The sequence below is a fragment of the Carcharhinus amblyrhynchos genome, chromosome 19, assembly GCF_965287045.1.
Source record: "Carcharhinus amblyrhynchos chromosome 19, sCarAmb.v2.hapA, whole genome shotgun sequence".
Taxonomy (NCBI): Eukaryota; Metazoa; Chordata; class Chondrichthyes; order Carcharhiniformes; family Carcharhinidae; genus Carcharhinus; species Carcharhinus amblyrhynchos.
Window position 1 is genome coordinate 20,461,022 of NC_137342.1, and position 576,716 is coordinate 21,037,737.

General features: G+C 41.1%; 1 protein-coding gene across 4 annotated transcripts; it reads left to right on the forward strand.

Annotated features, from left to right (window-relative positions):
* The first annotated feature begins 24,121 nt into the window (after positions 1 to 24,121).
* On the forward strand, positions 24,122 to 397,524 carry tbc1d22a (TBC1 domain family, member 22a). 4 transcript variants are annotated; one of them, XM_080207367.1, is made up of 14 exons: positions 24,122 to 24,331; positions 39,580 to 39,636; positions 49,429 to 49,754; positions 58,846 to 59,028; positions 97,231 to 97,301; positions 108,806 to 108,934; positions 110,235 to 110,297; positions 112,508 to 112,573; positions 129,929 to 130,043; positions 181,600 to 181,706; positions 207,095 to 207,170; positions 263,954 to 264,081; positions 314,952 to 315,047; positions 396,189 to 397,524. In XM_080207367.1, the coding sequence occupies exons 1-14, from the start codon at positions 24,270 to 24,272 to the stop codon at positions 396,315 to 396,317; spliced, it is 1,608 nt and encodes a 535-aa protein (XP_080063493.1). In that variant the 5' UTR covers positions 24,122 to 24,269; the 3' UTR covers positions 396,318 to 397,524. The 4 variants fall into 4 exon arrangements, with proteins under 4 accessions (XP_080063493.1, XP_080063494.1, XP_080063495.1 ...); XM_080207368.1 differs by lacking the exon at positions 112,508 to 112,573; XM_080207369.1 differs by lacking the exons at positions 110,235 to 110,297; positions 112,508 to 112,573.
* The last annotated feature ends 179,192 nt before the right edge of the window (positions 397,525 to 576,716 follow it).

Genomic DNA, 576,716 nt, shown 5'->3' on the forward strand with positions numbered 1-576,716 from the left:
CTCCATCTTCTAAAAGTGAAAAGAAGTTTTTGGACAGACAAACCTCCTGCTCCTCCAGCAAGGATATGGACTCCCTACTTTTCAAATTGGCTGGCTGGGTCATAGAGTCATAGAGGTTTACAGCATGCAAACAGGCCCTTTGCCCAACTTGTCCATATCGCCCCTTTTTTTAATGGCTAAGCCAGTCCCAATTACTCGCATTTGGCCCATATCCCTCCATACTCATCTTACCTACGTAAGTGTCTAAATGCTTTTTAAAAGACAACATTGTACCCACCTCTACTGCTAACTCCAGACACTCACCAATCTCTCTGTGAAAAATTGCCCCTCTGAACCCTTTTGTATCTCTCCCCTCTCACCTTAAACCTATGCCCTCTAGTTTTAGACACCCTAGCTTTGGGAAATGATATTGACTATCTAACTGATCTATGCTGCTCATTATCTTATCGACTTCTATAAGATCACCCCTCAGCCTCCTATGCTCCAAAGAAAAAAGTCCCGGTCTATCCAGCTTCTTCTTATAACTCAAATCATCAAGTCCAGGTAGCATCCAAGTAAATCTTTTCTGCACTCTTTCGAGTTTAATAATATCCTTCCTATAATAGGGTATCCAGAACTGTACACAGTAATCCAACTGTGGCCTTACCAATGTCTTGCACAAGTTCAACAAGACATCCCAACTCCTGTATTCAGTGTTCTGACTAATGAAACCAAGTGTGCCAAATGCCTTTTTCATCACTCTGTCCACCTGTGACTCCACTTTCAAGGAGTTACAAACCTATACCCCTCCTCTTTGTTCTATAACTCTTCCTAACGCCCTACCATTAACTGAGTAAGTCCTTTCTGGGTTTCTGGGCATCTCTCTTCTAAAAGTGAAAAGAAGACTTCAGACAGGCAGAAACCCTCACCTCGTGAGAAAGGTGTCTGGATATGTACCTCAAGTGCTGTAACCTCCAGGGCTCTGGGCCAAATCCTGGAAAGTGCAAGGAGACTGCATAGCTCTTTTTCAGCTGATGCACACGCAATAGGTAAGTGGTCACTTTCTGTGCGACAAACTTTCTATGATTCACTTATGAAAAAACTCTGCCAATTTGCTCTGAAATTCACTCAAAATTTCCTGCAACTTTGATTTTTCGACTATCACACGATAAGCAAGGTAACCTGTTTAACTGTCTTTTAGTGCCAACTTACCAGCAGATTTCCCATTTGATAGGGATGCTCAAGTATATGTTTAGATGTTTGGAATGCTCAACTGGATTTCTTTATGGTATGTCCCAGATAGTGTCGTAAGAAAGATTTCCTATTGCAGATAGAGCTGCAGTAGCAGATGTCGTCAAACAAGAAAAACATGTTGGAAGGATGAAGCACCAGAGGAATAAGGGCCACATTTGCAGTCAATTATTCTTCATAGGCAATCTCTTAGAGTTGAGGAAAACATGCTTCCACACTAAAAATGGGTTCTCAGGTGACTGAGAAGTCCAGTGTACGAATAGTCTATGTCACAGGTGGGAGAGACACTGGTTGGATGAACGGGTGTATTGGATGTCCGGCTGTCCTTTTGCTGTCAACACTTGGCTTCAGTTTGCTTTCAGCGATTAAACTCAAGGTGTTCATTTCCTTACTGTCTTGCTTTTTCTCCACTTTGAATGATTTTGGATTAGGGATTATCAGGTGTTTGTGAGGAAGTTGCATTTTTTTAAGACGGCGTTGAGGGTCTCCTTGAAGCGTTTCTTCTGCACTTCTGGGATTTGCTTGCCAAGTTAAGGCTCCAAATGGAGTGCTATTTTCGGGAGTCTTGTGCCTGGCATGTGGACAGTGTACCTCTCCCAGCAGAACTGATTGAGCATGGTCAATAACTTGATGCTTGGGTTGTAGACCGGAATGAGAACACTGATGTTAGTCCGCCTATCCTGTCAATGGATTTGCAGGATCTTGCGAAGGCAGCATTGGTGGTATTTCTCCAGGGTTTTGAGGTACCTATTATACATGCTGCATGTATCGGAGCCATATAGGAGATTGAGTATCACTACTGCTCTGTGGACCATGAGTTTGGTATCGGGTCAGAGATTCCGGGCTTCAAGCACTCCTTCCCTCAGGCAACTGAAGGCTGTGCTGGCACATTGAGATGGTTATTAACCCTAGTCATTGATGTCTGCCCTTGTTAATAGTAGGGTCCCAAAGTTTGGCAAGTGGTCCACATTGTCCAAAGACTCATTGTGTAATTGGGGGGACAGTGCTGTGTGGTGGGGGCGGTTTGTAGAGGATCTTTGTCTTATGGACATTTATTATAAAGCCCATGCTCTTATACGCCATAGTGAAGTTGGTGACGATCGTTTAGAGCTCAGTCTCCAAGTGTGTGCAGATGCAAGCATCATCTACATACTGTAGTTCAATGATGGAGATGGGGTGACCTTGGATCTGGCCTGCAAGTGGTGGAAGTTGTTCTGTAGTTTAGCTCCATCCAGTGGGAATCTGCTAAGGGCGGGATGGAACACTGCAGCAAGGAAAGTCAAGGAGAGTGTCAGTGTGATGCTACAGCCTTGCTTGACATCAATCCAAACGTGAATTGAGCCTATGGTGGATCCGTTTGTCAGGATCTCAGTTTGCATGTGATCATGGAGCAGGTGGAGGATGGTGATAAACTTTTGGGAGCAGTTGAAACACAGGAGGTGCTCCATAATCCCTCACGGTGGACAGTGTCAAAAGTCTTTGTGAGGTCAAAGAAGGCCATACACAACAGTTGGTACTTTTCCTTCCATTTCTGCAATAAAGTAACCTCACGTCTTGGTTTTCGGCTAACTGCTGGATCTCCTGTGCTTTCTCCACCCACCATCTGTTTTCTTGCTCTCGAGTTAGATTACTGTTTCAGTTCCTGGATCTCCTGGTTATTCTCATTGAACTAATCTATCTTGGTGTTTCGTGGTCGAGTAGCCAAGCGTTTCTTTATAGGTGCTGATTATGGAAGCCTTGACAGCATACCAGACACTCTAGAATTATGCGTCTTTCGGTCGCCGGGAATATCAGGTTGTCATGAGACCCCTAATTGGGGTCTCTTATTAGGGCCTTTGAGTGCTTCAGTGTTGATTTTCCTGTGACATTGTTTCTCTTGCTGTCACTACTTTGGGGCTATATTCATTTTGACCCTGGAGCATTCCCAACTGGTATGCCACAAAATAAGATTCAGAATGATTAAAAATGAATGGAACTGAATGAAATCTACTCTTCATTTTCAGCTCCATGGTTGGCATTACCAGTCCCAACAAACCTTGGCTTTTTCAGGCCTGTGCTGGCCAGGGAAGGGTTGCACAAGAGTGGTTTAGATATTTTACATTGGTCATGCCACTGGCCGGCATGTGCGCAGTTCAGATCACCAACATATAACAATCTAGATGGCGCACGTGCAGTCCTTTGCTGGCTGTGGACATGCAGGAGACTGCAGGTTCCTTGGCAATGGAGATGCCAACCGTGATGACAAAGACCGTATACAGAATGAAAAGCAAAAACACAAAAAGGGCATAAAAACCTTTTAGAGGAGACAGGAAGGGATTAAAAACAAAGATAGAAAAGAGGGAGAAGTAAAAATACAAAGTTTCCAGTAAGTGAAGAAGACTGAGGTAAGAACGAGGAACCAGTAAAATTAAAAGGCAAAACAAGCTTTAATTGAAGAAAGGAGCAGCCCTTAAGTGAGGTGGGCTTGAGAGAAGTCCTAATCGTCAAAGAAACTCCAAAAGAAACCCTGAAGATCCAGAAGGCAACAAAAGTTTCGTAACTCCTGGCATTGGGCCTATGGTTTGGCATAGCTGAAGAGCTGAAATTGTGCTGTAATTTAAACTTGAGAACAGTTATTTTGTGCTGTAGTGCTTTTGACCACAATTTGCCATGGATAAGCTTTTGAAGAGAAGTGAAGAATCCCGCTCTGATTCCGATGTGGCTGAAAGAGCAGAACCTCAGGAGAATAAAGTGAGGTTCGTACACAGACAGCACGGAGGCAGCTACTTGTCCTTCGGATTTTTATGGACTGATGTCAGTGCAGACTCGATGGGCCAAAGGGCCTTTTCTGCATTGTATGACTCGACAACTCTGCTTCTTGCCCTGTCTCAGAATGCCTAATTTGCAGGCTGAAGTTCTCAAACACTGCAATGGTACCAAGTGTGTTGAAGCGCCATTTCAGTACAAAACACCATTCACTCTCCAACAAGAATATACAATACTTCAAGTAGATGCTGCTTTTGGGTAAAAAGAGAGCCATGGCTCTCTTTTGCACTCCTTGAAGTTAGAGTTAGAATCTGCCACGGGATAAGTTTCTTTCCTGGAGATTCTGCTTTATGAAAGTGGATCTTTCGCTGAGAGTTGCTGTTTTGGAAGCTGCAGCAAGAGGGATATCCCTTTTTCTCTCTGAAGTTTGGAAAGTGGGAGCTGCCAGTGATTAAGTTTACTTCTCTAAAGTTTTGCTGTTTTGAAGATATATTCCTTTCTGGAAATTGATATCTGGATCTCTGTCTGGAAGTGTTAAAAGGCTGAAAATCTAGCAACACATGAGCAGACTTGTTTTTGTGCTAACTAATTCTGACTTGTGCTAACTAATTCTGTATGTCTATGGGGTATTGCTTTAAATTGGAATTGAACATTTGCCATGTCTAAGTATTTGATCGGTAAAAGTTATGCTAATTGTTTTTGTTATATTCTAACTGCATTCTTAAATAAAGTTTGCTTTGATAAAAGCTTCCTCGTAAGTCACTTGAACCATACTTGGAGTGAAACACCTTATGGTTACCCTTGTGTCAAAATCTAATGTAAAAGTTAGGGTCTGTGCTAACTTCATAAACACCTTGGAGTTTCTGGTCTGGGCCTTGACACTGTGTCTGTGTGGATTTCCTCCAGGTGCTTTGGTTTCCTCCCACACTCCAAAGGCTAGGTTGATTGGCCATGCTAAATTGCTCCTTGGTATCAGGGGAACTAGCAGGGTAAATGCGTGGGATTATGGGAACCGGGCCTGGGTGGGGCTGTTGTCGGTACAAGCTTGATGGGTTGAATGGCCTCCTGCGCTGCAGAGATGCAACTGCTCTAAGTGCCTCAGAGATAAAACATGAAGCAGAATTAACATATAAGGGAGTGTGTGCAGGTTTCAGATAATGCACAGGAGATGAGTTACCTGGTGACTGAGCTAATAGCAAAACTGAAGAAACTGCATAACATTGTTGAAGCCCTCACTCTGACAGCAGGCAAAAGTATTGTGAAAGTAATGTTGGAAGCTGATGAAAATTTTCCCTGCAGGTTGATGACTCATGAAAGATATTAGTGGACGCTGCCAGCTCATAGCCAATGTCATATGTGCTGGTGGGGAGTCTAGCAAAGAGAATTTCATCTTTTGCAAAGAATTGCCTGGTCATGTGACTAGAAAGGAAATCTTTTGTGTTAAAACTGCTTATCTGGCGGGAAACAATCTTAACTGGACCAAGCGCAAGAGCATCTGCGCTAGTGGAGCAGCTTTCATGATAGAGAAAGTCAAAGGATTCGTGAGTAAGGTGAAAGAACAAAATTCTGACATCCAGGCCAACAACTGTATCCAGCACTGTGAAGCCCTTGTTGATAAAACAATGCCATCTGAGTTAATTGCAATATGAGACCAAACAGTGAAAATAGTGAATCATATGAAGTCATGTCTTTTGAAATTACACTTGTTTACTATTTTGTGTGAAAAGATGGGAACTGAATACCAGGATTTCCTCATGCACACAGAAGTGTGTTGGCTCAAGGAAAGGTCCTCTCCATGTTTATGAGCTTCATAATACGCTGAGTTTTCGGCTCTGCATGAATTGCCGTACAAAGATTTAATGTGTGATGATTCTTGGTGTGCAAAGCATACGTATCTGAATAAGCTGAATGTTAAAATGCAGGGAAAAATGAGAACCTTCTTACTGCCACAGATAAACTCCAAGGCTTCAGATCAAAACTGGCCCTTTGATCAATTGAGACATTCAAGCTGGTACCAGCAAATCCTGCTGGCAAAACCAAACTCAATCTCATCTCCACACATCTTAAAACACTGCAAGCGAAGTTTGAATGTTACTTCCCCTCTCTGAGTATGGAAGACTATGACTGGGTGGATGATTCACTGAGTTCAATTTTCTCTTGAATCATTAAAGAAATTGTCATTAAAATAACAAGGGGAATTCACAGAGCTCAGGATGGATCATATACTGAGACTGAAGTTTTCAGAGATGTCTCTGGACATGTTTTGGTTGCTTGCAGAACAAGAATATCCATCTATTTTGGGTTGCATTATAGCAGTACTCTTACCATTCCCCACAACCTACCTGTACAAGTTGATGTTTTCAACACTGGCTTATATAAAATTGAAAAGGAGGGAGTGCCAGTCAGTGGAGCAAGATATGAGTTGCCTGTCATCAGTTCCTCCCCAGATCAAATGACTCCTTCCTTTATGAGCTTTCACATTGAGAAATGCAGACTTAAACTGAAAACAATTGAAATCTTTAATGGGAAATGCTTTTAAATTGTGAACATTCTCATTGAAAAAATTTTTATTTGACGTGCAAATGGTGATCAGGCTTCCAGTGTAAATGTTTTAAACTAAAGAACATTGTTTTGTATGGTGGCTTGATGTGTTTTTACGCAGTTTTAGATATAAAAGCCTTTTTGAGGACAAGTCCATTTGAGAAAATAGGTGTGACTTCACATTTTTTAAAGGATAAAAGTGTACCGTGACAGATAAAGGTTTGGGAACCACTGATCGACATCACACCATAGCGTATCCCATCTTTTAACACTTTATACCAGAAGTTCCCAAACTGGGGTCCATGGAACCCTGGTGTTCCATGAGAGGCCTTCAAGAGGTTGGTGGAGATTCTAGCAGCCATGTAACAAAGCAGTTTTTTTGAAAAAAAACTGAAGAAAAGTGCCAAAATGCACGTATAAGTGAACTGAAGAAGCAAAGATTTGAGAAAGAGCAATGGCTACAAATTAAAGAAGAACAAAAATCAAATTGACCAATCAGAGCATTGGTTTCTGATAGGCTGACCGGTGAGCCTATTGACAGTCAATGCTTGGAGAGGCAGGGCCCAGATTGGCAAATTAGATTTCATTTCTGTTGCTGGGCAGAAAAGCAGAACAGTGGCCTGTGGCGAAGGTGTGGTGACTGGCGGAGATAGTTACTCTTACTCAGTAAGAAAAATTGTTACCTTGGTGGTGTCAACAGCATGGTACGAAAATACATTTTTAAAAGATCTAAATCCAGGCAGATAAACTCAATGCTATAAAAGGGTCTTCGGGAAGTTATTTATGGGAGGCTTTGACAGGGGATTCATGGGGTGGCTTTGGCAGGACAATTCATCATGGGGCTTTGAGCAGGAATTCCTGAAGGGGGAGGGACCTTGGAAAGGGAATTAATGCAAAGGGGGCTAAAACACGTCATCAGAATTATAAATGATTTGGGGTTCCCCAATACTCTTGGGAAGTTACGAGTTCCGTGGCTGGAAAAGTTTGCGAAACCCTGCTTTATACTATTTTATAGGGAATATGGCGCAGAAGGAGGCCATACAGATGGTTACATCTGTACAAGATCAACTCAATTAGTATTATGTGTAAAGAGAGCAGGAAGTGGTATGTGCTTGGAATGAAAATTAAAAAGGTGTTTTAGTATGTGTAAGGATGTGATGGAGCCAAGGGAATAATTGACAGTGGTAAGCAAGTGATGAGAGGGGTGGTATATGAGGTACTGGTAAAGGAGGTAGAAAGATGACTCAACCATGCTGCTGCTGATAAGCCATTGAATTTCATTTTACAGTGAACCCAAGTCCTAATTTGCTGCCTGCCCCATCTGCCAGATCACACTAGCTTTTTGAGGGCTAGTGGCTTGAATGATGAAGACAATTGGGAAACTTATCGAAGTGCACTTGGAGGAAGGGGTGAAAGCAGAAACACAGGAAGTGGGATGGATCCAGTTGGGGACCCTGCGTATTAAGTTGGAGTGATTATAGAAGTTCTGGTGTAAAAGATTGCAATATCAGAGCAGTTGCAATTGAGATAGTAAAATAGGGAGAAATGAATGGAGTCCTTGTTGAATGGAGTTGTCACAAGGAATTATTAATGGAATTGTGGAAGCCACTGGGTTTGGAATGAATCTCATTCCCAGTGATAGCAACAAGTCTGGCAGGGAAGAATGAGAGATGAATATCATATGCAGTTAAGGGATAGGTAGACAAGTTACTAAAAGATATCAGGTCAGGTTGAAGGTAGGAAGCAGCTGTCACACAGTTATTAATGTAAAGAAAGGCAGTAGCATTGGAAAAAAAGATTGTATCCTTATTCATGGGACATTTTTCTTTAACATTAGAATTCTAAAATTCGAAAGCAGATCATTGCAAAAGCAATTATAATTCCAATTATGCAGTGACTATAGATTTCAATGGAACCAATGCTAATGCAGTATGATAGCTCAGAAATTGGTGGAGTCATACATCTTGTGACAAGCATGGTAATGTTTTTAATATATTTGTGTCACAAACTATTAAAAGTGTGAATTGGTAATGACACATTGGTGTCAGTGGGCCATTTGGCACCTGACGAATTCAATCAATCAGTTAACTGTTAACATAGAGACAGAAACAGCACGAAGGACAAAAAAAGAAATAGGATGAATCAGAATTAAATTAGATACAAAAAGAAAAGTAGAGGAAGAGAACAGGGAGTATGTTGAAAGAAAGAAAGTAATGTAAAGGAGAAATAAGCAAAAAATAAAATTGAAAAACCTTCTAGGAAATATTTATTATCTGACCAAGTGTGACTCCACAATTTAATTGTTCCCTGTCTGAGCATCCAAGGTTAAGTGGCCTGGACCATACATCACATAAGTAACAAGGTACTTATGACATGACAGCCTTGGACTAAGTATGGATAATAAAGTTGCATTTCAGAGATGAGATGAGAGTGATTACCCTTAACATCAAGGTAACATTTAACCAAGTGTGACGTAGAGTCCCAACAGTGCAGAAGACATCAGCCCATCAAGCCTGCACCAACAATAGTCCCACCCAGGTCCTATCCCTGTAATTCCATGTATTTACCCCGTTAATACCGCTGACGCTAAGGGATGATTTCGCATGGCTAATCTATCTAACTTGCACATCTTTGGACATCAAGGAATCCAAGTAAAATTGAAGTCAATGGGAACCAGGATAAACTCACCAGTAGTTGGAGTCATGCCAAGCACAAAGAGAGGTGGTTGTGGTTATTAGAAACCAGTCATCTCAGCCTCAAGACATCAATGCAGGAAATCTTCAGGGTAATGCCCTACACCCAACGAACTTTGCTCCTTTATCAATGATCATTATTCCAACAAAGAGCTGGAGTTAGAATGTTCACAAGTTCACTTTAGCAATCTGTACTTGCACACAGCAAGGCCTGGACAACTTTCAGGCTTGCTCTGATAAGGGGCAAGTAACATTCTTGCTACACAAATGCTAGGCAGTGACTATTGCCCCTTGACATTCAATGATGTTACCATCATTGGATTCCCCCACTGTCAACATCCTGGGGATTTGTTACTGATCTGAAACTGAACTGGACCAGCCATTTAAATATTGTGGCCACAAAAGCAAGTCAGGAGCTGGAAACTCTGTAGTGATTAACTCACCTCCTGACTCCCCAAAGGTTGTGGATAACGAAGGAGGTGAAGGAAAGTATTAAATTAAAAACGGATGCTTTGAGAGTAGCTATGAGCAGTGGGCGAGAAGAGGATTGGGAGAGGTTTAAATATCAACAAAGAATGACGAAGAAGTTGATAAAGAAGGGTAGGATAAACTATGAAGCTGGGCTAGCGCTTAATATAAAAAAGGATAGTAAGAGTTTTTATAAATATATAAAAAGGAAGAGGCTGACTAGGGTGAACGTTGGATCCTTAGAGGATGAGAGGGGGGACTTAGTGGTAGGGGATGGGGAAATGGCTGAGGCCTTGAATAACTTTTTTGTTTCGGTCTTCACGGAGGAGGACGTGAATAATTTGCCGGGTGTTAGCAATGGAAAGATGGTAGGAGTGGAGGGCCTGAATGACATTTTTGTTACGAGAGAGGCAGTGCTTGACAGACTGGAGGGACTGATTGTGGACAAGTCCCCAGGACCGGATGGAATGCATCCAAGGGTTCTGAAAGAAATGGCGGAGGTGATAGTGGATGCCTTGATGATTATTTTCCAAACATCGCTGGATTCCGGGGAAGTGCTGGAAGATTGGAAAACGGCTAATGTTACGCCGTTGTTTAAGAAGGGTGGCAGGCAAAAGGCAGGGAATTATAGGCCGGTTAGTTTAACGTCTGTTGTAGGTAAAATGTTAGAATCTGTGATCAAGGAGAAAATAGCGAGGCATCTTGAGGAGAATTGTTTGATAGAGCAGACGCAGCACGGTTTCATTAAGGGGAAGTTGTGTCTGACGAATTTATTGGAGTTCTGTGAGGATGTGTCTAGGGCAGTAGATAGAGGAGAGCCGGTGGATGTGGTGTTTCTTGATTTTCAGAAGGCGTTTGATAAGGTGCTACACAAGAGGTTATTACAGAAGGTTAGGGGGCATGGAGTTGGGGGTGGGGTGTTAGCGTGGATGGGGAATTGGCTGTCAAATAGGAGGCAGAGAGTGGGGGTCAATGGGTGCTATTCGGATTGGCGGTTGGTGACTAGTGAAGTGCCCCAGGGGTCGGTGCTGGGGCCTCAACTATTTACCATTTATATAGATGGTCTGGAGGAGGGAACTGAGAGTCTGGTGTCAAAATTTGCTGATGACACCAAGATTGGTGGAATGGCAAATTGTGCGGAGGGTGTGGAAAGTCTGCAGAAGGATCTAGATAGGCTGGGCGAATGGGCCAGGAACGGGCAAATGGAATTTAATGTTGGCAAGTGTGAAGTTGTCCACTTTGGTAGGAATAATGGTAGGAAGGACTATTACTTACATGGCGAAAAACTGCAGCATGCAACGGTGCAGAGGGACCTCAGGGTCATTGTGCATGAGTCACAAAAACCCAGCCTGCAGGTGCAGCAGGTGGTCAGGAAGGCAAATGGGATGCTGGCCTTCATAGCGAGGGGGATTGAATATAAGAACATAAGAACATAAGAAATAGGAGCAGGAGTAGGCCATCTGGCCCTTCGAGCCTGCCCCGCCATTCAATAAGATCATGGCTGATCTGTCGTGGCTCAGTTCCACTTTCCCGCCCTCTCCCCATAACCCTTAATCCCCTCTCTTATCAAAAACCCATCAACCCGCTTCTTAAAAATATTTAGCGAGGCAGCCTCCACCACTTCAACGGGCAGAGAATTCCAGAGATTCACCACCCTTTGAGTGAAGAAGTTCCTCCTCAACTCCGTTCTGAACTGCCCCCCCTTTATCTTGAGGCTGTGCCCCCTAGTCCTACTGTCTTTTTTGAGCGGGAAGAGTCTTTCCACCTCTATCCTATCCATCCCATTCATCATCTTATACGTCTCAATGAGATCTCCCCTCATTCTTCTAAACTCTAACGAGTACAAGCCTAGTTTATTCAGCCTCTCCTCATAGCTCAACCCCCTCAACTCCGGTATCAGCCTAGTAAACCTCCTCTGCACTCCCTCCAAGGCCAAAATATCCTTGCGCAGGTGCGGCGCCCAAAACTGCACACAGTACTCCAGCTGCGGCCTCACCAATGCCCTATACAGCTGCAGCAAGACCTCCCTACTTTTATATTCAATCCCCCTCGCTATGAAGGCCAGCATCCCATTCGCCTTCCTGACCACCTGCTGCACCTGCAGGCTGGGTTTTTGCGACTCATGCACAAGGACCCCGAGGTCCCTCTGCACCGTTGCCTGCTGCAGTTTTTCGCCACGTAAGTAATAGTCCTTCCTACCATTCTTCCTACCAAAGTGGACCACCTCACACTTGCCAACATTAAATTCCATTTGCCATTTCCTGGCCCATTCGCCCAGCCTATCTAGATCCTTCTGCAGACTCTCCACACCCTCCGCACAATTTGCCTTTCCCCCAATCTTGGTGTCATCAGCAAATTTCGACACCCTACACTCGGTTCCCTCCTCCAGATCATCTATATAAATGGTAAATAGCTGAGGCCCCAGCACCGACCCCTGGGGCACTCCACTAGTCACCAACCGCCAATCCGAATAGCACCCATTGACCCCCACTCTCTGCCTCCTATTTGACAACCAATCCTCTATCCACGCTAACACCCTACCCCCAACTCCATGTCCTCTGACCTTCTGCAGTAACCTCTTGTGAGGTACCTTATCAAACGCCTTCTGAAAATCCAGAAAGACCACATCCACCGGCTCTCCTCTATCCACCGCCCTAGACACATCCTCATAGAACTCCAGTAAATTTGTCAGACACGACTTCCCTTTAATGAAACCGTGTTGCGTCTGCCCTATCAAGCAATTGCCTTCAAGATGCCTCGCAATATAAAAGTAGGGAGGTCTTGCTGCAACTGTACAGGGCGCTGGCGAGGCCGCAGCTGGAGTACTGTGTGCAGTTTTGGTCGCCGCACTTTTGGCGGATATTATTGTCTATCCCTAATCGCTAATGAGCAACGAGTGGTGAGCCATCTTCTTGAACCACTGCAGTCCAAAATAGTGGATATTTTGGCCTTGGAAGGAGTGCAGCGGAGGTTTACTAGGCTGACACCGGAGTTGAGGGGGTTGAACTATGAGGAGAGGCTGAATAAACTAGGCTTGTACTCGTTAGAGTTTAGAAGAATGAGGGGAGATCTCATTGAGACATATAAGCTGATGAATGGGATGGATAGGATAGAGGTGGAGAGGCTCTTCCTGCTCAGAAAGGACAGTAGGACTAGAAGGCACAGCCTCAAGATAAAGGGGGGGGGGGGGGCGCGGTTTAGAACTGAGTTGAGGAGGAACTTCTTCACTCAAAGGGTGGTGAATCTCTGGAATTCTCTGCCCGTTGAAGTGGTGGAGGCTGCCTCGCTAAATATATTTAAGACGCGGGTTGATAGGTTTTTGATAGGCAAGGGGATTAAGGGTTATGGGGAGAGGGCGGGAAAGTGGAACTGAGCCACGACAGATCAGCCATGATCTTATTGAATGGCGGGGCAGGCTCGAAGGGCTAGATGGCCTACTCCTGCTCCTATTTCTTATGTTCTTATGTCTATCCACTATCTACAAGGCACAAGTCAGGAGAGGATGAACTACTTCCCACTAGTCTGAATGAGTGCAGTTGCAACAACAACAAAAGAAAATTGTCAACAAAGGTGGAGCAATCTGCTTGATAGTGGATAGACCTTTGGGAGTCAGGAAGTGAGTGTGGATGGGGTGCTTGATTGGCACCCCATTCACCACTTTAAGCATTCACTCGCTCCAGCACTGGTGTACAGAGGTAGCAGGATGTTCCATCTGCAAGTTGCACTGCAGCAACTCACCTAGACTCCTTCAGCAGCAACTTCCAAACCCATGATCTCTATACATAGAGGAACAAGGGCAGCACACACAGAAACACCACATCCTGTAAGTATCCTTCCATCCTACACACCATCCTGACTGGGAACTATACCACTGTTCCTTCATTGTCATTGGGTTGAAATCCACAATTCTCTCTCTAACATCGCTGTGATGTACTGTATGGACTGCAGTGGTTCAAGAAGATGCTCACCACTCGTTGCTCAATAGCGATTAGGGATAGACAATAAATGCTGATCTTACCATTGATGCCCACATCCCAAGAACAATTTTTTAAAAAATTGTCATGCTGAAACCACTGTAGTGAAGTATGACATATTAATGGTGCAAATCCAATAACTTTGTGACCAATAATGGATAGATTCATGGAGAGATGGTAATTTATTTGGTTTCAACTCGACTGATGGGGGAAATTGTCCAACAATGTGTGGTGAATTGGAATTAATGGCATGGCTTCTTCTTTGTCACAAATTGTTACACACTAATAATTTCAGGCCTGGTCAACTTGCTAGTATTATTCTGGCAATTTCTGAGCTGCTTCATTAAAATGTATATAATTTGAAATAAAATTTTGCTGCCATTGTTTTTAATCTAATAAATGTAATATAAGATATGCCATGCATTGTGCTAATTTTGTTTTCAAATTTCTGAGTTAATTAAATCAGGCTACTTTAGAAATCAATGTTCTTCTCTTTGCTTACAATATGTTGTGAAAGCTTCTCCATAATTAGAGCAAGTGATTTCTCACTACAATATTTTGTGATAAGTTCTCCAAGTTCCTACACATAATATATGTAGTGTGAATGAGAATTCCCAAAGGCAGTGAAACTTTTAAAAGTAAAAGTAAAGTTTATTTATTAGTCACAGTTAGGCTTACAAGTCACACTGCAATGAAGTTACTTGTGTGCTGAGCTTTGACATTATCCCTTGAATAGTAGTTTCCAAATTTGCAGTGGCAAACTTTGTCATGGTGAATAAATAAAGATTTGAAGAATAAATAAACATTTGTTTTACATACTATACAACAGTTTGATCTGTCATGTAAGGATGTTGTAATTTTTGACAATATGATTCAAATTTCTGCAACTTTCTTTGGAATTTGGCTTTCTAATTTCCACACTTCTTACTCTTGATCCTTTGTTTCTATAATCCATGTTCAACAAATCACCTTTTCCTTTACTGTCTTGTGAAATGATCTGCTTTGCAAATTTCCAAGGAAGGAGGAGTGTAAAGAAAGGGACAGAGCAAGAACTTGGGAACAGATCATAATCTATTTTCCATTCTCAGTAAGATGGGGGGGGAGGGGATATTCCCATTGGGGGTTGGGTGCAGTTATGATTTTTCAGTCCAGTGGAATGGGAAAAGATTGCTTGGCATTTCCAAAATTTTTGATCAATGAGGAAGGTTAACAGTGGACCCAGGTTTTCGATACCTTGCCAAAATTTCTACTTAGATGAAGGTGGGTTGAGTATGATTTAGGTCTGTGAATAAAGCACTGCCTGGTATTTCCAAGATTAGTTTTGTCTTTGTCAACTTGATTTGCATTACTCTTACCTTTTGCAGACCAACACTTTTTCACTTTCTGGTTTGAGATTCAGTTGTTCACCTCCAATTTAACACTTCAGAGATTGACTGTTTAATTTTAGGATGTGGGCTTTCTTGCTGTTGAATATTAGTTTTGATACATCACCTTTGATGAAACTTTAACAGTCATACCATGGGCATGGACGTTTGTTTTTGTTCAGGCAACATGGTTTTACTTGTGGGACAGAAGAGATTTTTTAAAGTTCTGTCTACTTAGTTGCTGTCTGTGGGAGCTGTCCATTGTATTTTTTCAAAGAAGCGCTAGTTGATCATTAGGGTTTGGTGGCAGGCTGTCCTGCAATGATTTTACAGTGTTTTTTTTATCTGTGTAGTACTTTCGGAATCTTGAGAACACTCAATAGTTTTAATACATAATAATATATTTCTCTATCAACTTAGTGGTTTTGTTTAAACAGTTTACCAACTGTTCTTCTGAGATTCCCAAGATTTCCTTTCTTATGACACTCCAATTTCTAGCTCAAATAATAATTTTCTTTGATAATTTCATGAACTTTAAAGAGTGGTAAAAGAAGCAAAAATAAGAATATTCATTTCTTTATGCCAAACAGATGGATGATATATGAACACCGTGTTTCCTCCTATTCAAGCCACCTTACAGTCTCTTAAATGCTTGTCATGTGTGTCCATTTTGTGTAAGAAAGCGTATTGAAACTTACATTTGAAAAACATTACACTGAAATTGGACTTAATTCCTCCGACAATATAGCTTCCTGATTCAGCTGCTCACCGCCATATTAGGCTGCTAATTCACTCGGTATCTTGTTTCATGTGCTTTGACATTTTCACTCTCTCAACCTTCCTCTTGGCAAGATAAAAGAAGAGTAGTTACACAAAAGGAGGGGTCCATTACATTGAAAGCATGAATGCATTTGAAAAGACCACATTGGGAGTAACTGGCATAAAGAAGGAAGTGAGGAGAGAGGCCGGTCAATAGACTGAACTGATGGAAGAACTCCACGGTCGGGGCTGTACCGTCTTTCTCACGACATCCTTTGTCAAGTTACACTCAGTAATCACCATGCAGCTTTAGGGTCAAATAAAGCAAAACATTACAGTATTTTTCTTTGTAAGCAACGCAAGAGTTAATTTATATAATCTAGCCAGAACTTTAACATGTTTAAACATCTCTTTGCTTAATGTCCTGCAAGAAGGAGCTACAGCTGTGAGGGCTCACAGCTAGCTAGCCACTCTAATGATGGCTGTTAAATATCCTTCAGTATTTTCATGCTAATACACTGTGTATTGTGCTGATGTGGTGTGGACTATAAGGGTGAAAGTGAGGAATTTGAAACAATAATGAGAAAAGGAAGGTTATAACCCTGTGTTTGAAGTGCCTTTTTACTTCCCTCACTTCCTCCAGCTTCAGTTTATTATCTCAGCAAAAAGGAGAATGCATTCTACTGCACTGCACTCTCTCACTACTGCAATGAAGTTTCAGATGGGATTAGGTGCTCAAAATTCTGCAGTGTGAAATTCAGTGACCCAGTCTTAGATTCGCTGTATTTTTAAAGAAGAAACAAAACTCCCCAGTGAGTTATTTCTACTTTATTTATAGTCTTTGGTTAAGCAAGAAATGGAAAATAATACATTTTAATGAGGAAAGAAACCTTGGCCAAGCATTGTTATATAGGCTGTCAAATAAGTTGGGATATATTTCCCCAAATCCATAGGGGAAATATTAACGTTCACATCAAGGCCTGATAATGACCCTGTGTTTTTCAAGCCAGGTAAAATCTTAAGTTTTGTGGCATCTTATATCCTGTTTGCAATTTTTAGAGGCTTTATTATTGTAGTGCTACAATTCTCATTAGATTATTGTGCGTTCTTGTATCTTTTGGGTTCGAACTCTTACTGTTATTGAAACAGGTGTATGGAATATGGAGGTTGGATTTAAATAGCTCTGGCAATGGGATTAATTTATATGCAACTGTTAATTGTGAATTTTTCCTTTAACAATAATATCTTCATCTAGTTTTGAACTTCCTTTTGGTGCTGTTTATTTTTACTTTGATCAATAGTTTTTATATTTTTAATGACAACACTCAAAGTTGGAAAGTGTAGGCAGTAAAAATATGTCTTGGGCAATGGCACAAAACCAATGGCTGATCCAACACTACCCATTTTAAGTGACCACCCAAAATTAATTCCTATCTCTAGGAATAGTGTATTGAGTACTTTTGGCATTTAAAACAGTTCTGTGTAAAAGTATTGAGTTACATTACTCATGATACTATTGTTGGTCCTGATAAAATCTGATTTTAATTCTTTCATGGTCTGTGGGTGCCACTGGCATTTGTTGCCCATGCCTAACTGTCCATGAACCGAGTGGTTAGCTAGGTCATTTCTGACAGCAATTAAGAGTATGTGGATCTGAAATCATGCGTAGGCCAGACCAGATGCATACTTCCTTCCCTAAAGATTAATGAACCAACTGGCTTTCAAGGACAATCGATAATAGTTTCATAGTCAGCATTACAGAAATTAGCTTTCAATTCCATTTTTAATTCAATTTAGATTCCACCAGCTGCTACGGTGGGATTTAAGCCCGTGTCTTTCTGGCATTAACCTGAGTCTCTGGATTATTAGTCGAGTAACATTATCATGACACCACCATCTTTCCCTTGCACTTAAAGAAGACAGCAGCTGGATCCAGAAGCTAAGAATGGGTAAATACACAATTTCTGCAGCTATTTCTGTTATTTGAAGATAACATTATTGGATCTTTAAGGTCATAAGCAGAGTTTATGAGGTTCATGATGTGGAGATGCCAAAGTTGGACTGGGGTGGGCACTGTAAGAAGTCTCACAACACCAGGTTAAAGGCCAACAGGTTTATGTGAAATCATAAGCTTTCAGATCACTGCTCCTTCATCAGGACAGGTTTATGAGGTTCAACGGATGTGCTATTTTGGTGAAGACTGTGGCATGTGAAACTTAGGTTTGTTTTGTGTGTTTCTATTAGCTGGGTTTTGTCTGTTGCTATTAGCTGGGAATCAAACTAAATCCTGGAAGAAGAGCTGGAATTCTTTGTCAGAAAGAGAATGTTTTAAAGAATTTTGGGGCTAAGATTGAATGAAATATATGCTGAGTAGACTGTGGAGTAAATTTGTGAGAGCTATCTTAATTTATGATGTATAATTGACGACAATTTGCCTGTTAATTGTGTCTAATTTATGCTGACCTTGGGTTTGATTGTTATCATAAAAATTTTAAACAGTGAAATCTTGTCCATTACTTTTCTTGCTGGGGTTGTTTTGGTAAATTCAGTTCTGGTTTGTTGGTATGTTAGGGATCATGATAGTAAGTTGGAAATGTGAAATAAAAGCAGAAAATGCTGGAACCTCTCAGCAGATTAGGCAATATCTGTGGAGAAATAAACAGAGTTAACATCCTAGGTTGATGACCATGCTTCAGAACTGGAAGATGTTAGACATGAACCATTTTTCAGCAAGGGCAAAGCAAGGGAAATAGAGTAAGATGGGGACAGGTGCAAGAGAAAAAACAAAAAAAATAGCTGAGGACAAGAGTTATTAAAATAACAAAAATTATGATGGTGAACTGCAAAAGGAAATGATGATCCAAAGAAAGTGTAAATGGTTACAGAGTAGCAAAACAGAAAGAAGCATGGAAAATCCGGCAAAGAGGAGGAGTCTCCTATTGGATATTAAACTGCTGGAATTGGTGAAGATTGCAGAGGATGAGCTCTTGAAATTGGAGGCTGGTGGTATGGAAGGTGGAGGAAGGGGAATGCCATCCTTGTTCGACGAATAGGGAAAAATGGATGACAGCAGAATTTTGATAATTGGGAAGGGTATGATGGTGGGTCTGTCAAATATTTGGAAAGGAACCCTTGTCTCAAGAAAAAGGGAAACATTTTGGAAGTTTTGTGTGTCTGAATACATGTGACTAAGATGGAGAACTGGGGGAATGGAATAGAACTCTTACGGAAAGCAGAGGAATAAGTATAACCAAGTTATTTATGTGGGCTTGGAGTGAAAATTGGTAGGCTGTCGAACCACAGCAATGAAAATAGAGAAGCCAAAGAGGGGAAAGAATGAGAAGTGGATGATGCAAAGTTGTGAGGGCAAGAGCAGGAAATGGTGACTCAGTCATCAGTGTACCAAAAAAGGAGTAATGCTGGAACAAAGAATGTTCCATGTATCTCATGAAAAGGCTGGTACCACCAGCATGCACAGGGGTTTCCATAGGGACACTTTGGGACACCTTGGACGAAGTAAGATTGAGTAAGAGTGGAACTAATAAACTGACAAAAATTCTAAACATTCTGGGAAGTTGCTTCTAACACACTAAGTTCTAGGTTTTACTGAAGTGGAAAGGTGGGTGGTTGGGGGGAGGTGCTCGTTTAACTGCAACTGGCTGGGTTCTCTGGGCCCAAGGAAACCTGTCAACTGCAGAAATGTGAGGATCGTCCTGAGGAGAAAGCAAGTGCCTTCATAGCACTGTTTCTGAACAAGGGGGAGTGGTGGTGCTCCCCCTCTTCCCAGCCAGAAGCTCTCTCGCATCAGATCTCCCCACATAAAGTCCACTCTTCACATTGTGGATTAACCTCAACTCATCCTTGTGGTTAGGCCCCCACAGTGATTCCACAGCATGCAGGGAAGCCCAGACTTATTGGGTGTCCAGTACACAACTAAACCATCCAGTACACAACTAGAAATTCATCGACCGACTTTGTGATTCAGTTCAATAGCCACTCTCCATGTTTCTAAACAAAAAAAAAATAAGGTGTAGGATCTATCAGACCTGAATCCAGCCAAGGATCTGACTTGTTTATCAGTAACAATAGCTGGGATCGTAACAATTGGTAGATTTTAGTCTTAACCACTGTGGTGAAATCAATAGAATCAAATAAAAGTCAAGTGGATTCTATAAAAGGTAGAGGGAACATCTCCACCAGATCACTACAGTGATGACAGAAATGTACACCCCAAATGCATCAGTGACATTCCATGCTTGTCAGGTAGTTGGACCACATCCATCAGCCTATACCAGTCTCAGCGTGCGAACCACTCTGATAGTCTACATAGTCCACAACATGCAGCATTTGGAACCTAATATGGAGAGTGGAGGAATTGTGGCACACTCTGTCATAAGTTCATAAGATATTCGAGCAGAATTATGCCATTCGGCCCATCAAGTCTGCTCTGCCATTCAATCGTGTCTGATATGCTCCTTGTCCCCATTTTCCTGCCTGCTTCCCATAACCCTTCAACCCATTACCAATTTAAAATCTGTTTAACTCCTCCTCACATTTACTCACCGTCCCAGCATCCACCGCACTTTGGGGTAGTAAATTCCACAGATTCACAACCTTTTGTGAGAAGTAGTTTCTCCTCAATTCTGTTTTAAATTTGCTACCCCTTATCTTAAGACTATGACCTTTTGTCCTAGAATGCCCCACAAGAGACATCAGGATGGTCACAGACTTTTGATTGGAAGTCAGAACCAGGTAGCAACAAAAAAAAATCTCAGTTGCTATGACACCATGTGCAGCCCTGAAACTATTAAACAGGAATTATCTAGTTTTAACTTTGAAATGATGTGCTTTGCTCATGCTTCAGTGCTCAGGTCCTCTGGCATTCTCTGTTCCAAACTCCCTCCTGTTAGGACCCCAAGTTATTCCACTCTACAACTGACTACCCAAAAGCGATGCCACTGTAGTTCAATTAATTAGTCTGTTGTAAAATTCATACTGGTACTGTACTCAGTCAAAATCTAAAACAAATTATACATCTATTTATGACAATAAAATTATACAATTCATTAATTCCAAATATCATAAAATTTAACAGCAATTTACTGTGCACAATACATATCATGCACTTAACTGTCATCTTTTTAAGTTATTCTGTTTTTAGATTACTTTTGATATCAAACACATTGCAAATCTACTCATGTTAGTTTGGCTCAGCTGATTGCTTTTATATCAAAGTTATGGGCTTTAGGATAAAACTCAAATAAATGCCAGTACCTGAGCGTATAATCTAGGTTAGCAAATACAGAAAGATTTTTTTGTTCTTGGAGAAGCATTTTTAAACTGACTCCCAATCTGCTTATTGAATTCAAAGATCACACGGCATTGTTTGAAGAGGAGCAGGAAGTTTTCTCAATACTCTGGACCATTCTCACCTTGTCACAGATAGATCAATTTATCATCATTTATCTCATTCGTTGTTTGTAGAATTTTGCTGTGCACAAATGGTTGCCATCTTTGCTGACATAGTGACCAATATTATCTCTTTTTCAAGTAATTCAGTGGATCTAAAGCACTCTGGGACCTATTAAGGCAGAGATAAAAATAAGTTTTGTTTTATTCCTTTGTTATTTAGCATTCAAAGCTTACTTGTGTATTTCCCTTGATGATGGTCACAAGTTACATTGTGATGTGAAGCTCCATTCTTCCATCTCATTCTGCTGACATTTCACCTGAGCCCTATACATCATTTGTTTTGAAATTGGAAGTTGCATTTTGCATTCTTGTGGCAGTAGTTTGGGATTTTTTAATAACATCAGAATCATCTCCTATTCCTGTACATTTTGGTTTAAAAGGTGTATGAGTACCCAAAACAAGCAACCAACAAATTTGGTGACAGTGTCCACCTTTAGCTCTTGGTTGGATTTTTCATCTCCATTAATTATAATGAGATCTGGTCTGTAAAGGGTTAATGTGGGACTAAGTACACTACCAACAACACAGTGATATAAGAAGGCATATGACCAAGTGCCATGGTCAATCTCAAAGACCAAGGCTGGACTCAGCTCTGTACCTGTACCCTAATACTGTAAATATGTACGTAGTTATGAGTTGTTAATGAAGGCATTGGTGTTAAGATATACGAGACTGTGAAACCTACTTCATGGTGTCTGAAGCAGGATTCTGCATGATGGCAGCATTGAGATCAAAACCTTCATCCTCGCCAGAATGCTGAGAAATTGAGCAAAAGAACACATTTGATGGATTCTACATTGAATTTAGCTCCCAACTGAAGTTAGAGATGCTGAGAAAACTTATCAGAAAAAAGAAAAATAAAGGAAAAAAAGAGATGAAAGCACCTGGAAGCAAACAAGAACAGGCGGAAGTTTTATTTGAGCAGAAGACTCCACTGAACCCTTCTTTGCAGTACAGCTTCAGCAGGCAGAGCTTGCAGCCTACAAGGGTGAGACAGTTTTTTAAAATTCCAGGCCAGCTTGTCTTGAGACACCCCTTTAAAGTCATTGAGTCAGAAGCATCATTTGTAAACAATTCACACAAACTACCAATATCACATTGTCAACAATCTTTCTTCCCAAACATAATCCCACAATGAAACAGAATGCTGAAGGAGAAGCTCACAGCCTCGTCACTTGCAATCTACTAGATCCGTCTTTAGCTTATTTTCAATTAAAAGTCTTCATTATCAGAGTTATAATTTCAGCAAATTTAGCTGGTACTACCCACATAAATGTTGGCAGAACAGGATGTTTGTTGATCTGTGATGCAGGTACAATTAAAGCAGAAGCAGGTTGAAACTTTGAAATGGGCTGTAATTATCTGATTATTCCTTATCTGACAAAGGATGTTCTTGCTATAGAGGGAGTAGAGTGAAGTTTTACTTGGCTGATTCCTGGGATGGCAGGTCCATCATTTGAGGAGAGACTAAATCGGTTAGAATTATATTCACTGGAGTTTAGAAGAGTGAGAGGAGATCTGATAGGAACTTACAAAATTCTAACAGTGTTAGACAGGGTAGATTAAGAAAGAATGTTTCTGATGGTGAGGGAGTCCAGAACTCGGCGTCATAGTTTGAGGATAAGGGGAAATCTTTTCGAACTGAGGTGAGGAGAAATTTCTTCACTTAGAGGGTGGTGAATGTGTGGAATTCACTATTAGAAAGTAGATGAGTTAAAATGTTGTGTGATTTCAAGCAGAAATTAGCTAATGTTCTTGGAGCTAAAGGGATCAAGGGATATGGGAGGGAGGTGGGTGTCAGGATATTTAATTTGATGATCAGCTATGATCAAAATGACTGCTTTAAAGACTCATTTTAACTGAAATGTTGTGCAACATGGTGGCTGAAAATCAGATGTGCGATTTTTCAGTTGCCAAGTTGATTGCTATAAATTGGAAAAAACTTCTTTAATATGGTTAATATTTGATAACATGTGTATATATATATGTAGCAGAGCAGGCCCTTCAAGCCTGCTCTATGTTTCTAATGGCCTACTCCTGCTTCTAGTTTCTAATTGTATGTGGTTTCCTAATATTGATGAACTATGTGGTAAACTGAATCAAATCAAATCCAAACTTTAGTTGAGAAGGGATATGACAGAAAGGCACCAACTTTGTATGAGAAAAGCCGTGACTTTGGGTGAGAAGAGCTATGACAGACAGATACCAACTTTAGGTCTGAAGGGCTGTCTATGTCAGACAGGTATCAACTTTGGGTGAGAAGGGCTATCACAGTTAGAAGTGTCACAACACCAGGTTAAAGTCCAACAGGTTTATTTGTAGCAAACACCACTAGCTTTCAGAACTGGCTGTTCCTTTGTCAGGTGGGTGGGTGTTCTGATCACAAACAGGGTATACAAACACACAAACTCAATTTATATGAATAATGATTGGAATGTGAGTCTTTACAGCTAATCAAGTCTTAAAGGTACAGACAATATGAGTGGAGAGAGCATTAAGCACAGGTTAAAAAGATTGTGTATTGTTTCCACATAGGAAAGTTAGTGAGATTTTGCAAGTCCAGGCAAGTTGTGGGGGTTACAGATAGTGTGACATGAACCCAAGATCCCAGTGAAGGGCTGTCTATGAACACAGGTACCAACTTTGGATGTGAAGAGCTGTCTATGACAGTCAGGTACCAATGTCTCACTGGCACCTGGAGAATCTGCATCTTCTTCCCAGTCAGAGCAATCCCGTGATGTCACAGAGCAGCTGAGTCCGCATTGTGACGTCAGCGGTCGCCGCTGGGACCTCGAGGGAACGCGGCCTCTGATTGGCCGTGCCGTTACCTCGGAGATTCAAGCCAATCGAAAGGATGTTTGTTGGAAGGCAACATGGCGTCGATGTGCAATTGACAAGGGGGGTGGGAGGGGGACTGGCGCTGCCGTACAGGGAAGTGAAGCCGACAGCCTTGGTGGCGTGTGGGTCCCGCCTGTGATTAGCACCCGGCGCTCGGTGTGAGCGGAGCCGCGTTCGGGTGGAATATGTCCACTGAAGGGGGGAAGAAGCAGTTTTGGAAGCGGAATGTTTCCAAGGTTCCAGGCAGGTTCGTGATGTGTTTTGCTCGGTGCCCCTTCTTGTTGATGTTGCCCCGGGTCAGACGAGAGTGACCCCCCCCCCCCCCCCCCCCCAGGCTCAGCTTCTCTCTCTCTCTGTGTGGCTGTAACCGAAACCGAATGACATCTGAGAACTTGTCAGCAAAGTGACCCAAGTTTTAATATGACCAACTCGTAATCTTTGCTAAACTTTTAAATTATTTTCCTTAACGCTAAACTAACATTAAATCATCTGGCAGTAACATGTTTCCTGTGTTTTGTTTTCAATTACTCTTCAAAACCGAAAGGCAGCATTACAGCTGAAGGCTGCATTTCAAGGAAGTATTTCGATAGTGAAAGTTAGAAAACAGGAGTTATGTAAAGGGGGGAAACAAGTTACTTGGATGTGTAACTGGTATGGAGATTGCAGGGCCATATAGACTTACCCAGTTTCAATCACTGCTGTCATGATACTTTGTGCATAGTCTTCCGTTTATAGAGCAACACGGTGCAATTGTGGTGACTTATTACAGAGGTGATCTGCCCAATCCTTTTCTTTTTGTAAGTTGTATCGGTGCACTCATGGAACTTGAGAAGCCACGTTTGAAATCCCAGTTAATTTGCTAATGTCAAGTTGCTGATTAACAACCGATTTGTAACAGCAACTTGAATTCATACAGTTTCTTTAAAGTAGTTAAACATTACAGGGTACCTTACAGGAACATAACGATTTCACTCAAACTGAGACATTCGGACTGATGTTCAAAATCTTGATCAGGCGTTTTTAAGCAGTGTCTTAAAAGAGAAATGAAAGGTGGGGATGTTTAGAGAGGGAGCCTCAGCTTGGGACCTTGGCAGCTGAATATATGACCACCAGTGGTGGAATGATTTAAAATTGGGATGTGCAAGTCCAGGATTGGAGAAGCAAAAGTATCTTGAGAGGGTTAAAGTGTTGCAGGAGGTTGTAGGTTAGGGAGGAATGATGCCATACAGGGATTTGAAAGCAATGTAAATTTTCAAGTAGAAGTAAGTGTTACTTGACTGGGAGTCATTGTAGGTCATTGAGACAGACAGGGTTGATGGCTAACAGGGACATTGTGTGACCAAGAACATGGACAGCAGGAGCTTGGATGGCCAAATTTGCGGAATATGGCTAGCGTTGAATTGGACTAGTCAAGAAAGTCAACTGTTTCAGTAACAGTTGAACTGAGGCAGAGAAGTTGAGTCGGGTGATGTGCAGAGTTTCAAGTAGCCAGTCTTAGTGCGGGTATGTCAGAACCTTATCCTGGCCGAATATGTCACTAAGTTTGCAAACAATCTGGTTCAGCTCCAGTTGCCAAGGAGAGGGTTAGAGTCAATGGCCAGGTATGAAAGTTCTAATGGAGATGAAAGACATTGCCTTCAAATATTTAGTTCTCAGAAGTTACTGCTCATCCAATATCAGACAGTTGGTAACTTAGAGATATTGGTTGTAATGAAAATTTATCTAACAAAGCTCCTATGACAAGTTGGCCTGTGAAATTCAGTCAGGGCAAGGACAAAGCAGCAAATAAATCCATGCGTAAACTATGCAGATGGATTTAACTTATTTGAAGGGGCCAGAGAAGCTGGGATGGCTTTTGTGAGAAGAGACCTGGTTAAAGGGAGATGTAGTAGATATATGACAGAAGGTTTCAATGCAGCAAATAAGGAGAAACAATTTACAATGGCATTTGGTAAGCTAAGTAGAGGCACAGATTTAAAATAATTGACAAATGAATCAGAGGGAAGATGAGAGTTTTCTTTAATTCACAAACATGATATGAATGCATTGCCAGAAAGACTGTTGGAACAGCTTCGATCATTATATTTCAAAAGGTTATTAGATTTTCCTTTGAAAGGAAAATTTGCCAGGCTTATTTACTGTCTTTTTAAAAAGAAGTCATTTCTCTCTTCTTTGCCTCCTTCCTGACATATGTGTTTCTTGGCTTCATGCATCTGACATACATAACATAAGCCAATTGCTTTGCTATGTCATAAAATCATGACTGAGCTGATTGCGGCTACAACTAGACTTTAATGCTTGCACTTCATAACCCTTGACAGGATAGATGGAGTATAATGTGGGAAAATGTGAAGTTATTGGCAGGAAGAAGGAAAAACCAAGATATTTTAATGTAGAGAGACTGCAGAATGTTGCAGGACAGAGGATCCCTGTGTCCTTGTACACGAAGCTCAATGTTAGCATGCGTGGTCGTTCAAAAATCTGTCCAACTCCACGTTGAACGTATTCAAAGACCCAGTGCTTTCTATGAAAGAGAATCATAAGCACTAGCTGCCTTCTGAGAGAAAAAAAATTCTCCTCATCTGTCTTAATTGAGAGACTTTTTATTTTTAAATTGAGCCACCTCGTTCCAGATCTCCCTCATTCTAGATCCCCTCATGAAAATCCTCTCAGCATCTATCCTGTCAAGCCCTCTCAGGATCTTAAATGTTTCAGTAAGATCACTTCTTATTCTTAATGTTGGGCAAGCCTACCCAATCTTTGCTCAAAGAACAACCTCTTCATCCTGAATCAACCTAGTGACCTTTCTCTGAACAACATCCAATGCAATATATCCTTCCTTCAGTCAGGTTACTAAAACTGCACACAGGTGTTGTCTTTACGCACTGTACAGTTTTAGCAAGACTTCTCTATTTTCATATTCCACCCTCCCTACAATGAAGGCTAACATTGTTCCTAGTTAGTTGCTGTACCTGCACGCTAACGTTTTGAGCTTTGGGTACGAGGACATCCAGATCCCTCGTTCCTGCAGCATTCTGCATTCTCTTTCCATTTAAATATTTTGTTTCTTTTTTCTTCTTGCCAATAACGTCACATTTTCCCACATTGTATTCCATCTGCTAGGATTTTTCCCTTTTAATCTGTATCTCTGTGGACTCTTTGTACTCTCTTCACAACTTGCTTTCCTAACCATCTTTTAAATGCATCAACACATTTAGCTACAAGGCAGCCAGTCTCTTCATTCAAATAATTAATACAGGTATGTAAAAGCTGGAGCCCAGCATTGATCCCTTTGGCACTTTAGTTGGTTTTCTAAGTTGAAAATGACTGATTTACCTTAACTCTGGTTTCTATCAGTCAGCAAATTTTCTATCCATGCTAATATTTTATCCCAAATCATCATATAATGCTCATTATATAATCATCATATAATGAGCTTTTATCTTGCACAGTCACCTTTTGTGTGGCAACTTCATCAAATGGCTTTTTGAAATCCAAATACGCTACCTGCACTGGTTTCCCTTTATACATCCTGATACTTCTTCAAAGGTCTCTTAATATATTTAAATCACTGTTTCCCTTTAACAAAATCACTTTGTATGATTGTGTTACGATTTTCTAAATATTTGCTACTCCTTCCTTAATGATGCATTTGAGTCTTTCCTTGATGACAGGAATTCAGTTAAGTGACCTATAGTTTCCTGACATTTGTGGTTTTCCAATCTGTAAGAATCTTTGTGGAATCTGGGGAATGTTGGAAGATTGCTGTCACTTCATTTAAGACTCTGGGATGCAGGCCATTAGGTCCAGGGGACTTGTTAACCTTAAGTCGCATTAGTTTTTCCAGTACTTTTTCTCTCATGATTGTTCTCGTTTTAAGTTCCTCCCTTCCTTTTGCCTCTTGATTTTTCATTATTCTTGGGATACTTTTTGTGCCTTCTGCTTTGTTCAAAATTTCTGCCATTTCCTTATTTTCCATTATTAATTTCCCAGTTTTATCCTGTCCAGGATCAACACTTAATTTAACAACTGTTTTCCTTCTCATATACACATAAAGGCTTTTGCTGTCTGTTTCTCTAGCTAATTTTTCACTCGCACTCATTTTCCTCTCAATTTTTATGTCTAAAATATCAGTTTTAGATCTACATTTCTCACACTCTATCCAAATGTGAAATTCAGTAATATGGTTGCCTTTGCCTGGAAGGTTGTTTATGATGGGGCCATTGATTAATCCTGGTCATGACACATTGCCAAGTCCAAAGTAGCCCATTTCCTGGTTGCTTTGAGATCAAATTCTAAGAAACTGTTGAAAATATGCTCTGGCAAATGGAGCCTGGAGGATGAGGATACAATTTGATTTGTCCAATCAAAACAAAGATTAAAATTTACCATAATTATTGCAATACCTTGCTTACAAGACCACATAATTTATTGATTTATACTCAGTCCTAGTGTAGCTCCTGTTGGGGAGTTGGTTGGTGGTGGTGATGGTGGTTGCTATAAACTGCTCCCACCAGTGACTTCATTCATTTGCTATTTGTTAAGCCAAGATGATTCTACATCTTGATCCTCTGAACCAAGATCATTTCTTACCGACGTTCTGATCTCATCCTTTATTAAAGGAGCTACTTCACCTCCTTTACCTTCTTTTCTGCCCTTGCAAAATGTCAGATCCTCTTGAAGATTAATATCCCAGCCTTGATCACCTCATGACGACATATCTGTTAAATCTATCATAGACCGATTTACTTCTGTTTGTGGTATCATTGTGTTATGAATGCTGCGAACATTCAAATAAAGAGCTTTTAGTTTTTTTTATCACTTTCCTTCACTGACATTTATTTGTGCACTCTTTTGTTTGTGCGCTTTGTGACTTGGGCACACAATGGCACAGTGGTTAGCACTGCTGCCTAATAGCCCCAGGGACCTAGGTTCGATTCCTGGCTTGGGTCACTGTCTGTGTGGAGTTTGCACATTGTCCCCATGTCTGCCTGGGTTTCCTCAAGGTGCTCCAGTTTCCTCCCACAGTCTGAAAGATGTGTTGGTTCGGTGCATTAGCCATGCTAAATTCTCCTTCAGTGTACAGGCCTTGGAATGTGACGACCAGGGGATTTTCACAGTAACTTCATTGCAGTGCTAATGTAAGCCTGTTTGTGACAATAATAAAAAGCTTAACTTAAAACTTAAACTTCCTTTCGCACTTTGGTTATCTTCATCCTTACCTGAATGGTTTACACCCTTGCACTAAATGATTGCCTTGTCTTTTGTCTTTAACTTTCCAAATCTGCCTTCATGTGAACCCTTCACCTCTGCTATTGAGTTTAAAGCCCTCTGTATAGCCAGAGTTAAACAATTTGCCAAGACAGAGGTCCTAGTCCGCTTCAGGTGAAGACCTCATGGCACAGCTCTTTTTTTCTTCAGTACTGGTGCCAATGTCTCATGAATCAAAACTTTTCTAACATCAATCTGTGAACCAGGCTTTCCATTCTGCGTTTTTAATGGCCTTATGCCAATTTGCTTAAGATTCAGGTTGTGATCTGGACATTATCGTTAAGGTTTAATCTCTGTTTGCTTCTTTGTATCACCTTTTTGTTCAAGAGAGTCTTCTTGTTTCTGTTTTCCTATGCTCATGTCACATCTATCTTGCTCTTCATTTCTGTTTCTGTACCGTTTTAGCTATAGCTGGTACTCTTCCTTTCACGCTATTCTTGTTTCTCACCCATATTTGTGCCTGTCAATCAGTATGCTTCATAATTTATCTCTCTTCCTTCACTTACTACAGACTGATGGCTAAATGCTGCCATAATCCAATGTTCAGGGATTGCAGGACTAGGGTGTGTTGGCATATCTGTTCAGGAAATGAAGGCCTCAATTAGAAGATAGGAGGGAGCATGTGGTTGCATTCTAGGGCAGGGTTTGAAAGACTCAGAGCTTTGGGATGCAACTCTGGCTGCTTTTTATTTACTAGTAATGCTATTGGTATCAAGTAGCAGTTTGAGTTGTGTTATTCTTGTGGATTTGTTGCTTTCTTCTGTTTTAGAATATTGCTGCAATACAGTTTTACTTATGTTTATTCTGATGGGCTGTCTGCATTTCATAAGGCACTAATTATTAGTCTTAGAGAAGGGCCAAGTCCATGGTTTGAAGCAGATCTGTGTAGTTCTGAGGCTATTTAAGGTGTATTTAACTACTTGGGTTGAAATTATTATCTTGTGATTGAAAGAGACTGGATTGCCTTTATATTTAATGCTTTCCATTAAGACCAACAGTGACTTGAATTTACATTGCACCTTCACTGTAGTGAAACATCTGAAAGCACTTCACGGGTAGATTACAAAGCAGAATTTGACAGACTTAAAAAAGCTTGGTCAAAGAACTATGTTTTAAAGGAGAGATGGAAGCAAGGTATTTTGGAGCTTTGGAGCTGAGGATCTTAGCAGCCGAAGGCACGATTACCAAATGTTGTTACGAAAATCAGGAATGCTTAAGAGGCCAGAATTAGAGATAACTTAGGCTTCTAGGGCCGGAAGAGATGAGAGATGGGGAAGGGCAAAACCCTGGAGGAATTTGTAAACAAGAGTTTTAAAATCGACATATTCCTTAACTGGGAGCTAATAGAAGCCAGTGAGCACACGGGTGATTTGGATAACCAGAAGCTTGAGAAAGGTAGAATATTGAAGGCTGGTCAAGAGTGTGTTGGGATAGCTCATTCACAGGTAACCATCTATAATCCAGTAGTCCAGCATATCCCTCACTTGACCACTAACATAATCCAGGCGACCTGGCTCAATGAGTTATGTATGAGTATTCCAGGGGCAGCACCAGGCACACCTAAATGTGGTGAAGTGATAACACAACACTGTACATGAAGGACAGCGGAAGCAACATGCTATAGATAAAGCTAAGTGATCCCAGCACTGACAGGTCAGATCAAGGCTCTGCAGTCATGCTACACCCAGTTGTGAATGGTGGTGGTTGTCAGTTAAACAACTAACCAGAGAAGAAGGCTCCACATCCTCAATGATGGTGGAACCCAATAAATCAGAGCAAAAGATGAAACTGATACACTTGGCATATCTGGCTGAAGATGGCTCCAAGTAGATGATCCACCTCAGATGTCTCCTGAGATCCGACCTTCACAAATCCCAGTCTTCAACCAATTTGATTCACTGTACGGGATATCAAGATATGGCTGAAGAGACTGGATGTGTCAAAGATGATAGGCCCCGATAACATCCTGGATGGAGTCCTGAAGACTTGCTCCATAACTAACTGCAACACTGGCATCCACCTGGCGTTGGAAAATTGCGGAGTTATGTCCTAGTTAGAAAAAGCAGGACAAATCCAATCCAGCCAATTACAGTTCCATCAATCTACTCACAATGATCAGTGAAGAGGGTTGTAAAGCAGTGTGATAAAGTGGCATTTATTCCAGAATAACTGCACTGTTTCAGTGCTGCTAAAGCCACAAACCTCCAGACAGTAACTGCATTGGTCTAAACATGGCCAAAAAGCTGAATTCCAGAGATGAGGTGAGAGTGATTCCTGTTGTCATCAAGGCAACGTTTAACTGTGTTGCAACTAGGAGCCCTAAAATTGAAGTGAGTAGGGATTGGGCAAAACTCTCCCAACACCGGTTGGAATCATTCCGAGCACCGGTTTAAAAATAACTTCACGTTACTGCCACATGTTGGTGTGAACACACATACATACAAATATTTCGAATGTCGAAGCAAGGGAACCATGAACAAAGGAATTTGATTGTGGTGTTGGTGGCCAATTATCTCAGCCCAGGATATTGCTGCAGTTTGTCAGGTTAGTGCTTTTTTGGCCCCATCTCTTTCAACTGCTTCATCCATGACCATCTTGCCAACATGTCAGGAGTGGCGATGTTTGCTGATGGAGGCCTTCAAACATTAATTTCCAAGAAAAATGTGGAAATGAATTTGGGAGGAGACAAAACATTGAAGGACTTTTAAGAATAAGCGGAGGGTGGGGAGGGCAGGTGGTGTGGTGGATCATTCCAAATATTGAGATATTGAAGGTTGTTTTATTTTTGCTCTGAGATATGTGATGATGACAGATTTGAAAGATAGGTGCACAGTTCCAGACGAGGGGAAAATGGTTAACGATATCAGCTAAAGTGGAAACTGGGAAGGGCAGTTGTCGGGTCAGTAGTTTTGTGGAAATTGGTTGAGAATTAGTTGAGTTTGATGGATAAGATAAGCTTGAGAGTGTATGAGTGAAGATTGGCGACGAGCCAGAGAATTCTGCAAGTTGAGAGGAAAGGCAAGAGAAGGGGTGGAAGTGGCAGAGGCAGCTGATTGGGCGCTCTCACTCTTAATGTTAAAGAAGTCAGTGCCTGATGAGGTGAGGGTTTATAAAGATGGGTTTTGGTAGAGGAAAAAGCTGGGGGTTTGCTTTGATTTGGCAGAAGAAGGTCGGGCTTGAGGGTACTTTGTGGTCAGCCAGATTTGCCGGTGAAGGCTACATCCCTTGAGTGGAGATCAAGTCTGGACCAGAGGCAATGCCAGGTTGTGAGCAAATGGCAGTAATAAAAATTAAAAGTAATACCTATTAATTCTGTTGATGCACATATAGCTACTGATGTGTATGGAAAACAGCTATAAATGTTATGTAACTGAATTCATGACAAGTAACCCTAGTTCCTAATAGCATCTTTTAGGGAAGTACTTGACACCAAATGCAATCATAATGACCCAGAAAGTTAGTTGTATAAACCAGAGAATAGCCACCTCATTTTTCCCGATCAGTAATTTCTACAGCTCATCCATTTTTTTTGAGAGGAAAGATGAAGACTCTGCTGTTGTGCCTTTCTTTTCTCACATTTTTATGATTCAGTCATAATTAATTGCCACTGCTTGTTCTTTTTGCACCCTGTGGAGAAATGAAGTCTGAAATGAGCCATGCTTTCATTGATTTTTTGAGTAGGCTCGTGGGATTGCATGGTCTACTTATTTTCCTATATGTAAAATAAATGGTTCCTTTGATAGATCCAACAAAACGGGTTGTTTTCTTTTTAAGTATAAGCAACAAATGTATAGTTTGGAAGAATGTTCTGGGTTTGGGGTAGTTTTTGAGTCAATTTTGTTGTTGGAATGTTTGTCAAACACCATCAAAGAGTAGATTTGCAATCTGGAAAAAGGACAGTAGCAGATACTGTCTCTGTTCTCATGCATACCATTGCAATACATATTTTTTTAACAAACTGTATTTTAACTCAATCATCTCATTGGATTTTCTCCAATTTACAAGTTGGTATGCTTTGGAGCAGGATAGCCTATTTCATAACTGAAAGAATTCTTTTCTTTGCATAGCTTCCACTGCCTTTCAATATTCCAAGACTAAAAAGTTGCATTAACTTGTTTCCAATGTTAGGGTCCTGGACCAGAACCCCAGTTTGAATTAGAAAGTCAGAGTAGACCCCTGCAATTTTTCTAATTTTGCATAAATGTGAGGGAAGGACATTTCCTTCCGGGGATGATTCCACTGACAAATTAGGGATCTTTTACGGTAAAACAAAGTTTATTTAATACAGTTTAAATAAACTTTAAAAAATGATGCAGTTTAATTATTAACAGTTGAGCAACATATAAAGTAGAAAGGAAGCAACTTTACTTTTTAGCTTATCACCGTTTCAGCAACCTTCCTCTTACAGATGTAAAGGCCACTTTTAGTACAGTTAGCAACCTTAAATATATTTGTTTTAAGATGTGTTGAGTCCTGAAGCTTTCAGAGAGAGAGAGAATTCTCAGGAACCCTCTGCACCTGCCTGCGAATTCTGTAGAGCTGCAGTCCCAACTATATATCTAGTTAAATAGAAGAGCTTCTTTAACCTAAAATGCTCTCCCTCTTCCTTGGTTTCTTCTGGAGCATACCTTATTCTCAAGTCATTTAGCTTTAGTATTCTGAAGTCTATCTTGTATCACTGTTCTCTCTGGTTCTGTTTAGCTGACTTACGTTTACTCCCATGTTGCAGCCTTGAGCAAAACTGAGAGCGAGACCTCTCCCCCAGCTCCCTCAAAAGAGACACCAGGCACACTTAGACTCCATCTTAATCCCTTCTGTCTGACTTCTAAACTTGTTGCTGAGGCAGGTCACTTTGAATTTCAAGAGAAACTGGTTAACTCCTCCAGGCACAGAAATGTTTAATTAAACCAACGTAAAATTCTATCTTCTGAAACTTTACCCATTCAAATACAAATCCCTTAAATCTATCTTTTGGTTTCTTTACATCAGTGCTAAAGTAATCCTGCCAGATAGCTAAGAAGTCTAGCTAGAAGTGTGAATATGTTTAATTTCTTCCCTGTAATTAGATGTTGACTAGCAAATATTCAGAAATTAATTTATGTGCTGCTACCTTCTGCTGTGGTTTATTGGAAGAGCTGGTTGCTGCCCACGGCTGGTTTAAGATACAGTTCAGGAATGGAACTAAAAATCCAAATAAGTTGTGAACTGTTCTGTTTTATTGCACATGAATCTCCAGTTTTCTGCACTGGAAGAAAAGATTTTAATATAATTGACTTGAAATTATTGTCCTGTTATCCTGAGAAGAAATATGACCAAACCTTGCCGTTTTCCTTGCATTTTCCTTTAATATTCCCTTTTCTAATGTGGTACAGTTCTAGGTACATCTTACTGGAGTGTCTGTGGTCTCTCATGCTTCACTGATAGTACCATTCTTTGTACATTAATGGTTGATTCTGAAGCAGTGATGAATCTGATTTTATTTGCTTACATGTGCACTGAGGAAGGGAGTCAATGAATAATAATTTCTGAGTTTGACTCTGGGCAGTGAGACGAAGTGTTGTGCTTTCACTGCTGTTCAGTCATGTCAACTGACTCAATGCAGTTGGATATGGGCCCACCCTGGGCTCTGTAGCGCAGCAACATAATACACAATGCACCTTCGCACAAACCTTTTAGCGCGTCCATATTTGAGTCGACAATTTGAGCTCTTGTTCTTCCCATTGCTGAAATGTATATCTATTTTTGAGTGTAAAATTTAGTTATTAGAGCAGCTGAACATTTGATCCTAAGAAAATAGTTACATCCAAATTTTTTTAGATCATTACATGCTGCTCACCAATGTTCATGTTGAAATTTGGTATGTAATGTTGCACTTTACAGTAACAGGTTTGAAAATCTTTGAGACACTTGGTTTCTGTTGCCTCAGAGCACATTGTAGGCTGTCATGCACATCATAGAGTCATAGAGATTTACAGCATGGAAACAGGCCCTTCGGCCCAATTTGTCCATGCCGCCCTTTTTTTGAAACCCCTAAGCTAATCCCAATTGCCAGCGTTTGGCCAATATTCCTCGAGACCCATCTTACCCAGGTAACTGTCTAAATGCTTTTAAAAAGATAAAATTGTACCTGCCTCTACTACTACCTCTGGCAGCTTGTCCCAGACACTCACCACCCTCTGTGGAAAAAAATTGCACCTCTTGACTCTTTGGTGTCTCTTCCGTCTCACCTTAAACCTATGCCCTCTAGTTTTAGACTCCCCTACCTTTGGGAAATGATATTGACTATCTAGCTGATCTTTGTTCCTCATTATTTTATAGACCGCTACAAGATCACTCCTCAGCCTTTTATGCTCCAGAGGAACAAGTCCCAGTAAATCCAGCCTCTCCTTATAACTCAAACCATCAAGTCCCAGTAGCATCTTAGTAAATCTTTTCTGCACTCTTTCTAGTTTAATAATATCTTTTTTATTATAGGGCGACCAGAACCATATGCAGTATTCCAAGTGTGGCCTTACTAATGTCTTGTACAACTTAAACAAGACATTCCAACTCCTGTATTCAATGTCATTTTGACTAGTGTGGTAGATTTATAAACTTCAGTTGGGGCATCAAAGTCTGCATACTGATTTCTCAAAAATTTCACACTGAAAATTATGATGGTTTGATTTTTAATTGAAAACTTTTTCAATTTCTTGGGAATGCTACTTATGAAATGTTTTGGAAAGGAGATAGTGCTACTGATATCAAAAGGGTATTGTGGCAAATTGGTGAAAGTAGCAAATTTCAATGTTGGGGAAGCTGCGGAAAAAAATGTTCATCAGAGCTAAACCAATTTCTTTGTTAGATTAAAATTGTCTAACTTCCTCCTAAAAAATATTAACTTTTATTTGGAGGCACTCCGTTAGGGCAGCATGGTAGCACAGTGATTAGCACAACTGCCTTACAGTGCCAGGGACCTAAGTTCGATTCCCAGTTAGGGTCACTGTCTGTGTGGAGTTTGTACGTTTCCCCATGGCTGCATAGGTTTCATCCAGGTAGTCTGGTTTTCTTCCACGGTCCAAAGATGTGCAGGTGAGGTGCATTGGCCATATTAAATTCTTCCTCTGTATATTAGAACAGGTGCCGGAGCATGGCGACGAGGGGATTTTGACAATAACTTCATTACACTGTGAACGTAAGCCTACTTGTGACTAATAAATAAACGTTACTTTTGTATGAAGGCACTCCTTCAAAGTTCCTTGTTGATGCTTCTGCTTATGTCTCTAGGCCACCTTGTTACCACTCGTGCGTGATTTCCCATTGATAATTAATTTTCTAGTTTTTTATTACTTAAAGGTTTTCTATTTATTCACATGATCCTTTTTCGCTCCAATGAGTATATCCCTTTTAAAATCTTTTGTCAGAAGTAGATTTCAAATTTACTTATCTCTGGTATCATAACGAGTACGTGTAATGATTTCCCTTCCTGTCTGATTAGTATGTTGAGAATATAAGTTAACCTTTTGGTTCTCAGCTTTGAATAAAAAGTCACTTTTGGGTCATTTGGAAGCTGTCTGCAGTTGTCCTATGGCTGCCTTTAGTATTTGGGGTTTAAGAAAATATATAATCAGTTTAGAAGTAAATAATGGGAGGAAGTGTTTTAATTCCTTCACAAAATGAGTAAAAGAAGTCAGTTCCTAGTAGGCCGGTTGCACATACCTTGCATTATTTCATCTATTGATTGTCAACACCATACTACTGCAGCTTTGCCATTAGCTCAAACTGTTATCTTGTTTTAGTTTATTTATTTTTGAGAAACTGGAATATGAATCTTGCAGCTGGTTCAAAAAGCACTGTATCTTTATCAGTGTAATTCATTTTGTAAGCAGAGACGTATATTAGCAACGCTAGGAAGTTTAATATTAACCAATAACCTACAAACTTCAGTTTCATTTTATACTTGTGAAAAGCTTTAAATTTTCCAAGTGCAACATCTTTCCACACAGGAAATCTCGGCATCTTGACTGAAAAGTGTGCAGGTTAGAAGGCAAGTGTTTTGAATATTATGTCGCTGGGACACAGTTCTGTTTGTCTTTTGTTAGTTATTCAGTCATTCTTTAATTAAACAAAATCTTCATTTTTGTCCATTTGCCAATACTGTTGCGTTTTAAAATCATGAATTTTCTTCGCGTTGCTTTAGCGTTTTGTTATTCATCCCTACACACCTTGATCTATGCTGCTGGTTTGGCAATGCCTCAACTTTAAAATTGTCAACTCTTCAAATTTTTCACCATAATCTTGCCTCCTTATCTGTGTAATTGCCTCAAGCCCCACAACGTTCTGACATCTCTGCGCCCCTGCAATTCTCACCTGCTGTTCGTCCTTGATTTTATGTCTCTTCTAATGCATGTTTCAACTTTAGTGATGTCCTGTCTCATTCTTGATAATATAACATTATGGACTTTGTAATAATTTGCAGGCTACAAGATATTTTCCATTTTCTCTTTGCTTCTGGGGAACTGTAGCGTCTTTACATGAAAGAGGCGTAGATCTGTGTTCCATTACTTGAGTGGAGAACAAATCAAAGAAACTGGGATAAAGGAAATACAACTTATTAAAAATAAATAGAGTAAAAATATGTCCTGGTTCAGTCATGTAAATTAATCTGGAGGAACTGACAGTAAGCCTATTGTGTGTGTGATACTGTACCAGGCACTGCCTGGAAAGTGGGTTGAAGCAGAAGTTGGGTACAAATGAACAATTAGAATTCACTCAGCCTGTCCATATTGACTGTTACTACCCTGCTGCAGTTCACTCATTTAGCGCTTTGAGAACTGTTAACATTTTTTTGGACCAAAATATGAAGGCAGTAATTCTGATATTAGGGGTATAACTTTTGGGGTTGTTATCATGAGATCAACCTTAAATAATTGTTGAATAGTAATAGTGTTTTCTCTGAAAAGGACAGTCAAGGCTCTTTGAATATTATCAGTCAAGTTGGAATCAGAATACCAGTACTGTCCTTGTTTGAGACCAGGGTGAGCAGTGTTAGAAATAACCTTGATGGTTATCGAGTGACACATGCTTGAAATTGTACAGGCGTGCACATCACATGAGGGCAGGGCTTGCTGACCTAGGTCAAAGAACCTTCTTACGTAATGTATTTTGTTCATACAATAATAATGGTACTTAACAACAGGAGCATCTTGGGTTTTATGGTGCCTTTGTTAGACTTTGTAGAATCACATCTGATCTGATTGTGCCTTCAGAAGGGAGGAGGGGGTACACCAAAGAAGGAATATTAAAAGTTATTTTTCTCAATATTTCATTCTATTGACGTGCTGGTTCGGTGCATTAGCCTTGCTAAATTTGCCCTCAGCGTACCTGAACAGGTGCCAGAGTGTGGTGACTTGGGGAATTTCACAGTAACTTTATGTAAGCCTTACTTGTGACTAGTAAATAAAGTTTATTTACTTTATTGGTTTAGCTGCATCTTGTCTTTTAAAATTCAACTTTGGGTTATAGCAGAAATAAAACCGTATGTCCTATAAATTGTTTTATAATTTCTACTCATTTTAAGAAGATTGCTGTCTGCTGTGTGTACAAGGACCAGATTGCAAGTGTAACATTGGATGGGAATGAGGGAAAAAAACCTATGTGAAATTGAAGGAAAGATGAGAAAGAGAGCATACGTTTGGTGGAGGGAAGAATTCCCTCAAATTTATTTGTTATGTGTAACTTAGTCATTGAAATGTTTAAGAATTTTTTGCACTGCTGTAAGTTATAGGGGCAAACTTCGATTTGTCCTGCACCAAACATCTGGGTTGCTGTGCAGCTTAGAGCGAATATTGATGTCAGTATGTAATCCATGGGGATCCAGAATACATCCTCAAACTGGGTGGGAGGAAAAAAGAAAAAGGAGTGCGAACTGGGGCAGGGGATCGGTGTGGGAGGGAAAAGAGGAAAAGGAAGGGTCCAAGAATCAAAAGGATGTGGAAAAGCTAATAAATCCTAGGCTATCCTGAACTGGTAATGATGTTATAGCTTTTTATTAGTGGCTCAAGAGCTTTATGAGCATGTAAATAGTCAATAAAAATAAATATTAATGTTCCAGTTCTCTAGTGTCTTGTTTTAATGTCAGTTAACACATTGCACTGTCAGGTGTATACTTGAGTAGTGTAGTATTGCTGATAGCTTTTATGTGACATATTGTGTGCTGATACTGATTTGTACTTTTCTTTGCAGTATACAACATGTATATGGAGCTCAGCATCCTCCATTTGATCCTCTGTTACATGCAAAGTAGGTGTGAAGATTCTTATTCCATTTATATAAATGAAGATATTTCAAAGTACTGTTGAACACTGCATTTTATAGTTCACCCTGCATGAATTGTGCTGCTGCATAATTAGTTTATAGTGGACTGTTTATCATTGTTAGTGTACCTTATTTTACTCTTTGAATTGAACAGGCCCTTCGGCCCACGATGTTGCGCCGACCAGTTAAAAAAACAATGACCCACTAACCTAAACCAATCCCTTTTCGTCCATAAACCTATCCACGGATCTCTTAAACGCCCCCAAACTAGGCGCATTTACAACTGCAGCAGGCAGGGCATTCCAATCCCTCACCACCCTCTGGGTAAAGAACCTACCCCTGACATCCGTCCTATAACTACCCCCCCTTAATTTAAAGCCATGCCCCCTCGTGCTAGATTTCTCCATCAGAGGAAAAAGGCTATCACTATCCACCCTATCTAAACCTCTGATCATCTTATATGTTTCAATAAGATCCCCTCTTAGCCGCCTTCTTTCTAGCGAAAACAACCCCAAATCCCTCAGTCTCTCCTCATAGGACCTCCCCTGCATACCAGGCAACATCCTGGTAAACCTCCTCTGCACCCTCTCCAAAGCCTCCACATCCTTCCTGTAATGTGGGGACCAGAACTGCACACAGTACTCCAAGTGCGGCCGCACCAGAGTAGTGTACAGTTGTAACATGACGCTACGACTCCTAAATTCAATCCCCCTACCAATAAACGCCAAGACACCGTATGTCGTCTTAACAACCTTATCTACTTGATTCCCAACTTTCAGGGATCTATGTACACATACACCTAGATCCCTCTGTTCATCCACACTATTCAAAGTCCTCCCATTAGCCCTGTACTCGACACATCTGTTATTCCTACCAAAGTGACTTCTCCGCATTAAACTCCATCCGTCACCTCTCGGCCCAGCTCTGCAACCTGTCTAAGTCTCCCTGCAAACTATGACACCCTTCCTCACAATCTACCACACCTCCGACTTTGGTGTCATCAGCAAATTTACTAATCCACCCAACTATACCCTCATCCAGATCATTAATAAAAATTACAAACAGCAGTGGCCCCAAAACAGATCCCTGAGGCACACCACTCGTAACCGAACTCCATGACGAATATTTACCAGCAACCACCACCCTCTGTCTCCTATCTGCTAGCCAATTCCTGATCCAATTTCCTAGACTACCCTCAATCCCATACATCTGCATTTTCTGCAGAAGCCTACCATGGTGAACCTTATCAAACGCCTGACTAAAATCCATATATACCACGTCAACTGCCTTACCCCTATCCACCTCTTTGGTCACTTTCTCAAAAAACTCAATAAGGTTAGTAAGGCACGACCTACCCGCTACAAAACCATGCTGGCTATCTCCAATCAATTCATTACTCTCCAAATAACTATAAATCCTATCCCTACTAATTTTTTCTAAAACCTTGCCCACAACAGAAGTAAGACTCACCGGTCTAGAATTCCCGGGGAAGTCTCTGTTCCCCTTCTTAAACAATGGGACAACATTCTCTATCCTCCAATCTTCCGGTACTATACCAGAGACCAACGACGACCTGAAGATCAGAGCCAGAGGCTCTGCAATCACCTTTCTTGCCTCCCAGAGAATCCTAGGGTAAATCCCATCCGGACCAGGGGACTTATCTATTTTCAAACCCTCAAGAATATCCAGCACATCCCCCTTATCAAGTGCAATACTGTCTATTTTACACCCCTGCAACCCAGTGTCCTCCTCAGCTATATTCATGTCCCCCTGCGTGAACACCGAAGAGAAATATTGGTTCAATGCCTCTCCAATCTCTTCCGGTTCCATGCACAACTTCCCTCTGCTGTCTGTAACTGGCCCTAAGCTTGCCCTAACCAACCTTCTGTTCTTGACATACCTATAGTACGCCTTAGGATTCTCCTTAATCCTATCAGCCAAAGTCTTCTCATGTCCTCTTTTAGCCCTTCTTAACTCACTCTTCAACTCCCTCTTAGCCAATCTAAAGCTTTCTAGTGCGCTACCTGAGCCCTCAAGTCTCATCCGAACATAAGCCTCCTTTTTCTTTTTAACCAACGAATCAACTTTCTTAGTGCACCACGGTTCCCTAGCCTTACCAATTCCTCCTTGCCTGACAGGGACATACCTATCACGGACTCGCAGTAGCTGCTCCTTGAAAAAACTCCACATTTCGGACGTTCCCAGTCCCTGTATTCTCCTAGTCCAACCTATGCTTCCTAATTCTCTCCTAATAGCCTCATAATTACCCTTCCCCCAGCTAAAACTACTGACTCGAGGTTCATGCCTATCCCTTTCCATCACTAAGGTGAACGTAACCGAATTGTGGTCACTATCACCAAAATGCACACCAACTTCCAAGTCTAGCACCTGGTCTGGCTCATTTCCCAGCACCAAATCCAATATAGCCTCACCTCTAGTTGGCCTATCCACATACTGAGTCAAAAAACCTTCCTGCACGCTTTGTACAAAAACTGACCCCTCTACCGAGCTAGAGCTATAGCAATTCCAATCAATATTAGTAAAGTTAAAGTCCCCCATAACAATTACCCTATTACTTTCACTCCTAACCAGGATCGTCTCCGCAATCCTTTCCTCAACCTCTCTAGATCTTTTAGGAGGTCTGTAAAAGACTCCCAACAGGGTGACCTCTCCTCTCCTATTTCTAATCTCCGCCCATACTACCTCAACAGACAAGTCCTCATCAAACTTCCTCTCTGACACTGTGATACAGTCCTTGACTAATAATGCCAACCCCCCCCCCCCCCCCCCCCACTTCTCTACTCCGACTAAAGCATTTGAACCCCGGGACCTGCAACAACCATTCCTGACCCTGCTCTATCCATGTCTCTGAAATGGCCACAACATCAAAGTCCCAGGTACTGATCCATGCTGCAAGTTCATCCACTTTATTGCGAATACTCCTCGCATTAAAGTATACGCATTTCAAACACTGCTCCGCCCCCACCCCCACGATGCCATGCATTGCAGTCCCCATCTATGCCCCCCTCACTTTCACCCCCTCTACTCAGGATCCCACACCCCCCCCCCCCCCCCCGAATCAGTTTAAACCTCCCTGCATAGCCTTTGCAAATTTACCCCCCCAGGATATTGGTTCCCCTCTGATTCAGGTGTAGACCATCCCTCTTATAGAGGTCCCACCTTCCCCAGAATGAGCCCCAATTGCTCAAGTACCTGAACCCCTCCCTCCTGCACCATCCCCTTAGCCACAAGTTCAAACTTTCCCTCTCTCTATTCCTCTCTAAACTATCCCGTGGCACAGGCAAGAGTCCAGAGATAACCACTCTTTCTGACTTGGCCTTTAGTTTCCACCCCAACTCCATAAATCTCTGCTTAATATCCCCTTCCCTTAACCTCCCTATGTCATGCGTCCCCACATGAACTATAACTTGGGGTTGATCTCCCACTCCCCTAAGAGTCCTGAATACCCTTTCCGATACATCCCGGACCCCAGCCCCTGGTAGGCAACACACCAGCCCTGAGTCCCTACCATTACTTCCGACTCTCCTATCTGTCCCCTTAACTGTGGAGTCCCCAATCACGAGGCCTAATCTTTTACAATAGGCTCACCCCCAGAGACCTGCTCCCTTTGGCTATCCCCAGTTGATTCCTCCTCAACTGTAGCCTCCAGGACCGAAAACCTATTTTGGAGGGGAACAGCCCCAGGGGATTGTCCCCCCACTTGCTTCTTTCCCCTCTTCCTGGCAGTGACCCAAGACTCATTTCTAGGAGTGACTATCTCCTTATAACTCCTATCGATGTCCGCCTCCGCCTCCCGAATTATGTGGAGTTCCTCTAATTCCACCTCCAGCTCCTTTACACGCTCCTCCAGAAGCTGCAATCGAACACACTTCCTACAAGTAAAATCACCTGCACTACTGGAGTCCCTCACCACATAGATCCCACAGGAGATGCAGCTTACTGCCTGAACTGCCATCCCTGAAACAATATCCCTGCTGGAAGACTTCAGCGCATTAAACTGAGAATATCATTGGGGATTGGAATATATCCATGAGTTTAGTGTTACTCTTAAGGTGCTGTCAGTTACAAAAGTGTTTGAAAAAGAGTGAATTTTAACTGCATGTTTTTCTTTGAACTTGGAAAGGGGTGGGGGGCACAATTATTGCATGGACATATTGTTTAGAGCTGTGGAATTGGATGGTGAGTGAATGCATGAGCTGCTGAAGGGAGGTATGAGTGTCTCTGGATGAGATATTTTTGTGAACAATGGGATAAGTTTAACGTCTGTGGTAGGTAAAATGTTAGAATCCGTCATTAAGGAGGAAATTGCGAGGCATCTTGAAGGGAATTGCTTGATAGGGCAGACGCAACACGGTTTCATTAAAGGGAAGTCGTGTCTGACAAATTTACTGGAGTTCTATGAGGATGTGTCTAGGGCGGTGGATAGAGGAGAGCCGGTGGATGTGGTCTTTCTGGATTTTCAGAAGGCGTTTGATAAGGTACCTCACAAGAGGTTACTGCAGAAGGTCAGAGGACATGGAGTTGGGGGTAGGGTGTTAGCGTGGATAGAGGATTGGTTGTCAAATAGGAGGCAGAGAGTGGGGGTCAATGGGTGCTATTCGGATTGGCGGTTGGTGACTAGTGGGGTGCCCCAGGGGTCGGTGCTGGGGCCTCAGCTATTTACCATTTATATAGATGATCTGGAGGAGGGAACCGAGTGTAGGGTGTCGAAATTTGCTGATGACACCAAGATTGGGGGAAAGGCAAATTGTGCGGAGGGTGTGGAGAGTCTGCAGAAGGATCTAGATAGGCTGGGCGAATGGGCCAGGAAATGGCAAATGGAATTTAATGTTGGCAAGTGTGAGGTGGTCCACTTTGGTAGGAAGAATGGTAGGAAGGACTATTACTTACGTGGCGAAAAACTGCAGCAGGCGACGGTGCAGAGGGACCTCGGGGTCCTTGTGCATGAGTCGCAAAAACCCAGCCTGCAGGTGCAGCAGGTGGTCAGGAAGGCGAATGGGATGCTGGCCTTCATAGCGAAGGGGATTGAATATAAAAGTAGGGAGGTCTTGCTGCAGCTGTATAGGGCATTGGTGAGGCCGCAGCTGGAGTACTGTGTGCAGTTTTGGGCGCCGCACCTGCGCAAGGATATTTTGGCCTTGGAGGGAGTGCAGAGGAGGTTTACTAGGCTGATACCGGAGTTGAGGGGGTTGAGCTATGAGGAGAGGCTGAATAAACTAGGCTTGTACTCGTTAGAGTTTAGAAGAATGAGGGGAGATCTCATTGAGACGTATAAGATGATGAATGGGATGGATAGGATAGAGGTGGAAAGACTCTTCCCGCTCAAAAAAGACAGTAGGACTAGGGGGCACAGCCTCAAGATAAAGGGGGGGCGGTTCAGAACGGAGTTGAGGAGGAACTTCTTCACTCAAAGGGTGGTGAATCTCTGGAATTCTCTGCCCGTTGAAGTGGTGGAGGCTGCCTCGCTAAATATTTTTAAGAAGCGGGTTGATGGGTTTTTGATAAGAGAAGGGATTAAGGGTTATGGGGAGAGGGCGGGAAAGTGGAACTGAGCCACGACAGATCAGCCATGATCTTATTGAATGGCGGGGCAGGCTCGAAGGGCCAGATGGCCTACTTCTGCTCCTATTTCTTATGTTCTTATGTTCTTATGTTCTTATAAGGGAAGAATGGACTGAACTTGGGAGAAACTTGAGTTTCTCCATACTGAATAGACCAAATGTCACTTAAAATTTTATTTTTTAAAAGAATATTAAATTTAAAAATTATTTTTAATTTAGTTAAAATAATTGCTGATGGATAATTCTATTTTTTTTTCCTCTACTCACCTTTAAAATTGGGGTTACATACACTACCCTGCAATGTGTAGGGATTGTTCCAGAGTTGATAGAATCTGAGAAGGTGACCATTATTTAATTATCTAAAAACAAAAATTAAGAATTGAAGCCATTTGTTAAATTAAGCAGATGGCTGTCAGAAAGAAAAATCAGTTTTTAGGTGGGAATTGTTAAGATTAGACCATTTGGAAGGACTGGATGTATTCTAATTTTGTTGTTCATGATGATGAATTTGAAGTGAATATTGCTATCCAACCACAGCATCCAATCTTAGTCGGCCACACTGTGCTATAATGTGGCTTACCCGTTTTCCAAACCATCCATAGTTCCAGAACAATTAATTATGGAATCAAAAAAAATTCCAGATTAAGATAAATTATGGAACAAGAAAATCTAATTTGGCCAAGGATTCTTGGTTCTTTTCACTTCATCACTTCCTCTTCTGAGAGAGTTCTGCTGAATTTTTTCCCAGTGCGTGAAAGCAATTGAAAAATAACTTTGTAATGTCTGTTTTCTTGCAATCAAAACTACAGTCCTTCCAAACTGTTCCTATTTCTCTGGTCCACTCCCAGCACATTTTGATTTTTCAATCTTGACTTGTTGACTTGCAGAAAAATATCTCCATAATGATCACAGCACAAAAGTCATGAAGTTTAAGAGTACCTTTGCTGAATTTATTTTCTTAGACTTATGACCTGCACGTCTATAACAAAACAATCCAGCATTCATTGTTCTTTGAGGGTCTGTTCTATTTGTATGCTGCCCTGAAGCAGTGATTGGGATAAAATAAATTCAGCTTTTTTTTATCCTTGGAGCCTTGCTCAGTGCATTGAACCCTCTGAAGGCTGGGTGCCCAGAACTTAGGTCATTGGTAATGGCATCACTGGTGACCTATACAAAGTTAATAAAACTCGTTTGTACTTGGAACAAATGGCTTTGAAATTCATTCAATATTTAACCCATTTTGTTGAGATCTGCTTCAAATATCGATTAGTACAAAATACGATTTTTTTTCACCCATTGCAAATGGACACTCTGTTTGCATGTTTTGGGTTTCATTTCAATGTGCAAACCTCCAGTTTTATAATGTGAAAATCAAGCTGGGTGAACAAAATGTTTAGAACGAGCAGAGATCTTGATTTAGTTTTTAGATAGATCCTAATGTATTTGAAGTTTTAGGAAATTGAGTTCATGTGTACATTTGATTTTTGATTCTTGACTTTGAATTATAGAACAGAATCATAGAATCCCTACAGTATAGAAAGAGACCATTCGGCCCATCGAATCTGCATCGACCACAATCCCACCCAGGCCTTACCCCTATATCCCTACATATTGACCCACTAATCCCTCTAACCTACACATCTCAGGGCACTAAGGGTAATTTTTGGCATGGCCAATCAACCTAACCTGCACATCTTTGGACTGTGGGAGGAAACCGGAGTACCTGGAGGAAACCCATGCAGATACAAGGAGAATGTGCAAACTCCTCACAGACAGTAACCCAAGCTGGAATCAAACCCAGGTCCTTGGAGCTGTGAAGCAGCAGTGCTAACCACTATGCTATCGTGCTGCCCTAGTGTACTGCTGGAAGTTCACTCGCTCACTACAGGTGAGTCACATCCCAGAATACATAAGGAAGTGACCCAAGAAATCGTGCATGTATTGGTGGTCACCGTCTGAGATTCTGTAGACTCTGGAACAGTCCCTCCAGATTGGAGGGTGGCTAATGTAGCCCTACTATTTAAAAATTGAAGTAGGGAAAAACGCAATTATAGATTAGCAAGCCTGATGTTGGTAGTGGGGAAAATCTAGAATCCATAATCAGAGATTTTATTGCAAAATACTTGGAAAACTGTGGTAGGATTGGACAGAGTCAGCATGGATTTATGAAAGGAAAATCATGCTTGGAATTCTTCAAGGATGTAACTTGTAAAGTTGGTAAGGATGAATCAGTGGTTGTGACTTATTTGGACTTGTAGAAGGCTTTCGACATTGTCCCACATAAGAGATTAGTGTGTAAACTTAAAGCACATGGGATTGGGGGTAGTGTATTTGCATGGATAGAAAACTGGTTGTCAAACAGGAAACAGAGTAGGAATAAACAGTCTTTTGCAACGGCATTAATATATATACAATATTATATATACATATGTAATGAGGGAGCTAAATGTAATATCTCCAAATTTGCAGATGACACAAAGCAAGGTGGGAGGTTGATCTGAGGAAGATGCAGAAATCCTTCAGTGTCATTTGACGAGTGAGTGGGCAAATGAATCACAGATGCAGTATAATTTGAATAAATGTGAGGCTATTCACTTTGGTAGCAAAAACGGGAAGGCAGATTATGATCTGACCATAAATTACACATCCCCCTCTCCTAATGAGACCTGGGTGTCCTCATACACTAGTCACTGAAAGTAAGCACGCAGGTGCAGCAGGCAGTGAAAAGGCACATGGTATGCTGGCCTTCATTGCGAGAGGTTTCAAGTACAGGAGCAGGGATGTCTTGAAGCAATGATGCAGGGCCTTGGTGAGGCCACACCTGCAATATTGTGCAGTTTTGGTCTCTATCTGAACAAGGATGTTCTTGCTATAGACGGACTACAGAGAAGTTTTACCAGACTGATTCCTGGGATGGCAGGACTGATGTATGAGGAGAGATTTAGTCGATTAAGATTGTATTTGCTGGAGCTTGGAAGAATGAGGGGGGTATTTCAAAGAAACCTGTACAATTGTAACATGATTAGACAGGGTAGATGCAGGAAGAATGTTCCTGATGGTGAGGGTGTCCAGAACCAGAGGTCACAATCTGCAGATGCAGGGTTGACCATTTGGGAACAGATGAGGAAAAGTTTCTTCACCCAGAGAGTGGTCAACCTGTGGAATTAGCTACCACAGAAAGTAGTTGAGTCCAAAACATTGTTTTCAAGAAACAGTTGGATATAATAACTGGGGTGAAGGAGATGAAAGGATATGGGGGCGGGATGGGGCAGCACAGTGGTTAACACTGCTGCTTCACCACCAGGGACCCAGGCTCGATTCCCAGCTTGGGTCACTGTCTGCGTGGAGTCTGCACATTTTTCCTCTGGGTGCTCTGGTTTCCTCCCACAATCGAAAGATGTGCGGGTTAGGTGCATTGGCCATGCTAAATTCTCCTTCGGTGTATTCGAACTAGGACATTTTCACAGTAGTTTTATTGCAGTGTTAATGTAAGCCTCCTTGTGACAATAAATAATGAATGGTGGGATAGGGTTGAAGGGGAATGGCTTCCTCCTGCTCCTATTTTCTATGCTTCAATATGGTAGAGGAGATTTTAATGGTAAATTATATCCTGACAATGACTTTTGATCAAAATTAAACAGTTCACATAATATCCAAAAGCTCGCCAAATAATTTTCCAGGAAAAGCAAAATACTGCAGATGGTGGAAATCTGAAATAAAAACAGAAAATGCTGGATAAACTGAGCAGGTCTGGCGGTATCTGTGGAGAGGAAGTGTTATTGTTGAGTCAAGATGACCCTTTCACAGAAGGGAAGACAACTTCACCAATCTGTTTTACCTGGACCTATCCTTGTTCTTCTATTCTGCTGTACCTTTTCCGTCACCCACCCCTCCCACTATATAATTACTTAGATTTCTACAGGACTGAAGAAAAGGAGAAGGGTTATTTAGACTCAATGCATTAACTCTGTTTCTCTCCACAGATGCCGCCAGACCTGCTGAGTTTATCCAGCATTTTCTACTTTTTTTTAACTCCATATTCCAAATTTCAAAATATGAGTCAGAGAAAGAAAATAGAAATCCATATCACCACACTGAGTATTATGATGCCATTCATCCAGTTGTGAAAATTGTGTACCTGAAACCGTATTTAATGAGGAACATTGATACAGTATCATTTTGTTTTGACCAACAGTTTACTCAAAGCAAGTGTGAAGCCACAATCTGTATCAGTGAGAACAAAGAAGGTTACGACTTTTCAGGAGTTTGAGAGTATTACAAGTGACGCTTGGGATGTTGGTGATGATGATGATGAACTGTTGGCTATGGCTGCTCAAAACCTGAATACAGATGTTGTTATGGAAACAGCGAATAAAGTACTTCAGATTCATAGCAAATTACAAGAACAGAAACAGCAGGACAAACAAACAGAGACATCACCAGAACAACTGGACCGTTTGGAACAAGTGAACAATAAAACTGACATAAAGTCTATGAGTGCCGTTGAACTTAACAGATCAGGTAATTTGTACTATTCAGCATCATTTGATCTAACTATGTTGACACTTACCTGCTGGTTTTGCATTCAAATTGAAACTTTCCGAGCTTAGGGCAGGGGAGGTGTTCTTTGTCTTGAAGCTGTTCTTCCTCTTGACCTTTGGAGAAATGCAGAATTGAAGACATTGAAATGCAAGGATGTCTTCATTAAAAATATAGGTTGAAAGGGCAGCAAGGTGACATGGTGGTTGGCATTGCTGTTTCACAGCGCCAGGAATCTGGGTTCGATTCCCAGCTTGGGTCACTGTCTATGTGGAGTTTGCACATTCTCCCTTTGTCTGCATGGGTTTCTTCTGGGTGCTTCTGTTTCTTCCTACAGTTCAAAGTTGTGTGCGTTAGGTGAATTGGCCATGCTAAATTCCCCCTTAGTGGCAGTGAGGGGGACCAGTGGGATAAATGCATGAGGTTATGGGGATGAGGCCTAGGTGGGATTGTGGTCGGTACAGACACATTGAGCCAAATGGCCTCCTTCTGCAATGTAGGGATTCTATGACTCTACCTTCAGAGTAGAGAACGACCAGCAAAAATGTGGTAAAGCACAAAATACTTGCTATTCAGCCAATTGCTAGCCTGGTGAAATCTGCTTGATTTGCACCATTTCATAGAACATTGAGCAACTGATAATGCACCATATGGTTCATTTTGCTGACTGTGTAACTCTTATTCCCATGATCCTGGATTCTGTTCCGTTTGATTTGATTTTACTTGGATCTAAAGAATTTTGTGGGACATTGTTTAAAAAAAATGGATTCACTGTAGATTTTCTAAACCTTTGTAGCAAAAGTCATCACTTTCTGAATCAAGCTTTCGGTCCTGTAGTAATATATGCTCATGTGGTTGACCTATTGTCATCCACAGATATTTACAATAATTGCTGTTATCTTAATTCCCTTTAACTTTTTGAAGTCTATTTAAGATTTGTACAGGTGGATCTACTGTTGGAACAGATTTTTGAAAGTACTTTCAACTTTTAAATGCTTTTTACATCCATTTTTGTTTCTTGTTTATTCACTATATAGCTTGGCTTTATTTCTCTTTAAGTGCAGCTTTATTTCTCTTTGCTAGTACAGCTAAATATTTCAGAAAACCTAACTGGAAGATGCCGTGTAATGCCATCGGTGAGCACACAGCCCTTTCTCTTGAGGTGCTCAAGTTAAAATTTTCCCCTCCGATGACTGCAAGAATTGTTACATGAAATATGGTTGGGGATACATCCCTGTGTGTGCATGGATCTTTGTAACAAAAATTCACTTGCATCCATGTTGCCTGGCTTGATTTAATTTTGAGTCTTAAATTGAACATTTATTTTGTTCATCTGTTTATCAGAATGATTGGAGTATTATAAAAGTAGTCTCATGATTTATGATCTGAAACATTTCATGCTAGTTGAGAACATGCTCATGACACTTGCAAGTCTTGGAATTGCTGCGTTCTGTTAACGTAGACTTGTGCAAAGAAAGATGTTCAGCAGGATACTTCATTGAAGATTGGGCATTCTGTGCAGCTTGTAATTTTGATTGCTTGATGGCCTGTGTGCTGCATTCCTTTGCCTCTCTTGGCAACAGTGTGCATGCGATGTGCACTATCTGCACCACTTGCACCCCAAAAATCATCCTTCTGTGCACACCCATTTCCTCTACCCCCAATCTCACTCTCAGAACCTTAAGATCTCCTCATCTCTTCGACTTGTGGGATAAGTGGGGCCTCAGGAGAAGTCAACAAAGTTTTTGATCCCTTGGTCCATTAGGCAGAAGATGTGAGGCATTAATAAATTAAATCATTTCCTTTGCTGAAATGTAAGAAATTTGATTATTGTTACTGTTGAAAAGGCATTCTGTCTACAAGCTACTTTATGCAGCTCATACAGGTTGATGGTTCGTTTTGTACCTCTTCTTGAGGGTGCTTTTCTGTTCTTCTTTAAGAAAGAGGGACTGCTATACAGATGGAGGCCTCTGCATTATTTCAGTCTGCAGGAGTGTTCTGTAAAGATCTTTTGCTGCCGTTGAAAAGGAAATTGGATAAACTCTCAGAATGCTAAAATGCCACCCCTACTACCTTTTGTGGGAGTTCACCTTTGTTTCCTGAGAGCAGTTTACATCCCACCCCATGTGAACGTGCAGATCGTACTGGATGAAATATATACCACTGAGTAGCCTTGAGACGAAACTTCCCGAGGCCTTGTTCATTGTGGGATGAACCAGGTTATACCACCTGTATACTAGCAGGTTATCATCAACACGTGTCCTGTTCCACCTAAGGCCCAAACATCCTAACCAATGCAATACAGATATCAAAAATGCCTACCACTCTATCACCCCACCCCCAACAATTTGGAAAATCAGACCACAAGGCTGTGCTCCTGCTCTCGGTTTAGAAGCAAAAACTGAAGTGGGAGAATCCATCAAAGCAAGTCTTGCAATGTTGGTTTGAGGAATTGGGTGATCTCCTACAAGACAGCTTTGAGTCAGTGGATTGGTCAGTATTTAAAAACTCTGCAATCAGCCTGAACGAGTACGCCACTACAGTAACGGACTTCATGAGTAACTGTGTGTCAAAGAAGCAAATCTGTGTGTTCCCCAACCAGAAACCATGGATGAACAGGGATACCCACTGCTTACTGAAGTCCGGGTCTGAGGCTCTGAAGTCAGGCGACCCTGACCTGTACAAGAGAGCCAAATTAGATCTAAGGAGACCCATCAAAGATGCCAAAAGGCAATATCAGACCAAGCTACAGTCCCAGGCTAGCCACAGTGATCTCTGTCAACTGTGGCAAGGCCTGCAAGGCATAACAGGCTGAGGTGAAGGCATGTAAATTCAAGTTTGCTGACGACACCATCATAGTGGGTCAGATCTCAAACAATGATGAGACAGAGTACAGGAATGAGATAGAGAATCTGGTGAACTGGTGCGGCAACAATAATCTCTCCCTCAATATCCACAGAACAAAGGAGATTGTCATGGACTTGAGGAAGCATAAAGGAGAACATGCCCTTGTCTACATCAATGGGGACAAAATAGAAAGGGTCGAGAGCTTCAAGTTTTTAGGTGTCCAGATCACCAACAACCTGTCCTGGTCCCCCTCCATGCCGAAACTATAGTTAAGAAATCCCACCAATGCCTCTACTTTCTCAGAAGACTAAGGAAATTTAGCATGTCAGCTACGACTCTCTCCAACTTTTACAGATGCACCATGGAAAGCATTCTTTCGGGTTGTATCACAGCTTGGTACGGCTTCTGCTGTGCCCAAGGCCGCAAGGAATGACAAAAGATCGTGAATGTAGCCCAATCCATCACACAAACTAGCCTCCCATCTATTGACTCTGTCTAGTCTTGCTGCTGCCTTAGCAAAGCAGCCGCATAATTAAGGGCCCCACGCACCCAGGAAATTCTCTCTGACTTCTTCCATTGGGAAAAAGATACAGAAATCTGAGGTTACCTACCAACCGACTCGAGAACAGCTTCTTTCCTGCTGCTGTCAGCCTTTGAATGGACATATCTCACGTTAAGGTGATTTTTCTCTATACCCCAGCTATGACTGTAACACTACATTCTGCACTGTCTCATTTCCTTTTCTATTAATGGTATACTTTGTATAGCATGCAAGAAACAATATTTTTCACTGTTAATACATGTGACAAATCAACTCAAATCAAAGAGTAAAACATTGCAAGGATGTAGACAAAAAGCATAGAGCTTGCGATAATGTGATTAACTGGGTGTTCTTTGGAGCCAGCACAAACTTGAACCAAATAGCCCCCTCTGTGCTATGCTGTTCTACGATTTATAGTGCAGACCATTCAGCCCATTGAACCTCTTAGCCTATTCAATAAAATGATGGCTTATTTGTATCCTAAGGTTAGCCACATGCTTTGGTTCTATATATCTTCAGACCATTTATTTGCAAAAACCTGCTGATGCCAGATTAAAATTAATTGATTTAGTCTCAATTGCTTTTTGTAAGTGACAGTTCCATGAATCATCCTTTGTGGTGTTCCTAAGATGTTACCTGAATGGCATGGCTGTGATTTTAAGATTATGCCCATGTGCCATCAGCTCCTCGACCAACAACGGATGTTTCTATCTGCCGTATCGATTCCGGTCAGTCAAATCGCCCATTAACTTTGTGTTCCACAGAACTTTGGCCTAGTTTATGTCAAATTTCCTTATCTAGCTGTTGGAGCCCTGGTAACATTCCAGTGAATATGTGCTTACGGTGCAGTAACAGTTATGTAATCTAATCAGGATGTGGTAGAGTTGGAACAAAAGCTCCTTCTCTCATTATATTCTAGCCGTCTCATTAGCCCACTTCATTTTTGTATTTACTGACTGCATTTTAGTGATTTGTGTACAGGAACTGTGGAATCTCTTTCAGTCTCCACTGTTCCTAGCTTTTCAGTATTTTGGATGTTATCCAAATTATCTGCATTGAAACGCTCTTGCTAGTTTTCCCATTTGCTTAATCTATCAATCTCCTAATTTTATGCACCTGTGTACGCTGCATACAATTCCACCAATCTGCGTTGTCTGCAAAACTGGATAGGTGGCTCTCTATTGTGCAAGCTAAGTTATTAATAAATAGAGTGAATAGTCCAGCACAAATCCTTGTGGACCATCAGGAGTCACTTCCTTCCAATTTGATTACATACCCATTATAACTCTACCACCTCAGCAATCTCCTAACCAGGTCAATAATTAGCTGTCAATCCCAGGAGCTTTAATTCTAGCAAACCGTATCTTATGTGGAGCTTTATCAAATCCCTCCTAGAAGCCCGTAGACGTTCCCCTATCTATTACTTTTGTAACTTCCTCAAATATCATTATCCTGAGATAATGAAGCATGCCATGACCGAATGCAGCAATTACCTGGACTACGTTCGGGCTGAGACTGATAGGCACAAATGCTACTTGCCATTTAAGCATCAGCTAATGATGATTTCCAACAATAGAGATTCTTAATTACACCCCCCCTCCAAACCACAGATCGCCCTGCCATCAAAATCTTGCGGGTTATCATTGAGTAGAAACTTAACTTGATCAGTAACGTAAAATACTGTGGCTCGAAGAATAGTTTGGAGGCTGGATATTCCAGGGTCAGTAACTCATCTCTTGATTTCCCCAAAGCTTATCCACCATCTATAAGGCACAAATTGTGATGGAATATTCTTCACGTCCGGTTGAGTACAAATTCTACAGCACACAAGCTTACCATCCAGGGCAAGCTCACTTGATTGACACCCCAGCTGCCACCTTAAACATTAATTCTCCCAATCACTGGCAAATTGTAGCTGTGGTGTGTACCATCTACAAGATGCGCTGCAACAACTCACTCAGATTTCTTTGATTGCACCTTTCAAGCCTGCGACCTGTATCACCTAGAAAAACAAGAGCTGAAGATGTAAGGGGGTGTTATACCGACACGTTTCTCTCCAAGTCATACAACTTCCTGACTTGGAAATAAATCTCTGCCACAAAAGGAAATATCCTCTCTACATCCATACTGTCAAGTCGCTCAGGATCTTGCATGTGATCACCTCGAAAGGGTGTAGGCCTTACCTGGTCAATCTTTCCTCATAAGCTAGCCTCTTCTCCCCAGAAATCAGTCGAATGAACCTTCTGTTAACTGCCTCTAATGCAGTTGTATCCTTTCTCAAGTAAGCAGACCAAAACTGTATGCAGTACTCCAGGTGTGGTCTCAATAAGGCCTTATACCACAGTAGCAACACTCAGCTACTTTTGTATATAATCTTCCTTGCAATAAATGTCAACATTCCATTTATCTTTTAACCGCTTGCTGTCCCACCATATGAATTCTTTGTGATACAAGGACATGCAGATCTCTCTGGACTGTAGAGTCCCAGTAGTTGCTCCATTTAAATCATGTACTGCTTTTCTCCTCTCCCTGTCAAAACAGACATGTTCACATTTCCCCATGTTGTCCGCCATCTGTAAAGTTTTTGCCCACCTACTGAACCTATCTATATCCCTTTGGCTCTTTATGTTCTCTCGATGATCTAGTTCCCTTTTATCTTTGCTTGTTATTTCCTCAAAGAACTCAGATAAATTAGTCAAACATGATTTCCCTTTCACAAAGCAATGTTAACTTTGCCTGATTGTATTATTATTTCTTCAAGGGTTTCTGTTATCTTCTTAATAATGGATTCTGGCATTTTCCCTGTCACAGATGGTAGTCTCACTGCCTATTGTTTCCTATAGCTCACTGCTACCTTTCTGAAGACAGAGAAGGGCAATAAGAGCTGGCCCTGCCCAGTGATGTCCATGGACGAGTCAAGGGGAAAAATTCAGTGAAGTTCATTAGATGTGACCTTCCAATTATAAATCTAATTTGGCTTTCTCCCTGATCAGTTCAAATTTCTTAATGTGCTCAGTCACTCAAGAAATTAGGGGGTGACACAATGGTTAGCACTGCTGCCTCTCAGTGCCAGAGATCAGGTTCGATTCCTGGCTTAGGTCAGTGTGCGGAGCCTCCAGATTCTCCCCATGTTTGCCTGGGTTTCTTCCGGGTGCTCCGGTTTCCTTCCACAGTCTGAAAGATGTGCTGGTTGGGCGCATTGGCCATGCTAAATTCTCCCTCCGTGTACCCGAAAAGGCAGCGGAATGTGGCAACAAGGGGGTTTTCACAGTAACTTCATTGCAATGTTAATGTAAGCCTACTTGTGACATGAATAAATTAAATTTAAACATATAAATTAGTTGTAAAATCCCATGATTTCCCAAGTGCTGAATTAGTCTAACAGGTCTTGCATTCCTTAGTTTCTTTTTCCACCTTTCTTAAATGATGGAGCTATATTTGCAATTTTTGAATCTCAAGGCAATGCTCTGAAGTATGAGTGAACGATCCTCATTGACTTGCTTGAGAAAACCTTGGGTGAAAATCATTATGGCCTATGCATTTGTTGGTCTTTGTTGTACTGTAGGAGAAATGGAGCACCCAGAGGAATTCCACACAGACAGTAACCCAAGGCTGGATTTGAACATGGGTCCCTGGTGCCGTGAGGCAGCAGTGCTTGCTACTGTGCCGCCCATAGTTTTATTTCATTTTGCCTCTTATGCCTACCGTGGCTGTAAATAATGTTCCACACTGGGATATTTGTTGGTCTTGTATTAAGCTGAGTTTTTGTTTGAAAAGCTCTCACCCAGCTGCATTTTGAACAATGTACTGTCATCAGTCTTTATCGTCGTCTGTTGAAGATAGCCCTATCAAAATTTAGAGTCCTAATTACTATTAGGTTTGAAAAGGAGGAACTTAACACTGAGATCAGTCAAAATATTATTACTGATGGATAAATGCTCTTCTGTTTGCAGATTATTAACAGATTTTGTACGTTACTCATTAAATCTAGTATGGCTTGTCCTCTACAAGCCTGCAATGGTCTCAAATGCACTCATGAAATATCTTATCATTTTGACTTGAGCTACCTCTGCTTTTAATCTACGTATATAAAATATTTTCCCCATTAGAACAATTCTGCTTTTGCTACATGCCTCCCTGAATTAATACATTTTGCCACATGAATGCTGTCAGAAGGCCTGCAGAAATTCATATTATTGAATCAAGACCTCTGTTCCTCAGTTTTATCCATAGGGTTTCCACTTAATGCTTTCTTTTACTTTATCTTTTAATTTAACTGTCTTGCTGCACTTGTGCTTAATGTGCCTGATGAAGAATGCCACTGTAGGGAGCGAGGGAATTGTGGTGCAAAGAGATTGGTTGAGCATCAATCTCCTGTATTGGGTTCTGCAATGTCAAGTACTGAAGAAATCTTGTATAGCCAGCAGTATGCATGGATGAAAGCAGAAATTAGATGGATATGTCCTTAATCGTTCGCTGAAAAAACTGTGGCAGCACAGTGGCAGAATCGTTAGCACTGCTGCTGCACAGTGTCAGGACCTGGGTTTGATTCAGGCCTCGGGTGACTGCCTGTGTAGAGTTTGCACATTCTCCCTGTGTCTGTGTGGGTTTCTTCCAGATGCATTGGTTTCGTCCCACAGTCCAAAGATGTGTTGGTTAGTTGGATTTCCCATGCTAAATTGCCCTTTAGTGTCCAAAGATGTGTAGGTTATGTAGATTGGCCATGCTGAATTGCAGGAAGACTAGCAGGATGCGTACATAAGAGAGATAGGGCCTGGGTGGGATTGTTGTCGGTGTAGGCTCAATGGGCCAAATGGCCTTTTCTAGCACTGTAGAGATTCTATGATTCTAATTTTTTTTTGTTGGAGTGTTGGACTTCATTGAGCTGCAAAATAATAAATACTTTAAATGAGAACTTGCAACCTGGAATTGTTCTTTATCAACTTGTCAAATATTTATTTCTGATTGCAATTCTAAGTTATCCATTGCTCTTGAATCAACCACACAAGAAAAACAAAGGTAAATTCTTACGGCCTTGGAATTTCCCGTTATTATACCTACTCCAATTTAAACTATGATGAAAACAAAAAAGTACACTTGGGCAAGTATTTAGGATGTGCAGAATACATATTGCCTGTGGACTTGCACAGAATTGTGGTACTCATACAGTGGTATTTGTGGTATTTGTCCTGATAGATTTAGTTGTGCTATATTATTTGCCCAGTTACGTGTCATTGTGACACCGATATACTTAAAATTCTGGGAAGTCATACCAGAATGAAGTATAATGCTGCCAAGTTGGATAGGAAGTGAAATGTGCACCATGCAAATATCTCACGTTATACAGTACTGGTACAAACCTCTTGCGCTCGCTCTTGAATAACAGTGTCATTACATGATTAGATATTGAACTCAAATTCATAGAAGCATCTCCTTGGGTTGAGCTGGGCACTCACATGTGTGTGGTCTCAATATCCAATTGGATAAAGCATGGTCTGCAATGCAAGAGCATTTTTGATATTGGACTGTGAGAGAGAGTCAATGTTTGCATTTTGATTTCTATACAGAGTGCAACAAAGCTTAGGAATTTTCTTCAAGTCAATTTTGTGGCGTGAATTTATCTGGGAGATTACATTTCAAATCTAATAATTTTGTTTGGAATAACATATTTTGTGTAATTTGCAGGTATAGATGATTTTGAGAAGACTCCTCTTTCGAGGCAGCAGTCTGCTCCTCCTCGATCAACAATTCCATTGGTTGCAAGAATTGCAGACCAAAATACCTCAGATGCGCCTCTGATGACTGAAAGAGAAATGTTTCGTCTAGAAAAATTCAAACAGCTGCTGGCAGGTCCGAACACTGATTTAGGTAAGTCCCAACTATGGTGAGGTATCAAGGTGCTCTGAAGATAGGTAATGTGCAAGAATTCTGTTGTGTGATTAGTCAGTTTGCATTGGCCTTATTCTCTGGTGCCTCTTGTTAGAGAGGAGGCATTGGTTAAAATGCAATCTTTATCCATTCAGCCATCATTACCACGGCAAGGACAAGTAACTAGAATTATATCAAAATGGATAAGGTGCTGATTGGTCCAGTAGTCATCAGTAACTGTCATAGCATGGGTGATATCCCTTGCTTGAAAAATGACATAGTCGAGCAAGTGCAAATGTTCAGACCATAGATAGGTGTTACCATGAAGGCTTGTCCTTGATATGCTGGCAGAACCGTGTTGGTTATGACAATGTCACATTCTAGACATTATGTCAGGAGAAGTTCATGTTTGGAGTTTGTGTTGCTACTTCTTCCTTGCTTAATGCATCCTTCGAGATATTTGTCTGCTTCCTAATTCTGGCATTGAAATATCTGTGGAGGAAAGGTTTGTCACCTGCTGGGACTTGGGATAAAGTTTGTGCAAGGTTGCTATAGAATCCCTCCTTGATCTTGTCTGTTAGCTCAAATGTAGGAGCGTATGCATTATTGACAGTGGCATGCTGATTCCTCGTTGGGGTGAGCCAGGCAATTATGAGGCACTTGCCATAGGGGAGTCACTGAAGCACTAGGCAAGCCGATTTTGATGGGTAAGGCCACCTTGTGGAGAGAAAATAAGCACATCTTCGAGGAAATTAGAAATCATTGTGGGCATGCGATAGTCTTTTTTTGTAACATTGCACTTTTTATACTCTGACTCGTGTTATGAGACCCTGAATAGAGACCAGTATTTTTCCTTTGGAATCGGAAAACTCAGGTAGTTACTCAGAGAATGAAGCTGCACAGTTCACAGTTTAGATAAAAAATTTTGCGATACAAAAATCAAAGGAAATGAATACTAATAAAAGTACTCAGTTACTGAAAATCTAAATTGAATTCTTTAAATCACGTTGCTTTTTACACCCATGAAGCAGACACCCTTAATAAACTGAAATGACTTATCAAAAATTGGAAAATTAACTCCTTGGCTTGAGTACTGCTTCAGAGATTGGTGTAATGGTTGAGGTTCTTGGGCATTTGGCTTAATTCTGGTAGGTTTTTCCCTTCAATCTGTGGTTGCAAACTTCCTGTTTCGTTGAAGTCTTGGGTGTAGCTACTTCAGGTCAGAACTCTCTTGGAGTTAACATTTTTTCTGGAGGTTTGCGTTTCTACCTGTCACAGTCACCTTGTTTTGTTTTGGGGTCACTCAGGTAACAATTTTTAACTCTGAACTGACACAAAATTTCACTTGAACTTGGAGATATTTTCCGTTCAGTAGTTGGCTTATTCTCAAGTCTACAACCTCAACTGTTTGAATATGAAGCTGCCCTGCTATAATTAGATTATGTTGACCATTTTGCCTTTATTGCTTAACTCCTCGGCAACTTCATTATAAGATCATTTACTCGAAGCGTTTGTAATGGATCATCACCCAGCACTATAAAGGCTCCCTCCAGCCCCCAAAAGCGCATTGGCATTCACCCTAGATTGGTGAGAACAGTGTATCTTACATTATCACAAAATCACAGAATTGGACAAAATTTTTCAGAATTAAATAACTCATTCTAAGACTTCTAAGTTTTTACAGTTTAAAGTTTATTCATTAGTATCACTATTAGGCTTACATCTACACTACAATGAAGTTATTGTGAAAATCTCTAGTCGCCACACTCCGGCGCCTGTCTGGGTACACTGAGGGAGAATTTAGTATGGCCAATGAACCTAACCAGCGCACCTTTTTGGACTGTGGTGGAAACTGACCATCCATAGGAAACCCATGCGGACATGGGGAGAACGTGCAGACTGCACAGACAGTGACCCAAACTGGGAATCGAACCTGTGTCTTTTGCGCAGTGAGGCAGCAGTGCTGACCACTATCCTACCGTGCTGCCCACTTTATTAAGACGATACCAATCTGCTTTGTGTATTTGACTCTTCTTATGAAGCTGTTGTCTAATTGCTGCTGTTTGAGGAACCTGTGTGCCTGTTTGGTTTCTGAGAGCTTGAGTTGCTATCCTGAATTCTGGGCATGGCCTGCTTTTAGATGGACATGCAGATGAGCTGTTCCCAGTCTGTCAAAGGAATATGTTAGATTGGAGGCTAGCAGAAGTGTTTCACCATACTAAATTGAAATAGGCTGCCCTGTCATTCCAATTTGAGTTCCAGTAAAAGTTGTGGTGGCATTTCTGTATTTTTAGTCACTTGAATATTTGTTTGCTGCTTAATGAAACACAATAAAATCTAGGCTGATACTTCAGTACTGTGGGAGTGCTTTATTGTTGAGAATACTGTCTTGCTCCAAAATGTTGACAAAGATGTGTTGGAAAATTTGAAAATCACTGTGCCAATAAGTTGGAGTGCTGGAACTTCAGTTGATTGCAGCATTCTTTAATGGGAGTTCGCAGCATTGAGTTGCAGTGATGTCATTGAGCTGTTGAATCATTTGAAGAATTCTCGAAGACACCAAATCAGGAAGTGAAAAACACTCAGTATCAAATCACATTTTTGATTTCAGAGAGATTTTTTAGAGAGAGCAAAATAAAGGTAGGAATGGTAGAAGCTGATCAACCTTCAGTTTTTTTAAAAAAATGCTTTCTGGAAATAATTAGAAAATATGATTATTGTAATGGGGACATGCTACATAATTCAAATTATCATTCTAGCGTCAGATTAGTTGATCATAAGATTGCAATTAAGAACCAGGTTATGCTTTATTGAAAAAGACAACTTTTTAGAATGTTTGTAACTGATACGAGAGCAGAAAAGTGGAAGTGCTCACCAGATAAGTGAATTTCTCTGTTAAGCAGTTTTGGGGATCCATAGCACAGCCTGAGGTGGAGCAGTGAATGACAGACTTCAATATGAGGATTTTGTCATTATTCTGAAAGAAGAAAGAACAACATTTATATTGTGTTTTCCATGACCACTGGACATCTCAAAGTGCTCTGCAGTGGGTGGAGTACTTTTTCAAGTGTGGTCACTGTTGTAGTGTAGGAAATGCAACAGCTAATTTTCATTCAGCAAACTCCCAGAATCAGCAATGTGATGATGAGCAGATAATCTGTTTTTGTGATGTTGTTTGAGGGATGTATATTGGCTTGGATATTGGGGATAATTTCCTGCCCTTCAGAGCAATGCCTTGAGTTTTTTTTTGCATCCATCTGAGTAGTCAGATGGGTTTAATGTTTCATCCCAAATGCAATGTCCTAACAATGTTACGGTTTGTGGGTTTTTACAGAAAAGAACGAGGTTTGCACACACAGATCCAAACTAACACAACTGGTTTTATTGAAGAGCTGCTCCCTCTGCACTGCAGAATACAAAACTGAAAGTAAAATAAATCACACACTTAATGATGTCATCAAATCATATGATCAACTCTTAAAGCATCCTTGTAAATATTTAACACCAAAGATAGCACCTCCCATTATGCAGAATTAGAAACAATTTAAGTAAATTGTACGTATTTGTGTGTGTGTTATGAATATGCTTGAAAATTAAGTTATAGTTCTGTATTTGTGTGTTGAGGTAGGGGGAACCCGAGTTTGATTTCACTTTGAAGACTTGCCTGTAAATCTGAAGGTTATTTTCTATACCTGCATTTTAGTTCAGTTTTACGATCCTTGAAGTGGGAAGCTGTATGTCGAAGGAGGTTAATGGCTTAGCAAATTAAAACAAATGGAAAAAGCTGGGCTGTTAGCGAGCAACAAGAGACTAACACAGACATGGAGAAGGAAAAAGCCTCATTAGTTCAGTTGGTGCAAGTGCCAGGAAGAACTGAACAAGGTGGGGGTCAGCAGGAAGCAGGTTTTGAAGAATAAAAAAAGAAAACTACCCAATCGATGGAGTAGAACAGGAGCCAAGTCCAAAGAAGATCACCTCCTCATTGGAAACGAACGGGAATCTGGAAAATGCCAAGTGATGTGAAGTGAAGAGTGAGGAGCAGGGGAAATGGCTTCAAGTTAAAAGACGCAGCTGCAGAGAACAGACTTGGAACCAAGTGGATTTGCGAGGAGGTAGAAGATCTGAGGAGCTGGCGGAAGGTAGATGACTTTACTAAAGGTCTTTTGGAGCTCTGGTATTGTGCTTGGCGTAGTTGAATTACCTGAGAGGATGTATGAGATGTGAAACCTGAATGCATGTAGAGATCTAGGAAGATGGGACATCAGGAGGAGAGGTCAAAATCCTGGAGGTGGATCCATTGTGAAGAGATCCAAGTGAAAGGATCATTTAGGAGAAGATTCCAAGGTGAGTACTGAGTGTGGAGATTGCAAACCCTCGTGAAAGATGAATTCCAGGGAGGTCAATTAACTCATGGTGTGACAAGCATCTGGGGGAAGTCACGAGAAATACATCGCATCATGTTTGGAGTGGCACCTGTCTGTTTCAGAGTGTGGTGTGTCAGACCACAAGTTGATTTCTATGGACTGTGCTCTTAATGTGAACAACAGAGATTATAAGATACACTTTATAAGTCATGTTATCCTTGCAAATTTGTATATCTGTAAAGATATATTTGAGGTGTTTATTATCTTAACTATGTTAGGCATTGTGGGTTTCAACAGAAAATAATGTGGCTTGCACATGTGGATTCAAAGAAACACACAGCAGGTTTTATGGAAGAACTGCCCCCTGAAGTGCATCAAGTACAAAACTGAACGTAAAACCGAAGACTCTGAAACCCAAATTACATCACCATCAAACCATGTGATCAGCCCTTAAAGCAACTTGCACTCTTTTAAAAATATGTAAGTGTGAAGGAATTGTCATATAGTTAACCTTTTCCTGTTTAATAAATGTCACTTGTTTTGTTGGAAGTTCATCAGCAGACTCCTTTGACTCTTGTTCAGTCGCTATCCTCCACGTTTCTAAACCAAAACTAAATGTTTTAAGATCTATCAGATCAGATTCCACCCTGGGATCCGACTTCTCCAATAGCAACACCAGCTGCAAGTATAACGCCATGTGCTAAATCCTCAAGTTTTGATCAGATTCACAGACTGTCATCAAAATACCCACAAATTCCAGGCCAATCATAATTTGTTGGATTGTATGAAGGGCGAGATGCTCACATTTCAAAAGTAATTGATTTCCAATGATGTACAGGGCACGTTATAAATATAAATTTATAAATTCTCTTTGTTTCTCACTCATCCTCAGAAACCATGAGCTGAAGAAGTATAAATTTTGATGTGTGTAAAGTTTGCATTCTGGTTACTGACTCTACGACATCTTCATGATTTATCTCTGCAGTGTATTCTAGTTCCATGACCTGTTCCAGCAGCTTATCAGGTAGTTTCTCTGGACTCTGTTTTTAATTTCTTCTTCTTCATCTCTCTATTCTGTTTATGGGTAAGTTTACATGTGTACATTGGCAGGCTCCACCTGTGTTGCTGCTGTCACTGATTCCAGATGAGTTACTTTGTCTTTTTGCTAGAATTGCATCTCGGGAGCAGTCAGATTTTCCTTTTGTTCTGAAGCTAACAAAAAGCAATTCAGTGCAAGACAAAGCCTCAGCAGTTCATGAAAACATTCAATCAAAATGAACATGATGTGGAGATGTCGGCATTGGAGTTGGGTGGGCACAGTAAGAAGCCTCACAACACAAGGTTAAAGTCCAACAGATTTATTTGGAATCATGAGCTTTGAGTGTGCTCCCTCATCAGGTGAGACTCACCTGATGAAGGAGCAGCGCTCTGAAAGTTCGTGATTAGAAATAAACCTGTCAAAATGAAAATGGTTGATAGATTCCTACAGGCCACCAAGCATTTGTGTTTTCCTTTGCACAGAGCTTTGCTATCTACGTGTTGAGATTTATAAAGTGTGGGACGATCTGTTGGCGATGTTCTCATATATCTTACATTTGCCTAAATGACTTCATATCTGGGATCTGGCCATATACCCAGATCACAGCTCCTTCTTTAAATTAAGATATCAGTTGTGGTCATGTCATGAACTGAAATGAATAACCTTTCCAGGATGCTGAGGTAGTGAAGGAAGTTCAACTTGAAGGTGCTGTATTTTGTGATGCCCATAAAGTAGTCTGGGCAAATGTAAACACAGTTTCAGCTTTACATCAAGGCAGATTGTGCTGTATATTTCTGGAGTATACCTTTATGCTGTGACTGTAAACATGGTGATGGCAGGCAAATTGATTTTGCATTGTTATTTTTTAGAAGTGTACTTGACAACAGTGAGTAATATTTGCTCCTCCTCCCAAGTCATACACTTAAAAGTCACTAGTCAGCACCACTTTTTCTGGTCACAAAAGTGACTGTCAATCTATATTCCAACAAGAAAAATACTCTTTGCTTTGTCAGTCAATAGTCTACACTTGGTGCTTTGGAAGTATTTGACTTTCCAGGAGCTTTACCAGTGCTTCCAAGGTGCAGTTGGATTAGGCTATTGTCTAAGCATGTACAAATATGACGTAGAGATGCTGGTGTTGGACTGGGGTAAGCACAGTAATAAGTCGTATAACACCAAGTTAAAGTCCAACAGGTTTATTTGGTAGCATGAGCTTTCGGAACGCTGCCCCTTCATCACTCACCTGATGAAGTGGCAGCACTCCGAAAGCTCATACTACCAAATAAACCTGTTGGAATTTACCTGGTATTGTGAAACTTCTTATTGCATATACAAATAGTTTTAAAAGGATTCTGAGCACTCACGATCTTCAAATATTCCAGGATGATTCTTCATTTTTTTTCTCAACCTAATGCAGCTAAATTATTTTGACTGCTTCAGCCCATTTCCTTTTTAATATTGTTTTTACCTTATTTAGTTTTCTTTGCATCCAAATTCTAGGAGCCAACATGGGTATGCTTAGCTGGTGTCATTTGTTGTATTATGTGGGAGCAACTGATTGGCTTGAAAATGTAGTATAAATAATGTATAAATGTAGTATAGATAATTGGTTTATTGAAAAATCATAATGGAGATATGTGCTGAATTGTGAAATACAAATAAAACAATCATAATTTATAACGTTGTTTCAGGCAATGATTGAAATAAAAATGGACTATAAAATACTGAATGGATTGCCCACTTAGGAACATGCAAATAATAAAGCATGTTGTAAATGCAGGTCTCAACTGATGCAATAAAAATTATTCTGCTCCACTCTGTATTTAGTATTAAAGTCCATCGATCTTACATTTATCAGGTGGATTCCACAATTTCTCATCATTTGAATATTATTTATGGATTTTATAAAGTAAGGATTGGGTTCTCTCATATCATGGTCCTGGAAATTGGAAAGTACTCGTGTTCCTTTTTTGCATATTAGAAAAGCTGAACAGATGGGGGAGCTGCAGGTTCATAGTTTAAAGTAATTCTGATCTCTTTCTCCAATATAATATTATGCTTCAAAAATAATAAGATCAGTTCATGTAACGTCATTACAAGTTTTGTAATTGCAATGCATATTGTCAGTTAAAGGAAGACATGTTATGAGTGCAGTTGCAAAATCCTGTTCCAGAATAAATTTCTGGTGTTCAGAACATAATGTAAGTAATTTATTTCTTTTCCTTTTTGTAGGTTGTGGCGAGAGTTTGGTATTTATCTAATTGCAAATCTTATTTTGAGGAACTAGGTTGAAGATTTTTATTTCTTGTGACAAAGGCTTCATGAGGAAGGAATGCAACAGACTTTTTGGTTAGATTGGGCAAGAGCTGGAAGTGTTCTTTAAATGCTATGTGGGGAGAAAATATCTAACTGTATCAACAGTGAGCTAAATTCACCAAGACATGCTATTTTGATAGGAAAAGTAACATATGGAGTATTTGAGAGAAAGAAGTACATTTTAAAAGCTTGCATGGGAAAATGTTGGAGTACAAAACCAATCAATCAGCATCCAAAAATAACTCTTGGGTCGAGATCATTTCAGAACTGACTGGAAAATGAGCAAGCCCCTGACTGACTTGAGGGCTGGGAAATGGTGAAAGGGAAAGATCTGAAGTGGGGCAGGAGGGCTGCAACAGGGTAAGAAACAAAAAAATGCAAAAGCTGGGTGCGATGTTACTGTGCGATCGAGGTCATTGGTAAGCTTGATGATATATTTGGTGTATGCCATCACAAAAAGTGGCCAAATCTGAATTTAACTGATGCCTCAGATGATTGCAAATGGGATTGTTGTCTTCTTATTCATTTATAGGGATGTGGGTGTTGCTGGCTAGGCCAACATTTGTTCCACATCCCGAGTTGCCCTATAGAAGATGGTGGTGAGCTGCCTTGTTAAACCGCTGCAGTACCTGAGGTGTAGGTATATCCATAGCGTTGTTAGGGAGGGAGGACCAGGATTTTGACCCAATGATAGTGAAGGAACGGGATATACTTCCCAGTCAGAATGGTGAGTGAGTTGGAGGGGAACTTCTCAGTGATGGTGTTCCCAGGTATCTGTTGCTTTTGTCCTGCTAGATGGTGTTGGAGGTGGGGTTCAGAATGTGCAGCCAAAAGAACCTCGCTGAGTTTTTGCAGTACATTTGGCTACCACTGTTCATCTGTGGTGGAGGGATTGAATGTTTGTAGAAGGGATAGCTTTTGATGGTGTATGCCTGGGTTTAGCAGATGCTGCAGATAATTGCAAGTGTTATCTTTTTATTCGTTTATGGGATGTAGGTGTCACTGGCTGCTTTGACCTGGATGGTGTCAAGCTTCTTGTGTTGTTGGAGCTGCACTTAGCCAGACAAATGGGGAGTATTCCATTACACACCCGACTTGTGCCTTGTCGATGGTGGATAGAAATTAGGCAGTCAGGAAATGAGTTACTCGCTGCAGGAATCCTGGCCTTTGACCTGCTCTGGTAACCAAGGTATTTATATGGCCAGTCCAGTTCAGGTTCTGGTGGGAACCCTCAGCGTGTACAATTGGCTGTACTATCTGAAGATGATGGAGCCCATTGTACTGCACCCATTGCTGAAATTGGTTGAGTACCTGTCCAGCATTTAACCTGGGACCTTCCCAGTCTACATGACCCTCCTGCACATCCATTGTACAGTCAACATACAGCCATGTAGCAGGATTTACAAGTTAAGGAAACTGAAAAAAACATTCATTATCTTCTGAATATTGCCATAATGTAGCACAGTATCTGATGGCTAAATTTCCCTGGACTGATCGCTGCATACTGAAATGAGCTTCTGAATGAAATGCGAAGTTTAAGCTATTTGCGACAATGTTTCTATCCAGTATGCAGTTATGAATAATAGATTCGTCAATGGAGCCTTGTGATTTTTGAAGTTTATAAACAATGTTCAGACCAGTGGGCTTGAGTTATGACTTGATGAATGATTAAAAAGAAATAATGTTTAAATAATTGCACAATAACTTGCTATGTGCTTCATTCTTGCAAATGGATGAGCAAATTCTGTGCTTGTTGTGTGGCTTCACGTTTTTGATTTGTTTAAACGTAAAACAAATATGGAATAATTACAAATTGGTAGGATTTGCTTGTAATAAACGTTATTGGATTTTGGTGCAATCCAAATGAAAGGCTGAAGGCAGCAATGAAGAAGGAAGCAACAACAAATATTTACAAAACAGTTCAGATGGAGGTTTGCTTCACTGGTACATGTGGATAACGTGCAAGAAGAGTGAAGCAGAGAGGGAACCGAAGTTGGTGGGTCAGGAGGTGAAAACGATTCAAGTTGAGGATTTTGCAAAGGATCTTCAGAGCTCAGGTAATTTTGGTAGGAATGGTATCTTATTGACCTGTTGGATGTAGGAGCTTGGCAAGAGTGTAGGATACTTTTTGTTTGAAAAATAATGTGCATTCAGCAATCTGGAAAGCTGCAGATTAAGATTGTCACCTGTGTTAGCGTGGGCAATGTTTCCTTACTTTCTGTGTCTGGTGTGTGCGTTTTCTTACCTGAACAATGATTGTCTGAATGTGAATCATTCTAGTAGCAAGCTTTTTATGAATTTTAAAATAAATTGGGTTATTTATTACCCCACAATTCCCCTGGAGGTTTTAAAACGTGATGTTTCACTCACTTGACTCAAGCACACCATCACAAACTGAGCATTTACAGATGAACAAAGTGTAATTGATTCAGTCTCTGTATTGTGGCAGGCCTGTAATTTCTTAGATGAGTTGGCATTTTTAGTTGAAGAGAAGGACTTATAAGCAGACAATTATCAGTAAGCTGCAAGACTTCATGTATTTCAATTTCCAGATGATTTTGATATTTAAATAGATTGCGGAGACCCCTTTTTCCATTTCCAAGATATTTTTCTTTATTACTGTGGCTGTCTTGTTAACTTGCGGCTGTTTCGATGGCTTTTCTGAAGCACTTGGATGGAATGCCAGTCTTTGCAAGCAGCTTTTGCTGTTTTAAAAGCTGACAGAAAACATAGTTGTGCCCATCTTGTGACTTATGGAGATTCAAGGTCCTTTGTCCAAAGAAAAGTGATGTGTTGATTACACATACTGTTGTTGTTTGACACTGCCAAATTCGTCCCGAGTAGTTTGGAGGGTTGAAAGATTGATGGGATTCATTTCACAATCATCTAACACACAGTGAGTTTCAATATTTCATGACGGACAAATGAAACAAAGACAAGCTGGCTGGAAATTATAGTCCTTTTTATTGATGGTCCACCCTTAAAGATACACCCTTAAAGATACACGAAAATCTTGGATGGTTGTGAATGTTCAGGTTTAATTGTGTATTTGCATGAGACATTGGAGAGGGGAGATGTGGTTGGTTATGGCATCTTCCTCCTTCACCATTTTGTTTCCTCTTCCTCCACAGGTCTTTGTCTTAGTCCTTTTTTTGCTTTTAGATAGCAGCTGTTCACCCTTTTGCTATTCATAGCTTTTCTTGACACAACCTTTATTTTCTTGTGCCATTTGCACTCCCTTTGGTCTTGTACCATCAACCTTGTCTCTTCTCCTCTCTCTCTGAGCTTCCCTCTTGTTTTTCCCACCTTCACTTTAAACCTATTACATTTCTAACTTTTCCGAGATGGAAGATCATTATGCTGCCAAAGTATTACCACTATTTTCTGTTATGTTTTGGAAGTAGACTTGGGAGGACATTGTGTCTGAGGTAGCTGCGAGGTTGAGAGTCGATGGCTGTTGTTTGCAATGTTCAACAAATGATTGTGCATGAGGAGTAAGCCTGACTGGAGGATTCCCCCATGTGTTTCGTGTAGTGTAGGAATATAGTTTTGAGGGAATGATGTGTGCCAGGACTTGGGAGAAAAAAGAAGTTGGAAGCAGGTTGATAGTTAAAGAGAACTCCAGTCTAAAGTTCTCAAAGTGGTAAGGACAGTGCTGAACAGGAAGTTGATGTTGGCTGTAATAGGAGTTTGATGGGCAGGAGGGGTTTGAAGTGGGTGGTGGATTTCACAGCTGTCATGTGTTTCCTGAGGGTGAGATGGGAGGAGAATGCAGTATGGGACGTTTGGATGTAATTGGGAGGAAAGCATGTCATGTGGCTGAGGGTCACCTGGGTTGTGGGAGAACATCAAGGTTGAAACCAGGAAAAAGCGCTAAGTTACCTAGTTATTTCAAGCTTGCATTTGTGAAAACCGATTTCTTGGGGGTTGTGTTCAAGATGAAGGCTGGAATTCCAGTTCGAATTTTGGAAGAAGTTTGTGGGTCTTGATTTCAACACGAGAGATAAAGAAATAAACAGTTAAAAAGATCAAATTTAAGAGAGGAAACAAGAGTTTACATTTTTGTTGCATCTTCCACATCCTCCAGTTCCAAAGTGCTTCATACAATTATGCAATTTGTTTTGTTATCAAGCTTGTGTTGAAGCTGAAAGACGATGCAAGATGTTATGTGCCAATATAATTTATAATTTTTCCAGTAAAAATATTTACCATTAAAATTATAATTCCCAAGAATAGCTAATTATGAAGAAAGATGACTCTCAGTCAACATGTAAGGAAAAGGGGCGATGCCAATTAACTTTCCATACGATCACAGTGGGAGCAAAACTATAATGTGGCTACAGAATGAGACATTGCTGAAACAATGACATTTTGAGTAAGAGGAAAAAACATAATTTCTGGTATTGTGATGAACCAGACTAAGTTCTTGAGGTGGGATCTGCCTGATAATTTCAATTGGTGTAATCGACAAGCTGTCCTGGAAAACTAGCAGCAGATTGAGTGAAAGTTAATCTTATGATTGGTTGTGCGATGCAGTTCATGTTCTCATTTTGCTTCAAACACTCCTGTCAAGTCCCTTACATGTAGTGTTTCATTAAAGGCGCAAGACAGTTGCAAGTTATCTGAAAAGGACACAGGCTAAACCTATTATTTCTGCATTTTGATCTTGGAAGTGTACTTCGAACTTAGATCATGTTGCTTGTATATTTCTTAAACTCACTTTTGTCTCGAACTCAGAGCTACTCATTAATGAAATTGTTGCTGCAGGGATTGTCTGCCGCAAGCCTTGTCCAAGTATTGTCATTAGTGTTATTGATTTTAGCATTGTTATGAGTTTGAAGAAAAGTCATATTGAACTCAAGAAGTTAATTCTGTTTCAGCTCTGATGAAGGGTCATCCAAACTCGAAATGTTGGGTCTGTTCTCTCTCCGCAGATGCTGTCAGACCTGCTGAGATTTTCCAGCATTTTCTGTTTTTGTTGCATATGCAGCTCGCCTGTTCAAATCAAGTAATTTCAGCGCACGCAAAAAACCATGGGTTTTCAGCTACTGTTTTAGTAAAGGAATCATTTACTACAATTAATTCAGAAATACATTAGCATTTACAGCAGGTTTTGCTACATGGAATACACAAGAAATAGGAACAGAAGTATACCATATGGCCTGTTGAGCCAGCCCTACCGATTCCATTCCATTTTCACACCTGCTCCCCATATCCCTTAATCCCCTCACAAACCAAAAATCTGTGTATCCCAGCCCAAAGTGTTTGATATGTGGAAGTACCTAAGCAACATAGTATTGTCTTTGTCTTTTAACATTGCCTTGCTTAATTGCGTACAAAGCCACCATCTACATGGTTTATCAGTAAATCTAATTTGAGTTCAGATGAATATAATCCAGTTTTGTTGTTGTGGAGTTTTTAAAAATAGGCTTTATAACATTTTAAGCTGAATTTTTAAAGGAATGCCAGATGTGCTATTTGTCTCTCCTTCTGTGCTTTGCTCCTTGTTGTCGATGATCCTGATTTGGTGTCTAACACGTCTTAAAATGTTAATTCAAGAAGTCATAATTTACAGCACTACTTCTGTGGAAGGCATAGCACTTGTATAACTATTTTCATGCATCAGCCTCACTTCAAAAAATACGTATAGATTTGTAAGAATTAAAACCTGCATTTTAAAGATGTACAGGTTAGGTGGTTGATACCCTACAACTGAGGTGGAGAGAAATTTCATGACCGAGTGTGGTGAATGTATGGCATTCACTATAACGGAAAGTAGTTGAGGCCAAAACATTGTCTGATTTCAAGAAGCTAGATATAATTATTGGGGCTAAAGGGATATGGGGGTTGGGGGGGTGTGGGGAAAGGAGGGATCAGGATATTGAATTTGATGATCAGCCGTGATCAAAATGAAAGGCGGAGCAAGTTCAAAGGGCCGAATGGCCTGCTCCTGCTTCTAGTTTCTATGTTTTTATGCCTATGTTTCTATACTAAGTGATCTTTCTTGACACCAGCTATGACTGTAAAAGTAGACCTTCTCCCCAATTAGACTTCAGAATTACAGGAAGGGGATAGCTTGATCTTGGGATTGGGCATAGCTCGACACAACATTGAAGGCCGAAGGGCCTGTACTGTGCTGTAATGTTCTATGTTGATTGACCATGCTAAATTGATCCGAATGTTGGGGGATTAGCAGGGTAAATGAGGCTTACGGGAATAGGGCCTGGATGGGATTGTGGTCAGTACAGGCTCAGTGTGCCTAAGGGGCCTCCTTTTGTACTGATGTGATCCTAGGATTTTCCCACTGCCTGACCTTAGCCTGATTCTTCTGTATATTTTTTCCCCTTTTTTGATGATAACCATTTATCTTTTCAATTATAATGTCCCTGCGTGTAGCAGAGAAAAAAAAATCTCCAGCAAAACACTTGGAAAACAGTGGCAGAATCGGACAGAATCAGCATGGATTACCATGCTTGACAAATCTACTGGAATTCTTCAAGGATGTAATGAGCAGAGTTGATGAAGGGGTGCTAGTGGATGTGGTTTCTTTGGGCTTTCAGAAGGTTTTCAACAAAGTCCCATTTAAGAGATTAGCGTGGAAAATTAGAATGCGTGGGATTGGGGTTAGTGTATTGAGATGGAGAGAAAACTGGCAGACAAGAAATGAAGAATAGGAATAAACGGGCCTTTTTCCAAATGGTAGGCAGTGACTCATCGTAGAGTTAGAGGTTTATAGTTGTAGAAGAAAACGGTTGCTTCGGCCCAATTTGTCTATGCTGCCCAGTTTTTATCACTAAGCTAATCCCAATTGCCCACATTGGGCCCATATCTCTTTCTATACGCATCTTACATGTAATTGTCTAAATGCTTTTTAAAATAGAAAATTGTACCCACCCCTACTACTACCTCTGGCGGCTGGTTCCAGACACTCACCACCATCTGAGAAAATTGCCTCCTGGATCTTTTGCATATCTCTCCTCTCACCTTAAACCTATGCCCTCAAGTTTTGGACTTCCTTACATTAGGGAAAAAATGTTGACTGTCTACCTTATCTACGGCCCTTCGTTATTTCAGAGACCTTTTATAAGATCATCCCTGCGCTCCGGAGGAAAAAGGCCCCGGTCTCTCCAGCGTCCCATCAAGTTCCAGTGGCATCCTAGTAAATCTTTTCTGCACTCTTCCTCATTTAATAATATCCTTTCTATAATAGGGTGACCAGAACTCAACACAGTATTCCAGGTGTGGCCTTACCAATGCCTTGTGCAACTTCAAGTCATCCTAACTTCTGTATTCAATGTTCTGACCAATGAAAAACATGCTGAATACCCTTTTCACCACTTGGTCCGTGTGTGACTCCATTTACAAGGAGCTATGAACCTGTACTCTTAAATCTCTTTGCTGTATAACTCTCCCCAACACCCTATCATTTAACTAAGTAGGTCCTGCCCTGATTCGATGTTCCAAAATGTGAGGTGACTCACTTATCTAAATTAAACCCCATCTTCCATTCATTGACCCACTGGCCCAATCGATTAAGGTCCAGTCTATATGACTGTCCACAATGCCACGAATCTTGGTGTCATCTGCAAACTTACGAACCACGTCTCCCAAATTCTCACCCAAATCGTTAATACAAATAATAAACAGCAGTGGACCCAGCACCGATCCCTGAGGCGAACCGTTGGTTACAGGCCTCCAGTTTGAAAAACAACCCTCTACAACGACCCTTTGTCTTCTGTCGTCAAGACAATTTTGTTTCCAATTGGCGACCTCACCATGAATCGCATGAGATTTAACCTTGTGCAGCAATCTACCAAGCGTTACCTTGTGAAAGGCCTTGCTAAAGTTCATGTAGACAACATCAACTGCACTGGCCTCATCTACCTTCTTGGTTACCCCTTCAAAAAACTCAATCAAATTTATGAGACATGATTTTCCACTCACAAAGCCGTGCTGACTGTCCCTAATCAGTTCTTGTATCTCTAAATACCTGTAGATCCTGTCTCTCAAAATACCTTCTAGCAACTTACCCACTAAAGAAGTTCGACTCACTGGTCTGTAGTTCCCAAAGCCCTCCTTAAACAAAGGCGCAACATTTGCCATCTTCCAATTTTCAGGCACCTGACCTGAAGCGGTAGATTCAAATATTACTGCTAGGGGACCTGCAATTTCCTCCCTAGACTCCCGCCAACTCTGAGGATACATTTCGTCAGGCCCTGGGAATTTATCGACCTTGATGTGCTTTAAGATTTCCAGCACCACCACCTCTGTAATATGTCTACTCCTCAAGACATCACTATTTATTTCCCCAATTTTCCTAACATCCATGCCTTTCTCAACAGAAAATACCAACTAGTGGGGTACAGCAGGGATCAGTGCTGGGACCTGAGTTATTTACTATCGATATTCATGATTTCATGAGGAAACAAAAGGTAATATCTCCAAATTTGCAGATGATACAAAACTGAGAGGGTGAGCTGTGAAAAGGCTGTAGAGATCCTAGAGTGTGATTTGGACAAGTTGAGTGAGTGGGAAAATGAATGGCAGATGCAGTATAATTTGGATAACGTAAGGTTATTCACTTTGGTAGCAAAAACGAGAAGGCAGATTACTTATCAAAAAGGCCGTAAATTAGGAGAGGGGAAGTGTGTAACAAAACTGGGTATCCTCATCCACCAGTTGCTGAACACAAGGATACAAGCGCAGCAGGCAGTAAAAAAGGCAAATAGCATGCCTCTTCATAGCAAGAGGATTTGAGTACAGCAACAGGGACGTCTTGTTGCAATTATACTGAGCCTTGGTGTGACCACATCTGGAATATTGTGTGCAGTTTTGGTCATCTTAGCTGAGGAAGGATGTTCTTGCTCTAGAGGGAGGGCATGCAAGGTCGACCAGACTGATTCCTGGGATGGTAGGATTGGCGTATGAGGATTGATTGAGTCAGTATTATATTTGCTGGAGGTCAAAAGAATGAGGGGGCATCTCAGAAACTGCTGAAATTCTAAGAGGATTACACAGGGTCGATGCAAGAAAGATATTCCCATTGGTGGGAGTGTCTAGAACTCTGGGTTAGAGTCTGAAGATAGAAAGTAGACTATTTAGGACAGAGATTGGGAGAAATTTCTTCACTCAGCATAATCAGCCTGTGGAATTCGCTACAATAAAGGTAGTTGAGGCCAAAACATTGTATGTTTTCAAGGAGCAGCTAGATTTAGCACTTGGGCAAAGGGGATCAAAGAATATTGGGGGTAGGCAGGATCAGGTTATTGAGTTGGATGATCAGCTGTGATCTTAATGAATGGTGGAGCAGGCTCCAGGGCTGAATATCCTCCCCCTGCTCCAGTTTTCGATGTTTCTATCTAATGCTTTAAAAAAAGGCCTTGTGCAAAATTCAACATGCCTGCTTTGCATTCAGTTCCCCCAAATCTGAAACAAGAATCTCATTTGTTGAATACATGTTGCTGTCTGCACTCCAACCTCTGTAACTTTGCAGCCTGAAATCTCAAAAGAAATGTTAACATTGATAAACTGTTTACTTTTGCCTTTATTCTCTCCAAATTATTTGACCTTGTTTTTATTTTTGTGTTTCCCTGAGCTATTGGCAACTTTTAATATGGTTGACCCATGTCCTACCTCTTTTGATCACTGTCCTCACTTGCATCCATTCTTTGTGGAACCAGAGTTTGTCTATAAATAACTCATCTTCCTCTCATGTTATGAAAATGAAGAAAAATATAACATTGCTATGAGCCAGTAAAGATTGTAGCCCAATCCATGCTAAATGCATTTCAACGTTATTGGCTAAAGTGGTTATCTTAAAAATTGCCCTGAATGGGCTTCTCTGATATTGTTCCAATAGAGAATACAATGTGCACTTGATTTTGTGCAGTGAAATATTGATTGGAAAAAATCTAGACTGCCTAGTCTAGGAATTAGTGCATTTTAAGTTCAAAGATTGGGTGAAATATGAATTGAGTGTACATTTAGGCAGCGTGGTGAAACTTTGCACAGTTTAGCATCACTGAATAGTGCAGCATTTCAAAATCTGATCACTGTTTATGTTGTGCAGTTGCTTATCTTTAGGTGTCAGAGTTATAATGGTTGAGTCATTGATTATTGTGTGTGTGTGTGTGTGTGTGGTAGTCAGAGGAAAGAGTCCAGTGTGGGGCTGAGACAGTAGGTGGAGGAGGGGGTGCATTGTGGGGTTGGGAGGGTAGTTGAGGGTGGCGGGAATTGGGAGGACAGTTGGGAGAGAGGATCTAACAGGGAATTGGGAGTATGGTGGTCGGGGTAGGGTGGGGGAGATGATCAGAGGAGGGTGGCCTGGAAAGAGTAATTGGATGGTTGGTGGATGCCCAGTGCATGAGATCAGTAGTTATCCAGGAGTTAGAACTGTTTTTAATCCTTCTAATATTTCCCAGGTCATTATTCTGCCAAGTAAGTCAGAACGATCTGAAGTCTTTGATTTTAAATTGATATTTTCGATGATTCCAAAGGCAGAATAATTGCCTAACAGATGTTGAAACTTCCAGGTCAATTTCCATGCATGGGAGATGTTTGAGGGATTCACTAGCACATCATTTGAGATATTTCCTGAGTGTGACCATTTGGAGAACAGAAACTCTGGGCCAATTAATCAGTTCAGACTGCCATCTTGAAAAGCACTCAAATTTTTTGTCTTCGTTCACCTAATTCAGATTAGGAGTGTAAATTTATATGTTTGAATTATTTGGAAGAAAGGTGTAACCATTTACTTTACTACACTTAGTTTCAAGATTGTTCCATTTAATTATAACTGCGCTTAAAAAGTAATTGATATGTATCTTGCTGGAGTGAGGTCTCTCTTGGCACATTGGCCAGTTGGATTATATTCTTCAGCACAATTTTATTTGTGCCATAATATTTATTTGGAGTGCAAGTTTCCAATCTTGGCTTGGTGAATATGACATGTATCAATCATATATCTGGAAGCTTGGGTGCAGGGTGAGACCAACTGTGCACACTCTTAATCAATAAGATTTAAGGATTGAAAAATAAATTGGAATGGTTAAGGAACAGAATGAATTAAAACCAAATTAGGTAGGAAGAGAAATGAAGGTTGGGCGGGGGGGGTGATGGAATTAGAGTAAGAGCGGGGAAGAGAAGCAAGAAGAAGAAGATCTTTTAAAAAGTTACATTTACAAGACTCTTTAAAATGTTGAGCCATTTCACAGTTGAAGGATGTGACTCCACAGTTTAATGTGTTCTTCAGCTAGTTCTCAAATCTAACTGGGAGGACATAGGTGAGATTTAATTTATGTAAAGTGGGCTCTGGGTATTCGCATCTAATGGCTTGCTTTTTGAACCTTGAACTTTTCAAATAATGTCTTTAATTGTGAACTGCCTTAATATGTCATCAGGATGTGATAAAGTGTTGCAAAAATGGAAGCATTTGCTTTGTTACGGCATTGTGTATTTACATAATGCCTTTAACATTAATGTTCGCAGGCATGCAGCCAGATAAAAGTTGGCATTGTTCCAAAGCAGGTGATATTGATGTGGGTGACTAAAAGCGAGCTTAAAGTTTCGTTATAAGTAGGCTCTTAAAAGTGGAGAGAGATATGAAGAGGTTTAGGCAGGAAATTTTGTAGCTTAGGAATTAAATGTACACTGATTAATTGTGAGACAAAAGAGGTAGGGGATTCAAAAGAAGCACAAGCAACAGTTTATGATATCTCCTCTTTTATTTTCACAAATGCCCCACTGACATATCATCGGACGTCAACAAGCATCAAAGTCCTGGCATCACACTATAGTGCTTCTGAAAAAAGTGGAAGTTTTATTTATAATGAATATTTTCAGTATGCCTAGCAAGTTAGCAAGATGAAATTTCTTCAAATCTGGAGATTCAGTTTTGGGCTCTGAGGTTTAAAATTGAGTATTGAGTCAGTGAATCAATAAGGTGGGTGTTGCAACTGCCACACACCCAGCGCTGAAGTTTCGTATCTGTGCACTTGATTGATAATTGCGAATGACATAATTAAATTTGATCATTAATACTCAATTTTTAAAAGAACTAGTACAAATAATGATTAGCATAGGTGTTTCCAGCTCTCCATTTCCATTTAATTATTTTGAAGAATTTTCTTCAGTAAGTGATATGGCATCCATTGACAGAAGTAGCTGGGAAGAGCTAATGAGCTTATAGTGTAAGGGATTTCAACGCACCACAATTGAGATGGCCTTTAAATTACTTTTGTGATTTCTCAGCTGTATTTGCATTTACTTAATTTTTGATGTCATTATTGTTTTTTTAAATAAAGAATATAATAAAACCTAAATTAGAGAAAATTATAACACATTTTGAACATTTAATTTTGAACATTAATTTGCCTTTTTGTACTGTCAAGTAGATGTGAACTTTACATGGCATCCTTTTAGCAAAATACGCTGAAGATATTGTCAAGATGCCCATTATATTGGAGTGGATTATGATCAGTCACTTTATACTTCATATACAAAAATTAAGTTAAAAATTGGCTTCTGTTGATGGCCCAGGTCCCACCACTTAGCTTGGATTCATCTGTAAATTTAATTTGGCTGCTAAGTGCAATAGGTACATTGGACAGTGGATCGAGAGAAAATGTTCCTGCTCATTAAAGGATCACGAACAAAAAGGCACAGATTTAAGGTGATTTGCAAAAGAAGCAAATGAGAAGAATCATTTTCAAACAGCCAATAATTAGGGTCAGGAATGCACTGCTTGGAAAGAGAATGGCACTGAGTCATAATGCTGGTGCAGTCATGATGGGCTGAATGGCCTCTTGTGCTGGAACATACCTGTGATTCTGAAATTCTATTGTATCTCTGCAGTGAGTAACTGGCAGCTCTCCATTTCCAATCTCTATAAAGGACATGAAAAACGTTGCTGAAGTTCTTCTGTGCGTGCTTGGGTGACTGGATATATATGGATAATGAATGTTGCCAGGTCCAGTAAAGGCAGGTCATATTGAGAACTTAAAGCTGCCATTCATGAAATGTGTTAGTATAGAATTTTCTGGATCTGGCTATACTTTTTAAAAAGAAGATAAAAAGGAGAATATGGTGACAGCAATGGTCAGGAAACCTTTGCATTTTCTGCATAGACTCTGACGTATCTGGCAAGACCTAATTGAATGACCATAGGTGAAGTGCCTCCCTTGAATGGACATGCTAAGACATTTCCATACATTTTCACCCTGTGTAACCAGTCAAAAATGGCATTCAGCAAGAAAGCTGGTCTTGTTAATGCTGTGTTTGGTTGTTTGCTGATGTCTTTTCCACTTCCACCCAAGAGGTTGGGGAGCAGCAGGAATCTCATTACCGGGAAAAATAAAATAAATTAATTTTGGGCAGTGTACCAGCCATTATATTACATTCGGGGTCTATGTACATCACAAATCTTTCTGCATCGCTGTAAGGCTAATGAATGCTGGCATGTGAAATATTAGATTAAATTAACTTTCTGAGAGAGGCAGTATAATGGGCTTTAACATCTTTGAATGTGAATAAATCCCTGGTCTCAGATCAAATGTATCCTCGTCTGTTAAGAGAAGTAAAAGAAGAAAAATAAGAGGTTCTAACCATCATTTTTCACTCTACTGGCTGCAGGCATTGAGCCAGAAACGGAGGACAGCTAAGGTTGTACCATTGTTTAAAACAGGATAATGAGATACACCTCGTAATTACAGGCCAGTCAGCCAAACTTTGATGGTGGGAAAATTTTGAGGGACAGAACAAATCTTTATTTAGAAAGACAGAATAATGAAAGACGACATGGATATAAGAAAAGGCTGTCTCAGATTAAGATGTTGATGCATTTAATGGAGTGTTAGGAAATAGAGCTGGTTCAAACAATTTGATTTGTATTGAGGCTGTTAGAAATAAGGTTTAAGCTTAACTTTTGTTTTTTCTTTTTTGTGTGCTAAAAAAGGGTTAAATGAAAAGGTGTGAACCTTTATGGATTTTCGTTTCACTTTAAGCTTGCCTGCATTGTAATTAAAGATTTACAATGTAAACACAATTATCGAAGTTAAGAAAAATACTATGCTGTTGCAGCCAGAGTGAGTAAAAGCAGTTGTTTTTAGTTGGAACAGGTAAACCAAAAAATAAGACGCTGCTCAGAGCTTATCAGTACAAGCAGGACAAAAAAATAAATGTCAGACAAAAACAAGGGAATGAGGGGACCAGTCCCAGAAAGACTGAAAGCAAGAGTTGTGGTCAGACCAGTTGGCTCACAGTGTAGCAAGCATTTCATGATGAGAAATCCACAGTTGTTGAGCTGCAACTGTCATTTTGTTTCAGCGGGTGATATGTCCAACTACGTTTCATCTGTTGGTTCACGTGGACGTGTGCATCCTGAGAACATTAAGACAGAACATATATTTTGCAACTTGTGCTATATATTAAATGTGTAAATCTTTGAAGGGATTCAAGAAGGCAGATGGGACATTTCCCTTCATTAGCCAAGGCACAGAATATATGAGCAGGGACATTGTGCTGGAACTGTATGGCTCATTAGGTCAAAGCTGGGTTGCGATGCATTTCTGGTCACTAATCACTGTTCCATAGAATTGATGTAATTGCAATAGGAAAGATAGAGGTATTGGGGTTCTTGAGAAAAATTAAGGTAGACAAGTCCCCAGAGCCTGATGGGATATACCCCAGAATACTGAGAGAGGCAAGGGAAGAAATTGCTGGGGACTTGAGAAATCTTTGTATCCTCACTGGCTACAGGGGAGATCCCAGAGAATTGGACAATAGCCAATGTTGTTCCTTTGTTTAAGAAGGGTAGCAAGAATAATCCAGGTAATTACAGGCCAGTGAGCCTACATCAGTGGTAGGGAAATTACTGGAGAGGATTCTTCGAGTCAGGATTTATTCCCACTTGGAAATAAGTGGACATATTAATCAGAGGCCACATGGTTTTGTGAAGGGGAGGTCGTATCTCACGAATTTGATTGAATTTTTCGAGGAAGTGACAATGATTGATGAGGGTAGGGCAGTGGATGTTGTCTTCATGGACTTCAGTAAGTCCTTTGACAAGATCCTTCATGGCAGATTGGTACAGAAGGGGAAGTCGCATGGGATCAGAGGTGGGCTGGCAAAGTGGATACAAAACTGGCTTGGTCAAAGAAGACGGAGGGTAGCAATGGAAGGGTGTGTTTCTGAATGGAGGGTGATGACAAGTGGTGTTCCTTAGGGATCAGTGATAGGACTTTAGCTGTTAGTAATATATCTATTGGAGGAAAACGTATCTGGATTGATTACTAAATTTGCAGACGACACAAAGGTTGGTGGATTTGCGCGTAGCGACGAGGACTATCAGAGGATACAGCAGGATATCGATCAGTTGGAGACTTGGACGGATAGGTGGCAGATGGAGTTTAATCCAGACAAATGTGAGGTAATGCATTTTGGAAGGTCTAATACAGATGGGAAATGTACAGTAAATGGCAGAACCCTTAACAGTATTGATAGGCAAAGGGATCTGGGTGTACGGGTACACAAGTCGCTGAAAGTGGCAATGCAGTTGAAGGTAGTCAAGAAGGCATGTGGCATGCTCGGCTTCATTGGCCAGGGTATTGAGTTGAAAAATTGGCAGGCCATGTCGCAGCTTTAGAACCTTAGGTCGCAGTTGGAATATAGTGTTCAATTCTGGTTGCCCCACTACCAGAAGGATGTGGAGTCTTTAGAGAGGGTACGGAAAAGATTTACCAGGATGTTGCCTGGTATGAAGGGCATTAGCTATGAGAAAAGATTGGAGAAACTTGCTTTGTTCTCACTGGAGCGATGGAGGTTGAGGGGAGACCTGAAGGAAGTCTACAAGGTTGAGAGGCATGGATAAAGTGGATCGTCAGAAGCTTTTTCCCCACAGTTGAAGAGTCAGTTAATAGGGGGGAAATGTTTAAGGTACAAGGCGCAAGGTTTAAAGGAGATATACGAGGCAGATTTTTTTAGAGGGTGGTGGGTGCCTGGAACTCGTTGCCGGGGGGAGACAGTGGAAGCGGATACCGTAGTGACTTTTAAGGGGCGTCTTGACAAGTACACGAATAGGATGGGAGTTGAGGGATATGTTGCCCGGAAGGGTAGGGGTTTTTGTTAGTCAGGCAGCATGGTTGGTGCAGGCTTGGAGGGCTGAAGGACCTGTTCTTGTACTGTAATTTTTTTTTTGTTCTTTTGTTCTTTGAAGTTGCCTGGATTGCAAGTGCTTACTAATGAGGGAAGACTGAAGAGGCTAGGCTTGTTTTCTTAGGAACAAAAGAGGCTGAGGGGAGACCAAACTGAAGTGCATCAAATTCTGAGGGGTTTTGATTGAAGTGCCCACTCCTTTAGCTTGAAGGATGCACAGATTTAAAGCAAGAAATAGGAGACTTAGAAGAGATTTGAGGGTTTTCTTTCATCCAAACCATGACAAAGATCTGGACCTCGCTGCGTGAAAGGGGGCAGTTGAAGCAAAAACCCTCAAGTACAAGGCTACAGCACAAGACTAGAAAGTGGGATGAGGCTGGATTGCACCTTGTCGATCACCATGGACATGATGGGCTGAACAGCCTCTTTCCAGCCTGTATATTTGTATGATTCTCTGCAGGAACAGAAATTGGAAAAGCTCTTGCTGGAAAAAATATGTGACGTTTTTGGTGCCAATAATTCTCTATGTAAAATCTGAGAGGTGAATTTGGTTTGTAACATGTATAACACTCCAATCTATGCCTCACTTAAAGAGGGCTCTTGATATGGAAGTAGAATTAATGAAAGAAATTTAATGAGATACAACTCATGAGTAAGCACAGCTGTTCCTACCTGAAATAAGTGGCATACAACCAGTAACTTTGAACTTGATTTCAGTGCAAATTGTAATCACTTGTTGACTGACGTAGTTGACTGCTTGCAACTGGATATTGGATTTTTTTTAGTGGTAGCAAATGTGCTGATTTTGCAGTGGAATTAGACTTGATGTGTATGTGGGCATTTTTTAAGTGTTAGCATATATGTACAAATGATGTGCGTCGTTTTTGACATGTGCTGATGAGCTAAACAAGCGCTTTGACATGCATGTTCTTTTGCTGGTAGGGAGGTTGAATTGATAAGGAATGTTTAATCAATATGATTTATTAATTTTTCACTCTTGGTGAAAAACGGTTTAAAATCTTCTGGCATTTAATTGAGTAAGATTCATATTTAGAACCATGATAACTGCAAGAAGAACAAATGGTGTGAAAATGGCCAATGCATATTTTTCTTTTGGGGTTGAGAATGGATCAATGATCCGACTCTCAAGGTTGGATTTCGTAGTATAATTAAATGGAGCCAGTGCATGGGTCCTTGCCTTCTACTGTCTGAACTAAACAACTATCAGTGTGCAAGTACCATAAAGAAACTAATGCAGGGATTCCCAAACTGGGCGTCACAATCCCTAATGGGGTGATGAGGTGAAATTTTGAGGTCATGAACTATGAGGCAGCAATTACGACTCCGAAGTTCAGATTAATTTCTAGCAGTTACGAAGTTCCTTAACGTTCTTGCATTTTGTTTTTTTGGTGGGCATGGACTACCCTGGTCCAGTTGTAGCTGCAAAAAAAACCGGAAAATAGATACTTTTTGTAGAAACCCTGTCTTTTATTCAACTCTCCCACTCAACTCGGTTTGCCAACCAAACCCACCTTCCATCACCACCCCGTCACGTAATCAAGAAATAAAGTCCCCTTTTGCCCAGCAACTATAACTCTCTCTCACTGCTGAACAACTGAAACCTTTTCTCCTTCCCCAGCCCAATACCGTCTAAAATTCCAATCCAAGCATGACATCAAGTCTGAGCCTTTAAAATGGGGCATATTGAAAAAAGTTTGGAAAGAACTAAACTGAAGCTTCAAGGACAGTTCTTTGATTAATGTTGCATTGATTCGAATGAAAGTTAGAGGACCTTTGTGTGTATCGGTTCCATTTTGATTCTGACGGTAGCGATTCAAATGTGCAAGCTCTGGATTTACATGTTACGTCATTTCATGTAAAACGTTTCATCTGAACAACTTGTTTCATTAGCTCCCCAAGAGCAATTGTATGTAAGATGTCGGTATTGTAAATTGTTACTTGTGTTGTACAGTGTTTGTTACTTTTGCTGCTATCTTTGTCAATAGTCAAATTTTTTCTCGTTATGAACTTAAAATGTGATGTTTTGTCATCTTAAATTATTGAATGTGTGGTGAAAATTTCAGGAGGGCAAACTGCTGAAACTGAGCTGAACTATTGCTGCCAGGCTTTTAGCGCTCACTACTTATTGTGCCGAATTGGAAACCACTCCCATAAATAAGTTCTTGCTTTCCAAGAAATCAGTGCGACTTTAAATGCACAACATCTTATAATGTATTGGCTAGAGGTTGAATCCAAGTCTTTGTTCTTGTAATTAGTTGACTGACTTGACATGACTCCTCTGTATTTATTTTTGGTCTTTTGGACAGTGAAAAAATAAACACTTCATCACATTATTCATTTGAGCATGATTTTAATTTATCAGATCTAACGATGCTTTGTTGAACACCAGTCGGATCCGAGGTGCAAATCTTTTCACAGTGATTTGCAAGCAAACACCTTTACTTTAATTACCTAATGTCAGAACAAGACAAGTGACCTGTCTCTCGAGAAATTATACGGGGCCTCATTTACCAGGAGTGAGCCTGTTCCCTTCAGGCTGCCAACAGTGCTACTTTGCAGACAGGAATTCACTTGCAGTAAACACACAAAATTGCCAAAACCCACTTTGATTTCTTCATATCCATTGGGAGTAATAAAAACATATCCACGCTTAGTGGCCGCAGGATTTTTAAAAAAGTCTCTTATTTCAATCCACCTGTTCCTGTGAAGACAATTTTCATATCACAACTGTGGTTCTAAAAGCTTGTTTTTCCTCACCAATTCGATGCTGATTTTGCTAGTTTCAAGATTTCTCAATGTTTACAAAGTTGCTGCTACTGGTTTTTTGTGGGAGCTGCGTCTATGGCTCCCAAATTTAAATCATCTTTGTCATGGCTGCAAACCATAGCCTTGTCCAGATGAACAGCCAATAGTATTGTGATTCCAAAATGTGAGTTTTCCGATCAACTGAGAAGCTTTGGCTGAGTCCTGGATATGTCTTGATGACCTTGGACGCAACTGCATGAAGCAGAAAGGAAGGTCACCTGGCTGTTTTATTGATTCACTGTATTCATCTCTCCTGCAGTAAGGGTCTGGCATTATGGAGGCATGGATACAAGGTGACTAAGGATGGGAAATAAAAAGTCCATCATACTCAACATTTCGAAGAGACCTGCAGAATGTAATAGGAAGAGGGGTGGCCCTGATACTGAGGAAAATTTGCAAGGGCATGGAGTCATGTATGGCATTAAAGGAGACCACTTGGTCCACCCAAGTCCATGCTGCTTCTTCTGTGGCTCTGCAAGTTTGCTTTTCAAGTGTCCATGTTATTTCTTTCTGAAATCATTGACGACAAAATATTTCTTCCCCGTATTGCCCCTCCATCTCCATTCAAAATCTAAAATGTGTGTCCCCTATTTGTATAATGAGCAAACGACATTTGTGGGAAAGGATCTTGGCTCAAAAAATTGTGAAGTAGAATGGAGATTAGGAATAGCAAGAGTCAAAACACTGGTGGGGGTGGTAGTAGTTTATAAGCCACCCAGCAACGCTGACGGACAGAGCATTAAGCAAATTATTGGCGCATGGAACAAAGACATTGGAAATGATGTGGGTACTTTAATATTAATTTCGCTGGACCAATCAAATTGGTAAAGGTTGTCTGTGATGGGAGTTTGTAGAATGCCTTTCTCAGAATTTCCTGGAGCAACATATTATGCAATGAATGAGGGATGAAACTATTTTACATTGACTATTGCACAACGAGGAAGTGTTCATTCGTACTGTCATAAAAGATTTAATGGTGAATAGTCATCAGAACACAACTGAATTCTACGTTTTAAGTTTGAAAATGACATGCTGCAATCACAAACCAGAATTTTAAACTTAAAGCCAATTGCGTAAGTGTGAGGGGTTGGGGGGTAATGGCTCAGGTTTGATTGGGTAAATAGACTAAAGGTTATATCAGTAAATAAAAAGAGGGAAACATGTAAAGAAACAGTTTAAAATGTTTGAGACAAATACATTATATTGATAAAGAAACTCAATGAGAAAGATAATGGCTTAGTAAGGAGAATAAGGACAGTATTAGGTTTTAAAAGATTAGGATTATATCTGTAATATTGACAAGAATAATGTTAAATCTGAGGATTGGGAGTGTTTTAGAAATGAGTAAAAGGCCACCCAAAGGTTAGTGAAAAAGGGAAAATGGAATAAAAGTCAAGTAACCAGGAATATGAAGACTATTTATCGGAGCTTTTACAAGTACATAAAAAGAGTTGCTGAAGCCAATACTGGCCCCTTAGAAACAGGGTTGGGAGAAATTGTCATGTGGCATGAGGAAATAGTGGAGATGTTAAACAGAAATTTTGTGTGTATCTCGTGGAAGACACAAGTTGCAAATCAGAAAGTGAAGCTAATTAAAGCATTTGGGGGGGTATAAGAATGAGGAAAGTAAAGTTACCAATAAGAGCAAAGAAAAAGTACATGAGGAACTCTAGGGACCAGAATTTGACAAATCCCCAGAACCCAATGGCCTACATGCCAGTTTTCTAAAATGGATCACTGCACTGATAGTGGATTTGCTGGCTATGATTTTCCAAAATTCCCTATTTCTGGAATGGTCCCAGCAGATAGGAAGTCAGCATGTGTAATTCTGCTATTCAAGAGAGAAAACTGGGAACTGCATACCAGTTTGCCTCACATCAGTAATTGTGAAAGTCCTGGAATGTATTATTAAGGAACTCTGAACAATGAATTTGGAAAAACATAGTATGGTCAGAAAAAGTTCATATGGCTTTACAGAAGGGGAATCCTGTTTGATCGAATTGTTGGAGCTTTTTGAGGATGTAATGAGTTGTGCAGAAAGGAGAACCAATGAATTGTTGCATGTTTGCGTTTCCAAAAGATAATTGATAACGTGCAGAACATAATGTTAATACGTAAGTATTCATGGAGTGGGGGTGATGCACTAGCATTGACAGAGGAATGGTTAATGGAAAGCAAGCAGAGGGGAGGGATAATTTGGGCAGTTTCGAGTTGGCAGGTGTGCCACAAGGATCAGTATGAAGACTGCAGCTATTTACAGTCTGTATCGCTAACTTAGCCGAAGAGATAGCGAGAATAATGCGTCTAAAGTTTGTTGACGATGTAAAGCTAAGTGGGAATGCAAGCTGTGAGGGGAATCCTAAAAGACTAGAAAGAGTTATGGATCAGTGAGTGGGCAACAAGGTAGCAGAGGTCTATAAGTAAATATAAGATCATCCACTTGGGTTATCCACTTGAGTCACAAGACTAGAAAAAGGAAATTTTTTTCAAAGGCATGCAACTTGGAAATATTGATGTTCTGAGAAACTTGGGTGCACAAGGAACACTAAGCATTCAGGTACTGTAAGCAGTTAGGAAAGCTAATAGCATGTTGACCAATGTTGCCAGGGAATTGCAGTACTAGAATAAAGAACTGTTGCAACAATTGTACAGGGCTTTAAGACTACACTTGAACACAATGTACAATTTTGGTCTCTATTTAAGTAAGGGTACACCTGCATTAGAGGCTTTACAGCAAATGTTCATGAGAAAGGTCCCTGAGGTGAAAGGTTGCTCTGAAATGAGTGGCTGAATAAATTGTCTGGAGCGTCGAAGAAGAAGTGATTGAAGTTTATGAAAGGCCTTGACAGGTAGACACTAAAAGGTTGTTTCCCTTAGGAGGAGAATCTAGAACAAGGGTGGGGGGCCTGTTTCAGGATAAGGAGCCAATCATTTAGGACTGAGATGAGGAGAAATTCCTTCACTTAAAGGGTTGTGAACCTTTGGAATTCTCTGCACCAGAACATTGTGGCTGCTCGATTGAGTTGTTTAAGGCTGAGATGGAGGTCTTTTGGCCTTGAGAATCAAGGGGTACAGGGAGTGGGTGGGAAAGTGGAACCAGCCTCGATCATGTCAAATGGTGGAGTAGGCTAATAGGCCAACCAGTCTTCTCCTGCCACTTGTTTTTACGTTCTTCTGTTGAAAAATTACTTGTGGGTACAGAGCATCAATTTTGTGGGCTATTGATGAGAATGAACAGTCAGTTTGGGTTATTGGGTTCTCATGCATTCCAAGGTCACGCTTCACCTGAGGCCTCTGAGCATCTTCCCCTCAGATGATTCGTAGCAGCCTAACAGACCCATTTGCTCAGTAAAGTGAGCACGAAGCGTAGTGATTAAAGAATTGTCAACATGAGCTGTTTAAAGTTACAGGCAGCCAAGTTGTTGTTTTGTTGTGTTAAATTACAAGCTACAGACAGAGTAGTTTGTGCTATTTGTGATGTAGTCATCTATTGTGCTCTCATGATGCACTTGGCACTTTGATTGTAACTGGAATGGACAAGGTATCTCCAAGGTCTTCAGGCTGTCCATACACATGGAATCCAGTGGTTCTCCCCATGTATGGCTTGTGTTGGAATTGGATTTGCTAACATCTACAATAGTAGATCTGATTCTGGATACTGACTTCATATATTTGGATGGCCAGAACAGAGTTTTTGTAGCTATTCATGTGTTTTCTTGAATCCAAGAATGTTAAGGAAAACTAACTTGGTGTGAACATACTCTAGCTGTGTCAAACCTTTTTGAAATCTTCAGGTTGTGATCAAACCTGAAAACCTGTTTGTGTTTGACTTGATTCAGCTGTTTAGGCTGCTATATTTTGATGCAGTTTTGATGTCTAATATTTGTTAGGTGAAGCTTCAAATCCACCCAACATCTTGTCATATCTAGAGATTTTAGATGATACTCGAATGTTTTGTTGGTGTTTATTTAAGATTGTGAACCTTGAACTTTTACTATCCTTTGCGTGCACTCCAATGCAGACATCAGCAGAGGTTAATCCTTTTTTCCCAATTGTTTTGCACATGACGCAGCTCATATGAAGGACTCTTTGAAGTATGGTGCTGAAACCCTTTCTCCAAATATGTAGTGAAGACTGTTCTTCTGAAGTGAGTTATAATGCACTGGAGATTTACTTGACTACCTTCGATCAGTTACTAGAAACTCTGAATTATCCTGTCAAGAGCTGCCCATAAGCTTACAACTATCGCATGCGGATTCATGCTGCCTTCTAGACAGGAACTTGGCACTAGAGTTGAATTAAATAATTTCTTGCCATTATCTCCAGTATATTAGCCTTGCATTATGGGTAGATTGATTGATTGTCTAACATTTGAAAAATAGGTATTTGATCAGATGTTTTTTCAACATTCGTAAGTTTGAAAGATATGGCTCACTTCACGCTTGCCATTTTGTTTTGCGTCAAATTTAGCATATTTGCTTTGAGTTGTTCTGTGGGTTTGTTTTTCCTTTTTGAGAGGATCAATGTATCTTTTTGCCCTCTTTTCCCAATATCATTTTTGAGCAAGAAATAAAAGATAACCTGCATAACTGCCATCAATGATACTTTGAAGTCTGCAAAAGCAAGCTGGAGATGATCGTATTTCCTCCTGCATTCCCAATGGAAAATGCCTGTCCAGCATGGTGGAAACTTCAACATTTGTTCCATTTGTCTACAACATCTCGGGTTTTTTTGAAGTTCACTTCTCGTTGTAATGGCAGTAATTGGTTTCAATTGTCATCTTGTTCTTTGCTTCCCTTGATTTGAAATCTCATTTCCAATTAAGACAAAATTACACTTGGGGTCTGCAGTAGATTTTGAAGACAAATGACTGTGCTATAATTATTAACCCAGTGAGGGGGTAGGTCTTCTGTGGCTTAATTTCCAAAGAATGTTTCAGAAATTGGTCCTATCAGGAAATTATATTTTTGGATTGATTCTTCATGCAATGGAGAAGCATATAACATTAATTGTAAAGATTTTGCACATGTAGCAATTTGTTGGTATCTACTTGGCACGTTTACTTTTTGGCAGTGTGCAAGAACAAACTTTGTTTTTGAGAAGGGAAATGTTTTGCAAATGATTGCACTTAGCACTGTTCCTACACTCATAAATATGCTTTTCGATGCAGGCAAAGTTACAGATTTTCCTACCGAGGTGTTGAAATTGAAGCTGAAAGATCTAGGTGTGTTAATTCAATAAGCACAGCATGTCTCATAATGTTGGAGCAGTAATCAGTCTAATAAAAGGAAGGCTACATAATATTGCTAAGGCAGAGGTGTTAGGATCCCCGTGAAGATGGAGAACAATAACTTAAATGAATCAAACAGCTCATCTGGAAAAAAACATGATGAATATGATTTCACCTTGAAAACCTTTACTGTACCAATCAAACCAAAGTGAACATAAACATGAAGTAACAGGCAAATGGTGTATAAATTATGCTTGAAATAGTTGATACAACTTAGATGGAGCTCTCAGATTTCTTGAGTAATCCCTTTGGCGTAAATGGCATTAATTTTAGCTTCATGTAAAACTTGGTCTTTCCCAGGTAGAGATTCAGTTCTTTAATTCATGCAAAAGTTAAGCACCAAGTCTCATCCAATAGTAGCTTTCTTAGACCTGAGTTATATGGGTACAACGTCCAGCAAAAAGCGCACACCTTTCCCAATCCCCCTCATGTTGCTCACGGAATCAGTCTTTCTTGTCATCTTTTCCAGTTGCACCAAGACTCCCCTTCCTTGGCTGTCTCTCGCACATTCTTCCTCTGACATGTTCTGACCACTGCTGGAAGTGAGTTCCCAAGCCCTGCGTTATTCTGACCACTGTTCAGCTGGGTGCTTTTTACCCCCAGCCAACTTCCATTTCCCGAGCAACTGAAGGCCAGATGCTGATTTCTCAGAAGTCAGATGTCACAGTCAGAAATTCAGAGCTACACCATTCTCCATACCCCCACCCCTACGCTTTTTTTTCCAGGAACTTGGAGTTTTTATTTCTTTTTCTGTTAGGGACTGTCTCAAAAAGTACAAACTTTGAACCACAGTCATTGCAGACAACTCTTGCAAACTAGATTTTATCATGGAGGGTGTTGGTGAAATGTCAGACTACATCTTGTATCTTTGATGTCCCAGATATCAGCCATTATGGTGGTACAGAGAATGGTGCGAATAGCCCTTAGTCTGACCTTTATTTGTGAGGTATGAAAATTGCTGGCTCGATAAGCAGTTACTGCTTATCCTAATAAGCCCTTGAGAAGATGATGGTGAGCCCCTTCTTGAACAGTCCATGTTGTGTCGGTATAGTCACAATGTTTTTGGAGAGAGAGTTCCAGAGTTTTGCTCCAGCCACAGTGAAGGAACAGTTTATAGTTCCAAGTCAGAATGCTGTCTGCTTTGGAGGGAACTTTCTGATGGTAGTGTATCATCGTGTATCTATGCCTTTGTTTTTCTCGTGGTGTTTGCAGTATGTTCCAACTACAAGATGCACTGAGGCAACACAAACCAAGGCTTCTCCAAACCCACTCCACATACTACTAGAAAAACCAAGACATAGATCCATGGGGACTCTCCCACCAGAAAACTCCCCCCCAAAGCAATTTTTGCTTATTCAATTGAGCACTGACTTGAGGGAAGAAAACTTCCCTTTCCCTTTCAAAAAGAACAGTTTTTTAAAGTAATAAATTACTGGAAATAAATACCACAAAAGGCCATTGAAGTTAGTGTGAGGTGATAAGTGAATGCCGGGGCAGCATTGCCATTAACTTTAAGGCTGATAATGATGAGCATTAATTTAGTTGATTCAAAAAGCACTTGGGGCATTTTCACAAAGCTGCTCCAGTTAATTGTGCTGCTGCCGGAAAACTCAATTTTTTATTGCAATTTGAAATTATTTCCTCTCTTATCCTCTGTGGGTTATTGCAAATAAAAAAAACTCTAACAAATGGAATTTGGATAAATGAGCACATCAAGGCAGTGAATTCACAGAAATGTAAATATTTTCTGTCTTGCATGGCCTACTCTTTAGAAATGAGAATGCTGGGCTCAGAGAATATGACTTTAGTTTGAATGAGATTCAGGTTTAGTCCAACGCACTGTGAAAGCCATAAACAGTGTCATTTCAAAAAAATGGTTATTTGTCGGGTGCTCATTCCCAGAAATCAAGGGACTGTCTCTTAGGTTTGGAGCTCTCAATTGTGGTGGATCCAGCATCCCTTCCCATGATAGAAAAAATTTGCACACAGGCACTTGTGCACAATTAAGGTCTCTTGTCCTGCCACGTTCGGCTGTCAGTGGTGGACAATAAAATAATTAACAGCAGGAGTCCACAAATGTTCTTAAAAAATTGTAGAGCTCAGCACATCAGTGCAAAAGTCAAGGCTGAAGCATTTGCAGTCATCTTCAACCAGACGTGCTGGGCAGGTGATCTATCTTGACCTCTTACGGTGCCCAGCATCATAGATGCCAATTTGATTCACTCTACATGAAAATAAGAAGGCACTGGATGCTACGAAGGCTTGAGGCCAAGGCAACAGTACTGAAGACTTGTGCACCAAATTTAGCTGTCCAAGCTGTTCTAGTGCATCTACAATATTGGCATCTATCTGGCAGTGTGAAAATTGCCCAAATATATTGTCCACAAAAAAGGACAAATCCAATTAGGCTAATTACTGCCCCATGAATCTATACTCAATCACCAGCAATGGTGGAAAGGGTTGTTGAATTCTATTTCATTCATGACTTTAGAGTACTGTCTGACCATTACACAGCCCTGTCAATGCAGACCTAAATGCAATTAGTTGAGTTGATTTCTGCTGCAGTCATGAAATCATCAAATATTGCCTTTTCTATTGCTTTTGAACCCTTAGTAAAGTCTTTTATTTTCAGATTCCAAGTTCCAACATGGATGTGAATCTCATGAACAATGAATGTTTTAGATTCTTTGAGTGTGACCTAATCTAAAAGATTCAACAATAAATGGGACATTCCAGAAATGTTTGTAGATTGCTGACATTGTGCAACAGCCATTGCCACATAGTTGATAAATGCACTAGAAAACTGCCTTCTGATAAATCAATCCAGTGTCTTGACATTGGCATTTTCTCCGATTCCTTGGTTATAACAGTCTTTTGTTGAGCAAGGTGCAACAAGTGCACAGCTCACGAGGCTCCTTTTGTGTGCAGTCAGTTGCATTGTTATAAAATTTCTGTCCACACCTTCCATTTCAGAAATCAAAGTTCCCTCTTACTCTGATACCAAACCCCAACCATTTGGTGAAAGCCAACGGTTTAAATTAACCACAACAGTAACAGTGGATGGAACATGAAAGACATGGAGAACTAAACAGTGACTTTATCCACTTGACCTCATTGCCGTGAATTCATTAATGTTGAAGACAGCCTCACTCTTCTCCTGAACCACTCACCAATGCCTCCCACTCCGCTGACACTGATTTATCAAGAAGATCTTGCACCTGCGCAAGGATATTTTGGCCCTGGAGGGAGTGCAGAGGAGGTTTACTAGGCTGATACCGGAGTTGAGGGGATTGAGCTATGAGGAGAGGCTGAATAAACTAGGCTTGTACTCGTTAGAGTTTAGAAGAATGAGGGGAGATCTCATTGAGACGTATAAGATGATGAATGGGATGGATAGGATAGAGGTGGAGAGACTCTTCCCACTCAAAAAAGACAGTAGGACTAGGGGGCACAGCCTCAAGATAAAGGGGAGGCGGTTTAGAACGGAGTTGAGGAGGAACTTCTTCGCTCAAAGGGTGGTGAATCTCTGGAATTCTCTGCCCGTTGAAGTGGTGGAGGCTGCCTCGCTAAATATTTTTAAGAAGCGGGTTGATGGGTTCTTGATAAGAGAGGGGATTAAGGGTTATGGGGAGAGGGCGGGAAAGTGGAACTGATCCACTTCAGATCAGCCATGATCTTATTGAATGGCGGGGCAGGCTCGAAGGGCTAGATGGCCTACTCCTGCTCCTATTTCTTATGTTCTTATGTTCTTATCTTTCCAGTCCACATCTTAGTTTAATTTGATCTTTTCCCTTTGAGTGGCAAGTGGTTAGTACTGCTGCCTCACAGTGCCAGGGACCTGGGTTTAATTTCCTCCTTGGGTCACTGCCTGTGCAGAATCTGCACATTCTCCCCGTGCCTGCGTTGGTTTCCTCAGGGTATTCCAGTTTCCTCCCACAGCCTGAAAGACGTGTTGGTTATGTGCATTGGCCAAAGTAAATTTTCTCTGTGTACCTGAATAAGCACCAGAGTGTGGCGACTAACCTTATAATAACTTGATTGCAATGTTAATGTCAGCCTACTTGTGAATTAATAAATAAACTTAAGCTTGAGGACTTTAACTCCTGATTTACGTTTGTCCTGCTAAATCTCACTGTATTATGACCACACAAGACTCTCTCACTGACAACCCCATCCACATGCCCAGCTTTAGTCTTTAAAGCAATTCGGAACTTGCCTATCACATGTTGGGTTTGCTACATTCTTGCTAAACATTTTCTCCTAAATACAAAGAGTCCTGTGGTCTTGTACCTTTTTAGACTGATTCTTTCCCAGTTGATTGAAATTCCTTGCTATTACTACTCCATTGATTTTGTACTTATCAGAAATTTGCCTGAGCATTTGCCCTTCTATTTCCATTTGTCTGTTTGGGTGCCCCTTATATTTCCCCAGCAGTGTGATTGCCTATATTTTTGCTATTCATTTCAACTCTCATTTGATCCCTGCTCACAGCTGCAAGTGTTTCTTTAACAATATTATATCCCTACTCTTTTTTATCCCAATCTCGATCTCATCTGAAAGCCTAGTTACCCAATGGGCTTCCTTTTCTGCTCTTAAAGCCATGTTTCAGTAATATGTATAATATTATTCTTCTAAACATCCATCTGTGACCTCAGCAAACCTACCTTCTTCACTAGGCTCATTGCATTGAAATATGTAGCATATTGCAGCTGCCTAATTTCTTTGTCTATTTCCTAACCTTTGCTTCCGCTATTTTTTACACTCGCTTGTTAATTTTCTGCTTTCCGTGTTCAACTTCGCTTCTTTCCCTTCTGAACCTGCATCCCATGTTTGCGTCTTCAGCTAGTTCAAACCTTTCCCAACAGTACGAGCAAACCTCATGTGCCAAGTGCATATTACATTTGCAAAAGCATTGTTGATATCAAATGTCTGTCAAGCATATCTAATCTGTTCAATTAATAACACTCTACACTTAATTGCTTATTACTTCAAATGATCTAATTTAAAATTTGTTAAACCAAATTTCCATCTCCTTGTGTTGGTTTAATTCATTTTTGTTTGAAAATTTTAGGAATTACGTAAAATTGCCTGTAGACTGCTTATATTTAGCAGATCATAGATTTGCTAAAATACATATGAATAGTACATTCTGAGAGTCGTGAAGAAACAAATTAAGAAAATGAAGCAACACGTGAGTGTTGAAATTTGAATAATTTCTTGAAGACTTGATTTTTCTGAGACCTTCAACCAGATATAAATCTAAAAATGCAATTTGTAACTTGAAAGTTAATCATATGCCTCTGGCTTGGATGGCTTGAGAAACTTATAATTCCAATCTCATTTTGCTGGGGTTGGTAAACTCTGCCCTGATTGTGTGACCAACAGTTGCTTGGTCTATTACAGGATGAGACGAAAACTTAACATCTTATCAATCTGTGGTGTTGCAAAGGATGCAGCCACTCGCTTATTTGGGATATTTGTGTTTGTTTCTTTCTGGCTCTCCTCTCCTTTTCTGGTTTTGCTCCATATGACTTCAGAGTCAGAAGAATGGAGAGTTTGAATAGGAGTGGTGAGTGAGCTGTTGATTGATGCACTGCAGAAGGATTGAGATGGATTATACTGAGTGCCCAGGTCGCTGTATGTCAGCACGGAAAGTAGAATTCTGAGTGAACAATGGTGGATGAGGGCTACCAGGAATGTTAGATGAAGAGGTGGCAAGAGCATATTTGAGGATTTCAATAATGAATGGGTGAGATAGGAATGGCAGCTGATGTTGTGATGGAAGTGCAAGTTGGCCTTTATGATGGAAAGAAAATGGAAATGCAAACTTAGATCAGGATTAAAAAAGATGTGAAGGGTGGGAGAAGTCTTGTTCAGCCTAGGACAACCCAGAAAAGAGGCTGAATTTCTCCACATCCCTTCCCTTTTTTCCCTCCTCTCAAGTTGTTTTTGATATTGATTAACTTAGAATCAAAATGTGGGAGGAAACCCATGCAGACATGGGGAGGACCTGCAAACTCCACACAGTCAGTCACCTAAGGGTGGAATCGACCCTGGGTCCTTGGCGCTGAGAGGCAACAGTGCTAACCACTGTGCCACCAGATTTGCATAGAATCAGGAACTTTTCAACCAGCGATATATATCATGTTTTGGACTGTTACTTAATTCATTGCACTCTTGATTATGTTTTTAAGACAATGATCTTTGTTTTAATGCAGAAGAGTTGAGGAAGTTCAGCTGGTCTGGAATCCCAAGACAGGTTCGACCAATTACGTGGAAACTTCTTTCAGTAAGTGTATTTTCTTAATATCTAAGAGGTTGATCTAAAAGTAAGCACATTCAAGGAAAATGAATTGTCTATGATTTTTGATTCTGAATCAAATTCTTTCTGCACACCATCCTTATAGTTTGTTTAAGATTCAAAGCTAATTTTTTTTGTGCAATACTGGCGATGCCTGTTAATGTCAGCTTGTGTTTAATTTCAGCTCAAAACTGGTGAGTTGAAATTCTCTTTTTGTTTTAAGTTAAATATAGGACAGTTGAAATTATCCAGACTGGCCACACTCATTATCAAACATAGCGATCCGGGGCGGGGGGGAGGGAGGGAGCAGAAAGAGGAGTTGGGGAGGGGATGCATTAATATTGGACTTTCAAACTAAGCCGACCTTCTGTGGAAAGTGTTCTGTTTGAGCCAGACTTGACTCCAGAATATTTATATTGCCCAGACACAGTGCTAACAGGACTTGGGGACCAGTTTTTCTGAACCTTGCAAACCAACCTTGATTAAGGTAAATGAGCAATATGAAGTTAATCAGTGTACACTGTTAGGCTCTGTGGTTTTAGATGATTCAGCTCCGGCAGCACCTTTGTACGTGCGAGAGGATTTGCATTTGGCATGTTGTAGCCTCACTTCACGCTCTATATATGAAACAAAAATACTGAGCAGAATCCTCTGGTCCCATCTGTGGCAGAAAATTTTGGCCACAATTTTTGATGTTTTTTTTCGGCGGCTTGGTATCAAGTCTATTAAAAATGTTTTTTTTTACCTTAGCCAGGTAACAAACATGCGAATCAGATATGACACTATGGCACACAAATGCCCTCAGCTTGTCACTTAATTGGCAGCTTTGTCCTGTGAGTGCAACAGGGATCGTTAAGGAATTAAAAAATGTCATACGAGGAGATATTTTTAAGGTTAACGTGTTATTCCTTCCTGCAAGAGCTTAATTGGGTGCCTGAAATGCAACATACTCCATTTCTCAACAGTGACAGTCCAGAGTGATTATATTCTAGATTTCTTAGGACTGATTTGATTTATTATTGTCATATGTATTGAGATGAAGTGAACAGTATTGTTTCTTCCACGCTATACAGATAAAACATACAGATAGGGTGAAGAAAAAGATCAATTTACTATATGGTAGGTCCATTCAAAAGTCTGATGGCAGCAGGGAAGAAGTTGTTCTTGAGTTGGCTGGTATTTGTTCTGTCTTTTGTATCTTTTTGCTGATGGAAGAAGGTAGAAGGGTGTGTGGGGTCCTTGCTTATGTTGGTTGATTTTCTGGGGTGGTGTGAATTGTAGATGGAGCCATTGGATGTGAGGTTGGTTTGTGTGATGGACTGGGCTATGTTCACAACCCTTTGTAATTTCTTGCGATCTTGGGCAGAGCAGGAGCCACACCAAGCTGTGATAGATCCAGAAAGGATGCTTTCTGTGGTGTATCTGTAAAAATATGTAAATAGGTCAGGAAGAGAATTATCCATTTAAAATCAAAGTTGATCTACACTTCACCCAGGTTTTAAACTTTACAGTGCAGGTGCCATTATTTTGTTGTTGGATTATTGATGAAGAACAAAGTTTTGAAATTTGGCTTTTAGAAAACTCAACATTGGGTAACTGCTTTCTTTTAAGATCTTAAACTTTTTGCATTGATTCTATCAGGTTTTTGACATTTGGACACCTGCAATTTTTGTGGAATTTGCCACATATGTTGAACAATCTTAATTTGATTTATTCAAGGTACTATCTGCATTTCCTTAAACAGCTGTCATATCCCTTTTCCATTGCAAACTGCTTTCCTGTTTCCAACCTCCTTTACTCACCAAACTTTATGAATATGCTATCACCACCAAAATCTATGCCCATCGTCCCTGAACTTCATCTTTGAATGCCTCTAATCTGGTTTCCATCTTGCTGACAAAGGTAGACTATTCTCCTTTGTTCTTATCAACCTGTGATGAGATTGGGAACAGTATGCTCCTTAATTATAGCACCATGGTTGAGGCTGCTGATTCCATTGTATCCAATCATGTTTAATCTGCAATGGCTTCTCTTTCCACTCGCACAACATTGCCTCTGACATGTCTCAAGAATTTATCCTTGATCCTTTCTTATCTCTCATCGATATGTTGCTCCACAATGGCAACATCAGAAAACACAACATTAGGTTTCACATGTACACTCATGATGCCCAGCTCTACCTCAGTCTCCTCTCCTCAAGTGCTCCATTTGTGCTTGTCTGACATTCAGTATTGAATGAACAGAAATTTCTTCTCATGAAATGTAATTGTCTTCTATATTCTGTATCTGAGGACTTCATCTCCCTTCCTTGCAACTATACAAGGCTGAGTCAGACTGTTTGCCACCTTACTTTTATGTTTGACCATGATGTGAGCTTCTTGACAAAATATCCATGCCATCAACAAGACCATTCACCTCCACCTCCATGACCATATCCAACTTGTCCACTACCTAACCGCATTTACTTCCATGCCTTTGTTGCCCCTCAACTTGACTACTTGGAGGCACACTCAGCTGGCTTTTCATGTTCTATCTGCCCTAAGGTTGAGGTCATCAAAATCACTCCTTGCACTGAGTCTTGTTTGCCAATGAAACCTGTACTTGCTGACCTACATTGGTATCTGTTTAAACAAAACTCTCACCCTTGCTTTCAAATTCCTCAATGACTTAAACCTCCCAGTCTCTAATTTCCTCCTTCCTCACAATCTCAGTGATATCTGTATTCCTCTAATTCTGGCCACTTGGACATTCCCAGTTCTAATTTGCTCCACCATTGATGGTTGTGCCTTCAGCTTTCATGGTCCTAAGGTCTGGAACTGCCTCCTTAAACCTCTGCAACGCTATACACCACTTGCTTTGAGATGCTCCTTGATACCTATCTCTTTGACCAAAGATTTGGTATCCTGCCTTAATATTGCTCTAGTTGGCTCTGTTTCAAATATTGTGTTCTAATTTCCCTGTGAAGTACCTGGGAACATTTTATTACTTTGAAGGTTCTGTCTAATTATAAGTAGTTTCAGCATCACTGCTGTAACACAGTGACACTTGCTGCTGCACATTTCTGCCAGTATAGCTTTCATAAATTCAAGTTGCACATCTTTATAGCCATCTCTACAACAGTGCGATTCAGATGGTCTCAGACTCAGGTCACAGATAACACTGTTAAATAAAAGCAAAATACTGTGGATGCTGGAGATCATAGAATCCTACAGTGCAGAAGGAGGCCATTCAGCCCATCAGGTCTGCACCAACCACAATCGCCCTATTCCCATAATGCCATGCATTTACCCCTGACACTAAGAGGCAGTTTAGCATAACCAATCCACACATCTCTGGACTATGGGAGGAACACAGTAAAAAGTCTGACAACACCAGGTTTTAGTCCAACCTATTTATTTGATAATATTCTCACAAGCTTTCGAGGGGACAGCCTCACCTGACGAAGAGGCTGTCCCCTCGAAAGCTTGTGAGAATATTATCAAATAAATAGGTTGGACTAAAACCTGGTGTTGTCAGACTTTTTACTGTGTTTACGCCAGTCCAACGCCGGCATACCCACATCTATGGGAGGAAACCAGAGCACCCAGAGAAAACCCATGCAGACACGGGGAGAATGTGCAAACTCCACACAGACCATGACCCAAGCCAGGAATTGAACCTGGGTCCCTGGTCCTGTGAGGCAGCAGTGCCACCATGCTGCCTGCAAGACCTAAAATTAAAACCAAGTGCTGGAAAACTCCACAGGCCTGGCAGCATTTGTGGAGAGAGAAACGGAGTTAACATTTTGATACGCCTCTTCTTTGAAGTGCAATGTAGTGGTAATATTCTTAACTTCCTTTATCATTAACAACAAATTAGGATCACTTATTCACCATTTTGTTAAATTTTTAATATTAAAAATTGCTGTAACTCTGTTGGGTAATATTAAGGGAAATCACTTTGAACCATCAGGTAAGCCTAATCAATGTAAATTGGCGTGAATTTTCAGCCAATTAGCAAGCCATGGATTGTGTAGAATAATGCAAGCTTTCTCATTTGATCAGGTAGCAATTCTTTCCAATCCCATGGCAGAAGTAAGTTTCATGTCTCGGCAATCCTTTCCTTTTTCCCATTTGATTTATTCTGCTTTTTATCCCCTGGACATTTTAGCCATCTGGTATCTAGTTGTGTCTTAATAAAACAGGCAAGATAAAGAATATATGAATATGCATATTTGTTTTGCCTCACCATTTTTATGATCGCAAGTCCCACTACCCAACAGGTAGGTTTTTATTTAATTTGTGTGAAATTGTAAAACCTGAAATTAAATGTTATTTGGTGACCTGGGAGGTTGGGTGGGAGTTGAGGTCTGCTGGGATTCTGTTTTAGAGAGTCCTTGAAGTTTGTTTAGACGTTTACAAGTTAGGTTTTTAAGCTTCATTATTTGAAACAGATTATGTTGCTGAATCCAGAAACATAATGTTGAATGGAGTAATGAGAACCAAATTAAAAAGCCCTCCAAGTATCCGAATGGAAAATCTGTATGTTGTTTGAAGTAGCTGATAGTATTGATGTAACACAAGGATTTCAGAGGTTCTCCAACATTTCTTGTGATGTGCAATGTTGTTTTCCATGTGATACTTTTGCCAGTCACCTTAAATATATATTCTATGGTTCTTAACTCCCCTGTCCATGGTCACGGTTCTTCGCTGTCTACTATGTTTAGACTCCTCATAATTTTGAACACCTCTGTCAAATCTGCTTTCAATCTTTTCTAAGGAGAACAAGCCTAGCTTCTTCAGTCAATTCAAAGAAATGAGCCCTTCATCTCTGGAATCAGTCTCGCCATTCCTTTCTGGATCTTTTCCGAACCTTTCTCATTCTTCCTGAAGTGCGGTGGCTGTAATTGGTCAGAACACTCAAGTGGAAGCTGCACCAGTGTTTCATTCAGGCCAATCAACTAACTTTGCTGCTTTGGCACTCTGTACATCTGCCGATTAAAACCCTGGATCCCCATATGCCTTTTGACCACTTTCTCATCTTGCCCTGCTATTTCTAATTATTTATGCACGTGTACCTCCCAGATCTTTCTGCTCCAGCACTCACTGTAGAATTTTAGACTTTATTGTCTCTCCTCATTCTTCTTGCCAAAAATCTTCACTTTTCTCTGCATTAGCTTCGTTTGCCATGGTCACCCAATTGTTCTGCAATTTTAACACCTACGTTTTTTGGTTCTGATGAAAGCTTATGCCTGAAGTACTATTCTCTACAGACATTCTTTTGTGTGCAGTCCAGCATTTTGTTTTCATTTCAGATTTCCATTACTTTGAATTTGTTTTTTTCCATAAATGTTGGATAGCTTTCTCTGGTGCTTTTGTCCTCGTACTTTGTCCATTCCCAGTAACCTACTAGTCTTTCTCATTGCCACAATGACTGAGGAAGGTTTGGAGGCATGGGTATGCAGGAGTGCATGTACTCAGCTTTTCTATTTGGATTCAGTTGTAAAGTCTAGAGTTAAACCAACTTCTAATTAAATTGCATTTGAGTGAAAGTATTTTTGTAAACAGAACTTCATCAGGGGCTAATTTTGAAATCATATTTGAACTAATGAGGTAAACATTATTGAGCTTTCCTGTAACAGTACATATAATTGTGCAATATATATTTTATATCTATTATATATATCCTGATGAATGAGCAAGTTTTTCTAAGCTTTGCACACTTTTTGCTGTCGTTCAATCACTGAATGGGTTGCAAAGCTGTTTAGGACATGGTATTTGATTTTTAAAATATATGGGGAGCAAATGCAGATACAAAAGCTTACCTAGATGCCATTGAAAGGCACCTTCAAGATGTGGATGTGAAAACATCTTACATTTGAAGAGCATACTAGATGAATGCTCCATGTGCAGTGCCTTTCAAAGTTTCCTGCCTGCTTCATTTGAATGATGAATTCCACTAATATATCATGATGTATTGCAGTTTATGTAGGTGCAGCTGTGAATTTCGATGCAGTAATTAAGAAGCACCTTATAACTTTGGTGTTTGAGAGCTGTGATAAAGGAAGACAGGTGGGTCTCGGGTGTCATCTGTCAAAGTTGGAATCTGCCTTATCAAAGGAAGCGACAGTGTGCTGATAAATAATCATGTCAGATCCTAATTGGTAAAAGGACTAGGGGAGTTTTTAATTTTTTCCAAACTCTCAATTGAACGAGGCAATTCAGAAGCCACATTAAAAGTTTGATAGGGCACTTTCACCTTCATTCATTATCTCATATGTAGTTGTCAGCTGTACTTTAAAATTTTGAACTTGATTCTCATTGATGGAAATTGGAACATTTATTCAAAAATTTCAGAATTGGATTACTTAATCACAAATAATTACTTCAGGGTAACTGGTAAGCCTGTTAACTCTACACTTAATATAACTGATGATATTTCTTCTGAAATGCACATACTTTCTTTGCTGCAATTTGGATAATTGGATGCCATATCATTTTTGCCTCGCATTTTGAAAACAAAAAGGATCCTGATAAATCTGCCCCATACTGATGTTTACTATTGAGTACCTGAATGAGCATTTGAACAATTTTGTGTTAATGGACAAATTGAACCCCTCTTATCGTTAAATGTACAACATTTTGTGGTATTTAGTCATTCAGTTCAATTGGTGTTTCAGTTTCAATCCTTGATTTGTGCCATGTTGATAAACTGCTGGGAAAGTTAACCTGACTGTAGCTGGAAGGGGAAAATGAAGCGGTCATCTTCGGTGGATACTTATCTGGCCATCTGACGAACTCTGCTAGAAATTGTAATTGTAGCTGATATCGTATATGGACAGAATTTCACTTGTATGTGTGCATGCATGAAGCTGAGAAACGCAAGTGCCTGCCAACAGGATAGAAGCCAGCTAAGAATTTAAGGACACTTGAAGTAGATTACAAAAATCATGTTTATTGGATCTTTCTTTGTGCACATTTGACTGAATCTGTTGGCTGCTGATGCTAATAATTACCTGCTGCAGAAAGTTTTGGTGTCTGATGGAATGCTTGTTTTTTTCTGGAATTCTATCTCAGCGGAGAAGGAAGTTATCTACGGCTCTTCAAAATTCATAGGTGGTAAAATGCAAATGGCTATTTAAATTGGCCTGTGGGTGTGTCAGCAATATATGAATATGCAATTACTGTGCTTCAGACAAGACTTCAGATTAAAATGATTTAAAAAAAATCCAGAACTAGATGTGCTCGGAAGACTGATGTGAAGTTAATTATTTCATTTTAAATTGAGAAGCTAAGATGAATGCCCAAGATGTGCAGGTTAGGTTGATTGGCCATGCTAAATTGCCCCTTAGTGTCAGAGATATTAGCCGGGTAAATATGTGGGGTTACGGGGATACAGCCTGGTTGGGATTGTTGTCAGCACGGGCTTGATGGGCCAAATGGCCTCCTGCATTATAGGGATTCTATGAATCACCAAGGAACATATTACAAGGCACCACCAAAAGAAACAAATCACAAAAGAGAATAAGGTAAGTCAGAAGTGTTGCTTAATTAAGATCAGGGTTGGACTTTAAATGCCTCAAAATTTTAGGAGAAGCCAAAGATTGAGAGTGATAAGAAATTCCACAAATTTAAGTTCTTGGAGAAGTATCTTGAGGATAGTTATTGAAAATTAATTCCAAATAGTGGAATTCTGAAGAAGTGAGTTATGTCAGATAATGAGTTTAAATGGAGCAAAAGGACAGTTCAGAGAAATATTGATCATAGTATTGATGGAGTAGTAAAAAAAACACAAATTGTGCCAGAGTGAAAAAATTGAAAATTTGAGTAAGAGAGAGATCTGCTGAGATAACAGGTTTTTTCTTGTGTCCTCCCAAGAAATGCAAGAGGGTCATTATGACCTTGATATATGGCAGCAAAATTCAAACCTGAGTTAGGTAAAGGTATTATAGAGATGTAACAATTTTGCAGAGGCAAATATGCTTGTACAGAGCAGCAAAAATAGCTTGAATGCAGGGGAACAAAGTCTAAAAGGCAATTTTGGTAATGGAAAAAATGAGCTTCGGTGCCATCTTCCTTTTTGTCGTGGGCCTGGAGGCCAGACAGGATAAGGATGACAGGTTTCCTTCCCAAGTGAAGCAGATTGTTTTATAATGACAATCCTGTAATTTCATGATCACATGGTGCTGCAACACAAAGGCTATTTGTCAAAGGGCTTCACTTCAGTAAGGTTTCTTTATTTTCATGGTTGGCATCATGTTTGAATCTAAGACACCAGATTGAAAAAAATCAACATGCATATTGCTATTCATTTTTAAATTAATGTTACCTGTGATATATAAAAGCTAGAACTTGATAAAGGTGGCAAAAGCGGATTTAACATTCCGAATTGGTTAATCATCTCTAGAAGCAATAATATGTTAAGTGACTGGGAGTGGAAACTAATCACACAACCCGAGTGCTTAAGACACTGGGGGGAAAAAACTTTGCATTTCTGCAGAAAGGTTTTGCAAGATCTTGAACCAAATTTTGTGCAGAAGATATTCTACCTCATCAACAAGAAGAGTTTGCGTTTGTATATTGGTCTGAATTTTACGTTTAGCAGTAATTGAATGGCTAATTCTATTCATTATGCTTACGATGGCTCTCAGAATTTTGAGCGACAACTGAAAGCCATTTGGTGTCTGCAGCTGCACACCACCCACGCCTGACTATTTGGGATTTACGAGAACAGGGCAAGCAACAGTGTGTCACCTCAACCAACTCAACTGAAGAATCTCCATGCAGACATGCAGTGCGTGTTGTATATACGCTAGAACATTTAATTCCATGTGAAATTCACATACAGAAAATGAAATGGAGGGAAAGAAATAACAGATTGAGCGGTGAGACAAAAGAGTGGAAAGTTTAATTTTGGGAACCTCCAACAATAAGTAGAATCTGAGAGAATGAGACTCTACCTTTGTGTAAAAAAAGATATAATTTCAGTACCAATGAGGTTGCTTGGAAGAAATTAAGTCTTAATACACCATTAAAAAAATCACTTTGAACTGAATGGACAAGCTCTTTTATTTCCTGGTAAGTTTAGTGAATAACCAATGGGAAAGTACAGTAACTTTACATCCTTAAATTGATTTCAGTGCTTGCTCCAGGGCATAGTACCAGTAAAGCATGACTTGTGCAGGAACACACAAATTGGACAGCAACATTTGGTTTCTATGTTTTAGAATAACTTATTTTTATATAGTGCCTTTTAACATCATGAAATCCAAGGGGTTTCACATAGGATTATTAAACAAAGCATAACACTGGGCTACATGAGGAGATGTTCAATCAGATAACCAAGAGCTTGCATATATTTTCCTGGATATGATTTGATAGCTAAGAGTGGAACCCGGTGAGAGTTCTCCCAAAAGTTAGATGGTGATGGAGAGGTGTTTGAGGAGAGATGGTGAGGTCAAACATGTTTTAAAGTTATGGACAGGTCAAGAAGGATGAGGAGGGAAAATTTACTGATCGCATGCAATTTGTGACTTGGATAAGAAGAGTTTCTATATTGTGGCAAGGTCCGAATCCTCATTGGAGGGATTCAAACATGAAATTCTGGGTAATGTGGGAGCAAATTTGGGAAGTGACAACATGTATAAGGACTTTGAGAGGAAAGGGAGATGGAGATGTGATATTAGTTTGCCAGGAGGATGCATTTTTCTCTGAGGATTGTGGTGATGATGGCAGTTTTGAAGAAATGAGGGAAACAGCTGAAGCGAGAGAATCATTTACAGTGTTGAGCCAGGAAGGGAAGTTAGGGGGTCAGCAGTTTAGTGGGAATAGAATTGAGCAAACATGAGGGGTCTAATTTACAAGATGAGCTCAGAGTACTTGATGGGAGGTAGGACAGAAATTAGAAGATTGTGATTTCAGGACAGTGGCAGAAGAGAGTATAATGGAGATTTGGTTTGGTGGACTCCGAGAAAGGAGGGATGTGGCACAGGCAGCTGCTCAAACTGTTTTGATTTTTGGACAAAGAAGTCCTTGAGTTCTTTAATGGTAGCGATGGAGGAGACAGAGAAAGGAGTTGAATAAGATGGTTTGCAATGGAGGAAAGAAGATGGAGGTTATCTTTGCATTCCAAGATGATTCTGGAATAGTGAAGCATTTTAGCAGGGAAGACCAGGACCCTGATACTGTTTTGAGGAAGCTTGATGAATTGCTGCAGTGCATCTCACACTGCTGCCACCATGTGTCAGTGGTTGAGAATGAAAACTATGGTTGATGGATGGGATGCCAATCAGATGAGCTGTTTTGGCTTGGATGGTGTTGAGTTTGAGTGATGTTGGAACTACAATGTAAAGTTGCTTTACGTTGTAATAACTTCTATGGCCTGACCAAGGCTGGTCGCCTCAACATTATTCTTAACATAATACCTTGGCTGTTGTCTTTCATATAAAGAAACATCCCAAGATGTAATGAAATGTCGCAAAGAGAGCGATTCGGAATCTCTGAACTGTGGTTGATAATCTGGCCATTAAGTAAGCCTTGGAAGATGGGGTGACAAATGGTGTAGCAGAAAGTTTCAGTGGAAAATTTGAATGAGGCAACTCCTAGTTTACAAGAATCAGTGAAGGCAAGGTATGTGTGGAATATTGGATTTGGAGGAACCAAGTTTTTGAGGGGAAGGTTCGGCTGGAGAAGGTGACATTAATTAGTTAGACCTTCCATTAGGAGAACAAGGGACGTTTGTTGACGATTGTTTTTACCTCTCTGCCTATGGGCGCTGATTGCTTCAATACTTGAGAAGTTGTGAAAGACCTTTATGTTGCTTGGGCTGATGAGTGACTTTTGTGTCACATCAGTTCTAGACAATGACCACCACCAACAAAATGACTATCTCCCTTTGGTAGTCAGTGGTATAATCAACACTGAATCTACTCTCTCTCCCTCTCTCTCTCTCCCTCTCTCTCCCTCTCTCTCTCTCTCTCTCCTTCCCCCCCCCACCCCTTGCCAGTGATGCCCTCGCCCCTTGAAAGAATTAAAACAAAACACAGGGCAAGGATTTGGAGGGACTTAGAGATAAATTTGATGTTTTGAAGGAAGGGAGCTCATGTTGATCAACGATGGGTGGGTGGCGATAGGGCTTTGATGGGGGAGCTAACTTGTCTGCAAGCAGAAAGATAGTAATGGAACTCAACAAAGACAGTTACCTGCAGCAATGTCACAGAATGGAGAAATATTTTGAATCCACCACGGTTAATGTGCAAGCTACCATTCTCCCTGTTTTGGGCAGGAGGCTGGAGAATACAAAGGACTGTTGTTTTGAAACTGAGCCAGTCTGTTTTATTTAAGGGGATCTTGTGAACTTTTAAGGTTAAAATGTCTTGATCTGTTGGTTCTCCTTTCATGCTTTCCAAATGTTCATATATTTGGAGCAAATTAATTTCTTGAACCTCAAAACAGTTAGATTGTGCAACCTGAAGTTCAGTTGATGTAAATGCACTTGTTCTGTTTTATTTCCAGGGTTACTTACCTGCCAATGCTGAAAGAAGAGAAAGCACACTACAGCGGAAACGAGCAGAGTACTTTGCTTTTATTGAACAATACTATGACTCTAGAAATGATGAACATCATCAAGACACATACAGACAGGTATTTGGACTGAAATCTTTCCTGTACTGGCTTTGTTGCATCCCTTCCTATTGAAATATGCACCTTGTGTGTGAAGTTGAAGTCTCCACTTTTTTCATCATAAGGCCTCTGGAGTTAAAAGTTCTTGCTGTGGCAGATGAATGTGCTAACTCATCAACAGCTTGCAATTATGCAATGCCTTCAACATAGGTAACACTGGTAAATTGGGAGCCAGTACTTGTCAGTGAGCCCAGTGATGATGGGGGAACGAGACTTGGTACAAGTTTGGATATAAGCAGCTGTGTTTCGGATGAGCTCAGGATGATGAATTGGGAGGCCAGCTACGATGGTATAAATAGACAGCCTTTGTGATTTAAGGGTATGGATTTGAAAGCTCAAGGCTAAGATTGTGAACAGTCTGCAGCAACCTGAGCTCTATTTTCATCCCTTCTGAGGCCCCAATCCCAACTTGGTAAAGTTGCCATTGTGTTTCCACTTGGTACTGATTTAAGATGTTTCGGGTGTACATTGATTGAAAAAACAACCACATAACTCTATGGCTATGGCACAGTCTGACTTTGGAATGAATTAAACCGAACATGGGAGGGATGCCTTCCAACTCTTCCTGTACCACTTGAGTTTTAGATCGTGCAGAATGTGGCTCAAGTTTCTGATGCAAACTAATGCTTGGTATAGTATCAATATGCCAGGCAAACACTTAGTAAGATACACACAACAGGCATGACAATGGGGTACGTTATATGATTGCAAAAATGGTATTAAAATGAACATTTAAATTGTTTTGGACTATCAAATCACTGGCAATTCAATAGGCCCATCATTAAATTCAGAATGTTATCATCTCTCAATCAGAATGTACTTACTCAGAATTTTAAATTTAAAATGGAGCTCCATTATTAGGACAAAGATGATGCATTTCTTGGTACTGGGCTTAACACTTCATTTTAACTGAAGGCAAACTGTAATCCATTTTCTTTATCTTGTGAAATATTATGAAGAGGAAAAGTAACTGCATTATTTTAAAAGGCTGCATTAAATTGAGAAAAACAATTTGCCCAGAATGCCCTGCAGGGCACAATTTGAAAGACGATGCCGTTTCTCTCTCTCAGTCTTGGTGGCAAACTTCAGCCAAAAAAAAAATTACAGAAATTTAAATATTTGCCTCATTTAATAGAGGAAGGACTTAGACTGTAAACTGGTGTTTAAAAGCATTGGTTTGTTATGGTTTTTGGGGTCAGAAAATGGAAAAATGTTTTAGACAACTTTTTCCTGAAACTTCATTGTTTTTCTAAACCATCAGATTGCCATAGATATACCTCGTATGACTCCTGAGAGTTTAATACTGCAACCAAAAGTAAAAGAGGTAAGAGCTTTGGGAATGAAGTAAAATACTATCTTTGCCCTGCCTCATCCACCAGTACCATAACTAAAGCTCCTGTGATTGGCTATATGGTTTGATTTTTGCAGAGCTGGGTTTCTCATTTGATCAGTTCCAATTGCTTAAAATCCTTCCTGTGTATTTTCTTGAAATTGTTTCAATCAGTATTATTTGTGATGCCTTGTGATTGTCATATCAACACCAATTACTTCTGTATTAATGATGAAACATGGTTTGAGAGTCATCCACAGAATTAGTACATGACTGAGTATTGGGGCTTGATTTTTTTTTTATACAGGGCTTTTTTACTCTCCGACAGCCATATGTGCCTGTAGAGGCTAAGCTATAGGTGAAAGGACAAGCACAAGAATCTATGCTTCTGCCAACACCAACTTATTTGTCAGTTAGGAAAATTGCCATTTATATTTGAATTTGCAACAGCCCCTTCCACTTTGTCAAAGTTGCAACATCTTGTGCCACCTCATGAGTCATTGATAATTTTGGATTGCTATAAATGTCTACAACTTGACAATTTCAATTAATGATGGACATTCCCATTGAACCAAGGGCAGAATCACAGTGCACTGGTGTGGTGTGAAGCTCAGACAAACCTTGCTGATGTTTTAGTTGTTTTCAGTGTTTTACATACATTCCTGTTCATAATCTCAGTTTGATGCTAATGGTTAGAATGCTATTTGGGGCCATGTTTGCTGACTAAACTTTTGTTGTATTGACTCTTAAATAAAAGTAGGAAGTGAGATAAAGATTGTGACTAGCTCCCTGTTATGAATTGTGAAGGAAAAGAGAGAATTTGGGAGCTGTTTTGAGAGGTAAATCTTATCTAGTGGAGATTATCTAGGTTTTGATTTTGTTGTATTGGCACTGCAGCCACTGAAAATGTAATGATGACCCTCAGCTGTAAAGCAGTAGGAAGCTGTAGTTAAGTTGTGTCCTAGTTGCCAAGGAATGGAGAAAGCAGTTCTGGGTTTCTGCAGCATTCCAGCTATCTGTTTTCTGCAGGTGGTTGGGTCTACACAATGTGTAGAAATTGGGAGATGATCTCTTGTGCTATCAGAGGACCCTTTAAGGGGAAGAGACAGCTCATGTCAAAGGTTGGTTGATTGATGATGCAAGAGTAGTTATCTTCAAGCTGATCTTGTCCTTTTGTCACTGGTGAGCAAAGATACCACTCCTGCAGCAGAACTCTCCTTTTTAATGCAGTTGACTCGTGACAAATGAATGGGTGGTAGCAAGTGAAAATTTAATGGTGTTTAATTAGGAAGTCAGTTTGCAAGCATAGCTTCTCAACTTGACTATTGCCCTCAATTCCAATAATTGATTTCAAGTGCTTCCTCCTATAGACATTTATCACTTAACTTCCCGTGCCGATACATGCACTCAGCACTTTTGTCTAAACTGACTCATCTTGGCAGTTGAATAATACTCGATGCTGAAGTTCAGTATTAGTGTCAATGTGAAGTTAGAGATTCCAGTCTTCAGAATGCAGCTATCGATCTGAGTTAGGCTAAACAAGGAAACGCTGAAAAAAGATTGCAAGTAAAACTGCCCAAAAACAGCTATTTTGCACTAAGACAGTCACATGCAAACATATGTTCTTAGGTTCTTATGTACATACATTGCTGTTATCCATTGATCTGGTGAAGTAACTTATCCTTAGAATTTTTTGAATTGCATAACAATCACCATGATTTTTGCTGATTAAGCTATAAACTTTTGAGACAAGATTAGAGGTCAGTTTGCAAACAAGAAGCTTATATAGGATCAAAGATTGCTTAAAAATTTGTGCAGTAAATAAACTGAAAATGTGGATGGTTCTTAAGAATGTTTCATCTCTTCTAGATTTCTGTAAAACTGGAATATGGAAATGATAGTAAAACTGAATTATCTTTGAAGTATTGATATTATTGATTCACCCAGCTCTGCAAATACAGCAGGCATGGACAAAGCTAGGATTCAGAGTTGCAAAGTTGGTTCTGTTGCTAAATGTATTCAAGGAGCACTTAACCTTGAATTGTGACTCTTCAATACATTGGGTATTCCTAAACAAATGGCACCGCACTCTGCAGCTGAGAAACTTGGCTTTGAGTCCCAGCTAAATGCTAGCAATCGCCTTGACTGGCTGCACCACCAGGAATAATTTCGCCTCTGCTACTGTTTTCTTTCTTTATTTACAGATTCATATTGATATTCCAAGAACTAATCCTCTTATTCCTCTCTTTCAACAAGCTTCTGTGCAAAAGGTGAGAGAACTAATAAATGATGGGCCAGCACTGCTTGAATGGTGTAACTAAAAACAAAACAGAAACGCTGATTTCAATGTATAATTCACTCAGTTTTAGCTGGATTATAAGAAGTTGATGCCTGCATGATAATTTGGCAATTATTGTTTACATGGAGTTCCATGGGGAAAGCTGAATCATGTTAACCTGCCATGTGCAGTTTCACCTTTGTTAGAGAATCAAGCAGATTTTCATGCACTTGTTCATGCGCTGCTGGTCTATCAAGCTGCCTGATGCACAATGTCAACTTAAATGAGCATTCTGTAATAAAGTTGCAAGAATCTTAATGCATCATTGTTTCTAACTACCACTTGACCTCGTTGAACGAAATGACCGAGTTTAAGCTAATGTTTTTGGCTTGCATCACACGACTAATTTGATACTGACATTCAGTAGTTTTGCAGTTGAAAGTAAATCAGTATCTGTTTTTACGCTTACTCTCTCACTTGTTTTTCTTTGAGTTTTCTTTCTATTGGCGGCTAATGATCATGTGAAGAAAATGTGCAGTGAGACGGTGGCGAAGCTGTTCTGTTGAAAATTTTCTTTTTTGTGGTGCTGCATCTGAAAGTTCTTTCAATCTGCGTTTTTACTGCAGCAGTAGGCTAATTAGAATGATTTCACTTGGAAATAAATCTGTATTCCAGTAACATTTCAGAGTTAACCTGAGCAGTGGTTCTAATTAATTGTCTTTCTGCACCGAACAAAGCTGAGGATTGAGGGAACTTGTCTCCCGATACTTTAATGAGACCAAGGAAAGATCCAAGTTGAAGTAATTGTGCATCTTTGTGTGAAGTTCATTTGGTATACTTGAAAATTTTTGGCTTGTTTTTGTACCACTTAAAAGTGCTATATTTGAAAAGGGATAACTTTTAACTGTTGTAATTTGCAACTGCTGAATGCTTGACCCTTTGTCATGATACTTGTATAATTGTTAATTTTTATCCACCACTTCCTTTGATGCCCTTGTCTGTCGGAAAACATGTATTCTCATCATCTGGATTAGTCCCATTACTGTAGATCCCATGTTTTTCTCACACCCAAAGGACACAGACTTAACAAAATCTGGCACATTTTAGCCATTTGTCAGATCTGACTGAAATGCTAGAAGTGCTTATTTTGTACTCATGCATGGAAGGAGAATGTTGCTGGTGAAGCCATTATTTATTGCCCATTCCTTAATTGCCATTAAGAAGGTGACGGTGAACTGCCACCTTGAACTGCTGCAGTTAACTTGGTGTTACACACCCACAGTTGGGTAGGATTTTGATCCAGTGACAATGAAGGAATGATAAAGGTTTCCAAATCAAGATGGTGTGTGACTTGGTGGTGGGCCACTATTGGGCTGCCTCCTTTTCTGCTAAGGCCGCCCACAGCTGTAGGATTGCCCCAGATAGGAAAGGTAATCCAGGGCATCATCTTTCATGAAATTCCTGACACTGGTCCTGGAAAACATTTCCTCCCAGATTTGTGTCCACTCTTTCTATAGCATTATCTGAGTCTTCCCAATTTCTGCCATGTTGAAATGTCCTTAAGCTAAATCACATCTGCCATCTCCTGTGATCTTTTCAAGATCTGCAAACTTATCTGATGCTTCTACAGTGCTTGTGCAAGAGAAGCCATAGATCAATTTGGCTAATATCTATCTGTTGTTGGGAAGTTGCTAGAGTCTGTAACAACTTCTCTGAATAACTAACTTGACCATTTTTGGCCAACCAAAGAAAGCCAGTATGGATTGTGATACGGTTCGTTATGTTTGATGAGTCTGATTGGTTTTTTATTTCAATAGGTGAATGAGATAGTGGACAGGGGAATGTCTATGCATTGTTATTTGTATGGACTTCCAGAAGAAGTGTTAGCTAAAACAGAATTGAATGTAAATTATTGACATAGTTATTTATTAACAACATAGAAGATGGAATAGAAAGCCCAAATGCAAATTTGTCAATGATACAAATACCTTAAGCAGTGTAGGTTGGAACATAAAGTTAGAAAGAGATATTAATACGTTAAGCAAATGGATTAGAGTGTATTTCAATGTGAGGTCATCCACTTCAGATGGGATAGATCAGAAAATTTTCTAAATGATAAGCTGGAAACACTGGTGATCCAAAGAGATGAGAGGTCTGTATGCATATACCATTAAAACACCATGAACTGGTATGGGAATTAACCAAAAATATGATTGGGATACTGATGTTTACGTAAAAGGTGAGAATACAGGGGGATAGAAACCATTCAGCCTTAGGTGGAACATACTTGGAGCACTGCATTCCATTCTGGCCAGCAGACTGTAAGAAGATTCATTTGGAAAGAAATAGATTTGAGTTTCTCAAAATGAGACACGGCTTTCTAGGGTTAAAGTACAAGAAAAGGTTCCTGAGAATTTAAAGCTTAAGGGATGATTTTGATCAATGGTTTCAAGCTTTAAGGGGAACAGATAGGGTAGATAGAAGCTGTTTCAGCTGGCTGGGTATCGAGGACTACGGAACAAAACTTTTGTGTCTTTAAAAAAAAACTCTTTTCTGAGGTCACTGATAGATAACTCCACACATTCTACTTCCATTTGTTGCTTCAGTGGCGCAGTGTTTGTTAAGCTCCAGGTGGCTAAAATTCACTGCTAGATCCTGCCTGAGATACTCCACAACATCGTTTTTGGGTAGTTGTTTTTCAAGTTGCTGAGCTTGAAGCCTTGATCCACTGTTGCACCAAGATTTTAGAAAGGGTGACTGAAAACATCCCATCACCTGGTGGTTGTGGATCAGAAATGGATATTACACTGCACCTTACCTGGATTGGGAGATGGGGGCAGTCAAGGGGAAGAGGAGGTTGATGAACGTTTGCAATAATAGGATGATTGTGGAGCGAGATTCCACTGTGGACAGCTAGGGGTGGAGCAGAAGCAACTTTTGAATCCACTTGAAAAGTCAGATCAAATAATTGAATAAACTAATATAATCACAACAATTCATTAAATTGACCATAAAATCAGGCCATTTAGCCCATATCTTTGGTGCAAGATACGTGATCTGGATTTTCTACAATAACCCCATTGCACTTTTTCTAAATTTCTATCATTCCACGTAACATCATTCTTTTAAATGATAGCATTGTATAAACAGAACATGAATTACAATTTCTTTCAGCCCCTACATCAGAAATCCCTCGTCAATGTTTATTCCTCTTGGCAATGATTTGATGTCTCTAAATTTATTGTGTATTGACGTATTGAGAGATTGTCTTCACTTCACACTTAACCTGTGCAGTTTATTTTTCTTATTACAATGCACAGACTGGCATTCTAATTACACAAAACGACTTTCAGGAAGATCAAGAGCTGTAATGAATAACAAATCACTGCTGACCACTAACTTGTTTTCTGGCTTCCCTCGTAACTGGTAACAGTTGTTAGCTTGGCTTGGGTACTACCCCTTTGCTTTTCAAAACTCACCCCACCCCTATAAAAATATCCCCCTCAACCCCACAGTTGTTGCAAATCAGCATCTCATCTCATCTCATCTCCCACCTCCCTTTTCTCCTTCAAATTCTTAAAACTATTGACTGTCGAATCCATGCCCAACTTTGTCAGAACTCTTGATTGGATAGATTCAAACAAATGAAAAACCCTAATCTAATCTTAAATGCCAAGCTTTGTGATTTGGAATAATATCCTATCTGTAAAGGTGACCATCGAGCTATTTGCTTACATTAAAAATCCAACAAGTTTACCAATGTCTTGGGAAGGAAAACTGATGCCCTCACCTGATCTGGTCTATTTGTTAAAATCATTTTTTTTGTCAGTGTGTTATGTAAGCAAGCAGTGATGGAGAGTGACAATTTTTGAATTGGAGATTCCAATATTTAAAACATTGTTTTGGCTGGTGCATTTCACTCTGCTAAGACACACTGGTGGGACTCAGTTGAAGGTTTTTCATAGGTCATTTAGTAATTCAAGGGTCAGTAGACATCAGTTAGACAGAGACTTAGTCAGGAGCAAGTGAAGCAGAAGGTGGCTGGTTCCGTTCATGTTAGCTTGAGAAGTTTGAAGCCCAGAGAAGCCCCAGTAGCTGTCACATTGCCCTGTATATTTGGGGCAGGGAAAACTCCACTGGGGGCTAAGACGATGGTTCAAGGCTACTGGCTCCATGTTGCTGGGCAGTTGGAGCAAAGGAACATCCTTGAGTACTGGTGTTCTCAATGGTTATAAAGCTGGAACTGTGTTGAATGTAACCTTGTGAATTGTGTGGGATGCAATCTCAGAAGAAGAGATTGAACAACTGGGAGGCAAACAGTCATTGAAGCAATCTGAATTGGAGAGCCTTTTAAGGGAAGTAGAGGCCAGATCTTAGAAAGAGAGAAGCTGAAATCCCTCATGAGGGAAAAACAGAGTTTGAAATTCTTTTTTGTCATGCTGTGGGGTGGGGAGGGGTCACAAAAAATTGTGGGCTCTATTTTAATTGTCTGCCATCTGATATGCAATTTTGTGCTGTACTCAACTGGAGTTTACCTATTAATTCATGTTTACCTCATGTTAATTCTGGATTAAAAAAAAAAATTATTGAGAGCTGTGCATTGCTGGCGAGGCCAGCATTTATGATCAGAGACAGGATTGCCTTAGGAATAAACAATCCCACTGAGAACATGTCTGCTTTCAGGAAAGCTATTGACACATACAGTAGTTCTGAGATGGTTAATCATCAGCTGCAGAGTATGGATGTGGTAACTGATGAGGCTTTGCACTCTGCTGAGGCCTTCCAAGTGGAGAAAAGGAAGAAATATTTACAGGAGGGCAAACAGAATGACCAAGCCCAGGGTACATCGTCATTGCTGTATCCAGTGCATTTTGCCATTGTAATGCTTCAGCTCAAATATGCCAACACTGGCGTCTCTGTCCTTGAGATCTACTATCCCATCTGCAACCTCCCTTTCTTCTCAAGTCCAAGACCATGTGTTGCCTCACAAATCCACACTCATTTTTTCACACTTTTATTTCAATCTCATCAAATATTCTATCCCATCATAATACTGAAATGGCTTTGGTGTGTGTTACACATGAGATCTGACATAATGGCAATGCAGTCAGCTATACCTAAATCCTTCTCAATCTGTCGTGAGCCTTAGACACAGCTGACCATATCTACATCTTCCAACACCTCTCCATCCATCATCACCCTGACAATGTCCTGACTGAATACTAGTACTCGAGAACTAACCACTGCAAATCAAGTTGTTCAAGATCTGCCACATCTTTGGCAGCTGCCCGACAAAGAAGGAAGTTGCCCAGGTGTTTAGTCTGCAAAAGAGCAGAACAAACACAGTCTGGCCATTATTGCACCATTATCCTCCTCCCAATCATCAGCAAAGTGATGGAGGGTGTCATTGAAAGTTCTGTCAAGCAACATTTACTCACCAGTAACCTACTCATTGCTCAGTTGGAATTCCACAATTTCAACTTTGCATTGCCTCAAACATGGATGGAAGGGCTCAATTCTAGAGGTGAAGTGAGGGGTAATACTATTGAGCATCAGAGGAGGTGATTCTGTCTTGCTGGAGCCATCCATTACCTGGTACTTGATGAGCATGATGTTATTAGCACTTAACACCCAAGTTTTGATGTTGTTCAGGTCTTGCTGCATGGAGGCAAAGATTTCTTCATTATAAGAAATTGCAGTGGAACTGAACACTTCGCACTCACATCCCTACTTGTGACCAAATGACGGAGGAAAGATCGTCTGAAAATCGTGAGCCTGAAAGTGTTGCTGTGAGGAACTCCTGTAATGATGCTGTGATGTGAGATGATGGACCATAGCTGCAAGAACCACAGCTGTTTTCCTTGGTGATGTGGTATAATTGCAGCCAATGGGGCTTTATCCTGATCAGTTTGACTTGTGCTCCTTGGTGCCACACTCAGTCGAATATGACCTTTGTGCGAAGGGCAATCACACTTCCCTCACCTCTGGACATAAGATTTTGTGCAATATTATGGCTTCATTTATTTATTAGTCACAAGTAAGGCTTATGTTAACACTGCAACAAAGTTACTGTGAAATTCCCCTAGTCGCCACAGTCCAGTACCTGTTCAGGTCAATGCACCTAATGGGCATGTCTTTGAGAATATGGGGGGAAACCAGAACACCTCGAGGAAACCTGGGGTCAACGTGCAGACTTCGCACAGACAGTGACCCAAGCTGGGAATCAAACCCGGGTCCCTGGCACTTTGAAGCACCAGTGCTAACCACTATGCTACCATATGAAGGCTATATTGAGGTTTGGGGTCTAGTAATCCTTGGGGAGTGCAAATTGAGCACTAGGGAGCAGGCTGTTGGTAAGTGCTGCATCAGGTGTTGGTGGGAACATAGGAGGAGGCAGAGATGGATCATTCAGTACTTTTGGCTAGAAACGATTGTAAACACTGAAATGTCCTCTCTTTTTGCACTCGCGTTCTGGCCTCTTGCCTTCCAGCACTCAGAATGGAAATATTTATGGAGTCTCCTCTTTGTTAATTTGCTTAATTGTCCATCATTATTCACAATTGGAATAGGCAGTATTGTGGAACATGGTCATGGAATCACTTGGCTCTGTTTGTAGAATGCCACATTCATTATTTAACATTGACATAATCTGTGTTTATAGCTTCACAAAGTTGACATCTCATTTTCAGGTATGCCTGGCACTGCTCTCTGCATACTCTTAGATTTATTATTCCACCAGGCGTGGTCATTGAGGTTGATGGTTTCGAGTTGTTCTCCTTTGTAGCCTTGACACCTCAGTACATCTGTAATGTCGCCGAGTTCAACAAATCCCCACTCTGCCATCAGAATTCTCTTTCCATGATCTTTGCTTCCCCATCGTTTGGCTCTGAACTCTGCAATTCCCTACTTCACATTTAAAATCTAACCGAGGAATTGTGTTTTTGATGACCCCCAGAATACCTTACTTGATTTGACAAAAATTTTACCCAGACATGACCTCCATGAAGTAAATTAGGATGTTTTTTGACAGGAGAGATACATTATAAATACAACAAGTTGCAAGTGCTGGAGGTAGATAGGCATTGCTATGCTCTTGTAGGTGCTTCCCTTTACTCATCTGATTCATGGACATGGAATCAGCTTGCACATGTATTCTAATGACACCCAGCCCTCTCCTGCCCTACCACCTGTCTTTCTCCTGTAACTGTATTGTCAGACTGATTGTCTGACATTCAGTCTTGGCTGAGGCACAATTCCCTCCAGCTAAATATTATTTCTCTGAAACTATTAATTATTTTAGACAAAGATGAACAGGGTAACATTTATTATTATTTCAGTTTCTATAATTATATTCACAGCGATATAATTCTGGAACACAGGAAACAATACAACACAATCCCTGGACTAAATATTTTCTTCTGTCTCAAACTAGTTGGCACAGACTTAAATGATTGTTCAGGTGTAAGAAGAAATGCTCTGGTCTTGCTTTGAGGAAGAGCAAAGGGGCCCTTCCAGCTTGAGCCAATTTGTGTTTTTCAATCAAATACACCAGAACTGATGATTCGTCTCACTGCTGTTTTCTCAAACTTGTTTAAAAATTGCTTTCCATGTTTGCCAACGTAACAAAACTTCTAAAATGAATTCATTTGCTGTGAGGCACTTTGGGACCTCCTTAAAAAGTGCCCTTGTTAAAGCAAGTGTTTTGATGGGAACTGCCATATCAGCCTCCCAGACTTGGTTCCTTTATTTTTTTATTTGCGAGGCAAGATGCCAAAATTCGATTTCTGACTCTATCTTAGCTCTCTTTGCTCACTGATTGACCAGTAGGGTTATTGATTAAGCTGACTACTGCCTCACCCCTCATTACAATCCAGTAGTTCTATCTCATGCGAACGTGCCAATGTTGCAGAGGAAACTTGTAAACATGACAAATTTTACTTTTTTCTTTCTTTTTTAAACCATTTCCTTGGTAAATTTATCTTAGAAATTTATTTGAAATAGTTTTTATTGCTTTGGATCCATTTTACATGTAAAATTCTCGGCCAGCTGGAACTTACCTGATTGACTCCCATTGTAAAGTATGTTTATTGTTTGTGGTTTTACTGTTCATGAGCTTTCATGGGAATGTAACCCCTGTGAATGACAGGACTTTATGGTTTAACTAATGTATTATATAGCACCTTAAATGCTGATTAAACACAAGGTACCCACCATGTAGGTTGGATCAATCTTGACTGATTGAAGTGACAACTTTGGCTATCTTTGTGAAGATTAATATTCTAACAAATTGGTGAGCCAAAATAATTAAAATTTGCAAAATGTGACACATTATTATGCAGCAATGACATGACCTGTTCAAGGTTTGGGGTAGGGGGAGAGCTTGAAATTTTCCACCATGTATTTCTTGATGAGTTTGTCGAGTGAAATTTGGACATAAAATTTCCTTAAAGTGTCTTTGAAATTGGTTACCGACTTTTTTGGTCCAACTAATTAACCTCAATTAATATTTTATGGATATAATATTCAAAACTTAATTTGTTTTATGTTCTTCCTCAATAAAGCCTGCGCCGATCATGCTTACCTCTCGAGACCAATCACTTATATCCCTGTATTCCCTGTCTGCTTATGTGTCTATCCAGATAGTCTTAAATGGCGCTAATGTGTCTGCCTGAATCACCTCACTTGGCAGTGCATTCCAGGCCCCCACCACCCTCTGTGTGGAAAAAAAAAACTTCACCCACACATCTCTACTGAACCTTTTCCTCTCTTATCTTGTACTTGAGCCCCCTTGTAACTGTTATTTCTGCCCTGGAAGCTTTCAACTGTCCACCCTATCCATACCCTTCATAACTTTATAGATGTCTATCAGGTCACCCCTCAGTCTCCGTCTTTCCAGGGGGAACAATCCCAGTTTATTCAATCTCTCCTCTGTTCTATATTTGGGACAAAAAGGTGTTCCTCATCTCCCAACCCTTGTCACTGTGAATGCAGCACTGAAGATTATCATTTTACCCATCGTACTTGTGCCAGCTCTTCAAAAGTGCTCTTTGTTAGTTCCACTCCTTTGCTCTTTCTCCATTGCACTACAAAGTTATTATTTCTGCTTCTATTACCCTTTCTGGTAGTGCCATGTGCCCTCTTGAAGGAAAAGGCCATTATGCTGACCCGTGTTACTATATTTTCCTTGCTTACAAATTAAGGATCTGCGTGCCTTTTCAACATCCTCATCAATGTCCTGTGCTATCTCAAGGTCTGCACATTCTGCACCAGGCTCTCTTCTTGCACCTCCTTTAAAATGTACCATTTTGTTCATATTGCCTTTCATAATTTTTCTTATCAAAATGGATTGCTGCGCATTCTTTGGATTTCAACAGTTGATGTGGCTTCCTGAAGTCTGTTATTATCCTCTTCACTGTTGGCAGCTTTGTCTTTTACTATTTCGTGCAAGCTCCCCCCATCTTTGAGGATAGGGATGTTCATGGAACTGCCTCTGTGTGTTAGTTTTTTTGTCCATAAATTGCAAAGAAATGTTAATGGACTGATGAACTTTGATCTGATCTGTTGGCTGTGGGATCACTTAGCTGGTCCTATGATTTAGCTGCGTTGGCTTGACACCTCATTTATAGATGCACATGCTGCTGATCCTGGCATGTGTTTCTACATGAATTCAGCCTGGGTTTGTTCCCTGGCTTGATGCAAATGATGAAGGATACAATGGCTATGAGATTGTTGGAATGCAATTCTACTGCTGTTTGGCCACAGTACCTCGTGGGTGCTAAGTTTTGAGCTGCTAGATCTGCTATGAATCTGTCCATTTAGCTGGGAGTCGGGCAATTCCAGCACTATAAATGTTGTCCTCAGCATACGCATCTGCACAAGAATTTTATAGTTGTCACTCCTAATGTTGTCATGGACAGATGCTCTTCAGCAGGTGAATTGGTGAGGATAAGATCATGCAGATTTTTTTCCTTGTCAGTGATCTCACCACCTGCTGCAGGCCCAGTCTGGCTGATTTGGTCAGTTCAGTCAGAGTGTTGCTGACGAGCCAATCTTGGCAATGGACATTAACAGCATATTCTGTGCCCTTGCTACCCTCAGTATTTGTTCTAGGTCTTGTTCAGCATAGCGGAGCAATGATTCATTCGTTGAAGGTTGGTTGGCAGAGAAAATCAGCAGGATCTTTCTTCTCCCACGTTTGAATTGATACCTTGACTCGGTATGGGGTATGGAGTCAATGTTGTGCACGCCCAGAGCCAGTCTCTCCTGCCTGTATGCCACTATACAGCCACATCTAGTTGGTCTATCCTGCTGGTTGGACAGGACATCCGTAGTGATAGTGACGGAATAATGTGAGACATTGCCTATCGGTATGATTCTGAATCTGATCAAGCATTTCCTTGACCAGTCTGTGGACAAAGCTCCCAATTTTTGTGCAAGTTCCCACATGTTTGTTTGGAAGATTGTGCAAAGTTATTAGAAGAGCCGAGATCACTGGTGATTGATCCATCCATTTCATTTTTTTCAGTGGTAATTGAATCAGAAGTCGTCAAATCTTGTACCCACCAAGAGAAGCAGTTCAAGTCACACTTGAACTACACTCTGGAAGGTGAAATGCCAAATTCAAATGCACACCATGAATTCCAATGATTAATTTTAACTCTGCAATGTGTAAATGCTGTTCTTGGCTTATCATTGTGGGGCCAGGGTAACACTGCCATTTTTTTAATACTGTCAAAATTCCAAATCCTTGGTATGGAAAGAGTTAAGTGGTTTGTAAATTTTCCGATTGAACCTTAAACATCTGCGTTCTGAGTTTCCCAGGTGGCGCAAGATAAATAACTAATGTTTGAAACAATAAATCTGTGTGAGTGAAATAATGAGATTAATACGAAACGTTTCTGGTTGGACCATAATTTATCTTCTTAATTTATTCATGAGAATATAAATCTGCAGTAGCAATTTGTTCACTGTGTGAGCTCTGCGTTTGTTTAAGAATGACAGGAACCCAACTAAAATCTTAAATTAAAACAGCAAATGCTAGAAATACACAACAGCTCCATCAGAACGTGAAAAGTCGGGAGGTCAGCACTATTAACCACCTGGAAGGATAAGGCAGCAATTGCAGGGGAATGCCGCCTCCTGCAAGTTTCTCTCAAACTCGCACACCATCCTGACTTGGAAATATATTGTCATTCTCTCATTGTCACTGGGTCAGAATCCTGGAGCTCCCTTGTGAGCAATACTGTGGATGGATCTGTACGCCACACTGCAGTCCAAGAAGGTGCTTCATGGCTTGGGATGGGAATAAGTGCTGCACTTGGTGGTGATGCCCACGTTCTATGAACAAATAAAATATTTCCACTGCTTAAACAGGTCGTGTTTCAATTGGGCAATCATTTAAATTAAGCAAAGAGCACAAATAATTTTCTGCTGCCAAGATTGCCAATTACAAAGTTGCCGTTCATGTGTTTTTGAGCGTTAGCACTTTTTTTGGCAAATAAGGTTTCTTGTTAAGATGCGATTATCTTATCTACCTTAATTACCTAGAACTGGTGGTGGGTTACAGCCGCATGACTCAGCACTGAGTAATAAAGTTGTTCAGGGAATGGTTTGCATCTTCATGTTGTAATGAATTTGCCCACAATCCCCTCCAAGTGAAAAGTGATTTATTGATGATCCAAGCTCGCCTTGAGCAATTTGCATTTTCAGATATAGTGGAATCTTGTAAAGCTTAATGGTTTGTACAGACAAAAATTTTGAATGTGACTAGAGCTGACCAGTCTGACTAAAATCATCCAGTACATATAGCAGGAAAGCCACAGATCACAATCAGTAAGGTTAGGCAACAGCTCCTCCATGATCATTCTCAACATTGGTGCACCACATGGCTGTGTGGCCAAATTCCCCTCCGACTCTTTGAAGTTTGCTGATAACACCATCGTAGTGCACCGGATTTCAAAAAATGACAAGACGGAGTACAGGAATGACATTGAGAATTTGGTGAACACGTGCAATGACAATCTCTCCCTCCAAAACGGAGAAGATAATCGACTTCAGGAAGTGTAGTAGAGGATATGCTCCTATCTACATCAATGGGGACAACGTAGAAATGCTCGAGACCCTCGTGTTTTTAGGTGTCCATATCACCAACAACCTGTCCTGGTGCCCCCCCCCCCCCAAACCCCATGCCAACACAATATAATTAAGAAAGTCCACCCATGTCTCTACTTTCTCAGAAGGCTAAGGAAATTTGGCATGTCAGCTACAACTTTCTCCAACTTTGACTGATGTACCATAGAAAGCATTCTTTCTGGCTGTATCACAGCTTGGTATGGCTCCTGCTCTGTCCAAGTCCACAAGGAACTACAAAAGGTCTTGAATGTAGCCCAATCCATCACACAAACCAGCTTCCCATCCACTGACTCTGTCTGCACTTCCCGCTGCCTCAGCAAAGCAGCCAACATAATTAAGGACCCCATGCACCCTGGACATTCACTCTTCCACTTTCTTCCTTTGGGACAAAGATACAAAAGTCTGAAGTCACATACCAACGGACTCAAGAACAGCTTCTTTCCTGCTGCTGTCAGACTTTTGGATGGACTTACCTTGTGTTAAGTTGATCTTTCTCTACACTCTCTAGCTATGACAAACGCTACATTCTGCACTCCCTTGTTTCCTTCTCTAAGAATGGTATGATTTGTCTATATAGCATGCAAGAAACAATAGTTTCCATTGTATCCTAATTCATGTGGCAGTAATAAATCAAATCAAAATCAAATTGGTATGAACATACCTGCTATGAGTGGATGTTGTACTTGTGTGCACATATATCTGTATAAATCAATGCATCTGTCTGCCTATATGTACATTGTTTGTTAGCATCTTTTCCACCAACATGTCTCCTTTCATTCCTCCACACAATCCTTTGTCAAACTCCCTTTACCATCCAGCACCCTGCTTTAGTTTAAGATGCTTAACTGAATGAATCTTCCAATTGAAAGAAAAAGTGATAGCCACCACAGAATTTTGCTGGAGAGGAGGATCTAATGTAACAAAAAAACCTGTTAAATTAGTCTCAATCAGTCAAAGTTGCTGTTGTGGCTACAGGGTATGTTTGGGAAATGGGGACCTGTGAATTACGTCATGTAGCAGACAATTACCGGTTTAAAAAATATGCAATTGGGAGCAGAGTTAGAGTTGGATAACAGGAGAAGAAAAAAAACCTAGGCCCTGAATTTGTGGGAGTTTGCAATCTAATAGTGGACCCCATTAGACCTTTTGTTTCACCCTTGAGCACAAAAGTGATGCTTTTGCCGACCTATCGGGGCAGCGTAAATTGGCCGGCAAATTGTGATGATGTGCTATTTGTGAGATAACTCTTATCTCTTATCGTAGGTTGCTGGCCTGTTTGCATTCCATCATTTTTTTCAAATTCTGGGCCATATTTGTGGGCAAATTGTGCACATTTTTAAAAACATACTGTTCAGCAGTGAGGGAACAGCACTTGTTTCTCATCACTGAGAGCTACCCACAGACGTTTTGTAGGACTTTGAGCAGCAACATGGAACTGTCAGGCATCTGGATCAGCCTGTGCCTTAAAGCCTGGTGTGCTTGTGAACAGGGTAGGCATTCTCACAAAGAGAACCAGATTCTAAACCAGGATATATAAACCAGATTTAATTCATCGTAAAACAGAAAACAAAATACAGAGGGAAAGGAAGATGATAATGCGAGAGAAATGAAAATCCAAGAATAAATAAAAGCAATTTTTTTGTACATATCCAACATTTCCAATTCTGAAGACATGTTCCTTTGAACTGAAAAAAAGATGTCCAGTGTGAGAAGTATTTGTTTGTCAGTAATATGACTTACAAATTGCAAATTTACTTGTGCGTGAATGTGTCAGTCCTTACTGTTCTGCCTTGTTTTGTGTGTTGGTGATGGGTAAGTGCAACAATTTCATCCCCTTACATTGATTTCAATGCTGAATCCATCAAACAGTATTAAAGCAAAGACTTTGGGGGTGCAGGGTCATGAGGACAGCAATTTCCTGATCTTGGTCAGTTGTAGACTCCAAAGGTTCATGTCCAATTTAGTCCGTAATAACGGTGAGCATGGGCGATCTCACCAATATTGCCAGTGCAAATGCAGGCCCAAAGATTGAGGATAAAATAAATATACAATACTAAATGTAACAGGTTAAATCAAATTAATTTGTCCACATAACTATATTCATAAGAATTGGATGTAAAGTGCTTTGGAATATCCAGGGATCATGAAATGAGGCATGTAAATGCAAATTCTTTCAATTGCACCAGAACCCCACCTAGTGGTCAGAGAATTGCAAATACAGGCAGTCCTCAACTTTATGCCATTTGAGTTGTGACGGGCTTGCACTGAATGACATTTATAAACTGGCATCTTGTTTAGCTTTATAATGCTGGTTTTGACTTTACGACGTCATGCCAGCAAACACGTTCAAACGTTCATACGTGCACTTCAGTGTTCTGTGCTGCCCATCTTTTTTAAAATATATAACAGGTTGGACTAAAACCTGGTGTTGTCAGACTTTTTACTGTGTTTACGCCAGTCCAACGCCGGCATACCCACATCATGGATACTGGATGAGCCCAGGGAAGTGGAGAGACCTTCCCCTCAATATCTGGCCCCCAAACTCCTTCAGCCCAACAGAACTGGAGGCCAAAAACCATTTTCTGAAAAATGATTTTGGCGTATCATACCTGAACGGTTCACTGCGTGGAGCCAGGCTCTGCCAATGATGAACAGCCCCAAAAGCAAATCGCCTTTTAGCAGAGGTCTGAGTGCATTGGGAGGAATGTCTCAAACCTGCAGGATATGAGATCACCTTTTGCCAATGAAAAAGTGGTCTCGTTCCGCTGACAGTTTTTGCAATGATTACAATCCTGCCTGTGTTCTGACACCTTTTGCCTGAGAACCACATTTTCTGATTCATGTTGTGCTCATCACATGGCCCCTGACACCCTTCATTGGAGAATAAGATAAACAAGACCCTTATTATCTGATTAATAATCTCCAAAACAGACTAAAACATTAACCAAAATCTCAAATGTAAATTCGTGAAATCAAGTCAGAAAGGGGAAATCGTTAACAAGCAAATTGGGTGTGGGCCTTGGTTCATGAACCAATTCCCCAATTATAACATTGTTCCTTTGGAAAATTGATTCTGACCTGAGACATATCGACTTGAGACACGGTTTCCAGAAACCAATTGCATCTTAGGTCCAAGAACTGCCTGCATGAAACTGGCTGGATTTTGCTGCACAAATAATGCTGTGGCTAACAATACTCATTATGAATTCTGTGGAATCAAACAGCAACTTCTGTCCATTTGCAATTGAAACACATTGAATGCAGAAAGTTCCTCCATTAACTTCCCATAAAGCACATCTCACTGTCTGATGCACCATTCAAATACACTGAATGAGGTGAGATTGCTGCATTTAATCCATAACTACCAATTAAACTTGTCAGAAAATGTTAGAACTTGTCCATTATAGTGTAAGTATTGTTTTAATGGCAAATTCAGATTAATTACTGCTAAGTAACACTGACACTGAACATTTGCAAGTGTGAAGTCACATTTCTTTCCATTTTGATTCTTGTTAATTTTAAAAATGCATTTTTTCTACTTCTCTGATCTCTCTTTCAACCCCATGTTTCTTTCTTTCATTTTCACTGTCTGATTTCACAGAATCACAGATTTGTTACAGTTCAGAAAGATTTGCACTGGCTCTCCTAATGACTAATTTACCTCGAGATTTCCTCTCTCAGCCTCTTTCGCGTTATCCTGCAAATTCTTCCTTTTCAAATAACAACCTAACTCCCTTTCGAAAATCTCAATTTAATCTGCCTCCACCATACTCTCCAACAGTGCATTCTAGGTGCCAATCAACTGTTAGAATGATGGAATTCAGAACTTCTCCAGTGCAGAAGGAAGCCATTTGGCTCATCAAACCTGCACGGCAACAATCCCACCCTATCCTGCAGCCTGATGTTTACCCTGTTAATCTCACTGACACTAAGGGGCAATTTAGCATAGCCAATCCACCTAATCCACACACCTTTGGAGTGTGGAGGAAGCTGGGGGACTCAGAGAAAACACATGCAACATGGGGAGAACATGCAAACTCCATGCAGTCACCTAACGCTAGAAAAGAACCTGGATCCCTGATGCTGAGAGGCAGCAGTGCTAACCACTGTGCCACCGTGTCAGCCCTCTTCTTGGGTGAAAAAAGTTTTTCCCTCCTATCAATTTAGCTTATTTTGCCATTACTTTAAATCTGTGCCCTCTTGTGTTTGTGGGAACAGTTTTTCCATACTTGCTCTGTCCTGACACTCGTGAATTTGAAGACCTGTTTCAAATCTCCCCTCATTTTTTTTCTTCAAGCAAAACAGTCCTAACTTCTCTATTCTGTTTTCCTAATCTGAAATTCCTAACCCCTGGAGCCATTCTCATGATTCTTTTCTGCACTGTGTCCAATGCCTTCATTTCGTTCCAAAGCACTGTGCCCACAATTAGACACACTACTGCTGCTGAGGCCAAGCTTATACAGGCCTTAGACAAGTTTAACATAACCTCCTTGCTCTTGTACTCTATGCCCCTATTAATTTAGTTTCTGTAGAAGATGCTGCACTTTCTGGATGTCTGTCTGCCTGGCAGGAGTTTGCATTTTAAAGCCCCTAGAGTGCTGTGGATAAGAGCAAGAGTAATGAATAGCTGGCATCATTGATTCAGTGCTCAGCGCAGCGTTCTTTGTTAGCCAACTTTTTAATTTTGGAACAGTGATTATAAATGCATATGTTTCCATGTTGTGTTTGCAAAGATCATGATAACAGGAACTAAGTTTTGGCAGTGGGAAATGTGTGCCATTTGCATGATTTTTAGTATTTAGATATTTTACTTTGTTCTGTATCAGCAGTGTTGCTTTTACAGTATTGGACAGGCAAGTTAAATCATAAGACATCTGATAGTTTTGATCACAAAAATGAAAATATATCTCTTTAAAAGGCTAGTTGTAATGTATCCTTGAAGTAGCAAGCATCTCGAAGCACAGAATCAAATCCAACACTGATTTAGTTTTGCCCTGATTTATTAATGCAAGCTGATGAACTTCCCCATAGGCCAGTGCTTTTGAGGTGACAAAGAAATGGGATTGGCTTTGAAATTGTTATTGTTCAGGTACAGTGATATGTGCACATTGCCCTTGAGACACAATTTGTGTTGCCATTCATTTTCAAAAATTGAATATATCTGCTACTCCTGAACGAATTTCCTTCATTGTAGTTTCTTAAAATTATTTTCCAGATCTTTGAACGCATTCTTTTCATTTGGGCGATAAGGCACCCAGCCAGTGGATATGTTCAAGGGATAAATGACCTTGTTACGCCTTTCTTTGTAGTCTTCGTTTTTGAATACATTGGTAAGTCACAAGAACAGATTATGCCATCTTACTTCTATTTTTAAAGGTCTTCAGTTGTTGTAGTCATGCAGCAGGCAATGAGTGTATTATGTCTGATCTTTTGAGTTTGTTAGGCAAAAAATCCTTTGTCCCTAATGTCATAAGCTCATCATTATGTACTTAAATAAAGTAGCCTTATTTATTTGCATACTGTGAAAGCATCTTTTCAAGTATTTTGAAGCGTAGATTAAAATTGGGGTGTTGTGTATAAGCCCAATTTCTTTTAAAGCTCCCTCTGCCGCTGCCGCCTTCATCATTTTGCGTTATTAGAATTAACAGAAAAGGACGAGGTGCCCTTGGGTACCTGGAAAGAGGATTTCTCATTTACTGATTTACAGGATGATGCTTCTTCTCCCTTGTTTCCTTTCATTTCTGACATCGTGGGAGACCTTAAATTGCTTTGCAACTAATGATAGCTTCTGGCTAATCATCTATTCAGTGGGGAAGGGCCTGACTCTGGAGGACCTCTACATTTCTCACTCCAACTTTCATTTATGTGTGAAAATGTTCCTAATGAGTCTGCATTAATTGATTCTATCAAATTGTATTGTACTTGTTGAAATGTAATTAAAAATGTCAGACCACTTAAATTTCATGTAAAATAGGTTTTTAAAATGGGAATGTAAAGGGTGTTTCTATCTAAAGTTGAAGAAAGTGATACTTACCAGTTCTTAGTATTAAGTCATGCCTGTATTATTTTGAGATTTCCCTTAGTAAAACTGATTTTAACTTAAATGGTTCAGTACTTTCCATGGTACATCAGGCAGTTCCTCAGCCCTTGCACATTCTAGTCCGTTCAGCTTAAAGCCTAAAGTACAAACGGTTTACAGCACAGAACAAGACTAAAGTGATTTTTTTAATCTATGGAAGGGCTTCAAACTAATTTTTAATTGGGTTGCTGAAGTTGCATTGATAAATTCTTGCACATGCCGTTGAATACAATAATACGTAAAAGTGGAGTTTGTTGAACTTGTGTTGGTTTACTGTTGAGAATAAAGTGAACTTAAAAATGAAGTGTAGTATTTAGCCAAGTAATTAAGTGACAGACTATTTGAGTGTAAATTCCACATTGGCTGGGCTGCACCAACCTTGCATTGAATAACCCCTTTCTGTCACTAGTTTGAAAGATGTATTCATTGCCATTCTCAGTTTACATGCGATTATAGCTATTTTAAACTGAAAGCACAGTATTTCTGCATGGAATAGAAATATATAGGATCAGCAGGAACTGTTATCTCCTTTTTTTTAAAGTTTTTAAGATTTCAAGTTCAAAGAAAATGTATTGGTGGCACTCAGTTATTCAGTACAATGCCTCCCATTAGCAGAGGTGTGCTTACACTGTTATCCTACCAGTTTGCAGCTTTGGTGAGCAGGCAAACGATAAATATGCGCATAATCATCCAACACACAAAAAAGCATGGCGTTTTCACAAGGATTTCCATTAGCTATTCAAGTTTTTGATGATGGAAATGAACTGGGCGGTTCCTCCTTTGATCTTCCGAAATGGGAATGAAATAATAGTGAGGAAGATGAAGCAGAAATGTCAAAATCTGATTTTTAAAATATCTGGACACCTCTGCAGGCCACATTTAAGTTCAGTGGAATCAGGATATTTTTATCCCTCAAGAGGTTTTTGATTTAATTTGATTATTATTGTCATATGTATTAACATAGACTGAAAAGTATTGTTTCTTGCGCGCTATGCAGACAAGACATACTGTTCATTGAGAAGGAAACGCAAGAGTGCAGAATGTAGTCTTAGAGTCATAGCTAGGGTGTAGAGAAAGATCAACTTAATGCAAGGTAGGTCCAATCAAAAGTCTGACAGCAGCAGGAAAGAAGTTGTTCTTGAGAGGGTTGGTATGTAACCTCAGACTTTTGTATCTTTTTCCTGATGGATATTGAGGGTGCGTGGGGTCCTTAATTATGCTGGATGCTTTGCTGAGGCAGTGGTAAGTGTAGACAGAGTCAATGGATGGGAGACTGGTTTGCGTGATGGATTTGGTTACAAAGAACAAAATCAGCCTGGGAAACAGGCCCTTCGGCCCAACGAGCCCACGCTGCCATCCCAACACCACCTCTCCACCCATGACCCCTATCTAATGTTTTATGGCCATCCAGATTGAGGGAAAACTGATTTAGGGACAGTTTATTCCTGCCAATCAGCCTAACAGCACATCTTTGGGGCGTGGGAGGAAACCGGAGCACCCGGAGAAAACCCACGCAAGCACGGGGAGAATGCGCAAACTCCCACAGACACCGGCCCAAATCCATGTGTCTGCACAGCAATCAGCGATAGTCACTGAGCTGTCATCTTGCCCAGTATCTTGTCCAGTTTAGGCACACACTAACGACATGAAGCACGAGGCCAATCTTGAACAACCAAGAGCAGCCCCAGTACGACCCATCGCATGTATGCCCCTCGGACACGAGGTGGACCGACTTAAAACCTGTGAATGAAAAGAGAAAAACATTATTATCATACGATACCCATTTACATTTCTAGGGCCACCCCAATGCTAATGACCCTTAATTAAAGGTTCTACTATATCCACCCATCTCCAACTCAGTCATGTGCCTGTCTAAGTCACTGTTAAAGGACTCTAGCGTGTTTGCTTCCACCACCTTACTTGGCAGAGCATTCCATACCCCCACTACCCTCTGTGTGAAAAACCTCCCTCTAATATCTGTGTTGTACCTCTCCCCCCTCATCTTAAGTCCATGGCCCCTTGTCCTACGTGACTCTATTATAGGAAATAGCTTACCTCTGTTTACTCTATCTATACCCCTCTTCATGAGAAAAATATTTAAATCTATCTCTGCAACCATGTTTTTCACTCCAGTTCATGTTCTTTTCCTGACTGTGTTAATACACTGGTGCTATTTGTGAAGGAGCTTCGTATGTTTACTGTATTAAAGAAGTTAACTAAAGTTTGTTGAGTGGCAGAGAAAGAGCCAGTTTGGGACCTACCCAAAATTGAAGTCATATTTTTGAGTAATGTTCTTTTGTGAATCACATGGCTGAACTCTAAGTATCTGACTTGCTCCCCTGAGTGATTAAAATATTTCCCCAACTCCTCCTCCCATGGATTGATTGCACAGTTGCTCATGTTTCTAATTTGCCTGAATTTCTGAGATTGCAGCCAATAGATTGCTTCATTTTTACTCCTCCCATGTTCCTTCTCCAGTGGTGCCCGGAAGTTTCTGCTTTTCTTTTATCTTTGGATGGGCAACATGTTTTATCCTTCAAACACAATCACTCACCTGGATGTTGTTCATGCTAATAATCAGCAAATTATATAGAAATTACACACATTTGCATTTTCAGTTTTCACTGTCCTTCAGGAGATGCAGCTGATCCATTGCATCCTGTCATATTGCAGTTCTTGGGGAAACTGAGCTGTTATTCAGTGCTTTTCCTGTTACCTTAGATCTCGATGTGTATGTAAACACAGCAGATAAGATGACGCCATTTGTTTGGCACCAAAATCTCTTTCATGATGTCTAAGTTTAACTCCGCCTGTTCTGCTAAGAAATACTTTACTCATATTTGAAGTTGGCCTCAATTTTTCACCTCAAACACATGTTTTTCTCAACTTATAAACTGGTGGATGGGATCAAACAGGCGATATGGGCCATGTTGCCAAGATGATGCTTGGGAGTAAATGATGCACCCACACAGAGCAGGTCACAGATGGCATCTAACAAATGGAAATCAGTTCTCTGCCAAAAATAGAAGGAGGAATCCACCCTGAAGAAGATGCTTGAGAAAAGGGATCTGCCACTGGCCTGATCTTGAAGATGTCTTGGAACGGGTCCTCAGAAATGATCAAAATGGTTACATTGTCACCAGAAATGCAAACCATGTCTATGCATTTAAGTGTGCCAGATCAAACTGTATGGCCAGCAAAGATTTTGGAGCAACAGCTACTTGGTGTATCGAATTCTGGAACAGCAATGTCTCATGTTGTGGCAGAAGACAAATATCACTCAGATCAAAATTGATGCTAAAATTGCCAGTTTCCAGAATTCCTTAATCAGACTGAAGCAAAAACAGTGTACCATTAAATCACACCGGCAACATGGATGAACTGCCTAGGCATTTTGCTATTCCCAGCAACTGAATTCTGGAGTGGGAAGGTTTGAAAACAGTGCTAGTGAAAATGATGGGATGTGAGAAGGTTAAATTCTCTCTGGTACTTGCCTGTGTGGCCGACAGAATAAAATTAAAGCACGTGGTAATGGTCAAATGCCAAATCAGATGAAAAATCCGTGTGGCTGTTGGAGTTATGTACAAGTCCATGACAACGATTGGATAGATGAGAATGGAATGAATTTTCTATTAATGATGTGTGGAAATGGCTGATGCAAAGAGTTTAACTTATTTGTGTAGGACATGTTCAGCTGCTGTATAATCAGTGAGATCAAGATATGCCTGCGAAGGAATAATGCCCACATTACAGTTATACCAGAGGGTCAAGTGTCCAGAGTTGAACCTTGTGCTGTGTGCCTGAACACACTATTCAAGCATAATGTTTGAGCCAAATGGAATCGGTGTTTGGTTGATGGAGAAAAAAACTTCCATAAAGAGTAGAATGCGTGCTGAGTATTTGATGTTTTGTCATCAAATCATGGGATGCTAATTATGCACAAACTGTCAAACCGTTCAAAAATTGGATGGAAAGGAATATTTGTTGTGGAGGAGATGTTTCTGAAACAAAAAGTGCCAAATTTGATCCAAAGCAGACCCTTACCATGATGCCGAAGCAAAAGTGGCTCAATGAATTTGATGAATTCTGCCTCGAATGCTAAAGGCAATGAACTTATTCATTTAAAACTTTGTGGTTGGAGGTATCCTTGTAAAACTAATTCAAACAAGTGTGTCGTATTGCTTTTATTTCAAAATGACAACCACCTGGACCAACACTGCTGGTTCACGTATCATACTCTGCATACAAGTTGATTTTCATTTTTGGAAGGGTTTTTTGAGGCTTCAGAGGTTGACTTGTGTGCTGTGAACTGCAGTAAATTCAAGTCTGCCTTTGGTCCTGAATTTGGATTTATTAAACAAGTTCAGTTTATCTTCCATTTTGATTTTCATCTTCATAAGAATGCAATAGTTAACAGAATTCCAAATGTTAATTTATTTTTGAAATTCATGAATTAATTTTGCATTGTGGTATTATAATAAATTTCCCTTACATTTTTTCAGGTGATCAGACTCTCCACCTCACTGCAGCATGCCATTCTTGGTAATTAACATGGGGACCATAGAGATGCATAAATTTCGCACCTGGCTGCAAAAACACTGGCTAGATTTATAATTGACTACAGTAAAACCAATTCCATCTCAACAGACATCTCTCCGAATAAATATTTCTTCCAGTCTGAGTATGTTTTATTCGTTTGCTTGTTCAAAGAAGTTGTCATTTTTTTTGCTGCAAGCAGAAATCTTGAGTGAGGCGGATTGACTTGTAGATGAAAGTTTCATGGGAGAATAGATACTGGCATGAAATGTGCGAAGGCTCCTGTTGGCTAACAGTGTGCAAAGATTGCCACACAGCTGAATATTATGCAAGTAGCAGTGGCTATATATGTGATGGCAAACAAAGTTTGATAATAAAGGCAGAGCAATTAGCCCAGATTACTTGTCACTTTTGAGTTGTGAAGGAAATGGGAGATGACGTAAATGAAACTTGAGCTGTAGAATTGGGAATCCACATTGTTAAAAGAGCTTTGGAAAGATTGCAAAATGTTTACCTTAATGAAATATTTAAAAACTATTGAAAAGGAACAGCTGGAAACTGAAGACCAGCCGGTTTGACATCCATTGTTTGGATCCTTGAAAAGTTAATAACAGATCTGAGTAAACATTTCAAGCAAGAAAACATTTAAGTGGAACCTGGATGGGTTCAGGAAGAAAATGCTACGCTGAATCAATCTGCTAGATTTTCATCTAGCAAAGTTTTAAATGCGGCATAATAACGTCACCTCAAAGCCAGATGCTTAATTTCTCTACATTGCCTGTGACCACATCTCAAAATGTTTGAATTGAAACATATTGTATTTAATGTTTGATACAATATCTCTTTGCTTTGGTACTTGTGAAACAGGCTGAATACATTTTGACTTTTCTCTGTTGATACAAGTGTGTTTCAGCATGCCTTCAGGTTTGATTCCATTCCTACTGTAAAAAGGGTGGCAGGGAGAGAGCTTCCTTTGTGAAAAGTACTTGGGCACTGAAATGCCCCAACTTCAAGACTGGATTCAACAGCAATAAAAAACTTTCTGTGCATCGTTTTAAAGATTTGGGAACGAACGCAAGAATTGTGAGCAGACTTAGTAATTTTCTTTCTTTTATATTTCTGTCTTATCAAATACATACGTGTGCTGCATATTAAATCCACGTTGGAAATTAATTACCAAAGCTTGTTTAAAAGCCAAGACTGCTATTGTTATGGCAACTAAAAAGACATTACTGCCGCATTCTGTACTGAGTAGAATGTAGTTGCACCAAGGCTCAATAAGGGTTTGGTTGCTGTTTCAGAGCTGCATTATCACAAAAGCAAACAATCATTTACCTGTTATTGCAGCAGTAATGAGATGATGCTGTTAATACTTAGTTTGCTTAATTTTTCTTTGCGAAAAAATAGAAATTAATCATGACATTGGAAGTTGAAATTCATCAGCCACATCTGATGATCAGAAACTTTTGGGGTTAGTTGTATCAGTTCTTGTTTTACGGAGTGTTAGGATGGAGACATTGTTGGAAATTCTTCTCCTGGTCTGTCTTATTTTTGTCACCACCTGGGATGATGCACAGGAACAGGTGAAAACCATTCTGGTTAGGCACCTCTTATCTCCCTATCTCCTGAGACAATTTATGATGGTTAATAAATAAAGTTAATTTTGTTGGCTGATCCTTTCAAAAAAAAACTAGCAGTCTGAACTGTGCAAAATAGATCCCCTTTTGCCTTCATTAAGGGGAAGGTGAAGGCCAGGTTCTTAATAATTATATATATATATTCACTTGTAGCTTGGAGCATGTTTTTGTACTTAATGCACAGAGATTCAATTTCTGCAAGGATAGTGAGTAATTAGTGGGGCAGTTGGAATAAAGTTACACAAGCTTTACAGAGCAGCAGAATTATTAATGCATGGAGTATATTATTGTTTATTGCAAATATGTCGCACTTGACCTTCCACTTAAGTGTTGGCGAAGAAACAAAATATTTAGTTGATAAAACCATGTTTGAAATGACTCCTTCACACCAGTCTTAGATTTGAAATGTAAATTTTTTATCAGTCTCTTGTTAGTTATTCGTGCTCGTTTCAAGGCAAGGGATATGTTCTGCTCTGGCAGGCTTTTCTGCTTCCCTGGATGTGAGCTTTTTAAGTGTTGCAACCAAAATGTTTAAATTTAAAATGATTAGGCGTGTATCAACACATGGCTGGAATTTTCTGACCGTTTCTGCTGATGGGATTTTCCCATCCTGTTGCAGTGAACAGAGATTTGGCTTGTCACCAAATTCTCTGCCTTCGCTGCAGCAGGAGAGTGGTGTGGCTTAGTGGTAAGATTGCACCCAAAAAACTTTGGAACTGTTTTTGAGTTTATTTGTGATGAGTTGAAGAAGCTTCAAGTTGTGAATTTGATGTGTTGTTTGGCACTAGATCTGAACTGGAATGGAGCTACAAAATGAATGTTCAGCTTCCTACTAAAGGGGCACATGAGCAGAAGGAAATATATCTCATCAAGAATCCGATAAAAAATGTGTAATATTCTGCACAAAACACTAGTTGGAATTTTACCCACCGTGGGAATTGGAGCAGGCGAGGGATGGACCTTGGGTGGGATTTTATGGTTTTGGGACGAGCGAGGCTATAAAATCACACCCATTATCCTCCCATTCCCAGGTAGATTTGTCTGCTTCAGGTTACCTGAGAAAATCAGTCAAAAAGATGTATTAATATGGGTGGACTTGAATGAAATACGTGTTTGGAGAGAATTACTCTAACTTGAGGTTTAGAGTTACAGAACAAACGTGACAATCTTAGCTTAAAACTCACCGTCCTTCAGCTAGAATAAAGGAGGCAGTGGCGCAGTGGTATTGTCACAGGACTAGTAATCCAGAGACACAGGCAAGATCTGGAGTTCAAATCCCACCATGGCAGATGGTGAAATTTGAATTCAATAAAAATATAGAATTAAAAGAAAGTCTAATGATGACCATGAAACCATTGTCAATTGTTGTTTTTTTTAAAAAAATCAATCTGGTTCACTAATGTCCTTTAGGGAGGGAAATCTGCCATTCATACTTGATGATGGCCTACGTGTGACTCCAGACCCACAGCAATGTGGTTGACTTTTAAATGCCCTGTGAAATGGAGGGCAGTTAGGGATGGGCAATAAATGCTGGCCCAGCCACCAGCACCCAAATCCTGTGAAAGAATTAGAAAAAAAAGAATTGAATTGGGTGCATTAATTTGAAATTATTCTTTTCAGTTAGATTGCAGTGGCATAAAAAGTTTCTGAAAATAGTTCATTTGTTTGACATGACAGGAAAGGTTCACTATGCTCATCAGTCACTGATGGTTAGCATAAACAGAGGGCACTTCGGCTTATATATAATCATTAAGTGAAATGACACACTCAGTGAGCAAGTATAACTACAGGTTTTTTTTTAAACAACAAAAATACTTTGTCTAATTTTCAGGATATAGAATAGAGCAAACTAAGGAAACCAGGCCATTAGTGATGTTCCCTGTGGTCAGTTCTCTCATTAAAAGTAACACCCCATATTATCATTTCCTCTCGTTTGGATTGTCTGCAGGGTGTGCCAGTTGGAAGGCTCATCAATTGTGGTTGGCCTCCCTGGTCTGTTCATGATGCAAAGAATTGCAAGACTTTTTAAAAACTTGGCAAAATGGGGGAAAGAATCTGACTTCAACTTCATGCTATTCAGAGATTAGTATCCACACTGGTCCCAAATTCCTCCCATCTTCACCACCATCCCCTTGCTGAGTATTTATATCTGTTCCAATGTTGCAGAAAATTGAATCATACAATCTCTGCAGTGCAGGAGGAGACCATTTGGCCCACCGAGCCTGCACTGACGATAATCCCACCCAGTCCCTATCTATGTAATCTCATTTATCCTCCTAATCCCCCGACACTAAGCGGCAATTTAGCAAAGACAATCAACCTAACCTGCACATCTTTGGACTGTGGGAGGAAACCATGCATCGGGAGGAAACCCATGCAGACACAAGAAGAAGATGCAAACTCCACATAGACAGTGACCCGGGGCTGGAATTGAACCCAGGTCCCTGGCATTGAGAAGCAGCAGTGCTAACCACTGTGCTGCCCTTGTTCAGTTTATGTTTGGACGTTTCAATCTGGTCTGCAACATCTGCATCGGGATAGCACGGGTTTGTAAAAGAGGAGGTTTTATTTATGAAGATTGGCATGCTGACTGTTTTCGAGTACTTCACAAAATGGGAAAAATAAAGTGGGACAGTCACTAAGCCATGGAAAGAGACATTGGAATGAAAGACCAAAAGCTTGACAGTAAATGTGTTTTGTGCTTTTTTTTTCAAAGTTAGCAAGAAAGGTTGAAAACTTCAACAGGTTCATGAGGCAAGGATAATCCAAAGTTTTACCTCCGATGAAATGTTCAAAAGAAATGCACAAAAGTCTGAATCATAAAATTCAGAGGTGGGGAGGAAAAAGAAAGCCGGAGGTTGGAGAAGAGGGATAATACTCTGTTTAATGCAGACAGTGATTTTCGATGGAATACTTCAGATCAGTAATGAGCATAGGTTAGTAAAGGCAAAGTGGTGAGTGAATGAGACTGGTTTTTTTTTCTCCTTTCATGAGATTATGGGCATTGCTGGCAAGGCCAGCATTTACTCATCCCTAATTAGTCTTTGAATTTAGTGGCTTGCTAAGCCACTTCAGAGGGCAGTTAAAATTCAACTACATTGCTCTGGAGTTGCATGTCAGCCAGACCAGGTAAGGATGGGAGATTTCTTTCCCTAAGGGACATTTAGTGAACCAGATGGATTTTTTTTACAGCATGTGATGTTTCTAAGATTAACTTTATGTTCCTATTTTATTAATTAAAATTGATTTTAGCTGCCATTGTGGGATTTGCACCCATATACATGAAAAAAACCTTCCTCTCACTTGCCACTTTAACACACCATCCTACTGTCATGCCCGCATGTTTCAATGTTCTAGTGAAGTCCAATGCAAACTGGAGAAACAGCACCTTATTTTCCAATTAGGCACTTTATAGCCTCCTGGATTTAATGTTGAGTTCGACAACTTCAGATCATGAACTCCCTCCTCCACTGTCACCCCATTTTCACCAATTTATTATTTATTTTCATTTCTTCCACTATTTTAATTTCCTAGTGACTCATCTTAAACTAATTGGTCTATAGTTTGCTACATTTCCTCGCTCCCTTTTTCAATAAGGGTGTTAGATTAGCATTTTTCCAGTTCATTGGAACCTTTTCTGCATCCAGGGAATTTTGGTATATTGTAACCAATGGATCCACTATCTCTAATGCCACCCCGTTTCTAAGACCCTAGGATGTAGGCTGCCAAGCCCTGTGGATTTGCCTTGCTTTAATTCCAATAGTTAGCTCAGTACTTTTTCCCTGATGACGATGGTCATTCTAAGTTTCTTCCTTTCTATAATCTCTGCATTTTATGTTATTGAAAATTGAGGCAAAATGTTAATTTAGCCTTTGGGTTGTTTTACTATATTTAAGGTGTTTTATTACTATAGGTTGTCACTGAATCTGAACAGTGGTCTTTGAAAGAGAGGGATATGAATCTGGAAGGTGCCAACGTGTCAGCTTCTTCCTTGAAGTTCTCTGAGTTAACTAGTGTGTTGAGTTTTAAATGTGATCACTGTGCTCTTGGGAGGGAATGCATGCATTTGCAAGTGGAAGAAGAAAACCAGCAAGAAGGAGGTATAGAAGGTATGAAGTTGTAAGCAAAGATTTGAGAAACACAAACTTTATCATTTCATCGGAGGAATATTTGGGAGGTTTGAGATGGTGGAGGACACAGGAAGCTTCTAGAAGCTTTTAATTGTTAGATAGTATTGACAGGAGCCAAGAGTATTTAACAAAATCAGCCCAGTTAGAGTAGAAGACAGAAATTTAAATTAATGAGAAGTAAATTTAAAATCTGTGTTACAAAGCATTTGTTGAATCATAATCTTTGGAACAATTTCCAAGTAAGGTGGTCGAGGAAGATAAGTAATTCAGTGTCTATCTGAGAATTTGAAACAGACTACTGGCGAGGTCCAGACTGTTATTGCACTCCATCTCAATTCCCAGTGTGCAATTAGTTGTAATTATTCAGTTCCTTTAGTTCCCTTCTGCCTTCAGCACAGAGTATAAAATGCAAAGCTCAGCTTAGCAGCAGATATATAGGGAACTTATTTTTATAATGTAAGGTAAGGTTGGAGAGGAGAGAGGTCCAGGTTTCTAAATGCTTTGAATTGATGATGAAGATATCAGAATGTCATTTTTGTTTGAGTTCAGCGCAGTATTGAAGGGCATATGAGTACAAAATGTACAGGTCTGGTGGATGACCTATGCAATATAATAGGTCCTCCCTTGGGAATGAGGCTACCATTTTCTTTGTTAAATTTAGTCTATTAAGACACAAACTTGTAATAATGTTATAATGTGCCATGTCACATCCTCAGGACAAACTCTCACATTTCATGACTATTCAAATCTTTTTGAAGTGCAGTTTTATTGACTCTGCTGAGGAAGTCTGGAATAATAGTTCTGTCAACTGTACTGGAGAGGGGGTGTGGCCCTTAGCACAAAGTTGTCTTTGATTTGACAGAAATTGGAAATCTCACTCATGCAGGTCACATGCTGGCTGCTGTGAAGTTTCTTTGGGAGCAGCGTAAGTATTTGGTATCCATTGTTTGAAAATTAAATCTCTCCTGCATGATGTTGACAGGTGTTTATGCCAAACAGCTACGCTTTGGTTTGCTTGTATGGTGAATAATTTGTAAACGTATGATACAGGCACTTGGAGCGGTGTAAGACATTGGCTGACTAACACTGCGCTGCAGAAAAGCTTTAGAAAGTGGCAAATAAAATGGGAAGTGGGTGTGGAGTTAGTAAGAAAGTTCTCCAGGGTTCAGAAGCAACGGACACGTTCCAAAATAGCAGTTGTTATAGCATTCACTCCAGTTTTGATGGTACATGTTCTCGTCTGCGGGGAGTGATATTGGCTTTGTTTTTAAACCCGCATTCTGCTTTGCACCAATGAAAAAGCGTCTTGTGTAAAGCTTGAAAACCAATCCATCTCTGATTTTCTTTCTTTACAGAAGATTGTGATCTGTCTGATTATCTTCCTTGATGCTCTTGTGCCATTAGATTTGCCGGACTGTCAGCAGCTAATAGAGAATGTCTTCTGCTGCGTTGTTTGCTGTCATTTGCGAGGTAGCTGATTACTTACTTACAAAAAAGACAGGTTTTGCTAACATAGAATGGAAGCTCAGGACAGGAAGGCACAGAGAGCACTTGGGGCTTTGTGAGCAACCTGGAGTCTGTTGTCTGAGTTGATGATTATGGAGGACAAGGATTCAGAAAAGTGGGTGGTGATGTGTTATTCTCAAGTATGTCTCCCTCTCAGAACTCAGTATATTTCTTTTCTATTGATCACTTCTTTCCGTGGCATTGTGCATCTATTTGCAATTTACGGTGTTAACCTGCATTGATGAAATTATTGAACATGTTTTCTTCTCGTCTCTTGTGGGGTGGTTGGAGAATTGCTGTGTTTTTCATAAGTTGCAGGTGATTCAAAGAATGAAGTTAGGTTTTAACTAGGGTGATATGTAACTTTTTTCTTGCATCTGAAGCCTTGAATTGTATTGCTCAGCACTATACCTTCTCAAGGAAAGGAACTGCAGCAGGCGACGGTGCAGAGGGACCTCGGGGTCCTTGTGCATGAGTCGCAAAAACCCAGCTTGCAGGTGCAGCAGGTGGTCAGGAAGGCAAATGGGATGCTGACCTTCATAGCGAGGGGGATTGAATATAAAAGTGGGGAGGTCTTGCTGCAGCTGTATAGGGCATTGGTGAGGCCGCAGCTGGAGTACTGTGTGCAGTTTTGGGCGCCGCACCTGCGCAAGGATATTTTGGCCCTGGAGGGAGTGCAGAGGAGGTTTACTAGGCTGATACCGGAGTTGAGGGGATTGAGCTATGAGGAGAGGCTGAATAAACTAGGCTTGTACTCGTTAGAGTTTAGAAGAATGAGGGGAGATCTCATTGAGACGTATAAGATGATGAATGGGATGGATAGGATAGAGGTGGAGAGACTCTTCCCGCTCAAAAAAGACAGTAGGACTAGGGGGCACAGCCTCAAGATAAAGGGGAGGCGGTTTAGAACGGAGTTGAGGAGGAACTTCTTCACTCAAAGGGTGGTGAATCTCTGGAATTCTCTGTCCGTTGAAGTGGTGGAGGCTGCCTCGCTAAATATTTTTAAGAAGCGGGTTGATGGGTTCTTGATAAGAGAGGGGATTAAGGGTTATGGGGAGAGGGCGGGAAAGTGGAACTGAGCCACAACAGATCAGCCATGATCTTATTGAATGGCGGGGCAGGCTCGAAGGGCTAGATGGCCTACTCCTGCTCCTATTTCTTATGTTCTTATGTTCTTATATACTTGGGAGGGTCGTTGAGAGTCCTAGATCTGTACACAACTGTAGGTGTGGTTTAAAAAAAAAAGCTGCTTGTACTTGCATTTACAAAACACTTTCACGTAAAACATGTCTCATAGTGCTTCACAGTGGGGAAGTAGAAGATGAGCAACAGATGACCGAAAGAATATTGGAAACATTATGATGAGGCTTTTTAAGGCCAAGGGCCCAAGCGCTTCTCTTCAGAACTTAGGCAGATGCTTAAGAATAAAAGTGAAAATTTATTCTTGTACAGCTGCAGTTAGAACATAAAGTTGCAAATAAGTTTATAAAAAAAAATGCCAGAATAGACACTCGGTTTCTTGCAAACCTATCGCCCAAAAAAATAAGTAAGATGAATTAGGCATTGCAGATCTCAAAGCCAGCCTTGGATGATATCCCAAGTTTATGAAAATAAACAAATTTTAACTGTGACAGAAGACCAAAATTTGACAGCAGAACGTGATAATGGACACATTTGCATTTTAATAGTTTTTAATTAAATATAGACAACATAATAGTTTATAATGAGATATACACAAAAGAATAGATACTGATTAGCTTGCATTGGAAACATGGATGTGATGCCCATGAACGTTGACGTGCCAGCAAGTCAAATGATGATTAAAGTCAAAGAGAAAACCATGTTAGTGAAGACAATTGGCCATGAAAGAAACTATTATATGTATTTGCATTTATGGCCTTTTTTGATGAATTTGAGAAATCTTATGAATTTAGTGCATAAAAATTAATGTTTCTATCTCTGGATCTATTCATAAATGGAAATTCAATAACAAGAACATAAGAACATAAGAAATAGGAGCAGGAGTAGGCCATCTAGCCCCTTGAGCCTGCCCCACTATTCAATAAGATCATGGCTGATCTGTCGTGGCTCAGTTCCACATTCCCGCCCTCTCCCCATAACCTGTAATCCCCTTGCCTATCAAAAACCTATCAACCCGCGTCTTAAAAATATTTAGCGAGGCAGCCTCCACCACTTCAACGGGCAGAGAATTCCAGAGATTCACCACCCTTTGAGTGAAGAAGTTCCTCCTCAACTCCGTTCTAAACCGCTCCCCCTTTATCTTGAGGCTGGGCCTCTAGTCCTACTGACCTTTCTGAGCGGGAAGAGTCTCTCCACCTCTATCCTATCCATCCCATTCATCATCTTACATGTCTCAATGAGATCTCCCCTCATTCTTCTAAACTCTAACGAGTACAAGCCTAGTTTGTTCAGCCTCTCCTCGTAGTTCAACCCCCTCAACTCCGGCATCAGCCTAGTGAACCTCCTCTGCACTCCCTCCAAGGCCAAAGTATCCTTGCGTAAGTGTGGCGACCAAAACTGCACACAGTACTCCAGCTGCGGCCTCACCAGTGCCCTACACAGCTGCAGCAAGACCTCCCTATTTTTATATTCAATCCCCCTCGCTAAAAGTAATAAAATTACTTTTTGGCTCCTTCTGTGCTACTTTTGGTGTGGTGTTGGTAGGAACAGTCTGTAAACTGGTAACTCTGATAAAGTGAGACAACGGCACGGGGGAATTTTAACACCTCAAATATTACTTGTGTAAAAGTCAATCCTCTACTTTTTGACTAAAGATTTAGTCTGAGAAACTGTACTTTTACATGAGTATACATGGTATGCAGGTAATTTTATGAAAAGGGTCTCAGAGACCAGTGAACTGAAGTGATTGGGATTCACCGAAGGCTAGAGATTGGAAGACTGAGACCGAAGGCTGGGCAAGGAAAAGCAAATTTTGTGTTAAGTATGTGATGAGACACAAGGAACGGTGGAAACCAAGCATAATGGGTGGGAGGGATTTCATGCAAGACAGTACTTTGGCCTTTTGAATTTTGGAAAAGATGGCATTTAAGCAAGTTCAATCTCAAGGCCAGAAGGGCATTGGAAGATTTGAGTTCAAATGTATTGAAATTAGAGCTAAGACTTTGACTGGAAAGACCAGCTGGAGTTGAGCTGTATTGTCATGGTTAAATGTATTATTCACAGAAGCTGTTCAGCTATAAAGCTCAACTCCAATTCAAGCTGGGCATTGAGCTTTTATACCATCTAGTTGCATCTGAATGAGCAGCTTGGAAGGGAGATACAATGTGGACTTGTAAATGGAGCTTTGAGATGGTTTTGCCTACCATGTTTCTGGGACTGTTTGCTGTGATAACTGAGGGAAATTTTTACTTTATGTTGAAGCCATGTTGTCTGGTCTCAGATTATTTGAAACAAAACACTGACCCACTCCATATCTTTAATCAGCATCTGTGGGAAGAATGAGACAAGTTAATGTAATTAATGTTTGCTGCCTCCACCTTTGTTCTGCTTTATTCTAAATGTAGGTGCTTTCAGATTTATATAATTAGAATTTTAACTTTGAAGACGATATGGTCTGTGGCTTTGATCACATTTCTTGTTCTTCACAGTAAAGCTTTTCTTCGAAAGGTTTGCAAGAAAATTGTCTAACCTTCCTCATCACTTGCTTGTTGAAATTCAGGGTACAGAGTGAGTTAGCTCTTTGCCCCCTTTTCCCAACCTCTAAATGATTCAAAGTGATCATCCTTTATGGTGACATTTGCTCCACTGTATTTGGTAAAAGTGAGACTTTATACAGACTAAATGTTTGAACAGCAATATTGAAGAGCAGCAGTATTTTTGTGTTCTGGGCTGAGACCAAGTCTCCATGCAGTCATTCGCTGGTTGCGCGACCAATGCAATATCTACATGTGTGGCCACTCTGTCAGCCCTGTCCTCCTGTAAAGCATGATGTGGGTATGCCGGCGTTGGACTGGCGTAAACACAGTAAAAAGTCTGACAACACCAGGTTTTAGTCCAACCTATTTATTTGATAATATACTCGCAAGCTTTCGGGTTAGCCCCTTCGTCAGGTGAATGGTCTGTGCTTTATATGCTCTGTCTGAGGCCAGAACTCCATTCACCTGACGAAGGGGCTAACCCGAAAGCTTGCGAGTATATTATCAAATAAATAGGTTGGACTAAAACCTGGTGTTGTCAGACTTTTTACTCCTGTAAAGCAGCCATATCTATGGAATTGTCCCAAACCACCTCTGGTTGGATACCTCAATGCAATGCCTCAACAAATCTCAGTGCTTAAAGATTTATTTTTGTTTTGCACAAATATGGCGAATAATCTAAGCCAATCATTTCTCCACTTAACTGATAGATAATTACAAAAGATGTTACTGAATTATCTATGCTTGCTCAAGACATGTCAAACTTTCAAATGATGGCTTCCTGTCACCAGTCCAGGGAATCAATGTTTCCACGTCAAGAGTTAAAACATGGCGACCCAGGAACCCAGTTGGCTTGTCTCAGATTCAAGGCACTAGTCTTTTTGTTGTCCTTTCGGAGCTGTCCATCTCCCTGTTTACACAGAAAGTTGTATGTTCTCTCTTTTTTGGTCTCTTTCTGAAAATTGTTTTTTGACAGTTTGGCTCCTTTTACACCCCTCCGCCTGATAAAACATTTGGCATCAAAGTCAAAGCCACAGTTTCCTGTATTGACATCTATCAACCATCCTTACCGTGTCTGTTATCGCAACTGGAAAAAATCTGGATAAGTGCAACAAGGAAATTAACAATAAACACACAGACAGTCATAGCATTTAATCTAGTATTGGTTAATGAGCAACAAACCTCTATGTAGGCATGCTCAAATTCTTATGAAATTCACTTATTACCAGCGCAAAATAATCTCATTGTTTTTCCTTGTAATCTATTCAAAAGTAATAGCATTCATGTTAAAATTTCTTTCCCCTTTTTACTCCAATGAATACAATCCTTGTTTGCAAGTTTTCATCTTTATAAATAAATTAGGAGTTGCCATGTAAGGATTACAATTGATATGTTCTGCGTGGTTTTCCAGCAGTTGAAAATTACTTTGTTTTATATTGTAAAGATTTACAAGAGTCTTATGATGCTAACAATAATCCAGGTTTTTTGGAGAGTGTTTTAGGATTCCTAAGAAGGTTGACATGGTAAATGTTAAGAGGATGCTCCCCTCATGGGAGAGTTTTGGACCAGAGGGTATAGTCTCAGAATAAAGGGATGCCAATTTAAGTCTGAGATGAGGAGGAACTTCTTGAGGGTTGAGAGTCTTTGGAACTCCCCACCGCAGAGAGCTGTGGTGTCAGAGTCCTTGTGTATAATTAGGGCTGAGATAGATTTTTGATTAGCAAGTGGATCAAGGGTTATGGAGAATGGGCAGGAAAGTGGACATGGGGAATGTTGGATCAGCCATGATTCTATTGAATTACAGAGCAGGCTTGAGGGGCCTACACTTCGTATATCTTAGCGTCTTCTGGTTTTTTTTCATCGTTCCATCAGATTTCCACTTGTTGAACTGAAATAAAAATGGCTGGTGTAAGTCAAAGCCGCATCATAGTTGACAACAGAACTTGCAGTAAAATAGTATGACATACACTTGTTAAGATTTCATTTACCTTTTGAAGTTAGCATGATGGTTTCCATGAAACTTGGCGTAATGTGCTTCAGGCTTTAAGTACACCTCTGATATCTGCACAACAAGGTGAGCTTGAACATGATTGTTGCCATTGCAATTTCTTGCAGGTCTTTGATCTTGCAGCTCTTGTTTGCCATTTACTTATCTGTATACAAGTCTAAGATGCCATTTCTGTTTTGTTTCAACCTCTAGCTGTAGCTGCATCGTGACTAGGTAAACCCATCAAAGTAATGAAGGGTGTGAAAGTCCATTCTTCATAGAAAAATGCAAGTGGAAATTAAACATTTCTCCCAGTTTTTAATTGAGTTAATTCTTTAATTAAATGAAATATTTGTCTAACCTGATGGTTCATTTTGCTGCTTTCATTTTCTCTATCCAAATGGAGAAAACATGCACTCCATTGTAGTGAATGGTAATTTGGTAGCTGCTATGTTTACTGGATCTCAGATGTCGGTAATAATTGCACTTTCAGCTTTGAAAAATGAGAGCTCTTTACGTTTAATATTCACCATCCTGCCTTCAAGAGAAGGACCCGGTGTGAACTAGTTTTAGTTCACCGCTCATGATTCTCCAGTGCAGCTGTGAAATGTGGCACCCTGGGACCCTTCCGCATAACAATTAATTCCCAGTTAATCAGTTCCTACTACTTCGTAGGTAATAATACAACAATATATAACAGTGGCACGAGTGATTCCAAAAAGTGAACATGGAGGCTCATCTGATTGAGGTTGACAGTGTCGGGTAGACCAAGTGGCTGCAGGTCACTTTATTTTTATGGAATGATGCACTGAAATTTTCATTAGTTGTCAAAGCTGCTGGTGTTCAGAGAATAAAACCAAGATGGAGTCTTCAGCTTGTGACTTTTTTGTGACCTTTACATAGGAATGCTTAATGAAGTTTTAGTGTTGGATTTGTTCTATGGTTTATCTCCCGAGTAATTGGGTTGTGCTAAATCATTGCTGTTCTTCAATCAAGAAACTTTTTCTGAGCAAGTTAGCATCTGCGGGGAAGGAAACAGGAATGCCATTGACCTAAAATGTTAACTTTGTTTCTCTCTCCAAAAGTGCTGTTAGACCAGCTGAGTGTTTCCAGTATCTTTTGTTTGGTTTAATTTGGAACTCCACCAATATTTTTTGGTTGTAAACATGCTCCTTGGCCTTTTGGCTAAGATCAAACATCAGATCAAGTCCAAGGTAGGGTGCCATGCCTTAGCTTGTCAGCTTCGATTTTGTTTGTTTCTCTGGTGGGGACCATACATTGGGTTCAATTGGATTTAGAATTTGGCAGATAAGGAATGGATTTGGGTTTGCCCGGTCCATTGTGAGCATTATCTTTCTAACTTCAAGGATGGAATTAAAAAAACTTAATACTGATTTGGACAAACTTGCGTAGAAAATTTTGTACAAGTAATTTTTAATGTTCCTTCATAAAATATACTTGTTCAAGTATGTTCAATTGAAGTGTGGACATAAAACAAAATTTTCAGCTGTGGATCGGTAGTTTGCAACTTTATCCCTCCCCATTAAACTAATAACAGGTGTAAAATGACACTAATTACACACACATCTTGAAGAAAATGACCAACTAGAAGAAAAAATTGGTCCCAAGTGTGCAATAACAGCAGAGGAATATCATACATTTGAATTTCTAATTGGACTATGCATACTAATTATGAAGTACTTTAGCTCAAAAAAGTCATAACAAAAATAGCATATGTTGCCAACAACGAAGATTTTAATAGTTGTGGCATTAAACATGGTGCATTTGTATCTTGATGCATTCATTTGCTTCTCTTAGTTGCACACATCTGAATTGAAGCTTCACAAAGCTGCAAAGCTATTTGAACAAATATTTTATTAAACTACATAAACATTTTTTGTGGGTAAAGCATGACAACAGTGGGGTTATTAAATATATCATCGGAATTTCAGTAATTTATTCTAATGTTGGAGATTTATAAATTAGATGCCAAGTGACAACTCTTAGACTAATTGTTTCCGAGTCAATGAGCACGCCTTCAATACAGGCTGCTAAAGATACAAAAAGATGAAGAAAGGCAGTGTTTTTTTTAAGTCAAATTGAACATTTTAAGTCACTTTCAGAATATAAACTTCTCTTAGCAGTAATTACTCGGTTGTAATTTTGGGCTGTATTTGTCTGCCGGCATATTCTGACTTTGGCCAAAAAGGGACCAGTCCAGCTAAGCTAATTTCCATTCGAGCAGCAGAATAACCCATGGGGGATAGTAATAAAACGTTCCCTTATCATTATGAAGCAGATTGTTACCTTTTGAGACTCACTAGTCAATCTTTTGGGATTTACTCTTAATTGTTAATCAAGGGAAGGGTGGGGTCAGGAAACAGTTTGTGTTTTTAAAAAAAATGTGAAAACCGAATATTCTGCTTAGTTGAGCAGAATACTTGGAATCACGAAGCAAGATTTTCCTTCAAATGTGGCTGCAAATCATGTGCGTCAAAGATATATCCAATCATTTTGCATCCTCGAGCCTCAGTAGTTGGTAGATCATAACATTCATGGTTGTGGGCCAAGTGCTGGCAGATGGGATTAGGTGGGAATTTAGGTGTTTCTAATGTGTTGGTGTGGATTCGATGGGCCGAAGGACCTCTTCTGTGCAATATAATTCAATGATTCAAAAGGTGTTGAGAGATATGCTGTTTACTGCCTCAATTTTGTCAGACTGCTTGTCTGACATTGACTTATATGAGCTGCAACTTCCTTCAGCCAAACATTGCATCCCTGATCACTGTCTCACACAGAACCATCCCTCCGGGATGAATTACTGGTCAGTTATTTGCTGTAAAAAGTCTGACAACACCAGGTTTAAGTCCAACCGATTTATTTGATAGTGCACTCACTGAGTATACTATCAAATAAATCGGTTGGACTTAAACCTGATGTTGTCAAACTTTTTACTGTGTTTACCCCAGTCCAGCGACGGCATATCCACATCATGACAGTTATTTGCTGGCCAGTGACCACAATGACCTGTCACTGGTGACCCTGTGGTGGCCCTCTCATCTCTCCATCAGAAGTTTGTGGGTTCAAATTCCAATTCAGTGATTTAAGCACAAAGGTTAATGTTTCAGGAGGTACTTTATGTTTTCTGGGTGAGATGTAAAATCAAGGTGCACCTGCCCCCTCAGGTGAGTGTGAAATGTTCCTTTGTACAATTCGAAGAAAGGGAAGCAGGTTTCCTTATGGGTGTCTGGCGAATGATTATCCTTCAACTAATTCACTAAAACAGGTCATTAGGTCATTACCACCTCGTTGGAACCTTGCTATGTATAAATTGGCTACTAGTTTGCCTATTTTAAAACAACACAAGTATTTAACTGGCTGTGTGGACTATAGGATATCTTGAAATTATGAAATATTTAATGGCAAGTTTGTTCCTGCATTTGAAACAAAGCATTTGCACCTAATGATCTGAGCTACACTTTATTTTTCAAAGTATTATGAAGTAGTGTTTTGAAAGCTATCATGATGGAATATTCCTCGATGAAATGAGCCTGCTTGAAAGTGTTTAATTATTACATTTGTGTCAGTTGAATCAGTTAGACACCAGTTGGAATGATTATAGCTGATACCTGCTGTTGCCGACTGCTGGTCGATCTCAGTTGAAAATTTTGTTCCAAGTCCACTGGCTGGTGGTAGTGATTTAAATGGATTGTTTTAGATAGGCTGAATAAATTTACATGGAGTGGCATGCAGAATATTCAGCTTGCAGTGTGTTAGTATAGGGTTGGATAGTTTTTTGGCAGCACCTGTGAGGGGAGAAACAGAATTTGTTTGCAATCCAATATGACATTTCTTTGGAACAGTTTTGAAGAACAGTCATATTGGACTCAGAGTGTTAACTGTTTGCTTCTCTCACCACAGAAGCTGCCAGAACTGCTGAGTGTTTCCAGCCTCTATTTTTATTTCAGATCTCCAACACCTGTATAATTTTGCTTCTATGTGGACAATTTTCTATTAACTTGTAGGCAGACTCTGAATTAAGAGTATTACTCAGTCAATGGAACCTCTCTCGGTACTGTACTGGAGTGACTGTAGAAATGACATTGCTCAGGCTTTCAATGTTTGTATTTCAGCTTAAAACAAAAACTTCTGTGCCTTTTCTGAAACTGTGATGTATTTCAGACAGAAATTTGCTAAACTTTTCTTCCCCTTTATCTGACCCTTTGAGTGTTTGATTTCTAACACATCCCCAAGACCCTGCTTTTGTGGACAAAATGTACAAAACATTAGTGCCAGTAAAGAGAAATGAAAAGCATTTGGATGACTGAAATGTACTTGGTAACATTTTTTTTGAGTTTGGCAACAGTGCAGAGGTTGAAAAGAATAGAATTCAAACTAAATGTTACCAAATTAATTTAGAATTTCTTGGCATAGTGTTCATTGGACAGAATATAAATTCTTAATTCAGGCTGACTTAATTCAATTCAAATTTGATTGAACTTAAAACTTCTGTCATATGGAGGGATATTGTATACTGCGATGGTCAGTGTTCTGATTGAAAATCAGTTGGGAGCAGAATAACTATTCACTTGTGAGAAATAATGTTTTGCAAGGTCAGTTACAAAGAAAAATTTCTTTTCATTTCATATGTAGTGAACTCCATTGTAAGATTTTTTGATGGACCTTAGAAAATTAAGTCTTCTGTAGTGTGCTCTGACTGCATTTGTGCACCCATTCCGTGGATGAACAATTTCTGCATAGACGTTTTTCCAATATTGCAAAGTTGCTGCAGATGCATTCTTAGATTGTACGTAGGACAAGTGCACAAAATTGTGACACACAGATTGCGAGATCAATCCATCACAAGTTTTGGGGACTTTGAGGTATAAAATATTTTTACTTAAAATGATCTAAGTTCCAAATTCTTAATTTCTAACACTGGAGCCATCAGCTGTGCCTGACCAAACACAATACAAATAACTATTGTTTATTAATCAAGTAGAATTAAAAGTTTAAAGTTTATTATTAATGTCACAAGTAGGCTTACAATAGCACTGCAATGAAGTTACTGTTAAATCACCCTAGTCGCCACACTCCAGTGCTTGTTCAGGTAACTAAGATGTGACATGTACTGAACAAAAAAGCAATCAAGATAACATAGAAGCTTCTTATCCCTCAAGGCTCGAGGATTTTTCAAGTACTGCCAGCATGGATGATATCTCTCTTCTGTCTCTGAAGTGATGATACGTTGAACTGTATCTCAAGAAGAATCATACCATAGAAGCCATGATAGCTCTATGCCAATAAAGACTTTGAATTCTCAACTTTGATCTCTACTTCTCAGTGCTCCTTTTTCCTAACTTGGAAATAGTCCAAAGTAATGTCTGCTTTTTGTTTAGGGTGAGGGTCATCTGGTTTCACCCCATCTCCATAACCAGAGTGTTGTGGAATTAAGGATTATGTCTATCTCTTAACTCCCTGGGTCCCTGGAGGTACATAGCTTTGTGAACAAATGATACATCCTTGTAGATATAGATCAGTTGTACAACGTTACATCCTCTAATCAATAACACAACTTATTGTAAACATTCACATTAATATATTTTAACTCATTCTCATAGATACTAAAACCATGAAGAACAATGGTAAGCATGCTTGCTACCATAATGTCAGGAAAGGAGGGTTTTCCTCCAATGCATACACTTTGCCCTTTAGATATGGTTGATCAATTAAACCAAATAATACTTGGTTTTATTTAAAGATGAGGCATCACGCTAAATTCAAGCTGTTGACCCCAAACTTCTTGGTTATTTCTTCAAACCTGACAATTGCACAGTACAATTGAAACAAGATGTAATCCCGTGAATCCAGACTTTTCAGTAAAGTAATTAAATCATCAACACCAATTCCTCACAAATAGCTGCCTTAACTATAAATTGTCCCAATAACAGAAACTCAAACTGAACTGTTTCAGAAGGTGGTTAAGATAAAATTCATAAATGTTACTTCAAATTGACTCAACCCCCTCCCCCGCAAAATAGTGGTATTATTACAATCTTAGACCACCCTTCTCTGCTAAACCAATCAAAAAGGACTTCAGCCTGGAGACATGACAAATGACTTCTGGAATTGTAAGGCACAGAAGGCTATATCTAAGATTAACATGATGTCCAACAGCTGGAGTGGAATGGGATGGAAAGGAAATGTTGAGGCTGGGGTAATGTTACTAAAAAATAAACAAATTAACTGGGGAAAATAAGTGTGAGATTGAACTGTGTCAGCCTCCAGTAAGTTGGAAAATTGTGAAATGTCAAATTGTCATTTATGTGAAGCCACCACATTTGAAATGAATTATTTCTAGAATGTCCCAGTAAAGTCAACCCATGGATAACAATTTTAAAATGTGAAAATTGCAACACGGATCTCCATCAAAGGCAACATAACCTTTAATCACATTGAGGGCAAATGAGCCTTTGTAACAGGGCAAAAGTGAACTCTTAGATCAAAAATGAAAAGGTATGGATGAAATGGATGTACCATATGCACACAGGTGTATGTTTCCATGGTAAAAGCAAAAAAGGCTAGCCATGGCATGAATCAATTCTAGCCTCTTGGATTAACTGAATCCACTACAGTTTGCTTATTGCTGCAACAGGTCCACAGCGGATGCCATTTCCCTGGCCCTGCACTCAACCCTGGAACAGCAAGATAACAAGGACATTTATGTCAGGCCCCTAGTTATTCACAATAGCTCAGCCTTCAATAATATTCCCACAAAACTCATCTCCAAACTGTGCGGCCTGGGCTTTGGCACCTCCGTCTGCGACTGGGTCCTGAATTTCCTAACTCTCAGACCACAATCAGTCAGGATAGGCAACAATGACACCTCCGCAATCATCCTCATCACCGGTGCCCACAAAGCTGGGTTCTCAGCCCCTTAGTATGCTCCTGATATACTTAAGACTGTGTGGCCAAATTCCCCTCCAATTCAATTTTCAAGTTTGCTGATGACACCACCATTGTGGGTCACATCTCAAACAATGATGAGACAGAGTACACAAATGAGATAGAGAATCTAGTGAACTGGTGCAGCGACAGTAATCTCTCCCTCAATGTCAACAAAATTAAGGAGATTGTCAAAAAACTTCAGGAAGTGTAAAGGAGAATATGCACCTGTCTATATCAACGGGGACGAAGTGGAAATGGTTGACAGCTTCATGTTTTTAGGCGTCCAAATCACCAACAATCTGTCCTAGTCCATCATGCCGACACTATAGTTAAGAAAGCGCACCAATGCCTCTACTTTTTCAGAAGATTAAGGAAATTTGGCATGTCAGCTATGACTCTCTCCAACCTTTACAGATGCACCATAGAAAGCATTCTTTCTGGTTGTATCAGAGCTTGGTATGGCTCCTGCTCTGCCCAAGACTGTAAGAAACTTCAAAAAGTTGTGAATGTAGCCCAATCCATCATGCAAACTAGCCTCCCATCCATTGACTTTGTCTACGTTTCCCACTGCCTCAGCAAAGCAGCCAGCATAATTAAGGACTCCATGCACCCCGGACATTCTCTCTTCCACCTTCTTCCGTTGGGAAAAAGAGACAGAAGTCTGAGGTCACATACCAACTAACTCAAGAACAGTTTCTTCCCTGCTGCCATTAGACTTGTGAATGGACCTACCTTGCATTAAGTTGATCCTTCTCTACACCCTAGCTATGACCGTAACACTACATTCTGCACTCTCTTGTTTCCTTCCCTATGAATGCTATGTTTTGTCTGCATAGCGCGCAAGAAGCAATACTTTTCACTGTATGCTAATACATGTGACAATAATAAATCAAATCAAAAAACTAGAATCGAATTTGGCTACGCAGCTCAAAAAAAATACAGCTGTTGCGATCATTTGTTTTATCTTGAAGTGACCATTGAAACAGTTTAAGTGATCGGTGACTTTGCAAAGGCACAGGAAAATACAATGTGGTCCTTTGAGTCTGTTCGACCATTCTGAGCTCATGGCTATCTGTGGCCTAACTGCATTTGCCCCCTTTTGTCACATATTCTTTAAAACCTTTGGTTTTAAAGATCAACAATCTTACATTTTAAATTAACGACTGATGTCACGTCAATGGCTATTTGTGGAAGAGTTCCAATTTTTCTATGCTTTGCGTATCAAAATGTTTCCTAATTTCACATATGAAAAGTTTTGGCTTTCATTTTTAGGTTATGTCTCCTCGTTCTAAGCTCCTAACCAGGAGAAATAGTTCTTCCCGATCAAATCACCCCTTTACTTGATTTCAGGGACTAAAATAGTTTTTGTAATCTCTCCTCAGGCTAATGTATTCGCCCTAAGGTATGAAGTCCAGAACTGTTTCAGATGTGGCTCAATGAACATTTTGTGTAGTGCAGCATAACATCTACTGCTTTGCATTCTATTCATTTAGAGATAATGGTCACCATTCCTTAGACTTTTTAGTTATTCTCTGTATACAATCAATATGTACCTTGTCCCTCTAACTCTGCTCACATTTTTACGGTTTCTGGCCATTCACCATTTCAAAGGTACTCTGTTTTATTCTCTTGGGTCCAAAGTGGATGAAGTCATATTTGCTTACCTTGAAATTAATTTTTACGAAATGGTTGCAAATAAATTGAATGTATCAAGATCTTTTTATATGGGTATGATGCTGCAGCATCACCAGAGTTATATTACCAGGCCATTTATCTGATTGCAGTTTGCGGAACCCTGCTTTGTGTAAATTGACTGCTGCCTTTCCCAATGTTACAACAGTCACTATACCTCATATTATTTAATTGCTGTTAGGGGGCTTTGAGACGTCCTGAATCATTTCAGATCCTCTTCAGATGCAGGTTTTTTTCCTTTATTTCGTATGAACTGTGCAGTCTTTCAAACCACTGCTCAAAAAGATTGGTGTGGACTAACTGAAGTAAGCATGACAATTGGAAAAATATTCATTTTCAAAACATTGACTTTGCTTGGGAAGGGAAGATGATGAAGTTTATAATAATGGCCCAGTTGTTTTGAATATGCCCACACAGTTTTTGAAAGCTTTTAAGTGGAGATTTAAAGCCAACAGGTGTCTGATTCACTATAACACCACCTATAGAGAATCTATGGTGTCTGTGACTGGCAGCAACATGGATCTTCAAGCAAGTAGATTGACAAACCCTCTTTGACATACATAGACACTCCCCTGGGAAGTATAAACCAGGGCCTATAACTTCGATTTAAATCATGTAGATAAAGTGAAATAAAAGGGGAAGATCCTGGGAATTTCCAGAAGTAATGAGTATTGAAACAAAAGTTTACATACTCCTTTGAAGGATCATCTGCTTGATCTGATTACTGCTGGAGCTGTGTTCAGAGTACTGGAGTGTGATCTGTAGGACCAGGTGGAATTGAAGCTGCCTTGTTTGTACCTTATATTACATCTTCACCAACGATTTGAAATGCGACGCGTTGGTTAGCACTGCTGCCTCACCGTGGCAGAGACCCACATTCAATTCCTGTGTGAGTTTGCATATTCTCCCGGTGTCTGTGTGGTTTTTTTTCTGGGTACTCCAGTTTCCTCCCACAATCCAAAGATGTGCTGGTTAGGTGCATTGACCACGCTAAATTTTTTCTCAGTGTATCCAAACAGGCATTGGAGTGTGGCGACTAGGGGATTTTCACAGTAACTTCATTGCGGTGTAAACGTAACCTGACTTTTGACAAATAAATAAATAAACTTAATGTGCTTTTAATATTCTATTTTATTCTGTGGACTTAATTTCATATGTTGTTTCAACTTTGAATGCTGATGATGTGAAGGAATTGGCTTGGAGGAATCAGTAATCTTGATAGTGAGACCTGAATTAACATCAGTTAGATGTTCATTAACCTCGGCTGTTTTTGTGATTTTTGTCATTTAAATTGTACATTAATTAACACTAATGGATTCCCTGCTGCAAATAAGATTTCCTGATTATCAGGAATCAATTTCTTTTGAAGAATATCTCAAATTCTTGTCGCTCTCAATTCGTGGTTCTGTATCTTAAAAGGGCAAAACTTCGACTTCAATTAATCTTGTGTGCATTATCATATTAATTGTGCCAGACTTTAGTGCATGAAACTAATAGTTTTCAATCCCAAAAGAATCTCAGACCTGAAAGCTGCATGCAGTATTGCTGACAGACACTTTAAGTTGCGCACCCTTTATGCAAGCCTCATCTGTATGCCAACTGTAATTAGGTGCAGTGGCTATGCCAAAGCAGAAGTTCCAGAAAATTCCTACATTTTTAAACGCTACCACCTCTGTGTTACTGACATAGTGAGATGAGGATCATTAATTATAACTATACGAGGACTACAGGGATATGACGGAGAAAGAACACATGCCAGATCTGAAATATGCAGCTCCCTTTAGAGTACATTTTTCTCCGATAATTACATTAATTGCAATTAGCTTTCAACTTCTTCATAATTCTTCTGGTTTGACACCGAAGGAAGCTTTTGGCTGATGTTCAACTATTTTCTGCTCCCATCCAATGTCACTCTTGAGCACAACTTCCTTCTCCTTGTGCGCTTCTTTGGCACTGAATCCACCGGAGTAGTTAATCACAAACTTTTAACAATTCCATTGGAGTGTCCTGTAACTTCAGGAAGCTCACCAAACCAGTGCATTTTCAAGATGGTCAGAATTTTTCATTCAAGCACACACACATTAAAATGTGGCTAAGCTTGATTTATTTGAAGAATTTTGATGCTATCAAGGCAATGCATATGATTTTTCAACTCGCAAATATGTTGCATCAAGACTCAGGATTTGTTTAATAGGATGAGATTTGTGTATCTCCAACTTGCGAAGAAATTAATTGCTTCTAAGAATATATTTGATAACTTCTGGACTGAATCCCTGAAGCATCCACGTGGCTAAACAGTACAAACCGGAGACCTGAGAAACTAAAAACAATAAAATGTTGCCCATCTAAAGCCTTCTGAAATTTCTTTATACTATGGAAGTGATTCTGCTCTTGCCCGGTGGGTCCAGTATGTTCCACTTGTCTAAGCAATACCAATTTGAATTCTGGAAAGCTCTGAACAAAATTGTTCCTCACCCTAAACCCTTTTGAAGTTGTTCTAAATAATGGAAATGAGATTCTACACATGTTCAGTGAGGCCAGCGCATGGGTATGTTCCACCTGTGTAAGCAGTACAAGCTAGAGACCTGAGCAAACAAAATACAACATTTCCCATCCTAAACCTTGTTGAAATGATGGAATTTAACACTGGGGTGTATTGGTATATTCTCTTTGTCTAAGCAGCACCGACTTGAATCTTGAAAAACCAAATGGAATAATATTGCCCACCCTTAAAATGGTTGAGAATGAGACTCAGCACTTCTGCAAGGCTGTCCAACATAGTACAGTGTTGAAGATACCTGAAAAACTAAGAGACTGCTTCCCATCCTAAACCTGATGGCGATGATTCTAGAATGTATTTCTGTACATATCTCAAGTGCAGATTTCACAGTTGTCTCCTGATTAAGTGACTCCAGAATGGTAAAGTCATGCCTTTTGTTATCTATCTGACTGGAAATCCAAATCATTTATGTTTAATCAGTAATATTTGATTTTTTGTCATGAGTCTGTGTGTGTATAGTGAAAAGTATTGTTACTTGCGCGGTATAGACAAAGTGTACCATGCATAGAGAAGGGAAGGAAAGGGGGCAGAATGTAGTGTTACAGTAATAGCTAGGGTGCAGAAAAAGAACAACTTAATGCAAGGTAGGTCCATTCAAAAGTCTGATGGCAGCGGGGAATGAGCTGTTCTTGAGTTGGTTGCTTTGTGACCTCAGACTTTTATATCTTATTTCCAACGGATGAAGATGGAAGAGAGAATGTCAGGGGTGCGCGTGGTCCTTAATTTGCTGGTTGCTTTGCAGAGGCAGCAGGAAATGTAGACAGTCTCGATGGATGGGGGACTGGTTTGTGTGATGGATTGAGTTAAATTCACAACCTTTTGTAGTTTCTTGCCGTCTTGGTTGGAGCAGGACCCATACCAGGCTGTGATACACGCAGAAAGGATGCTTTCTGTGTTGCATCTGTAAAAATTGCTGAGAGTTGTAGCGGACAACAGAGGACTCTGTTCAAGTTCTCATCATTTGTCCCAAGCACAATGGTCAGCTAATCTCAGAGCTACACAATTGCCCCATGTTACATCAAGCCAGAACTTTATTTTGTGAGCCAATTTAGCACCAATTTGAGGGTAAGTTACATATGATGGTACTTCAAGATTTGACAGCATTACAAACTCAACAGCTATAACCATGTTGAATGGATTTCTGAGGAACCACAAATTGTCTTTGGACAAAAGTAAATAAATATATGGTCAGACTTGGTTAGAAATTTCCAACATGATAGCTAGTTAGGAATGTTCCAGGCATGAACCACAAGAATTGGACATCTTTTCAATTCTATACCCAAAACAAATGAGAAAGAAGACTGGATAGTCCACTAAGCGTGCCCCATTTTGATGTGCAAGACAGATGCACCACATGCGCACCATACACACCCCTCAGTTCAACAGTCTCTTCAGAAAGTTATGAAAAATCTGAAAATACTGTAAGCAAATGGTAATAGGAATAAACCAACTTCAGGAAATTTCTCTCCACTTTGCCTGCATGGGACCATGGTGACTCTCATTTTCCCTTTATCTTACCAACCTTATGCAGCTCAAGGTACCTTCCTTTTCAGGAACTTAGCCATCTGGCTTCTGAACATATGCAACAAATCTACATTTAATAACTCTCCCATGTTAAACTCCTCATGATCTAAAACTAGGCTGATTGACCCTGCCAAAGCAGCCTCCAATCAGAGATATTCTCTGATGGATCTTTTGAACCACTTGCATATCTATATGACAGCCTTGCCATTACTTTTTGAGAGCCCCCCTCCCCCCCAACCCATTGTTGGAGTCATTGGATGCTTTGGAGATAGAGACACCATTGGGCCCATCGTGTCCATGATCACACTCTGAAGGAGCAACTCAGCTAGTCCACTCCCCGATCTTTCTCAGTAGTCCAGCAATTTTTTTCTCATCAAGTATTTATCCAGTTCCCTTTTGAAAACCGTAATTGAACCTGCTTTCACCATGCTCTCAGACATACTTAGTGAATTCAGAAAATGAATTGCCCCCAAATTCTCAGCTTCTGATCTGCTCCAGTCGCCATAGCTGAGGTCCTGGTTAATGGTAAACCAGAGGATTCTGATAATGGGGAATTCAGAATGGTGATGTTGGTGAATGCCAGGGGAAGGTAGTAAATTCTCTCTTGTTGGAAATGACTGCAACTGACTCAGACTCTCAGACTTTTGCCCAAACTTGGGGAATTTCTCTGATGTAGGAACTGGAGAGTTGCTGGTGTTTTATTAGGCAAGAGGTCAGTGCAAAATCTGTCCTGCAATAACATTTTGTGGGGGTTTTGTTGCACTTTTAAATTGTCTGTTCCTTCCCAGTCATACTGTACAAACTTTCTGCCATAATTTAAATTTTTTCTCCAATCACATTCAGCTTTGATATTTCTGTACAGTCAGAATCTAACAAAAGCTACCCATTACATTCTGACCAAAAAATTTTGAATGCATTTTCTCCAAACAGTACAAAGATCTCTCAAATTTGTGAAGGACTTTGCCTTCACTGGGTCCCTATTTTTTTCCATAGCACATCTATTTTGGCCTTAAAAGCCCAATTGATCCCCTGGTTGTGGGAACCACATGATCAATAAACATGTGTTCACTTTATCTATATTGTTTATCCTGTGGATAATTGCGGTTCCCACTGCCTTTTTGTCACTTGTTGCTCTCCTTTGAACTATAGAATCGTGAAGTTTAGGCAGAAGCTATTTGGCCCATTGAGTCTGCACTCAACTTTCTGAAAGAGCATCTTACCCAGGCCCGTTCCCCCACCCGATCCCCATGACCCAGTGCATTTACCATGGTTAATTCATCGAACCTACTAATATTTGGACACTGAGGTAATTTAGCATGGGCAGTCCACCTAACCCGCACACCTTTGAACATTGAGAAGAAATTAAAGCACCTCGAGACACGGAGAATGAACAAACTCTACGCAGTCACCCAAGGTTGGAATTGAACCCAGGTCCCTGGCGCTTTAAGGCACCTATGCTAACGACTGTGCCACCTCCCTTTTGATCACATAATTTGTACCCATAATGTTACACTTAATATACAGTTCTCGTTCACCAGATGATTCCCTTGCTGCCCTTTTTCCTCTGTGCTGCCTGGTTTGATAATGGTCACCCGGTCTATTCTAACAGCCTACCTGCATCTAGCAACCTGTAGGATTAGCAGCTTCTGGTATGTATACTTGAGAAACTCCTCCATGTATACAGCACAGTTATGTCATGTTTAGTTACAACTTGTGCAACTTTCTCCCTGAGGAGTGCAATTTGTTTTTTTGCATACCCTGTATGCATATGAATCTTACATCTTATGAGTCCAGGCAGGCTCACATCTTGCATGCTGCATGTGAGAGAGTACAATTTGCAGGCGATTCATAGAAATCTGAAGGCCTGAGAGGAGGAAGTTTTAAACAAAATAGCAACAATTAAATTTGACTGGCACTGAATGGTTGAGGATATACAAGTTTCCAATCTGAAAGCACAAGAAAAAGAAATCAGTCATCCAGAATCTTTCAGCCTTATCCACAGCCTTCTATGTGTTTAGACTTTCAATCTTTCTGATATATGCTACATGAGTGTGGCGGACCAAGTGTTAGAGCATGCGTGGCAGAGATTTGAGCCTATTTGCATAACACTGGAATATCATTTGATGGCATTAATTGGTAATAAACACAGTCGACTGTTAAATGTCAATTGAAAAATGTTATTGAAGCTCTGGAATGAGGTGGATGCTGTGGGCAATTTTGTCATTGCAGTAAAAGAAAGTTGGTACTAATAATTGAAATAGGAAGAACAGTGTGAGTAACTCATTCTTCAAACTAAAAACCCATTCCCAGCTTTGGAAAATTGTAGCAAAACCTCCCTACCCCTATACTCAAATCCTCTCGCTGTGAAGGCCAACATACCATTTGCCTTCTTTGCTGCTGACTGTACCTGTGTGCTTTCTTTTAGTGACTGATGTATGAGGATACCGAGGTTTCACTGAGTGTCCAAGTCTCTCAATTTACACCCATTCAAGTAATCTGTCTTCCTATTGTTGCTACCAAAATGGATAACCTGACATTTTATCAACATAATACTGCATCTGACATGCATATACTCACACACTCAGCCTGTCAAAATGACATAAACATCTCTGTATCCTCCTCACAGCTCTCCCACCCAACTTTGTATTATCCACAAATTTGGAGATAATACATTCAGTTCCCTTTTCAAAATCTTTAATAAATAATGTGAACATTTGGGTTCTAGCAGAGATCTCTGAGGAACCCCACTGGTCACTGACTGCCAATCAGGAAAAGATCCATTCATGCCAACACTTTGCTTCCTATCTGCTAACTGACTTTCTATCCATCTCAAGGCACTACCTGCAACCCCATGTGCTTTAACTTTACATGATAGTCTGCTATGTGAGACTTTGTCGATAGCCTTCTGAAAGTCTATTAAATTGACAGGAGTACAAGTAAATTGATGAACTGGATACGTTTGAGACCCTGGATGGGGAAAGGGAGAAGATTAAAGGCATTTCGTCATTGTTACTTCTGTTAACCCTTGTGAGTTATTGTGCTTATTCATGAAATACACTTGAATTACATTTTAGTTCTGCTGTAATAATTACTTCAAATTAGTTGGACCTCTAATTTGCTTCTGACCTTTAAGGACACTTGCTGCCGGCAAGTTGCAAAACCTCTCTGCTTCACTGCTCCTGTGTTGTCAAGAATGAATCTTGTGATTGCACTCGATCTGGCTTTGGTGCCTTGGGAATATCAATATTTTAATTGAATAGCTTTTTCATAAATAACCCTATTTGCTGCATGAACTTTGATAAAGCTTTTTCCCTTCCAATTTCAGGAAATGAAAAATGGGAGTGCCTGCTATGAAATATGGTGTAGAAAATTTTCTGATGCTTTTGTTTTCTTTTGCTACTTCTGTCCTTTTTTTATGACTTTTTGTTTTCCCCTCTCTGTTTTATATTCCAAATTGATTATCCTGAATTTAACCCTTAAAGCCACAGCACAAGCTTTTCTGTGTCATTTGACTGAGGTGCTCCTAACTGTTCTTGATATTTTTATTACAACTGTGGGTGCTGTACAATTCGCCCTTGATCTACTGTTCTTTGCTGAACAGTAGGTCAAGGGTGCGATCTCAACTCATTCTTGCATTCTGTTGCAAACGTACATGAATTCATTTTGAAAAATTGACATCCGACCAGTTGCGGACAATTAAAATGCTTTTTAAAATTGATATTGTTTCCTTTTTGTGCAGTGGTTTAATATTGTTCTTCATCAGTAATTGCCTGACTGATATGAACGATATCTTTAGGTTTGGGACTGGTGGGATGGAGATGGGAAGTGCACTGTGGGGCAGGGTTTGAGAAAAGTAGCGGTGCTGTTTTTTGTGTGATGGTTGCTGGTTGGTCAAAAGTACAAAGAACAAAGAAGAGTACTGCACAGGAACGACCCTCCAAGCTATCATTTGTATCCTGCCAATATTTATTCCTCAATCAATATCACAAAAAAGGTTATTATCACATTGCTGTGTGTGGGGGCTTGCTATGCATGAATTGACTGCTACATTTCATGCATTACACTCGTGACTACTCTTCAAAAGTAGTCTGGCAGTAAAGTGCTCTGGGATGCCTGTGTGGTTGTGAAAGGTGCAATGTAAAAAAGGCAATTTGTGTTAGCATACTTAACATGGGGCATGAAAATTACTCAGCAAGTTTAAGTTCGCTCCGCATGCAATGGAGTATAAGAGCCATAAGAATTACACATGTTGAATGATAAGAGTGTTGGACTCCTGATATTCCCTGTTTATCTTTTAAATAAAACACTGCCACCAGGAAGTGTTATGGTATTATATTTATGCTTACTTGCTGAGCTTAATAATGCCGTCTCCTGAAGAAGTCATATTTAACGCAAAACATTTACTGTGCCTCTCTCCACAGATGCTGTCAGATCTATTTCTAGCACTTCCTGCTCTGCTCTGTTTTAGGTTTCCAGCATCCACAGTATTTTGCCTTTGTTTTAAAGTTTATGTCACTGTCACTTTCTCTTCCCGGAATGCCGATCTTGAAGACATTCTGCTTCTCTTGCCAGGATTTCCATTTGTCTCTCTGTATCTTGATTGTTGTTCCCCTATTTGATAAGGTGTCTCCCAAAGCTAATTTTCACAACCACCTGTCCCTGAGGGACTGTCTCTGACTCTGACTTAGTCCACATGGATTCCACTGAAACCCGTCCTCCTTATTTCAAGTTCACACAGGTTATAAGTATCTCCGAGACTGACCACATTGCCCGGACTGCTGTTCCAGCCACTTGGAGATTCACAGTTGGTGCCATGTCCTGCCACATCTCGGCACATCTTGACCCCTTTCTCCAGCAGCACTGACTGATACACCCCGTCACAAAGTTGTCTTGGCCCACAGTTTAAATTCATCCTTTATCTCGTCCAACTTTTGAACATAAGTTTTTAAAATTTCTTTTCAGACATTAAGTATGCAAACTACAGCAGTTCATGGGTACCAATGCCCCTGCAGATCTTTATTCCCCTTTGCTTCCTTCTGACCCCACCCCTTTTAATCCCATCAGTTTTGAGGAAGAATTGTGTCCGACTAGCAGTGTTACCTCTGTTTATCTCTACAGATGTTGTCAGACTTTGCAGCATTTTATGTTTTCAGTTCAATAAATTGTCCCTGTGAGCTCAACGATGTGTAGATTAGGGAGATTAATGGGGTAAATATTTGCAATTGCACAGATAGGGCCTGGATGGGATGATCTGTTGGATAGTCAGCGCTGACTCTATGGGCTGAATGGCCGCCTTCTGCACAATAGCGATTCTATGAATCCTGTACAAGTACAGGCGACTGATAAGAGCACCCTCATGTGGGCATATATATTAGTGCAGCACCAAAATTGTAATGCCACTAGATAAGTGGATAAGTAGTTTGATTTTGATTCCAATATTTGTTTCCCTTTGCTTGCTGCAAATATATTTTGAAATAACCTTCTAAGAGTGAGTAATCATTCATTGAAGTTGACTGGGCAACATTTTCAGGTGATGGATTCTTTCAGTTGAAATGTCCAGTTCCTCTAAAGAAATGAAGCAAATGTACAGTAGTGAAATAGAATGGGTAATAAAGGATCACTAATGTATGAATAGGTTGTGCAATTGTGTATTTTCTGTAATTGGGGATTTGAAGACGAATGCTTGTGAAAGCTGATAAGTTGCAGATGATGGTGTTGCATTAATAATATGGGGTGATAGGATATTGTTATTTGAAGCAATTGCCAAGCAAAGATGGCATGTAATTCGATGATGGGAGAATAAAAATAAAGCTGTCTATCTTTGGCATTACTGTATATCTTCAATATTATTTTCCCACGATGGCACATGTAGCAATCATGCATGTCTTTAAATGGCTTTGGATTGGTTCATAAAGAATAAAGTGTTCACTTGAGGGACAGAGTGGAGTACAACGGTGGAGGTGGAGTTTGGAGTTGCCAACTGAAATGGTGTTTTTCCTTTTTTTGTTACAGTAACAGCTTTGAAACTTGGCATCTTGTTGTGATCCTTCCAGTCACAGGAAATTCAAATATCTTAATATTATTGATATCTATGGGGTTCATAAATCCGAAAGCACGCTGGTTTGAATATCACTGATGTGAACAAATGATATTTTCCCATCTTGCTGAGTGGATTTAAATGTAAATGCTAACAGCACATTCTTGTGCGGATTAGGGATTGAGTGATTGGATTACAGCTCATTATCAGCTCAGGGAGGCATTTAAAGCTTATTTCTTTCATAGTCACTACATGATCCACAAGTGCAAGTACCTTTTCTTTAAGTATCTACATGGTATGGAGTGATGGGTTATGTCAAGTGGCCTTAATGCTTTCATATCTGATAGTTCAATGAATGAAGATCCTCGACTTGCACCTTGGGATACAAGTATGTGAAAACATACTCATCTGGAATTTCTTCTTGTGTGAAGATACCAACAAAAACCTGTCCAAAGTTCATACACTGGTATTCCAAAATATTACAGCAAAAGTCAAGTAATTGTTTTGCTGTTTGCATATGACTTCAAAAGAACCAGCAAGTTCCCACTCCTATTTTCTTACATGGCATAATTCAGTGGTTCCAAATTTATATGCCTGTGCCCTTATTCAGATATAGCACCTTTTTGCATATTCCTTTAGGCAGTTGAAGTTTTTTTTGTTGGCTCTCCCTCAATTCAAGGATGACAACTACTCAGGGTGACAAGTTTCTGCCGTGGATCTTTATTTGATTGAACAGGCTGATTCTCACTCCGTGGATCTTTGGGCACGGGACAGAATATCCCATGATGCACTCAGATCCAGACTAAAGGGTGGGCTTCGTTCCTTTCTCTGCTGCCTCTTTGTTTCACCTTGAAGGCATTTGGACTTGAAGCAAGGTGCAATTTGATTGACGTTTCTGCTGTTTTGAATGATTGTTAGCAAATTCCTTCCATGTCAATGTTGCTGTGCTTCATAGGAAGTGTCAGAGTTTTTGAATCATTTTCCTAGTCCTCCACTGGAACACTGACCTAGTAGTATTGTCACTGGATTCCTAATCCAGTGACCCAGACATTTGTTCTGGGGACCCAGCTTTGGATGGTGAAATTTAAACTGAATAAAAGTCTGTGAAATTCAAAATCTAATGACGAAGCAATTGTCCATTGTTGTAAAAGCCTATCTGGTTCACGAATGTCCTTTAGGGAAGGCAATCTGTTATTCTTAGATGATCTCACCACATACGACTCCAGATCTCACAATGTGGTTGTCTCTTAACTGCCCCCTAAAGGGCAATCAGGGATGGGAAATACATGCTGACCCAGCTGGTGTCATCCATGTCCCATAAAAGAATAAAAAAGGTTCCCTCTCTCCCATGCTTGCTGTTACTGTTAAATTGAATCTTACATGGAGAAAATAATGAGTCTGAAAAAAAACAGGTTTGTTTCCAAGCCTGCCAAGTAAAGACATGGATTCTTCCAATTCCCCCAGCACCTTGTGCAGACACCTTTTTATTTTGTTACAAAGCCCCAAGTAGGGACAACTGTTCTTGATTGCCAACTTAAAACATGTGCTATATTGCAGCACAATTCCAGCATTAGCTAGCTAAACTCAAATTCCACTCTCACTGAAGACAATTGTGCTTCTGTGGGATTATATGTTCAGCTTTGCGCTCTGCTGGAGCGCCCCACAGTTTGGACCCCAGGCCTGCAGAGTCGGGGAGGAGGAAATTGGAAAAATGTTTCTCGCACCGAAACTATTCAAACAAAATCTGCCATGAAACAATTTCTGCTCCATATCCCCTTGGGGTATCTGCTGTACCCCCAGGGATGCATGTAACCCGCTTTGGGAACCACAAGAGTAATTAATATATTTGTGCAGGTTGAGTAAATAAAAAATGTTTGTTCAATTAACGTTCTGCGTTCCCATTATTTCCTGGAGATAATCTAAAAATAGAAAGTAAAATGAAATGAGGTCCAGTTCCAGAGTACAAGCATCGACTTAGGCTAAGAGGTTTTTGTTGCACCGTTTTACATCCAATGCCAAAGGCATTAGACAGTATTACAGTTTTAGGTAATTGTAATGCTGTTCAGCAGTTGCATATGAGGTCAGCATGATAATTTTTGTAATTATATAGGCTTTACTGATGAGATATGATGGGTAATTAGTGGCAGCACTTGTCATTATATAGCGAGCACCCCAGGGAGATAATTTCTTCCAAGTACAGAGAGGCAACATAGAAACTAATCTAACAGTCAGACTTTATAACTAAGTAAATAAATCACAACATGGATCACATTGTATCACTTTGCATTTGAATACTTTAGTATTTTGAAGCCCAAAGTGAAAAGCATTCTGAGGGGAAAATATTTTGAAAATCCTTGATGTGAGAATTGGACGTTTAATTGATGGATACAATTGAGGCAATAGTATGCCTTTTTTGTCAAGCAAATGGACTGTTTAAGAAGCATTTATTATCAAGCACTGCAAAATATTGTATAATAGTTGCTGTGTTTCCAGGGTTTTATATTAGTATCAGATACTTTTGATTCAGTAAGTTGTTGCCAGCGTGGAAATATTGAATTGTCATCCTTTTCATGTTGTATGCCAAGAAGAATGAAGTTTAAGGTTACTGTTGTTGAAAAGTGTCAAGACTGTAGGCAATTTGATGTGCATGTTCAGAAGCTATTCGAACAGAGGATAAGAATTTCACCAAGCTGTACTGACTAAAAAGAAAATTAAGTGTTGAGAGATTTTTAATCATAAGGCATTCTACCAATTCAATATTTGTGCCATGATTCAGCCAAATTAAATCTCAGACTAAAAACTACATTACTGTAGTTTCTTCAGGGGAAAAAGGAATTGAAATTGAAGCAGTAAGCTTTTATAATTGTATTCATTCGTAATTATTATGGATATTGGCAGCATGGTGACAAGTAGTTAGGACTGCTGTCTCACAGCGCCAGTGATCGGGGTTAAATTCCCAGCTTGGGTCACTGTCTGTGTGAAGTTTGCATGTTCTCCCTGTGTCTGTGTAGGTTTCCTCTGGGTGCTCCGGTTTCCTCCCACATTCTGAAAGATGTACTGGTTAGTTATATTGACCCGAGCAGGCACCGGACTGTGGCGACTAGGGGAATTTCACAGTAACTTCATTGCGATATTAATGTCAGCCTTACTTCTGATTAATAAATTAATGATAGTGATAAATGATAAGATTAATTGGTTTTCCGTTTTTTTTTCATCTGTAGTTGGATATATTGCTGTTCTTCCTGTTTTAGTTTTTGCATGGAGAGGTGAGTCTTATTAAATATGTCTGAAGTAGTATTCCTTCTGTGGCTTTTTTCATACATGCTTGTGAAGGGGAAAAAGAAGAGATTGATCTACAGTTTTGCGGAAAAGCCAACTGTGTGGCGTAAGATCTGGTGAAAAAATGAAAATTAAGTTTTATGAGAAATAATCCAACTTGTAAGTTTTGAGTTTATTTATTAGTGTCACAAGCTGGCTTAGATTAACACAGTAACACTGCACTGATGTTACTGTGAAAATCCTCTAGTCACCACACTCTGGCGCCTGTTCGGGTAGACTGAACGAGAATTTAGAACATAGAAAAAACTACAGCAGAAACAGGCCGTTTGGCTCAAGTTGTGCCGAATTTAGCGTGGCTAATGCACCTAATCAGCACGTCTTTCGGACTATAGAATAAAATTATAGAATATTCTTACATGCATGTTATGCAAATACGCAAGCTACAAACACGAAGACCGAATTTGATTTATGCGTACTTCAATTTCTGCTGTTAGATATTTTTACAATTCCTGCTATGTTGTTGGATGAATCAGTGTTTGTTTATGATACAACTTTTGCCAAATAACTAGTATAACAACCTTCCCTGATGTGAAGCAGGGTGGTATGGAATATCTTCCTTTACACTTTGACCATCTTGGGATGAGCTAAATTTATGCTATAATATCTCCACAAGCTATTAGTAACGAGCACCTGCAAGGCTGTAGGAACAAGGGGAAGAGTGGACAGACTGGATTTGTTTGGAACAGGGCACAAAGATAACTGGGCACTGGAAGACTCGGATTCTAGGCAGGAGAAAAGAGGGAGGGGTGACAGACTGGAACTTGGGTAACTGGGGCTTGGGCAGGAGAGAAAGAGAGGACTTGGGACTGGATAAAGTTTTGTGCACCTGGGCAGAACAGCCTTTCTTTGAGCTGGGAGCAACAACAGCAGGAGGTGAGTGGGAGCAGTGCCAAAGAGAATTCGCCGATGAAAGTGATCAAAAGGTGGATTACCATGGTTAGAATGGATTTTATGCAGCTTAATTTTTTATAACCGGATCTAACTTTATCTTGCCTGTACTTTGCAATATTGAATGCAATCATTGCAAGAACTGGAAGCAATTCTCATTTAAAATGCTATGCAACATCAGATATGCAGCTCAGTCTTGTGCAGAATGCTTTGCAGTTGATAGAACTGTGATCATTAAGCAATTACCGGTATGTTGTTCAATGCCATGGTTAGAAGCAGTGCGTCCACTTGGAGAATTTTATTCAGTGAGAATGTTGCCAGTGACACTGTGACCTTTCCACAGACCCATTAGGCACACAGTACAAATCAAGGCAGGGAACAACAGTCTTTAACAGCAGTTGCCTAACAGTTAAATGGAGTGGAGAAAGTAAAATCAACATTTCAGAAAGATCATTCGGACTGGTGTTGGATCACGTAGTGAAACCTTTCTGCCGCAGCTGTGATTCTTCCTGATGTGAGAGACCCTTAATCACTCAGATTGTGCTTGCACTGCAGGCGTTCCTGTGCTCAGGAGTTAGGTCCATTTACTTAATATTTAATGTTTTCTGATGATGCATGGTCCACATAGGATGTGAGTTTGTTTTTAATCATCATCTAAAATCTTAAATTGAGAAGTTATTTTGAGATGAAAAGAAAATTCTGTGGATGCTGGAACCTGAAACAAACGGAATACTGGAAAATTTCAGTAGGTAGGGCAGGAAAGCAGTGAATGTTTTGAGCCCAGGCCACTTTCCTTCAGACCTAAAGCAAGAGAAAAATGTTGCATTATGTGCTGTATTAGAGGGAATGGAACATTGATTAGTGGGAGCTGGAAGGGATTGCAATAAAGTTGTAGCAAAACCTAAGAACAAGTGACCGATGGCCCTGTGGGCAAGGGAGGGTTTTGGAACAGACAATGTTTGGGATATTAAAAATAGTTAAGGTAGAAGAGACAGGTCACAGTCTAAAGTTGCTGAACTCCATGTTGAGTCCTGAGGGCAATAACGTGCATAATCGGAAGATGAGGTGCTTCTCCTTCAGTGTGTGTTGTGTTTCACTGAAGCTTTGTGGTATATCAGATGTACATGTAGGAATGAGAGCAAGGTGTTGAATTAAAATGGCAAGCAACAGGCAAGTTGGAGTCATGCTTGTGGACTGAGCGAAGATGTTCCAAAAAGGGGTCTCCTGGTCTGCGTTTAATCTCCCCATTGTAGAGGGAGACTGCATTGGGAGCAGTGAATGTAGGAGGAGGTGTTGCACCTTCTGCAATTGCAAGGGAAGGTGCTGTGGGAATAGAATGATGAGTTTTGGCGTGATGGAGCAATGGACCGGAGTGTCACGGAGGGAGTGGTCCCTGTGGAATGTTGATGGGAGTCTGACAGGAAGATGTGTTTCGTGGTGACATCGTGCTGGAGTTAATGGGAATGGTGGAGAATGATCTTTTGAATGCAGAGGATGGTGGGGTGGAACATGAGAACAAAGAGGGACCATGTCATGCTTCTTGGAGGGAGAGGAAAGGGTAAGGGCAGAGGGGGCAGAAAATGTGTCAAACCCTGTTGAAGGGTGGGAGGAGCCTCCATTAAGGAAAAAGGCAGAAATGCTGGCACAGTGGTTAGCACTGCTGCCTCACAGTGTTAGGGACACAGGTCCAATTCCAGCCTCTGCTGACTCTGCAAACTTGACACAGACATTCTCTCCATGTCAGTGGAGGTTTCCTCCCATAGTCCAGAGATGTGCAGGTTAGGTTGATTGGGTCTGTTTAAATTGCCCATTCATGTCAGGGGGATTTGCAGGGTAAATACATGTGTTATGGAGATAGGGCCTGGGTGGGATTGCCAGTGCAGGCTCGAATGGCCGCCTTCTGCAGTGTCGGGATGTCAGAATAACCATTTTCAAAGATGGCATCATCATACCAGATGTGACCAAGGCAGGGAATCTGGGACAATGGGATGGAATTCTTACAGGAGGCAGAGCTTAAGATGAGGTAGCTGTGGGATTCAGAAGGCTTGTAATGAATATTGATGGTCAGTCCATCACTGGAAATGGAGACAGAGAAATGAAGAAAAGGAAAGGAAGTGTTGGAGATGGACATATGAAGATGAAAGAGGGGTGAAATTTGGAAGTAAAATCGATAAATTTTTTCAGGTCCGGATGATGCAGCACCAAGACAGTCATGGAAGCAATGGAAAAAGACAGGAAAAAGACTAGAACAGAAAAATGGAGTGTTCCACAGATGCTACAAAAAGACGGGCATGACTGGTGCCCACATGCAGGTACCCATGGCCACACCTTTATGTGCAGGAAGTGAGACAAGTAAAGGAGAAAATGTTGAGTGACGGAACAAGTTCAGTCAGGTGGAGGAGAGTGGTGGTGTGGATAGAGTTTGTTTGGGCTTCTGCTCAAGGAAGAAGCGGGGAGCTCTCAGAACCTTATGATAGTGAATTTGGCGCATTGGTTCAAATTACTTAGTTTTAAGATTCCCCCTTATCTTGAAGGAAAATGCACAAGAATTCATTCTGCATGAATTAAGCACCTGAAATATTAAGTAACGTTCTTAAAGCCAGTCATTTTTTTTTTCACTGTCTGAATATTTTGTTGTTCATCACTGTTTGCTTTGTAGGTGCAGAGTAGAAAACCAATTAGCAACCCATTAGGAGAGTTAATGTCAGCTTTGATTTATAAAAAATTACCTTTAGGACAGGAAACATCAATATTGTGGTATTTGTTTTCAGACTGGAAAGTGGTGGGCAATGTTATCCAAGGTTCAGTGCTTGAGAGGTGGAAATAGGCAGTCTCTGTGATGACAGGAATATGAGGCAGCTGGGAGTCGATGGATTGGTAATGAATACTGATGGAAGTTCATCACTGAAAATGGAGACAGAGATGAAGAAAAGGAAAGGAAGTGTCGGAGATGGACTCTGAAGGTGAAAGAGGGGTAAAACTTAGAAGTAAAATCGGGTCACCTACGGGTCAAACATGACATTAAAGCCGTGAACAAACTAGCTCAAAGTTAAACTTTTGTTGGGAGAGGGGTGGAGTCAGTAGTTACAGAACAGAGTTTGGAGGGGAATCGAAAATTGAGGCTCGAGCCTTCCCAATGCTTAAGTTTCTGATCATCCCGTATAGAATGTTGGATGAGCAGCCTAATAATATAGTAACAGTGAAGGCATTGAGGAAGGTGATGGTGAGGCATAGCTGCTGTATGCCATCAGCGTGCATGTGGAAACTAATGCACTGCTTTCATTCGATGTTGCCAAGGGGCAGCATATAGATGAGAAATAGGAGGGAGCCAAGGATCAGTCCGTAGTGGACACCAAAGGTAATGGTGTGGAAACAGAAAGAGAAGCCATTGCATCGGACAGACATACATGAGAAGGCAAGCGGCAGGTGGAATTGAACGCAGTGAAGCATGAAGTATATGTTTTGACAGTAAAGTCAAGTGGAGGAAATATAGACTTATTGGTACAGAATTAGAGTATGCAGGACAGCGGGACCTGAGCATTCATGTGCCAAACCTAATTAGAAAAGCATATGGGGGACCTGGGGCTTCAGAAGTCGAGGGATTGAGCACAAATGCAGGTAGTTATGAAGCTCTGGTTCGGCCACAAGGAGATTATGTCCTGTTCTTTAGAAGGTGAAGGCCTTTGAGAGGGTGCAGAAGCCAATCACTAGAATGGTTTCCGGGATGAGGATTATTTGAAATATATCATTGTTCTTTAAGTATCTCTGGACCAAACTCCCAGACCACATGGTCTGCACCAATTCAAGAAGGCAGCTCACCACCAGCTTCTCAAAGGCAGTTAGTATGTGCGTTGCCCACGTACCATCAATTAATAGAAAATAAATCGGTATGTTAAGTGGGCAAAAGGTAGCAGATTGGGTACAATGCAAGGAAATTTGAAGTTCTTTGCTTTGGTTGGAAGAATAAGCAAACAGTTTCTCACCACCTTAAAAAAAAATCACGTTTTGGTACTCAGAGATTTGAATGAAATAAAGTTAATGTGGTTCCAGCAAGCAATTATCGCTAACAGGAAGGAACTCCTGATGCAATTACACAGGACTTTAAGACTGTATCTGAAGTACCATGTAGAGTTTTGGTCCCCACATCTATGGAAGGATATACTTGCTGTCAAGTGAGTGCGACAGAGGTTCATGAGATTGATTTCTCAGATGAGAAATTGAGTAGAATGTACCTAAAACACGCTGTACTTTAGAATCATGAGACGTGACCTCATTGAAACAATTACAATTCTGAGAGGGCTTAACAGGGTAGATGTTTCCCTGGGTGGAGAGCCTCGAGCTAAAGCATTGCAATCTCAGAATAAGGGGTCAGCCAATTAAACAGATTTTTGATTGAAAAGGGATTCCAAGGTTATAGAGGGCAGGCAGGAAAGTGGATTTAAGGCTACAATCAGATCAGCCATGACCTTATTAAGGACAGAGCAGGCTGAAGAGCTCGAATGGCTAACTCCTGCTCCTATTTCATATGCTAACGTATTTAGACTAAGATTAGACTAAATTTATTCACTGAGGATTCACTATGGGTCACTTACGGACCCTTGAGGGGATGCAGAGGAAATTCACGGGAATGGTTTCCGGGATGGGGGATCTTGGAACTGTATCATTGTTTCTTAAGAATCTCTGGATCAAAATTCCTAGACCACGTGGTCTGCACCAATTCAAGAAGGCAGCTCACCACCAGCTTCTCAAAGGCAATTAGGGATTCACTGTGAATCGCTGGCATTCTTTACCGAAGAGGACAGTGGATTCTCAAGCACTTAATATATTTAAAGCTGAGATTGATAGATTTTTGGACCCCAGTAGAATCAAAGGATCAGGCATGATCAGACACGATCAGATTGAATGGTGACGCATACGAACATGCCTGAGGGGTAGAGGTGGCAAAAGTGGTGGCAAGAGAAGATTTAACCTTGCGTTATCTCTGCTTTTGAAAATCCCTTTTCTATAGAGGGGAAAAAGCTCAAGTAATCCAACAATCTATAAAACTGAGAAGCACCTCACAAAAAATTGAAGGTGAAGCAGTGAATTCCAAATCCCAACCACTTGTTGCATTAGTAAGATTTTCTTCATGCCATCTTTTTCTTTTGCCAATCGTCTTTAATCTGTGCCCTCTGGTTATCAACCCTTCTACCATTAGAAACAGTTACTATGTGTTTACCATGTCTAAATCCTTCAGACTTTAAAAGTCTTGATTAAATCTCTTCATCTTTCCCTGTTTCAGGGAGAACAATCCAATGGTGTTTTTGTTTTGTATTCTTTGCCTCTATTGGTAAAACCCAAGTTTTCATGCATATTTTCTTGGCTGTTTTGTGTTAACCTATTTACCACTTTCAAAGATTTGTGGAAGCCTTGGTCTACTCATTTCTGCACCCCGTCCAAAAAATCTTATCGTTTGGTTAATATTGTCATTTCTCATTCTTGCTACAAAAATGTATCACCTCATTCTTTTTTGTATTTAACTTTATTTGCTGTGTATTCACTTACACCATCAGCAAGGCTATGGTCTCCTGAAATCCATTACCATCTCCTTCACTGCTACTGCACTTAAAAACTCTATGCCATCTGCAAAGTTTGGCCAAAGTCTAATATATGTTAAATACAGCAATGGTCTTTGTACCAAACCCCATGGATCCCCACTGTACACCTCTCTCCAGTCTGAAAAATAACCAATCATAACACTTTCATGTATCCTGTCATCAGTTTCCATGCTGCTACTGCTCATTCCAAAGGGTTCAATTTTGCTATATAGTCTAATATGTCGTACCTTATCAAATGTTTTTGGAAATCTGTGCGCCTTTGCCCACATGAAAAAAGTCAACCAAGGTGATTTGTCTTTAACAAATCCATTCTGACTCTTCTGTACTAATCTCTGTTTATCTAAGTAATTATAATGTTCTCTCATTATATTTACCATTGACATTAATCTGACCAGCCTTTAATTGATAGATTTATTCACCCATTTTTTAAAACATTGGTATAATATTTGTGAAGATTATGTAATATTTACAATTATTCAGTTCTTTGGTTCCACATCATTATCTAGGAGGCTTGGAAAATTGTGGCCAACACCTCCTCGCTTTCTACTCTTGCGTCCCCAAACAACCTAGGATGCACTCCATCCAGATAAACTTGCCTTTTCTCTGAGCTGCTTGTCTAACTTCCAGTACTGGATGAGCAAACATTTTCCCCAGCTAAATATTGGGAAGGCAGAAGCAAACGCTGTCTCTAACTGCTGACTCTATCTGTCACTCTAGTAATGTCTGAGGTAAATGAGACTGCTTTCATCAGTCCTGTTTGACTCTAATATTTTTGCAATTGCTAACAGGTCCAAAATTGAATGCTGTAACCTCACCTGACATTGCTCATTTGCTGCTGAAGCCCACAAGCTTCCCTTTATTAACTCCAGATTTATCTGCTCTAGCCTCCTCTCCTCCGCTTTAGCTGAATTTAGCTTCAAAGGACTTGTCTGCCTGAATCTTAATTCTCACCAAGTCTCGTACATCCATCATCCCTGCACTTGTTGACCTATATTGACTCCAGGTTGAGGGAAGCCTTGATTTTAAAAAAAAATCCTCCATGTTTTCAAGTCTCTTAATAGTTTTATTCCTCCAATTGATGGTTGTGCCTTCAGCTGCTGAAGTCCTGAGCTCTAGAATACTCTCTGTCTCCCTTGCTATCTCTCTAAATTCCCCTGTAAGATAGTCCTTGAATATCTATCTCTTTGTCAAAGCCCTGATGCTTCCGGTCTCAAATTTTGTTTCTGCTCCTTTGGAGTAGCTTGGGATGTTGTACTTGCAAAATATGTAGGCTGATAAATTGAAGAAACCTACTGTATATTATCAGTATAAATGCTGTCACAAGATTGATAGTAGACCTAAAATAGTGTGATCCAGATGGTAAGTGCTTCAGTAAGTTTAAAAATACATCACTTTTGCACGTTAATATATTGTTCAATTTACAGTGCTGTTTATATATTTGCATATGTTTAGGAAGTGCCTGTTGGTGATGAGGTTTTGAGTGTCCTTGATCTCTTGCTCTCTTCTGAAAGATATGGTGCAAAATTGTTTTGGGTGTAGGTGATTGCTCCAGCAGGTCAGGAATTACCAGGTTCCAATTTGATTTGTCTTCTACCAAATTTAAATTATAGATCTTAATTTAGTTTCTAATAAGATGTTCACCCATATCTTTTAGGCTGTTTAGATGGAAGCTTCGCTGCAGATTCTTGCAATAAAAAAGTGGTAATGTAATTGATTTACATCAGACGAGAGGAGAAACAAGTGACCACAAACCTATCAGTTTAAGATGAGTTGTAGGGAAGTTATTGGGATTTTATCAGAGACAGACTAATTGAGCACTTGGACAAAGATGAGCTCATCAAAGAGAATCAGTGTGATTTGTCAAGGTTAGGTCATATCTGGGAAGTTTTTTGAGGAGGTCAGTTGGCTGGTGGCCAAGGCAGTGCACACTTATTCGTTAGGACTTCATAAGGTGTTGGAGACGAGCAACAGTGAAAAAGCATTTAATCAGGGATGACTTTGTGAAATGGATTGCAAGTGGTGGAGAAATGTAGGAGACAGTAAAGATAGAAAATATTGGTGTGATGTGTTCTCCAAAATTGTACAAGCGCACAAACTTATTTTAAGTATTTACATGGGGAATGGAGTAAATTGGTAAACAAGGAGACATTGTATCTTGTATAGGTGAAAGTGGAGTGTTTAAAAACGGTATAGATAGACTGAGTGTACAAGACCCAGAAAGATGGTGTTAAGTATGGGGATGTGAATTCATCAATATTGGATCTGAGGCAAATCCAATCTTTTTTTTAAATAGAGTGTGACTAGGAACTTTGGTGGAGCCAAGTTACAGGGTGTAATCACTCACTCAAAAACTAATATTCAGCTACAAAAAGTAATCACAAAGGTTAATGGAATATTGGCCTTCATCTCAAGAAGGTTTGAATACAAAGGGAAGGAAGTGATGCTGCTCTTGTTCAATAGAGACTTGCTGAGATTCCACCGAAAATACTGGGTTCAATTTTGGGTATCGTTCCTCAGGAAAGATATATAGGCCTGAATTCTCTGGCTGTTTATGCCCTGCTGCTCCCAGTGAAGACGGAGAATTTGGCACTCAGCCACATCTGTTATGAATGGCCAAAGTAAGCATCCCACCCACTGTGACCTTGTAGGGCTGATACAAAGGCTTAGAGAGATAAATTATGATGGCAGATGATGAAAAAAAGACTCTTGCACTTATATTGTGTCTTTAACAATCTTGGGGTATCATGCAGGCAATGAAGTGCTTTGCAGTCGGTATCAGTAAACTTAATTGATTGAATCCTGTAAATGATAATATTTTGATCTTTAGCCTAGTCCATGTGAATTTATACTTTAAGTTCAAATTAATCTTTATTAAGTTCAAATTGAAAGTAGCTATTGAAGATGTGAAGAGAATAACTCCTGAAGTAGTTGCTTTAATGGAAAATATCCATGTGTATTTAAATTCTTTACTCCATCCTTAAAGTTCTAAAGCCAATGCTCAGAGTGGACCGTGCAAACTCAAATCCATTCCTTGCTTGCTCCAAAAATCAAATTGAAAATCCAGTCGAATCCAATTCATGGTCCCTACAAGAGGGACAAACGAACGAAACTGACAAGAAAAGACACTGCACCCCATCCTGGGCTTGATCTGACGTTTGATCTTAGCCAAAAGGTCGATTTTAATGGAAAATATATTTGTTTTTGAGAACTCTGGTGCTCTAGATGATTTATAGGAACATAGAACAGAGGAGATACACGACTTGTCGCTGTGTTTTGCCCGTGTTCCAGGTTCCTATGTCGACAATAATAGCTTTATTTCTTTTAAGTTAATGAATGTTCCCCTTATGAGGATGCTGACTTTTGTCACTGTTTAGGAAACAGGGCTTATATTTCTTATATTCTCTTGAGGTTTAGACAGTTGAGGGGTGATTTTATTAAGGTGTAGAAAATTATGAAAAAAATTTGAGGACAGCTCCAGTTTCTCTGGGGAGTCAGTGCACGGGGACACACATAATCCTGAAGTGAATGTAGATGTAATGTAGATTTGAAGTTACGTTAAATAAAATACATATCTGAATAGCCAATTAGTAAAAGGAAAGTAGAAATTCTGCAGCAGGCTAAGTTGTATTTTACATGCTGGCCTTATTCAGCTTGTCTTTGATTAATCAGAGTTAGCACAGATGCAAACACACTGGTCAGCAATGTGTTTGGGGCAGATTCAGGAGATGTATCAAAGTGATATTTTGAACACATGTTCAACTATTTCTGTGTGCAGGTCAGGACTTGATTTTTACAATTGTTCTTGTGGATGGGGGCAGTTACTCCAAAGACTTTGTTTCTTTCTGTTGATTAAGCAGCCATTAGATTCTTGAAGCCATCTTCTTAGAATCGAATCCATACAGCACAGAAAGAGACCATTCAACCCATTGAGCTGTACTGACAACAATCCCACCCAGTCCCGAGCCCCATAACCTCATGTGTTTACCTTGCTAATCCTCCTAATTCTAAGGGATAGCACAGTGATTAGCACTACTGCCTCACAGTATCAGGGACCTAGATTCGATTCCTGGCTTGGATCACTGTTTGAGTGGAGTTTGCACATTCTCCCCGTGTCTGCGTGGGTTTCTTCTGGGTGCTCTGGTTTCCTCCCATAGTCCAAATGTTAGGTGGATTGGCCATGCTAAACTGCCCCTTATTGTGAAGGCAACAAGCTAGGGTAAATGCATAGGGTTATGGGGATAGGGCCTGAGTGGAATTGTGATCAGGGCCAAATGTCTCCTGGATTGGAGGAGTCTATGAATTTAACATAGCCAATCAGCCTGCACATCTTTGGAGTGTGGGAAGAAACTGGAGCACCTGGAGGAAGCCCATGGCGACACAGAGAACGTGCACACTCCACACAGACAGTCATTCGAGTCAGGAATTGAACTTGGGTCTCTGGCACTGTGAAGCAGCAGTGCTAACCACTATGCCGCCGTGTCATCCTTGACATCTAAGCTACAAATGTGGTATTTTGCCACAGGTGGCACTTTGCACAGATTTTCTGCATTCTCACCACTTGAACTGTATCACTTGAATTCAGTAATTTTGATCAACTGCATGTGACTGTTGAATAATTTTTGAAGGACTCTATCTTGAAGTGAGTGCTTTAATTTTCAAGTGCATTGTTAAAGGTTCAGCTGCACTGTTCGCAGTACCATCCATAATCTGGGCTATGTTCTGATTTACCTTTTTTTAACCAATTTGCAGAAGGAGAGGTGGAAAATTTTGACGTTTCCAGCTTGCCCGATGAAGTGCTGCAAAACATTGAAGCTGATAGTTTTTGGTGCATGAGCAAATTACTTGATGGCATTCAGGTAAATTGATTTCTCCTTTCTGTACTGCTGAAAAATAGTTAATAAATTTAATTGTTGAACAAGTCTTGGGGATGACAGGAAATTAATCTATGTGCAGAAATTGGGAGTTCCCAGCTCCTTGCCTTCATTTGACACATGCCAACAAGCAGCATGACCAATATATTTGGTTTTCTGGATGAAAATTCACATTGTCGCTTTGAAATCACTGCAATTTCAGTAGTTAAACAGTCTGCTCCCTTGCGATTGTTCGAGACATACACTTTATTTTCTAGAAGAGCCATGCAGTGGGCATGGGTGAACTTAATTGATTGAGTCCTGTGAGCGTGGCAATATTTTAATCTTTGGCCGAGTCTACATTAGTTTATGCTTTGAATTCAAGTTTAATTTTCAATCAGTGGAACTGAAAGCAGCTATTCAGGGTGCCAAGAGAATCATTTTGGAGGCAGCTGTTTGAATGGAAAATATATTTTTTTGAGAACTTTGCTACAGAAATTCAGTCCTGCATACAGATGATTTTTAGGAAGAAAAATGAGAGCAAAAATGGACCATTTATCCCATGTGTTTGTGGTTTTTCCAGGTTTCTGTGCCTAAAGAGAAAGTTCAGTTAGTTTCTTATAGTGCTCTCATTATGAATGGAGAAGTTTACTTTGAGTAATACATTGCAAATTCCTTTGTGTTCCATAATCTGCAAATGTGGGAAATCATTCATAAATCTGGACCAGGAGGAAGAGCCTAAAGAGACCAACCACAGGATACAGCAAATTGGCTAGGCCTAATTTTGGGCATGCTGTAATGTGCATAATATTATTTTAGCTAAAACTTGTGTAACAGCTTACTATTAATATTCTGTTCAGAGGGCACTGCCTTGTTGTTGCATGTGTCTGCTGTTACATCATCATCCTCCATGCAGCGCATAAGGTTACTACCTAATAGGGAGCTGACCATCTGGGAAATAATGTTCAAGGTTTTGAATTTTTGACAGGCCAAAATCCAGTCTTTGGACCAGATTTTAAGCAGAAATTCCACCCTATTTTCCCATGGTTTATTGAGGGGTGTTACAATCCTCGATGATGCTACAGGACGGAAGGTCCTAAATGAAACCCCTGCTCAAAAGGCCATAACTTTTATACACGGATAAACAGAGCCATTGGATTACCAATTAGCATCTAAAGACGAAACAAATTATTAAACATGAAAATCTTGACTATAATACAATACTTCTTCAGTAGCTTCACAAATGTATCCAAATTTAAAGGATAATACAGGTTACAAAATATATCTTATGCTATAATGTCCTCAGTAAGCGCACATTATTGTAACCCAACAGACTAACTGTGGTTAGATACACCCGACTCTGGACCTAGTTGATATTCTCTGGATTTCTCCTAAAATCCCACCAGATGCTTTGACTGGAGCTATCATCTCACTGGACTCCACCTTCCACATGAGTGTTCCAAACTCCCCTCCCTAAAAAAGACGTGCTTTAGAAACTGACAAGCAGTGCTTTCCTTCGGCTGTTTTCAGCAAACAACCACCTCCAGGATTTCCAACTCCCCTTTCAATATTCCTTTGTCTTGACGAGCCAAGTGTCTTCAGGTTTTTCACACAATCCCTCAGATACTTAGTCTGCAACTGAATAACATTGATCCAAAGACTGGAATAAGGGCACCAACTTTACGATTGCTTCAAATATGCTTTTTTTCCTTTCGGCCAACTTCGCCCGGCCTGTCTTTCGTAAATAGTGTCATGCTCACGTTCTGGTTAGTTTTCCTTTTGAGTTCAATCTTCATGGAAGCCTCCTTTTTCATTATCTAGTTTCTGGAATTAACGGTGCTTTCGTTTCTGGAACTTGCTCTCTTGCCCATTACTCCACTTTATAGCTTTACTGCTTCTATTGGGACAATGAGAGTTACCTCTCTCTGAACGCCAAGCTCAAACTCCTTTGAATTCAATTAAATGTAATCAAAAGGCCTGTTTTTCCAGAAGTGGCCCCTGGTTGCTAAGCAACATGGTATTCTTTCTCCATGCTTATGTTTATTTTTCACATCATAAACTCTCTCTGCACAATGAAGACATGCAGACAGTTTGAACTGTAACCAACACCACCCCCCCCCCCTCCTCCAATACATCATACATGCAAACACCGTCGGTTAACATGTATTGAACTAGAGTTTTACCTGTTTTTATACAAACACTAAATTAACAAGATTTAATGTGTTATATCACACAATGTAATGTAACAAGAAGCAGGAGTAGGCCATTTGGCCCTTCCAGCCTGCTCCGCTGCTGTTCATTATGATCATGGCTGATCATGGAATTCAGTATCCTGATTTCCCACCCCTGCCCCTTATAATCCCTTGACCCCTTTAGCCCCAAGAGCTAGATCTAATTTCTTCTTGAAATCAGACAACATTTTGGCCTCAACTACTTTGTGGTAGTGAATGCCACACGTTTGGCACCTTCTGAGTGACTCACCTGAGGAAGGAGCTGCACTCCGAAAGCTTGTGATTCCAAAAAACCTGTTGAACTTTAACCTGATGTTGTAAGACGTCTTACTGTGCCCACCTCAGTCCAACGCCAGCATCTCCACCTCATCAGTATTTTGCACAGTTTTTATTTCTATACAGCGTGATAGATATCAATAGTTACTTGGAATGAGAAGGTGTTCTTGTTAGACTCATGAATGTTTTTCCTCAGTAGTAAAATGATAAATAATTTGCAGTCTAATGACTTGTCATGCTGGCTCTCTGAAATGAACCAATGGGATTAATTTATGCAAATTTTCACCCTTCATTCAATGAATTAAGTGTACAAATCCAAAACTAAGTAGGAAACGTGGCAGTGCACAAAGACAGATGCTTCATTTTATTTTAATGCCGAGCTTCACTGGCACTAGCTTCAGAACTAAGACTTATTTAAAGTACGTTTGCTGTGTAAATGACCTAGTGAATGAAGAGTAGTCAAGTCATCCAGGAAAATGTCTGTGATAAGAGAAATGAATACATGGTTTGTGAACTCTAATAAAAATGTTTCATAGCTCATGGTTGTGGAGAGCTTAAGAGCAAGACCTTTTCAGTTACTAACTGGTTCATTATTAGGTATTGCACATTTCTCAACGTTTTGCAGTTGGAAACATCAGAATAAATGTTCTTTTATTGTCGTCAAACACAATCTCAATGAAGTCTAAATGAAAAAGACTTGTGTGAGAGGGAGCAAGATACTGGAGCAGAGAAGGGGAGATTGAATAAGAAGTTTTGATATTCTGAAAGCTTTTCCCGACTTCACTGTATGAAAACCAATCTCCTCAAATTGGAGAGTTGCCAATGTGGATTATCAATTGGAAATTGTGCAACAGATTGGATTATGGAAGCTCATTTAAGACAACAGAGACAACTGCATCTTCAAAGACAAAGAAAGGATCAGTATTTGCAACTTAGAAAGGAATCAAAGGGTTGGACAGTGAGGTTGCCCTGGACGTTTTTGAGCTGTAACAGGCACAATATGTCTTATGTGTTGTAGACTTGATTAAAATTATGTTCAGATCTTCAGAGTATATCAGAATGTTTGCAAACTGTATACAGAATGATTTGTTTCATCATTGTAAACTGATCACCATATGTCAGGCAGTATTTTAAAACTTAGAATTGGAAGCATTTTGTGTTCTGTTTGTGGCAGATACAAACTCTTGAATTGTGCTTGAAAGTTAAGTTGCCTCATATTTTGGACAGGTAATTACATAAAGTAACTACTTTAATCAATTTAATTTCATGACCATAATTTTATATCTGTTATTAATCATGTTAGTTGTATTTTAGGAAGGACCATAAAACAAAGGAATGTCAGTACGCTTGTTATGATTGGTCTATTCTGTTCAATTTGCCTTTTTAAAAAATAATTCTTCATGGGGTTTTATGGCTTGTTAGCATGGAAAGCACTTTAAACTTGTTGCAGTGTGGCTGATAGCAACCAGTGTAGGCAGAATGCAAAACTGGGACCCAGATCCTCCACCTGTGTGATTGGAGTCATTTTTCTTTGCATGTATGATATGCATCACAATCGTTAAGCGGTTCTCTTGCCCTATTGTCCCCAAATTATGGGAAGACTTGAAGGTCACGTAAGCAATAGAGTCTGTTAGCATTTGATTTGTTTTATTATTGTCGCATGTATTGGGATGCAGTGAATAGTATTGTTTCTTGCACGCTATACAGACAAAGTATGGAGATGCTGGTGTTGGGCAGTGGTGGGCACAGTTAAAAGTCTCACAACACCAGGTTGAAGTCCAACAGGTTTATTTGGTATCATGAGCATTCGGAATGTTGCTCCAAACAACGCCCAAAAGCTTGTGCTGCCAAATAAACCTGTTGGACTTTAAGCTAGTTTTGTGAGACTTCTTACTGTATACAGACAAAACATAGTGTTCAGAGAATACATAGGGGAAAAGGAAATGAGATGGTGCCGAATATAGTGTTGCAGTAACAGATGTGGCGAAGAGAAAGATCAGCTTTAATATAAGATAGGCCCGTTCAAAAGTATGATGGCAGCGGGAAAGAAGCAGTTCTTGTGTTTGTTGGTATATGTTCTCATTGTTTTGTTTTCCTGACGGAAGAAAGTGTAAGAGAGTATGTCCTGGGTGCATGGGATCCTTGATTATGTTGGCTGCTTTTCTGAAGTGTGGATGCAGTGGATGGATTTGGAGGCTGGTTTGTGTGATCAACTGATCACTGAGCCATCAGTCATAAATACACATAGGTATCAGTTGTGGCTCAGTTAGCAGCACAGTTGCTTGGCTTCAAGTCCCACTCCAGTGCTTGGGCACAGAAAATAAGTAGTGAGGGAACAGTGCACTATTTTCTGAGTGACGTGTTAAACCAAGACCAGTCTGTCTGTATGGGGTGGGTGTAAAAGATTAATGTTTGAAGAAGAGCAGGGAGGTTATTACAGATGTAATGGCCAATATTTGGCTCAGCATCACCGAGAAACAGATTATTTAGCCGTTATCACATGGCTAGTCGTGAGCGTTGTTGAGTGAAGTTTTGCTACTTTGTTTCCCACTCAACAACAATGACAACAATTCAAAAAAAAAGTGCAAAAACAGAAAATGCATCTGTGGAGAGAGAATAGAGCTGACGTTTTGAGTCTGGATGAATCTTTGTCAGAGCTGGCTATGAAGTGAGCGATTGTGAAAAGTTTTATATAAATTTGCCCATGGACTTGACGGTTGTCTTACTGACAGGTCACGCATTCACAATTTGGCTGTATCTTGAAAGGTTGTACATTCCTTGCCTTGCAGGAATGTTGACTGCTTGTCTATGATCAATCAGGCAGTCTGTGCCTTGGATGAAATATTGAAACAAAAACAGAAAATGTTGGAAAATCTCAGCAAATCTGACAGCATCTGTAGGGAGAGAGAATAGAGCCTTCATTTCAGGTCTGGATGGGAACAAAATATTGTATAAAAGTCAGACATTGCAGGAGGGGGAGCTAAAAAACAAAGAACAACCCAGCACGGGAAACAGGCCTTTCGGCCCAACGAGCCCGCGCCGCCGCATCACCCTACACCTATTCTACCCTGCATGTCTACGAATGGGACCCTACTCAGTCAGATTCGGGGAAGAAATAGTGTCAATTTGGTAAAAACCGATTAGCCTAAGATCACATCTTTGGGGTGTGGGAGGAAACCGGAGCGCCCGGAGGAAACCCACGCAACCACAGGGAGAATGCGCAAACTCCCACAGACACAGGCCCAAATCCATGTGTCTGCACAGCCAGCAGTGCTAGTCACTGAGCTGTTGCGGCGCCCGTCTGCCGGTCCAGGATCAAGCACACACACTGACATGAAGTACTAGGCCACTCCTGGACTTCCAAGAGCAGCCCACGCACGACCCGCCGTGTGCATGCCCCTCGCTTGACACGAGGTGGACCTCCACCTGTGGAATAAAGACAAAAAATATTAGTCATACAGCCTGCCCTTCCGGTGTCTCCCGAGGTTTAACCCTATTTAATAGCCCCTTCCATATCCCTCCATTCTCGTTTCACTCATGTGCCTATCTAACTGCATCTTAAACGAGTCCAACGTTCCTGCCTCCACCACCCTACTCGGTAGCGCATTCCAGACCCCCACAACTCTCTGCGTAAAGAACCTTCTTCTCACCTCCAAATTATACCTCCCCCCCCCTCACCCTTAAATGATGACCTCTTGTGTTCGTACCCAGTCTAGGGAGCAGTCTCTCACTATTAACTCTATCTATTCCCTTCAGTATCTTATATACTTCTATCATGTCCCCTCTCAATCTCCGTCTTTCCAAGGAGAATAGCCCCAATTTCTTCAATCTCTCCTTGTAACCCAGTCCCCCCATGCCAGGCAACATCCTGGTAAACCTCCTCTGCACCCTTTCCAGAGACTCCACGTCCTTCCGGTAGTAAGGTGACCAGAACTGGACGCAGTATAAAGTTGATATTCAACTCAATTTTGGTGCCCTCTTCATTGTGAGATTAATATCCATTTTTAAAATTAAAACCCTCATTAGAGGAAAAAATGCATCTTGAGTAAATCACATATAAATTTAGCAAATTATGCTGATTCTGATTTGAAGATAAATTGAACCTGCCTTTGACTTAGCTGTGTCAGTGGCTGTATTCTTGTCTAAGTTCAAGCCCCACTCCAGAGACTACACCATAGAATATTTATTTAAATAATAAAAATAATATCAAGAGACATGGGTGCATTGGCAAGATGTTTGATTATTATTTGTTCATTGAATTCAAGTGATGTTTGTGAGACCCTTGGGTGCTGAAGTAGGCTGTGATGTTTCATGCGTTACGATGGTAACTCGAATTCAGAACCACTTTATCGACTGTGAAATGTTTAGGAATATCTGAAGACCATGAAAGGCATGATATAAATGCAAGTTCTTTCTTGATTTCACTTAGTTATTCTCTGACCTATCTATCCTTATAACACTCAACTTCCACTTTTTCCAAAGGTTTTAAATGAGGCAACATGAATTACTTTTGCAATTTTCCTGAACACCATAAACCTGTGGGCTTGGGAGGGAGATGTAATCTCAATTCCTGCTTCAGGCTCATTAATTTTGTACATACGTCTCCTAATACTGTGCTCACAGACCAAATTAAACAAGTTTCTGGAATCTATATTATCTGCTTCTTTCAGCATGTTAATTCTGCATCACGACTTATCTGATTTTTCTCCAGTAAAAATAAGTTTAGTGTTATGAGACTTGCTTGGAAATCCAAACGGTAACTGACATGTCAACTGAACCTCATCTGGGTCCACTTGAACAACAGGTTGAAGGTTTAAAAAAACTCCTGCCTTAGTATTGGGAAAACTAGATTCTATATATCACAAAACAAACAGAATTTGTTCTTTTTTTTCATCCCCAAAGCTCTGAGTTCCTTGCAATGCATCTTTTAAAGACCTGTTGTACAAAATGAAGCAGTACCAACATGGTTCGAATAGTGTGCTTTTACTGTTAGGTGAATACCTCAAAACACTATCCAGTATAAAATCAGTTTTCTTCATAGCTTTCCTATTTTGGTGTACTAAATGGACAACCCTTTATTGTTACAGTTGTGTGATTGAATACACTTGTGATTTAAGTCTGAGAGGCCCTGATCAATAGCAAGCCCAATTATAAAGATTTGACTGGGCAGGCATGAGTTGATAGGAGTTTTGTTTTCATAGCCATCAAAGACAGGCCTAGTTTCTAGTATATAGAATTGCAGAGATTGGAAGTGGCTTGTAAATCTGGCGCAGAGTGGGAAATGGCATGCAGTTATTGACAAACTGTAAGTCATGTATATTTATGATGTGGAGATGCTGGTGTTGGACTGGGGTGGGCATTTTAAAAAGTCTCACAACACTGCTCCTTCATCAGTGATTAAGACTCACCTGATGACAGAGCAGTGCTCCGAAAGCTCGTGATTCCAAATAAACCTGTTGAACTTTAACCTGGTGTTGTAAGATTTTTTAATGTATACTTAATGGTGGTCAGCTTCGTTTTGGCCCAGAGGCCAGACTATTCCATTAATATACAAATATTTTCTGCCTGAATACCCTAAGTTGTATGATGTCATGCTCACCTGTCATCCCTGTGCTTCGTGCATTATATTAGTTCTGAATCCAGCAGTACTGCATTTTAATAATGGCCTATCCTTGTGTTCAAAACTTTCCATGGTCATGGCCCTGCAAAATGCTATGAACCAAATGTACTTGAATGTACAGTATAAAGGCAAACAATTGTTGAACATGTCATGAATTTTCAAAACGTTTTGTTTTCCTTAAAAGCATTTGAAATGGAGTGCACAGCAATGTTGTACAGTTAGGATAAAACAAGTTGTGCTGACAGTGTTTTGGTAGGTGGCAAATAGGGATATTGTGGTTGAGGCAGGGTGGAGGAGAGAATGGCAGTGGTAACAACACCAGTATTCTTTGAATTCAAGAATGCACCTTCTACTATGTCATATTTTCTCATGCATGGAGTAAACAGACATTTGTGTGCCAAATGGCTAGATCTTTGGAAGGTATTGATAGTGCACTTGTCAATCCTTATCGTAACTTCTTAAATATCGCCTTGAACAGTCCAAATTGATAGGCTGTTTGGTTAAAAATGTCACTTTTATGGATAGGACATGATTTTAAAGACATGTATATACATATGAGATATCAGCATTTGCCTATTGCTGAAACGTCTGATACCTGCAGCATGTAAGCAGTTCTTCCCAAAGTGTGTGGCCCTTTGGCACAAAGCTTCTTTTGCTTTTACCTTTGGTTTTGATATTGGTCAGTTTGTGTGGATTTTTTAAAAGCAAGTTTTGAGTTGTCTTTATTCTTTGAATTCACGTGTGGGATGTGAATGGCACTGGCATGTATTGCCCCTTGGTAGTCTTCATAGAAGATGGATAGAAAATAATTATTTCTGGTAACACATGCCAGCACACAGTGCTTTACTGTTAATGAAGTACCTCTTGAAATAGAGTTGGAGTAATACAGTACAGGAACAACCCTTTGGCCTGATGAGTCTGCACGAACAAAACTGCACGAAATCTACACAAATCCCATTCTCTAGCAGTTGGCCTATACCCTTGAATGCTATGATATTTCAAGTGTTCTTCCACACACTTATTAAAAGTTGTGAGGTAATGTGGTGAAATGCAAAAGCCAATGCCCAGTTCCCACAAGCTGTAGTCAAGTCATCCATTTGAGTAAAATTGAATGTATGATAAATATTGGTGAAGACATGGGGGGAATTCACCTGCACTTAAAGCAGCATCATATGTGATGATACTGTGTCTTTAAGAAATGTATTTGAGTCATGTGTCTTGTGCAGGATTTTGTTTTAAACAGTCTGTTCTAACCAGTGCTGCTAGGTCTGTGACCTACAGCACTGTTATTACAGCAATATAACTGTTTCTAATTGCTGGAATGTTTGTTTTAATCTAAAGTAATGTTCTGTTATTTTAATGTTTCCTTGAGATTTTGCAAGATAGGCCTTGATTGGGCTGATAGAAAAAAATCAGGTTACTGGTTGGAGATATTCTTACGTAGGACTCAAATTCAGTTTGCTGTTTGGGACCTTTAGAGAGAGTTCGCTTTCTCTGTGTCTCTTTCTCTCTCTGGGTTTAGAGACTGGAATCTGCCAGGAAATAAGTGTTTTTCTGAGATTTTGCTGTTCGGGGACAGTTTTTTTTCTCTGGAGATTGCTGTATGAAAATTTGAAGGCAGGTGTCTGTCTGGACCTCTGTCCAGAGGCATTAAAAGGCTGGAAATGTAGCATCCACATCAATATATTGGTTTTTGGTGCTAACTGGTTCTGAAAAAGTGACATCTGTCAATGCAGCATGTTACTTACATCAGAACTATCGAGATTGCTAGTTGTTAAGAATTCTACTTTGTCATGTTTAAGTATTTTAATTGGTAAAGATTATGCTAATTCCTTTTGTTATGTTCTAACTTTGTTGTTAAAAATAAAGTTTACTTTAATAAAAGCTTCCCAGTCCGTTGAATCAGACCTGAAGCATAATACCTTATGCTCACCAGAATGTCAAAATCAAAAGGAATACATCAGAAAGCACCTTATGTGTACATATCCATCTGTGTGTTAAGGCCATCTGTCCCCTGCTTAGTATTTTAGGAGATAGCCCAAGTTATTTCCAACTCTTTTTGTTTGGGTTCCTTTATCAGCTTTTCTTCCAATCCATTCACAGTTACTAAAACTTCTTGATTAAGAGGGTCTCTGTTTCTGTCGTTGCATTCCTAGCTTGTTCCACAGTCCTCTTCCCTGTCAAGTCTACTTGACTCTTGCTCTTTCTGGACCATAGCTATATGATCTTTTTCACAAGTGATCAGACTCCTGTTTGCAAGTCTGTGATCTTTTCATGGGGCTATGATCTCTTTCCCATCCACAATAAGAACTTACCCTGTGATTTTTGGCTGTCTACAGCTTTAACTCATTTTGCTGATCTATGGGCCCTATTTCCTATCCTTCATTCTGCATATTTAACTACGGTTTGTATTTACTGGTGGTCTTTCTTACTGTTCCTATAATGGTGACATCCCTCCGCTTGCTGGCCCTGAAAGCATTTATGTTACATGCCTATTTTGGATCGTTGCCCTTCTGGATGAATAGCCTTGTCCTGCGCCTCAGTGTTATTTTGCTCTTAGTCAGCTAATCACATGTATGCTGCAGTTTGCTCCTAACTCCTTCCCAATGTGTGTGAATGTGAAGTGCATGGTGCCTCCTCACTTTCCATGTCTTAATCAGAATCTTTAAAGATGCAGTTAGTGCTTAATTAACTTTGAAGAATTTACCTTGACGGTTTGATTCCAATGCTGTGCAATCATTACATTTCCATTACTGCCTATCATTTAGCCAGGGTCTTTTCGCTCTTTCTGCCCTTCTTGTAATACACAGTTTCTCCTTGTCTGAACTGTTGTACTTGATGGTGTTATCTGTTGCCATAAGGCTTACTGAATATTTCCAAAACCTCAACTTTAATGAAAGCTTCTCTGTCTGCATGCAAAACATTCAAATAAGTACAAAAAGTTGAGCTAATGTGAGTCCCTTCTCGAGCAGGGGAAGCATCTGATGGTGCTGAAAGCAACTTTGGATTGTTTTCATATGCCAACTGGTATGGACTGTATTCCCCAAACATTTGCAATGACTTCTTTGCATCAACTGCCCCTGCCAGGGGCATTTGCATTTTGTGACCTGCTTCATTGGCCAGTGTTTTCTGTAATGTGTTGTCTATCACTGCCTGGTTTGCCTTGCACAGACCATTACTGAATGGACTCTGATCATAGTCATGTACACTGCAGCTATTCAAATGTTCACGTATCTTAACATTCCTTGTATGCAAATTCTCCGCCATTATCTATTAGCAACTTTGTTTTTATTAATGGCTGGTGTGTCACTGGCTAGGCCAGCATTTATTACCCATCCCAAATTGCCCTTAAGTAGGTGGTGATGTGCTACCACTTTGAACTGCTGCAGTTCATGTGGTGTAGGTACACTCACTGCGGTGTTTAAGAGGGTGTTCCAGAATTTGGACCCAGAATAAGTGAAGGAACAGTGACATATTTCCAATTCATGATAGTGAGTGACTTGGAAGGGAACTTCAGTTGGTGGTGGTCTTCCCATGTCGCTGATCCCCTATTCCTTATCGATAATGGTGATGGTTTTGGAAGGTGTTGTCTCAGGAGCCTTGGTGAGTTCCTGTGGTACATGCTGCTGCCACTGTTCATCATTGATGAAGGGCGTGAATGTTGTGGAAGGGATGCAGTCAAGTGGCCCTTTTGTGCTGGATGGCCTCGAGCGTTATTGGAGCTGCACTCATCCAGGAGAATATTCCATCACGCTAGTGATGGTGTACAGGCTTTAGAAAGTCAGAAGGTGAGTTACTGGCTAAAGGATTCCTAGCCTCTGAACTGCTCTTGTAGTCACAGTATTTCTATGGCTAGTTTAGTTCCTAATTCCGTTCCTACACATTTCTCCCGAACATTATTGACAATGGTCCATTTGTCCTTGCTGTGTATGGCCATGGATAGGCTAAATCTTGTTGCCATGTCTACAAAGTGTAGCAAAAGAAACCCTATCCTTTTAGGTCCATTGCCAATGTGTCAGTAAATTCCCTGGCTAGTGGCAAGTTCATAACATGGTGTCTTTCAATACTGAACACAAACTTCACACTGAGCCATGACTTGCTCAGTAAGATCATTGTATTCTTTATCAACCACTCCTGCATAGCGTTCTCAATTTTTATGGTGCCTGATGCGCCAACTGTCTGTGCAATCTCCAAATAATCATCTTTTTGTCCACCAAATTCTTATTCCCAGATGTTAACAAGACGACTTGAACTCTTTGATGAGAAATTTCTGTCTCCCTTAATAGCAGGCAGTAATGGCCAGACCTCGTAAATTACACTGCTCAGGCTCTGCAGGTATTGGATTGTTGGCTTAGATGCTGTAACATAAGTTATGAAATAACTAAATCATCAGCAAAGCAAAATGATGCTTTCAGTTGAAGCTGATAACAGCAAGATCTCTCAAATTATTTCTATCCATGAAATACTCTCCCAAAGATTGCTTTTAATTCTGTTTCAAAAATTCACTTTGCTGAGTCAGTTTCACGAGACTTCCAACCTATTTATTATTGCACCAAGTTGTATTTTGCTGTCTGCATGCCAAAAAATTAAGCTTGCATCTGATGGATCAACAATAACTGGGAAAATTGGAGATTAAAGTGAATCATGTTGCATTTGTTGTATATTGCTTTAACTTTCATTAGCTGTCATGCATTAGAAATTGATTCAAGTGGTGTGGAATAAATCATATAATCGATAGTCAACTGCATTGTATTTTTAAATGTATTTTTCTGTTATGCAACTCGGGTCAAGTGAGGAAACCGCCCCTGCCCCTCACTTTGAAGATGGCTTTTGCTTTCGGAGTTAGTTTCAAACGGATAATCAAGATACAAGTGAATGAAATAAAGCCTTCATAGAATATGGTTGAGTGCCCATTGCTTTCTCCCATTCACTCATTCGAGATATGAAGCAAAGACAAGGACAAGGATGGAGGAAACTACTTAAGCAATAAGATGGAATGGGGTACACCAGATGCTGAGAATAAGGGGGAAGGAAAAGGGGCTTAATGGGGAACTGAAGGCATGAATGCTGAAGAGGATTTTGAGGTTTTTGAAATCAATTCGATAAAAAATTGTCAGAGACAATGTGCAGTTAATCAAATGGCGGCAAATGTTATTTGACAACAGGACAATTAGAATTCTAGTGTTTGATGAGCAGATCTGCAAGTACACAATAAAGTGAAAGGCGATGCAGTTTGAGCTGTGGGATTCTGTTTAAGTCAGAACTGGTAGAGGTTTGATGAGAGTAAAGTGGGCACGTAAAACATTGGAGAAGTCGAACCTTTAAATGATGTAAGCATGAAGAGTTCCAGTGGTAGAAGGGAGAGACATAAGTGGAAATATGTAACGTGAAGGTAGAAGAAAGCAGTCTTGGTTAAGGACTGGATGTGGAGGAGGAATATACTGAAAACAGTCAAGTGGATCAGATGGTGTCTGAAGAGAGAAATAGAATTATTGTTTCGGGTTGGTGACCTTTCATTCGTTCTTAAATGTTAATTCTCTCTCTTTCTCACTCCCTCATACTCGTTCATTCCACAGTCGGACTCTACACTTGGTTTGAACTGATAGATCAGTAAATTCAAGGCCAGTGATTGAAGGGATTTATTCCTTACTCTTGCAGTTCTTCTCTCAGATATTAATAAATGTTTTTAGTTCTAAATTGAGAGTATAATCAGTGCACAGGTCATGTTTCTGGTTTGCAGGTTGTTAAACATTTATGAATCGTAACTTTTGTACCAAATTTTACAGATGTCTCAGACAATGCACAATTTGTAGGAAAAATTTATCTGGAAAATCAAAATTATCCTGTCATTCATTCTGGCAAGTGTGAACTTGAGAAAGTAGGATCTTGCCCCAAGTTGGGTGATTGTCACATTTTGTCTTGCTGTTTGAAATGATAAAACAAATCACTCTGTCAAGAATTATTTCGCATTCAAATAGAACACGCAAATATCTTAAAAACTCACAGCAATATTGTAGAAGCACGTTACTATCACCATGACATTTAGTATGAGCAACATAATTTGTGTTTGTAGGAATAAAATCTAGTCTCATTTATATTGCGGTCCTTGTGCTTTAGGATGGTTTCATTTAGGCACTGATCTCTTAGTGATTGGAGATTGGAAGCTCATTTCCGGTTAGAGTGTGATACCAATGTGTCTGGTTTATTTGTATACTGTTTCAGGGGAGTGGGAGAGAGTTGATCAGTAGGGAATGGAGTTTGCAGCATATAAGAGAACACAAGTGGAGAAAGGAGTAAGAGTGTTTTTGCACTTCACCCCAGAGATGTCTCGTAATACAGTTTGGGAAGCCATTATGTTGGGTACTGATGGGTTTGCAATGTTCATCCTGCATTCAATTCATGTAAAAGAAGAACAATATGGTGGGAAAAAAGTCCAAATACTTCTCCAAAAATCTGGAACTGTGGTACAATCTAGATTTCTCTTGGTGAGATTTGAATTTGTTTCAAAGCTTTGCCATTCCGGATCTGTATAAAATCCCTAGAGTGCAGAAGGAGGCCATTTGGCCTGCACCTGCACCAATCACACCCAGGCCCTATCCCTGTAACCCCACGCATTTACCCTACTAATTCCTATCCAATAATATCCAATTGACGTAAGGTTTTTACTTGCGTCAATTGAGCATTGTTTTCCCTTAACTTTTAGGCATTCCGTCCTTGTCAGGACATTAGAACATGGATCACTCCCTTGCCCAGTGCATGATTCAAAGGCCTACTCCCAGAGTAGTATCTTTCTCTCCTCTTTATCTGAAGGTCTGGTACTAGCTACTTAGTATCCTGCAGTTAAACGTTCTGTCGGCTTTTATAATTCCTCTCTGTTAACCCTTTGCTGGGCACATTTAATATGAATCGTTTTCCTCCATCATTATTAGTATGAGTATTGATCATTACTTGATTTGATTAGTGTGCATTTTGTAGACAGCAGAGTTCTGAATCAGTAGATCATTGTTGCAGTGAAAATTCCATGACAGATTATGGCCATGTTGCTGATATGCATTTGAAGCGTCTTTGCCAGCAAGACAACAAAACGCCTAATTCTATTTCTGCGGAATCCAATTACCACCATTTATTACAAATGCATTGGCCTTCTTGCATTGTGTATCCTGACATGTTCAATATTTCCAATTGAAGCATTATACATGTTTTCACAAACACAACTATTTATAATGGAACTTTCCACTTTAGCTTGAAGTTTCAATTCAGACAGTGTTTTCCTTTCATACAATGTTTTCCTTTCAATCAATATTTAAATTATTTTATCAGAATTTTATTTTATGTATCTCACTGTGGAATATTGATCCTGTATGGTCTGTGTCATGATCCTGCATAATCTGGCTTTTTCCCGGGGCTGAAATGGTTGCCACAAGAGGACACAGGTTTAAGGTGCTGGGGAGTTGGTACAGAGGAGATGTCAGGGGTAAGTTTTTCACTCAAAGTGGTGAGTGCGTGGAATGGGCTGCCAGCAACAGTGGTGGAGGCAGATTCGATAGGGTCTTTTAAGAGACTTTTAGATGATAGAGGGTTATAGGTAAGCCTAGTAATCTCTAAGTTAGGGACATGTTCAGCACAACTTTGTGAGCTGAAGGGCCTGTACTGAGCTGTACTTTTTCTGTGTTTGTGTTTCTATGTTTCTGTAATATGGCACATTTGTGTGCACAAGTTTCCAATTCCCGTGTCGTGAAATGCTGATTTTACCCAACAAAATTAATTACCAAAGAGGAATGAGGTGTTGTCTTGGAGATTTTTAAAAATGCTTTCTTGTGCTATCATTATTACTACCAAGACCAGTGTTTACTGCCCATCTCATGTTATGTGACATAAGAACATAAGAAATAGGAGTAGGAGTAGGCCATCTAGCCTTTCAAGCCAGCCCTGCCATTCAATAAGATCATGGCTGATCTGAAGTGGATCAGTTCCACTTTCCCACCTGCTCCCCATAACACTTAATTCCCTTATTTATCAGAAATCTACCTACCCGTGACACAGTGTTGTCTTTGAGCTGGTGGAGACGATAACCCCCTTACTATAGATTCCCTTATCCTGTCAGGTGCTGACTACTTATTAATTGAGTCAAGTGAAGGAATAATTGCTAATGTTCAAGTTGCTTTGTAATTGTACCTGCCAATGTCTACAACTTAAAATTATCTTTCTACCATACCAATTAACAATAAACATCCCTCAGACACTTCATTTTGTGTCACAGAAAGAATGAGATATTGAACAAGAGCAAGAAGGTACCCAGATAGAAAAGGTATTGTCAAATACCTTATAATTTTTTCCTGTATAGAGCTTCTATCTCCTGATTCTATCTATCTTCTGATCTCCTGATTTTACTGACTGCAGTCAGTACAGATAGGCAACAGCGCTGCCTCCATGATCATCCTCAACATCGGTGCTCCACAAGGCTGAGTCGTCAGCCCCTTAATATACTCCTCAAACACCTATGGCTGTGTGGCCAAATTCCCCTCCAATCTAATTTTCAAGTTTGCTGCTGACACCTCTGTAGTGGGTCAGATCTCAAACAATGACGAGACAGAGTACAGGAATGAGCTAAAGAATCCGGTGAACTGGTGCGATAATAATCTCTCCGTCAATGTCAACAAAACGAAGGAGCTAGTCATCAACTTCAGGAAGCCTAGTAGAGGACATGCCCCCTGTCGAAATCAATAGGGATGAAATGGAAATGGTCAAGAGCTTCAGGTTTCTCAGTGTCCAGATCACCAACAACCTGTCCTGGTTGCCCCCCACAAGCCAACACCTATGCTTTCCGAGGAAGCTATGCATATCCATTATGACTTTCACCAACTTTTACAGGTGCACCATAGAAGGCATCTTTTCTGGTTGTATCACAGCTTTGGTATGGTTCCTGCTCTGTCCAAGACTGCAAGAAACAACAAAGGGTCAAGAGCAAAGCCCAATCCATTACACAAACCAGCTTTCCATTCATTGACCATATACACTTCCCACTGCCACGGAAAAGCAGCCAGAATAATCAAGGACGCTACGCATCCTAGACGTACTCTCTTTCATCATCTTCTGTCAGGAAAAGATGAGCTCACATACCAACCGACTCAATAATAGCTTCTTCTCTGCTGCCATCAGACTTTTGAATGGATTTACTTATTAAGTTGATCTTTCTCTACACCCACCTTTGACTGCTTGGTGATGGTCCTGACCTTAAGCTTTATTTTCCATTAATCTGTGATTTGGTATTAAAGAATAGATCTCCAGTTGTTGTTTCTTTGAATGGTGACACATTTCCCTCTGCAAAAATTGCAACTAACCATAGTCTTTATTGTGTATGGATCATTTATCATCTTGGTTAGATTTACTCTTTGATGGTACCTTTCCATGTCCATATATAGGTGAGGCAAATTTAAGCACCAAATTTCAGCTTTGAGGGATTACTTTCTTTCATTGTAAGGAGAACTCTGCTTTTATTTCACTTATCAATTTGCTACTTCATTATATCTGCAGTAACCACATGAATACCTATTGAGCAGCTCTGCTTGGGGTTGCCTGCTTTTTGTTGGGGCGCTGTGGTAAACGAAGATGCTCCAAAAGCATTGGTCCAGAATATCTAGCTGAATTTCATCCATATCTTAGTGTAATTACTGTATGTTAGGTATCCATGATCTTTAGAGTGCACCAGTAGAAGCTGCATCAAAAGTGTCCCCACCTACCTGACCGGCTGAACATTCAGCTCTAAAACATGGGTTTCCTCCAAATGTGTCTATTGCAAAGTTTCATTACGTTTCACCCAGGTGTTTAGGTACATAGGACTTAGTCAGGTCATCATTGTCTAGCAAAAGTAGTTTATGCCTTTTATTATCATTTTGCTTGCGATGCACATTTGCCCCTCTGGGAGAATGAATGATGGTCAATTGGGTATTCCTTTGCTGTATGTATGAATCATGTGGCACAGAAGGACACCATTTGGGACACCATGCCTGTGCTGGCTCCTTGAAAGAGCTACATAATTAGTTCCAAACCTCTGCTCTTTCTGCATATTCCTGCAAATTCTTTCTTCTCAAGTGTCTATCTAATTTTTTTGTGAAATTTACTATTGAATCTGCTTCCCCTTATCCCTCAGTTAATGCATTCCTGATCATTGTAACTTGCTGCTTACAATAAATTCTCACTTCTGCTCTGGTTTGTTACCATTTGTATTAATTGTGTCCTTTGATTATCAACACCTTGACAGTATAAACAATTTCTCCTGAGTTCCTGAGTGAAAACTCCTCTTTCTGAAGACCTTTTATGAAATCTCCTGTTAACCATCTGTGCTTTTAAGAACAGGTCCTGCATCTCTCGTATCTTTACATTACTGAACACCCTCATCCTTTGTTTAATACTGGTAAATTACCTTTGCATTCCTTCCGAGGCTTTGAAATTCTTCCCGTAGTGTGACGCTAGGAGGCTATGTGGAAATGGCACAGAAAAGGAGTTGAGGTCAGCATAGATCAGCTATGATCATACCGAATGGCGGAGCAGGCTTGAAAGACCTGGTGGCCTAATGGTACTTCTACTTCCTGTGTTCTTACGCCCAGAAATGAGTGCACGATTTCAGCTGAGGTCCAACCATTTTTTTTTGAAAAGAGTTTGGCTTTACTTCCTCATACCTTTCAAGTGTAGTTGTTGAAGTGTTTGTGATTGTGTCTGCATTTTGGTGATAATATTTTCAGAAGGACTTTGCATGATTAATGCATTGATTTATTCTGAGCACTCTTATTTTCATGTGCACCTTCCCTTCTTTAACTTTCTTTTAACCTTATTTTACAGCATTACTTTACCAAATCTTTTTGACATTGCAATGTTTTTATGTGACTGCATCTGATACTTCCCGCTATAGTTCCAGTACTGTTGGGAGAGAAATTGTGTTTTCCTTGTAGCGACTCTTTTGATGTTCTTTATAGATCTTAAAGGTTGCATCCTCTTCCACATGAATGTTCATTAACTTTGCTTTTACCTGACCAACAGCTAATGTCTGAGCTGAAATATTATTTCCTTTAGAATTGCCTTTTGTAGTCTGGCCCAGTGGTCTCGTTTTGCATTATTGTTGTACAGATATTTTTGCAGATATATTTAACACCTTTAATTATTTTTCATTCCTGCAAAGAACAAACATTTCGGATATTACAAAATACAAGGCTATTAGGAACTTGTGATCCATTTTAGCATTAATAGTACAGCCACACATTGTTAATTGAACCTTTTACAAGCAAGTTGATGCTTAGTAACTTTTCTACATCTTCGCAATAGTCAAGGAATGTGATACCTAAGCAGGAAGTTGCTGCTGATCTTTAAAGCTTTGTGTTAGAATGTTATTCAGTGATTCCTCAGTTTACATTTTTATTGGCTTTCAGGATAATAGATTTTCACTATCAACGCTTGCAGGAAGGAGCCTTCACTTTGTCTCCCATGTTTCCGCTTCTGATTACAGATCTGTTAAATTTGTTTTTAATTTTAGTGATTGTACCAAAGAATCCCTGCATGACTTCCTTGTGCTATTGTCTTTGACTCATTAGTTGCTGAGATTTTTACATCTATGGGTCTAATGGCATTGCCATTGATTCCAAGTACTCAATGGTCTTAAGTTGCAAGTTTAATCTTTGAACAACTTAAGTATTTTCCGGAAAACTAACATTCTGTTTCCATTTAAGCCAACCATTATGCCAGCCATTAATGCATTAACATGGTGCAGAAATTTGCACATAATGAATAAATAACCAAGCTGCAGGAAGCAATGAGCTTGCATAACTCACAACTATTTTATGTTTCAATTTCATGCAACTTTCGTTGCCAGAAAGTTGAGGGGTGTAATTTGATAGAATTTACGAATACAAGATGATGTACTTTATTTTGAAACAGAAAGCTTGAAATGCTTGATTTTTAATAACTGCATTTAAGTCCCTGAGCTGAAAGCATATATTATGTATGAGAATTTTTCAGCATTCCATCAGTATTTTAATAACTGGTGAGAAGTAGACTGTGCTGTGAAGTAATTCAGTGAGTCGGTAGTTTGAAGCAGAGTTTGTGCTGTTGAATTTTGTCTTTTGTGCATTGAGTTAAACCTTGTGCCAAGGCACTGTGTGAAATTTGGGCATTGACACATTGAGTGGCAGTTTGTTTTTGTAGTGTTGGAATCATCTGTAGGGTCGGCCAAATGGATTAATCCAATGGATGTTTGGTAAATGAACTTGTTAATATTGATAAGTACAAATTATATTTCTGTACACTTAGAATAGGATATTCATCAGGGTTTTCATTTTTCTAATTATAATCCTGGTTAGTTCTTGGCATGGAGTGGCTGTCTACATAAAATGGGTATTATGGATGAACGATATCAGATGATTTCCTCTAAATCTGTCATTCTTAAGATTTCTGTCATGTATTTTTTGTCATATGCCATAATGACTGTATATGATGTCGAACCACAAGTGCTCTATTCACACTAGAATGTAAGCATTTATTATGCTGATGTGACATTGCAATTTTGCATGCTAATTAATATCGCACCCTAACACTGTTAACACAGTGGACATACTATCTCAAAATTAGCTGTGGTTCTTGCACAAACCCTTTGCTCTACAAACAGGAGAGAGGCGAATTAATCTTCTTTCTCCTCTCGCCATCTGTCCATAAGTAGAGTGCTTTTTCTTGCATTATAATTAAACTGTAACAAGTTTTCCAAACCCTTAGTCTGTGTGGTCCAATATTATAAGTAACTCACAGCAAACACTCTCTTCATGATTAATTCAGAAGGTAAGTTTATTCCTATTCAAACCTGGGTCATGGTCAGATGGGGGTGGGAGGGGTGTGGATGGATGGGAATGTGTGCAACTTCATGCACACACATATACATCTGCAACAGAGGGATAGTAAAAGGAGGGAGTTTTACAACCGTGGATAACCGGTACGAAGGAATCAAGGGTCTGGTGAGGAGGAGTAATTGAAAGAAATCGGTGTCATCAGAAAAGTAGTATTGGAGAAATTACTGGGACCGAAAGCTGATAAATTCCAGGATAGTAAAGGAGGTGGCAATGGAAATAGTGGATTGTCATCTTCCAAAATTCTGTAGCTTCTGGAACAGTCCTGGCAGATTAGAGGGTGGTAAATGTTGCCCCACTATTTAAAAAAAAAGAGGGAGGGAGAGAAGGAGTTCCAGACTGGTTAACCAAACATCAGTAGTAGGGATAGTGGTAGAATCTATTGTATAGGATATGATAATAGGGCACTTAAAAAATATCAATGGGATTAGACAAAGTCAGCATGTATTTAAGAAAGGGAAATCATGTTTGACAAATCAATTGGAGTTTTTTTTTTGAGACATAAGTAGCAGAGTAGATAAAGACAAACTAGTGGATGTGGCGTATTTAGATTTTCTGAAAGCTTTTGATAAAGTGAGAGGTTAGTATGCAAAATTGTAGCACCTTGGACTGGGGGTAACAAATTGGCATGGGTTGAGAATTGGTTAGCAGACAGGAAACAGAGTGGGAATAAATTGGGTCTTTTTTCTGAAGTGACAGGTAGTGGGGTCCTGAGGGATCAGTGCTCGGACCCAGCTATTCACAAAATAAATCAATGACTTGAATGAAAGAGCTAAAAGTAATATATTCAAGCTTGCTGATTTTGGTGGAAAATGTGAATGGTGAGGAGGATGTTAAGAGGCTTCAAAATGATTTAGACAGGTTGAGTGAGTGAGCTAATAACATGGCAGGTGTGGTATGACATGGATAAATGTGAAATTATCCACTTTGGATGGAGAAAATGAATGGCCAAGTGTTACTGAAATTGTGATAGATTTGGAAATATTGACTTGCAAGGGAACCTGGGTGCCCAAGTGCAATCACTGAAAGTAAGCATGTGGTACAGCAAGCAGTTTGGAAAGCAAATGATATGTTGGCCTTCATTGCAAAAGGACTTGAGTACAAGAGCAAGAATGTCTTAGCGCAGCTAACACAGGGCCTTGGTGAGACCACATGTGAAGTATTGTATGCAGTTTTAATAACCATCTAAGAATGGTTATACTTGTCAGGGACAGAGTGAGTGCATCGAATGTTCACCAGACTGTTTTCCTGGGAAGACAGGATAGTGATGGGAGAGATTGTGTTGATTGAGCCTGTATTCACTGGAATTTAGAAGAAGGAGAGGGGATCTTACTGAAATGTAAAAAAAGTCTGAAAGAGCTGGACAGGTTGGATGCACAGCTGTTGTTTCCTCTGACCCAGTGAAGGAGAGGCGTCTCGAATAAATGGTCACAGTCGCAGAATAAGGGGCAGGCCATTTTGGAGTGAGATGAAGAGAAATCTCTCCACTTAGGGTGGTGAACCCGTGGAATTCTCTACCAAAGGTGGCTGTGGAGGCCACTGGATACATTAAAGAAGGAAATAGATAGATTTCTAGATTTGAAAGGAATTAAAGGTTATAGGGAGAGCGTTGGAATATAGTGTTGAGATAGAGAATCAGCCATGATCATGTTGAATGATGGAGCAGGCTCGAAGTCCTGACTTACCGACTCCTATTTTCTATATTTCTATGTAACGGAAATGGATATTAGTTGATGTGATTTCCAGAGTTCGGAAAGTCTCAGTACTCCTTTGGAATGGAGCTCGGTTCAGATGTGTCAATGGTCGGAGGCTGCTGCACAAAAGTCCTTTAAAGTGATTGAGGAGACAGCACAAAGAGGACTCTGTATTTAGAATTCTTAGCAGTGGACGGTCAGATGCTTTTAAAATAAAACAGGCTTCAAGAGGTTGAAAGGTTGTGGCCAATGCGGAGTCCTGCCATTATTCTTTGCAGTTTGGAGTAATCAGTTGACTAGTCTGGGAGGCTGGAAAGGTATTAAAACTGTCCAAGAGGTTAGAAACATGGGGTCGTGTGATACGGGCTATTATGAGTTAAGTCCAGCTTCACACACAGTTCCTGTGCCTCTATTCAAAATACAATGCTTCGCTTAGGAGTGAAATGATGGCTGTTAACACCTCTTCAGGTGCAACAGGTTACAATATCACTCTCTTGGTTATTGCTCCTGCCCAACACTCAGTTTGTCTGTTAGTGTTATGGTTTTGTGATTATTAAGGTGGCCTTACAACGGAGTGTGAGATTCCACAAGGATCAGAGTGGATCTTTTAAAAATTGGAAGCTACCAGGACAGATGGCCAATCCTGAGAGTCATATGACCTGTCGCAGCCATCATTTAGTTCAGCACAAGTCCATTTTAACGTAGCAAAGGAACAATATTGTTTGACGTGCACAGTTTTCAGTTCTTTCATGTCTTATTCGCATGTCATTCATAAATTGCATTAACCTGGCTTTCCCCAGTAACTTGGCATTCCTCTGTGGAATCCTAATGGATAATCCTAATCGAAACCACGTGGTCATCTCAGTGGCAGAATGCATTCTCATTATGCAAGGAATTATCCTGGATTTTTCTAATCTTGCTTGATGCTTTCTTCAGGGTAGCAATGAGCATTCCTTCTGACTGCAAAATCTGAGCTATTGATCTCAACTTGTGAATTGTCATGGGGCTTTTCCTGTTAGGTTGACAGTATGAAATGGCATACAGCCTAAAGGAATGCATTTTGCATAATTCACACAGATAAATGAAAGCCACTAATAATCAGTTAGCATCACTGCTTCGCAACACCAGGGACCTAAGTTGAATTACGACCTTGGGTGACTGCGTGGAGTTAGCGCATCCTCCCCGTGTCTGTGTGAGTTTCCCCTGGGTACTCTGATTTTCTCCCATACTCCAAAGATGTGCAGGTTAGACGGATTGGCTATGCTAAATTGTCCCGTTGTTTCCCCATATGTGTAAGTTAAGGGGGGGGGGGTGGTGGTGGTATTACATGGAACTATTGGGATTGGGCCTGGGTGGAATGCTTCGTTGTAGAGTAGATGCAGACTTGATGGGCCGAATGGTCTCTTTCTATGGGATTATATGTCAATCAAACAGTACACAATTGCATAAGCATTTCTCTTGAGTGATATGGTATGTAAATATTCCAGTTTTAATGCGGGTATAATAAGTGCTTTACAATTCCTAAAGAAGATATGTTTCCTTAAATTAGCTATACAGAGTGTTTTAAATTATTTTCACCTTCTGTGTTACATTTGCTCAACAGATTGAGACCTTATTCCACCCATTCTGTAAACTTTCAGCTGACTGTTAAATCTGTACAATAAACGGAGAAATGAACATTCCAGTATGTGATTGTGACCAACCCATTGTCTGATTTAAGGAAGCCCTGTTGCACAGTGCTAATGTCCCAACTCTGGACCAGAAACTTCAGGTTCAAGTCCAATGCCAGGACTTGCTGGTCACTGAAGGAGTATCCATAATGCTGTTCAAGGGGCTGATAATCAGCTTGGGGGTCCTTCTGCCACTTGCCCTACTATTCCCCAAAGGGAAGAAGATTTGTGCCAGAAGATGTACTGCAAAAATGTCTGTCTTGATGGGTCAGGCTGTAAGTCATTATCATGAATCGTAATATCTTTTGGTCAGTTTTTTTAAAACATGTATCAAAGGTGCCAGCAAAGAATGGATTAAGTTGTCTCGTTCTTTATCCCCATTTGCTGAATGCTTTGTCATATGATTTTTCGGAAGCAGTATTTACACAAACGTTTTTACTCATTTTTTTGCTAGGGTTAAGAAAATCTTTCACAAATAAAGTCTTTGCTCTTTGGAATGGTTGAAAGCTATACTTCCTTTAAAATCACTTCAAATTGTGATCATGTTTTAGATTTTGTTTACATTTCTTGATCAGTGCCTTTTTTTCCCCTCTAATCAAGGCAAAGTTAAAAATTAGTTATTAGCCACAAGTAAGCTTAAGTTAGTACTGTGGAAATCCAACACTCCCGTACCTGTTTGGATACATTGAGGGAGAATTTACCATGGCCAGTGCACCAAACCAGCACGTCTTTCAGACTGTGGGAGGGAACCGGAGCACCTGGGGGAAACCCACCCAGTTACGAGGAGAACACGCAGACTCCACACAGTGATCCAAGCCGGGAATCAAACTCGCCCCTGGTGCTGTGAGGCAGCAGTGCTAACTACTCTGCCTGCATGCCACCCCCAATTAAGTGCTTTGAATTGCTCTTCCAAGTGCTGGAAGCTATAGAAATGCACGTTTTTGTTGTTGCATGGAAAGCTTTGCCTCTGTGTGGGCTTCTAGTCCAAGCAAATCATGTATCTCTTTCTTTTCAAGGACAACTATACTTTCGCACAACCTGGAATTCAGAGGAAAGTAAAAGCATTGCAAGAGCTTGTTAGCCGGATTGATGGTAAGTCTGATCCATTCTCGGGCACATGTTAAGCAGAACAACAATGTGTTAAGACTGTCTGCTTTAAGAGGAACTGTACAAATGTAATGGCCAGTATCAAGTTGACTACTCACCATGATAGCTTGGTGGCCTTTTGGAGATGAGGTGTCATCCTCAATCAACTTAGAACATTGTGCCCTTTGCGAGATCAGTGTTGTGTGTCGTTTAAGGGGAGCTGCCAGAGCATGAGCAAGTTTCATTACTTTTATTAAAGCAGCATAATCAAACTTCAATGGCAATTTTTTGTTGGAAGAGTAATGGCTGCACAAGGAAACCAGTCAGCATTCAGTTTGCATTAAAGTCAATGATTGTTTTAATTCTGCAGGCAGCCACACTGATTGTTTATGGATGCCCTTCGGCATTTAGCCCTGTGCCACTATGCATCCCAGTCCTACCGAGAATGCTGAAATCACTTGTGCGATGAATCTGAGTAATTATCGACCCTGGAATATACTATGCCATCTTTACAAATTCGGGTAAATGATAATTTTTGCAGGGCAATTTCAGATTGCCATTTTAGACACTGACAGGGAGATGTGCGGCTGCTTTTCTTGTCCGGAAAATAACATCATCTGTAAAATTCTGGTTTCCATGGTTCTGTGACGAGCTTTAATTAATTGCTTTACTTCGGATAATACAAGCCATTCTGATATATTCTCCAGATATTTATTGCAATAAATGAACGGAACTGTTCATTGGTTGAATTGCCTGATACAATAACTGAGCATATGTCAGTGGTGTTAAAAGCTTTGCAAACTGAAATAAATAAGTTCATTAATGAAACTGATTTGCCTTTTGATAGGTATCTAGTTTGAAACAAGCTTCCCAAATAGACTCAAACAGTTGTAATCAAAGCACTATTGCTCATTTGGCACTAAATTGCCTTTGATTGTGAAGCTGATAGAAAACTCAAAGGTCTCAAATTTCAAATCAACTTCTCACGAACACTTGGCATAAACTAGTTTGTCTTTAGCTATAACATTAAAAGAATAAATGTTGCAAAAACTTGAAAAAAAAGGGCACATTAAATGACCATTAGCTTTTTCTAGAAGTACATTGTTTTAGGTGAGAATTTTTCAATCTAAACCTGTATCAGTTGGATCATTTCAGTTCAGCTGTAACATGAAAGCAATTGGAAATAAAGTATATGTTCAGTTTGATAGCATTGCCTGCAATGTGCCTTCCTGCTGACCCAAATCGAGGTTGGTAAATCCCCTCGTCGTTTTATTTTCCAACTGGGTGAAAGTCTCTTTTCTCCCCAAGTATATGATTCACTGCTCCCATCAGAAAATACCCCAACAAGATCCTGGATCAAGTTAAACTTGCACCTCTTAGCTCTGAAGAAACACAAAACACTGCACGATATTGCCCCAAATTCAAAAGGAAAGGTGGAAAGTCCTGAATGAAAATTCACCCCGGATTTTTTAAGCAAATACACTGACAATTTATGAATCGTTGATATTTCTATCCAAGAAACATTTGGTATCTTTGGACAAATTGCCTGTTTATATTTCACCATTTCCTGCAGTCAGTGGTTGTGTTTCACATAAGGCATTCTGGGAGAAATTGAAGGCAGCCTGAAGCCATGTTGTAGATCTGAATGAAATCATAACTATCATATATCATAACTACAATCTTTTTCATTACATTGGCAAGAAAAAATAATTGTGATAGCTGTTATAAAGGGGAAACTGGCCATAATCATGTCATACTTAATAGTCATGTCATTTTGTTTGAAGGAGAAGCTTTAACTATCCCAGATGGTACAAACTGGAGTTCCTTCGAATCCCTGCCAATTTCTTTGAGCCAAATAAATCACTGTTAGTTTAATTTATCCAGAACTTGGAATAATCAGTCACAATTGATTGTTTGGACAGCCACAAAGGACATCCAGGGGTAAAGGAACTTGCGAAGTTGTTGGTTTCACATTTAGTTGCCAAGATTTTTTATAAAGAAATAAAAAAGAAAACAGTTCATTATTGGCCTGTAACTTCCTGGGTCCCCAGTGTCACACGTGGGGAAGTACCGCAAAAATGGACCGGAGAATCCCTCTCATACGCTCCTAGCTAAGGGTCTACCCGCCAATTGTACAGAAGGGCTATCTTTCCCTAGATAATTGCGGTGTGTTGGGGACTGTCTGACAAAGTGATTTACAAAGAACATAGAAAATTACAGCACAGGAACAGAGCCTTCAGCCCTCCAAGCTTGCACCAACCATGCTGCCCTATTTAAATGAAACCTCCTACCCTTCTGGGGACCATATCCCTCTGTTCCCATCCTATTCATGTGTTTGTCAAGATGCCCCTTAAAAGTCACTACGTATCCGCTTCCACTACTTCTCCCGGCTACAAGTTCCAGGCACCCACTACTCTCTGTGTGAAAAATCTGTCTCGTATATCTCCTTTAAACCTTGCCCCTTGCACCTTAAACTTGTGCTGCCTAGTAATTGACTCTTCCACTCTGGAGAAAAGCTTCTGACTATTCACTCTGTCCATGCCTCTCATAATCTTGTCGACTTCTATCAGATCTCTGCTCAACCTCCATCATTCCACTGAGAACAAAACAAGTTTCTCCAATCTCTCCTCATAGCTAATGCACTCCGTACTGGTAAATCTTTTCTGTACCCTCTCCAAAGCCTCTACATCCTTCTGGTAGTGTGGCAACTAGAATTGAGCAGTATATTCCAAGTGTGGCCAAACTAAAGCTCCTCAAAGCTGCAACATGACTTGCCAATTTTTAAACTCAATGCCCCAGCCAATGAAGGCAAGCATGCCATATACTTTCTTGACAACCTTCTCCACCTGCATTGCCACTTTCAGTGACCTGTGTACCTATACATGCAGATCCCTTTGCCTATTAATACTCTTAAGGGTTCTGCCATTTACTATATATTTCCTATCTGTATTAGATCTTCCAAAATGCATTACCTCACATATGGCTGGATTAAAGTCCATAAGCCATCTCTCCTCCCAATTCTCCAGCCGATCTATATCCTGTTGTATCCTCTGCTGGTCTTCGTTGCTATCCACAATCCACCAACCTTTGTCGTCCGCAAACTAATCAAACCAGTTAGATTTTCCTCCTAATCATTTATATATATTACAAATAGCAAAGGTCCCACTACTGATCCCTGAGGGATCCACTTGTCATAGCCCTCCACTCAGAAACACACCCTTCCACTGCTACCCTCTGTCTTTGACTGAGCTAGTTTTGTATCCACCTTTGCTAGCTCACCTCTGATCCCATGTGACTTCACCTTCTGCACCAGGCTGCCATGAGGGACCTTGTCAAAGGCCTTCCTGAAGGCCTTAAATTGCTAACTTCAGATGGTTCTGCCAGTTTTATATTCATAGTTAGTCTCAGAGTTAGAAGGGGAAAAAAGCACTTCTAACTTCATAACTACTCTGAAGACCTAGATTGACTGAGACCCACAAGGAACACCCCGCATGTCCGACTCCTCAGCTGCCATCCCCACCCCCACCCAAAGTCTACATCAGCCCACTGTGCCGTCCAAACTCCCATATCCACTATATCCACTTACTTCAGAAGCTTACCTCCTCCCTGACCTGTTTGAGGCTGGGATCTTATCACCGTTCACACAGGTCAGATTTTCCAAACCCACTTCATAAGAACATAAGAAAATAAGAAATAGGAGCAGGAGTAGGCCATCTAGCCCCTGGAGCCTGACCCGCCATTCAATAAGATCATGGCTGATCTGTCGTGGCTCAGTTCCACATTCCCGCCCTCTCCCCATAACCCTTAATCCCCTTGCCTATCAAAAACCTATCAACCCGCGTCTTAAAAATATCAAGCGAGGCAGCCTCCACCACTTCAACGGGCAGAGAATTCCAGAGGTTCACCACCCTTTGAGTGAAGAAGTTCCTCCTCAACTCCGTTCTAAACCGCCCCCCCCCCCCCCCACCTTATCTTGAGGCTGTGCCCTCTAGTCCTACTGTCCTTTCTGAGCAGGAAGAGCCTCTCCACTTCTATCCTATCCATCCCATTCAACATCTTATACGTCTCAATGAGATCTCCCCTCGTTCTTCTAAACTCTAACAAGTACAAGCCTAGTTTATTCAGCCTCTCCTCATAGTTCAACCCCCTCAACTCCAGAATCAGCCTAGTAAACCTCCTCTGCACTCCCTCCAAGGCCAAAATATCCTTGCGTAAGTGCGGCGACCAAAACTGCACACAGTACTCCAGCTGCGGCCTCACCAGTGCCCTATACAGCTGCAGCAAGACCTCCCTACTTTTATATTCAATTCCCCTCGCTATGAAGGCCAGCATCCCATTAGCCTTCCTGACCACCTGCTGCACCTGCAGGCTGGGTTTTTGCGACTCATGCACAAGGACCCCGAGGTCCCTCTGCACCGTCGCATGCTGTAGTTTTTCGCCACGTAAGTAATAGTCCTTCCTACCATTATTCCTACCAAAGTGGACCACCTCACATTTGCCAACATTAAATTCCATTTGCCAGTTCCTGGCCCATTCGCCCAGCCTATCTAGATCCTTCTGCAGACTCTCCACACCCTCCGCACAATTTGCCGTTCCACCAATCTTGGTGTCATCAGCAAATTTCGACACCATACACTCAGCTCCCTCCTCCAGATCATCTATATAAATGGTAAATAGCTGAGGCCCCAACACTGACCCCTGGGGCACTCCACTAGTCACCGACCGCCAATCCGAACAGCACCCATTGACCCCCACTCTCTGCCTCCTATTTGACAGCCAATCCTCTATCCACGCTAACACCCTACCCCCAACTCCATGCCCCCGACCTTCTGTAATAATCTCTTATGAGGCACCTTGTCAAACGCCTTCTGAAAATCTAGAAACACCACATCCACCGGCTCTCCTCTATCCACTGCCCTAGACACATTCTCATAGAACTCCAATAAATTTGTCAGACACGACTTCCCCTGAACGAAACCGTGCTGCGTCTGCTCTACCAAACAATTCTCCTCAAGATGCCTCACTATTTTCTCCTTGATCACGGATTCTAACATTTTTCCTACAACAGACGTTAAACTAACCGGCCTATAATTCCCTGCCTTTTGCCTGCCACCCTTCTTAAACAACGGCGTAACATTAGCCGTTTTCCAATCATCCGGCACTTCCCCGGAATCCAGCGATGCTTGGAAAATAATCACCACTTCAGTGAATGGAGATTTGGCTGGCTGTCAATTTCTCCAACCTTGCTGCAGCAAGAACGTGGCACGAATGGCAGGTAAAATCACACCCTTAAGAAGGTGCGTCATCCTTCACTCTGTTTCTTTTACACTTGGCTGCTGGAGTCAGGGATGCGCTTTACTGCTTCAATCTCACCTGGCTGAGTCAGGAATGTTGGGTGAGATAAGAGCTTTAGAATTTAAGCGCAGGTAAAGCAAGGGTGTGAGCATTTCACGGACTGTGTTCCTGTGTTCGTTGGTCACAGGTATAGTGCCGGCAGATTGGAGGATAGCGAATGTTGTCCCATTGTTTAAGAAGGGGAACAGAGACTTCCCCGGGAATTATAGACCGGTGAGTCTCACTTCTGTTGTGGGCAAGGTTTTAGAAAAAATTATTAGGGATAGGATTTATAGTTATTTGGAGAGTAATGAATTGATTGGAGATAGTCAGCATGGTTTTGTAGTGGGTAGGTCGCGCCTTACTAACCTTATTGAGTTTTTTGAGAAAGTGGCCAAAGAAGTGGATGGGGGTAAGGCAGTTGACGTGGTATATATGGATTTTAGTAAGGCGTTTGATAAGGTTCACCATGGAAGGCTTCTGCAGAAAATGCAGATGTATGGGATTGGGGGTAATCTAGGTAATTGGATCAGGAATTGGCTATCAGATAGGAGACAGAGGGTGGTGGTTGATGGTAAGTATTCGTCGTGGAGTTCAGTTACGAGTGGTGTGCCTCAGGGATCTGTTTTGGGGCCACTGCTGTTTGTAATTTTTATTAATGATCTGGATGAGGGTATCGTTGGGTGGATTAGTAAATTTTCTGATGACACCAAAGTCGGAGGTGTGGTAGATAGTGAGGAAGGGTGTCATAGTTTGCAGGGAGACTTGGACAGGTTGCAGAGCTGGGCCGAGAGGTGGCGGATGGAGTTTACTACGGAGAACTGTGAGGTAATTCACTTTGGCAGGAATAACAGATGTCGAGTATAGGGCTAATGGGAGGACTCTGAATAGTGTGGATGAACAGAGGGATCTTGGTGTATGTGTACATAGATCCCTGAAAGTTGGGAATCAAGTAGATAAGGTTGTTGAGAAGGCATACGGTGTCTTGGCGTTTATTGGTAGGGGGATTGAATTTAGGAGTCGCAGCGTCATGTTGCAACTGTACACAACTCTGGTGCGGCTGCACTTGGAGTATTGTGTGCAGTTCTGGTCCCCACATTATAGGAAGGATGTGGAGGCTTTGGAGAGGGTGCAGAGGAGGTTTACCAGGATGTTGCCTGGTATGGAGGGGAGGTCCTATGAGGAGAGACTGAGGGATTTGGGGTTGTTTTCGTTAGAAAGAAGGCGGCTAAGAGGGGATCTTATTGAAACATATAAGATGATTAGAGGTTTAGATAGGGTGGACAGTGATAGCCTTTTTCCTCGGATGGAGAAATCTAGCACGAGGGGGCATGGCTTTAAATTAAGGGGGGGGGTAGTTATAGGACGGATGTCAGGGGTAGGTTCTTTACCCAGAGGGTGGTGAGGGATTGGAATGTCCTGCCTGCTGCAGTTGTAAATGCGCCTAGTTTGGGGGCGTTTAAGAGATCCGTGGATAGGTTTATGGACGGAAAGGGATTGGTTTAGGTTAGAGGGTCATTGTTTTTTAACTGGTCGGCGCAACATCGTGGGCCGAAGGGCCTGTTCTGCGCTGTAATGTTCTATGTTCTATGTTACCAAAGGGCAGGTTTCTGTTTTTAATAGTGTTACTCCAGTCTTATCTTTGCATTAAATTCAGGTGACTGGTCAGGTCGATAAACATTTGTGTTGCCGTTTGACATTAGCATTTGCCCAGTCTAGGTTTGGATGAGGAACATTGGACATACAGTAGGAGATTGAAGGAGAGCTCCTTCATTTTCACATAAGACACATTGAGTTTTGATGTATCTTTTGTCCATGATGAACCAGATAGATGAGTCAGCAGGGATGCCTTCCATCCTTAAAGGGATGCATGAATTTTTCAGATTCTGTAAATGTCCATATGGGCTGAGATATTTGCTTGAGTTTCTGTGCTGTGTCAAGCTGAGTGTGCCCAAGGTCATGTGATCGGCCATTTTTATACTAGTTTTATTCAAAATTTAAAAGTGTTGTCCAAAGATTCACAATGTACTGAAGCAAACTACTGCAGAAATAAAACTCAATGCTGTGGATGCACTGCAGATCAGGCAGCATCTGCAGAGAGAAAAACAGAGGTCAGCAACCTGAAATGTTAACTATCATCAGAATCTGAATTTTCTCTTCTCTGGGGTCCCTGTTGGTTCTACCTTTAGTATTGATTTATAAAATTGATGCATCTTCGACATAGAGGCTAACCTTGTATTTGGAGGACATTGTGTGGCTTCAGGCAGATATGACCAACACGTGACACATTCAGTTGCCAGTGAATACCTGTGAGGTGGTTGCTTAATGAAAAACAAGGAATAGCAGTGCATGTATGCACAATGTGAATGCTCTGAAAAATGAAAATAAAAACAGCAGTCACAAGGTTCGACCACCTCTTTCCTTAAACGCGGGAGTGCACATGAGTAAAGTCATAGTGAAGGCCAAATTACATTTTGGATTTTATATTTAGAGCAGCAGAGTAGAAGAGTTAAGTTGGAATAATAAGTTTGCAGAAAATATTGGTTAGCCCACAGTTTATTTGAAGTTCATGGCATCCCAAAATAGGATATTAAAGCGGCAGAATGCATTGAATCGCCAAGATGATCTCGGGGATCAGAAACTGGAGTTAAGAGAAGAGACTTGAGATACTGGTATAACTTTAATTGGAACAGAGAAGAAGAGGAGCTATCACGTTTCTTGAAGTTATGAAGGATTTTAGTTGTTTGAATCAGCGAAAACTATTTGCTCTGGTTTGAGAGTCAATCTTGAGGGATGATCAATTAGAAATAGTGAAGGAAGAGGTTTGGAGAAAAGTATTTGCACAGATGATTGCAGGAGCCTGGAACGCTTTGTTGCAGTGTTTGAGGCAGAGATTGTATGTATTTTGAACAAAGAGTTGAACAAACACTTGCAGCAGGGGAACATACTGGGCTGGAGAAAGATTGTTACATTTGTTTTGAATTGCTCACAAGTAGAACTAGCACAAACATGAGATCAAATGGCCTCCTCAGTTCCAGAATGTTATGATTGACTGAGGGAATCAGATTTCCTTGCGAGTTCAATGATTGTTCTTTGCAGAGTAACCAATTATTGTCATGTTTTGTAACAAATATTCCTGTAGCTGTAGGTTTCTTTATTTGTGGTTTAATGGATTTATGTCTGCCACGTATGTATTTTTATCGTTATGTGTCATTCATGTTTGTGCGTAGGAATTACTGTACGATGAATTCCAAGCCATGTGCATTGACTTTCTCATCAGCATTACAGGGTATTTTGTTTGTGACGTATGATTTAATACCACTCTGATCACAGTTGATTAACACCACTCTTAGTGGAATTAAAGACATATAAAAGGCAGAATATTTGTGCTTAGTTTACACAGTTCCATATTCCAAGATGACTGTTAAAATAATTTGCTGTACGAAACTGGGAGAGTATTGGACAAACTATTCAAGTTATTTTCTGAATGTGTTGAGTGGTGCTGCTTGTGCTATACTACCCTTGCTTCTGTAAATTACTTGGATTTGTTTAAATCTGCACAAAGCTCATTTTGAGTCTGATACTTGAATTTTTGAACTGTTATGGAAAATCTGTTTAAATGCTTAAATTTAAAATTGCTATATTTGTTGTTTGTTTGTCCTTAGTACAGCAGCCTAAGATATGAATAATGAGGTGAGAAAGAGTACCACTCACTTGCTCAGGAGATTGAAACAATGTCACAATAGTTTCCCATTATTAATTGGGAAATTTGCGAGGAGGCTTGGAAGGTCTGATATTGCATCAAGAACCTGGAAATATGTGCATAGTTTGTCAGAGGCTTGCTAACTTAAGTATTGTTGTCTGACAAATTGCCCACAGCGGGCATGATGAGGACTTGCCACAATGACGTTATCTCCAGTATTTATGGAGCTGGAAAAAAGAGAAGAGAAAATTCCTGAGACCTTCAAAGGTTGTGCCCTTGATTCACTGCTGAGGGCTGTGAAAAGCTGGTGAAACATGCAATGTTCTAGCAAAAGGAGGAAGACTACCTGCAGGAAAAGCAAAGGTACTGTTTGGATGTTGCCCTTGAGGCAGCGTGGAAGGCTGTTTAATGATTTAACCAGGGCAGAAAGTGTGGATGTAGTTGCACATTTACCAATATTCAGCTGTGTGCATCACCCCAAGAACCTCAAAGCCTTTTCAAGCATGCTCCCTGACATTAGTCCACATAAGTGCTTAACTTGGAGGTACAGCCATTCTTTCTTAACTGAACACTTTGTCACATACCTATCTACCCACGTACTGCCAACTGCATTCACCTCCATCCTTACGCATTTTATGCCTTATCCAATTACTCATCCTCATCAAATGAAAGCTGTTCACACGATGTTCTCCTCACTCATCGTCCTGCTCCTTCTCTCACTGGAGAAGAGAATGCACAACATCCAGGAAAGGGAGAGAAGTGTAACTGACTCTCCAGCCATCTGTAGGAGAAGAGGTGAAGTTTCAGTTTCCCTTGCTGACAGCAATGAGAAGGGGACCTCCCACTACCTTGTGATCCAATTCAACACCAGCAACCCACATGTCATACAGCACTCAGTCATGTTGACTTGATTTCAGCAGCAAATGAAATCTGACCATCTTTGTAAAGATAACTTGTGACTTTATTCACTTGCCAGCACTCATTCATGTCTTTTGTTTCAAACAGGGCCTTCAAGCATGGAGCAAAAGTTACTGGAGGCCATAAACAATTCCTCAAAGAACCAAATCCTTCTGAGGGTTCCCAGCACAGAACTCATGCACCAACTCAGATATTTGCACTTTGGACCAAGTAAACAATTGTCTTTTTCACTGGTGACTTGCACATTTCAAGTAAGCAAGAAAAGATGATGGTGTGGTGGTAGGGACAGAGAGTTTTCACATTGGAGGGCACTGCACTCCCCAAGTTCTGCTCAGCTGGAAAGAGAAACTGTACCCGCAAGGTCGTCGAAAAACAGAATCATTGAGCAGCAGCATGTATGATGCACTGATGGCCTTCCAATCACACTGATGATGATTTCACAGAGAATGGAGGAAGCCACTTGAAGAGGATTGATGTGACAGGCTTCTTGCATGAATACAACAGCCAGAACCATGAAAGAAATGCTCCAATCCCAAGGGTTTGTGCAAATTTTGCTCACAGCCATGCTGAGTGTGTGTCCCAACAGACTTCACTTTAAATAGGATGAATAAAACAGCACACACTGTCCTGATCCAGTCTGCTTTGCTGTGCATTGATAACAGTGAAATGGCCTGAAACACGAGAAGGATGACAATGAAAGGAAGACTCCACATTCAGTGCCCCAACCGTGCATGCTTTCCGGCAATTAGGCAGTAGTTCATGTGCTAACTTGTGTCCCAACACAAGTGAGGTAGAACACTCTTTGCCAACTCCCTCACCTCAACAGAATGTGTCAGGAAATGAGCAACCTGTCTCAATTACTATTCAAGTTTCAGAGATTGCACCTTGCAGGGTTGTAGGAAAAAGAAGAGTAAAGGTTTGTAGTTGTACATTAGTGCATGAGAAAATGTTGCGTCGAGTGTCTGTTCTTCAGCAAAGTGACACAATTATTCTTTTGTATTATCTTGCTGGTCTTGTTCGTTTTTGGATGCTTGGTGCAAGTTGTTTGATAACTTGTTTGATGATGAATGAAAAGACTTAAGTTGGCAAAAACATCACTGGGATTCCAGGGAAAGCTATATGAAAAGTATATGTTGCCATCATCATCATCATCATCATCCTTGTCTTAGCACTCCTTTTGGGAGACTGCAGATATTTGCACCACCTGACATGACAGCCTGAGCCTCCTGTAATTCTGCTGCTCAGATATGTTAAGGAAACTGATGGGCAGGCCTTATTTTGCTCTTTGCAAACTGCAGTTCTGTGCTGTGCTCATGTCTGCTGTGCTGCTCCAGGCCAGTTGCCACTAAGTTGCTGGTCATATTGTTCTTTGTCCAAAGTCCAATCTCAGAGCACTTGTCCTGATATGATAGAGCAAACTTCTGGAGCATGGAAGATAATGTAATGGGAAAAGTGCTATGAATCAGTTTTCAGCCAAGTATGAGTGAGCATGAGGTTTTTAATGACCGGATTTCCATGATCTACATTGACATTCTTAATTACTACTCTGTTCTAGCCTTACTTTCACTGGGAAACCTGTGGACTTAACATTGGAGTCTAAACTCTTGTATAAATATCAGTCTCATTGAGCAATTGACGTCTTAATTTCCAACCCTCCCTTTCCTGGGCAACTGAAGACACTGGGGTGAAATTCTCAAGTCAGTGAGTTGGAGTCAGTTTAATGACCTGTTCATTTCCTGATTTTAAACTCTTCTCCCAACACCCATTTCCAAACTCTCTCACTTTTCCAATTTAAAATTCCCATCCCAAATGCCCTCCCTTTGCTACGATCTTTTAATCACTGGTTTTTATTACAGCCACTGGTTTTGACATCAAACCATACTATTGACCTAGAACATACAAAGCTTGGCATTTAGCACTCTTCTGAAGTAATTAAAGAAATTTGAGTCGTCAATTTATGTAACTGATTCAATCAGGAAGCAATTATTGTCGAAAAATGCAGGTGGTGAGAACAAATGATGTAAAAGCTGTTGACCAGGTAAACTCAGGGTATAGTAGTTCTTTGACTTTTTTTGTGTAGTTTTAAACCTTTGTTACTAAGATTTAATAGTTAGATAGTTTGAATGACTATAGCAATATCATCTACCTGTAATGTTTATTAGGAATAAATTGCACGTTCATTTTTCACCTAGTGGTTCTTGGCTGCAGAATAATTATGGTGGAGATAGCTATTCAGCCAATTTTAATCCATCTATTCAAAAAAATGCCACCGTTTCCTCTGTTAGAATACCTAATCAATCCTTGAATAATGTGAGGGCATGAACCTACACTATGTTACCTGAACTCTGGGATTGTTTTCCTTAGAGCAGAGGTGATGAATTGGAGATCTAACAGAACTGTTCTAAATCATGTGGGAACTTGATCAGAATAAATCGGGAGAAACTGGCAGGAATTAGCTAAAGAAGCAGCTCAGAAATTAGCATTTTTTTAGCCAGTAAATTATGATGCCTTTGAATGCACTGCCTGAATGGATAGCTGAAACAGATTGTGTGAAAAAGTTTGTCTTCTGGTCAATGTTAAGGTTGGCTGCCTGAATGCGGCTGAGGCAGGTACAAGCGAAGCATTCAAGAGGGATTTGGATTATTACCTGAAAAGGAAGAATGTGCAGCGTTACAGGGAGTAGGCAAAGGAATGGCATCAGGTGAGGCAGATATGATGGCCAGGTGGCCTCTTGTAAAATAACAAGTTTATGATTCTATGAAAAGACAGTGAGGTATATACTTGAAGAAACGTTGGCAAAATTGAAGGGAAAAAATAGGGTTGTTGGACTAATTAGATATTTCTCACAATGAGCCGTTGCAGGCACAATGAATCAAATGGCTTCCTTTGGTGATGTACAATTCTAAGTCTAATTGAAGTGTTGATTGCTCTTTGTGTGAAGAAGAATTTTAATAGTTGCAGATTTTCACAGTAGCTCTGTTCTGCCTATTTAGAGATTTGTTAAATGCATTTCATGCTCCAAAATGGTGTTTTAAATTAGATTTCTTCCACACTGATTCCCGCATCCCAGTTCACATGCTCTCTTACCAAGTCCTTGGCGGTTACTTTGTTCGATCAAAGTATTCTCCAATTTTTTTCAAGATGCATTGCAATACAATCATTGAAAATTCCTTTTTTGAATTTGACTGTGGTCCATTGTTAAGATGTTTCATGCATTTCACAGCTGGCTGAACAAAATGTTCATGAGTTGTAGTGATGAAGTGCCCTGTTTGAGAAGTGTACAAGAAGCATTATTACAGAGTGTTTCTGTTAACAAATTTGTGTTGTCTGTGATCATCTACAGTGAACCTTCAGCATTCATTAAGGTCTATGAAAGAGTGCAACAGGGCAAAAGAATAACATGGCCCTAGTAATGCGAAGTCGTTTCACAAACGGAGAAGAATATCCCTTCTGAAAAATGTCAGTAAACTAGCACGTGAAAACAAAGAAGCTATTTGTAGAAACCTTCCTCATCCGTAGATTCCGCACACACTGTTTGAGGATTTATTTTTGTCTACATTATTTCCTCTGGTCACACTCTTGAAATGTTAAACATCATGGTAATAGAAAGCAATTCTGTCTTCAGATGAGAAATTCTGTGCTCGATGCCTTGATTGTCTCAGTAAAGGAACATTTAAAACTTAGCAACCCAATCTGAGCTAGTGCCGAGTAAACAAAGAAGTTTACTTTATATTTTGCCTTTGACTCGATCTATTTGAAATACATCATACTCAGCCGATGTATAAAAAAAGTACAGCATGACCAGGCTGTTACATGTACGCAATTGCTAAATGTACTAAAGTATATTATACACTATAGCAACGCTTGTAAAAGATAACGTGATTTTCCTGTGGCCTTACTCATGGTTAATGAGAGAATTTAATTTTAGAATATCTGCATGATGCGTATATCTGAGTATCTAAAAGACTGCATTGTGGGAAGGTGGCAGATGGATTGGAGCAACTAAACATGAGGCAAAATTCAGCAAAAGGCATAACTCATTGACTTTTAAATACTGAGGTGTCAATTCAAGAAATTTAGCAGTTTATAGATGCAAAATATTTGTTTATTTTTATTAGGAAATTTAATTGTCATGTTGGTGAGGTCACGATGTATTAAAAGATTTGTGCTGGTTTGGTTCTTATGACGCTAATGCACATTTGAAATCACAATATGCTTCAGGAAATTTACAGCCAGCAAGATCCCGTGGCAAGGTTCATGTTAGTTTCTAGGACGAGTTGTGCAGATTTGTCTTGAGTTGGAGTGCTTTTTGGGATTCAAATTCTGTTGTTTCTGGGCCTGAGACAGAGGCTTGGCAGGCTAGGTAGTGTCCTTGGGCTGAATAGAGGGACTTGGTGGTCTGGGTAGTGGCCCGTCAGCCTAGTAGGTTAGGTAGTGGCCTGTGGCCTGGGTAGAGAGGCTTGGTGCACTGAGTAGTACCTTTTGGGCCTGATAGAGAGGCCTGGTTGGCTGGGTAATGGCCTGTGGGCTGTGTATTGGACAAGTCTGCTTTAGATATACTATGAGGTATACTGATGTTAATCACTTATGCAAGTGAGTAAAAAAAAATGTTAAAATGTGATAACACACATTTAAAATGTTGCAGTAGACTGTCACATTTAGTAGTGTGCCAATGCTGTTTTACTGATAGCCCAGCATAACACAAAGCTGGATAGCCTCAAACTTAAGATGGTGAGCGAAGGTGTGGGGGAGGAATTACTAAAAGTAGGCAGCAAAATAAATCAAGCTTGCAGTTTTACACAAAGCCCCAATTATTACATTTAGTTTTGAAAGTACTTGAAAGTAGAAATGTTAAAAATGAAATGTTAAAACAAGTTAAAAATGAAAAATGTCATGTTTTCTCCTGCCATTTGTGGCTGAACTAGTGCAGTATCCTACGGTGTTCATGCATTGGCCACTACACGTAAGTGAAACCAGCTTTTTCACAACCTCATTGTGGTTCTAAAATTGCACTTTTAAGTGAAGTAATTGTTTGAAAATACATTCTGTGAATACCCAGGAAAGAAAAAACTACTCCATCTACTGTGCTTATAAAGGTTGTAACAATGCAGAATGCATTTAAAAAATAAATTTAAAATGTGCTTGGGAAGAAATAAGCAGCGAAATTAGAAACTTTAAATCGCTTTTCATGCTATAAAAATCAAGCTTAGAGACCAATTAAAACAGTTACTACAAGGTGGTTCAGCAATTATCATGAGGGATTTTAATCGACATGTTGATTGGTCAAACCAGCCAGTCAAGGTAGCCTTGAGGAAGAGTTCATAGAATGTATCGCAATAGTTTCCTTGAAGAGTATGTAATGAAACCTACGAGGGAGCAAGATGTCCTAGATCTGGTCCTGTGCAATGAGACAAGAATAATTCATGATCTCATAGTTAGGGATCCTCCGGAAAGAGCAATCATTTAAAATGCAGATGGAGGATGTGAAGGTAAAATCAAAAACCAATACCTTGCGCTTAAACAAAGGAAGCTACAATAGGATGAGGGAGGAGTTGGCTAAAGTCGACTGGGAGCAAATACTTTATGGTGGGACAGTTGAGGAATAGTGGAGGACTTTCAGCTATTTTTCAGAGTGCTCGGTAAAAGTATATAGCAGTGAAAAGGAAGGACTCTGGGAAAAGGGATAATTGGGAAATCTTTAAAGGTCAACAGAAAGCCACGAAAAAAGCTATAAAGAAAAGTAAGATTATGAGAGTAGGCTAGCTCAGAATACAAAAACAGTCCGCAAAATTTCTACAAATATATAAAGTGAATATAAAGTGTATATTTCCCACATGATTTCAATATCTTGCAAAAATTCAGAGCTGTTTAAGTTGTTGACTTGGAATGCAGGAGCCTGAGAAGACCAGAAGTTAATCACCCTAAAAGGAAAAACGCTGTTACCTGACAGAATAAAACCCATCCAATTTTGAAGGAGAAATGAGCGTATGTTTTGATAAATGAAAGGTGAAATATTTGGATTATTTTCTGGTAGAAAATGAATTTAATGATCTTAGTTTCACGTTTATAAAAATGAATTGAACACAACTAAACTTGTGCAAATATTATGCAGTTGTTGAATGTCATGGCATTGGTGGGCTTTCTTAACTATAGTGTCGGCATGTGGGGGACCAGGACAGGTTGTTGATGATCTGGACACCTAAAAATTTGAAGCTCTTGACCCTTTCTACTTTGGCCGCGTTGATGTAGACAGCAGCATGTTCTCCACTGTGCTTCCTAAAGTCAATGACAATCTCCTTCATTTGATGATATTGAGTTCACCAGATTCTCTATCTCGTTCCTGTACACTGTCCTGTCACTGTTTGAGATCCGACCCACTACGGTAGTGTCAACAGCAAACTTGAAAATCCAGTTGGAGGGGTATTTGGCCACAATCATAGATGTATTAGGGAAGTTTAGTTTCTCAGGTAAAGGCGAATCTAATTATATTGCTCGTGCTAAATTAATGGGAAAAGACTTTGACACTGATGGCAACAGAACTATTTTAAGTTCCAGTGAAAAGAGTTCTTTCACAGTGAATTACCTGTATCATTTTTTCAGTGTTTAATAAAAATGACAATTCCATTGGAATTAGAAATGATTGTACTACCTTCATTAGATTTTGCAGCAATCTCTTATGAGACATCTAAAATTATAAATTAAGAGGTGACTTAAAAAGAGTGTATTCTGATTGGTTTAGGCATAGGCATGAATTCCTAATAGTTGTACACTCTAATAAGTTAATTTAAATTTGAAAGTGTATTGAACGATCTGCTAATGTTCAAGTTAATTAAAACCTAGATTAATAGTTGACTACTTTTAACGTACAGTACAACGCCCAGTCTACCATAGAATTGTTAAATGCATTTTTATCGTAATTGTTGCAGAAATCCTTGCAGGTTAGTTGACAGGCAAATCTACTCAAGTTTTAAGACAAAGTAATTATTGAACCATTTTCTATTTGCCAACTTGTGTACAACAAGCTGTCTGAACTGCTAAACTAGCCCTTTCGCCATCATGGAGAGCATTCTGAATAGTGTGCTGAAGGCTTTGCTCGTGATCCGGGGATTGTGGGAGACGGCAGTGGTGGGATGCACAACAGACAGATGATCAGAATGTTAATGCTGGGATGTATGTGTTATAATAGGAGTTACAGATTTTGGAGGTAGAGTAGGCTGTGTATGAGGAATAATTAATTATAATCCAGTGCAAACATTCTGAATGCATTGCATTTGGGAATGGAAAAGTAATGGCTATTGGAGAACAAAGATTTGAGAAGTGAGCGGGGCAAAATGTTGGTGCCTGGTTAAGTTGCATTTCATGTAGAATGTGGAGAAGTTGAACCTTGAGGCACAGAAATGTTGATATGATTTACATAGGCATTGGGAACAGTGAATATTGACAGCTAAACTTTCTGTTGTCCTGGGAACCTGACCTGATAGACTCTCACTCTTCAATTGCCACATTAGAAAAAGCAACTTTAACTCATCTGACTGAGGAATTGGTGTTGTTTCTGGTTTGTTTGACTCCGTTTTCACATGATAATCTGAGTTATTATGATATGGCAGGAAATAATTGCCTAACTACCCAAATCCCCACAGGAAACTCGAGCAAGCTATCTCAATGATTTGCGATTTATTTTATTAGGAGGTATTAACCCTGAAGTCAGGAATAAGAATCCCAATACCATTCTTGGAGATTTTAAATTAAAACATTTAATAACACAAGGAAGTAAAACTTAAACACAAGATTACATTTATACAGTTAAAACTAGTTCTGAAAACGTTTCCTGAAAGATTTTGGCAACATTAAACTCATACTTGAACAGCTGTTTTACGCAATGCTTGATATAGATTCTTAATCTGTAAAATTCCAATAATATTACCACAAGAAGTTCACTGTTGCTACCGGGTAACTATTTCACAAGGATTCACCCCCTCTCTGTTGATCAAGGGAATCCAAGGTTTGCAACAACATTTGCTTCCTGGAACAGACAAACAGTTTTCTGAGGCTGGCTAGAGCTCACTTTGCTTATTTCACAGCTTCCTGTGAACACAGCACATCCTTCAAGCCATCACATGGTCAATGTCCCTAATATAATTTTCAGTCTTGAATATGTTTTTTCTCTTTCTTCTTCAAATGTGTTGTTCTCAACTTTCTTTGGAAGTAACCTTTGCCTGGATATAAAAATATTTCAAGTTGTCATTATGGCCGCGACTTTCAGGAAAGCATAAACGTAATACTTTTCTTCTTTCATTTGATCTTTGCCAGTTTTAAACTTTTGAAGCACAAGAACTAAATGTCAGCTCACCCCCTTATCTCCTAATGCAATTTCTATTTGTGTTGTTCCCTGGTACTCCCTTTTTGCTTTGCTCATCTCCACTTCAAATGCTTACTCTTGGACTGAAGGACTTTTGATGACTTAAGCTTCATAGTGTAACTGTCTTCAACTAAATTAAATGTGTCTCTCTCTCTCTCTCTCACACTCACTCATGCACACATGCGTGCATGCACATGCCTTTTTCACAGCAGTGAAAAGTTTATTACTTCATTTCATGAATTATGTTCTTGGGTCTTTGTTTATACAATAAATAGAATATTCTTTTAATCTTCATTGCATAGCTTTGTGTGCTTCCCTTATATGTTTTTAAATTTTGTCTTCACTTTTCATCCCTAAAAATGGTTTCAATTTTTTCCATAGTTGCTTTTTGAATTACGGAGTAGGGTAGTCAGGGTTGTGGATTTCCTTTTCATCTCTATCTATGCAGTTGGCTGTCAGAAATTAACAGCAGAACATGATGTTCTCTTCCTTTAGAAGGGACTTCCTGCTGTTTGGTATCTGGCGATTGTGGGATCAATATTGACAAATGTAAATATTCTTTAACTAAATCAAAGTTGTCTTTTCATGACATTGTTCAGTCAGTGGATTAGGACTTGAGAGTCAGAACCTACGTATGCAGCAGAAAGAAACTAAAAAGAGAGAAATGCAATTGTTTTTGAAGACAAAAGCAAAATTAGCAAGCAAAGTTGCTTTTTTTTTAAACCATTTTGTGGGCTTTATTGATTCATGCTATCACAGTACAATGTCCATCCACACACACACTCATTCATTAGGGATATTGCGTTTTATTCTATGAGTTGTGCTGATATAGAATACAGATACACATTTTTGATCGTATAAATGAAAATGGCTGTTTGATGGAATTGAATATTTCAAGCTTAGTAAAATAAAGCATCTTACTTGATTTAGAGTTGGACCTTTTAGATAATTTAAATACTGCATCTGATTAATTGATGCATTGTGTTCTCTGATTTTCAAAGCGCTTACCAATACACACAACTAATTAGTTTTCAGTTATGTTAAATGGCTCTGTATTCATATGTAATCATAAAGTCATTTATGGTCATTTATTGGCACTGAAATGTGCCCAATTAATCACGGTTTGTATTTATTCAAACCTGAAAGGTCAGTTCATACAAAGATGCAAATCTAATTAAATTCACCTGGGAAACACAATTAAATGAAGAGGATGTTGCAGCTGAAATTGTTTGCTCATAGATTAAATTTGAAGTAAGATTGATTTGTTTAGACAAGAACGTGGTGGTGAAATAATTTTCCTGTTCAAGGTATGCAAGATAATGTGTGTGGGTGACACAATCTGTCGAGTTCATTTATGGATTACATTACAACAGGAACGGAATGCTTCAGGACTCTGGTATATGTGGCAGTGGTTAGATGAGCATGAACATGTTCAAAGCATCGTTTATTTTCTTGAATAATTCATGCTTGGGGAGCCATTGACTGAGAGTTGTTCAAAGTCTCTACCATTTCTTTGTCGCCTGTCATTAATTCCCATGTCTCATCCTCTGAGAGTAAAGTTTGCTTGATCTACTCTCTTCCTTTTTATATAAAAATAAAAGCTCTGGTTATATGTTTTTATCTTTCTTGTTACTTTAATTTCATGGGCGCATGAATAGGAGGGAATAAAGGAATCCGGTCCAAGTAAGGGCAAAACGTTCTTTTAGTTCAGTTAGGACATCATCGAATCATAGAATCCCTACAGTGCAGAAGGAGGCCATTTGGCCATCGAATCTGCATTGACCATAATCTCACCCACACCCTATTCCCATATCCCTATCTATTTATCCTACCTAGTCCCCCTAACACTAAGGGATAATTTAGCATGGTCAATCCACCTAACCTGCATATCTTTAGACTGTGGGAGGAAACCAGAGCACTTGGAGGAAACCCACGTAGACATGGGGAAAACATACAGACCCTGCACAGACAGTGGCTGAAGCCGATAATTGAACCCGGGTCTCTGGCACAGTGAGGCAGCAGTGCTAGCCACCGTGCTGCTCCCTCATGATCAACATGGACTTGGAAGGCCGAAGATTCTGATCCTGTGCTGTACTTTTCTTTGTTGTTCATTTTCTATTGATGGTTTTCTCTTATTTTCTAATATTTCCCAATCTTCTTGCCTACCACTAATCCTGTCGGCATTGTAAGCCCTTCCTTTCAATTTGCTACCATCTTTCACTTCCTTCATTAGCCACAGATGGTTGATCATTCCCATTGAGTCTGTCTTCCTCAATGGGCTACGGGATACGAACATGAGAATTATGCAAATTTTGAGTTTAGCATTGAATGAGACTTGGACTCTCTTACTGAGAAATGAAGAGACATGGCAAAGCTTTTTGTCTTGCACTCAAGACACTTGACAAGAATACCAATGTCAGGGAAAAAGAATTTTTACTGCATCAGAAGGAAGTGCTGATTGCTTGGCAAGTAAGTTGATTGGTTGAGGTATTGCTATGGTGAATGCACTGAGTGACTCTCAGCTATCTGCCAAGCATTGTTTAAAATTTAAACTAAGCACTTCGATTCTGGTCAAGGCATTGCCTTAAGGAATGACTCAGCGGATGGCTGTCACTCATTTTGTTTAGCTGATATGTGCCATATTGTGACACATTTGCATGTACTGGAAGCTACATCTATTAATTCACAGGGCCCCTGTTCTTCACGGACAGAATACATACACATTGTAGAGTCAAATTGCCTGGTTTAAATTTCAAACAGTGCTTAGCAATCACTTGGTGCATTTTCGATAGCACGCCTCTATCAGTCTTTGTCTCCTTATCAATCAATCAGCATTTTCTTCTCTTACTGCATCAGTAATTGTGTTCCTCTTGTATTGGTGGTTTTGATTTGATTAATTGCTGTCACATGTATTAACATACAGTGAAAAGTATTGTTTCTTGTGTGCTATATAGAAAGAACACCGTTTATAGAGAAGGAAACAAGAGAGTGCAGAATGTATTGTTAAAGTCATAGCTAGGGTGTAGAGAAAGATCAATTTAACATGAGGCAAGTCCATTCAAAAGTCTGACAGCAGCAGGGAAGAAGCTGTTCTTGAGTCGGTTGGTACGTGACCTCAGACTTTTGTATCTTTTTCCCGATGAAAGAAGGTGGGGTGTGTGAGGTCCTTGATTATGCTGTTGACCTGATGAGTGCAAGATGAAAAGCTTCGATGTGTCGCTTATTTTTTTCAGCAATACTGAAGCTCTGTACTACCAAATAGCTTGGCCGGCATTTATTGCCCGTTCCTTGATGAGAGTCAACCACATTGTTGTGGCTTTAGAGTCGCATGTAGGCCAGACTGGATAAAGACAGCAGATTTTCTTCCCTATAAAGGACATTAATGAAACAGATGGGTTTTTTTGACAATCTGCAATGGTTTCATGATCATCAGTCTACTCTTATTCCAATTTTTTTTTTATTGAATTCAAATTCCACCATCTGTCATGGCCGGATTCAAACCTGAGTTCCTGGATTAATAGTCCAGCGATAATACCACGAAGCCATCACTTTCCTATTGTATTTAACATGGAGGCAGCTTCTGCAGAACTTAGCAATGCGATAATGGGTAATAAGAAAAGTCCACCATAATCCCAGATGATTATAGGCAGCTCTCCTCAAAGTTGTGATGTAACCACACCTCAGGGGCAGGGAAAGGTTGAGAAGTTGGGCCTTTATGGACAACCTCAGCCAGTATGGAAATTGAACCAATTTGGCATTGTCCCACATCCCAAACTAGCCGTCCAATCAACTGAGCTGACTGACTGCCTCAAAATGGCTACTGCAGTGGCACATTTGCAAAGATAATTTTTCAAACCTACCAATTGTCAAGCTAGCAGAGACCAGGCCACACAAGAACAAGAGTTTGTGAACTCTCCACTAACCTTCTAAATAGAACTGAGCATCTTATTAATTGGGGAACAATCTGCCCCAATTCTACTGCTCTTTCAGCCTGCAACCAAAAATCAACAGCATCCATCGATCCATTAAAGGCATCTCCCAGATGAAGTGCTTAATCTTAATACCAAAACAGCAATTGCTTTTCTGGCTATGTTGGACTAACTTCTAGGTACCAAGTGCTATAGCTGTAATTTTATGAATTAGACATGTAATTGAATCACATTATATGGGCACAATCATTGGGTTTGGCCTAAACAGGAATCAGATTTCCAAGGAAAATAGAGAAAAGTGTAATTGCATTAAAATGTCATTTGGGAGATGAATTAGTTTGATCTCCGATCTTATTGATCTGCAGCGTATAGGACATGATTGCATTTACTTGTTGTGATATTGAATTAGGAAAAGAAATTGAAGCTGTGAAAGGCATACTCAAGTGTGAGCAAGGTGATGGTTTGATGAATTAATGGGTAGCTTTTATTATCACTTAATTTGTGGCTGCAGGTTGCTTTGATGTTTGAGTTTCTGCAGATTTTGGTATCACATGCTCAGCAATGCTGCCCTCCCCCTCGAAGATGGTTATTTAACCTGAGGATCACCATGCCTCTGGCAAGGGTTAAGGTTGAGAAGGCAGGGCCTTCATGAATAACCGATAGCCGGTATGGGAATTGAACCTGAGCTGTTGGTGTCACCCCACGTTACAAACCAACTGAGTTGCCCGAGAAAAATGGCAACATCAGTGGTATATTTACAGAGATGATTTTTCAATGCTATAAATTGACAATCAAGCAGAGATCAGGCCACGCAGGGAACAAGGAATTGTGAATTCTCTGTTAGTACAAAAATAGCTAGTGTGAAAAACAGGGCATTAATTTTGTCCCTTAATCCACAGTATTTTGAATCCCAGTGTTTACGTCTTTGAATAGAGTAAATGTTTCTGTTCATCTTGACCATTATTGGCAGAGTCCTTTGCAGCGGCAGCAGTGTGCCATGTTATGAGTATTCCATTAAATTGTGCCACTAATGCTCAGGTTTTTTGTATCCTGCAAATGAGAAGATAATTTGTTGATTTTTGCAGCTGTTATTTCTATGCACCTGGAAGATTGAAGGAAATTATGGAAAGTGAGAGGGGGAAAACAAAGGGGCAGCAGATTTATGAAATCAGGTAGACTTTTACTGAGGCTTACTTGCAACTCCAATATTACATGTTCTTCTCCATTTCTAAACATGTGGCTTAGGGCAGTTGGGGAGTCATGATGCCAGCATTGGACTGGGGTAAACACAGCAAGAGGTCTCACGACAACAGGTTAAAGTCCAACAGGTTTATTTGGTAGCAAAAGCCACTGGCTTGCAGAGTGCTGCTCCTTTGTCAGGTAAGTGGGACTTCAGTTCACAAACAGGGCATATAAAAACACAAACTCAATTTACAAAATAATGGTTGGAATGCGAGTCTTTACAGGTAATCAAGTTTTAAAGGTACGGACAATGTGAGTGGAGACAGCATTAAGCACAGGTTAAAGAGATGTGTATTGTCTCCAGCCAGGACAGTTAGTGAGATTTTGCAAGCCCAGGCAAGTCGTGGGGATTACACATAGTGAGACATGAACCAAGATCCTGGTTGAGGCTGTCCTCGTGTGTGGAACTTAGCTATCAGTCTCTCAAAATCTCACTAACTGTCCTGGCTGGAGACAATACACGTCTCTTTAACCTGTGCTTAACGCTGTCTCCACTCATATTGTCTGTACCTTTAAGACTTGATTACCTGTAAAGACTCGCATTCCAACCATTACTTTGTAAATTGAGTTTGTGTCCTTATATGTCCTGTTGGTGAACAGAACTCCCACTTACCTGATGAAGGAGCAGCACTCTGAAAGTTAGTGGCTTGTGCTATCTGGTGTTGTGAGACTTCTTAAGTCAGGGAAGGGAGCAGAAAAGCTGAAATCAGACTCAGTATCATCACAGGTATGTGCAAAATGCCACCCCACAGCAGCTTCTAAATCCAGCTTGTCCAACCATTTCCCAAGAGGTATTGCATCTTAATTCTTCCTTCACTCAAGGGGCTGAGCAAAAAATTGCAGAAAGATGTGGCGTGGTACAACTTGAAACATGAATTTAATAAATCCATGTCGAGCAATAAATTGATCATTTTAGAAAAGAGTAATCCATAATAATGGCCGTTAAAAAGTGTCCAATAGCATAGCTAACTGCTAAAACATTGTCTTTTTGCTTGAGAAGTAAGAGCGAGAAAGGCAAACAAGGCACTAGGCCCTGGTGACCAGGGAACTGGAGGGAACCAGGGTCATGCTCAGGTGTAGGGTTTAACTGGCACTGACCTAGTGTTCACCCCTTGAGGCACACACTCCAAAGTGGCCTCAGCTCAGTTCATACCAGGGTGGGTTGCATTTTGGCCTGGGCTTTCCTTCTCTCCCAATCTGATTTGTGGATGGATTTTTTGGAGTGGGAGAGGGCGCGTGTGTGTGTGTCTGGCTCAGTCCCAGTCTCCAGTTCTTGCCCTTGCCCACTCACCTGCTCACTCTCATTCTCACTCACTCATTCTCACACAAACTTACCAGCCCTTTCACCTGGGCCCGCCCAGGCCCATCGCCCGCCTGTCCACCCCTCTCGCCTACGCCCAATGTATATAAACGAAGAAAAGGGGATACAAAAAGGAATATAAGTTTAGGGAAGTGGTAAAAGTTGTAGTTTGTCAGTTGAAAAGTCTGTAAGGAACCAGTGTTCAAGAATGATTTCCTGGGTTCTGTCCTCGCTGGATAATCGTGTTTTATCTAAATGAGGTTTCAATAACATATCTACTGATTGGGCGCTCTGTTAATTGGTCATCTCCTGGAAATGATGATAATATAGGATATTAGGATAATATAAGCTCGGATAATATGAAAAAAACCTGCCTTTCTCCTCACATTGCCTGCCCTCCAAACTCCAGCACAAATGAAGGGTCAAACCCAAACGATCAGCTTTACCTGCAATATAAAGGATAGGTGGTGTCAGCTGTGGCTCAGTGATTAGCACTTTCACCTCTTAACCAAAATGTTGTGGGTTCCAATCCCACTCCTTATATTTGAGCATGTAGTCTACACTGACAGTCCAATACAGTATGGCTTGAATACTGCACCATCAGAGGTACCACTTTCAAACGAGAGGTAAAACCAGAACTCTGCTCGCCCTTACAGGAGGATGTAAGGGATTCTGTGATACTACTTCATAGAAAAGCAGGGACGCCTTGAACCTAGCACCTAAAAACAGAATATCTGGTCATTATCCTTTTAGTGATACCTTACTGTATAACATTTCTTGCATTGCAGTTTAATGGTTGTAAAATCCTTTGTATGTTCTGAGTTTGTGAAAGGACTGCTTAGCCTTGTGGCTTTTATCCTCTTAGTAAGTATCTGGGATTTCAAACTTTGTCTGCTTTCAACACAAAGTTACTGGTCCTTAACCAGATCATAACAATAGAAAGACATAGAAATTGCAAAGTCAGCCCAACTTGTTCTTGCTAGATTTTATGCTTCAGGTGATACTCTGTCCTCTTTACTTCATCAACCTCTATCTCTATTTATTTATTAGTCACAAGTAAGGCTTGCATTAACATTGCAGTGAAGTTACTGTGAAATTTCATATCCTTCTGTTCCTTTCTCCCTCCTTTAGCTTTTAAATATTTTTCTGTTATTATCCTCAACTACTCCCTCCAGTAGCAAGTTCCACATTGAAACCAGTCTGGATAAAGAAGTTTCTTTTAAATTCATTATTGAATTTAGTAGTTATCAAACTTGCACACATTAGCATTCCATGAGCAGCTGTGTACTATTTCAATCTCTTATTCATCCTGCTCGAATATTTCAGAGGAATTGAATAGAATGCAGAAGCAGGGAGCCAATGTTAAATTTATGCAGACACTTTGATCATATTTTGGCACAGTTGTTAGCACTGCTCCCTCGCAGCACCAGGGACCTGGGTTCGATTCTGGCTTGGGTCACCGTCTGTGCAGAGATTGCACATATTTCCCTGTCGGCGTGAGTTTCCTATGGGTGCTCCAATTTCCTCCCACAGTCCGAAAGACACGCTGTTTCGGTGCATTGGCCATGCTAAATTCTCCCAGTGTACCGAACAGGTGCTGGAATGGAGCAACTAGGGGATTTTCATAGTCACTTCATTGGATGTTAGTGTAAGCCTACTTGTGACCAATAAATAAATTTTTAAACATATTTAAAAGTATTATATGCAGTTCTAGTCTCTCTTTTTGTAAAAATGATATCTGAGCAGTACATTGACATGAGTGATTAGGCTGTGGCTCTATCCTTTTGGAAAAGATAACATGGAAGAGGGCCATGGAGAAAGTGTTTTCACCTGTCCACTAGTTCAGAACACGGAGGCAAGAAATCTATTCACATGTCAAAAGCAATTTACAGAGGTGTGATGGAAAGGTAAAACTTACAGTGGAAAAATGGTAATGGCCGAGAGCTTCAAATAGGTGTTCAGATGATCAACAACCTGCCTCCACGCTGACGCTATCATGAAGAAAGCCCACTAATGCCTCTACTTTCTCAAGAGACTAAGGAAATTTGGCATGCCAGCTATGACTCCCTCCAACTTGTACAGATGCACCATAGAAAGCATTCTTTTCGGTTGAATCAGAGCTTGGTATGGCTCCTGCTCTGACCAAGACTGCAAGAAACTACAAGGAGCTGTGAGCATAGCCCAGTCCATCACACAAACCAGCCTTCCATCCATTGGCTCATCTACATTTCCCGCTGCCTTGGAAAAGCAGCCACCGTAATCAAGGATACTGTATGTCCGAACATGCTCTATTCCACCATCTTTCATCAGGAAAAAGATACAAAGATCTGCAATCACGTATCAACTGACTTAGGAACAGCTTCTTCCCTGCTGCCATCAGATTTTTGAATGGGCCTATCATATTATTAAGTTGATCTTACTGTGAATGGTATGTTTTGTCTATATAGCACACAAGAAACAATACTTTTCACTGTCTCCTAATACATTTGTTAATAAATTAAATCCAAAGAAGATAGTGGTTGAAGCAAATTCCATTGATGCATTTAAGGAAATGTTGATGCATGCATGAGAGAGAAGGCAATGGAAGCAACATGGGGCAGAGTGGTTGGAGGCTGGTGAAGTATAAATCTCAGCATAGACCTTGGGCCAAACGACCCATTTCTCTGCAGGGGAGTCTTTTGTCATGAGTCCTTTGAAGGAGACTCTCGTTTGATAAAGTCATCCTGGCAGTATGCATATAGCAACTGCATGTGGATAATGAAGAATGGGAAGTAAAAACATGACCCCATTGACAGAATTGCTTCACCCTTTTACATGAATTTGCTGGTGCCATAATTCCAGTTGTACACTCTTGCAATCACTGTTCACTCCAAGCTGCATGGTAACCCAGGAAAAAACGATGCAAGTCAAGCACTAGTTACCTCCTTTATGTTACTGCACATATGCAACTGAAAAACACTGGAGGGAATGTTGCCTGCAATCCCAGAGGGTATACAGGTTTAGTTTAAATGTTAAATCATTAATTTCTTGTCTACTTTCTTGTTGAAATAATTGTGTGCAGTACCGTCGGTTAAAACAGCGAAGGCTGGAAGTACTCGGGTCACGCAGAGAGAGAAAAACAAAGTTAACATTTCAGGTTGGTGACAGTTCTTGCTGTGAGGTCTTTGTGATTGATCATTTCTGATGGTTGAGGAGTTAGAATTGTTTTGCCTGTCTGTCAGCAGTGCAGATGGGCTTCACCATTATTCATTCATGTGATCTGGGCATTACCGGCATTTATTGCCTAAATTGACCCAACTCTTCACTCACCTGAAGAAGAAGCAATGCTCTGAAAGCTTGTGCTACCAAATAAACCTGTTGGACTTTAACCTGGTGTTGAGACTTCTTATTGCCTACCCTCAAGATGGTGGTAATGAGCTGCTTTCTTGAATTTTGGCAGTCTGTGTAGTATAGGTACATCCACAGCACTGTTAGGGAGAGAGTTCCTGGATTTTGAACCAACAGCAGTGAAAAATGAAAAGATAATTCCATGTTAGGGTGGAATGTTGTGGGACTTGGAGAGGAACCTGCAAATGGTGGGGTTTTCTTGCATTGGCTGCTCTTTACCTTGTGGATCGGGGTGCCCAGACTTCAGTGACTTGAGATATTTTTTAACAGTCATCTGAAAATGCTCTAACTGCAGGGTTTTGCCTCCCCTATGAGAACGTTCAACCTATATGCCTTATGCAGCCTGCCAATGGATTAAAAAGGAAAATGTACCAAGAACACTCTTGCACACTGTTATGCTAAGATTTTCTCCTTGAAAGGACATGAGTAATAGAGATTTTTTTTATTCAATTATCTGGTACAGTGGCCAATAGTTCCTGAATTTTAACCTGGTTTAATTCATTGAACTTAAATTCTCAAACTGCTTGAGTTTAACTCTTCACCTCCAGATCATTCATTAATCCAAGTGTCTGAATTACAAATCCTGTGACATTGCATATGCTTCCATATCCTAAGTATCACATGTTTGATGTTGTATAATTTTCAGTTGGCATTTATTCTCTGGGTCCAGGATGTCTTTTATTTTTAACATGCATGATAAGTGAGGTCAGCTTTGTGAAGTAGTCCCTTACCCACTCGGAATTGGGTTGAGACCTGAGGATAATAATAAAGTGGTAAGGGCTGCTCGTGTTACACCAGGATTTTGCAATTAACAGAGGTAATGAGAGTTACCTTTCCTCAGCCTGGGAATAAACAGAGTTTGAGGCTGTAATGTTTAACCCACTGCCAACCCATTTATCAGGCTAAAGTATTCTAAATATGTGCTAACTGCGTTCTGCTTTCAACACATGGGGGGGCGTCTGATGTAGAATTTTTGCAGCTGCCATCATCAAAAATACACAACAGTCAGTAAGTAATTTAGTTTCTATTGTGGTACCAGATAAAGTTTACCCTTGCCTTTTTGGCAGTGAAAGCGCATACCACTTGTGCTAGTTCTACGTTTGTGCAGTGTGCAGAAAAGGTGCATTGTGCACCAACTCCACCTGCGTAGTTTACAGAAAGCAGCATATTGTGCATGCGCCGAGTGCATGGTGCACCGAAAGTGGGCATTTGATTGACTGTGATCAATGTTTTTGGGCATCTCTGTTTTGATGAAAGAGATCAGGGGTCTGAAAGGTGCTCTTGCAGGAACCTTGGCAAGTTACTGCAGTGATTTAGCTGGTACACAATACCACAGAGCACTAGGGGGAGTGAATGTTTCAAGTGCTTACCATTTGGGCTGCTTTGCAATGGACAGTGGCAAGAGCTTTGAGTATTGTCAAAGATGCAGTCATCCAGACAAGTAGAGAATATTCTATCACACACCTAACTTGTGTTGACAAAAGTGAACAGGCTTTTGAGGGCCAGGAAAGGTTACTCACCACAGAATTCTGAGTTTCTGACCTGTCGGTACAATCACGATGTTTATCCTCATTAGTATAGTGGTTAGTATCCCCGCCTGTTACGTGGGAGACTGGTGTCCAATCCCCTGACAGAACTGAGAAATTATTCAGTTGTGCTGGCAAGCAAGGCTTGCTGTTTAGCTATTGGCAAGTTAGCTCAATTGATTAGAGCATGGTGCTAATAATGCTATGGTCATGGGTTTAATCCCTGTGCTGGCAAGTTGCAATTGCCTATGCTTCTCCAGGGATGTTTCTGGCTAATTGTAACCCACGGGATATCAATGTGAGGTATTCGTCTCTGATTATCAAGTGGGGGATGGTTAGATTCTCTGTTGAAGATAGTCATTGCCTGGCACTTCTTACTTCTTAGCTTACAACAGTGTTTGGCCTGCTCCCTGGACTGATTACCTTCATTGAAACCTTGAGCAAAGTAGCACTGAGTTAAACAATTCAATGAGCAGAGCTGAATCAGAAATTCTGAGGTATTGAGCTTAATGCGAAGAGGGAAGAGTATTGTCAAAATACTGAGCAGGTAACTTGTATGAAACTTGATGCCTGTATATTTTACAACCTTTATACAGCCTTGAACTGACTGACTTCTAACTAAACACAACTTTCTGCCCTGTACTTAGTGTAATCCTGTCATCCAGAACTGAAAGTCAATGACTGAGATTTGTGCCTCTCAGCCTTATTCATATCAAACATAAATTTTGTCAGGATATGTTTCATTTATCTGAAATATGATCATCTGAATATAAAATATTCAAATTAAAGGTGAGAAAAGATTTTTTAATGCAGAAAATGACCTTTCATTGCCTTCATTTGTTGAAGGATCGGTTTTGAATATTGCTTTAGACGTGTTTATGTTGTATATATCTATTTCTCCATGAACAGCAAGATTAAATACAAAGTTCATTTTGTTTTCAGCAATTCAGGATCTTTGGTGAATCTAAATCCACCCAAGCCTATAAATAGCACAGTGCAATTGGTGATCTATTTAAACACAGTGGCACAGTGGTTAGCACTGCTGCCTTACAATGCCAGGGACCGAGGTTCAATTTCAGCCTTGAGTCATTGTCTGTGTGGAGTTTGCATGATCTCCCTGTGTCGGCCGGGTTTCCTCCCACAGTCCAAAGATGTGCAGGTTTGGTGGATTGGCCATGCTGAATTGACTCTTGTGTCGGGGGATTAGCAGGGTAAATGTGGGTTACGCGAATAGAGCCTGGATGGGATTGTGTTAAGTGCAGACTCGGTGGGTCAAATATCCTCTTTCTGTATTGTGGGATTCTATGATCTTGCCTTTCAATCCAAATTATTATGTTTTTTGTCTTGTCGTCTGTTCAACCTGTTGTTAATTAGGCAAGCTCCTCTAGCCAGATTGCCAAGCACCTTTGTGAGATGATTTAAAGAATCTCTAAATAGCAAATTTCAGCAATAGTTAGAATGAGTTAAATCAATTTGGGAGACTAGTTGGGCGCAGCTCAGTTCTTGGGCTTAGTGTCTTAATCTTCAAAGAAAACTTAACACTTCTCAGCTTCACCTAAGATTTAGGAGTTTCAGGCATCTTGTTCAGTTTGCCTTTGTCTGAATTTAAACCAATTTCTGCTTCTGTGTCATCAGACTGACTAACTGTCCTTGCACCCAATTTCAAATACTGTTCATAAATTGTATCTTTGAAGAACAGTTTCCAAACAGTAGCCATGAGCAAAATCTCAATGGGAAGGCTTGACAGGAACTTGATGGCAATTGCTCCTTCCAGAGTGTGCAGACACACAAGTGCATATTTGAATCCTAGTATATGCAATCCATTCTTTTAAATTTTCCCCTGTCCAATTTTTTTGGACTATTACGTTCCACTTTGTACGCCATGTCTAATTCATTTCTTCTATGTTACTTGCATGAGTACAGAGGTTCCCCAGCTGGAATCAATGAAGTAATGCCACTGTTGCCACCCCGCATTGCCAGAGGGGGTGCATCAACACCCTGAAATTGTTAAATTTGCTCAGTTTGAACTTTAATTTTCAAGAAAAAGAAGACAACAGTGTAGCCTTACATAGCACAACCAGACTTTCACTTGAAATCAGCAAGAATTCAGAAGTTAGACCAATCAGGATCATTTCTGGTACACAACATCATTTGTAGAAATCAGCAAGTATTCAAACTTCGGTGATTGCACTGTGAGGCTGTATTGATGTGCAGTTTTTTTTGACGTTTAAACATAATTTTGCTCAGTTTCTTCAAAATTTTCAGAGGTTGAGATGTTCAATTGCAATTCTATAATAGAGGAGGAAAGATCAAGTGAGGCTGCATCTGTGGACACCCATCAGTAAACAGTGTCTTTTAACAATGTTGTACTTTGCCCAAGTCCAAATAATCTTTATCTGAACAGGTTTCTGCAGGAGCTACCATTTCAAGTTTGTTTTCTGAATGTCCCTTGTCGACCTGCTCCCCTGTGCGAGTAACTGACGTGACTGAGATGCTCGTTGCTGAAGAATCGTGAAGGAATTCAGCTTTTTAGTTGAAGTGCAATGTTGAGGTTGTTGCTCCCTGGGAAAGAACAAAGAGCCAGATGCAAGACGAATTGAAAAGGCGGTTCTTCTCATAAAGATTTGAAATTCGCATTTATTGGTTGAGATCGAAATTCTTTGTGTTGAAGTTTGTTGTATAGATATATTGAAGTACAGATGAAAGTAATAGAGTGCTGCACTGGCCTTAGGCTGAAGTATATGGTATATAAGGACGACCAAACACGATGACCTGGACTGTTCAAAACCGTTGGTTACATTTTTGAAGGGATCAGTGCAGAGATTTGGTCCTGAGGAAAATTCAAATGATTTGAAGAACAGTATTGAAAGTGAGCAGGATTTGTCACCTTTTTTACTTCTGATGTTCTGTTGTGTCTATGTTTAATTCTGTCCAATGTCAGTATTTTTGTAATAGCATGTTAAGATAGATTTTTTTTTCTATTTACTTTCTACTTTGCGATTCATTCTGGTTAGCTTGTCTGGGGAGAGCTTTAGAACTTAGTTTTGATATATCTTGTTAAAATATTTGATGTTTACTTGGTTGGAAACATGTGGCACAAAGAAAGCTGGTTGTGGTTTTGGAGGCGTATCATCTCAGTCCCAGGACATTGGTGCAGGAGTTCCTAGTGTCCTCAGCCAAACCATTTTCAACTGCTTCATCAGTGACTTTCCCTCTCATCATAAGGTCAGAAGTGGAGATGTTCAATGATGATTGTACAATGTTCAGTACTATTTGGAGCTCCTCAAATACTGAAGCAGTCTGTATCCATGTGTAGTAAGACCTGGACAACATTCAAGCCTGGGCTGAAAAGTGGAAATTACTTTGATGCCACACACGAACCAGGCAATGATGATCTCCAACAAGAAAGAATCTAACCATCTCCTCTTGATAGTCGATTGGATTGCCATTGCTAAATCCACCTTACCAACATCCTTGGGGCTACAGTTGATCAGAAATTGAACTGGACCAGTCATATAAATACTGTGGCTCCAGTCGCAGGTCAGAGGCTTGGAAGTCTGAAGTGGATAACGTGCATCTTGACTCCCAAAGCCTGTCCACCATCTGCAAGGCACAAGTCATGGGGGTGATGGAATACTCATCATTTGTCTGGATGAGTGCAGTTCCAACAACAATTCAAGCTTGATACCATCTAGGACAGAGAGGTCCATTTGTTGGTACCTTATCCACCACCTTAAATCTTCACTCACTCCACCACTGATGCACAGTGACGACAATGTGTACTGCATAAAGATACACTGCAGCAACTCAACAAGTTTCCTTTCACAGCTCCTTCCAAACGAGCAACTCTACCACCTGGAAGGACCAGGCACAGAAGATGAATGGGAACACCACCACCCGCAAATTTCCTTCCAAAGCATGCAGCATCCTGAATTGGAATTATATTACCGTTCCTCCTTTGTTGCTGGGTCAAAATCTTGGAATTTGCTTTCTAACAGCACTCTGGGTGTATCTACATCAGATAGACTGCAAAAGTTCAAGATGGCAGATCTCCATCACTTTTTCAAGGGCAGTTAGTGAGGGGGAACAAATGTTGGCCTCGTCAGTGACACCCAAATCCCACAAAAGAATAAAAAAACTTGAAAGAAAAAAGCAAATAAAAATACCTATAAGTTGGTTTTCATACAGTGGGCACGATAGGTGATGATATGGTATATTTCCCATTGCTTTCCTTTTATGTCATGTCAGAAGCAACACTGCTAAAAACATAGTTATCCTTCCATTAACCTGTGAAAGAAAAAATAAAGCTTTGTGTAGCAAATGTCCATGATGGGTGTTTAACATGCTAAATGGCTATCAAAGATTTAGCAGTTATATTTTCCACACGAAGTATGTAATCTTTCTGTCAATTCATACATGCTGCATCTAAAATTTCTCAAATACCCAGCTCTTTAGTAATGTTTTACACCACTGAAGCATTTATTTCACATATCATGAAGTTTAAGCTAGTGCAGCTATATTTTTGCCTCCAGAGTTAAGTACCCAAGTTGAATTTGTGTGTCATTTCACCTTGATTGCCTGCTTGAAGCAAATCTGCCCCAATATCCCATTTATCACTGATTCAGTTCGTAAATTGGGTTCATTTGTTGATTGAAACACAGAATAGATTGGGAAGCAATTATATTACATTGATTTGGATCTGGAAATAAAAGCATTGTTTATATAATTAGATAATCTGAACTCGAGCATATAAAATGGATTGATTAAAAGTGGGATGCATTTTTCAGAGAACAATTTTGAAAGCAAATTTTTGTTTCAAACTTGCATTCATATGGTTTTCGGATAGCTGTGGAGAATGATAGGTCTGACCCAAAAGTTAAAATTCTAAATTCATATCGGACAGAGACTTTCAAAAGTTAGTTGGGGGAGTCTGTGAGAAGGCAAATGAACACCTGGTAAGGGGCTCACTTTCAAAAGTGTGTTAATCAGGGTTGAGGGTAAACACGTTCCTCTTACAGTCAAAGGCAAGGCTGGCAGAAGTAAGGAATCCTGGATGACTCAGGATATTGAGGCCGTGGTCAAGAAGAAGAAAGAGGCACATGACGTGCATAGGCAGCTGTGATCAAGTGAATCCGTTGAAGATATAGGGGGTGTAGGAGTAGAGTTGAGAGAGAAATCAGAAGGGCAAAAAGGGGACACGAGATTGTTTTGGTGGATAAGGCAAATGAGAATCCAAAGAGCTTCCACAAATAGATAAAGGTAAAAACAAAGGAGAGAGTAGTGTCTCTTCAAGGTCAACAAGGTCATCTATGTGTGGATCCAGAAGAGAAGGGCGAGATCCTAAATGAATATTTCTCATCAATATTTACTGTTGAGAAAAGCATGGATGTTCGGAAACTTGGGGAAATAAATAATGATGTCTTGAGGAATATACATTATTACAGAGAAGGAGGTGCTGGAAGACTTAAAGCACATCGAGGTAGATAAATCCCGGGACCTGATGAAGTGTATACACCAGGACGTTGTGGGAGGCTAGGGAGGAAATAGCGGGTCCCCTAGCCAAGATGTTTGAATTATCAATAGTCACAGGTAAGGTGCCTGAACATTGGAGAGTGGCAAATGTACCTTTGTTTGAAAAGGGCTGCAGAGAAAAGCCTGCAGACTACAGACCAGTGAGCCTCACATCTGCAATGGGTAAATTGTTGGAAGGTATTTTGAGAGACAGGATCTACAGGCATTTCGAGACACAAGGGCTGATTAGGGGCAGTCAGCCTGGCTTTGTGAATGGAAAATCATGTCTCACAAATTTAATTGAGTTTTTTGAAGGGATAACCAAGAAGGTAGATGAGGGCAAGCAGTTGATGATGTCTACATGGACTTTAGCAAGGCCTTTGACAAGGTACTGCGTGGTAGGTTGTTGCATAACGTTAAATTCCACGGGACCCAGGATAAGGCATCTCAGTGGATACAAAATTGCCTTCTTCACAGAAGCCAGAGGGTGGTTATAGAGAGTTGTTTTTCAAATTGGAGGCGTGTGACCAGCGGTGTGCTGCAGGGATCAGTGCTGGGTCCCCTGTTATTTGTTATTTATATTAATGATTTAGATGAGAATATAGGAGGCCTGGTTAGTAAGTTTGCAGATTGGTGGCATAGTGGACAGTGAAGAAAGTTATCTCTATTTGCAATGGGATGTTGATGAATTGGGCCAGTGGACTGACGAATGGCTGATGGAGTTTAATTTAGATAAATGCGAGGTGATGCATTTTAGTAGATTTAACCAGAGCAGGATTTACTCAGTCAATGGTTGGGCACTGGGGAGAGTTACAGAACAAAGAGATCTAGGGGTACATGTTCATAAGGTAAGGTCACATTTGGAATGCTGTGTGCAATTCTGGTCACCCTATTATAGAAAGGATATGATTAAACTAGAAAGAGTGCAGAAAAGATTTACTAGGATGCTGCCAGGACTTGATGGATTGAGTTATAACAAGAGGCTGAGTAGACTGGGATTTTTCTCTTTGGAGTGGAGGAGGCTGAGGGGTGATCTTATAGAGATGTATAAAATAATGAGGGATGTAGACAAGGTTGATAGTCAATATCTTTTCCTAAAGATAGGAGGGTTCAAAACTAGAGGGCATAGTTTTAGAGATACAAAAGTGTTCAGAGGGGCAATTTTTTCACACACAGGGTGGTGAGTGTCTGGAACAAGCTGCCAAAGATAGTAGTAGAGATAGGTACAATTTTGTTTTTTAAAAAGCATTTAGGCAGTTACATGGGTACGATGGGAGAGGGGTATGGGCCAAATGCGGGCAATTGGGATTAGCTTAGGGGTTTTAAAAAAAAAAGGGCGGCATAGACAAGTTGGGCGGCATAGACAAGTTGGGCTGATGGGCCTGTTTCAATGCTGTAAACCTCTAAGTGGCTTTTGCTCATGTTTTGCAGCATTTAGACATTTCTGATATGAGATATTTTTTGAAGTCAGAATAGAAAATGTGTGGTATCTAACAGTGTGGATGATTCCTGCTGTTGCCTGGAGTTTGTAGTGGATACTTCATGAAACTCCCATGAGTAGACTGACCTGAAAACGACGGTTACAACTTGCTCTCACCGTAATGAGTTGGATAAAAATTACGTCCCACCGCTTTTCATAATGCTATTCTCTTAATGCTATAAGCATTAAAAATTAATCTGATCTGGAATTGTGGCAGACAAAAGAAGATGGGTTTAATGTTACACACCAATCCTTTGTGATCTGTTTCAAGCTCAAGTGTAGCCGCAGGCAGTGTAAGTACTCTGGCCTCGATTGTAGGTTTAAGACAGCTTTACTTCAAACTTTTATAACACTTTGAAGGGAAAAATGGAATGTCATGCAATGCACCCACAAAATTGGGATGGGCATTTATACCACCAAAATTAACAAGGTTGTGGGCTAGTTACTATTTTTCACAGCAAAACCACAAGTCCCATGTTAGTATAAGAAAATAAGAATAAATATTGTTCGTCACCTATTTGCCAATACAAGTACAAAACGTATTGTGCGACAGTTTGGTCTGACCAGTTTTTCTTTCCCCCAGAGATATTAAAAGGAAAATGGAAAATGTTATAAAGCTTAAATATAAACAGAAAACGCTTGACCCTGAGAACCTGGGAAGATAGATTAACTGGTTCAGCTTTTTTTCAGATGCTGTGAATTGGCAATACTTTCTTTTTGCCATTTCTGCATTGCATTTTTTGATAATGCAGTGGTTAATTTTCCAGTGAATGGCACAGCCCACTTGAATTGATAGTGAGAGTGCTACTTTTGAGGAGTACTGTGGAAAATAGGAGCATGAGTAGCCCATTTGGCCTCTCGAACCTGCCCCATTATTCAATATGATCATGGCTGACCTATTTCAATACCGTACTCCTGCGCCCCATTACCCTTTAACGCCTTTAGTGTCTACAAATCTATTTCCTCCCTTTGGATATATTCAGTGACTTGACCTCTGCAGTCTTCTGTGATAGAGAATTCACCATGCTGTGAGTGAAGAAATCCCTCTTTGTCTCAGTCCTTAATGACTGAGCCCGTATCTGTTGATTGTAACCCTTTTGATTTAGATTCCCCAACTAGGGGGAATGTTATCCCTGCATCCAGTCTGTCCGGCCCTGTCAGTATTTTGTATGTTTCAATGCAATGCCCTCCCATTCTTCTAAACTCAAGTAAATACAGGCCTAGTCAACCCCATCTTTCATACGACAATCCTGCTCATCCCAGGAATTTGTCTAGTGAACCTTCACTACCCTCCATAACAGAAATGTCCTGCCTTAGGTAAGGAGACGAAAAGTGCACACACGACTCCAGATGTGGTCTCAGCAAAACCCTGGACAGCTGCAATAAGAGCCCTCTAATTTCAATCACCAAAAAAGAAGCGCTATACTTGAATTTGTATAATTAATTTGGAGTGTTTGTCAAAAGCACAGAACTTGAATTCCTATTGAAGTAGACAAAGCCTATTTCTATCAAGACAATGTTGATTAAAATACAAAACGTATTTGTGATGCAGTTTAATCCAAGGTAGATGAGATGCATCATGAACTTAAATTCTTTGCATAATGTCATGCGTTTGTGAGATGTATGTCGAAAAATGTGCTGTGAAAGTACTGTACCTTAACAACCTGATAAATTTGTTCAATTGCTCATGTTCTCAGCATTGGATCTACTTCAGGTCTTAACTGTCTTCTCTCCAAAGTCCTTAATTATAGTATAATTTTCCCTTTACTATAATTAACCTTTGGAATACACTGCTGAGTATTATTATACAAATTTCATTGATACTGGAGGAAAAGTTTTGATTTGAAAGATGTATTTTGAATAGACACAGCATAGCATGTCACATTCCAACACCATCCTTGCCATGTTTAATCTTTATCAATGCAGAAATATGAAGCTAAGAAGTCTTGGTAGTTTTACATTTAATTTTTCTTTCTTTCATAAAATGTTGATAAACTTTTATACCCTTCAATAAGTTTTACCATGGAGTTTTACCAAATCTTGTCCAAACAGATCTTCTAGATTTGTCTGCAGTACAGAAACACCAAAGTTGTAGGGGGGGAGGGGGGAAAACAGGGTGTTGTCCCAGAAATGAATAACTGGAACCTGCTTGGATATTAAGGGATATTTGAACAAGGAAATTGTTTCATAAGATTCATTTTCACAATGAAGTAGCGATGATGCAAAACTCAAACCGGGAGCCTTGCTACCCTTTTAAGGTCTGGGTCCCACACTGAGTATCAGTGACACAAAACAACTTTGGATATAATTTCCACTCTAGTCAAAAATCTTGACAAACTCTCAAACCAATAGTATTAAACTTACACTGGTCGCTTACTAAGACCCACGAGCAAAAGCTTGTTCCCAGGTAGTCATCCACAGAACGAGTTCTCTCACGTGATTTCCTGTAACTGCCCAAGTCACACTTGTTCGCTGCAGCAACAATGTCCTTGAGAGGTGTGGCTTTCTGACCCTGGTTCTTCGGTACAGAAAGTGATGTCTTGAATCGCGTCATCCAATTGGATTTTCAATCCCATCCTGGCCATGCAAAGACCACATGGTAATTTCTGCTCTCTCCGGGAGCTGTGTCCAGGTATCTGGCAGCAATGGATGTGAGTCATTGCTTTTTGCACCATTTCCCTTTCTGCGCAGGTGCGCTGGGTCTGTCCTTGACTCAACGAACTTCAGTTATTGAGTTGTGTCTCGGCAGACTGTTTCTAATCTGCGCATACAGGGAAATTTCAAGGCCTGCCAGAAATTCCCGACCCCGTCCTCGTCGTTTAAAGGTAAGTCTTTCACAAGTCAAAGGTATGGTTGCATTTTAAGTGAAGTATGGGACAAACATTCACTTGTGTTTTCAGCTGAAAAGACTCCAGCAATTCTGGGTTGCTAAACGTTCATGCAAGTTGAGCAAAATTATTTTTGTCTTTAATAGTGGACAATATTGTATCACAAATTCTATAACTGTTTTCCATGCTCAATTAAAGCAGTCTGAAGAGTATACTTTATTACTTCTGTACATGTCTCCCAATCATTTGTGATCAAAGAAAGTATTCCTGATTGAGCTGGCAAGTCTGTTTTGACACAGTAGGCTAATGTATGCACTGTGTCTTGCAAACTGTGCAAGTCACACTGATCGTTCAGGTTAGATCCATTGCTTTCTAACCAAAAAAATCCACATCATTTAACAGCAGGGCTCAGAAGTTAAAATTCAAATATATTGACTGTTAAAATGAACATGAAGTGTAAAAAGGTAAATGTGGCTCTTGCAGCAATCAACCCATGCATGAAAACTACTACTTTACACATTGTAGAGCAAAGGGTTAACAGAAACACAAGCTGTTGGTGCAACCTCACTTGATAGCATAAAAGAGAGTTGGAAGGAGCAGATTTCAATCTTGTGCAGAGGTTTTAACCTGTATACAACAGCTGTAAATAAAGAGTTATGGTTTTTAACAAACCATGGTTTCTAGCTTGCTTTGGGAGAATAGACAAACCTCTTCTAAACCCTGAACACAACACAGGTAATCTATGCTTCATGCTGCAATCTGATTGCCATATTGTATCTTAACTGTAGAGTAGAAACACAGCAACAATACTAGCCTGTTATCAATAAACCACTTGTCATCTTGTACTTAAGTTTGAACTGTTTTCTGACAGAAGCATATTTTACGACAGTGGTTTTATCAATGCAAGTTGACTAGATGGTTAAATTGATTGTAATGCTGATGTATCTGAAGGGTCTGTCTCCCTTGAGAGTTGCAGTTTGCCAAATCTCTCCTCTTAGGACAGCCCTGCCATCCACAGAACAAGTCTGGTGAACCATCATTGCTTTCCCTCATTGACAACAATAACCTTTATGAGATAAGAGGACCAAAACTGGACACAATACTCCAGGTACAGTCTAACCAAACTTCTATATAACTTGACTACTCCTGTACTCACATTCTTTTAAATACAGCCTGATAGAGGCTGTATTTGAAAAAATCTCCGAATTCTTAGGTTCACTCCTCCTGGCATTTTCAGAAGCCTTTTTTAATCTTATGCAATCTCTAACTTCCTTTTTCAGCAGATGGCAGAAAGGTCATTTGCATCTCATGAATGCTCATTAAAACAGCTGCCCACTGGCATCCCGTCAGGCCTTTAAGTCTTGCGTCATGCCAGTGGAAATTTACATTGGCTTCAAATCCAATTGCTAATGAGTGGCATGCACATTGGATCTTAGTTCACCAGAGACTTGAGGTGAGTACAGCAACTTTCTGCCATAGTGCTGCACTGCTCCTGATGCGCTGTTCAGCATTCTGACGGGCAGATTAGTACTTGCCCTCCATCTCCATGCTGAGCTGATTTTCACGGACAGCACCGAGCTGCTGGATCCAGGGACCCTCCTGTGTCACTGCGCTGGATCAGTACTGTGTCCTGGGGTTGGGGAGTACAGGGGTGCCCTTGCCTCTGGCGCCACATAGCAGTGTCTATCTGGACCACACGATGTTGTGGGGCTCGTACACCAATGCAAAAAAGGTTCAAAATGCGACTGGGGTATAGTTAGGTGAGGGGGGTGTGGCCTAGTGAAGTTAAGGGAGGCAGTGTGGAAGGAGGACTGTTCAAGGAGCTGGGAAAGGGTGAAGGCTCACAATGACAGGCAGAGCAGTAAGGAGGTGGATGAAGAAGGTGAACAATGGAAGGTGGGGAGAAGATTGAGGGGAGGGAACCTTGATCCCAACAAGGCTGCAAGAAAAGCTCACAAAAAAGTCAAAGGGACACCACATTGTTTACTGGAAGGGGATGAATGAAGTCTCTAGATGCAGTGGGTAGAGGTCCAAGTGGGGCATGGGTACAGATGGTGAGCTCATGGGGAGGGTCGTTGAATCAAGGAACAGCCTTTTCCCACCAAAAGAAAAAATGCTGGAAAATCTCAGCAGGTCAAGGCTTTGACGAAGAGTCATCTGGACGCGAACCATCAGCTCTTTTCTTTCCTTACAGATGCTGCCAGACTTGCTGACATTTTCCAGCATTTTCTCTTTCCATAGGAATTTGCTTTTAAACAGCCTTCTCTCTGTGGATTGCTGACATCTTGCAGGGTCTGCTGAAGACAGGTGGGCTGGAGAGTTGTGCTGGGCTGATATTTATACATAGCATTGGGACCTTTGGCAAATCAGCTGCTGACCTGCCAGGAGAGTCGGAGGGGAAGTCGCTGGTGTGTAACTGATGAATCTGGCATGTGTTCCATTAATCTGGTCAATGGAACAGGTGCCACTAGAACCATCTATCACCACACTTGGTCTTAAAATGGGAGAATTCTGTCCCAAGACTTGGTATGAGAAATCTTTTGCAAAGCAATTAACCACTATGCAGCTCCTATGATGTTAGTCATCATATTTTGTGATCAAAACAATGACAGCTTAGTTTCAAGCTAACAATTACCCTGAAAGCGTACAGTAGAACAGTTCAAGGCACCAAATCCAGTTGTCCTATTACTTTCTGTGAAGTGGTAAACCTAAACTAAAAATCAGAGGTCGAAGTGTGGTAAAGGAGGAAGAAGCAAAGCTTTGAATTCCATTTTGTCTTGTGTTTTGTTAATTTTCGGAAGTGAAGTTCTCCTGTACTTCAGTTTTGATTACGGTCAGCATTTTTCAAACAAATCTGAGGAAAATCTTTGTTTTGAAGTTCACTTTTTTCTCTGTTTGATATTCTGATTTATTATAAAAGCTGCATGAAGAAATAGAATAAAATACTTGCGTAGGTGAATGCAGATGAAGTAGTAATCCCCCATTTTGGTCCTTCACAAATCTTTCGGAATGACACATGAATGTAGATGGGATGTCACATGTACATGATGTATTCACACTCATACTTGACAAAGCTGAGCTTGGTAATTTTAACCCCCCACCAGGTGTGGAACATACAATTCTAATTTTAAGTTGCGTGGTTTGATTAAGGTTTCAGAATGCAGCAAATAATGTGCTGGGACCAGCTGTAAAAATACTTAATCTTTTTTCAAAAAAAAAAACGGTATAATGAAGAACCATAAAATTTTGACTCGCATATATATAAAATCACCAATAAATGTCATGGTTATCATCATTTTGGTGTATTTTGTTGCAATTAAAAATCATCATATAACTTATGAAATATTGTTTTCTGTCAGTTATCCAAACAACAGTGCTCTGGAGTTTCAGAATAATCATGCTGAGTAGCAGTGCATTGCCAATGTTCTTTTGTTGATGAGGTGCACTTAGGTGTCAACCCGTGCTGTGGTTTTCAGAAATTCATTCATCTTTCTGGAACGATAACGCATTGTCACCAGTGGAATGTTCTAAACTCCATATTGCTGCATGTTGTACTCCATTTTAAGAACTATAATTTTCTACTCTCAATGCTATTTATAAATGCTGATTACCCCAATAGTGCTTAATTTGCATAGTTCACTGATTTGCACTCGTCTCTTTAATTCCAAGACTCCTGTAAATCTGTGCATCTTTTGTTACAAGATTGTTCAGGTTTTGAGACTGTTGCAATTTACTTTTCTCGAGAAAGTAGATGTTTTCTTTTGCCAGATAGTTTCTTTCTGAGTGAATTATTATAATTATGATGGATAATTGTGTAAGTTGAGTTTTGGGAGATCATAATTTACAGCAGCACATTTAAAACGCTTTATATGGCTGAAGATTTTGCGAATAGAAATCCTCTGAAGTAAAATAAAATATTTTCATTCACCTTGAGATTTGTAATACTCTTATTAAATCGATTATAAAGCTTGTTATTAGGCTTATTCTGACATTATTCCGAACATTAAAACACTGTCACATTCTAACTGGATTTGACAAGAATTCAATATAGTTTTCTGTTCATTCATACTATTTTTGTGTTATCTCATCAAGCTACATAATCAAGAATCAAATACACATCAGGTAAGTCACCTGATGAAAGGGCAGCGCTCCAAAAGTTCATGATTCCACATAAACCTGTTGGACTTTAACCTGGTGTTGTGAGACTACTTAACATTGTTACACGTCTTAACTTGGTGAATATTTTGCTGTTAGACATTGCTGACCTCTCAGATGGAGTGTCTTTTGCAGAATTATCACTGGCCATAACTTGTTAGCAACATCCAATCTGCTAATTACAAAGAAAGACAATTGAATCTGTACTTACATTCCCATTTTGACTCGGTAAGTTATCAGAATGCACTCAGAACAGAAAACAGTTTTGGCATTTTATTGTGCATTCTAGTGCAAACATCTGTCAAGTGTGAATAGTTTAATGCATGATTCGTAAATTATGTTTGTGGCAGAAATCAGATGTGATTTTCAGGAAACCCACATGACTGGAAATATAATGCAGAAACTATTTTTATGTTTTTAATAACATTTTAAGTTGGCGCATTTTAATCCAGACTTGCAAAGTGCCAGAAGCTCATTAACAGTAAGTTTTTAGCAATGTTTTGTTTAGAGTAAATGTTACAATTTGACAGTTTAACAGCCTTCCATGATTCAATCTATACGTTTACAACAATGTTCAGTAATTTGGTGTTTGCAAACTGCTGCTGTGACATTTTGGTGCAAGCATTTTAAGGCTTAAAATGACAATTGCAGCAACTTACTTCTGAATCATTATGCACGTACCCATCTTTGTTGAGATGGAAAATTCAGATTATAGTCAGCCAGAAATATTGCGAGCCAAATCACTTTTAACAGAGCAGGAGCATCTGTTTGTAATTTTGTCTGTCGAAGGTAATTCATCTTGTCAGCATTTTTCTTCACTGGAAATGGAATTGTGAGGTTCATTCCCCATATCAGAGAATTTATTATCATGTTGTTATCCCTTTGAAGAAGGGATAAATCAGCTCACTGAATAGAGGAACAGTAAATAATTCTCAACCAAAACCTGAAAAGCACCCCCAATGGATATTTTGTTTTTTTTTCAATGAGAATTTGAAAAAGTAATACAACCTTCTCAAACAACAAAGCTTTATCAGATGTGCAAGTCATGTTTTATGCTGAAGAATAGACAATGAAACTGAAACTGGAACACACGATGCTTACCACGTTTAACAGAATGTTTTAAAAAATTGGATAGTAAATAGAAAATCCACGCCAACATCTCCCAAATTCCGGTAATTTTACATAATCGACAGGATATTTAATTCGATGATCAGCCATGATCAAAACGAGTGGTGGAGCAAGCACGAAGGGCCAAATGGCTTACCCCTGCTTCTTGTTTCAATGTTTCTGTTACGGATTGCTTTCTTTTGATTGCAAGTTTGTTTACAAAATTTTTAGTTTCATCCAGGGAGAAGTTCCATTCGTTCAGATCATGGTAACATAGTGATTAGCACTGCTGCCTCACAGCACCAGGGACCCGGGTTGAATTCTGGACTTGGGTGATTGTGTGGAGTTTGCACATTCTCCCCGTGCCTGTGTGGGTTTCCTCCGGGTACTCCGCTTTCTTCCCACAGTCCAAAGATGTGCCAGTTAGATGGATTGGCCATGCTAAATTGTCGCTTGGGGGAAATTAGATGGAATTAAGGGGAAAGGGCCTGGGTGGGATTGTTGATGCAGGCGCAATGGGCTGAATAGCCTCCTCCTGCATGTAGTGATTCTATGATTAGCCATGGTTAATGCGCAGGAATAGGGCGAGCGAGAGGGCCTGGGTAACATGCTCTATCAGAGAATTGGTGCAGACCTGATGGGCTGAATGACCTCTTCTGCACTGTGGAGATTCTGTGATTGTATGATTTGCTTTGTGTCCTTGTGGGATCTGGTTCTACTTGCCAACTGGATCTGACTGGTTTTTCTCCCACTCCTATTCTTTCTTCCAGCACCAGGAACAACAATTGCAACAACTGTTGCACAAGCAGTGACAATTGTGCCAAGATTTTCGTAATAACAGTAACAGCAGAGGCAATAAGATTCATGTTTACAGTGAGTTGCAATGCAGTGCATTCCGCATCAGTTGTCAGTGCAAGTGGCAGTTACCAATGTATCAGATGTAGTTGCTGACAAGCTGGTTGGACACATTTATATTGCTGCAAGCAATTGGCTTTGGATGATCCTTTGAACATTGCAGCAGGAGCGCAATGTGACTTTCTTGCCTTCTGAAGCAATGATTTGGTCTAAGCGTTAGACTCTATGGAATGCAGTCACATTCCAAAAATAGTACCAGTCATCCATGCCTTTTTGCTAGCCCTATTGGTTATAAGCGGAGTAACAATATCTCAGAAAATTGAGGAGGTGGCACCCCAATTACCAGAAGCATGCTTTTTTTTTCCTTCCCAGTCAAGGCAGTGCATACTGAAAGAAGTTTATTCTTTTCTTTGCAATACCTGTTAACCCTTCAGGTAATGCAGGGACCACAATTGTAAATATTTATTGGGATTTGGAAATCAGAGTAGAATTACAAAATTTGCAGATTGCTAGAATAGTGAATGTGTAGTTCATGCAGTCTGTGACAAGGTACAATGACTATTAGTAATCACAGTGAAAAGTCTGACAACACCAGGTTTTAGTCCAACCTATTTATTTGATAATATACTCACAAGCTTTCGGGGTTAGCCCCTTCGTCAGGTGAATGGAGAGTCCATTCACCTGACAAAGGGGCTAACCCCGAAAGCTTGTGAGTATATTATCAAATAAATAGGTTGGACTAAAACCTGGTGTTGTCAGACTTTTCACTGTGTTTAAGCCAGTCCAACGCCGGCATACCCACATCATTATTAGTAATCAAGCAGAATGGGTGTGTGTAGGGGTTAAAATCATGGCACGCAGTTGCGTTCTCCTGCGAATTCAGTACAGCAGCGTTTCCCTGGGAAGCTGCTATAAGTTGTTTCTGTGAAGTTCCCACAGGCTGCATAAACAAGGTGAACAAGGGACAAAAGGATAGGAACTTTGATACACCACAAGGAGGGTAGCCATAACAGCATGTTCTGCAGGTGTCAATGTTTGGATGGTGTAGCCATGCAGGCGTGCTTCATTAGTAATTGAATATTATAATTAGGCAAGCGTTTAGAGGCTGTAACTGGTTCACTGTATGCACTGGATGCGAGTTAATTAGAACTAGTAGCGGTATTTGGATATCAGTGACTTCAGAACAGATGTATACTTGTGATTGGTATGTGCAAGTTACTTTTGCAATGTATTGTTCAGGAAGCCTGAATGCCTTGTGAAGGTGGGCTTTCCTGCTATAGCTTAAATAAAGGCCTATTTAAAACTGAAAGTTTTGTCTGGTCTTCCCACAGTGACGTACGTGGTAGCTGAATGGCAGTTTAGTTCCCTAACAGCATGTGTAAAAGCAAAATACGGTGTATACTGGAGATGTGTCTCTCTCCATAGATGCTACTAGACCTGCTGAGTTTTTTCCAGCACTTTGCCTGCGACAAATCCATTCTGAAATAAAAACAATGAATGCCACCATCGTTAAATTGAGGTGGTATATTTTGGTAGGGAGAATAAGGAGATGATACACCACTTGAAAATTGTGTCAAAATAGAGTAGGGGAATAGAGGGATTGGGCATACAGACACATAAATCACAGGAAGCAGCAAGGTAGGAGAATAGGGCTATTTAAAAAAAGACAAATAGAGCACTGAGGTTAATTTCTGAAGGGATAACATTGAAAAACAGAAGCTATAGAGATGCAGAAGTTGTACAGAACCTTGGTTATAGCGTACCTTGTCATATTGTAAGCTGAACATTGAGACAGTGGAGAAGATATATACAATGATCAAGTGGAATGATATGGGACCTGAGAGGTTGTACCCATCAGGAAAGATTGGATGGACTGTGGGGCTTATTTTCTTAAAGACAAGATGACTGAGGGTGACCTGATGAAAGTTTTCAAGATTATAAAAGGGTTTGGTAGGGTGGATATACAGAAGATATTTCCACTTGGGGCTGAACTGGGGGCTATAAGGATGACAGTAGTTGATAGCGTAGATAATTTAAAGGGAAGCCAGTGAAGCAAATATGGGAGAAAGAGGAAGATGATGTGTTCATGGGATTAGATGAAGAAGAATGGGAGCAGGCTTAAGGTTTTATTGGGCTGAATGGCCTGTTTCTGCTTTGGAAACCTAATTTTACTTTTTCAGCCCTTAGTGTCCTCAAATATAATTCTCTTACATCAAAACCTGATACCCCTCCCCAGATGTTCATTGGTTCAGTGAAAGTCTAATGTTCCCTTGGCAAAGCTGACCTGTTTCTCTGTCTCTTGCCTGACTCATCCCCCAAATTTGCATCTTGGCTGGCTTGCTGGACTACTTTTATGCCAACCCAGTGTATGTTCTTAGGAACCCCTACCCCCAAAACAAAGCTGCTTTAATAATAGCCTGTCATTGTTCATTTGGCTCTTATCTAATGTTTGCCCTTTTGCAGTCTGTGCTACTTAACTTCTGCTCTTGATGCTGTCCTTCATTCTGCCCTTTCTGGAGTTGGTCACAAGACGACTTTTGGTAAACTCCCTCACCATTCCAATTTTTGCTTTGCTTTTTGACGCTGTTGTGGAGTATCTAAAGGCACTGGATAGAGTCAGCTGTAGGTGAGTCAAGCAGTAGTTTATTCAATATAAGTCTGCATGCAGTGGCTCATGCCCTCAGATTGCTCTTAGAGGCTACTCAAAGTTGTACAGTTTCTTCCATATGTTTGTACACTTTGCAATACTTCATCGCTGACTCGCATTGTTCTGATCCCACACATCTGGTTTTGTGCATCCGCAGTTGCAGATTAAGACACAAAATGTTGCAGAATGATCTGACCTTGAACACAAATAATGGCAGTAGTTTATTCAAAAACATGAACTCGCCTTATCCAACCTGACAATTTACTACATTGTCCAGTCATCTGCTTATTTCAGCCTGATCCGGAAGTCACTTTCTTTCCTACTCCTAGTCTAGTATTCTTTTTCAGCAATCACTTTTAAATCGTGTACCAGCAATTTGGTCAAGCCTGAGCATCCCAGGGTACATCACTTCAGGCTTGCGGGCAGACAATATTATTTTCTTTCTCCAAGATCCAGCTTGTGAGAATGCTGTTTATAAAAAAAGGATCCCCTTTGTATTGCATATCTGGGTACAGAGTAGTACGAAAGAACAGCTTCTTCCCTGCTGCCATCAGACTTTTGAATAGACCTTCCTTGGATTAAGCTGATCTTTCTCTACACCTCAGCTATGACTGTAACACTACATTCTGCACCCTTTCCTTTCCTTTCCTCTATGAATGATATGCTTTGTCTGCATACCACACAAGAAACAATACTTTTCACTATATACTAATACATGCAACAGTAATAAATCAAATCCAATACTTGAGTCAATTGTCACCCCTCATGATTCTGATATTCCTAACTCGTAGGATTTTTAGATTCTTCTTCCTGCGAGTGGTTGATAAATGTTTGGCTGCTGGGTATGCTTGTGTTAGTCCTCTCGGTACACAAAGAGCAGATTCCACTTTTGGGCACCTGGGTCTGCAATGTGTTACCTGTGATCCAGATGGCATGTCTCTGTTGTGGAACGGCGCAATGTTGTGCTGGACATTTCCCACTAACCACGTGTCATAGGTCCTGCATACCCAGTCCCTGTTTGCGCTTGTGGAGCACTGATGGATGGGTGCTGAGATCTGATTTGTAGTGTGGGCATGGTTTTCTAGAATCTGCAAGGATCCGAATAAGGTTGCAGTAGGTCCTCATTTGTCTCTTGGCCAAGGTAAAAGAGACATACTTTATGCTTGTTTGGCTTCCGCCCCCGAGGCTTTTGATTGTGTGCAGTGGGGATCATGGTCACTTTCCATTTGTTTCTGTCTCAGGTGGAGCTGAGGGAGCCACAGCATCATGTTCTGGTGATGAGTCCCAGTCATTATCTGCCATATTTGGCAGCTTCTTTCTCCAGTCAGTGTTTGGGGATATGCCTCTGTCCTGATGCCTGCATCACATCTGTTTTGTCTCTTTTGTAGTTTTATATGTTAACGTATTGTCTTTTTATTCCACAGGGTTGGTCCACCTTGTTGTCAATCGAGGGGCATGCACATGGTGGGTCGTGCGTGGGCTGCTCTTGGAGGTTCCGGGAGTGGCCTAGTACTTCGTGTCGTTGTGCGTGCTTAATGCTGGACCAGCAGATGGGCGCCGCAACAGCTCAGTGACTATCACTGCTAGCTGTGCAGATACATGGATTTGGGCCTGTGTCTGTGGGAGTTTGCGCATTCTCCCTGTGGTTGCGTGGGTTTCCTCCCACACCCCCAAGATGTGCTCTTAGGCTGATTGGTGTACCAAATTGACACTATTCTCCCCTGAATCTGGCTACATTAGGGGTTCCACTCACATACACACATAGTGGGGTAGGTGTGGGAAGGTGCAGCGGCGCGGGCTTGTTGGGCCGAAGGGCCTGTTTCCTGTGCTGGGATGTTCTTTGTTCTTTTTCAAGCTGATTTTTTTTTTAAAAAGCGTTTATAACTACGATTATGCCTTTTTCTTCTTTGTCCTCAATCTGAGCATCCCACCAGCCTTTCTGTTTAACCGGAGGGTCTTCTGGATCCATCCCTTCTTTCTTGTTTTCTTGACGAGTTTCTGATTTTTATCTGTTACACATTGGATATTGACCATTCTGGTCTGCACTCATTCTCACCTAGTCCAGACATGGTTACACAGTACCTTGATATGGCCTGCACGCCAGTGGTTCTAACCTGCTTGTTTCTTGCCATTACCAAGGGATGGTTCTGAGTTTTTTTACTGGTTGCTCGTGGCTATCTGCGCAGCTCCTGCTTCTTCATCTTCAGCCAACACCAAGGTTTTGATGTTTGCACACTGTATCACACAATCACCGGATTTACACTCTAACTGACGCTCTAAGATAAAGGTATTTACCTGCCTGGTGTGTTCAACCAACCGGTTTCTCAGTTGTTGGTGGAGACCCTGCTCGAGGCACCAATTGTTGTGGAGCATTTGAGAATCAGCTGTAGATGAATCAAGCAGGAATTTATTCAATACAAGTATGTGTGCAGGAGATAGAGCCCTCAATTGCCCTCAGAGGCCACTCAAAGTTACACAGCCCCTTCCATATATTTATAATGTCTGCGAGACTTCATCACAGACTCACATTGTTTGTACACATTACCGATGAAGTCATAGAAAAACACAGAATGACTTGACCCTGAACACAAATGATATAGCAGTTTATTCAAAAATGCAAACTTCATCTAGCCTGACAATTTGCTACGTTGTCCAGATTTCTGCTTATTTTTGCCTGACCTTGATGTAACATCCCTTACTATATCCACTCCAATGATTCCTTTTACAGTAAACACTTGTAAATCTGATACCAAAATTTGGTCAAGACTGAATTTCCCAGGATACACCACTTCACAATACTGACTATCTTCCATCCACCATTTGTCACCAGATATTGATTTTTCTTTTTATAATTGTCTCCTCTCCTCTCCTGTAATCAAACTCTACCTTCACTCTGGTCCCATTGGACCCCACCTGCCAACCAACATTTCTTCAGCACTCTACAGAAGCCAAGTTGCAGAAGATCAGATAGCGTGAAGGCAAGTATTTGAAGTATCTTAAGTTTGTGCGATTGTAACAAGCATGACACAGTTAATAAACAAAACAGAGAACAACCCAGCATGGGAAACAGGCCCTTCGGCCCAACGAGCCCGCGCCGCCGCATCGCCCTACACCTATTCTACCCTGCATGTCTACGAATGGGACCCTACTCAGTCAGATTCAGGGAAGAAATAGTGTCAATTTGGTGGAAACCAATTAGCCTAAGAGCACATCTTTGGGGTGTGGGAGGAAACCGGAGCGCCCGGAGGAAACCCATGCAACCACAGGGAGAATGCGCAAACTCCCACAGACACAGGCCCAAATCCATGTATCTGCACAGCTAGCAGTGCTAGTCACTGAGCTGTTGTGGAGCCCGTCTATCGGTCCAGGATCAAGCACACACACCGACATGAAGTACTAGGCCACTCCTGGACTTCCAAGAGCAGCCCACGCACAACCCGCCGTGTGCATGCCCCTCGCTTGACACGAGGTGGACCTCCACCTGTGGAATAAAGACAAAACATATTAGTTATACAGCCTGCCCTTCCGGTGTCTCCCGAGGTTTACCCTATTTAATAGCCCCTACCATATCCCTCCATTCCCGTTTCACTCATATGCCTATCTAACTGCATCTTAAACGAGTCCAACGTGCCTGCCTCCACCACCCTACTCGGTAGCGCATTCCAGACCCCCACAACTCTCTGTGTAAAGAACCTTCCTCTTACCTCCAAATTATACCTCCCCCCCCTCACCCTTAATTGATGACCTCTTGTGTTCGTACCCAGTCTAGGGAGCAGTCTCTCACTATTAACTCTATCTATTCCCTTCAGTATCTTATATACCTCTATCATGTCCCCTCTCAATCTCCTTCTCTCCAAGGAGAATAGCCCCAGTCTCTTCAGTCTCTCCTCGTAACCCAGTCCCCCCATGCCAGGCAACATCCTGGTAAACCTCCTCTGCACCCTTTCCAGAGACTCCACGTCCTTCCGGTAATAAGGTGACCAGAACTGGACGCAGTACTCCAAATGCGGTCTAACCAACGTTCTGTATAACTGAAGCATTAGACGGCAGCTTTTATACTCTAAGCCCCTTCCTATAAAGGCTAACATCCCATAAGCCTTCCTAACAACGTTCTCCACTTGTGACACAACCTTCATGGATTTGTGGACCTGCACTCCCAGGTCTCTCTGTACATCTATACTCCTAATCGGCCTACCTTTTATCACATAACTCCTCTCTGCATTATTCCTTCCTCGCATTTGTCAGGATTAAATGCCATCTGCCACCTATCTGCCCACTGCACCAACCTATCTATATCCTGTTGTATCACCTGACAATCCAGTTCTGTACCCGCCAACCCTGCCATCTTGGTGTCATCAGCAAACTTGCTGATCACACCACCTACTCCCTCTTCTAAGTCATTTATGTAGACTACAAAGAGGAGAGGTCCCAGTACCGAGCCCTGCGGCACACCACTGGTCACTGGCCTCCAGCCCGACAAGGTACCCTCCACAACTACCCTCTGTCTCCTATTTCCCAACCAGTTCTCAATCCACCTAACTGCCTGGCCTCGTATCCCATGCGCCTTAACCTTTTCTACCAGCCTACCGTGAGGGACTTTGTCAAACGCCTTACTGAAATCCATGTAGATGACATCAACAGCTCTCCCATCGTCAACCGTTCTTGTCACCTCCTCAAAAAATTCCACCAGATTCGTAAGGCAAGACCTCCCTCTAACAAAGCCATGTTGCGTATCCCTAATCAGATCGCAACGCTCCAAATGCTCATACATCCTACCCCTAAGTATTTTTTCCATTAACTTCCCTACCACCGACGTCAAACTCACTGGCCTATAATTCCCAGGGTTATCCCTACTACCTTTTTTGAACAACGGGACCACATTTGCTACCCTCCAGTCTTCTGGGACCTCACCTGTGTCCAAAGAAGAGACAAAGATGTGCGCCAGAGGCCCAGCAATTTCATCTTTCGCCTCCCTAAGCAGCCTGGGATAAATACCATCAGGCCCCGGAGCTTTATCCGTCCTTACGCTACCTAAAAGCCCTAGCACTTCCTCTCTCGTAATAACTATATCCTGCAACTGAACCTCCGCTCCCTCCAAGAGACCGCACGATTCCGAACCCCTCTCCTTCGTGAATACCGACGCAAAGTATTCATTCAGGAGCTCCCCCATTCCCTCCGACTCAATACACAACTCTCCACTCTTGTCCCTAAGAGGACCAATTTTCCCTCTAACTACTCTCTTGCCTCTAATATAGGAATAAAATGCCTTAGGATTATCCTTAATCCTACCGGCCAAAGCCATCTCATGCCCTCTCTTCGCCCTTCTAATTCCCCTTTTTAGCTCCCTCCTACTCTCTCTATATTCCTATATAATGGAGTATCTTGCTCTCTTACTCAAGACATCACCTTGAACAGTGATAATTGCAGGGATATATTTCAAGCATGACAGTTTCAGTTCTATTCCCAAAATGACATTATGCCTACATAGTTAAAGCATCTTTTTACCTGTGTGAGTACCACTGAAGCAGTAGTTAAAGCACTAGACCAAACAGCCAAGTCTGATGGTGAAACCATCACCTGTAAAAACACATTTTTAGCTGAGTTATGAATGATTGCTCCAAGGTTTCTGTGGGAAATACATTGTGGCAAATTCTCCCATTACCATAAACATTTTAATTTGTTCTTTTAGCCTTTGTTAGTCATATAAGATGTCATGATGGGTTTAGACCAGAGTTTTACTGCCTTTCCAGCTGGTGGGATATTGCAGTGCGGAGGAGGTAATCCCCTGCTGCAGGTCCCACAGCTGGCGAGCAATGCAAATGGCCATTAATTTTGGTAGGACTGGAAGATCCTGCCAGTGGCCAATGATAAGCCACGTCTGCTGCTGGAAAACCCACTACAGGGGGCTGGAATATTCTGGCCACTGTGAATTAATTTTCTTCTGAATGGAAAGCAAAGTGGTATTCATTCATATCGTTCAATTAAGAAACACTTGAGTTGGAAGAAGTGATCTATCGAACAATATGCAAAGTCTTTTCCAAGTTTGGGTAGGTGGAAGCTGACTTTGTACATTTTATTTATTTGTGACCCAAGTAGGCTTATATTAAACTGCAACAAAGTACCTGTGAAAATCCACTGGTCGCCACACTCCAGCGCTTCTTCAGGTACACTTTAGCTCTTTAGGTAAAGCATAGTGCTGAACAAAATAGAATATTCTTCGGTTGAACTGATAGAGAAATGCTCCATGGCTGCAGAATCTCTATCTGATGTCATACAGTCATAAAGTTTTACAGCATGGATGTATTTCCTATTTATCTACAGCTTTGACTTGCATAACATTGGTTGCATTTGCACAAGAAAAGTCTTTTTTTTCGTATGGCTCAGATAATTGAAGTTGTCCATTGAAGTGGATTTTGTGTGGCCTCAATTGCTTTGTACTTCACTGCAACTCTACATCAGCTAGTGGGAGATATTGTGACAGAAAACCAAGATTCTGCATTTCCCGTTGTATTTGGAAGCAACTGTTGACCAATGGGGGACAAAATGCTACAAAATAAACCGTGTAGCATTCCGAAACCTGCTTCACCAGTGTATGAATTTGATATATAAGCACAGCTACAAACAGAATCATAGAAATGGTATAGTACAGAAGGTAGTCATATGACCCATTGTGCCTGTGCTGACACTGTAAAGGAGCAATTGATCCAAAGCGAATTCTCAGCTTTCCCCATTAGCCCAGCAAAATTTTCTTTTTCAAGTTATGATCCAGTTGCCACTTGAAAGCTTCAATTGACTTCACCAGTGTCATGCTCTCAAGCAGTGCATTCCAGATTCTAACCACTGACAAGGTGATAATTTTTTTTCCTCATGTTTCCATTGCTTCTTTTGCCAAGTACCTTAAATCTATCCTCAGGTTCTCAATCCAGAGGGAACAGTTTTCCTCCAGCTTACTCTGTCCAGGCCCCTCATGATTTTGAATATCTCTATTAAATCTCTCAGCTGTCTCTTCTGCAAAGAAAGAGCCCCAAATTCTCTAGTCTTCTGAGGTAACTGAAGTTAGTTGCCTGTGCTTTTGTAAGTTCATCATGTCATCCTGCAGTAAGTAATTTTTAAGTTTTATAACCAAAATAAGTCGATGAGTAATTAGTTTCCCCCATGGTTTCTAGTGTAATGACAACAGTCAATGCATTTGAGCCATATAGTCTAAAAAATCCTTTGTTTGGTCCTCATTCTGTGTTGAATGACCTCTTTGTAGTATCTGACTAACTGCCGCAAGTTGGGGAGGGAAAAAGTCATTATTAAATGCTGATTGACCAGATGTCATTGCCTTGGTACACTCACCTTGCACTGTGTCTGTCAGTGCACGTGTGCTTTCTCCCAATAAAGAAGTCCTTGGTGTGTACCTGTCACCATGTGCCAGTACTGGTTAGTGCTTGCCTGTTGTGACAGCATTACATACCTGCAGTTGCCAGCTGCTTTCTGGTAGCCCTGCACTGGTCACTCTGCCTCTCACTGCCTGAATTTCAGGAATAAGCAACACAATATAAAGATCACATTGACATCAGGGAAAACATGCCAAGGAAGATTTTCATGTTTGACGTATGTGGGGATATTATTGTGGAACTGCGCTACTTGATTTGGTGGAGTTTCATTTCCCCTCACTAAAAGCTAATGCAGAATTGTATCCTGGTTTTACCACAAGGTTTAATTTGAGGGTTCTCAAACTGTGGGTCATGAATCTTCAGTGGGGTTGTGGGACCAGCATTTGAGGCGTTGAGCTCTGAGGCAGCAAAGACAGCCTCACTTGGAGACTGAGATTTGTCAGCCCTGGGATTGGATGGCCACTTTTAATTGATCAAATATGTTTGGCTGTAGGCTTGGCGTAATCCAGTGATCATTGAGGCCCGGCCACTGATACCAACAGAACCTGCATTCCATCTCCTTATTTTTGTTCAATCTGTGCCATCGTTGATACAGGCAGTTGCCGAGAACAACCTTGGCTTTGGTGCCACAGGCAATATACCTAACATGTGCAGAAGGTCTTGATCACTACCCAGGGACTCTTGGTGGAAGCTCAGCGTAATATATGTTGCATAAAAAGAAGAAAACAAAAAGCAAGACTTGTACTTAAAGTGCTTTTCTCAATCACCAAACATCTCAAAAGGCTTTATAGCCAAGAAACATTTTTGAAGTGCAATCACTGTTACAATGTAGGTGAATTTCTTGGAGAAAACCTGCTGGGAATCAGCCTCACGTCTTAAATTGTTGGTCATTTGGATGTGTTACCCAGTGGGTTATTGCAAACCATTAAATACGACAGTAAGGGTGAGGAAAGGATGAAAATTGAAGGCACAAAAAAACTAATAAAGAAAACAAGGTATATCATTCTTCTTTATAACACAGATCTGAAGAAATAATTGTGTTTAAAATGTGTTTCAGCGTATTATTTAGTAGTTATTTTCAGAAAAGTCTGGTGTGGAGCATAAAGTTAACTTTTCTCTCTTGCAGAACAAGTACATAAACACTTACAACAGTCAGAAGTCGAGTACCTTCAGTTTGCGTTTCGATGGATGAATAACCTGCTGATGAGGGAACTTCCCCTGCGGTGTACCATCAGGTTATGGGATACATATCAGGTGAGTTCATATTGTCCTTCTCACAGCATGAATTACGCACTTTTAGGAAAGCTTGCTGACGCAGGTGCAAGTCCTTGAAATACATGCACTCCACTAAGTATGACACTTCAGAATACTTGTCTGTGATTGACTGTATCGAATTTCTCTTTCCTTTGATACTGATGAAAAGACTGATGTGGAATTCAGAAGAACATTTTATTGCCATTCACCATGAGCGACATGATGAGAGTGTTAGTAATCCTTTTAAGGCTGCTCGAACTAATTTTGCGTCACTACAAAACATTTTAATTTGACATCATCAGTTCAATGGTTATATTTGCTCTGGTGTAAAATTGGACAGACTGAGCAATATCACCTTGAGCTAGTTGCTTTCAGCTTTGTGCTATCTGTTTTCTGAGACCAACCAGTGCAAGTGGAACTTCAAGAAGCCTCCAATGGGATTGGTTTCATATTCAAACTTTAGACTGGCATCAGAGAATTAACTGCCTTGTGAGCTATTTGCTGTCAATAAAATGTAACCAATATTTGAATGCTGATGAGCAGCACTTCAATTTTTCTGGGCAGAGAGCGATGTTAAGCTGGCAGTATCATTTGTAGCAGCAGCTCATGTCATCCTCCGTGCCTCTGCCAAATCTGTACAGGTTGGAATACTTTATTGTTGGCGACCAGTCTTGATGGAAAATGTATGATAAATGAGCAGGTAGCATTCTATATTGTCATTTTTCTACACTTCCAGTAAACAGGATTGAAGTTTTGCATGCAAGGTGAATGTGTAAGTGTGTGAGGAACGGCCAAATGAAATTGCACGCTGGGTACTGGTCAAGGGAGGCTGTGTCATGCTTTGAGTATTATTCCAAAGGCTTAATTGAGGAGTGCAATGCAGTTTGATTGAATTGGTCAATTTTTGACAGATTGAAGACGAAGGGACAGGCAAGTTTCTTTGGGATAGCCAAGGAATTATTGAAGACAAATTTGCACAAAGGTAGCATTATGGCAAAGTCAAATACATAGATGCAAATCTAAGTAAAAAATTAGAAAGAAGAATGGGAGACATAATTAACGCTGTTGACTTGCTGGAGAGAAGCTGAAAAGGATTTGACAGTTAGAAGCAATGACATAAGCAAGTGGAATATTTAGCTAAACAGCAGAAAATTGGGAGTATCAAAATTCCCCAATAAAATGAATGAAACAGATCTGTTGGTCAGTTTGCATTTTTGGCTAAATATCTTTGTTGGACCTTTTTAAAAAAAATACTTCAATTTATTCATGAAACATGAGCATGGCTGGCAATTATTGCCCACACCTAATTGCCTCTCAGACCGTGATGGTGAGTTGCCTTTCTAAACCACAACAGTCCACGTAGTGTAGATGCACCAATAATGCAGTCAGTTTGAGCATTCCAGAGTTTTGTCCCAGCGCTCATGAAAGAATGATAAATTTCCAAGTCAGGGTGATTTGTGACTTGCAGAGGAACTTGCAATCCTGCTGCCTTTGTCATAGGCAATGGAAGTCATGAGTTTGGAAGGTGCAGTTGAAGAAACCTTTGCTACTTGTGCATCTTGCAGACGTTTTAAATTACACCCATATTGTGCCAGTGGTGGAGAGTGTAAATGTTGAAGGTCATGGATAAAGTACTAATCAAGTGGGCTGGATATTGTTGGAGCCACACACGTTCATTCAAGACAAAAGCCTGAGAACACACACACCAACTGACCGAAGATCAGCTTCTTCCCTGCTGCCATCAGACTTTTGAATGGACTTATATTAAGTTGATCTTTCTCTACACCGTAGCTGTCACTGTAGCACTACATTCTACACCCCCTCCTTTCCTTTATGTAGGGTATTGCACGCAAGAAGCAATACTTTTCACTATATACTAATACATGCGACAATAAATCAGATTAAATCAAGTGGGCAGTTAATGATAATTTGTTGACATACTTTGTAGATGGTGGAAAAAGTTGAGGGAAACAGGAAGCAAGTTATTTTTCAGAATTCCCATCCTCTGCTAGCTATTGTTAGTCTGTGTGATAAACATTATAATAGGCACTTGTTTGTGTGTGTTCCGTTCACTAATCAAAGGATATTACTAAATATTGACGAACTCTAAAGCAGTGAAAGGGGAAGAATATGAGAGAAATTGCAGTTGAGAAAGATGTAATAAGTTCTGCACATGTTAAAAACTTGAGTGCAGACTATTCTTGTGCTTTTCAACCTTGATTCTATTTACTCTTGTGTTAAAACCAGTGAACAGGCATAAGTAGAACCTTAAATGCATTAATAGGAACTTTGATGAATTGTGTTAGTTTTGTAGCAACCAATCTATCACCATTTAGATGTTAATGTACCCTGTGTTGTACTTGAGCAAATTTTATTTAGCAGTAAGTAATCTTAATATTTCCCAGCTGTGATCCGAGTATGTGTGTATCTAAGTTTCTAGATTTCATATATCGATAAGAGCACATTTGGAATACGGTGTGCTGTCCTTGTGTGCTGTGAAAAGGAATTGAAAGGAAGCACCTATTCAGAAAGATTGAACAAGCCAGGGCTCTTTGTCTATGAAGAGAAGAGCAAAAGATTTTTCAAATTTATAAAGGAATAGGATAAGTGTGGAGATACTGTATCCATCTGGATAAATGGAGCATAAATAGAAACCATTAAGAGACCAAATAAAGAATGTCAGAACAATTTCTTCTCAGTGAAAATAGTGAATGTGCGGAACTAGTTGCCATGTTGTGTGGTTGAAGCATACAAAATTGATGCTTCTAAATGAAGACATGATGCATATGCGAGATGGAAGGTGATTGTGGATATGGGAGTGGGGTAGGAAGACGCACTTACGAATACAAACAGTGGCATAGATCAACACATTGAGTAAAAGTTTCACTACACACCGTCATGATAGCAAAGGACACATAAAATATTTTTAAAACTGTAGAATGAGCAGAAGATACCACAGAAATTATGTACATCAATGAAATTGCTCCAAGTATTTGTTTAATATCTTATCGCCAAAATGAGAACTATAAATTGTGTACAAGGCTTGTAATATAATCTACAGCCTGACAAAAAATGCTAAGGGCAGGATTTTACAGCCTTGCTCATTGCAAAACCGTTAAATCCCACCTGGGGTCAACAGACCTTTCCATGGAGCGCCCCTTGCCTGCTTAGATTTCTATGGTGGGCGGGTCGGTAAATTTGCAGCCTAAATGTAAAAGCACTGATTGTCAAGTCACTTGTGGATGAGTGAAAATTTCTGAGCTTGCTAAGTTCCAGGGACAAAAAGCACAGTAGAGCAAAACAAGATCAAGTGCAACCTTAACTTTTTCTTAGGCTATTTCACAAATATCCTAATTTATTTCATTGAAAGGATTATTTATTTGCTATAGCACTGCCCATCAGGAGTGCAAGGTCAAACAATTTTCCCCTTTTCTTAAACATAACGTTCAATTTCCTCAAGCTTTTGAGCATCAGGTTGTTCTTTTGATCTTGATTGCAATCATACTTGTGTTCGACAAACATGTTATAAACTGAAAAAAGAGAATTTTTACAGGTCGTGCTTTTTTTTCAAGAAATTAATTTATGCAAAGTTTGACCTGCTGTTCTGTAGATACTTTTGAGAACTCTTTTTAAAATAATATGATTTATATAAAGGCTCCAACTGATTCATTCATTGTTGCCTTTTGGAGAAATAAGAGATGTGTGCATCAATTGACGATCATTCTAAGGTATATTGAAACTTCAATATCTTCTGTATCTTGAAATTAAATGTATTTTATTTCCCTCAAGATTCTGTTCAGTTTAAAAAGATTCCATGCCATCAAATGCATTTAGCTCCTCTTTTAGATAATTTCTGTCATTAACCAGTAGAAAAGCACTCTGCTTTGAACTTAACCCGGCGTGGAGCCACCTTGGTTAAGTGTTCTTCCTGTCCTAATTGCACATAGATCGCCCTCACTATGCTGAAGTTCTTTTCCTCCCCCTCATTCCAGAGGTGCAGAGCAATTTCACTGATTTGTGAAAAAGCTTTTCTTTCTGTAGTGTTGGAAGGATCCTGAAAATAACAGCAAGTATCAAATATCTATTTTTGCACTGTGTGTCTTGCTAAAATATGTTTACTACATTTTCAGTTTGCGTGGATAGTGAGGAACCTTGCACAGACCCTTGGTCTTGTTGGCACCTGAACTTAAGATCAGAGATGACTATAGTAGATAACTTCCAGGAGCCAACAGCTTCCACAAATGCTTTGTTTATATTGCTAACCTTGCAGGATTGGTAGAACAGCACAATCTGCTTCAAGGTACCATTTTCCACACTCAAGTGACATTTTTCAACTACCAACCAAAGGAGACGAACTGTATTCTACCAGAAAAACAAATCTCCGAGCCTAAAAGAAATGGTCAATTCAAAAGGTTGCTGTGGTTTGTCCACATTCCACATCAGTTTAAAAAGTTGGAGAGGTAGTTCAAGCACAGCATTAACTCAGGAATTGACTCCAGAGCATAAAAATTGTGGTGATTGAAAAACAGTGAAATCAAAATCTACAGAGTTAAAAATATCTTAGTTAAGTAATGTTAATATGTAGTTTACCCTTTGAACGAAAATTTTACTAGTTATAGTTAAATTTGTCTAAAATGGAAATTGGTTGCTTCATTTACAGTAATAATACTGTAGAGAGGTGAGATATGGTTAAAAGGCATGCTATCCAAGGGGTTTTGGCCTTGTGGATCCAGAACTGCCTTGCCTGCAGAAGGCAGTGTGTGGTTCTGGATGGGTTTTTTTCTGCATGGAGGTCAGACACCAGTGGAGTGCCCCAGGGATCTGTTCTAGGACCCTTGCTGTTTGTCATTTTCATAAATGGCCTGGATGAGGAAGTGGAGGGATGGGTTAGTAAGTTGGCCGACGATACGAAGGTTGGTGGTGTTCTGGATAGTCTGGAGGGATGTCAGAAGTTGCAACTTGACATAGATAGCATGCAAGACTGGGCGGAGAAGTGGCAGATAGACTTCAACGCGGATAAATGTGTCGTGGTCCATTTTGGCAGGACCAGTGGGATGCAGGAGTACACTATCAAGGGTAGGAGTCTTAACAGTGTAGAGGAGAAGGAGGATCTTGGGATCCGGGTCCATAGGACTCTTGAATCAGCCTCGCAGGTGGAGGATGTGATCAAGAAGGCGTATGGTGTGCTATCCTTCATTAATCGAGGAATTGAGTTTAGGAGTCAGGAGGTAATGCTGCAACTTTATAAGACCCTTGTCAGACCCCACTTGGAGTACTGTGTGCAGTTCTGGTCGCCTCACTACAGGAAGGATGTGGAAGCTATTGAGAGGGTGCAGAGGAGATTTACAAGGATGTTGCCTGGATTGGGAGGCATGCCTTAGGTTGAGGGAGCTAGGTCTCTTCTCCTTGGAGAGATGAAGGTTGAGAGGTGACCTGATAGAGGTTTATAAAATGTTGAGAGGAGTAGATAGGGTGGATTCTCGGAAGCTATTTCCCAGTGCTGAAGTGGTCGCTACGAGAGGACACAGGTTTAAAGTGCTGGGGAGCAAGTACAGAGGAGATGTTAGGGGTAAGTTTTTCACTCAGAGGGTGGTGAGTGAGTGGAATCGGATACTGTCGGTGGTGGTAGAGGGGAACTCGCTGGGGTCTTTTAAAAGACTTCTGGATGAGTATATGGGATCTAATGGTATTGGGAGTTACAGATAATTCTATGGCTTGGTAGGTATAGCTGTGATCAGCGCAACTTGTGGGCCGAAGGGCCTATTTGTGCTGTAGTGTTCTATGTTCTAACCTTGCATTGGTTACCAAACCATAGCTACAGTCAAGAGAATACCTCAATGGAGGGAACAATGTTGCAAATCCATCTCGGTTCAGGAAAAGCTTAAAGTGTAGGCATGAGCATGGTGCACTTCTAGGCACACTGACTTTGAATTATCCCGTGATCCTTGCAAATGGGTTTCTTTTTAGGGTTCCTTTGTCTTGTGTGTTTTGTGCCATCAGATCGGAGATTTATTTTTGCAAATATCAAGGCACTTCTGTAGCTTCTCACAGTGACATTGTAGTTTGGGCTCTGCTCTGCGCTTTGACCTCTCAGAAGGTGCAGAGAACAGATTTCTACATCGTACCCCGTAGTAAGCTATCCAGGACATTACACAACTTTGTCATCTGGGGATTTGAGTACCACAGAATGGGCAATTAAACATTGTTTCTTTCCCCCTACTTTACGCCCCTTCCCTTATCTTTTCTCCCCCCTTTGCTTCTCCTTTTATGAATCTTACATCTGTCCCATCCGTTTTCCTCCCCCCACCTCCTCCAACATCTTCACTTTAGCTTCTCTGCCATTTGGCCATTCACACCCTTTATTCTCTCTGTGGACAGCTGGTTTCCTTGGTTTCTGTGCCTATGACACATCTTTCATTGCCTCAACCTGCAGTATAAATATCTTCCACTTTCTATGCCTTTTAGCTTTGACAAAAGGTCGTCTGGACTCCACGTTATCTCTTTTCTCTCCTTACAGATGCTGCCAGACCTGCTAAGAAACAGCAATACCTCCCTCTCCTACTTCTCTAAACACATTCACTTACCTTGACTTCAGATATCCACTCTCTACAACTAGCACTCATGACCTTGAATGGTCTTTGTTGAAGATGTCCCCTATTTTTAAAATGATCAGTCCAAGAAGTAGCTATTTAGCATGTTTATTGTCTCACGCATTACTCCATATGCTTTCCCTGATAGTGTAACTTCCTCCCTGTCTAACTTTTTTGTTTCTCTGTTTTTGGTGTCTGGACCATTTGATGCTTGGTGTATTTTGGCCCTGTGCTGTTTGCATCAACCTATTTGTGCCTGACCTTGTGTATTGGCCCAACTTCCACAATCTCTCCCCTCTCCCTACTTAAAATATTTTAAGTCATAACACGATTGCTTGAAAACTTTCTGAAAGCTATTCTATATTGGGATGTGGTGCCATTATTTTCCAGCTCTCCATCAGCAATAATTCTTTTTGACTTAGCTTTCTTTGTTCCATTTGTACAATTCTGTTGGCCAATTATTAACTTGACTGTCTTGCCTACATTGGATATACATGTGTTAACTTATTTTATATCACCTCTCTTGAAACTTATTCACCCGATACACCTGTCTTTAAGGGTTTCTACCACCTTGGGCAGCACGGTGGCACAGCGGTTAGCACTGCTGCCTCACAGCGCCAGGGACCCAAGTTTGATTCCCGGCTTGCCTGTGAGGAGTCTGTATCTTCTCCCCGTGTCTGTGTGGGTTTCCTTTGGGTGCTCCGGTTTCCCCCCATAGTCCAAAGATGTACAGGCTAGGTGAATCAGCCATGCTCAGTGCCAGTGGGATTAGCAGGGTAAATACGTGGGGTTATGGGGATAAGGCCTGGGTGGGATTTGTGGTTGGTGCAGACACAATGAGCCAAATGGCCGCCTCCTGCATTGTACGGATTCTATGAAAATGATTTACTCCTTCTTCCCAACCTGATGTGGCTTTTTCTTCAATGCATTTTGCTTCCAATTATTCAGCATCACTTTATCAGTTACATAGCTGAATCTAATTAGAATTTGCTTAATGTCAATTATTTTAAAAATCCAACCAACCCAAGCAGAATGCGCATGGCCTTTGGCAACACTGACAGTCTAGTTCAAACCCATTAAATGAAATGCAAAGAAGAAGCTGTCACAGTGTGTTCATGCTGGCAGGGATGCTACAGCTTGTTTGCTTTTCTTGATGAGCATATTTTGAGGTCATGAAGCCTCATGTTCTTTTTAGTGTGTCTATTTACTAAGTCGCTGGCTGTTGGAGTTTTGCAAATTTGGAACCAATATTTGCCATTTTCAATGGATTTCAGCTGAGATGTGTTATTAATTTCATTGAGTAAATGCTATGATATTTGGGTTGGTGATGTGACTCTTCTCTGCACTCATTTAAGTGCATTTTACAAGTGGACTTCACTTTCGGATACATGTGATTTCAGCCAACATCATCCATAATATTATGAATCCAAATTTTTATATATATGGGAATAGGCTTTCATTGCAGTGTTGTGTATTTAAGTCAAAGGGCCTGGCCTGACAATCTCACACACATTCAAAACCAAGCTCTTTGTCTTTTTTATAAATGGAATGTGCTCTGTCCGTCAATCATAACCCAGTTTCTGTTTCATAAAGCTAATTGTTAAATACAGAGGCTGTGCCTATAGTTACAACCGTACAGAGAGACAAAAGCAAAACGGATGCTGGAAATTTGAAACAAAAAGACAAAATGCTGAAATGGCAGCATCTGTGGAAAGAGCAGTTGGGTTAATATTTCAGCTTCTTAGTTATTAAGTTTTGTTTGCTTTATTTACAATCTATCTTGAAAACAAATATTGTCAATCTAGCATTCAATGGCCATGTCAGGTCTAATGTCACTCATAACAATAAGGGTAGCACTCATTAATGAGCTTCTGTGTGAGATAACCAGGGCCACCAATTCTCTTAAAAAAAAATGTATAAAAGCAAACTAATCTGGATGCTGGAAATCTAAAATAAAAACAGAAAATTCTGAAAAAACTCAGCAGGTCGAGCAGCATCTGTGGGGGGAGAAAGAGCGTTAATGTTTTATGTCCGTGTGACTTCTACTCAGAGCTCATTTCTTTCATTTTCATCATTGAAGACCGAAGGTCACTGAGGTTCGTCTACTGCTTTTTCATCTCTGAGATTTGAGTCTGATCAGATGATGCAAAGCATATATATTTTTAAAGACTGACAATTTTTTTTTATGAAATGCATTGGGTCATCCCTGTACCTGTTGGGTACAAATCCAAAACAACTGTCTCAAATTCAGCAGCAAGTCCAAAATGTGACAAGTATGGAAATGAAACTATCAAAATGATAGAGTTGAGTGCAGTCTTGTTCGGATGAGGACAATGCAGAACGGAGAAGATGCATTGTTCGGCATAACATAGGGTGGGGTACAGCAATGATGGATGTAAAATCTTGTTAAGTGTTTGTTCCCAGCACTAACATCTCTCCTCTGAGCACCAAAATAGAGGAGTAATAGGCATCGCGTCATGCGCTTGATATTGTGAAACGTTTAGCTCCATTATTACTTTAGCGAAAAATAATTGAGTTATAGCGTTGTTTAAACTGGGTCATTTTAATGATGGAAAATGTAAAGCAATCATTCTGATGATAATTTGAACTTGAAAAATGTTAATTAAACTAAAACTGAAGTAGATTTTTCTGTTAAAATATTCAAGATTTTCACTGATAAACTTGAGCTTTCTTTGCTTAACAATCAAATGATCATAATTAATCACTGAATCTTTGTAGGAAATTCTTGATTTGTCAAAGTGCTGTAATTGGCTTGCTAGTAGGAGGCAGAGGATTGTTTTTCAGACTGGAAGCCTGTGACCAACCGTGTGCCACAGGGATCGGTGCTGGGTCCATTGTTGTTTGTCATTTACATGAACCATTTGGATGAGAATATAGGAGGCCTGCTTAGTAAGATTGCAGATGACACCAGAATTAGTGGTGTAGTGGACAGTGAAGAAGGTTATCTACGAATACAGCGAGATCTTGATCAACTGGGCTAGTGGGCCGAGGAATGGCAGGTGAAGTTTATTTCAGATAAATGCGATGTGTTGCATTTTGGTCAGACAAACCAGAGCAAGACTAAAACAGTTAATGGTAGGGTCCTGGGTATATTGTTGAACAGGGAGACCTAGGAGTGCATGTACAAAGTTTCTTTAAAGTGGTGTCACAGGTAGACAGGATGGTGAACAAGGTGTGTGGCACACTTAATTTGTTTGGTCTGTGCATTGAATACAGGAGTTGGGAAGTTATGTTACAACTGTACAAGACATTGGTAAGGATCACATTTGGAATACTGCGTGCAATTCTGGTCATCCTATTAAAGGAAGGATGCTATTAAACTGGAGCGGGTGCAAAAAAGATTTACAAGAATGTTATTGGGACTGGCAAGTTTGAATTATATGGAGAGGCTGGATAGGCTGGCACTTCTTTCTCTGGAGCGTAGGGGGATGAGGGGTTACCCTATAGAGGTATATGAAATCATGAGGGACGTAGCTAAGATGAATAGCCAAGGTTGTTTCCCCAGCATAGGAGAGTCCAAAACTGGAGGGCATAGGTTTAACGTGAGAGGGAAAAGATTTCAATGGGACCTGAGGGGAAATTTTTTCACACAGAGGGTGGCATATATTTGGAATGAGCTTCCCAAGAAGGTGGTAGAGGCGAGTACAATTACAACATTTAAAAGACATTTGGATAGGTACGTGGATATGCATGGTTTGGGGGAAATGGGCCAAACGCATGCAAATTGGACTAGTTCAGTTTAGGAAACCTGGTTGACATGGGCAAGTCGAAGGGCCTGTTTGTGTGCTGTATATCTCTATGCCTCTATGTATGACAAAGTAGAGCTAGTGTAAAATCGGTATGTATAGGCAGCATAAATTCAACATTATTGTTAAGCTATTGGGAAGCTTGAGATAACAGTAATAAATGTGAATTTGTTTTTGAAGTTCATCTGAGGTTGGTTATATGTTTTATTCAAAGATCTGAAAAGTTCTTATCACCCATCAAATAAGGGTTTATTTGAGGTGATTGATTTTTGTGAAATGAGTGAAAGGAACTGCAACAAATCACTATTTGGTGACCTCCCACTATTTTATTTTATACTTAACGAATGGTGGTAAACAATTTTTTAAATGACGTTTGGTGAATTTCTAATGAAGTGCTTGAATTGGAGATATGTATGCTTTATCCGCTTACTAAATTGTACATTAAAAGGATAATGTAAGCTATCTAGCAACCTGGATACCCTAACAATATGTAATTTTGTAAGCCAAATACATTGTTTACACTCAGACTGTGTCCCATAATGGCACATGAGATAAAAGCATTGCATGGAACTAGTAATCTAAAAACCAGGTAGCTATTAAGTGACAGCATATTCTATGAAATTGATCTGATCGATATATTAGTATCTTGTTAGAAGTTTTGGTGAAGTTTGACAACCCACTGCTGCTGCTGCTACCTGCTGCTGTGGGCAAATGTATTCTAATTAGAGGTCAGAAATGATTGGTGAATCTGAACTCCTATTGTGGGATTGCAGTTGTAACTGATGTTCAAAATTGTTCTTTCCAAATGGGGAACAGACTCAAAGGTGAGTGCTGTCAAAAGCATTCATGAAAAGATGAAAGCTTTATTCCATTTCCTGACAGGAACAGTAATCTCTCACCACTCTGAGTGAAATGTAGCAGAAGCTGTAACGTATTTCAAAATGTTAAAATGTCAGTCACAAAAAGAGACCTCTAATGTTTCCCAGTGGGTGAAGTGCATCAAAAGGTGATGGGCATCAATTCTATAGAATTCCGAATCCTGGTTTCATTCTGGTACTGGTTTCTTGCACCTCACAGGTTAGGTCATTTTCTGAAGGGTTCCCAAACTGGGGTCCATGGCCCCCAGGGGTCAGTGAAGCCGGGGGGCCATCACATGACGGGCAAATGCTGGTTTGAATGTGCAAGGTGTAAAAATAATTGGACAAATCAGATAGGCTGACTGAGGCCTTGCTCTAATTAGCCAATCCGCAGCCAGTGTTCTGAGAGTGTCCTTGCTCTAATTGGCCTATTTGATTTATTTTGCTGGGCAGAAAAGCCCATGGCCAACATCAAAGATTGAAGGTGAGGTGGGGGTTCGCAAGTGACGAGAAGGCCAGAAGTGGAGAAGAGGCGGCCAAAAGTGGAAGAGAGGTGGCAATGGTGAGAAGATGCTATGGCGTGGCCTGGAGGCAGTGGACCGTCAGGAAAAGAGTGGGAAGGATTTGGGTCTTAGCGGTGTGGGTTGTGTGGGGGCAGGGGCAAGGGTTAATGTAAGGAGATCATGTAGTTGGTGAATGTATTTGTGTCCCTGCACCTCTTCCTACTTCCCAATACATGCTTAGATATATCTATAAAAGATTTGTTTACATTTGATTTCTGTCTTCATCCGTTTCACGGCAACAAAGGGGTGTTGACAGTGAGAACGCTTGAGGTTCTCCAAAGTTTTTGGGAGGTCAAGAGAGGTTCTGTGGATCAATAAGTTTGGGAAACACTGACATAGAATATACAACACAGAAACAGGCTATTCCACCCAACCAGTGTGTGCTGAGGTTTCTGCTCCACTTAAGCCTTCACCTATCTTTACTCATCTCAATCTACCATCGTAACCACCTATTCCATTCTCACTAAAATATTTGTCAAGCTTCCTCTTAAATACAATAAAAACAGAAAAGGCTGGAAAAATGCAGCATGCCTGGCAACATCTCTGGAGAGTGAAGCAGAGTTAATGTTTCAACCTGCATGATTCTTCAGGGCTGAAGAGAGGTAGAAAGCTGATGGATTTCATACTGTGGAAAAGATGGAGCAATGAAAGTCAGGGATAGATGGAAGTTCAGAAAAGATTACACAAATGTAATGGACACAAGACAAAGGGAGTATGTTTAGGTCTAAGGAAGGTGCTAATTCTGGCCTAAATATCCAATGGCAGAATGTGTTAATATCAGAACAAGGTTCAATCTCTCTGAAAGCAAAACATAATAACAGACATAATGCAGATTGGCCTTGTTGGGGAGGGAGGAGTTGGAGAAAAAAGAAACAAAGTTTAAAGTTTTAAAGTTTATTCATTAGGGTCACAAGTAGGCTTACACTGCTATGAAGTGACTGTAAAAATCCCCCCCGTTGCCACGTTCGGGTACACTGAGGGAGAATCTAGCATGGCCAGTGTACCTAACCAGCACGTCCAGGGACTGCGGGAGGAAACTGGAGTACCTGGAGGAAATCAATGCAGTCTCGGGGAGAATGGGAGCATGGGAATACAAGATCAAAATGGAGGACAGAGTGCATGGTCTGAAATTGTTGAACTCAGTGTTTGGTCCAGATGTCTGTTAAGTGCCTAATGGGAAGTTGAGGTGCTGTTCCTTCAGTTTCCTTTGGGGTTTACTGGAATATCGCAGCAAGCCAAGGACAGAAGTATGAGCGTGAGAGCAAGATAGTGAATTGAAATGGCAAGTGACAGGAAGATCAGAGTCATGTTGCCTATTTTATACTGATGGCCTATAGTTATGCTCTTCCCGAGGAGAGGAAATGCTCTCTCTATCAAAAACATTCATAATTTTAACCATTTCCAGTTCACCCTTCAGCTATTTTTTGGAGAGAATAGAGCCCCAGCCTGTCAGCCCTTTCCTGAAAGGTTTACCTACCCACCACTTTGATATTATCCTTGTAAACCTTCTTTGAATCCTTAAATGAAAGGCAGCCTAGGCTAGTGAGTGAGCTCTGAGTGGCTTCATTCTCAGTGGGTCACAAGATTGAAATTGAGCTTGTTGATGAACCATGATCCCATGAATAATATGGAATGCATTTAATACACACAATGTTTCATGATGAGTTATCAAAAATGCTTAATCATTTATATATTTATACAGCTATCAGTTTCAAATGGTAAAAACAGAGGAAATATTTACACTTCGGAAGCAGAGGGAATGCACGGCTCTAACAGTCAAGGTTGAATGTAATTTGCATGCACCTCATTTGTCTTTGCTTTACACGCATAACGCTTCAGTTGTGCTGAAAGTAAAAGCAATGATGTGGATAAGAATCAGCAGAACGTGGCAGCACTGCACGCGAGCAACGAACAACAAAATGTGGCTCCTGGGCTGCAGGCTGCCCGACACTGCTCAACATCATTTTTATAAAATGCAGTTTGCGCACCATACTCAAAAGTATGGTTCAATCAAGCTTCACTCCTGTTTTATCACAACTATTTTACTTTTCAATTCTTCCTCCGTCATTCATATGTGCTGTGCCTTGATTCTTGGCTGTTATCTGCTGAGATGTTTCTGTTTGTAGTTTTTTTGTTGGTGGCTGTTTGCAGTTGTCTTCCTTTGGGTCGGTAGTAGGCCCCAAGTCGGCCTCATCTGGAAGAGGAAACAAACCTATACTGTTGGTGCATATGTTCGCCAACTGAGCTAACCAGCACCCTCAATTCTATCTCTCTAAAAATATACACCTCGTGTATAATTTGCTTTTTTGATGACCTTGCTAATCCATGGTGCAACTTTGAGTGATTGTTGCATTTGTACGCTGGTATCCCTTTGTTGCTCTATTCTTGGACTTAAATCTTCCAAATAAGTGACTTCTCTAGTCTTCCTAATAAAATATATGACTTCACATTTAACTGTTGAACTTCATTTGCCAATTTTCCCATTCTGCAAACTGTTTAATGGCCTTGCCTCTCAAATATTTATTTATCTCAGTTTTGAAAGTTTCAGTTGATTCTGTTGACATTTGGGGATAAAGTTCAAGATGTTCGCAACTCTTCGTGTGAAAATGTACTTTTTAATTTCACTCCTACGTCTGATTTTAGGATTATATCCCCTTGTTTTAGGTTTTTTCCTCTAAAGGAAATGATCTTCATCCTTCCAAACTAAAGAAATGCAAATCAAGACCATACATCCAATTGCATTATCGCGTGGTTAGCAAAGCAGCATTTTAAACAGGTTTTGAGCAAGAATCTTTGATATTGAAGCAATCCCGATGACAAAAAAGCCTAATTTCTACTAGCCGCCTTTGTATCTTCGCCTTATCTGTTAGCCATTTTTGTGCAGGGCACACATGTCCCTGTGTTTCTCCACAGCTCTTAGCCTGTCAGCATTGAAAAAATATTTTGATTTGTCTTTGCTGGACTGAAAACAGTTGATTGCAAAATTTCCCTACGTTGAATTCCTTCTGCTGTAGTATTTCTCTAATCAAGCAGTTTGCCTGTGTCTCGATCCAGACAACTTACTTTGCCACCTAACTTATTGCAAACATGGATATACAACTCTGTTCCATCATGGTGAAAAGTTCTGGGCATCTGTCAGTTAGAACTTGCCCTTGATTCTGACTCTGTTTCCTACTTCGCTGAGTGAATGGCCAGCTTATGTCTCAATGTTTCTTCCGATCATACCATTAGAATCCCTGTAGTTCAAAAGGAGGCCATATGGCCCTTCTTGTCTGCATCGACCACAGTCCCACCTAGGCCCTATTCCTGTAACCCTTCATATTTGTCCTGCTAATCTCCCTGACACTAAGGAGTAATTTAGCACAGCCAATCATCCTAACATGCATGTTTTTGGACTGCAGGATGAAACCGAGCACCAGGAGGGAACCCAAGCAGACACAGGGAGAATATGCAAACCCCACACAGACAGTGACCCAAGGCCGTAATTGGACCTGGATCCCTGGCGCTGTGAGGCAGCTGTTATAACCATGATGCCACTGTCCTGCCCAAAGAAGGAATACAAATATGTGCTTGTATTTTGTGAATAATCTCTTGTGTAGAACCTTATCGAGTGCCTTCTGGAAGCCTAAGCAGTCTTCATACATAGATACTTCCCAGTCCACTTTGCTAGTTACCTAGGCACAAAATTCAATTAAATTAGTCAGACCTGACCTACCCATCCCAAATCCTCACTCTATTTAATTGGCTTGTGCTTATCCAAGTGCTCAATCACTCTGTCTCTGATAGATTTAAATAATATCCCCACAGCTTATGTTAAACTAACAGGTCTGTAGATACTTCATCTCTCTCTTTCATTCCTCTCTCCTCAAATAATGGAGTCTATATTTGCAATTTTGTAATCCAAAAGCGCAATTCCTGATTGCGATCAGCCTTGAAGAAATATGACAAACGTACCTGTGGACGTTTTGTGAGTTCTAGCTATCAGGTTTTGGAAGTTTGTATTTTGTGTCATAACAAAAAGCAGCTCACACTTCTGCACTGAGAAATGGCAAATGTTATTCTGTAAAGTAAGAAGCTTAGCAGCATTTTGCCACAAGTGTAGAAGCTGTTAGCATAATCATGACATTGTTGAAATATGGGTCATGTTTGCAGCTCAGTACAACAGCAATTTGAATGTGCGAGAAACCATTTTCAAATGAATGCTATTATTGACATGTTGCAGCAATCTACTACTGGTGGCAGCTACTTGACTATTGCTTCATGATGGTTGATTTGAGAAGATAGTTTCACTAAGTGAGCAGTACCTCATAGGTGGAATCCATCACTTATTTTAAGTGATGTGTTATCTTCTCTGATTAATTTAGCTGACATAGAACCAATGACTTAAATTTCCAAACCACGTATGCATCCAGGCTCGTACACCTTTGTATAATTATGGCTGTGGAAATTACAACACTTTTTTTCTTATTTCTTGAGATTTTAGCATTGCTGCTGAGGCTAGCATTGCCCAAACCATTTGCCCTTGAACTTGATGATGAGCTGCCTTCTTGAATCTTTGCATTCCATTTGGGATAGAAAGAGCCGGACTGATGTTCAGAGAGGAGTTTCAAGTGACAGCAAAAGAATGGCGATCAAGTTCCAAGTGAAGATGGTGCATTGCCATATGCCAGCTGCCTTGTTCTTCTAGGTAGTGGAGGAGTTTGGAAGGCATACGTACACTTGGTGCTTTTTTATGTTGTTTGATATAACTGAATGGTTTGCTACACCATTTCAGAGTGCAGCCAGAAGTCAACCATATTGCTGTAGGTCTTGATTTACAAAAGAAAGACTTGTTGCTACCAATGTTATCCAAAGTGGCCTTTCCAACAAACAGTTTCGTTATTTTAAAAACAGTTATTGTAGCCTCTTGCCGATTCGTGTACATTGCCCTGTTCTCGTGGGAGTTATTTCCTTATAATTTGCAAAAGTATTTGCATTTCAGTCTGATTTATCTTTGCAATTTAGTCACACACACATTCATTCACCATTCTATAGCCATACCTGCTTGCCCAAATTTCTATGAATGCTTTCAATCTCTATTATGCTGGTCATTTGACCACATCACGGCACCATCAGCAACTTTCCCATTGAGAAATGTGCCTGCTTCTATATGTATTATTAATAGTGTACAGAGTAGGGCACCAAAAACATTACCCTGCAAAATTTGGGTCATTTTGGACAGAAGTTTGTCCCGATCTCCTCAACCTTATTTTCTATTCACAAGCCAATTTTCAATCCTGTCAGGTCATTTCCACTATCTTTGGTCATTTTTTGAATATCCAAATGAATTGTATTTGCTGGATTACCGTAGTCTACTAAATAAAGCTTGCTCTTCATAAAATTCCAAAGGACTTGAGAAATGATCTATTGCTTCTAAATCTCTGCTGACGAGATTCCTTTTGACTTCTTCTGTCTTGACATGAGTACTGATGGTCTCCAGTAAAATGCTACCAAGCATTTACCTCAAGATTGATGACAGACAAACTGGTCTATCACTCCTTGGTCGTACATTTTTAAAAAAAATGCAGAAAACATTGACTTCCTTCAATCCTTAGATGCACGTAATCCTAAGAATGAGGGGAGATCTCATTGAGACATATAAGATGATGAATGGGATGGATAGGATAGAGGTGGAGAGACTCTTCCCGCTCAGAAAGGACAGTAGGACTAGGGGGCACAGCCTCAAGATAAAGGGGGGGGGGGGGGGGGCGGTTTAGAACGGAGTTGAGGAGGAACTACTTCTCTCAAAGGGTGGTGAATCTCTGGAATTCTCTGCCCGTTGAAGTGGTGGAGGCTGCCTCGCTAAATATTTTTAAGACGCGGGTTGATGGGTTTTTGATAAGCGAGGGGATTAAGGGTTATGGGGAGAGGGCGGGAAAGTGGAACTGAGCCACGACAGATCAGCCATGATCTTATTGAATGGCGGGGCAGGCTCGAAGGGCTAGATGGCCTACTCCTGCTCCAATTTCTTATGTTCTTATGTTCTTATGTTCTATATTTATGGAGTTCCAAAAAAAAATGCAGACACTTAGCCTCTTGCTCACTCCTTATTTTGAGAATTCCAGCATAAAACTGGCTTGGTTCAGGTGACCATAAGGCATTTGACTCCTTGAGTTTTGTTTCATTTTTTTTTGATCATCTCTTTATCATATCAATTCCAAAGCTACTTTGACTGAACCTAGAACTGGTTCATAGCCTTTGTCAAGTTTTTGGGAAGCATCAGTGTAAGTGTATCCCTATTTGCCTGATGCTCATAACATGTCTGTCCAAATCATTTTTTAACAAGTCATTCAGGTCTACATTTACATTTTAAAAAGTGTTTTAATTCCTTGCAGTTGCTAGCTGGAGTTTGCTTCAACGTTCAGCCTGTCTGTTCAAATGTCAAAATCAAGGATAAATTATGGATATAATTTTGTCTTGGTATTTGTATCTTGTATCATAATTTTTATCAAACTTTGGGTTATTTTAGACATCTCATTCAACTACCAATTAGTCTTGCTGGTTTTCTAAGGCATATACTTAAAATAATTTGCTCTTTTTTCTTTTCAGTTTGGATACCTGTGTTCATCTTCCCCAAAGCCTTTCTCACTGCTCCAGAATAGAGCTTTGCATTATTCCTGGCATATTTTTGTTTAGTTAGATTTAAGGGATATACTACAATCTAAATACCTATCCACTTTTTGGACTGTTCTATTTATGATTTCTCAATGATCACAATATCCTGGTTTAGATGTTATAAACTTCTTTACAACCCTTTCTTTCTGTTCATCTTACCATTTTTATCCCTGGGATAAGGGGAGGCACAGTGATTAGCACTATGCCTCACAGTCCCAGGGACCTTGGTTCAATTTTGGCCTGGGATGACAGTTTGTGTGGAGTTTGCACATACTTCCCATGCCTGCGTGGGTTCCCTCTCACACTCCAAAGATGTGCAGGTTAGGTTGATTGGCCATGCTCAATACCCTTTAGTGTTAGGGAGATTAGCAGTGTAAATGTATGGTGTTACGGGAATAGGGCCTGGATAGGATTGTTGTTGGTGCAGGCTCAATGGGCCGAATGGCTGCTTCTGCACTGTAGGGATTCTATAATGGACAGCAGAGCTAAGTCTTTTGTCTCCCTTGATCTTTTCACAGCATTCAGTACAGTCCACCACTTGACTCTGCTCCATTCCTTTTCCTCTGTGGTGCACCTGTTGCCAAACCTCCTCCGCCTCATTTTGCTACCTCACCCAGTGGACTCTGCGTTTCTCCAACAGTTGATTTTCTTGGGTGACCATCTTTGGAGTAACACGGGACTTTACCATCCTGGTTAGCTTATTCACCTGATCAACTTGCTGCTCTTCGAAACAGGCACGGGTCCAGTTTTGTTTGTAAAATGCTGGGATGTCTCGACTGACGTGAATCATGATCACCAGCCTCCTCTTTCAAAGTAGTATCTGGGGTTTAACACCCAGTCTAAAAGGAGTTATATCCTGCCTTTTATAACCTCAGGAAGTCTCAAAGTGTTTTATTACTGACAAAGTGCTTTAAGTATAGATACTTTTGAGTGTGGGAAACACTGCAGCTGTTTTGCATGTACCAAGCTTCTCTCAACAATCATGCGATCGTGATCAGATAATTTGTTTTCACCATATTGATTAAAGGATAAAAATTGGTTAGGGCACCGGGGAAAATTCCACAGCTCTTGTTTAAAATGAGTATCGTGTAATCCTTGCGTCCACTTGAGCGAGTTTAATGTCTTGACCAAAAGACAGCACCTTTGTGTTACATTCACACACTAGAAGGTCAGCCCAGATTTTTTGCTCTGGAGTGGGACTTGTACCAATAAGTTGGAGCCACCTGAGTTCATGATGCCTCAGCTTGGCTCATCAAACTATCCAACAATTTATTTTTTATTAACATTTACGGACTCGCTACATATCAAGAGCCACAAAAGCTGCTGGCTCTTCAAAACCACTCACAAATCTTGATTAACCTTAAGTACAGGAAATATTGTTTAAATACCAGCATTGAGTTGCAAATAATTAACAGACTGAGTTAGTCGACAAAATACCTACGTTCAGTTATATTACTGTAATTCAGTATTTGATACTTGCTAATTGTGCATTTACAGTTGAGATCGGGATTTGAAATTGATGGAAATTAGTGATAGTTACTGTAAGATTGCAATCCTTAGATGTTTTGTAAGTTAGCAGTATTAGTCTGCTGAATAAATTATAGACATGTAGTTGTTTTCAGGGCTTCTTTGACTTGATTGTTCTGAACTGACATAGTTGCACTAATTGTCTCATCTTTATTAAATAAAAATGTCAGCCTTCTGAGATGTCAGAAGTTATGATTCCCTGGCAGTAACTGTGCAATCCATTCCTCTTGAATTCTTTATTTCTGCACAAATGCATCCTCCATGCAAGATTAATGTATCTGGACTGACTGAGTTAAATCTTATCTACCTTAATCTGTGGGAAATTTGATCACCATTAACCATGAAATATTAACTCCGTTACTCTCTACAGACACTGCCTGATTTGCTGAGTATTTCCAGCATTTTCTGTTTTCATTTCAGGGAAACATGTATGTCTAATGATGTTGCTACATCTGCTGATAAGTGGTTGGTATATCCAGGTGTACCATCCTAGCTTCTGTAAACTTTTCTTCTCTAGGGCAGTACTGAATTTTCCAATTTACTATCTTCACTTGTTTTTTTTTTAAGATTATCAGTTAAGCCAGCAATGTGGTTCACTTATACATGCTGAAAGCTACACATGTTCACACATGGATGACATGGTGGCACATTGATTAGCACTGCTGTCTCACAATGCTAGACACCCAGGTTTGATTCCTGGCTTGGGTCAGTTTGCAGAGTCTACACATTCTCCCTGTGTCTGCGTGGGTTTCCCCCAGGTGCTCCGGTTTCTTTCCACAGTCTGAAAGATGTGCTGGTTAGGTGCTATAGCCATCCTAAATTCTCTGTGTGCCCAAACAGGGGCCAGAATGTGGTGACTAGGGGATTTTCATAAAGCTTTATTGCAATATAAATGTAAGCCCACTTGCAACACTTTAAAATAAGCTTTAAAAACGTGCGACCCTTTGCTGACAGAAGGAGCATATCCATGCATTGTGTCTTTTTCAACCAAAAAAAAGTTTGGATTGCCATTACCATGGCAACGCCTTGGCAAGTCTGAGTTGATCTGCCTGGTTACACTTTGAACTTGGTAGTTAACTGTTCCCAGGTGCATTATCTGTGGCAATGCCTCCACCAATCAGAGTCTATTTGCAACTGAGCAGCACTGTCTTCTCCTGCCATATAAATTGTTGTTCTCTTCACTATTGGTATTCTTGCAAACTGTCCTGATGAGTGCAAAATGAAAAACTTCAACAGCATATTCTTCTTTTCAGTAGTATAAGCTGGGATGTTATGGCTCCATCCTCGCCTCTGCTGCGGGTTTTCCCACGTTGAATGTGGTGAGTCATTGGCCACAGGCAGGATCTTCTGGTCCCATCACTGTCCACAGGCTTTTGCATGCTGGCCTGCCTTGCTGCCAGGGAACCTGCTGCAGGGGCTAAATTTGGAGGTCCAGAGGATGGGAAGGGCCAGAAAATCCTATCCGTCATCTTCGTGAGATTGCATATGCCTCCGAACTTGCAGCTTCCTCACTCAGAGCCACAGGCAATGTGATTTGAATTTATCAGCGGCCAAGTAAATGAAATTTGACAGCTGTTGACTGCTGTCCATAACTTAACTCACAAAGCCTATTCACCTTTGTGCTCATTGACCTAAATTGCCTCTTAATCTGGCAAAGCCTCAGTTTTAAAATCCTTATGCTCTTTATTCACATTCCTCTGTGGCATAGCCCCTCCCTATCTCTGTAATCTTACAAGGTCTCTGCAGTCCTCCAATTCAGTCCTCGTGTACATTCCTGATTTAATTGCTGCATGGAATCACAGAATCCTTACAGTGCAAAAGAATGCCGTTCAGCCCATTGAGTCTGCACTGACTCTCTGACAGAGCATTTTACTCTGGCCCACCCCCTGCCCTGGTCCCATAACTTTACACATTTATCTCACTAATCCACCTAACCTATATATCTTTGGAGTGTGGGAGGAAATTGGAGCACCTGAATGAAACCCATGCAGACACTGGGCAAACGTGCAAACTTCTCACACTTCACCAGTGGCAGCCACACTTTCTGTCCTGGCCCAAAGCTTTTCAGTGTTTATTAACCTGTAAACATGGTGCATATTCAACCATTCATTTTTTTAAAAAGTCCCTTAACTGTTTATTGGGTACACTAGATCTGAGTTCTCATTACCTTTTACCAGAGCAGCTATTATTATTCCTCTAGATACCTCATAGCTCACAGCTCATTACAGTATATTCTTAGTTTGCCTCATTGCACACGATGAGGGAAGAGATAATAAAAATTGGAAGATTGCACCTCTGAATTTCCTGCCAAGGATGTTTGCTCTTGTGCAATGGCATCCATTCATTCAGGACAATGATATCACTGTTTTCAGTGAATGAACTGATGCAGAGATGATTGGGGGCTCAAAAGGGAGACATGATACTGCATACAGGGCATTATTTGAAAATAATGAAACTTAGATGTAATCTTGCAATGTTTTTGGATGATGTGCTTAACTGTGATTTATCTTTCCTTTGTTTGTTTTTAACAGTAAATAAAATGACCACTTTAATGAGGGAAATGGATCCAAAGTCTTGTTCAATTGTGTGAAACTGCAGATAATTACTGCTTTTAAAATTATATCATTCTCTTATTCACCTACTGGGTAACTAGGAGCATCTGTAATTTATTGTCATTTAATCCAATAATTATGGACTCATCAAATATCTTTTAAATTAGTCAAAATATTTGGGCAACGGTTTTTTATTTTATTTTGCACTGTGTAAAATACATTATAAAGCAGATGAGTTTTAGAAACTGTGACCCCAAGATCTGAGGTAAAGAAAAGTTTATATATTAGTCACAAATAAGGCTTACATTAACACTGCCATGAAGTTACTGTGAAATTCCTCTGGTTGCCACATTCTGCCACCTGTTTGGGTCAATGCATCCAGTCAGCAGGTCTTTCAGACTGCGGGAGGAAACTGGAGGACTTAGAGGAAACCCACGCAGATATGGGAAGAAAGTGCAGACTCCACAGACAGTGACCCAAGCTGGGAATCGAACCCGGGTCCTTGACGCTGTGAGGCTAACCATTGTACCACTCTGTAAATGCCTGTGTTGGCTGTTAGTTTGCTGAATCAGAACCAAATCCATTTCAGCTTCAAAATAATTTGAATAATTCATGCAGCACATTCGATAAGACGTAACCTTGTGCATCATTAATCAGATCAGTACTGTACTAAATAAGGCAAAGTTTCATGATTTCAGAATTATTTTCATTCAGACAGAGTATTCTGTCAATTTAAGGTGTTAGATTTGTGCCTCAATCACCAGACTTATTCCTAATATTGGAGTGCCTTTCCACTGAGTTTTATTTTAGCCACATTAACACCACCTCCCAGTTTAAATTTTTCTTGGTTTTCATCTTGTGTTTCCTGGTCACATTCCTATCCCAGTTCTGCAGGAATGAGTCTCAGAGCTACCACACATCAAATCAGCAGATTTTCTTCAAGCTTTCCTTTGCGTAGCCAGTGTTGATTACCCAACAAGTTAGGAGGTAAAACTCGTTGCTCTTTCACGAGTGTGACTCCATATCTTAACAAGACTATTAAATCCATGCTGTCCAAATGCAGACTGATGTAATAAGTCATAAAATGACTACAGATTGAAATCAATCAGGGCGAAGGCAAGCAAGAAGATCACTGAATGCTTGGAGCTTAATAGTGAGATTGGATATTGTTCTTCCTTGAGGGAGAAAACAAGCCAAAGCCTGGCTTGTTTTGCCAGTCACCAATTAGTGTAAAATGCTTGGATCGTATGCCTCAGAATTGTGTTAGCTGGAGCATAAAATAATCAATCGATCTAATTTTGTGGAATTTGTTGCTTTATTGTTAAATGATTCATATCTCTTCAATTGTTGACTAAGATGTTTAGCAATCTTCCTTGCTGTGTATTGGTGTATTTGCTTTATTATTAATGATCAAGTTTGCTATACAACAGGCTGGGAGTTAACATGCACTTCATTCTGACAGACAAGTGCTAAATAGCCTCTAAAGATAAATCCTGAGACTTGTTTTATCAGTGCTGAAAGATCCAACCTCATCTCTGCAGCCAGTAAAGCAAATAGATGCTATTGAACAGAAAGAAGTGGATTGGACACTGATTCCTGCATTGTGTTCCAAGTATTGTCAGGAAATGAACAGCTCACTGAATGGATTAATGCTCTGATGACCTAATAAGGTTCAATAACAACTTACAGAGCAAAACTAAAGGGTGGAATTCTCCCAACCTGCCGTAGCAGCTTTGGGGCTGAGCGGGCATGGTGACTCTGGTGAGAGTTAAAAATTCAGAAACCCAACATTGTAAGATCCCAGTGCAACCCTCCCAGTAGGTTACTGGTGGGTTGCTCTTCCTGCTGGTATGTGATGCAAATCCATTTGCATTTCATGAAAATGCATTACAACAGCTTCCAGTCCACCATCCCATCAGACCTTCCAATCTTGATACACACTGGCGGGAACTTAGGTTGGCATTGAACCCGTGATGTGTAAAAGGCGATGCTTAATTCAACTGAGACTTCGGAGGGGGGAGTGCAACAACTTTTTGCCATAGCGCTGTGCTGCTCCTGATGCGCTCACTGTTCACCACGCTGCCAGGCAGACCGGTTGCTGCTTCCATCTCCGTGCTGAGTTGAGCTTGAATCAAGGAACAGACTTTTACTTGAGACCGGTAGACTTCTTTTCTCCGGATTGCTGACATTTTGCACAGCCTGGCCAAGACATTTGGGCTGGAGAGCATGTTAAAGGTATGCTGGACTGCTGTTCAGATATGGCATCGGGACTTTTGAACCCATCAGCTGAGGGAGGTGGAAGAATAAGCTACCAGCCTGCTGGCAGAGTTGGAGGGGAACTCGTTTGTGTATAATAAATGAGATTCAAACTGCAGTATCTGGCGTGGGTTCCTACTATTCTGATCAGTGGGACAGGTGCCACCAGAACTATCCGCCACTTAACCTCAAAATGGGAGAACCCTGCCCAAAGCTTTCCCACCCTCAGTGACGATTCTGTATCTTTTCACAAGGTTTCTGATAAAAATTATTCAATTTCAATGGAGAGAAACTCTGTTCAGTTAGACAGACAAAGCTCTTGGATCTAATGCTCAGTCCGTATACTGATCCCCAAGACACTTCACAGGACATCTTTTTTTTTTGAAATTGCTCATAGTTTTCTGGGAGAGTTGATCATTTTTCCTGTAATGTCTTGCTGGCCAAATTTTAAAAAGTGAAATGAAAGACGTGGAAATTGCCTTTTTTTTTAAAGATAAAATTACTATATATTGTGGTGAACTTTACTTCAGGGATCCTCAATTCAGATTGCTTTGATTCAATCCAACGATTCCATGAAGTGGAACGATCCCTTGACAATAGAACTAATTCCCTGGCAATCAGATGACTGCCCAGTGGTTAGCAATCTGCTGAGATGGTGCACATTATGGGAAAGCCTAAACAGCTTAGAGTCAGTGAATTTCAGAAAAGCAATGTCACTTCTTAAGCAATTGCTTCATTGACTCCCCGTTGCAGAGCAGAAAGGGAGATATTTGTGCACGGTGCCGTAGATGGAAGCAATTGCCATAAGGCGATTAGACATCCTGGACCATTGTTGGGGTGAAAACAGGACATTTTTAAAGAGCAAGCTGTGGTGTGACCCATAAAATCCAGTCCCCTGTCTAATAATTCACTGCAGATTATAAAGTGGCACAACTATAATTGATCAGGAAGAAGCACATGCAAAAGTAATCAGTTGCTACAAAAGAAAGCAAAGAGACTTGGAAATTATTGTAAATTAACTTCTGTTTATAGCCTCTAGATCATGTAGTGTAGCATTACCGCCTGTTATCAAGGATAGAGGTTAGTCATTGGTAAAGAAATGGAATTCCATGGTTGTTATAAGGGGAATCAAGTTTCAATAGAATATATATTGAGTGAAGTACCCAATGAGCTCATCCCCTTCCTGTTACAGATCTGGAATTGTACTCTCAGTGCAAGGTAAGTTTAGTGTTGACATTTCTCAGGACTAATAGGAGAGCTGGCCATCCATTTGGGCATGACCTAGCAACAATATTGTCACTTAGGTTGGCCAGTGGACCAATGGTTTGCAATTGTAATTGGAGACTGAGGAATGTGCAACAACATAGGAATTGGGAGAAGTTGTAGTCCATTTGACCCCTGGAGCCTGCTCCTCCATACGATAGGATCATGGCTGATGATTTTGGTCTTGGGTCCAATTTCTCAAATACCCCAAATAAGCTTTGACTCCCTTGTTAATCAAAAATCTACCCAACTTGGTTTCAAATACATCCAGTCCCCACTGCGCCCTGGGGAGAATTCCACTGACTAATGACCCACTGAGAGATAGAAATTCTTCTCATTTGTCTTAAATGAGAGACCCCTAATTTTTAAACAGTGACCCTTAGTCCTAGATACCCCCATTAGGGGAAACATCCGCTCAGCATTCAAAACTGATGAAATTGCCGGATGAACATAGAACATAGAGCAGTACAGCACAGTACAGGCCCTTCGGCCCTCAATGTTGTGCCGAGCTATGTCCGAACCCAAGATCAAGCTATCCCACTCCCTATCATTCTGGTGTGTTCCATGTGTCTATCCAATAGCTGCTTGAAAGTTCCTGAAGTGTCCGACTCCACTATCGCAGCAGGTAGTGCATTCCACACCCCAACCACTCTCTGAGTAAAGAACCTACCTCGGACATCCCTCCAATATCTCCCACCATGAACCTTATACTTATGCCCCGCTAGTAACAGCTACATTCACCCGAGGAAATAGTCTCTGAACGTCCACTCTATCTACCCCCCTCATCATCTTATAAACTTCGATTAAATTGCCTCTCATCCTCCTTCCCTCTAAAGAGAAAAGCCCCAGCTCCCTCAACCTTTCCCCATAAGACCTACCCTCCAAACCAGGCAGCATCCTGGTAAATCTCCTCTGCACTCCTTCCAACGCTTCCCCATCCTTCTTATAGTGAGGTGACCAGAACTGCATACAATATTCCAAATGTGGTCTCACCAAGGTCCTATATAGTCACAGCATAATCCCACGACTCTTAAACTCAAACCCCCTGTTAATAAATGCTAACACACTATAAGCCTTCTTCACAGCTCTATCCACTTGAGTGGCAACCTTCAGAGATCTGTGGTATGAACGCCAAGATCTTTCTGTTCCTCCACGTTCCTTAGAACCCTGCCATTGACCCTGTAATCCACATTTAAGTTTGTCCTACCAAAATGAATCACCTCGCACTTATCAGGGTTAAACTCCATCAGCCACCTTTTGGCCCAGCTCTGCAACTTATCAATATTGAACCTGGGACCTGCATATTGACATGATTGAAGCAACTGAGATTTTAGGGTTGAACTCATTCTGCTTCAAAAAATGCTGAATTAATATCATTTCACTTGGAAAATGTGATGTGGTTGGAAAAAACGTTTAAAACAGAATGAACTTAAAATTCATAGTGTGAACTGAAATTAAAGATTGAAATTAAAAACTATTACATGTATTAATGAAAACATTGACCCGCCACATAACAATAGGGCTTTATGCTTTTTGAAATATTGGCATGGCTCATTTAACAACATAAGAACATAAGAAATAGGACCAGGAGTAGGCCATCTAGCCCTTCGAGCCTGCCCCGCCATTCAATAAGATCATGGCTGATCTGAAGTGGCTCAGTTTCACTTTCCCGCCTTCTCCCCATAACCCTTAATCCCCTTGCCTATCAAAAACCTAAAATATATTTAAATATATTAAATATATTTAGCGAGGCAGCCTCCACCACTTCAACGGGCAGAGAATTCCAGAGATTCACCACCCTTTGAGTGAAGAAGTTCCCCCTCAACTCCGTTCTAAACTGCACCCCCTCCACTTATCCTGAGGCTGTGCCCTCTAGTCCTACTGTCCTTTCTGAGCGGGAAGAGTCTCTCCACCTCTGTCCTATCCATCCCATTCATCATCTTGTACGTCTCAATGAGATCTCCCCTCATCCTTCTAAACTCTAACGAGTACAAGCCTAGTTTATTCAGCATCTCCTCATAGCTCAATCCCCTCAACTCCGGTATCAGCCTAGTGAACCTCCTCTGCACTCCCTCCAAGGCCAAAATATCCTTGCGCAAGTGCGGATGATGTGGTTATAATTTCTAGCGGAATGTAATTCTGCTGATGCTCAGTTTTAACGTGCAAAATCTCTGCGAAAGAGCAATTTGGCATAGCAGTCATGCCACATAACATGAGAGAGAGTATCCCTCTCATTTTGTCTCCACAAGGGCCTTGTGACATCTCCTACATATACTGTCGTAGTTAGTTGCATCTGTGCCAAGTGAATGCAACCCTATTCATTTGCTTGCTAGGGGGAGATGGTGGCATTGTGACGTTGTCACTGGACTAGTAATCTGGTCACCTGGCCCGAGAATCTGGGTTTGGATCTCTCCAGAGCAGATGGACAATGTTGAATTGAATTTTAAAAAAATATACGTAGCATAGATTTAAGTTAACAAGCCAGGGATTTAGAGGGGATTGGAGGAAAAACTTTTTCACCCAGAATATAATGGGAATTTGGAGCTCTCTGTCTGAAAGGGTGGTAGAGGCGTCAACTCTCTCAACATTTAAGAAGCATTTAGATAAGCACTTGAAATGCCATAGCAGACAAGGCTATGGAGCATTCTGGAAAATGGGATTGGAATAGATAGCTACTCAATGGCGTTTCGAAGGATGAGGGGGAATCTCTTTGAAACTTCTAGATTACTGAAAGGCCTAGATAGAGTGGACGTTGAGAAGATGTTTCCATTAGTTGGAGAGACGAGAATCCGAGGGTGCAGCCTCAGAGGAAAGCACTCTTTTAGAAACGAGAAGAGGAGGATTTTCTTCAGCTTGCAAATAGTGAATCTCTGTAATTCATAGCCACAGAAGGCTTTGGAGGCCAAGTCATTGAGTGTATTTAAGACAGAATTAGGTTCTTGATAAGGGGATCAAAGGTTGTGGGGAAAAGATGAGAGAATGAGGTTGAGAAACATGTCAGTCATGATTGAATGGCAGAGCAGACTTGATGGGCCTAATGACCTAATTCTGCTCTATATCTTATTGTCTTACTTCAAATGATGGCTGTCACAGACTTGATGGGCCAGAGGGCTTCTTTCTGAGCTGTGAAAACTCTATGACTGGATTAACAATGTGGTCATGGAGGTTTTGTCGTCTTGGTCCTGTTCCTGCCTGCTGCTGGCCCAGTGTGGCAGCTATGTCCTTTGGGATTCTGCCATCTCACTTGAGTGCTGTTGCAGTACAGTTCAAAGTCCCCCATCTAAAGTACATTCGGGGCCCTTGCTATCCTTGGTGCCTCTCCATCGAGGCGTACTGATTAATCAGTTGAGGGAGGGCGTGAGATGGTAATCAGCAGGGCTATTGATTATGGATTCTGGAATCAATGGTAGGAATCCTGGATACCACTATTTAATGCTGTGCTTCTATCTCTGGTGTGTCTGCTCTCACAGTGAGCACATCAGAAACGAGAGTTCGAGTCCTTGGGTCTGAAGTATGATTTTGATCATGGTTGGGCTGGATTTTATGGGGTACAGTGCCACCCCCTGCCAAGCTGAAGAATGGCTTGCTGCTGCTTTTTAACACCCTATTGCTATTAATAGTTTGGAGGTGGGATTTTTGACAGGAAGTCTGCCTCAGAGAACTACTGGCCAATCAGATGTTGACAACTCTCCAACTTCAACAGCACCACCAGGAGTGGTGGTCACTACTTGTACTACCATCCAGCATTAAGAAAGCATCTGGGAAGTGCTGGGAGTCTAGGTGGTAAGCCCAGCAAGGGTTGTAGAGGGCAAGTGGTGTCATCCTGGACATTTGTGCTCAAGTCTTAATGTGGTACTTAGATCTTCCAATTCAACGTACATGTGCTATCAACTAAACCATGGCTGATGCCTCTCATATCTACCACAGTCCCCAACATGTACAAATGTTTCACGTGTGGCTGAAAACTGTAGCTTTGGTCATCTTAATGTTGACTTAGAGAGAATTCCATCTCAGCTACAACATAATATTAACAAGAAAAGTGACAGCGCAGAGGTAACCATATGGTTAGAGATGAGGCTGAATGCCGTTAATGCGTCAACATCTCCTGAAAGTTTTATTAATTAGTTAAAATAACAGACATGAGCTACAGGATCACCGAGTCTGCTGCTTCGCTGGAATACAAAGGAATCATTTGTTGACTCAGATGGGATGCACGTAAAACCAATGTGCAACCCTGTCACATCTTCCTTTCAAAAATTGAAAAACATGCAGTTTAACTAGTTGAATAAAACAAACACACACAGGAAATCTGAAATTGAACCAAAACCAAACAGAGAAACACAGATGGGCCTTGTGAAAACAAATCGTCCTTTAATTGAGATGGGGGTTGGCAGTATCATCCTGAACTGTAATAGGCAATTTCTGTCTGACTGTTGTAGCAATTCCTACTTGCTTTGAAGAGGAGAGTGTGGACTGTGTACAGGACCTCTGAGAGAAGTGTTTCTGAAAAATCCTCAATCTTAAGCCTTGCTTACAGATGTAATCAGTTTAAATCAACTGATGGCAATTCCGACAACCTTTGAGTTGCATGGAATAACTTCATGTGGAGGAGGTAATGGGCGAGTGGTTTAATCACTAGATTATTAATCCAGAAACTCAGCTAATGTTCTGGGGACCTGGGTTTGAATCCCACCACAGCAGATGGTTGAATTTGAATTCAATTAAAAAGAAAATCTGGAATAAAGAATCTACTGATGACCATGCAACTATTGTCAATTGTCGGAAAAACCCATGTGAATGTCCTGTAGGGAAGGAAATCTGCCATCCTTACCGGATCTGGTCTAAATCTGACTCCAGAGCCTCAGCAATGTGGTTGACTATCAACTGCCCTCTGAAATGGCCACTCAGTTCAAAGGCAGTTTTGAGATGGGCAACAAATGGACCAGCCAGTGACGCCCATGTCCCACGATTGAATAAAAAAGAATATTCCAGTCAGACTTTCATCCACGATGTATTTATTAATGTGACCTTACATTTTGTGTCTTGGTAATATTGCTGATATTGATGCATGCGTGCCTTCCTCAATCAAGTATTGATGCTCCAGGAGTGTTCACACTATTTGAATCCATGACTTAAATCTCTGTGCAGCATGTATTCTTGCACCTTCACTTGCTGTGTCGCATTAATCTGATAGAACTGGAAACTCTGAACTGTGTCTACTTTGTAAAGAGCTGTTCTGGGGTTAGTGAAGTGATCAGGTTACATGTTAAAATCCCCCATCTTGGCAAACGGCATCAATTCTGCGGTTATCAATTATGGACCATTATCTGTAACTAGAACATCCGGTATCTGAAATCTTGCAACCATTATATGTCGTAACTGAAGTGTGATGCCAGCTGCTTTGACAAAGTGACTGTAATAGTTTCACACCAGGGGCAGGGTACAGCCTGTAACTCAAATGATTCAACCAAGAATTTTGCTTCAATTTTATGCTGTAATAGTGGTTCATTACTTGAACTCCTGAGAGCTGAACAACTATCAAAGTTTGCAACTTTTTATTTGCTTTACTGGGCAAGAAAAGGCTGTTGTAGATGCCTTGGATATAAACTTCAGTGCCACTAGTTCAGTGAATGAGCTACTTGCATGAATTCCTTTATCAAAATATCAGGTTTGATTGCAGGAAATGCCACTTGTTCCAATTTTTTCCCCCTATTTTGCAGAATTGCAAAAACTTTGCTCACGGGCTTCACAGAAACTGAAGACAGGAGGAAATGACAAATGGAGTGGTGGATTCATGAGTTATTGTTCCTTGAAACTGAAATCCAAGTTAGTGTTTGAATAGTTGGTTCAAGTGGAGGCATTTTGGGTTTTCTGACCTAATTCCAGGCCACCTTTGTGGAATGATGATCTGTGATTGCTTCTAAACCATGTACTGTAGCACAGTTATTGCTAATGTCAATCTCCAACCGGAAGTGATTAATGTTTAGCTCGTGTAAAATCACAGGCATCAACTTTTGCTGGGTGCATCTGCCAACTCCCCTTTTTTTAGATAAAACTTTTCGATGTTTTTTCAAAGCCTTAACAGCAAGGTTATTTGAAATTTCTTAGCCATGTTGTTTATAGGCTTGATTCTTATTGGCTCTGATCGATTTGAATGCTTTCCACCTTCTGTTCATAGCACACATGTTCAGGTCGTGTGTCCAAACTATCATAAAAGGCAGTATGTTGATGAGCAAGAGAAGTCCAAAGATGGCCTTAGGGAACCATGAAGGTGATTGTGCAGAAGAAAGAAGCAAAGCTGTTGGCTCTCTCTGGCAGAATGTTAATGAAATACCAGCCAACTCGCTACAACTGTTCTTACAATGGAAGGGAGTTGATGGAGGAGGATAATGGTTGGTTGGGATAATGTAATCATTGCAAAAGAGATCATTCCTGACTTTAGCCCGGGTTGAAGCTGGACTGGTCAAACAGGGAGTTGTAATGGACATGAGTGCTGGATGATGATGATGTATTTGAAGCATGAGTGATATATTACAGGTGATAGAGATGAGATGGATGGTAATGGGAAATGATGCACAGGTGGAGACTTTTTCACAGTAGAGTAATTTGATTTTGGCAAGGTGACAGACCAGAGTCAAAGGTTATTGCATCACACGGCTGAAGGAGTTAGAATGGATTTCTGGAAAGATGATTTGATGCTGAAATGGTGGATTCATATACGGAGCATGTAGGTATTGTAGTGGGAATAAGTTAAACTTGATACTCTGGAGGAATAGGATTAAATGGATTGGGGTTCCAATGAGACAAACTTATCACATTATCTTGAGGGCAGTGCTACAAACAAGGTTGTTCTAAATGTTTCACAATCCACCACTCATTACATCATTATCAGTTTCTGAGAGACCTTTGAATAAAATTTTTCATGTCTGTAAAACAAAGAAAGAAATCAAAGTGCCAGTTTTTGGACCAAATGTGTTTTTAATTTAAATAACCAGAATTAATTTCAGAGATACTAATCCAGTTATTTAAACTGATCTTCTGTGTTGAGGTACTTTGCCACTGTACCTGGTACTACCATCATTCTTGTTCACTCACTAGATAAATGCTTTGTGGGTAAGATATATCTATGTATTTTTGCTCATGCCTTCCTCCAATTAAAAGTTGAATGTATCACCCCATAGGTGGCTCATAGGTAGCATTTAGATCTATAGCCTATGAACAGGAGTCTAGTTCTCTGAAAAATCACTGGAAATAGGGGATTGTCTCTTTATTTGCTAAATTACTATATGATGAACTTATAATGCATAACTAATTTCCATGATTTGTGAACAGTTTGAAAGAGTACCTGATGTATAATGTGTACAATAGTAAAACTAATACAATTTTATCTTTGCATGATGAATAATTAAAGCTGTTTATACTGATTAGACTCTAACATGTATATGTCAGTTAAATATATTAGCCTTTTCAGCAATAAAATAGCTGAAGGTCAGAAAACTTACCTAAAATTTATCTTTTAATTATATGCAGAACAGATTTTTACGTAATCGATTCAGGGGCTGTTTGGATTAATACCTACAAGTTTTTTTGGCATGGATTTTTGCTTGAGACGTCAAAATGGGTTCAGTGGCTCCAAATGAACTGTTGTCCTGTAGCTCAGCTCATTGGAAAATGGCTGGCTTCATTACCACTGGAGTCAGCAACAAACAGGCTGTTCATCAGTTTAATGTAATGCAGTTAGTATTCATCTTCACGTGGACATTAATGTGACATGTTCACCATCATCTCCTTTACTGCTTTGAGAATGACCCGCATTAAGTTACAGACTGCTAAAAATAGTGTTGAATCAAGCAATATTCGAATGCAGTCTGACCATGATTGCAGCTTTTCCTACCTGTGCAAAGTGTTGAGTTATGAGTGTGTTAGGTAATAAGCAACAGTTTCAAAGTCTCATCAGTCCATGGTGAGATGCCCACCTTGGCACTCAACATAAATTGGGCTGTTTGTGAATCCCAAAATCGTCATGGTCAATCTTCTCTGATATTTGCTCACATCGCAGTTTTATCTCTTCTTGGAAGTGTGCTTGCATTTGTTGCCATGACTTTGCAACTGGTTCAATCCGGATTTTGTACTGCAATAGTTCTTAGTTGAAAATAGGTTTTTGTTTAGCTTTGTGAATTGACAGAATAATTTATATATGAAATCAGAAGTGTTGCCCAGTTTTATTGCAATTGACTTCAAATGAGTTCATTTTAAATGTGCACATTCAGTAATTCGAAAAAGTTGTTTCATATCTTTGTTTTCATTATTTCTCAAATGAAGTCGCATTAAATTTTTCCGGAGAATTTCTTCACACTTTGCAACAGTCTTCTCAATGCCTGTCAAAGGGCAATGTTGTTAAACATTAAAGGAAAATATTTACCTGAGCCAACTGGTTATAGCAACTAAGAATAGAAAATATAATTTAGATTGCTGCTTAACAATATTATCTAAAGACTGATCATTGGTTAAATGTTCTTGGTGGTTATATTTTCATTGTTATATAAATATTAGAGCAGAATGTTAAACTAACAAATTGAACTAATTCAAATGTAGCTTAACATCATTGCCTCTGTGGAATCTATTTACTGTTGGGTTCAGCCATGTAATTCAATTACTACCATGTGTTTAATAACTCAAAATAATGTATGAATGTTTCTTTGCCACTTTTCCCAATATGTTTCTGGCTTGAAAGTTAAGTGCTCTTGTACTACAGTATGGATATGTCCAGCAACAGTGCTTCATGAGTAATATAGGTCAGAATTCTTCCAGAAAAATTCTAAGTATCGAAATTGCTTGAAAACTGGAGTAACTCGCGCTTTCTTTTTAGTGGGAGTTCAGAGAAGAATCTCCCACATTCTGAACATTGCAGAGGCCACCAGCATGATTCACTCCAGAAATCAGAGAGTGGGGCCTATCCCTGCTGGAGAAGCTGAAATCAGTGCGCTGAGCGAGGCTACGATGCATGTGCTGAGATCGGCGCGTGCACGGTGACCCCACAGTGATGGCCTCCCAATTGCTGGCCAGCTCAAGTGCTGGCCAGCCCTCCCATCCCCAACCCTGGCCTGTCCTGCTCTCCAGCGACCCCCGCCCACCCCTTCAGAATGCCAACACTTCCCCCCCACCCCCACCGATTGCCCCTGGGCCTCGTTTCTCCCCAAAATGCCCCACTCTCTTGGCACTGCCCACTGGGCATGAGACAGTGTCAAGGGTGTGGTTCATATGGGGGAGGAGAGGCAATCAGGGCATGGAGCAGTGCCAAGGTACCCCCTGGACTTTGGCATTTGTCCCTTGGGCAGTGCCATGGGCACAGGCAGGCACTGCTGGGTGCCAGCTAATGCCCAGGTGGAACCCCATGGTGTCTGACCCTCAGTGGTGGCGGGGGGGGTGGGTGGGAGCTACTATAATCTCTGTTGGAGTGAACCACCCTGGCAAGGGGGGAGAGGCTCGCGGACACAGACATCATTCCTGAGCCCGCTAGTTGCATTTAAATCACTTGCAAAATAAGGTTAAAATTATTTGCGTGCCTCCCCACCTATTTCCAGCACGGAGTAGAGGCTGCCAGAAATTTGGTGCTGGGAAATGCTTTTGCGGCAGGAACATATGAGTGAATCCCATACATCACCCACCATGGGATAATCATGGCCTGCTGCACTAATTTTTTAGCGCAGCGGGATGGGAGAATCACGGCCAAAGTTTTTAAACTTGTTCTATTTTTAAATATTCTGAACATGCAAGGTCAAGAGGCGTTGGATGGGCAAATGCTATCCTTCCACTCCAGGAAAACACTAAGCACTCAAATAATTAAAATTAGAACAGACAAAACACATCCATGTGCTTTTTGGAGACTCAGTTCCACTGTATGTGAAGTCAGCATGGTCAGTGTTCAATATTTTATTAATAACCCATTGATTTTTGTACCATTTCCTCTGTTCCTCTGAATGACCCTGTTTACAAAATAATGCTCAATCAATATATTATCGTCAAAGATGTGAATGTGGGCAGTGTTGTCATCTGCTCGTAATCAGTTGAACGTTGAACACTGGTATAAAGAGATGTGCCTCAGGATGTAATTTATTCAAAGGTCCTTCAATACCTAAGCACTTTCCAGCGCTCTCAGGATGAAAAAGGGTACTACTATACTGGGCCCCAGGGAGAATGGTAGAAATTATGTGGTAGGGATAATTGCATAAGGAGTATGTTAGCAATTGTGCAGCTTCTGCTGTTTTGGAGCATAGAAATGCAAATGAGATCTTTCTGCTTGAGTTATCTTGGTGAAGCTGGGAAAATAGCTTCAGGTTATGGATCAGACTGCCTGCTGCCTCTGCACAAAAATAACACAATGGGGTACGTGAAAGTTTATAATATTTACCTTTGCATCTCAGCTCCTCGGCAGCTCGATTCCCTATTAAGATTTTCAGAAACAAGTTATCCAAAGCATCGCTTCAGGATCTGGAGGCAATTAAAATCTTGGGCAATATTATATTGGCCGGCGATTCTACATTACCCTCAATTTTGAATGGAAAGAAAGATTGGGCACAGTATATAATGATGTGGCCACTTGAGACAGATCTTCGGATCAACAGTGATCTTGGGCTTTGAACATTTTACTGATAAATACCAAGTTACATTTAATTTTAAAAGATTTAGTTAAAAGCCAGCCTTTCAAATCAAGTGTGTGGTATTCTGAATAACTCTTTTGAGATTTTGAGGCTGACAACTTAAGCAAGTGCTTTGGTTTATAACAATTTTTGTCATTTTTTTCTTTCAGTAGTGTACCAAGGTTGGTGGCACAGTTGGAGCGTCATGTTTGTGCGCTTTACCTCAAAACAATAGACAATGATGGCCCTCATCAGAGTAGGAAACATTTCCATCACGATTTGTAAATGTTTTAAAATGAATAAATCTTGGTGTTTTGCAATTGAAGGCTGGTAAAACCTTTGGAGTTACAGTTATGGTTGAGTATTCTATTGAAAGCCAGAGTGATGTTTGTGTCATTTCTAACCAGATTAGAATCATTAGTTTGCAACTGATTGCACAATAATTTGACATACATCCTCAGTGCATTTTTTTGTATGCCATAAGAATATTGCTGCACTTGACTTGAATGCTATCAGTATTTGCATATGACTCGCAATATTGACTTTTTAATTTCTTAGGTATGCAAATTGCTTCCCTATGTTATTGTTGAACAATAAACTGTCAATAGATTTTTAAAGACAACGTTATTTGAAAATAATGTAATATTTGTTGGGACGGAAGAAATGAAGAGGTGACTTGATTTGAAAAACAATTCCTTGTCCACACACCCAGACTCCAAAGTCACACCTTTTTATGACTGGTTTTGAAAGAATGAACACCAAATGGAGAATAAGACCCAGTAGTTGAATGGCACTGATTTCAGATGACACCAGAAACCATAAAAGCCAAGCTCTTAATTCACATCATCATGCTTGCGACAATTATTTGTCATGCTCGTGAGGGATGTGTTTCAATAATGGATATGGCAAAGCTAGTGGAAATAAAGAGAAGGCAAAATGCTGCGTACTTTGGAAATATGAAAAAGAAGTGCTCAGCAGGGCAAGCAGTATCAGATAGAAATGGAGATGGGGCAGAATTTTCCCAGTTAATTGTCGTCAGAGTCTCTGACTGAAAACCAGCCTGTATCTCTCCAGACGCACATTGGAGCTTCCAGACCAGATCTTCGGCCACTCTGATTAAAAAAAAATCTGATGGTTTACTTTGGTGGGGCAGGGCCTGATAGAGGCAAAATGTGATCCACAGACATCAGAACACTGAAGTTAAACTCTCCATCCCACCATGGACATGAGAACTCCTGCGTGCAGCTTAGCAAGAGGATTGTCAATGATCTTCTATTAAAAACTAGTTTCTCTGTCTGTCTACAAATGCTCCCTGAGTATTTCCAGCATATTCTGTTTTTGTTTCTGGTGGAAATATGTCCATTTGGTTTCAGTTCAAATGCTTAGGGAGAGACTTTTCACTTGGATGTGGGAATTATGAGTTGGGAGATTTCTTGATGCTTTGATCCTGCCTGACACTGCCCTCTTGCGTTTTCTTTTCTTGGTGAGCTGACAGGGACAGGCTGGATTTGGGGCCACTTTCTCTTACAGGAAGCCTGAGATAGTTGATGCTGAGTTTGGCCTACTCCCTTCACTGGCCCACCTGTACATAATTGTCAGGACCGCTCATCCCCCTTCCTTCCCCCTTTCTTACCAACTACTCCCCATGCCCACCTGCCCAGTATCTATTATGGACTGAACTTGTGAAACCCCATCATAGCATTGGGAAGTCTTTGAGATGGTCATGAAACTGTCAAAATTAACAAATGACCATTCAAAAACCTGTTGATAAAAATATTCTGGTAGAAGCTCAAAATTGTTGTACAAAACAAAGATTACAGTCTCCTTGATAGCTGTGTCAAGAAAGCCTGTTGAGCTGAATCCATTAGTGTGCTTTGGAGCTCAGCCATGTTTTTACACTACTGTCTGTTACACTACTTCAGAAACTGAAGTGATGCGTTAAATCACAGAGTTAAGTGCACGGTACAAATGGCACGTTAAAATTTGAATCTCATTATCTTTGAGTCCAATGTATCTGAATGCCTTTGCAATGCTGGCCAATTTAATGATCACTTACCTTTTAAAAGCAAAATCCTATCTATAATTATGATTAGTATAGGCTTCAGAAATCACCCCCCCCCCCCCCCCCACCACCACCACCACCACCACCACCACCACCACCACCATCACCAAACATCTCACTGAGAACTACATTAGGCTGGACAAGCCTTTCTATACCCCCAGGTCATGGCATTTCCCATGCCAGACAAAATGGCAGCAAAATGGGGTCTCAATTTTAGAATTCTGCCGCTGGCCCACCCCACCCCTTCTCTCCCTTATTCTCCCCACCCGAAGCATGTTTGCTCCATATCAGGATTGCAAATCCAGCCCCTGGATTATTATTTTTAACAACAATGACGAACAATGTGGTTTCTGCATTACATTGACTACTGAGGGATGAAAGTTGGTTTTATAATTTTTGCACATTGGCAAAATGATGACCTGTATGTAGTTACTTGGAAATAAAAGCCTGACAGATCCCTCTCAGCTGAAGCCTCTGTGGTTTGTTAATGTCATCTGAACCCTCTGAAATGTTATTCTTGGAAACCAACTTGTGGTGCTCTGTGTAATGGCCCAAACTTTGAAATTGGCAGCATTCACCATCATCATTTTGTTGAAACTTGTAGCACCAACTGAAGTCTGGACCTGTCCAGTTAACTGTGAAATCTAGAGGTTGCTGTTGACACTTCCTCATAGGGTGCGTTGTTGAAATCCCCCAATAGCACAGTGAATTAGAAATAATTGAACTGATAACTTGCCCTTTTATGCTGATAACTTACCCTAGTACACTATTAATTAGCATAAAAGGGCAAGTTATCAGTTCAATTATTACTAATTCACTGCACTATTGGGGGATTTCATGATGAGGAAGTGTAGACAGCAATCTCTGGATCACAAGTTTAACTGGGCATGTCCAGGCTTCAGGGCAAGTTATCCGATGAAGTGTAGACTGCTGAAAGATCAGGTATTGTAAATGTCAAATTTCTCAATAATTTTACACTTTCAGTTATTTTAAAAGTTTGTGTTATATTCCACTTCTACGCTAATCCCATGTCTATGTCCCAATTATTTAATTTGCCCTGTGAAATTTAATTAAAATTGAAGGAGGATCACAGTGCTTTAGTACCTGATTTGCTGGCTGTGATAATTCAATGTGACTAACTGCTTCTCATGTTTGATGGCAGCACTGTTGTTGGATGTCTGGTGCTCCCTTTGATATGGCACAAATTCAAACCAACATCAGGAGAGGGGAAAACGCCCTGTGGCAAAACTTCATAGATCAGCAGCCAGTGCTGCCACCATATCATAGACAGAAAGCTGGGCTAACATAGACCATAAGATGTAAGAGCAGCATTAGGCCATTCGGCCCATCAAGTCTGCTGCTCCATTCAATCATGCTGATAAGTTTCTCAGCCAAATTCTCCCACTGTTTCCCTGTAACCTTTGATCCTTCTACCAATCAAAAACCTATCAATCTCTGTTTTAAATCTACTCAACTAAGCCTCCACAGCCTTCTGTGGCAATGAATTTCATAGATTCACCACCTTCTGGCTGAAGAGTTTCCTCCTTATCTCAGTTCTAAAGGGTCAACCCTTTATTCTGAGACTGTGCCATCAGATCATAGTCTCTCGCACTAATAAACATTTTCCCTACACCCACACTATCGAGACCTTTCAGTATTCTGTTTCAATGAGGTCCCCCCTCATCCTTCTAAATTCCATCAAGCACACATCTAGAATCCTCAAACACTCCTCATACATCAAGCTTTTCATTCCAAGGATCATTCTTGTGAACCTCCTGTGGACCCTCTCCAGAACCAGCACGTCCTTCCTTAGACACGGGGCCGAAAATTACTCTCAGCGCTCCAAATGTGGCCTGACTCGAGCCTTATTAAGCCTCAGTAGAACATCCCTGCTTTTGTATTCGAGTCCTCATAAAATGAATGCTAACATTTGACTTCCTAACGACCATGTGGAGTTAATGGCATACTTTTAATTTTGCTTTTGCTTTTAGAAAATTGCCTGGAACGCTTGTTAAACTGGATGCTGGATTTCAAATTCCCATCGGTTGATTACATAAATGGCTTGAACTGCTGTTTTATTAAGTGACTTGACCTTCAGTGATGCGTTTATTTTACTGAACTATCATGATAAATTGAGAATAGTTTATCTGTCAGCACTGATATCCTCACGATTCAGTGGCATGGTGCATCATCACCTTCTGCTATGGTACCCACAACTGAAAAATAACAACCCAAAATGGAACCAAAAGTTGTTCACAAGTACTGGGTCACTGGCCGTTTTCCCTTGCCTAAAACAGTTGGAATTTTTTTTTAAAAAAGAAAATCCTCTGTTCATAGTAGTTGATTCTTCCTTGTGGGGAAAAAAAAATTAGCCAGTGCTGGAACTGCCACTGAATATAAATGTATTGCCGATTGCAGTGGGCAATAAATTTTGCAACAAATGTTATGCCATTATAATTCACATCTTGCTTTGCTGTGTCCGTTGGAACCCCTGCACTGCAGATGTCAGACATTCAATATCGACAGACTGCTGTTGTTTATTTTAAACTGTCACGTAATAAAAATAGCCTTAAGAAATTTGGCACTTCTTAAGAAATAAATACTTCTCTTGTGGAAAAACTCTACATAAGTTGAGAGTCTCTTATGGTTGGTCTGAAATTGAGTTAACTCATTGCAGCAACCGGTTTGAAAACTTTTGATACAAAACAGCATATTTTGTTATTTATAGCTGTACTGATCTGTTCAGTTGAATGAATGTACTTGTAACCAGTTTCCGATGTGATGTTCCCTTGTTTTTTTTTATTGGCTTCCATCGAATTTGCACAGCTTCTAAACTGGTAGGACGGATGAATGATACAGTATTCCTGTCTCAAATGAATTATAGATTTGAGTTATGTTGAAAGTAATTACATGTCATCCTGGCTGCAGAATGGTTTGGCACTGTACCTCATATAACAGATACTTTAGAACAAGCTATATTAACCCAGAGGAATGAGCGATCATTCTAAACGAGTCAGAATGTTTCAGCATTCCAGGTTTAGTGATCTCTCTGTTGTGGATTTCACCTTTGCTAATAAAAAAATTGCTTCTGGTGCCAAGCTATACAGGATCTCCAAAATCCAGCGATGGTGATGGCATCAAGCAGACATAGCCAATCGTGTTAAAAAAATTCTCATGGACAGCAAGCCAAGTAAAATGTACTACTCATCCTTCACTTTTTGAGCGTTAGAGAGGGCACAAAATGAAGCTCTCTCTGACAGTTCTACCACAGTTCTGTGCTCAAACTGCAGGCCAATTTTTCACAAATTCAAAATTCCTTTATTTTTAACATTGAAGAGTTGCACCTTTCGTAGGTTTAACATCTTAACTCCAAATGTTTTAATTCAAGACAGTGAGGTGTTTGTCACAACTTGAAGGATAATGTGCTTTTTTTATTTCATTCGTAATATTTCACAATTTGATGTGTCATGTGGCATACTCAACAGAAGGGAGGTGAAGCAAAATAGAAGGTCAGGAAAAGGTGGGAGCTCAGAAGAGATTGACGAGGATGTCATGGGCACAAGACAAATCAGAAAGTATTGATTAAGTGATGCTAAGTTTGGCTTTCAAAAGTATGAAGGTTATAGGGAAGAAAAGATCAGTGTCATGTTATTTTCAGAAATTCTGAGAGAAAGAAGTCAAATTCTGAACACACTGGAGAGCAATGTGATTTGAGCTTAGATGCGTCATTGAGAGCTATGTTAATGAAATAGCAAATTGAAGAATTGATGTAATGGAGAGAACTTGGTGAGCGAGAAATAGATTGCTGAGTGGTGAGCTTTTTTACACCCTTCTCAAAAGTGGCATTGATAAAATAGCCTCCTTGGATCTGCATTTGGGCTTTTTAGAGATTTCCAAATAGTTGAGAGAGAAAAAGATTTTTGATATGAAAGGGGAAACCAAGCTTCAGCAATAATGAACATGTACGAGTTCCACCTGAAATTAGAGGATATAAAAAGATCAGTAATGTTAATGGTGAGCAGAAAAGATGGCAGGGGTAATGTTCTTTCAGAATAGAGCAAGATTATCAAGATTTGAGTCAGAGAAATGTTAGCTAAAAAGCTCAGCTTTGTCTTCAAAAGAGTTGTCAATTTGACCCCCATTAAGAGTGAGTGCAGGAGCAACATGACGACATGTGAGCTTACTTTAAGGTTCTATTTCGCAGCCTTAATAATGGGTATCCAGAAGTTATGAGCATAAAGATTGTTGACTCTCCAGACATTTCAAATATCCTTTCAACCCTTGATAACCACTTGTTTCTACTCTGAATTGTTATTTCTCTTTTTATTATTAAGGAAACTATGGCTGTGTCAGTGGCTGGGCAAATTCCGTAGTTCATTTGTCAGTGCGCATTTAGTCACATGTGTTTTTAGTTCGAAGTGTTTAGAAAGACTTGCAATGCTTGCACTTGTCTTTAAGAGACAGCAGTTAGAACCACATCTGTAACTAAAAAACTCATTGAGAGAATCTTTGTTATTTTGATCAGCAAACACTTAGGTAGAAGTGAAAATGATTTAGGCATGCTCTGTTCAATTTTCAGTGCAGAGAATAGTTAATGGGTGAAGAGGCAACTTAAATGTTGACCTTTATTTTTGATGCCCGAAGATGTGCGGTTTAGGTTGATTGACAATGCTCAATTGTCTCTTTGTGTCAGAGGACTGGCAGGGTAAATATATCGGGTTAAGGGGATAGGGCTTTGTCTGTATAGCATGCAAGAAACATTACTTGTATGCTAATACATGTGATAATAATAAATTAACAACTTAGTCCCATTCCCCTGCATTTCCCCCATGCCCTTGTACATTGTTTCTATTCAAGTAATCATCTAAAGCCCTCTTGAATGCCTCAAATGAACCAGCCTCCGCCATACCTCCAGGTAGTGAATCCAGATGGCTGAAGCTCCTCATCCTTGGAACCATTCTTGTAAAGCTCGTCTGCACTCTCTCCAGTGAAGTGTACACCATTATTCCCATTGAAGCTGAATTTTCCGTAGGGTGGGCTCCATGCTGTTGAACCCTGTATGAATGGGGATCACGTTGCTTATGATTTTGCCCTGTGAGCAAAGTCTCATGATGGGTGTCAAGCACCTTTGCTGAAACTTTTCCAAAGCTTTAATGTGGCGCCTGTAGTAAACCCAGGATTGTATGCCATACGGCAGGCAGTATGGGCAGTGGCTTGTAGACTTTGATTTTATTCTCCAACTTAGTGCCATGCTGCTCTTTGATCATGAGGTCAGCCATGGGCTGAAGTTGCTTTTTTGCATGCAGGAATATCTTCATCAATAATGGCATGCCAAGAGAGCATGCTAGCAAGATTTCTTTCTACAACCCTGTGATTAGTGTCAACTATGGTTGTGTCTAGTAGTGGACAGTATATGTCCGGTACTGGCTGAAACATCACCTCAGTCTTATGCACGCTGATTTGGAGACAGATGTTTTTGGCAACGTTCAGGTTTGTTTGCCATATCTAGATGGCTTCCTTGTTGTCGACATTGAGGGTGTAATCATCTGCTTATAGAAGCTTTCTTCCTGCTTGTGTGACTTTGGTGGATGCACACATTCTGGACAAATTAAAAAATTTCTCTAAATGGAACCTAATGTTGCTGCCCACTGGTATAATTCTGCTGTTGTCCTTAAACATTATAGCAAAGAAAAGTTGGAAGCATTGGGGAACTACAGTGTATCTTTGCTTTATTGCAAAGGCACCGGACATCTCGCACAGGCACAAATGTGTCCAATCATAACATCATGCAGTAGGGTTAGGATTTTGACAAATCTTTTAGAATGTCAGAGATTGGTGCCATGCACCAGGTTGACTCTCCTTGTCTCAAGTTGGGTCCAGGAGTAGCATACACAGATCAGAGGTGCTTTATTGAATTGCCTTTCGGATATGTAAAATTATTCAATATTAATTCTTGAAGCCAGGCAGATCTGATGATTTCAAGTACGTAGGGACAATTTGGTGTATTTCACCAGTGCCCATATATGTGAAGTTGCCATAATTTGCCTTGTGGCATTGGATCTGGTAACCTCTCCAAAAGAGGTATTGATGAATGACTGTTGTGCCACTCGAAGTATCCTGTGAGATGCATGCACACACCCTCTCTCTCTCTCACTCATTCTCTTTCTCTCACACATACACACTCACGCTCACTCTCACTTGTGCTTTCTTGCACTCTCTCGATCCCTTGCCCCATTCCCAACCACCAGCCGAACATTTGTTGAAGATTTGATTTTTTTTTTAGATTTACACTTGTTGATCTTGGCATCCTGTGGAAATGATTGGGATCGTAATTTTGTCCATCAAGCACTGCCCAGTTTCTATGTATATTGGGACTTTCGTGGGAGTTTTGGTTGTGAAGATTCAGGTTCTTTATTTCAACTATATTTTTAAAAATGCATGAAATACCTTCTGCCTTTTTGTTGTTTGCCCCTCTCTGTTCTAATTGTCACCTTAGTCATAAGAGCATTTTTCATGTGCAATCAGTCATTTAGTGGAAGCTTTGAATGCCATCTGTTCTGTGACAGCATGAGTTCTCAACTGTTTCAGGCTGAGAACAAAGTGCCTGACGTAAATGCAAACTGCGGTGTGCTGAAGCTTTTCAGTCATTATGGTAGTCACTGTAAAATAACACAAAGTTAAATGCTTCTCTGTCATAATTAGCTGAGACTAAAGTGTTTTTGCCTCTTTTTGATTAATGAAGATGTAAGCTAATTTCTTTCAAAGTTATCCCCATCCTGTTCATTATTGCCACCAACCGTGGCAGTTGATCTTGTAACAGGCCTTGAACTAAGCTGGTCACGTTGAAGGTAATAAAGGTTTTCTGGGAATTTATTTTTCTGTGATTTTTTTTTTGTTGTCCTTCACCCCTCCCCCTCTCCAGCAGAAAATACAATTTCTCAGTTTGTCTCTTCTGTGTAGATGCATTGGTGCAATTAAGAATTCAGTGATGTGGAGGGCATTGGCGTTTTGTATTATTGCTCCATGCTGTATCATTGTGTTACAAACTGAAGTACATAAATTTACCTTGGCCCATGATTTTAACTGCAAGATGATGAATTAGGCTGCATTTATTACCATCATAAAACGTAACTGAAATAAGGAGATTTCCAGCTGCGTGGATTTTAATGAGAAGAGATGAGGTTGGGCAGTTTTTAGCCTTACCGAACAAAGTTGTGAAATTCATAATCCTTTTAAATGCGTGTCGACATTTGAGTTACTTAGCAAAAAATCTCAGTGAAATGTTCAAATTTGAATTTAATCCCTAATGGTTACAAATGGGACTCGAGCCATTTGTTTTCATTCAGTTGTTGAATCAGATCTTTCTTGCAACTGTATAAAAGATTGTAAAATGAGAAAAGATAGAAAAAGCTGAACACAGCTAAAATGCAAAAACATGAATGTGAGCTCTTTGTTTAATGGCTGCTAAGTGCCCAAGATATCGGGGAATTTGCATTGCGTTTAATCCCAACAGTGCAGGAGGCCTGAGGCTATGGAATGATCAACAGATGGGTTTGTGTTGTCTGTTATGTTTTGAAAGATCTCCATGTAATCTGTATGCATTTCTTTGATCTAATACATTGTGTTGCCACTTTGACTGCAATGACTTCTTATACTGGAGATCAAACACAAATTACCTGAGCGCTTTGCTGAACATCTCTATTTTGTCTGCAGGCGCAATCCTTACCTTTATTATTTGTCATTTCGAAACATTCTGACCTTTCCATCTTTGAGCACCTACATTGTTCTAACCAACGTCGGTGCATACTTCAGGAACGGTCATTCTTCACCACTGGGTTTTCTGCCTCTGTTTTTTGAACATTGAATTAGGTAACTTAAGGCTTCAAATCTCTTGCCCCCTTTATCTGACCAACTTCTCTTTTACCTTACATGTTGTAGATGCGTCACTCTCTCTCCTTTGCACACCCTGTCACAGCTTGACCAAGGTGACCTGTGGGTTTGATGCAACAATTTATTTTACTCTTCTGCCAATTTTTAAGTTCACTTGTGACAAAAGAACCAAATGACAGGTGAGCAGAAGTATTTTTATGCAGCAAGTTATGATGGTATGTAATGCTGTACCTGATATGGTATTGGAAACAGATTTAGACATAACAATGAATGTTTTGAAAGAGTAACATCTAGAGAAATATTGTGAAAGACCAGGGGAGTGATAATACTTGATATACAGTGATTCCCAAACTAATAAACCTATTGACAACTTCTTTGTGTCATATTTGCAACATTTGACTGAGATTTTTAATTTGTTCATCCCTCCGTTTTTTGTCAACCCTGAAACAAAGGGCTTTTACGTATTTCCTCTTTGAGTTCTGTGCAGAGGGGTATGTTCTCTAAAATGTTAGCCATCAAGTTTTTATTTCAGATGCTGAGTGACCTGTTGTGCATTTCCGGCATATTTGGTTTTATGACTGAATTCATTTTATTTATAACATGCCTGAACAAATCCCCAAAGAGGCCAAATGTTCGAGACCAAGTCTGCCATTTCTAAATGGATCCACTTACAGTTCATCTCAATCTCAACCCTGCAAACATCAGTGACTCAGTTCTGCTTGAGACAAGTACAGTGGGATGATTCCTGAAAAGCACTACCTGGCGGTAGACCATTTCTCGTGGGGTTGGAGAGTCTCTGCTGAAAGGTTAATGCATATGTATTTTTTTGAATTTGGAACCAATGCATATCCTGTCAAGATGATGGGTGGTACAGTGTTTAGCACTGTTGTCTTTCAGCATCAGGGGCTCAGGTTTGATTCCCAGCTTGGGTTACTGTCTGTAAGGTGTCTGCGTGGATTTCCTCTGGGTGTACCGGATTCCTCTGGAACGGTCCGAAAGACATGCTGAATTAGGTGCATTGGCCATGCTAAATTCTCCCTCAGTGTACCCGAACAGGCACCGGAGTGTGGCACTTGGGGATTTTCACAGTAGCTTCATTGCAGTGTTAATGTAAGCCGACTTGTGACACTAATAAATGAATAAAATGATAACAGACAACTGAAAATTTGAAAGCAAAGTTTCTGCATATCTGAGGGGATCATAGCTACAGTATTAGACCTATGATATAGCTTTTGGTTCTGGTCGCTATCTCTTAACCATTAACTGTTTTTACCCCTTTACCTTTGTTTTGCTAGTTATCTAACAGTTCTTCTGCTTGCCTGCATCAGTTCAGGTGAAGCGTCATCAGCGAGATACTAATGTCTTCTGAATTTTAGGGTGGAATGCCTGCTGTATGCGAGTGTTCTTATATACAGCATTTTCTATTTTTATCTGATGTGACTTCTACCTTGAGACTTTAAATGGTTAACTAGAGAGAAATACGTTAAAGCAAGTCTCAGCACCAGTCCTACAGTTTCCGCTGAATTGAATGCTACAAATAATGTGACAAAATTCTAAAACAGTGAGAAAGCAAGCGCTTTATTAACTTCTTTATATTTAGGAAATAGGCTCTAGGAAAAAGACGCACGAGAGCTTGAAGCTTAAGAAGAACTTCCTGGACCATACTAATATTTTAACGTATTCCACTAATACCAGCACTTTTTATTGTGCTCATTAATTAAACTACATCACCCAATTCTATTGAGAAATAACTGGAAAAAATAATTAAAATAGACAGCTGTGCAATTCCAAAGGTGAAGCATAGAATCAGTTCTGTGCTTGCTTCAATATTTTGGTGCACTTCCAGAGAAGTTGAGAAACTTTAGTTTTTGGGTGCTAGGGATTTTGAAGCAAGTGCAAATGTGCAAAAACTGCAAGTTCAGTTTTTTTTAATACTAATGTTCAGCGCCATTTGCAACTCCTCAGATACTTAAGCAATCCATGTCCATAAGCAGCAAGAACCAGACAACATCAGGCTTTAGCTGATGTTTGGCACGAATGTCACTTGTCACTTAAGTGCCAAGCAATGAGAGAGAAGAAAGCCATATCTATCCACTTGATATTTAATGGCATTGTCATTGCTGAATGCTTCTCTGTCAATATTCTGGTTGTTATTGACCAGAAACTGAACTGGACCAGCCATATAAATATTGTGGCTACAAGATCAGGTCAGAAGCTGGGAATTCTGTGGCAAATAGCTGACCTCCCGACTCCCCAAAGCCTGTCCACCATACGTTACAAGACAGAAGTATGATGGAATACTCTCCATGGCTGAGTGCAACAACACTCAATAAGCTCTATATTATCCAGAAAAAGTAATCTGCTTGATTGGTAGGCCATGCACCGACCAAACGTTCACTCCCTCGACTACTGAGGCATTGTCGCATAAATGTGAACCGTATCCAACTTGCACTGTTGCAACCCACCAAGGCTCCTTTGATAGCACCTTCAAAACACATGACCTTTACCACCTAGAAGAACAAGAGCAGCAGATAAATGGGAACACCACCACCTGCAAGTTCCTCTCATTGGGACACACATTCCTATCCTAGAACAAGAGAACCATTCCCACGCAACTGCTGGATCAGAATCCTGTGCCCCCCTTATTAATAACACTGTGGGTATACCTATGCACCAATTCAGGAAGGTGGGTCACCATTACCTTTTCAAGGGCAATTAGCAGGTACAAATGCTGGCCTTGCCAGTGATGCCTACATCCCATGAAAGAATTATGAACCTTGCCAGCCACCAATATGTTCAATTCCTGTTGTTGTTTTCAAAATTCATGTCTTAAGGTTTGTACAGATTTATGCCAATTGATAATAACAAATCAAGAAGGTATGAATTCATTATTTACTTACCAAACAAATTGAGCGCTAACAGTTCTGTTTCTGGAAGCAGAACAATCAAGTACTTTAATAAATTTTCAATGAAGTTTTTGTAAATCTCTACTTGGTAACCAGACCAACATTTGTCAGAACATTGAATTTGCTTAGATGTGAGTGGGTGGTTTTTGTGGCAATATTACTTTCTAGATGAAATGGAAGAAATGGCAATTACTTATGGTTTAATCTTTAAATTTTCAATCAGCAACATGCAGTTATTAGAATTCAGTAAAGAATGTGAAGTAAATGTTTGAAAATATGTTTTGAAAAATATGAAGCTCGTGTACAAAAGCAAAAATACTGTGTGTGTTAGAAATCTGAAATAAAAACAGATAATGCTGCAAATACTCAGCATGTTCAGAGCATCTGCAGAGAGACAAATAGAGTTAATGGGCAGATTTTTTTCCATTCCACTGGCCGCAGGAAACGTAGCAAAAAGGACAGAAAATTTGGCGTCCGTTGGTCTCTGACAGGAATTCCCGGTTTTGAGGGCGCACATTGTCGGAAAATCCCTTCCAATATTTTAGGTTGACGGCCTTTCATCATGATAGATGGTGATCAGCCTGAAACATGATAATTGGAGCTAACTCCATGGTTGGCCGCAAAATAAGTTAAGTGTAGACGTAGCTTCCTTTGAACAAATTCCAGAAAATTACACCACCTTTTTGCAGGTCTTAGGTGTTAATCTGTTTACTCATAATCAACACAACATAAAATCAGGGGGAGAAACCCAGTTGCAAGTCATGATTCTGACACTTCCTGTATTTTGAACATGTATTTGTATGTCATGTTCAATTTCACCAAGTATACCATTTTGAAACAGCAGTACCAGGATAGCAGAGAGCCAGAAAACTGACGAACAGATAAGAAAATATTGAGGAAGTGGTCGATTAATTAAACTTTTGTGTATTGTTTTGCTTTAAGAAAAACACTAGCAATACTTGGCATATCATCCATTTTTTGAGATTAGATGCAAGAAACTGGGCAGGAACATATTGGAATGCAATGCCTGAAAATGTGGAACTTGTTTTAATTGAAACATTCAAGAGGATATTAGATTGCTTCTATTCAAGTAATCATGTGTAGGAAAATGGGGACCAAGCAAGGGTATGGGACTAAGTCATGATGCTTGTTTGGAGAGCCAGTGCAGACACAATGGGCCAAATGGCCGCCTGTAACGATTCTGTGATATAAAGAAAAGATTTTTAAACATGTGACCTTTTTAATGTTGGCATGAAATCCAGTGACAGAAGAGAAAGAAAAAAATAGGGAAGGGTGAAATGGATGGCTTTTAACCAGGGCAAACAAATCAATTTGTTTTGCAGTCTGAATTGGATGGATTCTCACATTTCCACCTCTACGTTTGTGCTGCCTTCCTTGTCAAATGGAGGAAAGAAATATTGGAAGAAAAAGACTTTCAGGTAAGAACTTGCTTTTCTCATACATTCAACAAGCTGTTGAGCTGATTGAGAGTTTTATCATGGCATTTTTGACATGTACAATAGACTAGTTCTGTCTACAAGAACAAAAGCTCTTTGGTTATCAATGAGAATTGTTTCTGTGATAATAAGAGGCCAAAGTGCGCACAGGCATAAAATACAATGCTTTCATTTTGGTTCTTTAAAGGAATTGATATTTTGCTTGATGAAGATTGTATTGAAAAAAAATAGATTTTAGCATCTAATTTGTAGTATTGCGGATTCAGTGAGCTGTCAAAGTTAACCGGAATACCACTGGATAATCAATAAGATCCATGATGTCCTTCAGCGAAGGAAACTTGATGCTCATAGCAGTGATTTTTGTCCATACTCTACTCATATTTAATATCTTCTTAACACAATTGGATGGACAATGCATTTGATTTTACCAATTTTCCCATCATTCTAAAACCAAGTTTAAAAGAAAGAATTGGCCTTGATCAGATGACCCTTCTCTCTCTCTCTCTTAATTGGCATTCTAGGTGATAGAACACTGATATTGCATTGACACGATCAACTGATAAAACAGGAAACATTTTTTCATGGTTACTCCAAGGGATAGGGATAGCTTCCGTATCAGGCTTGTCATTTTAATTGGCAGTATATGGTTCATATAGCAATTTAAATAAACATAAAGTGGCATCTTCGCACAGAATTCTGCAATAATCAATGGTATCATGGTGCTCCCCACTCCTCCCTGAGATCCATGCTGTATGTAAACCATTCTGCTTTATATGGACCATGTAAGCGATAGACCTGAATTGGCAGGTTCACAAAGAAATAAATAAGCCATATAAATGCAAATTTTAGTTCTGGCCATGACCACAATTTTGTCATCTTACAAAGAACCCCTAGTTTTTGTCACAACACTACAGGTTTCCTACAGAAACTCAGCACACATGGAGCAATTGAACCAGGAGCACTCCTCATCACAATGGATGTCTCAGCTCTCTACACAAACATCCCCCACGACGATGGCATTGCTGCATCTGCCTCAGTACTCAGTGTCGACAACTGCCAGTTTCCAGATGCAATTTTACAACTCGTCCGCTTCATCCTGGACCACAATGTCTTCACCTTCAACAACCAGTTCTTCATCCAGACACACAAAACAACCATGGGGACCAAATTCGCACCTCAATATGCCAACATCATCTTGCACAGGTTTGAACAAGACTTCTTCACTGCACAGGACCTTCATCCGATGCTATACGCTAGATACATCGATGACATTTTCTTTCTTTGGACTCATGGCAAACAGTCACTGAAACAACTATATGATGATATCAACAAGTTCCATCCCACCATTAGACTCACCATGGACTACTCTCTGGAATCGGTTACACTCTTAGGCACACGCATCTCCATAAAGAACAGTCACCTCGGCACCTCACTGTACCTCAAGCCCACGGATAATCTCACAATGCTCCACTTCTCCAGCTTCCACCCTAAACACGTTAAAGAAGCCTCCGTATACACAGGATCTGCTCAGATGAGGAGGATCGCAACAGACACCTCCAGACACTGAAAGGCGCCCTCATAAGAACAGGATATGGTCCTCAACTCATCGATCGACAGTTCCAATATGCCACAGCCAAAAACTGCACCAACCACCTCAGAAGACAAACACGGGACATGGTGGACAGAGTACCCTTCGTCATCCAGTACTTGCTCGGAGCAGAGAGGCTACGACATCTTCTCCGGAATCTTCAACATCACATTGATGAAGATGAACATCTTGCCAAGGCCATCCCCATACCCCCACTTCTTGCCTTCAAACAACTGCACAACCTCAAACAGACCATTGTTTGCAGCAAAGTACCCAGCCTTCAGGAGAACAATGACCACGACACCACTCAACCCTGCCACAGCAACCCCTGTGAGACATGCCGGTTCATCGATACAGATGCCATCATCTCAAATGAGAACACCATTTACCAGGTACACGGTACATAATCTTGCCAACGTTGTCTACCTGATACGCTGCAGGGAAGGATGTTCCGAGGCTTGGTACATTGGGGAGACCATGCAGACGTTATGACAACGGATGAATGAACACCGCTCGACAATCACCAGGCAAGACTGTTCTCCTCTTGTTGGGGAACACTTAAGCAGTCATGGGCTTTTGGCCTCTGATCTTTGGGTAAGCGCTCTCCAAGGCGGCCTTCACAACACGACAGTGCAGAGTCGCTGAGTAGAAACTGATAGCCAAGTTCCGCACACATGACAACGGCCTCAACCGGGATCTTGGGTTCATGTCACACTGTCTGTAACCCCCACAACTTGCCTGGACGCGCAAAATCTCACTAACTTCCTTGACTGGAAACAATGCACATCTCTTTAAGCTGTGCTTAAAGCTCTCTCCACTGACATTGTCTGTACCTTTAAGAATTGATAAGCTGTAAAGACTCACGTTCCAATCATTATGCATGTAAATTGAGTTTGTGCCTGTGTCCTTTTTATGATCAGAACTCCCAGCCACCTGACGAAGGGGCAGGCTGTCCCGAAAGCTTGCGGCTCTTGCTACAAATAAACTTGTTTGGACTTTCACCTGGTGTTGTGGGATTTCTTTCTGTTCTGAGCAAACACCCAGCTAACTCGAACTGAAGAACTTTCAATCCTCACAGCACATCTCTGTGACAACATCGTATGTTTTGTGATGGCCTTAAACAAAAATGTAAATAATTGTCTGATTGTGTTAGCCATATGAACAATTCATATTTCTAATGGATGCATCTGCATGATCTTCACACTCTTTTCCAAACATAAATTCCATCTCTAAAGCAGCAGCAAGAGCAGGGTGGGTTGGGGATGGTGGGGTGGATTTTGAATCTATGACCAGAAGAGATGAAGCAGCAAGTTTTGAAAAGAACTGTCCCATGCTTGCTGTTCCTCTAATCGTGACTTAGCATTATTTTTGTACTCTCACTGACATGTGCTTTCATCTGTTTAGCCTTGTTGGAACTGCAGAGGAAGTGAAGTTCAGGGTTAAAATGTACAGGAGTGACTTTTCTCTCAGTATTTTGAATTTTTCACCTTCATCATTCATTTTTCACAGGCTGTTTTGGAACCTTCAAGGGAAATTTCACCTCCCTCCTGCATGTATTTTGAGCTTTGCTGTCACAGTGTTATCATTCTTGGCCTTTGATTGGTGGCATTCCGAGACTTTTCTGAGCATTTGCCTGCTTTGCGCTGCAACAAACATATATAACTTGACAATGCAAACTGGTAATACTGTTGCCAAAACTGACACATTTTTTTAAAAATACAAGCCATTGAAATACTTGTAATGTTTTGTTTATAATATGCATAGCTCTTGTTTAATTTCTTGTACTTAATTACGTATTTAAGTATCAACTCCAAGATTCCTTTCAACTCCAAAGGCTAACTTTCGAAGGAGTCCAGGCGCATTGAATTGAACACATGAATAGAGAAGTCAAAGTGGCTAATTACCAAGCAACTTGACAACTGCAATTATATTGCTTGGAACTTGATGAAAAAATGGTAAAAAGAAAAATTGCAAAATTAACTTGCGCATTCAAGTAATTTATGAAAGTACAGAGTCTATGATAGATAGTAATGGCTTAGCTTCTTTGCCTTGTGTTGTCATTCCCAAAAGTTGTGGCTATAAAAGCTTTTTAAAAAATCACATTTATTAACAAAGATTAGAAGGAAGCCTCTTTTAACAACAGCTTTAAAAATGTTAAGTTTGAACAAATTCCATTTACTATAAGTGAAAAGGGGGAATGAAGCCTGTTTCGTTAGAAGTAAAATATCAGATTCTAATTTCTATCTGTTGCTATACCTTTCTTTCTGTGCTACTATAATGTTAGTTATTTTGCAACCAAAGTATTCATGACTGGATATCATGTCTCTAATAGCACAAAATGTGTCCCATATGGTGAGTATCAAAGATTTGCATGTCATAAGTCTACAATCGCTTTTGTTGTTCCGCACTATATTTCTGTGAAGTCTCAGGCCTTGAAATGGGACTATTTTCCAAACTGATGTTCATGTTCCAAATTTGTGGTAGCTACTAACTTGCACTGAATGTAACTCATACATCTCCAAAATTCTGTGAAGTATGTATAAAGAAATCTATTGGATCCTGTACCAGTGTTTTTAAAATTTACACTATAGTTTTAAATACTTGTAGCGAGATCTTTAATCATTCTTAGAGGGCATCAGAATAAAACCAGCTTGAAACTACGTTCTGCTTGTTTGAAAGATAATTGTTGCTTATTAATAAGGAACTTAATTGCGTCCAAAATTAGTCATTCCTTTGTACCTTCTGCAAGAACAGGGCTTCACTCTGAATTTTTCAGATGAGCTGCATATTGTGGTATCAGCTCGAACTTCTATATGTGTAGGCTGAAGTTTTAAATTATACATTTTATATATAATTGGAGAGAACCCACTAATTGCAAAAAGGAATTTTGTTCATCACCTACTGCGTAATGCTAATAACAAGTGTAATTCCTTGGTTGATGCAGGAATTAGGAATGTAAACTTTTAATCTCTGCAATCTGGCATAGAATATAATGATTTGAAAGCCAAATATGTTTGAAATTTCTCAAACTAGCCTCACGTCGTCAAACTGCCAACAATTCTCAAGTGGAAAGAAAAAATATCTAACTAGTAAAATGAGTGATGCTCTTCTCGGATTTGGTTTTGAGAGGCATTACTGGGGAGAATAGAATGAATTTGGCCACGTACCGAATACTTTTCATTCCTCAGATGTATGTTTAACAATCCTAATTCAAGTATTTTCAGTTCACAAATATTCAACCTTGGTGAGCACCAAAATTATAACAAGAAAGTTGACCAGTTATAAAAGCATTTCAGGCAGTACACTGGAGTTGGGGCCACAGTCAAATCAGCCATGACCTTTTTGAATGGCAGACCAGGCTCATGGAGCTGAAAGGCCTACCCCATTCCTAATTTGCATTTTATTATGATACTGGAAGGTTTGCCTGACACCCAGATGAAAGTTGAAGGAGAGAGCCAACAAAATAAACTAACAACTCTGGAGCTCAAAAATCAATTCATAATATGACTGTAAAACGCACTGGGGTTTTGTTAGCATAGAAACAAAGAAGATAGGAGCAGGAGGAGGGCATTTGGCCCATCGAGCCTGCTGCTCCAGTTATTACGATCATGGCCGATCATCCAACTCAATAGCCTAATCCTGCTTTCTCCCCAAACCGTTTGATTCCATTCGCCGCAAGTGCTATATCCAGCCGCCTCTTGAATACATTCTGTACTTAGTAATAGATTTGTTAATTTCACAGCAGTAAGAAAAGGCAGCATTTGACTTCTTGATGTTGTCAGATAGAAGCATGGCTTGTGCATAACACAGGAATGAACATAAAGTTGGGATGTAAAACAGTCCCTGATCAGTGCAATGCAGAATGTATTATTGATGTCACCAATTGGTTGGCTCACTAAATTCCAATAGCAGCTAAGTACCTCAGCGCGAATAGCTAAATAGTGTAGAATTGTGGTGTTGTTGTTATTCTCAGCAATTTCACAACTTTAAACCTTGCATTATAATACAAAATAGACCCTATATCATCTACATTCTGATTAAAATATACAGTTTTATGAATGACTCTTCAGTAGCATCTGTGACTTGCTCTCCGTGATCATCCTCGACTTTTCTTCCCGCAAGATCAAGTTCCGTTCTAGAGACTTGAGATCATAATTTAGGGTTGTCACTTAATGTAGCACCAAAAAAGTGCTACATTATTTGAGTGTTGCCTTTCAGATGAGAAGTTAAACTAAACTTGCTCGCTTGGGAAGATGAAGAAGATATAAAGTGGGCAGTTTTTTTGGGGTCCTGACTAATATTTTCAGGTATCTAACATTACTAAAAAGTGCTATTTTTGTGACTTTGCTCTGCTAAAATTGGCTACAGTTTTAGTGACATTACAACCATGATGACAATTCAGAAAGAAGTGTTAATTGACATTGAATAATGTTGGTATCTGAATGAAAGGTCTATCATCTTGTCTTCTTGGACCAATGTCATGCATCCAAGTTTCTGCTGATACATCGTTAGATGACAAAGTCAGCTGTGAGTAGGATGCAAAAAGTTAGCAGAGGGATATAAAAAGGATAAATGAAAAAGAACATAGCAAATGGAACAATGTGAAGAAGCATGAAATTATTCACTTTGGTGGAAAATAATGAGAGACTGAGAAATGTTGGTAAAATGTTGGTATGTGAATCACAAAGTTGACGTGAAAGTAAAGCAAACATTTGGCAAAGCAGGTGATATGCCTGCTTTTATTACAAAAGAATTGGAGTGCAAGACACAGTGTAGCTTCTTGTAACTGTATCGGACCAAAGCCACACCACACCTGGAGTAATGTGTACAATTAGCAGAACTCGCTCTGTGGCGCCATGATCATAGTGTTTAGTATTCTGTATTGTGGTCGCAGCAACCTCGATTCGAATCTGTATCACATCAGTGGCTATATTATACATTTAAGAAGCCCCTTTCAATTGGGTGTTGCATGGAGTGGGTGGACAAAGCAATTTACAATTTGGACTGCGATATCCTGATTCCTCCTCAGTGGAAGGAACCTACGTGGGCAGGCTTTGGCTGCCGGGTACCCACTGTGTTACCACTTGTGGTAGTGAGTGCCAGGTCAAGCGGTTCTTGGAGTCCCAGAATTAGGGATGCCATAGTGGGTAATGTTTTCTCGTGCTGTGGAGTTCTTAAAAAAAAATGTGTACAGCTATTGTCAGCAGGAAGGATAAGATTCTCTTAGTTGGAGTGCAACAAAGCCCGAACTGGATGAATCTTGGGGATGAGGGAATTTTCTTGTGAATAGACGTTGCCTGAATTAGACCATTCTTCCCTAGAGTTTAGAAGAATAAAAGGCATTCATTGAAATATTAAATTCTTGAAGAGGTAGTAGAGGTAGATAGATGCCCAGCCGTGGAATCTTAAATTACAGCTTACAGTCTCAGAATAAGCGTTTTAGAACTGAGATCAGGAAAAGTTTCTTTGTTCAAATAGTTGTTCATTATTGGAATTCTGTACCCTAGAAAGCCATAGATGATAACTCAAGACAGATCGATCAATTTTTGGGTCCAAAAGGAATCCTGAAGTGACGGTCCCTCAGAATTGAGGATGACCTGATTCTACTTTGATTTGATGTGTTTTGAGATGGCTGAAAAATCCAATGCATGATGTGTGGATTCTGCCACATACTGGGTAGATAGTGCTTGAAGAGTTGGGCAGATGAGATATTTGGAGGTTTGTTCTCACTCTCTCCAATGCCCCTCTGCAGACTCCCGATGAAGTCTCTTGATGTATTTGGTGCCTTCCCAAATGAACCTTGGTGGTCACAAGTCAAGGGCTCCCATGAGTTGGCAGAGATGTTTGATCTCTTCACAGATGTTTTGAGGGTATCCCAGAAGCATTTCCACTGCCTTTACAGGTTGCCAGGTCTTAAGAGAATCAAGGGATGTGGGAACATGGAGTTGAAATAGAAGATCACATATGATTGGATTGAATAGCTCGAATGCCAATTGCTCCTCTTATTTTCTTACAACCATTCCATCCTGTTGATCACTTAGTTGCCACTATTACACCATTGTTCACATAATTCCACTATTACCAGATCATAGACATTAAATCTGTTCCAACAGTTTCTCTCTCCAAGTGGTGCATCCATGTTTTTAACTTTTGTCCTGTCATATGTATTAGGATCTTTAGACCATTTTGTAGCTTAAGGTATCCATGTATGTTAAATTAAACAGATCTGAGAGATGATAGAATTTGATAAGTTGGCTTTCGTGTTGCTTCTTCATAAACTATAAGCAATTTGTTAGCTTGTCTGATAATTGATAAAAACCTTATTCCCATTTTATTGGAGAGCAGCTGGCTCCAGGGAGGCTTTTGAAACAGATCTATTCAGCTGTGCAGCCCGGCAGAAGGTTAGAAAAAGGCTGTAGTGCAGAAGAAGTTAAAAGTTCATTTAAGTTGCATTAGCAAGAACATGGCCTTACTTGGTTTATTTTGGATTATTGTGCAAACTTGAATTGTGACAATTGAACTAAGTGAGCCAGATTATAATCATGGCTTAGTAAATTCACTTCCAGTGGCATATAGCATCTTAATGGTTTATATATAGCCTTGACTCAAAAACGTGTTGGTTTGATCCGCCTTCAGAATGTGTAAAGAAGCACTTTTTGTCGAAAGATGCAAATAGCTGGTTTATGTCTCAAAGGGGCCCTGTTGTTCTTTTGGGATATGTGAGTATACAAGCAGATTTACAGTAATGAGGCAACTCCTGTAGTCAGAGGCTCAAGAGTCTTATGTAAACAAGTAACAAGCCGACCTGAAGTTGTAATGACGTGTTTGACCATTTTCAAAGCTGTATTAGAGACGATGTGGCATTTGAAATTGGAGGAGGAGGGTTGTTGAACGAAAAGAGGAAACAATTCTGGTCCACAAGCAGACCTGGGAAGGTACTTGTCTGATAAGTGGGGAGAAGTTCCAATTTTATCTTGACTTTTAACACACACATATCACACTCCCTGCCTGTGCTGGTGATTTAAAATTACTCCATGGGCTTTGATTCCACTTTCCTGTACGCCACAGACATTCAGCTCTGCTCTTCTGTCTCCCAGGACTAGGTTGCTGTCTCCTATTTGGCGTTAATACTTGGATAAACTGTAACTTAGCTGAATGTCAGCAAAATCCAAAGCCACAAACAAACACCTACTTGTTTCTGACCTTAACCCTTTTTTTTCCAGCTGTTGCACCAGGCTGAGGTGAAAACCCTGGCAGCTGTTAAACTCTTGGCTCAGCTTTTCCATTCTATCAGATTCATTACTAAGACTGTTTTTTGCCACCTCTGATCTATTGTGCACCTCTGGCCTTCACTTTTCATTCCCTTTTCCAAAATTATAATCCACAGCTTTATCAAACTCTCTTTGTTAAAATACAAGTTGTAATTCATCCAGAATGCCGTAGCTTACATCTTTGGCCATACAGAGCCTTACAGCTCCATCTTCACCAAGTTTCAAGGGCTCATATGCCTCAAACAAATTAATATGCAGATCCACATCCTTTTCTCACTTCCAACATAATCTCAACCCACACTCCTACATCTTATGTAGAGCGGCACGGTGGCACAGTGGTTAGCAGTGCTGCCTCACAGCTCCACAGACGCGGGTTCGCCTCCTGGCTTGGGTCACTGTCTGTGCGGAGTCTGAATGTTCTCTCTGTGTTTGCATGCATTTCCTCCAGATGCTCCAGTTTCCTCCCACACTCCAAAGATGTGCTGATTAGGTGCCTTGGCCATACTAAATTCTCCCTGTGTACCTGAACAGGGGCCAGAGTGTAGTGACTAGAGGATTTTCACAATAACTTCATTGTACTATTAATGAATGCTTACTTGTGACACTAATAAATAAATCAACTTTACTATAACAATTCACTTCCTCAACACTCTCCCCTGGGAAATTGGCTTTGCCCTTGATCTTCAGTTTCTCCATTGCTTTGACAGTCGTCTACGTTTTGTTCACCACTCTGCAACTGATAACTGCATGAAAAATTGTTGGGCATCTGCCAGTGGAAACATGGCTTTCTCAGTAATTGCCTTTTTCCACAGTTACTCCCCGATTGGTTTCAAAAATATTCTGAAGGCAACCCTCTTCAAAAATGTTTTCTTTCACCCAGATTTAGCTCTTCCCATTTGCCCTTCTGCTCAGTTCCATGCCTGTCTGAGTAACCAAGTGTCATCGGGTCAACAGTGGATCATTACTATTCAGGCTCTACATTACTTGGATTTCAATTAATAGAAATAGATTGTTCTCAAAAGGTGATTCATATGTCCAAAGTGATTTGGAATCATGTACATTGTCTCATTTTAAAATAACCTTTAATGGGAAGTAAGCATCACTGTCAGGGGCATATTTGTTTCTCATCTTGAATTGCCCTTGAACCAAGTGACTTGCTCAGCCATTTCAGAGGGCAATTAAGAATCAACCACATTACTCTGGAATCACATGTAGACCAGACCAGGTGAGGATGGCAGATTTCCTTCCCTCAAGGATATTTGTAAACTGGGTGCATTTTTGTGACAATGTTAGGTTCATGGTCACTGTTACTCAGGCAAGCTTTATATTCCAGATTTAATTAAATGAATTTAATTAATTCCAGCACCACCCATGGCAGGATTTGGACCTATGTCGCCAAAGCATTAGCCTGGAGTTTTGAATCAGTACTTCAGTGACATAACCACAATGCTACCATAACCTGACATTGGCACAAAAAAATCAATGGAATGAAGAGCTTTTGGACAGGCTGGTGCAAGAAAATATTGCTATATCTTTTATTACGAAGGCCAGAGTTTACGAGAGGCTATGTTTTAAAATGTCTTCTGCAGCTTAAGGTGAAACAGAACATTCTGGAAAGGAAAATGGTAAAGTCATCAAAACATCTTTGTTCTGAGACTGGCCCATATGATGCGGCAGCCACAGTAGAGGAGAAACTCAGACAGAAACTTTGAAATCAAGTGATGGCTTTTACATTTTGACACAATAACTCGCACTAAGCAGAATTATTTTTGACAACAAAGAGAGGGATAGAGGGAGAGAAAGAAGTTCCTGCTGTGGAATGATTGTGAGGGTTCGTGTCCTGCTTAAAAAGGAAAGAACAAAGCCAATGGGATGTTTGGAAATTTAAGGATCAAGGAGTTGCCTCACTAGTCAGTATCTGTTCTGGAAGACTCTGACTGAGTGGAATGTACTGGAATTTAACCACCCTGCCTGCCACAGGAATTGGAGCTGGTGAGGGGTGGACCATGCAAAGGTCTGTTGGCCTCTGGCAGGATTTGACGATTTTGGGATAAGCAAGGCTGTAAAATCTCGCCCTTGGAGTTTCATTCTAGTGTGGCAAGAAGAGGTGAGCCTGTGGGAGATCCAGGACTGACCTTGGACTTGTTCTTGTTATGCCACACATCTGCTGGAAATTTAGAAGTGCCTTTCCTTTAGTATTGTGTAATACTTGCCAGTTATGATTGTTATGTTTAATTTGTGTTGATTTTAATTTGTTACAGTAAAAATCTTCAAATATACAATCTTTCCTTTTGGTAATTTCCATTAGTCACTGGGAAATTAATCTCTTACTGGTCTCTTGGAAGATTGCAGCACTGTATAATTGTAAGTTGCAATGCCCATACATTCATTCCCTCATGCTGCCTTTTAAACATCATGCAGCTGAAAGTTGTCCACCTTAGGCATTGAATTTCTGTAAAGATGACATCAGTTTGAATGAGGACATGTTGCTAAATCAGCAAACAGATGACTAAATGTGAATGAATCAAGAGATTTGAACAATAGATGAATATCAATGAAGAACAGATAAACAAACTCAGCAATCATTTTGTTCAGTTCTTTTAAAAGTTACTGATCCAGGCAGCATGCATTCAAATTATTTCAAACATGAAATGAAATCGGTTTGAGTCACTATCTGAAATTTTCACACAGATTAAGTTTACGTAAACTTTAAAAAATGCCACTTGGTTCAATGATAGCACTTGTTCCTGACTAAGAATGTTGTACACTGCAGAACCCTTCCACATTTCCTAGCTGATACTTTGGTGCAGCATTGAGGGAGCTCTTTTGGTGGAGATGTTAAATATAAGCTCTGTACAGTTGTTCAGATGGATGTAGGAGATCCCAAGATGGTATTTGGAGAAAGTAAGGGGTTGCTCCCAGTATCCCCAGTCAACAAAAAAAGACTCCAGGATTGTGATAGATAATTGAGAGATTTGATTGTGTGCACAATGGCTTGTCTCCATAACAATGATGCCATTTCAGAAGTAATTTACCAGCAGAAAAATTCTTTGGCATGTTCTGAAGCTGCAAAAGGAAATACAGAAATGCAAAATCCTGCTCTTTCTAGGAAACTAAAATTGAACAGATTTCTTAAACGTAGCCACAGGTTTATTAATAAGGACTTGCAAATTCCTGGAAAATATTAATCTGGAGACACCTATTCAAGTGACTGGAGTATGATTGATATTTTAGGGCTTTAGACTGTAGCTGTTGTTACTGTGTTGGGTTTCACTGATCTTTTTTCCTCCTCCAAATGCTTTGGTTCCTGCCAATTGGCTGCAGTCCATATCATCAAGCCTCACAACACTTGATCTTGACTCCATCCACTGGCTCTGCTGACTTGAGATGGCCCAATGCACACATGATGTTAATTTCAATGCCTTAGTCTATCAGAAGTTAATCCAAGCCCACCTTGACAACAGTAGACCCAGAATAATTCCCTATTTGTAGAAAGAGTCTCTCTGTTTAATATGATCATCAACCGTTGTAGAGGTTAGTCATTCTACTGCATTTGTGGAGGATTGGTACGTCAGGTGAAAAGAGCTGCTCACATCTCTTCCCCACTTAAGTGATTCTTGGCTTGCTGTCCACTCACTTGAACTTAGTATTTGCTGTTCTGCATGCCTGCTGCTCTGCGTGCTTAAACACAGAAGTTCTTGCCGACCTTTCTGTATGCATTTAGATGCTTGTTGACGTGAGTATTTTCCAACCTGGCAAATTATGAACAAAAGGAAAAGTGCCAAAGTGAAAGATTAAAAGAGTGCAGATAGAGAAATAATGGCGATAAATAAAAATTGGAAGTAGAATGGAAGAGAAAAATAGAGTTCCATAATTGGCAGGAGATCAAAACATAAAATGAACAGAAATGGAAGAATAAAGGAAAGGCAAGAAAAGGTAAGTGAGAAAAAAGTAAAAGTTTTTGCAAACTCACAGTGCCATTGTCTTTATATAATGGGACATCAACCCACTGAGATTGATTTACTTCCACTACTTTTGGGATATTTATGACATGATGATTATGCGAGCTGTGAGTGAAGATGGCTTAAAAATATGAAAGCATTATGCTTTGATCAAGTTTGTATCCATTCTTTGTACCTCCTGAGGGTACATATCCATACTGAAAACATATTTGTGTGAATCTGAGGTTTCATGGTAGATCATTTAAGACAGGTGAGGAGACATTTCTTCATCCAAAAAGTGGTGAGCCAATGGTATTCATTACCACAGGAGGTAGTTGATGCCAAAGCATTGAATGAATTCAAGAGGCCGTTGGATATAGCATTTGGGGCTAATGGGATCAAAGGTTATGGGGAAAAAGCAGCAGTAGACTACTGAGTTGGATGAACAGCCATAATTGTAGTAAATGGCAGAGCAGGCTCAAAGGGCCATATGGCCGCCTCCTGCTCCTATCTTCTATGTTTCTATGTGTCCTCCGTCATATTTCACCTAATCATGATTTAAAACCACTGCACAGTTTTTGTTGTGCCTTCCCCTTTATGAAGCTTCTTGCACATTATTGTGACTAATCTAGTGCTGTATCTTTGTTACACTCAATGTTCTGGCAAACGTCCTGTCCCACTTGCAGAACCTACCTTCACTTGCAGGTCCTGAAGCATATTTAATATGAATAAAAATTGGTTCTGTAGTCGACCACTTAGCTCATTCACATTATGTAGTTTAGCAAGTAAGCTGAAAACCAAAGCAATGATGCACACTGTAAGACAAATTGGCACTGCATGTTTGCTTGTCATTTTCTTCCTGTGAGTGTACAATAGCCTGCATGCCACATTAGAACATTGAGTAAATCTTAAATAATGAGTCCTATTGAATCCTTGAAGCCATCTGATATCTGTGATTATGCTGGGTTTCCATTGATGTGCATCCTACTAATTATTGTGCACAATGCAGCCAGCTTTTTCAGGTCCTTGAAGTATTATCAGCAAGCCTAAATTGATGCACATTATTTTTATAAAAGTCCAGATCCAGCTCTGATCTTCCTTTCTTTGACTAGTGAACTCAATATGAAACCAAAAGCTGTGTTGTGGTTATTTACTTTCAGTTTGAAGTGTAATGCTCTATTATAACAATCATTTTTTTTGACCGTCTAACAAAATAGACTAAGAAAAAGCTTTAATGAATGTACAGATCTATGGGCTTCATAAATTGCTGTCAGTAATGCACTTGGCATATTTTAAACAGTTGTGGCAGAAACTATAAGTGATAGTCTGCATCATTAGCTTATTGGATTTAGATTTACAGTAAGAGACCTTTTCAGTAAATATATTCCTAAATTGGATGTGTAAACCATGAAGTCTAAGCCATTGCAGTACATGTAAACAGACATTCATTGCTTTGGCTTTGAGTGAAGTCATGAATATTGTTAAGGACAGGCTGATAGTAAGCACCAAGGTATTCCAAATCCCAGAAGGGAAACTTGAAACAATTGCCCTCAATTGTATTTCTGCAGTTTTGTACAATGTGAGAAAAGATTTGAAATCCAAAGAATGATGTCCCAGATATTTGTGATGATTTTAAATAAATGTTATGAAGCAATAAAGTAAACTAGAAAGACATCTAACTAAGACAATGGCTAGACACAGTATCACAAATTTTACTACCTTCAGAGCTAACTCTCCCTGAACATTCCACAACACTTTATAGATTTTAAAAATGTAAACATCCAGTAACAATCGCCATACCAGGCAGTTATGTCTCTTTGGGGGTTGCTTCTGAGGGAGAACAAACAGGTTGCTTTTCAAAACAAGCTTCCTTCACAGACAGTGCTTGCTGGGAGTTGAACAGCTATTCCAGCTGTTGGTTTAAGTGTAATAAACAGCTTCCTTTCATAAGTTTTATCATCTCCTTGTTTACTGTTTTCGCCTTTGATCTTCCTTTATCTGAGCCAAATTGTTAAGGAGTTAAACTTACCTTCATTCCTTGAGCCCAACTTTTAGAGTATAAATGCAAAGTACACATTTTCACCTTTTCTTCACACCTTGTCACTTCCTTTGAACGGTTAATATCTGATTCAAATCCCTTCATGTTATGTCCCCCATTGTTACCAACTTACCTTGGGTAAACATATATTTACAGTGTTGCTGAGTTCATCAACACATCAGAAGCATCAGTCCCATTAACACACCCAAGCTGTCCCTGCCTTAAGCAACTTGCATTATCCCACAGTTTTAAAAATGCATAACCAGCAGAAATATTCTGCTGGGTAGTAAGGGCGTGGAATTCCCTGCCTGCAGCAGTTGTGGACTCACCAACTTTAAGGGCATTGAAATGGTCAGCGGATAGGCATACGGATAACATTGGAATCGTTTAGGTTAGAGGGTCATTAGATTGGTTCCACTGGTCGGCGCAACATCGAGGGCCGAAGGGCCTGTACTGCGTTGTAATGTTCTATGTTTTATTCCAGTTTCTTGGATTGCTCTGCTATTTTCATGTCACTGCTATTTTTCTGAAAATATTCATGAGGGATATGGTTAATGTGAATTGGAGCAGTATTCATCAATTATGTTAACCACTCGAAAAAATATTTACTTTTGCAATCTTTATCACAGGATCATTGAATTTCTACAGTACAGAAGGAGGCCATTTGGCCCATCGAGCCTGCAGTGACAACTATCCCCCCGAGGCCCTATCCCCGTTACCTCACACATTTAAACTGCTAATTACCCTGACATGGGGTAATTTACCACGGCTAATCAACCTAACTCCAACATCTTTGGAGTGTGGGAGGAAACCAGAGCACCCAGAGAAAACACGCAGACACAGGGAGAATGTGCAAACTCCTCATAGTCACCCAAGGCCGGAATTGAACTCAGATCCATGGCACTGTGTGGCAGTAACACTAACTACTGTGATACCCCACACTTTCGACATGAGTCTTGGGCAGCTCATTTGCAAAATGTAAAATTGTTATGAGAAAACAAATATTGAAACATATTTTTCAAAAGATTAGCAAATATGTTGAGTTTTCCTAGCAACTAATAGTTCATAGTTACGTGGCAAAAGTGATTGGTTGAAAGTGCCTCAAACCCATTTTTGTCATTGTTTAGATTTTATATATGTAATTACATATTTCTAATAGGCAAGTTAAAGAGTTTAAGAAAGCTTCCATTGAAAAATAGCGATAAGACAGAATAATGAGCGTAGCTTTCGGTCATTACAACATAGTTTTAGCTGGCAACAACAAGACTTTTCTTGCTTCATTGGCTTAAACCCATGACATGGAGAACACGCAGCTGAGGAAATTCAGAACAATCATCCCCATCTCAAAGAGGAGAAGAGTGGGTCCAAGTCTGTTATTTTAAATAAGAGCAGCCATGTGGTTGTAGAAGCTGAGCCATCTGAAGTTACGTGTAGTACTAGGCTAGAGGATAAATCAGTAGAGAAATGGGGCAGACATTTAAGAAGATATTTTGGAAAATTCAAAATACGTATGTGCCTACTATAAAGAAAAATTCTAAAGGGAGATCCCACCATTTGTAGTTCACTAAAAAAGTTAGGGAAAGCTTCAAACTTGAGGAACAAGCGTATATATGAGACACGACAGATCAGCCATGATCTTATTGAATGGTGGGGCAGGTTCGAAGGGCTAGATGACCTAATCCTGCTCCTATTTCTTATGTTATGTTCTTATATGAATAAAGATGATTGGCAGGTCAGATGATTGTTCAGAATATAAAGAACAGCAGAGAATGACTAAAAGCTATGAGAGGAAGCCAGCTAGAAATGTGAAAATATATAGCAAAATTTACAACATGTATTTAAAATGGAAAAGAGCAATTCAAGCAAGTGTTGGTCCTCCAGAGAGTGAAAATGGGAGATAATGGTAGATAATGAAATAGCAGCTGAATCGAGCAAATAACTTGCTTCTATCTTCAGTTTGGAGATATCAAAGACATTTCAGTAATAGCTGTAAATTAGGAGTGGGAGAGATGGAGGGAGGAACTTGGTGAAATTAGGATTATTTCCAAAATTTGCTCGATTCTGGAAAGGTTCCATTAGACTGCAAAGGAGCAAACATAGCCCCTGTATTCAAGAAGGGAGGGAGGCAGAAAACAGGAAACTGTAGGCCAATTAGCTTGACATCTGTCTGGGGAAGGTGTTAGAATGAATCATTCAAGAGGTTATCGGTGACCACTTAGAAAGAAGCCAAGGTAATTGGGAAGATGCATGGTTTGTGAAAGGGAAATCATGTTTAACCAATTTATCAGAGTTCCTTGAAGGAGTAGCATGTGCTGTGGATAAAGGGAAGCCTGTAGGTGTACTAAACATGGATTTCCAGAAGACATTTGATAAGGTGGCTCATGGTATAGGTAACATATTGGCATAGATCGAAGGCTGGCTGGCAGAAAACAGACAGGATGCATAAATGGGTCTAGGTCTGATTGGCATGATGTGTTGAGTGGAATCCGTGTGGGTCTGTGCTGGACCCTCAACTTTATACAATTTTTATCAATGACTTTATCAATGACTTTATCAATGACTTTATCAATGACTTTATCAATGACTTTATCAATGACTTTATCAATGACTTTATCAATGACTTTATCAATGGATGAACAGAGCAAAGGCACAGCAGCTAAATTTGAGGATGGCTGAAGACAGAAAAGAATGAAGAGGACATATGGTTATCAGTAGGTTGAGTGAATGGGCAAAAATCTGACAGATGGAGTATAATGTGGGACAATGTGAAGTTGTTCACTTTGGTGGGAGGAATAAAAAAGCAGAGTGTTAGTTCAACAAAACAACAGCAGAATTCTGACATGCGAAAAGATCAAGGTGTTCTAGTGTACGAGTCATAAAACGTTACTATGCAGGTGCAGCATATAATGAAGAATGGAATGCTATCTTGTATTACAACTGAAATTGAACATAAAATTAAACATACCATGTTTCAGTTATACAGGGCATTAGTGAGACCACACCTCAAAATCAGTTTTCAGTTTTGGCCTCCTTGTTTAAGGGAGGATGTAAATGCGTTAGAAGTAGTTCAGAGGAGGTTTACTGGATTGATACCTGGAATGAGCAGGTTGCCTTATGAGGGAAGGTTGGCCAGCCTGGGCTTGTTTCCAGTGGAGTTTAGAAGAACAATGAGTAGCTTGATTGAAACATGTAAGATGTTGACCAGTCTCAACAAGTGGACATTGGAAAAGATGTTTAGGTGAGTCCAGAACTTCGGGGCGCTGTTTTAAAATCAGGATAAAGATGAGTAGAATTTTTTTCTGAGGGTTGTGCAACTTTGGAACTCTGACTCAGAAGGTGGTAGAGACAAGGCGGTTGAATATTTTTAAGGCAAAGGGAGATAGATTCTTCTTAGCCAATGGAATCAAAATTCATCAGGGTAGATAGCAATGTGGAATTTGAAATGCAAACATCAGTCATAATATTGTAGAATCAAAGAATTCTGTACTGCAGAACAAGGCCATTTGGCCCATAAGGTCTGCGCCAACCACAATCCCACCCAGACCTTCTCCCCATAACCCCATGCATTTACCCTAGCTAATCCCCATGACACAAAGGGGCAATTTAGCATGGTTAATACACCTAACCCATACATCTTTGAACTGTGGGAGGAAACTGGAGCACCCAGAGGAAACCCACACAGACATGGAGAGAATGTGCAAACTCCATACAGAACCCCAGATCCAATCCGGGAAACAAACCTGGGTCCCTGGCACTGTGAGGGAGCATTGCTAACCACTGTACCACCTTGCCAGTCCTAAAGGTTGGAGGGGCTTAATTGCCTACTTATGCTCCTGCTTCATACTTTTGTTCATAAATGGTTCATGTCAAAATTTGCCTGATAACTAACTTCTGCAGTGTCATGAAATGTTTTACTTGCTAAAGGTGCTATATAAATGCTGTTGTACATTTGAGGATCAATATTTGCAATGTCAGTGTTGGCTCATTTTCAGTTGCAATAGTGGACAATAATTAAAGGAGCAGTTTAGACTAAGTTACAATTCTGAGTGTGAAGAAGAAAGAACATCTTTCTGCGGCATCTTTATTGAAAGAAACAAGCCCCCCTCCCCTCAATGATTTTGAAAGATTGAGTATACACAAGCCTTGGAGAAAATAGTGCATGCACATGAGCAGTGAATCTCAGGATGATAAATATTTCATCTGATTGCTGTATTGTACCTTGTTTTCCATTGAATGCAAGTTGCTTGATATAGTCAGTGGTGTCTATCATAGAAAAAGAAAGACTGCCTTTCTGTACAGTAAACTTAGTTTGAAAGATGACTCCAGTTAATTTCAGATACATAATGTTCCTATTTGCCTGCTTAGAATCTGACTGTTTTTTTATTAAACAAACTGATATTTTTTCATGGAGTGCGAGCTAGCAAAGTCATTTTTTTGTTGCTCATACCTAACTGCCCTTGAGATGGTGACAGGATCTTGAGCTTCTAAAGTCCATGTGGCATAGGAGCATCCACTATTAAGAAGGGAGTTCTCAGATTTGAATCCAGCATCTTCAGCATGCTGATAATGGGGTATTCAGTGATTGTAAAGCTGTTGAATGTAAAGGGGCAGTGGTTAGGTTTTCTCTGATTGGAGATTGTTTTGGTCAGGTGTGACGTATCCGATTGGCGTCCTATCTCTTTTCAGCCCTCAGTTGGCCACAACAGGTGTTTTTAAATAATTCACTTCCCAATTCAGTGAGTGTTTAATTGTGTGGTAAAAACACACAGACATACTTTCTTACAAGGTGTCAGAGAAAACAAAATAGCAATTGTGTACTTCACGTCTGATCTAAATAAAATAAACCTACATGAAAAATGCTCAAACTCTCACAAACACATGCGTTCAAGAGTTTACATGCACATTTACGGAAGTAAGTTACAAATTGGGAAGGTAACAAGTCAAAAAATATCAATTGTATACAAATCCTGTAGCTTGGTGGCTTGGATGGTTTCGGACTGGACTGTATGATCTGCATTGAAATGATATAAAGATGTTGATGAACAATTTTAGTTCTTTCTCATGGATTCTGCAGCTGCTGAGTTAACATTTAAAATGCTACTTCTAACTGATTGAAAAACAAAGCAGAACACAAGCCTGCCCTGACTGGAGAGGGAGAGAGAATGCAAACATGGGGTCTTTCTGTTCTCATTCTGACTGACCTGAAAAAATCAGCTTCTTAAAACATCAAAATGGTTAGCTTGCTAATTGGATGGTCTCCTCACGCAAGCTGGCCAGTTAGCAAAACACATTCATAGCATGCTAATTTCAGGTCCATAGAATCCATACAGTACAGAAGGAGGCCATTTGGCCCATCAAGTATGGGCCAATTCTCCAAAAGAACACCTTACCCAGGCCGATCAACTCCAACCCTATCTCCATAGCCCTGTCCATTTGCCATGACTAATCCACTTAATTTATACATCTTTGGACAATAACGGGCAATTTAACATGGTCAGTCCACTTAACCTGCACTGTGGGACTGTGGGAGGAAACTGGAGCACGTGGAGCAAACCTACTCATACCCGAAGAGAATGTGCAAACTCCACATAGCCACCCAAGGCTGGAATCCAACCCAGGTCCATGGCAGTGAGAGACCGTGCTGCTAGGCAGCAGTACAAGCCACCTTGCCACCCTCGTTGTTTTGAAATGATTGGATTATAGCCAGTGTTGGTCCCTTCTCAGCAGGTATCCAAAGTGAGTTTAATGGATTGGTTCAACCCAGCTGAATCCACAAGCCATGTCTAGATTTTTGTGAATGGTTCGTCAGATGGAGCATTTACACTGGTCTAAATTTGGATGGACTACTTCTACACAGCTCAACCCCTTGCTGATGACTTTGTAATTTGTTGGATTCAGCAATATGAATGCACACACTTCTTAGAGCCTCCAGTCTAAGTCACCTAATATGCTGTTGTTCAGATTTTTAAAACTTATCTGGTGATTTCAGTCCACTAAATAAATGAATTAATTTTCTCTATAAACGTGATTTTATAATAAGATGATCATTATCCACCACACGTGCGGGCACAAATACTATTTGCTACTTTTCAGTCTAAGTCTGAATATTGTTGCATGCAGGAGCTTAATGGTTCAGTACTTGTATCGCAAATAGTATTGGATGCTGTGTAACCATAAGCAAACATCCCCACTTATGACCTTACGATGAAGCAGTTGGAGACGGTTGGGCCTAGAACATTACCCTAAGGAACTCCTGTAGTGAAGTCCTGCAACTGACTTGACTGACTCCAACAACCACAACCATCTTCCATTGTGCTAGATGTGCCTCCAAGAAATTAAGAGGTTTCCCTGATTCCCATTGATTTTAATTTTGCCAGTGTTCCTTGATACCATACTTGGTCAAATATTACCTCAATGTCAATGGCAGTCATTTGCCCCTTGAATTCAGTTCTCTGTCCATGATTGGACTACGGCTATAACGAAGTCAAGAGCTGAGTGGCACTTGCGGAAACCAGACCGAGCATTGGTGAGGACGTTATTCCTGTGTGAGTGCTGCGATGCAGCACTGTTGATGACATCTTCCATCATTTTGCTGATGATTGAGTGTAGATTGATGGGTAGTGGTTGGCTTTGTCCTTTCTGTTGTGGATAGTTTCTACATGAATATTTTTGAAACAAGCTTAACTTTTCCTTTCATCCGAATTCCCGTGCTACAAGTTCACATCAACGTCTTAATTGAAGATGGACCAAAATGAAACAGGGGCATTCAGCCAGTTTCAAATGGTTTTCTCCATTTTCAAATGAACTGAAAAGCATGTTTGCCAAAGCAACCCAATTTTCTCTCTTTAAATTGAGTTTAAAACTTTAGAAGGTCTTCAATAACTGGTTGCAAAATGCAGCAGTATTGCAATTGCACAACATACATGTTAGCAAGTCTTTTACAGGGGCACTACCTGTACAGTCTATGACTTTGACTGCTAAAGCACAGATTCTAATACAGTTCCATCATTTCAGGTGAAGTTTGGATTGTGTTTTAGTGCTGGACTAGTTCTGTAAATACAATGCTTCAATATTTCACTTGGGATCAGCTATTTGTGTTCCTCTGGAGGGCACTCTTGCCACTTTTTCCTGAAATCCCTCAAGGGAGGGAGTAACTGATTTAAATTGTCATATTCTCATTCTCTTCCTGGGTTGACCAAAGAGTGGTTCACAAGGTCCTTGAAGATATCTCATCATCAATTATTTGTGAGATATGAGTTATTCATACCTTCCGTATTTTTATAGTGTACTGTAATTTTTGATTAACTACCTATGCTAAAATTAATTTCACTCAAAACAGCATACTAAAAATAAAAAGTTATACATGAAGTATTATACAAGATTTTTATCTAATTTTTGCTACTGCACTTACCATATTTTTAACTATCTGGAATGTTTTAAGCTACTAAAACATACATCACTAGTCTCAAGCTAAGGAACCAATGAAATGGATTTTGAAGTAGAAATGGCGGTGTGGTTATGCCTTCTGTTATGTAAAGAACAGTCATTTGGTAGTACAGATCTTGCGTGTTGCTGAAAAAGAGAAATTTTGTTGAAGCTTTCCATCTTGCACTCATCAGGACAATTGCAAGCATCGTTTGAAACTTAAACCAGGCAGCCTGACTCTGGTTAAGGCATTGCCCTATCATACAAATGAATAATGCAGCGTATGGATTTCAGTGCCATTGTGATGCTAGCCATTTAAGCCATACGTCCCAGAGAGAGGTGAGTCGCATCAAACAGCATGTTCCTTCTGCCGCTGGCAACAAAGAGACTGTACCCGATCAGCTCATGCTTGTAAAACACAGAACATGTATCCAACATTCTGTGACTGGATCACATTTACTAAATAATCCTCAGTGTGCTAATAATTATGCTGACCAATTTAAATTTTCATCAGGCTTGCACTGTGGCACATTTGTATCTGCTGAAAGCTACATATATTAATGCAGAGGGTGCTTCCTCTTTGCAGACAGGAAGAATACACATTGCACCCATTTTAGCTTAAAAAAAAAGTGAGTGTCATTTGCTGGTTGATTCCTCAGGGCAATACCTTGACCAATCAGAATCAATCTGCCTGGTGTACATTTCAAACAATGCTTGGCAGTTAACTATCAGCCACCATCAGCTGGTTAGTTCTCCATGGCAATGCCTCCGCCAATCAGAATATACTTGCCAACCAATCAGCACTGTTCTAATACAATATAAATTTGTTATTTTACATTGCATTTTTATTCTTGAGAATTGCCCCGAGTGCAAGGCAAAAAGCTTTGACAAAATGTCTTTTTGCCAGCAACGTTGAAGAATAAATCGTACAGCATATTCTAATGACTGCACATGAACAGGGAATGCGTAAGTCAGAATGTTACTATCCAAGTTGTTTGCCACCTCTAGAACCTTCACTATTGTGATATCTTGCTGAGGGACTCGATGTTGAAACATATGGAAGAGCCAGACACCTACAGAGCTGACAAAGATTTAGGGTTTGTCCATTGCAGTGCAAGTACATGTTTAATGGCATGGTAGTTCCTAACCACTTCCAAACAACCACTCTGGAACTAAAACTTAACCTTTGAGTATTTATCTGATGATTCATTGTTGGAGACCTAATTTTTTAAAAGCATTTCTATGTCTTCCATCTTTCCCTCAATCTCTCTTTAGTAATCTCATCTTTCTTTTCTTTATTTTACTTTCTGTATATGATTTAATATTGAATTAATTATTCTAATTTTAGGGTTTGGATTCTGACTTTGCAGTTGTGATGATGGTGGAACTGTCTTGTTCACCATTGTTATAACTGTGAATCTGGCAGCAATATAAGTTTAGACTGCAAATCTAGAGGTTGCTGTCACTGATTGACTGCTCCTCCAGAGTGTGCACTGATGAAAACTCCACAGATGGCAAGTCTCAGAAACCATGGGACTGACATGAACTTCACCTTTTATGTTATAATAGCGCTGCTTAAATAAACATAAGCACGTTGCACCTTATTAATGATGTGTAACCAGAGTTTTAATGGATTGCCCTCTTGATGACATCACTGTTGCTAAATGCTCGGAGATTCTTTAACTTGGCCCAGATTGAAGTTAATGTCAGAAAAATGAAATCTACATCATAGAAATCATTGGATCAATGTAGGCGGCTTTCTTCAGGGTCAGCAGCAAGCACCTAGGCTTTACTTACCACTAACTACAAAATCCAGGCCAGTGAGACTTAGTAAGGATTCTTTAATCTGATGTATTAAGGAAATATACGGCTGCTCGTTCTGTTCCATGGATCCTCTGTAGAGGGCATGCCACTGAAATTGATATGTCACGAAGCTCCAGTGGAAGTCAATGGGCAATTGCAAGTGTAATGCAAGAAACATCATTCAGCAGCTCCTTACTGTTAAATCCAAGCCATAGCTTTTCATATCTTTGCAGAATTCCAAACCATTCCTGCTAGTGTGTCTCCTATGATTGGCTGCACGTTAGCAATGTCAATGTCTACTGATTTTGGGTGAAATCTCTATGCAATTATTGTTAGAACTGATATTAGCTCAGTCAGAACATTCATACATTTACTTTTTAAGGAAAGTTTCTGCATTTAGCTTTAATGCTTTATAAAATTAAGTAATCATTGAATTGTTTTTAAAAATTATTTGGATTAATTGAGAGTGCATAATGAACATGCTAAGTTGAAATCATATTTATAAAGTGATAAAAGGTGACTGAATATAGTTCAATCACATGATTTTTCTAAGAGGCAAAATTAGTGCATTTAATATAACTAAATTGGAAGCCCACTTTTGGAACAAGAGAACAAAGAAAAGTACAGCACAGAAACAAGCCCTTCGGCCCTTCAAGCCCATGCTGAATTTACAATTTTATTAAGATGTAATTATGATCAGAATGTTGTGTCACTTTCTGAACAGCTTTGCTTTGATTTTTGTAAGTAATAATTCAAAATGTCAAAGTAAACTTGTATTTTCCAGTGTTATACTGGATAAAGTTTATTGAGACAAGAATGGGAGTGGACGAGCAGGCAACAGGAGGGACTGGCACACCGAAAGCAGCGCTCAGGCCTCTGACTCCAGAGACTTGACTGCATACTTAAACTGATCCTCCAGTACTGAGGAAGTGCTGCAAATTGACATGTGTCTTACGAATTAAATGTTGAACTGTTCTTTCAAGTGGTTGTGAAGGATCCTGCTGCATTATTTTGAAGAACAGAAGGAGAAAGTTTCCCTGTCTCCTGGACAGTAATTATTCTTCAACCAAAATTATGCAAACAGATTATCCAGTTGTTGTCTCACTATGGTTTGTGGGAGTTTGCTGTGTGTGAGTTAGTTGCCATGTTTGCTAAAGTTACTTTCCTCCCATGTAAAGTAAGGATGGGCACTATTCACAAACGGTTCTTCTATGTTCAGACCCATTCCGGGTCATTGCACAAATTTAGTTTTTGCCTTCATTACCTTTGTTTGTCCTTGAACAGTCATGGGGTACAGTCTTCACAAAAAAAACTAAGCGATTGGCCTTTCTGACTCGATGTGCTGCTCGACATTAATATTTAAATTGGATTTGCACCCTTTCTGGATCCAAAGCCAATCTCGCCGGTAAAGAATGGTCGGTAAGATTGTGTGCGAAGACAAAAATCGTGTTTTGCACAGGGCATGATGGGCATTGCCTGGCCATGCCCCTGATCACCTGGGGGTTTCTGTGGCCTCTGATCGTCCTGGTGTGGCAATGGCACCTGGTCTCCGCTGGTGGAGACCAACGGTGATTTTCGTTAGTGTGACGCCATGCCCGTAAGGGGTAATATTCCGGGAAGCACGTGATGATGGGATTGAAATGTATTCAATCCGAAGCAAATAGCTTCAAAGGGCAAAGCCGATTTCGCTGACGATACAGGCATGGGAAGATTGCGTGCGAGGCCAAACATGTTTACACACGCAATCTTACTGGCTCGCCCTGTAACATTGCGCCCATAAGATTTCCCACAGAATTTCTTGGTGGCGTGTGCACAGTCAGTAAATTAATATGACCTGTCTGTTCGGAGTGTAACCCTCTGCAGGAACTCATCCTGTTTAACATCGAACCTCTGACACTATGTAACAAATAATTCATGCCTCGGCCAGTTTTATGCTGAAAAAGTACTTTAATCAGATTACAGTCCGCTATTCTAGCATAAAGTGGGCTGAAGTGTTCATTGTTAATTATTAGTAAGTAGGACTCATACTAATTTGAGGCAATAAAGGCAATTTAAGGACTGCTGTTGATGTACTGGCTCTTTCTTATTAAACTTTTCCTTTTCAGTCATACGTGCTGTATTAACCAACTGCATTGCTCATTTACTCATCCGTTAGGTGTCATTCTCTTCCAATTAGTTGTGATTTTATCTTAACAGTAGAGCATAAACTTAAATATCTGGTGTGAATATCATAACATAAATTGAATGGTGTTCAGATAGATTGTTCTTAGACCCTCCCAACAGCTCATTGCGAGCGTGCACATTTGGAAAGTCTCGAAAGAAAGATCAGGATTCTTGTGAAGCATCATGAAAGCTGCTGGTACTGTGGATGTAGGGTACTGAGTAAACTTGGCTGTGTTTACCTCTGTGATCCACTGGTTAGTCACAGCTACAACACTGTGTGCTTTTTGATGAAAAATTGCCTCTTGGATAAGGCACTGGAGGGCTGCTGGCAACTGAATGTTGTAAATCAGCATGGCCTCTAGAAAGACGTGAAAGAAAATAAATTGGTGATCTCATTTCCCACCAGCCATTCAAAGAAGGCTCTCAAACTCACCATTTGACTTTGTATTTGCCAAAACCTAGAGGCACAGCAAGATTAAACTGGCAGATATGGTGAGAGAGTGCAAAAAGCTTCTGTAGCCACTTTTCCCTTTTTAATTATTAAAACCATCACCAATGCTTTTTGAAAATGATAAGTAATTGCAAATATAGATGCTGATACAGTTTATACTTGTAAAAATACTACTTTTTGTCAACTGCATTTCACTGTACTCATCACCTAACATCAAAACATCCAGGATTTAGTTTTATCAGTTCTCCTGCTGTGTAAGTGAAACAATATGGCCTCCTCAAATTGTTCCAAATTGATCATGTCTGATTTGTTGATGCATGGGGTTATTCATGACTCAGTATTTATATTTTATGCAAGTGCTGAAACAAGGCATTGAAGCTAGGGGAGCTAAAACTGCAGGTGAAGTCCTTTTTTATTTCAGACTATTCTTCCTTCCTTGATGTAGTGTAGATGATGGTGCGCCTTTGTTGCTAAATACTACTTGTCTACATTAATATACATTAACTTATTTTGCATGTTTTTATATCTTAAAAAAGAAACATTTAAAAAGTATCATCCAATTTTAGCAAACACACACTGTGTGGTCCTTAAATCTGAGGCTCTCAAGTGGATTCTCAGCTGAAAGTTAGCTGCGGGTATGATTATGTGCTGCAAGGAGTGCTATGATTATTTGCTACAAGGAGTGCATGTTTTAGTACAGTTTGATTTGCTATTGCACCAAAAAAGCAGTGAATATGAATACTCATGGAACAAGCAACAAGAAGTTTGAATTTTATTACAACTGGATATTGTCTTGCATTTCATTTTAAATATACTTAAACATTTTATCGCAGTCAGCTGTATGTAAAATATTACATGAGAGTAGAAATTAAATTTACAACAGCACATGATCTGAATCATCATATTGAGGGTAATGAATCTATTGAGTCAAAATGACGTAGAAATATAGAAACATAGGAGCAGGAGGAGGCCATTTGGTCCTACGAGCCTGCTCCACCATTTATCACAATCATCCAACTCAGTAGCCTAATCCTGCTTTCTCCCCATAACCTTTGATCTCATTTGTCACAAGTGCTCTATCGAGCCACCTCTTGAATACATTCAATGAGGAAATTATTCTGTAGATATTCGGTGATGTACTCGTTTGAAATTTGGATGTTGATGGACATTCTGCATCATTTCAACCCCTTATTGAAACCCCTTGAAGCCAACATTAAGGGCATTTAAATGGTCATTGGATAAACATATGGATGATATTGAAATAGTGTAGGTTAGATGGGCTTCAGATTGGTTTCACAGGTTGGCGCAACATCGCAGGCCAAAGGGCCTGTACTGTACTGTTATGTTATATGTTCTCATCTAAGATCAATGCAATTTAGAGCTCCAGTAGTAATTGTGGAACCATTAACTGTGATCTTTGTAATATATCCCAACTATCGAAGATTAGAGTCTATGGTGGGTGCATAGCAAATGAAATGAATGAAAGTAAAGTTGAAATTGTATTTCTATCTTAGTACCAAACAATCAGAAATCTTAACAAGTTGTGCAAATGTTTGAAACAAGGGAAATTTTCCACAATACAGATAAATTTGTTGGAAAACAAATTATTTTATTGGATCGCAATCATTGTTAACTCTTCTTCTTCAATGTTTTTAAAATTTATTAGTGTCACAAGTGGGATTACATTAACACTGCAATGAAGTTACTGTGAAAATCCCCTAGTTGCCACACTCTGGCGCCTGTTTAGGCACACTGAGGGAGAATTAACATGAGCAATGCACCTAACCAGCCCGTCTTTCAAACTGGGAGGAAACCCATGCAGACAGTGACCCAAGCTGGGAATCAAACACGGATCCCTGGCGCCGGAAGGCAGCAGTGCTACTCACTGTGTCAGCATGCCACCTGCTTCAGGAGGAAGGGAATTTGTATAACAAAATTGTTTATTATTTAGAAAATACATTACTCTTGACATTTAAGATACTGCAATAGTTTATATTTATTTCTATTATCACTCAATAACTTAATGAAATCTGGCGCTGATTATATGACCTTATGCTGATTCTTTCTGAGAATTACGTAGGTACTGAAGAATTGGAATGTTTAATGTTTTAGTGCAATCTTAACTGAGAAAATCTTTATTTTTTAGAATTCAAGACAATGAAAGTGAGTAGTGAAATGAATTTTTAACATCATTTCGCACTTGTGAAAGGATCAAGAACAAGAGGGTACATTTAAAGTTACTTGTAAAATAAGTGAAAGTGAGACATGAGCAAAGACCTTTTCATGGAATCATTAGAATTGCTCCAGAACAGAAAGAGGCCATTCGGCCCATTTGTCTAAACTGACAACAATACCACCCACCCCATAACCCCGTGTATTTACCCTGCTAATCACCCTGTAAGGGGCAATTTAGCATGGCCAATCAATCTAACCTGCACATCTTCAGACTGAGAGGGGAAGCCAGAGCACCGGGAGGAAACCCATGCAGACACAGGGAGGATGTGCAAACTCCACAGACAGCGATCCAAGCCTGGAATTGAACCCGGGTCCCTGGCGCTGTGAGGCAGCAGTGCTAACCAGTCTGCCATCCCTACAGACCTTTTATAGACCTCCTAAAAGTTCTAGAGAGGTTGAGGAAAGGATTGCGGAGACAATCCTGGATAGGAGTGAAAGTAATAGGGTAGTTGTTATGGGGGACTTTAACTTCACTAATACTGATTGGAATAGCTATATCTCTAGCTCATTAGAGGGGTCAGTTTTTGCACAAAGCATGCAGAAAGGTTTTTTGACTCAGTATGTAGATAGATCAACTAGAGGTGAGGCTATATTGGATTTGGTGCTGGGAAATGAACCAGACCAGGTGTTAGACTTGGAAGTTGGTGTGCATTTTGGTGATAGTGACCACAATTCGGTTACGTTCACCTTAGTGATGGAAAGAGATAGACTGGAACCTCGGGACAGTAGTTTTAGCTGGGGGAAGGGTAATTATGAAGCTATTAGGAGAGAATTAGGAAGCATAGGTTGGACTAGGAGACTACAGGGGCTGGGAATGTCCGAAATGTGGAGTTTTTTCAAGGAGCAGCTACTGCGAGTCCTTGATATGTATGTCCCTGTCAGGCAAGGAGGAAATGGTCGAGCAAGGGAACCGTGGTGCACTAAAAAAGTTGTTTCGCTGGTTAAAAGGAAAAAGGAGGTTTATGTCAGGATGAGACTTGAGGGCTCAGGTAGTGCACTGGAAAGCTTTAGATTGGCTAGGAGGGAGTTAAAGAGTGAGTTAAGAAGAGCTAAAAGAGGACACGAGAAGACTTTGGCTGATAGGATTAAGGAGAATCCTAAGGTGTTCTATAGATATGTTAAGAACAGAAGATTGGTTAGAGCAAGATTAGGGCCAGTTAGAGACAGCAGTGGGAAGTTATGTGTGGAACCGGAAGAGATTGGAGAGGCATTGAACCAATATTTCTCTTTGGTATTCACGCAGGGAGACATAAATGTAGCGGTGGAGAACACTGGGTTACAGGGTTGTAAACTGGATAGTATTGCAGTTGATAAGGAGGATGTGCTAGATATTCTTGAGGGTTTGAAAATAGATAAGCCCCCTGGGCTGGACGGGATTTACCCTAGGATTCTCTGGGAGGCAAGAGAGGCGATTGCAGAGCCTCTGGCTCTGATCTTCAGGTCGTCGTTGGTCACAGGTATAGTGCCAGAGGATTGGAGGATAGCGAATGTTGTCCCATTGTTTAAGAAGGGGAGCAGAGACTTCCCTGGGAATGATAGACCGGTGAGTCTGACTTCTGTTGTGGGCAAAGTTTTAGAAAAAATTATTAGGGATATGATTTATAGTTATTTAGAGAGTAATGTATTGATTGGAGATAGTCAGCACGGTTTTGTGAAGGGTAGGTCGTGCCTTACTAACCTTATTGAGTTTTTTGAGAAAGTGACCAAAGAGGCGGATGGGGGTGTAAGGCAGTTGACGTGGTATATATGGACTTTAGTAAGGCGTTTGATAAGGTTCACCATGGAAGGCTTCTGCAGAAAATGCAGATGTATGGGATTGAGGGTGATTTAGTTAATTGGATCAGGAATTGGCTAGCAGATAGGAAACAGAGGGTGGTGGTTGATGGAAAGTATTCGTCATGGAGTTCGGTTACAAGTGGTGTGCCTCAGGGATCTGTTTTGGGGCCACTGCTGTTTGTAATTTTTATAAGTGATCTGGATGAGGGTATAGTTGGGTGGATCAGTAAATTTGCTGATGACACCAAAGTCGGAGGAGTGGTAGATAGTGAAGAGGGGTGTCATAGTTTACAGAGAGACATGGACAAGTTGCAGCGCTGGGCCGAGAGGTGGCGGATGGAGTTTAATGTGGAAAAGAGTGAGGTAATTCACTTCGGCAGGAATAACAGATGAGTAGAGTATAGGGCTAACGGTAGGACTCTGAATAGTGTTGATGAACAGAGGGATCTAGGTGTATGTGTACATAGATCCCTGAAAGTTGGGAATGAAGTAGATAAGGTTGTTAGGAAGGCATACGGTGTCTTGGCGTTTATTGGTAGGGGGATTGAATTTAGGAGCCACAACGTCATGTTGCAACTGTACAAAACTCTGGTGCGTCCGCACTTGGAGTATTGTGTGCAGTTCTGGTCCCCACATTATAGGAAGGATGTGGAGGCATTGGAGAGGGTGCAGAGGAAGTTTACCAGGATGTTGCCTGGTATGGAGGGAAGGTCCTATGAGGAGAGACTGAGGGATTTGAGGTTGTTTTCGTTAGAAAGAAGGCGGCTAAGAGGGGATCTTATTGAAACATATAAGATGATTAGAGGTTTAGATAGGGTGGACAGTGATGGCCTTTTTCCTCGGATGGAGAAATCTAGCACGAGGGGGCATAGCTTTAAATTAAGGGGTGGTAGTTATAGGACGGATGTCAGAGGTAGGTTCTTTACCCAGAGGGTGGTGAGGGATTGGAATGCCCTGCCTGCTGCAGTTGTAGATGCGCCTAGTTTGGGGGCGTTTAAGAGATCCATGGATAGGTTTATGGATGGAAAGGGATTGGTTTAGGTTAGAGGGTCATTGCTTTTTTAATTGGTCGGCGCAACATCGTGGGCCGAAGGGCCTGTCCTGCGCTGTAATGTTCTATGTTCCATGTACAGCAAGTTTTGAATGGACTTCGAATGCAGTACCTGGAAGTGTGGTGAAGACAGGTTTAGTTGAAGCATTCAGATGGGAATTTGACTGTTAGGTGAAAAGGAAGAGCGTGCAGGATAATGTGGAGAATGGTATGAGTTGAGTTGCTCATATATGACTGGCCGCCTTCTGCACCATAACAATTCTGCGACCTGAATCGATGCCTGTTGAGAGAAGAATAATTAATTTATTTTCTTTCTAAAGATCTTGCAATAAATATACAAAAAGAAAACTCTGAGTTAATGGAATCATTATGATGAGCTTTGATGCACTGAGGATAAAATATCACGTCTATTTTATCTATTCTGTGAATTAAATGCTCCTCCAGTTAAAATTCAGACATCAATCTTTTTCGAACCCTCAACAATTTATCAGCCTTATTTTAACCTGAAGAAGCTTTATGTGCTTAAAATATAATCTAACTCGTGACATTTAATGGCAACCCCTATCTGCATATATTATGTAGAATAACAATCTTGGCTTTGAAATAGATTAATAAACTAAAGATTTCTTCTCGTTTACCATTTCAGCCCTTTCATGTGTTGCAAAGGCTGGGGAGAATTATAAGGCAGTGCTCCATTGCGATCGACATTGATGAAATGAAGAAAGCATTATATTGTAATCAGAATTGTGATAATGTGGTAATTCTCCATTTCATACACATGTCATCAAATAACATTCCAATCAACTTTCTTTGGTATTGTGAAATTTGTTGTGGCAAGCAAGGATCAATTCCAAAATGACTCCATTTTGTTTGGAGAATTGAATGTTTTTTTTTAATGCATAATGTGAGGCTTGTGGGAGTTAAATCAAGTTGCTTGTTCAGAAGTTTTACTCATCCCAGAGATAAACTGAGAGAAAGTTAAAAGGTATACGGTATCCTACTTATCCATGATACCTTGCGCAAAAGAAAGTATGAAAAGTGCATTCTGAAATAAATGGTGGCCTAGCCTGCAGCAGTTTTTAACAATTCTTACTTGCTCGTGCTAAGCTCCCGAAGATTGCATAACAAACTAATCCTCATGATTTGCAGCAGCATGAAAACTGGGTCATCTCAACAGGAAACATTATTCCTTTCAAATGCCACAAGCAATCCTAAATAATATGAAGGGGGATAATTGGACATTTAGTGTATCTGTCTTGAACCTATGTATCTTGCTTTTGAATGCTGATCAGCATTAATTGAAAGGAAGATGTTTTGTCTAGGCTCTTGCTTTTGCGTACCTAGTATTGTTCATTTTGCTAATACCTGTTTATCTCTGGTGCATTAGTTTAGAGTACATTTACGTTAAAGAGAAAGGAATATTACTGACCTATATTTTTCAATTCCCTAGAAAATCTCTACAACTCCATTTGTTTTTCTATCCCTGTTGCTCTGGATTTTAATTTACTCACTTGAGTAGCTTCAGTTAAAAACAGAGATTATAAAAGTTTATATTACAGAAATCCTATCTGCTACCAGAATGGCCCTCAACTTTAGCACTGGCATATGAAAGCTAACATACAGTTTTAATTCAGCATTGGAAAGTCAAAGACTGGATACTTGTATAAAAGTACACGAAGCAGGAGAACGTTATGGAGGCACGTGCTCTTTTGCTTGCTCAATTACCTAGGTTTCAAACTTTTCAAGATGGATGTTAACCAGGACTCAGTTGGTCGTTCCTGATTCAGAAGATTGTGGGTTCAAGTTTCACCCCAGGAATTGGGCACAAAACTCAAGGTGACACTTCACAGCAATACCAAGACAGTGCTGTTCTGTTTGAAGGTGCTGTCTTCTGGATGAGACACTATAGTTTTATTGATTACTAAAAAATCTTTCATATCATTGAAAAGAGTAAATCCAATGTAATGTAGTCTTCAGCTGCTGTGTGGAACTTGAAGAAAACTTGCACTTGCACGGTGATTAGCACTGCTGCCTCTCAGTGACAGGGACCTAGGTTCAGTTCTGGATCACTGTCTGTCTGGAGTTTGCACTTTCTCCCCTTGTCTACATGGATTTCCTCCCACTCTCCAAAGATGTGCAAGTTAGGTTGATTGGCCATGCTAAATTGATCCTAGTGTCAGGGGGGATTAGAAGAGTAACGTGTGGGGTTACGGGCATAGGGCCTGGGTGGGATTATGGTCGACACAGACACAATGGCCGAATGGCTGCCTTTTGTACTGTATGGATTCAATGATTCTATGACATTGCGCATTTCACAACCCGAGGAAACCCACAGTGTTTTATAGCCAATGCTCGTGGCCTTTGAGTGATAGTTCGTCCTTACTACAAATGTGATCTGACCGCTTCCTTATAAAACATAATCATCACATCCAGGTGCCAGGCCAGTGAGCACATTGGAGGTGAATGTTGGTTCGGCTTCAGTTGTGACAGTTTGTAATGCACAAGCTCCAAAGATGTGCATAATTTTACTTTTGAGGGTCACCCACTGTTGTACTGCTGGAAATGCAGCTGTCACAGTGAGCGCAGCAAACTCCCACTAACAGCAATGTGGTAATTTCCAGATAATCTTTTGTTTCGAGATATTGATTGAATGAAGTAAATTGACAGAGATACTGGGAGTAAACCCACCCCAGCTCCCCAACACCTCCCGCTCCCCCCCCACCCCGCTCCTGCTTCCAAGATGGTGCCATGGGATCTTTTCTGTCCACCCCAGAGGACAAACTGACCCTTGGTGTCTCATCTGTAAGACGGCACCTCCAACAGTACAACAGTCTGTTGGTATCTTTGTGGAGCGTCACCTTGATTTTGGTACTCAATCCCTGGGATGAAACTTGAACTCTCAATCTTCTGAATCAGGAGCTGCCAGCTGAGCCCTGGCTGACATCTGTCTTAGAAACCTTGAAATCTAGGGAGTTCAAAAAAAAAGCAGAAGCCTCCATAACTTTCTCCTTCTTTAGTATACTTTTATACAATGTTTTTATCCTGATAGATTTGTATCCAATGTTTGACTTACTCATCTTGAGGCAACCTATCCATTCCAGAAAGGACAACCAGATTTTAAATGTGAAATTTAACATTTGAAGAATGTTGTGCAACAAAGCTAAATATTTCAAGAAACAACAGAAAACTGTGGAGGACCATTTTTCTGCTATCAAAGCTCTATTTTGTTAACTCATAGGTGATCTTATAGCGGTGTATAAAATAATAAGGGGCGTAGGTAGGTAGATAGTCAACATCTTTCCCAAAGGTACGGGAGTCTAAAACTAGAGGGTAAGAGGGGCAAGATACAGAAGTGTCCAGAAGGGCAATTTTTTCACACACGTGTTGTGAGTTCTGGAATGAGCTGCCAGAGGTAGTCATAGAGGCGGGTATTGTTTTGTCATTTTAAAAAGCATTTAGACAATTACATGCGTAAGATGGGTGTAGAGGGATAAGGGCCAAACACGAGCTTAGTGGTTGAAAGAAAAGGATGGCTTGGACAAGTTGAGTCAAAGGACCTGTTTCTATGCTGAAAATCTCTGATTCTAACCATTGCATCACAAACTTTCCATGCAAATTCCTACGGAATCAGGTTCATCTGTATTGCAGATTTGATGTCTGAACCTAGTACATATCTATTGGCAATCTCGATGAGCTGCTGGGATTTGAAAGATATATAGAGGTGACGGGATAGGAAATGCCAGTCACCTTTTCAAGTGTGAATCTATCCTGATAGATGTTGTAACAAATCTCTTTTCTCTTGAGTAACGTCTAAGTGAAATTAGTTTGATAATTGCAAGTCACTCTAACGGGAATTAATCCGCACTACTGAATTGAAAGCCCCACTTAGGAATGACTTAATAATTGGCATGTAACAAATTGAAAGTTTACTTTGGTGTTATAGAAGATGTTACTCTGAAGTGGATAAAGGTTTATAGTTAAGCCTAGAGGAAGATTTATGGTAGCTTTACAAAGTACAGAAGTGCTGAATGCTGACATAAAAGTAAAAAGAAATGCAAAAAGTATTTAATTTCCCTACATCATTTTATCTGAATTCTAACTCATTTTAAAGTGCATAACAAAACATGAAATCAAAATGGTGATTTTTATGGATAGTTGCACATTCCCTTTTCAGTGATTAGATCTCTCAGACTGTAAAACTTGCTTTGCTGTTTTTTTCTGGATTTATGCAGTTGGTAATTAGCCACAAGATTATAGACTCTGCACCAATCCCTCCTCCCCTTACCATTCACCCCCCTCCCCCCAGATCTGGCTCAACCAACCCATAACAGTGTTCATGAATCTCCATACCAAGCTAGCGAGGGAACTCAAATGAAGGTTTCTTGATGGCTTCACATAAGTGCACATTTCAATTATCTAACCATAAAGAGCTGAGAAGCAGATTGCTAAGGCTCAGTGACCCACAAGTGTACATTAAAATGTCACTATTTGAAATCAAACTGTTGACCTGTCCAGCAGAAAAAATCTTATAATTTTGCTGACGATTGTTGGATTGCCTCTGTCTGCTATCTTTGGCTGAGGCAGTTAACAAGATCCAAGTCAGAAGAATTTCACGCTACCTTTCTTGGATTTGATTTGATTTGATTTATTATTGCCAAGTGTATTGGTATACAGTGAAAAGCATTGTTTCTTGCGCACTATACAGACAAAGCATACCATACATAGAGAAGGCAAGGAGACAGTGCAGAATGTTGTATTTCAGTCATAGCTCGAGTGTAGAGAAAGCTCAACTTAATGCGAGATAGGTCCATTCAAAAGTCTGATGGCAGCAGGGAAGAAGCTGTTCTTGAGTCGATTGGTACATGTCCTCAGACTTTCGTATCTTTTTCCCGATGAAAGAAGGTGAAAGAGAGACTGTCCGGGGTGCATAGAGTCCTTGATTATGTTGGCTGCTTTTTCTGAGGCAGTGGGATATGTGGACAGTGTCAATGGGTGGAGGCTGGTTTGAGTGATGGACTGGGCTTTGTTCACGATCCTTTGTAGTTTCTTGTGGTCTAGAACAGGAACTATACCGATTTGTGATTCATCCAGAAAGAATGCTTTCTATGGTACATCTGTAAAGTTGGAGAGAGTCATAGCAGACATGCCAAATTTCCTTAGTCTCCTGAGAAAGTAGAGGCATCAGTGCGCTTTCTTAACTTTACGGTCGGCATATAGGGACCAAGACAGGTTATTGGTGATCTGGACACCTAAAAACTCATGAGCATTTCTACTTCATCCCCATTGATGTAGACAAGGGCAATCCCTCCACTATGCTTCCTGAACATAAGAACATAAGAAATAGGAGCAGGAGTAGGCCATTTAGCCCTTCGAGCCTGCCCCGCCATTCAATAAGATCATGGCTGAGCTGAAGTGGATCAGTTCCACTTTCCCGCTTTCTCCCCATAACCCTTAATTCCCTTGTCTGTCAAAAACCTATCTACCCGTGACTTAAATATATTTAGTAAGGTAGCCTCCTCCACTTCAACAGGCAGAGAATTCCAGAGGTTCACCACCCTTTGAGTGAAGAAGTTCCTCCTCAACTCCGTTCTAAACCGCCCCTCCCTTATCTTGAGGCTGTGCCCTCTAGTCCTGCTGTCCTTTCTGAGCGGGAAGAATCTCTCTACCTCTACCCTGTCCATCCCTTTTGTTATCTTACACATCTCTACAAGATCCCCCCTCATCCTTCTAAACTCCAACAAGTACAGACCCAGTCTATTTACTCTCTCTTCATAGTCCAACCCCCTCATCTCCGGTATCAGTCTAGTGAACCTCCTCTGCACTCCCTCCAAGGCCAAAATATCCTTGCGCAAGTGCGGCGACCAAAACTGCACACAGTACTCCAGCTGTTGCCTCACCAGTGCCCTATACAGCTGCAGCAAGACCGCCCTGCTTTTATATTCTATGCCCCTCGTTATAAAGGCCAGCATCCCATTCGCCTTCTTGATCACCTGCTGCACCTGCAGACTGGGTTTTTGCGACTCATGCACAAGGACCCCCAGGTCCCTCTGCACCGTAGCATGCTGCAGCTTTTCGCCCTTTAAATAATAATCTCTCCTCCTATTATTCCTGCCAAAGTGGATAACCTCACACTTGCTAACATTGTACTCCATCTGCCAGGTCCTTGCCCACTCGCTCAGCCTATCCAGATCCGTCTGCAGACTTTCCGCACCCTCCGCGCAATTTGCTTTTCCACTCATCTTCGTGTCATCAGAAAATTTCGTTACCCTACCCTCAGCCCCCTCCTCCAGATCGTCTATATAAGTGGTAAATAGCTGAGGCCCCAGCACCGATCCCTGTGGCACTCCTCTAGTCGCCAATCAGAATAGCACCCATTGATACCAACTCTCTGCTTCCTATTAGACAACCAATCCTCTATCCACGCTAACACCTTACCCCTAACTCCATGTCCCCTAACCTTCTGAAGCAACCTTTTGTGCGGCACCTTATCAAACGCCTTTTGAAAATTGAGAAACACCACATCTACCGGTTCCCCTCCGTCTACCGCACTAGTCACATCCCCATAGAAATCCAATAAGTTCGTCAAACACGACTTCCCCTTGACGAATCCGTGCTGCGTCTGTTCTACCAAACCGCTCTTTTCTAGGTGCCTCGCTATTTCTTCTTTGATGACGAATTCAAGCATTTTTCCAACAACAGATGTTAAACTAACCGGCCTATAATTCCCTGCCTTTTGCCTGCTACCTTTTTTGAACAGCGGCGTAACATTAGCCGTTTTCCAATCTTCTGGCACTTCCCCGGAATCCAGCGAAGTTTGGTAAATAATCACTAAGGCATCCACTATCACCTCTGCCATTTCCTTCAGAACCCTGGGGATGCATTCCATCCGGTCCTGGGGACTTGTCCACCATCAGTCCCTTTAGTCTATCAAGCACTACCTCTCTAGTGACAGTAATCACATTCAGGCCCTCAACTCCTACCATCCTTCTATCTTTAATATCCGGCAAACTATTCACGTCCTCCTCTGTGAAGACCGAGGCAAAAAACTTATTTAAGGCCTCCGCCATTTCCTCATCTCCCACCACTAAATCCCTCCTCTCATCCTCTAAGGGTCCAACATTCACTCTAGCCAGCCTCCTCCTCTTTATATATTTGTAGAAACTCTTACTGTCTTTTTTTTATATTTAGTGCTAGTTTAGCTTCATAGTCTTTCCTTCCTTTCTTTATCAACTTCTTAGTCGATGATTATCTCCTTTGTTTTGTTGACATTCAAGAAGAGTTGATTGATGTCGCACAGATTCTCTCTCTTTTTCCTGTACTCGCTCTCAGCATTGTTTGAGATCCGACCCACGGTGGTGCCAACAACAAACTTGAAAATCGAGTTGGAGGGGAATTTGGTCATGCAGTCACACAGGCATATAAGGAGTATCGTCAGGGGCTGAGGACACAGTCTTGTGGGGCACCGGTGTTGAGGATGATCATGGAGGAGGTGTTGTTGTCTATCCTTACTGATTGTGGTCTGTTGGTTAGAAAGTCTTGGATCCAATCGCAGAAGGAGGAGCCAAGCCTCAGGCCATGGAGTTTGGAGATAAGTTTCATAGGAATAATGGTGTTAAAGGCTGAGCTGTAGTCAATAAATAGGAGTCTGAAATAAGTGTTTTTGTTATCTGTGTTTCAGGGTTGAGTGTAGGGCCAGGGAGATGTCGTCTGCTGTGGAATTGTTGGGGCGGTAGGCAAACTGTAGTGGATCCAGACAATCCGGGAGGCCAGAATTGATTCATGCCAATTCGCGATTAACCTTTGTGTGCGTCATTTGGCAGCAAACTGGGTAGTAAATCATTAATAGGGCACAAAATGTTACAAATGTGCCTGGTTTGGAACCTGGCATCTGTCCCACAGGATTGAGTCAGTTCCAATTTCCCATTGCCAGTCCTAGAACCAGCTGAGTCCCATGGAGGCCCTGTTTACCCCCTCCTCAAACTGTTAGATGGTCCTTGGTTAACAGATGAGTACTAGTTTGACTACTAGGTAGGTAACAGATACCCAGTGTCACTCACAAGTGGTATGTTGAACACCCTGACGAGCATACCACTTAGAGAGCAAACAATGTTCTTGTTCTGGAGGAGTGTTTTTTCTGTTTTCCAACATGGAGAAGCACCGCTTTGTGCTGTCAAAATCAGAACATCATGGCACTGACTTCTCAGGAATCAGCCAGTACTGTCAAACCTACAATGCAAGGACTAAAATAAGCAAGTCATCTGACAGTTAAAGCTGAGTGAGAGAAATATGTCGAGACATCCACTTCCTGAGTGCCAGCAAAACACTGAAATGCTGATGGCTTTTCCCATTTTTTTTTTGTAAACATGCTAATAAGAAAATAATTAAGATTGAAGGAGTCACAAATCTAAGTTAATAGTTGTTGGAACAAGTAGATGGATGTCATCTGATGGATAATGAAAATCTTGAATAGATGCATTTAAATTAATAGTGCATAAACCTTGTTCAGTCGACCATTGCATATTGCAGCTGAAATCCCTCAGCAAGAATTATTATAGTAATTCTGAAAAATATACAAAACTGCAAAGTGTATTTCAATTTTTATTTGATCGTGATAATAAAGGTGGATCTATTAAACTTTTAAAAACCTATGCGTGTTCAGGTTATATAACTCGGTGTCAAAAGTCTGTTTGAATGTTGAGAGAAAATGCATTTATTGGGATTCTCTGGCCTCCCCTCAGCATTTTAAAAGTGTATTTATTTTTTCATTGATGAGAGATGGGTGTTGCTGGCTGGCCAGTGTTTATTGCCCATCCCTCATTGCCCAAGCTCACTTGAGAGTTATAGAATCGTAGCCTCCTACAGTGCAGAAGGAGGCTATTTGACCCATCGAGTTTGCAGTGACCACAACAATCCTATCCAGACCCTATCCCCATTACCCAATGAATTTACCCTAGCTCGTCCACATGCTCCTGACACTAGTCCACTTAACCCACACATCTTTCAGACTGTTGGAGGAAACCGGAGCACCTGGAGGAAACCCTTGCAGATATGAGGAGAACGTGCAAACTCCACACAGACGGTAACCCAAGCTGGGAATCGAACCCAGGTCCCTGAAGCTGTGAGGCAGCAGTGCTACCGTTGTGCCACCCCATTGCTATGGGCCTGAAGTCACATATAGGTAAGGATGGCAATTTCCTTTCCTTAAAGGACATTGGTGAACTGGATCAGTTTTTCCAAAAATCAACAAGGGTTTCATGGTCAACACTAGGTTTATAATTCCAGACATTTTTAACTGATTTCAAATTCCACCATCTGCCATGGCAGGATTTGAACCCAGGTCCCCAGAACATTGGTTGAATTTCTGGATTAATAGCCTGGTGATAATACCGCTAGGCCATCGCCTCTGCTTGGTGGCAGGAGGTGGGTGGCATGCCTGTTGCTGGTGGTAGATCCTCTGGTCCTGTCGCTGTCAGTGAGAATTCCCACTGAAGCCACCCCACGCTGCTGGGAAACCCACAACAGGGAATGCGCTGCCAATGGAGCCAGAGAATCCCACCTGAGTGAGCGGCCAGAGAATTCCATCCAGAGCGTCCATTAAAGAAGGGTGGTACAAAAATAGTTACAGGAAGGGAAGAAAATTGATTTTAAATATATCTGTCCTGTGCCTTGAATTTAGATAAAGGCACTGAAATGGTTCCAGTGAAAAATGAGTGTTGATTTTATTCCTTCGAACAGCAGAGGTCTTTAATCTAAAATTAATGACGGATTGTGTTTCGGTGCTGCTGTTTTGGAAGTCCTTCCTTCACTGCTTCCTGCTCCATTAGAGCGATCCTGTGGCAAGACTAATTCTGAATGTCCATTTTTTTGATGCACATTTCTGTATAAATTGAAGAAACTGCGCAGCTGCTGTTGAAGACAATATGGCAGTAGCTTGCACACTGGGTGGCACAGATTTTTAAGCTTGTCCTTGACATGCTAATTAGCAAAACCATAATCATTTGAGGAGAATAAGGACTTGCTCTGAGCCAGAATAAGAAAACTGTGGTTTCGGTTTATTCAAAGTGTCAAGTCCAAACTAATAAATAATAGTTCCAAATACATTACTAAGAATCTGAAGGACAGGTTAGTATTCTTGAACAGCGAGGCGGTTCAACCTGTGTCATCGTCAACCTCAGCTTCCATTTTATTTGCTTTGATTTAGTGTACTTTGAGTGAAACTTAGAAGAAATGCTCTTTGTGAAAACTTCAACTGGCATAAAATGTTTTTGATGGCATGTGGAAAATTTTCTGTCCTTTCACTTAGGATCGATGGTGCCAAATGTGCAATGGTTGAAATCAGTGAGGCATATGGATATTTTGTTTACGATTTCCAGTGGGAGCTGTAAGGCTTTTGGTGTGAGTATTTGTACACCCACAAATATGTGCTCTGGAGTCCTTTAGTTACCAGCCAGATGGGGATGGGGTAAAGGTGTGGGGCGGTGGGTGTGGTGTTGGGAAGGAGTAGCAGCAAACCAATATATTGTTAAGGAGATGAAGTAGTATTGGATAGCCATCATAATGGTGCAATGTAGACGTGAAGAATTAAAGAATTAATTCAATGGACTGTTACTCATGGAACTAATGTCAGGGCAATTAGCACCGAAGCTAAATATGAGAAAGATAACAAAGAAAATTACAGCACAGGAACAGGCCCTTCGGCCCTCTAAGTCTGCACTAATCATGCTGCCCGACTGAACACTAACCCCTATCCTTCCAGGGACCATATCCCTTTATTCCCATCCTATTCATGTATTTTTCTAGACGCCTCTTAAAAGTCACAATCGTATCTGCTTCCACTATCTCCGCTGGCAGTGAGCTCCAGGCACCTACCCCTCCCCTCTGTGTAAAATAACATTTTTGCATAATAGATTACTTCAATCTGCAACATTGTAAAGTTAAGCAAATTGACATTTTGCACTGCCATGCCCAAAATAGGATAAATTAAACAGGAAACAATTTTTGGAACAGCAACTTTATTTTGTGATAAAGGCAAAAATACTGCAGTTGCTGGAATCTGAAACAAAAACAGAAATTGCTGGAAAATCTCACCAGATGTGACAGCATCTGTGGATAGAGAATAAAGCCTGCTTTTCAAGTCTGAATGACTCTTCATCACAGTGGTTAGCACTGCTGCCTCACCGCACCAGGGACCCAGTTTCGATTCCTGGCTGTCTGTGCAGAATCTGCACGTTCTCCTTGTGTCTGCGTGGGTTTCCTCCAAGTACTCCGGTTTCCTCCCACAGTCTTAAAGACTAGATTAGATGCACTGGCCATGCTAAATTCTCCCTCGTGTACCTGAACAGATGCCGGAATGTGGCGACAGGGGGGTTTTCACAGTAACTTCATTGCAGTGTTAATGTAAGCCTACTTGCAACTCTAATAATGGCGTGGTTGATTCAAGTTCCACTTTGCCTTCAGGTTCCTCTCAACTAGTCACAAGGTGTAATAAGTAACTCAGTTCTCAGCACTACTGCACCATCTGAAAGTTAAGATATGGCTTTTATGAAATAAAAACAGACATTACTGAAATACTTAAGTTTGGCATTATCTGTGGAGAAGGAAGCAGTTACTGGTTCAGGTCATGATCTTTCACCGGAATATTGTTTGACTTAGAACGTAACATTTAAATAAAATAAAGTAACCATGAATGTTCAAAAAATTCCCAGATTTTAGCCGTTGTAAGTTGATGCCTTTACGAAACCTGGTTCCCTTTGCAGAAACACGCAGCCTTCTTTAGCAGTAGAGCAAGTCAGACATGTTATCTATTGAGCCCTATTCCATTTCCAGTGTATTTGTGAGCAATTAATAAAGTTCTGATGAAGAGTCATACCCAAAAATGTCAGAAGCCCTTGTTCCTCAGAAGTGAGTGACTTGTTCATTTCAAATCTTCATTTTTTTGATTTTTAATTATTTTGTGTCTCAGCAATGGAGTAAGTGCAAAGATTTGGCCGAACTGTCTGATAGGGATGTTGTTCTCTTTTGTGGGAGGGTGCAAATGCAATGTGGAATTATGCAGGAAGCAGAATCTAAAGTGGGTGAACAGGTAGAAATATAAAGATGGATTTTTATGGTCCTTTCATGGTGGGGTAAATGCAGTGAGCCGTTCAAACATCCATTGAATTTGGTTTACTTGCCAGCAGGGATGACTGTAAAATCCCACCATAGGGTTTTCATTATTTTGATGGTTATAAGCGTAAAGGCACACACAAAGTCAACAACCAATGTTTAATTAGCAATGCTGCCTGTGAAGCCAGACATTTCAACTTTTCGCACTTAGTTTATGACCACTTCCTGGTCCTCAAAGGGTTTACAGTTTGAACTGATATCTGCAGTGCTAACATTTTACTGTTTCACTTCTAACCATTAGCAGTGACGGTTTCTAAGATCATAACAGCTACATGAGATGTAATAATTGGACTATCTATAATTGCGTGCAAATGCGCTGATGTCTGCACAAAACAGGTGGACTTGACAGGAATAAATTATTTTCAGCAGGATTCAGTTAATAGTGCTGCAAAAGATACATAGTTGGGATTTTCTCCCCAAAATTTTGTGAAGCCCATCACGTTTCAGTGTTACAAAAGATTATTCAAAGGTAGATAGACGCACGAACACATTATATTATCATTTCAAATTGGTTGCAAAACCAACTTTGCCAGTTACTGTCACTGTCATTACTTTCATTTATTCTGCTAATCCACAACTAAGCTTAGAGGAACTATTTTTAGCAGTTAACAAAATTAATCTGGACGTCAAAGTAGGAAGTACTGATCTTCGGGTTTGAGCCTTTCTGGATGGCCAAGGTGCCTTTAAAAATAAAGGTTCAAAATTGCTTTGTTTGTTACGGTTTAGCAAGCACGTAACCATTTAATACAACAGCAAATTCCTGTGGATGCTGGAGATCTGAAACTAAAAGCAGAAAATTGGGTTAGACTATCTTTGGAGATTGAAATAGAGTTAATGTTTCAGGTTGGTGATCTTTCATCAGAACTGAATAAAATGTTATGCATTTACATTGAATTATTTTTTGTCTGAATCAAATTTGAATAAATTTGTATAGCTGTACAGCAGCAGGAAATAAGTTTTACTCTCAAAATTTCTGAGATTTTGGTGTTGAGATTGTTTTCTTACATTGAATGCACCAGATTGTTAGAAATAATATTTTGCTTTAAGTCCCAGCTGGGAAAAGAACAACCAAGTACTGGTCGTTCATCAGATTTATTGATTCCAATTTTTCTTTGATAGAGTGATTATTTGGTTGTTCCTCCCAAGTGAATGTTAGTCTTCTTAAAAATACACGTGTCTGATAATTTTTCTTTAAAGCTTCACTGCAAAATATGATCACTGACACAAGTAGTGATTGTTCCTGTCATTGGTTGACTTCGCTCACTAAATGTTTAATATTTGAGGTGATTGGTGATCTTAAGCTTTAGTCACATATTAGAAATGAAAAAATCAGAACTTAAGGGAGCCGTTTAGTGCATCATAATTTTCATTGACAAGTTTTACTTTGGTGCTATCTGCTCTGTTCCTGTCCTTCTCTCGTACCCATCAATATTTTCCTTCTGCCTTTATTTGACTCCCTCTTCAATGCTGTCGTTGGGTGGTACGATCCCACAGTGGTTAGCACTGCTACCTCATAGCGCCAGGGACACAGGTTCAATTTCGGCCTCGGGTCACTGTCTGGGTGGAATTTGCACTTTCTCTCCGTGTCTGTGTCCGTGTTTCCTCTGGGTGCTCCGGTTTCCTCCCACAATCCAAAGAGTTGGTTGATTGGCCATGCTACATTGACCATAGCGTCAGGAGGATTAACAGGGTAAATGTGTGGGGTTACAGGGTTGGACCTGGGTGGGTTGTGGTCGATACACATTCGATGGGCCAAATGGCCTTCTGCACTGTAGGGATTCCATGATATGGCATCTATTATGGCAAAACATTTCCATATTCCTTGCATAATTCTTTGTGCACAATAACTTTTGTTAGTTTTTTTTCGGTTTCCAAAACTAATCTTATATTTCTGCATAGCGTTACTAATTGGTAACCAGTTATTAATTATTCATTCTTTCAAAGCATTTCTAGACTTGAACACTCACAATCTTCTCTATCCTGGTGAATGCGATCCTGTTTGTCTCATTGCAGCTATATCCTCTTATTTTTGATGTGATCTTGGTAAATCTAAGTTGCATCTTTCTGTGATTTTGATTTCCTTTCTATAACAGGACAACCAAAACTGTTCTAACAGTCTTGCAGTTTTTTTTGTCTGAATTCATCATCATCTCCTTGCTTTTATATTCACTGTCGATTCGTCTTGATCTTGTATATTAAGTTGGTGGATATTGAGGCTGAATGAAACTTAGTTCTTTACCATGGTTTACATCACACTTTAGGTGACTCCGTGCAGCTAGAATTTATTGGAAATACAAAATTAACAACTGTGATACCCATAATGTGTACTGGCCTGCTCACATTCATCTCACAACTGAGTAGAAATGTTTCAGAAAAAACAGATTGGTAACACAACACTGTTTGGGTGCTAAAAACCAATTTTTGTGTATAACTTGATTTATTGGTTTTGCCTAGTTGCCAGCGTGTAAACTGTAATATTTTAAAGCCAAAGCAAAATGCTGCTTGCTTTACAATGGAAAATAAAATTAATGCTAAAACAGTGCAGCCTAAAATTAGACATTCATAATTGTTAACCACTTTTCTCCCTTGGCTGTCTAACATATCTCTGAGAAGATGGCATTGCAACTTTTATTTAATCAAGTGGACCTTCGTTGACCAAATTGGGGGACCTGTTCTTTTGTCTTTATTTAGAATTCATTTTGGTCCTTTTCTGTGACAATCTGATCATCTTATAGCTTGTGTTCCTAGCTGTTTGTGGCGGCAAAGGTTCACGAACAGGAACCACCCATTCAGGAAAATAGGTTAATAGAAATCATAGAAACCCTACAGTGCCATTTGGCCCATCAAGTCAGAATGACAACAATCCCACCCAGGCCCTATCCACCTATTTACCTTGCTAATCCCCTGGCACTAGGTTCAATTTAGCATGGCCAATCAACCTAACCTGCACATCTTTTGGAGTGTGGGAGGAAACTGGAACACCCCGGAGGACATCCACACAGACATGGGGTGAATGTGCAAACTCCACACAGGCAGTGACCCAAACTAGGAATCAAACACAGGTCCCTGGAGCTGTGAAGCATCTGTGCTAACCACTGTGCCACCGTGCAGCCCCCAAGATTGTTAAACAGTGGGTCATATAGTTCATTGTATAGCCTATATTTTACAGTACTTATCGTAAAAATATTGAAATTCTTTGCATAAATTTCTGCTGTCATCCTGCTTGCGCACAATAGTAGTAATATCATAGGGGTGCTACATGAATGCTAAAAGATTAGATACCATATCCAGCTAAAGACATCACTGTGTCTAAAGTTTGTATTTTTGTCAACTTTAGAATATACATTTTACCTTTTAAGCATCAACACAATAGATGGGCAAATGTTTACTAATCAGTTTCTTACCAAAAGTGTTCTAATATCCGGTGCCTCATGAACAATGGACGCTAATAATTCTAGGTACATTTATCTCAGCGCATAAGAAACCTGAAGATTTTATCCCAAATCTCTGTCTTTCTAAAAAGCAATTTAATGAAGAAAAATGAAAAGATCATGTTCACGAATTCAAAAAGTTGTTGCTGATCTCAGTTTCACATTGGAGTTCGGTCATTCTGTTAGGCAATTACAACATCTTCTCACTGGTTAGTTTGGCTTTACATTTGTACTTACATTCCAAAAACAGTTCTGTGTGAAAGTATTCTGAAAAATAACGTTCTTTTTGTTGCTATGTTGACCTGGCGTACCCTTCCACAAAAATTCAAAAATTAGACCGTGTAAAGCAATTCCCATATCCTTAACCAATGCTACTTGCTTTTTTCGTCCACATTTCTGGATTTTATGATCAAATGTTTGTTCTATCACTTTTTTCCCCCCCTCATTAGAATCCCTACAATGCAGAAGGGGGCCATTCCCCCTATTGAGCCTGCACCGACAACAATCCCACCCAGGCCCTACACCCGTAACACCACATATTTATCCTGTCCATCCTCCTGACTCTAAGGGACAAATTAGCATAGCCAATCGACCTAACCTATACATTTTTGGTGGAGGGAGAAACCGGAGGAAACCCGCACAGACCTGGGGAGAATGTGCAAACTCCCCACAGGCAGTCAACCAAAATCGGAATTGAACCCGGGTCCTAGGCGCTGTGAGGCAGCAGTGCTAACCACTATGTGTAACCTCCTGTGATGACACAGTGGTTAGAAGTGCTGCCTCATAGCACCAGGGGCCTGGATTTGATTCCCAGCTTGGATGCAAACTCCATACAGACGTTCTCCCCGTATCTTTGTGGGCTTCCTCTGGGTGCTCCGGTTTCCTCCCACAGTTGAAAAATATGTTGGTTAGGTTGATTGAACGTGTTAAATTGCTCCTTAATGTTAGGGGGATGTCAGCAAGATTAGTAGTGTAAATATGTGGAGTTGTGGGGATAGGGCCTGGACAGGACTATTGTCGGTACAGGCCCTATGGGCTGAATGGCTTCCTTCTGCACTGTCGGGATTACGTGAATTGGACACAGTTCTTAGTTGATCATTGTCTGACAAGGCATAATATTTTGAATAACGCTCAGTCCTGGAGTTTCCTCGATGGCAGCAAACCAAATGTTACGCATGGGATTGTGTTCAAAGCTGCATTCAATTTGGCAATGTTCTAACATCCAAGGACCCCCTCAATCGCATTTTCAAATGTCTGAATTTAAATTGGGCTTAAAACAGCAGGAGAAATCTGGGCCCACATGTGTCTTAAAATGTGAAGTTTTAACTCCTTCAATTTTGCAGGCACTATGTTTAATGCCCAGCAATCAGGAAAGCATTTAATTTTTTATTGTGACTTGCACATTGCGTAAAAATACATTTATCAAACCCAATAATCTAAAGCAGGTCTCAGTTTGGAGAAAACATTCAGAATAAAATAGCGAAAAAGCCAAAGTAATGACTTTGTTTCCTGTGCAAGTAAATCTGAATGCAATGTCAATAAATGCAATTCAGACATTAGAATTGATTAAGGGACGTATAAGAGCAGAGCAACTTGGCTGTGTCGAAGTGGTGTGTAACGCATTAATGCCCTAAGTTCTAGAATCTTTTAAATCATGTAATTTGTTTGCACCGAGTTTGTGTATGCATATGGATATAAATCTGGAAGAAATTCCAAGTTTCCTTCTCAATATATTGGAAGTGCAAACCTGATTTATCCCTACACAAACATTATTTATTACCTGATAGGAAGGTGACCAAAAAGTAATGAGTAGTTTTATGTTTTCATAAACAGGAAACCTCATCACTGAGTTCAACCACAATTCTTTAAAGGAGTGAGCAGCTTTTAATCTACCTCGCATTTCCATCACAGAAAGATTATTTCATCTTAATGTTTCAAAACTGCTCAAGTCAAGTACAATATGTTAACATCATGAGGTGCAGCACTGCTATTCTGTTAACATACATGGCAACTACTTTTCACAAAGCAAGATTACAAAAACTGAAATGTATGATCAATTTTTTTTGTGCTCAAATCCTGTAGTAAGATTTGTAACTCTACAACTTTCTTATTCAGAAAGAGGAGAGCTATCAGCTGAGTTGAGCTGACACAAATAAACGGCTTTATTTAATTCCAAAGAGTAGGAACGTGACAGGATGTGTGCGGTATTCATTACGCAAAGTATATTTTATATGTCACGTACAAGTGCATGGCTGATATTTTATTAAATAATTTTTAAACTTTCTGTTCAATTTCCTCTGAGGTTCAACATTTTTAAATGAGTGTTTGTGCACTGTCAAATCTGCAGTGTATGCCACAGTAAGTGAAATCGTGGTGATATTTTTAAAAAATTGAATTCATTTAAATGGGTGGGTACTGCTGCAGGTTAGTCAGTTACTTATTAGCATGTGTACTGGTTAGCTCACAACCAACTAGGGCCATCTTAGCAGTAGTCTACTTGTCGGGAGGTTTCTCTCAACCATATAGGAATGACTGTAATGTCCAGTGACAGATTCATCTCTCCTTCTAACATTAGTGAGATAAACACACTGACCGATCTTTAACAGTGTTTTACAGTACAATGGACATATCCTGTATCAGGTTATTAAGCCTGCCACAGAATTTGACTTAGTTTCAAACTCTCAGGGTTGGACATGTTATCTTGGAGAGAAAGATATTGGACTTCAAAGACAGCATACCTGTCTCCATCCCCATTCCCCAGATTCCAAGAAGATTGGCCGCTAGCTGGTTGTCTGACAACTGAAAGGCACAAATTTGAGCTGTTGCTAAATGATTACAAGCAGAAGTAATTCCTCACAAATGGAAATACATCCTACCATAAAATGACAATGCATTGCCACCATCCCTCTGAACGTAATATGGACATACACCATACCGCATGCAAATGCCGAATTTCACTGTTTGGAGGCACAGAGAATTTGCACCAGCCGCTTACCTTTCTGCAATCCACCAAACATAATAGCACAGGAGGAGACCATTTGGCTCATTGTATCTGCCCAGCTCTCAAATGAGCATTGTGACTCAGCGCCATTCTCCTACTTTTTCCCCATACACTTGCACCTTCTTAAAGCCCTGATTGAACCTGTCTCCGCCACAATTCTAGGCAGAGCATTGCAGACGCGAACCACTAGCTAGGTGAAAAAGTTTCCCCTCGTCACATTTTCTTCAATTTAAATCTCAATCCTTTAACAAACAGAAACCGTTTCTTCCTATCTACTCTCTCCAGCTGCCTCATGATTATGAACATCTTTATCAAATTTCCAAGTCGCCTTCTCTCCAAGGAGAACAATCGTAACCTCTCCAATTTATCCTCATAACTGAAATTTCTCATTCCTGGAACCTTTCTTGTAAAACTTCTTTGCATTCTCTCCAATGCATTCACATTGTTCCTGTTGTGTGGCACACAGAGTTGTTCTCAGCACTCCAGTTGCGGTCTAACTAGTGTCTTAAATAAGTTCAGTACAATCTCCTTGCTCTTGTACCCTGTACCTCTATTAATAAAGCCCAAGATTTCTTAACTGCTCTCCAATTGCCCAGCCACCTTCATTATTTATGCATATATGCAACTAGGTCCCTTTGTTCCTGTACCCTCTTAAAAATTATGTCCTTTATTTTATGTTGTCTATGTTCTTCCTACCAAAATGCATCACATTTCTCTGCAATGAACCTCATCTGCCACTGATCTACCCAATCTGCCAACTTTTCTATGTCCATTTGAATTTCTGTATTATCCACCAAATAGCTTACAATACTTGTGAGTTTTGTATCATCTGCAAACTTTGAAATTGCCCACTGCCCACCAAGATCCAACTCATAATATATATCAGGAAAAGCAAAGGTCCCACTAATGACCCCTGGAGAACTCCACTACAAACCTTTCTCCAGCCCGAAAAATATCCATTGACCATTTCTCCCTGCTTCCTATTATTCAGCTAACTTTGTATGCACGTTGCTATTGTCCCTTTTATTTTTTGAAACTTTCCTGTAACTTTTCTCAGAAGTGTTGAATCAAATGCCTTTTTGAAGTCCATATACACCGTATCAACAGCGTTACCCTCATCGATCCTCTCTGTTACCTCCTCAAAAACACTCCAGTAAGTTAGTTAAACACAATTTACACTTTAGAAGTGAATGCTGGCTCTTTCTAATTGATGGCTTAGCCATTTGTTCCCCATCACAGCAAATCAGCTGGAGTTCTAAACACATTTTTAAACAGGCTTGTCGCCATATATTGGCCTATCAAATGAAGATAAAAACATGTAGGAGGAATGTGCTATTTCAGGTTGCTCAGCCTTCAATGTGTCAGCTCCTACAAAAATCAGGACCATTATGTTATTAACAGAGAAATCTGCAAAGTAGCTTCAATTTGCAGATTGTGAGTGGACACCATGTTGTAAGATTTGAATAAGGAATAGTGCTCTTAAGAAGATTAGTTTAAGGCAGCTAACCTCTACTCTCGCCTCTGATTCTGATAAAGAAGCAGTCTTGCACATCAGTAGTGCAAGCTGCTGCTTTTTAAATGCAGTTTTATTGAAATACTTTTGATGGTGTGATGAGATAATATGGTATATACAGAAAGAATGACTAATATGATTTATAATCAGCTGAGTATGGGATATGCATTCATTAAGATTTGCTTGATCCTTAGAATTACAATATTTAATAACTGCCAGGTCTTGCAGGTGCTGGTGCTAAGAGTTGAAGTTTGTTCCCATGTACATGCACACAAGTAGAGATGGTGGTTCAACAAAACAGTCAGTACCTATTTTCTGGTCCTCCTGCATCGTTTAGTTATTAGTGGAATAGGTCATTATTGATCTGTGTGCAACTGGGGGTAGGTGGTGACCGCTTCAGTGTACCCTTCAAATTAAACATTGTTATGTTCTCGTTTTACCTTTCTATCTGCTATGCACCAACCACAAAATGGTATGATAAATACAAAACACATTCTCTACTGCAGCCACTAGATATGTAACTGGGCAGAGAATTTGAAACATTGGTGATCCCTCTAAGCTTCATAGATGAACTAAAATTACCGTTTATGGTTTTTAACTTAGTTGTGACAGCACATTTCAAATAAAGTATGATGATACATTGCTGGATAATTGTCATCAAATAGCCTTTTGCTGAGGCAAGTTTCAGCTTACTGACTTTCCACCTGTGTTAAGTGTCAGCCTTGACGAAGTGGTAGCAATTATGCTTATCCATCAGAAAGTTATGGGTTCCGAAATGCCACATTCAGGACGTGAGCACACAGTCCAGGGTGACTCTTCAGTGTGGTAATGAGGAAATTCTAAAAGGCTTAAGATACCATATTTCAGATATGTCATTAAAACCAAGGCCCTGTTTGTCTTCTCAGGTGGCCACAAAAGATCCTGTGACACTACATCCAGAGGTTCAGGGAAACCTTCATAGTATCTTGAGCAATATCCCTCAGCCAACATTGCAAGAAACATGTTTATTTATCAGACTGCTGTTTGTCAGAGCTTGCTAATAACTACATTTGAAAACTATTCTGTTGACAGTGGTGTATATTGGGGTGTCCTGAGATCATGCAAGGTGCTTTATAATAGTAAACTCTTTCTTTGCCTCACCTGGGCATTACTGTCAGGTTCATATAATGAATGTAGTAATCGTAGGCCATCTCTTCCCATATCTCGACTACTTGTTATAATAAATTTGCAATCTAAATGCTGAAAATAGGATGGTGTTCTTAGACCACCACTGCCTGACTGAATCAAAAAAGATTGATGAGGGTAGTGCAGTGGATTTTGTCTACATGGATTTCAGGAAGGCCTTTGCCAAGTCCCACATGGCAGTCCAGTCAGAAAAGTGAGATCTTATGGGATACAGGAGGCAGGTTCGACCCAAAATTGGAAACAAAACATAATGGTCGATGGATGTTTTTGCAATTGGAAAACTGTTTCCATTGGTGTTCCACAGATCTCGGTGTTGGGGCCCTTGCTTTTTGTTACATATAAAACAAAAAGCAATACTTCATTGCATATATTAACGATTTGGATTTAAGTGTGGGAAGCATGGTTGAGAAATTTGCAGATGACATAATAATTGGCTCTGTAGTTGGATAGTAAAGAGGATTGCTGTTGACTCCAGAATGATGTAAATGGTTTGGTTGAATGGCTAGAGAAGTGGCAAATTGAATTCAGTGTGGAAAAGTGTGAGGTAATGTATTTGGGGAGGAAAAATAAAGCAAGAGAATACTCAATAAACGGCAAGATATTGGGAAGGATTGAGGAAGTGAGACACCTTGGGATGCATGTTCATAGATCCTTGGAGGTGACAGGACAAGTGGACAAGGTGATTTAAAAAGCATTTGGAAAGTTTTGCTTTATTGGGAAAGATATTGAATACAAAAGCAGGGATGTAATATTGAAACTCTCTCCAATACTGGTTCGGCTGGGACTTTGTGTTCAGTTCTGGTCACCACATCACAGGAAGGACACAATTGCTGTGGAGAAAGTACAGAGGAGATTTACAAGAATGTTGCCAGGACTTGAGAGTTGCAACAATGAGGAATGATTGGATAGGCTTGGGTTGTTTTCCCTCAAACAGTGAATGCTAAGAGGTGACCTAATTGAAATATATAAAATTATGAAGGGCCTAGATAGCTGAGGGGTCAAGTACCAAGGGCATAGATTTGAAATGATTCATAAAGTTGGAGTGGACATGAGGAAAAACATTTTCACCCAGAGGGTGGTGGGCATCTGGAATTTACTGTCTAAATTGCTGGTGGAGGTTGAAACACTCAACTCATTTAAAAGGTACCTGGCTCTGCACATGAAGTGCTGTAACCTGCAAAATAGATCAGGTGCTAGAAAAATGGATAAAATGAATGGCTAGTTTATTTTTTCTTTGGCCAGCATGGACACGATGCGCTGAATAGCCTTTCTACACTGTGCTTTTCTGTGATCGTGAAAATCGTGCCCTTGCGTTTGAAGGCACTGATTGGGTGTAAGCTTCTCTTCACGCTGTCGCAAACTGTGAATTCTTGATTTGAAGATCAAAAGAGAGATATTTTCAAAAAATCAATTGCTTCGATTACTTCACTGTTGTGCACTGACAAAATGAACAAAACGCTTGTTCAAGATGTAATTAACACCAGATTGATGTCGGGTACGTATCTTTCGGAACATGCAAGGTTGTTCCTTATCATCTGTTTCAGGATTGTCAGTTCTTTGACATGGTAATCATCCTACATCAAACAGAAAGCTGCGGGAGAAAACTTCAACACCTACATTAGGTTCATCAGGGGCAAATCTGAAACAGAAAAGGTCCTCCAAAAGAGTAGTTCCGTGAATTGTGTTTAGAAGTTGAAAAAGATCCTATGTGAGGATAAATGAACATTCAAGTCAAAATCGGGCAAAACAAAAGCAAATTTATGGAACAGAAAATGCTGAGTAAATTCAGTAGGTCTGGCAGCATCTATGGAGAGAGAAACACCATTAACTTTTCGAATCATTTTGACACCTCATTTTCAGATTATACCTGGTGTTACTCTTGGCATGCCCTCCTGCATTGCTCATTGAACCAGAATTGATTCCCTGGCTTGGTGGTAATGGTAGAGTGGGGTATCAGTTGACATTCTATGATTGAGTACAGTTCTGCTGCTGATGGCCCACAGTGCCTCATGGATGCCCAGTCTTGAGCTGTTGAATTGTCCAAATGCAAACCCATTTAGCTTGGTGGTAGTGTCAAACAATACCATGGAGATGTACTCAATGGGAATTAGGGGTTTTGTTGACGGTTACAGTTAAGTTGATGTCGCACTGGGCAAGAGCATGTAACATCTTAATGGACCTCATCTGAGTATTCCTTATTATGTTGGTCTTAGGATCATCAGACATTTTTATTTAGATTTTTGTCTTTGAAAGTTTCTTTTCAGGCTTTATATTATTTAATATATAATTGCAGTTGAGTAGCAGAAATGAAAATCGTGAGTGTCCTATGAAGGGCAGACAATCTGCTCTGCTGGTTACCACCCAAATTGAGAGGGTGAAAACTACCTGCTATGTTAAACACTGATGGTGTTTGACTGGGCAAAAAAACACACGAGTTCAAAGACTTTCATCTACAACAATCTGTCTCTGAGTCCAGCCTCTTGTGTATTCCTCTCTCCGATACCACATCAAGTGGCCAGCCTTCAGCCTCGCCTCTGCACGCTAGAATTTTATCACTCAGTCCCCACGACTCCTTACTTCACTTTCCTCCTCAAATCCCACCTCGTTGACCAAGCTGTCACCCTTTTGAGAATCTCCTTTGTTTTGGTGAATACCTTTGTTTAATTGCACCTCTCCTGTTTCCTTGGTATTTTTCTCAAACATTAGAAATGCTGTATAACTGGCACAGTAACTGGCTGGTGAAAAAATTGTGAAGAAAGATATTAAAAGAAGATAGTTGGGCTGTTGAAAAATTTGGAAATAATTTTGGAAAAGTTAACGGGATCAGTAGGAAATGTAATTTTATTTTATCGTTGAACTTTTTTGTTTTAAGTTTCAGTTATCTTCTGTGCAGCACAGTGGAAAAGTGGTTAGCACTGCTGTCTCTCTGCACCAGGGACCCGCGTTCAATTCCCGGCTTAAGAGTTTGCACATACTCCCCCATGTCTGCGTGGGTTTCCTCCAGGTGGTCCGGTTTCTCCCACGGTCCAAAGATGTGTAGGTTAGGTGGATTGACCATGCTAAATTGCCCTTTAGTGTCAAGAGGACAAGTTAGAGTAAATGCATGGGGTTATGGGGATAGGGCCTGGGTGGGACTTTGGTCGGTGCAGACACGATGGGTCAAATGGCCTCCTTCTGCACTGTAGGATTCTATGATATTCTATGGTTCTAACTGTATCACAGCTAATTAGATCAATATGAAGAGAACACATGTCAGCTTATCATTGGGAAAATGGAGAAAGATTTTTTCAACTTGTCACTACCTATTTCTCTTGCTTCTATCATCCTTGGTTGTTGACCAATTTAGTTATTGATAGACAGGAGCTGTCCAGTGTTCGCTGTCTCTCAAACTTCAGTGGTAGTTTCTCCAGCGCTTGATAAAATTTTTAAACTGCTAACAGGATTGTTAGGACAGAGTTAAGAAACAGCTACAATCAGATGAACTGAGGACAGGAAATGGGGACTATCTGACCTTGTGGCTGTGAAATCAAGCCATAATTTTAAAGGAGATAAGCAAGAAGTCAACTTGTTCTGTCTACAGTTCAAATTATTAGTGCTGTGGAGGAACTGGTGACATTTTAAAAGAGTCTAAGATGCATTGATGGAAACAATCTTGGGATTCTGCAACATCGCAGTGCTACTGAGCCATTGATTTTGATAAGATAGGAAGAAAATTTGACTTCGGGCCCATTTGGAATGTTGAAATGAGTATCAAGCAGACAATTTGACAACTGTGGCCCATGTGTTGAATGACCTTCTCTCTATATTGTCTGATATTCTGCATTCTTTGATCCATCTTTAAAAGTTCAGGAGATGTAATGTAGGGGTATAAAATTGACAAAATAAAAAAAAGCTTGCAACCAATTCAACAAAAAAGTTGGCAAACATTGAGAAAGGCGCTATAGAAATAATTTGGGCAGTTCCATTCCTCAGTCTATCGTGATGCATTCGTTAATTCAGATCCTGGCTGCTTTTTCTTTCTCTCATTAGGAATCTAACCAAATGTCAGCTTAATTTTGAGCTGCTATTTTCAGGTGTGCATGTGCCATCTTTGGCTTTGTGCCCTAAAACAGATTGTTTGCTGCATGATTTGCATAAATTCTTCATGTATGCAAATCAAATTTGACGATGCTCTGACTTATTTGTTCCTGGATCTGTGTGAAGCTTTCATTATTTTATTCATTTCATTTTTTGATACTAATGGCTTCAAATCAGTCAGAGTTGGAAAGTTTAATCTCGAGTGTCTTGCAAAGTGCCAGTTTTCAAATAATTTAACTTTTTTTCATCTCCCACCAATCTGAACCTTGAGATAATTTTGCATTGGATTTCTGAATTTGTTCGTTGTGTTAAAGGCATTTAGTGCTCAACTGATGGCAGAACCATTGCAAATTGGTCCATAAGTCTCATTTGGATGGTACAGATGAACTGTAAGTGTTACTCATGACCCCAGAGGCAGTTCACCAGTCACCAGGTGGGGTTGGTGGGTGGGTGGCAGCAAGATCAATTTGCATGGTTGCCTACTAATATCTTTGGGAGTTTTGGGGCATGCTGTGGGATGGATGTAAAGAAGAGGCAGCAAGCTGTTGCTCTCTGTGACACACTTAACACAGAGCCCAAAGAACCTGCCTCCCCCCAACCCTACAATAAGGTAAGTTAAAATCTTAATTTCCAAGTTGCAGCCTCTTTGGGGTCCACTGATTTGACTCCTCAGCATTTAAAAATATGTATCTCCATGTGGTATGTGCAGCACCTTTATGCAGCCCAATTCCTCAAAGGGGCCTGGAAAGAATTTAGAGGCTTGATTTGCAAATAAGATAGACCTGACACCAATCTCAGACTCAAGCCATCAATGTCCGTTAAGCAGTGCTGAACAATCGAGTTTCTAGATTATGTGGTTCTGCGATGCATAATTGAAACTTTCCAGATCAGAGAGAGTCACTCTTTACAATATACATTTTACCTTAATCCATTGGGTATTAGGCAAGTTTAATTAACATCTTTAAACATCCTTCTCATGGGTACAAAAACTGGATTCCTGTTGAAAAGCCATAATCGACGTTCATTCACTTTGTTGGAAGGGAACTTTCCAAGTGAATGCAAATCATTAGAGTGAACACAACAGTGATCTAGGATCTTTAGCACAATGTAGTTATGATAAGTTCTGTACTGTTTTACAAGGATATCCCAGTGTGTCATGTTGTGAATTCCAAACAGTGTGAGAACTTCAATGCTTGTCTGTGCTGAATGATTATGTTTTCTGCATCTTTTCTGAAAGACTGAGTTGATTCTCTTTTATTGCTCATTTATTTGCTAGTCCTTTTTATATAAATAAATGAACATATGCCAACAAACTGTTCAATTATGCATATCCATGAAACATATTTATATTTTATTCGCCACAAAATGTTAATTTGTTTAAGAATCACTTGATCAGCAGAAGTAATGAGAGTCTATTATTCACAATTATTGTTTTCACTTTTCAAGGGCATATTCTTGCGCATAAAATTCAATATTTATTATATGAATCAGCATGCACAGGGATATGTTGAAAAGGATCCATCTCTTGATATTGGTGAGAATAATTAAGCACTAAACGGAAAGCAGCACTGAAATCAAACTCACTGAATAGCACCATTGACTTGTTGAGTCCGGCAATTTTTTTTCATGGGATGTGTGTGATATTGGCAGTGCCAACGTTTGCCCATTCTTAATATTCCTTGAGAAGGCTGTGCTGTAGTGCCTTTTTGTACCACTGTGTCTATGTGGTGTAGGTACACTCACAATACTGATAAGGACGCACTTCCAAGTTTTTGAACCAGCGACAGTGGAGAAACAATGATATAGTTCCGATTTAGGCTGGGTGTGTGACTTGGAGTAGAACTTGCCAGTCCTAATGATTCCATACGTCTATTACCCTTGCCCTTTTGGGTTTGCAATGTGGTGACAAAAGAGCCATGGTGAGTTGCTGCACTGTATCTTGTACATAGAGCACCCTCCTGTCACAATACATCTGTGGTCGAAGGATTAGACCTCCTTGAGTGTTGCTGGAGCTGCACTCGACCAAGCAATTGGACAGTGTTCCATCACATTCCTGACCAAGTCTTGTAACTGGTGGACAGGCTTTGGACAGTCTGGAGGGGAGTTACGTGTCAGAAAGTTCCCAGACTCTGACCTACTCTCGTCACCTTAGTATTTATTTGGCAGGCCCTGTTAAGTTTCTGGTCAGTGATAACCTGCAGGATATTGATATGCAAATTGTGGGCGAACATCTGTTCCATGCTTTTTTGTGACTAACCACAGCATACTGCAGAGCACTGTCAAACCCCAGTCAACATTTTCATTATTCAACAGACAAGCCAGCGGTCTTCAAGGGGACTGCTGGGGACTGCCACTCAAAGTATTTTTATAGACTTTTTTGCACCTGTTTTACTTAGTTGTTTGTAAATTCAAAATCATTTGATTGAACCTTCAAAATCCTTTTCTCCTCCGACTTCTTTTTCAAACAGTTAATTCTGAATATTTTACACTATATACTTTATATTGGAAAATAAAAATGCCATTTAAATTGACATTTCTAGACTTTATAATATGTTCTACATGATTTTCTCTTTGGGCAAAACTATCAAACTCCACAGAGGTTTTTCAGGAAACCTGTGTTTATAAGAGCAAGGTGAATGACGTTCTAGAATCCCTACAGCGCAAAAGGAGTCCATTTGGCTACTATAATTTTTTTTGTTAATTCGTGGGACATGGGTGTCACTGGCTGGCCAGCATTTATTGCCCATCTCTAGTTGCCCTTGAGAAGAGCTGCAGCCCACATACTGTGGGTTGGCCCACTGTTGTTAGGGAGGGAATTCCAGGATTTTGACCCAACGACTGGAATGGCAATATATTTCCAAGTCAAGATGGTGAGTGACCTTGAGGGGAGCTTGCAGGTGGTGGTGTTCCAATGTATCTGCTGCCCTTGTCCTTCTCGATGGGAGTTGTCATGGGTTTGGAAGGTGCTGTTTAAGGATCTTTGGTGAATTGTTGCATTGCATCTTGTAGATAATACACACTGCTGCTACTGAGCATTGGTGGATTGGATTGAATGTTTGTAGAGGTGGTGCCAATCAAATGAGCTGATTTGTCCTGGATGGTGTCAAGCTTCTTGAGTGTTGTTGGAAGTGCAAGTGGGGAATATTCCATCACACTCCTGATTTGTACCTTGCAGATGATGGAAAGCCTTTGGGGAATCAGGAGGTGAATTACTCACCATAGTATTCTGAGCCTCTGACCTGCTCTTGTAGGCACTGTGTTTAAGTGCTGAGTCCATTTAAGTTTCTGGTCAATGGTAACCCCAAGGATGTTGACAGTGGGAGGAGATTCAGTGATGGTAACGCCATTGAATGTCAAGGGCGGTAGTTAGAGTGTCTCTTATTGGTGATAGTCATTGCCTGGTATTTGTGTGGCGCGAATGTTATTTGCCACTTGTCAGCCCAATCCTGGATCTTGTTGCATTTGAAAATGGACTGCTTCAGCACCTGAGGAGTCCATATTCAAATGCACGAATCATGCATTTCCCTCACATTGTTCATGTTTCTGGGTTGGATGGAGAACAGTCAGCCCAGGTTCCCACTTCTGATCAGTCATCCATAACCCATTCTGGAAAATGTTGGGTGAAGACAAGATTTTCCTGGGTTGGGTTGGGCTGGGCTGTGGCAACCTCTGTGGATCATAGACTCACCATATTGACTAAAGAATGACCACTTTGAGGGAAATGCTAATAGCTTGCTAGCACTCGCGAAATTGTTGTCAAAGTGGATTTGATTTCAACCTTTCTTTAAAACTCTTGCAAGAAAAGCTCAGTTTTAAATAAAGATCAAAACCAAGACTGTAAATTATTTTCCAATGCAACTGAATGTGACAGGAGTGCAGAGCTTTGATCTTATCTGTTGACTTTGGCATCACTTCACTGTCAGCAGCTCAAGTTATATATATGAAGGCGCTATACGAGTGTAAGCTGTTCTTGTTCTAATTAAAGTTCAAACTCTCTTTCAAGGTTTCTGTTATTAAAACCAACAAGCTGCGTGACTTGGCTCTTCTGAGCTGAAAGTAGCTCTTTTTGTGCAAGTTTAAAAATAGCTCAGCAGGTTCTGTACTAAAGGACATATAAATTAAGGTTCTTTTGTACACTTTTGTCGAAATTCATTGTCAGCCACTAGAACGATAAAGTCTCGTTGCCCTTTGAAAAGTCCATTTGTTGAAGTGATGTTGTACTATTTATACAACTTAAGATGATGGATGGTGTTGGGTAGGATTTTGGTTCAGAGAATAATTTAAGTGCAAATATGAACTAATTGACAGCTCCACAGCCAGGGGCCAAGTGAAAAGGTATATATGAACCTAAATAAATTGTTGTATTGTACCTCAAACAGCCAGCCATTACCAGTTGTTTAAAGTTCTGTTGCATTGTGTTTTATTTAGCTGAAATGCTTATTTTGGTTTGAAATCCATGAGAAACTCTTTCATGAAACCATGTTTCCATTTCAGAATGGTGCCAATATATGCAGTATTTTCCTACTGAAGGAACTTGTCACACACAGTCGTAAACAATCGTATCTTTGTTAATTTGAACCATTTACTTAAAGAGCAGAATGGCCATTATGTCTCATCTTTTTATTTTGTGCGGCAGAGAGCTAAAAAGCAATTAGGGATGAACAATAAAAATACTCTGATACAGTTATATAGTATGCATAGTTTACACAGGTGAAATGAAGAATGTGCCTTGTTGGCAGCCATTTCTTGTTCTGTCTCAGTCTTTCCACATGCAGAACCAGTATCTGCTTTATTCCTCCTTTGCGGTATTTGCTAAGACAAAATTTCACAGTCTGTGATAGCGCTGACAATCAGCTACACTGTTCCTATCTATTGCAGTCTTCTCGTCATATATGTCATGTTCTTATCACATCATTTCTTCACTTTTCTTGCACAAAATAAAATAACCATGTGTCTAAATGGATCACTACATAACCATAAACATAGCAATCTAAATTTTTTGGATGGATTTTTCCTATACCCAATGTATTATTTTCGCAGGTGATAGGAATATCCAAGAGAATGACATACATGTGATGATACTGTGCCTTTAAGAAATATATTTATATTATGTTTCTTGTCAGTGGTATGTTTAGAAATCAAATCTGTTTTGTTAGGTGCCAATTTGTCTAGGAAAACCTTTAAATTAGTAGCTAGGAGAACAGGATAAATGCTCATTTTAGATATGGACTGTTTGCTTAAGCAGAGCTAAGGCATTTGCCTTTACTTAGGTTCCCCCTAGGGGTTCAGGGTTTTGATTTGGATAATTAACAAAGACAGAGTCTTGTAGTTAATGGGAGGAGCTGAGCTTGCAGGAAAGAAAGGGTTGCAGTTTCATTTTAAAATACAAGCAGTTGCTACCTGGACTGCCAGAAAAAAATCAGTGTCTCTCTCTCTCTCATTCTGAAAGCTCCACGGCTCTTAACCTAAGTCACAGCAAGTATGATGGTGTTTTGCTAACTAATTTTAAAGGAGGGGTTTAAGTCTGTAAAAGAATTGGAACTCATAGCGATGGGTTTGTAGTTAAGAATTGTATTTTGTTGTTTTAAAGTATTCAGTTGTTAAAAACTAAGCTCACTCATTTGGTATAGTTAAACTGTTGTTAAAGTTTGTTTTCATAAAGGCTTCCCTCCCAACGTGTCAGTACAATCATGCTTGAATTGAAACATCTTATCCTCACACAAATGCCAAAATAGAAAATTGTTGGGGTCTAATCTGGCTTCATAATACACCTTGGGGTTTTGGATCTGGTAGCCTAACATAGAACAAAGGGAAATATTTTCCTCAAACAGTTCTCAACTTAGAGTCTTTGCTTTGGAAGAAAGTGTTACATTATTAGGCGATGCCATGTATATCGCGACATCTGTTTTGTAACTAGTTTCTGTTTTGCCTAGTTTAGCAGCTAATTTTACATAGTGTCATCTAATTTCAGAGACTTGCCAAGTAAAATAATGGTCTTGTAAATGCGCTCACATGATTTTAAAAAAATACTGAGTGCAGGAAAATTAGGTAGCAGCCTGTTCTAGTGAATTAGTTGCTCTATTATGCTGATTGTAATTAAATACATTGTACATCATTCACTATTTCGCTTAGCCCCCCACACAAAATACTGAAAATTCATCTTTGTGCTGCATTAATATTAATGGTGGGTTTTAATGAGATCAACTGTAACTTGAACTGCATCTAAGCTCTCAAGTGGTGATTTGCTGCTATCTTGAAATTTTTTAGTAGTGATTAAATATTAAATTCAAGTCCAGACCCAGCTAGATACAGCAGTGAATCACTGAACTAGTACACTATATAATGATCTTATAGCATTAGGCTTGAATAGTAAGTATAGATGATCTACTTGGATAATATAATTCATACCATTCTGTATTTGTAATCATCTTGACCTACCTTATGCAACAAGAATGCTTCTCCAATGTTGCAGGTTCTATGTGTGTCTTATCGATCACCCCGTCATTTTGAACATTGTTGATTGCACCTGTCCTTAAAACTGAGACAACCCTTCAGGAGAAATTTCTCCCACAAAATGGTTTTGGGGAACAGGAATATGTGTCTGGCACTACATGTGAAACAAAAGGTAAACAAACAGAATAGCCTTTTCCCCAACAGTATTGATAATACTGGCAGCACAGTGGTTAGCACTGCTGCCTCACAGTGTCAGAGACCCGGGTTCAAATCCCGGCTAGGGTCACTGTCTGTATGGATTTTGCACATTCTTCACATGACTCCATGGCTTTCCTCCAGATGCTCCGGTTTCCTCCCACAGTCCAAAGATATGTGGCTTAGGTGGATTGGCCATGACAAATTGCCTCTTGGTGTCAGGGGGATGAGTTAGAGTAAATGCACGGGGTTGTGGGGAATAGGGGTGGGTGGGATTGTGGTCGGTGCAGACTCGATGGGCCGAATGGCCTCCTTCTGCACTGTCGGATTCTATGATAATGTAAAGATATTTCTTGCAGCAAGAGAGAAATTAAAGACTGGAGATAGAGGATGGATTACTCATCATGTAGTAAGCTTTTTTTTGTTTTCCGTTCAGAGGTGTTATGGTTCAGGTTAGAAACTCCAAAATGTTTTATGAATCCCACTTAAATCATAAGTTTAGAGTTGTGAATGTGGCTACGATAAGCATGAGATGTTTCACTTCAGGTATGATTCATGTGACCCACTGGACAGCTTTTATCAAACTTTATTTAAGAATATAGTTAACATGTATAATAACATAAGAACATAAGAAATAGGAGCTGGAGTAGGCCATATAGCCTTTCGAGCCTGCCCCGCCATTCAATAAGATCATGGCTGATCTGTCGTGGCTCAGTTCCACATTCCCGCCCTCTCCCCATAACCCTTAATCCCCTCTCTTATCAAAAACCCATCAACCCGCGTCTTAAAAATATTTAGCGAGGTAGCCTCCACCACTTCAACGGGCAGAGAATTCCAGAGATTCACCACCCTTTGAGTGAAGAAGTTCCTCCTCAACTCTGTTCTAAACCGCCTCCCCTTTATCTTGAGGCTGTGCCCCCTAGTCCTACTATCCTTTCTGAGCGGGAAGAGTCTCTCCACCTCTATCCTATCCATCCCATTCATCATCTTACACGTCTCAATGAGATCCCCCCTCATTCTTCTAAACTCTAACAAGTACAAGCCTAGTTTATTCAGCCTCTCCTCATAGCTCAACCCCCTCAACTCCGGCATCAGCCTCGTAAACCTCCTCTGCACTCCCTCCAAGGCCAAAATACCCTTGCGTAAGTACGGCGCCCAAAACTGCACACAGTACTCCAGCTGCGGCCTCACCAATGCCCTACACAGCCGCAGCAAGACCTCCCTACTTTTATATTCAATCCCCCTTGCTATGAAGGCCAGCATCCCATTCACCTTCCTGACCACCTGCTGCACCTGCAAGCTGGGTTTTTGCGACTCATGCACAAGGACCCCGAGGTCCCCCTGCACCGTCGCCTGCTGCAGTTTTTCTCCACGTAAGTAATAATCCTTCCTACCATTATTCCTACCAAAGTGGACCACCTCGCACTTGCCAACATTAAATTCCATTTGCCAGTTACTGGCCCATTCGCCCAGCCTATCTAGATCCTTCTGCAGACTCTCCACACCCTCCGCGCAATTTGCCGTTCCACCAATCTTGGTGTCATCAGCAAATTTCGACACCCTACACTCGGTTCCCTCCTCCAGATCATCTATATAAATGGTGAATAGCTGAGGCCCCAACACCGAGCCCTGGGGCACTCCACTAGTCACCATCTGCCAATCCGAATAGCACCCATTGACCCCCACTCTGCCTCCTATTTGACAACCAATCCTCTATCCACGCTAACACCCTACCCCCAACTCCATGTCCCCTGACCTTCTACAATAACCTCTTGTGAGGTACCTTGTCGAATGCCTTCTGAAAATCCAGAAAGACCATGTCCACCGGCTCTCCTCTATCCACCGCCCTAGACACATCCTCATAGAACTCCAATAAATTTGTCAGACACGACTTCCCTTTAACGAAACCGTGCTGCGTCTGCTCTATCAAGCAATTCCCCTCAAGATGCCTCGCTATTTCCTCCTTGATGACGGATTCTAACATTTTACCTACAACAGACGTTAAACTAACCGGCCTATAATTCCCTGCCTTTTGCCTGGCACCCTTCTTAAGCAACGGCCGTTTTCCAATCTTCCGGCACTTTCCCGGAATCCAGCGATGTCTGGAAAATAACCTGGAAAATTAGCAAGAACTTTTATCAATTACAAACAAGAAACAAACAATCATGATGATGTATAACCCTTAACAAAGATCTCTACAATGTTTCAATTAAACTAATCCCATAGACAAAAGATCCTTTTCACAAGTTTAACACAACACACTAATGCTCACGTAATACTGGGATTGAAGCCATTAGTTGAGTTCTGCAGTCAAATATTTTTGCGATGCAGAACAGTTTGAAGACAAGACAGTTTCCCAAAACACCAGAGAAACTCTGGTCCAGCACCTAACAATAGCAGATTTTCACCCTTCTGGAAACCAACAGAATTTTCAAAATAATAGGAAGAGAGGGAAAACAGTTCTTGTTAGCTTGCTGTCCCTTCTAAAACTAAAAAACTCAAACCTGCAGCTCCCAACTGAAAATGAAAACCCTGTCACCTGACCTGCTCACAGTTTCCTTTTTCCTCCCAACAATGACATCACCAAAGGCTGTGAGCATGGATTTAAAAAAGACTCTTAAAGGTACACACACATCACAGAGGTGTAAGAGAAAGTTCTTAAAGAACCATTCCAAAAGGAGCAGTAATTTTAAATCCCTACAAGCTTGGTCTTTATAAAATCTTAGTGTTATTTTGGGCAAAGCAAATATTTGGCATGAAAGAGTTCTTGGAAGCAACTTTCACTATGAAGATACAAAAGCTCCACTTAAGGTTAGAGGAAATGGTCAGTTCAAGAATGCTGATCAAGTAAGGAAATACAAGGGTGAAGACATCGAAGGAGGTTGTCGCCATTGTTTATATTTGTGAATCTAACCATTGCAGCACCTGACTATAAATTTACATTTCCATATAGATATTTTTTATCTGAATTCTTTACTTGTACACATTTTATTCTCTCCCCTGCCCCTATTGCATCCATTCTATTTGGTTGACAGAGAGGGGTGTGAACTGTGTTGTGGTAAACAGAGTCATCAAAATCCAGAACAAATATTGATGAAAAAACATGAACTCTTTATACTTGGTTTTGTATTCTAGAATAGGTCCATTGCATCACTGAGCTTTCATGTCTGGGATGTACAAAAACAGCAAAGCATTAATAGATTTAACACCATTGCTGCAAGTTTATTGAAAAATAATGGCCTGGATTTTGCTGCACAAGCAGTAAAGCAGCAAGGTGCGCTGCTGTCCTTGAGAAAAGTGACCACAAAAGTCTGGCAACCTTTGTGGTATAGACTTCACTTCTTCTAATGTCAATTTGCTCTTGGCGCTAGCTATAAGGAATCTCTGGCTTCCAACTCCTGCATCAAATAGAATACGCAGTCAATCGCATGAAGGTTTCCCAGAAGAATTCGGAAAGTAAAATGCTCTGACTATCCGATACGTTTTAATTATTTAACAATGATCAAGTAATGGATAAAAGCAAATTACCGCGGATGCTGAAATCTGAGAACAAAAAAGAAAATGCTGGAAAATCTTGGCAGGTTTAGCAGCATCTGTGAGGAGAGAAAAGAGCTAATGTTTCGAGTTTTGACAAAGGGTCATCTGGACTCTCAACATCAGCCCTTTTCTCTCCTCACAGATGCTGCCAGACCTCATGAGATTTTCCATCATTTTCTCTTTTGGTTATGAATTAAATAGAGATTGGGATGTGCATATATGGTGTTAAGGTAGAAGCTAAAATACTTCATCATAAACCTGAAATAATTTTTTTTATTATTATTAGCAATCAGTGGGAACTTTTTTTTAAATCAGAATGGAGATATGTGAAATTCCACAAAAATAAGATTAGTTTCTCAGAGCCAGGGAAGTTCTTCACCAGTAATTATGACTCGGTAAACAATTAAAATCCAGTTGCACTTCACTCAGCAAAGTGTAATTTTGTTGAAAGCTCTTAGGCTGATAGCATAAGAGGAGAAGTTCACCTCAAATCAAGTCATTTGAAAAGATTCTCATCTGCAACATCTTCAACAGCGCACCCTGTGGAGAATGAGGGTATCACTTACAGCCATTTCTACGTATTAACTGCGCATGTGTGGATGACAGAAGTTGCTGTCAGCTTCACAGTTCTAATGTTGGTTAACAGTGACCATTTTGCCATCATTATAACTGTAAAAGGTAGGCCATTATGTTGTGCAGTATACGCAGATAAGTATTCCCAACAGAATTCAAACTGTGCCTTCAATAAATTGTATTTGTAAGCAGTAGGACCATCATATCAATTGAGATTTCACTACTACCCACTTTAGGTGGTGGATCAACAGTCACTTACATGATATATCATATATTAACTGTTATTTCTGAGTAATCAACTTTGTGAATCACTTTAAACAAAAGAGAAAATTATGTAACATCTCAGCAGGTCTGGCAGCATTTGTAAGGAGAGAAAAGAGCTGATGTTTCGAGTCTAGATGACCCTCTGTCAAAGCTGGTTGGAAAGAAGAGCAGTACACTCTTCAACTGTCAAAATCTTGCCATAATTGTTCTGCAATTTTAATCATTCAGTTAACGTCCATGTAGGTGCCAATGAGACAGAATTAGGAAAGTGGTTCTGCACAGAGTGTATGGGGAGCTAGACACCAAATTTAAATGCAGAACCTTAAAGATTATAATCTCTGGATTATTACTTGAGCCATGCATAAATTGACATTGGGTACGTAAAATTAAAGAGATGACTACGTAGCTCAATGACTGGCATGGGAGAAGTGGGTTCTGGTTTGTGTGGTACTGGCACTAGTACTGGGGAAAGTGGGGATTGTACCATTGGAATGGTCTATACATGAATCGTGCTGCGACCAGTATTTCAGTGAACTAGGAAAGTAGAGGGGTTTTTGCACTAATTAGTAGGGTCAAGGGATCAAATGTGGAAACGTGGTGCATCAAAGAGTAGAGGCAAGGTAAGAGAAGAAAACAGTAAGCTGGGAAATTACGGTCGGAAAATTGCAGGAAGGAACAGAAGAAAACAACTTAAGAATGCCCGAAGAATAAAGACTAAATGTTATAAAGTTAACAAAAAGAGAAAACTGAAGACTCTGTCTGAACGCAGGTAGCATTCATCACAAAAACAATTTGATTGTACATGCTGAAGTAAATGAATATGATCCAATACTCATTATAGAGTTCTGGCAGCAGGATAACAAGGATTGGATCCTTAATATTGAGGGGTATGTGACATTCAAGGAGAATAGAAAGCAAGGTAAAGGTAATGGAGAAGCACTGTTTAATCAAGGATGGCATTTGTGCAATATTGATTGATTTTGATTTATTATTGTCACATGTATTAGTATACAGTGAAAAGTATTGTTTCTTGTGTGCTTACACAAAGCATACCATTCATAGGGAAGGAAATGAGAGAGTGCAGAATGTAGTGTTACAGTCATAGCTAGGGTGTAGAGAAAGATCAACTTAATGCAAGGTAGGTCCATTCAAAAGTCTGATGGCAGTACGGAAGAAGCTGCTTTTGAGTTGGTTGGTATGTCATCTCAGACTTTTATATCTTTTTCCCGACAGAAGAAGATGGAAGGAAGAATGTCTGGGGAACATGGGGTCCTTAATTACGCTGCTGCTTTGCCAAGGCAGCAGGAAGTATAGACGGTTAATGGATGGGAGGCTGGTTTGCATGATGGATTGCGACCAGGGTTGCCGCGAAGTAGGAAAGTTGAGATGATCTTGGTTCAGGCTTGATTTGAGTGGAGATGAGGAATTAGAGGGGAAAAAAGTTGCTTGTGGGAGTGGTCAACAGACACCCTTATAGTAAGAACAATGTTGGACAAAGTATACAAGAAGAAATATTGGGTGCTTGTGATAAAGGGATGGCAGTAATCACTGGAAAAATCAGATTGCCAGTAGTAGCCCGGATGTGGAGTTAATGGAATGCTTTCAAGAGTTTCTTCGAGCAGTGTATTCTGGAACCAACCAGAGAGCAAGTTATATTAATCCTGATATTGTGTAATGTGACAGGATTAATTAATGACCTCAAACTAAAGGCATCCCTCAGTAGCAGGTGATCACAGTGTGATTGAATTTTGTATCCGGTTTGAAAGGGAAAAAAGTCAGTCTAAAACTAGTATTTGAAACTAGTATTTTAGACTAGTATTTTTAAAGTAAGGGTAACTATATGTAGGCATGAAAGCTGAGCTAGGTGAAGCTTCCTGGAATACCTGGCTAGGGCATACATCAATACAGAAGCAGTAGCAGACATTTAAGGGGAAAGAATATTTAGATTAAATATATTCCTAAAGTGAAGAGAAAATCTAAAGGGAGGTCCCACCATTCATGTTAGCTAAGCACCAGACTTGAGGCAGGAGCATATAGCTTTGCAAAGACGAATGGCAGGTTTGATTATTGCTGTTTTTTATATTCTGACCTCCGTCACTCCTTGAATGAAGTTTCATCAGACTGCAAGGAAGTGATCCCTCTATTCAAGAAGGGACAGAAGGAGAAAACCGGAAACTGTAGCCCAGTTAGCTTGATGCCTGTCATGCTGAAGATGTTACATTCGATCATTAAAGTGGTTAAAGATGGGCACCTAGAAAAGCTGAAGGTAATCAGGAAGAGTCAGCATAGTTTATGAAAGTGAAATCATGTTTGACCAATTTATTAGATTTCTTTAACGGATAACAGGGAGCCTGTAGATGTACTGTACATGGATATCCTGAAGCATTTGAAAAGGTGCCACATCAAAGATTATTGCGTAAAATAAAAGCTCAGTGTCGGAGGTAATAGATTAGCCAAGATAGAAGATTGGTTGGCTGGCAGAAAATGGAGAGTACGCACAAATGGTCTTTGTGTGATTGGCAGAATGTGACGAATGGAGTCTCCCAGGGGTCTGTGCTGAGGCATCAACTTTTTACAATTTACATCAATGACTTAGATGAGGGGAACTTGGCAGTTGATTTGCAGATCATACAAAGAGAGGTTGGAAAATATGTTGTGTTGCAAGAGGTTTGCAGATGAACATAGGCTGGGTGAATGCGCAAAAATCTGGCAGTATAATGGGGGAAATGTGAAGTTGTTTACTTTGGCAGGAAGAATTAAAACTCATTACTTAAACGGCTGCAGAATTCAGAATGCAGAGGGATCTTGGCATTCTTGTGTTTGAGTCACCAAAGGTTAGTATGCAGGTATAGCATTTGATCAGTAAGGTTAATGGAATTCTACTTTTTATTACCTGAGGAATTGAACATGAAAATAAGGACGTTATGCTTCACTTGTACAAGTCATTGATGACACTGCATCTAGAATACTGTCTAAGATTTTGCCTCCTTAGGGAAGGGTGTAAATGTGTTGGAGGCAGTTCAGAGAAGGTTATTAGATTGATACATGAAATGAACGGCATATCTTATGAGGATAGGTTCGACAGCCTGGGCTTGTTTGCAGTGGAGTTTATAAAGCAAGGGGTGATTTGATTGAAATATACAAGTTCCTGAATGGCCTTGACAAGGTGGAAAGAATGTTTCCTCTTGTGGATGAGTCTGGGATAAGAAGGAGGCTATTTTAAAATGATGGTGTGCCCTTTAGGACAGAGATAAGAAATTATTTCTGTAACTCTCCAATTCAACATCCAGAACGTCAAACAAACGTATGACTTGCGAACCCTGCTCCAAAAGGTAAGACAGGCAGGGTCATTCAATATTCTTAAGGCAGAGATAGATCATTTCTTCTTTGGCAAGGGAATCAAAGGTTATCTGAGGTCAACGGGAATGTAGAACTTGAAACGCAAATAGATCAGCCATGATGTTCAATGGTCGAGCATGCTCAAGGGGCTGAATGGCCGATCTCTATTTAATATGTTCATGTGTTGTGATACTTTAGTTATTCCTGTGTCTGCCAGAAAAAAATCCTGGAGCTGATCTTTCTCTTCACCCAACTCCACTACCTGGTTTCTGAAAGAAAACACAAGTTTAGGGAAACAAGATTAGTTTGCTTTCATTCATATCCTAATTCACAATCGCACAAATATTCTAATTTACAATCTCTCCATGGAAAATGCCAGATGAGAATTGATAAAATTGCAGTTTGTACATCTAGAAAAGCTGTTGCCTGGTGAAGATGAAAATTGAATGAAAACACTCGCGTGGTGCGCAAGGCACATTTCTATTGGATTGCTTTGACATACCGTCATGGATTATGTGTTCAAACCTATGCTACTCGTACAGCAAATTCCTGCTACCAGTTTGACCAACGATGCAGAATGGAGGCAATGTGATCCCACAGGAAAAAAGAAGGGACATTTTGAGACCAAGTCTACATCTTGAACTGCTTTCATTTTCCTCCTGGCTGCCAGCTATTTGAATAACTTTAGCTCAGACCAAGAGATGGGTTGCTGTCAACCTCATCATCCTGGGATTTGCACATGGCAGTGGTCCTGAATGCGAGAAAGAAAACAGACAGAATAAATAGATGTGTGTCAGCCAGCCCTGTCTTTCTGCAAATCAGAAAGAAATAATTGAATAACTCTGTCACTTGTCAGTCAGTGTCTATTCTCAAATCAACACGAACATTTGCCTATATCATAACACTGAACACTTTCACTCATGGTCACTTGGACATTTTCAGATAATTCATCAAAATTGCCTGTGTTTATCAGCTCAGAAATATTGATGCCACATTAAAATCCTAAATGTCTGTTATGTTGTCATCTTGTGCTTTCCCCAGAAAATGCCTATTTATGGAATTGGTACAATCATGTGTATGTTGTTCTATAGATTCTCCATAGATTTTGCTAAAAGCATAGTTTGAATGCTCACTTTTTAATCTAAAAGAAAAACTTGAATTCATAGTTATGTGACAAAATGTCAGAAGTTGACGCATTAGCAGTTTTGTTCAGGGAATTGAAAGGCCATTGCTATGTAGTGGATTCAGTATTAACTGCAGGTATTTCATTAATAAAACCCAATTCTCTTTGCTGCATGAAGGTGGGGATTGAGACAGCACTGCTGGAATTGCTGAACTTGGTCATTTTGTATCAATGACTTTTTTAAAGTGGGGGAGGGATTTATAATAATGCAGTATGACCATTACTGCAGTGCAAGGTTGTTCGATGCTCCGAATGTTGTGTTGGAAAATCTATTAATTTACGCCTATAGAGTTGGTATAGGTTTTTGCTAAAGACAGGAAATATATACTGTTTACAGTGGAAATATAACATATAACATAACAGAGACTTGCAGACTGTGCTTCTGTGGTTCATTGGTTAGTATTTTGTACCTTGTTCAGTTGGATTTTGCTGCAGTTTCAGTTTTGTTTTTAGTTTATTTATTAGAACATAGAGCATAGAACATTACAGCGCAGAACAGGCCCTTCGGCCCACGATGTTGCGCCGACCAATTAAAAAAGCAATGACCCTCTAACCTAAACCAATCCCTTTCCATCCATAAACCTATCCACGGATCTCTTAAACGCCCCCAAACTAGGCGCATTTACAACTGCAGCAGGCAGGGCATTCCAATCCCTCACCACCCTCTGGGTCCTATAACTACCACCCCTTAATTTAGAGCTATGCCCCCTCGTGCTAGCTTTCTCCATCCGTGCTAGCTTTCTCCATCCGAGGAAAAAGGCTATCACTGTCCACCCTATCCAAACCCCTAATCATCTTATATGTTTCAATAAGATCCCCTCTTAGCCGCCTTCTTTCTAACGAAAACAACCTCAAATCCCTCAGTCTCTCCTCATCGGACCTTCCCTCCATACCAGGCAACATCCTGGTAAACCTCCTCTGCACCCTCTCCAATGCCTCCACAGCCTTCCTATAACGTGGGGACCAGAACTGCACACAATACTCCAAGTGCAGTCGCACCAGAGTTTTGTACAGTTGCAACATGACGTTGCGGCTCCTAAATTCAATCCCCCTACCAATAAACGCCAAGACACCGTATGCCTTCCTAACAACCTTATCTACTTCATTCCCAACTTTCAGGGATCTATGTACACATACACCTAGATCCCTCTGTTCATCAACACTATTCAGAGTCCTACCGTTAGCCCTATACTCTACACATCTGTTATTCCTGCCGAAGTGAATTACCTCACACTTTTCCGCATTAAACTCCATCCGCCACCTCTCGGCCCAGCTCTGCAACTTGTCCAAGTCTCTCTGTAAACTATGACACCCCTCTTCACTATCTACCACTCCTCCGACTTTGGCGTCATCAGCAAATTTACTGATCCACCCAACTATACCCTCATCCAGATCATTTATAAAAATTACAAACAGCAGTGGCCCCAAAACAGATCCCTGAGGCATACCACTTGTAACCGAACTCCATGACGAATACTTTCCATCAACCACCACCCTCTGTCTCCTATCTGCTAACCAATTCCTGATCCAATTAACTAAATCACCCTCAATCCCATACATCTGCATTTTCTGCTGAAGCCTTCCATGGTGAACCTTATCAAACGCCTTACTAAAGTCCATATATACCACGTTAACTGCCTCACCCCCATCCACCTCTTTGGTCACTTTCTCAAAAAACTCAATAAGGTTAGTAAGGCACGACCTACCCTTCACAAAACCATGCTGACTATCTCCAATCAATTCATTACTCTCTAAATAACTATAAATCCTATCCCTAATAATTTTTTCTAAAACTTTGCCCACAACAGAAGTAGGACTCACCAGTCTATAATTCCCGGGGAAGTCTCTGTTCCCCTTCTTAAACAATGGGACAACATTCGCTATCCTCCAATCTTCTGGCACTATACCTGTGACCAACGACGACCTGAAGATCAGAGCCAGAGGCTCTGCAATCGCCTCTCTTGCCTCCCAGAGAACCCTAGGGTAAATCCCGTCCGGCCCACGGGACTTATCTATTTTCAAACCCTCAAGAATATCTAGCACATCCTCCTTATCAACTGCAATACTATCCAGTTTACAACCCTATAACCCGGTGTTCTCCACAGCTACATTTATGTCTCCCTGCGTGAATACCGAAGAGAAATCTTGGTTCAATGCCTCTCCAATCTCTTCCGGTTCCACACATTAGTGTCTCAAGTAGGCTTACATTAACACCACAGTGAAGCTACTGTGAAAATCCCCTGGTCCCCACACTCTGGCACCTGTTCAGGTATACTGAGGGAGAATTTAGCCTGGCCAATTTAGCATGCACCTAACCAGAATGTCTTTCAGACTGTGGGAGGAAACCAGAGCACCTGCAGGGAACCCAGGTAGACATGGAGAACGTGCAAACTCTACACGGACAGTGAGCTTAGCTGGGAATCGAATCCGGGTTCCTGGTGCTGTGAGGCAGCAGTGCTCACCACTGTGCCGCAGTGCTGTACAGCCAGCACTGTTATTGAGGATGTTTGAATTAAAGAGACCAAATATAGCTTGCGTCATAATCATGCAATATACAGAGGGGTTTGTGCTTGGTTAGCATGCCCATTGATTATGTATTGACTGTAGCTGTCCTTGATCCTTCATGTTTCACGAGCAAGTTTGCTGACAGCTAGGGATGGCACTTATTACAAAAGAATAGAGCTGTGTCTACTCAGATATACATTGGGGAAATGCAATATATTTTTGTACTTTGTTTAAATTTAATCTGTTCTATTTGAAAATCTGCTCGTTGCAGTAGTGCTGTGGTTGCAGCATTTGCTTCACTAACATTGAAAATTCAAGAAGCAATACCGAATTCGTACAGATACACAGTGCTGTTTTTCATTTTTACACGATTGCAATTGTTTTATACATTCTCGCTAAGATTTACTTTTAAAGGATTCCGCTAGGATATAGGTAGCTGTCTCGTTGCTTGAATATTTTATTACCCATCCTGATTTGCGAAAAGTTATTTGCTCTTATTATATTTGTCCTCAAAGTGGTTGTCTCTGAGATCATTGCTGAGACATGACACTTCAATTCCGAGAGTTGGTCCCTTCGCAGCACTCCTGCTTCAGCAATAGAACATGTTTAACCCACTGAGACACACTCAATGTTTTTGAAGCAGTGAAGCAGTTTTAGTGTTCCTGTTAATGTGTTAGGTTCTGACTTTAGCAGAGCCATCTCTATTCAGAAAATTTTAGAGGTTTGATTTAAAGTAAAAGATGTATTAAAATTGCATGTTCTTTTGTAATGGCGTTCCCTTGAAGTAACATGACATCCCACTCATGCATGTGCTGCCTGTTCATCTCTTATGTTGCAAAAACCTTATCGCGTTAAGTATCTAGATGTGAGGGATTTTTATTCAAATTTTGGGTAAAAGATTGTTATTTTGACAAGCAACTCATTTGATGGGTTGACAATGTGTTAACCATAGTTAATTGCACTGATAAGGAGTGAACAATGCACAGCATAAATGGTACCTCAGTATTAGGATGGGGTGCATCCATCCATTGTTAGCCCACACTTATGTAAAAGCTGGAATGCTGAAGAGATAGCAAAAACAGAAAGAAATGACATTAATTATTTAGAATTGAAAATTGATTTCTTTGCCTTACAAACTTTCTGTGCACATAACGATCACGTACATATTGCCATTGCGATGGAAGGTGAGCTAGTTATGGAATGGGTGGAGTCTCCCATGGAAGTGTTGGAGAAAGTCTTCCATTGGGAGGATGGTTGGTGGGATGAGGGGTGTCTCCCACTGTTGGGGGCACCTGTGGGAGGGTGTGTCTAAATCTAAGGTTGGGTGGAGTTTCCTGTGTAGTGACTTCAAAGAGGCCATGAGGTTGGCCTCTTGGAGTATGAGCTCCCTGATTGAGGTCACAATTGCCCGCCCAATCAGGGAATCCCACTTATATATAAATATGGGAGTGTCAGGTCCACTGGCATTCCTGATTCTGACTGTGTACCTGAAGCACTATGGGAGTGGAATAAAATTTGTAAAGAAAGGGAATTTGGTGAATGGATACCAGGGCCTCTAAGGAGTTATTTCATCCTGAAGGTTGGGGAAGCCTCTTGAGGATTTGGGGAGGGGGGTGAGTGGGGTTGCCATTGGGGATCAGTGTGGATTATACAATAGTTACCCGGAAGTTAGAAATGGTTTTCATTCTCCAAACTTTTTCTGCGTAACTGTTAATATAAGACAGTTGGAATCATCTGAAGTTTGAGAGTTAAATTACATTTTCAGATGGTTCCGATCGGAAGTTTAATCTCCCAGACGATTGCCATGCAATCCTCACCTGGAAATCATTTGGGATGGTGGGGGTGCAGTGGCATTGGATGCATTTCTCAGCACATCTTTGAAGTACTCCCCAGATACAGTGCTCTGGAGCTTGGAAGTTACAGCTTGTGTCCAGTACAGAATTACATTGAAATATAACTGCTGCAGATGGTGTTTGGATATTCATCACTAGACTAACACAACAGGCAATAAGTATAGTTAACATTTCCAAACAGATAACACACAGGTTTAAAGTAATCAGCACCGACAGTGAATCCATTTATTTTGCTTCATTCGCTATTCAGCTTTCCACTGAATTGTTATAAGTTTAAGTCAGCAGCTTTTTAATGTTCGACTCTGTAGTTGGTGGATAATGGACAAAATCCTCCAGCCGCCTACCACCAACCCCGCCGCCGCCCCCCCCCCCAATAACTTTCCTTAATAAATGGTGGCATAAAAACAACTTGTAGCTATTTCTCAATAATTAGTTCAGGAATGCTGTAGGAAACATGCACAAAAATAAAACAAAGTTAACAAGCTGAATAAAAAATACTTTTCGCCATTGAATGATATATCTGTTTACCAGCCTTGGAGCTTGGAGAATTGGACAGTCGAGCCTAGAGTCATCTTCATGTCTATAAATAATGACAGGTCACCGTGGAGTTTTAAACTTGCATCCGTTTCATTGGCAGGAAGCACTCTCGAGTGATTTTCTGACTAGGTCGCAGCGTGGTTATACTTAGCTATGAATTAATTTAGCCTCAAATGAGTCTCTTTTTTCCTCTCAAGCTTCTAAATGGAACACCACCCAACAATGAGATTTTTCCCACCTTGCCACTGCTAAAATTTGCTGCATCTGGATTGATGATGCAGTCAGAGAAAAAAAACTTGCATTTATCTCGTGCCATTCATGACCTCTGGACTTCCCAAGACATTTTACAATGAACTAAGTTGCTTTGAAGCAGTGTTACTGTTGTTTTGTAGGAAATGCAGCAATAAATTTTCATCCACCAAGCTCCCATTAATGGCAATTAAAGGACTGACCCCACAACCTGCTTTTGTGACATTGGCTGAAGGATAAATGTTGGACAGGACACTGGGGGATCTCCAAGGTTCTCCTTTAAATCATGCTCATGGAATCTTTTACATCTGAGAGGGAGGACAGGGCCTTCTTCGTGTAATGTCATACCTGAAGGACAGCACTGACAGTGGTGCTGCATACCATTGATACTACATTCAAGTGCCAGTTGAGTTTAGATAGTAATTTTCTAGAGTGGAACTTTAACTCTCTGATTCAGAAACAAGAGTTCTACCACTGAACCAAGTCAATCATGTTAAACATGATGAAGGGGTGTAATAGTTACATAGACGTTCCAGGCAGGGGATGGTGTCTGTTTAATGGTATGCAATGGAAAGATGAGTGTAAATAGGAAGAGGCAATAAAAATATGTTTAAATTCCTTAGTGAGTGTGGAGTCCACAAATCTTCCATATATTCCATTTTAAAACAATACTATTTTTGAATCAAAGACCATTGATCTATTTAGTCTACTTGTACAAACTACCTGTTTCCTACAATGATTTGAGAAATAAAAGCCTGCATCTTTTATTTTATTAATGGTTCACCAGTCTGTGACCTTAAACCTGCGGTAGTTTTCTTTTCCAAAACCTTCCTCTCCTCTGCCTGCCTCTCTGCTGATAATCTCTACCATCGTGTAACCTCATTTTAACCATTTAAACAAAAAGTTGTCAACATTTTCTATTTTCTCTTGATGGTCTTAACTGTAGAGCTTTGTTCCTAGTCTTGGAATACTAGATTCTGATTTCCCTCCCTGTGAAGCCTTAAAGATCTGTATCAAAACTGTCCTCATCCACTTTTCAGAGGTTAAACATCCAAGGAAGATCTCATAATTCAAGCCTCAAGTTTTGGAATCATTCATATAGCCCTCCTCTAGATGTTCTCCTTTGGTTCCATGTCTTCCTTTTGATACAAAGGTAATAACTGAACCCAATACTTGAGATGTGTCCTCACCAGCTTCTTCACCATCTGTGACCGCTGAGCCTTTATGTCTTGTTTCTGCACTGTTAGCATTTAGTATGAAATTTTCACTCCTATCCAAAGGCACCATTGTACAACATTCACAGCTCTTTAAGTCTTGTAGAAAAATTACAAGTAACGTTGGTCCTGACCGTGACTTTGGTAACTTCGCCTCTCTGTCATCTTTCCCTTGCCCCACCAACCTTCCTTGTTTACCTTTCAGCCACTGATCATGTCATGCTTTGCAAGTTATGTCATGGCCATGGTTAATGTCCACAGCCTCATCCTTATCTAACAGATCTTGGCCTTTGAAAAGAAATCCAGGGAATTGGCCTGACATGTCATGCAGCTCTGAACAATGTAGGTTTGTTCTACACAGACATGAGTTTTGTGGGTGATCCTATAAGCTTTTCCTCATCAACATTAAAATAAAGATATAGGGACACTAGTGAAGTTGTAAAAAGAAAATAACAAAGAGGAAACCAGGCCATATGGTTATACTTTGAAAAGATGAGGCTTAGGGAGTGATTGACATAGGTGTTCAAGGTTACAAACGGATTTGTCAAGCTAGATGTAGAGAAGATATTTATTCATGTGTGCAGGGTCCAAAACGAAGATGTAAAAATATAAGATCACCATCAGTAAATCAGTTTGAGAACTTAGAAGAAACTTCTTTAATCAAAGAGCTTAGAAAGTGGAACTTGCGACAGGAAGTAGTCAAGTAAAAAAGCATAGATGTATTTAAGAGGAAGCTGGTTAAATATGAGAAAAATAGGATAGAGCATTATGCTGAAAGAATTAAATTACTTGAGTGGGAAGAGATCTATGTGAAGCCTAAATATCGGCAGGGATCATGTGGGCCAAATAGCCTTTTTCTGTGCAATGTATTTAGGGTAAAGACGATAGGCCTAGTGGTATTATCACTAGACTATTAATCCACAAACTCAGCTAATGTTCTGAGGTCCTGGGTTCGAATCCTGCCACCACAGGTAGTAGAATTTGAACTCAATTTAAAAAAATCTGAAATTAAGAATCTATTGATAACCATGAAACCATTGTCGATTGTCAGAAAAACCCATTTGGTTCCCAGATGGCCTTCACGGAAGGAAATCTGCCATCCTTGATTCCAGAGCCACAGCAATGTGGTTGACTCTCAACTGCCCTTCAAGGGCAAGTAGGGATGGGCAGTAAATGCTGGCCAGCCAACAACACCCATGTCCCACAAATTAATTTTAAAAAATGTAGTAAGAGTAGTGAGTGAAATAAATCAAAATATTAATTAGAACTCTCAGAAATGCTCATGGCTTTGAACTGCTGGTCATCTAACTTGTTACAGAGATGTCCCATTTGACTGGTTGTCTAAATCATAGTCAAGGCAAGTTTACTGCATAGAAATACTTCTCATTTAAGTTGGCATTGAAAAGTTTAGGTGGTGAAATATGCTGATCGGTATTTTTGTTCATTAAGGCTTCTGCATAGAGATGAGGATCAACACAGGGATGTAGCTGGCCCAGTGGGCCCAATGGTCTCATCCTGTTATTATTTCTTATCGCAGTAAAGCTAGGATGATAACCATATTCGTTGTTACTCAGGTTTATATTTGATTGGGTGGCACGTGGCCAGAATTGGTTTTGTCACCAGAATCAAAATTTGAAGTGTCAAGCTTTTCAACATTTTAATGTAGATTTAAAAGTTCTGATCAGGAATATTACTTCGGGGGAAATTATAACATTGAATTTTGTTGGTATGTTATTGATTATTCTGTTGAGAAATATATCACGTGGATGCTGAAGAATAAAACCTGGCTAACCACATCAATGTAAACAGTTTTAGTTTACAATATGAACACCCACATTTTCATTTGTACTTTGCTTAAATGTTTGGCCCTACAAAGATGTAGTTTTCTTACTTTGAAACATTTGATTTATTATTCTGATTATACGTTTGTTTCATTTTATACCCATTCATAATTTTGAACTTAAACTCGTTGTGCCACGTGTTCACCTCTATTTCGAAGGTTCGTCAAACCATTTCTGCTACAACTCATTCTCTGAATTTCAGAAAGAAGGAAGATGTTCACAGTTTGTGACTCCATTATTCATTCTGTTTCTATTCCCTGTTGCAGGGACTGATGATTCTGCTCCAGAATTTACCCACGATGCACTGGGGAAACGAGGAGATGAGTGTTCTTCTGGCTGAGGCTTACAGACTAAAATACGCATTTGCGGATGCACCAAATCACTACAAACGATGAAACCAAATATTGAAAAGAGATGTCTAAATGTGAAAGTTCTAATTTTTCATCTGTATCTCGTTCTTTTTTTGTCACAACTTTTTAAGTAACCCCGTTCGTTTGGACTTGGCATGTTGTACTTAATCCAATAATTGAGGTATTTTGCCGACTTGGAAACGAAAAGCAAAAGTTAATTTAATGTAAATCTGATTGCAGGCACAAATCTTAAGTAAACTGTGCAAGTTGTGCTAATGGGTAAAATGATGGGTAAGTCCCTTTGCTTAAGAATTGGATATTTTGGATATAATGGGATGTGAAGCTTTCTGGGTAGCCTTCTGAGGATTGGCTTTATTTTTATCAGCCTCTGCTTATTTTTAACCATGGTGCGTTGGAGCACTGTGTTTACTCAAAATCCTGCCTGAGCACAAAACCGTAGCAAATATAACTATGCCACACAATGTAGGCAATTGGGGAAAAAAAAACCTTTGGGTTTTCAGAATTCTAGGAAAAACTCCCATTTAGGAAGTGATGTCACCCGCATGCTCCCAAATAGCTAGCTTTTCTGGATCCCGATAAGTTTAGCTTGAGCAGCGTGGTGATAAAATCACTGTTGATTTCTTACAGCTGTTTACAGAAGTTGAAATAGTGCCTGACATCAAATGAAATGTATCCATAAGTGAACTATTTATGATCTCTCTATTAAAGTCTGCTATTGCTAAATATCTGAAACATTTGTCTTCAAATGAAATGTTGATTTATGATCAATTATGTAATTTTTTTCATGGTTTAGGATTGAAAATTCTTTGTTTTTTTTCCACCTGATTTTTTTTTCCTTTCCGGGTAGGGTTCCTAGTCACTCTTCCATGCTCCAATATACCAAAGATTCTACCACAGTACTTACTGTCTGTGGCTGTTACACATACAGGAATTGTAACACACAATCTTTGTCGCACAATGATTTTCTTTTGTGTCCCCCCCTCCCACGCCCCCATGCCAGGGACCATGTCAGAGACTTGCAGATCTGCTTTGTGCTAAAGCAATTGTCATATATAACATTGACTTGCTTATTGCAGTGGAACATTTGTACTTCAGTTTAGAAATTGTGCGGTGCAGAGCCTATTTATGTATATGCTACTTACATTATTGTAAATAGAAATGTGACCTGTAACTGAAATAAATTACCAGATAATAACCATTATGTTCAAAAATGGTGGATTAACCTCACAAATGAATTGATTTCTGATGCAAGTTGCTTAAACTCAGCTTTGACAAAGGGTCATCTGGACTTGAAAGTTCAGCTCTCTTCCCTCTTTACAGATGCTGCCAGACCTGCTGAGATTTTCCAGTACTTTCTCTTTTGGTTTCAGATTTAAACAACTGCAGTAATTTGGTTTTATCCAGTGCTTAAACTCCCCATTGGAAGAAAAAGTGCTGCAGAAAATTTGGTGGGTATAATAAGTCTTCAGAGACAGAAATCCCTTCACCAAAATCCCTTTATTTACAAACTCTAACAGCAGTACTCAGAGTGCTAGTAGTGAGCAGTCGACCTCAGGGGTGCCAGAGGAACTCCCAGTTAAGTTCAAGGCAAACGTTCTCTGGCCCATCAATTGGATTCTTAATCAGGGAGTTCATGCTCCAAATAGGCAAACCTCAATGGCCTGATCGAAGTCATTACAGTGGGATAACTTGCAGTCAATTAACAAATGTTGGAATTAGATATCTGACAAAAATAACTGATACTGGAGTCAAATTTCCCCACTATTTTAGCACGTTGAAGGCATATAAATGTTTTGGGATTATTTTGCATCAGGAAAGTTGGATTAAAGCAACTTCCACCCAAACTCCAGCCTTTAAAGTGTTTTACCCTGAGTTCTGTTGTGTTTTTGAGCCTTTCCATGGACTGTCCAGTGAGAGAAAATCAATGACTGATTTGATTGAGGGCGCCATTAAATTTTACTTGCGGGTGTTTAGCTCTGAATCTTGTGCCATGTTTGTGAAGTATAAAGACCCATTGATATTAGTTGCAACGTCCCACTCTAAAGCTTCTTTCATATTGATGGGAAATGTCAACCAAATAACCTTGTTTAACAAATCGGCAAATTTTCAACCAATCTCTTGACATGTTCCCTCGGCATCTACCACTACTAAAAATAATGTTTCCTCAAGGTTGATGCATGTCTTTAATAATAATTATTTTGAGGTAATTGGCATCTGAAATATGTTTGAAAATCTTGCAGGCTTACGAAGTGCATAGCCAAAAAAAGCACCAGAAACCATGCTGTAAACCTCTATGACTCTTAGTAAAAAGCATTGAGACAGTTACATAGGTAAGATGGGTATAGACTGATACAGACCAAATGTGGGCATTTGGGACTAGCTTAGCGGTAAAAACTGGGTGACGTGGACAAGTTGGGCCAAAGGATCTGTTTCCATGCTGTAAACCTCTATGACTCTATTTAAAATGCTGAGCAAGCACGAAGCAGTGCTTAAAGACAACTCCCTCCTTATTGCTTTTAATTAATCAAAATTTTGTTTGTTTTAAATTAAAACATGTTTGCTGAAAGTTGTTTTCAGGTGATTGCTTTTATTATCATGCGTAGCCAATAAAGATTTCCATTCCAAGAATAGGATGTACAAATATTTACCCACTAGGAGCCCTCATCTGAGATATTTTGAAGTTATACTAAAGAATGAAAACACGCAATTGGCAGCCCGATTTCTTCCGTAGAAGTTGAAAATGATTAAGAAATGCATTTCCAGAAGCAAGGTTTTTTTCTCAACCATTTCAAAGAAATTGTTCTGTGAAAGCTGATAGAGTTCCATTATATAAATTTAATAATACTACGACCAAATGATAACAGACTTGAATTTCACTTCCTCCGATATAGGGGACTCTTAAGTAATGTCTTCCTTTTGGCTTCATGATTGCTGTGAGATTCTGTAGTGGGAGCGTGCGAACTGTTTAAACAACTTAATGTTCGAAGCATTTCAAAGAGTATTTATTACTGTGGCATTTTTTTTATACAGTGCGTCAAATACTGCAGTTGGGAATAGTCAGAGCACCAGATGTGTTCAGGTTGGTCTGTGAATTATCAATATCTACTGGAATATAAATACTATTCAGATACAAATGCACCTGCTGCATTAAAAGCAATTGCTAGTTGTAATATTTTGCAGCATGAAAGTGGTATTCTAAAGCACACAACAACAAATGCTTGATCCTTTCCAAAATTGTATGTCCAAAATCTGGAACTATCAGACAGTTTGACAGGACCATTCTTTATTTTGAAAGGAAAGAATTGTTCATAGAAATGTTTATACGCCAAGTATATAAAAGTATATTCCTGATCTTAGTGCAGACTCGATGGGCCAAACGGCTTCCTTCTGCACTATAGGGATTCTAAGGCCTCTTTAACTTTAAAACTTTACTGAAAAATTGATAGCAATGTTTTATTAAAGGAAATTGCTCTTTAAGTAATATTCTGAGATACACATTTTCAAATTAGTAGACACAGTTCAGAAGCTAAGTCAGTGGCATGGATTCAATAGTTTCAGCGAAAAAAATAATGGCATATTATTCAAGGAAATCTTTTATTTACTTGAGTTCAGACTGAATTTATAGCTATTCCCTGAATGGAAATTTAAAAACAAACTTGCCTCTTTGACATCTGTTAAAGCTACAGGTTGTTACCTGTGTTCTTTGCATTTGAGGAAAACTTCAACAAAATCGTCCATTTAGAATTATCAAGAATCTGCTACGTGACAACTGACTGAAATCTTCTAGCACTTTGGCATGCAAGGTACTGTTGTTTTATCAGAACGCTTGTATAGCCATTGATTTTTTTTAAAGGAACCTGCTGTAGTGTGGTGCATGTTGTACAACTCTGAGGTCTCTGTGCCTCTCCACTCCTGTGGTCCCTTGTGTATCGTCAGTGATAACAGCAGCACCATTGACTAACGTGCCTCCAGTCACCTGGCCCCAAGGCTCTGAACACTTCCTTCCTAGACCTCTCTGCCTCACCTCCTTATAAGATAGTCCTCGGGCCATAAAACATAGGAGACAAAGTAGGCCATTCAGCCCACTGAGTCTGTACTGCCATTCAATGCAATCATGACTGATATAATATAATCCTTGTTATGATCAGACAGGTGGTAAGCACCATACAAACCAGATCCTGAAGGGAAAGCTGTCACCCTTTTCTGTTTGTATTTTTACTGCAGGAAGGTGCCTGTGCTGAAGTCAGGAGCCACAAATTCCAGTAACATTTTGAAGATGTTCAGTATTAAAATATTAACAAAAGAAACTTAAACACACCAGATTATGGTTACACAGTTAAAATTATTCTTAGAGAACGTCTTCCTCGAAGGATTTTTTTCTTGGCTCGACTCTCAATCAAAGGCCCCTTTAAGCAACAATCCCTTCAGATATTTAATCAACAAGCATTCCAGTAATATTACCATTAGGTAATCCCACTGTAGGGGAGGTACATCACAGGGTTTCACTGTGTCTCCAATTCTGCTGCAGAAATTCCAAAAGCTTTCAAAATCCTGTATCAGAATCTCATCGAGACCATTCTTCTGTCACCCAACAACCTTTATTTAACGTGCATTAAGTACTGCTTCTGCAGCTACAGGGCACAGGTCAAACAATGGAGTCCTTCAATTGCCAGCCTGAGTGGAACCAGTTGATTTTAAGCAACAGCCTCCCCCCCCCGCCATCACTCATTCCCTATTGGACAAGCCTCCACTCGCTAAATAGGGGAGCTCATACTCACCGAGGCTCACTGGGAGATCTAATGATGATCAACCTTGGTCATCATAACATTCCCCCCCCCCCCCATAGCAGATGGCCTTTTCTGCTGCTTAATGATCAGCCTTGGGTTGATTGGAGGCAGGACCAGATCTAGGGATGTAAAATGGATTGGAGACCTTCACTTCCAAAGGGACCACTGATGCTGGTTCTTCCTGAGGTCTTCCTTCAGATGGGGTGCTGGTCTCTTCCGCTTCTATTTCAGAATCCATGTCCTCATCAGCCAGAGAGACAAGTAATGTGTCAACTTCCAGTCATGGTGTAATGCTGGCAGGGGTCATTCCCATGGCTGGTAATGAGGCTTGATTTGGCGGGGACTCCCAATTCCTGAGATGGTCCAGATGCTCACTCTCAACTTTGCTCTGCACTTCGACCTTATAAGACATGGGCCTCATTTTCTCTGTTACGATCCTGAGACTGTCCCTGAAGCTCCTCACGTGGATTGGTTCACCAGTTCTTTCTGTCCTTGCAGAATCATAGTTCTTCTGGTTCTTTTGTTGGGACTCCACTTTCCCCAGGTTTGTGAGCAATTGGTTTAATCTTATCCAAAGCGTTCGTCTCATTAACAATTCCACTTGGGTGTTTCCTGTTGTTGTGTGAGGGGTAATCCTATGGTTGAATTAGAATTGTGCCCGTTTGATCTCTATGGATGCTGTTCCAAGATTAAAAGTCTTCACTTCCTGTTCAGCCAACCCATTCAATGACGGGTGATAGGGTGCTGTCTTAATGAGTTTAATTCCTTTGGAAAGCATGAAGGCCTGAAACTCAGTGCTAGTTAACCAGGATTTCCAGTATCCCACGTATGCAGAAACTTTGTCGGAATTTCTCAATGGTAGCATGGGAAATGGTGGAGCCCATATGATGCATCTCCAGCCATTTGGAGTCTTCTGGAGACCATATTTAAGAATATGGAACCCATAAGAACCCTGGCGAAGTCCCCATGAACTTGCACCCCAAGCTTACCAGATCACACTCATGGATGCAGGGAGGCGTGGGAGGGGGCAGCATTTTTGGTTATCCGGTCACGACTCATATTATCTGACCGAATTGGTAATGCCTGCAAGAAGACTGGATCACCATACATAATGCCTAGTTAGCACTTTCATTTTGAAATCCCAGGGTGGCCATGAGATAAGTGCGTAAGTATTAGACGTCGCATTGGGTAAGCAACAACCACGCAGGAACTGAACCCCAGAAGGTGATACCATCCTCAACACTGAGCTCGTCTTTTCTCATTAGATAGGGTTTCACTTCAGTTGAAAGCTTGCCTCTAAATCACCCCCCCATGAAATATCACATGTTCAAATTTCAATAGGACTGGATCGTTTTGCGTCCAGGCTTTGATTTGATTTGCAGAACCGGCAGGAGTCCAAAAATATTGAGCGTCATCACAACCTTTTACACAGCTGGTAACAAAGCAGGCTTACGGGCAACAGCAAACGACTCTGTTGCGCTAGCTATCTGGGTACTGGGACGGTGCTTTCGGCGATAGTCACAAGGCGCCAGTAACAAGGTTCAACGTTGTATCTGAGCAGAGGCAATAAGGGGTGGTATTGACTTGTCTTCTTCAAGTCCCAGTAATGGTCTATGATCAGTTACTTTGATGAAGCATCTACCATAGACATATTGATGGAATGTTTTAACTCCAAAGACAACTGCCAACCCCGCTCTCTCTTGATTTGGGAAGGCTTCTGTTCAACATCCAAGAGGGTGCTAGATGCATACACGATTGGCCTCTTCATTCCATCATTCCAGCGATGTGCCCCAAACTTAATCAAATCAGTCTCACTTACAGACACGCACATACAGCCACAAACCTGTTCATAGAATTACGGAATGAATCGTAGAATCCATGCAGTGCAGAAGGAGGCCATTTGGCCTATCGAGCTTGCATTGACAACAATCCAGTTAGGCCCTATCCTTGTAACCCCACGTATTTACCCTGACACTTAGTGTGGCCAATCAATCTAATCCTCACATCTTTGGACTGTGGGAGGCAGCTAGACCCCCCAGAGGAAACCCACGCAGACACAGGGAGAATGTGCAAACTTCACACAATCACCAAGGCTGGGATTGAATCCAGGTCCCTGGAGCTGTGAGGCAACAGTGCTAACCACTGTGCCACCATGCCACCCATAATAATATTTGGTTCATAGTCCTTAAAACCCACCTCTCTCCTGTCTGTGTGCAGGTTTCCTCCTGCAGTCTGAAAGATGCGCTGGGTAGATAAAAGCATCATAGAATCATAAAGTGCAGAAGGAGGCCATTCAGCCCTTCAAGTCTGTGCCGGCCACAATCCCGCCGAGGCCCTATCTGCATAACCACATACATTTATCCTAGCCAGGGGCAATTTAGCATGGTCAATCCACCTAATCTGCATTTCTTTGGACTGTGGGAGGAAACTAGAGCACCCAGGGAGAAATGGGGAGAACGTGCAAATTCCACACAGACAGTGGCTCAAGCCTGGAATTGAACCCGGGTCCCTGGCAATGTGAGGCAACAGTGCTAACCATTGTGCCACCGTGCCACCCTAAGGTAGGTGCATTGACCATGCTAACTTCCCCCTCAGTGTACCCGATCAGGTGCCGGGGTATGCTGACTCGGGGATTTTCACAATTGCTTCATTGCTGTGTTAATATAAGCTTACTTGTGACACTAATAAATGAAATAAAATTTACCTTGTTATTGGTGGACTCAGGTTTGTTTGTGGTTCTCGTTATTGAAGACCAGAATAACAAACTGTTTCAAAAATAGGGCCAGCAATCAGCAGAAATTTAACATTTAAGGACCATTGCTTCACGTGGATGTCACATCATGCAGAATCAGGACAATATTTTAACAAAGTCCAGTATTATTCAGCTGTATTTTTATTGCAGCATAAACTCAATTCTTCTTGTATTTGCATCTTGCAAACCTGTAATCCTGCATCGTTTGTAATGTCACTGAAAAATTTCCATCTGGATCTTGCTCCTTGATATATCTGTTTGCAGATGCATGATCACAGAACATTATAAATTACAAACTGATTTTAAACAAAATGTAACAAATTGCAGCAATTAATTTCAATCGTGTTCCGTAAGAGCATAATTTACAGTTCTTGCTTAAGCCTGCACACTGTACAGCAAATCTAAACAACCTTAATCCTGGGTTTTCTGAGCTAAATTAGTATTCACAACTATCTAAGTGGATGCATATTGCATCCATAATGGCACACTCGGCTTGCCAAATAGTGCCATGTAATTGGATTGAATATGTATGTACAAACACTGCCATTTTCACAAAAATGATACGGATTATGTACTTATTTTTTTAAATCTATGCAACACGAGCGAGGGCTGAATAAGTCAAACCGGTGCAGCATGTGACCAGGAAGCGGCCAACATTCAGACTTCAGTGTCCACCACCTAAAGGTGCCAAATGATGTGCCAACTGAGCTAATTAAGAGTGTTGGGTGGGTTCCGGGCTGCAATCTGAGCATATCCTGCCCAATGAGGGGGATGTACTATCCCATTTTGGAACTTCTGGTCATGACCCCGAGGCCTGGCATTTGAAGGCCTAGCCTCTTTAGCAGTGCGAGGCAGAAATGGTCCCCCTCTGCATGAGGTCTCAGGTTCATCTATCAGAATTTCTACACATCTGCTTCTTGCATGAAGCACTTCCAGTGGCCAAAGCACGCTGAACAGCTAAGATTTAACTCTGCCCTTAGGCAACTCACCATTACAGCCAGCCCAATGAAAAAGCAGGAAGCACAGCTGGTGTAAATCTCACACTGAAAGCGTTTTATTTCTCTCTGTATTACAGCAGTTGATTGCCTTTTTAATGGGCGCAACTAGCATTTTATCTTCATCTTCCCTCGTAATGGGCAGGCTCCTGATTTTCAAGCCCAAACGGTATTATCACAAACTAGCATGATGATGGCAGGAGAACCAGACCCAATGCCTTTGCAGCGAACAATCTGTTGGCGCATGTGCCTTGCACTGCTGCTCTCAGTGTATTGTTCAGTCCCAAATCGGGGTGGCAAGCTGGTTAGCACTGCTGCCTCACCGCGCCACAAGGACCTGGGTTCAATTCCAGCATTGGGTCACTGTTTGTGTGGAATTTGCACATTCTCCCCATGTTTGTGTGGGTTTCCTCTGTTGGGTTCTCTGGTTTCCTACTACATTCCAAAGATGTGCGGGTTAGGTGGATTGGCCATGCTAAATGGCCCCTTAAGGCATGATATTCTGGCCACGCTTGCCCCAAGTCTGGAAGTTCACACCCGAGGTCAACAGACCTTTGCATGTTCCGCCAGATTTTCCACAGGAATCATAGCAAGCAGGACTGGAAAATTCTGCTATAGTGTCGGGGGATTAACAGGGTAAACGTGAGGTTACGGGGCTCTGGCTTGGGTAGGTTTGTTGTTGGTGCAGGTTTAATGACTTCTCCTGCACTGTAGGCATTTGATGATCCTGCTATTCTCAAGTTAGTTCTTACTCCTGATGGCTTCCCAGGGACCACCACTGAAAGGTGGGCATCAGCAAGGCGTCCTGTGAACTATTGTGGGATGGTTATAGGCACAAGTTGATTGGTTAAGACCTGGGATGGCCTTGAGTGTGATATTTTCCACAGCTGAATAGTCTGCCAGACAGAGTGGTCGAGGCTCACGCTGGGAAAAGTGCTCCAATTCTTGTCACGAATCTTCCTGAGACACATAATTTACCAAAATATAACATGGATATAATGACTGTGATCGAACTGCTAACAACTCTTTCTAATTCATCAAAGGCATTGCCAGCAGTTAACAACTGTAACAGCAAGTAACTGCTTGCAGTGTAAGATACATCTGTTCAGCTTACCGCAGGAAGCCTTATGATTCTTGGTAATTAATGTTGCAGCTACAAAACCTTAAAATATCCTTTAGGTTTGAGCGTTTTAGGACAATGACGCAATCTCTTTAGCTATTTACATTCAGAGAGAAGCTTTTGTATCTCAGCTGAAGCTTTACTTTTTAAAGCTGTAGCCTTCAATATTCAATTTAAGGATCCTGGGGTTGGGGGGAGAATCCATTTCTCTGTGTGTATACTATGGCTAATATTGAATTATATTGTTTCATTACCTTTTAATGCATTTTCTGGAGCTTTAATTTAACTCACCTTCTCCTTGCTCACACCTTCTATCCTTCATTTCCCCTTCCCTCTCATCTGAATGTATTAACTCCTTTGTGGTGTCTAAGTGATCATTATTTTAATCTGGGGCCTGATGGTGTTCGTAGCCAGGCAGCCCCAACCTGCTCCTGTGCTCCATAGATATGTACTTCTCGTAAGGGTCACTGGATAGTGGTTGGAAGTGGGAGTCCAGACAGATTTTATGATCCTTAAATGAATGTGGTAAATGAGCATTTATTATCCTGCAGTTCATTTTCTAGAATCCCTCAATGTGTTTCCACCTTGGTCAGCGTCACTCAGCATATCATTATTGATCACCAAATTGTTAAATCTCCTTATCTAAAACAAAATCATACCCTGCATCACAGTCACCTCTTTGCTTGCAATGAAATACAGCAGCCCAGGCGTGGGGTGTATTGACACCTAAATCGAGTGCGGGCATAAACTGTCAAGACAAGATCATGACTAAATTTTAGATGATGTGTCATCCATCTGTAGCTAGTGAAGATTTTACGCATTAGCTGCCATGAGCGGTGTCACTTAGAATGCGTCAGAGACTTTGGCGTTTGCAGCAGTCCCAAATGTCAATTCTATGAAACCGCCTTGATGCTCAAGTTGCACTTGCCCCTTGTTACTTTCTGTTGCTGTACCATCTTAAAAAGTGAGATAATATCAAGTGTAAAATTAACATGAGAGGATATTGATAGCTCAGTATCCTTCATGCGCTCTGCATAACGGTTGTGATTATTTTCAAATTTGACGCTAATTGGAAATATTAATTTGCCCTGTAGCTTTATGGCTTCAATGATCTTTCAATTGTCAGCAATGTGGCTATCTAGCAAACTTGTTTTCTGGCTTTTGAGATGAAATTTTGCATTGCTACAGGTTAAGGGTGGGACAAGAAGATTGTTTACACCACAGTAAAGGTCGTGAACCACCCTTTTTAATCCTCTACATTTCAAGAATGGAAGTTAAGAATTTGATTTAAGTTGTATTAGTGGCATTTCTATGGCCCTGGTCTACCCTGGCACTGGTCTCCCCATAACTGTAAACATTTCTATGTCTACCCAATCAAACCTTTTGATAAGACCTCTATCATGTTCCCATCAATCTTTTTTAGACAGGACTGCCTCAACCTGTTTGACTTTTCCTGATAACTTTTCATGTCTTTTATCATTTCAGTAAATCTTTTTTCACCTTCTCCAGTATCTCCATATTCTTTTTTATAGGTGTAAGACCTAACCAAGGCTCATTAGACCACAGCTAGAGTGCAATGTACAGTTCAGATCGGTCACTAGAAAGAGTGCAGAGAAGATCCACAAGGATGTTGCCTGGGTTGGAGCATTTCAGCCAAGAGCAGAGGAGGCTGAAGGGGGATCTGATTGAGGTGTACAAAATTATGAGGGAGATGGATAGGATAGATAGGAAAGAACTTTTCCTCTTAATAGAGGGATCAATAGCCAGGGGGCAACTATTTAAGGTAAGGAGCAGGAGATTTAGAGGGGATTTGAGGAAAATCATTTTCACCCAGAGTGTGGTGGGAATCTGGAATTCACTGCCTGAAAAGATGGTAAAGGTGGAAGCCATCACAACACTTTCGAAGCATTTAGATGAGCACCACAAACGCCATAGCATACAAGGTTACAGAACAAGTGCTGGGAAATCGGATTAGAATCGGTAGGTGCTTCATGGCTGGTGCAGACCCGATGGGCCGAAAGGTTTTTTTTGTGCTGTAAAATTCTGTAACGATGATTTTTAAAAATTTTCAACTGTATTTGCCTGGATATCAACCCATCACCATTTTAGTGATTCATGTATCTATATCTCCCAATCCCTTTGTTGCTCTATCATACATTTGGAGAGGCAGTGATATTGTCACTGGACTAATAATCTAGAGATCCAAACTAACACTCTGAATACCCAGGTTTGAAACCCACCATGACAGATGGTGAAATTTGTATTCAATAAAAATCTGGAATTAAATTCTAAGGGTGACCGTGTATCCATTGCCAATTGTTGTGAAGATCCATCTAATTCACGAATGTCCTTTAGGTAAGGAAATCTGCCATCATTACCTGGTCTGGCCTATATGTGACTCCAATCCACAACAGTCTGGTTGACTATTAAATGTCCTCTGCTTGGCAATTAGGGATGGGCAATAAATGCTGGTATTGCCAGCGACACTATGATTAAAAAAAACCATGGGAACTCATTTCTAGGGAGCATGAGGCTTATTTATTCCTCACTTTTTTTTTAAATCTCACATTTATCTATATTGAAATTCATTTGTCAACTACTTGCAAATTTATTAATGCCTTTCTGTATTCTGTTGCAGCCTCATCTGTGTTAACTTACACCTGAAAACATTGAAATTATATTGCCCATTCCCCAGTCCATTGTGTTTCTTGCCAATACTTGTCAGTGCCTGCATGTACACAGAAACGTGCATAGAAAATAGAAGCAGGAGTCGGCCATTCAGTCCTTTGAACCTGTTCCGCCATTCATTTTGATTATAGCTGTTTATCAAATTCAATACCCTGATCCTGCCTTCCCACAATATTCCTTGATCCCTTTAGCCCCAAGAGATATATCTAATTTCTTCAGTTCACACAACATTTTGGCCTAACTACTTTCCATGGTAATAAATTCCACACATTCATCACTCTTTGGGTGAAGAAATTTCTCCTCATCTCAATCCTAAAGGGTTTATCCCTTATTCTCGGACTATGACCCCTAGTTCTGAATTCCTGCACCACTGGGAACATTCTTTCTGAATCTACCCTGTCTAACCCTGTCAGAATTTTATAAGTTTCTATGATATCCTCTCTCTCACTCTTCTAAGCTCCAGTGAATACAATCCTAACTGACTTAGTCTCTTATAATATGACAGTCCCGAAATCCCAGGAATCAGCTTGGTAAACCTTCACTGCACTCCCTCCATCACACGATTGTACAGAAACCCTAATGCTAAAACTTGCCAACAATGGAAAACAGATGCACAAATTTCAATTGTCACTCCAAATTTGAGGTTAGATAAACCGTAATTTATATATTTAGTATTCTCATTGAATTGCTTTGTAATTGTCATAGATTTTTTGTGTTCATCACCCAGGTACAGAGCATTGAAGCAAATCCAATGAGGAGGATGATATACCTATTAAGGAGCCAGCTAATTTCCCAACACATTTGTAACCTTTGTGGCCGTGCACAGGTAGTAGTTTCATAAGCAGCAACATGAAAATTCACTGGAATTGCATTTTAAAGGGAGTTTGAAGTCTCTAGCTTCTCTGCACATGTTGGCTTGTTTGAAATGGGTGCCTGCCGTAGGAAAAGATAAAGCCAAAGGAAATTCCCCAGACAAAAATGTATTTTGTTCTGAATAAAATAGCCCTTTCTGGTCCCAAAATCCTAAACAAGAGAAGGTAAATGGTGAGAGTATCACAGTGAGGTTGGGGGGGGGGGGCGCGGCGAGGTGGCGGGGTGCGGATATGGGTAGACCTCTGATCTCCATCACTTGCAGTGACACCATGGGATGAAGTGGTACAACAGTGCATGCACCGCTTTGACAATAAATACAACTGTGTGTAAATGGTAAGCAACAGTGGTCCCAGTGCTTATCCTTGTGAAATTGACTTCTCAACTTTTTTCAGCCTACCTTCCAGCTTTTTCTCTTGTGTTTTGTGACCACCTTGACATCCAGTCTGCTACTTGTCCCCTGACTCCACATGTTTTGACATTAGTCATGAGTTTATTCTGCGGTACCTTATCAAAGGCCTTTTGAAAATTATAATTCACTGCACTAAATAAATTCCCCTCAATTCACGGGTGACTAGGTCTTCTTTTGCTCAGGACTCTTATTAGTTACGATTGTTTCAGTCTTTGAATGCTGCAGGCAATACAGTTTGGAAATTTATTGACATGGTTAATTCTTAATTACTACTGCTCAATCACTCTGGCACTGAAAATTGTCTTTAAAAAGTTTGGAATCTCATTCATATTGTCATTGTTGTTTGAAATTTTTTTAAGTTTATTTTTACTTTTTTTATGTTTCTTTATTCCCTCTCTCTTTAAATGCTTCCTTTTTGTTTACTTGGCTGACTTGACTTCGATTGTCATTAAGACATTACTTATTTCTTAATGGATAATCCAAAATGTTTTCTGGCCAGTTTAGTATGTATATATCAGGTAACTACAACAAACTGATGACTTCAATGTGTTTCAGTTGCAAGAGTCTCCATATGGTGTTTGTGTGGAGTTTGCAAGTTCTCTCCGTGTCTGCGTGGGTTTCCTCTGGGTGCTACGGTTTCCTCCCACAGTCCAAAGATGTGCAGGTTAGGTGCATTGGCCATGCTAAATTGCCGCTTAGTGTCGGGGGGATTTGCAGGGTAAATACTTGGGGTTACAAGGGTAAAGCCTGGGTGGGATTGTTGTCAGTGCAGGCTGAATGGGCCAAATGGAATTTGATAATTCTAAGATATAGTCAGGCAGATTCTTGCACAGAAACATCCATATTTAGGTGTTTTACTGTGTGTTCACTGGAAGTTGCTGTCCGATTTATACATTAATAAAGGCGAGCAATTGTTAACTTCACAATTGCTTTAAAATATGATCCATGAACTTTCAACATAGCAAAAAATTCAAGTATTCCAGCCAGTGCACATTAATATTGAAAGTATATTTCCTAGTTCACCACTGCTAATGAACAATTCTTCATTTTGGTTCAGGAAGTCTATGGTGGCTTGCACTGTTCACAGCTTCCAGATGTTCTGTCGGGGCACTATAATTTTATTTTGGATATTGACAGAAACATCCTTACTAGCCTGTAAGAAGCATTGGGCAAGACTGGGTATAAGACTGACCACTAATCCAGCCCTTACAGTCACAACCAATGCCATGCAGTAATTGGATTGAATTTCCACTTATAGTTTATTGTGCCTGGTGGGTATCACAATTATGACAGCACAGTGACAGAGGTTAGCACTGCTGCCTCACAGTGCCAGGGACCTGCGTTCGATTTGTGGCTTGGGCCACTGTCTGTGTGGAGTTTGCACATTCTGCCTGTATCTGCGTGGGTTTCCTCTGGGTGCTCCTGTTTCCTCCCAAGGTCCAAAAGATGTGCTGGTTAGATGCATTGGCCATGTCTAAATTCTCCGTCAGTGAACCCAAATAGGTGTCGGAGTGCGGCAACTGGGGATTTTCAGAGTAACTTCATTGCAGTGTTAACGTAAGCCTACTTGTGACACTAATAAACTTTAAACTTCAAACTAAATGGTTGGTTGTGACCACAAAGAATTGAACATACAGGAATGGCATGCTCAAAGGATAAAGAGGGATATTTGTAATGTCTTTTGCTTTCCTAAATTCCACTTTTAAACTCAAAATGCTGGAGTTTCGTCAAGTGTACAAGTTCTCCATGTGCCTGGTGGACTGATATATTGTTGCTCAGCACCTGACTGCAGTGCAGCAGTAAATATGGGACCCTGGATGTTTGTTCATAACAATTAATTCCTATTTCTTTACAAGTAATATAAAAAAAACCACTAAGCCAATGTAATTGTTCCAAACATCAGCTTTCTCATTTTATATCTAACTACAGAAGATTAACTATCTGGTTTTGTAATTAAACTGAACATCTTTATGGTCTGTTATAGCTTGTTTTCTTTTCTCAAAATATTATTCATGGTATCACTTAGATGGGAGGATGTTGTGCCGCCTTCTTTGAGATCTGACATTCAGTGCTCTGTGATGAGTTGACACGCTGTGCAGGTAATGTTGTGCATGCTGTTCCTGGTGCTGTAGGAGTCGTACTTGATGTCTCTTAACGTTGTGTCACTTGCTGGTGACTTTAATGTTGCACTGTTTGTGATGCTGTTGATGTTGCCTCTGGTCAGTGATGTTGCTGTTTTTGTTGATCTTTTCTGCTTTTCCACCTCGGGGGTAGGTCCAATACGAACTTTGCTCTTTCTCATTCTCATGAACCACTTTTTTCCTCTGTTGGATCAATAGTAATGTTCTACTCAATCCTCAAAGCATCTGACCGTCTGGATCAAAATACTCTGATTACAAATCTTCCTTGCCTCTGATCGGAAAGTGGTTTTCAATGGTTGTACTACCTTCAACTCCTAGCATCACATCCAGTGTCGGGTCCATCGCCTCGTGACTTACTGAAATAACCTGCAGCTCTTTGCCACTGCTCAGCCTTAGGATAGCTCCCAGCTATTAACAAGTCTAACCTTTTCTCGCCTGCCCACCAAAGGATTGAGATTACCCTTTCCCCTTCACTAGTGGCAGCTCCCCAATTTGTCGTGTGTTTTTTCCATTAATGCATTGTGTTGTTGCACCTCTCCACTGACTTCACCATTTGACCCAAGCTGCAGCAGCCTACAGAACAGGTTCCCGCTGCAACCTACATCCAGGATAGGGTTGTACTTCATCACATAGTCATCAATGAACATCTCCACCTTGCTGCTGATGACAAGTCCCTGAAGATAAATCTTAACTCCCATAATAGCACTCTGGTATATTGCTGCCTGAATGCCATGGGACAGAGGGCAAAATATTTCCCTTTAAGGAAGGCAACCCATTTAGTTGAAACAATTAAACATGGTGATAAAACAATGGAGAGAGGAATGTCAAATAAACGTTAGTAAAGAGTATCCAATTTTATTCTTCAAGACCAAAAGCTTCACATTTTGGATTGTCGCTATTTGGTTCCTAATATTGCTGCCATTCTGCTGTAATTGGAAGAGTCATTCAATTTTTTTAGAAGTGAAGTTATTGAGTAAAAGGTACTAGCAGCTCAAGAAATATATTTCATTGCAGACCTGACTAAACAGCACCGATATGATCTGGTAATTAGGTACATTGCACAAGTTCAGACTGCACAATCGGACTGCAATTCTGAGTCACAACTCCAGGTTAAAAAAAAATAGCATGCTAAAAATTAGGATTTTGGACAAATCTAAAGCTTTTAAGTAAAAAGCTTCAATAAAGGAATGAACAAACATAGAGACTAAATCTTGACTCTGTCTACACTTCCCGCTGCCTCAGTAAAGCAGCCAATATAATTAAGGACACCACTCACCTCGGACATTCTCCCTTCCACCTTCTTCCATTGGGAAAAAATACAAAAGTCTGAGGACACGTTCCAACTGACTCAAGAACAGCTTCTTCCCTGCTGCCATCAGACTTTTGAACGGACCTACCTTGCGTTAAGTTGATCTTTCGCTACACCCTAGCTGTGACTATAACACTACATTCTGCACTCTCTCATTTCCTTCTCTATAAGCAGTATGCTTTGTTTGTATAGCATGCAAGAAACATGTTAATACATCTGACAATTATTCAAATCAAAAATATTAGCGAGGTTATTGAAAAAGGTATAACTTTTTTGATCTTGTCAATTTTGTTCAAAAAAGTCTTCAGGAAATCAGAAATTTCTTTTCCTGCAACAAAAATAAGTAAGCGAACAGCCATTTTCACTGATGTTTTGAATGATTTGAATGAATCTGGTGGATAGGTTTCTCCATCACAGAATTATATATGCTTGTAGCATTGTGCACCACAGCAGCATCTTTAACATTGAAAACACCTATTGCAGTGCCTCCTCTAGGATTAAGGAGTCTTGCAGATCACTTAATAATGTGTTTTTAATTAAACGCATGGCCCACATTCTCAATTTAAAGATGCACTAGATTTTTTGAAGTGTCGTCTTCATTGTTAGGGGTGTATTGCAGCCAAGCTGAACATTATAAAGCACACCAAATGAGATGAATTGCAATTGAATCTAATTTTATTAATAATTGTTTGAAGGACCCCAAAACTGATTCCCTTCTTCCAACACTCCCATCAGATCTAAATGTGCACCTCCATCTTCAGGATGGGTTTCAGTTTAATTCCTTATCCGACAAAGAATTCCTTCAATGGTGTGTCAATCTAGATTACATATTCAAGTCCTGTCTTGGAGCTTGAATCAGCCTTGTGTCTTACAGCATAGCACACCATCAATTAAGCAAAGCTGTCATCGATTTTAGAGTTAGCATGGCTGTTTCGATAGAACTCTAGTCTTGTGATTTACAAAGTTAGAGAGATCCAGTCAGGCAATAAAATGACACCGATTAATATGGAAGGCAGTAACCACATCCTTATTATTTTTTCACAACTTTAGAGATGTACCAGAATCACACTGATCAATGTCAAAGCGCCGCGCAGCAGTTGCTAATCCTCTTGTTAGCCGTATTACCAATTTCACAGAATTCTCAGAAATATGCACTTACGGAAAATGTCATTGAACCGTCTCCCAATTAGATTCCTGATCATCCTCTGAATAGCAGTTTGGAAATGTAACAATTAAAATGGTGCGCAGCAAGATCCAGTGGTGCACTGTTGCTCTGGTTTGCAGGTTGGTCAGTTTTCAAAGCAAATAACTTCTGAAGCAGAAAGGAAAAGGCTTGAAATTTTAAACACAAAGTATTGATCTCCCTTGGCTAATCTGCAAACTTGGCTAAATAACTGAAAATCTATGATCAGGGCAGGAAAATGTTTCAGTAACAGTGTTTGAAGTAGTTAGCGCCACACACAACAAAACTAATAGTTTTTTTGCCAGGAGACAAGAGGAGCAAACATACCCATTGGAATTTTATATATTTTTTTGTGATATGTCATGCATGTTTTAATGATATAAAGGCACTATTGTCTTACTAGGGATTATGCAAACTTTGTGCATTCACTTATTTAGACTAGGCACATGGAAATATTTCTACCTTGGTAGAAAGGTTGAAGACACCAGAACTGTGTGTGCTCTGCTCTGAAGCAAAAGAGAAACAAAATGACTTAAATGGAGGGATTGAGTGTAACATGTACCAAGTTTGCTGATGATAGAAAGTTTGATGGGAAGTTAAATGATGAGGTTACAAAGAGGCTGCAGAAGAATTTGGTGGACTCATAGAATCCCTATAATACAGCCATTTGACCCATCGAGTTTGTACTGACCATAATCCCACCCAGGCCATATTCCCTTAACCCCACACATTTACCCAGCTAATCCCCTTGACACACAGGTCAATTGAGCACGACCAATCCATCTGACCCGCACATCTTTGGATTGTGGGAGGAAACTGGATGGGGAGTTTGTCCAAAGGGATTTGACAGGTATGGGGATAATGCAGAAAAGTGGATTTGAGGTTGAAGATCAACCATGATTTTATTGAATGGCAGGGCAGACTCGAAGGACTGAACAGCCTACAACAGTTCCTATTTCTTAAGTTCTTGAATAGACCAGGGTGTCATGGAAGGAGTGGTCCCTGCAGAATGCTGATAGGGGCAGTAAGAGGAAGATGCATTTCATGGTAACATTATGCTGGAATTGGCAGAAATGACGGGGGGGGGGGGGGGGGGCGATCCTTTGCGGAAGCTAGTCAGGTGAAAAGTGTCAGCATTCCGGAGGGACTGCTCCCTATGTGAGACACAGGTCCATTCCTCCATCACGTCCATTCTCTTCCCATGGCACCTTCCCTTTCAATTGCAGATGCAATACCTCCTTTTCCTCTGCCCTCTCATTGTTCAAGGCCCCAAACACTCCTTAAGCAGGATTTCACTTGCATTTTCTTCAGTTTCGTCATTGTATTCATTGCTCCTAAAGCAGTCTACTATACACTGGGGAGACTAAATACAGACTGAATGACTGCTTTGCAGAACATTTTTGCCCAATCCACAAACATGACTCCAAACTTCCTGTTGTTTACAGGTTTAACTCAGCAATTTGCTCCCATGCCCACGTGTCCATCTTTGACCTGCTGCAATTCTCCAGTGGAGTCCATCGCAAGTTGGAGGAGCAACATCTCATCTTCCAGGTGGGCACGTTACAGTCCCCAGGGATCAGCATTAAGTTGGGCAACTTTCCCCTCCATCTTAAACCCCTTTTTTTTTTACAAAATATCCCATACATGTACACCAGAATTCTCCTCCCTTTGACGCCATCGGGATTCTCCAGTCCCGCCAGCAGCGCATCCCTGCTCGTGGGTTTCTGGCTGGCATGGGATGACGTCAATGGAAATTCCCATTGACAGTGACAGGACAAAGAATCCTGCTGCTGGCAAACAAAACACCACCTCCCACCAATGGGAAACTCGTGGTTGGGAGGCCAGAGGATCTCACCCATATCGACTCAATGCAAATCCCCACCCGACCCCACACCAAGCCAAAATTGTTCTTAAAATTAGTGTATTACATTGCAATCTCTCACAGCTACACTTTAATATCTAATACATTTCTTCTTCTCTTCAGTTCCAAACAAGAGCCAAAGGACTCGAAAGGACAGATGCTGAGCTTTTCCAGCGTCCTCTGTCCTTGATTCAGATTTCAGCATCCACAGTATTTTGTTCATTACAAAAGAATGGCATCTGCCAGAGAGAAAAATATGCAGGAGCAGTGGATGGCCATGAGTTCACAGACAGAAGGAAATGTCTCGCATGTGGATCTGGCATCAGAGTGTGAGAAAATTCCAATTAATGGGAAAAGATCCAGAATATTGTGCTTCCTAATAGTAATCAGGTACAAAATATTATCAAAAGGGCTAATAGACTGTTACAATTAGTGGGCTACAATATAAAGTGGAGGAAGGTTTGCTACAGCTACAAGAGATTCCAGTGAGGCAAAATCTATACGATTGTGTCCAGCTGGGGTTACCACACCTTTAAATGAGTACTTGGCCTTGGAAAGAGTGCAGCGTGGGTTCACCAGAATGTTAACAGGGCTCCAAGGATTTAATTACACATAAGCCAGGCTTGTATTCCCTGGGAGATTGAAGGTTAAGGGAAGATCTGATTGAAGTTTGCAGGATCTTGAAAATAGTTGATAGATAAATAGAAAACTCCTCTACTCATGGGGGAGTTTTGGACAAGGTGATATAATGTTAAAAATCAGAGCCAGGCCGTTAAGGAGAGAAGTTAGGCAATACTTCTTCACAACTAAGGTGCTTGAAGAGTGATGTGCTCTCCCACAAGAAGCTATAGATATTAGCACAACTTACAAGTTGAAATGTGAGATTGGTGGCTTTTTAGGTGCTGGTAATAATGGACTTATGGAGCCGAGTAGATAGATTAAATTATAGCACGGATGAACCATGATCTCATTGAAATGATAGAATAAGCTCAAGAGGGCTGGAGGGTCTTTGACTGTTTCTCTCCATTTAACAAGTTTGCAGTCATTTTCAATTAACCTTTTCTTAAGGATCCAAAATGGCACAGTGGCACAGCGGTTAACACTGCTGCCTCACAGTGCCAGGGACCTGGGTTCAATTCCCAGGTGTCTGCACATTCTTCCTGTGACTTTGCAGGTTTCCTCTGGGTGCTCCGGTTTCCTCCCACAGTCAAATGGATGTGCTGCCTGGATTGACCATGCTAAATTCTCCCAAACTGGCACTGGAGTCAGGCGATTAGGGGATTTTCACAGTAACTTCATTGCAGAGTTAATGTAAGTCTACTTGTGACACTTTGGTCTCCTTACTTGAGAAAGGATATACTGCCCCTGGAGGGGACACAGAGGAGATTCACTGGGTTGATTCCGGAGTTGAGAGAGCTGGCTTATGAGGAGGGTCTGAGTAGACTGGGGCTATACTCATTGGAATTGAGAAGAATGAGGGAAGATCTTATAGAAACATACAAAATTATGAAGAGAGTAGACAAGATAGAAGCAGCAAAGTTGTTTCCACTGACAGGTGATACGAGAATTAGGGGCATGGCTTCAAAATAAGGAGAAGCAGATTTAGGACTGAGTTGAGAAGGAACTACTTCACCCAAAGGGTTGTGAATCTGTGGAATTCCCTGCCCAGTGAAGAAGTTGAGGCTACCTCAATGAATGTTTTTAAGGCAAAGATAGATACATTTTTAAACAGTAAAGGAATTAAGGGCTATGATGAGTGGGTGGGTAAGTGGAACTGAGTCCACGAAAAGATCAGTCATGATCTTATTGAATGGTGGAGCAGGGTCAAGGGGCCAGATGGCCTTCTCCTGCTTCTTGTTCTTATGTTCTTATATTCTAATAAATAAACTTGAATCTTAAACTTATTACACTCTCAATAGCAGCTTGCTTTCAATAGCAGATTTTTTCTCTTAAAAGTTGAATTATGGCGGATGGGGGAAGGGGGTTTTGCAGGTGCAAGGATTATTTTGTCACTGAAATCCCATTGCTTCTTTGTGATAGTCAGAAGCAGCCCAAATTAGCAGAGTAATTCTGCACACGGAAGCCCATTTATTTTTGTCTCTGTGTGAAGTAGCACTTCGACATGTCATCTAAATATGTCCTTCAGGACTGTAATCAGTTCTCTGCGGGTCCTTTCACTGTAATTAGTCCAGGTGTCAGCTGTGGTTCAGTGGTCGAACTCTGGCCTGAGTCAGGAAGTTGTTCAAACTCCACTCCTGAGACTTGAGCACAGAATCAAGGAGACACGCCGGTGGGGTACTGTAGGAAATGCTGCACTGTCAGAGGTGCTCAAGGAGATGTCAAATCAAAGTCCTTTTTAATCTCTCAGATGGACATATGAGATCCCACTGCACTGTCTGAAGAATGATGGGGGAGTTCTCCCAAATGTTCTAACCCTCTGCCAACATTACTAAAACAAACTATCTGGTCATTATTTTATTGGATGGCAAGGTGGCACCGTGGTTAGCACTGCTAACCACTTACAGGGCCAGGGATCCAGGTTCAATTCTGGCTTTGGGTGTGACTTTATGTGTGGAGTTTGCACATTCTCCTTGTGTCTCCATGGGTTTCCTCCAGATGCCCTGGTTTCCTCCAACACTTCAAAGATGTGTGGATTAGGTGGATTGGCTGCACTAAATTGTCCCTTAGTGTCAGAGAGACTAGCAGGATAAATATGTGGGATTATGGGGATAGGGCCTGGGTGGGATTGTTGTCAGTGCAGGCTTGATGGGCCGAATGGTCTCCTTCTGCACTGTAGAGATTCAATGATTAGCTCGTTGCTGATTCTGGGTCCATGCTGTGCGCAACTTGGTTTCTGCATTTCCTCCATTACAAGTACCACCATCATTACAAATAGATCGCAGTGCATGTCTCAATCAAAAAAAAGCCAGTCCCTTTTTTTGGGCCCCAAAATTCATGTTTGGGCCAGTATTTGATGTATTACTTGACTCCCTGTTCTGCTAAGTAATGTTACACTCTCATTAGGAGTCGACCTCAATTTTTTCACCTTGAAAAATGCATATTTTACTCATTCTATATGCCGGCCTGTGGGATCAAGCAGATAATATGGGCTGTGTTGCCAAAAGGAGGCATGGGAGTTTAAGACAGAAAGCAAGCCAAGCATGGCAAATGACAAACAGAAATGGATACTCCAGCAAAAAGAGCTAAGGATGAAGTGGATTTTAAGCTAAAAGTCAGAACATTTACTGACTCATCAAATAGCTACACTGCAGCGAATGAGCTTAGTGTTAGTGAAAAGCTGGTGTAAGAATGTAGGACATGTGCTGATCACAGGTAATGAATGAGATCAAGCAATGCCTGCAAAGAAATAACACCCATATCGCAGTTACATCAGAGGGGACTGCTGTCCAATGGTACAACCTCTGGAAGTGTGCCTCAACAAGTCACTTAGGTATCATGTTCATGCTGAATGGAAAAGGTGGAGGGTTCATGGAGCATATACCTTCAGAGTGAAAATATATGTGCTGCCCTACGAAGTTTTGAGTGGCTTCATTATCAAATCATGGGATGTTGTCAATGCACGAAGTGTCTGCAGATTGTTTAAAAATGCAGCGGATGGAGAGGAAGAAGATCTGTTGTGGAGGAATGGCCCTGAAGTCAAAAGCACCAAACCTGATGGATCCTGATAATGATGCCATCACCAAAATGACTCAGAATGAATTTGATGAATTCTGCATCAACTGCTTAAGACAACCAATTTGATGATTTTTAAAATGTTTGATTGTGATTAAATGTATCCTTGTAAAACCAATTCATTCAGTAAAATGTTTCACGTTCATTTAATTGGAAAAATCCGTGTGTCTTTTCATATTCCAAGATGGTGACCACCTGCACCAACCCCCGCAGTTCATATTTTTTAATCCATAATGCCTGTTTTCTGAAGGATCTTTCAAGGCTTCAAAGGTTGACTTGAACACCTTGATGTACGGTAACTGCAAGAAGTACCTCACTGACAATGTTTTACAGTGGCTGTTAAATTGAGGGTAAATACAAAGTCTTTCTTTACTAGAGCTTAGAAATGTTGTTCCGAAATGTTTACCAAGTTCTGCTGGTATTACATTGCTGACCTGTTCACTTGCCACCTTTTTAATCCACAGTTGTATGATAGCCACTTCACAGTTCGAAAAGAATAATTCTTTCCCTATGGTGCCACTTAAAAGCATTTTCACATCTTGGTCAGTCAATGATACAATCATGTATGCATAACTTCAAAGTCCATTCAACAAACATCTCTATTTAAGTAGTTGATTTGTTTTTTCCAAAATGTGAAATAAGATTTTTAAGCTGTTGCTGTCACCATTCTATTCAACAACCACCAAGGTCATCAGCCACTTTTTTCAAATTTACATGAAGCTACATTACATATGAACCTTCAGTCAGGTGCTCCACATGCCCCAGGCCCATTATTACACACATAATTCAGGCAAACAAGAAGCGAAACACATTTCGCTTTAATGTTGGGCAGGTTAAGGTGTAAAAATATATCACACAGGGTGTCTTTCTGATAGCGGTTTGCAATGACATTCTTTACTAAAAATCTCTTTCCACATTCTACTTTATGTCTTGTAAAGATTCATAATAATCACAAATCTTCAATATTACAATGGTAATTATGAACTAAGAGCAGTGAGGTTTGATCATTGTGTATTATCTATGATACACCAACACATTTGTTTTTCATTGTCATCTAAAAGTCTCCGTAAATCTTTATACTGGGCCATAACTTCTGACCCAGGGCAGAGTAACTGAGGGGGAGGGATGAGGTGAACCCCAAAGATGTGCTGGGAACCCCCACCCAGAGGTTTGCGGGTAAGGTTAGCATAGCAATTGCTCTGGAAATCATAGAACCATAGAATTCTTACAGCGTTGAAAGAAGCCATTTGGCCCATCAAATGTGTACCGACCACAATCCCACCCAGGCCCTATTCCCTTAACCCTTCTTATTTACCTTACTAACCCCCTGACACTAAGGGACAATTTAGTATGGCCAATCAACCTAACCTACCCATTCTTGGACTTCGGGAAGAAACCGGAGCACCTGGAGGAAACCCATGCAGAAATGGGGAGAATGTGCAAACTCCACTCAAACAGTGACCCAAGCCGGGAATCGAACTGGGGTTCCTAACCACTGTGTCACCATGCTGCCCCAACACAAAATTCCAGTGCATTTGGAACTCTCTGGAGATGCAATTTAAATCACCAATGTTCTTATATCAGCAGCTACTCAGAAAAAGTTCGATGAATTACAACCACTTCTTGCTGCTCGATAATTGTCCGCCGTCATCCTATCCCCTAATGCCACGCCTCCGCAGGATTTCCCCACTCCTCCTAACTACCCTCACACTCCCCCTCCTGACTACTTCAGACTCTGAATTTACCGGGGCCACCCAAGACTCCGGCTGGTCATCCTCCAAATTGTCCAACCCCATTTCAACTGCCCGACCATCCGACTTCCATCCTTGAATCCCCAACCCACTTCCAACCATCTGAGTCCCTTGACGACCTAACCCCACCCCCCCCCCACCCGCCCCTGTCTGGCTCCCCAATTCCCGACTGTCTTCCACTCCAGAATGGTGCCCCCAAACACCACTCATTCCCTAAATGAGGGGCAGGGAAAATCATGGAACGTGATCTCTCCGGAGAAATCAGGTTTCCCGATTCTCTCTGGATTTTTGATCCACGTCACCATTGCTTAGGATGGCAAACATGAGCAGAAAATCACCCCTGTTGTGTTTTCAGATGATGTTCCTGAGGGCCAGCATGTAGATGAGAGATAGAAGGATGTTAAGGATAGGCACCAGAGATAAACACAACCAAACTAGTACACATCCGTGTTCAAGTCCCCCTCATAAATTAAACTAAATTTATTAAAAATGAAAAGCTTTCAATTTTGACTTTTGTATTTAAATACTCCAAAATACTGTATCATTATCTTAAATTAGAAGTGAATTAATAATTAAAAAATAATTGAGTGAGAAATGGTAATATAGCTTCATGAAAATTGTATGAATATGAATAAATTAGACAGAAAATTAGATAATTTAAATGTAAATACATTAATTGATCAATCGAACAGTTTAATTTAAGCTAAAGACTTCTAAATTTATTTTCTGAAAAAAATCATAGAATTCAATTTATCTTATATTATTTTCTGCCATTGAATTGAATTGTTCTGCAAAAATAGCTACTATCTTTCTGATCTCCAACAGTAATGAAACTTAATGTGACTTCCTGCTAAAATGATATAGAAAGGGAAACAAAAATTGTGATGAGGAAATTATTTTTCTGTGAGTGTGATAACGCATGACATGTGATAACACACGACGTGACACAAAGCCAGGTGGGAGAGTGAGGTATGAGGAGGATGCAGAGATTTCTCAGTGTGATTTGGACAAGTTGAGTAAGTGGGCAAATGATTAGCAGAAGTAGTATAATTTGGATAAATGTGAGGTTATCCACTCTGGTAATAAAAACAGGAAGGCAGATTACTATCTGAATGGCCAATAATTAGGAGAAGGGAGTGTGTAATAAGACCTAGGTGTCCTCATACGCCAGTCATTGAACACAAGCATGCAAGTGCAGCAGGCAGTAAAAAAGATGTGGTATGTTGGCCTTTATAGCGAGAAGATTTGAGTACAGAAGCAGGAATGTCTTGATGCGAATATACAGGGTCTTGGTGAGGCTACACCTGAAATATTGTGTGCAGTTGTGGTCTCCTTATCTGAGGAAGGATGTTGTTGCTCTCGAATGAGGGCAGGGAAGGTTTACCAGACTGATTCCTGGAATGACAGGACTGACATATGAAGAGAAATTGAGTTGGTTAGGATTGCATTTGCTGGAGTTCAGGACAATGAGGTGGAATCTCGTAGAAAATTATACAATTCTACCAGGACTAGGTGTAAGAAGGATTTTCCCGATGGTTAGGGTGTCCACAACCAGGGGTCACAGTCTGAGGATACAGGGCAGAGACAGAGATGAGGAGAAATTTCTTTACCAAGAGAGCGGTCAACCTATAGAATTCACCACTATAGAAAGTAGTTGAACCCAAAACATTGAATATTTTCAAGAGGCAGTTAGATATAGCACTTGAGGTGAAGGGAATCAAAGGATATGGGGTGAAGGTGGGATCGGGCTAGTGAGTTGGATGATCAGCCATGATCATAATGAATGGCGGAGCAGGCTCGAATGGCCAAATGGCCGCCTCCTGCTTCTATTTCCTATGTTTCTAACCAGAAGACTCAGATATTTACGTTGAAGTCCAAAAAGTCTCCTCATCTAACTTCACTTCCAAGGTAGATTTTCTAGGACCTGCCAAGCAACAATGTGATCTCTCATATACTCAAAATGGATGAAAGGTCTCAAGTATGATTTCCTGTGCATTCGTGTGTTGTGCAAAATCTTTGTAATAATTCTTGTTCACTGGATAAGGGGAAAAGCAACAACACATTTATTTACAGGTAAAGGCAATACAGAGGCTTGCAGCCACCTCCCTGAGAAGGTTCTGGAAAAGAAAACCCTGCTCACTAGGGTGAACCCACCACCCTACTCCCAAGAGGTTTCCCCAAGGCATGTAACCCTTACTCTGCAGGTGGATTCTTAAAAGGACAGCCAGCACATCCTTAGAAAGAAATTCCTTCTATTTGGCGACATACACAGCATTAAGGGTGTTTTGTTAATTTTTTGATTTCTCTGTATTCATGAATTATGTAGGCAACTAACTCAATTCTCTGCCTGAAGGCAGGTCTGATCTATGGTGCCACAATCTCCACCATGGGTGCGGCAAGGGGTCAGGGTCTCGAATCCACCCCAGCTGGAATGGGGATCGAACACTGTTGGCACTGATCTGATCCACCCCGGCCGTTTGCCAGTGAAGCCACCCGGAATCCTGAGTCCAAGTTGCTGTGGCAACACATACTTTTCCCTACATGTTGTCGTCTGGTGCTCTAAGTAGTGATGGTAAAGTCTCCAATTTCTTTCCATCACGTCTGACCAGGAACCTCCCCCACTGTTACCATCTGGATTTGTTGGAAGAATTTCCAGGTTGATAATCAGTTGTTTAGCTGTGTTCTGAACTTTCTTGTCCAGGGAGTCCAGGCAGAGAAGCTCCCCACTGACCCACAAGACCTCCTTTCGAAATAACTATTGAGAGGTTTCTGCTCAAACACCTGCATTCAGTGAATCTTTACATTTTAGGTTAAGTGGTGATGACTGGGCCTAAATACAGAATTTTTCTACTTCATTAGTTTATTGTATTTTGACTCCTATGCAAATGAATTCATTTAATTTTATTTGTTTAACCTTGCTGCTGTTTAAACTACAGATTTGGTGCCTGATTTGCAACTCGTTTCAGCTAGTAATAGATTATCTACAGATGTGACCCGATTAACTATTGCTTATTAACTGTTTTCTATCAGTGTCATTTAAGATATTTATAGAATCATAGAATCCCTGCCGTACAGAAGGAGGCCACTTGTCCCATCGAGTCTGTACTGACCACAATCCTACCCAGGCCTTATTCCTGACACTGTCATTTACCCTGCTAATCCCCCTGACAGGGTCAATTTAGCACGGCCAATCAACCTAACCCGCACATCTTTGGAGTGTGGGAGGAAACCAGAGCACCTGGAGGAAATCCACGCAAAACACGGGGAGAACGTGCAAATTCCATATCGACTTTTATCTGAGGCTGGAATTGAACCCAGGTCCCTGGTGCTGTGAGGCCGCAGTGCTAACCACTGTGCCATGCTTTGTTTATTGTATAAAATTGCTTGAAACAAATGATTTGTTTTAAGTTGTGAGAGACTCGTGAAGTGGAAAGGGCTGAAGGATGTGAAGTTCTGCTCTGCAGGAAATTCAATCTTGACGTAGTGTTAATGGAAAATTATTCTTCAGGGGATTCAATCACTAAGTTGAGAGCAGATTAATTTAGATTGTGGGGATCGCTGAAATCCATGACGTGCGTATCTGCCTGACGGATGAGGCCCTGAATGCTGGAAGCATTGGTGACGGCTCTGTTCAAATTTAACAATTCTGAGCTTCAGCAAGAGCTGCCGATGCGCTTTCACACACAGGAAACTTGCTACTGTTCGGCTGAGCTGGTGAGAAAGAGCAGGGGTGACCAGACATCAGAGCAGGAAGTGGATTAACAAGGCATGCATGGATCCCCTGAGCTGCTGAATTGGCCACGAAATATTTTGTGCTGAACACCCATGAATGTGACATTGGTTGAAGCTAAATGATGGATAGGACTTCTGAACTCCCCTGATTGTTGAATAGTGCCATGGAATATTTTTTGTCCACCTGAGCAGGCAGAGGGGACCTCAGTTTGACATTGCATTCCACAGGATGACATTTCTGGCAATGCTGTGCTCCCTCATTGTTGTAAAGTGTCAGCTGAAATGATGTGGAACTGCTTTTGAACCACAACCTTCTGCAAAGAAGCCAGAGTGCTGCTCGAAGGTTAGCACTCAAGAAAGTGATGACATGAGTAGAGACGCTATGAATGCAGGCTGGAGATAGCATAGGTACATGAAAACATCAATGATTATTTCAAGGCTGCAGGTGTAAAAAGCAAATCTGAGGGAGATTAACTGAGGAATGGTGAAGATGATTATCATTGTTATGCCTCGGTTTTCACCTGTGTTGGATTTAATGTCAAAATTTGCTTAAAAAAACAGGAATCTGACTAATTGTGAAGTGGGCTTCGGGCAGTTTCAGTTGAATAGTGATAGGTAATAGGCGATACGGGTAAACATCAGATAAAATGTAATTTGACGACCTATAAGGTAATATGTCTGTGGAAGGAAAGGTCATGTGTGGACATACAGGAAAAAACATTTTTAAAAGGAATAAAGGACAAATGAGTCTTAAGGGTTTAATATATGAATCAAAGATTAGGACAAGCTGACAAAGCTGTTTAAAATTCAGGGCGGCACAATGGTTAGCACTGCTGCCTCATTGCACCAGGGAGCTGGGTTTGATTTCCAGCTTGTGTTGCTGTCTGTGTGGAGTCTGCACGTTTCTGCCTGGGTTTTCTCTGGCTGCTCCAGTTCCCCTCTCAGTCTGAAAGACGTGCTGGTTAGGTGCATTGGCCATGCTAAATCCTTCTGAATAGGCGCCGGAGTGTGGCGATTAGGGGATTTTCACTGTACCTTCACTGCATTGTTAATGTAAGTCTACTTGTGACATTAATAAATAAACCAAACTAAAACAAAAAATATTCCAATTAGGAGCATAAATTGTGAAAACAAAAGCCTGTATAAATCTTTATTTAGGCATTGGATAGAACACAGTTTGGGCAGGCTGCTTTCAGAGGATGTCAAGGCCAGGAAGAAGATGCAGAAGAGATTCACCAAGGTGATTGGGGATAACACGCTTAACACGCAATAAGAGGGTGAGATTCCATTCAGTACTGCATGAGTTACAAAGGCTCTTGGCGGGTATATTCAAGTTTATGGAGAATTTTGATTGAATGAATCAGGAAACACTATTGCCACTGGTTGACAAATCAGTAACACAAAGGCGTCAACTTAAGATCGACAAAGAATGAAGAGAGAAGTTCGGAGGTTTTTATATTTTCACTTTGCAAAGGGCCATTAAAACATGAACTGCCTTATCTGAAATAAGATGAATACAACTCACACCAGCTTTTAAAATGAAATGGACAAATGCCTGAAAAAGAGAATAGTTCATTCTGAGAACTGGAATGGGCACAATCACCACAGGGCCCCTTTCTGTGCTGAATAATTCTATAGTTGCATAAAATCTAATTCAACTGTTATTGTTTATTAACCCTGACTTTTACTTTGATCTTATCACTACTGAAGATGTTATTTGTAAGAGCAGAGAAAGATTGAGTTTTATCTGATATGTGTCTCAGTGGAGTTTGCACATTCTCCCCTCGTCTGCTCCAGTTTCCTCCCACAGTCCAAAGATGTGCGGGTTAGGTGGATTGACCATGCTAGATTGTCCCTTAGTGTCAAGGGAATTATCAGGGTAAATAAGTGGGGTTGGGGGATAGGGCCAAGATGGGATTGTTGCCAGTGCAGACTCGATGGGCTTAATGGCCTCCTTCTGCAGTGTAGGAATTCTATGTTTTTTTTATGATTCGATGTTTGATTTCTTCTGCACCAGTTTTGTTTTTTTGCTGTGACGTAACTGATGATGTATCACTTGTTTTTGTGCTTCTTTGAATAATAATATGTGTTGAAAATCATTTATGAGATGATTTAGACTAGGCCTAGTCTGCTCTCTGAGCGGTTGACTGATGGATTTGGTAGATAGTAACATCTTAGAAGTTCTGGAATCAGATGTTTTATTGCATTAGCACACGATGTGCATTAATGGGGGAATTGAACAGTACACCACAATAAATGATCTGAGATTTCGCACACCCTCATTATTATCAACTGAAGTTCTGATTCAGGAATGAACGCTAATGTGATTAGGAATCATAGGATTCACAACATAACAGGGGGTCATATGGCCTACAGTACTCCTAGTTGTAGCTTTTCAATTTGAGCTGTCTGTTTTAATCCCATTTCCTTTTTGTCTAATCCCATTTCCCATTTGATCAACTCAGAGACAAATATCAATGGCCAGCTAATCAGTTTACTTCACTTCATGGAATAAAGGGCTGTACAAAACAATTTAACAGAATCAAATCTCAAAGTATTATCTGGAGTACAAAAAAGGGAAGATTTGTGTCTCACAACAGCCAGAGCTCTGATAACAGGCTGCAGTAACCCTAACAAACCTTGAAAAAACAAATAGAACAAAATATTTGAATGCAATGTTGATGCAGTGACCTGGAAAATGATAGGGCTCCCTACACATTCCACAATAACATTGATGTATTACAAAATATTGCTTCAGTCTTATCTGGCACCAGGCAGATTGAAAAGAACAAGGGTGATGATCAAGAATAAAACTGAGTGATGTTCTTGAGCTGAAACAGACTGACTTCAAACTGCATCGAAAGGAATATTGCCAGTTCCTCTATTCATGTTGTTGATGAAAACACTTTGTGCTCAGCAACCACTCTTGGGTATTCCAAATGAGCTCAAGAGAGCAGACTTTCTTCCTGCCCTCTTGCTGAGTATTTCAGAATTTAACAACTGCAAGAAACTCCACACAATCCAGGACCAAGCAGCCCCACTAACTCAACACCCCAGCCACCACCTTAAACTTTCACTCCCCCCACCAGCAGTGCACAGCGGCAGCAGAGTGTACCATTTGCAGCATGCACTGTAGCAACTCACGAGGCTCCTTTGACAACCCTTTCCAACACCGTGACCTCTATCACCTAGAAGAAAAAGCGTAACAGATGCATGGGGCCAACACTTACCATCACCTACAAGTTCCCCTCCAAATCACACCCAGACTTAGGATCACATTGATGTTCCTTCACTGTTGATGGGTTCACTTCAAAATCTGGAAAACTCTTCTTAACAATGCACAGAGAAGTTCAATGAAGTGGCCCCTACCATTGTCTCCAGGGCAATTAGGTATGGGCAATAATTTTTTTCATTCATTGGACTTGGGCTTCACTAGCTGGCCAGCATTTATTGCCCATCCCTAGTTGCCCTTGGAGGGCAGTTGACAGTCAACCACATTGCTGTGGCTCTGGAGTCACATGTAAGCCAAACCAGGTAAGGACGACAGAATTCCTTCCCTAAAGGACACTAGTTAACCAGGTGGGTTTTTCTGACAATTGGCAATGATTTCATGGTCATCAGTAAACTCTTAATTCCAGATATTTTTTACTGAATCCAAATTCTACCATCTACCATGATGGGATTTGAAGCCAGCTCCCCAGAACATTAGTTGAGTTTCTGAATTAATGATCTAGTGATAATACCACTAGCCGTTGCTTCCCTGATAAATGCTGGCCTGACCAGTGATGCCAACATCCCAGTAAAGAATTTTTAAAAATCAAAATGATAGCTCGGAACTGTTCTCTCCAGATAAATTTGTCAGACACAAATTTGATAATGATGAAAGGAAGTTAATCACTGGTCTAAAGTTTCCTGTCTCCACTCTGGATATCAACAACATGCAAAAACATGGAGGACGTTCCAACAATACTAATACACCTTTATTAAACCACTCAGCAATAGTGTACATGACAATTCCGGTTGCTTTGCCTCCCTGCATGATGGAGTTTATCTTGGTGGTCAGTCGGATGGTGAATTGTCCATGCCTGTCTTTGAGTAACCGACCAGATCACTCTAACCCACTGCAGTTAAGATGTTTCTGTGAACTCATTTATACCTTTCCTTTGCTCTGGTCCTGTGCCATAAAAGGTAATATATATTTTTATCCCACTCAATTGGTTTTCAATTACATCATTGACTTTTCTCTAGTTCTTGTGTCCTGGGCCTCTCACAAGGGCATGTTTGAAGGAATAGAGCCAGCCTGACTCTTCTGTCTTATCTCTTAGACCGTTACCAATCTCCAGACTGGTACAGACAGACATCTTTATTACCTCTAATGAGCACAAAACGGGTCTATCTATCTCTCAGTTCTAGGACAATTCTCCTGCACGTTTTTAATTCATTTTGCAGACCTTGCTAATTAACCACCGCATTTTGCATTTTGAGCTCAATGGTGCAGTTCAATACAGTGCTTCATCAGATATTTGTTCTGGGTTCTTCATTCATTTTGATGTTCCATGTTAGCCCATGAGACAGATCCACATGCAGGGTTACACCATAACTGGGGCAGAGTCTTCTGCTCCCCCAAGGCAGGTTCGATATTGGGGAAGGGGGCCATTGAATGGACAGAAATCAGTCGGGATCCAACCCAACCAGATGCAATCTCACGCTTGAGCTGACAGGGCCTTGGATGGGAAACCCCATGCATTCATCTATTAAGGGCCACAGTTTATGGGCAGGTGGGAGTGGGTGCAGGTCGGATGGGAAAGTGATATTTGCATGTTCCCCCATTTTGGGCGGTAAGGTGGGGGAGGGGGGGCACTTCACTCTGAAGGTCCTCTTGTCATTGGAGCACCCCTGCATCCGCTCCCCCCCCCCCCCCACCCCCAACCAGACTTTGATGCTCCGGGATTCCTCACCTCTCCCTTCCCAACCCACCCCTCCAGACCTCCCCGGGCATCTCCTACCCTCCTGCAACTTAGTTCCAGGCAGATTGCGGCAGTTCTGCTTCTGGCCAAATTGGCCAGCCAACAGCTCTCATAGGCGGGGCTTTCTTTCAGGGTGGTTGGAAGTGCTGCCTACTGCCAATCAATGCTCAAGCGAGTATCAAACGACAGTGGGAGTTTAAGAGTCAGCGATTGTGCATTAAGCGCCGACCCTGCTTACCATTCTTAAAATTCTAGTCCTGGTTTCCATTAATATGAAAGGGATAAAGGAACAGTTACATACTTAAAAGATGCTTGTGCATTGAAATGATAAATAATGCATTAGTTTACATTTACCAACTGTAACTCACTTTAACTAATGGTCTCTTTTGTTCCACAAGCACATAATTGGATTTTTCATAAGCAGCAATGGTGGAAATGTTTTTCGCCTAGTTGCGGAATGGACAAAACTTCACAACTTCCCTCATACTGTCTGTCTCTGCGTGAATAGCTCACATGTTCAGTTTAAAAACCTTAAATCTTTTTAGTGCATCACTCTTGCTGTGCAGAGGCTTGATAGAAGCACGGTGGAGGTTGCAATCAGCTTTCTTTATGTACATGCACAAAATAATAATCCACTCAATCAATTCTGGCAGATCTTTCCTTAGTGACAGCTTATCTAACTGAATGGGAATTTCATAAGAATTTGTCAACTTATCCCCAACATCCAGCTACCTCCATGTTCTCTGTACAAAGCCATGTGTTTCTTATTATCATCCCTTAACAAAGCCTTTACAGTCACTAAATAAGTTCTTAATAACATTTTGTGCGACCAAGACAATAGTTCACTGCATTACTTGCCATCATCCTCGTGCTTTGCGCTACCTTATACACTGGAATTCTTTCTCCTGAAAGGGGGCGGCATGGTAGTGTAGTGGTTAACATTGCTGCCTCACAGCACCAGGGACCCAGTTCAATTCCCGGCTTGATCACTGTGTGTGCAGAGTCTGCATGTTCTCCCCGTGTCTGCATGGGTTTTCTTTAAGTTTTCTAGTTTCCTCCCACAGTCTAAAAAATGTGCTGATTAGGTGCACTGCCCATGCTAAATTTTCCCTCAGTGTTTTTACCCAAACAGGCACCAGGGTATGACGATTAGGGATTTTCACAGTAACTTCACTGCAATGTTATCACAGAATCATAGAAACCCTACAGTACAGAAGGAGGCCATCCAGCCCATCGAGTCTGCACCGACCACAATCCCACCCAAGCCCTACACATTTACCCGCTAATCCCTCTAACCTACACATCTCAGGCTATCTTTAGCATGGCCAATCAACCTAATCTGCACATCTTTGGACTTGCATGTTCATGTAAGCCTACTTCATACAATAATAAATAAACTTTAAACTTAAAGATCTTTAAGTCAGCTGTGTCTGTGTGTAATTGATCTCTGATTATTCCATTGCTAATCTTTGTATTATTGACATCAGATCATCTAGGATGCCAATGTGTGCTTAGTTCCATTTCTCCAATTTTCTTTAAGTTCCAAAGTCCTTATACAATTTCCTGTCCACCATTAAACATGGATAAACCATAATTTCCTTCAGCTTTGGCTCAGCATATGAAGCAGCCTGGACTGCCATGACTTTCCAAACTGCCAGGTTTACTGCCAGGTGTGGTACCTTTGCAGTTATGTTTTACATCCACCTGAGAAGGCAGATGAGGCCTCAGTTTAATGTATCATTTCAAAGATGACATCCGACTCAGGTTCCTGCGTGAGATTAAACATATTCCTGGAGGTTTTGTCACATGACTTGCTCCCACGTTCCAGTCATTAGTTGGCGAACCCATCCATCCATTATCCTTCCAATGCCAATTGGAAAGCCAAAAGACTCATTTCCCAATTGGATGATGCCTGACTATCAGCCTTTTTGCAATATTTTTATATCTGATAAAGAGAAAAACCAAAAAAATCCTGCCCGAGGGATATGGAGAGCGGAATTCTCCAGCTGCGCTGGTCTAAAAGCCAGAAATTCCCACCTGACTGTCAATGGGATTTCACATTGTCCGCAATCCGCCTGCTAAAATTCCAGTGACGGTGGGATGGGAGAATTTGAGCCAAATAGTTTGTGAGTGGGCAAAGGTTTGGCAGATGGAATATAATGTTGGTAAATGTGAGGTCATCCATTTTGATAAGAAGAACAGCAAAATGGACTATTATTTAAATAGTCAAAAATTACAGCATGCTGCTCTGCAGAGGGACCTGGGTGTCCTTGTGCACGAATCACAAAATATTGGTTTGCAGTTGCAGCAGGTAAGTATGAAGGCAAATGGAATTTTGGCCTTCATTGCCAGAAGGATGGAGTTTAAAAAGGAGGTTAGGTACAGCTGCATAAGGTGCTGGTGAGGCCACATCTAGAGTACTGTATGCAGTTTTGGTCTCTTTACTTGAAAAAGGATGCACTGGCACTGGAGGGAGTGTAGAGGAGTTACAGTAGATTGATTCTGGAATTGAGTGTGTTGGCTTATGAGGAGAGACTGAGTAGGCTGGGGCTATACTCATTGGAATTTAGAAGAATGAGGGGAGATCCTATAGCAACGTATTAAATTATGAAGGGAATAGATGAGATAGAAGCAGGGAGATTGAAACTAGAACGAGGGAGCAAAGCCCCAAAATAAGGCAGAGTAGGCTCGAGGGGCCAGATGGCCTACTCCTGCTCCTAGTTCTTATATTCTTAGGTCAACAGACCTTTCCATGGTCCAACTTGCCCACCACAATTCCTGTGGCGGGCGGGACAGGAAAATTCCTCTCATTGTGTAAATCAATGTTCATTCTTTAATCATTCATTCTTACAGTTTGGGGAGACATATTCTGAGAATCATATTTACAGATCCTCACCCTCTGGTATTCTGGGAACCTTATTGTCAAATCCATTTGGGAACAGCCAACCACACCTACAGAACTTTACCTGGCAGGAGTAGTTACTTTAAGAAAAGCATCACCTGTAAGATCAAACCTCTTGGAGAGGCTAAAGTTTTCAGGTGTTCCTGAAGCTGCTCAAGGTAAAAAGAAAAGTTTACAGGTAAATCCAGTCATGTTATTCCAATGAGTATTTTTCTATTAGTTTTCTACTTTCTCAATTTTGGACATTTGAATTTGAGAAAAGTAAAGCTATTTTAAGTAACAATACAAACTGGCTGTTAATTTTATCAGATACATTCAGTTTAAACTCACCTTCCCTACAAATATTCAATGTTATCAAAAAGAATTAGCAAAAGCAAAAAAAATGTTGTAATGTACGGTGAGTGATAAAAAGAAGTTACTTATTTTACAATCCCAGAACAAACTCCCAAATTTTGTTTAGTTCCAGTTTACAAAAAGTAATTTTTTTGTTTAATGTAGGTGAAATTTCAAATTGTTTAGAGAATAAAGCCAAAAGAGTCCACGGTTTCAAACAAGCAGAGGAAATGTTTCTATACAAGTCAACAAAACAGTCAATACAATCTTTCTTAAAATCTAACACACAGAATTAACAAGAAGCAAACATGAACAGTCACTCCATGGTTGATCATATTAAAAGGCACATCAAATGGCAGACCCAACCAATAGTGTTCCCCTGAATTTCTCAGCCAGCCACCAGACATCAGTCATCACCACGAGTCACCAAAAATCTTCTAAAACTGTATTCCTCACAAAGGATTTCAACTCCTTTCCTTCAAAGAGCTAAACTGATTGTCAGCTGACAGTGCCTCTATTCCACCTGAGGTTGATGGCTACAATCCTCAGCCCGAAGGCACACAATTCCTGATCTTACTTGAGGGGGAATAATATCCATGCTCATAATCGTGAAGGAGAACGGTAGCCATAAAATAACCATGTCCAGCAAAAGGGCTAAAGGAGGCAAACCAAGCAGATAAAAGCCAGCAAATAGTTTAACTGCAGGTACAAGTATATTAAAGTTGTATGTAGGCTGCTAGCCCAAGATGGGAAGACAAGGAAAGACTGTTCTAAGGATAGATATGACTTCCAGATAAATGTAGGGAGTAAGACTCTGTCGTGTGGGATTTTTTATATACCAATAGTTCAGGTTGGGAAGGCCATTAAACCAACAATTTGGGCATGGGAAGAGTGATTGCAATCTAAAAACTCAGATAAAAGTTGGGGTGTCAAAGGATAGTTGAAACAATAGCCTAGCCTACTAATGTAATTAATCCTCACACTGATTGGATATTATGATTAAGCAGGTGTGCAATGATTGTGATTGGTTTTAATATCTACCTTATGCATGATGCAACTTTGATCAATTGGTGTGAGTGGACGTAGATAACTTTTTTAGTACATCCCTGATTGGTATATCCTAATTTCTTGTAACTGGATCTTGACTGTAATAGTCTGACAAATGCTTGAATAAGAGTCTTTTCCCTTGAGCCACTAATTGGAGAACGAGAATTTGGAACTTGCTCTATAGTTGATATGAAAGACCTTTCGTCTGAAATTCCAAGAACCTTTGGCTGGTTTACTCTCGAGTGAGGGAGTGAAGTGCATGATAGCCGAATAACTGTATTACCTCTCTAACAGGACGATGACAAAGAAGGCTGCGCTAGTTGGATGCAATGACAGGACCTCGATTTCGTGAGTATTTGATTATATTTCTGATCGGGTTCTGTTGTGCTCTTTAGCCAATAGATGGGTCAATCCACTCAGTGTAAAACCAGACTGGATTTCGGGAGTGTGTTAGAGGAGTGAGATACATCATTGTGAAGATCCTCTCTAGTGCGCAGCATTGAGGCGAGGGGGGATGATGGTGGGGTGTGGTGGAAGCGAAATCTCTACTTCAGCGGGTTGGAGATAGTGGTGTGTTTTGTGAAGCTCGGCTCCAGGAGGGAGGGGTGGTGGGAGGCTACAGAGTGCAGTTACTCACAAATCCCTCCCGAGCAGGTGTGGCGAAACAAAGTACTGTGGTGAAGTTTCCTGTGTGGGAGACACCTCAATTTCGCACAAACTGTTTATACCTTTTGTTTGTCTTCTATAAATTGACATGTCAAAACCAGTCAAAGCTGATTCCAAAAAGGTGGACTTCAATTTTATTGCGAAATGGGAAGGGGAAGGCACAATATCCCTTTTCTTGGCTCAGAAACATCACAAACCTACTGATAAATGAAGTGTCAGGGATGGATTCTGTCAGATCAACCCCCTCGCAGTAAAAGCTGGTGGGAAGCTCAGACTGAATGATAAGATAGACGAGGCTCATGTTGTAATTTTGGTCTCTACCTACAACAGGCTAAAATTCCACTGGACAGAATTTCAGACCAGCAACAGCAACATCACTGGCTGCTGTCGAGTGATTAGACCCAGATATCCCTGTCTCAGGTCTAACATCCTCAAATGCCACTTCAGAGCAAAATAATAAAGGAAATAGCAAGGTTATTATAACCAAACATATCCCCCCACCCCCACCTTACAATGCTTATGAGAAATCTACAGCGCTCTCAAACCACATTCCTATGGCCCCTTACCAAGAGGGCATTAGGATTGCCAATACTACTGTTGTTTTTCTACTACACCCTCCAGAAAAGCAGTACTTAATAAATGAATGTCCTATTTTGCATCTGAGTGGTGGCATGGACAAACAATGTAATGCAAGCAAGATACAAACCCAGTGGGTAGTATTGTTACATACAGATGTTTAAGTACAATACTACCCACTGGGTTTATATCTTGCTTGCATTACATTGTTTGTCCATGTCACCACTCAGATGCAAAATAGGACATTCATTTATTATGTGTCAAGATGCCCTCCAGGCATATCTTGACAGATCCCAAACCGTACAGTATGAGTGCCTCTAGCCAAATCTGTCCTCGTACATAAATCATAGAAAGCTAACATGCAGGTACAGCAAGCGATTGTGAAGGTAAATAGTGTGTATTAATGAATGTGGGATGGACTATTCGGGTAAGGAAGTCTGGCTGCAAATATTTTTAGCTTTGAAGAGACCACACCTGGTGTACTGCACATAGTTTTATTGTCCTTGCATACAAGTACACCAGAAATAGAAGCAGACATAGGCCACCAGGCCCTGCGAGCCTGCCCCATCATTCAATATGATCTTGGTAGATCAATGCCAACCTTGTCTACTCTTCTGTGCCATTTCCCCACAGTCCTTTATTCCACAATCTATCAAATATTTATCCATCTCCACTTTAAATACTAACAGCAATCCAGCCTCCACTACCCTCTGGAGTAGAGAATCCTTGCTTGTCTCAAGAAAGATATACTTAGCTTGATAGCAGGGGGCAATGCAGCTTCAGTAAATTGATTCCAGTGATGAGCAAGCTGATATAAGAGGAAAAATTTAGGTCCAGATTCTTTGAAGTTCAGAAGAATGAAAGATGATCTCACTGAAACGCATGTCGATAGGATAATTGCTAAGACCTTGCTTCATCGGCAGCAGAGGAACTAACAGTCATAACCTCAGATTAACAAGTCAGCCATTTAGGACTGAAATGAAGAGAAGTTTCTTCACTTGGAACACAGAATCATAGAATTCCTGCAGTGCAGTTGGAGGTTGTTCGGCCCATTGAGTCTGAACCGACAACAGTCTCACCCAAACCCTTCTAACCCCATGTAGTCCCCATGTCACTAACTGGCAATTCCACCCAGATCTGTTCCCCATTAATCCCCCTAACCTACACATCTTGAGACACTAAGGTGCAATTTAGTATGGCCAATCCACCTAACCCACACATCTTTGGAGTGTGGGAGGAAGTTGGAGCATCTGGAGGAAACCTATGCAGACACGGGGGAGGATGTGCAAACTCTGCACGGTCACCCGAGGTTGGAATTGAATCTGGGTCTCTGGTGCTGTGAGGCAGCAGTGCTAACCATTGTGCCACCGTGCTGCCTTACTGGATGGTTGTAAATTTTTGGAACTCTTTACCTTGCAGGGCCATGGCTGCCTCGTCCATGAATATCTTCAAGACTGAGATTGATACATTTTTTGCATTTAACTGGATAATAGGGATAGGACAGGAAAATGAAGTTCAGTATGATCTTATTGGATGGTGGGGCAGGCTTCATGGCTTGCAGTCACTCCTATTTCTTAAGTTCTTCAAAAATGACCGATTAACAGGTAGCTTTGGAACACCCATTGAGCTGTACTTGATTCCTGAAATCTGGTAACTGTAAAAAGGCAAAATTCTTGCATCTTGGTGGCAAACAAATTCCACTTTTCCTGTCAATGGTAACCTTTCATGCAGTTTGTTCAAATGCAGTGATAAAATGGGATAAATATCTTCCAACAACAAAAGTTTAATACATTGGATGAAGGCTCATGTTGATGTTTGTCTGCAGCATTCTTTAAACCTCCTTTATACGGAGGGGATGTCACATCAAGTTGGGCTTTCCAAAACTCTAAACATGTTGCATTGTCCCTCCTGTGACAACACCGTGCCTTTAAGAACTGTATTTTTATCATGTTCCTTTGTAGCATTTTAATGGTGCTGTGATGTCTGTGACCAGTGTCCTCTAATTGTTACAGATGCAATTTGATGGACATCATGCTGATCTTAATCTGGACTAGTGCATTGTTCTGTGGCTTATTGGTCCTTTGGGGATTGTTAAGTGGAGATTGATTTGAGATTGATTGACAGTTTATGTCATGTGGTTAGGGACAGCTTTGCTTCAGAGGTTCTTTTACTTACATGTCACAAGTAGGCTACTTTAACACTGCAGTGAAGTTACTGTGAAAATCCTCGAGTCGCCACACACTAGCACTTGTTCGGTCACACTGAGGGAGAATTTAGCATGGCCAATGCACCTAACCAGCACATCTTTCAGACTGTGGGAGGAAACTGGAGCACCTGGAGAAAACCCACTCAGAAAAGGGAGAATGTTTAGACTCTGCACAGTGACTCAAACCAGGAATCAAACCTGGGTCCCTGGCGCTGTGAGTCAGCAGTGTTAACCACTGTGCCACCTGGCTGCCCAGACAAGTTTTCATTTAATTTCAGAGTTGCTGCTAGAAGCTGATGGAAGAAGACAACCTTTCTGTCTCTCCCTCTCCAGAGACTTTCTGGAAGTTCCAAGACAGCGTTGCCTCCAAAAATTGGTCCACAATTCAAAAGACCAATTCATGACAGGTGTTTAAAGAGCTGAAGTTCCAGTATCACGTAAGCATACTTGTTTTTGTGCCAAGTCTGGAGCAGGCTATACTGTCTGTGGGATGGTGTTTGACTTGAAACAATATAGATAGCTAGCTGTTAGGCATTGTACTGTGTTGTGTTTAATTTTTGTAATTAGTAAAAGTTATACTAATTCTTTTTGTTATATTTTAACAGTCTTCTTAAATAAATTATGGTTGATAACAGCTTCCTGGTGGGTCACTTGAATCATACCTGGAGTGAAAACACCTTATGATCATCCTCTTGCCAAAATCAAATATAAAACTTAGGGTCAAGGCTAACTTCACAAAACACCTTGGAGTTCCTGGCCTGAGTCCGTTCTCATGGATTAAGAGATCTGAAGAAGATTTGATGAGTGTCAAATGAAATGTACTGGAAATGATAGGAGGTAGTAATTATCTATAGATCAGTGTACCTGATACTGGACAGCAGTATTCTCCAGTTGCACACATAACTGAGAGAGCAGTGTAATGGAGACATGGTGGTGGGTGGGATGGCATGATTTGGGGTAGCACACTGGCACAGTGGTTGGCACTGCTGCCTCACAGAGCCAGGGACCTGATTCGATTCTGGCCTCAGGTCGCTGTATGTATGAAGTTTGCACATTCTCCGTGTGTCTGCATGGGTTTCCTCTCTCAGTCCAAAGATGCGCAGGTTAGGTGGATTGGCCACGCTAAATTGATCCTAATGTCAGGGGGATTAACAGGATAAATATGTGGGGTTATGGGAATAGGGCCTGGGTGGGATTGTGGTTGGTGCAGACTCAATGGGCCAAATGGCCTCAGGCTGCAGGGGGCGGATTCATTGTAATCTCTGCAGGTACACTCTGTTGATGGTAGTGATAGGACAGGTTGCACTCAACACTTCGTCCAAGAATAAGGTGGTGCCTCCATGTTCTAATTTTAACCGTCGCAGCACGATACACAAAGCTGCTGGTTGTCCTACTTTTACCAAGGTGAGAAGCAATGCTCATGGTCTTTAGTGAATTAATTTTTAACACAGTTTTCCCAAATTCTGAGAGATCATTTGCAAATTTGCATTCAGCACTTCATTCGTTCAGTGTCTCAATAACACCAGGCTGATGAACATGACAATTTTTGAGAGCATTAGGAGAATACTTGGGCTCTCTTACCATAATTCCCCTGCAGCCAAATCATACAGGAATGTTAATTGCACAGGTTCACAGATGAAGAACGACCACCAGAGGCTGCCACCGTCCGTCGAACTATAAATCAGCATGATTCACTGCTTCCAGGAGAAATGGGGTAAAGGGGTGGGAAGAAATCTGAGGGAAAGGAAATCATTTTTTTAAAAGATTCACTTATCATCTGGATGGAATTTGCTGCTCACTCTTTAATCGCAGCCACAGCCGCTTAAAATATCCACTTATCACATAAACACATCCAAGAAATTCAAGTCCTGTTGGTGAGAAAGAAAAATAGATTTCAGGGCAGTAACGAGATTTCGGATAGCTGTTCTGCACACAGATCTGCCTATCATTTGTGCGTCCTTTCCATGTTAAAACATGGATCACAAATAAGTGTTTGTAATTACTTACGCTAATAGTTTAGCTGTAAATAATCATGATATAGTACAGCATTTATAGAAAATGCAATTTCAGTAAACATTGAAATGGATTAGTTTTTGTTGGCCTTATCTTGGGAGGGACTGGGTAATACACCATGTGAAAATAATTGCGATTCTGACATGTTAGAATATTCTTAACCTTAAGGTTACCATCCGATTAACAAGATACAAATTTTGCTATTCACTTTGGCATTTTGAATTTATGTTTAATTTGCTTAACCCACTGAAAACTTTGTATTATTGTAAGCACATTTGATTCAGTCTACCACAAAGCTGTACAAAAAAAATTCATGTTCCACTTATTTGACTAATTTTGGCTGGTCCACTTCCACCCCCCCTCCCTCTCCCTCTTCCCCCCCTCCCCCCCTCCCCCCCCTCTTCCCCCCCCGCCCTCTTCCCCCCCTGCCCTCTTCCCCCCCCGCCCTCTTCCCCCCCCCCCCCCCTCTTCCCCCCCCTCCCCACCCTCTTCCCCCCCCTCCCCCCCCTCTTCCCCCCCTCTTTCCCCCCCTCCCCCCCCCTCTTCCCCCCCTCCCCCCCCCTCTTCCCCCTCTTCCCCCCCTCCCCCTCTTCCTCCCCCTCCCCTCTTCCTCCCCCTCTTCCTCCCCCTCTTCCCCCTCCCCCTCTTCCTCCCACTCTTCCCCCCCCCCTCTTCCCCCTCCCCCTCTTCCCCCACCTCCCCCTCTTCTCCCCCTCTTCCCCCCCTCCCCCTCCCCCTCCCCCTCCCCCTCTTCCCCCCTCCCCCTCCCCCTCCCCCTCTTCCCCCCCTCCCCCTCTTCCCCCCCTCCCCCTCTTCCCCCCCTCCCCCTCCCCCTCTTCCCCCCCTCCCCCTCTTCCCCCCCTCCCCCTCTTCCCCCCCTCCCCCTCTTCCCCCCCCTCCCCCTCTTCCCCCCCCTCCCCCTCCCCCTCTTCCCCCCCTCCCCCTCCCCCTCTTCCCCCCCCTCCCCCTCCCCCTCTTCCCCCCCTCCCCCTCTTCCCCCCCTCCCCCTCCCCCTCTTCCCCCCCTCCCCCTCCCCCTCTTCCCCCCCTCCCCCTCTTGCCCCCCTCCCCCTCTTGCCCCCCTCCCCCTCCCCCTCTTGCCCCCCTCCCCCTCTCCCCCCTCCCCCCTCCCCCCCTCCCCCCTCCCCCTCTCCCCCTCCCCCCTCCCCCTCTCCCCCCTCCCCCCTCCCCCCCTCCCCCTCTCCCCCCTCCCCCTCTTCCCCCCCTCCCCCTCTTCCTCCCCCTCTTCACCCCCCTACCCCCCTCCCCTCCCCTCCCCTCCCCTCCCCTCCCCTCCCCTCCCTTCCCCCCCTCCCCTCCCCTCCCTTCCCCCCCTCCCCTCCCCTCCCCCCATCCCCTCCCCTCCCCCCCTTCCCCACCCTCCCCTTCCCCCCTTCCCCCCTTCCCCACCCTCCCCTTCCCCCCTTCCCCACACCCCCTCCCCTTCCCCCCTTTCCCCACACCCCCTCCCCTTCCCCCCCTTCCCCACACCCCCCTTCCCCACACCCCCTTCCCCAGGACACGGTGAAATTTGCTGCACCTTAGTGTTAAATGGCCAACAAATAATGTTCAGAGATCGGCAATCTTGGGGAGGGAAGGGGAGAATAATTGGTTCATTTTGTTTCTCTTTCTCCTGGAGTGTCTGCAGTACTCTGACGCATCTGAAAACTTGACCAATTAGAGCAAAAGGTTGGACTGTAAATTGAGCTTTTGATTTATTTTGGGGCATTGAACTTTGATGTGCTATTCCTTGGACCACAAGGCTGCCTGGAGAAACTGATTAATTAGTTGATTTAATTGCTTAATTTGTCACCTAATCCACTTCAAGCATGATGTATAATTGCTCCTAATAATTCATCTATTGAAATATTTAAGTATAAGATCTTGCACATTGGGAATAAATGGGCAATGTGTGTACTCGATGAATCTTAACTAATAGTAAGGCTGAAACAGACTTTAAAATGTATGTGAACTCAGTAATTGGTGTACCCAGCCATTGGCAAATAACAATCAAATAAAATATTGAACTATATTGGTAAATTGGCAGAGCAGAAGAGAATATCAAGTGGGAGTTGAGTGCTGTGGTCACACTGACCTTGAGCAGTGCCTGTTCTTCATGGCTCACATAGGAACTATTCAATTCCTCCATGGGAATTATCCAAGGCCAAGAGGCAAGAAAGAGAAGAACTGAAGGAATATAATCTGAGAAGAAATCCACAGAATGTTGGACTCTATGGCTTGAGAGGATATGGGGAATTTTGAAAAGTTATGAAATGGGGTAAGCAGCAGCAGCAACAATCAGTTTGGAGTATTATTTCACAGTAAGCATTTACAAGTTTATTTTATTCATTCATGGGACATGAATACCATTAGCCAGCCAGCATTTGTTGCCCATCCCTAACGGCACTCCATTTCAGAGGGTTGTTGATGGTCTGCAGTCACATGTAGGCCAGACCAGGTAAGGGGGGCAGATTTCCTTCCCTAATGGACATGAGTGATTCAGACAATGGCTTCGTGGTCATGAACAGATTCTTAATTTCAGATATTTTTTATTGAATTTAAATTCCATCGTGGTGAGATTTGAACCAGAGTTCCCAGAGCATTAACTGAGTTTCTGGATTAATAGTTTTTAAGGATAATACCACTAGGCCATTGCCTCCCCACAGAGCAACATGTATAAATTCAAACTGGTGAAGAGATTTAGGATGGTATCAGAAAATTCTTCATGCAAAGAATGATCAAAATATTGCATGAACTTTTAGAAGGAGTGGTTACAGCCAATGCCTTGAACTTATTTAGCAGATAGTCTGAGAGGATGATCTTTACTGTAATCAAGTCTGAGATGACATATTTTAGTGGGAAGGATATGGCATCTAAAAGGGGTAGAGGAAACTGGGATTGCAGGGTACAGATGTACAAATCGCAGCAACAAGTCTTATTAAAGCCATAAGGAATGCCAACAAAATATTGGGGTTCATTTCTTGAGGCATCAACATGAGAAGTAGGGAGTTACGTTAAACTTGGCTGCAACTTGGGTTTCAGAGCAAATTGGAATGTAGAGGTGGTGTTTAAAAAAAGGTTGAGGTTCTTTTCTCTAGAAAACAGAAACTGGATAGAAGTTGTCAATATTCTGAAATGGTTTGATGGAGTAGATGTAGAGAAGATGGGTGAAACCGAAACTTGGGGCTACAAATACAAGATAATCACTGGTAAATCCATTAGGAAATTCAAGAGAAATGTCTTCACCCAGAGAATGGGTAGAATATTGAACTCACCAAAACAAATAGTACTTGAAGTAAACAGCATTGATACACTAAAGAGGAAACTAGATAAGCACCTGGTGAAAAAGGAATAGAAGGTCATGACGATGGTTTTGAGAGGGGGAAGAAGCTCTTCTGGAACATAAAAACTGGAGGGACCTTTATCTTGTAAACACAGGGGGCCACCAAGTAACTAAAGAATGAAAGGTTTATTAAAGTAAATAACTCTGTACAGAGATTGATATAAAGACTACTGCATGACTCCAGACTCCTTACTAGCAAGGAAAAACTGCACTCAGCTCCAGGGTTTGTGCAGTCCAGCCTGATTGGCTGAACAGGTCACATGACCCTCTGAGGGTTTGCTCCTTAAAGGGACATGATACCACATCGCTCCCAAGTCATCCACCTCAAATATCCTCTCTGTTTTTGTTGAGTCGTGACGCTTCTTCTGTGTGTTCTGTTTTGCCTCCATCCTCCCTGCCAAATCTGTAAACACGAGATCCAACCTTCTTCTAACATTAGTAATTTGGCAGGTGGCATGGGTTGTTGTTCTGTAGGTGATCAGGAAACAAGCCAGTTTGGTTTGTAGAGAGGCTGATGACTTTTCCTTCATGGTGGTTTTGAAGGTTTGGTTGGTTCTCTCTGCCAGCCCATTTAGAACAGGGTGGGAAGGTGCAGCTCGAATATGTTGGTTCATGTGAAATTCTGGAATTCTTCAGTAGTGAAAGCAGCCCCACTCTCAGACACTCACACCTCGGGCAACCCATTGGTGGCAAATGTCTGTCGCAATCTCTTGATTGTTGCTGACGACATCATGGATGTCCAACCATTTGGAGTGTGCATCTATAATGAGGAGGAACACAGAACCCGTGACTGGGCCCACAAAATTGACATGTAGCTGCAACAATGGTCAACTTTGCCGCTTCCAAGGGTTCATTCAGGCTGCAGGCACCAATTTTTGCTGCATTTGACATTGGGCCGCATTGCTTTAACAGATTTTATTAGTACATTCCCAAATATCACCCCATGTCTCCTCATCGATATTTACTATGAGGTCTCCCACTCAAAACCGTAGCGTGTCCAGTATATTGTAACCAGATTTAAAGCATAGAGTGTGATCAAATTCACTAACTAGATGCCTGACCTCCAAAGGTAACTTTTTTTTTCCACCAGGGAAATCTTAGTATCAAAAAGAAGAGTTGTCTTATTAAGGAAATAGTTTACAAGTTGTGAATATCTAAAGAGAAGTGTTTCAAATATCAAACTGTTGACACAGCTGCTCAAAAGGTAATAGGGTAGCACTTTCAAACACATCCTCTACTCTACAGAGACCTCTACCCCCCAGATATGTAAACTGTGATCCATAAGACCTGGAGGGAAATTCAGATTATCCTGAATGGGAGAATGAATTTAACTTCCACTCTATCTCTGCTCCACCTTATGGTCTATCCATCAAGCCTTTAGTGTGTTATTAACAATAGGATTATTACACTTAACTAACACCACCTTAGGATCCCTAAGAAATAAAAGTGACTGCAAGGAATGGGTGGCACAATGGTTAGCACTGCTGCTTCACAGCTAGGGACCTGGGTTCAATTCTCAGCTTGGGTTACTGTCTGTGTGGAGTTTGCACATTTTCCTCGTGTCTGTGTGGGTTTCCTCTGGGTGCTCTGGTTTCCTCCCACAGTCCAAAGATGTGTGGGTTAGGTTGATTGGCCTTGCTTAATTGAGATGTGTAGGTTAGAGGGATTAGTGGGTAAAACATGTAGGGAATGGGTGTAGGGTCTGGGTGGGATTGTGGTCGGTGCAAACTCGATGGGCCGAATGGCCCCTCTCTAGGATTCTATGATTCTTCCTATGATTCTATGAATGTGAAGACTGACTAGCTTCAATATCAAGCCATATAGAGAAGGGGTCTCCCTAACCCATTCACATATAGAACTCAGGTGGAACTAACTAGTACATCTTAATATTTGGCATTCCTAGCACTCCTTTAGAAGCAGGCAACTGCAACTTAGCTCATTTTAAAAGAGGCTTCATCTTATTCCAAAACAAAAAGACTAAACAATCCATAGATTTCTTTAATTACCTTGGTGGATAACAGGAGAGGTAGCATTTGCAGAGGATAAAGTAGCCTAGGCAACTTAATCAAGGCCATTCTACCAAAACAGGAAATTGGTAAAGGTGACCAACAATCTAAGTCTCTCTTAATAGAGGCCAATAATGGAGGAAAGATATTGCTATATATGTGCCGAAAACCAGGGGTCACACAAGTGCACAGGTAAATAAACCACAGTGGAGACCATCTAAGGGGAAAATGGGAGGAAGGAGGGGCTCTATCCATTAACCTGTCCAGGGGCATAGCCTCTGACTTTGCAGAATTAATCTTCTAACCCAAAAAAAGACCAAATCCAACCATCATGTCAGTAAAAGCAGGAGCAGAGACACTCAGCTTGGAAACAAACGGCAACGTCATCCGTAGAAAGTGAAAGTTTGTGCTGCCTATTTCCACTGGATAACCCAGAAAGCATCTAATGGCCTCAGCCCACGGTTTAAGAGACAAAACAAACAAAAGGGGAGACAGGGACATCTCTGCGAGTCCCTGTCTGTGCCAAAAAACTCAGACATATAACCATATGTAAGGGCCACTGCCATTGGGTTCTTATAAAGTACTTGAATCCACTTCGCTTTACAAATTGATACAACATACATAACAAATAATTCCATTCTCCTTTATCAAAGGCTGTTTTCGCATCTAGGGACATCGCTATCCCATCCAAAGTACGCTTTTGGAAGACTTGGATAATATTCAGCAATCTACTGACTGTATTGCTTGAGTTCTGACCATTAATAAATTTTCTCCAGGCACATCGCCGGAACCTGAGATAAGATTTTCAAGTCAACATTCAATCAACAGAATGTAAGTGCACTGCTCAATATTCTCGCCTGGGTTCAGGACAAAAGAAACATTCGCCTCACATAGAGACTGCAGTAGCAAATGGACACTAAATGGATGATTATACATACCAATTAATGGGGCTCATAATAAATCTTTGAATTTCTTGCAGAATTCACACCCAAAAGCATCAGGGCCAGCGCCTTACCAAGCTGAAGCTCCTTTATGGAAGATCCAGAGATTGGAGCATTCAAAGCTGATCCTCTGAGACAGAAAGAAGCTCAATAGAAGAGAATGAATGCTCCATAAGTACAGGAGCCCCCTAAGCTGGGTTCCTATTCATACAAATTGGCATAAAAACTCTTAATCACCTTGTTTATAGCTTCTGCCCTTATCCTCTAATTTCCCTTGGAGTCCACCGCCAAAGCCTTTATCCTAGAGTCTGATTTCTTTCCAATAAGAAAACCCAGTTTATTCCCAAATTCATACAATATCTTCTTAGAAAACCTCAAACTTCTCTCTGCCAGCTGGGTCAACAAAGAGTCCAGTGCCGCCCTAACTAAACCGATTTTCAGATAGCTTCACATGACAATAATTCATACCGTACTCCCTCTTTGAATGTCTTTCTTTATCTTAGAACTCCAGTGCAGGAGGAGATCATTTGGCCCATTGAATCTACATTGACTCGCTGACAGAACATCCCACTCCAGCCCTATCTCCAAAGAACAATGAACTCTTCATCCTTGGGATACAAAGTTTTCCAGACATCCAAATAAGTCACAAACTGAAGCCAAAACCCTAGTTTGCTGCATAGGCGGGTTTCTCATAGCAAGGAGCTTATCAACAGGGGATGTACCTGACAAGATGGCAATGTAAATCACCAGCAATCAATGAATGATCAGAGGCCAGTTCAGAGAAGTCTATAAAGTCCTTAGTGACAAATGCTGGGGAATAATTAGGGGGAACCATAAACATCCATTATCGACATATTCTCCCCATACACCAGCCCTTTGAGAACCATATACCTACTCCCTTTGTCTTTCACTCAGCTTTCTAAACTGAACTTTAAATCGTAAATAAACTGCTTAAAGTTTATTTATAAGTGTCAGAAGTGGGTTTACATTAACACAGCAATGGAGTTACTATGAAAATCTCCTGGTGCCTGTTCGGGTACACTGAAGGAGAATTTAGCATGGCCAATGCATTTAATCAGCATGTGGGAGGAAATGGAAGCACCCTGAGGAAACCGGCGCTGACATAGGGAAACTCTGCACAGACAGTGATCCAAGCTGGGAATCAAACCCAGATCCCTGGTGCTATGAGCCACCAGTGCTAACTGGTGTGCCACCGTGCCTCCCTTATGTGCTAGTGCAGACTCAATGGGTCAAAGAGCCTCTTTTCCACTATGTGATTCTATGGTAGATATGATTGGATTCAGAAATTATATTTTGGAAAAATAATCCAATATCCTGCTTTACTATTGGGTAAATGCCATTTCATTGTATTTTAATAATCATTTTCTATGTTTACATCTTTTAATGTTTCATAAGATGAAGCATATTTGCTATAATTCAGTAATCTATTCAGTTTTATAAACTTGCATTGATGAGAAGGTATCAATTGACTGTTGTATCGTCTCTAATATTGCATGGCCTATTTAATCTTATATTCTTAATTTCTACATGACTAACATTGATTTGACCTTTGGAAGTATCTACTTTATGTTCCTGAGGCTTGACACTGAGTATTTATCTCTGACATGATAATGCATTATTCATTATTTTTGTTACTGCTCAGCCTCATTTTTTAAAATATAAATTAAAAGCTACAATCCACATGGATTTTTGTAATCCTTTCAGTTGGAAATGGTGTTTATCTGTTTTGCTTGAGGAAGCAAGGATCTTTGGGTACCACTGATTTAATATTCTTGTCCTTGACACTGCAGTCACAGAGTGAGCACTCAGCCAATCTCAAGAACAGGAAGCTTAGGATGCAGTGTTTAATGTAGCTTGTTCAGCAACTAGGACCAATCTAGAAGAATATTTGCACTATCGTTTGATAAATAATCTTAAAAGAGAAAGTTCAAGTTTCAGGAGCACCGCATTTGGGGATTTGCATTTTGGGAGAATCTGTCTTTGTCAAGTTTGAGCAGGCTGTAAATGTTATTATTAATGAAGTTAATACTTTAGAACTATCACAATATTTAGGTGCTGGAAAGGAGGACGATGAGAAAAAGTAATTTATAAATACCCTGTACAAATATTTGCCTAATTTCAATCCAACTGATTTAAGCCAATCAAATGCTGAACCAGATTTGAACTGGAAACCTCTTGGTTCTTCAAGTGGGAGCCGTCATAACAAAACCTCTGGAGGAGGCAGAAAGGGGCTTGCTTAACACCTTACCTAAAAAATGGCACTGCTAACAAACTCACTCAGTACTGCACTTAAATGGTAGCAAAGTGTTCAAGTCTTGAAGTGGGGCTGCAAGCACACCATGTTCTAACTTGTGTCTCCAACTGAACTAAGTTGATATTTCAAACAAAGAATGTTCTGGCTTCAGGTGATACCTGAAATAAAGGGATTAAATCATTGGGGAAAACTAGGTTAACTTGGTTAAAGGAGATTTAAGTGGAATTTGATTTAGTTTTTTTAAGTGTGATGAAAATCTGTAGGTGGATAACACATAGAAACATACAAATGGCAGCAGGAGCAGGTCTGTTGGCCCTTCAAGTCTGTTCTGGCATTTATTTTGATCATGGCTGATCATCAAAATCAATATCCTGATTTCCTCCCCTTTCCCCCATGTTTCTTGATCCCTTTAGCCCCAAGAGCTATATCTAATCTCTTCTTGAAATCACACAATGTTTTGGCTTCAACTACCTTCTGTGGTTGTGTATTTCAGAGGTTGACCACTTTCTGAGTGAAGAAATTTCTCCTCACCTCAATCCTAAAAGATTACCCCTTATCCTCAAATTATGGCACCTAGTTCTGGACTCCACCATCATCAGAAACATTCTTTTTAAATCTACCCTGTCTAACCCTGTTAGAATTTTATAAGCTTCTACACGATCCTCTCTCACTGTTCTAAACTCCAGTGAATAGAATCCTAACCAATTTAGTCTTTCCTCGTATGACAGACCTGCCATCCCAGGAATCAGCCCAGTAAACCTTTGCTGCATCTCTTTACACCAAGGACATTTTTCCTCAGATAAGGACACCAAAACTGCACACAACACTTGGTGGCCTCACCAAAGGCCTTTAGCATTGCAGTAAAGTATCTTTATACTCAAATCCTCTCACTATGAAGGGCAACATACTGTTTGACATTCTTCCCCTCATAAGATAATTTAGATCAACATTTCACTTAAAATTCAAACATGGTTAATTAAATGTAAATCCAAGAATACGTTCTCCAGATGGTCCATTGCCCCATGTTCACAATATGGAGATGCCGTTTTTGGACTGGGGTGGGCACATTAAGAAGCCTCTCAATACCAGGTTAAAGTCCAACAGGGTTATTTGGTAGCACAAGCTTTCAGAGAACTGCTCCTTCATCAGGTGAATAAAGAGTTGGATTCACAAACAGGGTATATATAGGCACAGACTCAGTTTACAAGGTAATGGTTGGAATGCGAGTCTTAACAGTAATCAGGTCTTTACAAGTGCAGACAATGCAAGTGGAGAGAGCGTTAAGCAAAGGTTTCAGAGATGTAAATTATCTCAAGCCAGGACAGTTAGTGAGATTTTGCAAGCCCAGGCATGTCATGGGGGAGACAGATAGTGTGACATGAACCCAAGATCCCAGCTGAGGCTGTCCTTGTGCGTGGAACTTGATGATCAGTTTTTGCTCGGCAATTCTGCATTGTCATGTGTCATGAAGGCCACCAAGGAGAATGCTTACTGAAAATCAGAAGCTGAATGTCCTTGACTGCTGAAGTGTTCATCGACAGGGAAGAAACACTCCTACCTGGTGGTCATTGAGCAGTGTCCATTCATCCATTGTCATTACGTCAGCATGGTCTCACCAATGTACCATACCTTGGGGCAACCTTTCCTGTACTGTATCAGGTAGACAACGTTGGTCAATTGCAAGTGTATGTATCGTGTACCTAGTGGATGCTGTTCTCACGTGAGATGATGGCATTTGTGTCGATGATCTGGCACATCTTGCAGAAGTTGCAGTGGCAGGGTTTTGTGGTATCATGGTCACTGTTCTCCTGAAGGCTGGGTAATTTGCTGCGGGTAATGGTTTGTGTGAGGTTGCGCGGTTGCGGGAAGGTAAGTAGTGGGGGTGTGGGGATAGCCTTGACAAAACGTCCATCTTCATCGATGATATGTTGAAGGCTCTGAAGAAGATGTTGTAGCTTCTCCGCTCCGGGGAAGTACTGGATGATGAAGGGTACTTTGTCCATCATGTCCCATGTTTGTCTTCTGAGGAGGTTGGTACAGTTTTTGCTGTGGCACGCATCACAAGTGTGTCGTTAGTGTCCCTTTAAGAAAGATTTTTTTTAAAAGTAATTTCTCACAGCTTCAGTGATGTCATTGTTGCCAACATGACTGGAGTTGTCATTTTAGTGCTTCTTAAGTGGCTTAAATGGGAGTGTCTATGTTTATTCTGGGATTAGTTTCATGATCCTGCTTTGTTAGGCGAAAAGGTCATGTGTTTTTGGACAGTTTTTTTCTTTTCAGTGAGTTTATAGTTTCAGTTTTGAGAGTTCTGAAGTTGCAGTTTAGATTTTAGTTTTAGCAGGGGCATCAAGCAAGAAAGAAGCTGAAGTCTCTCTCTCTGTCTCCCTGTTATATTTGGAAATTCTACTGGTTATCTCAAGGCAATGTTTTGCTTTCCAGAAGGAAAGTGCAGGCTTCAAAAAGAGTCAATTCCATTCAAGTGAGATTTTAATCTATGCTGTGTCAAACCTGTGAAAAGGGTTTCGTCTATGAAAGGTTTTGGTTTGTTGGAACAGCTTTAATATTCAATTAAGGGTTGATACGTTATTGTGGTTCTTTTTCTTTCTGTTTTTTTGTTTGTAACTGATAAAAGGTATTGCTAATTTTCTTTCTATACATGTTAACTATATTCTGAAATAAATTTTTGTTTGATAAAAGTTCCCTAGTAGGTTGTTGAATCATACCTGAAGTAAAACATGTCATGCATATCCTAGCCAAATGTGGTTCTGGCAGTCTCTGTAAAGTACTCTGGAGTTTCTAACCTGAACCATAACACAAGGAGGCAGGCCAAGACTGCCCAAAATGAATTTGCACTGAGCCATTACCAGTGGACTGCAGAAGCATTCATTCCTTCATTTTGGGTTACATGATAATTCAAATTTCAGAGGTATTTCACATTGCTCAAAGAATCTCAAATTCACTTGATGTCACACAAGCCAAATGCTATGTTCTGTGAAATGTTGGGGTTACATTTTTAACCAGGAGTCTCGCGAACAATTAAAACCAGCAACAGTAGTGAAAATGGCCTCAGCAATCATTATCTAGAATGTTCAAAATTGATTTTGATTTGATTTATTATTGTCACATATATTAACATGAGTAAAAAGTATTGTTTCTTGCGCACTATACAGACAAAACATTCTGTCCATAGAGAAGGAAATGAGTGAGTGCAGAATATAGTGTTACAGTCAAAGCTAGGGTGTAGAGAAAGATCAACTTAATGCAAGACAAGTCCATTCAAAAGTCTGACAGCAGCAGGGAAGAAGCTATTCTTGAGTCGGTTGGTACGTGACCTCAGACTTTTGTATCTTTTTCCTGAAGGAAGAAAGTGGAAGAAAGAACGTCTGGGGTGCATGGGGTCCTTAATTATGCTGACTGTGTTGCCAAGGCAGCGGGAGATGTAGACAGAGTTAATGGATGGGAGGCTGGTTTGCATGATGGATTGAGCTACATTCATGACCTTTTGTAGTTCCTTGGGCAGAGCAGGAGCCATATCAAGCTGTGCTACAACTGGAATGAATGCTTTCTATGGTGCATCTGTAAAGGTTGGTGAGAGTTGTATCTGACGTTGACAAAAGTGTTCACTTTAAAAAGTATGTTGTAGACAGTGAGACATATAAGGGGGAAAATGAATAATTTTTATTCATAATTCTACTCTGACAGCAGATTTTAATCAGTTCCTCAAGTCAGGAAATAATGTTCGGGAAGGCTTCTGTTGCAATTAGCTAGCACACGATACCTTAAATATTACAAAGCTCTGGTTTTATCACATATTGATGTACTTTTAACATAACTTAGTTTTGGTGTTATGACTGCTGTGGAGGAGATCAAAGGAACTGAATTCTTTTGAATTCCGTGGTGGGATGTGGATATCTATTCTTAATTGTCCTTAAACTGAGTGACTTACTTACTAGTCCATTTCAGAGATCAGTTAAAAGTCATTATTGTGGGATGGGGGAATTACACGTAGGCCAGACTGGGTAAGGATTTCCTTCCCTTTCACTAAAGGGCATCAGTGAACCCCGATGCATTTTTGCAACAATTGATGATGGTTTCATCATCACTATTACTGACAGTTAGCTTTTTTCCAATTCCAGATTTTTGTTTAACAATTGAATTTAAATTCCACCGCCTGCCATCGTGGGATTTGAACTGATACTCCCTTAGAATTAGCCTGGGCCTCTAGATGACCAGTCCAGCAAAATTTCAACAATGTCATCATCTCCCCCCTTGATTCCAAACTGAAAAATTTACCAATGAGATTACACTTATTGTGGCATTTACTTTGACAGAATCAGAACCATTGCAAATTACACGTGGATACGTTAAACAAAAAGGTGAATTTCAGTTTAAATAGTCAATATATCAATGGTACATCTTAAGTGACCATAAGTATTTGTATCACTCCCCTTAGACATGCAGCACACATTTCCATGATATGGGAGTTTGCACATTCTCCTCGTGTCTGTGTGGGTTTCCCCCAGGTGCTCCGGTTTCCTCCCACAGTGCAAAGATATGCGGATTGGGTTGATTGGCCATGCTAAAATTGCCCCTTAGTGTCCAGGGATGCATAAGTTAGAGGGATTAGCAGGTAAATGTGTAGAGATTTGGGGTAGGGCGTGGGTGGGATTGTGGTCAGTGCAGACTTGATGGGCTGAAGGGCTCCTTTCTGCACTGTAGGGTTCTATGATTCTATATGATTCTAATCTTTATTCATACAGGGTAGGTCCGGAGTCCCCTCTGACAATATTTTTCACCTTTTGAGTCTCATGGGTATGATTTATCATCAGTAAGACACTCATAAGAACATAAGAAATAGGAGCAGGAGTAGGCCATCTAGCCCTTCGAGCCTGCCCCGCCATTCAATAAGATCATGGCTGATCTGTCGCGGCTCAGTTCCACCTTCCCGCCCTCTCCCCATAACCCTTAATCCCCTCTCTTATCAAAAACCCATCAACCCGCGTCTTAAAAATATTTAGCGAGGCAGCCTCCACCACTTCAACGGGCAGAGAATTCCAGAGATTCACCACCCTTTGAGTGAAGAAGTTCCTCCTCAACTCCGTTCTAAACCGCCCCCCCCTTTATCTTGAGGCTGTGCCCCCTAGTCCTACTGTCTTTTTTGAGCGGGAAGAGTCTCTCCACCTCTATCCTATCCATCCCATTCATCATCTTATACGTCTCAATGAGATCTCCCCTCATTCTTCTAAACTCTAACGAGTACAAGCCTAGTTTATTCAGCCTCTCCTCATAGCTCAACCCCCTCAACTCCGGTATCAGCCTAGTAAACCTCCTCTGCACTCCCTCCAAGGCCAAAATATCTTTGCGCAGGTGCGGCGCCCAAAACTGCACACGGTACTCCAGCTGCGGCCTCACCAATGCCCTATACAGCTGCAGCAAGTCCTCCCTACTTTTATATTCAATCCCCCTCGCTATGAAGGCCAGCATCCCATTCGCCTTCCTGACCACCTGCTGCATCTGCAAGCTGGGTTTTTGCGACTCATGCACAAGGACCCCGAGGTCCCTCTGCACCGTCGCCTGCTGCAGTTTTTCGCCCCGTAAGTAATAGTCCTTCCTACCATTCTTCCTACCAAAGTGGACCACCTCACACTTGCCAACATTAAATTCCATTTGCCATTTCCTGGCCCATTCGCCCAGCCTATCTAGATCCTTCTGCAGACTCTCCACACCCTCCGCACAATTTGCCATTCCCCCAATCTTGGTGTCATCAGCAAATTTTGACACCCTACACTCGGTTCCCTCCTCCAGATCTCTCTCCCTTAGGCAACTACAGACTGATGGTGTAACTTTTCAGAGTTCCTTTTCAAGCCACCAACCAATAACACCCCATTTCACAGTTTGGCCATTTCTGGAAAAACTCAAAGCTCTTTATTGTCTCTGAGCTGTTCACGCAAATTTCCAGCTTTCATAGTACCTCCAGGAGCTGCTGTCTCCTTTTCTGTAAAACAGAAAAAACTGATTTCCATCTGAGAATGATGCTTCTTCCCGTCATAAGAATCTCTGTGTTCCTGTTTCTGTACCTGACTACTTTCCCTTTCTATCTGCATCTATCTGTTGATCACTACCCTCCAGCTCCTCTGCGCCTAGCTCTCCATTGTGTATGTCAGCCACATTACATTTTTCGGAATATCCTTCATGTGGATGCAACTTCTAGGTCAAGGATCACCAGGGTTGCTTCTTATCCAAAAAAATTACAATTGATCCCTTCACAATTGATGTAAATTCTTAAAAGTCAAACTTTTTAAAAACAATTAGATTCTACAGATATTTTAAAGAAATTACAATTTTTTCTCAAAGTCCTGCTTCTGCTTGGAAGGTCATCACATTAGACAGAAATAATATTTTGTACATGGTTCACGTTCCTAAAGTGGAAATGCATTGATGTTGCAAATTGTGAGCAAAAGCTCCCCAACTGATTTTGTTGCCTGTATGAGCAGATGTAAATGACATTAATTTTTATCTTTACGTTTGCATATTTTTGCACTTGAATGGCAAATTTCCTGGTTTTCAAGCAGTATATTAATTTAATGCTGTATATTACCATGATGTGCAACAAACCTTGATAAAATATATTTTATTGGTGCAGCAGATTGCATTGGTGCATGATATTGTCCTTGTACTGAAATACAATACTATATTACCTTGGTATACTATATTTCCTAGGTAATGTACATTACATTGCAATATTATATGACTTTGCATTATATTGCTTAGGTACAGTACATTACATTGCAATACTATATTAGCTTGGTGCACTATATTGCCTGGGTACAGTATATTATATTGCAATACTCTATTATCTTGGTGCACTATATTGCCTAGGTATCGTACTATTGCGATACATATTATCGCTCCAGGACCATCCATCCTTCCTTAGACATGGGGCCAAAATTTGCTCACAATACTCCAAATGTGATCTGACTAGAGCCTTATAAATACATGTGCCTATGAGAAGAAAGGATAGGAAAGGCAGGATTCAGGAACTGTGGATAACCAGGGAAATTGCAAGTCTAGTCAAAAAGATAGAGAATGCATACATCAGGTTGAGGCAACTACAAACAGATGAAGCATTTGAAGAATACAAGGAAAGTAGAAAAGAGCTCAATAGGGGGTTATCAGAGCAAAAAGGGGTCACAAAATGTGCTTGGCAGACAGGATTAAGGAGAATTGCAAGGAATTTTATACATATATTAGGAACAAGAGGGTAGCTAGAGAAAGAGTTAGTTCACTCAAGGACAAAGGAGGGAAATTATGTGGAGAACCAAAGGGAGTGGGTGCGATTCTTAATGAGTACTTTGCATCAGTATTCACAAAGGAGAGGGACACGTTGATTGATGGTGCCTCGGAGGAGTGTTTAGAACACGTCATCATTATGAAGGAGGAAATGTTAGGTGAATTAAAAAGCACTATGATAGACAAATCCTGAGGGCCAGACCGCATCTATCCCAGATTACTGAGAGAGACAAGAGATGAAATTGCGGAGACCCTGACAGAAATCTTTGTTTCCTTGCTGGCCACTGATGAAGTCCCAGAGGATTGGAGGATAGCCAATGTTGTCATGTTATTTGAGAAGGATAGCAAGGATAACCCAGATAATTATAGGTCTGTTAGCTTGACGTCAGTGATAGTGAAATTGTTGGAGAAGATTTTTAGAGATAGGACTTATACACATTTGGAACTGCATGAACTCGTTAGTGACAAGCAGCATGGTTTTGTACGAGGGAGGTCATGACTTGCTAATTTAATTGAGATTTTTGAGGAGGTGACAAAAATGATTCACGAGGGAAGGACTGTGGATGTTGTCTACGTGGACTTCAGTAAGACATTTGACAAGGTCCCTCATGACAGGCTGGTGCAAAAGATCAAATCTCATGGGATCAGCGTTGAACTAGTTAGATGAATTCAGAACTGGCTTGGCCATAGCAGACATAGGGGAGCAATAGAAAGGTGTTTTCCTGAATGGAGGTCTGTAACTAGTGGTGTTCCGCAAGGATCATTGCTGGGACCTCTGTTCTTTGTAATATATACTATATATTTGGAAGAAAATGTAGCTGGTCTGATTAGCAGGTTTGCGGTTGATACTAAGATTGGCAAAGTTGCTGATAGTGGTGAAGATTGTCAGAGAGTATAACAGGATATTGATAGGATGGAAAATTGAGTGGAGAAATGGCAGATGGAATTTAATCCGGACAAATGCGAGGTGATGCATTTTGGTAGACCCAATTCAGGTGGGAGCTGTAAAATAAATGGCAGAACCATCAAGAACATAGTACAGGTCCACAGATCCTTAAAAGTGGCAGCACAGGTGGAAAAGGTGGTGAAGAAAGCATATGGCATGCTTGCCTTCATCGGACGGGGCATCAAGTATAAAAGTTGGCAAATTATGTTACAGGTATATAAAATGTTGGTTAGGCCACATTTGGAATACTGTGTCCAATTCTGGTCACCACACATGGAGGCTTTGGAGAGAGTACAGAAAAGATTTACCAGGATGTTGTCTGGTATGGAGAGGATTAGCTATGAGGAGAGGTTGAATAAACTGGGATTGTTCTTCCTGGAAAGACAGAGGCGGAGGGGGGACCCTGATAGAAGTTTTATAAAATTATGAGGGGTATGGATAGGGTGAAAAGTTGGAAGCTTTTTCCCTGGGCAGAAATTACAATTACAAGGGGGCACAACTTCAAGGTAAGAGGGGAAAAGTTCAGTGGAGGTGTGAGGGGGAAGGATTTTACACAGGGTGGTGGGGGCTGGAATGCACTACCAAGTGAAGTGATTGAGGCAGATATGTTCGCAACATTTAAGACTTATCTGGATAGACACATGAACAGATGGGGAATAAAGAGAGATAAGCGGCTGGTATAGATAGGGCAACGTGATTGGCGCAGGCTTGGTGGGTCAGAAGGCCTGTTCCTGTGCTGTACTGTTCTTTGTTCTTTGTATTTTAGTCATTGCAAAATGAATGGAATACAGAAGCAGAGATTATATTGCCTAGGTGCGATATTATGATACCCTGGAGAACTATATTGCCCAGATCCAGTATATTACATTGCAATACTACATTACCTATGTGCATTAAATTGACCCTGGACTCCTCAACATTCGTTCCAGATTCCACAAAGTCTCGTGGTATCAGGCAAAATGTGGGCAAGGAAATCCCATGCTGATTATCATCTACCAGCCTGTACCCCACCATCCTCCAGACTTCATCCACTTCCGTTGATAAATCAGTGCTCCTCGATGTTGAATGCAATTTGGAGAAAGCACTGAGGGTGTTAAGGGCACAGAATATACTCTGGCCGGGGGACTTCAATGTCCATCATCAAGGCTGGCTCGGTAACACCACTACTGACTGAGCTGGCTAAGTCTGAAAGGACATAACAGCATAACTGAGACTGCTGAAGTGGTGAGGGAATGAACAATGGGGAAAAAAACGACATGACTTTGTGTTCATCAATCTACCTGTTACAGATGCACAACAATGTTGCTGAGTGTGAGCACCACACAATCCCTGTGAAGATGAATTCCCAAATTCACATTGAGGATACTCTTCATCATGTCGTGTGACATTATCACTGTGCTAAATGGGATAAATTTTGCACAGACCTACCAAAATAGGACTACATATTCACAAGGCACCTGTGGACCATCAGCAGTGGCCAAATTATATTCAACCACAGCCTGTAACCAATTAACCTGGCATATCGTCCACTCTATCATTATCACTTTGACAGCGGATCAACCCTAGTTCAATGGAGAGTGTAGGAGGACATGCCAGGAGCAACATCAGGCATATCTAAAAATGAGGAACCAAGCTGGTGAAGTTACAACTCAGGATTATATGTATGCCAAACAGTTTAAGTAGCAAGTGATAGACAGAGCTAAGCAATTCTACAACCACTGGATCAGATCTAAGCTCTGCATTTCTGCTAGTTCCAATCATGATTGGAGGTGAACAGCTAAATAACTAACTGGAGAAGGAGGCCCCATAAATATTCTCCATCCTCATTGATGGAGGAGCCCAGCAAAAGAAAAAAAAAGTATTTGCAACAATTTTCAGCTAGAAGAGTTGAGTGGTTGATCCACCTCTGCCTCCTCTGAAGATCCCCAGCATTACAGATGTCAGTCTTCAACCAATTCGATTCACTCCACATGATATCAAGAAATGGCTGAGGGCATTGGATACTGCAAAGGCCATGGGCCCTGACAATATCTGACAACAGCACTGAAGGCTTGTTCTCTGGAACTAGCTGTGCCCCTAGCCAAACCGTTCCAGCACAGCTACAGCGTTGGCATTTGCCACTGTGGAAAATTATCTGAGTACGTTCAGTCCATAAAAAGCAAGACAAATCCAACTCTGCCAATTATTACCTTGTCAGTACAGTATATTGATATGGTATATCACCTCGATGTAATATATTACCTCGTCAACTTATTATATTGTTGTGGTATATCACCTTGCTGTATCACTTTGTCAGTATAGCATATGGGTGGCACAGTGGTTAGCACTGTTGCTTCACAGTGCCAGGGACCTGGATTTCATTCCAGCCTTGGGTCCCTGTCTGTGTAGAGTTTGCACGTTCTCCCCATGTCTGCGTGGTTACCTTTGGGTGCTCCAGTTTCCTCCCACAGTCCAAAGACATGAAGGTTAGGCGATTTGGCCATGGTAATTTTCCCTCAGTGTGTCTGTGAGTGTGCGCATTGTGGTGGACTTGTGTTCCATCCTGGGTGTGTCCTGCCTCGCACCCAGTTTCTGTTGAGACAGGCTCTGACTCCCCGTGACCCTGAATTGGAGTAAGCGATTAAGTGAAAGTGTAGTACATTGTTATGGTGTGGGATATCACCGCTTTGCAGTCTTTACTTTGATGCAGTGAATTGCTCCATTGCTTTCTTTGTCGTTCTGCAACTATTTCTCTTATGATTTGAAAATTAAATACTCTTGAGAGAACAATTTATTTTCCCGGGCGGCTTAAATGATTTGGTTTGTTAATTACACAATACTTAAGTGTTCATCAGGAGCTGGTGATTTGATTCTGCTCGGGAATGGCCAAATGGGGCAAGGCACAGATCTCACACACACACTCTCTTGGGACAGGGGTGATGTGAAGCTGGTGTCATCAGTTGATTATAGTATTCAGCCAGCACTAGCCGCTCTATTTATTAGCTGCTTGAGGCCGCAGGAATCACCACTACCACTTGATGGCAACAAGCACTTTTTAATGGTTTACATTGACAACAGAGAAAGCTTCTGAGGGAAGAAATGGCTGCAGGGTCAGAACCCAAGCCTTCCCCGATACCCATTTGGAAACCGAGTTGAGATAGGCCAGTGGGCAAACAACCTTCTAGGAATTAACCCTATCACCAATGGGAAGAGGGTATAATGGACATTAATGCCAGCTGCTTCGATCACCAGATCTGGCAGTAATGCAGGCTAAAAATCAAATGAACTGACCAGAATTGTCAAGGTAAGGTTCATGGTTCATTGGCTCTCTGCTCATGCCTTCACACCTGTAACATCCTTATTCACAATATCAAACTCTAGCCAACTGACCTTCTGGTTATAAGTAAAGGTGCCATAGAGGACTCATATAAAATGAATGAATCATCACTGTTGGAAAGGGATGTGTGGCACTGCTTTGTGCTCACCAGAATTGATAGGCTGCAACCCACATGTATTCAGAAAGGTGCCAAGCTGCTCATGAACATGCAAGGCAATGTGGGTGCAGACAGTGGCACCTTGGAGCGATATGAGTGAAACTTAATGGCCTCTTGCCCTGCTATCGCTGTCCATTGGGAAGGTAAACTGGGTGGTCCCCCTGATGTAGAAAGCCTTGGCCACCTCACTGTTACAGCAGTAAACTGGGAGATGTTACTGATGCCTTCCATTAATGCCTAGAACAATTACAGGGCATAAATGCCAAGGACCCCAGAGACTTTGACAGCCACGGGTAATACTGACAATGCTGTGGTTTGAGTTGTCTCTCTAGTGAATCACAGGAATCTTGAACGTTGCTTGATGCTGAAGCTGAGGTCTGAGAAATAGTCCCTGATGACCTTGCTGTGGGTCTGTTTACCTGTGCAGAACTCTCCTCCTCCTCCTCCCTGATCTCCAAAATGTCCCTGCCCCCTCCTGTCTTGCTTCCCCCCCTCCACTTATCCACCAGCATCAAAGCTGTCTCTTAGTAACCACCCAGAGCAAAACGGTTTTGAAACAAGATAGGAAATTCCAGTGTCAGCAGAAAATTGCTAGCAGAAGTCATTGGAGAAGACAGAAAAGTGGTGAAAAATGCCCAGAAAGTTAAACAAATACCTTAAAGGAAAAGCTTACAGCTAACCTGCCTGAAGTGGTTAGCGCTGTTGCCTCACAGTGCTGGGGACCTGGGTTTGATCCCTGTCTTGGGCCAATATGTGGAATCTGCATGTTCTCCCCACGTCTGCATAGGTTTCCTCCAGGTGCTCCATTTCACCTCCCACAGTCCAAAAGATGTGCTGGTTAGGTGGATTGACCATGTTAAATTCTCCCTCAGTGTGTACCCAAATAGGCGCCGGAGTGTAGCGACTAGGGGATTTTCATAGTGACTTCATCACAGTGTTAATGTAAGCCTACTCATGACACTAATACTTAAACTTAAGTGATGAATCCTTTAAACAGCATTGCTGTAGGGTCCTTCCTTTCTGCTCGTACCATGAGTTGCTGAGTGAGTTCATCCCATGATGATAAGGATCATACGTTAAATATTATGATACTCATCTAAACATTAGAAGGGAGCTTGATAACAATCTGGCAAGTGCTCCTCAGACCAAGGTTCAGGCACAGACCTGCCTCTGGTCAGCATTAATGTGTGTAACAGTAGAGGACAGTGGCATGCTTCCATCAATTGTTGCAATGTCTCTATTCTGATGAATATAAGTGTGACTGAAGTAGGCGAACAGCTTTTAGAACTTCAATAAGTCATAACTGGGGACCAGCAGACAGGAAACTCAGATACAGTTGGACCGCGGAATGCGATTGACTCTGCAAACTGTGTGTAGCTGTAAGTGCCAGAGTCACCCCTGTTATTTTTGTGTCACTGCGTCTTTTAAATTGAAGTCAGCGAATTTTCCCCAGCGTGAGGGTTGATCAAATCCATTTCTGATTATTTTTAACACCGATACAAGTAAGTCAATTTGCAATTGGATTAACAATGAAAAGAGCATTAAAACGCAGCTTTTCATGTTAGAGTGCTTTCCTGTCCCCTGGGATTTCGGATGTAACATGGCGTTGTTGATACTTGTGCGCATACCGCGTGTTTCTAGTTTGGTTTTTCTTTAAACAGATGCTTGACAGAGTGATGCTCGATGCCAGCAGGTGGGGGTAGTGAGTGGTGAGATGTGTCAACAAGTCGCAGCAGACAGAGCAAGGACAAAGCTGAATCTGGCAAGGAAGGTCAGTGGGTAGCGGTAGCTTGTGAGTCGAGGCCAGCATTAGAGAGTAATAGGTAGAAAGCACAGTGTATGACATGGAGCAGCAGAGAAAGGTCACCTTGTAGTGGTGAAATATGGGAAGGGTTGTGAGATCTGATTGGGACTAACTTAAAAGCTAAAAAAAACCCCACACACAAGGGAACTGAAAGGTTTCTTATTTGACATCAAGGTTTTAAAAATGTTACGGAAGGTAATCCAGTGAATTATAAGCCTGTCAACATGACACCTACAGTGGCAAAAATATGTGTTTATTCAGTAAGAAATACAGAGTGCCCTGTCAACAACAAATCTGTGCTTTTGGAAAGTCCAGCTGTGCTAAATAATTTTATTGGAAAATCGTGGGATGATGAGAAAAAGTTAGACTGTAAACAGACATCTTTCACAGTTTAGAAAACACTTCACTCCTCACATAAAATAAAGCTGCTCTGATTCATGTTGTGAATTAGGTTACAAGTTAAATAAGAGGAAACGGACTAGAAGCTGAATTTTCCTCATCCCATGGAGGCAGAGTTGGGAAAATAGACGGGGTATTGGGAAAATGGATGAATGCAAACATCAGAGGGCATCATCAATTTGACACATCCTCACTCACCTAACTGCATCACCAATGCCTTCCTCTCCCTACAGTGCAGAAGGAGGCCATTTGGTCCATCGAGTCTGCACTGACTCTCAAATGAGCCTCTTACCCAGGCCCACCCTTCCACCCTAAATACTGAACTGAGCAATATCTGACATGCATGTTTAGTGTTGATACATTCTCACCCCATGTATACTTACTGGCAAGACATTGTCAAAGGCATTCAGTGTTAAGAGGTTTCCTACATTTTAGTGTTACAAGTAACACATCTGTTATAGAATGAAGGGCACGGTGGCACAGTGGGGCACTGCTGCTTCGCAGCGCCAGCAACTGACGTTCAATTCTCAGCTTGGGTCACTATGCAGAGTCTGCACGTTCTCCTCATGTCTGTGTGGGTTTCCTCTGGGTGCTCCAGTTTCCTCCCATTGTCCAAAAGATGCGCTGGTTAGGTATATTGACCATGCTAAATTCTCCCTCGGTGTACCCGAACAGATGCCGGAGTGTGGCAACTAGGGGATTTACATAGTAACTTCATTGCAGTGTGAACGTAAGCCGACTTGTGACTAATAAATAAACTTTACTTTTTACTTTATGTTATCAAATAAATTGAAGTAGGAATAAGATTTCAGTGTATTCCTTAAATTCAGAGTTTTGAGCTCATAGCATGCAGTTTGGCCATGGTCTGACTGGTTCAAGCTGTATCTTTTAAAAAAATCATTTGTAAAAGACTTTTTGTTTTAGAATCTTAATTACTTTTTTGGTGCCTTTTGCTGGGTAGTTCACCATATTTGTATTCTTTGCTCCCTGAATTCCCTTCACTATTGCTGGTTGCTACTGTTTAATGACACGATAAACGATATATGTTATTTAGGCATTCTGATGTGCCACATGATTTTTATGTGGAAGAGGAGTTTGGGAGGCAGCGACATGCACAGGTGCATTGACACCTGAGCCATTTGGTTTGTACCCATCACTGTGACAGAAGCTGTGTTCATTGTCCCCTCCAAAACTACCCATCTGAACAAGTTATATGTGACTCGATTTCATCTCCTGTGCTTCAAAGGCGTAGCTGACAGAATTTCACCATCTGCTGAAAGATATCCTACAGAAGGCATCTGGAAAAGAGTCAGCACATCCCTTGGAAGGGCAGTTTGCCAAAGCACAAAGCCATCATCGCCTCTGCATCTTTCCATTCCGCCACATGGGACATCTGTCACTGCAGTGTACAGCTGTATCAGATAATTGAAAATGCCATATTTACAACAGGTGGCACCTTTGTCATTTTGCTTGAGGCGAGCAAACCTCCTGGTGATGTAACGTTCGTTGGATGACAGAATTCTTTTGAGTGTGGAGCATTGTTAATGGCACCTATATCTGTGTTCTTTGTATAAATGGCCTAAATGAACAGAAAAGCTTTACCCTCAATGAGAGAAAATGTCATTGCACTTATCAGTGGCCATTTCCAGAAAGCAGTCACGATGCTTTAATTTTGCAGTTCTTCTCAAAGATGCTGCTAATTCAAGAAGAATCAACACTGTTATGAGGATGAGGCTTCTCTCTGCATCCATGACTCGTGATCCCATTGCACAACCTTGAACAGTCCAGGTGCATTCTGTATAGACAGCTTAATATGTTTCACTATTAACCTTCAAGAACATTGTGATTCAGCTTTGTTCCAATGAAAGAGTGCACAATAGGCTAGAGGGTGTATGTAATACATTTAATGGTGCCTCGCCAACTTGTTATGTTGCCATAGTTGATGACCACAGAAGCGATATGAGCAAATCAAGGGGAAAAAAAGAGAAAATTACAATTACACAGCACTTTTTATATCTACCAGTAGTAACATTGTGCTTTACAGCCAATGAAATGCTTCTGAAGTGTAGTCACTGTTGTAATGTAGTAAACAGGCAATCTGTTTACAGTATAATCCCACAAATAGAAATGGGATAATAGCCAGATAATCTGTTTTTTGTGAAGTTGCTTGAGGGATAAATATGGGCTAGGACACCAGGGATAACTCACCTGCTCCTTTTCAAAGCAGTACATCACATTGGATCTTCACATTGGGCCAAGCTGGCAAATGGGCCTCAGTTGAAACACTAATCTGAAACATGTCACTTCTAACAGTACAACACTCCTTCAGTACTGCACTAGAGTACCAGCCTTAATTTTTGTGGTCAAACTCTGGAGTGGGTCTTGAACCAGGAGACTAAAAGGTGAGAATGCTCCAAAGACCACTCCTCTTCAATGCACCTTCTGCAGTGGGACCTCTAATCGTACTGTGTCAGAATGGCAGCATTGTCCAAATGTCTTTGAAGAATTGATCAAATTAAAGTTTATTTATTAGTCACAAGTAAGACTTACGTTAACACTGCAACGAAGTTACTGTGAAATTCCCCTAGTCACCACACCGTGGTGGCTGTTTGGGTCAATGTACCTAACCAGCATGTCTTTTAGATTGTGGGAGGAAACTCTCGCAGACATGGGGAGAACGAACAAACTCTATACAGACAGTGACCTGAGGCCAGAATCGAACCAGGCTCCCTGGTACTGTGAGGCAGCAGTGCTAAGCACTGTGCCACCTTGCTGCCATATTGGGCCTTTCAATAAGGAGTTGCAGCCCTTGTAAGAGCTGCTGCCTTACCTGATATTCCACTCCGGCCAAGTGTTTTGTAGATTAAACTCAAAGGGCAAGTTTTTAACATACCATGTGCTGACTTAAAAGCAAACATTCACACTTGAAATTTCTGGGGCAGGTAAGTTTTTGTTATGCGTCAACTCAAAAGAACATAAGAAATCAGAGCAGCAGAAGGCCACATGGTCTCTCGAACCTGCTCCTCCATTCAGTAAATTTCTGCCTAATCTTCCACCTCAGCTCTTACTTTCCTGCTCCTATCCCCAGATCCCCTGATTAACATCCAAAAATCTATCCATTATCACTCTAACGGAGTGTCCATGGCTCAATTTAAATTATAGAACAATTTTGCTGGACTGGTGAAAATGAAGTTTTCGATATTAAAAATTGTAAATTTGCAAAATGGCTCATAGAGGTGCATGTGGAGATGCCAGTATGAAAACATCCATAGAATAGAAGCATGGGATTATAATCGGCAGCACCCTGGCACAACGGTTAGCATTGGTGCCTCACAGCACCAAGGACCCAGGTTTGATTCCCAGCTTGAGTCACTGTCTGTGTGGAGTTTGTATATTCTCCCTGTGCTATGTGAGTTTCCTCTCATAGTCTGAAAGACATGCTGGTCAGGTGCCTTGACCTGAACAGATGCTGGAGTGTAGCGACTGGGGGAATTCCACAGTAACTTCATTGCAGTGTTAATGTAAGCCTAATGTGACTAATTAAAAAAATCTTCAATGAGTGAAATAACTACCCTATTGTCCTGATTTTTTGAACCCTTTGATGACAAAGGGGACAAGAATGAACTATAAAATAAAGCATGCAGGTTAGTGTCATCCCTAGTGTTACAACCAAGTTCTGAGGATTGAATAAGTATCTCTCTTTTCTGCTCCTGAGGTTGGCTATGGCAAATTCAGAATTTTTAGAAAGTTGGGAATTTTCAACCCTGTATGAACCTAACTGTACATAAAGCCACATGAAAAAACAAGCCAGCTAGATCTCTTTGCATTCACAAGTGAGGAGTTAAAACTCACGCAGGTCAAACCACAAGACTTACTATAATTACATGTCCTGAATCCTGCAAACTTATGAGCATGTAGAACAAAAGAAGTTGTAGGGCAGAGGAGGTGGAACTGAAAAGATCTGAAGTCTCGAAGAAAAGAAAAAGAAATATACATTCTGACATTTCTTTAGTGGCCCTAAAATTCCTGGGGTGTTTGTGGTTGACGTAAACTGGTTGTTTTTCTGGAGGCAGTGCCCGGAATTCTCCGACCTCCCAGATTCTCCGGTCCCGCAGGTGCAATGGAGGTTTGGTGGAGTGCCAATTTCTCCATTCTTTCTGGTCGTGGTGAGGATGCGAACAAAATCGGAGAATTCCAGCCTGTCTCCACCATAACTAGAGCAGCAGGCTGTGATTAAATGTATTTGCAGAGGTGCCATCACATGAATTACTCTCACACTCCAGTTGTTAGTCAGCCAACACATCCAGAATTGTGATGTACTGCCTTCCTGTGACAAGTGGACGACAGACTCATTCCTCAAGTGGATGATGCTTGATTGTCAGTCAAACAGATAATATACCCCCCACTTTCAATGTTTTTATATATGGTAAAGAAAAATGGTAAAAGAAAATGACCAAAAAAGAAAAGCCAATCCTTTTAATGTCCCAGTGATTTTTCTCCAGGGTGGCACAGTGGTTAGCATGGCTGCCTCACAGTGCCAGGGACCCGAGTTCGATTTCCAACTTGGGTCACTGTCTGTGTGGCGTCTGCATGTTCTCCTCATGCCTGCATGGGTTTCCTCCAGGTGCTCTGGTTTACTCCCACAGTCTGAAAGACGTGCTGATTAGGTGCATTGGCCATGTTAAATTCTCCCTCAGTGTACCCGAACGGGCGCCGGGGTGTGGGAACTAGGGAATTTTCACTGTAACGTCATTGCAGTGATGTAAGCCTCCTTGTGACACTGATAAATAAATTAAACTAAACACAGCAGAGATTAATCTTCAAATTCCTGGAGGTTCCAGGTCAATCCTGGAAGATTGGCATCCTTAACCGTAGGTAAATAATGTTTGAAAAGGCTGACAGATATTTAAAGGTTAAAATAACATTTGCCCCCACGTACCACTGCTTCCTTTGAGTACGTCCCTTGAAGTTTGAGCTGGTAGTTAGATTATCTACATGCCCTATTAAGTTAAATGCCAATAAAAGGCAAAGCTAGGCTGGGTGCTCATACTAATTATGCTAATGAGTTGAGGCTACAGAATTGCTTGCAGTCACTGTGGCTCATTCATTTTGAGTGTTATTCCAGTTGCTAAGCTTTCCTCCCAGAAAAAAAGCTGCTGGCATGGCAAAAATGCAGCTGATATGACATTCTTTTCTTTAAATTGCAAATGTTGGGATGTGGAAGGCAATGAAAATATTAACCAAGTCTCCACTTGCACTGCGAAGAGTACTGTTGCATTTAGGATTATGTATCTTTAGGCTTTTGAATGGAAGGCTGATAGCTCAAATTGTGTAAGAAGTCTCAACACCAGATTAAAGTCCACCAGGTTTATTTGGTAGCAAAAGCCACTACTTTCAGAGCTCTTGCTGCCCCTTTGTCAGGTGAGTCATCATGACTCAAATTGTGTCAGACATGGATATCTACATTCTTTTGAATACCCGTTTCCAACCATGGAATAACTATTCTTGAGGCTCTTGAGATGGACCAACAATCAGACTTTAAAATGTCAGATTAGCATTTGGGCCACATTATCATTTCATGAGGAGTGGTGACTGACCTAGAAAAGGTGCAGCAGTTTATGATTACATTATCCCACACAACATCGGAAGTGCAAAGGTTTACAGAGTTGGTAAATTGATTTTTGAAAAATTGCTCTGGCACTCGATGCTTCAAAGGGGGAAAGGGAGGTTGAATGCAATTTATTCTGATGCCTATCCTTGGTGCACCATACTAACACAGCCTCTGTGGTACCAGGGAAGTCTATACACTGAAGCAGTCTGATAGATGGTCACATGCCTGAAATGTTAAAACCTTTTCTTTCTCTGTAGATGCTGCCAGACCTTCTGGATATTTCCAACACTTTGTTTTTATTTAAGTTGGTATATAGTACTAAATGTCTTTTTTGCACAATGTCTATAAGAAAGATCACTTAGAAGTGACTTTGTAGCATTGAGGCTTTATGCAAAAGAGGAATAAAAAAAATACTTCATGGGACAAATACTTTATGGTATTATGGGTGGCTGGCTAGGTCAGCATTTATTGCCCATTCCCAGCTGCGCTTCAGAAGGTCATGGTGAGCTGCCTTCCTGAACTGCGGCAGTCCCTGAGGTGTAGGTACACACCCACAGTGTTGTCAAGCATGGAGTTCCAGGATTTTGACCAGCAACAGTGGAAGAATAGGATAGATTTCCAAGTCAGGATGGTGAGTGACTTGGAGGGGAACCTTCAGGTGGTGATGTTCCCAGGTATCTGCTGCTTTTGTCCTTTTAGATTGTAATGGTTGTGAGATGGTAAAATACTGCAAAAGGAGCCTAGATGAGTTCTTGTAGTGCATCTTGCAGATGGTACACATGGCTGCCATTGTTTGTCAGTGGTGGAGGGATTGAATGTTTGTGGAAGGGGTAGCAATCAAGCAGGATGCTTTGTCCTGGTGGTGTTGAGCTTCTTGGGTGTTGTTGGAGCTGCACTCACCAGGCAAATGGAGAGTATTCCATTACACTCCTGATTTGTACCCTGTAGATGGTGAAACAGGCTGTGGGGGGTGGGAGCTTTGAAGGTGAGTTACTTGCTGCAGGATTCCTAGCCTTTGATCTTGTCTAGTAGTCACAGTATTTATGTGGCAAGTCCAATTCAGTTGCTGATCGCTGCTAATATGTATATAGATGATCTGGAGGAGGGAACCGAGTGTATGGTGTCGAAATTTGCTGATGACACCAAGATTGGTGGAACGGCAAATTGTGTGGAGGGTGTGGAAAGTCTGCAGAAGGATCTAGATAGGCTGGGCGAATGGGCCAGGAACTGGCAAATGGAATTTAATGTTGGCAAGTGTGAAGTTGTCCACTTTGATAGGAATAATGGTAGGAAGGACTATTACTTACATGGCGAAAAACTGCAGCAGGCTACGGTGCAGAGGGACCTCGGGGTCATTGTGCATGAGTCACAAAAACCCAGCCTGCAGGTGCAGCAGGTGGTCAGGAAGGCAAATGGGATGCTGGCCTTTATAGCGAGAGGGATTGAATATAAAAGTAGGGAGGTCTTGCTGCAGCTGTGTAGGGCACTGGTGAGGCTGCAGCTGGAGTACTGTGTGCAGTTTTGGTCGCCGCACTTACGCAAGGATATTTTGGCCTTGGAGGGAGTGCAGAGGAGGTTTACTAGGCTCTTACCGGAAATGAGGGGGTTGAATTATGAGGAGAGGCTGAATAAACTAGGCTTGTACTCGTTAGAGTTTAGAAGAATGAGGGGAGATCTCACTGAGACGTATAAGATGATGAATGGGATGGATAGGATAGAGGTGGAGAGGCTCTTCCCGCTCAGAAAGGACAGTAGGACTAGAGGACACAGCCTCAAGATAAGGGGGGGGGTGCAGTTTAGAACGGAGTTGAGGAGGAACTTCTTCACTCAAAGGGTGGTGAATCTCTGGAATTCTCTGCCCGTTGAAGTGGTGGAGGCTGCCTTGCTAAATGTATTTAAGACGCGGGTTGATAGGTTTTTGATAGGCAAGGGGATTAAGGGTTATGGGGAGAGGGCGGGAAAGTGGAACTGAGCCAGTTCAGATCAGCCATGATCTTATTGAATGGCGGGGCAGGCTCGAGTGGCTGGATGGCCTACTCCTGTTCCTATTTCTTATGTTCTCAATCCCCAGAATGTTGATTTTGGGAGATTCAGTGATGCTAATGCCATTTACTGTCAATTTTTAGCCTTTTTTAGGGAAATCAATAAAACTTTCTGCTAAACATTTCTTTCACCATGCCTGGAGTTTGTGTTGGAATAAATCCATAAATTGATTCCGTTAGTTAAAATGTCTGGGTGGGATGAACTGTGCAAGAGATAAACAACAGTACATGACGGGGAGTGGGATGGGTAGCGGGGGGGTGGTGGTGGGGAGCAGTATGGTAGCACAGTGGTTAGCACTGCTGCCTCACAGCACCAGGGATCCAGGTTCGATTGCCAACTCGGGTTACTGTCTGTGTGGAGTCTGCACGTCCTCCCCCTCTCTGCATGGGTTTTCTCCAGGGCTCCGGTTTCCTCCCACAGCCTGAAAGGCGTGCTGGTTAGATGCATTTGCCATGCTAAACTCTTGCTCTGTGTACCTGAACAGGCACTAGAGTGTGGCGACTAGGGGATTTTCACAGTAACTTCATTTCAGTGTCAGTGTAAGCCTACTTGTGACACTAATAAATAAACTTTAAACTTTAGGCAGCATATTCAGACTCCTCCTTCCACTCCAGGGTCAAAACTAGTGCCAGCATTGCAGGTCTTGTGATGGGGGAGGTCATTAAGAAGCAATTTTATTCAGCAAAGGACCCCTTAAGATCAGGAGAAGAATTTCTAACATCAGGAGTTCTTGCCCATAATTGGGCTGCAGAGAAGAGTCGATCTTTATTACATTAACGGGTAAATTTCTGGCAAAATGTTTGTTCAGCAAACCAAGGTCTTCCAGATATCTGGAAAGATGAAGTATTGCATTGTTAGAGTTTCCCAAGGAGGCTGAAAACTGTAAAGAGCAAAGTAATCAGGTATCTGATGGTATCTCAAGAGTACCCAGCAGAAGCAGATGCCAAACTATTGCTGTACCACAAGGGAAGATGAGCAACATAAATCTGTCTGTTTGGCTGGTTAGCCAATTTGAAGCAAAATGCAGAGTTGCAGCAAGATCTGAAATTAGATTTTCAATTGGAGAAAACAAGCAAGGGGGCAAACCTTCCACAGGGAAAGATGATCGAGAGACTGAAAACCTCACCTGCTGTGATTGATAATTGTGTCAAAAGATTTAACTTAACAGAGTTGGTTAATGTAAGCTCAGTGGATAGTGCTAAGTATATTATTACTCGTCTTTTAAAGTGTATGCTCTGGAAGTGTCACGCCGTGCTTAATTGTTCGATCTACACACTTTGCTTCTATGCTGTTTGCACAGCTGAGTTCAAACAGGTTCTGTGAGGATTGAGCAAAGCAGAGATGAAAATATCCAATCCTCATAATTCACTTTCTTCACTAATACGCCATTGTGGAAAACCATACATGTAGTCGCGACAACGGGAGTGAAACTGATTAGCTGCTGAATACATATTGGGAAAAATATCTGTGTTAACTAAAAGCAATATCTAATCAGGAAATATGGCCCTGAAATGCTACAGGACTTTTCTGGTCTCTTGTTATAATGTTGGTAAGGAAACGGCTGAATCCCCAGCAAAACAGCAATAAGAACTGAACGTGCAAACCCCATATTTAATGTTAAGTAAATTGCTCTCTTTTCTCCTGCTTTGCCAAAAGCTCAGGGATTTTGTCACTCAGCTCAGGTTAAGGTGCAAGTTGGTTGAATCCTCATGTAATCTGAGGGTTAATGTCTTTTTCTTGCTGCCTTCTTTTCCAGTTTGAGATTGGCCACGTTCCCCCAGTAAGGGCAACTGCATACAGAGGTATGCGTTCCTACTTAAAACTGTGGATATGACACCAGAAAGTGTACTGTTACTTAATTTTAAAGGTGAACAAACACGCAATGCTTTTAATACTTTGTCAGACATGGAAAATGATTAAAACAAGAACCCTCACTGACTTAACAAATTATTTCTCCCAAGAAATGTCTCAACTTTGAAATCTGTAAGTTCAGGAAAGCATGACAGCAAACTGATGGAAACAAAATTACATTGCGTGAAATACTGTGTTGACTGCCATATAACTTCACAAGAGAGAAAGAACAGATTAAAATTCCGTCACGATTATGAGGTTTATAATTGTTTTATTTTGGGACTGTCTCTTTAATTTGGGGTAAAATGAAGTGGGTCATGTGAGTTGTTCTAATGTCTGCCTTGTTGGTTTGAGTGTTCGAGATTAAAGGGACTCGCATAACTTCACTGGGAAGAAAGTGAAAGGTGTTTACACTTAGAGACAATTGCGCATGCACGTGTGCTACCAGTGGATTGACTGTGTGGTAGTGATCTTACCACCATTTATGCTGGCAGGACTTTCCCATCTTGCCACAGTGAATGGAGGTTTGGTTGGCCGCCAAATGCTCTGACCTCACTGGAGTGAGAGAGTGGTGTAAATGGGCAGTAAGATCATGCCCTGCATCTCCAAAGTACCCAAAAAATGTTGAGAATGTTTTACTTTGCATTCCATAATAAACTGTATTCCTTTCCAGTCGAGCCTCCTGAGTCATTACATTAATAATTAGAATTTATTTTCTAGGTGTGAAATGTTACAGACAAATGGCACGAAGAATATAAATAGCACTGCACAATTAAACAACGTGATCAACTTTTATGGATAAATAAATGTTTATTGTTTTTGCAAATGCAAAGTCCATGTAGCTACCTCACTTTCCAGGCAAAAATTTTATCTTATGTGAATGTACAGAATATACATGTCATGTCAGAGATTTGTAAAGGTCTTTGAAGATGGCAGGACAGGTAGAGAGAGCAGCTAATAAAGCCTATAGTTTTCTGGGTTTTATTAATAAGGGATAGAGTACAAGAGCAAAGAGGTTATGTTGAACTTATACAAGACACTAGCCAGACCCCAGTTGGAATATTATGTACAGTGGGCGCCACACTATAGGAAGCATGGGAACGCATTGGTGAGAGAGCAGAAGAGGCTTACATGATTGGTTCCGGGGTGAGAAGCTTCAGCTATGAGGATAGGGAGGAGAGGTTGGGGCTATTCTCCCTGTAAAAAAGAAGGCTAAGAGGAGACTTGACAGAGATGTTCAAAATCATGAAGGTCTGGATGGAGTAGATAGGGAGAAACTGTTTCCCCTCACAAAAGGATCAAGAAGATATAAGGTGGTTTGCAAAAGAAGCAAACGTGATGTGAGGGAAAACTTTTTCACGCAGTGAATGGTTTGAGTCTGGAGTGCAATGCCTGGGAGTGCGGTGGAGGCGGGGTTCAAATGAGGTATTCAAGACAGCATTAAATGTTTCTGTTCAAGTAATCAGTGTGCAGGAGTATGGGGAAAATACAGGGGAATGGCACTGAGCCTTGATGTTCGTTTGGAGAGCTGATGCAGACTCGATGGGCCAAATGGCCTCCTTCTGCATCGTACCAGTTCTGTGATTCTGTGAACTATTTAACATGCACGAATTTGAACATGGAATCAACAAGAGTTGATGCATGTCATACTCATCCCTCTAATATTGCCCTTGGAAATGAATATGATGTCAAGTGTTTTTAAAGTAATGTATAGCATAAGTTGTTGGGGGAGGGGGGAGAGGGAAACGAAGGTCCATCTGTGAAGGAAATGCAAAATGGGGTTATTGACAATAGGAGTGGGAGCTTTATCCATAGAGTGGTGGAGACGGGGTAAGGTGTGAAGGACAGGGAAAGTGATACAGATTGTGGGAATTTATTATAAGGTGATAGGGATAGATATCAGAGTGTATTTATTTAAATACACCTGATTGAATATTAAAGCATTAACATATTAAACACGAGTGATTTCCAAAATTATTTGAAAGAATAGTAGCATTGTGCTATTTAAAATGTACCCAATACTTCAAAGACCAGCAATAAATAAATCTGGATGAAATACAATCTACATGTCATGAGTTACTATTTGGTCTTCTATGCATTCTTTAGGTTTGAAGCATCCAACTGAATTTAGATAAGAAGGGAACTGAGATATCATAAGACATTTTCAACATGAGGAAGAGAGTAAGTGTCATGAGAAATTAAGGATTAAGCTTCCCCTCCCTGCTCTATTTTGGGGTTGTATCCGGGCACGTTTTGAGCTGTACACGTCTGGCCTGATTTGGGATGCATATTCTAGAGGGTTGTTAACAAAATAAATATGCCTTATTTTTCTTTATTATTGTCTTAGCAATGTTGGGGAATTGGGAACATTATTACAATCCAGCACTACTAAACATGTGAAAAGCATTAGTTATGTTTTAAATGGTTTACAATCGGAGTGTAATCCATTGTAAGGCAACCAACTGGGCTTGTCCTGCAAACCACATTTATAATTTTTAAAAAAAATCACCTCAGAAGCAGATAGCCATATTTCCTCATGCAAAAGTAAATTTTGCCAAATGCCTTGAAGAGAAATGTACTTTTAAAAATCATTTTCTTACAAATCTTATGGAGAAAATGAACCATCACAAAAGACAGTGATTGCCGATGGTAAATGCGGAAGATAACACGTTTGGAGTGAGCAGCCTATTTAGTTCTATTTGGCAATCTCCAGCCGAACCCCCCAAAAAATCCATTAACAAGATCATGCAAGTGCAAAAAAAGAGTCAAATTTTGTTCTTCACACCTTAAAACCAATGGTCCTGAAAGAAATGATATCCTATCCATGGGAAATCTACTTGACATTGGATTTCATGTCAATTAGAGATGCATTCATTATGCAGACAAATTATGGAACAGTTGTATCTACTCTGGTGTGAGACAATCTTTTGCTTTTCCACAAATGTCTTATCTGTGATCCATCATCAAAGGATATTGTAATGTCTTCTCCCTATTTGAAGAATGAATAGATTTTTCACCCATGTCACTGAAATTCTGGCCATGTAATGCCACTATAAATGATTCTTTGGGGAATTATATATAATTTTCTTGTGTACGTATCATAGAATCCATTGAATCATAGAATCCCTGCAATACAGAAAGAGGCCTTTCAGCCTATCGAGTCTGAACTGACTCTCCACAAGACTATCTTACCTGAGCCCTCCTCTCTGCCCTATTCCCATATCCCTGCACATTTACCATGGCGAATGCAGCTAACCTGCACATTTTTGGAACATGTTGGGAAATGGGAACACCTGGAGGAAACCCACACCAACATGAGGAGAACATACAAATGCTGCACAGTCATCCAAAGCTGGAATCAAACCCAGATCCCTGGCACTGTGAGGCAGCAGTGCTATCCTATGGAATACATAAGCTAACTCCATTTCCAGGAACACAAGAGACGGGTACTTTACCTTTTGCCCCCAGTTCAGGCATTCTTGGATTCAATAATTCAGCCTAGCATGTTAGAGGGAGATGCCAGATTGTTTATACACACAAATATTGTGGCGGTTCTGCACAAATAGGAGACAAATGATCACAGCAGAAACAAAACTCGGTGTTTGAAACAACTTTTCCAGCAGTTCATCTAATGGGATATAGTAATTCACAGCAGACCAAGCCACATGAATTGAACATTACATTTCAAAGCTGCACGTTGGTCCTCAGGACCTCTTTAGGGTACATAAAAGTATTACAGAGGAAACCTGACAGGCGGTGAAATGATTAGGGAATATGTGATGGCTTCGATTTATAAGGTAGGAATACCATTTTATTGTGCCAACTAAGGTCGTAACAACAGCCTAGAGAGTTATTTCAGCCACTAATTAGAAAAGTGAAAAGAAAGAGTATTTACTGGTACCCTTGTGTACAAACAAAAGAAGCTCCTCTGCTGATTCTGACGAGCAGCACTCTCCTTGCTGGTTTAAGTGTGCATTAAATGTTACTCCATGCAGTAATATTTTCCTTCAGCGCGAATGAAAAAATAACTAATGTGTTGAACATTTGGTTCCCTTTGGGCCCCCAGAGGTTTAAATAGCAGCCTTTATAGCTGTTGACAAACCGAACACATTACAAAGAGAAAAACAATGATAAGCGTGCAGAAGGGGACCCGCTGGAAATGCACTGAAATATTTAGTGGGCAGTTATCTGAAATAGGTAAATAGTAACGTTTTCCATCTTTGCTGAAGAAAACAAAGAGGTTTGTCGCAAGAAGAGACCTGGCTGCCTGCCATTCAATGTTTGCCATAACTATTCTAGTGCTTTAAAATATTAATATCATCAAAATAATATGAAGTAGAAACATTTTCCCAAGTGCTAATGTCAGGCAAGATAGATTAGTGCAATATCAAAGTTGAGAATATGAACTGATTTTCAAGGACGTGAATGGCAACAGTGTAAGATCACGCTTATAAAATTATCAATCTGAAATTGGAAAAGATTGTAAAGAATGGGAACCAGGAATAGGCCATTTGGCTCACCCAAGCCTGTTCTGCTATTCAGTAGGATCATGGCTGCTCTGATTGTGGTATTAACTTCATGTTCCTGCTTGTCTTCCTTAGTTTTTGACTCTGTGGGTGGCACGGTGGCATAGTGGTTAGCACTGCTGCCTCAAAGCACTGGGGACCAGGATTCAATTCCGGCCTCGGGTGACTGTGTGTGGAGTTTGCACGTCCTCCTCGTGTCTGCGTGGGTTTCCTCTGGGTGCCCCAGTTTCCTCCCACAGTCCAGAGGTGTGCAGATTAGATGGATTGGCCATGCTAAATTGCCCCTTGGTGTTCCAAGATTTGTAAGTTAAGGGGATTACTGGGGTAAGTACATGGGGCTATGGGTTTAGGGGAGGGGAGATGGCCTGGGTAAGCCTCTATCAGAAGGTTGGTGCAGATTCAATGGGCTGAATAGCCTCCTTCTGCACTGTAGAGATTCTATGATACTTGCTGTCAATCAAAAATCAGTCTAACTCAGCTTTGAATAAATATTCAATGACCCAGGCTTCAGTGCTCTCTCTGAAAGGAAATATCAAAGACCAATGACCTGAGAGAAGAAACCCTTCTCAGATCTATTTTAAATGAAAACCCCCTATTTTTAATCTGTATTAAATGGGGTAATTGTCCCTTTAAGAATCAATCTGCAGAGTAAGGGTCACATGACCCAAGGAACCAATCAGCGAGCAGGGTGGGTGTTCTCCCTCGTGAACTCTAGTTTCTGTTCCAGAACCTTCTCTAAAACAACCAGCTGCAACACTTCTAGCCTCTCATATATAAATAAACATTACAATTATTATTTTCCTAATTCATAAACAAGGATTTTTACATTGGCAATGAGAATGGGAAGAAAGAAATAAGTGGTCCCAAATTTGTGAGTATAAAATCATGTTGAAATTCAGTTCAAGTTGAGAAACAGAAGGTTGTTTGCAGATATGACCCAGTTTGGACAGATAAATCCTTCTGATGATTCTGTGGAGGATTGCTGAATGTTTGGGCTAATATTTTCAGGACATCAGAATAGAGGAATTACTCTGCTCCACAAGGATTCAGAAATCCCCTGAAAGGCTTAATTTACAATGGACTAAATTCATGTGCTAAATGTTTAATTATCTTGGACAGTGTAAATTGAGTATTGACATTTACATAAAAGACATAGAGGAGAAGGGATGTGGTGATTATCCCTTTAAGCACCTGCTGAGGAAGGATCACATGGGCTAAGGAGCCAATCAGGGAGACGAGTCATGGATCATCCCAGTGAACTCGTGTCTTTTCCAGAACCTTCTCGAAAACTAACCAACAGCCATAAGACTACAATCCTCAATATTACAGTTATATATAAATAAACATTCCAATTATTTTTTATCTAACTAATAAGCCAACATTATTACTAGTGCTAGATTTCCACCCACAAGAAAAAATATCCTTCTAACATTAATGTTGTTCAAGTCCTCTCAGGATTTTATATGTTTCAGTAAGATCATCTTCCATTCTTTAAGACTGTGGGAGGAAACCAGAGGAAACCCACGCAGACACAGAGAGAACATGCAAACTCCACACACTGATCTAAGCTGGGAATTGAACCCAGGTCCCTGGCACTGTGAGGCAGCAGTGCTAACCACCATGCCGCCCGCAGGGAGCTGGAGGAAGACAGTAACAGTCTGTAACACACTTGCTTCTCACCCATGAGTGAATGGCATTCACAAATTCCGATTGGATTTCTGTACTTGCTGCGGGAAACAAAAGTGAAAAATAGGAACTTACAAGTATGGTGGAGCGAGGAAATAGAAATGAAAAGGTTTGGAATTATAACTTATTTAAAACTATTTTGATTGTCTCTCTTTTTCTTTTCTGACCTCCTTGCATTATTCTTGACGGCGGATATGGGCAGGCAATGTATTCCCATTTATAGAACATTACAGCGCAGAACAGGCCCTTCGGCTCACGATGTTGCGCCGACCAGTTACGAAACAATGACCCACTAACCTAAACCAATCCCTTTTCGTCAAAAAAAAAACTCAATAAGGTTAGTAAGGCTATTCTCTGTAAACAGTCACTGGGAATGGATCAGACTGGGAGAGTCCCAGGCTCCTGATGTGGCACTCTGGGAAGGGACATTTATTTTGCTTGATTTTGCAAACGTGAAACCTGATGTTTTACTACGTTGTGGTGCAATATGTTGTCAATTCCAATTCACTGTGCAATCCTAATAATTTTACAAATATTTCAATACAAATCTCTGATATAATCATTACAGAGCCATTTTTACATCTTATTTCAATAGGCATTCTTATGAAAGATATTAAGCAGGAATATACATTTTAATTTTTCCAATGCTACCGTAGAAGGTATTACATTTATTTCATGAATTCTAAGAAGTTGCAGAACATTTTGAAGGCAAAACAAATCAGCTGCTGGCTTGAATTAAAAAGTGGAATAAATCACCCTGGAAGGAAGTTGTGATTAATCTAGCCAAAACATCATATTAAAATTTTAATTTTGGAGGCAGATTTTCATTTGCGATTGAAGACCTTGACAGGCTTCTGTTTGATTACTGCATGGCTGAAATGTGAGTTCCTTGTTCAGCTTTGAATTAGCTGTACATTCCCACAAATACACTTATGTAGCATAACATCTTGTCTTGAAAACTAAAGATGTGGGTTTATCTCATATCTTATTCCACATTCAAAGGTCCACAATATTCAAGCACTGATGAATCAAGTGAGTAGATGTTGGATGTCATGTTTGCTTTGATGTTCTTATTTGGAATTCCTCCGTTTCTCATAGCCGGCTCTGTTCCCCATCCACACCAACGGGTGTTTTATTTCACCCTTTGAGAAAGCCACACGAACTCCTCGCGCTTCCATCAAGATGTGGGTTTATCTCAGGATTGGAATCATTTTAACTTTCAGATGTCATTTGCATTTGAATGGATGGATTGCTTTTCTGGTTCCCTGTACCAAACATCCACCTTCTTGTACTAATAAAAGATACAAATATCCCTCGTTTCCTAATGAACAAAAGATACAAGGAGTGATTCTCCTGACCCGTTGTACTGCTTGAGCAGTGCACCAGGCTGAGAGACATCAGCAGGGAGCCTGTAGTGGAACTTGCAACTGGCGGGTCTCCCAGACACATTTAAACATAATCATTCTTATGCTGGAAATCAACATGGGATAGATTACCATATTGAAATTACAATTTCAGTATGATTACCGAGCCTGGGATGGTAGTCTCCATGCTTGCGAGTGTCTCCCACTTCTTCCCCCCTCTTCCCCACAGCCCTTTCTGGGTGAGGATCCTACCAGTGGGGATTAAAGCTGGTCACCAACAAGGGGGACCAGGCATGATCACACATTGGTGGGGACAGAAGACATTGAGGGACCCCAGGAGTTTGGGAGCAGGGGGTTTTCCCCTTGGTCTGTGTCAGCCTGGCAGTGTCAGTGATCACGAGGCAGGTAATGGGGGGAACTGTGCGCAGGTGACGATTTCCCCACTGACAGATTGGCGCATGCACAGACTGGGTCACTCAGCATGCTGATTGGGATGAGGCCCCATTCCCACTTCCTGACATGAATTCCCCTGAGGCACTCTGTGGAGCATATAGTGCCAGTGATTCATTAAATTAAGTATGCCCCCCCAAAAATAGGAAAATCTCCTGTTTTCCCTCCCGTTGGGAAGTTGGTATTTTTTGGGAGAATCATCCACACATCTGCATGTATGATCCTGTGTGGCTGTGAGTTGCTCATGTTACCCATTATCCACTCACTGTTCTCATGCATTGACAACTGTTTATTCTGCTCGTCAATCTCTGTCCATATGTTTTGTAGGTAGTCTTTAAATCATGCAGTTTCTTAATGGTACACAGGTGCATTGACATTAAGTGTTTGTTTGAGTGATGTTATTTGTCAGGAGTGCGTTGTTCCTGTGGCTCTTGTTGCCTTGGTGACTGTTATTGTTCCATTCTGGTTGTGGAAACGTGGAGTTCTGGGATTGTTGGTAGTTCTGTACTCAGTACAACTGGTGAGATCCCTTCTCCCTAATCGAATGATTGCTGCGAAGGAAAATCTTTGCTCATTGTTCAGATATGTTTGCAATTGTGCTGGAATATTTGTTCATTCATTTCCACTGTAGATAATCAAGGTGATGTCTTTTCTCCACATGTCCCAAGTTTACAAGTGGGCTGACTCCTGTTGGGAGTGTTGAGGATTTGTACCCTGACCGGTTCCTCATGATTTTCCATGATTACATATTGATTCTTCAAGAGGTCTTTTCAAGGTTGTACCTTCCCTGTGTGCACCCTTTCTGCCTGTCATTTTGGGTGGCTGTACATCTAGTTGTGTTCCTTCAACTCCCAATATGAGTTGAGAACTGTAGAGTTGTGGGTCGTTATTTCCTTCTGGTACTTTTGTGACATCTCTGACATGGAGTTGAAAATATGTAGCTAACTTGTTTGACAGAAAGACAACCCATTCTTCAAATGCTAAAACATTAAATAGTACACATGCATGCACACACACACCTTGAATTAACCCTGTTACCCCATATCTATCTACATTCCTAAGTTCTGAGAAACATTCCTTGAGCCAAAACAACATCCCATACAGTTTAACTCTGAGCTAAGTCCAGCGAAATAGTTACCATACCTGAGCTGTATCTTTAATTTTGTTTAAGTTTATTTATTAGCGTCACAAGTCGGCTTACATTAACACTGCAATGAAGTTACTGTGAAAATCCTTTAGTTGCCACACTCTGGAGCCTGTTTGCATACATTGAAGGAGAATTTAGCATGACCAATGCACCTAATGGCCAATGCACACTTTTTGGATTGTGGGAGGAAAGTCACGCAGAGATGGGGAGAATGTGCAAACTCTGCACAGACTGTGACCCAAACTGGGAATCGAATCTGGGTTCCTGGCGGTGAGGCATCAGCACTAACCACTATGCTATCGTGGTTAGGGGGAGCTTTTTGTCTGATTCAGTGTAGATTTTTGAGGTTTTCAAACAGCAGATTCTAGTATTGAATCTGGCTTTCTTGGAGAGCTTCTCTTTCCAGCTACGTTGGCTATGATCTTAATGCTCACAAGCTGCTTTTTCCTCAGTATAGAGGTAACCTTGCTACTGATATCCCATTTTCCCTTTTGATCTCATCCTCTCTTAACAACTCATCTCAGAAGCTTTCAGCATGCAAGTGTGATATGAATTCTTATGTCTCTACTTTGAACCTCAGTCTTCTGTACATTTAACACTTATTGTTCTCTACTTCCCTTAAGTAAATATCTGTTTATCCTGCTGCTAAACTAATTCACATTTCAAAACTCTCCAGTAAGCTGCACTCTTTTCAATTCCTTTTTATCCAATTCTTTGAACTTTATTTTATCAAAGTTTCTTTAATCTTTGTTTAACCCAGTTTTTAAATCTCTACTTTGTTCAAGCTTCTTTGTATCAGTGAGAGGCTTTATTGAACTGTTCAGAAATGGCAGCCTACAGTGAACTTGCCACATGGCAGTCACGTGTGACTTATTACATTTCACAGCCCAAACAACAACCACAAATATAATTTTAACCACTTGCCCCTTGAGGCTTAGTGCACAAGTGTAGGTAGTTTTCTGCTACCAGATCGAATTAAGCAGCCAGTTGCGATAAATTACAACACATCATCAAACCAAGTCTCTCATTATCTATATACAGGCAATAATTCACAGGATAATAAACAAATCTCCTTGTGATCAAATAATTCTGATGTCAATTAATCACTAACCAGGACATCATCTGAAGTGTTGCAAGTTATTTCAGCTTGGAATGTTTCCAAATGACATTTTCTATTTTTGAGTTTAGTTAATATTGTACACAGTATTTAAGGAATTTTCTACTATCTATCCACTTGAGTTTTGTGGCTTTGCTTTAAGACAACAGGTATGTAAAATTCTACCACCTAATTTCACCATTTAATAGAAATGCAGTGCGCTGTATTACAAATCAATATTTTTGCATAACATTTATTGAACATCCACTCAATTCATTTTCAGCCAGATTTGTTTCTGATGCTCTAAGGCATTATGCTATCAACAGGGAGTTCCATCTGACAGAGTGCATATCGGAAATGTACGTATGCACTGATGACAATCTTTTGAACATTTAAAATAATGACCATAAGATAAAGTGCCGAGCTTTCCTGACACTCTAATGTTTGTCTGGAAGTGTCAAGTCAGGAAATGAATATTTTATACTAAACTGAGAAGAGTAAATATTTATTAGTACCAACAATTTGGAATTATTTATTGACTTTGGGCATGCTTTAATTTTCATTCTGGAATATGATTCAGCCTGTGGCTGAGTATTTCCTTGAAGCTGCCCTTGTTTTTGCGGTGAGGTTACAGTGGGAGATCAGGAGCAGTTTAAAGTTCCCAGCCTTTAAGACTGATAATGTGGTTTTGGAAAAGTTATTCTAGTGTCTCTGCTTTTTGGACTGTGTGTATACCTGCAGTGTAGAGAGTTCAGACCTAGCTGAAGTCCTGGCCACTAGTGGCAGAATAATTATAATTGGGAAAGCACAAGAGGCCAGAATTAGAGAAGTGCAGGTATGTCAGAAGGTTGTGGAGTTGAGGGAAATGACAGAGGTAGGGAAGTGCAAGCTTGTGGAGCGATTTGAAAATCAAGATGATGCTTCATTGGGTGTCAATGTAAGTCAGTAAGCACAGGGGCGATAGAGGATGGAACTAACTGTGAGTTAGGCCATGAGCAACTTAGGTTGGGCTGATCCCAAGTTTAGAATGTGGGAGACCAACGAGGAATTAGTTGGAATGGTTGAGTCTAAAGAAAACGGAGGCCTTAATGAGGGTTTCAGAAACAAATAAGCTGAGACATTCACTCCAACATTTTGAGTATGGTTAAGGACCAGTGTATCTGTTTAACTGGTTGGCCTTAAAGACTTCGTGTTCCTGAGATTAATGCAAGGGTGTATTTTCTAATGGAACTGTGTAACTAAGCAGATAGGTTCCCCAGTTAGATGTTGATCCTACAAATGGTGGCACCTCCAATGAAGAGAATGAGATGGAAGGAAATAACATAAAGGAGCTGTATTCTATTTCATTGTGCTCCAAATCTGGAAGCAGATAATAAACGTCTGAGAAAGATTTCCAAAGTAATTTTTTCTCGGGCTCTATTTATGGTGCCAGACAATGCTATAAAATAAACATAATTTCAGTGTAGGTTTGAGGCAGCATCATGAAGGGAAGCATACTCAATATTCCTCCAATTATTCAAAGCTCCCAGAGTGGGCATATATTTTCAGAGCATTGTATATTGCTGCAGTGAAATGTGTTCACTCCCCTTTTCATTAAGTGTGGCAAGCAGCAAATTCCAAGCACATTGTCAACCCAAGCATGTTGCACATTTACAGACTTGTAAAACAGATGCTTGCCTGAGCTTTAGGATGGTGCACACATCTTCTGAAATTCTTATTTCCAACATGTGGCCTTTTCCTATTAGCAGTCCCACACGCTAGAGCACTTAGAAGGGGGAGAACCCTGAAGATTTTGGGTGTAAAGGCAAGTACATACGACCACTCCATAAATGAGCAAGAAATTTAAATGCAGAGAAATGTGATAAAGTGCAAGATTGATTCCTGTAATTCAGGGACCATCTGAGATGCTTTCATTATGCAGAGGTCCATAGTTACTGCAACATTGCAGTGTTGGGGAGGACCGAGTTAAGTTAAGCAGTTGATATTTTTCAAGAGAATAGTGGAATTGTGCAATAGGTTGGTAATTTGTGCAGTGAATACTGATTCCCTCCATTCTTACACGCGTCAGCTGAATATATTTCTGTCTGGAGTGGGGATCTCACTGGTGGATGTGAGTAGTTATCCTGAAATGTAAATAGTTGTGAATATCGTGTTCATGCTGCATAATATTTTAGAAGTAATGCTTAATTCTGGGAAAAATATTGTAAAGTTTAAGGTAATTAAAGTATTGGACTTCAGTGATTCTGGAGCACAGAAAGAAACTGCATTTCAGATAGTTGCCCATCTTTGTTTAATAGAGTTAGAAAAGATTAGATAGAGCTGTGAGACGGTAGGTCGATGTACTTCGCTGAACAAATTGTAAATAAGGGATAATTAGGGATAACATGGGATAAATTTAATTGGAGGATAGAACAGCACAGGCTACATTCTGAGATGGGTGGAGCTTAGGAAGGCTCTTTGTTGACTGGAAGAGGTTTTTAGTTGTGGTTTCAACCTTGTGTGGTTTGCAGTTCACAGAGAGAAGTTAGGTAATATAAATTAATTTTGACAGACCTACACTGTGAGCATAATAACTTTATCACTGGTGGATGAGTCTTAATCTCAGAGAATCATAGAATCTTGGCAGTGTAGAAGAAAGCCATTTGGTCCATTGAGCTTGCACCAACATCAATCCCACCATGCTCTATCACTATAACCCCATGTATTTACCCTGCTGGTCCCCCTGAACTAAGGGGCAATTCAGCATGGTCAATTCACCTAATCTGCACGTCTTTGGACTGTGGGAGAAAACCAGAGCATCCAGAAGAAACCCGCACAGACACAGGGAGAAGGTGCAAACTCTACACAGTCAGCCAAGGCTGGAATGGAACCCAGGTCCCTGGCGTGTGAGGCAGCAGTGCTAACCATTGTGTCACTGTGCCACCCTAATTCTCGGTTTGAATCTTATGAATAGAAACTAGAAGATTTCTAATTTGATGCTAGTGGGGGAATCATAATGGACCTTAGAGTCTTATTGCACAAGAAAGTAGTGAGACAATTGAAGATGGAAACTATAAACCAGCCCATAAGGTTTTAGACAGAGTACATAAGGCACTGACAGCACTAACAATGAAGAGTTAAATGATTCTTGAAACAAAGATGATAATCTAATGAAACAAATAGTTTACACATAAGTGAATGCAGAAAGAGAATTAAACAAGTAATTATGATTTTAAAATATATATGCTGATATTTTAAAAGTATTTCAAGCATTGCATGAATTGTTGTTCATTCAGCCAAAAGCTGAGTTGCTGCAGGGTGTGATGGGAAAGGTGAAGGGTTCAGAGCCAAAGGCCTCAGAGCCTCAGTAATTAGCAGAATTCATATCAGAAAGTTTCTGGTGAGGGAACACATTTTGCAACTTTGTGAATAGGGTTATTCATTATCTCGACATCGAATAGATCCTGGATGCAGGATCACATGTCTATCCAGTTTTGGCAATGAGCCGGTGGGAATGTTCACTTCGACCTCTGTGATGACTGTCCTCAGTTACATAGCAATAGGGAAGTGAGTTCAGCCAAGGTGGGAGTCAGCATCTGGGTTAATTGGACAAATGAGATATCATTATGCAAGATGGTATCCTGCAATTGGCTGAGGTGTATGTCAGAGATTGTTATTGATGTATCTTTACTGAATGTAATTGATTTTAAACTAATATGAGACAGGAATGATTGATAAGAAAATCTATAATTGACCTGTTTTTGATTATACACATTGGATTCACTGGAGAGGTTCTGTGGCTCTATTTCAGAGCTGCTTAACCCTTTTGGAGATCTCTGAGCAGCTGCTTATGGTGTTTTTGTTTTAAATAAATGTTACATCTTTATATCTGCCTTGTGAGTTTTGTAAATGAATAAACTGAAAGATGTTAGCTCAAAAATTTCTGATGAACAGCCAACCAACTTTGAAACCTGTCTCCTTACACATTGTTGCCTTGTGTAATGAGTCCCTTTGTTTAAAGGGGAGTAGTTTGCCTTTCAATATGATTTTTAAAAAATGTTAATTTATTTATTAGTGTCACGAGTCGGCTTACGTTTACAATGCAATGAAGTAACCATGAAAACTCCCAAATCGCAACACTGTTCAGGTACACTGAGGGACAATTATTTTAGCATGAACAGTGCATCTAACCACATCTTTCGGACTGTGGGAGGAACCCAGAGTGTCCAGAGGAAATGCACGCAGACATGAGGAGAACATGCAAACTCCACACAAACAGTGGCCCAACCTGAGAATTGAATGTGAGTTCCTGTGGCTGTGAGGCAGCAGTGTTACCCACTGTGCCACCATGATGCGAGTTGTCAATGTGGGAATGCCCATGCCCTGGTTAAACACAGCTGCAATTTCAAGGTAACTTACACTCACATATTTACAAATGGTTTCAAATGTTTAAAAAGGCTGAAGTGCCATAAAATAATGCTAGGTTAAACAGTCATGTTGTATTTCTAAATGACGCGGTGTCATTAGAATTTAGAAGGAAGTCAAATGTTAATTCTTTAAAAAAATTGAAGTGACCATGCACAGTGCATATTCATCTGTGGTTACCATGGAAATATTGGCGAAGCACACAATTTTGTGATGACTTGCAAGTTGCATTTATGTGATTTAAATTTAAATTGTGATCTACTCTCCATAAATAAAGTGGGAATAGCTTGCTGGGAACTCTCACCACTTAATCACTACCTAAAATATCAAGCAAAACAATCTGTGGCAAAATTATACTGTACAGTGAAAGCATCCACTCTAATTATGGTAGTATCATGAACATAACATTATCTAGGAGGAGCCCAACTTATCTTAACAGTCCAGCAGTACCTAATCTCTTCTCATCATTGGATTGTATACTTTGCTGTTCATTGTCATTTTACATGGAAAATGAAATTAACTTCAAAGAAACCTTGCTACATTTCTTCCCACTTCTTAAATATGGGACAAAAGAGCTGAGTGCGTATTCATTGTCATACTTTATTTGAAGATGATATTGTTATTGCATGTTAGCCTGTATTTTGTGACTACCATTACTTTTATGTTGTCAGGCTCCCCATTTAATACCAATCAGGAAATTCAGGTGCCTGAAATGATACCATTTCTCAGGGCTTTTATGATACAACAAATCTGAATGCTAACACTGTTGCAAGCATTTCTTTCTCAATAAGGTAAAGTAAAAAGTTTATTTATTTGTGTCACAAGTAGACTTACATTAACATTGCAGTGAAATTACTGTGAAAATCCACACTCCCGGACATTCCCTCTTCCATCTTCTTGCGTTGGGAAAAAGATAACAAAAGTCTGAGGTCACGTACCAACCGACTCAAGAACAGCTTCTTCCCTGCTGCTGTCAGACTTTTGAATGGACCTACCTTGCATTAAATTGATCTTTCTCTACATTCTAGCTATGATTGCAATGTTACATTCTGCACTCTCTGATTTCCTTCTTTATGAACAGTATGCTTTGCATAGTGCGCAAGAAACAAAGCTTTTCACTGTATGTTAATATATGTGACAATAATAAATCAAATCAAATCCGGTGCCTGTTTGGCCACACTGAGGGAGAATTTAGCATGGCCAATGCACTTAACCAGCAAGTCTTTGGATTGTGGGAGGAAACTGTAGCATCCAGAAGAAACCAATCAGACATGGGGAGTCTATGCAAACTCCACACAGACACTGTATCAAACTGGGAATCGAACCCAGATCCGTGGCACTGTGAGGCAGCGGTGCTAACCGCTGTACCGACCAATAGAGGAGCAGTTCATTGCAAATCATTTGTATGAATGGCTAAATTTAAAAAGATCCTGGAAAGTTCAACCTCTGCTGTTTTCTCAGGTGGAGCTGCATGAGTTTACCAGCCCACTGTCTTACCTGTGTCTGTGGTACACAGCTGGTCCAGTCCAATGTGAATCCTCCCTTTAAATTGAGTTGCTTGTCAACACAGGAAGTTTCCCCAGAATGTTTGACCTGTAGCGTACTTGACTTGGGAAATCTGAAGAAGCCACAGCTACCCTTCAAAGTGGAATTTCACACAGTGAACGTGGAAACTGATCACAGTGGACACTCATCCATTTAATGATGAAATGTTTGAGATCATTCTGCAGAAGTGAACCATTTTTCTGACTGAGTGACCTTCCTGTCTTTAGTCCCTGGTTGCAATTGAGAGATAAAGTTTATTTATTAATGTCACAAATAGGCTTACGTTAACACTGCAATGAAGTTACCGTGAAAATCCCCAAGTTACCACACTCCACCGCCTGTTCGGGTACATTGGTCATGCTAAATTCTTCCTCAATGAACCCAACAAGCATGCCTTTCGGACTGTGAGATGAAACCGGAGCATCTGGAGGAAACCCACACAAACACGGGGAGAACATGCAGACTCCGCACAGACAGTGACCCAAGCCGGGAATTGAACCTGGGTTCTTGGTGTTGTGAGGCAGCAATGCTAGCTACTGTGTCACCGTGCTGCCCTATTTTTGCTGATACCAGGAAGATGTCAAAGGTTGATGTGTTGTTCATTTTTGTGCACATTCTTTCGTGATTCAAACAAGGACACCCACATTTCATGCATTATGGACAACTGTTGCTCCTTTGTACACACTCCTTGTGGGAAATACTGTTCTTACAAGTAAAGGTGTTGATGTGGAACAGCACACTAATGCTAAAGCCTGCGACTTTAGTGTTTTTTAGCAGCCATGGATGCAGTAAGAATGCCTGATTTTCAAAGTGTTTGTGCTTTGTATGAGTTTGATTTGTGGAAGAAATCGTGTCTTTAAGTCAGAATCAATGAGGCCAAATTCTGTTCCTAGGACTTTGTGACACGGTTTAGTGCAGTACTGTGGGAGTGCTCCATTGTGAGAAGTGCCTTTGCTTGACCTGCCTATCCAGACGGATGAGAAACATCCGATTGCATTTTCTTGAAGCATAACAAGGGGTGGAAGTTTCTCGTCCTGCCAGCCACGGGACTTGTAGTGGGCGGGGGCAAATCATGCAAAGGTGCATTGACCTTGGGTGGGAATTTCCTGTCTTGGTGCAAGCATAGCCAGAAAGTCCTGCCCAGGGAGAGTGTCCTGGTCAACTTTTCTGCCTTAACTAGCACTGGAAACAGCTCATTACTTTATGCTTCATCTCATTGCAGGACTTTGCTGTGCCTAAAGTGGTTCTGTATTTGTCTCCAAAACCCAGCAACCAGGCTTCCAAAAAAAAGTAATTGATTTATTGTGGAAATACTTGAGTACGCACTGAGAAAATTATATGAATGCGTGTCTGCCCTCACTTCCAAAATTACAGGCAATGTGAGCCAGTTTTCCCTCTTAAGTTTTCAGTTGTCCATTCCACCATGTGGTTTACAGCACCTCCAAGGAGAGGCAACATTGCCCTGGACTGTCACTTAATGATAACATCAGAGTGGCTTCCTGCATGATGACCACATCGTACATAATTATAATTCTGTACTCAGATACGACCTACACATTGGCAGTATACAGACTATGTGTGAAGATTGATTTAAAGAATCATAAATAAGTACAATCTGTAGCACAGTGGTTAACACTGATGTTTCCCAGTGCCAGGGACTGGGTTCGATTCCCAGCTTGGGTTACTGTGTGGAGTTTGCACATTCCCCCCGTGTTTGTGTGGGTTTCTCTGAGCGCTCCGGTTTCCTTTCACAGTCCCCCACAGATATGCAGGTTAGGTGGATTGGCCATGCTAAGTTGCCTCTTAGCGTCAGGGAGATGAGCAAGGGTAAATACATGGAGTTGTGAGGGGAGGGCTGAGTGGGATTGTGGTTAGTTTAGACTCGATGGGTCGAAAAGCCTCCTTCTGCATTGTAGGATTCTATCTTCCGTTGGAAGGAAATCTGACATTTAATGGAAAGGTATGGTGGTGCCCAGCTGATGCACCTTCTGCATAGGTAAAGTGTTAAAAATGTTCCCTCATGCAAACACAGCAAGACCCATTGTGGGTATTTGACAAGTGCAGTGCCCCATCCATGGCTGCCTTGCAAGAGAAAGGGCCACCTTACTTTCAAAACTTCTTGTGTCAGGACAGTTGAGAAAATCTAGTCGTATTATACTGGTTGACTGGGGCAGCATGGTGGCACAGTAGTTAGCACTGCAGCCTTGCAGCTCCAGGGACCCGGGTTCAATTCCAGCTTGGGTCATTTGTCTGTGTGGAATCTGCATATTCTCCCCGTGTCTGCATGGGTTTCCTCTGGATGTTCCAGTTTCTAGCCACAGTCCGAAAATGTGCGGGTTAGGTTGATTGGCCATGTTAAATTGACCCTAGTATCAAAGGAGTAACAGGGTGTATATGTGGGGTCATGGGATTAGGGCCTGGGTAGGATTGTGGTTGGTTCAAAACTTGATGGGCCGAATGGTCTCCTTCTGAGTTGTAGAGATTCAGTTCTATGATATATGTGTTACTCATCTAACTATTGTTTTCAAGTTTCTTAGTCTGTATGCTTTACTGCAGGTTGGCTCTGGAGTCACATGTAGGCCAGACCAGGTAAGGACAGCAGATTTCCTTCCCTAAAGGACATTAACGAACCAGATGGGTTTTTCCGACAATAGTTTCATGGTCAAGGTTTAAATGTCAACAAAGATTGACAAAAAAGTTGATAAAGGAGGGTAGAAGAAGCTATGAAGCTGGGCTAGCACTTAATATAAAAAAGGATAGCAAGAGTTTTTATAAATATATAAAAAGGAAGAGGCTGGCTAGGGTGAACGTTGGTCCCTTAGCGGATGAGAAAGGGGACCTAGTGGTAGGGGATGGGGATATGGCTAAGGTCTTGAATAACTTTTTTGTTTCTGTCTTCACGGAGGAGGACGTGAATAATTTGCCGGGTGTTAGCGATGGAAAGGTGGTAGGACTGGAGGGTCTTAATGACATTACTGTTACTAGAGAGGTGGTGCGCGACAGACTGGAGGGGCTGATTGTGGACAAGTCCCCAGGACCGGATGGAATGCATCCGAGGGTTCTGAAAGAAATGGCGGAGGTGATAGTGGATGCCTTGGTGGTTATTTTCCAGACGTCGCTGGATTCTGGGGAAGTGCCGGAGGATTGGAAAACGGCTAATGTTACGCCATTGTTTAAGAAGGGTGCCAGGCAAAAGGCGGGGAATTACAGGCCGGTTAGTTTAACGTCTGTGGTAGGTAAAATGTTAGAATCCGTCATTAAGGAGGAAATTGCGAGGCATCTTGAAGGGAATTGCTTGATAGGGCAGACGCAACACGGTTTCATTAAAGGGAAGTCGTGTCTGACCAATTTACTGGAGTTCTATGAGGATGTGTCTAGGGCGGTGGATAGAGGAGAGCCGGTGGATGTGGTCTTTCTGGATTTTCAGAAGGCGTTTGATAAGGTACCTCACAAGAGGTTACTGCAGAAGGTCAGAGGACATGGAGTTGGGGGTAGGGTGTTAGCGTGGATAGAGGATTGGTTGTCAAATAGGAGGCAGAGAGTGGGGGTCAATGGGTGCTATTCGGATTGGCGGTTGGTGACTAGTGGGGTGCCCCAGGGGTCGGTGCTGGGGCCTCAGCTATTTACCATTTATATAGATGATCTGGAGGAGGGAACCGAGTGTAGGGTGTCGAAATTTGCTGATGACACCAAGACTGGGGGAAAGGCAAATTGTGCGGAGGGTGTGGAGAGTCTGCAGAAGGATCTAGATAGGCTGGGCGAATGGGCCAGGAAATGGCAAATGGAATTTAATGTTGGCAAGTGTGAGGTGGTCCACTTTGGTAGGAAGAATGGTAGGAAGGACTATTACTTACGTGGTGAAAAACTGCAGCAGGCGACGGTGCAGAGGGACCTCGGGGTCCTTGTGCATGAGTCGCAAAAACCCAGCCTGCAGGTGCAGCAGGTGGTCAGGAAGGCGAATGGGATGCTGGCCTTCATAGCGAGGGGGATTGAATATAAAAGTAGGGAGGTCTTGCTGCAGCTGTATAGGGCATTGGTGAGGCCGCAGCTGGAGTACTGTGTGCAGTTTTGGGCGCCGCACCTGCGCAAGGATATTTTGGCCTTGGAGGGAGTGCAGAGGAGGTTTACTAGGCTGATACCGGAGTTGAGGGGGTTGAGCTATGAGGAGAGGCTGAATAAACTAGGCTTGTACTCGTTAGAGTTTAGAAGAATGAGGGGAGATCTCATTGAGACGTATAAGATGATGAATGGGATGGATAGGATAGAGGTGGAAAGACTCTTCCCGCTCAAAAAAGACAGTAGGACTAGGGGGCACAGCCTCAAGATAAAGGGGGGGCAGTTCAGAACGGAGTTGAGGAGGAACTTCTTCACTCAAAGGGTGGTGAATCTCTGGAATTCTCTGCCCGTTGAAGTGGTGGAGGCTGCCTCGCTAAATATTTTTAAGAAGCGGGTTGATGGGTTTTTGATAAGAGAGGGGATTAAGGGTTATGGGGAGAGGGCGGGAAAGTGGAACTGAGCCACGACAGATCAGCCATGATCTTATTGAATGGCGGGGCAGGCTCGAAGGGCCAGATGGCCTACTCCTGCTCCTATTTCTTATGTTCTTATGTTCTTATGTCATCAGTAGATTTTTAATTCCAGGTTATTTTTATTGCGTTCAGATTCCACCAACTGCCATGGTGGAATTTGTACCTAAATCCCCTTCTGAACTGTTCACTATCCCAGAACAGAAAAATCCAGGTGAAATATGAACCGATACAAAAGGTGCGGAAAATAAATGGTCTCAACTTAGTGGTGATTATGATTTCTGTTTGCTCTCATCTCTTTCTATTCTACATCTATTGTTTGCTTATTATGAACAGAATGACTGACCTCTTAAAATATTATACATACCGAGCAGATTACTGTTGGGATACAAGACTAGAAACAGATATAACACAAATTCCTATGCCAGTACTTAACGAGCAAGACATCAGCTTAGAATTTAGTGAAGATTTGTGCACAGCAGGTATTTGCTTTTATTTAATTTCTATGGAAGTTAATTTCATTGTAATGCAATGTTCTCATTGTAGTGAGTAGGTATGAAATCATTTATAATGTTAATGCACACGGATTATACCCTGGAAAGTGCTTGGTGTTCTGACACATACAGGAAATGAATTGTGGACCACTGAATTTGTGTTTTACATTAAAGAATGATTAATATTATTGATTAGAATGTGTATCAATCCTGTACCATCAATCAATCAATTGAGCAAAATGTTTTAAATAAAATTAAGTTTGCAAGTTCTGTCAGTCACTTACTTTGAGTTCAAGTTAGGAGAAAAACAGCACAGGCATACGTAGAATCAAAGAATCCATACGGTGCAGGTAGAGGCTATTCAACCCATCGAGTCTGCACCAAAAACAGTCTGACACAAGCCTTAACCCCATATATTTACCCCGCTAGTCCCTCTAACCTATCCATCCTGGGGCACAAAGGAGCAATTTAGCATTGCCAATACACCTAACCTGCATATCAAAGAAGGCAGTGGCCTGGTGGTATTATCACTAGATTATTAATCCTGAAACTCAGCTAATGTCCTGGGGACTCAGGTACGAATCCCACCATGGCAAGTGGTAGAATTTGAGTTCAATAAAAATAATCTGGAATTGAAAATCTACTGATGACCATGAAACCATTGTCGGAAAAACCCATCTGGTTTGCTAATGCCCTTCAGGGAAGGAAATCTGTTGTCCTTACCTGGTCTGGCCTACATGTGACTCCAGAGCCACAACAATGTGGTTGACTCTCTCAACTGCTCTTTGAAATGGCCTAACAAGCCACTCAGTTTCGAAGGCAGTTAGGAATGGACAATAAGTGCTGGCCAGCCAGCGAGGCCCATATTCCATGAATGAATAAAAAAATCTTTGTGACAAGATGTCCTCAAAGCCATCCACATTCCATTTTCTTTGTCATACCAGCTTTGTAGAGCCCAAATTTAGGTGAATTTCAACACATGAAACAGAAACAATATGATAGGTATCAGCCGGTAAGAGGTTATGACAAGGTGAAGTAAAAGAAATCTTGGAATCAAGTTGTCAGAACCTGGAATAGTGACAATTCATCACCACCATGATTGGAATCCCCTGATGGATATGTTGAACCAAGGTTGGGGTCAGTGTTGGTGTTTATTCAAGTTTGCAAGTTTCAGAATTGTTGAGTATTTGGTGCAGGAAGATAGATCAGCTTTGGGCTTGGTTCAGATTTTTGTTGGAAGCTTTGGTGGCGGGGGGGGAATGTTCTTAGCAGTAAGTGTCAGATTGTTTAGCACCCAATACAAGGAGGAGTGCCAGGAAAAAAACATAGTGATTCAATTAAAAGAGATGGGCCTGATAATCAATGCCGTCTAAGCTACCCCACAAATGGCAACACCATGTCACAAATGGTGAAAAGCATTAGATAGTCAGCCAAGGTAAGTGAAGGTATGAGCATGCAAATGCTGGAATAATATTTGAAACATGGACTTGAAACACACACTATGTGTGTAAGTGAAAAGATGGATGAGGCAGCTTTCATGCACAAGGTGTATCACAGATACACACACGTACCTGTCCCACTATTCCATTGTTTCTTGTGCCAGTTCCAGGAAACCAGAGATGGTAATGTTGATTGGGAAGATTACACTTGAAAGGATCATCACTATGGAACATCTGTGGACGCCTGTGTGAAATTACATTTTGATTTATTCCAAACCTAGATTTTATTTACAAAGGGAAAGATTGCCCGGGATCAGTGACAAGGAAATTCCATGACTGGAGGGGACGACACTATTAAACTCTTAAGTGAGTATGAAGAGGAAGCTAAACAGCTGCTTGGTGGGAATGCCAGGGAAACAGTGGGTGATGGAGAGATTCAGCTTCAGACTTGCAATGCAAAGAAGCAACTAACAGTGTTGTGAGTGGTTACAGTCTACGGAAATGCTGATTTAAGTTTTCATGCACATTCGCTCGGGTTGAGTGCCACTTACGTCGCTTATATTCCATCCATTAATAATGGTCTGTAAGCAACTTAAACAGTGGATTTCAAAGGGTCCATTAAAATTCCTTTACAAAATAGGCAAGAAAGATTGAATTTTATTTCTGATGATGCCCTGAGGAGCAGGAAAGAGCTGCACTGGGCTCACAAAAACATTCCACCCGCCACTGCACCGTCTCTGGCTGGTAGTATTCACCAACAGCTTTCCTGGATGCTGCCTGATGGAGAAATCCATGTGAAAGCTCCATTTTCTGTCAACGCTAACATGGGAAACAAAGTGTGAAATGGGGTAGCTGTGAACATATTATGAGGGGCAAGAACAGGGTGGGTAGGGAGCAGCTGTTCCCCTTAATTGAAGGGTCAGTTACGAGGGGACACAAGTTAATAGTGAGGGGGTGGGAAGTTTAGGGGAGATTTGAGGAAAAATATTTTTATCCAGAAGGTGTGACAGTCTGGAATGCACTGCCTGGGAGGGTGATAGAGGCGGAATGCCTCACTTCCAGATGAGTAATTGGCACTCCATAACACTCAAGGACAAGTGCTGGTAGGTGGAATTAGGTGAGAGGTCAGGGCCTTTCATGTGTCGGTGCAGACTCGATGGGCTGAAGGATCTCTTCCACACTGATTCTGTGATATTGCTGAATTTTGCAGGCTTCCTGTCACTCTCCTCCACTTCCTCATTCTTACCATTCGTTTATCAAAGCACGGTCACAGTGGAATTCAAAATGGAAATCCATTTTTTTTTTTATTCATAGTGTTTCTTTGACAATAAATAATTTCAAACTAGCAGCAGTTACTTTTAAACCCTGGAAACTGTCCATTGGGTGTCAGTGGGAGTCAGTTTTGGTCATCAGTATAGGGCATTGGTGAGGCCGCAGCTGGAGTACCGTGTGCAGTTTTGGGCGCCGCACTTACGCAAGGATATTTTGGCCTTGGAGGGAGTGCAGAGGAGGTTTACTAGGCTGATACCGGAGTTGAGGGGGTTGAGCTACGAGGAGAGGCTGAATAAACTAGGCTTGTACTCGTTAGAGTTTAGAAGAATGAGGGGAGATCTCATTGAGACGTATAAGATGATGAATGGGATGGATAGGATAGAGGTGGAGAGACTCTTCCCACTCAAAGGATAATAGGACTAGGGGGCACAGCCTCAAGATAGAGGGGGGGCGGTTTAGAACGGAGTTGAGGAGGAACTTCTTCACTCAAAGGGTGGTGAATCTCTGGAATTCTCTGCCTGTTGAGGTGGTGGAGGCTGCCTCGCTAAATATTTTTAAGACGCGGGTTGATGGGTTTTTGATAAGAGAGGGGATTAAGGGTTATGGGGAGAGAGCGGGAATGTGGAACTGAGCCGTGACAGATCAGCCGTGATCTTATTGAATGGCGGGGCAGGCTCGAAGGGCTAGATGGCCTACTCCTGCTCCTATTTCTTATGTTCTTATGTTGTTATCAGTACTGTCAGTATACTGAATGCAATAACCACTACTTTTGGTCTTTGTACAGGAACTGGTAACAGCATGTCTGTAGTGATGGTGCATAGGGAATGGGTGGAAACAGAGGAAAATACCAAGGTGATTAAGACATGCCCTCAGACCTCACTTCTGTATAACAGGGCAGGCTCAGGGAGGCTGGATGACATTCCAATCAGAGGAAAATAATCAAGGCCAATTTTTTTCGACAAGACGTCTTGAAAGCCTTCCCCATTCCATTTCCTTTGCCACATCAGCTTTGTAGAGTCCAAATTCCGGTGAATTTTGCCAAGAAAGTCCAGACCCCTCGCAAACCAGGAGGGACCCACGAAGAAACACACACTGAAAGAGGGAGGTTTCTGCTTAAGCCGACCAGTTTGAGAAGTTACTTGTTAGAAAAGTATATCTAGCATGAAAGCAAGACTGTTGTGGTGGGTGTATTTTTGGTATAGGCAGTAAAGATTAAAATTCATTGTTAACACTGCGCTGTCCATCTTAACTCCAACTCCAAGGCAAAATGGGGGAAATTACTTCCCCAATCATGCCTTCCAATATATGTTGCAGTACATTTACACAGACTATCTTGGTTCCAGCCTGAATCAAGCATGAGTGTCATTAAGTTATGCAAGTCAGGTTTCTATGACATTCATGGACCTAGAGCATGATTTTGAGGTAATAGTAAGTGGTGTGCATGCCGCTTATATTTCCATCCATTAATATTGGTCAGTGAGCAACCTAACCGGTGGGTTTCAAAGGGGCCATTAAAATCCACTAACAAGAAAGATTTAATTTCATTGTTGATGATGCCCAGCTGCACTGGGCTCACAAAAAACATTTTGACCACCCTCCTCCCACTCCTCCTCTAACCCCTCCTCCACAGCTCTGTCTCTGACTGTCAACTGGGGTCTGATTGAACCCTCACCCACCCAAAACTAGTGAGTATTGTCAGGGCAGCTGCTTGGCACAGCAGCCCATCAGCAGAATCAAAATAAAGCCTAGAACCTTCAATAACTTGGGCTTCCCGCTGAGAAGGCTGGCAAACTTTGCTGCCTGTTCTCTGCTTATCTTGTCTATTGTTTATAAAACAAATCGGCTTACCGTGTTCTGTAGTTAATCTTCTGGAAGATAGCTGATATGGATATGGTGTAATGGGCAAGGTGATGATATCTGTTTCACGTAACCTGGGGCAAAACTTTGTGACCCCCATCATTAGTTGGCAGTGGGTCCCAGGATGATACTTCGATCGTGGCAACCAACAAGAGACAGCCGCTGGGATCACCATCCAGTTTAGGTCGGCAATCTGACCCCAAGAGATGCTGGCCCAAATTGAGAGCTGACAGATTAGCAGTGCTACTGCTACTGGGTGGCCATTACTGAGGCTGCAACATCAAGGGGAGGGCACCTCAAGGGCTGCGTGCCTTTGAAGAGTTAAAAGTGTTTGAGGGAAGCTAGGGGCATGCACATAAATCCCAAAAACAAATGGAGTGAAGCGAGGTCGATGAGCACCAGTTTCTGTAAGGGCGGCTGTGGAATACAGGGCCACGGAGTGCTCATAAAGGAGGACCCAGCCTGCTGGGAGCTTGCCAGGTTTCCCTGAACGGTCTTGGTCTTTCCAGGTATTGGTGGACTCTGTCGATGTGGTCAACATATTCACAGAGATGGGAAGAAGCCCTTAATTGGCTACTTAAGTGGCTCGATTGGTGACTCAGTAGGTAGGAATCCTCACCTTGCTGCCCCTGGCAGTATGACATAAGGGGATGACACCGGACTCCCCTCACAACACTCTCTCAGCCACTTTGTCAGTCATTCCACTTCCCAGCCCATCATCAATGGGCCAGGACAATTCTGCCCTGTTTCACTCTCTCCATTGTGACTAGATAGTAATGATGTGGTGATGCCAGCGTTGGACTGGGGTAAACACAGTAAGAAGTCTCACAACGCCAGGTTCAAGTCCAACAGGTTTATTTGGTAGTAAAATCCATTAGCTTTTGGAGCGCTGCTCCTTCATCAGATAAGTGGGAGTTCTGTTCACAATGTGAACAGAACTCCCACTCATCTGATGAAGGAGCAGTGCTCTGAAAGCTAGTGGATTTTGCTACCAAATAAACCTGTTGGACTCTAACCTGGTGTTGTGAGACTTCTTACTGTGACTAGATCGTAGGCAGTAAAGAGAAACTCCTGATTGGTTAGTAGGTGTCACATCCCTAGCAGAGTGCCTGGTGGTGCTGAACCTGAAAGAATATCTAAAACAAGCTCAACATTTATAAAATCCACCCAAAAGCCCAATTATGCTGTGCTGCGATGATCAAAGAAGTCAAAACCATTGCAGGCATATTCATTGATCTCTTTCTCTTTTAATCAGATTTTGGAATTCCCGCTGGGGCTATCACTCATATATGCCATTTGATTGACCTTTTATGTGCCTTATAGTGCATAAACCAGCCATCTGGAAATAGGTAGCACTGCTAATCGTGAAGACATCCTCTGTGCAGTGCGTGCAGCAACATCATAAATGAATTTATAAAGAACATGTTTATGCTTTTGCTACATGTTGCAAACAGATGACATATTCCCCAGTGATGTACTTAGATTCAGCTTTTTTTAAAAATGTATTTGTTCGTGGATGTCGCTGGCTAGGCCAGTATTTATTCCCCATCCCTAATTGCCCTTGAAAAGGTGGTGAGTTGTCTTCTTGAACTGCTGTAGCCAATATGGTGCAGGATTATCCATAGTATTGTTAGGAAGGTACTCCCAGGATTTTGGCTCAGTAACTGTGAAGGAATGGTTATACAGTTCCAGTCAGCATGGTGTATGGCTAGGAGGACAACTTGCAGGTAGAGGTGTTCCTGTTGAAAGGGTTAGGGATTGAGGGGGGAGTGGGCTCAGGTAGGGATTCGGGGGGGGGTGGGGATCGGCTTAGAGAGGGATCCAGAGGGCTTCGGTGGGGGGGGTGGTTAGGGGGCTTCAGGAGTGGGGGGCTTAGGTCTGTTGGTGGGGGTGGGGTAGGATTTAGGAAGGACAGTAACTTCACTGTGGTGTTAATGTAAGCCTTACTTGTGATTAATAAATAAACTTTAATAATCATACAAGTTTAAAACTCACATAAGCTGCAAGCTGCTAAACTCAGTCAGATAGGCAAAGCCATGAGCAAACCACAGGTCTCATAAGAACATAAGAACATAAGAAATAGGAGCAGGAGTAGGCCATCTGGCCCTTCGAGCCTGCCCCGCCATTCAATAAGATCATGGCTGATCTGTCGTGGCTCAGTTCCACTTTCCCGCCCTCTCCCCATAACCCTTAATCCCCTCTCTTATCAAAAACCCATCAACCCGCTTCTTAAAAATATTTAGCGAGGCAGCCTCCACCACTTCAACGGGCAGAGAATTCCAGAGATTCACCACCCTTTGAGTGAAGAAGTTCCTCCTCAACTCCGTTCTGAACCGCCCCCCCTTTATCTTGAGGCTGTGCCCCCTAGTCCTACTGTCTTTTTTGAGCGGGAAGAGTCTTTCCACCTCTATCCTATCCATCCCATTCATCATCTTATACGTCTCAATGAGATCTCCCCTCATTCTTCTAAACTCTAACGAGTACAAGCCTAGTTTATTCAGCCTCTCCTCATAGCTCAACCCCCTCAACTCCGGTATCAGCCTAGTAAACCTCCTCTGCACTCCCTCCAGGGCCAAAATATCCTTGCGCAGGTGCGGCGCCCAAAACTGCACACAGTACTCCAGCTGCGGCCTCACCAATGCCCTATACAGCTGCAGCAAGACCTCCCTACTTTTATATTCAATCCCCCTCGCTATGAAGGCCAGCATCCCATTCGCCTTCCTGACCACCTGCTGCACTTGCAGGCTGGGTTTTTGCGACTCATGCACAAGGACCCCGAGGTCCCTCTGCACCGTCGCCTGCTGCAGTTTTTCGCCACGTAAGTAATAGTCCTTCCTACCATTCTTCCTACCAAAGTGGACCACCTCACACTTGCCAACATTAAATTCCATTTGCCATTTCCTGGCCCATTCGCCCAGCCTATCTAGATCCTTCTGCAGACTCTCCACACCCTCCGCACAATTTGCCTTTCCCCCAATCTTAGTGTCATCAGCAAATTTCGACACCCTACACTCGGTTCCCTCCTCCAGATCATCTATATAAATGGTAAATAGCTGAGGCCCCAGCACCGACCCCTGGGGCACCCCACTAGTCACCAACCGCCAATCCGAATAGCACCCATTGACCCCCACTCTCTGCCTCCTATTTGACAACCAATCCTCTATCCACGCTAACACCCTACCCAATTAAAGCAGACCAAGGTAACAGTCAAGGACCATAAAACTCCCAGTTATACGGGAGGCTTCAGTACAGTATACACACGAGAGTTCCACTGAATTATGTGCAACTTTTTAGTATCTGTTCTAACAAGAGACAATGGGAAAGGGGAGTTGATATACTGGTTAAGCATATAGCTATCATTCTCAAGTCTGGAAGTTAATAGAGAAGTAGAAAGAAACGTGTGCTTGGTGATATTATAGTTAGGTAGACATGCACAAGCTGTAATTGGACAACTATCCCTTATGTATTATCTATACCTAATCAACAGTTGTGAGTAGATGTAGATAACTTATGCAAATGTTTATCTCTGATTGGTATATTCTAATTACTTGTAATCAAATCCTGAAGTCTGTCTTCCTTCGGTGTGACACTATATCCAGTGTTCTGTTACGTCACCCATTGGCGTACAGATCCCTTGCTAGCTTGCAGAAGTGAAGGTTGATTTTAAAACTCCGAAATTCTTCATTTGGTCACCTGAAGGGAACAAAGTCTCTAAGTACTTGGAAAGCAAATTGAAGCACAACACTGTGTATCTGCTGCCTTTGTCCTTCTTAGTGGTTGTGGGTTTGAGAGGAACCTTGGTGAATTTTGCTGCAGTGCATATTATACGTACTATAAAAAGTGACGCTGTGCATTAGTGGTGGTGGGAGTGAATATTTAAATATTCTTAAAAATTAGTCAGTGACTGCTTCAGGCTAAACGCCTTTTCTAGAATCTAGGCAAAAAACAATCTTCACAAAAAGGGAACTATTTGAGCTGTGTCTACATTTTTGGTTCTTGTTCCTGGCATATTATTTCACTTTTAAAATCATTTTCCATTACGTTGCCTTCGCCTCACAATCATTTGTTTTAATGCATTTCCAACAGGACAGAGGAGAAAATGTGACTCAATAGTGAATTAAATATATACATCTTCCTAATGTATGTATACGCTCCTTATGAGTTGGTGTGAGGAATCAACCTGCTCTCTAATCATTAGTGGGTATGTTTTCTTGCATCCATGAGTGTTCACAGGAAATTCTGCATGAGTGTCAATTCAATCACCTAGGAAAAGCCATGGGAAAACCACAGGTTTCATAGAAACATAGAAGATAGGAGCAGGAGGAGGCTATTTGGCCCTTCGGGTCTGCTCCAGCATTCATTAAGATCATGGCTGATGATCCAACTCAATCCTACTTTTTCTCCATAACCTTTGATCCCATTTGCCCCAAGTGCTATATCCAGCCACCTCTTGAAGGCATTTAATGTTTTGGCATCAATTACTTCCTGTGGTAATGAACTCCACAGGCTCGTCACTCTTTGGGTGAAGAAATGTCTCCTAATCTCTGTCCAAAATGGTTTACTCTGAATCCTCAGACTGTGACCCCTGATTCTGGACTGCCCTACCATTGGGAACATCCTCCCTGCATCTATCCTGTCCAGACCTGTTAGGATTTTATAAGTCTCTATGAGATCCCCCCTCATTCTTCTGAACTCCAGCAAAAAGAATCCTATCCTAGTCAATCTCTCCTTGTACATCAATCTCACCATCCCTAGAATCAGTCTGGTAAACCTTTGCTGCCTCAAGAGCAAGAATATCTTTCCTCAGAAAAGGAGACCAAAACTGTTCATAATACTCTAGGTGTGGCTCACCAAGGCAACAACACATCCCTGTTCCTGTATTCAAAATCTCACGCAATGAAGGCCGAGGTGTAATTTGCCTCCTTTATCGCCTGCTGTACCTGCATGCTTACCTTCAGTGACTGATAGACAAGGAAACCCAGGTCCTGCTGCACACTCCCCTCTCCCAATTTACTGCCATTCAGGTAATCTGCCACCTTGTTTTTGCTTCCAAAGTGAATAACCTTACACTTATTCAAATTATATTGCATCTGCCATTGATTAGCCCATTCGCCCAACCTGTCCAGATCATTCTGAAGGGTCTCTGCATCCTCGTCACAGTTCACTCTCCCACCCAACTTGGTATCTGCAAACTTTGAGATGTTACATTTTGTTCCCTTATCCAAATCACTTATAGTGAATAGCTGGGGTCCCAGTACTGATCCCTGTGGCACCCCCTTGGTTACTGCCTGCCAATTTGAAAAGCACCCATTAAATCCTACTCATTGTTTCCTCTCTACAAACCAGCTTTCTATCCATCTCAATGCACTTCCTCCAATCCCAGGTGCTTTAATCTTGATAATCTCTTGTGTGGGACTTTGTCAAATGCTTTCTGAAAATCCAAATATACCACATCTACTGGTTCCCCCTTGTCAACTCTACTAGTTACGTCTTCAAAGAACTCCAACAGTTTTGTCAAGCAAGATTTCCCCTTCATAAATCCATGCTGACTCTGTCTGATCCTGCCACTGCTTTCTAAATGCTCTGCTATAAAGTCCTTGATAATGGATTCAAGAAGTTTCCCCACTACTGATGTTAAGCTTACTGTTCTATAATTCCCTGTTTTTTCTCTATCTCCCTTTTTGAACATTGGAGTGACATTTGCTATCCTCCAATCTGCAGGGACTGCCCCAGAGTCTATAGAATCCTGGAAGACGACCACTATTTCCACTATTTCTAGAGCCACTTCCTTAAGTATTCTGGGATATATGTTATCCGGCCCTGGGGAGTTATCTGCTTTCAATCCCATCAACTTTTCCACTACCATTTCTCTACTAATGTTGATCTTCCTCCGTTCTTTCCTGTCACTAAATCTTGCATTCTCTAACATTTCTGGCATTTGATTTGTCATCTTTTGTGAAGACTGAACCAAAGAATGTATTCAGTTGCTTGGCCATTTCTTTGCCCCTTATTTTACATTCCCCCCGTTTCTGTCTGTAGGGACTGACATTTATCTTCGCCAACCTCTTTCTCTTCACTTACCTATAGAAACTCTTAGTGTCAGTCTTTATGTTCCCTGCAAACTTACTTCTGTACTGCATTTTCCCTCGTTAATCAATCCCTTGGTTCTTTGCTGAATTCTAAACTGTTCCCAATCCTTGGACCTATTATTTTTCTTGGCCAATCTGTAATTTTAGATCAGATGCTCTCTCTAATTTCCTTTGTAAGCCATAGATTGACCCTCTTGCCCATTTTGCTGTTATGCCATACAGGAATAAACAGTTGCTGCAGTTTCCCCATGCGTTCCTTGAATGTTTTGCCATTGTCTGTCCACTGTCATCCATAAGAACATAAGAAATAGGAGCAGGAGTAGGCCATCTAGCCCTTCGAGCCTGCCCCACCATTCAGTAAGATCATGGCTGATCTGAAGTGGTTCAGTTCCACTTTCCCGCTTTCTCCCCATAACCCTTAATCCCTTTGCCTACCAAAAACCTATCTATCCGTGTCTTAAATATATTTAGCGAGGTAGCCTCCACCACTTCAACGGGCAGAGAATCCCAGAGATTCACCATCCTTTGAGTGAAGAAGTTCCTCCTCAACTCCGTTCTAAACTGCTCTCTCTCTCTCTCTCTCTTTTCCGCCCCCCCCCGCCCCCACCTTGAGGCTGTGTCCTCTAGTCCTGCTGTCCTTTCTGAGCGGGAAGAACCTCTCAACCTCTACCCTATCCATCCCCTTCATCATCTTATACGTCTCAATAAGATCCCCCCTCATCCTTCTAAACTCCAACGAGTACAAGCCCAGCCTACTCAGCCTCTCTTGATAGTTCAACTCCCTCAACTCCGGTATCAGCCTAGTGAACCTCCTCTGCACTCCCTCCAAGGCCAAAATATCCTTGTGCAAGTGTGGCGACCAAAACTGCAAACAGTACTCCAGCTGCGGCCTCACCAGTGCCCTGTACAGTTGCAGCAAGACCTCCCTACTTTTATATTCAATCCCCCTCGCTATGAAGGCCAGCATCCTATTTGCCTTCCTGATCACCTGCTGCACCTGTAGGTTGGGTTTTTGCAAGTCTTGCACAAGGACCCCGAGGTCCCTCTGCACTGTAGCATGCTGCAGCTTTTCGCTCTTTAAATAGTAGTCCCTCCTACTATTACTCCTGCCAAACCCTTTAAGTAACTCTCCCCAGTCTATTAAGGACAGCTCGCACCTCATTGTTTCCTTCATTAAGATTCAGCACCCTAATCTCTGAGTCAACTACTTCACTCTCCATCCTGATAAAAAAAAATGCTATCATGTTATGGTCGTTCATCCCCAAGGGGTCTCATACAGCTAAATTGGCAATGATTCCCTCCTCATCACACAGTACCCAGTCTATGATGGCCTGCTGTCTAGTTGGTTCTTCCACATATTGGTCAAGAAAACTCCAGCAATTTCTCCTCTACAGCATTGTGGCTAATCTGATTTGCCCAATCTATGAGCAGATTAAAATCACCCATGATCACCAATATTGCCTTATCACATGTTATTGCAGATAACAGTCAAGGACCATAAAACTCCCAGTTACAAGGGAGGTCTTAGTACAGCATACACACGAGACCTCCATTGAATTATATGCAACTTATTAGTGTCTGTTCTGACAAGAGACAATGACAAAGGGGAGATGATATACTGCTGGTTAGGCATGTAGCTATCATACTCAAATCTGGAAGTTAATAGAGAAGTAGAAAGAAATATGTGCTTGGTGATATTACAATTTGGTAGATGTGCACAAGTTGTAATTGCAGGAGGGCCAATTCAGTTTATATTTATTAAACCTGTTTGCTATCATTGATAAAACGGAGGAAACGTCTTCAGCTTTCCTGATCCTCAGTTACTGGACTTCTTGTTTTTCCTGTCGTGAGAAATTCAGCAATACGTTTTTTTTAAGAAAAAGTTGAAATGAGAGAGTCATGACCTGTCTTTTTTTAGCCTGGCCCCATGACAAATAGGAAATGTTTTTTCAGCACCAATCTGCGACCTTCACTATCCAACAACTTGTATTTTTATCGCACGTTTAGCACAATAAAACATCCCACAGCATTTTTTAGGAGTGTTACAAACTGCTATTTGATGCCAAGCCACATAAGATGGTGCAAAGGCAGGTGGACAAAAGCTTAGTCACAAGAGTAGGTTTTAAGAAGAACCTTAATGAAGGAGGGAGAGATGGAGAGGGTTAGTGAGCTAATTACAGAGCTTAGGTTTTCCACTAAAGCAGTATTTGTGCCTTCAACAATAAATTACACTGAACAGCATTCTGTAATTGTCTTCATATCAAATGAAGCATAAAGTGAACATAAATCAGCTCAGCAAACTTAAAACACAGAGCATTGATCTTATGTTCTATTGATTCTCCTCCCTTAGCTGAATCAACCTATTTCACCCCATGCCTATTCAGTAGGATCTGTCTGTATTCAAAATGAACAGTTTGTTGCATCTACAAAACTTGCATAAATTTACATTAGTTCAAATTATCCTTGTTATCCCAAGCCAATACTTTTATTTACCAGCTAATTATCAGATTCTTTTCTGTTTCACTACAATAGAACTTGCCCTACTAGTAGTTTTTAGTTTGCATTTTGATCAAAATCCTGCCATCTGAACTCTTGTCTGATTGTATTCTAACTCTCAGTGCATTTTTATTTACATAAACCAGAGTGTTATTCACATATTATTTCCTGTGTGTATATCAGATCTACATTCTGAATCTAAGGTTTCCTCCTACAGTCCCAAAGATGTGCAGGTTAGGCCGATTGGCCATGCCTTTTAGTGTCCAAAGATGTGCAGGTTAGATGGATTACTCATGGCAAATGCATGGGGTTACGGGAATAGGGTGGCAGCAGGGTGGGGGGCTTGGATAAAATGTTCTATTGGAGAGCTGGTGCAGACTCATGGATCAAATGGCGTCCTTCTACACTGTAGAGATTCTATGATTATTTGATTCTGTCATTGCTGTTTTGGGGGATGGGGGTGGGTGGGAGGTGGAGGTTGGGGAAGAGGCATTTGGAGTGAAGGAATGGCGAGAACTGAACAGCACTGTCTGGTGGTTATATTGTGGAGCCAAAATGAGCATTTCTAGTTTGACGAATGCGAGCCTGACTGCAACAGGCAAAGTCACCTTCTCAAAGGTTCAGGACAGAGGTGATACAAGCCCCAAATTGCATATCCATTGGGACAAAAGCCAGTTTCAGGTGGTCACTGAGCATACTGATCCAAAGTGGAAGGTAAATGCATTGATATCTGGCTGATATATTGGACATTCCAGCATCCATTTCACTTTTGTAACAAGAATACTTTGTGGTCCATTTGCTGGACTCTTAAGTTGTCGACCATTGATAGATAGAGGGAATTGTATACTGACCACACTTCATCTGGATATAGTGCTTGCTAGATATAGCACAATAAACTCAGATATTTTTGAATAAGGATGTCTTCTCACCACATAAGCCTCCACAAGCCTTATTATGAAATCAAGCCACCACTTACTGATAGGATAGCAATGGCTTGATCGGAAGTAGGCCATGACCATGTTTTCTCTCTACTTGAAGATGGTAAATTAAGCTAATTTAATTTCTTTGTGTTTCTGTAGTTGTAAACTCTTCAGCATAAAATGTAACTGCGGGGTAACCACGCTTAGAAGATTGCAAATTTCTGTTGTGTTGTGGTGGATTGCAGTTAGCTTTTTGGAGTCTACTAACCCAGGCCTTTGCTCCAGTTAATTGATAGGCACCAAAGCTTCTTTAAATTAAATTATATCTTTATTAGAAAAATATATTAAAATGTTAAATACTTATGACTGCTACAAGACTGACTCTCTTACACTGTCTCACCATTAAATGCTTCTATTCCCCTATAAATCTATTAAGTATACAAACATAGATTTTAACTATCTATACTTAGCTAATAGACTTGTAGGGGTGTCTTTATCCACTTATGCTGGACAGGCATGGAGAGGGATTGGACTTCATCAAGCATACAACTTGAGGTTCCTTCCTCCTTCTGTTCTTCTATTCTGATTCTGTTTTTCAAAACGCCAATATTTATCCCTTGAGACTGACTAAAACACATGCAGTTCTGCACATATACACTGACCATAGGCACATCATCCAAATTGGTTTACTGAAGTGACCTTACCTGAGGACAGTGTCCTAAGCTTGATTAACACTTAAAATCAGACTTCTGGCTCCATTTGTATTTGATTTCTGTCCATTTGATCAATTAAAATGACTTTATTGTATCATGGATGTGTTGCTACAGCTTCTTCCTTGAAAATAACCATTGTTCAACATCCTACTGACCTTGTCTTATTAGTATCCTTTTCTTTTCTTGACCATTTTTGTATTAGACAATTTCCTGCTGGCTATAGGTCTGGTGCCATTCCCTTCTTTGATAACACAAGGCTAATTAAGGCGGCCTAATTTGTAGTTTTTGTCTTGTTCCTGATACTCTTTCCAGATGCTGTTTCAAATAAAGGACTGCCCTCGCTTTCCACAGTGCCTTCCTCATCTATATTGCACTTTTATACTTTGTTGTAGATAGGTGTGACATCCATGGAGCGAACAGTTCATTACAGTCAGCTTTGCTTTCTTAAACTCCAGTGTTGGAATATACTCCAACAGGGAAATGTCAGCAGTTACACCACTGAACCAAGCCACTCAGTTTTGTTCGCTGATGAGTCTTGAAGCCATGGAAACTCTCAGCAGACTACTTAACAAGCCTGAGATGAAAAAAAAATGCTAAAATATTGACTTACTTCTTGAAGGGTCAATCATGCCAACAAACACTGAAAGAGAATAGTTCAAAAAATCCAGCAAGGTCATATTTTAACCTGGGGGAGTTTAAAATGAAACAATCCCTGTTTTAAATTGAAATAAGCAATTTACAAATCTATCCACATTTTCTAGTTTTAGAGGCTAGGATTTAAAACAGCGTTCCGATCTCAGTAGAGAGCAGTGATGTTCTTGCTTAAGTAGAAACAATACAAAATCCAAGTTCTTAACTAAAAGAATGAGGCCACGAGATCCATGATTTAATACAGAAGACATTTTACTATACAAGAATCAACAAAGAAAACATTAAATAGCATCTATCTGATATACTAACATCCAGAGTTAACATAAGTTAAATGTGAATTAACAGGCAAATTGCAGTTGATGAAAACTATAAATTACATATTAAATGACAGATAAAACTAAGACAAATCTTTCAAATTGGTTCATCAATCCACTCAAATTTTATTAATCACACTCGGGTGGCACAGTGGTTGGCACTGCTATCTCACAGCTCCAGGTACCCAGATTCAATTGTGGCTTTGGTGACTGTCCGTGTAACATTTGCCCATTCTTTTTGTGCCCTCATAGGTTTCTTTCCAGTGCTTTGGTTTCTTCCCATTGTCCCAAGATGTGCAGGTTAGGTGGATTGGTCATGGAAAATTGCCCCTTGTTATTCCGAGATGTGTAGGTTGAATGGGTTAGCCAGGATACAGGGATAGGACAGGGCAGGGAACCTGGGTGAGATACTCTGGCAGAGAGTTTGTGCAGACTTAATGGGCCGAATGGCCCCTTCTGTACTGTAGGGATTTTATGATAAAGTCTTTCAAACTGTATTCCTCATGAGGAATTTCAGCTCCGATCCTTCTCGAGGCTAGTCTGATCCCCAGATATCAGCAGCACACAACTAACATGAGTTCCTTGGGCACAGTCTTTGAATGGCACATGTCAGCACAACCTGTGTTATCTTCAAGATATAGAAACAGCAGCAGCAGTTTTTACATCTGGACTCCGTTACCTTTGGTCTTCTTCAGTTTGCTTGTACTGTACCTAAGTGGACTCAATTTCTACTTCAACTTTACTGATGTGTGCCCCTTTGTATCTTTCAACAAGGTTTCAATTTTGATTTCCCAAGCTCAGCTTGCTCTGCAGACTGACAAGTTCAGTTTCATTTCTGTGTTTTAATTTTTCTGCTTCACTTTTAGTTTCATTTTCAGTTCAACTCCTGCTTATTGGGTCAACCTCAAAGCTATACAAATTAAATTTAAACACATAGATTCCCTCACAGTTGTTTAGCTCCTGCTCAGGTCAGAGCCATGTCCTTGTAATAATTCTACAGTTCACTGGTTTGTTTGTCTACTTTCTTTGATTATAATACAGCAAACCTTTGCGCATCTGCAAAGGGAATGAGAGTGTATAAACTAAGTGCATGGCATTGCTGTCTTAATGGGAACTGAATCAATTCAGAACCATGTTCATTATCTTTGGGTACGTTAGACTTTTGAAGTATAGAAGTCTTCATGTCATTTCTTTCATTGCTAATAATTAGTGATAATATGGAGGGTTAGAATAATTCATAAAGCAATAAAGCATTCATTAATTCAATGTTGGAACTTTTCTTGTATAGGAATGTTGCCCCAGTTCTCTCAAAGTTAAAGTAATATTCATCTAGCATTGGCCCACCATGGCTCATAATTTTATTCTCAAATAATTGTCACAGCAAAACTTCAGCTGGACAAAATTAAGTAATCGTACAAATTCTTTTTATGTCAGTGGCGTGGTGGCACAGTGATTAGCACTGCAGCCTCACAGCTCCAAGGACCCGGTTCAAGTCTAGCCCCGGGTGACTGTCTGTATTGAATTTGCACATTCTCTGTGTCGGCATAGGTTTCCTCCCGCACTCCAAAGTTAAGTTGATTGGCCATGCTAAATTGCCCCTTAATGTCTGGAGGGGCTAACAGGGTAAATGGGGATTGGGGGCAGGGTTGATGCAGGCTTGATGGGCTGAATGGCTCGCCGTGCCATTCTCCACTGTAGGGATTCTATGATAAAGCCAATATATCTTTGGGCTCACTGTTGAAGATCATTGCTGCTGCTTTTCATGCTGCTGTGATGGCAATTTGATCTCTATAATGGTGATGATATAGGGAATCATAATTCATACCGCGCTTTAAGGGACATAAAGTGGACATCAGTCAACCTCCCTGGGCCTCTTATTTTTCCTCAGTGAAATTACTAAAAAAAAACATTTTCATTATACCAGCGAGAGTTCATTTTGGTATAAGACAGAATTCATCAAAGCAATGGCTGGGATTTTCTGGGTGGGACCTATCACAGGCAGGGCAGCGATCTTGGACCAGCAGCCGAACGTCCTTTGGACAGCGGGACTGGAAAATCTTGCCAATGTTTCCATCTTTTTACATTAATTATTGATAAATACCAGTGTGGAGCACTTTTTCAACTTTGGAAATTCTAGTTAGCACAAAATATTTGTAGCTGATAAATGAAGGATAAATTTTCAATTCCCGACTGGTGGTGGGGATCTTCACCTGCGGATGGTGCACCTTCCAAATCTGATCGTGCATCTCCAATCAGTTTTCAAGATTTGAAAATAATTGTGTGTTGTCGCTACTCAAATTCCCAGTAGACGATTCTGCCTGGGCAAGTTGTATCACTAACAGTGTGAAGCTGGAAACTTAAACAAGTTTCTCTATAATATTCTTCCTAGATTTTTACTTCAACAACAAGATGCAGCAAAGTTTGGATTACCTTCCCTACATGCTGTTTGTAGCACAATTTTAAAAGTGATTATAAGGGCTACATTTGAGAAGAGCTACAAATAACAGAGGCTTAGTACCCCCATCAGCCTTTGTAAACTCACAGTATTTCATGATATGTAAGTTAGAATTTATTTTGATAACTGGAAAATGCTGTGTACAATTTTACATTGACTCAGGACTATTCATTTTGGAAGGCACAATGATCTGTAAAATTCCCATGAGCATTCCTCCACCATACTGTAACATGTAATGCAAGAGAATATGACACTGCTTATGTTGTAGCTCTTGCACTATGTTAATTCATTTTTTTTCATACAATAGGATATACTACAGTTAGTGATGCATGATTTCTGAAGCAACCATCCCAGTCACCGAACACAATTTAAGTAATCTCTTCTGTCTTTGCAATCTGACATTATTTATGTGAAATAAGTTATAGGAAAATTGAACATACTGAGCAAGGACATTTTATCCTGCCATGTGTATTTTAAACCCTTTCTTGTCAATGTTTAAAGCAAATATGAATTAAATGAAATGTTGCTCATTGTTCTTTTCCTATCCATACAGTTTCCTAGTTCTTTCCTGTTGATTGTTTCACTAACCTCTATAAATAAAATATTCACTGTGCCCAATTTACATGTTGGAGTGATTGTCACTTTAAGACCAGCCTTACTTAGTAAGGGTCACATGGTCTGAACAACCATTCAACACCTCGCACGAGGACTCTTGAAGAGGAGGAGTTTTACTGCTTATAAAGAGAGTACTATGGATTAGCTCAAAGCACACACCCATTGAAACAATCTCATGAATAAAGTTTGTCCACTCAAGCCTCTGGGAGTACATCTTCACATCTGGTGAAGATGATAAGTGATTCTGGTGCTGCCTCTAACCCTACACCTGTGTGTATTCTGTTTCAAACAAAAACTAAAGGGAAAAAAATATTCATCAGAATATTCTCTTTGGGTGAATAGACACATTCAGTTCCTTCACAGAGGTTTGGAATCAATACATCGAACACCTCAGGCTTCATTTCCAGGCAAACAAAATTAGAGAGGTGGCAAAGTGCAAAGCAGTTCCCCTGAGTGTCTGTGGAAGTCAGGCCTAAAACCTTATTCACAGCCGCGAATGCGCCCGACTCTAAATAATTCAGTGCATTTGTGGATTTGGTGAAGGCTCATTTTCAACACAAACCATCCGTCATTAACCCAGCTATTTAAACTTAATTCAAGGGTGAGAGCCCAGGCAAATCAATCATGAGTGGCACAGCTAAGCTGAAGCAATTGTCAGAGCATTGTAATTTTGGAGCAACCCTAAACAACTTGCTGCAAGATCGGTTAGTTTGTAGCATGAGCACCAATGCCATACAGTGCCGATTGCTAGCAGAGGTCAACATAAATTTAAAATGGGCAATGGAGGTAGAACTAGCCATGGAAAGCACTGAAAAAGATTCACAGGAGCTGCAGAGTGCGTAAAATGGCACCATATAGTAATTCGGGTGGGAACCTGCAAACAACCATGCTGCCAAAACTGCAGAAGCAGCCATAAAGCAGGAAACATTTCCAGTCACCCAGAGAACAAAAAGATTTAACAGAGACAATCAGACAAATTATTAAGGTGAAATGGTGCTGATGTGGGGGTAACCATGCTCTTGAACCATATAGGTTTAAGGAGACTGAGTATCATCATTGTCACAAAAGAGGACATTTGATAAAACTGTGCAGAACTAAGTCAAAACTGCTGAATGCTTGGTACGCCCCTTCCTGGGCAAATATTTTTGCTCGTAATCAACATGCACTCTAAATGGGTGGAGATTATTGAGGTGAAGTCACCTAAATCACATGGTGTTATTGAAAGATTACACCAATGCTTTTCAACTTATGGATTACCCAAAATCATTGTCTAACACAAAGAAGCTCTAGTTGCAAGTGATGAATTTTAGAACTTGACATGTCTCAGTGGTATTAAGCGCATCAAAACTACACCTTACCACCCAGCCTAGTTGAGAGAACCAGCCAAACTTTTAAGATGGGCTTGGTGAAACTGTCAGGATAAACCTCGGAAGTGAAAGCCTCATGCTTCTTTCTTAGCTAGGCCCCTAAATAATGATCTGGAGGTGGGGCGGGCTGTTAACGCGCAAATAAATGCAGCGTGCAGGAATGGGACGGCGGTAATTATGGGGGATTTCAATCTACATATTGATTGGTCGACCCATGTTGGACGCAGTGGGCTTGAGGAGGAGTTCTTGGAATGCTGCCGGGATAGTTTCCTTGAACAGTGTGTGTTGGAGCCGACGAGGGAGCGAGCTATCTTGGATCTGGTGATATGTAACGAGGCGGGTAGAATTAGGGACCTTGTGGTGAAGGATCCTCTTGGGGAAAGTATCATTGTATGGTGGAGTTTCTGGTGCAGATGGAGGAGGAGAAAGTGGGTTCCCGGACACGCGTCCTTTATTTGAACAGAGGGGAGTACGGAAGGATGAGAGAGGTATTGGCGAATGATGACTGGGGGAGCGTGTTGGAAGGTAGGTCTGCTGAGGAGCAGTGGAGGATCTTTAAGGGGATCTTTCTTGGTGCTCAGCAGAAATTTATTCCAATGGTTAAAAAGGACCGTAGGAGAGGTAATAAGCCGTGAATAACGAAGGAGGTGAAGGAAAGTGTTAAATTAAAAGCGGAGGAATTTAGAGTAGCTAAGAGTAGTGGGCGAGAAGAGGATTGGGAGAGGTTTAAATGTCAACAAAGATTGACAAAGAAGTTGATAAAGAAGGGTAGGATAAACTATGAAGCTGGGCTAGCGCTTAATATAAAAAAGGATAGCAAGAGTTTTTATAAATATATAAAAAGGAAGAGGCTGGCTAGGGTGAACGTTGGACCCTTAGAGGATGAGAAGGGGGACTTAGTGGTAGGGGATGGGGAAATGGCTGAGGCCTTGAATAACTTTTTTGTTTCGGTCTTCACGGAGGAGGACGTGAATAATTTGCCGGGTGTTAGCGATGGAAAGATGGTAGGACAGGAGGGTCTCAATGACATTATTGTTACTAGAGAGGCGGTGCTCGACAGACTGGAGGGACTGATTGTGAACAAGTCCCCAGGACCGGATGGAATGCATCCAAGGGTTCTGAAGGAAATGGTGGAGGTGATAGTGGATGCCTTGGTGGTTATTTTCCAAACGCCGCTGGATTCCGGGGAAGTGCCGGAAGATTGGAAAATGGCTAATGTTACGCTGTTGTTTAAGAAGGGTGGCAGGCAAAAGGCAGGGAATTATAGGCCGGTTAGTTTAACGTCTGTTGTAGGTAAAATGTTAGAATCCATCATCAAGGAGGAAATAGTGAGGCATCTTGAGGGGAATTGCTTGATAGAGCAGACGCAGCATGGTTTCGTTAAGGGGAAATCATGTCTGACAAATTTATTGGAGTTCTATGAGGATGTGTCTAGGGCGGTGGATAGAGGAGAGCCAGTGGATGTGGTCTGTCTTAATTTTGAGAAGGCGTTTGACAAGGTACCTCACAACAGGTTATTGCAGAAGGTAAGGGGGCATGGAGTTGGGGGTAGGGTGTTAGCGTGGATAGAAGATTAGCTGTCAAATAGGAGGCAGAGAGTGGGGGTCAATGGGTGCTATTCGGATTGGTGGTCGGTGACTAGTGGAGTGCCCCAGGGGTCGGTGCTGGGGCCTCAGCTATTTACCATTTATATAGATGATCTGGAGGAGGGAACCGAGTGTAGGGTGTCGAAATTTGCTGATGACACTAAGATTGGTGGAACGGCAAATTGCGCGGAGGGTGTGGAGAGTCTGCAGAAGGATCTAGATAGGCTGGGTGAATGGGCCAGGAAATGGCAAATGGAATTTAATGTTGGCAAGTGCGAGGTGGTCCACTTTGGTAGGAATAATGGTAGGAAGGACTATTACTTACGGGGCGAAAAACTGCAGCAGGCGACAATGCAGAGGGACCTCGGGGTCCTTGTGCATGAGTTGCAAAAACCCAGCCTGCAGGTGCAGCAGGTGGTCAGGAAGGCAAATGGGATGCTGGCTTTCATAGCGAGGGGGATTGAATATAAAAGTAGGGAGGCCTTACTGCAGCTGTATAGGGCACTGGTGAGGCCGCAGCTGGAGTACTGTGTGCAGTTTTGGTCGCCGCACTTACGCAAGGATATTTTGGCCTTGGAGGGAGTGCAGAGGAGGTTTACTAGGCTGATGCCGGAGTTGAGGGGGTTGAGCTATGAGGAGAGGCTGAATAAACTAGGCTTGTACTCGTTAGAGTTTAGAAGAATGAGGGGAGATCTCATTGAGACATATAAGATGATGAATGGGATGGATAGGATAGAGGTGGAGAGACTCTTCCCGCTCAGAAAGGACAGTAGGACTAGGGGACCCAGCCTCAAGATAAAGGGGGGGCTGTTTAGAACGGAGTTGAGGAGGAACTTCTTCACTCAAAGGGTGGTGAATCTCTGGAATTCTCTGCCTGTTGAAGTGGTGGAGGCTGCCTCGCTAAATATTTTTAAGACGCGGGTTGATAAGCGAGGGGATTAAGGGTTATGGGGAGAGGGCGGGAAAGTGGAACTGAGCCATGACAGATCAGCCATGATCTTATTGAATGGCGGGGCAGGCTCGAAGGGCTAGATGGCCTACTCCTGCTCCTATTTCTTATGTTCTTATGTTATGTAACAGCAAGAGCTCCAGCAGCAGAGCTGCTAATGCAACATCGTCTCAACATGACTGAGCCTCCTGTTTCCAGAGTTGCTCGCGAGGTTGGAGACCAAAGTAACCAAAAACAAGCCAGGATTCGCATTTTAGAGCACGGAAATTTATGGTAGATGAAGCCATTTACGTGAAAAATTTCAGTAGGAAACCAATTTGGATCCCAGGAAATATTGTCTCTGAGACCAGACCCCTTTCATACCAAGCAGGTATGGAGTGATGGATCATTCTTAAACGTGGACCACTTGAGTCTAGAGTATTTCCAGCAGTCAGTATAGACATAAGAACATAACATAAGAACATAAGAAATAGGAGCAGGAGTAGGCCATCTAGCCCTTCGAGCCTGCCCCGCCATTCAATAAGATCATGGCTGATCTGTCGTGGCTCAGTTCCAAAAACCTATCTACCGTGTCTTAAATATATTTAGCAAGGTAGCCTCCACCACTTCAACGGGCAGAGAATTCCAGAGATTCACCTCCCTTTGAGTGAAGAAGTTCCTCCTCAACTCTGTTCTAAACTGCACCCCCCTTATCTTGAGGCTGTGCCCTCTAGTCCTACTGTCTTTTCTGAGCGGGAAGAATCTCTCTACCTCTACCCTATCCATCCCCTTCATTATCTTATACGTCTCTATAAGATCCCCTCTCATCCTTCTAAACTCCAACGAGTGCAGACCCAGTCAATTTAGTCTCTCTTCATAGGCCAACCCCCTCATCTCTGGCATCAGCCTAGTGAACCTCCTCTACACTTCTTCCAAGGCCAAAATATCCTTGCGCAAGTGCGGTGACCAAAACTGCACACAGTACTCTAGCTGCGGCCTCACCAGTGCCCTGTACAGTTGCAGCAAGACCTCCCTGCTTTTACATTCTAACCCCCTTGCTATAAAGGCCAGCATCCCATTCGCCTTCTTGATCACCTGCTGCACCTGCAGACTGGGTTTTTGCAACTCATGCACAAGGACCCCCAGGTCCCTCTGCACCGTAGCATGCTGCAGCTTTTTGCCCTTTAAATAGTAATCCATCAAGAAATGTTTCTGAGTCCGTAAGCACTGAACTACCTGATTGACATGTTTATAAACATCACTGATATCTCCATTCATGCAAATAGTAATGAACTGACTGAGCCAGAAGACATACCTGTCATTACAGTTCCTGTTAATATTGATCCTGTGGAAGCATTTCAAACTATAGAGTTGCGCCACTCTACCAGAAACAGAATGGCCCCATTGAACCCATCTATATAGTGTGTATTTAGAATTCAGGAATGAGCGCAAGTGTAATCTTTTTTCAAATTTTGATAGTTGTTTCTATTCACCTTTATAAAGTAATTTGTGAAATAAGGATTGTAAAAAGGAGGTAAAGAGGGACAGATGTAGTGATTACCACTTTAAGACCATCTTTACTGAGTCTTGTCTGAACAACTAATTGAGATCTAGGGCGGGATTTGCCAAGTGTGCTTGCCCCAAGGTTGGAAAATCCCACCTGAGGTCAACAGATCTTTGCATGGTCTGTGTACTGCCCACTACGATCCACATGGTAGGCGGGATGGAAAAATTCCACCCCTAGTGCGGAGAATCTCTCTAAGAGGAGGAGCTTTCCTAATTAGAAAGAGTGTAATGTGTACTAGTTCAAGGTATAGTACATAACTTCAACTTAAGCCTCTGGGAGTACATCGTCACATGTGTTTTAGCATTAATACTTGACCACAAGTTTGGGCTGGATAATCCAGGAAATAGCTGCCACATAATAGCATGTTTGACGGAAACTATACACCAGAAATGTAACATTGAAACTTGCAGGAAAAAGAATAGACATGGACAAATAGTGATTTGTATGCTAATATTTGATGACCGGTATTAAGAAAACAATCAATCTCGAGTGTACACATCAAAGAGATGAGAGGCCACTTATTATTGTATTCAATGTTTCCACTTGCCTGAGAAAACTGTCTTGGTAAAGGATAGGTCTGTGGGCAAATTATTTCCTCAAACATTTCACGTAAGCAGGTATTCTCATTAGACTTGTGTTTCTTCTTCTGATTTAATTGGCAATTTTTTCTGTACAACTCACTGCTATATGAGCTTAAAGCTAGGTTTTTCATTTTGGTGAGCAGTTGTTATGATGTAGGTTTGTTGAGTTCTGCGTCCACCTCTGCTGCTTAACCTGGCAAGTTTTCAGTGATTGGTTGAATTGCCGGATGCTGACTGGGATTCTCACCTGGTCTGGGTGGCACAGTGGTTAGCACTGCTGCCTCACAGTGCCGGGGAATTGTGTTCAATTCCTGCCTTGGGTGACTGTCTCCGTGGAGTTTGCACATTCTCACTGAGTCCGCATGAGTTTCTTTCGGGTGCATTGGTTCCCTCCAAACATGTGCAGAGTAGATGGATTGGCCACGGTAAATTGACCTTTAATGTAATGAAATGTAAGGGGATTAGTGGGGTAAATACGTGAAGTTATGAGTATATGGTCTGGTTAGGATGCTCTCTTGGAGAGTTGATGCAAATGGGCCATATGGCCTCCTCCTGCACTGTAGACATCTATGATTTATGAAAAACCCACCCCCAGGAGGGTGTGAAAAATAGTTCTTGCGGGCCACAACTGCCTGTCCGATTTATTAACTCTTTCATGGGATGTGAGCATTGCTAGTCATGCAGTAGGTAATTAACTACAGTTTACAAAGGACTCTAGGCACCTTTCTTTGTTAGAGAGAGAGAGACAATTGGTTATATATAGGTGGAGGGCCAGCACTCCACAAGTGTGAGACAGTCAGTAGTAAGTATTGTATGCTGCTGTTAAAGTAGCAGTCGTTGGATCCAATTGAACTTCAGTTTTATGTAGCAACATTTTATACAGTTCTAGTTAGGATAGCACTGCCATGCATGCAGTAATAAATGAGAAACCGCTCCCCTCTCCCATCATGCATGAGATAAAAGGGAGTGACAATGAATTTACCTTTTCCTTTAACATTTGAAGAACAATTGAAAACAGTCCCTCCTCCATTCTTGCAGTGTCATAGACTATGAGCGCAGAGAAATGATTTGATTGTGGAGTCATAAATAAATTTTCATTCCAGAGAATAGAGCCATTGCATGAGCTCCAGACCATTATCAGTTGAAACCAACCATGCATAGCAAGGCTTCATCACTATTATGACATGAAATCAATACACTCCAAGTGCTTCAGATGTGTCGATGGAGATACATTAGGTTTCTCCAAAACACTTAACTAGAATCAGGCCATAGATCGTCCAACAAATTATTCAGAAATGTCTTGCAAACCTTAGCTGCGCAATCCGTTTTCCCCTTTGGCTTTGGTGGGCTTTGCTCAAAATTTTATCTGGTGACACCAAAGTATTTTTAATACTGTTATCTATCGAGTTTTTAGTCAAGATTTATTCTTATGATGTGTTCATAATCAACAGTTGTAAAAGTCATTAATCTTTTAAATATTAGGAACTGATTTTTGAACCTGGGCATGGGAAGAAGAATACCCAATTATTTAAATATATGCTATTTAATAAATATGTTAAAATATATTTAATGTTTAATACAGCATTGACCACCATCTTATGTGACAAAATAGGCTGTCACCAACAATAAGTACATGAATAATGTAAAGTATGATGGATCTGATCAAAGGAGTACTGCACCATTTGCTAAGTGTTTCAGATGCATTTTTTGAACAGATTAGGATTCACAGAGAGAATGGAATCCAAGGTGATTTCAAATTCAGAAGTTTTTTTTTCCAATTCTGATTTTTTTTGTTCAAGTTTAGATGATATAATATGGTCCAGGAGGGGTACTTCTTAGGAGGACAGATAGTGACTCAGGTGGGTGGCACAATGGTTAGCTGTGGGTTCGATTCCCGGCTTGGGCCACTGTCTGTGTGGATTTCACACATTCTCCTCGTGTCTGCATGGGTGCTCCGGCTTTCTCCCACAGACCAAAGATGTGCGGGTTATGTTGATTGGCTGTGCTAAGTTGCTGCTTAATGTCAGGGGGACTAGTATGATAAGTATGTGGGGTTATGGGGATAGGGCCTGGGTGGGGATTGTGGTCAGTGCGGACTCAATGTGCCGAATGGCCTCCTTCTGCACTGCAGGGATTCTATAGTTCACCAAATTGATCTTTTTGGGTGTTAGAAAATTTCTGAAAATTACACTGGGGAGCCAATAGCTTTTCCCCGGGGATGCTGCTGGGATAGTTTCCTGGAACAGTGCGTGTTGGAGCCGACGAGGGAGAGAGCTATCTTGGATCTGGTGCTATGTAATGAGGCGGGTAGAATTAGGGACCTTGCGATGAAGGATTCTCTTGGGGAGAGTGATCATTGTATGGTGGAGTTTCTGGTGCAGATGGAGGAGGAGAAAGTGGGTTCCCGGACACGCGTCCTTTGTTTGAATAGAGGGGAGTATGGTAGGATGAGAGAAGAATTGGCGAATGTTGACTGGGGGAGCGCGTTGGAGGGAGGGTCTGCTGAGGAGCAGTGGAGGATCTTTAAGGAGATCTTTCTTGGTGCTCAGCGGAAATTTATTCCGATGGTCAAAAAGGACCGTAGGAGGAGAGGTAATAAGCCGTGGATAACGAAGGAGGTGAAGGAAAGTGTTAAATTAAAAGCGGAGGAATTTAGAGTAGCTAAGAGTAGTGGGCGAGAAGAGGATTGGGAGAGGTTTAAATGTCAACAAAGATTGACAAAGAAGTTGATAAAGAAGGGTAGGAGAAACTATGAAGCTGGGCTAGCGCTTAATATAAAAAAGGATAGCAAGAGTTTTTGTAAATATATAAAAAGGAAGAGGCTGGCTAGGGTGAACGTTGGTCCTTTAGAGGATGAGAAAGGGGACCTAGTGGTAGGGGATGGGGATATGGCTAAGGTATTGAATAACTTTTTTGTTTCTGTCTTCACGGAGGAGGACGTGAATAATTTGCCGGGTGTTAGTGATGGAAAGGTGGTAGGACTGGTGGGTCTTAATGACATTACTGTTACTAGAGAGGCGGTGCTCGACTGACTGGAGGGGCTGATTGTGGACAAGTCCCCAGGACCGGATGGAATGCATCCGAGGGTTCTGAAAGAAATGGCGGAGGTGATAGTGGATGCCTTGGTGGTTATTTTCCAGACGTCGCTGGATTCCGGGGAAGTGCCGGATGATTGGAAAACGGCTAATGTTACGCCGTTGTTTAAGAAGGGTGCCAGGCAAAAGGCGGGGAATTATAGGCTGGTTAGTTTAACGTCTGTGGTAGGTAAGATGTTAGAATCCGTCATTAAGGAGGAAATTGCGAGGCATCTTGAAGGCAATTGCTTGATAGAGCTGACGCAGCACGGTTTCATTAAAGGGAAGTCGTGTCTGACAAATTTACTGGAGTTCTATGAGGATGTGTCTAGGGCGGTGGATAGAGGAGAGCCGGTGGATGTGGTCTTTCTGGATTTTCAGAAGGCGTTTGACAAAGTACCTCACAAGAGGTTATTGCAGAAGGTCGAGGGACATGGAGTTGGGGGTAGGGTGTTAGCGTGGATAGAGGATTGGTTGTCAAATAGGAGGCAGAGAGTGGGGGTCAACGGGTGCTATTCGGATTGGCGGATGGTGACTGGTGGAGTGCCCCAGGGGTCGGTGCTGGGGCCTCAGCTTTTTACCATTTATATAGATGATCTGGAGGAGGGAACCGAGTGGAGGGTGTCGAAATTTGCTGATGACACCAAGATTGGGGGAACGGCAAATTGTGCGGAGGGCGTGGAGAGTCTGCAGAAGGATCTAGATAGGCTGGGCGAATGGGCCAGGAAATGGCAAATGGAATTTAATGTTGGCAAGTGTGAGGTGGTCCACTTTGGTAGGAATAATGGTAGGAAGGACTATTACTTACGTGGCGAAAAACTGCAGCAGGCGACGGTGCAGAGGGACCTCGGGGTCCTTGTGCATGAGTCGCAAAAACCCAGCTTGCAGGTGCAGCAGGTGGTCAGGAAGGCGAATGGGATGCTGGCCTTCATAGCGAGGAGGATTGAATATAAAAGTAGGGAGGTCTTGCTGCAGCTGTATAGGGCATTGGTGAGGCCGCAGCTGGAGTACTGTGTGCAGTTTTGGGCGCCGCACCTGCGCAAGGATATTTTGGCCTTGGAGGGAGTGCAGAGGAGGTTTACTAGGCTGATACCGGAGTTGAGGGGGTTGAGCTATGAGGAGAGGCTGAATAAACTAGGCTTGTACTCGTTGGAGTTTAGAAGAATGAGGGGAGATCTCATTGAGACATATGAGATGATGAATGGGATGGATAGGATAGAGGTGGAGAGACTCTTCCCGCTCAAAAAAGACAGTAGGACTAGGGGGCACAGCCTCAAGATAAAGGGGGGGGGCGGTTTAGAACGGAGCTGAGGAGGAACTTCTTCACTCAAAGGGTGGTGAATCTCTGGAATTCTCTGCCCATTGAAGTGGTGGAGGCTGCCTCGCTAAATATTTTTAAGACGCGGGTTGATGGGTTTTTGATAAGAGAGGGGATTAAGGGTTATGGGGAGAGGCGGGAAGGTGGAACTGAGCCACGACAGATCAGCCATGATCTTATTGAATGGCGGGGCAGGCTCGAAGGGCTAGATGGCCTACTCCTGCTCCTATTTCTTAGGTTCTTATGTTCAGTACGCTCCAACATGTCTGGAAGTGTTGAAGAGCCTTTTGAAATCTTTCTTATAAAAAACAAAAGTTTAATCAGCTAACAATGTCTGGGAAACTATTTCATAACGGAAACATTGAACAAAGATTTGATGCATGTATTATTTGTCAAGATTTTGGATTGATATATTTGGAGTAGATGTAACATCTTTTTTCTTTTGGTAGATGTACATTGTTTGGAAATAGAGATAAAATCATTGATATTTCTGTTTGTATTAAGGGTAATTCGTAAGTTTAAACATTTCCTGTGTTTATGTGCTTAAGAAAAGGTTAAAACTTTGGTTTAGTTTCATATTAAACAAGGGTAACATAGTAGTAATGGCCCTTAAAGTGGAGCAGTTCCTGAGGGCCATGTTATCAGTGAGGACCAGATGGATTGTCCTGGTGAGAGGCTGAGCCAATCAGCAGAGGAATGCATGTCGTGGGTCAAGGAGGAATTTGCAGTTGGAGCCGGGGAGCAGAGTAGAACAGTTGTATTGTAATTTAGTCTGACCGTTTATTTATATCATTCTTTTTTAAAATGAATTTGTGGGACATGGGCATCACTGGCTGCCCATCCTAGATGCCCAAGGACAATTGCGGGTTAACCACATTGTTGTGACTCTGGAGTCACATGTAGGCCAGACTGAGTAAAGATGGCAGACTTCCTACCCTAGAGGACATTAGTGAACCAGATGGGTTTTTCTGACAGTCAACAATGTTTCATGGTCATCAGTAGATACTTAATTCCAGATTTTTTTATTATATTGAATTCACGTTTCACCATCAGCCATGGTGGGATTCAAATCCAGGTCCTCAGAGCATTAGCTAAGTTTCTGAATTAATAGTCTAGCAATTTTACCACTAAGCCAATTCTTGATTTGGCAATAAAGCCTATTGTTGATTCAAACCACATCGAGTTGTCTTTGATCTATTACATTGGCAACGAGACAAAACATTGAAGTCGTTGAGGATTGGAATGTCCAGCCGGAGGGGGAGGAAACTTGAGCACCAAGATTAAGAAGAATTAAGGTATACCCTTTTAGCAATGCCGAAAATCGGAAAAATCAAGTCATTTGGCCTTGAAGGAGACATCTGGGGACAATACATAGAAAGTCTGTGTTATTTTTTCGCAGTGAATGAAATAGCTGCTGAAGAAAAGCAAAAGGTTATTTTGCTTCTGGTCTGTGACTCACCAGAGTTAGAGTTTAGTGAAAACATTAACATCAGCAGACGCTCCAGACATAGAGGCTGGAATCTTACTGCCATTCATACCAGCAAGATTTTCCCATCCAGCTGCAGTGAACGGAGACTTGGCTGGCCACCAAATCCTCCAACCTCACTGCAACAGCAGCGTGGCATGAGTGGCAAGTGAGATCATGCCGACAGAAATTTGGACTTCACCCGTCAAGCAGACATGCACATCACGAGTTTCAGCGATCTCCATAAACGAAACTGCTCTCAACTCAGTGGTTGAATCCCCTGAAGAATAATTTTCCATTAACGTTACCTCAAGACTGAATTTCCTGCAAAGCAGAACTCCACATCCATCAGCCCTTTCCACTTCACGAGTCTCTTGTAACTTAAAACGAATCATTTGTTTCAAGCAATCTTATATAATATCCTAAACGACACCAGTAGAAAACAGCTAATGAAGCAATAGCTAATCAGGTCACATTTGTAGCTAATCTATTACTAGCTGAAACTAGTTGTAAAACAGGCACCAAATCTGTAGTTTAAACAGCGACAAGGTTGAGCAGATAAAATTAAATGAATTCATTTGCATAGGAGCCAAAATACAATAAATTCATGAAGTAGAAAAATTCTGTATTTAGGCCCAGTTATCATCACTGAGGCTAAAATGTAAAGATTCACTGAATGCAGGTGTTTGAGCAGAAACCTCTCAATAGTTATTTCTACAGGAGGTCTTGTGGGTCAGTGGGGAGCTTCTCTGCCTGGACTCCCTGGACAAGAAAGTTCAGAACACAGCTAAACAACTGATTATCAACCTGGAAATTCTTCCAACAAATCCAGATGGTAACAGTGGGAGAGGTTCCTGGTCAGACGTGATGGAAAGAAATTGGAGATTTTACCATCACTACTTAGAGCACCAGACGACAACATGGAGGGACAAGTATGTGTTGCCACAGCAACTTGGACTCCTCAGGATTCCGGTTGGCTTCACTGGCAAACGGCCGGGGTGGATCAGATCAGTGCCAACAGTGTTCGATCCCCATTCCAGCTGGGGTGAATTCGAGACCCTGACCCCTTGCCGCACCCATGGTGGAGATTGTGGCACCATAGATCAGACCTGCCTTCAGGCAGAGAATTGAGTTAGTTGCCTACATAATTCACAAATACAGAGAAATCAAAAAATTAACAAAACACCCTTAAAGCTGTATACATTTCCAAATAGAAGGAATTGCTTTCTAAGGATGTAGTGATTGTCCCTTGAAACATCCATCTACAGTGTAAGGGTCACATGACCTGAAGAAATCAATCGGGAGCAGGTTGGGGGGTCACCCTAGTGAGCTTGGGTGTCTGTTCCAGTACCTTCTCAGGGAGGCGGCTACAAGCTTCTGTCTAGCCATTACCTGTAAATAAATGTGTTGTTGCTTTTCCAGTGAACAAGAACTATTACAAAGACTTTGCATAATACATGAATGCACAGGAAATTATACTTGCGGTTTTTTATCCATTTTGAATATATGTAAGATCACATTGTCGCTTGGCGAGTCCTAGCAAATCTACCTTGGAACTTGACTTAGATGAAGAGATACTTGGAATTCAGTGCAAATCTCTGAATGTTCTAGTTATCACACATCCAGAGAAGTAATTTCCTCGTCATAGTTTTTATTAGAGAGAGAGAGGCTGCCAGTTAAGGGTGAGACTACATGGTACAGACCTGGAGAAGTGTGCTAGCAAGATTTCAAACACCTGAAGTAATTCTAAAATTGGTGACTTCTTACTACAGTTTGTGAAGCGGTAGTCTTCTGTTGGCTGGACACATGAGAGATTGTGTGGAAGCTTGAATGCACATGGTTGTTGAGGGCAGAATAATACTGGAATGAGAGGTTGTAGATCCTTGGTGAAGGCATCAGAGAGCAAACATTGCTTGGGAGAAGATTCTCAGCATGCTCTTTAAAACTCTTGTATGAAAGCCAGAATTCCAGTGTGTGATAATATTGTGCCTTTAAGAATTATATTTATATCGTGTTTCTTATAAGAAGCTTTGTTGCAAGGAATCAATTTGTCTGAAAAAAACGTGCAGCTCCACGCTGAGAATGCAGGATAATGATTCATTTCAGCTCATAGTGTGTTTGTTTAAACAGAGTTAATGCATTTGTGTTTACTTGATTTTTTTTCCCTGGGGTTTCAGAATGGGGTTTTCATTCGTCTCATTGACAGAGACAGCGTCATGTGCTAATGAGAGGAGCTAAGCTTGCAGGGAAGACACACAGTTTCACTTTCACTTTAAAACAATCAGTTCGTGCAGGGTCCTGAAGTAATCAAGACCTGTGCCTACCTCTCTCTTTCTCTCTCTTAGGAGGTTGTCTGGGAGCTCCAGGACTGGCAACCCAAGTACAAGCATACGTAAGTCCGTGTTTTGCTAACTGATTTTGAAGAGGTGATTAAGTCTGTAAGATGAATATTGCTCAAATTGGTACTCATAGGGATAGATTAGCAGTTAAGAATTGTATCTTGCTATGTGTAAGTGTTGTTAAAAATTAAGCTAATTCATTTGTTATTATTAAATTGTATTGTTAAATAAAGCTTGTTTTGATAAAAACTCCCTAATGTATCAGTGGAATCATGCCTGGAGTGAAACATCATATCCTCACATTAATGCCAAAAATGCAACGTGTTGGGGTCTAATTTAACTGAATAATATTCCTTGGGGTTTCTGATCTGTACCCTAATAAGTGAGACAATTTGGTTCACAGTGCGATAAGCATCCGCAGAAATTTTGATGGGAAATCCATGGAATTTGCTTTGGGTGGCGTCAGTCACTTGGTTTCAGAATGTCGGGTGTCTGCTACATTTTGCCTATTGCTTTACATGGACTGTACCAACCGAGATCATTGGAGTACAAGATTTGTTTTGTAACTTATGTTATAAATCTGTATATATCTGTAAAGGTATAGCTGGTGTGAAGGAGTGATGTATTACAATTAATTTTTTCTTGTTTAATTATTCTTTAAGCAAAAACTATATTTTTGAATAATTTTCCATTTGCAGCACAATGGAAAAGTTGTAAGCTCATAAAAATATTGTGCGTGATGAATATTTCCCAATTACAAATCCCTGCCCTCCTTTCTGTTACATCCAAATATGTATGTACCTTTAAACAACTGTTTTGCTTAATGCTGTTTTTGTAACCATTATAGGCAATTAGATTCTGGATTGTGTGTGCTTTACACATGTCACCATATTGGTTTCTTGTAGCTTGCCATCTTCCTGACGTGCATCATTTCTAATGTGCCTGGAATTGAAAACTGCATTTTGGGTGTGGCCTAACCAGGGCTTTGCATACTGGGCTAAAATTTGGTCCAATGTCATTGTCTGTAGTCAGAGTTCCACTGACTAAGACCAATGGTGGCACAGTAGTTAGCACTGCTGCTTCAAAGTGTCAGAGACCTGGGTTCGATTCATGGCTTGAGTCACTGTTTATGTGGAGTTTGCATGTTCTCCCCATGTACATGTGTGCATGTGTCCCTCTCCGCATGTGGTTTCCTCCAGGTGCTCTGGTTTCCTCCCACAGTCCAAAAGATGTGCTGGTTAGATACATTGGCCACGCTATATCTCCTTCAAGTGTGCCCTAACAGACGTCGGAGTGTGGCGATTTGGGGATTTTCACAGTAACTTCATTGCAGTGTTAATATAAGCCTACTTGTGATACTAATAAATAAACTTAAAGCATAAGAAGTGAAGCTGTGTGGATAGGATCCTGCACATAATTTCTTAGTGGAAACAGAATGTTGAACTGTAGCTACAGAGACTTGTGTATTTCTGATTAAAAGAAAATATGGATCTCTGGCGTAAATGCCAGCGACTTATGTAGTGCTGCTTCAATCATAATCTCAGAGGACTGATAGCCTGGCCATGTTTCTCTGATGTTGGAGAGGTGGACTCTGGCAGAGAGTATATCATGCTCATTAGATTTACTGCTTTGCCTGCCTTGGATGGAGTCCAGGGAAAAGAGATTGATTTTCTCTGCAGCCTGCCACGCAGGACAGCAACATTAATGGGTGGTTATTTGCTTTGTAGAATACTGCAGCTGCTGATTGTGACAAAGAGGATTGAGTTTTTGTGGGAATTGCCACTGCTTTGCCAGCTTTTTCAGATTGGTTTGCAGTTTAACCACATCACTATGCTGAGAGCTCTGGATCTAACACCTTTGAGCTTGAGTTATAGAAGGATGTACTGGAAGGGGCAGAAGGAGATAGGGTGAGAACCGATATAAAGGCTTGCTTGATTGATACAAAACCACGAATTTCAGAATTACTACAGTGCAGAAGGAGGCCATTTGGCCCATCATGTCTGCTCTGAACATTACCACTTTGGGCCATTCTCCTGCCTTTTTCCCACATCCCTGCACATTGTTTCTATTCAAACAATCATCCAATGCCCTCTTGAAAACTTTGAACCTGCCTCCATCCAGTACACAACCAAAACCAGTATGTACCCAACACCAGTACGTACCCAAAAGCAGTATGTATCCAAATTCAGTATGTAGCCAACGTCAGTACGTATCCAACACCAGTATGTACCCAAATCCAGTATTCAAACCCAATATGTATCCAATGCCAGTATGCACCTGATTCCAGTATGTACCCAAAGCCCAAAATAGTTTTGAAGGCAGTTTTTCCTGAGGTGGATGCGCAAAGCCAGGAAATTTCCCAATTCCAGCAACCCAGTTCTAACCATTGCGTTCTGTTGAGGACTTATATCAGAGGTGTTGTTACAAAGATGTGGATGAAATTAATAAATAATAGATTTTTCACCCAAAATGAACTAACTTAAGTTAACCTGTTGGTTAATCTGGCTAAGAAGGAAGGGGATTTGATATGGCATAACAAGGCTATTGCAGACGCACTGATCTGCAAATTCCAGGGCTGAAATCCCTTTGAAATGTAATTCAAGGTAATAACCATGAAACGTACAGCTCCAACCAGCTAAAATACAGCAGAACCCACACATCCACTACCCTCCTCTCCCAGGGGTTCTGACCAACAGCTTCCCCCAGCCCCCTTCTCTCCCACCACACAAATATAGCCCCCGCCGCCCCCCTTTCCACCCCGCACAAAAAAAAACATGAGTAACCAAAAAAAAGAAAAAGCCAAGAAGACAACAGATCACAATATAGAGGCAAGGCATCACAGAGGACAACAAGGGTTAGACACGAGCCAAGCGAAAAGAGGCAGAGCAAGTAGAAAAGGGGACATGTCCTCTCTCTCTGTCCGACCCCAAAAACCTAACAGTGCTGACAGTCTATCAACACCATTTGGACTACTAGCAGTGGTTCAAGAAGGTGGCTTGCAATCACCTTCTCACGAGCAATTTGGGACAAATTCTGGCCTAACCAGCGATGAAAACATCTCCTGAAAGACTAAGAACGAATTTGAGTGCATTCTTCAGCACAGGAAAGGACACAAGACAATAAACATGTTAAAGGTTCGTTAGCTGCTGCTCTGACCCAGCTTTCTGATCTGACCTCACTGTGCATGTGTCTCCCAGGTGTCCTGTTACCTGTCTGGTTAAACAAGGTGAGAGGACAGTGGGATTGGAGAGTGCTAAACAATTGACAGACAAGAAAGGGTTTAAACACTGAGATTGCACACTTGCTTCCTTGCCCAGAGAAAAGGCATTTAGTCAAAGGACTTATTCTGAGAGTGTGCTTTCACCTATTTGGCAGTGATTTTCAATGCTTTAGAGGGCTTTTCTACTGCCTTGGAGTTCTTTTGCCTTTGAGTTGGATTTTCCTCAGCTGCCTGTCTTCTTAGCAGTGTGGGAGCTGCTCATGCAGAACATTCTTGGAACGCAGCTGAGGGATATGGGAAGCAGCTACAGGAGCACCAGCTGCCTTCTCTTGTCCCTCTACAGGACAGAGAGAATGGGAACAGATCTGTAGCTCACAGTCCCGGCAACACTGTGTAGAGGCAGAGGATCAGCTGCCTGCATATGATGAAGTAGTGGTGTCACTCAGACTTTTCTGTCAGGTTGGCATTGGCAGCTTCCCAGAAGACCTCCCTCCAAGGGCCAGTTGACATGCATTCCCGCCAGTGTGAAAACTCCTTACCCTCAGTCCCCATGTTTCTACAGCTTCACTTGTGTTGCAACAGGGCATGATTGGCTGAAGCCTCGCCACATGCAGAACATGTGCTGTGAATGCTGATTTTCACTTCAAAGTCCAAAGATATTGAAGTTACAGTAAATTTGTTGACTCTATCAGATCCAGTGGTTGTCAAAACTGTTTTATTTCTCCAGCTCCTTTCAGGGATCTGCTCGTGATATTTATAGAATCTGACAGTCTGCTGCATGTAGGTGAAAGACACCATGTTTACCAGGGCCAGGGCGTCTGTGCACTTAGCTACTGAGGAGGCCAGTCAGAATGAGAGGGTGTTGGTGTTTGCTGTTTTGGCTTGATTCCCACAGCGCAGTTGTGTTCTGTGTGTTGGGGCACAGCGCCTTTAAGGGAATAGTCATATGACCTCGGGTGTGGGGTGAGCTTATAGAGTCATAGATTTTTACAGCATGGAAACTGTCCTTCGGCCCAACTTGTCCATGCCACCCTTTTTTTTAAAAACGCTAAACTAATCCCAATTGCCCATATTTGGCCCACATCCTTCTATACCCATCTTACCCATGTAATTATCTAAACGCTTTTTAAAAGACAAAATTGTACCCGCCTCTACAACTACCTCTGGCAGCTTGTTTCAGACACCACCCTCTGTGTGAAAAAATTGCCCCTCTGGACACTTTTGTATCTCTCCCCCCTCACCTTAAACCTATGCCCTTTAGTTTTAGACTCCCCTACCTTTGGGAAAAGATATTGACTATCTAGCTGATCTGTGCCCCTCATTACTTTATAGACCTCTGTAACATCACCCCTCAGTCTCCGATGCTCCAGAGAAAGAAGTGCCAGTCTATCCAGCCTCTCCTTATACTCAAACCATCAAGCCCTGGTAGCATCCTAGTAAATCTCTTCTGCATTCTTTCTGGTTTAATAATATCCTTTCTACAATGGGGTGACCAGAATTGCACACAGTATTCCAAGTGTGGCATTACCAATGTCTTGTACAAGTTCAACAAGACATTCCAACTCCTGTATTCAGTATTCTGATCGATGAAACCAAGCATGCCGAATGCCTCCTTCACAGTTCTGTCCAACTGTGACTCCATTTTCAAGGAGCTATGAACATGTAGCCCTAGATCTCTTTGTTCTGTAACTCTCCCCAATGCCCTATCTTTGACTGAGTAAGTCCTGTCCTGGTTCAAGCTACCAAAGTTCAAGCTATTTCAGTTGTCTAATTTAAACTCCATCTGCCATTCGTCAGCCCACTGGCCCAGTAGTGGCCCCTGGTAGTGAGCTCTTGGGAACTGCCCTGTGTGGGCAGTCAACATACAGAGTATGGAGTGAGTAGACATAGTGATCAGACCCCTGATCCCTGACTGTGAAGTATTTATTGAGGAGAAGCTTCAGTACAACAAATTGAGTCATAAATTATTTGATCCTCTGCATGTGTATAATGAAGCTTTTCAATAAATGTAATGGCTTTTAAATTTGAAAGGAAATGTGACAATTTAGCACCATGTTAACCACCCAAGCAAATCCCTTATTAGACTCCAAATGATTTCTGTTCCTTTTTCTACTATTCCTAAGTGGGTACAACTTCTGTTTTTTCTTCAGAGATAGAATTGGGTTGCTCTAACTGCTCAGATGTTCTTTGTTGATGTTCCCTTTCTATTCAAACCTCTGTGGCACTGCCCCTCCTTGCCCTTGTTCAGGGTCAGAACTGGCCACCAGAACAGGAGATGGGGTGCCTACCGAGATAGGAGCAAAGAATCCACATTCAGCTGAGCAGAGCTAGGAGAATTCTGAGCCCACTGATAGGGACTGTTCACACAGAGTTGTATCTGTCTCCACCACCTGCCCCTACTTGATCATGATGTGTGCCTCATCAGGTGAGAACTTGACTACCAGTGTGTGGTGTGTCTGTGAGTTGATGGAGGGAGTGCATAAGGTGCATCCTCGGTATGAGTGACCTTCACTGAGGAATTGTTTTCCTTCTCTTGAGGAATGAGTAGTCTCTTGCAGAAGATGAAGGGTGTTTTGACTTTGAACCTTATGATGCTGGAAGGTTTGGGAATATGGTGTTATTCTCCAAAGAAGGGGTGCGAAAAGGGAATATATCAATTTGCATTCGGTGCTAGGTAGGGACTTGGCTTTTCAGTTGTTAAATTTTAACAGTTTAGAAGTGACAAAGGACTTTTACAACTTACAAAGTTTTCATAAGTAAACAGGAGAAGGTAATGAAATGCTTTGGTCCAAAAGTAGATGCAAAAGGAAAACATGAAACGTTTTTATGGTTTGGAAAAGTTGAGTTCAAAGAGGTGCTTGAGCACAATGGAAGGGGAAAAGGATATTTGAGGAAAAATGTTGAGCTGTGTTGGGTGGCTATGTGGGGGACATGTCCTGCTGTGCCAGGAGAAGGTGTGAATCATGGAATCCCTACAGTGCATAAGGAGGCTAATTGTCTCATCAAGTTTGCATCAACCACAATCCCAACCAGGCCCTATTTCCATAACCCCACATATTTACCCTGCTAATCCCCTGACACTAGGGTCAATTTGGCATGGCCAATCAACCTAACCCATACATCTTTGGAGTGTGGGAAGAAACAGGAGTACCCAGAGGAATCTCATGCAGACACAGGAAGAGTGTGAAATTTGTAACAGCAAGTTGTTTTTCAAGGCAGAAAAGTCTTTGTTTTCTGTGTGTTCTGACCAAGTGGGGTTTTTTATGGATGTTTTGTAAGACTGTTTCAATAGTGTAACTTTATTCTTTTGTGCTTAAGTTTTTTTTCTTATTGTTAATAAACCTTTTAATTTGTAAAATCCTAAAAGTATTACTAGAATTGTATGCCACTGGGGTGAATAGTTATTCCTCCTCTCCAGAGGCAGATGTAGGGCCCTGCGTTCAGCTTTATGTTTGGGTGTCCCCAACCTTGAGATTTGAAGACCAAAGCCCACCCCTTGCACAGGTTCTTCCTCCCAGCCCTCGCATTCAATCTCTTTCTCTCTTGCACACACTGTCTCTTCCCTCACCCCTCGCACACACACTCACTTCCTCCACCTCTCGCATACACTCTCACTTCCCTCACCCCTCGCACACACTCACTTCCCCCACCCCTCGCATACACACTCACTTCCCCCACCCCTCGCACACACTCTCTCTTCCCTCACCCCTCGCACACACACTCGCTTCCCTCACCCCTCGCACACACACTCACTTCCCTCACCCCTCGCACACACACTCACTTCCCTCACCCCTCGCACACACTCTCACTTCCCTCACCCCTCGCACACACTCTCACTTCCCCCACCCCTCGCACACACTCTCACTTCCCCCACCCCTCGCACACACTCACACTTCCCTCACCCCTCGCACACACTCTCACTTCCCTCACCCCTCGCACACACTCACACTTCCCTCACCCCTCGCACACAGACTCACTTCCCCCACCCCTCGCACACACACTCACTTCCCCCACCCCTCGCACACACACTCACTTCCCTCACCCCTCGCACACACTCACACTTCCCTCACCCCTCGCACACACACTCACTTCCCCCACCCCTCGCACACACTCACACTTCCCTCACCCCTCGCACACACACTCACTTCCCTCACCCCTCGCACACACTCACACTTCCCTCACCCCTCGCACACACACTCACTTCCCCCACCCCTCGCACACACACTCACTTCCCTCACCCCTCGCACACACTCTCACTTCCCTCACACCTCGCACACACTCACACTTCCCTCACCCCTCGCACACACACTCACTTCCCCCACCCCTCGCACACACACTCACTTCCCCCACCCCTCGCACACACACTCACTTCCCTCACCCCTCGCACACACTCTCTCTTCCCTCACCCCTCGCACACACACTCACTTCCCTCACCCCTCGCACACACTCACACTTCCCTCACCCCTCGCACACACACTCACTTCCCCCACCCCTCGCACACACACTCACTTCCCTCACCCCTCGCACACACTCTCTCTTCCCTCACCCCTCGCACACACACTCACTTCCCCCACCCCTCGCACACACTCACACTTCCCTCACCGCTCGCACACACACTCACTTCCCCCACCCCTCGCACACACTCACACTTCCCTCACCCCTCGCACACACACTCACTTCCCTCACCCCTCGCACACACACTCACTTCCCTCACCCCTCGCACACACACTCACTTCCCCCACCTCTCGCACACACACTCACTTCCCTCACCCCTCGCACACACTCTCACTTCCCTCACACCTCGCACACACTCACACTTCCCTCACCCCTCGCACACACACTCACTTCCCCCACCCCTCGCACACACACTCACTTCCCCCACCCCTCGCACACACACTCACTTCCCTCACCCCTCGCACACACTCTCTCTTCCCTCACCCCTCGCACACACACTCACTTCCCTCACCCCTCGCACACACTCACACTTCCCTCACCCCTCGCACACACACTCACTTCCCCCACCCCTCGCACACACACTCACTTCCCTCACCCCTCGCACACACTCTCTCTTCCCTCACCCCTCGCACACACACTCACTTCCCCCACCCCTCGCACACACTCACACTTCCCTCACCGCTCGCACACACACTCACTTCCCCCACCCCTCGCACACACTCACACTTCCCTCACCCCTCGCACACACACTCACTTCCCTCACCCCTCGCACACACTCACACTTCCCTCACCCCTCGCACACACACTCACTTCCCCCACCCCTCGCACACACACTCACTTCCCTCACCCCTCGCACACACTCTCACTTCCCTCACACCTCGCACACACTCACACTTCCCTCACCCCTCGCACACACACTCACTTCCCCCACCCCTCGCACACACACTCACTTCCCCCACCCCTCGCACACACACTCACTTCCCTCACCCCTCGCACACACTCTCTCTTCCCTCACCCCTCGCACACACACTCACTTCCCTCACCCCTCGCACACACTCACACTTCCCTCACCCCTCGCACACACACTCACTTCCCCCACCCCTCGCACACACACTCACTTCCCTCACCCCTCGCACACACTCTCTCTTCCCTCACCCCTCGCACACACACTCACTTCCCCCACCCCTCGCACACACTCACACTTCCCTCACCGCTCGCACACACACTCACTTCCCCCACCCCTCGCACACACTCACACTTCCCTCACCCCTCGCACACACACTCACTTCCCTCACCCCTCGCACACACTCACACTTCCCTCACCCCTCGCACACACACTCACTTCCCCCACCCCTCGCACACACACTCGCTTCCCTCACCCCTCGCACACACACTCGCTTCCCTCACCCCTCGCACACACTCACACTTCCCTCACCCCTCGCACACACTCTCACTTCCCCCACCCCTCGCACACACACTCACTTCCCTCACCCCTCGCACACACTCACACTTCCCTCACCCCTCGCACACACACTCGCTTCCCTCACCCCTCGCACACACACTCACTTCCCTCACCCCTCGCACACACTCTCACTTCCCTCCCCCCTCGCACACACTCTCACTTCCCTCACCCCTCGCACACACTCTCACTTCCCTCACCCCTCGCACACACTCTCACTTCCCTCACCCCTCGCACACACTCTCACTTCCCTCACCCCTCGCACACACTCTCACTTCCCCCACCCCTCGCACACACACTCACTTCCCCCACCCCTCGCACACACTCTCACTTCCCTCACCCCTCGCACACACACTCACTTCCCTCACCCCTCGCACACACACTCACTTCCCTCACCCCTCGCACACACTCTCACTTCCCTCCCCCCTCGCACACACACTCACTTCCCTCACCCCTCGCACACACTCACACTTCCCTCACCCCTCGCACACACTCTCACTTCCCCCACCCCTCGCACACACACTCACTTCCCTCACCCCTCGCACACACTCACACTTCCCTCACCCCTCGCACACACTCACACTTCCCTCACCCCTCGCACACACACTCACTTCCCTCACCCCTCGCACACACTCTCACTTCCCTCCCCCCTCGCACACACACTCACTTCCCTCACCCCTCGCACACAATCACACTTCCCCTCACCCCTCGCACACACACTAACTTCCCTCACCCCTCGCACACACTCTCACTTCCCTCACCCCTCGCACACACTCTCACTTCCCTCACCCTCGCACACACTCTCACTTCCCCCACCCCTCGCACACACAATCACTTCCCCCACCCCTCGCACACACTCTCACTTCCCTCACCCCTCGCACACACACTCACTTCCCCCACCCCTCGCACACACTCTCACTTCCCCCACCCCTCGCACACACTCTCACTTCCCTCACCCCTCGCACACACTCTCACTTCCCCCACGCCTCGCACACACTCACCTTCCCTCACCCCTCGCACACACACTCACTTCCCCCACCCCTCGCACACACACTCACTTCCCTCACCCCTCGCACACACACTCACTTCCCCCACCCCACTCGCACACACTCTCACTTCCCCTCCCCCCTCGCACACACACTCACTTCCCCCACCCCTCGCACACACTCTCACTTCCTCCCCCCTCGCACACACACTCACTTCCCTCACCCCTCGCACACACACTCACTTCCCCCACCCCTCGCACACACTCTCACTTCCCTCCCCCCTCGCACACACACTCACTTCCCTCACCCCTCGCACACACTCTCACTTCCCTCACCCCTCGCACACACTCTCACTTCCCTCCCCCACGCACACACACTCACTTCCCTCACCCCTCGCACACACACTCACTTCCCTCACCCGTCGCACACACTCTCACTTCCCTCCCCCCTCGCACACACACTCACTTCCCTCCCCCCTCGCACACACACTCACTTCCCTCACCCCTCGCACACACTCTCACTTCCCCCACCCCTCGCACACACACTCACTTCCCCCACCCCTCGCACACACTCTCACTTCCCTCACCCCTCGCACACACACTCACTTCCCTCACCCCTCGCACACACACTCACTTCCCTCACCCCTCGCACACACTCACTTCCCTCACCCCTCGCACACACTCACACTTCCCTCACCCCCTCGCACACACTCACACTTCCCTCACCCCTCGCACACACTCTCACTTCCCTCACCCCTCGCACACACACTCACTTCCCTCACCCCTCGCACACACTCTCACTTCCCCCACCCCTCGCACACACTCTCACTTCCCCCACCCCTCGCACACACACTCACTTCCCCACCCCTCGCACACACTCACACTTCCCCCACCCCTCGCACACACTCTCACTTCCCCCACCCCTCGCACACACACTCACTTCCCCCACCCCTCGCACACACACTCACTTCCCTCACCCCTCGCACACACTCTCACTTCCCTCACCCCTCGCACACACTCTCACTTCCCCCACCCCTCGCACACACACTCACTTCCCCCACCCCTCGCACACACTCACACTTCCCTCCCCCCTCGCACACACACTCACTTCCCCCACCCCTCGCCACACACTCTCACTTCCCTCACCCCTCGCACACACTCTCGCTTCCCTCACCCCTCGCACACACTCTCGCTTCCCTCACCCCTCGCACACACACTCCCTTCCCCCACCCCTCGCACACACACTCCCTTCCCCCACCCCTCGCACACACACTCCACTTCCCCCACCCCTCGCACACACTCTCACTTCCCTCACCCCTCGCACACACACTCACTTCCCTCACCCCTCGCACACACACTCACTTCCCCCACCCCTCGCACACACTCTCACTTCCCCCACCCCTCGCACACACTCTCACTTCCCTCACCCCTCGCACACACACTCACTTCCCCCACCCCTCGCACACACACTCACTTCCCCCACCCCTCGCACACACTCACTTCCCCCACCCCTCGCACACACACTCACTTCCCCCACCCCTCGCACACACACTCACTTCCCTCACCCCTCGCACACACTCACTTCCCTCCCCCTCGCACACACACTCTCACTTCCCTCACCCCTCGCACACACACTCACTTCCCCCACCCCTCGCACACACTCACTTCCCCCACCCCTCGCACACACACTCACTTCCCCCACCCCTCGCACACACACTCACTTCCCTCACCCCTCGCACACACTCACTTCCCTCCCCCCTCGCACACACACTCTCACTTCCCTCACCCCTCGCACACACTCACTTCCCTCACCCCTCGCACACACTCTCACTTCCCTCACCCCTCGCACACACTCTCACTTCCCTCCCCCCTCGCACACACACTCACTTCCCCCACCCTCGCACAGACTCACTTCCCCCACCCCTCGCACACACACTCACTTCCCCCACCCCTCGCACACACTCTCACTTCCCCCACCCCTCGCACACTCTCACTTCCCTCACCCCTCGCACACACTCACTTCCCTCACCCCTCGCACACACACTCACTGCCCCCACCCCTCGCACACACACTCACTTCCCCCACCCCTCGCACACACTCACACTTCCCTCACCCCTCGCACACACTCTCACTTCCCTCACCCCTCGCACACACACTCACTTCCCTCACCCCTCGCACACACTCTCACTTCCCCCACCCCTCGCACACACTCTCACTTCCCTCACCCCTCGCACACACTCTCACTTCCCTCACCCCTCGCACACACTCTCACTTCCCCCACCCCTCGCACACACACTCACTTCCCCCACCCCTCGCACACACACACTTCCCTCCCCCCTCACGCACACACTCACTTCCCTCACCCCTTGCACACTCTCACTTCCCCCACCCCTCGCACACACTCACTTCCCTCCCCCTCGCACACACACTCACTTCCCCCACCCCTCGCACACACTCTCACTTCCCTCACCCCTCGCACACACTCTCACTTCCCTCACCCCTCGCACACACTCACACTTCCCTCACCCTTCGCACACACTCTCACTTCCCTCACCCCTCGCACACACTCACACTTCCCTCACCCCTCGCACACACACTCACTTCCCTCACCCCTCGCACACACACTCACTTCCCCCACCCCTCGCACACACACTCACTTCCCTCACCCCTCGCACACACTCTCACTTCCCCCACCCCTCGCACACACTCTCACTTCCCCCACCCCTCGCACACACTCTCACTTCCCTCACTCCTCGCACACACACTCACTTCCCCCACCCCTCGCACACACTCTCACTTCCCCCACCCCTCGCACACACTCTCACTTCCCTCACCCCTCGCACACACTCTCACTTCCCTCACCCCTCGCACACACTCTCACTTCCCTCACCCCTCGCATACACACTCACTTCCCTCACCCCTCGCACACACACTCACTTCCCTCACCCCTCGCACACACTCTCACTTCCCTCACCCCTCGCACACACTCACTTCCCCCACCCCTCGCACACACTCACTTCCCCCACCCCTCGCACACACTCTCACTTCCCTCACCCCTCGCACACACTCACACTTCCCTCACCCCTCGCACACACTCACACTTCCCCCACCCCTCGCACACACTCTCACTTCCCTCACCCCTCGCACACACACTCACTTCCCTCACCCCTCGCACACACTCACACTTCCCCCACCCCTCGCACACACACTCACTTCCCCCACCCCTCGCACACACTCTCACTTCCCTCACCCCTCGCACACACTCTCACTTCCCTCACCCCTCGCACACACTCTCACTTCCCTCACCCCTCGCACACACTCTCACTTCCCTCACCCCTCGCACACACTCTCACTTCCCTCACCCCTCGCACACACACTCACTTCCCTCACCCCTCGCACACACACTCACTTCCCTCACCCCTCGCACACACTCTCACTTCCCTCACCCCTCGCACACACTCACTTCCCCCACCCCTCGCACACACTCTCACTTCCCTCACCCCTCGCACACACTCACACTTCCCTCACCCCTCGCACACACTCACACTTCCCTCACCCCTCGCACACACTCTCACTTCCCCCACCCCTCGCACACACTCTCACTTCCCCCACCCCTCGCACACACACTCACTTCCCTCACCCCTCGCACACACTCACACTTCCCTCACCCCTCGCACACACTCTCACTTCCCCCACCCCTCGCACACACTCTCACTTCCCTCACCCCTCGCACACACTCTCACTTCCCTCACCCCTCGCACACACACTCACTTCCCTCACCCCTCGCACACACTCTCACTTCCCTCACCCCTCGCACACACTCACTTCCCCCACCCCTCGCACACACTCTCACTTCCCTCACCCCTCGCACACACTCACACTTCCCTCACCCCTCGCACACACTCACACTTCCCTCACCCCTCGCACACACTCTCACTTCCCTCACCCCTCGCACACACTCACACTTCCCTCACCCCTCGCACACACTCACACTTCCCTCACCCCTCGCACACACTCTCACTTCCCCCACCCCTCGCACACACTCTCACTTCCCCCACCCCTCGCACACACTCTCACTTCCCCCTCCCCTCGCACACACACTGTCTCTTCCTTTACCCTTCGCATACCCTCTTGCACGCATTCTCTCTTCCTCCCCCCCCCTCGCACATACTCTTACCTCCCCCCAACCCCCCCCCCCCCCCCCCCCCCCCCCCAGCATAACTACTACCAGTGGTGTCGTGGGTGATTTTGGGGTACAGCAGCTCTGACAATATGTGTTGGCCGTATCATTTCTCAAGATTCTATGACATTGTTTTTCTATGTATTAATCATTTGAATCCCCAAACATTGGGAAAACTATGCCTTTTAAGTGAAAAATATTAGTGCTGGTTGGCATTTTACTTTGAACCATGAATCATTGGACCATTAATCTTCAGCATAGCTAGGAATTCAATATGCAGCAGTTTAATTATTTAATTCAAGTCTATTAAAATGTGAATTGTAGAAACATTACTTATGGAATAGGGACAGGTTACCCAAACCTGGATACATAGAGCTGAGTAGTGGATCAGTCAAAATGGCAGAAAAGGCTCAAGGGGCAGAATGGCCTACTCTTATTCCTGAGTTCTTATTTAGATATTAATGAATGGGGCTTGAAACATGCACAAGCAATCATATATCAAGCTCTTTCTTAGTCAATTCAAACCAATCCAATTCTCAACGTCAGTTAAATTAATGGCTCGCACAGTACCTCCCCAATTTTCTCCAGCATTCCAGGTTAAGTGCTATCAGGTCCAGCAACCTGGCTAACCTTGAGTGCCTCAAACCAAGCTAAGGCCACTTATGCAATTACATTCAAGGAGTTAATATCTAAAGCCTTTGTATCAATTTCAATAGTGTATCAATAGTATTGTATCATCTTCAGTAGTGAAAATGAATACCAAACATATACACACATATATTCAGCCATATCCTACTCCTCAATCCCAACCACCATGCTAAATCTTTCAAAGGGCCTATTTGGCTTTTCTGGCCATTCACAGAACTTAAAAAGCTTTACCATGGGCATGCCACCTGATTAGTTTTTTTTTATCGCAATGGGTTTTTGGCATTCAGTTGTGACTCTAATTAACTTCAGCTGTCTCTGATACCAATATTTGCAATTTTGCTAATGTTTTATATTTCATGAAATATTTATTTTTGAGGCTACTTATTGGTTATTTATGGAAATAACTTTATTTTTCATCTCTGTAACTTATTTCCATCAACCAGCACACTCCATCTCCATTTTTGAAACTTTTCTGTTAGACCTGAAAATTGAACCTGTTCTTAAAGCAGCAAGTTATCAGCAGCAGTAATTTGCAGAACCAAATGAAATGTGATTCAATGACCATTAATAGAAATGGAGGTCTCGTTAGAGCATGGAATGTTCCCAGCAGAAACAGTGGCAGGAATTATTATTATGCATCTCCTATCTGAAAGTTCTTTCTGACAAAGGGTCATTCAGACTCGAAACATAACGAGGGTGATTCTCCAAACCTACTGCATTACACTAGCAGGCCAGGACACATCAGCAGAAGCCCTTTCATGGGCTTTTCCCCGGTACTGCCCAAGGGGCACATTGGCACTGCTCACCTGGCATCGGGCAGTGCCATTGAGGGCAGGGCCTATTGGGGGAACTGATCAATGGGGGTGGATGGGTCCCGTTGCCACTCTGCCAGAAGATCGCAGGCAGAGGGAGGGAAGAGGAAATCGGGGTTGGCCATCTGGTGCAGGAAGGGGGTTTTCGACTGCCAGAGGGGGCGGACGACTGCTGGGGAGAAGAGGTTTAGGACTGCCTGGAGGAGTGTTTGAGTCTATCAGGTGGGAGATTGGGGCTGGCTGAGCGGAGGGTTGGAGAGATGGGGGGCGGGCCGGGGGTAGGGGTAAGGGGACATTAGGGCTGGTCTGGACAGGTCCAAGTGGCCAACGATTGGGGGTGTGGGGGTGTTGGAAAGGCAGCAATGGAAGGTTATGGGGCTGGCCAGCGATCAGGAACGCCAGCAGGCAGGGGCCTGGCAATTCTCATGCGATCTCCACTCTGAAAGATCGGTGAATGCACAGTGTCCCACTCAGTGCTATTCTGCCGGCCTCTCCAGCAAGAATAGGCCTGTACCCCCTGATTTTATGGGGAATCGCACTAAAGGCATTCTGTCATGCACAGAGTGTCGGAGATTCAATCTGAAATCAGTGAGAAATCCGATAGGAATTTCTCTGATTTCCATGCAGATTGTGGACTTAGAATTTATTTGGGAGAATCCCAGCCAAGCTCTGTTCTCTTTCCATAGAAGCTGTCAGACCTGTGGAGATTTTTCAGCATTTTCTGTTTTTGCTTCAGATTCTGCATCTGCAGTAATTTGCTTTTCTCTATGTGCAGTGACAACAACGGGCCAAACAGCTTTTATCTGTGCCGTGAAATGCTGTGGTTCCCGCGTGGAAATCGGATATCATCTGAGGAGTAATGCTCCCGATTAAATCCATTACTTACCAACATGCTGAGTAAGGAAGGAGGTTCTTACCTGCACCTTCAACTAGCTTCTCTCTGCCCTACTAGCTATCAAATAAGGTAACACACCCAATGATTATAGCTTCACTGTATACATAGCTGGTTTTAGGTATTATGCCTATACTTCATATCAAACAAGTGAAATGATTGACAACATTACTGGGGTCTGAAGAAACCTCCAAGTTCTTAGGGAATTTGGCTTTACAAGATCAAAGTCTTGATCCTTATAAAATATTTATTCAATTGAGAAGCCCAAAGAGGTCACAGACTTGCTGCTGAGATTTTATCATTTTGATTTGTTCCTGCTTCAGACAACACAAAAGAAGAAAGCACATTAATTGAAAAGCAGAATACGTTGCTCTTTGAGGGAATTCAGGCTAAAAGTGGTCTGACTGACTTGGTCTCTCCTCAGTGCTCATGTGAGGGATCTACCTGCAGAATGGGCTTCACTAGGGGACATGATGGCCTGGTGGTATTATCGCTAGACCATTGATTCAGAAACTTAGCTCATGTTCTGGGGACCTGGGTTCGAATCCCACCACGGCAGGTGGTGGAATTTGAATTCAACAAGAACATACATGGAATTAAGAATCTACTGATGACCATGAAACCACTGTTGATTGTTGGAAAAACCCATCTGGTTCACTAATGTACTAATGTCCTTTCGGGAATGCACGCATGCTCTTCACACACACACACACCTCCACGCTCCCAGACACGTGCACACACACCTTCCCACGCACAGACTTTTGAATGGACCTATCTTGTATTAAGTTGATTGTTCTCTACACCCTAGCTATGACTGTAACATTACATTCAGCACCCTCCCCTTTCCTTCCCTATAAATGGTAAGCTTTGTCTGTGTAACGTGCAAGAAACAATACTTTTCACTTTGTTCTAATTCATGTGACAATAATAAATGAAATCAAATCAAAAAAGGAAAGAAACAGAGACCTTCGGAGAGATGAAGAAGCTAAACAGTACGAACTGTCCAAACTGAAACTTATGACAAAGCAAGGAAGATGAGATTGTGATTTGGATAGTAAATTTGATTCCTTTGAAATGAACAGTGGGTGATAGTGCACCAAGTAATCTCTCTGCACTTGAAATAAAACTGCTCCCAGACCCGAGCGTGGGATTTTCTGGCTGCGTTTGTCCCAAGGCTGGAAAATCACGCCCAAGGTCAACAGGCCTTTGCACAGTCCTGTCCCACCTGCTACGGTTCCCGTGGTGGGAATATTCCACCCATTAAATAATGCACTTGCTGCTACTATGATCAGTAATTGTGGGTTGTAATGTGTCAAGATTTCAGAAGAGATTAAAAGTTCCTTAATCCTTTTGAAAACATTTTACTGGTCCACATTCCAGCTCCATGGTTGACTGTGTCTCAGTAGCTATGTCCAGGCCTTGTTGAGCTCTGCTAAATTTGGGCAGAACATGGCTACTTGGTTGACCATGCCAAGGAAACTTTGAAGCTCAGTTATGTTACTGCAATCTGGAATTTCTCTGATTACTTTTTGATTTCTTTTTTGTGGATTAACTGTGATTTCAGCGGTTTGTGACCTAGAAATTTGATCTTAAATTTGGCAAACTCTCATTATTTATTCAGCGTGAACCCTGCATTCTATAAAACTCTCAGGACTGCTGTGACTCTGCGGTCATGCTCTTCTTTCATGGAGACAAGTGCGAGTGTAAGATCCATTTAACATATCACTCCTTTCATATACTCTAGAGTTTGAGACATTGTTCTCTGCAGTATTTCTGGACTGGGTGCGATTCAAAAGGGCAATCTATTGAAATAAGGCCATAAGCGATAAGAGCAGAATTGGCCATTCAATAATGCCAATCCGTCTGCTCCGTCATTCAATAATGGCTGACAAGTTTTTCAATCCCTTTCTCCCGCCTTTTCCCTGTAACTTTGATCTCCTTACCAATCAAGAACATGTCCATCTTTGTCTTAAATGCAGTCATTGACCTGGCCTCCACAGCCTTCTGTGGCCAAGAATTCCATAGATTCACTATCCTCTGGCTAAATAAATTCCTCCTCATTTCGGTTCTAAAGGGTCATCCCTTTATTCTAAGGCTGTGCCCTGGGATATCCTAGTCTTGCCTACTAATGGAAAATCTTCCCCACGTCCACTCTATCCAGGCCTTCCATTATTCTGTAAGTGTTAATGAGCTCCCCCCTCATCTTTCTAAACTCCATTGAGTACAGACCCAGAGTCCTCAAATGTTCCTCATACTTTTCTAGGATCATTCTCGTAAACCCTGGACCCTCTGCAGGGCCAGCACATCCTTTCTTAGACTTGAGGCCCAAAATTGCTCACAATACTCCAAATGTGGTCTGACCAGAGCCTTATAAAGCCTCAGCGGTACCTCTCTGCTTTTGTATTCGAGTCCTCTCAAAATAAAAGCTAACATTAAATTTGCCTTCATCATGATGACTGAAAGGGAATACAAATGTGGTCATAAATCTGGATTCTTTGTCTACAGGTAACTGTGAAAATCCTCTATTCACACTTAGCTTTATGAATTAGGTACTGTTGGCAGGTTCGACTAGTCTATCATCCATCGAAGCCATCAAATGGATTTCACATGAGTTCCACTGATTTGTTTAGTTGAGTTAAATCCTTATTATAGAGCCATTTGGCTTTGGGATTGCAAACATTCTTAAACACCATTTTGTTGGCATGGCGATTGGTGAGATAACCCCTTGCTGCTACATCTTTTAAATTGCAGCCTTGGCTTTGTCCAAGAGTGGGTGAGGGATTCTGTTCAGTGAAGAGACAAATGTGTTCAGCAACCTTGTAAGGTGATATGGTACACAGTTTTTAACTTCCCTCGGCCTTTAAGCAATCTTGGAAATGCATTTTGAAACATAATGCTGTTGTTCTCATCCACTTAATAGACTAATTTCAGTTTTAGGCATGTCTCTCTACTCAGTAGAGAACACTTCTGATTTTGAATGACAGAGAGGTTTGGAGATTTCTCAGTTTAATTTTTCAGCTTTTAGTGAACTGACTTTTCATTTTTCCATTTGTCCCAGCAAGACCTTATTATCTAATAGATAAGGTTAGGATATAATATTTTTGAACCATTTGAATTAATCTGACAAAACCAAAACTCCTGTGTCTGTAAGGTATCCTATCCACTTTGAAGTTAATACCCCAATACTTGTTTCTGGTATAATTTACCACCCCAGAAAGGTTAGCTCTTTTGCTTGAGGTTCTTTCACTTTTTGTAAGTGGCTCTGTTTTAAAATTTGCTCCCTCTTTTTGCAGATTGCCTGTGTTTTCAGGAACAAATAGTTTTGAAGTGGCCAATGTTTCCACATTTGTGACATTCTGCCCCCTTAACTGGGCATTCTTTGTTCTGGTCCCAAGACATTTAAAAATGGCGTTTGGTGTGATTTTCTCTGCTTTGCTGGCCTTAAGTTTTGTTGCACTTTCTCATTTATGGCCTACAAACTGACCTCACCCAGTCTTCACCACGGGAGCTCTCCAACCCTGCCAGCACTGATGGACAAACCCATGCTTTCACCTGCCTTTGCTTTCATTTATTAATTTTTATTATGTTTTTTCAGAAGTTGAGGTACAAGTTAAAGCTTGCAAGACTTCTTCATAAGAAGTTGAAGTCTCATCAGACCCCTGTTTTGTTATCACTTATCCTACTGCATAAGGTAATATAGACCAGTCAGCCTGATGTCAATGGTGGGGAAAATTCTAAAGTCCATTGTCAAAGATGTTATGGCAGAGGATGTGATAATTAGTGCTGGGATTGGACAGAGACAGCATGAATTTATAAAAGGATATCATGTTTGACTAATTACTGGAATTCTTTGATGTAACTAGGTCGAGTTGATGAGGGGGAGCCAGTGGATGTGATTTATTTGGACTTTCAAGAGGCTTTCAACAAGTCGCAGGTAAGAGATCAATGTGCAAAATTCAAGAGCATGGCATTGGGGATAGTGTACTGACATGAACAGAAAACTGGTTGGCAGACAGGAAGCAAAGCGTAGGGATAAACAGGTCTTTTTCCAAATGGCAGGCAGTGAGAAATGGGCTACCGCAGGGATCCTTGCTAGGACCCCAGCTATTCACAGTACATATTGATGATTTAGATGAGGGAACTAAATGTAATATCTTCAAATTTGCAGATGGGATGGGAGGACAAGCTGCGACAAGGATGTGAAATGCTTCAGTGTAAATGGAACAGGCTGAGTGAGTGGGCAAATGCATGGCAGATGCAATATAATCTGGATATATTTGTAATTACCACTTTGGTAGCAAAAATAGAAGGCAATATGCAATGAGATGTGGAGGGTAAAGGTAAACTTTGTAGGAGTGAGATGATGAGAAATTTCTTCACCCAGAGAGTGGTGAGCCTGTGCCAATTTGCTACCACAGAAAGCAGTTGAGGCCAAAACATTGTATGTTTTCAAGAAGAGGTTAGATATAGCTCTTGGGGTGAAGGGGGAAATCAGACTATTGGATGATCAGCAATGACCATAATGAATGGCAGAGTAGGCTCAAAGGGCCGAATAGCCTACTCCTGCTCCTATCTTCTGTGTATCGATGTTTCTACATAATGTATTGACCTGGTCTTTTTGATCTTGTGTAATCTTGTAGCAGTTCTGTATTATGTGAATGTTTTCCTCCAGCTGTCCTAGCTCTGGGCCTGCCGCTAGCCTTCTACACTCTGAAATGGTTCTGCCGGTGGTAGTGTGGATTCCATGCTTTTACTGAGTCCTGGAATAGTTACTGCTCCTGTGCAGTTATTTGTTGCTCTGGGCCTGTGCTTATTGCTGTCTGATATCTGGACCTGTGCCGCCTTTTTGCTTTTGCTGCTTCAGGGATGTTCCAACGTTTTGGTGAATCATTTTTTTTCTTTTGCCCTTTCTCTGAGGATTTCTTGTATTGCCAGCCCTGCATCTTCTTTTTAAGGTTTGCTGGTCTTTTATACGCTGCCACCATGTTTTTTTTGTGTGTTTGTAGTCTGGACGGGGGTTTTGGGGAATGTCTATTGTCCTATAAAATGTTGCTTGAGTTATCACTTTTTGTAAAACTTTTCTGTTTACATTGAAATATTTATATGTTTGGACATCTATATGAATTTGGAGCTACTCCTTCCAGATCGCTGTTCCTTCTCAGTCATATAATCTGACATTATCATTATATCAGCAGCTTGCATGTATCTATGTTTCTGATGTTGAGTCTTCAGTCAACATTCAGGACCTCATCCTAGTTATGCTGCTCATTGAACCAGCAGCCAACAAGGGACTATCCACACAGGGAGACTGACCAGCAAACTTAACAAGTTTGCTTGAAGATTTGTAGGGGTCTTCCTCATTCACACTCAGTGGTAGATTGAGGGAACTGGCATCAGTGCAGGAGGGCTGGCAGGCAGCCACCCCTTGCCCTTTCCTTCAATTCCTACTTGCCCCTGGCCAATAATCCCATCCTACCATCACATGTCCTCTTCCAGGGATCGCAAGTTGAACCGTGATGAAGGCCCCGAGTGCAGCAGCTACCACTTTTCTGATTGGCCTCCCGCTCTTAAGAACAGATTTTCTGCTCTGTGGGGCAATTAAATGTGTCCTGTGGATTTAGGAGCTGGAAATAGGGTTCCTACTGCCAGTTAGGGACTTAACATGTTTGAGGTTGTGGAGATTGCATGTTTTGGTGGTGTCTGTCGGGTCCCTCACCCCCTTCATTTTATTCTGCCCTATCTGTGCATCTACTATAATATTTCTTCAATTCAGACTCTTGCAGAATCCCTTTAAGTAGTGGGGCTGAAACAGCCTGCTGCGGTCGTCATCTCATCGACTAATTGTTCAGGTAACCGAGAGGTTAGACACAAATTCCAGAGCTATGTTCAACAGCTGCAGACAAAGATGCTGCTGAACTTTCTGGATTCCCGCCATACTACCAGCCTTCCCATGCTATCCGGTCTGGAAGTTAAAATTCAGTTCTTTGTTTTTTCTCCATACTGAGCCCTTAAAAATAATAAAGCAAACCTTGCAAATAAAGGTATTCATGCGGGATGTCCCCTTTCTGAATCTATTTTGGATGCAGATTTCTGGGTAATTTTTATCCTGTTTGCTCCTGATTAATGACTTTCTGGTTCATCGTTTCCAGAGGAAATCTTGTCTTAATGAAAGGAAATTATTTTCCTAAGCACTCTGGCAAAAGGGAAAAATATCACCGCTGCCGTAGTCCACGTATGTTTGAGAATACTTTGGATATTATAGTGTTCGTAAGTAAACCAAGAAATTTATCACTTCATAAAATTGACTTTTTAGAAAGAACAATTTGCAATATCTTCTACTTATCCATGCAATTGTTGGAGTTTAATCCCTTGACAGTACTGTGACAATTAGTTTCTGATATGTAGCCAAGCGAACAAAGGATAAACACAATTAATCTCGCTAATTTGATGGAAGTTAATGTCTTAAAATTTAAAGAGGGAGATGGCTCTGGAACCAAAGTTAAACTTACACTGACCTTGCAATATTTCTGTCACCTTCTATTAGTACGGAAGGAATTTCCTTTATTGATGTTAGTTGCTTTAGGCCTTTTATTATATATAATCTTTACTACTCCATGACCATCCCAGGATTAAACAATAAATTCCATCATAATGGCTCCATTAAATGTTCTTGTAAAATTGACATGTTCCCTAGTGCCTATTTTCTAACATGGTATTGTCTATAAATTGTTGAATTCATTTCAGTATTGTGTGTGTGTGTGGACAACATTAAAGTGCAAAATTACAACTGGGTATAAGGAAGGCAGACTCGGAGGAATACTATCTAAACATGCCTTGAAGAACAATACATGGTTAAATATTAAAGAGAAAGGTCGTTTGTTTTATTGAAAAATGAATTTCTTCTGCTGGAGGCTTTCTCCAAAGAATAAACCAGCCATATTGCAAACTGAATGAGACCCATTCTTCTCTGTTTAACATGCTGTGTGCGCACTAGTTCTCAGCATGTTAATAAGGGGAAGGAGAGACTTCCATTGCAGCATCTCTGCCCTGTCTATGCACACTGAGTATTTCCTGGAATACACCTGAAACAGTTGGGGGGAAAACTGCTTCCTGGGATGAACTGCACACAAATAGTTTGGGAGTGATGGCATTGCAATTTTGGTGCGACAGAAATGGAGGTCATTTGCCATCTGCCTGCTACAGAAACTCATGCCTTCTGGAAATTTAACCTTGTTCAGCTGAAATCATGTCAGCCTTGTTGAAATTGGGGGTGACAGAATGTTCCTGCTTTATACACTTTCTCAAACCTTTGCCCATCCACATCTCACTATCCAGCATGATGAGCATATTGCTGATGGCATCACCATGGCTACCTGACTTCCTACCCTGCTTCCTTCCTTCCCATCAGGCGTTCTCTTGGGATTTTCCTGCTTTCAGGCTGACGAAGCCAATGCAGCCCAAGGGAGAATTAAAAGAAAGACTTAGCTTCATGTGGAGGCTTTTATGTCCCTGACCAGTGGACATCTCAAAGAGCTTTGCTGCCTATGACATTCTTTTGAAGTGTAGTTACTGTTGCAATAGAGGGAATGCAGCAGCCAATTTATACACAACAAACTCCCACAAACAGCAGTGAGATAATGACTAAATAATCTGTTTTACAGTGTTATTTGAGGGACAGATATTGGTGAGGCACTGGGGCAACTCCCCTGCTCCTCTTCAAAATAGTGCTCTGGGATTTCTTGCATTCAACTGAGAAGGCAAACAGGATCTCTTTTTATTGGTTTATCGGAAAAATAGTACTTCTGACAGTGCAGCATTCTGTCGGTACTGCACTAGAGTTTCAGTCTTGATTTTGGAGGAAGTGAGAAAGCACTAACAGAGAAGCAACTTCACGACCTGATAGTTTCAGCTGAATTTGGCTGTGTGGCCAAATTCCCCTCCAATTCGACTTTCATGTTTGCTGATTACACCACTTTAGTGGAACGGATCTCAAACAGTGACGAGACAGAGTATAGGAATGAGATAGAGAATCTGGTGAACTGGTGCGATGACAATAATCTCTCCCTCAATGTCATCAAAACAAAGGAGATTGTCATCGACTTCAGGAAGCACCGTGGAGAACATGCCCCTGTCTACATCAATGGGGATGAAGTAGAAATTGTCAAAAACTTCAAGTTTTTAAATGTTCAGGTTACCAACAAATTGTCCTGGCCCCCCCACGTCAACACTATAGTTAAGAAAGCCCTCCAACGCCCTTACCTACTCAGAAGACAATGGAAATTTGGCATGTCGGGTACGACTCTCACCAACTTTTACAGATGCACCATAGAAAGCATTCTTTCCAGTTGTATCACAGCTTGGTATGGCTCCTGCTCTGCCCAAGACTACAAGAAACTACAAAAGGTTGTGAATGTAGCCCAATCCATCATACAAACCTGCCCCTCAGCCATTGACTCTGTTTACACTTCTGATCAAAGCAACCGGCATAAATAATGTCCCCACACACCCCGGACGTTCCCTCTTCCACTTTTTTCCGTCAGGAAAAAGATACAAAAATCTGAGGACACGTACCAACCAACTCAGGAACTGCTTCTTCCCTATTGCTGTCAGACTTTTGAATGGACCTATCTCACATTAAGTTAATCTTTTCTATACCCTAGCTATGACTGTAACACTACACTCTGCACTCTCTCCTTTCCTTCTCTATGAATGGTATGCTTTGTATAGTGCGCAAGAGACAACATTTTTCACTGTATGCTAATACATCTGACAATAATAAATCAAATCATCTCAGATACTGGCACTGTGTGTACTTTGGAGGCAGATGCAGAGTTGGAATCCGTATGTGGTGAGTCACTGAGTATGAGTGGCTGCAGCCAGGTCAAGGACTGAGGATGGTAATTTGCCAACTCACTGGAAAGCAGAGTTGCAGGTGGAGTCTGTTGCAGAGGACCCAGAGGTGCAACATGCAGGATGTGCCGATGAACGTGTACACTGAGATGCAAAGTGCATTGGGTGGCCTGCTAGACAGCCTCTGGTCGCTGGGAGAATTTGCCTCCAAGTAGCAGAGAGCATTGTGCAAAGCTAGTTGTCCTGCAGCCAACAGCTCCATCTCCCTTTTATAGAGCAAGTCAATGGATAGGAGGCTGGTTTGCATGATGGATTGGGCTCTATTCACAACCTTTTGCCACTGTTGCCCTTTTAGCTGTTGGGGCACGATCTTACTTGCTGTTCATGCCATGCTCCCACTGCATCAATATTGGAGCATTTGATGTCCTGCCAAGTCTCTGTTCACTGTGGTGATTTGGGAAAATCCCATTGGCATGAATGGTGGTAAGATCCGACCTTAGTTATTGTGTTGGTAGGTTCTTTAGTCTCCCTGTGAGGATGCTGTAACACTCCCTGGCAGATTCAACAATCACCATATCTTGAAAAATAATCCAGAGTATTTCCAGAGATGACACTTTTGTAAAAATTACCTTCCTTGCATTTTGGATGCCTGACCCTTTAAGAAATGCCAATGCAGGTCCCACCTTACAGCTTGGAGCTTATTGCTTATAGTGTGACATAAAAATTCAATGTATAGTCCTAATGAGTTATCCTGGTGTTGCATCATCTCGCTCTTCCCAGAAAAATGGCACTGGGTTACTGGCACGGCAGAGCTGAAATTCTCTACCCCCCACAAAAGTCAGAGATGATGAATTGCTTTGAAATGCAGACCGGTATATGAGTAAAATGAATAAAGTAAATTTTGATGAACTGATAGAATCTCTCAAGGTGTCAGACTAAATTGCACCTGAGCATTCTCGGAAGGCACCAAAATATATATATTTATACGCACAATATTTCAGCATAATACCTCCCAGAATTTGCTTGTTAACACTTTCAATGCTGCAAATTTGGGGGCAATAATACAGCCTTGGTCATTGCACATCAGATGCTGCACACACTTTGGGTGCAATAAGATGACGCTGTAGGGTCAGATCATTGCCATATTTTGACAGCACTCCAAATATTGGCATCAGGTGTTGATGTTGGGGCTGGAATTCGCTGTGCTTACAGTTTTTAAAAGGACCTTAAAACTGTGCTCCTTTCTGAGCAGAAATGTCTCTTGGATGAATGGTACTTCCAACATTCAGGCTTTGGAGATTCTGCAGCAACTGAAAAGATTACCCTGCAGTAAAGAGAACCTCTAAAACAGCATGAAGGGAGGTGATGAAGTAATTCAATACAACTCCATCTGCAGTCTGAAATCTGAAACAGTTTGCCAAGCTAGATCTGTCAGCAATGGATAAGATATCAATAAGCTGCTTTGAAAGCCGTCTTGGTTGTTCTTCACTGTAAACTTGGTTCACCATCAGCGAGGGAGCATTCTCTAGTCTTTGCCAAATGTACTTTCTTCTAAATTCCTCTTACTGCACCTCACTACAGTTGTGTTTCATCCATCAAACATGGCAAGTAACAAGCATCCAGTAATCTGTCAGCACAAATTTTCTTCGTGATAGATTTTCATATACTTGCACAAAATGGCCACACATGGTACATGTGTGTCACATCCCTCTTTGCAACATATGTTCCTTTTACATCTATTGTTAAGGGAAACGTTACACATGAAGGGGGAAAGTAAACAAAGCTATGCCTTTGCCTTCTTATGAAGGGAGAGCTATCAACATTACAGAAGTCATGGCAATAATGGAAGTGGGGCAGCGTGATGTTGGATGCTGTTGCTTTTCACATTCGTTCAGACTTTTAATAACACACAAGCAGACATTGCAAAATCTCAGCATAACGATTGTTAAGGGACCTAAAAGAGGCCAAACATCCACGTGCAACTTCCACATTCCTCAGGCAGTCCCTTAACAATCTGTACCTCTTCTGCCATTTACACATTCCAATCATTTAATGGACATTTTCAGCACCTTTCTCAGCCTTCATCATCAACATTTACATTTCCTTTGTCCAACTGCAGCCCCCTCCACCGTCACAGTATAAATCTTGTCTGATTTTCTTTGCTCTCAAAGGGTCATTTTGACACAAAACATTGGCTCTGTTCTCTCTCCAAGGATGCTGTCAGACCTGCTGAGATTTCAGGCATTTTCTGTGCTTATAACATGTCTCATTTACACATGTTAGTAGTGACATACATTCACATGAAGACCCACTCTCTACAACAAAAGGGATACATTCAAGCTTTTTTTTTTGAATTACTTAGGAGGTTGCAGATCCTGTAGTCTCCTGTGGCTTTCTTCGTGGTAGCCCCTTGACCAATCAAGAGTTAACTTGCCAACAAATTGGCATCCTTTTTTCCTGTGGTATAAATGTTTGTGATCATTTGCTTTTTCCCTGACGATTGCAAGATGAAAATCTCCAGCAACATTTCCCTCCTTTCAGCAATATTCAAGTTCTGTGCCACAGCACCAGTAGAGAGGGAATAGAGCCAATGTTTTGTGTCAGAGCTGAGAGCAAAGAAAATCAGACAAGATTTGTACTGTGCGTGTGGGGGTGGGGTGCTGTAATTGGACAAAGGAAATGTAAATGGTGATGATGAAGGCTGAGAAAGATGTTGAAAGTGTCCATTAAGTGATTGGAATGTGTGAATGGCAGAACAGAAGTACAGATTGTTAAGGGACTACCTGAGGAATGTGGCAGTTGCGTGTGGGTGTTTGTACCATTTGCAACAAAGACCCACCTGAAAGCAGTGGATGCTTTATGTGGCCATTCAGTTTATCAGGTGTAGCTAAGGACTTTCAGTCAAAATGTGGAAGACTTCTGATTTCAATGAAATGAAATGGACTGACCCTTTCTCTGTTTGCCCAATGGTTCTCAACCTCGCTGACACCACTATCACCAGAAACTTGTATATTTCCAATACCTTTAATTTGCCCATTGATCAGAGTGCTTCAATCCATTGCGAGTAAATTGATGTCGGTACACTTCCAGAACATTTCAAGGGAAAAGTCATTCTGCGATTTTGATCTTGTCCGTGATGATTTATGATCTTCAGTATTGTTCAAACCCAGAACACTTCAATAATTTAAAAATTCAAAGTTAGCTCGCTTAGTTCATTTTATGCCACAGAACTAAAAGTCGATCATCTTTGTATTCTTAAATTATTGATAATTTGTAGTGTAACGTCTTGGAGGGGCCTGATTTCAGAGATTTCACACAATGGTGAAACATCCTGCACATTAATAGGACAGGTACCAAAGCTCTAAAATAATGGCTGATTAAATATAATCTAAGAAATTACGTTTCCATTTGTGCAGCTGCTGCATGGTGAACGGGCCAGTTTTGCTGGAAAAAAATAGAAGTCTGAATGATTTATGCTACAATTAATTGTCCAGAGACTCAGTATGAAAGAGATACCCTGTGAATCGTGAACTTCCACAAGTTGTTGGCTCATTTGCATTTACCTTCACATGATTTTATGAAATTGCTGTCTTTGCACATTAATTGCTCATTAAACTCACCGCAGAAACCCAAGCCTCATAATTAACAGTGTAAATATCTTTTTAATGGCCTGATTTCTGTTAATGGCCACTAAGAAACTGTACCAGCATGGAATGAAAAGAATTATAAATGTGGAGTCTCATTCCTTCAAGTTGTGAATTGTTTTCAGTGATTTTAAAAATGTCATTTTTAAAAAATACATTTTTTCTTTCCCTCTCTCGTTCTTCTTAATCACTCGGCACGATGGCACAGCGGTTAGCACTGCTGCATCACAGCGTTAGGGCTACAGTTTGATGGGGGGTACTATAGAATTTTAATATTGTAAACTGCAAAGGTATTATAAACCGTATAACCAGAAATTAACCAAGGATTATAAGCTTAAACTGTATTTTCAATACATATGTATTGTGCGCTTTGGCCAACTTCGTTCTGAATGCAGCACGATGGGGGGTGTGGTAAACAGGCTGAATTCTTTGAATACAATGGAGAACAGATAGGCAGCTTTCAATATCTGCTTTTGGATATGCAAAAGGCAAGTTTAATCACAGGCCTGCTATTTAAGGGAGTGAATTAGTTCACGGGTAGCAAAGCCGGAGCAGTCTGTCAAGCTGGTAAAGGAGGCCTGGGTTCCTGCGAAAGAGTGACTCCTTTCACTAATTAAAAATCACAGATGTTGGCTATGGCCTTGGATACTGGTAACGACATGGATTAGGTTTCCTCGGTAAAGGGGAAGGAATCTACATGGGCAGTAAGCTATTAATCTCCGATTCCTGTTGACAGATGGACCATTATTGGCTAAGATGATGTTGGATATTGTGATTGGGCCCTCCAGTCTGATTGACAAGACTGGGTAGGATATTGAAATGCTCAGAATAATATAATAATTTTACCTGACAATATTAGCTCAGAGAGGACAGTCAACCCTCATTGACTGTGTCTCTCTCGATGCACGCATTAGCAAATAAATTCCTTTTCGTTCTTAGACTGCAAAAGACAACATACAGCCAATGTGCTGGTTGAGTGAGGCCTTACAAGTACAGAGCACCCCAGGAGATACCTGAGAAAATTCCTCTTACAATTTGGCACTGACAGCAGGGTACTCACTGGAGACTGGCAGTGAGATGTGTTCCCAAAAGGTGGGTGAATACATCCTTTAAATACCATCCGGTAGGCAGGGGCTACTTGTCTAGCAGCCAGAAGTTGAGTATCTTTGACTGGGGAAGAAGTGCAAAAGCGATGTGTATTTAAAGAGCCCACGCTTAATGTAGAGGGAGTAAAGGGTTAAAAGCAGGCACGCACTTTCTGTGTATGGCACAGAGGGAAAGAGGATGTAATCATGCGATTCATGGTCATTTTCAAGAATAGGATTCTGACAGAGATTTGACCTCAGCCATGTTGGGAAAGGAAAATCAATTTCAAGGTTACGTCTGAAAAGTTGCAAGGAGAGTTAACCATTTAGACACATGGTTGATTTGATTTTGTATTTGCCTGTGTTGGTTACTGAGGCAAAGTTGTCGAAATAATTAATTTTGAGCTAAACTGGAGAGATTGTAAGTAAGCGTAAAAGTTTTAATTTAGTCGGGATATTTAAAAGTGATAGAAATAAAGTTTAATTTTGGATTAATCTGGATCAAGCTTGTTACTTTTGAAAATGTATTCTTGATAGAACTGACAATGAAAAGATAAATGGAAAGAATTATTCCAGAGTGTTTGAAGTGATAGTGTCAACCTGAGCAAATTTATTCCACCCCTGCTGACATAATCAGAGAATTAACCCCTTCAGTCTCAGACAGGATGGATCTTTGTGTTACAAGACTTGCAGTAGGTTTAAGACATAAAATCAAAAATCTAACAGAAAGGGGAGTTGCATAAGGTAGAATGGGAGTGCATACATAATGCTGGAAATTATTATACTGCCATAATTCATTCCAATTAAAATGTGTGACATGAATAGGCAAAGTAGTGAATCAACCACAAAACTGGGGGGATAGTTTTGAAATAAAGCGCACCTTGTTGTAAATTTTAAATACGGGAAGGTTGAAAACTGTATTAGATACCAGACGGTCTAAAAGGGAGAGACCGCCTATAACACCAAAATGACAGATTAATATAATTAGAGATGAGGGAAATAATTCAGGGAGTAAATGAGAAAGAAAAATGAGCAGGGTAATAAAAAAAACACTATGGAGGAACTGATTGTAAACAGAGGAGGACAAAATCAAAAGGGGGATTCATTGGATACAAGGGAACATTTAAAGGGATTCTAGGAAGTTGAACACAGTTTAGGTGATAGCTATAGATGAAGGAACAAAGTTTTTTTAAAGGAAAGAAGAGATAAGATAGACACTGATGGGCAGTTGAAAGTCTAAAGCACTGTTTTCTGAGTTTGGGTTGATTCTGATATAATGTTGAATATTGTGATTGGGCCCTCCAGTCTGATCGACAAGACTGGATGGGACATTGAAATGTTGAGAATAATATAATAATTTTACGTGGCAATATTAGTTCAGAGAGGACATTGACTGTGTCTCTCTTCCGGTGCATGCATTAGCAAATAAATTTCTTTTCACTTGTTAACTATATAGTCTCTTTCACATTTATGTATTGGTTGAGTGAGGTTCAACAAGTACAGAGCACCCCAGGGGATACCTGAAAAAATTCCTTTTACAAAGTTTGACTCCTGGCTTGAGTGATTGTTTGTGGAGTCTGCATGTTCTCCCTGTGTCTGCGTGGGTTTTCTCCGGGTGCTCTGGTTTCCTCCCACAGTCCGAAAGACGTGCTGGCTAGGTACATTGACAATGCTAAATTCTCCCTCAGTTGACCAAATAGGTGCCGGAGTGTGGTGACCAGGGGATTTTCACAGTAACTTCATTGCAGCATTAATGTAAGACTACTTGTGACACTAATAAATAAACTTCAATCCATTTTTTTCCCTCAAGTTTATTTCTCTCTCTTTACCTGATTTGACACTGAGTTTACCCATTCTCATCTGTCCGTCCTCTTGCTTCTTGCATTGTTCATTTCTCAATCCTTGAATCTAATTGGATAAGGAGATACTTTGTTGTCCCAAGCCTCTTATTCTCGCTGTGCTGTTAGCAGGTCACACTTCCAATAAATTTGTAGGTTGAAAAATTTTAAAACCTAAATGCCTATGAACAGGTTTAACTAATGTCTTGAGATAGTCCAGCAAAATCTGGCCCATTATCCCATTGCCTCAGCTCTTAGATTAGTGCGGAGTGACTGCTTCATTGCTCTGCTTGCTGTAGCGTGGTCTCATTAGAAATTTGGAGTGGCTTAGCAATGGCAGGATGAGAGTACCAGAAGGCAGGTTAACAGTGCGTGCACCTCAATAAACTCATCGGGAAATCTAGGCCATAATAGTGTCTGTTCACAAAACTGCACAACAAAGTCACGACATGATATCCTGTGTGGTGCTGCTCATTTGCCGTCTGTCTCCAGATGATTGTAAATATTTTTGGCAGAGCATGGGATAGTATAAAACAGCAGCAGCCTGTAGCTTCATCATCCCACAAGCCCACTATCTCCTTGATGCTTATTGCTCCCTCTTTGTAGATGCCGAGGGCTCTAATTTGTTAAGTGTTATTTTTTAAATTCTATGTGTATGGTCTGACAGTCTGCTACACAGCTCCTCTGCAATTATGCATTATCCTGTACCATTGCCATCAGGTCGTTAGCTGCTCTCATGCCATTTTACTCGCTGAATTATTAATGTCAGCACTTTCAGTGACCACAGCTATTTAGCCTTGCACCTATGTCAAGTACAGTTTTGTGTCACGTGTGCAGAAGGATTCTTCATTATCTTCATGTTATCCTTTGTTGCCTTAATTCTTTCACATGCAACATTTTATTCACCTTTGCTGTTTGTTGTTCCTATTGAGGCGTATATTTCTGTCACTCGATGCTGTGTCTATGTTTGGATAACTTGGAACATTCACATAACTATTCACACCTTACCTTTGCACTTTGCTTCGGGTTATTGGAGATACTTTGCATTTCAGTCTGGGTCGAGCGCATCAGCCAAAGTACTTTCATCATTGTGACCTCTCCAATTGCCCCATGGCGCCCTCGGATTATTTTCATGCTCCTCTTTCAGCCTCAGGAGGCTGATTTTGTACTCCAGCACTTCATTAAGAAAAAGAGTCTGTGGGGCATCATCAGTGAGACGGGCTTTGTGTTTTGACTTTCCTCTTCAAGTGTAACCAAAATTTACCTACTTCACAGCTGAATTTAAAAAAAATTGCTTTCACATCGTGCCTTATCAAATCTCTAAAAAAACAAATGCAATGAATTGCTTCAAAATGTGGTTTGTGCCAGCCTAAGGGATAAAAATGTTTCTCCTATGAACTCAGTGCTTTATTAACTTATTACCCAGAGCCTCCACAGTATTGTTTCAGGTATGCTTTGACTTGCTAATCAGTGACACTCACTCCAACAAGTTCATAATCCAAATGGACAAATACTATTTGGACCAAGTTAATTAATTTCTGCATTTAAAGTAGGAATTTCACCTCTTGTGTGTTGAGCAGTTTATTACTTTCTTCAAGTAGTAGTTTGAAAATATTCCATTATGGTGACAAATCAACAATCAAAACTGCCTTCTGTTACAGTCGTGGAACATTAAAAATAACTGTGAATGGATTTACAGTCCATTCCAAATACTATTGAATGTGACCCAAAACCATCATGCGTACTTAGCCCTTTTTTTAAACCATGTAGGATATTTGCATATTACACAGATTAGAATAGGAAAATTTTGGGGATCATTATTTTCTCTGTCAAGTGTTGGAGTTCATGAAGTCACTACATTGTTATATATAGAAATGTATATGGGCGGCACAGTGGTTAGTACTGCTGCCTCACAGGGCCAGGGACCCGGGTTTGATTCCCGGCTTGGGTCACTGTCTGTGTGGAGTTTGCACGTTCTGTCTGTGTGGATTTCCTCCGGGTTCTCTGGTTTCTTCCAACACTCCAAAGATGTGCGGGTTAGATGGATTGACCATGCTAAATTGCCCTTTGGTGTCAGGGGGATTAGCTAGGGTAAATGCATGGGGTTATGGGGATAGGGCCTGCATGGGATTGTGGTTGGTGCAGACTCGATGGGCTGAATGGCCTCCTTCTGCACTGTAGGATTGTATGTGTGTATTAAAATAGAAAATGGCAGAAATACTCAGCAGGTCAGGCAGCAACCATGGGGAGGGATACAAAAATGTTACTGACCAGAAACATTGGGCCTGATTTTTATCTCTAAGTGAATGGATTTTGAATAAGTTAACATCTGACCTTATTTCAGTTTTATTTTTCTCTCCTCAAATTATGTCTCGTTTATTGAATATTTCAGGTATTTGATGTTTTTATTTCAGATTTCCCGCATCCACAGCATTTTGCTTTTGTATAGCAATGTGTATGTTTTATAAGGCATTAGTATTACAGAATCACACAATGTAGGAGAGGCCCTTTGGCCATTGAGTCTGCACCAACACATGAGGACTACCTAACCTACCTAGATAATTCCATTTACCAGCCTTGAATATTATGAAGTGCTAAGTGCTCATCCAGGTACTTTTTAAAGGGTGTGAGGCAACCTGCCTCCACCACCCCCCTAGGCAGCGCTATCCAGACTTTCACACTCTCTGGGTAAAAATGTTTTTCCTCACACCCTCCTGTCCCTCACCTTGAATTTGTCTCCTCTTAAGACTGATCCTTTAACTAAGGGAAGCAGCTGCTTCCTATCCACCCTTGCCCAAGCCCCACATAATCAATCAGGTCACCCCTCAGTCTTTTCTGCTTCACCAAAAACAACCCAAGACTATCCAATCTCTCTTTGCCACTTTAATGTTCCATCCCATGCAACATCCAGCATGGGCGGCATGGTAGCACAGTGGTTAGCACTGCTGTTTCATAGCTCCAGGGTCCTGGGTTCAATTCTCGGCTTGGGTCACTATCTGTATGGAGTTTGCACATTCTCCTTGTGTCTGCATGGGTTTTCTCCGGGTACTCTGGTTTCCTCCCACAGTCCAAAGATGTGTGGGTTAGGTTGATTGGCTATGCTAAGAAATTGCCCCTTATTGTCCAGGGATGCGTAGGTTAGAGGGATTAATGGGTATAATATGTAGGGATATGGGGGCAGGGCCTGGGTGGGATTGTGTGTTCGGTGCAGACTCACTGTGCCGAAGGGCCTCTTTCTGCACTGTAGGATTCTATGATTCTATTCTCGTGAATCTCCTCTGCACTCCCTCCAATGCAATCACGTTCTTTCTTATAATGTCGTGACCGGAACTGTACACAGTCCTCCAGATGTGGCCTCACCAAAGTTCCAAAGAACTCCAACATGACTTCCATGCTTTTGTAATTTATGCCTCAGTTGATAAAGGCAAGTGTCCCATATGCCTTGTCACCACTCCACTAACATGCCCTTTCGCCTTCAGAGATATTTGGGTAAACACGCCAAGGTTCCTTTGTTTCTTAGAAATTCCTAATGTCATGTTGTTCATTAAATCCTTCCTTATCAAATTACTCCTTCCAAAGTGTATCACCTCACACTTTTCAGGGTAACATTCCATCTGCTACTTATCTGCCCATTTGACCATCTTGTCTATATCTTCTTGTAGCCCAAAATACTCAACTTCACTGTTAACCACCTGGCCAATCTTTGTGTCATCCGCAAACTTGTCCATCCTAGCCCCCTCCCATAGTCTTGTTTATATAAATAACGAATATTGGGGATCCAGTCCAAGTACCTGTGGAATGCTACAGGACACTGGCTTTCAATCAATGAAGCAGCTTTCTATCATCACCCTCTGTCTCCTACAACTAAGCCAATTTTGAGTCCACCTTCTTCAAATTACCTTGTATCCCATGTGCACTTGCTTTCTTTATAAGTCTCCCTTGAGGGACCTTGTCAAAATGTTTGCTGAAATCCATGTACTACCCTCTTCTACACATCTGGTCACCTCCTCAAAAAGTTCAATCAAATTTGTTAGGTGAGCTCTCCCTCTAACATAATCATGGTGACTATTCTTGATCAAGCCTTGCCCCTCCAAGTGGAGATAGATTCTCTAGGATAGCCATGGAAAGATATGACTGAATACTTAGTGAATGGGATGTTAGGCCTGATATCTACAGTGAGGAGAGGAAGTGCGGTTGGCACATGGGGAACCCTGTAAAGCTGAGGACATGGAAGTCCTGCTGAATTTAACAACACAACCTTGTACTAATTCTCTGCCCGTTGAAGTGGTGGAGGCTGCCTCGCTAAATATTTTTAAGACGCGGGTTGATGGGTTTTTGATAAGAGAGGGGATTAAGGGTTATGGGAAGAAAGTGGGAAAGTGGAACTGAGCAGCGACAGATCAGCCATGATCTTGTTGAATGGCGGGGCAGGCTCGAAGGGCTGGATGGCCTACTCCTGCTCCTATTTCTTATGTTCTTATAGGCTGGCCAACTGCTGGGCTGGAAAACCGGCATCAGGAGGCTACAAGGGTGTGGTCCATTGGGGAAAATCCTCAGCAGCTGGGAGAGGTCAGAGCTTGAGGGTCCCGAGGATGGAGGGGAAGAGAGTCTCAATCATAAGAGGGAAGCAGGAAATCGTGGTTTGAGGTGGGGAAGAGAGAGGCTGCAATTACCACAAGGGAAATGGAATATGCCTCAAGAGGCCAGAGAGAGACTGTTCCCTTCCTCTTGCTGCTGATACACGTGGAATGCTGAACAAGGAATTTACCTGCTGGAAATGGAATTCTCACCTCCCTTTATATGCTGGGTTTTCAGAACCTGGAAAACCCACCTGACGGCAGTTATGTACAAAATCAGGCCCTTGCTAACACTGTGGGAGCCTGATTTAGTTGGGTTAATGACAAGTCCCTCCTTTCCTGGGTGGAACATTTGCACATCTTTGAAGCCTGAGAGTGTAAAAATGTAAGTGGGGATGGGATTTTCCAGCACTTCCAGCCAGCAGAATCTTTCGACATTGACAAAGTCAACCCCCTGTGTGGGATCCTTGGTGGCAGGTTGTGCAAGCCTAGCAAAACACCATAGCTATCGACGGGATTGGAAGATTCCACCAGTGGTGAGTTATTTCCACTGCTGGAGAATCCTGCCTGGGGGGTATACGCTGCTGACAGGGGGTGCGTTCCTTGCTTTTTTGGGTTTATGCAGGCCGTTATTAGAAACATGATCACAGCCCCACAGCTAAGTATCAACACACAGAGGTGAAACTGTGGTTGTAGGTGGTGTGTTAGTCTTATACTTTAGGAAGAACATTGCATGCTAGTTATCATGTCTATAAAGGGCACGGATCACTAATATTTAAATGACTCAGAATGACAGAACACCTCTTTTGTGCAACATCAATCATTGATGAATAACTTCAAATCCTTCATTAAATATTGCCTTAGGAAAAGTGCTTTTTTATTTTAAATAGTAAATTTTGCCTTTTTTTTGTCTTTCCCAGTTTGGAGCCATTAAAAATGATTTGTGTTTTTATTTCTTTTTCCACTTTTTTCATTCCCTGAAGTCATCTTCGAACATATAACATATGAACTAAGAATTGGACTCCAGCCCATCAAATGCAACATGGACTCTATCACACACATTAAATCTGCTGGGAGATATTCCTGCATTAATTCTCCCTAATCATGAAAAGATAGGTCAGGCTGACCTCCACAACGTTCCATTGTCCTGGTCGCTGCCTTGTATAATACTATTTGCTAACCCCATAGCACAGGGACCGTGAGGTAGTTCATCATTTGAGTATGCATCTATTTCTTAACCACTGACTTTATTCTCAATCAGATTTACCGAGTGCTCCTCTTCAAATATTTATCATAAATTTAAGTTTATTTATTATCACAAATCAGGCTTACATTAATGCTGCAATGAAGTTACTGTGAAATTCCCTAAGTCGTCACCCTACGGTGCATGTTCGGATCAATGCACCTAACCAGCACGTCTTTCAGACTGTGGGAGGAAACCGGAGCACCCGGAGGAAACCCATGCTGACACGGGGAGAATGTACAAATTCTACACAGACAATGATGCAAGCCAGGAATCGAACCTGGGTCCCTGACACTTTGAGGCAGCAGTGCTAACCACTGTGCTGTCATCACGCTCTCCATTCTGATCCATACATTCACCAAGCTGGGGAATAAAACTTGTTCCTTGCCTCACATGGGTTGGTGAATGTACCACGTTCACTCAGTAAAAAGAGTGAGCTCTTGACTTGTACTTTGTGTTCTTGTTACCCATTCCTCTTTGTCCCCGTCATATGTATCTATGACTGTTTGATTTTTTTTCAGGCAGGGTTTGACTAGCTTTCTCAACTCCAGCAACGTTGAAGAACTAGGGCTGAAGGATGGACATGGTTGAAAGTTTAAAGTGGGTGGTTAAGAAATGAAGTAAGAAGTCTCACAACACCAGGTTAAAGTCCAGCAGGTTTATTTGGTAGCTGAAGTCATTAGCTTTCAGAGCGCTGCCTCTTCATCAGGTAAGTGGGAGTTCTGTCACAAACAAGACCAATAAAGACACAAACTTGATTTACAAAATAATGGTTGGAATGGGAGTCTTTGCAGGTAATCAAGTCTTAAAGGTACAGACAGTGAGTGTAGAGAGCGTTAAGCACAAGTTAAAGAGATGTGTATTGTCTCCAGACAGGACAGTTAGTGAGATTTTGCAAGCCCAGGCAAGTCATGAGGATGTGAGGCATCCCTCCCAAGCAGTGCATTACAGACCGTCACCACCCTTTGAGTAAAACAGTTCTTTTGAGGTGCCTCACATCTCTTTAACCTGTGCTTAACGCTGTCTCCACTCACATTGTCTGTACCTATAAGACTTGATTACCTGCAAAGACTTGCATTCCAACCATTATTTTGTAAATTGAGTTTGTGTCTTTATGTGCCCTGTTTGTGAACAGACCTTCCACTTACCTGACAAAGGGGCAGCACTCTGAAAGCTTGTGCTACCAAATAAATCCTTTGGAGTTGAACCTGAAGTGTGAGACTTCTTACTGTGTTTACCCCAGACCAACGGCAGCATCGCCACATTAAGAAAAGAAGGTCAGGTGTTGACCTTGTATTTCATGTCCCTGTTGAAGTTGGACATTTCACCCTGTGTGTGATGCCACTCGTGCAATGTCATGCAAGTGACATCAATCATGCTTTTGATGACAATGTTATTTCCAGTCAGTGATGCCTGAAGAAAGAAGGCATAGGCCTTTAGAAAATATACATTATGCTATGGAGGCGGTAGTTCTTGGATGTGGATGGGATGATATTTTTGTTAAAACGTTTTTAAGTGGACTTTTTATTTGTTCCTAAAGGTAAAAGAGTAGGAATGAGAAGTCTCTACAAATATCTAACATTTGAATCGGTTGAGCTCAAATTGGAATAAATTATGGGATGGAACATCTAAGTTATAAAGAGAGGTTGGATAGGCTTGGGTTGTTTCCTCTGGAGCAGAGAAGACTGAGGGGGCAACCTGATTGAGGTGTTCAAGATTATGAGGGGGATGCACACGGTGGTTAAAGAATAGCTGTTCTCCTTCATTGAAGCCTGGATAAAAGCAAATTACTGTGGATGCTGAAAGGTTTGACAAAGGGTCATCTGGACTCGAAACATCAGCTCTGTTCTCTAAGCTTTGGTAAAGGTCACGTGGACTCAAAACATCAGCTCTTTACTCTATTTACAGATTCTGCCAGACCTGCTGAGATTTTCCAGCATTTTCTCTTTTGGTCCCTTTAATTGAAGGGTCAGTTATGAGGGGACACAAGTTAAAAGTGAGGGGTGGGAGTTTTAGGGGGGATTTGAGGAAAAACCTTTTTACCCAGAGGGTAGTGACGGTCCGTAATGCACTGCTTGGGATGGTGGTGGAGATAGGATACCTTGCATGCTTTAAAAAGTACCTGGATGAATACTTGACATGCCATAGCATTCAAGGCCATGGGCCATGTGCTGACAAGTGAGCTTAGGGGGGCAGGTCAGGATCTGCCATAAGTTGGTGCAGACTGGGTGGCCTGTAGGACCTCTTCTGCTCTGTAGGATTCTGTGGTTCTATGCATTTATAACAAAATGTTATAAACTCTACTCAATTGCTATTTTCAGTTTAAAAGAGCATGAAGCTGTGACTGCTGTCTTCTTAATTAATTATTTGGTATTAATTTTGTAAATCATTGTGAAGGATTATGTCAGATTATTCTGCCTTCCCGGAAGATTTTACCTCCGGTGCAACTGCAATTCTATGAATTTTTTAAGTGTACGCCTGAAATCATATGACACATCTTTATTTAGATTGAAGAGCGAGTGGGAAAACAATAAATGCTGGCAAGAAAATGAGAGAGGAAGGTAACGTACAGAATCCATAATCGCAATTCGCTTATAGATTTCTAATAATCAATTGTAGTCAGTCAGTGTTACACTCATTCAATTTGCTTTGATGGGGGCAGCTTTACAGCCAGACCTGAGCAGTGCTGTAGATACCCTTGATACAGGCATCAACACATTCACAGCAATGACATATGAGTCAGAGCTTTAAAGTCATTATTTTCAGGCTGAATGCACTTTGACGTGAAAAATTATATCAAAAAACTATTAGCATATTTCAACAAATATGGAATGAATTACACCAACATCTAATTTAGTCTGCAATCTGAGTGCCTTGCTGTCATTTCTATGACCACTTTCATTATGCATAATGTAATTAAGTAGAACCATGCCAGAATGGGGACAATGTGCAATGATTCTCTTAATTTAGCCAGTTGCGTTCTTTTTTTTTCCATATCAGTGAATTTGATCATATTTCATCTGTCTTATTTAAAACATTAGCTCTAGACCTGCAGTAAAACTTCACGGAAAGAAATATACATGAAATATGCAAACCAAGCGAGAACATTTGAACATAAATAGCCATTGGTCTTAATTGGCTTCACTCAACTCGTATTAAGCAGATATAGTTCTCAGTTAACCTCTTTCCATTAGCATTATTGCATTGAATGATTCATTTCAAACTCAGCTTTAGGATTAAATTAAAAAAAAATCTACATGAGAAATTGCAGCCACTGTCTAACTGGCACCAGTTCATAGAATGGGAAAGACAGCTTAGAGGGAGGACATTCAGTCCATTGTGTCTGTTCAGATTGGAATGAAAGAGCTATGCAATTAGTCCCACTCCTCTAGTCTTTCCCCATAGCATTGCACATTTCTCCTTTTGTAGTTTATATCAAATTCCATTTGAAATAATTAAACCTGCTCCCACTATCCTCTCTGGCAGTATAGCTCAGATAATAACTTACTGCTTAAAAAAAATTATCTCCATAAACTCACTGGAAATGTTATCAATTATCCTAAATGTGTGTCCTCTGATTTCTGATTCTCCTGCCGATGGTAACAGCTTCTCCATTCTACTCTGTCAAAACTCCCCATTATTTGAACACTTATCAAATTTTTCCTCAACCTCCTCTGATCTAAGGGAACCAATTCCAGCTTCTCTAGCCTCAAAACATATATCAAATTCCTTACCCCTTCATACCCTCAATTACTTCTGCATCCTTTCCAAGGTCTTCACATCCTTCCTCAAATTTGGTGTCCAGAATTTTATCTTTACACGACTTAAAAGTGAGGGGCAGGAGGTTTAGGGGGGATTTGAGGAAAAGTCTTTTTACCCAGAGGGTAATGATGGTCTGGAATATGCTGCGTGGGAGAATGGTGGAGGCGGGATGCCTCACATCCTTTCAAAAGTACCTAGATGAGTACTTGGCAAGTTATAACATGCAAGGCTATGGGCCAGGTGCTGACAAGTGGGACTAGTGGGCAGGTCAGGGCCTTTTACATGTTGTTGCTGACCTGATGGGCCAAAGAGCCTCTTCTGCATTATAGTATTCTGTGATTTTGTGAATTGAATACAATTGGTGATTTATAAATGTATGCAAAAACCTTCCTCTCATACTCTATGCTTCTATTAGAAGATCCTGTATGCTTTATTACCACACGTATTGAGTTCTCCTGCCTCCAACAATGATTTGTGTATGTAAACCATAAATTTCTCTGTCCCTACATCTCCTTTAATATCACATCTTTTAGTTTATATTGCCTCCATATTCTTCTAGAATGCATCACTTCATACCTTTCTGTATTAAATTTAATCTCCCATGTGTCTGGCCATTTCATCACTCTGTTTATGGTCTCCTGAAGATTACTGCCATCCTTCTCACATCTCCAAGTTTTATACATTCTGCAAACTTTAAAACAATGCCATTCATATCTAAGTCCAGGTCTTGAATATATGTCAACAGGAGAAATGGTCTGAATACTGAGTCATGGTGGGTTGAACAGAATAGATAGGGAGAAACTGCTACCATTCATAAAAAGGTAAAGAATGTGAAGGCAGAGATTTAAAATGATTTGCGAAAGAAGAAAATGTGATATGTGATTAAAACTTTTTCACACGAGTGGTTTAGGTCTGGAATGCGCTGGATGTGTGGTGAAGGCAGGTTTGATCAAGGCATTCAGGAAATCATTAGCTGATTATTTGATTAGAAACAATGTATGGGGAAAAGGCAGGAGAATGACACTAAGTCATGATGCTTGCCTGAGAGCTGGTGCAAGCATGATGGGCGAAATGGTCTCCTTCTGTGTTGTAATGATTCTTTGGTTGTTGGGAGAATGGGGTGGGAGGAGGGGTTCTCCACAGTATGCAGCTTCCTCCAATAATAAATGCTTCTTATGGGGAATATGGGATTGAGAGATTGCAGGATTTTATACTGGGAGCACATTATATTGATTGTATTTACCTTTGCGTAATGACATGTTTGATGGACTTTATGGAAAACAGTTTTAAAGGTAAAATAAACATTAACTCACAGCTAAATGACTGGGCTATTTATGAGTTCATCACCAACAGTGAGATCCTCACCTGACAGTTTAGATGACAACCTGAACCACAAATCATCACAGCCAGATTTCAGTGGTATAAAGGCAGAGAATCCTGTGGCCTTTTCAAATAAGGTTGTTGGATGCTTGAATACACATTGGTAAAACTTTGTGTTTGACTGCCTAGAAAACCCAGGGGTGGCACAGTGACACAGGAGTTAGCAGTGCTGTGTCACAGCACCAGGGAACCTGGTTCAATTCCAGCCTCGAGTGACTTTCTGTGTGGAGTTTGCACCTTTTCCCCATGTCTGCAAGGATTTCCTCTGGGTGCTCCAATTTTCTCCCACACTCCAAAGATGTGTGGGTTAGGTTGATTAACCATGCTTAATTGACCCTTTGTTAGGGAATTACATGGGGTTATGTGGATAGGGCCTGAATGGGATTGTTATCGATGCAGATTTGATGGGCTGAATGGCCTTTTTCTGCACTGTAGGGATTCTATGATATTCTGTGAAATTGAGCAAACAAATAAGCCAAATCCTGTAATAAAATAGAGGGAAAGTTATTATTATTAAGAACAAGTCAATGCTGACCCTTTGTCAAAGAGTAAAAGATACAAGACCTGCTCCAAAACTCCATCAGTGTCCAGTTTTGGTCTCATTTGAGGAAAGATGTGGTAGCATTGGGGACAATTGATCGGAGGTTCCCCAGATTGATTCCAGCGATAACGGGGTTGATGTATGAGGAGAGATTAGTTTGGGCTGGTACTCACTGAGAGGGGATCTGATTGAGCTATATAAAATTTTAGAAGGAATTCATAAAGTAAATGTAGACCAAATGTTTTCTCTTACAGAGTAATCTAGAACACCAGGTCACAAGTATAGGTTGAGAAGCAGTGGATTTAAAACTGAGATGAGGAGGAATTGCTTCTGTCAGTGGGTGGTGAATTTATGGAACTTGTTGCCATATATCACGATGGAGTCTGAATCATTGAATGGTTTGAAGAGGGAGATAGTTGTATTTCTAATTTAAAAAAAGGGAAAGAAGGACATGGGGAACAGGTGGGAAGGTGGATTTAAAACCAGGGGGAGATCAGCCATGATCTGATTGAATGGCAGAGCAGGCTCAAAGGGTTGAATTTGCCTACTTCTGCTCCTAATTTCTATGTTCCCATCAGTTTATCATTGGGGGGGATACTGTCCTGAAGAGATTTAATTGCGCTGCACTGAATAGAATTGCAGCTGAACAAACAAGTCACCTTCTTATTGGTTTTACACTTTTGAGGTGAAGAAGTCTGGGTGATTGAAAGGCAGCACCATGGGTCTTCAACAATGCCAGTATTTCTAATTTTCATTTCTGTCACAATATATTATTTGATTATCTGCACTTTTCATATTTCCTTTTTTCAGTGCATGGCAATATAGTTTGATATATTAAATTCCAAGTAACTTTAACTTGTAGGTCTGACATTTTGTTTGCTAAAGATTCCCTTCCTGCTTGCTGCCTGCTGATCATGTAGTTTGGTATGAGTTTTATCATTGAACAGTAAGTACTCTCCAGAACAAACATCAGTGGAAATGGACTCAGCACTGTCCTTAATTAGAGATTTTCCAATTTGTTCTCATCCTTTTCATTTTAACCCAGTTGTCAATCCAAATCAATAATTTCCATTAACTCCATGTGCTTTAATTTGCTGTGAAAAATTCAGATGCTAGAACGCTAAGAAACGTCATCTGAAATTCATGTTGATGACTTGTGCTGGACTGCCCCTATTTAGAAAAATAGGGGCTTTTTTGAAGAATTGTCGTACTTTAGTGAAATGTAAATTGATGCTTCTAAATTCAGGCTATTATAATCTGGTGCACACTATTAATTTGCTGTTATGACATCTATATTTTCTCTTGTGTGCAGTTGGGAATATTTACTTTCATGCTGTATCTATACACAAGCCGTTTTTCTTGAAAAGTTTTGGATTTGCCACATCTGTGATCTAAATTTACATTGCATGAGGAGACAGTTGGCTGCAAGTGGTAAGAATAGGTAGGTAGAGGGTCCATCCTGTATTCATTACTGTCTCCAGCATTAACTGATTCAGTAAAACACCAGGGAAGTTTGTTGGCACCCTTCACATCCTTTAGTCATATTTTTCAACAACTTTCCTCTAATCAGTTTCAGTTTATCAAGGCCACATATGCCCATTAAGAATAAATCTCTCAGCATCTGCGTTCCCCATCACAACTCACTGTCTGTAAGCATGTGACAGTTGCACCCAATGACTCTTACAGAAAATAATTATGGCTGATGGCATTGCACATGTCCCTTACAGCCATGTAATCTTCTTATTGTGCACCCTTTGGGTCACTTGCCTCCATCACCCATCTGTCACCGATGTCCTCTGATAGGCTGGCAATATCACACAAGTGCATTTAAGGATCATTTTTAAAATGTTGAAAGAAAGCATAATCTTATGATAAAAAGAGAGAAATTCAGTTGGCCAGGGCCAAGTAAAAAAGTCAAAACTAGCCTAAAGATCAAAAAGACTTTTTGAAGAACAGGTACAAAGTATGAGGCCCGGTTATCTTACAGATTGAAATCATGATATGGAGTTGCTGGTGTTGGACTGGGGTGGGTACAGTAAGTAGTCTCACAACACCAGGTTAAAGTCCAACAGGTTTATTTGGTAGCATGAGCTTTCATAGAACTGCTCACCCGATGAAGGAGTGACGTCTGAAAACTTGTGCTACCAAATAAACCTGTTAGATTTAAATCAAGGACAATGAGAATAGTTATTTAGAGATGTAAAATGTTAATTTGTATTTGTTACCATCTGTTATTTTTCTATTTTGTTTTGTCCTGGTCAGAAAAATGTGTCAGTCAGTCAAACAGTTGAATTGCCTTTTTCTTGTTCTAAATCCAAAGGAATAACTTCAAGGGTCACACAACAATTTTTATTGTAGCAAACAAATTTGCAAGCAACAGACAAAATATTATTTTTGTAGCCAATTTTTATTTTAAATTACAGAACAGAACTTTCCCTTATTAACATTTAAAATGACCAAAAATCTCCTTTTCCAGAAATTTTTTAAAAATTATTTCTGGGGCATGGGTGTCACTGGCTGGCCAACATTTATTGCCCATCCCCAGTTGCCCTTGAGAAAGTGATGGTGAGTTGCCTTCTTGAATTGCTACAGTCCATGTTCTGTGGGTTGACCCACAATGGTGTTAGAGAGGGAATTCCAGGATTTTGACTCAGAGATTATGAAGGAATGGTGAAATATTTCCAAGTCAGAATGGTCAATGGCTTGGAAGGGAACTTGCTGGTGACAGTGTTCCCATTTATCTGCTGCCCTTGCCTTTCTAGATAGAAGTGTTCGTGGCTGTGGAAGATAGTTTCTCAGGATCTGTAGTGAATTGATATGCTGTACACTGTTCCTTAAATAGACATAGAATTCTCCCAAAACAAGTCCAAAGTGAATTTTAGCTCCCAAGTATTTACTTCTTTTATTTTTCTAACGTGGTAACTTTTAACCACAGAATGGTCTTTCATAGTGTCTTTCCAGGAGATCTGTACTCTCATTCAAACTAGGTGAATCTTCCAGCATTTGGTCTTTTTAATCCAAGCATGAACTCCCCACCCCCCCAACGTTCCTGCATAGCAAACCCTCAAGACTTGTTGTGTCTGTTTACTTTCTCTCTCATTGATTCTGTCAGTCTGCCTTAATGATGAGGGATATATTTCAGAAGTACCTTGTAATCTGATCCTTTAATGAGTTCCAATGCACTTTATCCTTGCAACCCCACCTCCATGGCAATGTGAATCACACAGGCCTTGTATCCAAATAAAAATGCTGATTACCTATCCTTGAGATCCTAACTCTATTCTATCTTGGAATTAAATGACCAAATTTGACAACCATGGGCAGCCTGACACTCTCAATGCCTCCTTGTGACTTTGTAGACTAATGGTCCATTATCAGCACGGATGCTTCTGCCATTGTCTAAAAGTGTAAACATCTTTTCACTTTCTTCCCACTAGAAGAAACTGCTCCCTCCCCGCTCCACATTTAACCTTTAACAATCAAGCCACCCAGGCTTTCTGTCAGCAAAATTCTGAATAGGTCACCTGACCCCTTTCATTCCTCTATTTTGGTTTGATTTAAAGCAAGGTCCCAAGATACTACAATCTGTTAAAATCTTGCATTGATAACACTATTTCTTGAATTTAAGACAAAATATCAAACCAATCACCATGGTGTGTTCATAGGAAATGGTTCTTCAACGGCAATGTTTAAGATGATAAAATGGCAGCTTTGATAAAAGGCTACTGCAGATTATTATTGTCGGAATTCTTATTCTTCGAGGGAAGTACAATAGTAAGAAAGGACGAGGCCTATATGATGATGGGACTTGATGGTGTAAACAGAATGGGAGGCTTTCACGATGAGCATAAAGCCTGGCAAATGCCTTGTTCCTGTGCTATAAACTCTGTAAGATTAACTTCCTGAATTATGACCAGATAAATGCTAGGCACAATTAATTTGTTGCAAAAATCTATAACATAAGCATATAAAACTAAAGAGAACTTAAAGAATTAAATATTCACATGGCCCATGCGTGTTAAATAGGAGATGGATTGTTAATATTTGAGCAAGTTTACAGATTATATCTGAGAAGTATCTGGAAGTAACAGCACAATATTTCCAAAAATAGTGAGAAATTAATTTAGAAATTGTAGACCAATTAATTTAAGATTTATAAGAGAGGAAAGTGAAAGCATTGCATGGAATGTTATTAATTTTCATCTAAAGAGCACAGAGGATATAGAAGATTAGAATAAAGGGTCATCACTCTGCCATTCTCACATCCTCCAGACAAATCATTTACTCACTTACTTGTCCCATTGCCACTTCCTTTTGATTGGTAACAAATCTTTTTCATTGAATCTCTCTTATCATCCGTCCTATCAGACACCTTGTCTCTTATTCATTTTTCCTTCCAGTTGCTAAAAGATCTGTTACATTTCCAACTTTTCCCCGTTCTGATGAGAAGTTATCGACCTGAAGTGTTGGGCAGAATCTCCATGCAGCCTGGGTGGTGGGCTTGGAGGTAGGCTGAATAGCAAACAGTGGGGAAAAGCATGAGTTGAGAGAAGTCACCACTTGGGTATTCTGCTGAAGGTGGGCAGGCTGGCCTATGGAGATTGTGCTTCTCTGACACAAAAACAGAAAAATGTTGGAAAATCTTCTGAGTTGGACAATTGAGTCTGGTATGGGGCTGGTTAACTACTATTTCATGCAGGAATTGAAATCCTGTTGGAGGCTGTCAACTGATTAACTAACATCATTAAAAGCCCTGTTAAGGGTCATTTTATAGGGCAGTTCCCTTCCCCACTCCTCTTGTGTGGAGACATTGCCAACTTATTGGAGGCGACCTCCCTCTGTTAGCATTTTTTTATTCATTCATGGGACACAGCTGGATGTTGCTGGCTGGCCAACATTTATTGCACGTCCCTAGTTGCCTGAGGGCAGTTGAGAGTCAATCACATTGCTTTGGCTCTGGAGTCACATGAAGGTCAGACCGGGTAAGGCCAGCAGATTTCCTTCTCTAAAGGACATTAGTGAACCAGATGGGTTTTTCTGACAATCAACTATGGTTTCAGGTTCATCAATAGATTCTTAATTCCAGATATTGTTTATTAAATTCAAATTCCACCCGCTGCTGTGGAGGGATTTGAACCCAGGTCACCAGAACATTAGCTGACTTTCTGGATTAATAGTCTAGAAATAATACCACTCGGCCGTTTGCTCCCCAGTGCTCTGGGGCACTAGAGTTAGAGGCTTGCTGATCCAAGTGAAGGCTGTGCACAAGGAATGCAAGCTTCTCAGCCCATTTAATTTTTTTGATCAACTTAACTTTTCTGATTTGCTGTGGGTTAGCTGGACCACATCTTCTGATGGCACTGTTGAGGCTTCAGAGCGGCTGGCCCACTGATTTGGATGGCAGCATCCAAAGCCTGCCTACTATCTGTAATTGGATGGCAGGTCTGAAGGTAGCCAGTTAGAAAGCTGGCAGTGGTAAATGTATTGAGGTGGTTCAGCCATTAACAAGTCTAGGTTCAGGACCCACTTTTCACTCCAACATCAGAGTCCCTAAATATATGGTCACATTTAACCCATTGGATCATGAGGTAATCAAAGAGGTTTGTTAAAACATTTTTGGCACCAAACTGCAATTTATATTTGGCTTATTGCCATCTTAATTAAGATGAACTTCCGTCTTGTGCATTCTTCTGTTTTCTCCATCGAGCAAACATTGTCCCTATTTAACCTGACATGGTTGTCTGTAGCACACACTAAAGGCTGGATGTCATGTCCCACCAGGGCCAAAAATGGAAGTGGCCAAAGTAAAAGAAAGCAATGTTGGCCAAAATGCTAGTTTCAGATGCCGTTCCCAGCATTGACCAAGTCCACCATGGTGACTGGAGGGTGGAACTGCAATCCTTCCTGATCCTGATTAATGCCAATAAGAATGGTTATGGAGCTTATTAGGAGCTCATTAATTGCAGATTTTGAGATTTCTGTGGTGGCTCATTGGGCTGTATGTGCAGTCTGGGACAGACCAAGCAAAGACAGGGGGAGTAAATATTGGGCATCCTGTTATGGCTGCCCTGCGAATTATCTGGACCCCATAAAAGGGTGAAGGATGCAGAGAAGGACACTACCATTGATAAACAAGTGCTCTTGATTCACTGCAGATGACAGGAAAAGTGTGCCGTACGGGATCGGGCAGTGCAAGAAATCAAACCCTCCTCATTACACAGGAGTAGAAGAGCAAGGACAAAGCTGCCAATGGACAATTGGGCAGTCACCAACCACAAGGAAGGCAGCAGCTGGCAATGGAGATCCAAATCTCAGGATCTACACCTTCCACGGAAATAACAAAGCCTAGGCATCAGGACGGCAGGGGAGAGGGAGGAGGGACATGGAACAAATGGGTGCCATTTCCTCAGCATGGAATTTACTACTATATGTGGAACTACATGAAGATAACAGAGACCCAATGAGGAGACACTGACACTCCTGCCAGCTGGTCACAAAGACCTGTGCCCTCATCATGAAGATTTTGTACTTTGCAGCACTGTTTGCCATGTGCTGCCAGCATCCATCAAAGTCAGTGCAGCCT

Coding starts and splice junctions, on each gene's coding strand:
- tbc1d22a (XM_080207367.1), top strand. CDS start 24,270: ATGTCCACTGAAGGGGGGAAGAAGCAGTTTTGGAAGCGGAATGTTTCC. Junction 108,935..110,234: donor ATCAAGACACATACAGACAG/GTATTTGGACTG, acceptor CTAAACCATCAG/ATTGCCATAGATATACCTCG. Junction 315,048..396,188: donor TGGAAGAAAAAGACTTTCAG/GTAAGAACTTGC, acceptor TCCCTGTTGCAG/GGACTGATGATTCTGCTCCA.